This window comes from Sciurus carolinensis, chromosome 1 (assembly GCF_902686445.1).
Source record: "Sciurus carolinensis chromosome 1, mSciCar1.2, whole genome shotgun sequence".
NCBI lineage: Eukaryota > Metazoa > Chordata > Mammalia > Rodentia > Sciuridae > Sciurus > Sciurus carolinensis.
In genome coordinates, this window is record NC_062213.1 from 68,486,428 (window position 1) to 69,063,143 (window position 576,716).

General features: G+C 37.1%; 6 protein-coding genes, 5 non-coding genes and 2 pseudogenes across 30 annotated transcripts; 5 read left to right on the forward strand and 8 right to left on the reverse strand.

Annotated features, from left to right (window-relative positions):
• Positions 1-2,156: 2,156 nt before the first annotated feature.
• On the forward strand, positions 2,157-4,178 carry Crh (corticotropin releasing hormone). Of its 2 annotated transcripts, none has more exons than XM_047521852.1 (2): positions 2,157-2,296; positions 3,076-4,178. In XM_047521852.1, exon 2 carries the CDS (start codon positions 3,090-3,092, stop codon positions 3,678-3,680), a length of 591 nt encoding a protein of 196 aa, XP_047377808.1. In that variant the 5' UTR covers positions 2,157-2,296; positions 3,076-3,089; the 3' UTR covers positions 3,681-4,178. The 2 variants fall into 2 exon arrangements, with proteins under 2 accessions (XP_047377808.1, XP_047377816.1); XM_047521860.1 differs by lacking the exon at positions 2,157-2,296 and adding an exon at positions 2,525-2,626.
• A 936-nt stretch (positions 4,179-5,114) lies between these two features.
• Positions 5,115-57,809, reverse strand: Trim55 (tripartite motif containing 55). 4 transcript variants are annotated; one of them, XM_047528233.1, is made up of 11 exons: positions 57,475-57,809; positions 56,794-56,966; positions 49,860-50,025; positions 47,884-47,979; positions 30,450-30,683; positions 30,127-30,149; positions 29,901-30,025; positions 25,317-25,558; positions 23,599-23,886; positions 22,215-22,302; positions 5,115-6,024 (listed from the first exon to the last, which is right to left on the reverse strand). In XM_047528233.1, the coding sequence occupies exons 1-11, from the start codon at positions 57,640-57,642 to the stop codon at positions 6,014-6,016; spliced, it is 1,614 nt and encodes a 537-aa protein (XP_047384189.1). In that variant the 5' UTR covers positions 57,643-57,809; the 3' UTR covers positions 5,115-6,013. The 4 variants fall into 4 exon arrangements, with proteins under 4 accessions (XP_047384189.1, XP_047384179.1, XP_047384207.1 ...); XM_047528243.1 differs by lacking the exons at positions 5,115-6,024; positions 22,215-22,302 and adding exons at positions 16,651-16,670; positions 17,582-17,624 and having other exon boundaries at positions 57,475-57,808; XM_047528223.1 differs by lacking the exon at positions 22,215-22,302 and having other exon boundaries at positions 5,118-6,024; positions 57,475-57,807.
• Positions 27,375-29,641, reverse strand: LOC124988331 (putative PDZ domain-containing protein PDZK1P1; annotated as a pseudogene).
• Positions 57,810-69,005: 11,196 nt separating the features above from the next.
• Positions 69,006-69,078, reverse strand: Trnaa-agc (transfer RNA alanine (anticodon AGC)). The gene has a single exon. It is a non-coding gene; the product is annotated as a tRNA-Ala (tRNA).
• Positions 69,079-69,211: 133 nt separating this feature from the next.
• Positions 69,212-69,301, reverse strand: Trnay-gua (transfer RNA tyrosine (anticodon GUA)). The gene is given in 2 exon segments: positions 69,212-69,247; positions 69,265-69,301. It is a non-coding gene; the product is annotated as a tRNA-Tyr (tRNA).
• Positions 69,302-69,789: 488 nt separating this feature from the next.
• Trnay-gua (transfer RNA tyrosine (anticodon GUA)) lies at positions 69,790-69,882 on the reverse strand. The gene is made up of 2 exons: positions 69,846-69,882; positions 69,790-69,825 (listed from the first exon to the last, which is right to left on the reverse strand). It is a non-coding gene; the product is annotated as a tRNA-Tyr (tRNA).
• Positions 69,883-70,254: 372 nt separating this feature from the next.
• Trnar-acg (transfer RNA arginine (anticodon ACG)) lies at positions 70,255-70,327 on the forward strand. Its single transcript has one exon. It is a non-coding gene; the product is annotated as a tRNA-Arg (tRNA).
• Positions 70,328-91,619: 21,292 nt separating this feature from the next.
• Dnajc5b (DnaJ heat shock protein family (Hsp40) member C5 beta) lies at positions 91,620-304,305 on the reverse strand. Of its 4 annotated transcripts, XM_047540824.1 has the most exons (9): positions 304,179-304,305; positions 302,555-303,105; positions 298,203-298,402; positions 204,346-204,501; positions 139,409-139,528; positions 129,790-129,917; positions 105,359-105,572; positions 103,191-103,362; positions 91,620-92,722 (listed from the first exon to the last, which is right to left on the reverse strand). In XM_047540824.1, the coding sequence occupies exons 6-9, from the start codon at positions 129,906-129,908 to the stop codon at positions 92,628-92,630; spliced, it is 600 nt and encodes a 199-aa protein (XP_047396780.1). In that variant the 5' UTR covers positions 129,909-129,917; positions 139,409-139,528; positions 204,346-204,501; positions 298,203-298,402; positions 302,555-303,105; positions 304,179-304,305; the 3' UTR covers positions 91,620-92,627. The 4 variants fall into 4 exon arrangements, 2 of the variants coding, with proteins under 2 accessions (XP_047396780.1, XP_047396790.1); XM_047540834.1 differs by lacking the exons at positions 139,409-139,528; positions 204,346-204,501; positions 298,203-298,402; positions 302,555-303,105; positions 304,179-304,305 and adding an exon at positions 139,304-139,397; XR_007107157.1 differs by lacking the exons at positions 91,620-92,722; positions 103,191-103,362; positions 105,359-105,572; ... (2 more) ...; positions 204,346-204,501; positions 304,179-304,305 and adding an exon at positions 255,122-255,641 and having other exon boundaries at positions 302,555-304,107.
• Positions 303,115-411,388, forward strand: Pde7a (phosphodiesterase 7A). 9 transcript variants are annotated; one of them, XR_007107146.1, is made up of 17 exons: positions 303,115-303,752; positions 353,805-353,865; positions 356,006-356,089; positions 379,656-379,807; positions 381,955-382,018; positions 386,757-386,852; positions 387,340-387,440; positions 389,798-389,929; positions 390,129-390,220; positions 392,204-392,348; positions 395,054-395,150; positions 395,912-395,992; positions 399,418-399,687; positions 402,250-402,294; positions 403,679-403,733; positions 405,475-405,560; positions 405,924-411,388. XR_007107146.1 is itself a non-coding variant. In XM_047540775.1 (13 exons), exons 1-13 carry the CDS (start codon positions 303,615-303,617, stop codon positions 399,621-399,623), a joined length of 1,449 nt encoding a protein of 482 aa, XP_047396731.1. In that variant the 5' UTR covers positions 303,116-303,614; the 3' UTR covers positions 399,624-400,324. The 9 variants fall into 9 exon arrangements, 1 of the variants encoding a protein (XP_047396731.1); XR_007107145.1 differs by having other exon boundaries at positions 403,679-405,560; XR_007107138.1 differs by having other exon boundaries at positions 402,250-405,560; positions 405,924-406,121; positions 406,213-411,126.
• On the reverse strand, positions 319,269-319,798 carry LOC124977353 (60S ribosomal protein L17-like; annotated as a pseudogene).
• On the forward strand, positions 380,960-381,066 carry LOC124968317 (U6 spliceosomal RNA). Its single transcript, XR_007105670.1, has one exon. It is a non-coding gene; the product is annotated as a U6 spliceosomal RNA (small nuclear RNA).
• Mtfr1 (mitochondrial fission regulator 1) lies at positions 407,994-450,487 on the reverse strand. Of its 3 annotated transcripts, none has more exons than XM_047540801.1 (8): positions 450,388-450,487; positions 435,010-435,153; positions 428,892-428,990; positions 419,143-419,258; positions 413,432-413,667; positions 411,246-411,507; positions 410,507-410,675; positions 407,994-409,571 (listed from the first exon to the last, which is right to left on the reverse strand). In XM_047540801.1, exons 2-8 carry the CDS (start codon positions 435,073-435,075, stop codon positions 409,503-409,505), a joined length of 1,017 nt encoding a protein of 338 aa, XP_047396757.1. In that variant the 5' UTR covers positions 435,076-435,153; positions 450,388-450,487; the 3' UTR covers positions 407,994-409,502. The 3 variants fall into 3 exon arrangements, with proteins under 3 accessions (XP_047396757.1, XP_047396750.1, XP_047396764.1); XM_047540794.1 differs by having other exon boundaries at positions 411,246-411,510; XM_047540808.1 differs by lacking the exon at positions 450,388-450,487 and adding an exon at positions 429,685-429,764 and having other exon boundaries at positions 411,246-411,510; positions 435,010-435,148.
• A 5,547-nt stretch (positions 450,488-456,034) lies between these two features.
• Armc1 (armadillo repeat containing 1) lies at positions 456,035-486,528 on the forward strand. 3 transcript variants are annotated; one of them, XM_047524286.1, is made up of 7 exons: positions 456,035-456,096; positions 463,194-463,414; positions 469,752-469,843; positions 479,061-479,250; positions 483,238-483,354; positions 483,440-483,514; positions 484,341-486,528. In XM_047524286.1, exons 2-7 carry the CDS (start codon positions 463,232-463,234, stop codon positions 484,530-484,532), a joined length of 849 nt encoding a protein of 282 aa, XP_047380242.1. In that variant the 5' UTR covers positions 456,035-456,096; positions 463,194-463,231; the 3' UTR covers positions 484,533-486,528. The 3 variants fall into 3 exon arrangements, with proteins under 3 accessions (XP_047380242.1, XP_047380233.1, XP_047380251.1); XM_047524277.1 differs by lacking the exon at positions 456,035-456,096 and adding an exon at positions 460,255-460,450; XM_047524295.1 differs by lacking the exons at positions 456,035-456,096; positions 479,061-479,250 and having other exon boundaries at positions 463,348-463,414.
• The last annotated feature ends 90,188 nt before the right edge of the window (positions 486,529-576,716 follow it).

Below are 576,716 nucleotides of genomic sequence, written 5' to 3' on the forward strand. Positions count from 1 at the left end.
CACTAACTGGTTGGGTGACTCTAGGTAAGTCACTTAACCTCTTTAAGTTCTCATCCAAGCCAGGGGATCTCTTCAAGTCATTTGAAGAGATTTAACTTTTGAATGAATTGTGTTGCTTCACAGCAAGGTCTCAACAGTGACAAGGGAGCTACACTAAAATGGCATTTCTCAATTGGAGAGAGATCTAAAGGGGTATAAGGTTAGTCAGAGCCCAGAACTTGTTGTGTCTTCTTTGGAGGAAAGTGCCAGACCTCCCCAACTAAACTCATGATCATATCCCTTTTCTAGTTCCTCTTATCTATTTACCTTCAACTTCCCCCTTCCAAGTCTACTTTCCACCTCCAGATTGACATCCAAGCTGCAATCTGCCAATGGGGACAGAGAAGGGATCACAAAGGAACATAGCAAAAATATTGAGGTCCATTTCTACTTTAAAAAAACTCACAATTATAAAAACTAAGGTTCTCTTTGCCTCCCTGCCAATATGAAAGTGTTTCCTCCAGAAGCTCAACTGTTTTCCTAATCATGATCCCCTATTAACAGCCCACATCTTTCCCAGTAGACACATTTCTTTCTCAGTTCTTTTATGTCAGAAGTACATTCCTTAGTACAATGATCCAGCTATGAGCTAGTTCTCAGGAAACTGTAGGTATTTCTCTCCCCATTTTCCTTTTGTTTCTCAGAGCATTTGTGGATTAGTTTAGGCCCAAAATAGGAGCTGAAAAATGTGTTGCATCATTTGTCACATTAGCTGCAAAGGAAGCAGCAGAGGCAACCAGAAATGAGGAACAGGAGATTTTTGATAAACAACTCTGGTGGTTATCTTAAAGCTGAATTGAATCACAGACACTAGTGTTTGTAATTGCATTTTGAATTGCAGAATTAGAGGTAACTGCCTCCCACTTAAATTTGAGTGTGGTTTATAGGCATAACATTTCATTCTGTAGTAGTATCAGAGAGCATTTATCTATGAGGCTCACAGGAGCACATTTGAATTTGAAGAAAGGGATGATAAAAAATAACAACCTGGGTGCCACTAATATATATACTATCATGAATGTTGGTAGTATTTGGAGGTGAAATGAATAAAATTGCCTCTTTATAGAGTCAGTATTCATCAATGAAAACATGCAAATGATTCTTAGCTCTGTTGTTAAGTAATTTAAGCTTTTTCCAACACAGGGTAGGAAGTTAGAATTGATGCTTCTCTCATTAGGTTTGCATTAGTAGACTAAAAGAAGATTGTTCAACTCATGCACCTCTTACTGGTCCTCTTTTGCTTTAATTTGGGTAGAGAAAAGTCCACAGTTAACTTGAGACCGTGAAAGAGGAAACAAAGTAGGGGTATTGAGATTCTTTGAGAACCCAAAATCTTTGCTGCAACCCATCAGCCCCTCCATCATTGGAGTAACTCTTGTTACCATTAAAAAATATATATATCTTAAGCTGTGTTTCAAGAGACTTACTGGTCTTGTCTCTGCAGACTCATAGTTCCTTTATCTGCTCTTAGGAGGAAAAAGCAGATAGAAACTTAAAATCTGGATGTATCTGCAGTCTTCTCCTTGTTCTTCATTCTTCTCCAGGTAGAAAGAAGGTGGGACTCTGACTCTAGCAAAGAGATATTGCCTGAGACAATTGGTCAGAGAAGTTAGGAGGGAGAGGGACTGGAAGGATACAGAGCCACCTCCTGTAACTGGTAGTTACTTTCCTAGCAGTACCGCATTTGTAGACCTCCCTTCCTTCCCACTTTCTCGTCTTTCCCCTATCCCATTCTCTGTCGCTTTTCTGACCCATAATTTGGCCTTCCATAGTAAGAGGTCAGTATGTTTTCCACACTTGGGAGATTTCATTCAAGAATTTTTGTCAATGGACAAGTCATAAGAATCCCTTCCATTTTAGGGCTCATTGACGTCACCAAGGAGGCGATAAATATCTGTTGATATAATTGGATGTGAGATTCAGTGTTGAAATAGCAAAACTGTCCCTCGCTCCTTGGCAGGGCCCTATGATTTATGCAGGAGCAGAGGCAGCACGCAATCGAGCTGTCAAGAGAGCGTCAGCTTATTAGGCAAATGCTGCGTGCTTTCTGAAGAGGGTCGATGCTATAAAATCCCACTCCAAGCTCTTGTGTGAAGAAAACTCGGAGCCCAAGTACACTGAAGAGAAAGAGAAGAGACAAAGAAAAAAGAGAGTAGCAATAGAAAGCAGAAGGGAAGAAAACCGCTAGAAAAAGCCCTGAGACATCCCTCTGCCTAGAGGAGGCAGCGCCGGTCTCACCTGCGAAGCGCCAGAAAAGGTAGGGAGCGCCTAGACGGAAACGCGCCACCAACTTTGCGCTGCCTGAGCCGCCGCGGTGTGCGCTGCAGAGCCAGCTGCCCCTGTACGGGCGAGTGTGTGTGTGTGTGTGTGTGTGTGTGTGCGCGCGCGCGTGTGTGTGTGCGCGTGTGTTTGTTGTTGTTGCTGACTGTGCCTTAAGATTCCGATAGTAGCTGTGATACAGCAAAAACAAACTTAGACGGCTGCTCACCTTTACCCAAACTGCCAGTTACTACTCATCGCTATCTGTATAAAGGACCCCCCTGAGCCCGCATCGATGCCGACTCCCAAGAAAAGGAAGCAAGGGCAGGTATGAAGAGACAGGAGAAGGGGAGGGTAGTTCTTAATTTGGAAGAAAATGCTGAAATATCCGGAAGCGGGTAATCAGAGCGGGAAAATTTTAAATTACGACTCTTCACTAGGCTCAGGGGAATCAGGTTTTGGGATCGTTAGGAAGAGGAATCAGGGATTGTTCCTTCAGGGTCTTAAGAGCAGGGGCACTCCTTTCCTTGAGAGGGAGTTTTGGTGCGAAGCCTCTCAAACGTCCCGTTTCCTGCTCCCGCTATCACCCCTGCGGCGGAAGTCCTAGATCATTATCTTAAGCACCGCGGACAGCGCCCGACGAACCCCTGAGGGCACACTGTCACTTCTCCGCTGGTCGGGTAGCAAGACCCCCAAGTGCACCCCTCAGTTGGGCTAAATTCTGACCAACTCTTTATCTCTCTCTCTTTCTCTCCTTCCGCCCACCTCTGTACGCAGCGAGTGTCCCTAACATGCGGCTGCCGCTGCTCGTATCTGCGGGCGTCCTGCTGGTGGCTCTCCTGCCCTGCCCACCATGCAGGGCCCTCCTCAGTCGTGGGCAGGTCCCGGGGGCCCCGCAAGCCGCGCAATCCCCCCAGTCCCTGGATTTCTTCCAGGCCCCGCCGCAGCCCGAGCAGCCCCAGCAGCCGCAGCCCCGGCCCGTTCTGTTCCGCATGGGAGAGGAATATTTCCTTCGCCTGGGGAACCTCAACAAGAGCCCGGCTGCTCGGTTCTTGCCCGACTCCTTGTCCCCTGCCGGTGGCAGCGGCAGCCGCCCCTCGCGGGACCAGGCAGCCACCAACTTTTTCCGCGTGTTGCTGCAGCAGCTGCAGCTGCCTCGGCGCTCGGTTGACAGCCGCGCAGGTTCAGCGGAGCGCAGCTGGGAGAACGCCCTCACCCACCACCAGGAGGCACTGGAGAGGGACCGGCGGTCCGAGGAGCCTCCCATCTCCCTGGATCTCACCTTTCACCTTCTCCGGGAAGTCTTGGAAATGGCCAGGGCAGAGCAGTTAGCGCAGCAAGCTCACAGCAACAGGAAACTGATGGAGATTATCGGGAAATGAATGGTGCGTCTGACCAAAAAGATTCTGCATTTAGCACAAAAAGTTAAAAAAAATTAAGAATACGGTATTCTGTACCATAGTGCTGCTCTGATATCATTTGTTTATTTTTATATAGCTTGCAACATAGATGTACAGGGACAGAGCCTATATCCCTTAATTAGCATGCACAAAGTGTATTCACGTGCAGTAACAACACAATGTTATTTGTATTGTCCACTTTTAGTTTCCGTGTCCAGGTGTCTTTATAGTGGTGTTTCAAAGAAAATGTAGACCTGGGAGGAAGCATTTTGAAAAAGCAGATGGAAGTCACCCAGTTGCTTTTGTAGTGGTTAGAGCCAAAGAGAATGTTATTCTCTTGAGTGGGTGGGTAAAATGAAATGTGTAAGCTCTTTGAATCAATTTTTTCTTGTAAACATTTCAATAATAAAACATCCTTCCAATCCTTGGTCAATTGTGTAAGAGAATGTTGAATACTTATATTTTTAATAAAAGCTGCAAAGGTTATTGTGATTTTATTCTTCCTCTTCTAGCTTTCTCTCAAAGGTCTTCTGCACAATAAACTAAACAAACAATCAAAAATCCCCCCAAATTCCTGCATTTGTTTTCTACTAAAAATACAGACATTTGTCAGTGGCTCCACAGGTCCTAGATCACCTCATCTCTGTACCTCGGACTAGTTATCAGAGATTAAGTTAGATAATTTGAAAACTCTTTTAGCTCCAAAACTTGTTATTTTACAAATGGAAGATCAATCACAATGGAAATAGCATTCCTCGATGAATAAAGAGATATGAAGTAATTGGGGAGAGTAGGAAAGGATAAAGAGAAGAGCTGAGTCAAACCATACAGTCAAAATACTGCATTGTTTTTCCATGACAAAAGCTTACTTTATCAATTGGTACCATAAAATATTTTTCTAAGCTATTTTCCAATGACTACTTCAAATAGAAGAAATATTAAAACACTATATTCAGTTGCTATAAAATGACACTTGGGAAATTTTTCTTATAAAGAACATTTGGCTTTAATTATGCACAAATACCCTCCAAGTTAATCACTTTGATTCTTAGGAATATGAACTATCTTTACTCACTTCTAAAACTCAACAGCATGGCTAATTAGTTTTAAAATGTATTTGCCTTCAGTAGTTTAGTTATAGCTTAACATTTTTTCAATCAAAATATTAAATACTTCAAAATTAATTTATGAGTATGAAAATGTTTTTTCCCCTGAGGCCCTTGAACTACACATGACTAATGGATTAATAAGATGATACAAGATGCTGAATAAATCATTATAAGACTGGGTTTTTAAAAACAGTATTTATTTAACAGTTCATACAGAGTAAAGTTACACTTACATTCTAAAAGAAGCATTATGGTGGGACAAATAAAGTTTGATATATATGTGTATATATATATATATATATATATATATATATATATATATATACATACACACACATATATTTAATACATGCAGTTGTTCTATAATTTACCAGACTGGTGCCACAGTTGATGTATGAGAAAATAGTTTCTGTTAGAAAGTCTTTTTAAATTAAAGTACCTGGTATATGAGTATCTAAAACTAAGATTAGAAAACTGTCACAAGAGATGTCCTCGGCCTTCAGCCTTCTGGACTATAAAAAGGTCTTCAAATTCAAAGAACATTTCTGGATATACATCCAGTGACATTTATTATGGAAAAGAGGAAAACTTTGCACAACATTTTCATAGCTTTGGTCAATGATTTACCATTTGTCTGTATATTGATATATCAGGCACTTCTGAATTGACCCTGAATTTCACTGACCACCTGCATTGTTAAAGAGGAAAGGAAATAAGAGCTACTATGATATAATAACAAAAACCTCGTGCCTATTAGACACGGAAGTGTAGTGCCCACTTTTTTTCAACACTTGCTGCTTGTAACTGACGCACCCACATGTACCACACCTGCACACCCCTCATATTTCCCACACAATAAAAGACTTGCATAAGATCACGTTTCTTTATTTCCAGTGCTTTCTGCAACAATTTTCTGAAAGTATTTTTTCTTCAATGTGTTAGGTAAGTCATCTATAATTAAAGTTTTTTTTCTTTCCTTTAAAAATCCTGTCCTGAGGTCCCATTCATCATCTGCATCATGTTAATTTCACCTAGCCCTGCTGCCTGTGTGCATCTCAGTCAGGCAGACAGAGGGGCAGCAGTTGGAATGAACATCATTCACTCAGGGAGTTCAACCAGGAGAAGGAGAAGACATGGCGAGCTGGCTCAGAATCAGCTCCACTCCCACTCCCTGAAGCTGCAGCCTGTCCCTGGAGGGGAGAGGCCTCAAATCCAATCTGCAACAGAAGAACATGTGAATCAGAGGAAGAAGAGGCTAGTCTTTGAGGGGGGGTTGGTCCAGTCATTTTTCTACTGAGGAGAAACAATAATAATAATTATATTCCATATAATTATTATTAAGAACAGAAAGCAAGCTCAGGTTATCTTGGATATGATCAAGAGCCATGAAAGAATTCATACTCATGATCCAAAAAGGGACAACAGTAATGCATGCAGTGAAAGGAAGAGTCCAGGTTGTTCTTAAATAAAAAAAAGTACACTTGTACATAATTTACTGATATGAAAGTCTCATTGAAACTTATAGGTATCTGGGTTTAGAAAAATCTGTAGCAAGAATTTTTTAAAAATTCCTGCTAGGGGTGTAGCTCAGTGGTAGAGTGCTTGCCTAGCATGTGAGGCCCTGGGTTGGACTGAGAAACCTTGACTGGCCCAGTAACACCAGCATACATTCTTACTTAAATGACATTGCTATACCAAATGTCATGGCAAGACACACTATAATCTCTCCATTGCTAAAGTAGGAAGTTTCTATGAGATGATATTAATGTGCTTCTTAATGAAAACGGTATGTTTGGAGAAATGCATGATTAGACATTTTCATCATTGTGTGAACATCATAGCATGTACTCACTCCAGCTAAGATGGCTATACCATCACTAGGCAATAAAATCTCATGGAACCACTATCATATATGCGGTCCATTGTTGACCAAAATGATGTATAGATTTTACAAAACTGCAGACTTAGTTTTGAGCAAATAATGAAAGGACTTGTTTTTCTCTAGGCAATAAAATCTAATCACAACATTTCTATAAAATCAAATCTAATATCGATACGTCTAAAGAGATAATTACCTTTTATAAATGCCTAATTGATAGGTTATAATTTTGAATGAACTGATCAACTTAATTAAGTTGACTTTATTTATGTCATTTGAAGTTTTAGAAGTAATAATGGAATGAGGGACAATCACCAAAAAAATCTTGCTGAAAAGAAATTTGATTTTATTAACTCGAACATTTTCCATTTAAAGTTACCATGACAAACATGATTATTCCTAGGAGAATGATGGAAAATGAGCAAATATATTCTGATGCTTCAATGGTAAAACTACCCCACAGACTGGAATGCCACTAATTTCAAAGCCATGAAGTAGCACATGCACTTAGCTCAGAAGCTCTGGGTAACTTTGTGAGGCTGCTATATGAATGGAAAATAACTGGCACAGGCAAAGCAGAACTTTTCTGGGTAAGCACATTGCTTTATTGCCATTCGAGGTAGTTTTGAGGGAAAAAGTGAATGCTTGGCCTGCACCTTACCAAATTTTACCCTGAACATGTTTTGAGAGTGATGTTTCAAAAATCAATGAACTTGTCCTAAGTCCCATGGCTTCAGGATTATCCTTTTGTGCTGTTAGATTGCTTCCTGATAGGAAGTTAAGAATGTCTATGAAATTACATCAACCACTGTAGAATAAAACTGAACCAGAGAGTTTTCTATAAGGAAACAGTTGAGACTTCAAGTGAGATTTAGTCTTTAATAAAAGAATGGCAGCAGATTCTGTTGGGAATGGGCTAAGAAATCTCAATGCCCTTGAAATAGGTGTAACAAACCTATCCTGAATTTGTACATGTCCAACTCTCCTTTTCCCCACCATGCTCACTTTATCATTGCTAATCCTGAAACAAACAACAAAAATAATCAAAACAGTCCAACTGATCTGGGGCTATTATTGGTGTGTAAAAGTCTGTTTGTAACTGTTCAGTATGAGTCAATAGTGAATTCTGCCTGGACAAACAGACCATCAGACTTCATTTTTGTAGCCTCTTTTCTTTGAAGGCAGTTTCTACTCTAAACTTCCTGACAGCTGTGTTGAAACATCTAAAAGTGAAATTAGTAGGACAAGACATTTTTTTTTTTTTTTTGCAGAGAGATATAATCTTTGGGAAATGATCTTTGGCTATTAAGCCATTTGGAACTGCTTTTGAGATTTGTATCTGTTTGCACTTTCTTTTCTGTACTAGAGATTAAATATTCTGCTTAAACTGTGTTAGCTGTTGTTACCCTATAGTGCTCAAAATTTGGGATTAAATCATTTGGTTTTGCTGCTCTGACACACCCATGTTTCCAGAACATTATTAAAAATGTCTTCCAAGCAATAGGGACCTCTCAGAGAGGTCAGTGCCAGAGCGAAGGCCAAGAGTGAAAATTATCTGGTGTACCTATAGGTGATTATACCATCAGCTCCTTAGTCTTGTTTATGTAAACTGAGGACCCCCCAACCACCTCAGCAAGAAATTTCTGTGTAAAAATGTAGGCTTGTTTTGAATTCCAGATCAAACTACTACTTAGTATGACTTGGACACACATTTCTTAACCTCTCTGAACTTTGGCTTTTTAATTCTGTAAAAATAGAAATGAGAGTGAATTTCACAGAGTTGTTGTAAGGACTAAATAATACACATGCAGCACTTTGCATATCCCTCACTTATATTAGATCCTTCCTTCCTTCTTCCCTCCCTTCCTACCTCTCTTCTTTCTTACTATAGTGAAGAAGCTCCTCTCCCATGAAAAACCACTTGAAGACTGTTTATGATGAAATATATACAACAGCAATAACCTCCAATAAGGAAAGACAACTGCATCTGCATCCTCATCTTTCCATAAATGACAGAATTTATATGATGTAATCCCTTTGACCTGTTGTGATCATGGTCATCCATGATACTATTTAGCATATCTCCAGGGGGCCCAACTTTCTATATGACTATCTCATAAAGGAAGAATGAGTTAAAATTTAGAAACCTCCTTTCTGGAACCACCACCCATTGAATCAATGCAGAAATTCTTCTTACAGTTTTCCCCAAATAGAGTTTTATAGCACTCCTTCAAATAGTTTCCCCAAAGCTGGTTCTCTTCCCTTACAGGAAATGCTATTTTCTGGGAAGGCTGATGTGCCATGAACAAAGCCCTGATCTCCTCTACCTGCCTTGGAGCTTGCCTGCATTCCAGTTTAGACTGAATGTATAAAAAGGTGAATGAAGGATTGCTACAGTCATTATTTCTAAATTTTATGCATTTTCCTCAGGTGACAAATAAACAAACATACAACCATCACTTAACCCTGTGCTCTATCACTGCAGGACTATAGATAATCTGACAAATATGACTTTTAGTCATAAAATGAAATGGAATAAGGAGGCAGCATTTTCCCTCTGTCCCAATTCTCAGACCCAATTCAGATCCAGAAGACCAGATAAAAGGACTGACATATTTTCCTTAGAGGAAAAGTTACATTTTTAGGTGAGGTTGACCAAGAGTCCTGGGTATTCATACACTAGACCATAAAATATTTTATTTTCCTTTGATTTTTTTTTATGGTTACTGTCAAACATACTTTGAAAGGAAAAAATGAGTATCAGATTATGGTACTTGGGTATTGATTTACTCCACAGAAAAGCAAGGTGTAGTGAGGAGTTTCCATCAGAGCCCTGTGACATGCAGGTGTCATCTTGATGAGTTATGTCATCTAGAATCATTTCTTGTTAGGGATTAAGGAGCATATGTCCTACCAGAGGCTGGTGGACATTAGACTTTGTGTGTAGGGCAGTTCCAGGTTATGGACAGTGTTTGCTTGACCTGGACAATATTTTGAAAAACATACCAATTAGTTGCAAATATTAAAAAACCAGAAGGGAATGTGTGAAGACATAAGAATCCTATACACTGTCGGTGGGGATGTAAAATAGTGTAGACATCATGGAATATAGCATGGATGGTCCTCAAAATATTAAATAGCAATGCCATGTGATCCAACAATTTTATTTCTGTATATACACTCAAAAGAATCAAAAGGAGGAGTTTGTAGATATCTTGCACACCCATTTTTATAGTAACATTATTTACAATAGTGAAGAGGTAGAAGCAATCCAAGTGTCCATCCATGGATAAGTGGGTAAATAAGATGTGCTATGTACATACAACAGAATATTTCTCAGTCTTTAAAAGGAAGGAAATTCCAACGTGTGCTAAAACATGGATGGGCCTTGAGGACCTTCTGGTAAGTGAAACAAGCCAGACACAAAAGGACAAATATTGTATAATTCCACTTAAGTGAGTTATCCAGAGTGGTTGCTAGGGGGCGAGGGGAGTGGGAAATGGTTAAGTCTTGTTTCTTGGACACAGAGTTTCAGTTTTGCAAGATGAAAAAGTTCCAGGGATCGGTTACACAATGTGAATATAGTTAACACTACTGAACTTTGCACTAAGAAATGGTTAAGATAATAAATTTAATGTAGTATTTTTTCTTTACTACAATTAAATCTTTTAAAAAATCAGGCAACTTCATATTAAAAGTTGATTTTACAGCTAAAAATTTTTTGATATTCATTTTTTCCTCTCAGAGCACATTTGATAGTAACAATTAAAAATTCAAAGGAAAATAAAATATTTTGTGTTTCTGAGTGAGTCTACTTAATGAATACTCAGGACTCTTGGTCAACTTCATCTAAAAAAATAATTTTCCCCTAAGAAAAATGTATCACTCCTTTTGTCTAGTCTTTTATGGATCTGAATTGGGTCTGAGAGTTGGAAGAGATGGAAAATGATGCTTTATTCACATTAAAAGCTGGATTTATGGCTTTTTAAAGCTGAATTTGGACAAAGCAGAAGTTGGCCTCTATGAATACACAAATTTGTGCCTCTTTTTGCTTGTTCATTCTTCCTTCCTTCCTTCCTTCCTTCCTTCCTTCCTTCCTTCCTGTTTCTTTTCCCTTTCTTTTCTTTTCGTGTTGGGGAGTTCCAGGGCCTTGTATATGCTAGGTACACACTCTACCACTGAGCAACTCCCTAGATTCAACCTGTAGCTTTTATCAGAAGGCTATTTCTTAGTAGGAATGTGTCAAAGAAGAGAAAGAAAAATGCTCAGTGATTTTTTTGATTTAGTTTTTAGGTTCAATGTGATTAAAAACAACAAAACAAACAAACAAAACAAAGTAAACTTCATGGCAAGATTCTTGACAATAAAAGCATGGAATTGCCTTCACAGTTACTTGGGCACTTGGCATAGGGGACCTAACTAGATGCAGATTAGTGAGTGTATCTTTGCGTCATCTTGAGAGTCAATGCCAGTGGCCCCTTTACCCTAAATGCGTCTTGTCTGACATGATCCACTGACAGAACATTCACTCTATAGTTACACTTGGAAGCAGTCTTTTCTTTTAAAACTCGACTCGAAGTAGAAGATTGAGCCCATTTTCATCAGTAACCCGTGCCCTCCAGCTGCCTCTAGGTTTCTCAGGGCCTCCACTGCCTGCCAGCATCACCCCTTCCCCATGTGGCCATTCTCTACACCACCATGACACTGACATATTAGAATCTGCCTTTGCTGTGTTCTATTCACTTAGGCTTATCTAGCTGATAGCAATCAATTTGATAAAATGAATTAAAACTAAGACAGTAATGGATGATGATAGCTTAATGTATACCCCTGCCAGATGTGTCCATGCCTTATCCTGACATATGAATGATGGCGGGACATTGAGGGGATACCCAAGTCATGAGGAAGTTCATGTCTAGCCTCCCTCAATCTCTTGAGTGCTGTAGTGGATACCAATGAGAAATTCAACCTGACAGAGTCTGGTTACCACTGAGTGTTAAATGCCACTCTCTCTAGGCCAACTCAAAAGAACCCTTGCCCAGCTAAAACAAAATCAATTTTCCCTAAAGGAATGTGAGGATAGGAAGGATAAGGCCAGACTTGAGGCTGCTGAGTGGGCCATCATCCAAAGTCCAACCTGCACCTGCTAGGTTGGGTCAGAGAATCAGCCAGAGTAGTGTGAGTAGGAATCCTGAGATCATGTTTAGAATATTTATTCAGAAAGAACCAACCCAAGTTTTGGCTGGTTCCCCTCACTTTACATTCTTGGACCTCTGGCCCTTGGATAACTTAAACATTATGGATTCCTGGCTAGAAAGGAGCATACCATCGAGATCCTGGGCCAGTCACCAGCAGTGGGAAGCAACTAAGGCATGGTCTGTGGCTGCCAACCAAAGACCTAAGCCTTACAAACTCTGTTAGACAGTTCTGGGATCATGGACATTTCTTTCACAGGAAGGCAGACATTTCTGCCTGGTGTAGAGCCAGCAATATATGTTAGGAAAGAAGCACAGAACTGAGAAAATGTAGCACAGTCTCCATAACACTAAAGAAGAAGAAAATGGGGGTTCCCCAAAGCATCTATGGAAGTAAAACACTCCCTAAAAAAGCGTTTTTCCTTGGAAGGATTTATGGCCATGCCCTCCTACATAAGGGGATGGATGAAGGGAGTTGATCTGGGGGCTTTATTGCCATTAGTTACTTCCTTCCTGCTAAGGAAAGACCAGAAGCCAGAATAATTTCCTCGGGTCCATCAAACAAGAAGAAATTAAACTCCCTCACTTACGCTTTCTTAACCTAGAGGAGGATGGTGGGATGTATTCTGTTTAGTTTGTTTCAAACATGGTATCTAGGAAATATGGGGCCAATGTGGGGAGCAGGTTATAGAATATTTCTCAGTCTTTAAAAGGAAGGAAATTTCAACATGTACTAGAATATGAATGAAACTTCGAGGAAATGTTACATTTTTAGGTGAGGTTGACCAAGAGTCCTAGGTACTTATACACTAGACTCACTCAGGAACACAAAATACTCAACTTAATGGTCAGCCTCCTTAGATATGGATCTGACAACTATGTGTCCTGCACAGATTCCATGTGTGTTGTCACTCTTTCTGAAAGGAGAACTGAATCACAAAGAATTAGATCCCTAATCCTTCACAGACAGGGACTTCTTTACTTTGTTTTAGGCAAAGAGGCCAAACAGGTTCTTAGGAACCATAATATCAAGTTATCATCATGTCCAATTTATAGAAGAGGTAACTCAAACCCAGGAAGTTTGAGGAACTTCCTCAAAGCATCTCTAAGGATGAAGTGCTGAGAGGTATTAATGATGACCACATAGCCAAAGGGAAAGGAGGCAGCTGCTGTTGTTGAACCTATGAGACTCAGGGGATGGGACTGACCCACCACTGGAAGTCAGACAGACTTAGTTTGGGATGCAGCTAAAGGATTGGATCAGCCTCATTTGTAATAGACAACCACATCCTGGAAAGCAGTAGAGGTTTAGAAATGCCCTACCTGTCCTCTGTGAGGCACTGCCAATCTGTCATTCATGGTAAGTCAAAGCAGAGGAGTCCTAGATCACACTGGTTTTTGTTTCAGTCGCATCAACCACAGTGAAGTGGGGATCCACTTACTTTTCTTAGATGCTGGTTAGGCCTCCCTGACACTGCACACCATATTCTGTGGTGGAGAAAAAGGCTCTGAAGGCAGCACGCTCTCTACAACTCTGTAATCCTCAGCAAGTCATGCTTCCTCTAGGATCCTCATTTTCCTCCACTATAAAATGGGAAGCTTAACAGTTCCTACAGTACAGAGTTGACATGAGGTTTAAATGAGAGACTATCTGAGGCTTCGTGTATGATAAAGCAAAGTACACACTTCAGCCACAGCGACCGTTGTGCCAGCAGCATTTTATATGCACTGACACCGTGGCCGATTAACTCCTCACTTCACAGGCTGCAGTGGGGGAAAAGGCATTTCATGGAAATCACTGAATATACGAGTGAAGACCGAAAAACCCCACAGGATGCACAACACTAACAAGGGTCTGAGGTTAAATGAAAATAATAAACAACTTAAAACACAGGAAGCAAAATTCAACTAGCTGTGTCATAACAACTCCCCCAGAGAGCTCTCCCCAGTGCCTGTTTTCACAGAATTGTACAGCTGTAGGCACAGGTTGCCAGGGGAAATGAATTCATTATACTGCTACACAAAATTTACATGATATTTCCCTCTTTAAAATGGATATAGCAATTTTAGCTTCCTATTAAAATGACATTTACTCAGAAAGCTATTTGATCCTGAGAAATGTAGTCCAAAAGTTTATTTTTTTTTTCTGTAAAACCACCAAAATGACAATTATTAGGATGTCACTTTCTCAGCAGGGGGGAAAAAAGTCCAGAAGAGTAAAATTGCAGTTGTAACACTCAAAAGCAAAAGCATTAATACTGTTTATGTAATGATCTCATTAAAACTTACTTGTTAAGAAAAACTTACTCCATCCTACAAGTAATTTTTCTGCGTAAAAATGCCTGCATCACTATTATAACTTCTTATAATTTCCAGGATTAAGTCCTGACAATGTTATGCATTAGATATAGGCTAGTCCTGAGCACAAGTCTGTTTTCTCTGTGTTTCTATCAAGTTGACATTCCAGCACAGCCAGGGTGCCTGGCATAGCACAGTGATTTGTGAGCTTGAATTTCCTAATTTGCAAAACACCAAGAAACCCCTCTTGCTTGATTTCTGTTAGGAAATTTCTGTTAGGAGATTTCTGTTAGGAAATAATTTGACACCCTGAATCCCTCAATTAGATTCAGAGAACATAAGTTAAACTTTCATTCATTTCAGTTTGCTTTGGAAAATTAAGTACATCATTTCAAAGAACTGAGGACCTACAGTCACACCCCTGGGAAATCATGTTCTTGGTCTCCTGTTTTATTTTTTTTAAAAATGCTCTGTGATACCCTGTGAAATTAATCTCACACGGAAAAGAAGCTTCCCAGCCCTCTAGCCTCCAGCATCTCTCACCTCTCAATCTCTGGCGGCAGCTGGAGGGGATATTTGTGCTTGAAATCAGAATGTATATGGTTTGGTCTCACAGGTCATTTGCATGAAAATGTTTTTGTCTTTTTCATGTTACCCCTGGTGGAGATGCACAGCTCTGCACAGAATGCTTCTCCTTGGACCTTTGGCCCATTGTACATTCCAGTTTAGGAAAGTAGGAATATTTTCAAGAGGATTGAATCTTGGGTGATAAAAAATCTGGTGAAGGTTCAGGTCTGGGTACACATAGGAATTAAACCTGGGCTTTGAGAAGGAAAAAGAATCTTTGCTACCTACCCCCTTTCCGCCCATTGTTTGACCATTTAAACCAGAGGTCTGACTGTTTTTCCTTCCCATTTCCTTTCTTTTCCTCTCCTCCACTCTTTTTTTCCATCTGTTTTAAAAAACAAAATGCTTTTAAATTTTCCTTTAGGTACATCTTTCTAACCTCACAGGACATTTATAGAGTCCAGGTGAGAACTAAGATAACCATGGACTGGTTTTCCTTGGTGGCACTTTCCCTACCTCTTCTGTCTATAATAAGCCACTGGCCTTGACCTCCACAATTCCTCCACAATGAAAGGGTTCAGGACCCTAAGGTATGGGGGACCCACATTGTTCCTCAGGCTCTGTCCCCGAGGTAATGATATGCCAGATAGAAGGGAACTGGGGATACTGGAGACAGGCGAAAGGCTATCTGCATCTTTTTGTGGGCATTTGGGTCAGATTTTCTTAGCCAAGAGGACAAGCCATCAGACCTTCTCAGGCAACAGGAAAAGCCTGGTGCTGGAAGTCACTGGACCAGGGTTGCGTGTCCTGTGTAGTTCTATGGAAACACTGAATAGGACAAGGAATGAATCGGGGCACAGGTATGTCGCGAGAATGTACAGAAATATTAACTCATGGAGCAGTTGACATCAAAACTAAAAACAGGGTCCCATAGAACTGTGATGAGTGATCACCAGATTGAAAAATTCAGATTGATCACTTAAAAGTATCTCAACCACCTTGGCCATGGCTGTGCATGGCCCTGTGTATGGCTGAGGAAAAAAGGTAAGACAAGCCTGTTGGATTTGGGCCATGAAACCTTCCCTGTGGCCTGCCATTTGGAATAATGCCTTCAAGATGGTCAGCACCATTTTCCTCCAGGACCTCCCCCACAGCTACCTTAGAAGCCAACACCCACACATGTGAATGAGGACCCTCCTCTTCCCCTTCAAGCGTGAAGACACAAGGAAAGAATACGTTTAGATAATATGAATAGATACGAATAGATAATACGTTTTGTTTTTAAAAAGCACTTATCTTGGGATCAATTCTTCAAAAAATAGGGCAATGCTAAATATAAATGTACCTAAACAGAGTTTTCAAAATACATGAAGCAAAGCCTGATATATCTGCAAGGAAAATTAAAATAAAAAAATCACAATTATGATTAGAGATCTCAAAATTCATCTCTCAGCAATTGATAAAAGAGAAAATAGTATGTATATGATAGAATAGGACCATTAACCAACTGACTTGATAGACATTTGTAGAACTCTCTATCCAACAACAGGAAGTACTTATGTTTTCAAGTGCATGTGAAACGTCTACCAAGGTAGATCATATTTTGGACCATAAAAACATCTTAATAAACGTAAGAAGACTAGAAACATAAAACATATTCTCAGGCCACAACAGAATTAAACCAGAAAAATATCTGGAAAATCTCCAAATATCTAGAATTTAAATACTACTAATGTAAAAACAACAAAATCAGTCAAAGTAGAAACTACAAGGTCAAGAAGAAAATATTTTGTATTAAATGAAAATAAAACTACAACATATCAAAACTTATGGGATGCAGCTCAAGCAATGGTGACAAGAAAATTTATAGTATTAAACACTTATTTTAGGAAAAAGTCTCAAATCAATAATCCAAAAGTTCATCCTAAAAAACCAGAAAGAGAAGAGAAAATTAGATGCAAACTAAACATGAGGAGGAAAATAATAAAACAAAAATGAGTAAATAGAAAAACTGATCAGAAAATGAGGGGAAAAACCTCAATAAATCCAAAAACTGGTTCTTTTAAAAGTTCAATAAAACTAATAAAGAGTCAAAACAACTTTGAAGACTGATCAAAGTTGGAGGACTGTTATTACCTTATTCTTCTTATTTGGTGACTTCCTTAAAGCTATAATAATCAAGACATATATATTGGTAGAGAGCCAGAGGTCAATGGCACAAAATAGGCTCATACATATAGGGTCAATTAAATTTCCAAAGGGAAAGGACAAAGAAAAGAAAAACTTGTTAGTGGTACACATGGATATCTATAAAAAAAAATAATAATAATGAACCTTGATTCTTACATCACACATATGCAAAAATTAACAAAATAATCTTAGATCAAATTTAAGAGCTAAAACTAAAAGTCCTAGAAGAAGACACATAAGTAAACTTTATGATTTTGAGTTAAGGAAAGATTTCTTAAATAGAACAACAAAAAAGCACAAACTATAAGGGAAAAACTAATAAATTGGACTGTTCAGCTAAAAAATATTTGCTCTTCAATCTACATTGTTAGGAAATGAAAAAAGGAAGTCACAGACTAGGAGAAAATATTCATAAAACATCTATGTGATAAGGGAGTTTTACAAAAAGAACTTCTAAGACAACCCAGTAAAAGGTGGTTAAAAGATATGAACAGATATTTCACCAATGAAAATATAAAAATGACTAATAAACATATGATAAGATGATAAACATCATTAATAGGCAGGAAAATGCAAATGAAATCCATAAGGACATATCATATATATTCATTAGAATGGCAAAAATGTAAAAGATTGACACAATACCTTGCTGGCTAGGGTGTAGAGGAGTTAGGACTCTCTTACATTGCTGGAGAAACACAAAATTGAATAGACACTGTGAAAAACATGTGTCTGATGAAGTTATACATTTACCATGCAATCCAGCAATTCCGTTCCTTAGTATTTACTTAAGAGAAATGAAAATGTATATTCCATATATGACTGTTCATAGCAGCTGTATTTATAATAGCCAAAACTGCTAAGAATACAAACATCCATCAAACAATGACTAGATAAATAAATTGTGGTATATGCATGTAGTGGAATACTACTCATGAATACAAAACATCTGAATAATGATATATGCAATAAAATGAATGAACCTTGAAAACATTATTCCAGGTGGAAAAAAAGCAGTCACAACAGTCCATGTACTGTATGATTTTGCAAACTAAACATAAGAAAGAAATAACGAGAAATAAAGAGAAGAAATGAGTAAAATAGAAAAACTGACAAAAATGGGGAAAAATTTAAAAAGTTGACTTTTAAATCATGCATCTTTCATTTCTTCATCCATCCAATAATTGTGATTGCGTCTAACATGTCCATCTCATCTTTACTTTACAAGGACCTTTAGGTGATGGCTTGAGGATGGTGTCATCATGGGTTTTATAAAGTTTATGGAATCTAAAGGTTATGAGAGCAGCAGTGTACCCATCAAGCTAAATGGAAATCAGCATGGTAAGAAAGGGTTTATGTAAGACCATCTTGAAAGGAAATTTATTTTGAGAGATATAATGCATTCTCTATTTCATGAAGAATCTATTATTGTTATTCAGAATGATGGTGTGAGGCCTGAGTCCATAACCCTCCCCTGAAGCAAATTATAAAGTTCTTAGTACTAGATTCTTCATTGTTCAAGGTTTTATCAACAGATGAATCTACTCACTGAGTAGTCCTTTCATTTTTGTGGTGAGAAAACTGAGACTCAAAGAAATTAAGTGCCCAGAGTCAAAATAGATGAGAACTGAGGCTCATTCTCCTAATTGCATTGATCTTTCCACTGCTCCAAACCTTGGAAGAATGTCTACCAGACTCCTGTGTCTATGTTCAGGCTTGAAGAATAGTATGTGAATAGTGAATATTCCATTCTTGAAACAGCAAATAGCTGTGACAAGATGGTTTTCAGAGTCTTACCACCATGACTTCATGCTCAGATGAAATACACAAAGCATGATTCTTTAAAGAGGTAGAGATTGGAGAGATGTCAATGCCAAGGTCTCCATCTCCAAAGCACTTGGCTTTCAATGGTGTGTGTGTGTGTGTGTGTGTGTGTGTGTGTGTGCGCGCGCGCGCACGTGCACCCCATCAAGTGGGGGCTTCCGCTGACCTTGAGGCATCTGCTGTGCCTAGCTCATGTATCAGTCTCAGCAGCTGCTGAATTGATCCACCAAAGATGGAGATATTTCTCTGGAAACCCCATTGCCTGCACAACTCTCATTAAATTTGGACAGATTCTCCCACAGGAGGCCACTAAGCCACACTGGGAAGAGAGAAAAGAGAACCAGGGTGGGGGGTGCTCACTGCTACTGCTCCCATCCCTGTAAAAATATAACTGCCACACATATTCCCAATAAAATGCTCAACTGTCTGCGGGGAGCGGGTAGGGATGGAGGGCAGGCTCTGCCTTCACATGTAGGTATAACAGGTAGTTAAATGTTGTCCAAAGAGGAAAGGCAACAGTTGGAAGCAGACTGGATCAGAGAATGGTCATACAACAAGGCATCTCCAAGAAGTCAGGCCTCACAGAGATTGCTTCCAAGGGTAGTTGTTATAATTTGACTGTGTTCCTCATGTGTTTAAAATTTAATCCCCCAATTTATATGTTAATAGTATTTGGAGGTAGAACTTTTGGGAGATAATTGGGATTAGCCGAGGTAGTGGGAGCCTCCACAATGGCATGAGAAAAGAAAGGGAAACACAAGTTTGCATACTTGCTTTGGCCAGGCAATGCCCTACACCATATTAGGATGCGTGTGAGGCCTTCACCAGGTGAAGGCCATGCTCTTGGATTCCCCAGCTTCCAGAACTGTAAGTAAACTTCCATTCTTTTAAAATCATCTAGTCTCTGCCACTTAGTGATACCAAAACAAAACAAAACAAAACAAAACAGTCTAAGACGGCAGTCAACCTGTCACAATTTCCTTCTCCCACCTTGTTATTCCCTTCTTTTCTGAGGTTGACTAGGGCATGGTGTAACTTTTCAAAACAAATTTAAAAATTGACCTTTGAAAAAAATCAGTTATTTCTACCAATTGAAGTTATGACCCAGGATGAAAACATGGGAGCAATTCTGCATCTAAAGGCTAGTTTGTACATGGGGCCTTTACATAGTTTTCTGGCAGGATTGGGGCTCAAAGTTCATCCTGTAAAAGGCTGGATGAAAATCAGCACCTGTTATGAGATTCAAATTTATCACAAGGCTAAGTCCAAACACTGTTAAGATCTTTTTTTTTTCTTCCTTAGAGAATAGGGAAGGCAACAATATTCATCTGATTTAACACAAAGGAGAAGCCCTGTCCACCATTGGTGGAGGAACCTGACATCTGGTTTTTGCTTGACCAGTTTCTACATAATCTGCCTGTGTGCTTGGGTGAAGGGCAGGTGTCGCTGTGTCAGTATATATGAAGAAAACACCTGGAAATAGAACATTTGCTATTAGCTGGTGAGGACTGAAGTGAGCTTGTAGATCAGCGAGGGGGTCCAAGATGCCTAAGGCAGCATCACTCCCAGACATGGGATCACCTAGTTAAGATGAGTAAGACCAGCAGTGGATCAAGGAGACTCTCCAACCACATCCTAAATTTTCATGATAACACTAATGATGCAGTGTGAAATTCCAACAACAAACTAACCTTGTGTTAGACAAATATTCATCTGGTAAGTTGGATTCTGAAGTGGTGAAGGTGAATCAGGCTTGCAAAAAATTCAAAGGCCAGGAATTTGTTGCTATTGACTTGTCCATATGCCATTTCAGGGATCAAAGAGTGGTATTCCCTTCTGAACAGGTTTGCTTCTCTTTGTGAAAGTCCCTTTCTCAAACACTGAGAACTATATAAGTAAGGTGCTTGGCAATACTAAAGGTCAATCCACTGTGCCCAGCCCCACCCTATTTATCTCACACTCTCCTCACCACACAGGCATATGAATGAATATCAGCATACATGACATGGGCTCAGTGGATGGCAGCCATAAAGCATGACACTCCCCCTGCAGCCTCAGAGAATATTACAAGAATATATATATATATATATATGCATATGGTGACAAAGCTCCAAACCCATATTCTCAGAATATAAAGAGAACTCTTCAGACAATTATTCAGATTCACAATTAGATCCTGCTTCTAATAAACTTGTTGTTTTCTCTCTCACCATTTGCACCCCTAGAGTCCATGACCAACACTTCCTCTGCTCTTTACCACAAATAATTTGAGGAGGAGGAGTTGGGAATTGAGCAGACTGTAGGGACACTCAGACCATTTGAGGGTGCTACCTATCAGATAGTGGAGTGGGTCCTGCTCACACTCAGTTACAGACACAGCAGGGACCCATGGAGGTCCATGGCTACTGCTAAGCAGAGGTCTCATAAGGCAGAAAGGAAGCCTGTGGTGGGAGCTTCCAGGAGAGCCAGTGCCAACCCAGGGAAAAGTCAGTGAGCCAGGAATAGCTGATGCCTTTCAGCACCAGGGACCCCGAACTGCTTCTGAGTTAAGGGCACAGGGAGTGAGGTTTTGAACTAGCAGAGTCATTTACTCAAAAGCTCATGGGGTTTGGATCGTTGAATACTATTAATTAAACTGGTAGCCTTCAAAAGACTATTCAAGGAGTAAAATGTCAGTGCCAAAGCAAACCTCATAACAGGAATCAAGAAAAGTCTTGATTATGAGAAACATGACTCCAAATAATAGGCTGGGACTATTGAATGGCATTATAGCTTGTTTCTGGTTCTGATTCCTCATGGCTGGGAAGTGCACATTGATCTCCAGTTCTTTATTCCTTCAGATCTCATCTGGCTGCACTCCCCTGCTGCCCCCATTGTTAGAAATCTCCTCTCCCACAAACTCTGTAGAGGTTGAAGGTTCAAAGAGAACCTGTAAGTCACCCAGTCCATCTGCTCACCCATGTGGGAACTGCCTAGGACAGCGTCCCTGACAGTGTCCCTGTCTACCTCCTGGGTATCTCTAAGTGGGCAAGAATACTGCTCCTTAATCTATGTCAGTCCTGCACATTCCTGAACGGGTCTTTTGTTGCTCCTCCCTCTGTCGTGAGAGCAGTGAGTCCTCACAGCACCATGGACACCTTGTGCAGCTGGCCACCCCATCCTAGAGGGGTCTCTCCTGCTGGATTACTGAATAATTGCCCACAGAGTCACTGTTCTGAGTTAAGGTTTCCCACCATGCAGGAATAGATAACGCAGCAATTCTCCTCAGGAAAGTGTCTCGAGGTGATTGCGTTGTAGGGAGCTTGAGGCCTTGATTGTTATCTATGAACAGGGTTCAATTTAGATGACTGAGCCTCAAGGTTGGGAATCAATTCATCTCTGGGCCTACAGAAGAGGAGTATTATGGAAGAAACTACATGAGATGTTAGTCAAGGGAAAAGAAAATATTTCCTACCCATTAAAGCAAAAATCAAGCACTGAATCTGACTCCAGATGTAGTGAAGGATAAGAAAAGCCAAAAGTGCTAGGCAGATTGCTAACTCCTGTGAGAAAACAAGAAGAAAGCTTCACTGATTTATCACATTTTTTTTCCCCCTCCATCATTGTTTAGATAGACTTTTCATTTTGGATCATATACCTATCACATGGGGTAATTGTACTACTATGTTGAGTAAACAGCTCTTCTTCTTCAAATTACACAAAATATAAGAATTCCCACAAACTTTCTAGATATAATGAGTACACTCCATTTTTTTAAACCTAAAACTACCTCAAAAGGTTTCCTCACACCAAACATTTACCTTTGTCATTTGCATCTGTGAAAATAAATATGTCACCAAAGCATATTGCTTTTAATTTTCCAATAATCATTTCTTTTTCATTATCTGATGAAATTGAGATCCACTAGAGCATATACAACCAAGAAAATAAGTCATTTGCTGATGTTTTAAGACATATTGTTCATAATCCCATGATGAGGGAGGAGTATAGAGCTAGAGAATACTACCCAACAGCCTCATGTTGGGGTAACACTCACATCCCACAACCATTTAAGAATGTTCATGAGAATGAGTTACTATGAACATTCTTCCTCATGAAGAAACTGGGAAACATTTCTTCTATGGACTCTTCAGGACATGCAAACATCTAACTAGGCGTTAGGGAGAAGACATGGATTTCAAGCTTTCATTAAAAAAAAAGAAGAAGAAGAAGAAGAAGAAGAAAGTAATCAAGAGTCCCTTTTAAAAATGTAGGAAAACCTGTGTGTCCTGCCCCCCTGGAGAACAAACTTAGGAAGCACAGGTTTAATCAAGCCAAGACTATCTTTGTCCAGCCATTGCCAGCACACTCCCAGAACCTCTGAATCTGAGGTTATTTTCCGGAGCAGATTTAAAACCAATTCAAACGTGCTCCTTGGAGGTTGCTGGGAACGACACAGAGGCAGGTGATTAGTCTTTGGAAGTCCAGAGGGGACGCAGGAAAAGGTTGAGCAAAAGCAAGTGGATGCTGCAGAGAAGAACAGGGACACCAGCCAGTCACTGCAGACAAAGCAGATCTCAACAGCATGCCTAAGGGTCAGGCTTGCTTGCACCCTGTCCCCTGTGAGGCCAGGTGAGAGGTCATCACGCACAGGCAGGGTGAAGTCAAATTGATTTTGTTCTTTGATAGAACGCTTAAAAAAACAAGCCAACATCAGAGGGTGAGTTGTTCCTATATTTTTTCTGAGGGCCATGCTTTCTCTCTGCCCTTTGAAAGCCCTTCTTTCTTGCTCTGGCCTATTCCAGCAGGAACACAGGGGACACAGGAAAGCATTCAGACACAAGAGCTTGGACACTAACCTGAGAAGTAGCTGCAGGTGAACTAGTTTCCTTACCACTCACTGTTGCCCTCTCATTGGCTACGGCTTCTGCCACTTCTGCCTTCCGTACATTTGAATCCTCAGAACCTGGAGGCCCTATGTGCCCCAGACTTTCGCTCCCTGGGGTGCAAGGTGGGTTGGTGGTGGCTTTCCGGGTTTGGCCTTTATACCAACTAGGGTAAAACAAGGGATCCGCAGTTTCCGCTGCTGCAGGGACTGGAGTTTCAGACTCTGTGGTCTGCTGAGAGCCAGTGGGCACAACCTCCCCCTTAATCAGGATAGATAAATTAAAAAAAAAAAAAATAGAAAAAGAAAGAAAAAGAAAAAGTGGTTGATTTTGGTTCCCTTTCCTTCAGGTTTGAACACTGTGAGTTCTCTGCACAATGCCTGACTTAGTGGCTGCTGTAGTTCATCCCACCATCTGGAAGAACTAGGGGCAGAATGTTGTCCTCAGTGCTCCTCTGACAGGCCTCTGGATCTTTTCTGTGCTTGTCTCTCACTGGGTGGTAGCCCAGGAAAATAGGAAACAGAAGCTTCAAGTCAAAGTTGCTTATAAAGTATCAGATATGGGAAAAGGGTCAAACTATTTATCAGAATCAACTTTTTGGCTATATATGTGGGCCCCCAAATTGCTTTTCAAAAGCCAACAACTGACTTTTGATCAGATCTAACCCTCATTTAGTTACTACTCTTCTTTCAATTCAGTGCAACAAGTATACCCAGAATTTCAAGATTCTAGGATGTATAAATACTATAAATATTTTAAGCCTTGTTTGCTATGGAGACAGAGCATACAATTTAATTCCACCGCTGAGTTTCCCCTCTGGGGTTTTATTTCTACAGATGATTTCAATCCATTCTGAAAGCAGGTGCAAAAGTAGGGCTCCTCTTTGGTGAGTCTGCATTGCCCACAAACTCAACAGGTTGAATCCTGTCTGCTGAAGTGTCATGAAGTCAGCACAAAAGCTTGAAAACTGGACAGTGACCTCCTAGAAACATAAGGTTAGCTGATCAGGTGCAGCATCTGGGATGAGCTAACATCCTAAAATGTTTTAAACAGTCCTGTCAACACAGTCTCATCAAACGACAAACATATAGAAAACCAGGCTTCATTCGCTTATCCACTGAGAGGAAGGAATAGTTGCATATCCAGGTAAGCAACATGAATGTACACTAGTGTAGTTTCTCTGTTATGTATAGAAAATTCAAATTTCTGAACTTTCACTTCTCGCCTCATAATACTTCTCACACTGTACCCTATGTCTGTATTCACTAAGCAACAAAAAGTGACCACATCCTCATCAAGTAAACCTCTGTGGGGTTGACATGTTTCTCTCAATCTCTCTCTCTCTCTCTCTCTCTCTCTCTCTCTCTCTCTCTCTCTCTCTCTCTCTCTCTCTCTCACACACACACACACACACACACACACACACACACACACACATTCAAAGATCACCTCAGATCTGGGAGTGTTGTTGGTGGAAAGTGGTATTAGGTCTTGCCACCTGGCTATAACAACAGGGAACCTGTTGAATCACTTAGAGGACTTTTCTGCCTGACACTGTGACTGTCCTGAAAAATTGTCTGCTACATACAAACATCCAGCATATGGTTATCTTTTTTCTTAAGATAGAATACATTGGGGTGTTTAGGAAAGAAAGGAGGAACACCTGTAGGAAGGAACTCATGAAGGGTTACCTGTGTCACTGGGGCATCCACTGCAGGTGGCAGGGTTGGAGGTGGCTCTGAAGAGGAAACTGGAAGTGCCTCAGGGACAGCCTGGAGCTCTGAGGCCAGCTGAGAGGTCTCTGAGGCTTTTCCGGGACTTTCCTCTTCTCCTGATGACTCTATTTGAATATTTTCCACTTCTTCTACTTCTGCTGCTTCCTCTCCATCTTCTCCTTCTCCTTCTCCTCCTCCTTCTTCCTCATCTTCATCTTCTAGTAAGGCATTTTTTAAGCTTGTTATAACTACCACTGCAGCCATGGAAACAGCTAATGGTCAGTACTTACAGCTCAAGCTAAGGTCAGGACTAGGGAATTCCTCTCCAAAAGACACTTGACAACGGCCCAAGTGTGCCATGCTGGGACCCGTGCTTCCAGTCAAATGTGGACAGGACAAATGTGAAGGAGCCATCACCATCCTCCTTGGGTCCTCCCCAGTACAGACTCCCACACCCATTGTGCACCCCCCACTCCACCCCCACCCCACCAGCCTGCTCATGTTTTTATCATATTCTGCCACATCTGCAAGCTCCTGGAGGGCTGGGATTGTCAGTTATTTATGTAACCCACCAATCTTCATGTTCCCTCAGGCAACATTAAGGACAGACAATATTAAGTACATTTTTTAAAAAGACCTGTTATAAAGATTTGCCTCTACAATTGCATCCCTGGTGCTGGTGCATTTTAAGAGGTCTAACCATGGAGTATTTGTGGAGAGCAGTAACAGAGTATGGAAGAGCAGTGACTGAGATTGGGGATTTCTGGTGACTTCATGGCTGTGGCACATCTGCTGCCTAGGAAGGTTTCTGTGCAAGGGTCCAGGATGCCCAGTTGCTATGGTGACATCCTGCTCTGTGCAAGAGTCTTATCAACTTTGACCTTGATCTCAGGCACGTAGCTCTCAGGGATAGAGAAATTTTTCATGCAAGACAACCACAGTGTTTCACTAGCACTGCTACTCCTGAGCCTGCCCACTTAACAGTGACTTTGGACAATAGGCTTCTTGAGTGCTGCCCAAGGCTCCTAACATTGCATATTGTAACTGTGGAAAAGCTGCATAGATGTTTCTAGTCCTGTAACTTTCTTGAGCACAAAGTATAATGCTTTTACAGTCTTTAACTTGATTATGAGACATATATAAATAAAACTTGCTGGAACAGCTCTTTAGACACTGCTTCTCCATCAGAGAACAGAGCTCCGCCTGATCCCAGCTACCTAACTATCTGTGTGTGTGAGTTTTTCTTAATCCCCCATGGTCCCTCGGTGATACCGTGAGTTTGGCCCTGCTGGTCACGGCAGTGTTGTCATTTAGATGGGCTAGGATGAGTCAAAGTGATCACATTTTGGGTCAGCTTCACAGTTGTTTCCTCTTTTTAATTATTTCATCAGGGTAAATTTCCAGGAGTTGGATTTCTGAGCCAAAGGTAAGGGAGATGTTCATACCTTATGAAATTCATATGATCACATAGACCTGGCCTTGTTTCCAGGTTGTGACTTATTCTATGACTTGTTACTATTTTCATCCTCTAACGAATGATCAAGATGATATACTAACACATCTAGCCCAGTGTCTTCTATGTTTTATTTTTATCTCATCATTAACCTTGCTCTTTTTTTCATTTTAATGGTATTTATTCCAGCAACCACAACATTGCTATAAAAGCATAATTTTAATCAGATCTGCTCAGATATTTTAATTAGCAACTCTCATATATAGACTTATGAGTTATTTTTGGTGTTTAAGTAGTCTATAGAAGTAAGAAGAATCATCATTAGAGAAATGGAGTTAAGTTGAAGCTTAGAGGAGGTCCCATAAAAATGAACTGATTCCTGCCTTAGATCTTCCTAAGTTGAGCATAAATAAGCCATCTGCAATAGCAGCCCCTAAGACAAATAACAACGGAAGACAATCACACATGTTGAATGGTTTCCAGAGGAGTTCTTCACCAACAGAGATAGTAAATGATTTGCAGTTCATTCTTTGAGAAAGCAGTTTCTATATGCTCAGTAGTAATCCTATCAGCTAAAGTGATTATTTCTTGCATCCCATCTCTGTATCTTCAGAATTGGAAGAAGAATGTGAGGCTATAATGTGGGCACATTCCTTTGCCATGTGTGAGTCATATTTTGACTCTGTCAGTATTTCTTCTTTGGAATCAGGGCAGGCAGCCAGTGGATCAGCCATGGAGGAAACAATAGGAATTTTCTTAGCTTGGAAGTAATCATAGGCCTTCTTTCCACAGACCAAGAGTGTGACATTCTTCCCACTGTTCTGTATTCTGTCCACCACCTTCTCATGGGGTTCATCCAACACATTTACCCCATTCACTCAATGATGATGTCTTCACCTTCCAGTTCAGCCACATCAGCAGGGCTGCCCTTCTGCACCTCTTTGATGAATGAGCCTGGCAGACCCTGAATTGCATTTAAGTGAAAACCATAGTCATTTTTAATCTTTAATCAGCCTGCAGACTTTAGGCTTAAGATCTGCTACTTCCTTTGTAGTATCTGAACTTGAGACTTCCAGAGGAGCAGGGATAGAAGTTGGATCCTCTTTGAAAGAACCAATAGGTATTTCTTGACTTTGATAGTAGAAAAATGGAGAAAAAATTAACCAGTCTATATATGTTATCTGTCTCTTCGTCTGCCACCAAGAGTTAAGTCTGATCTCTACCCTTTTTAGTCATTTCCACCACACTGTCATGATTGAGGGTTTCCAGAGACTACCATTGACAGCAACTACCAGGTCATTGTTCTTCAAGCCAGCTACCTTTGCTGGACTTCCAGAATCTATGTCCTTGATGATGTGACTTTTCTGTTCTGAGCCTGCCTTCAGACAGAATCCATAGCCATTGCTTCCTTTCTTGATCTCCACAACCCAGGGCTGATGAGGAAGGAGTTTCAAACTAGTTGCTTCCCTTTTGAATTGTATCCTCTGTTCACTATGATGCTTGTCAGTTTCTTTGTCCACAAGCAAGAACATGACAAGCTTCCTGACTTCTTCACCTTTTCCACCACTTCCTCATGATTGGCATTCTCCACATTCTCTCCAATTACTTCAATCAGGTGATCATCAACCAGGACACTAGCTTTCATAGCCACACCCTGAGGTGTGATATTAGTTATGTACACTCCCTTTTTACCTTCAATAGTTTTCAGAGAGATGTCATAGCTGTTCCCCTCCTTCACCAGATAGCAGAGCCATGGCTGGGTCCAGTTCTCCACTGGAACCAGTTTCTTATCATTCAAACCCAGATCTTTATGGCTTTGACTAAATTCTTTCAAGTCTACCCATTTGTGGTTCATTTTTATTTTTTTAATGACTTTCTCACAGGAATCTCCATCTAGAACTAGAAAAGTTGCTGAATTCCAACTCTTTCCGACCAGATCCACCACCTGCATATGCTCTTCCTTGTTGACAAAGAAACCATTGATCCTAAGAACTCTGTCTCCATCCAGAAGACCAGATTTCTCTGCTGGGCTATGCTTCTAAATCATCCAGACTAGGTGTTCACCAGTAGTATCCTTCTCAATTCTCAGGAAAAAGTCATAGCTTTGTCCTTTTTGTTTGGACAGTTGACATTTCCAGGGGGTTGAAGATAGAGGCCATTTCTCTACCTGGAAGGAAGAGGAACTTTTCTGTCCCTCAAGAATTCTCTCTGCTGTGAGTACTAGTCTTGGAACTCACTGGACTTTGAACAAAGATCAATTTAAAAGCTGATGTATTTAAAAGGACATGAGGTCTGAGTTCAAGTGACTTCTGCACTCCTTCTGCTAGCTGGCTGGGCCCAGAGCTGGAAAACCCAAGAAACCCTCAGTAAACCCAGCACTCTGGTTTACCTGCCTAGAGGTACAAGGAGGGGCATCTTGTCTTTACTTCTAGACAACAAGGAAGGGAGAGAAGAGTAGGGGAAGAACAATCAGGAAGTAGGTGGTTCTGCATTCCTTCTTCTCTTGGATGCCCAAACAACCCCCAATTCTCTTACTACTGTCTCTATTATTCCCCATCCCAGGGTCAGGGCCAGGGATTATTATTAGAACACCCTCCCATGCTAAAGCCATCCTGGGGCTAGTAACCTGTACAGCCCCCACCTAGAAGAAGGCAGGGTGCTTCAGTAAACCTCCAAGTGTGGCAAATCCTCTCAGTTTACCAATCCTTCCTCCCCCTGCCCTGGGAGTTCTTACTTTTATGCTCCTAGAGTCCTGCAGCACAGCCCCTTTAATCTTGCTCTTGATGATACTTTACATCATCGTAACTGATACTTTTTGTATGGTTGAGATATCACCATAATCATCCATTGTTAAGTATTTGACTACCCAAGTCAAATGCCCAATAATGGGATTAAAATAGGCATTATGATGTGCAAAGCTGAACAAACACTGTCAACATACTACATGATCCTATTAAAAAACAGAGCTTAATGTTGGATTGTGATCCTTCTGAAGTTGTCAACATCCATTCTGGAGGTGATTCTGAATCCTCCCTTCCTCCCACCCAACTTTTCTGCAATTTTCCCACACCTAAAATTTTGGTCAAATGGTCAAAAGAATAACAAACCTCTGTAGAAATCAATCTCACGTATTATTTTTTCTTCTCTATTGAGGTTGACTGTGAAGTGGCTCATGTTCTCATAACCATGTTCTATTTTCTCCATCTGAAATGCCTTTGATGCTTCTGAGATTCTGCAACAAAGACAGGTTGTCATTTCTGTCACTGTGTAAAGTTTGATAGACTTGGGTAAAAAGGAAAATATGTATTTTTACATAAAATAAAAATAACTTACTTTTGTAACAGGGTTTTGGCATTCTGTGAAAGGAAATAAGAGATACTTAGATTCTTTTCATCAAACATGGTGGTGAGACTTAATTCTTTCCTTTGATGACCCTGAGAATCTTATAGCTTAGTTTCTAAATACTATAAATAACTGCTGTTTTGTCAGGGGCCCTTTTCTATTTAAGTAGCACTAAATAGATAATGATTTTAGTTTCACCTATTTTAGTAAAATAGGTAAAAACATGAAATATACACAAAAAATAAAAATTTAATAACTAATTTTCAGCATCCACCTTTTTGGTTTATTTCCTTGGTGCCAAGAAGAGAACTTACCTGCAGAAACACTGCCATTTCTGGTTCATCCATGAACTGGATTCCTGACTCAACCAACTTTGATACGTTCTCCAAATGATCAGAGTACTTTTTGATCAGAGCACGGACATGTTCCAGTTTCTCCTCTTGGGTGCGGGTGATGGCTTGGGTCATTTCATTCTTCCTCTCCTCCAGGATGCCATATAGGTAATCAAATTTCTCACAAAGGTCCTGTTTCTGTTTTCTACAGCATTCCTGTTAGTTGGGTTAGTTAATATTAGAAAGTGTTTGTGAGAACACCTATTTTGAAAAATCACCTGGACATTTTGGGAGGCAAAAGCATTTACTTATATAGGATATTTTGTTCATTTTCCCCTTGAGCTGTCCCTTGAGATAGATATCCACTGTGCTTTGAATTCCAGTTTTTATAAATTCAGTATTTAGACAATCTAAAAATCAATCACACTGGCTAAGTGGATCAATGATTTTACAATCTCCTGTTTTTCATAAATGGAGAATTTCACAGAAATTATAACAGGTTTTATTTTATGTTCTATTTGGGTTACATGGGCTACAGGTTATATCTTGCTTTTGTGTGTGTGTGTGTGTGTGTGTGTGTGTGTGTGTGTGAGAGAGAGAGAGAGAGAGAGAGAGAGAGAGAGAGAGAGAGAGAGGGAGAGAAAGCAGAAAAAGATGCTACTTCCTGGTTGGTACCCTTCAGTCTCTCTCTGCTTTACCTATTACACTACTGTCCTAGTTTCAGTCCTCCCACATAGATTCTGTAGCTTCCCAGAGTTTCTGTATCTGGCAATCCCTCCTCTAAGAACTCATGCCGCAGCCAAATCAATTTACTATTAGTATAATTCTAATAGTGATTTTTTTTCAGTTTAGGATCCCCTTGTATAAAGAGTAACATTTAGGCTTCATAACTGACTTTCAAGATTATCTGTGACCTGGCTTTAACTTTTCTTCATAATTTTCTTCTATTCTCTATCTTAAATCTTGTATTCCAGCAAAACCAAACCACTTACTCTTTTGCTCTTGCTTTCCACTTTGTCTACAATGTTCTCCCCCAAGTCATAGCTGCAAACTCTAAGCAATCTTAAAGACATTTTTGGAATACCATTTGTTTCATAAAGTTTTCTTTGATCTCTATGACTGAATACTAACTCTTAACCTTCTAATGCCCTATCATAGTTCCATTTTTGGATTATACCTGTGTCTACCAGATCCTCTATTTATTCAGTACTGCATAAGAGAGGGAAATACTGAAGGGAAAAGTTGTCTTAGAAGTTTGACTTGCACATGTACATTGTATGATTAAAGCATCTCCAGTGCCGTCCAGTTCCCCTGAATATGAGTCCATGTTTAAATCATGACTAATTTTCCAGTTGACTTAATCATTGGCCTTTGATTATTTTCAAGCTCCACTAAGCTTGGTGTGTGTACCAATCTCTTCAGACTGGACCATCTCTAGGTCCAGGCCCTTTGTGAGCCATAATGATCCAACCTACTCTGGAATCCAGTTAATTTATCTCTGACATCCCTGACCTGTGCATGACCTTTATCATATGTCCTTTCATATTTGCAAACACTGGTCTTTTTGATGTCACATATTGCTTTCTTTCTTTACCCGAGTCTTTTAAATATGTAAACTATGGTCTTCCTTGAAGATAGAATCTAGGTCTGCCTCACACATGTCCATCAATTATAAAGATACTCCAAAAATGCAGAAGAAATACACCCCTCAGTCCCCTGCCTTCCCTGCAACAAAGTCAATTCTCATCACTGTTTCTAGCCAAACTATAAGGCATAAGGGAAATCCAGTGGTTCAAGCCATTTTAATAGAATTTCTGTCATCTACCTACTCATTCAACAAACAAGCCTTAATTAAGCATGTCCTTTGTCAAGCACTATTAAACGTAGTTCCTGTTCTCAAGGACTTCACAGTTCACTGAATGAGAAAGACTACGGACCTGTAATGTAATACAAACTAGGAGGCTGAATAATAGTAATATGTTAGAGATTTATGCCAGGTTTAATAGAAGCATAGGGGTGAGACCCTAATTTAACTCTTTGCATAGGTGGGGCATGTTTGAGAGGGGACTCAGGAGCATTAGCTCAGGAAAACTTTCTTAGGACAAGTGATGCCTAAGTTTGGCTTTAAAGGATGAATAGGAGCAAAGGAGGTGGTAGGAGGGAACAAAAATTGGGGAGTTTTGGTAGTTGTTGAAGTAACAGACAAGGGACCATGCAAGACATGAAAATTGCTGGGCTTGTCAAATTTCCATCCATTTCCAGTCCTTTGACCTGTTACAACAAGACCTAGGAACTGAAATCGGTTAGTAGCTTTCCAGTCAGTTTCTTTTACTGTATTATTTTTGTGCTAAGCTTAGAGCACACATGTGATCTCTGCATAACTGGAATATGTCTATCTAATGTTTAGACGTCCCAATGCTTACTGGAAGCATGATGGTTTCTAGCGTGTTCTTTCAATATGTATTGTGCACTTGAAACATTTATAATGATATTATATTAAGATATAGTACTAGAAGAATGTCCTCTTTTTATAAAAGTTTTCTTCATATAATTTAGTATGTGTGAGAACATCCAAGTTTATGAAGTTTATTTGTGATGAGATTGATGTGAAATCCTGTGTATTCTAGTGCATTGCTCAAATAAGATATCGCTTATTTTGATTTTATAAATGATAGTTGTTTAAATGGAATAACTGTACTTTCATTCTTATGTTATTTTCAGTTCCAAATATTATTTTATTTCTATTTTGTTTTTTTAATGATTTGTATGGTACTGAAATTTGATAAAATTACTGTCATTTTGCTTATTTGCTTATGCTTTATAGTATAGGAAGTACTACCTCATACCTGGTTTATGCTTTAATTATAGTTAATTATAATCACAGCATACTTTGAAAAGTGCTTATAATATTACCAGGTACATAGAATGTATGATATCAGCATTTATTAAATTTAGGTCCAAATGCCTTCATTTGAATTTTTTAGGTGTGAAATCTTGAAGTTGTATGGCATATTAGAAGTATCCTGCTCCAGATCAATCAATTCACTCACGTAGAAACTGAAACCGAACAGAACTGTCACCTTCTCAAGGCCTTTCTACTATTTATTGTTGGTGCCCGACCTAGAGTTAAAGGCTCGGAGCTCCTGAGTCATTCTATTTCCACCACACCCAGCTGTATCTGTCCTTTTAAGTAACTTGGAAAAATTTACATGAAGTACTTATGAACTGAATATATGCCATCTAATAGACCTACTATAATGAAACTAGGCTTTTTAAAGGAAAGAAATCTCAAATTGTTTCAGGATTATATTCATCAGTTCATTCCTTCAACAAAATTCACTGACAGTTTATTATGTCCAAGGAATTATATGATCCAAAATCTGTCACAGTTTTCTCCTGTCCAGAAGAATACAAAATTAATACAAAATAAAAATACAAAATAACATACAAAATAAAACATTATTGTATTTTCTGATTTCCAACAGAAAAACAGCTCCACATTTTCTCTTGCTTAATTTGCCTTTAATGTAAATTTTTGCAAAATGTGATTAAGAGACAAATCTGTTTCTGAAATAAATCCTGTGTCTCTGGAATTATGTAATTGGGACTTACAAACTTCTAGAAATTAAGATGTCTAGATTAACCTCGTGTCAGATTCAAGTGTAAAATACAATTTCATTTTTATGAAATTGAAAGTCGTATACTTATTCTGAGACAGGATCAACATACGAGAGACTAACTTAGGTAGCCTTCAATCTCTCTCAGCTATAAGACCATAAAAATGCTGAGGAATTCAATGAGCAACAAGCACCCCAGGTTATCAATTCACCCCTTAAGTTAACTGGGGAGCAGGTATGTGCTATTCAGAAGAAAATGTTCTCAGAGGCTGTGCTGCTGCTAATTGTGTGATTGAGTACTTTCTGTGCTTTTGTGAATGTGAACTGGTAACACTTTCAATCTGACTTTCTAGTAACCTGGAAAATGCAATAGGAAAAAAATACAGACTGTGCATTATCTAAGTGCTTGCAGATGGTACACCTTAAAGGATGACTGTTACTTGCACAAGCATGAGAGTAACCATGTTCATCTCTTCGCCACCTCTCTTCAGAGACTTCTTGCTTTTAGCATATTTCATTAATTTGAATAAAAATATGTATCTTTAAGTTCAATTTCACATTGTAGTCCTACCCTCCCTCACCCTACTTCTCTGGATAGTAGTTGAATTAAGATGCACACTTTTTGGACTTTCAAATTTATTTTTTCAAATAATCTCCATTTTCTTCCTTTCGATGTCTGTGGTTCCTATGCTTTCTGTGTATGCATGAGGGCGTGTGCTTGTGTGAGTGTGCGCAGCAAGTGGAATAACTCCATCATAAAGGCACGTGGTCCTGGCCACCAAGCAACCTTGGATGCCAAGTCTCCAGCCACAGCCCTGCCTTCCTCCTGGGTATGCCAGACTGTTATATTTATTGAGTTCTTAGAAGAACCAAATTAAAGTTGTCTGTAATACTTCAATAAAAATAAAATGCATCTCATCTCTAAGGAGAACCTGTTGTGGATGTAATATACTAAAAAGGGATGATTTTATAAAGGGAAAATTATCCTGTCCATATTGAAATGGTCAGATGAGGACAAGTGGAATAATTTTCAAGACTTCTGAATGAAAAGAAAAAAATCAAGTAGTTTTTGGGTTGTTTCCTTAAAAGTGCATAGGTAACCTTTAATATTGATCAAAAATCTATTGTTTGGCTGTAGCCTTCATAGAAATGTCAAAATTGACCAACTCTAAATTTTAGTCACTTGTATTTTAGTAACAATAGGATAAGATGTGCAATTGCAAAGGAAAGTTTTTCATGAAAAAATAAAGAATAAAAAAAGAACAGATAAAAGGAGAGTTTGCCAAGAAGAACCATCATGCCACCATTTTTTTTTTTTTTAATTTATTTATTTTTTTTACGTTTACATAGGGTAATGATGTTTATTATATTTTTCCCCTCCCCCCCACCCCTCCCACCCCTCCCACCCCTCCCACCCCTCTTTTCCCTCTACACAGTCCTTCTTTCCTTCATTCTTACTGCTCTCCTTAGCCTAACTCTAAACCTAACCCTAAACCTAATGCTAGCCCCTCCCACCCCCCATTATATGTCCTCATCCGCTTATCAGCGAGATCATTTGTCCTTTAGTTTTTTGAGATTGGCTTATCTCACTTAGCATGATATTCTCCAATTTCGACCATTTGCCTACAAATGCCATAATTTTATCATTCTTCATTGCGGAGTAATATTCCATTGTATAAATATGCCACAGTTTCTTTATCCATTCATCAACTGAAGGGCATCTAGGTTGGTTCCACAATCTGGCTATGGTGAATTGAGCAGCAATGAACATTGATGTGGCTGTATCTCTGTAGTATGCTGATTTTAAGTCCTTTGGGTATAGGCCAAGGAGTGGGATAGCTGGGTCAAATGGTGTTTCCATTCCAAGCTTTCTGAGGAATCTCCACACTGCTTTCCAGAGTGGTTGCACTAATTTGCAACCCCACCAGCAATGTATGAGTGTTCCTTTTTCACCACATCCTCGCCAACACCTATTGTTGCTTGTATTCTTGATAATCGCCATTCTAATTGGGGTGAGATGAAATCTTAGGGTGGTTTTGATTTGCATTTCCCTTATTACTAGGGATGTTGAACATTTTTTCATATATCTGGTGATTACTTGTACATCTTCTTCTGTGAAGTGTCTGTTCATTTCCTTAGCCCATTTGTTGATTGGATTATTTGTATTCTTCGTGTAGAGTTTTTTGAGTTCTTTATAGACTCTGGAAATTAGCGCTCTATCTGAGGTATGGTTGGCAAAGATATTCTCCCACTCTGTAGGCTCTCTCTTCACATTTCTGATAGTTTCCTTTGCTGAGAGAAAGCTTTTTAGTTTGAATCTATCCCAGTTGTTTATTCTTGCTTTTATTTCTTGTGCTATGGGAGTCCTGTTAAGGAAATCTGATCCTGAGCCAACAAGTTGAAGATTTGGACCTACTTTTTCTTCTATAAGATGCAGGGTCTCTGGTCTGATTCCGAGGTCCTTGATCCATTTTGAGTTGAGTTTTGTGTAGGGTGAGAGATAGGGGTTTAGTTTCATTCTATTGCATATAGTTTTCCAGTTTTCCCAGCACCATTTGTTGAAGAGGCTATCTTTTCTCCATTGCATATTGTTGGAACCTTTGTCTAGTATGAGAAAATTGTATTTATTTGGGTTTGTGTCCATGTCCTCTATTCTGTACCATTGATCTACCTGTCTATTTTGGTACCAATACCATGCCGTTTTTGTTACTATTGCTTTGTAGTAGAGTTGAAGATCTGGTATTGCAATACCCCCTGCTTCGCTCTTGCTACTGAGGATTGCTTTAGCTATTCTGGGTTTTTTATTCTTCCAGATGAATTTCATAATTGCTTGCTCTATTTCTGCGAGGTACATCATTGGGATTTTAATTGGAATTGCATTGAATCTGTATAGAACTTTAGGTAGTATAGCCATTTTGACGATATTAATTCTGCCTATCCAGGAACATGGGAGATCTTTCCATCTTCTAAGGTTTTCTTGAATTTCTTTCTTTAGTGTTCTGTAGTTCTCATTGTAGAGGTCTTTCACCTCTTTTGTGAGATTGATTCCCAAGTATTTTATTTTTTTTGATGCTATTGTGAATGGGGTAGTTTTCCTAAATTCTCTTTCTGAAGATTCATCACTTATGTATAAAAATGCATTGGATTTATGAGCATTGATCTTGTAACCTGCTACTTTACTGAATTCACTTATGAGTTCTAAAAGTTTTCTGGTGGAATTTCCAGGTTCCTCTAAATATATAATCATGTCATCAGCGAACAGGGATAGTTTGAGTTCTTCTTTTCCTATTCGTATCCCTTTAATTTCTTTGGTTTGTCTGATTGCTCTGGCTAGAGTCTCAAGGACGATGTTGAATAGAAGCGGTGAAAGAGGGCATCCCTGCCTTGTTCCAGTTTTTAGGGGAAACGCTTTCAGTTTTTCACCATTTAGAATGATATTAGCCATGGGCTTAGCGTAGATGGCCTTTATAATGTTTAGGAATGTTCCCATTACCCCAATTTTTTCTAGTGTTTTGAGCATGAAGGGATGCTGTATTTTATCAAATGCTTTTTCTGCATCTATTGAAATAATCATGTGATTCTTAACTTTAAGTCTGTTGATATGGTGAATGACATTTATTGATTTCCGAATGTTGAACCAACCTTGCATCCCTGGGATAAAACCCACTTGATCGTGGTGCACTATCTTTTTAATATATATTTGTATGCGATTTGCTAAAATTTTGTTGAGAATTTTTGCATCGATGTTCATTAAGGATATTGGTCTGAAATTTTCTTTCCTTGATGTGTCTCTGTCTGGTTTAGGTATCAGGGTGATATTGGCTTCATAGAACGAGTTTGGTAGGGTTCCCTCCTCTTCTATTTCATGGAATAGTTTGAGGAGTATTGGAATGAGCTCTTCTTTAAAGGTTTTATAGAACTCGGCTGAGAACCCATCTGGTCCTGGACTTTTCTTTGTTGGTAGGCTTTTGATGACCTCTTCTATTTCATTGCTTGAAATTGGTTTATTTAAGTTGTGTATGTCCTCCTCGTTCAGTTTAGGTAGTTCATATGTCTCTAGAAATTTGTTGATGTCTTCAAGGTTTTCTGTTTTGTTGGAGTATAGATTTTCGAAATAGCTTCTAATTATGTTTTGTATTTCACTCGTGTCTGTTGTGATGTTTCCTTGTTCATTCCGAATTTTAGTAATTTGAGTTTTCTCCCTCTTTCTCTTTGTTAGTGTGGCTAAGGGTTTATCAATTTTATTTATTTTTTCAAAGAACCAACTATTTATTTTATTAATTTTTCCGATTGTTTCTTTTGTTTCGATTTCGTTGATTTCGGCTCTGATTTTAACTATTTCCTGTCTTCTACTACTTTTGGTATTGGTCTGCTCTTCTTTTTCTAGTGCTTTGAGCTGTAGTGTTAACTCGTTTATTTGTTGATTTCTACTTCTTTTTTTGAATGCACCCCATGAAATAAATCTTCCTCTAAGTACTGCTTTCATAGTGTCCCAGAGATTTTGATATGATGTGTCTTTGTTCTCGTTTACTTCTAAGAATTTTTTTATTTCCCTCCTGATGTCTTCTGTTATCCATTCATCATATAATAGTGTATTATTTAGTCTCCAGGTATTGGAGAAGTTTCTGTTTTTTATTCTGTCATTTATTTCTAATTTCAATCCATTATGATCTGATAGAGTACAAGGTAGTATCTCTATCTTCTTGTATTTACTAACAGTAGCTTTGTGGCATAAAATATGGTCTATTTTAGAGAAGGATCCATGTGCTGCTGAGAAGAAAGTGTATTCATTCTTTGTTGGATGGTATATTCTATATATGTCTGTTAAGTCTAAATTGCTGATTGTGTTGTTGAGATCTATAGTTTCTTTATTCAATTTTTGTTTGGACGATCTATCCAGTGGTGAGAGAGGTGTGTTAAAATCGCCTAGTATTATTGTGTTGTGGTCTATTTGATTTCTGGAATTGAGAAGGATTTGTTTGACGTACGTGGATGAGCCAATGTTCGGGGCATAGATATTTATGATTGTTATGTCTTGCTGATTTATGCTTCCCTTAAGCAGCATGTAATGTCCTTCTTTATCCCTTCTGACTAGTTTTGGTTTGAAGTCCACATTATCTGAGATGAGGATGGATACTCCAGCTTTTTTGCTGTGTCCGTGTGCATGGTATGTTTTTCCCCATCCTTTCACCTTTAGTCTATGGGTGTCTCTTTCTATGAGATGTGTCTCTTGCAGGCAGCATATTGTTGGATTTTTCTTTTTAATCCAATCTGCCAGTCTGTGTCTTTTGATTGATGAATTCAGGCCATTAACATTCAGGGTTATTATTGTGATATGATTTGTATTCCCAGTCAATTGACTCATATTTGTTTTTGACATGATTTGGTTTCTCCTTTATTTGGCTATTCCTTTAGGCTAGCGCCTCCTGTTGCTGATTTGCATTGTTGTTTTTCATCTCTTCCTCATGGAATATTTTGCTGAGAATGTTCTGTAATGCTGGCTTTCTTTTTGTAAATTCCTTTAGCTTTTGTTTATCATGGAAGGATCTTATTTCATCGTCAAATTTGAAGGTAAGTTTTGCTGGGTATAAGATTCTTGGTTGGCATCCATTTTCTTTCAGGGCTTGGTATATGTTGTTCCAGGCCCTTCTAGCTTTTAGGGTCTGGATTGAAAAATCTGCTGATATTCTTATTGGTTTCCCTCTGAATGTAATTTGATTCTTTTCTCTCGCGGCCTTTAAAATTCTGTCTTTATTTTGTATGTTAGGTATTTTCATAATAATGTGCCTTGGTGTGGGTCTGTTGTAATTTTGTATGTTTGGAGTTCTATAAGCCTCTTGTACTTGGTTTTCCATTTCGTTCTTCAGATTTGGGAAATTTTCTGTTATTATTTCATTGAATAGATTGTTCATTCCTTTGGTTTGTTTCTCTAAGCCTTCCTCAATCCCAATAATTCTCAAATTTGGCCTTTTCATGATATCCCATAGTTCTTGGAGATTCTGTTCATGATTTCTTACCATCTTCTCTGTTTGTTCCACTTTGTTTTCAAGGTTAAATATTTTGTCTTCAATGTCTGAGGTTCTGTCTTCCAGGTGTTCTATCCTATTGGTTATGCTTTCTATGGAGTTTTTAACTTGGTTTATTGTTTCCTTCATTTCAAGGATTTCAGTTTGGTTTTTTTTCAGTATCTCTAACTCTTTATTGAAATGATCTCTTGCTTCCCGTATTTGGTCTTTTAACTGTTGATTGGTGCGATCATTTAATGCCTGCATTTGCTCTTTCATCTCCTCCTTCAATGCCTGCATTTGCTCTTTCATCTCCTCATTAGCTTCCCTGATCGTTTTAATTACGTACATTCTGAACTCCCTTTCTGACATTTCTTCTGCTGTGCTGTCATTGGGTTTTATTGATGTAGTATCTAGGTTTGTTTGGGACATTTTCTTCCCTTGTTTTCTCATAATGGTCAGTTGTCAGTGGGACCCTGAGATATTGCAGTTTTCCACTATTGGCTTATAGTGTCCCAGTAGATTTCCAGTGTATCACCTCCCAGCCTTCAGTAGCCTGATGTCTTGGAGGAATCTGATAAAGCAGCTCATTCGAAGAATACTGCCCCTAGCCCCCTACTGGTTCCACGTTTTGGAACTGGCTCTGTGCGGAAATGCTCTCACTGTGGGCCTGCACCGTGCAGCTGGCCGTGTGGGAAGAGCCCACTGCCGGAGTGTGGAAGACTACCTTGGGAAGACTCAAGCTGCCCTGCCCGGCTCTGCTAAGCCACCTCTATCTGGGCCTGCCACCCGGGCTGAGCTTTACCCAGTGGGCAGACTCACCCGTGGCTCCACTTCAGTCCGAGTCTCTCAATGCCTCCCCTTCTTAACTCCTGGGTTCTGGAGCGACCGGGGGTGCAGTCTCCCTCTAGGCCGCCATCTTGGATCGCCCCGTGAAGAGAGCCCGCAGCCGGAGTGGGCAGAGCCGCCTGAAGAGGTCTCCGGCTGCCCTGTCCTTATCCCTGAGGCTGACTGCAGATCGAGGCTCTCCGCTGGTTCTTTGCAGGAGTACACTGCACTGCAGGGGCTCCGGGACTCGGAGCGTGCTCTGTTCAGACAGGCTCTCACTAGCGGGCCAGATCCGTTCCGAGAACCTGGAGAAGCTGGCTGTGTGGGCGGGGCCCACCGCCGGAGTGCGCAGGACTGCCTGTGGATGACTCTAGCTGCCCTGCCCGGCTCCGATAAGCCACCTCTATCTGGGCCTGCCACCCGGGCCGAGCTTTACCCAGTGGGCAGACTCACCCGTGGCTCCACTTCAGTCCGAGTCTCTCAATGCCTCCCCTTCTTAACTCCTGGGTTCTGGAGCGACCGGGGGTGCAGTCTCCCTCTAGGCCGCCATCTTGGATCGCCCCGTGAAGAGAGCCCCTCATGCCACCATTTTTAATAACTAAATTTTTATTGACTTGCTTTTTTTCCAGGTACTTATTACTTTCTGAAATTATCTTGTTACTTATTTGTTTTCTTGCCTAATGCCTCTTCTAGAATAAAAGACGCCTGACACCAGGTACCTTTCTTTTTAGCTCATTTCTATTTCCCAGCATTATGTGTACAGAATATGGCACAGAACGCATACTTGAGAAATATGGGTTTGAATGATTGAACAAAGAATGAATAAAATATGACTTTCATCTAGAATATTCAGCCCTCTCTCAACAGCTTCTATTTTAAAGAAATGGATTTTTAAACAAATACCTTAACCCTCTGCTTCAATCGATGCTCAAAAGAAAACAGAAAAATATATATTGAAACTTAGAAAAGTCATTTAATCTCAAGGCACCTTGGAGTTTATTTTTAATCTACACAATGCAAGATTAGAATATATAATGGCTATGGTCCCTTCTGAATCTACAGTTCCAAGACTAGGACTTCAGGTAAAAGTGGAGATATTTTTGAAGGTCTTCAGGCTAGAACATGCCTCTCTCCATTCCCAGACAGTTTCAGAGTGTCATATACTGTACTAAGACAGTAATGTCAGTCCCAGCTTGGGTGTGTACGGCCACAACAGGAAATGCTTACAGCAATTATGACCATTGCCCTTACCATGTAAGGAGTATAGTTCTGTGACCAAAATAGAACTGGAGATAAACTCTTAGCCCCACCACTTGTCGCTGAGCAACTGTGGCTCCACCAGGCCCATTCATATCTCCACCACATTCCTCCAGCATTGATGGATACACACTTGTTCAGAGCAACAGCTTCATTTGAAATACAGTACTTCACAAGTCCCTTTATGAAGCTGGACAAGATTTCTTCCTCCACCACACTCTCCCCGCAAAAGAAGGAAAAGCAGACAGTAGACTAATAACACTGAAGGAAGAACTCCATTAAAGTAGGACCTTCTTACCAAGGATTTTAAGCCTGCCCCTTCATCTGTAAAGCTCCTGTGACAAGCATTTGGAGAACTCCCAGAGGCACACATTAGGATGTTACTAGAAAAGGGCCTCTAGGCACAGGCTGGGGTTCAGCCTTGTTCCTGCCAACCCATGCCTTTGCCAGCCCATGCCCTTGTGTAGAACTCAGCTGATGAAATCCATCTGGGGGTTGTGGGTCTTCAGTCTCCCAAAATCATGCTCTTTCTTACTGTATCAAGCAGCCCTCTACTGGGCTAATTATGTAGGATAATTATGTAATAATTTGTGGCATTTCTTAGGCTTTCTCTTGAGGTCCTTGGCCTCAGGGCTCCTCTGGGCTAGTTTGGGTTATTTTGAAACTCCCTGAATAAACCCTTGAAGGATGAGGCCAGGTGGGCCTGTTCTGATGTGAGCCTACTGTGCAGCAGAGGTCACATGGCAAGTCGAGCAGATGTTGAACTCACCTCGTTCTGCGAATAGGCAGTCTGCTTCCCAGGAGCTGCTCAGTCTCCCTGGGTTGCCAATATTTCAAATTGTCACAAAGCTTTTTCTATAAAGAATAGAGCTAATATCTAGTTCCATTCATTTTTAATTTTCCCTTCTGAAGGGAGCTGCTCAGCCCTGCTATTACAATTATCCAGGACCTTGATAGTCTTCTGGCACCATTTAAAACAAGTCCCAGTGGTTCAAGGGATGGTTCATTTGCATTGTCAGTATAAGTGTGTGCTTTCCAAGGTGACTGTGAGAGTGACTGTGGTGTTGCTGTGCACAAGCCCTCCAGCACATGTCTCTTACCCCAATTTGATCATCAAACACTGCAAAGAGTATTATCATGCCTACTGTAAAGCTGAAAGTGGAGGGTCTACAAGCAGAAGTAACTTGCCTCACCTCCCATAATTAAGTGATGGAGCAAAAATGAAAACTTACATCTGTTCTTTTGAAAAAGCATTTATATTGTCTTTAAAATGTGGCATCAAAATTGAGGCATGCTTATTAAAATGATTCTTATATATTCCTATTTTTGTATTTGTAACTGCATGGACAATGTCTCAGAGACAAGGAAAAGCAGTTGGGGGTAAAATCACTATTTTGGAAATATAATGTTCTTACAAAATTATTGGAGGATTTACAAAAGTTATCATTCTCAGATATAGGGAACAATAGCGATTATTTTTTATTTTTATTTTTATTTTTACAGACTGCATTTTGATTCATTGTACACAAATGGGGTACATCTTTTTGTTTGTATGGTTGCACACAATATAGATTCATAATTCAACTTGTGACAGTTTCCCTAGACAGGCATTCATAAAAAACAATAATATTTCTAAGGTTTGCCTGTTTGCCATTGGGAGTGCCACTATTAATAGTCTGCTCCTTGAGATATCCAGTGACATAGGATAAGTGCCATTGTTAAAGATGATAAGAGAGAGGTTATGTTTTCTAGGGATGAGGAATGAAAGTGAAGCATGCTTTTCTGGAAGCAAAGAGTTCCTCCCAAGGAGAACTTCACCCCTATGAGCAATCCCCTCCCCAGTTCTAGCCCATCTCAGAACATCTCCAAGTTCGGAAAAGCACATGAAGCTCCAGAGCATTCTGGGCTCCTCCAGAAGAGTTCAGAAGACCTTGATCAACCTGCAATCCAGAGCTCAGGGAACATCTTAGGCTGGGCCCCCTCATCTGGAATGGCTAAGAAGTGTCAAGGGTCCTTCATTCCACCACAGCCCACAGCAGAAGGAAATGCCTCTCCCTCTTCAAGACAGCCCATGCTGCCCTTTGAAAACTATAGCCACCCTCAAACTTGTTCTCATCATCAATGTAAATACAAGTCAACAGCATGCATTATTTTTAAAGGGTAACAAGGAATCCAGATGTGATTTACCCTAAGCTCAGCAATGATCCAGGACAGATTCCTGGCCAGGTGCCTCCCCAGGCAAGACATTACATGATTAGGGACAAAATTAGACATGTGCAAGAAACAGGCACCACTACCAGAGGGCAGGTGTCAGTGTCCCGGTGGAGAGACGAGGTAATTATGGAAGGACAGTGCCCACCCCAGGGGCTACTCCATTTCCTATCCCTAAGGAGTCCTCCACCAATCAGAAAAGAGAATTCTTTAACAACAACTCCCCACCCCCAGGAACCACCAATGACTTCTCACAAAATGTTTCCGGGCATGTGGTGAGCAAAGCCACAAAGGGAAATAACAACCCCAGGCAGACAAGGGAGCTCAGTTCCCAGATCCCTGCTGCAGAAGTCACCTACTGCACAAGGTGGAAAAATTTCACTCAGAGCCGGAAGACCTGGTTTGCTCCACATTGTCCTGCTTTGCAGGCTGGTGAGAAGCAGAGCCTCTGAGGTTTTGTTCAAGGATATGGGTTTGACTCTACTGGAGACCACAGGTGCATGAGGTGGCTACCTGTGATGGCGTCCCTGTCCTCAGGAGCCCTTCAAACAGAACTGGAACCATGAAGTCAGAGACCCCACTGTGCTCTGAGGCAATTCCTACATCTTCAGATGAGCTACCGACACTGATCTGAAAGAACCATGCTTATCCACACCATATCCATTAATTTGTTCTTTATTTTACTGGTTATAAAATATGTCAAACTTACTTCATAAAAATGTGAGAGAGGAATATGTAAAGAAGGCATTGAAAATTACCCCCAGTTCTATTATTTAAAAGTCCTAACCTTTTTGGTGTTTTACCTTCTTGGTGTTTTTCCTCCCATGGGTGTACAGAAGGTTAGATATAAATATACACATTCTGTGTTGTTATATAGGAATGTATACAACCTTAAGCTATTTATATATATATAATATACATGTGTATATATTATGTATATATAATCCTATGACTGATATATATATATATTATATGTATATGTATATTATACTTTCTATTCTTTTTCATTATTTCCTTAAGACAAAGTCCCAGAAATAAACAGGTAAAAAGGGATGACCAAAAAATTCTTGCAGGGAGTAATTGCACACCCTCCTCTAGAAACCTGTGAAAATAAAAGGGTGTCAGGTTCCATGAATGTCATTATCAATAAGAATGGGATAATGATCCTGACCTTTGCTTCTGGGAAGTTCTCCCTGATATCTGCCCTAAATTCCTCTGCGGAATTAACTTCAAACATGTTCCTTCTTGTCTTGTTCTCAGAATAATTAGAAACAGCTGCCTCCTACTGCACTTTTGACTAGTCACCATGAAGAAATACTGTTGTTAAATCTCTTGCCACCCTTTGACGCTGGCTTAAAGGAGATGGAGTCCAGTTGTTTGCATTTACTCAAGGCTCCAATGTGACCCATAGGGTTTTTCTCCTGTATGTATTCTGCAATCTCTCTGTCTCAGACAGAAAACCAGTTCCACCTCACAGACATCTCTGAAAATGGTCCAGGGATGTGTAGAGAGTATCTCACTCACCCACAAGCAACAGGCTCCTACTTAAACACTCCAGACTCAATGTGGCCTGTTCTGGCCACATAGCTAGTGATTAAACTGTAATTGACTTTTACTGTAACTAAGTACAAAGAAAAAAGTGGAAATTGTCCATTTCTGAATCTCTTTGAGTTCTTCACCAAGAACAAAACATTTTTTTACAAATCCTAGATTTATCACGGGTCTTTTTAGGAATGTGAGTGTGGAGAAGAAAGGAGATTTAATGATGTGTAGACCTAAAATGAGACAATTATAGTTAATGCCTTGAAGTCATCATCTAGGAAATGGCCCTTGGCTTTTAATAGAACTGGCTTTTCTAATGATAAAATAATAATAACTAGTTTTCACTCTCTCATTGCATACCAGGTACTGTGCTAAGCATTCTGCTTAATTTAATTCCTCTCAGCAACTTTATAAAGTGAGTACTGTTATAATACCCTTCTTACAAAGGAGAAATCCAAGGGACTGGATGTGCTTGTAGTAATATGAATGGATCTTACGAACATAATTCTTTGCGACACACCATTCATAAAATTAACAGACATACATGTAAAACAGTACCATTTTATGAGAATACAGCCAAACAGAACATCAAATCCTATCTCTGGGGAGGAAAATAGGAGTGGGAAATGAGGATAAAAGGAAATGAATAGATAACAAGAGAGGACCTGCCAGCAGCAGTGAGAACAATGACCAGGACTGAGCAGTTTAATACCATGGTCCTCTGCACTGAGTTCAAACAGAGTCAGCAGGGGATCTCTATGCTCAGAGCAGGGAGATAGTAATAGACTGCTCCAGATGACACAATCAGAAACCAGGAGTCTGACCCAGGTGTCTGAGTACCACCCCAAGTACAGCATGGTTCTAACTCGTCCATGAATTAATTCCTGAAATATAACTGCCACATTGCTAAACCTCTTTTGGTCTTGCTTCCTTTGCTATGGTTTAGATAAGTGTCTCCCAAAGGTTCCCACGGTGGCACTAATGAGAGGAACTGTGGACCTTTAGGAAGTGGGGTATGGGACGTCCTTAGGTCATTAGGACAGTGGGACCTTGGTCTTTTCCTCTCTTCTTTCTCTGCTTCCTGGATACTTGCTCTTACACTTGATCACACCATGATGAGATGTTCCCAGACTCCCAATCCTATAGGACTGCCCAGTCTTGGACTTGGACCTCCAGAACCATGAGCCAAAATAAACCTCTTTATTTTGCAATTAACTTCTGTAGGATAATTCATTATAATGTTGCAAAGCTGACTAATACATTAGGCTTTCGTATTTTGATTTCAGTAAATACAGAGTTTATATTTGATCTTCAGGAAAAAGTAGATTTGCTAGATATATTTACATGCCAAACCCAAGTGTGATTAGGCCCATCATTCACCAAGTTTTTCATGTTTATTACATGCGAGGCATTGGACCAGACAGAGGGCAAATGGATGTGAATGAGTAAGGAACTTTGCCTCCTTGAGCTCCTAGCTACTGAACCATTCTCTAAACACAGCAGGGCAGTTCTTTCTTTTCCTGCTGGCCCCTGTGAAGCCTGCAATTTGAGCACAGTTGTGCTGCTCAACCTTGTTCATCATTTTCAAAGTATTTACTAGCATGTCTTAAGATTGTCAGGATTTACTCCAAGAAAGTTTGCAGTAATAGCTGTAACACTCATTTCACTAAATGGAAATTCATTTTTCTCCTTGCTAAACTTTCAAAGGAGTTGACCAAGGAAGAACAACACATACAACAACCACCTGAATAATTGTGGTTAAATCTGCCTCTTCCATTCATGTGGCAAATTCTATTTATATGACAGAAAGTGAACATTTCAGAGACATATCTGAAAGGAAGTCATTCTGTTAGGAAATAATTAAAGGCAGGATGGGAATTTCTGGGGCGTTGAGGAAGCCACAACCCCGCTCTCCCAGGAGTTGCAAGCCAACTCCCTGAGAGTCACCTGGCTTACCTCAATGGTTTTACAGGTGTCCTCCAGCTGACTGATCACTCCCTGGACTCGATCATTGCTCCCCACAAGAACAGCAATGCCATCACTGAGCTCTGACTGATGAAGAGAAAAGAGGGACTCAAGATCTTGGTGACCGGATCACTAAAGATTGTGGATTAGTCGTCGTATTGTTCTTATGGAGCTCCTAATTGAGTGTCCATCCAATTCCAAAGGAATAACTGTAAGAATTGGGAAACCTGTGACCCTCCTGATCTTGCAAGCACACCTTCAGATAGGGATGTATTTGTGTGGGAAGGGAATTCATAGTTTTCCTCACATTCTCACTAGAGACTGTAACTCTGCTGAAAACATGAAGAACATTGAAATTATAGCTATAAAGAGTAACATTCAAGTTGAGGAACTCTAATCATTGTTTATAAGTGGAATGGAGTCTAATATGTGACTTCAGGGACCTAAAATGAATTACTTACCTAGTATAACTCAAGATCAGTTTTATTTGGGAAATGTACATAACAAACATTCATTTTTTGACATATAATTATTTGAGGCCTAGTATGCTAAGCACAAACATTCTCTAGATTGTCATTATAAACTGTAACATGATTCTTGGAGAGAAATTTCCAAGCTGAAATTCTTTTGACCCAAGAAGAGATTCTTTTGTTCACAATGATTTGATTTACCCTCTTCTCATAGCTGGCTATGGAGTTGCAGGGAGCACTGAATGGCAACATAGGAAATCTACAACTCTGTCCTTAATTTCTCTATAATGTTGGGCAAAACATGTCCTCGATTTGAACCCTAATTTTCTCTTACTTAAGTAGGGAGATCTGGATCAAAACAGTGGTTGTAAAACATTTGAAAGCTGCAGAATCCTACCAGGTCAAAGTGAGGCAGTTTTAACTAAACAGGAGCCAGGATGGAGTCCCACCTTCTGTTCCTCTGACCTTCCCATGAGTCACCAGGGCTTGAAGGAAATAATGTTAGGATGTGAGGGACAGGGGAAAAGGAGAAGGGGGAATAAGTCAAAAGTAAATTTGAAAAATAAAAATGCAAAATTTGCAAAATCCTCCTTCTTCAGCAGCTAGCAGTTATTGATTGTAACTGGTATTGTCTGAGTATGACTTCCAAATTTTATTTCGGCCCTGATCTTTACAATAAAACACTGACCAATGAGGAATTGATGATTCTAATTGATACCAAGAGGTGGAACTGCTCAAGTTCTCAATCCAAGAGTGTCTGCAAGTCATAGTGCCCCAACCCCACTTTTATCTGTACTACAGGGATAAGTACTGACAAGTTCCTGCATGAAACTAGGTCAGCAGGTTGGTGACGAGCTGATATGGAGACTCTATTTGGTCTGAATGAGGGGTCTGAGGCCGAGGCCTGCGTGGGTGTGGCGGGGAGATGCGCCACACTCAGGATGTCTTTTAGCAGCTGGCCTAGACAACCTGAAGCCTGGCAGGAGGTGAAATTTTAAAGCTGTTCAGTAACTGCATGTCACTATGACAATTCTCTCCCACAGGGAGTGGGCCCTGCAGAGGGCAAAAGGAAACTTTCCTTGGTGAATGAAGAAAAGTATTCTGTGACTGGAGAGGGAAAAAAGCCATCCTTTTCTTATTTGTAATCTAAACTTCAAATAAGCAGTAAGCAGTTTGAGCTTGGGTCTGGCTCCTTAACACTTCTTGTCTTCAGCAACCTCCAAAAGGCACAAAAACTGGGATTCTGTCCTTCTGCGTCTGTTTCTGAACCTCAGCATCCTTGTCCTCTCTGGCCTTCTCCACCACCCTGCAGGGAATCTGACATGAGGCTACGTGTGCACCTACTGCTCCCACAACCTTCCCTGCAGGGCCCTCTGCACATGCCCTCCAGGGTCCTGTGGCCCTGTATGACTTGGGCTTACTCCTTCCCCAGCAGGGAGCTGACCACACCAACATTTGAAAAAGACTGAGGAGAAAGGGCTGGAGCAACTCCTTTACCTTCTGCCTCTGGAACACATGAGTGAGGGGAGCCACCTGGCAATCCTTGTGTGCACCAAACACCTTGCACAGGGAGCAGGTGGGCACTTCACAGTTCAGACAGTAGATGTTGATGCGCTCCTCTTCATGTTCTTCACACATGGGCTGGTCAGACTTCTTTTCTGGCCTGGGAGGAAGTAGGCAGATAAATGTTCATCAACTTTTATAGGATCCCAGCAGAGACAGGTGACCCAGTGGGTCCCTGAACCCCCAGAAACCCTATTCCAGGAGACTCCTGAGGTCTCTTTCATGTACCCCAAATACTCGGAGTTCAGTTTCCCTGTAGGTTTAGTGATGAGTGCTGACAAATCTCTTAACAACCTGCTTGGCGTGAGACTTGGGACCTGGAGACACTGATTTGTAGCGTTTACCAATTTTCATACTGCGTTTCCAACATGGTTGATTTCAATTCAAGCTTTAAAACTGTCTAGAGAAATTCCTGAAAGTCGAACACTGGGCCCTTGCCAGCCATCAGGAATGTGCTCCAGTTTTGTGTCCATGAGCTCACAAATTTCTTATGAGACACATTCTATTATGGGTGAGAAGGGGAAGTTGCTGATAAACCAAATATCAATCAAGTTTATGTCAGCGGAAGAGCTCAATACCAGCCCCTAGCCTCTGGACCCAGCAGACACCTTTCCCACCTATAAAACTGAGGATGGCTAGGGAGAGCCAAAGTTTTCTTTTATTATTAATCTGGGTGCTGTTAGAAGTAGAAATACATATGAGGGAGATGTGGAGGTGCCTCCTTATATAAAATCCAGGAGTTTTGATGAATTCTATCTAAATAATAGGACTGTTAATAGTTTTCATATGTATTTGAAAAAAATCAACTCTAAATCCGAGAGCATTCTTAATAGTACAAATCACATAGATATTGAGAAGCACTTCAGCTTTGGGACTACATTCTTCTCAGTTGCTATTGAGATGCATTTCTTAAAAACTACCAGTTTTAAGGGGCATGAAATCAATTTAGGAGGTTGTGACTAGCATTGCTAAAGTTAAAATAAAATAACATAGCAAATACTGTGCATTATATGTAGCAAAGATAAGTACCAATATGTAAAATTTTTGTTTCAGGTATATATATATATATATATATATATATATATAAAAATGTGTGTGTGTACATATATACACACATATTATGTGAAGCTATATATACATACATATCCATGTATGTAATTGGTCAATATTATGACGAAAAGCATACTTCCTATTGAGTCATGAATGAAAATGTTTGAACACAATTGATGCTGATGTGTGGTGTATTTAATTACAGTGCTAGAACTCAGAGGAAGATGAAAAACATGCTAAAATACTTTTATAAGTTACTAGGCAAAAGTTCAGTATTTGGATTGGGGCAACTAAACATTAGGAAATCTCCAGGTCTGGTAAGGAAATTGCATGGACTTCTAGCTTCAAGCTTTTGGAATCTGATGTTTGCAAGAGGAATTTCAATCTGGTCTTGTGGAAGTATAATCTTTGACCTCCTGGCTTGTCCATATGCTAGGAACTGAAACAAGAAATGTAACCCCATAACTAGAAAGATTACTTTTCCTCCTGGGTATATTTCCTCCACTAGAACATGAACTCTTTGAGGAGAGGGGCTATGGTATGTCTTCTTTTTTGCTGAATTCCCCAGTGCCCATAAAAGTACCTTGCATACAGGGGAGGGCTGCTTAAATATTTATTGAATGAATAAAAAAATAAAAGGTAATTTGCCTGAATGGTAGACAGTATACCCTGGCTTTACATACCACCACCCAGCTCTAGAAGGCATGGGGAATATGGGCACTGACTTAGCACATATGAGTGACAAAGGAAGAGACAAGACAACATCCTGAGTACTCTGTTAATAAATGACCAAGCCCTCTGGGGGTTATCTACAGATGAGGACTGACAAACTGGTCTCTGTCTGATCAAAGGCACCTCTACCACTAAAACCTCTCTCATGTATCTCCATCTTGTAGTAAATGCGGGCTAAACAAGAATCTGGAGCGTATCTACTAGAAAATGGCACAAGCAAAGCTACTGTGCTCATCTCCCCTAGACATTTTCTGAGGGCAGCTGGTGTTCCAGGTGCTGTTCTATTGTCACCAGAAACAGTGTTACAGGCACAGATATAGGTAGGATAGGAGATACTGAACATGTGGAAACAGTTATCAGGCTATATGTTTATTTTTGTTTGTGGTTCACTTCTTCTTTGTCATGATGTGACATACACTGAGAACTGCTTCCCATATTTCTTATTAGGTTTTTCTTGTTCAGGTGGCAACACAGGACCAGGGGTATCACCTAATTGAAAATGAGTGTACAATGAAAACCTCTGGACAACTTACAACAAATAACAGATTTAGGACAAATATGACATGTAGAATAAAGATGAAAACACATTTTTATGAGGTGAGTGGTCAAGCTCACAGTCGCGGTTCAGAAGTCAGTGCCAAAGGTTGGCAGAGACTCCCAGCCATGCAGGGCAGGCTAGGTGCAATGAATTTGTAAACTGCTCTTGCCCATCTCCAAGGCTATGGGAACCACACCAGCATTTACTGAGAGGTAGGTATCTGGTCTTGGTGAGGCAATTCCACAGGAACCTATGTTCTGACCTTAAAGCTTAATCCTACTTCAGCTTCACCATGTGGTCTTAGGTGAGTTACTCAACCTATTTTGGTCTCAATTTTTATTGACATCTAGAAATTGAACCAAGAGTCTTCTAATTAAATATGGAAGGATGAACACAGGCATGTACTTATGTTTCCCATGGAAATCCCACTAAATGAGATAAGGAAATAAAAAGGTATAAATCAATAAAGGACAAAAAGTAAGCAAGATGATGGCAAATGGGAGATGTCTAGCAGGTGTTGGAAATTGGCAACAGTGACCTACTTGAGTTACATCTTAGCTCTGCTAAGTGCCTGCAGGGAAGAAGGCTACAAGAAGCCAGCTGACTTGAGCTGTGGAGTTCTGAAAAGGTTCTGGAACTGCAGCCAGAAGCTTGAGTTGAACCTCTACGAGACATCCTGAAGACAGGCACTTAAATGAGGCTGAAAAGAGAGGACTATGCATATTGTATGAGATAGATTGAGGATGTGTGCCACAAAAACAAAAGAATAAATCAACAGAGGAAGACATGGATTCAAGAAGCAAGAAGCTTAACCCAAGGAAGAGCAAAGTAGAGGGTAAAGCCCAGGCATATGAGGGCTTAGTCCTAATCATCTACAGTGGAAAAGTTAATGTTATGGCTTAGATGTTGTGTATCCCAAAAGCTCATGTGTGAGACAAAGTTAGAAGTTTCGGAGGAGAAACGATTGGGTCATAGCCTTAACCTAATCAATTAATTAATCCCTGATGAGATTAATTGAGTGGTAACTGGAGGTAGGTGGATGTGGCTGGAGAAGGCTGGGCTTGGGGTGTGGCTATGGGGTACATATTTTGTATCTGGAGAATGGAGACTCTCTGTCTGCTTCCTAATCACCATGTAAGCTGCTTCCCTCTGCCACACTCTTTGGCCACGATGTTCTGCCTTACCTGGAGTCCCAAGGAATTCAGCCAGCCTTCTATGGACTAAGACCTCTGAAACCATGAGCCCTCAAATAAACTTTTCCACCTCTAAAATTGTTCTGGTTGGTCATTTAGTCACAGCAGTGAAAAACAGATAATATCTAAAATTGAACAATCAAGCAACAGAAACATAATAGCATATACATGTCATTAGCAACAAAAAGCAGAAAACAACTAAAAGAATTAAAAGTGACTTTGGGGATCAAGATGTGAAGGTGAAGAGAGTAGGGTGGGAAATGTGCCTTTTGTTAGAGGCCTTGTAGTGTTGTTGAACTTTATGTGATTTAGTTTCACCAAAACACTAAAGAACCACCATTTGATTCAGTTATCCCACTCCTCAGTTTATACCCAAAGGACTTAAAAGCAGAATACTACAGTGACACAGCCACATCAATGTTTATAGCAGTTCAATTCACAATAGCTAAACTACGGAACCAACCTAGGTGCCCTTCAACAGATGAATGGATAAAGAAATTGTGGTATATATACACATGGAACATTACTCAACCTTAAAAAAGAATGAAATCATGGCATTTGCCAATAAATGGAAGGAGCTAGAGAATATCATGCTAAGTGAAACAAGTCAATCCTAAAGAACCAAAGACCAAATGTCTTCTCTGATAAGCAGATGCTAATTCACGGAGGTGGGTAGGGAAAAATAGAGGTACTTTGGATTAGACAGAGGGGAGTGAAGGGAGGGGAGGGGGTATGGGGTGGGAAACACACTGGAATAAATCAGACATTATTACCCTATGTGCATACATGATTACACCGGTGTAATTCTGTGTCATGTACAACCAGAGAATGAGAAGTTATACTCCATTTATGTATGATGTATCAAAATGCATTCTACTGTCATGTATAACTAATTAGAACAAATAAAAAATCAGTTAGCAAGCTTTAAATAAAACAATAAAGACCTTTAACAGGGTGAATAATAATAATAATAATAATAGTAATAATCAACCCTCACAGGATTGTGTAAGAACTAAAGAATTGCACAAGATTCACACATAAAGCACCCTGAACAGTGTTTAACACATAATACATAGTAACTTTGCTTATTATACTTTAAAGCTTATTACTATTTATTATTAATATTAACCAAATTAGTCCCTTCTCTTGCCGAACCCCCAAACTGTAGCTAGCTCAGTACCATTCCCTGTTCTAGATGAGACCAGGACTTGTGGAGAATTACAGTCTCTAGTTTTTCTGCCAAAGAGCAGAGTTGCCCAGTACCCATGGTCCATTGTTCATACCTCCTCCCCTGTCCTTTGATGTTCCCAATAACCAGAACTGGGCCCATCTCACTCTTCTTATCAAAGGTTATTCCAGGGTGGTCTAATGTACCCTGAGGCTCAGAGTTCTGGTCTGTTAAGACTTCCAACCTCCAGAGAACAACTGACTCCATGCCCAGATCTGTGGCTAAGCCCTCTGGGCCACTTGTGGTTTGGCTACCATGTTAAAAATGCCCTAAAGGCAAGTCTCGAACTTAAGAAACAACATAGGAAGAATTTGATAATTACAAAAGTAAACTTGTTCTTGGTTGTGAGCTTATTTTTTGGAAATTTGGTTCATTCCATTCATGCAATTTGCTTCCCAGCTCCTGGACACTATTTTTGGTAGCTCCCCAACCCAGCTTGATGGTTAAAGTAAGCATTTTTTTTGTGGTTTTTACTAATGCCTTAAGTTTTAACATCTCCTTTCCTTTGGATTTCATAACAAGTATTGTTAATTTTTTTTTCATGTTTCAAGTTCCCACTGTGGCAAGTAGTGAGAAAATTTATTTAATTAATGTAAAAATATTAATGTAATTATTAGTGTAAACTTAGAGAGCTGGCACTGTGGAGCCAGGTGTAAGGTGTGGTGTAAGGTAGTGTACTAGGTACTGAAACAGCTGTCATAAAATTCCTTTTAATAATTAGTTGGTTATTAATTGGTTAATTTTTTTTAAAGACAATTTGTGTACTTGTACTTTAAAGTAACGAAATGCAGTGAGATCAGATATCTGAAGTGATAACAGTAGTACTTTCTTTCTTGTCAGGAGATTTTGGAAGCAAGGGAAACAGGTGGCTGTAATCTGTAATAAGTCATCAGCCATTCTTCTTTCCCAATCTCATCTATGTCCCAGTACTAATTAAGTTTTGACTCTCAAGCAGAAACTAATAGCCATAATAATTACAATAATTATTTGTTAGATTTATAGAACAGTTTTCCTTCTAAGAGCACAAGGCTTTTCTTTTTTTCTTTTTTTTTATTGTAAACAAATGGGATATATTTTGATTCTCTGTACATGGAGTAAAAGCATACCATTCGTGTAATCATAAATTTACACAGGGCAATGTTGTTTGATTCATTCCGCCATTTTTTCCCCCTTTCCCCCCACCCCACCCACCCCTCTTTTCCCTCTATACAGTCCTTCCTTCCTCCATTGAGCACAAGGCTTTTAAAACCTAACAGATGTTCCATAAATTCATGACCCCAAATAAGAATCTCAATGAAGCCATTTCTAGATGGTCTCCATATTGCAACCAAGCTTTGTGGACTGGACTGACCTGTGCACAATAGTAAAAGGCTCCTCACTCCATGCCTTCTAGGAATATACTCTTGCGGTGTTGTCTCTAGGAAATGAACTGTATAGCCAATGTGGTTCCATAAATAAGAAGCCTTTAAAAATTTTTAAATGAATGAATGTATAATAATCCATCAACAGTAAATGCTAAAAGTATACAGCAAATATAATATGCAGCCTGGACTTCATTTTTTTTTCCTCCCGTATCTCTAAACTGTAAGTCTGTAAAGGTCAGGATTGATACCTGGCTTTGAACTTCTTACAGATTCAATATGGTGACAATGTCAGAGGATTTTGTTTTTCTTATTATTAGCTAGACAATTTTAAGGCAAGATTGTCTGAACTAGAAACTGGGCTATTTTGGAAGATGCCATTTCGGTTAACTTTATATTTGCACTGGAATTTTTCGCTATGTAGGATCTGGAAATACAAAGGATCTGTAATGTGCAAAAAATGTCTAAAATGTATGTACTACAAGGCTTTTAGGGAGGGCAGCATTATGCCTCTTTCAGCATCACCATCTGGGATGGATTAGTGTTAATGAGTCACTTCATTCTTACATGATACAAAAGCATGAACACCAGTTCCCTTCTCTATTCCCACCAGCGACTCTCAGTCCCATTAGGAAGGACTGACTTGGAAAAACCCTTTACTATAAAACAATCAGTCTGTGATTGGTAGACAATCATTCAGTGTGGCAACCCATTAAAACAAATACAAACAAGCATCGAAAGGATTTGGCACATGGAAAAGTGTTACCTGGTGGACTCCTGCTTGTAGATATCGATGATGTTTTCCACCAGCAGGTTCCTCTGAAGTCCATATACCCCGTGTCTGTCCAGAACCACTTCGTGTCTACAGGAGGGGCAGCGGAATCGGCCCCCTGATGCCACTGTGGTACCTCCTCTTGTGGGCAAGTACGGGTTAGAGGCCTGTTCTTGCCAAGCAAGAAAAGAGGAATTGAGTCATGTCACAGGGAGCTTTCCTGAGACTTATTTTAACTCTCTGTGACTACAAACAACATGGACTTCGACTTGAAGCTTGCCATAAAATAATCTCTCAGGGCCTTGCTGCAAGTGGTCCTGAAACACAGAGCCAGTCCTCATCCACAGGCATCTGCAACGTATCAGTCAGCATGAGGATTTTTCCACCCAAGGTTTCATCATCAAAATTTCAGCCAGAAATACCAATTTCCGTGTCTTTTGACTTTGAAACACATTCAATGATTTTGTTAAAAACAAATGTGATTCTTAGAATTAAAACACAACTAGATTTGGGAGTAAGGAAGAAGTTGACAGCCAAGCACAAAAGAAATTATTCAAATAAATTGGAAATAAATGCTGTCCCATTAAAGTTTTCTAAAGGAATCAACATCAATATGAAGCACTTGATTTGGAGAGGAGGGAATCTTTCGCACCCCCAAATCCCAAACAAGCCTACCTGGAAAATGTCGCTGGCACACTTTCGGCACAGGTTGTGCTGACAGGGGAGAATGACCACAGGCTTTGTGAACATCTCCAGGCAGATGGGACAGATAAGTTGCTTCTCCAAGTTATCCATGGTCTGTTGCTCTTTGGAAAAAGACTTGTAATTCAGAGATGCACTCATCTCCTGGCCGTCCCAGAGCGCTCTGCCAGGGAAAGGCTGTTCCGAATGGCTTCAGCAAGTGTTTCCTGGAAATAATTCCAAGGACTGTATGATCAAGTGTCCTTTATGTTTCTCTTGGTGGAGGACATTGTTTCAGGCTCTGGTTCAAAGTGGATCCAGAGCTGTTTTTAGCAGTCCAGTGTCACGTGACCATGGGCTGACTTGTCCATATAAGCCAGTGACAGGAGGATGGATTCTGACAGGTGACAGAGAGCAGGAGTCAACATTCTTGTCCCTGGGAGTGAAGAGAGTGGGTGGGTAGAAGGATTACAAACCCCATTTAGACAGGGGTGGCCAGGGGAAGGAGGTAGAAGCTGACAGTTGTCAACAACAAATGCAAATGTGCATGCCTGGCCCCTGAGACATGCCTCCCTGAGCACTCAGGAATAACTTGGTGACAGGCTTCTCCAGGAAGGGCAGAATGTGACCCAAGAGTCTAACTGTACAATGAACACCATTTCTGTCTTGAGAGATCCAGAACTGAGTCAAGGAAAGTAGCCTGACAGTACCTGCTTAGGAATAAACAAAACACATCTTGAACATTATTATCCTGGCTTCATGAAGGTATACATCTAAAAAGACTTGATTAATATTAAATCTTTCACCTTTGCCAGGGTCATGATTGGGCGAAAAATTCCAATTTAAAAGCTGAATTTGGGCCAGGTACAGTGGTGTATGCCTGTAATCCCAGCAGCTTGGGAGGCTGAGGTATAAGGATCCTGAATTCAAAGCCAGTCTCAGCAATTTAGTGAAGCCCTAAGCAACTCAGTGAGACTCTGTCTCTAATAAAATATTTTAAAAGGACTGGGGTTAAGCACCAGTGGTTAAGTACCCCTGGGTTCAATCCCAAGTACCAAAAAGAAAAAAAAAAAAAAAAAAAAAAAAAGAAAGAAAAAAAGCTTAATTCAAATCCTTTCACCATAAAGATGTCTACAAAATTGAAAAAAAAAAAAATCAACACCAGTTCATGATCCAACTTAAAAAACAAACAAAACTCCAATATCTCTTTTCCATGTTGCTTTCCCTTCTCCCTAACCCTCTTTTATCCTATACCCTCACCCCTATACACATCCAAAAACACACAAAAAAATTTACATTCTTTAAAAATTTAAATTTAATTTATGACAATAATCTGTAGTGGTGTAGTAGCTGGCCTGTGTCTAGCAGAACAATGATTTCCTTTGGTCATGTGTCAGGGGCCAGATATTAGTGCCATCTACAACTGAAATGAACATACAGTCCTTCTGGACCTCTCTTGGATCTGCTTTTTACGTGTGCATCTGTCCCTTCCTCTCAGGTGATATTTAAAATGAGACCTTTCCTGTACATTTCTGATATTCTTGATCTACTCTTGAGTTAAAAATATAGATTCTAACATTTGCCAGAATTTTGTGAAACAACTGGTTAACTGTATTGTATTTGACATTTTTAAATGAGATTAAAGACTAAAAGAAAAATTCATGTCTGTTTTTACATGATGAATTTTATCCCATTTCTCTTTGATTTTAAAAACCCGGAATAAGGAACACATTTTGTTAACAATCCCTAGTATACTTAATTATCAGTAAAGGGTAGGTCAGTGTAACTGGTTATGTGTGGACTTAGTGCTGTTTGCACTGAGAGCTTATTGATGATCTAATAAGCTCTATTACCTAATAATACATCATATGTATTCATAAACACTTCAGGGATCTTGGGATGATTCTTTTAATACTTTCAATATTTATTTAGCAACTTATTTAGTGAAGAAGGGGAACTGATGACATTTTTTACTGATTTACATCTGGTCACCTAGACTAGGCAGCTAATTCTGTTTGTCATTACTTTAACTATGGAGGTCTGAGCACAATATATGAGATATTTTTTAGGGAAGAAGAAGTTGCTATTGTAAAAGTATAAGACCTTGTAATCTAAGGAAAACACTTGTATTAACCAGGGTTCTCCAGAGGACTAGAACAAATAAAATGCATATATAATTATAAGAGGGGATCTATTAGATTAAATTATAGGGTCAAAGGCTGAATGATTTCACAATGGCCACCTGCAGGATGAAGAGCTTGGTCCAAGAAGTTGGAAGTCTCAGAACAAGAGAGACAAATGATGCTGTCTGAGGCTGAAGGCCTGGAAACTCCTGGAGATTAGCTGGGACAAATCCGTGTTCAAAGACTGAAGAGTCTGATGTCCTGGGATGATGGCAACAGCAAAACTCACACCTGCTCAAGAAGAGTCAAACTTGCATGCACACATGTAGTTTTTGTTCCATCTAGGCCCCCTAGTCTCTTGGACTGTGCTTCCCACATTCAGGGTAGGTCTTCCCTACTCAGTTCACTTATCCACATCAATTGTCTCTGACAACACCTTCACAGACACACCCAGCAGTGTGCTTTACCAGTTTTCTGGAACTCTTTCAATCTAGTTGACAATCAAAATTAACCATCTCAAAATTAACTCATCTCTTAAACTAATAGTATAGTTATGAGTTAATTAACAACAGGGATGTGTTCTGAGAAATGTATTGTTAGGCAGTTCTGTCATTGTGTAAACATCACAGAATACTTACAGAAAACTAGATGGTATAACCTCCTGTACACTAAGGCTATCACTTATTATTGACAATCTAAACATAAGCTCTATTACCTAATAAGTCACCACAAACCTGAACAGGAAGCTATTGTACTGAACACTGTAAGCAATTGTAACACAATGGTAGTTATACATATATATATAAGCATATCTAAATATTAAAAAGGTACAGTGAAAATGGTATAAAAGAAACTTACTATAACTTTATTTCATATACTTTTTAAGTTTTTTAACTTTTTGACTCTTTTGTAATAACTCTTATTAAACCCAAACACATTGTACAGATACACAAAAATATTTTTGTAAACTTATTCTGTAAGATTTTTCTATTTGTAATTTTAGTTTTTAAATGCTTTTGTTAAAAATTAACACATTAGCCTAGATTTCTTTACACAGCATCACCATTAACATGTGTGTAATGTTTTGTGCAGAACATTATGACAGCTAAGACATGACTAGGCAAAATAGTCTCATGGGACCACTGCTATGTATGCAGTTGGTCCATCATTGACTGAAAAGTTGTAATGCAGCACGTAACTGTACATTGTAGCAGAGCCTATTATTATAGAAAGAAGTCATTCCTTCAAAAAACATTCATCAAATATTTACCAGGTGTCTCCATTGTGCAAGGCTATGGGGATCAAAAGATAAAACAAGTCACAACCCATGTTCTCAAGAAGCTGAACCTAATAGAGATAAGATATGCATCTATAGAACCATAATTCAAAACAAAATGTGATAAGGAGCTACAGACTTTTAGAGTGGGAGGAATGAGGGTAGCGTCATGGGTGAGAGTAGCTTGTGAATAGATTCACTGAGGAACTTGAACAGATGGACATGTAGCTAGGTGAAACCCAGGTGAGGCTTTCCAGACAGAACAAGCAGAAGCATGGAGGTGCAGGTGTGCAGGGGGTCTCGGAGGATATGGCAGTTTAGGCTGGAGTGCAGAGCACATTACTGATACGTTGGCAGGCTGTGAATTCTGGACTAAAGAGTTTCTAACACTTAATAAATTAGACATCAGGAAGTCATTAAGAGCTTCTCACAGGGACACTTCTATAAGTGTGTTGGCTAGGTTAATCTTGCAGTGGTTAAAAGGACAGATGAAGAGTGAGGGTAACCTGGCTAAAGACCAGATTGGAAGGTGATAGTCCAGGTGAAAGGTCATAAAGCTCTAGCATGGGGTGATGGTACTGGGGAAGGAAAGGAGGAAATGGACTCTGAGGTTGTTATGAAAGTTGAATCCACAGAGATGACTCAGAAGTCTTGAGTGTGAGCAACCAGTGACGAAGTGGGGAGGGCTAAAGAGTGAGTCAGGAGACAGGCTTCTCTCTGGCCTCTGTCCACCTTACTTTGTGGTCCAGGGAAAGTGGCCTTGTCTTGCTGGATTTCAGTTCTCTCATCTATAAGCGATTGGGGTTCATAACTAGGTTAGCAGCATCTTTAAGAGAAAAATCTGAAACAGTATTTCTTTTGATGCTGAAAATCCCCAATTCCATTATTTGATGTTTCTTCTTTCCCTCTGCCTTCCGCTTTTTCCTAGAATTGTCATTGGAGGCTGTACATAAAGCAAGCAGAACTCCCGTAGAAATGTGAGTCAAGTCAGGGAATAATACCCACTTTCCCTTCCTCATTCTCTTTTTTACATCTCTTGTTCCTTCCTCCTCTCAGAGACCAGTGATCTATGGGGTAGCTATGTGGGTTGGGAGTGGGACACAGAGAGTGTTGGTTCTAGGGCAGAGCCAGAACATTTTAGCCTACTCCCAAATCCTTCAGAGTCCAGGAGATAGAGACCAATGTAACTGAATTGGATTTAAGACATCTTCAGGGTTCTGGGATTTAGAGTGGACTTGAGTCTCCTTAGTCATGAAAACCAGCATGGTTTCCTGGAGGTATCCTGGACTATGAAGAAGGGGTGCACTATTCCCTCCCCTTCTCTCACCCTCACTCTCACCACACACATAAGGACAGGACTTGAAACCATAGGGAGCAATTCCGGAGTCCACCAATCTGGGGCAGGGGCATGTTTAGACACACTGAGAAACTGAAGCAAAACCATCATTGCCCTTCTCCAACAGCTTCCCATTTCTCCAGAGAAGTCTGGGGGAAATAACATGGGTTCCCAAGAAACTGAGTAGGCACCCAAGAGTGGATTTGGTATTAAGAGATGACAACAGGGATTTTGACATTTTTCAACCTCTAACCTCCAGACCAAATGGAAGCAGGTTTCAGGGGTCAGAGGCAGGAATGACAAGGAGGTCTGTGATCCTTCTGACACTACTTACCTGGATCTAGGCCAAACTTCACAAAGTAAGGACACCACATAACTGCCTTCGCTTTAAACTCCACCTGCAAACTCAGGGGGCCCCAGGTCCCTGGCAGTTCTGACCCAAGAGTGACAGAGAACTAAGAAAAGCATTAAAGTTATGATAACAATTTTATTAAGAGAGAGATAGAGAAATACAAATTAGGACCAGGTCAAAGAAGAAAAGTATAGGATAAGGTCTGGCTGGGGGTTCCCAAATATGAACTCCTGTGTCCTCCCCCACTGGAGTTGGCATGCATCACCCTTTTGGCACAGGATATGTAACAATAAAACAGGTACTGCTAACCAGGGAAGCTTACCCAAGCTTCTGTGTCCAGAGCTTTTATCTGGGTTTTATGAAGCAGAAACGATTGATTAAATCATTGGTCATGTGACTGAATTCAGTCTTCAGTCCTTCTTCCCTTCCTGGAGGCTGGGTTGAGACTACATAGCTAAAAACCCCAACAGGCTTATCACACGGTTGCTCTTTCTGTCCTGATTGGCCCCCTCCTGAGTCATCTTATTAGCCTAAATTATTGGGGCCCACAGTGAATAACACAGAGACATGCTTATCACTTAGGAAATTCTAAGAATTTAGAGGCTCCCTCCCAGGAACTTAGGATGAAGGTCAGCCAAATTCTTTATTATATAATAAAACATTAGTGTGTTTTTATCTCAGACAGGGAGAAAGGGGGATTCTAAAATTACTTTTACTTTTATATCAGCACAACAGATAAAATAAACATGTATTGAGTACCAATTGCTTTGTATAATAGCTCTGCGTAATAGGTATTATTACTGCCATGGAGCCAGCTGTGGCTGAACAAAGTAGTTGTCCAGAGTCATATGATTGCTAAGTTGTGACGCACACTCAAAGACCCATATGATTACAGAGTCCATGTTTTCACCCCTCAAGCTGTTCTACTCCCACGAACTAGAATAGCATTGTCCATTAAAATTGTCTGCAATGAGCTGGGCATGGTGGTGCACACCTGTAATCCCAGTGACTCTGGAGGCTGAAAAAGGAGGATCCTAGGTTCTTCAAGGTCAGTCCTGGCAACTTAGCAAGACCCTGTCTTAAAATAAAAAAAAAAAAAAAAAAAAGAATTGGGGACATGGCTCAGTGGTAAAGATATAGCTCAGTTCTCAGTACATAAAAAAAAAAAAGTCTGCCATAAAAGAAATGTTCTATATCTGTGGTGTTCAACCTCTAGTCACAAATGGCTACTGAGTACTTAGAATGTATACTGTGCAACTCTGGAACTGAATTTGAAACTTTATTTAATTTAAACTTATATTTAAATGATCTCATGTGGTTAGTGGGTACCATATTGAACAATCAGGTCTGGAACATGAAATATAAAAAAATTGGGGAGGAAATTAAAATGCATGTGAAAGATTCTCCAACAGGAACTGGATTTCCTTTTTTGGTGGATTCTGTACTATAGCTAGGGTGATATGAACCCCCACTGGCCCCAGAATGTCTAAAAGACCAAAGTAAACTTTTTATCCCAACTTTCAAAATAGTTTTGAGTATTCTGGAGATATAAGACATTAGAAAAGGAATCAGGGTCAGGGGTGCTAGTTTCTTGAAGATTCTAGAACATCCTTAGCATTTCATTTACTCATGTTCTCTTTTGTCTCTTTAGCACAAATAATTGCAAATCCAGATGCTAGAAAAGAATAGAGCTTTGCTCAACAAATATGTTGATCAAATAAAATAGGATTTGTGGCCGGATGGAGGATAGAGCTAAAGAAAATTAAAAAGATACTGCTTATAGAAAGTGGTAAAGCAGATAGAGGACAAACCTACTGGGAGAGAAAATAATAGGAATTAGAAGGTTAACCTTGCTTCTGGCTCAACCTCTAAGGTAGAGAGGAAGGAGAATTCTTGATTTCTTGTAGCCAACATAAGAAAGTTGGTGACTGACTAAATCAGTAAAACATGGAGATGTGCATGTGCAGGCATAGAGTTGAGGACTGCAAAAGAAGGAGGGTTAGAAAGGTTGAAACACTAAGGCATTAGCAGTCTAAGACTTCAGATCAATTCCAGCATAAATTAAATTTCTTGGAAATTATTTTAATCCCATGCCAAAACAAAGAGCCAACCCTTAATCTTGTGCAAGCTAGGTCCTCTTAAAGATGCAAGATTATTAATTCTTTTTTGCAATACCCATCCATCCATACAACTACCCAACCATCTAGCCATTCACTTGCCCATCCATCCATCCATCCATCCATCCATCCATCCATCCATCTATCCACCCATCCATCCTTTGATAAGTGAGAGCACCATATAAGGTCAGTGGTGAAGTTTAGATGAGCTGGTTGGTGTTCTAGGCAGCAGGCTCTGTTTATTGGTTCTGCCAGATACAATGCATTTGGCAAAAGACATGTAGGTGTATAATGCTATTTATTTTGGTATCCTAGAGCTCAAGGTATGCTTCAGAAAAGCACTTTCTAATCACTAGTTGTCTTGAGAATTTGCTTCCATGTAACTTTTAAAGTTCTTGGGGGCGGGGGGAACATCTCCAGTAAAAGGATCCATGTCATCTCCTTATGCCTTTTCATGTATACAATATTTAACATTTTCCTCTTACTTCATTGTCAATCTTTACAATTTAATTGTCTCTCTGGAAATAGGCAACTTGCATATATGATTTAAAATTTTTTCATGAAAACACACAGAGAAATGAACTAACTTGAAAAGAACATAATAGAAGCTAACACTATGTGACATTTATTCCATTAGATAGTTTGCAAACTTCTGGTTCTTTTAGCTTTTTTTGTTTCATCTTGATAATTGCTTCTGCTTCAAATCTGTTGTTTATAAATTTTATTTCATCATAAAGATCTCTGAGGAACTGTTAGAAAACTAACATACTGTACTTTCCTCTGAACATTTATTGACATAATTCAAGTGCCAGAAATAAACAGAAGAGTTCCAAGAAGTAGCAAATACTTTATAGCCTAAGGTCCTTCCAATGGTGCCTATGTGAAGTCCTCACCTGGGCTTCAGGGCCTCCTGAGTTCCACCCTAACCACAACCCATCTCCCACTTCCCCTACACCCCAGTGTTCTAATTGACTTCTCTGAATTCGCTCTTGCCTTTTGCAACTCATTTCCTGCACATCACTCCTATTTAAATCCCAGGAATGTTCGCATCACTCCTATGAAAAAGACATTAATCATGATGAGTCCTAAGGCCTGACATGATCTGCCCCTGCCTATCTCTCCAATCTGCACTGTCCATAGAAATAAGATGTGACAAAAATGAGTCATATTTATGAAAAGTTACAGTAAAAAAGCGAAAAAGAAGCGAAAAAGAACCTAGGGGGGCTTTTTCACTGACCCACATGCCCAGTCCATTTTATTTCTTATTTCTAGACAGGGTCTTAAGCTAAATTGCTGAGGATCTTGCTAAATTGCTAAGGTTGGCCTTGAACTTGCAATCCTCATACCCAAGTATCCTGAGTTGCTGGGATTACAGGTGTGCACCACCACGCCCTTCTTAGTCTTTTACTATTAAATATAATGTTAGCTGTATGTTTTTTGTGGATACCTTTATTAGACTGATGAAATTCCCCTCCCTTCCAAGTTTGCTGACAGTTTTAAAAATCAGGAATAGATGTCTAATTTGGTCAAATGTTTCTTTTGTCTGTTTAATACGGTGAATTACATTGATTTTTGAAAAGTTGAACCTGTCTTGTATTCCTGAAATAAATTCCACTTGGTAATAATGTATTTTCCTTTTTATGTATTGTTGAATTTAATTAGCTAAATTTTTGTTAAAAACATTTGCATCTCTGTTCATGAAGGGTATTGTTATACTATTTTCTTTTCCTGTGATGTTTTTGCCTGGTTTTGATATCATGGTAAAGTCGCTTCATAGAAATGAGTTGGGAAATACTTAAATTTTCTAGAACAATTTATATATAATTGGTATTATTTCTTCCTTAAATGCTCAGTAGAATTCACTGCTGAAGCCATCTGGGTCTGGTGTTTTCTTTATAAGAAAAATAAATGCATTAATACATGTAAAGTTCCTAGAACTGTGTTTGGCTTATAGGAAGTGCTGAATAAATATTAGCTGTTAATTACCTAATTATTATCATCTGCATTTTACAAATGAGGAAACTGAAGCAACCAGGATTTCAAATATTAGTTATTAATATTTTCATCTATATGTCCAGTTAAAGAAAAGGAAATGTGCAGGGTCTGGTGGTGCACTCCACTGCAGCTCAGGAATCTGAGGCAGGAGGATGATGAGTTCAAAGCCAATCTCAGCAACTTAGTGAGGCACTAAGCAACTCAGTGAGACCCTGCCTCTAGATAAGAGGGTGGGGACATGGCTCAGTGGTTAAGTGCTCCTGAGTTCATCCCTGGTACCAAAAAAAAAAAAGTGTGTGTGTGTGTATATTTTGGAAAAATTAGAATATTTTGAAATTTTAGGGAAGAAAAAAGATCACCACTATTAACATTTTTATGCATTTTCCAATCTTTTCTAATTTATGCTTGTTTATATTGTTATTATTATTTCTATTATTCTGTAATACTTTGTTTAGCATTCAATTATTAACATTTTCCATGTCCATACAAATTCTTAATAAATATAATTTAAATGATCACACATTTCTATTATATGGTCATACTATAATGTATTTAACCATCATTTTGTATTTTTATGATTTTTTCCCTACTTTCTTTGCACAGCAGAGCCAAGCACCTCTTTCCTGCACTTCCATATGTACTTACATAAACATCAATACAAACTCTCAAAATAATTCCTCCAGGCCTTCATTGTAAGTATGGTTTGCTTGCCAGGCTTCTAGATGTTGGAATATGTCCAATCTCTACAGTTTACCATGAATGTGTTTATGCTTCTCCCTCCTTCCCTTCTTCCCTTCTCCCTGTCTTTCCTTTTTCCCCCTCCCCTTCCCTTCTTTTCTTTCTTCCACACTGATAACATCTAATGCTTACTATGTGCCAGGCACTGTATTAAGAGCTTTATAAATGATATCTTAATAAAAATAAGTATCCTTATCATCATCCCTATTTAACACATGAGGAAACTGAAGCAGCCAAGAGGTCAAGCAGCTTGTCCAAGGTCATGCAGTAAGGAGCTGCAAAGCCAAGACAGGTCATCAGGTTCCACAGCCCACATGACTAACCACTATGCTTATTGTCTCCTGATTTGTACCTTTGAACTTTTTAACCTGATTCCCATCCCCCACCTGGGCTGCTGACTCTGAGAGGTTTCAGTTCTGTCCCATATCACCTGCATATATGTGTGTCCTATGCATATATGTGTGCATAGAGAGGTCCTGGTAGTATTTCTTCCTATTCCTTTGACTTATCCATTTCTTGTTTTGTTTTGTTTTTTTTTTCATCAATTACAAGTAAAAGGATTCTTTTTTCTTACTTTGTAAATGTGTTTTTGTGAATATGATATGTTTTAAGTGGTTCATACATTCAATTAAAACCTTTCTGAAAAATAAGGAGATAAAATTGGAAAGATAGAAAAATAAAGATGAAGCAAAAAACCATGGCAGTTTATATACATCGGTAGCAAAAAAGTATACAAGTTGCCCAGGATCCTAAAATATACAAGAGTAAAGAATCACCATTTCTTTTTACCATTACCTTTAAAAAGGATAATTCTACCATAGTCAACAAGATTTATGTTTTGTGTTGTGACTTCAATAGCTTTTTAGTGACTCTATTCTAGGAAATAAGGATAAGGAGAATTATTACCAGAAAGATCTTCCCATGTGTTCTGTTCAATTGCTGAATCTTTCTGGGGGTTGTATGTCTGTCTGCTTTAGTTGTTTTTCAACAAAACCGTACTCAAGAGAAGCCGTAATAGAACTTTTATTCCGGGTTACTTCTTTTTCAGGGCTGATCTCTAACTCTCCACCATTACTTTCCAGGAGGACACTGGCATTAGACCTTCCAAAAGCAAACCGTCATTTCCAGACTTCTTCACATGCAAGCCTTGCTTTAGCCTGCTCACTCGCCTCTGCCTAACAGACTAGTCAAATAGTCAGTGTTCCCTTCCAAGTTGTTTCCTGATTGTTTTTCCGTATGTGGGTTTCCCCTAACTACCCGCAGTGCAGACATCAAACACAAATCACAAAGCAGCTGAAGTAGCAATAATACCCATTGCTATTGCTACTTCAATCTGTCACCATTTGTGAACGAAAAATAACCGATTTCATTAGTTTCCCAAGGAAAATGGATCTATTTTTTTTTTTTTTTTCTTTTTAATTTGATGGCTAAACTATCAACAGCCATCGACCCTTGTGTGGGATGTTTTACAGGGCAGTAACCTCAAGATTACCTTACCTTTCACTTGGCCTGAGGTCTGACTTTCTGCTCGAGTTCAGACTGATAGCGAATTGAATGAAAAACTACCGGATGGGACCAGGAAGAAAACTGGAGGATGCGGGCATCGATCCCGCTACCTCTCGCATGCTAAGCGAGCGCTCTACCATTTGAGCTAATCCCCCACCGCTGGGCACGGCTGCTTATCTGTTCCTCTAGAGAAGGGACAGAGCAATGAGACGTGAAGATAATTCTCTTAAAAACCACTTTTAATCTTGTCTAGTAAGTGAAACCAAAGTAACAAAAGTAAACTGCCCCTCCTTCGAGCCGGAGTCGAACCAGCGACCTAAGGATGGCCACGGAAATGCAACCTACAGTCCTCCGCTCTACCAGCTGAGCTATCGAAGGGAGCGGGCAGCTTGCTGGTCGGCTCGTTCCCATAACATTGCCTCACTTTCTAGACTCCGAGCGTTGTGCGCCCTGTCTTCCTGATTCCCAGGGTCCGGGAGTACAAGACCTCTCTTCCCATGCACTTCCCACCTCCTCGCGGAAGCCTGAGTGGGCCCCGGCGTGGCTGACGCTACCCCGGGCTTAGGAAAAGTCCCTTCTGCCTGGGACTTGGGCGCAGTGGCTCCTTTTTGGGACTCGGTGGCTCGGGAAACGCAGAGACGGTTAAAGAACAAGCACAAGGCCACCACCACAGCCGCACTTTGAAACTAACTGGCCCGAGCACGTCCTCGCTCTGGGATCGCAAAAGGTCACACACGTGGCGTGCCACAGACCCAAGGTGGAGCCAAAGTGCTCCTGTTTGTTGGAATGCCATTACTGAACGAGGGGGGGAATGTTGAAAAGGGGCTGTCATAGGAAGCCGGGGGAAAAAACAAAACACACCAGTCTCCTTCGAGCCGGAATCGAACCAGCGACCTAAGGATGTCTCTTGCGAGGAAATCGGCTACAGTCCTCCGCTCTACCAGCTGAGCTATCGAAGGGACGAGAACACCCGACGCGCCCCCTGAGATTCAACACTTAGGAGTCTGAACGCCCTCGTGGTTGGCTGAGGGTATGAGCATGCGCACTTCGAGGAGCAAGGGGACGGAGTACGCGCCCGGGTGAGGTTATACGCGTGCGCAAGAAGACAGCCCCGTCCCCGTTCTGCCCCGCCCCTCTCTGCCTCGGTTGCGATTGACCGGGGAAAGGGCCCTAACCGGGTGTCCCGGGTCGGCTGTGCCTAGATTCTGCGACTCCACTGCCTGATTGTCACAGTCTTCCTTTGCTAGCCTACGTTGCCCATCTGGGTAACTGTGAGGTGTCGCCTTACTACAGTGTCATTTCGGAGGCCCTTTCAGGAAGCCTTATGTGGAGGGCCAGTGGCGCAATGGATAACGCGTCTGACTACGGATCAGAAGATTGTAGGTTCGACTCCTGCCTGGCTCGCTCTTTTTGTCACTTCAGTTTTTAAAACCAAAGTTATTACTTCCCCCTGACCACCCCAAACCACAGATGGCACAGTAGTTAGATCTTTGCAATGTAAGCCTCACTTGGATCCCAGAGAGCCTTGGCTCGCGTTGCCCTGGCTGCCCTGGTGATTTCCAAGGCCCCGGGCGAGGCTGGCTGCACGCGCGCGGCTTCTGGAAACCGACTGCCCCACGCAGAGCTTGATGAAATCCCAGCGCTGCTTAAGATTCAGCTCAGATCCTCGGCTTTTGTAAATTATTTTAAGACATCACAATCAAAAAGTCACTAAAGAAGACCTCTCTCCTCTCACACTGCAGGGAGGCAGGCAGGGGAGAGTTAAGAGTACTTAAAATGTCTTTTTGATCCTGTTCTTACATTTAATTTTCACAAAAGATATTCCCTCCCAGATAGGCCTGAAATCCTGTTACGTTGGCCTGGTTTTGTAAAGTCATAGTCAAAGAGGGTCAGTAAATTGTTAGTGGCTGGTGGCCATTCTTCTGTGATATTCTGCCGACTAGCTCCTAGCCCTACATAAAAACCTAATGATTGTTCTTTTAAGCAAGGTAGCATGATACTGGTTTGATTAAACTAAGTTTCTATATCGAAGTTATTATTTTAATCTTATTTGTAGAGGAGGATTTGCAACTGTTTGTTACATCTCCTGATAAGGTAGCAATTCCCAAAAATAAAAGTTTTAAGGAAATGTGAGTACAGGAAGAATAATGTGAAGTTAGGGGGAAAAAAAAAGAGTGATTAATTTCATAAAGTGGGAATGCAGTTTCCTTAAGTTGCTTAAACTTGGTCAAAAGAAACTAAAATATAAGGGGAAGGGCAAGTACAGACGATTTAGACAAAATAATGGTGGTTTTCGTTTTTTGTTTCCTAGTGAACCTATTTGCCAATTTTGCATGTAACAAACTGAGGTATCTTTAAAGTTACATAGTGTTTCTCAAGAGTTAAAAAAAAAAATTACCTCCGTGGGATTTTGGAGAGATAGGTTACACTCCTCCAAGTTCATGGACAGAACCAAATAAATTAGGTTAAGAGGAAAGAGCCTTTGTCTTAGTCCTACATTTTCCCATTTTACAATGGTGGTAAGCAAGGCATTTATTATCTGCAGAGGTCACAGTCATGACCATCATCGCAGGTAGAAACCATGACCCCTTGCTATGTCCCCTTCTTCTACAGCCAGTCTAAGTAACAGATTTCAAGACATGCATGATTTCTGGCTCTTTTACTTGTGGCAAAAATCCATACAGAGCTAGTATAAGCAAGAAAGACATTTATTCTGATGATACAAGGGTATTTACCCAGGAAAGCTAGAATGAAATGTACCTTGGTCTCCTTAAAGTCTTTTCTCAGTGCCCCTCAGCTCCTGTATACATGGCTCTAGTATCATGTTGAAAAAAGTTCCTGAGTTTTCCTTAGTCTGTAATCGTGAGACTCCCTCCTATTTCTCAGGCCTTACTGCAAACATTTCCATAGTTCTGGTCTCATTTAGATCTTCATTCTCTGTATTCAGGGGGCAGGATAACACGTCTTATTGGGCATATTTGATTGCATTCCTTCCTTCCTTTCCAGGAAGAAGGCATTGAAAACAGTATAATAAAGATATACAAAAAAGGGGAAAAGATTGGTTACAACATGGCAGACTATAGTAGGTACAATCAGTAAATCAGAGCTTTTAAATAATTTCTGGGAGGTGGAAAGCAAATGACACTGTATGGATATAGCTTAGAATAGAGAAAACTATAGTTTAAAATATACATTCTGCAAGTTAACAGAAACAAAAGCAGTAGAGTTCCCAAGAGACTTCAGGCACAGAGGCAGCAGTGAAGAGGTCAGTTGTCCACAGCATGGTGCAGCTGTTACTGAATTTGTCCTCAGAGCTGCCGAAAGAGCTGCTTAAGCAGAGTAGATTTGCTTGGAGAGATCATGGATGGGTATAGGATGGGGAAAGAGGTAGAGCAAATTCTAATAATATACATGGAAACAAAAGAAGGCCACCCCATCTCACTCTTAGAATGAGTCTCTTCTTGAGTTGGTAGTTTGGAGGATCTTGGTCCAGATGGCCACTCTCCCACTATGCACCTATAAATGAAAAAGACTGCATGTCCCCAAGACCCAGCCATTCTATGATATGAATCATTGTAGTCCTTCATTCATAAATATGAAAACATGTTTACCAGACAATTGAGAGGAAACAACAACTTAAAAAAAGAAAGTTCAAGATGAACAAATTAAGTAAATGACCCAGGAGGAAACAGATAATGTGAGGAATAGAACAGAACTATGTTTTTGAATGCTAATGGATATCCTCAGAGACATCCAAAGGGTATTGCAACAATGAAAACCAGAACACAGTGATATTAAAAGGAGCCACTAGAGAATAATAGAGTTCTTGAGAACTTAAAGTGCAATGGCTAAGGTGAAAAATAACATATCAGAAATGACTAAAGACCAAATTTGAAGAAAGGGACGATAAAATGGAAAATAGCTCATAAGACACCAGACCATGGAAAGCAAAAAATATAAATAGGAACATAAAAGATCCAGAAGACACAATAGCTATCTAATAAGTTCTAGAAAGAGAAAGAGACAATTTGGAGGAAGGAATGAAAGAAAGACATTACTCTTCTGTTCAAAAGGGCCACCCAAACAGTATTAGATTAAAAACAAATGTGCTTGACACAGACTCCTGAAATTTAAAAACTTGAAAAATAAAGGTTTTCATGGATGGAGGAACAATAAAATAAGTGAAAAATCAGACTAGCTACAAAGGAATAAGAACTGGATTATGATCAAACTTCTTGGATTTAGAGGAAGTAGAGCAAGGCCTTCAAAGTTCTATGGGGAAATAATTTAGATCCTTGAATTGCCTACCCAGCCTAGATAGGAATCACATGTTAGAACAACTACTTAATACTTGCAAGGTCTCTAGGATTTAAATTTTATGATTCCTTTTGAAATGAATAATAATTTTAAAAACATTATTTGAGGATGTTGAGGATGTTATACCAAAGGGTTTTTCCCCAAGATGGGGAAGCTGAGGCAGAATTAAAAAGCAAATTTTTCCCGGGGAGTAATGTGTGAGTAGAAAAGGAAAGGACACAAGATTGAGTAGGAGTAGCCATCAAGCAATGATGTTGACTTCAGAGATTCTGCCTGCCCCCTTGGTAGCTCCAGAGCAAAGATTTCCCTTTAGAGGAGTCCTGAATTAGGCAGAAATGATTTGGCTCTTATACCACTGCCTTGCTCAGTCATTGGCCAGAGACTGATTATCATCAGAGGATCCTGTAGACTGTCAGTTAACTGTGCTTCTTGCAGCTGGGCAATGAGTCCTTTCCTGAAAGGCAGTCTAGCAGTATACCTCTGTATCTGCCACAGATGTACTTTGGCAAAACAAAGTGAAAATCCAAGAAAGAGTAATACACATGATTTAAGACAAAAGGAAACCAACTCAGGAACTCAAAATAAACCTCAGGTTGACAGTGCTACAGTTTGAATGTTTTTGTCCCCTTAAATATTCATGTGTTTAATGCTTGGTCACCAGGGTGGTAGGTGGTATTGGGAGGTAGTAGTGAGACCTTTAAGTGATAGGGCCGTGAGGGAGGTCCTTAGGTCCTGAGGCATGCCCTTGGAAGGAATTATGGGACACCTTTCTCTCTCTGACATCATGTCCAGGGATGTGATCCTCCTTCCACAGTCACAATTGTTCTGTCATTTGCCATGGTTGACATTGCCAGAGACTATACCATGCTGTTTGGACTGTCAGTCTCCAATACTGAGAGCTTAATCAACATCTTTTCTTTATCAACTTTCCTGTCTCAGGAATTTCATCATAGTAGCAAGTTCTGATGAATATAACAATGATGCCATATGTTAAGGAAACAAGACTGTGTGTGTGTGTGTGTGTGTGTGTGTGTACACATGTGGGTACACACAAATCAGAGGGCTCTGGGAAGATTATCTTTTAAGAAGAAAATGAATTCTTTTACAATAGCAAATATGATTAAGGACCTGGAAAACCTCACAGATACTAAAAAATAAAAAAGTCATATGTTACTTTTCTCAGACAGATACTTGGGAACTTCTAAAAAATACAAAAAGAAAATTAAAATATTGCCCAAATGTAAAGCAAATTGTGGTGTGACTCAATTTTTTTTTTATTGTAAACAAGTGTGGTACAACTTGTTTCTTTGTTTGTACATGAAGTAGAGGCATACCATTTGTGTAATCATACATTTACATAAGGTAATGGTGTTTGATTCATTGTTATTTTTTCCTCCCCCCCCACCTACCCCTATTTTCCCTCTATACAGTTCCTCCTTCCTCTATTCTTGCCTCCCTCCCACCCCCCATTATGTAACATCATCTGCGTATCAGCGGGATCATTCGTCCTTTGGTCTTTTGAGATTGTCTTATCTCACTTAGCATGATATTCTCCAATTTCATCCATTTGTCTGCAAATACCATAATTTTATTATTCCTTATGGCTTAGAAATAGTCCATTGTATATATATATACCACAGTTTCTTTATCCATTCATCAATTGAAGGGCATCTAGGTTGGTTCCACAATCTGGTTATTGTGAATTGAGCAGCTATGAACATTGATGCGGCTGTATCTCTGTAGTATGCTGATTTTAAGTCCTTTGGGTATAGGCCAAGGAGTGGGATAGCTGGGTCAAATGGTGGGTCCATTCCAAGTTTTCTAAGGAATCTCCACACTGCTTTCCAGAGTGGCTGCACTAATTTGCAACCCCACCAGCAATGTATGAGTGTAACTTTTTCCCCACATCCTCGGCGATGTGGCTCAATTTTGAGAAATCAAGGGCACATGTTATGAATTGAACTATATCAGTCCCCTCTACACATACACATAAATTCATTTACCAAAGATCTAACCTCTGGTACCTCAGAATGTGACTATATTTGGCAATAGAGTATTTAAAGAGGTACTTAAGTTAAAATGGGGTCATTAGGGTGGTCCTTAATCCAGTATGGCTGATATCCTTTTAAAAAGAGGAGATCAGGAGGTAGATATGCACAGTGAGGTGGCCATGTGAAGACCTGGAGAGACAACACCCATCTGCAAACCAAGAACAGAAGTCTCAGAAGAAATCAAATCTGCTGATATCTTGTTCTTAGACTTCAAGTTTCTGAAACTGTGAGAAAATAATTTCCGGTTGTTAAAACCACTCAATCTGCAGCATTTTGTTACAGTAGCCCTAGCAAACTAATATAGGGATTGTGAGGAAAGAGAAATTTGCACTTTTTTCATTCTTTGATTTTTGGGTAACCATATGCAAGTTGTTCCATATAACACATGTGGAGTGATAATTATTACCTAATCTAGACATCTAATAAAAATTACTTAAAAGTGAAAGAACTGGTGCCCAAAGATGTGAAATAACTCACATCAGGTAACAGAGTTGAGGAGTGACAGAGGCAATTTCAAATCTCCTCAGTCACAGCCAGGACCAAACACTCATACATTGCTGGTGGGGTTGCAAATTAGTGCAGCCACTCTGGAAAGCAGTGTTTGGTCTCCCTGTCCCCATTTGGACACTTAGGTTAGGGAAACTGGACTAATGACCTTGGGAGGAAGATTGTTGAAAGGCAGCTTCTGATGCCAGGTCAGACAATAACCAAGACATTCTGGGATTAGCAAAGTGTTCCTTTTATTAACACATATGCTATTTGTCACCTCTAAAACCCAAAAGTCAAATCCCCACAATGGTTCTCTGGGGAACCATTTGTTATCACAAATTGTGATAACACAATTTGTTATCAATGGTTCTCTGAGGAAATACACCAAGACTCTATGATATCTCAAGACACAAACCATTGTTCAACTTGAAAAACTATCTTACACATATGCATACTAAAGAGCTTTCCAGTTTTTCCTACAAGCTGAGGAAACCTTTTTACAGATCAGGAAACTATCCAGAAAGATTAAATAATTTGTTCAGAAAGATCACCCAGGTTGGGGAATTAGGGCTGAGCTCAGGTTTGGATATTCCATGTTCATGGCTTTGTCTATTTTCGTACTGTCTCCAAAAAGGATGTTTGTGAGAAACCACAGAGAATATTTCCAAGATCAGAAAGGGAACCAGACACACCGAGGTCGGATGCCATTGCTGAGCCCACCCACCCTCACAACGAGGACGGAGGACGGTAGCTGAGCCTGCCCTCCTGCCCCCCTACTGCTGAGGGACACTGCACCTGCCTCCGTGCTGACTCAGTGCACCCTCACTGGGAATCCCCAGCTTCTGTGGAGGCTAGTGCAGGCATTTTGAATTATTCCTGAGGGTGTGGCCACCATTATTGGAAGTGCGACTCCCTTCCTGAGACACCTACAGGAGACTGGAGGCCCTTTGACAGGTACCTCTATTTACTCACTTACAGCCTACACCCTTCCCCATCCTCTTGTTCACAACTAGAAATACTGTAAATAGTAATCAAACTGATCCTGTTTATTTTAAAAATGTTAAAATCTTTATAGGTGCTCTCTGGTTCAGGGCTGCATTTTCTCTGTATTGGGTGCTACTGGTATTGATCTCCCCTTCAAAGGAGAGGTAGTGGAAAACTGCAGGTTCATAATAAGCCTGCAAGGGGGGAACTTCAGTATCCCTAATCTTCACTGCTAGAGGGGAATATATAGAAACAGTGGAAGAAAGTGTCCCTTACAAACCAAGATGCTATTGTGAGAGAATCCAATGACAGCATGGCAATAGAAATGACAGAAAAAGAGTTTAGAATCTGCATACTTAAAATTATCCATGAAGCAAAAGACGAGATAAGAGAGCAAATGCAGGCAATGCCTGACCATTCCAGTAAACAGTTAAAAGAGCAGATGCAGGAAGCAAAAGAACACTTCAATAAAGAGATAGAGATTCTGAAAAAAACCAAACAAATACTTGAAATGAAAGAAATGATAAACCAAATTAAAAACTCAATAGAAAGCATCACCAACAGAATAGATCTCATGGAAGTCAGAATATCAGACAATGAAGACAAAATATTTAATTGAAAATAAAGTTGAACAAACTGAGAGGATGTTAAGAAATCTTGAATGGAACCTCCAAGAATTATGGGCTATCATAAAAAGACCGAATTTAAGAATTATCAGGATTGAGGAAGGCACAGAGATACAAACCAAAGGTATGAACAACCTGTTCAATGAAATAATATCAGAAAATTTCCCAAATCTGAAAAATGAAATGGAAAATCAAATACAAGAGGCTTACAGAACATCAGGTGCACAAAATTACAACAGATCCACACCAAGACACATTATAATGAAAATACCTCACATACAAAATGTAGGATTTTAAAGGCTGCGAGAGAAAAGCATCAGAGTACATATAAGGGGAAACCAATATGGATATCAGCAGATTTCTCAGCCCAGACTCTAAAAGCAAGAAGGGCCTGGAACAAAATATTTCAAGCTCTGAAAGAACACAGATGCTAACCAAGAATCCTACCCAGCAAAACTAACCTTTAGATTTGACAATGAAATAAAATCTTTCTGTGATAAACAAAAGTTAAAAGAATTTACAAATAGAAAGCTTGCCCTGCAGAACATTCTCAGCAAAATATTTATGAGGAGGAAGTGAAAAGCAACAATACAAGTCAGCATAGGGAGGAACTACCCTAAAGGAAAAGCCAATCAAAGGAGAAAACAAGTCAAGTAAAAAACCAAAAATAAGCCAAAATAACCAGGAATACAAATCATATCTCAATAATAACCCTGAATGTCAATGGACTAAACTCAATAATCAAAAGACATAGACTGGTAGATTGGATTAAAAAGAAAGACCCAACAATATGCTGCCTTCAAGAGACTCATCTCATAGAAAAAGATATCCACAGACTAAAGGTGAAAGGATGGGGAAAAACATACCATGCACATGGACCCAGTAAAAAAGCAGAGTTTCTCCATCCTCATATCAGATAAAGTGAACTTCGAACCTAAGTTAGTCAGAAGGGATAAAAAAGGACATTTCATACTGCTTAAGGGAAACATAAAACAGCAAGATACAACAATTTTAAATATTTATGCCCCGAACAATGGAGCATCTATGTATATCAAACAAACCCTTCTCAATTTTAAGAATCAAATAGACCATAACACATTAATAGTGGGGGACTTTAACACACCACTCTCACCACTGGATAGAGCCTCCAAACAAAAACTGAACAAAGAAACTATAGAACTAAATAATACAATAAATGATATAGACTTAATGGACATTTACAGAGTATTTCATCCATCATCAAGCAAATATACTTTCTTCTCAGCAGCTCATGGATCCTTCTCCAAAATAGACCATATGCTATGCCACAAAGAAGCCATTAGTAAATACACATTCACAAAAAAGAGAGAGATCCTACCTTGTATCCTATCAGACCATAATGGAATGCAGTTAGAAATGAACAATAAAATAACAAACAAAAACTACTTATACACCTGGAGACTAAATAATATGCTATTGAATGATGCAATGATAACAGAAGACATCAAGGAAGAAATTTTTAAAAATTCTTAAAGGTAAATGAGAACAATGATACAACATATCAAAATCTCTGGGACACTGAAAGCAGTACTAAGAGGAAAATTTATTGCATTGAGTTCATACATTAAAAAAATAAAAAGTCAACAACTAAATGACCTAACATTACATCTTAAAGCCCTAGAAAAAGAAGAACAGATCAACACGAAAAATAGTAGAAGACAGGAAATATTAAAATCAGAACTGAAATCAATGAAATTGAAACAAGAGAAACAATTCAAAAAATTGACAAAACAAAAAGTTGGTTCTTTGAAAAAGTAAACAAAATTGATAAACCCCTAGCCACACTAACGAAGAGGAGAGAGAAAACTCGAATTACTAGAATTCTTGATGAAAAAGGAAAGATCACGACAGACACCATTGAAACATGTAACATAATTAGAAGCTACTTTGAAAATATATACTCCAACAAAATAGAAAATACTGAAGATATTGACAAATTTTTAGAGATATATGATCCTCCCAGACTGAATCAGGAAGACGTACACAATCTAAACAGATCAATTTCAAGCACCAAAATAGAAGAAGCCATCAAAAGTCTACCAACCAAGAAAAGCCCAGGACCAGATGGATTCTCAGCTGAATTCTACAAGACCTTTAAAGAAGAACTGATACCAATACTCCTCAAAGTATTCCAAGAAATAGAAAAGGAGGGAACTCTTCCAAATTCATTCTATGAGGCTAGTATCACTCTGATACCAAAACCAGACAAAGACACACCAGGAAAGAAAACTTTAGACCAAAATCCCTGATGAACATAGATGCAAAAATCCTTAATAAAATACTGGCAAAGCACATACAAAAATATATTTAAAAGGATAGTGCACCATAATCATGTAGGGTTTATCCCAAGGATGCAAGGTTGGTTCAACATCTGGAAATCAATAAATGTAATTTATCACATCAATAGACTTAAAGTTAAGAATCACATGATTATTTCAATAGATGCTGAGAAAGCATTTGATAAAATACAGCACCACTTCATGCTTAAAACACTAGAAAAAATAGGAATAGTAGGAAATATCCCAACATTATAAAGGCTATCTATGCTAAGACCACAACCAACATCATTCTTAATGGAGAAAAACTGAAAGCATTCCCTCTAAAAACTGGAACAAGATAGGGATGCCCTCTTTCGCCACTTCTATTCAACATTGTCCTTGAAACTCTAGCCAGAGCAATTAGACAGACCAAAGAAATTAAAGGGATACAAATAGGAAAAGAAGAACTAAAGCTGTCACTATTTGCTGATGACATGATCCTATATTTAGAAGATCTAAAAACAACTCCACTAAAAAACTTCTAGAACTAATAAATGAATTCAGCAAAGTAGCAGGATATAAAATCAATACATGTAAATCTAATGCATTTCTATTCATAAGTGATGAATCCTCTGAAAGAGAAATTAGGAAAAACACTCCATTCACAATAGCCTCAAAAAAATACTTGGGAATTAATCTAACAAAAGAAGTGAAAGACCTCTACAATGAAAACTACAGAACTTTAAAGAAAGAAATTGAAGAAACCTTCAAAGATGGAAAGGTCTCCCATGTTCTTGGATAAGAAGAATTAACATTGTCAAAATGGCCATTCTACCAAAGGCACTATACAGATTCAATGCAATTCCAATTAAAATCCCAATGACATTCCTCATAGAAACAGAGAAAGCAATCATGAACTTCATCTGGAAGAACAAGGGACCTTGAATAGCCAAAACAATCATGAGTAGAAAAAAGTGAAACAGGAGGTACCACAATACCAGACATTAAACTATACTACAGAGGTAGTAACAAAAACAGCATGGTACTGGCACCAAAATAGACAGGCAGACCAATGGTACAGAATAGAAGACACAGACACAAAACCACATAAATACAGTCACCTCATACTAGACAAAGGAGCCAAAAACATACAATAGAGAAAAGATAGCCTGTTCAACAAATGGTGCTGAGAAAACTGGAAATCCATATGCAGTAAAATGAAATTAAACCTCTAACTCTTACCCTGCACAAAACTCAACTCAAAGTAGATCAAAGACATAGGAATTAGACCAGAGACCCTGCACCTAATAGAAAACAAAGTAGACCTGAATCTTCATTGTGTTGGCTTAGGATCAGACTTCCTCAACAAGACTCCCAAAGCACAAGAAACCAAAGCAGAATCAATAAATGGGATAGACTCAAACTAAAAAACTTTTTCTCAGCAAAGGATACATACAATCACGAATGTGAAGAGAGAGCCTACAGAGTGGGAGAAAATCATTTCCACACGTACTTCAGATAGAGCACTTATCTTTGAAATTTATAAAGAACTTACAAAACTTTATACCAAAAATACAAAGAACCAAATTAATAAATGAGTCAAGGAACTGGACAGACACTACAAAAGAAGACATACAGGCAATTAATAAATACATGAAAAAGTGTTCAACATCTCTAGTAATTAGAGAAATGCAAATTAAAACAGCTCTAAGATTTCATCTTTCTCCAATTAGAATGACTATTATCAAGAACACAAACAATAATAGATGTTGTCGTGGATATGGGGAAAAAGGCACACCTTTACCTTGCTGGTGGAGTTGCAAATTGGTGCAGCCACTCTGGAAAGCAGTGTGGAGAATCCTCAGAAAACTTGGAATGGACCCACCTTTTGACCCAGTTATCCCACTCCTCGGTTTATAGCCAAAGGACTTAAAATCAGCCTACTGATTTTAAGCCACATCAATGTTTATAGCAGCTCAATTCACAATAGTTAGATTGTGGAACCAACCTAGATGCCCTTCAACAGATGACTGGATAAAGAAATTGTGGTATATATACAAAATGGAATATTATTCAGCCATAAAGAAGAATAATATTATGGCATTTGCAAATAAATGGATGGAATTGGAGAATATCATGCTAAGTGAAATAAGCCAAGCCCAAAAAACCAAAAGCCGAATGTTTTCCCTGATAAGTGGAGAATGATATATAATGAGGGTGGGGGGGTGGGGAGTGAGAGAAGAATGGGGGAACTTTAGATTATGTAGAAGAAAATGAGGGGGGGTATGAAAAATGGTGGAATGAGACAGACACCCTATGTACATGTATGATTTCACGAAAGGTATGAATCTACATCATATACAACCGTAGAAACGAAATGATGTACCCCATTTGTGTACAATGAATCAAAATGCAGTCTGTAAAAAATTAAAAGATAAAGAAAAAAAAAAAAGAAAGGGAACCATTCTGTGGAATTCTAGGGTAAATCAGTTGCTTCCCATTACTCACAGAGTTAGCTTCTATACGATCCCTGCAAACAGTGATTTAATGAGTGCTAACCCATTGCTTCCAGGAGAAATACAGGGTTAGTTTTCTGTAAGCCTATGGTTACATTTTCATCAACCAATCAATTCATAACCTTGTTTTCTGTGTGTTTCTGTTTAAGGACACCTGATTTAATATATATTGCTGATTTGTTAATCTTGAGTTCCTTGCCAACAGCACTGCCTGAAGGAAGCTTATCTGATGAACACGTTTTCTTCGTAAGGTTTCTTGCATCACAACCTCTGGTGCTTAGGAGCACTAGGCAGTGCTTTAGCATGATGCTTGGGGCCATTTTAAAAAACAAAATCAACAAAACACGCAAAAATGCAAAACACAAGGCACTGAATAGACCATGTAAAAGAATTTACAATAAGAGATCTGAAGCAAGAAGGCAAAGGATTGCCTTGTTCAAATTCAGCTGGGGACTTGTACACTGGGTGGTTCACAGATTTTGCATGTTTTCAAATTAACAAGAAAGTGCCATATTGGTTTCAGGTCTACATATAAATTTTAGAGGGTAGGTGAAGGGGTTCAGAAGTTGCAACCCCAAATTATGTGACTTTGACATATTGTCTACTTTGAGTCGAGGCACCTGAGAAACAACAGAGGTAGGAAAGGCTCTCTAACATTCCATTCATTCTAACGTTCCACCGAAAACCAGGTCACAAAATTTCACATAAGAAAGGTGTCCTTACTTTACCAGGAAGAAAGGAGCATTCTCATCCCTGGAGACTGGGAGCTGTACCGAGGTGGACCTGAACAAACCAACCTAATAAACTAAGACTTATTTTCCTTTAGTTTCCCCCATATATTTCCTAGTCACCTTCCACAATTTACTGACCCTGGCCTTAGCCGCTTTGTCTTGTCACATCTCCACAACTTATCATTCTTTATTTAAAAAGGCATGCAAGCTCTTGGGCCTAATGTCTTCTTCAAGTCTTCATTTTTCTTATGAATATGCCCATGTACATGAAAATATTAAATAAAACTTGTATGTTACTGTCTTATGTTAATTTAATTCTCAGGCCCAGCCATAGAACCTGAGAATAGAAGGAAGTTCTTCTTCCCATAGAGAAAGTTTGTTTTCTCTTACATAGGCACAGCCACAAATATGGAATCTGAATAATGAATATTGACTGTATTATTAAACCGAACTAAATCCTGAATTATATACCAAGTTACTATATCAAAAGATCTTCATTCAAGAGACCAATCCCCAGCCCCTTCCCCCTTTAAGGAGATTGACAGGAGCCATTTGTATTGTACGGAGATGGCGAGACCCACCCATCCAATTCCTAGGGCTCCATAAGACTCTGCAAGCTCACTTGCAGTCTTTCACTCAGGTAAAGTGAGAATAACACTGTTTGTTACACATCTTTCCCAAAGATCTGATTGGGGATGGGAGGAGGATGTTGCAGAGAGATTTTCTTCAGAAACATTTAATCCTTTACCAAATATTAATTTAACACTTGCTATGTACTAGGCACAAGTGTATTCTAGAGCTGGGGATAAAACAAGATAGATATAAATCCCTAACCTGATGAAGCACATATTCTGGAGAGGCAGATAGACAATGAATAACAATAAATAATGTATATATTAGGCTCCACAGAGGTGAAGGCCAAAGAAAAAAGAAAACACAGTAGATCCAGTGTGTGGAGAAGACTATGCTTCTCACAATGGCAAACTGACATGACCAGAAGCAAAATAAATCACTATGGAATATACACATGTGTATACACACACACACACACACACACACACACACACACACACACAAACAAGCAAACACATGCACACACATATATTCATACGTACATGCGCACATTCTTTAAAGGGCAGTAAATAGTAATTAGTTCCTTAAGAAAATGTTGAAATTTGCCAGGCTGTATTTCCTTTGTACTATGAAGAAATAATAAAAGATTGCTAATTTAGTAGTCTGACAGAAGGAAGCTATATTTTTTCTAAAGGAGCTTCACAATTGTACCTTCTTTTGTACAATGGAGAAATTGGATATAATTTTACTTTTATTATGAATAGATAACATTTAAATCATGAAAAGATTTTACATCTCATTGTTGACAGGTATTGAAATACCTTATTTTTATATATAATAGCAATGTTCTCATCCCAATTTTGTGGACTCTGAATAATAGACTGTATTAACTTGGATTTATAGGCCTACAGTATTCACTTCAAGTGGGGGAGGAACTAGTTAGAATATATTGAATGTAAATACTATTTTTCACATTAAATAAGCAGTTGTATCTGACTTCAAAGAATTTAATGTGTCTTAGGGCACGAGGGTGATATAGTACTTAAGCAGATAGACTTTAGAACCAAATTACAGAAGTCCAAATGCTGGCTCTCCTATTATTAACTATGGGTTAAACAATGGCTCTCTGCTCCTGAAATTTTCCCATTTGTGAAATGGGAAATCATAATAGTACTGATCTCAGAGGGTCGCTGTGAAGATCACATGAGTCAACTTACATGAGACTTCTGGAGTAGTACCTGGCTCATAGTAAGTACCCTATGTTGGCTATTTAAAAATATGTTTAAAGACTTTCTTGGCGCTATCTAAAGATCCTTGAAAATTTTGGTAGAACTCCATGTAACAAAATTTTAAAATCATGGTTGTATATCTAATTTTATGTTAATTATCTATCTACTTTTGGTTCTGGGTGTGGAACCCAGGGCCTTGGACATGCTAACCATGTGCTCTAGACCTGAACCACACCCCCACCCCATAACTGTTTATGAATATCAACCACTCTAAAATTCCTTGCAAAACTAAACAATCCAATGTTTCACTCACTGGATTGATGTTGCAGCTATTGGTTGGTCAGACAAGAGAAAATCGCAAAGACCTTTCTACAAAGACAGCAAAGATTCGCCAAGTAAGGAGGTACTTCAGAGAGTGGGGGCAGGAAGAGGAAGAGGAAGACATCTCCTGATTTACTCTTCAGGAAGTCACTGGAAATAAAGTAAGGAAGATTCCCTAGTCCTCCAGTCTCCTCAAACTACAAAGGGCAGTTGATGGAATGGGCCATGTTACTTAATATTCCTATTTTAGTTTCTTAGTCTGAAAAATAAGGACTGATGATGGTGATAGTACTTGTCTTTTAAAGGTTTTTAGGAGTATTAAGTTAATCAATATAAAGCTGTTAAACTCAGATGTTAAACACTCACTATTAACTATTAATCATTCAGAAGATTTGTCTTAAATTTATGAATGAATGAATCATCTTTTAAATACAAATAAATACATCTATGATCCTAAAGTCAACATTCTCAAATCCTTTATTTTGAGGGATAGAATGTGGTAGAAAGAGGTAAGAGAGCAAGCTAAGAAATGCAAGAGATAAACAGGAAAAAGAATAATTTTATTTACCATTAAAACTTTATCCTCCAAGTCAAAATAGCATGTATTTTTTTTATTTTGAAAGCTAAAAATTTTATTCCTAGCAAGTTACATATTAATTAAAAAAATAATTTCCATGTTGTGTCAGTTTTTTTATTGCTGTGACATAGATACCTGAGAAAACAACTTAAAAGAGGAAGAATTTATTTTGGTTCATAGTTTTAGAGGTTTCAGTTCCTGGTTGACGGGTTCCATTGCTTTGTGCCTCAGGCAAAGCAGAACATTAGGGCAGAAGGGCATGATGGGTGAAAACTGCTCATCTGTTGGGGCTGGGGACAACATATACCTTTCCAGGGTGTGCCTACAGTGACCTACTTCTTCCAAGTAGGCCCAGTCTCCTACAGTTTCCACCACCTCCCAGTAGTCCTTTAAATTATGAACCCATCGATGAATCCATTAATGTGATCAGAGTCCTCATGATCACTTCCCCAAAACTCCACCTTGAACATTCTTTTATTACTTTTAAACCTAGGTTGTCTCTAAAGTTTTGCTTCTAAAATTATAACAAATGCTCCTGAAAATGCCAGTTTGAAAACTAGTTAATACTATGCATGCCCAGACCATTTTCCTTAATTTGAGAAAATGTTGGAGTTTCATCCCCAAAGGGAAAATCTGCACTACAAATACCCCCAATAGTTCAACATCTCTAGCAATTAGAGAAATGCACATCAAAACTACTCTTAAGATTTAATCTTAACTCCAATCAGAATGACAATTATCAGGAATACAAGCAATAACAAATGTTGGCAAGGATGTGGGGAAAAGGTACACTCATATATTGCTGGTGGAAATGCAAACTGGTGCAACCATTATGGAAAGCAGTATGGATATTCCTCAGAAAACTTGGAATGGAACCATCATTTGACCCAGTTATCCCACTCTTCCAGTTTATACTCAAAGGACTTAAAATCAGCATACTACAGTGCAGCCACATCAATGTTTATGGCAGCTCAGCTCACAATAGCTAAACTATGGAACCAGCTTAGGTGCCCTTCAACACATGAATGGCTAAAGAAAATATGATGTACACACACACACACACACACAATGGAATATTACTCAAATTTAAAGAAGAATGGAATTATGGTATTTGCTGGTAAATGGGGGAGTTGGAAAATATCATGCTAAGTGAAATAAGCCAAACCAAAAAACCAAAGGCAGAATGTTTTCCCTGCATATGCTAATTCACGATAAGTGGGGGGCAATAGGGAAGAAGAGTTACTTTAGGTAGAGGGGAATGAAGGGAGGGGAAGGAGTATGGGGGTAGGAAGGATAGTAGTATGAAACACATTACCTCATGTACATATATGATTGTATGATCAATGTGGTCCTACAAGATGTATAATCAGAAAAATGAGAATTTATACTCCATTTATGTATGATTTATCAAAATGCACAAATGTATTCTACTGTCATGTATAACTAATTAAAACAAAATTTTAAAAGGAAAGAGTTATTATAGATATAAACTTTGAGAAGATAAAGATCTTCTTAAGAAGTCAGGAGTGGGAATATTTGGGTATCAGAACATATCAAAAGTAAAAGAAATATCCCTGATGAGTAGGCCTTCTTTTCCTGACCCTGGAAATGAGGGTGTGCCTGGTTGCACATCACTGGAGAAGCCCATGATCTGATTTTCAGCAATCAGAAAACTCAGTTGGCAGCCCAGCAGTGAGCAGGATGTGTTAACAGATGTCCTATAACTGCTGATTTCATTCTAGGAATTTAATTTGGCTTCTTGGGGACAGCCCTGGAACGGCATGATAATTCCAGAAAGTGGTGTCACACTTACCCATTCATTTGGCACTAAGCAGGTTTAGATCTCCTTTTGGAGAAAGGCATTTCTCAGAAATGGCATATGGTGAGAATTAATCAATTAACCAACAGGTAGCTATTTATTAGTTTCCTAGTTTGTGGGAAAGGCAGAGATAAACTCTGACTTTAAAATGCAGCTCTGGAAAATACTAATTTGTCATCTATAATGTGGCAATAACTTTTCAGAGTGCAGTTACATAGGACTCGATCTCAATTTCTGAGCATTTTCAGTTAACCACTCAGGAAGCGAATACAGGTGAATGTTACTCAGGTGCTCAGGAGATCTTCAGACTGGAAAAAAAAATGGTTTTGGAGAAGAGGACTTAGGTTTCTCCAGCAAAAGTTTTTCTCTGTTTGGAGAAGCGTGGTATTTCTGGAAATGGACATTTGCCTTTATATAGATGAGGGGTGAGGATGCTGAAATAGCTGAAAAAGGTAACTATAATCAAGTGAATGAAGTGGAGTGACAATGGAACTCTCTTTTCCATCTTCCCAGTCTTCATTTCTAGAGTATTTCATGTAAAATATTAATATGCAAAAATTAATTAATTAAAAATTAATTAATATGCTAAACCTCTGTAAAAATAACAGGCTCTAGCAGCTTTTACACTTCTAGTAGGTAGGAATTTCTCTTTTCTACAACATAGGTTAAACACTTATTCATTTAACAAATATTCCCTGACCACCTACCATGTGATAGGCACAAAAGATAGGCAAAAATCCTCGGCTTCTGGCGTGAGAATCAGACAATGATCAAAATAGAAAAGGATTTTAGTGAAATGTGCTAAGGAGAAAAAGTAGAGAACAGGAAACGAGGGCGGTCACAGTTCTACACATGGGAAGATCTTAAGAGAAATTTGAGAAAAGAGATAATGCACTTTGAAATCTAAAAACATTGAACTTATAGAAGTAGAATAAAATGGTCTCTTTATGCTCCGCATATTATATGTTCTAAATTAATCTCTGACTCAGAGCTGCAGTTTAACAGAGTAGCAAGAAATTTCATCTCAGTCAGGTTCTGAGCCCCTTCTCTTCCTAGGGTTGTGAGAACCTACAGGAGTTCATGTCTTAGTCCTCCAGTGAGTTTCCAGGGCTCATTTTGCTCTAGGCTGGTAGCTCCTGAGGACTGTCTAATCTTATGTGGTTCTTTGAGGGGCCAGCTCTTTTGTTAGGGCTATGAAACCATAGCTTAATTTTGTCACTTGGGCATCCAAGTGCCACCCCATGGTAGTAGTTCTCCCCTGGGGGGACACAAACCTAGGCTACTCTAGGAACGCCCCTGAATTCTCAAACCCATCTCAATTTGGAGGACCCTCACAATGGGGCCACTTCTCCTTCTCAAATTTCATCAGGCACTTTCTAACAGTCTTCTAAAGGCCTGGCCTCCCAGACAGAAGCCCGGATGGAAGAGGACATTGTTCTGAATGAAATAAACTAGGCACAGAAGGTCAAATGTCACATGATCTCATTTGTATGTGGAATCTTGAAATACCGAGCTCATAGAAGCAGAGAGTTGAATGGTGATTATCAGAGCTGGGGGGTTGGGGAGATGTTGGTTAAAGGATTTAAAAAAAATAAAAGTCTGGTGTTTATTTTCAGGTCTCTGGTTATCTTTGTTTTGAACCCAAAAATGGTGCCTGCAACAAAGAACAACCTTTAATATGATACTCAAAATAAGGAGCTTCATTCCTTTTAGTTTCCTAAAGAGAACAAAACAAAATGAATGTCTCAATACATTAAAATAACCTTGTCAATACATTCAAATATCAAATGTGGTCTCTATAAATTGTTTGCCAATATACTCAGAGAATTGTCAGAATAACATATTTGTACCCCCTTTGCTTATTAACATTGTGACTCTCTGTGCTGGAAATCGGGGTGGGGAGATATTCCTCTAATGGTGTTCTGTCATGTTTCCCATCTCTCCCTCCACCACCAGCTGACGTAGATTCATAACAGACCAGTTCATCAAAGAGACCAGTAAGCAAGGCATAGAGGTGACAATGGGGAACAAGAGATCAGGAGACAGAAACAGAAATGTCAGATGGAGGAAAGGTGGAAGTGAGAAAGGGGAGGACAGGGAAGGAAATGTATTGAGAAATAAGGGAGAGAAGGGACAAAGGAGAAGATGAAGTTAAATAGACTGAGAATGAGGGTTGGAAAATGAAATACTGAAGAGAGACAATGAAGAAACAAGTGAGGTGCACCAACTATGTTAAAATTATGCAGTTCTGGAGGTCAGAAGTGGGACACAGGCCCAAATCCAGGAATTGGCAGAACTTTCTTACTGGAGGCTCCATGGGGAACCCTCTTCCTTGAACATGCCAGCTTCTAGAGCTGTCTACATTTCTTGGTTCATGCTCCCTTCCTCCATCTTCAAAGCACCCCTGAGGTTCAAATTTCATCACACTATTCTTCTGCACCACTTCCCTGCCACCACCTCCTCCCTCCATACATCAGGAAAGGTTCTCTACTTTTAAGGATTCATGGGATTACATTGGTCTGCCTGGATAATACAGGAAAATCTCCCCTTTTCAAGGTCCATAAAATCATATCTGCCTAGCCTCTTTTGCTATAAAAGATGACACATTCACAGGTGCTGGGAATCAGGACACGTACATCATTCAGGGCCACTGCTGTGCCTCTCACAGAGGTCATGCAGGCTTCGTTGAAATCCTCTCTGTTAGTCAAAGAATCAGGTAGTGCACTATTAGGGGAGCCCAATTCCAGTCTTGGCCATGTCTACATACCATTTGAAATGTGGAAATAGAATGTATTTCCCAAAAAGTCAAGGTAAACATTTTGGTAAGCATAAATGCATACATGTCCTTTTATTATGTTCTAATATAAGACGGCAGGAAAATAAATGGATGACTTATGAAACCTTATATGAAATCTCCCCACTCTGGTAGCATGGTGCCCAGGATTAGGGAGGAGCCACTAAAGTGGCCTCTTTGTCCGACTCTGTGTGACCATTGATGAGGCTCATGATTACCATAACCCTTCTGTCCTTGACTCTTCTCTGCTGAATGACTACAGGTGATTCCAGATGGCAACTTCTGCTGGCTTCCAAAAGATGCTTAAGCAGCCCCACCTCAGATGAAGAACCCATCTTAGTTTCTTTGTGGTTGAGGGGAATTCTGTGGAATTCAATTCCTCCTTCATAGGTATTCAGGTGCTTGTGTTTGCTACACATCATTGTAACCAGAAACTGACCTCCTGTGGAGAATATTGGCCAGACCCTTCTGGATTCAATCCCATAATATGTTTCTGATTCTGATTCATGCCCTGTTCTCTTCTTAACAATTCTTAGATCAGCTCCCTGGGCAAGCTGAAAGTGAAAGTTTAAAAATCCCCATGTGAGAATGAAAAAGGAGATCTGGGAGGGAAAGAGAAGGTGAGCTTTGTAATTTATAAGTTGCTATTCAAAAATAAGGCTGATCTTTGCTTCCAGAGAAGACAGGAAGAAATGTAGTGGCTCAAATTATCCACAGATTGGGCTATTGTGCCCGTTTCTTCCTCCAAATGCAAAGTAACATTTGTTGAGTACAGAGTTCCAAGCAAGCACTTGCTAGCTATTGGGGCTATTAATACTAAGTATTTTCATGGGTCTTATTGGATGAGAGAGTTTATATGCATAAGAAGTTGCATTATGTTTATATCAACATATCCAAATTCATGCAAAATTTTACTTCTGTTACATTGTTACTTGATTTTTTAGAAGTTCTTTTACCTCAGCTACTTCATCTGGTCTCAACAGCAACACTGAGAGTGGTCAATGCAGATATGAAATCAGAGTCATAGAGAAATTATTTATCTTAGTCTCACCTCACTTGGTCCCAGGCCTAATTGAGTGCTGAGGATAGAATCAAGTTTCTTAACTTTAAAACCAATACTCTTTCTACTTGATTATGTAGAAAAAAATCCAGTAATTCAAGAGTTTGAGCAGAGTTTTAATGACTTCAGAACTGTCAGAGCTATAACACTAATTTTCACTTAAAATATATATTTAACAGCATTTGACCATAATTTGGTGGTAAGGAAAATATGAAACAAAGAAAAAAGATAGCATTTCATGCAATATTATATAAAAATATAACAAGATCTTGAAAATGCAATATTATATAAAGAATTAAGAAAGACTCAGAAAAAAAATTTTTTTTGCTGCTGTACTATTTTAAAACAGTACATGGTTTCTACCACATGATGAATGTAAGAATCAAACAAGCAAATGCAGAGACAACTTCTGAGAGTTCAAATTGCCCAACATGCACAGAGCTACACATTTTCTGGTCAGTATAATTAATTCCACCAAAAATAGGATGATATGCCTTTAAATGAATTAAACTGTAGAATTTATAATTCTACCCCATTACCTCATGTGTTTCTTTTCCTTAGTGTGACCAATCTGAGCCAGTTATACAAAAATTATTTTACTGAAAAATACCCAACACTGGTGCTGGTTCAGATTCAGAATGATTTTCTGGATCATTTATAAGATTCGAACAGATTGAAGTTTCTGTTTGTTTTTAAAGTCAACCTAAAGGCACATAAAAAAACCTGTTTCTTCCTTGTTTTACTTGCTGATTTTCAATAAGAGTCAATTTTTAACCTTCCAAAAATATACTTTCAAACAATGTGATTTGTCTTCTAAAATCTAATCATCTCTTCCTGACTCTTGAAATATTTCTGTAACCATGTTGAATATTAACAAAGAGCTCCACATACAAAAAAAATTTCCCCTCAATTCTTCTATGTCTTTTGCTGATATCTGTGGTGGATATCAACATTGCATTTGGTTAAGTAGATGGAAAGTGGCTTCTGTTTTGGAATCCTACTTTAGTCTGTAGGTATGAATTCTGGCTCAGTTAAGGGACAGGCTGGTATAGACTGTCCAATGCCACTGTCTTACTACATTTAAGGAGCATAAAATGAGTCTTCCAGGTCTTTATTCATCAAAATTGAATGTCTCATTAGGAATTCTACTCAAAGAGAAAGTCTGCCTACTGAGAAAACTATGTAGCAACCATTTTCCCTTAGCCTAAAAACAAAATACACGTGTCTAAAAGTTCACAGCATTTCATGTCTCAACCTCCCCCCACCATGCAGAGACATGGCTGAACCAAGAGGAGGTGCTTTGGACCCTCAGGCTCAACATCAGGAGTCTGTGCAATAACTTCGAGGTCCTTCTCTGATTAGCTGTGTTTTCTCGTTTGCATTTGTAGGCTGGAGAACAACAGGAAAGTCCACATCTAAAAATAAACAGAGAAAAGCAATAAACACTATCATCAAATTACAGTTCCTTTAATGGGGCAAGTGGTAGGTAGTTTTGTTGAAATGATGATGAGCAAATCAATTCAATTCACAAAATATTATTAATATTAAAATGCCTGGGTAGGCACTACAAAAGGGAGGTGACACTGTATCCCTTGCTCATGTTCTGTTACAGAATTGTAAAACTGAAACTGTAAGCCCAACCCTTCCCTTGAGGGAGTTTGCTGAACCTATTGAACTTGAACTTTAGTTTTCATTCTCTTGTGAATAGACCCAGGGCCACCAATCTGGTTGTGCATGTTAGACACTAGAAAACACTGGGAGCACCTTCATAAAGACTGTAATATGTATCTATATGAAAGGTCTAGTTTATATGGCAGATGACCCCTAGAGTTTGTAGTGCGTAATTGCATGCAGGTTTCCCACTGAGACAGGAGTCAAAACCCAGGGCTTGCTTAGGTGGAGGGTCTAATAGGAAATTCTCCACATAAATATTGTGTCCCAAATGGTTATGTCCTCTCTAAATCACTATTCCCTTAAATCTGCAGGGAGATTTGTTAGTATTGAATTTTGATATTGAGTTGAAGGAACTTCCCTTAACATGTTTAATGGCAGGCCAAGGAGTACATAGGTTGGCAGATCAAGTTTTCATTACCCGTTTTCTCTGAGCCAAGATGGTAATTTAGTCTAAAGTGGTACAGTGCAAGACTACTCCCAGGCACCTAGTAGAAGTGAATGCCTTCACATTCAACATAGTTCTAAAGAATCCCTATAACATTACAAGAAATGTGAGTTCATAGTAAAAACAGAGATAGAACAATAAGAGGGAAGGAAAGATTACACACAGAAACAATGCACATTGAATGAGAGTATTATTTTTTCCTTATATTGGTGTATTAAAATTATACATGATAGTGTCATTCATTGTTACATATTCATATATGCATAAAATATAACAGTATGATTTGGTCAATTTCATTCCCCAGTACCTCCTTTTCCTCCCTCCCCCTGGTCCACGTCCTCCACTCTATTGGTCTTCTGAAGAGAGTAGTAATGAAGTAGAATACAGATCTAAGGAGATTATCTGTGATGTAACAGAAACAGAAAATATGAAAGATGGCATAAGAGATGAATAGGGTGATAATCTAATGCAACTTTCAAAAAGAAAGGAAAAAAAGAGGAAAGTCAGTATTTGAGGATTTCACGACTAAGAAATTTCTAGAATTGATGAAACGCCAATCCACAGATTCAAGAGAAATTAAACAGAAACCCATATTTAAAATATCTTAGTGACATTGAAGAGCATCAAAGATAGTGGATAGTCTTCTCAAAAGGAAGTATGAGACTATGCAACTATATCTTCAGTATGTCAAAAGAAGAACTCTGTCAACTTCACATTTTTGATAAACTAAGTTCTTTTATAAAGGCATGATAAAAATGTATTTCCAGATAATAAAAACAGAAAATTTGAAACCAGATGACCAAATTTAAGCATGTAACTTAGGCAGAAAGGAAGCGTTATCTGATGGAAGACTTCTGCAGTAAAAAGGAATGATTAACAAAAAAAAAAAAAAAAAAAAAAAAAAAAAAAACACAAAAAATAAAACCATAGGGTCAATACTCCAGTATATGGGCACAGCACTGATTTCCTTAGTAAGACTCCTCAAGCTCAAGAAATAAAACCAAATACCAATAAATGGGATGACTTCAAATTTAAAAGCTTTTGCACAGCCAAGGAAACCATGAAGAGTGTGAAGAACCTATAGAATGAGAGATTGTTGCCAGCTATTCTTCCTACAGGAGATTAATATCCAGAATATATGAAGAAGAAAACAAAAGAAAAACACACAAAAAAATAGCCCAATCAATAAATGGGCAAATGAACTAAATAGACATTTCTTAAAAGAAGAAATACAAATGGCCAATAAATATATGAAAAAATGTTCAATATTCTTAGCAATCAAGGAGATGCAACTCACAACTACACTGAAATTCCATCTTACTCAAGTCAGAATGGCAATCATCAATAAATGCTGATGAGGATGTGGGGGAAAGGTACATTCATGCATTGTTGGTAGAACTGCAAATTAGTACAACCACTTTGGGAAGCAGTGTGGAGATTCCTCAAAAATTCAGAATGGAACCACCATATGACCCAGCTATCCTACTCCTTGGTATTTATCCAAAATATCTAAAATCAGCATACTACAGTGATAACTTGCATACCATTGTTTATAGTAGTACAATTGACAAAAGCCAAGTTATGGAACCAGCCTAGGTGCCTCACAATAGATAAAAAGATAAAGGAAATGTATAGACAATGGAGTTCTATTAAGCTGTAAAGAATGAAATTATGTCATTTGCTGGTAAATGGATGGAACTGGAGAATATCATGCTAAGTGAAATAAACCAGACTCAGAAAGTTAAGGGTCGAATGTCTTCTCTGATATGTGGAAGCTAAAGAAAAAAGGATTTTAAAAAGGGGATCTCATGAAAATAGAAGGGAGATCAGTAGTGTAGAGGCAGGGTACCTGAGGGGAGGGGAGGGAAAGAGGAAGAACTAGGGAATGAAGTTGACCAAATTATTCCATGTGCATATATGAATATATCACAGTGCATTCCAATTTTAGATATAATGATAAATTATATCATTATATAATGATAGAAGACAAACAGGGTAGAAAAAGGGAAGTTGGGGGAGGGAGGAGAAGAGGGAAAGGGATGTACTGGAGATTGAAATGAAGAAACTATGTTACATGTATCTATGAATATGTCAAAATGAACCCCCAAATTATGTAAAACTGTAATGCACTATACATAAATAAAAAAGAGAACACTAAACATATGAGTAGAACCAAAAAAATTGTTGCTAGATTATAAGATTAAAGGGAATAGGAACCAGGTCTTCCTTTTTTCTAGCCCCTAACATACTGTCAAGAAAATGTTCAGTTCTTAATAAACATTTACTGTTGAAAGACTATCTCAGTAAATCAGTCTGGTAAATGACTCAACTTTGACAAGCAAAAATTAAGAAATCTTAGGTCCACTTTGCTTTGTTGGGACCCATTCTGAGCTGAGTTACCTGTTCTAACTTTTAACTGCCCTGGACTGGGACCTTGATGCTTGCTTGACATTTTCATGTAAAGAGGTATACATTTGGGCTAGGGATATAGCTCAGTTGGTAGAGTGCTTGCCTCATAAGCATGAGGCCCTGGGTTCAAATCCCCAGCACCACAAAAAAAAAGAAAAAAAAAAAAGCACAAGTTTCTGAACTGTTTTCAAGCATCATTTTTCATGCATTACTTTTGAAATTGTAATTCTTGATTGGGGGAAGGAAGTTGAGTGGGGGAGGGTGGCAAAAAGAGGAAGGGTGAATTTATTTTCTTCCTTGGTACACTTTTCCTGAGCAGTCAAATGTGCTGACTACTGAACAGCAAGTATAATAAATGAATCAATATCTTGGCCAAGAGCAAGAGCCATCTGGCTTCTTCTTCTCAGTGGTTGTGAATTTATTTGGGTTTTATCCAGGTGAGGGGCATGAACAGTTAAGCAACCAACATATTTTTCTGTGCACCTGAATCACACATTTTTAGATCCAAGGTCAATACCGTAAACCCTACTTCTCCTTTATATATTTTATTCCCTCTCATTTAAAAAAAAGAAAGAAGGAAAGGAAAAGGAAAAAATCATGACTCCACAGGAACTTTTTGGGATTTAGCTGGAGTTGGTTGGATTTCATTTCACTGGCTTCAGTTTAGAAGAAACAAACTCAAATTAGCTCCTATATTTTTTATTTGCATTGCCAGGTGTTCAGAGGTGACTGGTTCTACTTTAGGCTTTTGTTTTGGGATGTTTTTACATGGTCACACATACATTCAAGGCTCTATCTCAAGATGGTCTAGCAAACCCTCTTAGCTAGTGGAGTTCTGATTTCACTGTGGCCTTCAGAAAACTTAGGACTACAGAGGCTAAATTATAGTGTTTTAAATATGTCAATCAAAATTTCACAATGTGAAGCTTCTCATTTCAACATGAAAGTAGGGAAATAACCTAGTATCTACTACCTTTTACCTTTCAGGTTTTAATTTTTCAAAGACAAAAAAAAAAAAAAGTGTTCTTTCACCCTACCAAAGACACTTTCTCTTCCATTTGACCTTGATTAATGCATAGGAAACAACAGAATCGTCCTGTGTTCCTAGGATCTCACTGGGAGTATATTTTTATATTTAGAAAGAGATGGGAATCACTTATAAGTTTTCTAATTGCCCATGATTATTGAAGATGCCACTGTTTGAACTTTGTTTCCTTTATTTCTTAAAGGTAGACACTGGGTTATACCCTTTGACTAGTTGAAAGAAACAAAATAACCCAAATGGATAACCCCCTCTTCTACCAAATTGTACCCTAAACCACTACTCCTGAACAGAGACTTGTACCATGTTACACTATCAAAAAGTATCTTAGCCTTTAGCCAGGGTCAAAGAGCAGATATAATTGAAATATGTGCATAATAAAAAAGAAGCAAGAAAAAAGTCTTAGAAAACAGTTTAATTGTATAGATTGTTAAACTATCTCAAGGCAGGTGAAAAAACGTTTCTAATGTGTTTTATAAGTCAACAAATAAAAAAGGATTTGATATTTCAAGTTTGGATTTTCATAAATTAAAAATATATTTAAAGATCCTATAACATGTTCTTAAGTGAAATTTGAAGTGATTGGTCAATAAATCAAAATCAGAAATGTGTTTTTCTAGTAAATCCCTGCTCTTTCCTCTTTACAGATAGTCAAGTAAGACACAAGAAGAAAGTTGCCAGTAATTACTATTACTTTTGTTCTAGAGAAAGGATTATCTCACATTAGTTGTATTACAATTTATGTCTTGACATTTCTGAATAAAAGACAAAATAATAGAAGAAATCCTACTTCACTAAAATCAGGTTTTATGTATGAAAAATAAATTTCCAGTTATAATCTTCATATCTTGGTCAATCCCTAAGCAAGTATAACTTGAGGTATGGCATTTAGATGGATAATTAATATAAATCCCTGGATCTACCCACTCTTCCCCACCCTACCCTGTCTCACCTCAATTTGCTTCCCCTTCCACTTTCCAGGGAAATGGAAATTCAGCACTGGCTAGATAATTTGTAAAACCCAGTGCAAATAGAATGTGATATACTTTTTTCGAAAATTAAAAATTTCAAGACAATAATAGTGGAGCAGTAAATTGAGTGCTGGGAATCCTTGCCAATTGTAATAAGTCAAGAAAAAGAAACAAAGGGCATGCAGTCCAGAATGGAGTGGACCCCTTGGATTGCTTCCAACTCTAAAATCCTAGGACTTTATGATTATCTAGAATGTAAGAATTAAAAATTAACACCTATAAATCAAATGTGTTCCTATATATCAGTGATGAATCCACTGCAAGAGAAATTAGGAACACTACCCCATCGACAATAACCTCAAAAAAATAAAGTATTTGGGAATCAATCCAACAAAAGAGGTAAAAAAAAAAAAAAAAAAAAAAAAAAAAAAAAACTCTACAATGAAAACTAGAGAACACGAAAGAAATAAAAGAAGACCTTTGAAGGTGGAAAGATCTCCCATGCTCTTGGATCGGCAGAACTAACATTGTCAAAATGGCCATACTACCAAAAGCATTATACAGATTTAATGCAATTCCTGTTAAAATTCCAGTGACATTCTTCATAGAATAGAAAATGCAATCATGAAATTCGTTTGGAAAAATAAGAGACCCAGAAGATTCAAAGCAATCCTTAGCAAGAAAAGTGAAGCAGGGGGCATCACAATATCGACCTTAAATTATACTACAGAGCCATAGTAACAAAAATGGCATGATATTGGCAACAAAAGAGATATGTAGACCTATGGTACAGAATAGAAGACACAGAGAAAAACCCACTTAAATACAGTTATCTCATACTAGACAAAGGTGCTAAAAACACATATTGGAGAAAAGATAGCCTCTTCAACAAATGGTGCTGGGAAAACTGGAAATACATATGTAACAAAATGAAATTAAACCCCTATCTCGCACCCTGCACAAAACTCAACTCAAAATGGATCAAGGACTTAGACACCAGAACAGAGACCCTGCACCAAATGGAAGAAAAAAGTAGGCCCAAATCTCCAGCATGTTGGCTTAGGAACTGACTTCCTTAACAAGACTCCTAAAGCACAAGAAATAAAATTAAGAATCAACAAATGGGATGGAATTAAACTAAAAAAACTTCTTCATGGCAAAGGAAACAACCAATAACATGATGAGAGAGCCTACAAAATGGGAGAAAATCTTTACCACATGCACCTCAGATAGAGCACTAACCTCCAAAAAACTTAATACTAAAAAACCAAATAACCCAAAAAACTTAATACCAAAACCCAAAAAATCCAATCAATAAATAGGCTAAGGAACTGAACAGACACTTCACAGAAGAAATACAATCAATCAACTAGTATATGAAAAAATGTTCAACATCTAGTAAATAGAGAAATGCAAATCAAAATTACATGGAGATTCTATCTTACTCCAATCAGAATGGCAATTATCAAGAATACAAGCAACAATAAATGTTTGCAAGGATGTGGGGAAAAAGGTACACTCATACATTATTGGTGGAACTGCCAATTGGTGCAACCACTCTGGAAAGCAGTGTGGTGATTCCTCAGAAAACTTGGAATGGAACCACTATTGGACCCAGCTATCCCACTCCTCAGTTTATACCTAAAGGACTTAAAAGCAGCATACTACAGTGATGCAGCCACATCAATGTTTATAGCAGATCAACTCACATTAGCTAACTATGGAACCATCCCAGGTGCTCTTCAACAGATGAATGATTAAAGAAAATGTGGGTATATATGAACAAAGGAATATTACCCAGCCTTGAAGAAGAATGAAATTATGGCATTTGCTGGTAAATGGATGGAGCTGGAGAATATCATACTAAGTGACATAAGCCAATCCCAAAGAACAAAGGTTGAATGTTTTCTCTGATATATGGATGCTAATTCACAATAAGGGTATTGGCTAGGGAAGAATAGAGGTACTTTGGATTAGACAGAGAGGAGTGAAAGGAGGGGAGTGGGTAAGAGGGTAGGAAGGATAGTGGAATGAATTGAACATTATGTGTCTACATGGTTACACAACCAGTGTAACTCTACACCATATACAACCAGAAGAATGAGAAGTTATACTCCATTAATATATGATGCGTCAAAATGCATTCTACTGTCATGTATAATTAATTAGAACAAAGAAAAATAAGAAAAAAGTCAATCAGAAGCCTTGCAAAAAAAAAAAAAACCTGAGTGAGAAAATGTTTGTCACTTTTTATTTAATTTCACTAAAGTAAAATTATGATAGCCCCAATGTCACACCATTGCCTTCCAATCTCCCCCAGTTTCTTCTGGCATCTTTACATTTAAATTTTGCATCAAGTCTTGATGTACATTGCTTCTCATTAATTATGAGAACAGAACTTTGATAATTGAGAAACTAGTAACACTCTTTGGTTAATAACTTGAAGTGGGACCCCTTCTTTCACAGAACAGATTAGACCTTAGTTTATTTATCAGACCACAGTTCAGAAAGCACAGTCTGCTATTGAAGTCTGCTTTTTCATCCTCATCAGCCTTAATTTGTATTAATTTCACCTGTGAACTATACCAAGCCTCTGCATTAGTGGAGTACATTTCTAAAATTAATGCAACTAACTACAGATGAAACATAGATCTTCATAATGAAATGATGATTTCATTGATTTCATGATTTCATATAAGAAGTGATGGATTTGTTGCAGAGTTGGTGACACTTAAGCTTCAAGGGTCTCACCTGTACAGACCCTTCCAAGAGTCCATGTGTATAGATCAGAAAAAGAAAGATATTTACAGACTATAATCAGCAAAAAAAATTCCCCTTTTTTATGCTGACTTTCCCTTCTCTTTGACAAATGAAAACAGAGAGCTTTTGGGGGATTTGGTTAAGGGAGAATAGAATTGGGGATATTTTTGAGTTTAGTGGGATATGTTTTTGTGGTATGGAGTAACTGTGTATAATTAATTATTGCTAGCCATGTGGGTGTAGAAATGCCTTTAGGAATACTCCTACAGTTCATTATGTCAATTGGAACAAGAGATCTAAGACAAAGGTCGTGTCATATAATATGAATGTGTCCAGTGGGCTCTGGCCTGGGGAGTATTCAGTGTTGTAACAAGGTTTGAAATGTATAGAGATGTTCTGTGGAAATTTCTTTCAAATCTTATATCTTTTTCTTTCTTTCTTTTTTTTTTTTTTTCAGTGCTGGGGATTGAACCCAGGGCTTTGTGCTTGAGAGGCAAGCACTCTACCAACTGAGCTATCTCCCCAGCCCCTCAAATTTTATATCTTTTATAAAAAATAAACTAAATTATTTTCCCAAATTTGACAATCCCTAAATTTTAGGGATCAATAATGAGGGGAGCGTCAAAAGAACCCTTTCTAGTTTACCAATTATAAAAAAGAAAACAAATTTGGATCAAGTACACTAGAGGAGAGGCAGAATTAGTTTTATGTTCTTTTCCTATAGAAAAAGGTATTACAAAATTATTGTTATATGAATGGACAATCAAAGAATAGGCAGCCATATAGCATGAGAGGGAAAATATCAGAGTTGTGCTAGGCAGTTAACTACACGACTGCTGCTTTTATAATTTTGTGATATATGTGGTATTTGTCAGAGTTTAAGCCTCACAGCTTGTTATAATTTCTTTTTCCCATTTCAAATAAATATTCACTTTCAGACCTTATTTTTTATTCTTTTTCTTAAAGAGGGTTGAACAAATCTCATACATTTCAGATCCCACAAAACCTGGATCATCCCTACATAAGAGGTTTTGATTATTTAGAAATAAGAGAAAGTTTTCCTTTTAGTTAAGGATTCTTTAATAATACAGTCAAATGAGATTCTAGAATCTGACATCTGGAACAGAATTGGTAGCTCTGGGGTGTCAGAAGAACTGAGAACAGTGAGAGACACACAGATTCATCACCAGGCACCCAGCAGGGAGGAACCCTGAGTGGAATCTGGCACCTAGACAGGTCTGTTCCAGAAAAGAAATCTTCCACAAAGATTACTGAAAATGACTTGGTGGAGCTTTTATCTAATTTAAAAGAGGAAAGACTGTGAGGCTTTTCAGAGAAGTGTGAAATACTGAAAAAAAAAAAAAAATCAGAAAACTTCCTCTGGTTGTTGAACTAACAACCCCATAGCCAGAGGTCACAGGTTGCAGAAAAACTCTTTCTGTCCTCTCCAAGCTCCTAATTATCAAAGAGTCTGGGTCTCGGGACATTTAATATGACTGAAGACTTTTCTTTCGAACTAGAGTAATGGATAATCCTGGATATTACTTAGTACCACATTTTATAGAAATAAAAGACATGTGGAAGTCTTTAAATAGTTTCTGGTGCTTGATGTCCTGGAATTTGTTTCAGTGTGACCAGAGTATGGTCCAGTTCAGAGAAATGCACCATCCTGAAATTCCAGCAGTTCTGAAAACAATGAGCCATTGTGTGAATTATCAAGTAATTTTTTTAGTTGACCCTCTAGGGTTGTTTTAGGATTCAGTGATAAAGTCTATAATCCAGAATAATGATTTATTCCACAGGAGAAAATGACAGGGAACTGTAGCTGCAAGACGGGAGCAGGGCCATGGCAATTTGATGTTGGTTTGTTTAAACACAAACTTCTCCCAAAGAATATCAAATATCCTTGGTGCGATTCTCTGGGATCTTATCTTTCCCTACAATTTTTTTTCTTTTTCATTTCTGGGCAGAATGAATTTGAAAAATCTGTATTCATCATGGTCATGCATACACACACAAAGACATATGGAGATTGTTTAGTAAAGCAAATAGCCCTATTTTTGAGGCTGCTTTGAAGTTAAACCTCAATGTATATAATTGAGAAAGATGTTCTATTTCAGAGGAAGAAGACAGGGCTACTCCAGTTCTAGCCCAACATCTTTATCTATCCAAAGGAAGAAAAATCAAAGATTGATGACTTTTCTTGATGTTCATTCCTTTCTATTTCATCTAGGGATGTTAAAGGAACAAGATGAAAGGTTTCTTCTGAGAAAAATTTCTCCCTTGGGTCTTGTGTCCTGAACACTCTCACCCAAACCTTCCTGAACCCAGAATTCACTCTCTTGTAATAAGATCATGAATTGTACTTGCTTTGCATTGTTATCAGCATACTTCAAGTTATTATCAGTTTTTCTTTATGCTTGGTAAAGCAAATGTCCCTTCCTCTTCCCCAAAAGACCAGCCAAAGCTAATAGTCTATGGGATTTCCCTTGCGTGACTTGGATCTCTTGCTTTAGCAGGACCTGGTGCTTGGTATGGTCTATGAAGGGACACCCACTACCTCTGCTCTCATTGTACTCCACCTTTTTCCATGTCAATCTTGATCTGTTCCTCAAGGTCTTCTGGTGACACATAAAAGTCCTCTTCTGTCATCGATGATTTGGGCCGGCAGTGTCCACAACAACAGTTGCAGCAGCAGCACAGGCAGCAACAGAAATAGCAGCCAGTCAAGAGGCCAATGATGATGAATAGGGTCTAGGGGACACAGAAACAAAGAAAAATAGGGGTGAGGCTAGGTGGAGAGGGGGGAGTCCCTGGAACCCAAGCCTGCACCCTCAAGAGCCCTGAAGATATCGCAGTTGATCCTACAACGGCATGTTCACCCTCATCCTCACCCGCTGGAGGAACTATCTTTTCCATTTCCTTGAAAATCATTTTCCTGATAAAGTTTTGCCTAATAAGTTAGACCCAGAGGAAATGCCGAGTGCATTTTTAGAGCCAGGGTGCTTTCACTAAACTCATCCCTATCACAGGGCAGTGATACCTGGGTCACAGTGTCCCCACAGGTTGAAGTGCACCTAAAGTCAATTAGCACTCCTCAGTCCCAGCCCACCCCGGTCAGCCAATAAAACTAGCTCCTTCCTTTTGTTCCAGAGAGTCAGCCTGATGCTTTCTTGTGGGAGCTGCATTTCCCTTCCCAAATGGAGACCCCAGGAAAGATGTTGCCTCTATATTTGTATACGTAAGACCCGACCTTGTATCTGTCATTATTATGTCAAAGCTCCCAATGTACAGCATCAAATCCATATAGAGGGATCTTTGTTTTCTGCCCAAATCTTTCATGAGAAAAGGGAATTCCTAGGTATCCCCTCAAAAGGACTCCAAAAGGATAGATTGCAGAAGGCAAGAGAGGTCTTAGGTTTCAGACTTTCTCTTCATAATAAAAACACATTCTCTCTCTTCCTGCATGTGTAAGACTCTAAAATTTAACAAGATTCAGTGGAAGAAAATAGCAATCAGAATACTACTGAGATCTTTTCTCTTGCTTTTCTCTCCTACACACTTGCTTACTTTCTCCTCCTCGCTTTTCACACTCTTTCTTGTGTGTGCCCTTTCTCTTTCCCTTTCTTTTCCTCTCATTTTCTCTCTACCCTGTAGGGAGACACTCTGTTTGCTTAATAAACTCCCTTATGTGAAAAAAAAAAAAAAAAAAAGAATACTACTGAGCATGAAACCAGCTTTTTTGGACATTTTGTTTCCAAAAATCATTATTTTCACAACTTATAAGAATGTGAGCTGCCCACAGAATATACCAATGGAATGTATGGGTGGTCTATATATGTAAGTAGAATTTCATCTTTTTGGTGCTGTGGATTGAACCTAGGATCCCTTTGCCACTAAGCTACATTGCCAGACCTTTTTATTTTTCACGTAGAGACAGGGTCTTTCTGAGTTGCTGAGGCTGGCTTGAAACTTGCAATCCTGCTTCAGCCTCCTGAGTCACTGGGATTACAGGCATGGGCCACTTGGCTATATATCAATGTACTTTTATCAGAAGATAAGGATATTAAAATTCACAAGCAAATATGAATTAATCACCAAGCATACATATTTTAGGGATTCCTAGGAAATCAAACAAAAGCTACTACATAAAAATCAATTCTGACTTCACTGAGTCCTTAAAAAGTTGCCTTTTGCTTGATCAGATGTCCATTTCTCTCCCACTCCCTGTTCTACTTTCTTCTCACTGGTTCCCCTCCTTTCCTTCTTCACTACCTCCCAGCAGGCTCCATGTGAGCCTATGACAGAATCACCACTCATCTTCTCCACTACCTTGTTTGCTGATGTAGTCTACGCTATAGATGGTAAAGTGCATGGTTAAATTTGTCCTATCATAATTTATTAAACAGTTGTCACACTAATAAATTATTTTTGGTTTTGAGCAATGAGTCAGTGCTTAATTAGTCACTACAGGGGGAAGGGAGGCCAGTCAGAATTAACCTGAAGCTCCAAATTCAAATATAATTAATGTCTAGCAGTATTTTTAAGTCAGGATGGATTTAATAATTAACTGATGAACTAAAGCAAAAATGCTCCCCAAATAATAGCTCTTGGTAGAAGAGATGTCTCATTTTATTTACAAGAGTTTAATCGTAGTACGCCTAGTCTTTCTTTGAGATGAAGTTTAAAAGAGTGAAGGATACTGTGATCTTCCATAAAGTTGTTTTTGAAGGAAAAGAAAATGATTTACCTTTGCCCACCAGCTTGAGAGCATGAAATAGGTATTAACATTTTCATCTCCAAATTGCTCCGCCACGTAGAGTCCCAGTGATCCATACTTGTCATAGATGTTTCTCTTGGACATGTCTGTAAGTATGGTGTGGGCATTGTTGATTTCTTTAAACTTTTCAGCAGCAGCTGGATCATCTGGATTCTTGTCTGGATGGTGTTTCAGGGCCAATTTTCTTTTAAAATAAAAAAAAGTGAGGAGTGTTATTTGAAAAAGATTACAATAACATCTTGGAAAGGCAGGGTTCATCTGTACATCCTTTATTCGTGCAAGTACTATGAAATGATCAGTTTCACACCAGTGGTGATTTAACTAAGAAATACATTTTCATTACATGGTGTCTCTTGTTCCTGATGTGCAGAAACCATCATATTATTTCTTCCCTGACACTCTCAAGGCCATTCTCTATAGCAGCACAACTGTTGAGTCTGAGACATTTTGCTATGGATAAGTGTGTGGAGTTGATCTTTACCTGGAAGCTGCTCCATAGCCCACCCCAACACGTAGAGGCCCTTAAGAGTTCTAGCAGCAGGTTCTAGCTTACGCTCAGATTCCATTTAGAACCAGAAGAGTTTTCCAGAATGACAGAACTTCATGTCACATATTCTATAAATTAAATTAAAGTATAAAAGAAGATCCTGAATTAAGAGTGCCTTGAACACATATATGACCCCTTTCACAAATCACTGATAAGTCTTAACTCACATTCGTTTTCTAAACGAACACTGTTTTCCAACATACCCCTTTCCAAATATGTCTTCCCATTTCAATCACTCTGTAGACATTTTCTGTGGGTATAAGACCCTCTTTCCTCTTGGGTCATAAAGTGGACCCCGGGAGGTATGGGATATCCTCCATGTTCAGGGCAGATTGGGAGTGTTCTTTACTCTTCTCTTTATACTTAGGTGTAAAAGTGGATGTGAGAAGTCAGCTATGCCAGACTCCTGGCTGGGGTGGAGGGGGGTGCATTTCTCTTACTTCCACCTGGAGACAATTTAAATAATGATAAAAGTTATGTTCAAAGTTGAGTCTGAACTATTTTTTCCACAAAAAAAGTCAATTTTAGGACTCCTGGTTGGAAATTCCACACAACTTTTCTTCCTACTGTGCCCAGCATAGGTATTTAGATACAATAAACTTCTTTTTATGATATCATGTTAGGTAGAATGTTTCATTTTAATGCAGAAATAAAAGACCAGAAGTACAGCATAAAAATAAGTATAGCTTGAAAGTCAATATAAACTGAACAAGTCACCTGTTTTAGCAATTCAAGTATTACTGGTTAAGAAGTAGGCAAATACACTCATACATTGTTGGTGGGACTGCAAATTGGTGCAACCACTCTGGAAAGCAGTGTGGTGTTTCTTCAGAAAACTTGGAATGGAACCATAATTTGACCCAGTTATGCCACTCCTCAGTTTATACCCAAAGGACTTAAAAGCAGCATACTACAGTGATGAAGCCAATCAGTATTTATAGAAGCTCAATTCACAATAGTTAAGCTATGGAACCAACCTAGGTGCACTTTAACAGATGAGTGATTAAATAAAATGTGGTATATATACACATGGAATATTACTCAACCATAAAGAAGAATGAAATTATGGCATTTGCTGGTAAATGGATGGAACTGGAGACTATAATGCTAAGTGAAAAACCCAATTCCAAAAACCAAATACTAAAGGTTTCCTCTCTGATAGGTGGATGCTAACACACAATAAGGTGGGGAATAGGTGTTCATTGGATTAGTCAAAGGGGAATGAAGGGAAGGGAGGGGGATGAGAATAGGAAAAAACAGTAGAATGAACGGGACATAACTTTCCTATTTTCATATCTGAATACATAACCAGTATAACTCCACATCATGTTCAATCACAAAAATGGGATCCTAATTAGAATAAGTTATACTCCATGGATGTTAAATATGTCAAAATACATGCTACTGTCATGTATATCTAAAAAGAACAAATGAAAAAAAGAAGTAGGTAAATATTTAGGCAGTGCAGCATTAGGATGCTTAAAATGCACAAAAAAATGCTTAAAAGCATAAATCATGGTGTCTAATACATTCTAACTGAACTCAGACTAAATAAAAAATCAAACAATGATAGTTCATTCCAAATTTGTTTAGTACAAACAATTTTTTATCTTTCATTTTGAGAGATGTTTAGAGTACCTTTAAATTATTATAAGTGTAACCATTGGTGTCAGTGTTTTCTTGTTAATTTTTTTATTTAGCTTTTAATTTTTTACAGACTGCATTTTGATTCATTGTACACAAATGGGGTACATCATTTCGTTTCTATGGTTGTGCATGACGTAGATTCACACCATTCATGTAATCATACATGTACATAGGGTAATGATGTCTGTCTCATTCCACCATTTTTCATATCCCTGTCCCTCTCATTTCCTTCCACATATTCTAAAATTCCCCCATTCTTCTCTCATTCCCCACCCCCTGACTCCCATCATATATCATTCTCCACTTATCAGGGAAAACATTCGGCCTTTGGTTTTTAGGGCTTGGCTTATTTCACTTAGCATGATAGTCTCCAATTCCATCCATTTATTTGCAAATGCACTCAAAATTTATAATGCAACCTTTGGAAATTGCATAAAATGCCTATTTTTAACCTTTTACAATGTTTACTACATGCCATCATTTTAAAGCACATTGGAATATCAATTCATTAATTCTCACAACTCTATGAGATAGGTATTATAATTATCCCGTTTTGCAGATTATCCTGTTTTGTTAGGCACTGGGAGGTTGAGTCTTGCTCACTGTCTACACAGCTAATAAATAGAGCTAGGCTTTGAACACAAACTATCCAACTCTGACCACAACTCTTCACTACTGCTGTGCTTTTCCTAAATTGACATTTTTGAATTTAAAAAGTAAGGAATGCAGAATACTTAGTAGGTCATTTTAAGTATTTTGACTTTAGTCTGGTGACAAGGAAGAGGACTTTGTAGTATTTTTAAGAAGAGCAACAGTTTTAGAAGGATCACTTGTATCAGAGAAGACAAAGGCAAATGTGAGGATACTCTGGTAAACTCCTTAGAGTGATCCAGGTAAAAGTTCATGGTGGTTAGGAGCAGTGTGGTAATGGCAGATGTGATGAGAAGTGTTGGATTCTGGATATATTTTGAGAAATAACTGATAAATTAGGTGTGGGATGGGAGAGAAAAACATGAATGTAGATGGCAGCAAAGTTATGACCAGAGCAATTAAAAGTTGGGAATTACTATTTAATGAGAGCTTTTTTTGTTTTGATTTTTTTTTTTTGGTAGTGGATAGTAATTTTCTGGCATCCATGAGTTCCATTTTGAATACCCTGAGATACCTATTAGACTTCTAAGTGGAGATGAAGGTAGAGAGTTCTTAGATATACATTTGAGGGTCTTTGGCAGGCAGCTGACATTTAGAACCATGAAACCAAGAAAGTGGTTCCAAGAAGTCCAAGGACTAAGTTTTGGAAAAGGATAACCATAAAAAGAGACTAAGAAAGAAGGACCAATGAATGACACACAAGGAGAAATCTGAAGAGTATGAGGTTTTGGGATCCAAGTGAAGAGAGTAATCATCTGTGTCAAATGCTGTGGGCAGGGCATATAAGATGAGGGCTAAGAATTGACTGGGAGATTTAGTTAGTTGGAAACATCCTGGATGACCTTCACACACACACACACACACACACACACACACACACACACACACAATTGTATATATGTCTTTATATGGGGAAAATTAAAGAAGAAAAATAAGCAGAAGTCAGAAAACGGAATAACCAAAAATCTAGAGTGTTCATAGCTGCACATCAAGATTATAGGTGATTGTTTTACTATTGCTTATTATAAAATCTACATATATTACTTAATGTGGTTTTTTTTCCTAAAACACTTTAAAGCTCCAGTGAAAATTCAGTTTGTTCCCATAAATGACCCCTTACTGAATTAAGGGTAGGGGAACGAAAGAAAAAAAAGTCCTCAAACTGTCACAGTGATCATTATCAAAGCCTTAAGTGGATTCTTCAAGCATGTTTGTTTTAATGGCATAATATTTCTGGAATCCTCACTCTATACCCTGGAATACTAATAGCAGAATCTCCCCCTAATAGTTTCAAAGATATCATGTCTAGGCCAATCAAAAAGGCTGTTACTTGTGCCTTGATGGGGAAAAGAAATCCTGGAAAATGCGTCCCTTTCCTTGTTCCCAGGACTCAGTTGTAGACTGATACACACTGCCCATGACAGCCAAAGAAGCCTGGCTTCCTGTCATTTTTAAAGTTATTTGGATCTTTGTCAGCTCACAAGGGCAGAGGCATCAATCCATTTATCACACTCCTCTAACAATGGAGTTGGCAGACATGGAGGGTTGGAACACCTCCACTTGTAACAAATCCAATTCTTGGTTGTCAGCCGCATTTTGACTCCTCTTGGCAGGTGCTCCTGGCTCTGAGGGATCCTTGGGAACGATGGCGAACAGAGGCAGCTGCCAAAATTACACCACTGCTCAAGGAAGTATTTGCTCTGTCCCCCCTCTTAGGAATTGTCTGTTCAGCAAGAAAACATGTAGGGAATTTAGGATTTCAGGAAAGGCTAGGGGTACATTTGAATAGAATAGTCACCTGTTCATTTTCTAATTTTATACTTAAAAGTGACCTGATATTCAGTCAGAATGCGAACCTTTCATTCTAAATCTCTCTATGCTTTTAGTTACCTGTTAATCTGGAATGGCTATAACTAATATAGTATTAGAAATAGCATTCAATGTCCACCATATTTACCTCAAAATCCAATGACAGCTGTCAACCAAAATGCATAGTGAATTCAACAAGTGGCAGATATGATAGATATACGTGGGGTCTATAATTGTAATTATCTAAGGCCCCAAGATCTACACATTTTTTTGAGGCACTGGAATAATTCTAAGAATTGTGATGCTTTTCCCTGTTGTCTTCCTTGCCCCGCTAACCTTCTCATATGAAACCTGCCTACTGCTCTTTACCAATTTCTGTGTTACCTGGGGCCAGATTCTGATCATGTCACCCAGGTTCTTGGACAAACGTGTCTCCTTGAGGTTGGAATGTCAGAGAGCTTCTTGTATTCTAGAGGAATACTAGCCTCGGAGTCTCAGGGAACCAAACCTTGGCACGGCTGTCTTTGTAACTGCCTTTCCCCACTCAACTCAGCAGTTTTATTCAATTGTTTTTTGTTGCTAACTATTTCGAAGATTTCTCCACTGCTGACTTTCTACTAAACTCTCAACCACAAAGCTGATTGCTCCTCTACTCTCCCAGAAGAAAGTCACCTGAAACCAGGAGGAAAAAGTAGAAGAGGGAGGATGAGGAATTGATTTCTTCCTATATCTTAGAAATTTTAAAACCACACTCATGGCAGAGCCAATGCCCACTGCAAAGGACACAGGCCCAGACTGAACTGGAGAGACCAAAAATCTGAGTTCATATTGGATCTAGACTATTCTTTATAGAAAAAAATGGCAGGGATGAGAAGGAGACTGATGGTTGACAGAAAAATGAGCTTCCATAAAGCAGAGTTTGTAGGTGAAAACACCATAGATTAGGAATTCCTCAGTGCATGGTAAGTGTTGTGATTACGGAACCAAAACATTCAATTGTGTGTCATGACGGTGGAGGCTCAATGGAAGCAAGCACTCTACCAACTGAGCTATATCTCCAGTCCCCCTGTTCCTTCTTAGACTCAGGCAACACCCAAGTGAAAATAGAAGAAACCAATCTATGGGTTCCTGGGCATGACTCCCTAACATTTGATGTTGACAGACATACATATATATATATATGTATTTAATACATATACACACATACACATACATACACAACATATATATGTGTGTGATGTTTTATATATATATATATATATACATTCATTGTGATTTATAATGAGTTGATACATATGTCATTTGGACATCCTATAATTAGGTGCATTTTCATTTTTTACAAAATTTTAGTTTGGCTTTAAAATTAACTTATTCCACTTAAAAATACATATTCTATATGTGCTATATATGAATTATTTGCCAGTTATATACATTGCAGATACCTTCCAATCTGGGTCTTTGTTATCAATGTAACCTTTTGATGTTATTTTTGATGAACATCAGTTCATAATTTAATTTTTTGAATTAGTCAATCTTTTCCTGAGCCAGAAAAATATCATTCTACAAACTCTAAATCTAAAATATTTATGGTTTTGCCTTTCATATGGAAGTGAAAGTCTCATTTATAGCTGATTTTTTTTAATGTGGTAAAAGCAAGGCATCCAATCTCACTTACTTATATAGATATCCAAGTATTGTTGCACCATTTGTTATAAAAATAAAATACTGTCCCTGGATTTCTAGGATCCTCTGTTCTGCTCTATTGGTCTCTAATTATTTCTGGGCCAATAGTGGTCTTTTTTTTTTTTTTTTTTTGAGGCAGAAGTTTGCAGGGAGTACCAGGGGTTGAACCCAGGAGTGCTTAACCACTGATCCACATCCGCAGCCCTTTCTATGTTTTATTTTGAGACAGGGTCTCCTAAATTGCTTTAGGGCCTTGCAAAATTGCTGAGGATAGCTTTGAACTTATGATCCTCCTGCCTCAGCCTCCTCAACCACTGGGATTTACAGGTGTATGCCATCTCAATAGCTATCTTACATATGATGCTTTAAAATATGTCTTAGTATCTTAAAGAGGAAGTTCTACATTGTTTTTCAAGAGTTCTGGATTACAGCATCAGAGGGAGGGGTGTATGAAAAATGGTGGAATGAGACAGACATCATTATCCTATGTACATGTATGATTACAGGAATGGTATGAATCTACATCACGTATAACCATAGAAATGAAATGATGTACCCCATTTGTGTACAATGAATCAAAATGCAGTTTTTAAAAAATAAATAAATAATTTAAAAAAAGAGTTCTGGATTACTCTGGATCCTCTACATTTCCACTTGAATCTTAGAATCAGCTTGCTAGTTTACACACATGCACACACACATATTCATGAAACTTATTCAGATTTTCATTGCAATTGCATGGACTCTGTAGATTAATTTGAAAATTAAATTTGTATAATATGTTCACCTGTTTAGATCTTTTTAACTGACTCTCAAAGTTTTGTAATTTTTATCATTTAGATCCTACATGCTTCATTGGATGTATTCATAGGAGTTTAATTATTTTTACGGTTTTGAAATTGTAAATTTTCCTAATTTTCATTGCAGATATAATTTTAGACATTTTTTTAATCCTGCAAACTTTCTAAACTCATTTCTTAGCTTTATTAAACTATAGTTTCTTTTGGATTTTCTGCATGCTCAACTGTAAAATCTACAAATAACAATCTTTTTTTTTGTTTCTTTCCAATTATTCTATCACTCAACTTTTTCTTAGGCTGGGATGTAGCTCAGTGGCAAAGCGTCTGCCTTGCATTTACAAAACCCTGGGTTCAACCCCCAATTCCAAAAAAAAAAAAAAAAAGACAAAAAAATTATTTTTTCCTTATCTTACTGACCTGGCTAGGACTTCAGTATAATGTTAAATGGGAGCAGCTTTAACAACTATCCTTTCCTTGTTCTTTTTCTAAATTCCTGAAGGTGAATGAATGCTGAATCTTATCAAATTTTTTTTCTGTACAGTTGAGAAGATATGTTGTTCTCTTTTAATCTGTTATTGTAAGATTGGTTGAGTTTTAATGTTCAATGAAGTTCATTCTCCTGGGATAAACTACACTTGGTCATTATGTGTTTTTTAATTTATTACTGGATTCAGTTTTCTAGCATGTGCATTGAGCTCAATAATTTCCCTGTAAGTACTACTTTAAGTGCATTTCACATCTTAATAGATAGCATTGTTTGAGATGTTTTCTAATTTCAATTGCAATTTATTTCACCCCTGAGTTATTTTAAATTATGCTTCCTAATTTTCAAAACACAGGAATTTTCTAGTTACTTTAAAATTTTCTAGCTACTTTAAATTTTTTGCTCTCTAGCTTAATTGCACTGTCATTAGAGAACACATTTTGTATGACTGGAATTCTTTAAAATTTGAGAATTACTTTAATGACACATTATTTTTATGAATGTTCCATGCATACTTTAAAAGAATACATATTCTGTACCTGCTGGGTGCTTTGTTTTTGTATTACTGACTTTCAATTTTATTTGTTTGTTGCTTGTTCTCATCTTCTATGTCCTCAGTCATTTTATTTAATTCTCTCACCATGGCTATAAATTTGCATACTTCTCCCTAAAGTTATATATTTAAGGCTGTGTGTTTTTAGAAGCATACAAAATTGTAACTATTATATGTCCTTGGACAAAATGTATTTTGCATTGTGAGAAGGTTGTGAGCTTTGGGGGGACAGAGGAAGAATGTTATGGTTTGGATGTAAGGTGTCCCCCCAAAACTCATGTATGAGACAATGCAAGAAAGTGCAGAGAAGAAATGATTGGGTTATGACAGCCTTAACCCAATCAGTGAACTAATCACCTGATGGGATTAATTGAGTGGTAACTGAAGGCGGGTGGAGTGTGACTGGAGGAAGTGGTTCACTTGGGGTGTGGCTATGGGTATATATTTGTATCTGGCAAGTGGAGACCTCTTTGTTTCCTGGTCATTATGTGAGCTGCTTCCCTCTGCCACTCTCTTCCACTCTGATGTCATGCCTCACTTTGAGCCCCCCAAAATGGAGCCTTCTATGGGCTAAGACCTCTGAGACTTTGAGCTCCTAAATAAACCTTTCCTCCTCTACAGTTGTTCTGGTCAGGTCCTTTAGTCACAGCAGAAAAAAAAAAAAAAAAAAAAAAAAAAAACCAACCTGACAAACAATTAGTATTCTTTTGTGGGTCCTTCCTGCGTTTACAAAGTCCTCGACTTATTAAAGTTAATGTTAGTGACTTTTTTCTTCCTCTAAGATAACATAAAAATCTTAGAACACTAACATTGTTAGCTCCCTCTCAAGTTATGTGCTATTGGTAACATGTACCTTAATTTTTTAAAAATCTTTAAACCCTGAAGAATAATTATTTTTATACAATTCACATTTAACAATGTAATAATATAATTAGTTTTTGTGTACATTTAGTCAAATATTTGCCATTTTTATTATTATTAGTTCTTTCCTGCATGTCTGACCATCCATCTGGGACCATATTCCTTCTGTCCTTGGACACCCTTCAGTATCTACTTTAGTGCAAATCTGCTGATAATTCTCACGTTTTTAAGCTTAGATATCTTTTTTAAATTTATTTAACCTTCAGTTTTGAAGGGTATTTTTCCTGGATATAGAATTGTAGGTTATCAGTTATTTCCTTTCATCATATTGAAGATTTCAGTTCATTGTCTTCTGGCTCCCATTATCTCTGTTGAAAAGTCATCTAAAGACTAATTGTTGTTCTTTGATAGTAGTCTGTATTTTTTCTTTAGGTATCATAAAGGCTGTACCTCTCTTGTTTTCAGTAATTTTTTCTGTGATGTGCCCGGGTATAAAGTTCTTTTTATTCTAATTGGTTTTCATTGGGAACATGCAGAATGAAATCTTTCATGATCTCTTTTTAGACTCCAATTATATATATAAAAACACCCTTTTAAGGAATCCTCTATGTCCTTTCTCTTTGTTTTCTATCCTTTTGTAATTATATCTGGTAATTTTATTCTGACCTATTTTTCAGACAGGGCTCTAACCTAGTAAACCCAAGCTTTGAGTTCTTGAATTTGGTTGTTGCATTTTCTAGTTGCAGAAAATGTATCTTTTTCAAGTTAGAAATATCCCTTTTTCAGAGTTTTCAGTCTTGTGTGAAAATTCTGTCTTGTGTTTGACCATCTTGATGATAGAAAATTATTTAAAATTTTGCACCTAATTATTCTAATACCTGAAATTCCCATGTTTCTAGCACTTCATTTCTTCTGATTCTTGACTACCTTGTCTTGACTCATGTGCCTGATTGTGTGACAGATATTGTATTTTTAAAACTTTTAAAGAAAAACTCGAGGACTAAGATGTAATCCTAGGAAGCATTTTTATTTCCTTCTTATAGAAGTCTGGGAGCCTTTGAAAAACTGGGGTCATCCTAATCCAATATTAGGAATCAAGATTTTCTCAGTTACCCAGATGACTCAAAGTTCTTTACAGTTCATATATGACTGCTGTTTCTATCATCTATTTCTCTGTAACAAGTTATGGTAGTTTAAAGTTTGGTAACTTGAAACAATAAGCATTTTATTTATTTACTCACAATACTGTAATTGGCTAGATCTTGGTGGAGACAATTTTTATCTCCTTGGTGTTGACTGGGGCAGTCTGTTGTGGCTGAAGGATCTACCTCCAGGATAGCTTCACTTACATGCTGGGAAGTTGGCCCTGGCTGTAACTAGGGAATTAGCTAGGACTGTTGGCTGGAGCCCTATTTCTCTCCACATAGCTTCTCCACATGGCTAGGTGAGGATTCTCACAACAGGATGGTCTCATGGTAGTTATATTTCTTAAGTGATTGCTAGCTTAAACTAGACTGCAAAAGGCTAGCGAGGCTTCTTTGAGATTTAGGTACAGTTCACTTTCAACACATTGATTAAAGCACGTCAGAGAACTGCTTGGGTTTGTTGGGTTTGTTGAGGACTGCCAATGTAATTGCCAACCACAGATGGTTTGCTTCCAGTTTGTCCTGAGTTGAAGCACTTTAGAGTCTCAATAAAATTGTGGGATCCCTATCCTTGTTAGGCCACTATCTAAGATTTTCCCCCTTTTTCTCAGTAAGCTATTTGAAGTCGTACTCAAACTCTCAGCTTCTCTTCTCCCAGAACATGGGAGAGCAATCCTTCCTTGCTCTTAAATGTTTTTAAGGTACATATTTTCTTTCACTTTTTCTAGTTCTCATCAGGAAGGAGAGTTGGTATAAATGACTTAGTCAGTGATGATCAGGAAACTCCTTCTTCAGAAACTCCTGATTATCATTTATGTCTATGTTCTCTTCTTTCAATTGTTTATTAATCTGTCCAAAGTCTTTCTACCACTGTTATATAAAGGAGCCAAAGATGGCCTCTTGTGTATTGGCACCACGTTATTTCTTCACTGCAGCTGAGCCCCATTAGCTCAAAAGCCTGCCAGAGCCAAAGTCAAATTTTTATACATCCAATTATTTTAAAAATAGCCCAAACAAGCAGATTTTTTAGCCACTTAGCGCCTCCCTGTTTTACATACCCCACGAGCTCTCAGACCACATCTGCTGACCATTGTTGAGACAGAGCTTTATGGTTTTAAGACTCAAAGCTGCCATAGCCCGTTGGAGTTCTTAAACCTAGAGAATGCTCTGTACTGAGAGGTATCACCTGGACACATAAGCCCTTTCTGACCTCCTCTCTCCTTGGAGTTGCCTTGCCCTCCTTCCCCTCTGAATGGTGACCCCCTAGCTATAAGCCCTGGGATGACTTTAGGCAATGAGGACTGCCCTTCTTATGTAACCCTGTCCAAGCATCACCCAGAAAAGCCTGTGTGTTACTGCCCCTCATGGTGATATCTTTTCCCTTGATCAGTTCCCAAATCCCTCAAGTCCCACACAACCATTTCATGCATCTGTACCCAGGATAGTTTCTCACCCCACAAGAAGCTTCAAAACCGTGTGTGGTTGAGGGAAAGCTAAAAACTGAGTGCTGGGGGTGCTTAGGAAAGCAGAATCCACTGAGCCAGATTAGTGTAGAGTCCACCAGAGGGACAGAATAGAAAGGTCAAGGCATCATTTGGCTTCAAATTGCAAATAGTGATGCCAAAGACACCCCTGCTGTGTGATTATTTCTGAAACACCTGCTACCATAATGTATGATTCAAGGGTTTTGACCACAAAAACCCCATGAGAGCATGCTGAAGGCCTCATTGCACAGTACTATGATGTCCTCACATTTGCAGATGGAATATCTGAGCAGATCGCCCCACTATTGTTAGAGTGTTGCTAGTTTTCTGGGATCCAGAGTCACATTTGTGATTCAAGCCAGATGGCATGAGATAATTACAGGAACCATAGATGATGATACGTTTCAGAGAACTGGTCTTTTCCCTCATGCCAAACAGCATCGAGAGTCAAGTGCTGACCTCTAGTGGTAGTTGGGATGGTGATAGCACTATACTTAATGATCTGGCAAGTGTGTCCCTAGTTTTTACTGTGTGTGCCTGAACTTGACTTTATCATACTTGAATGTTTTAAATATAAGAGTTAAAAAATACAATAATACTTACACTTTCAAAGTTCAGATACCAATTGTCAGAGCTTTGTTTTAGTTTTCTGATCACTATGATTTTTTGCTATGGCTGATTAAGGGCCAGGTATTTACTCTCCCCAACAAGGTGGAATGCACTGGGATATTTATGCAAATATAAGTGGATAAGATATGTCCAAAATTACAAATATTTTTCTATATTTGGCTAAAGCTCCCAACAGGAGTTTCTGGGTCTCTGTTTTTTTATGTTTCTTGAGGGGAAATTTGCATTCTTGCTTTTTTGTTTCTTTGATTTTTGTTTTCTTTCCCTACCAGCAATCTCTGCTGAACTTTGAATGTCAAGGGAGAATAAGACTGGGGTGTAGGAGAAATGGCTATACAGGTTTCTTGAGCTTGATACCTTGTCTCCTACTTCCAACAGCAGCCCCCACCACTGGTTCTAGTCAAAGCTCTGAGCGGGCAGACATAAGCTCTGTCTCCTGCTGATTCTTGGCTCAAGTTCCAGTGAGCGTGAATTGCAGCAACGCTCCAAGTAGGTCCTGGTAATTTCCAGAGTTTTCCTGACTGGCAGTTCTCATAGGGTTCTCAGCATCTCTGGTCTTCTAAGCTTCTTAGTACAAAAACATATAGCATTATCCTCTGACACATCTTCTGGTCATGCTCTCACTTAAACCTGTGTTTCCCCTATCCCCAGACTTTTTGAACCTAACAGCACATTCTAGACTGGCAGTCTTTATGACTGAATTCCCTTAACTTTATAGTCTGAATGCTACTCAAACCATCTTAACTCCTTAAATATTCTGATTCCCTGCCACACTCCCAAGGAGATAATTCTTACCATCTCTTAATTCCACTCCCACTTAGGGTCTGACCAGCATTGCCATACGTATTGTATAACTGTGCAAATGGAGTCAAGAAATATACACAATTTCCCACCTCACTCAGTCTTTCATGTAACTTGGCAATCTTTTTGCTTAATCTCAGTAAATTCCCTTTCATGCTTCCTAAGATGGTTGTTCAAGTCTCTACCATTTCTTGATTCTTCTTCCTCATTTCCCTGCCCTCTCAACAATCAACCTTTCTTCCTACTTCAAAAAGGTAAAAAGTTTGTGAGAAAGAAACTTCTTCACACTCTTCTACCTCTCCACTTCTGAATAATTGCACCAATTCTTTTATCTTTCTGCACTGTGAAGACAAGAATTTCCCCTCCTTAAGATTGATCTTGCCAATACCATCTATTTGTTCACCTTCCTGGATCCTGACCCACCATGGACCCCTGCCCCCAGCTCAGGTGTCTTCAATGATGTCTCCAGTAGCTCATTCTCCTCAGTAAGCAAATATACTCAAGTCATGTTTTTAAAAGGCACTTTTTTGTTCTCACCTCTCCTTCAAACTATTGGTCTGTTACCTTTCTCCACTTTCCCTCACCATAACACTTCTTCAAATCATAGTTGCTCTCCTCACTGTCTGTTCCCTCTTCAGTCCACTGTAACCTGATCTGTTTTCAGTTCTCTCCTGAACTTACTCTCCCCTTTCCATGACATTCTAACTGAAAAATTCAATGTCCTATTTTTAGTCCTCTTGTGCTTGACTTTTCTGGAAGCTTCTATGACTACCCCTTCTCCTCTCTTGTCTTCTGGGACATCTACTCATTCTTCCCTTGTCTTGGTTGAGAGGCTAGAACAGGAAGTGTGCACAAGATGTATGTGGGGTTCTTGGGTTAAGGTTGGTTGAAGCAGTATGTCTTGTCCCAAATGGTCAGCGCACCACCAGTGACTATTTAGATATCACGTGAGTAATAGGAAAGACCATCAAAGAACCAGGAATCCAGGAGCAGGAACTTGAGAACAGAGTGGAAACATCAGGGACAGATCAATTCATTTCCAGTCAACTGGAGGAGGGCCTCCTCTCATAAAAGGACCAAAACCAGACTAGGTCATCTTTGTATTCCTACAGTCTGCTATGCTTATCATTTCTTCTCAGCCCACTAGTTCAATCAGTAGTTTTCAACATCAAACATTAAGAATCATCTGTGAAGGTTTTGTTTAGTTTGATTTGTTTTTTTTTGTTTTTTGTTTTTTCCACATCATGGCACTGTTCTTGGAGATTTTGATTCTTCAGGTAGCTGCATGTTTGCAAACGCTACACAGTTGATTCAGCTATGCATGGAAAGATGAGAACAATTGGCTTTGTGGTTTTGCAATTATTTCATTTGAAATTTGGTTTGTTTTATTTTTATGCAGAATTTATCTCTTATCTTTCTCATTATAAAATGTCCTTCTTTGTCTCTAGTAACTTTCGCCTTAAAACTTTTGTCTGAGACTAGTATAGCTACTCCAGTTCTTTTGGTTACTGTTTGGTTACTGTTTACATTCAACTACATGAATTGCTAAAAGGATCAAGAAGATTTGATGCAGCCCACTTGGAAGAGGATGCTGATATGGCCTCACATACTCTTCTTTTTAGTGGAAGGTTTTAGAACTCAGGAAGCAAATTAGTGGTTGATAGAGATTAATTTCAATTAATCTTGTGAGCTTGAATCACCACTCTGCCTTGTAAATATTTACAACTCTTCTATTAGCTATGCATTCCCCTGACATTTACATTTTATTCACAGGCAGCCTTTGTCTTTACCTGTAATTGCTAATAAAGATGGGTAAAAGCGCCACAGATTGGGGTTGCCACAGAAATGACACTCTTTCCTGCTCATTGTGAAAACAGTTATTTGCCTCCCTTTGCTCTACTCTGAGGCAACTCTTCAAATTTGAAAGATAATTTCCAGAAAGTTCCATGTAACATTAAATGAAATAGAAGAACCAACTGAATCGCCTGCTGCCTCCTGAACCAAGATATTTGATAATTTGTCAATAAGGAGAGATTAAACTCATCCATGAGACACAGAGACTTTGCAAGCAGATGTACAACACTGGTATCCATCAAATTTGTGGTTCTCTGAGAAGTTAAAGAAAACCTAGTTCTTTTGTGTGATTTCTTACCTGTAGGCCAGCATTTTGTTAGGATCTTGCAACCAAGCATGCCAGGAAAACCAATCAGCCTCACTTTGGGACATCTTAATCTTGTTTCCAATTTTTAAAAATGTACATATTGGCATAAATAAAAACTATCATTTATGTTACATACTTAAGACTCGCATTCTTTACATTGATCCTGTTTTCTACAGTGCTTTCCTTTCCTTATCCCCTATTTCTTCTCACTTAAAGGTTTCAGAATCATTCAAGAATGCATTGTGTCTCCAATTGGAACTATTGTTTTTCATTGCCCATCTGCCCCTCCTGTTTAGTGGTCCAGTGAATGACTACCCAGTCAGCAGTGACTAAACAAATCATTTGAGACAAGGTCCTGAAGAGCTGAGAATATAGTTAAGGAGAAAGCAGACATAATCAATATCTATTTGCTGATCAAGTCGTTCTTGTATTAAGCAACATTGGCATGGTGCTAGGAGTGGAAATGCAATGGGAGACAAGGCACACAGCATTTGCCCTCAGGGAATTGAAGAGTGGGAGAAACAGAAATGGAAAAAGGGAATTACAATCTGTGAGGGCTTGATGGGACAGGACAGTGGACTAGGGAGCAGATAGAAGGTGCTCTGCCTTCTAAGAAAGGTAGTCTGCCATGGTCCCTGCAGATTACCCAGACCCAAATTCACCAAATGCCTTATTGTAATGCCTTCTTGTAATCACTTTGGGTATGATGTTTGGGTGTCTCTGTCTCTCTGTCTCTCTCTGTGTGTGTCTCTCTCTCCCTCTCCCTCTCCCTCTCCCTTTGGTTCTAACTTTTTGCTCAGGTGCCCCTTACAATAATTTTGATGAACCATACCCCTCAACATTTTTAATTTAGTATTTACAAATGTTTATAAGATTAAACAAATGCAAAGGATGTAATCTTCACCATACTAAAAATATTGGCATGTTATAATAAAACAACTGTAACAATTTTATTTATTGCAGTGCTGGGGTTCAAATGCAGGGCTCAAACTCAGGGCCTTGCCAATGCAAAGCAAGCACTATACTGCTGAGTTACATCCCCAATTCATGTAACACTTTAATCATCACAGAATCTAATTATCCCCCCAACACACACACACATTCCTTGGAGAGTCACCCTGTACTCATGCCCTAGCTGAGTTTGAAGAGTTGTGGTATAGAGCTATTTATCTGACTTTATTTTTTCCAACTGGGGTTCTTTCCCCAGTACCTAGGTGTCGGACCTTGGCTAAGCATGTATCATGTATCATCTCATTTAATCCTCAGCATTCATTACAGATAAATGTACTGTTATCTACATTTTTACTTATGAAGAAAATGAGGCTGAGAGCAGGGTCTTGACTACAGATCTGTCTGACTTTGTACTCTGCACTTTCTCGTTTGGAACCAGGGATTGAACTGAGGGGCACTAACCACTGAACTACATCCCCAGCCCCTTTTTATTTTTTATTTTGAGACAGGGTCCCACTAAGTTGTTAGGGACTTCCTAAATTGTCCAGGCTGGCCTCAAACTTGTGATTCTCCTGCCCCAGCCTCCAGAGCTGCTGGGATTACAGGTATGTGCCACCATACCAGTGTACTCTGCACTTTTAATTGCTAATTTATATTTAGAATATGCTGCAATTGAAGGATTTAATGTTAAAATCTATGCAGCACATTCCCAACACTTCTTCCCCTCCTCCTGCTTTGCTTATCTCCACAGCACTTAACAACATTTAAAATACCGTAAGTTTTACTTATCTATCATTAAACGTTCCCAGTCTCTTGACCCAGAACATAGGCCTATATTTTAGGAAGTGGGTCTGTTTTTTAATTTTTTCTTGCTGCCATTTTCTCAGTACCTAGAACAGTGCCCAATATAAACTGGCACTCAATAACTATTAGTTGGATAATGAGCAAAACTTACTCTACAAAGCTATTGATAGTGTTGGAGACTCTAGGCATACTAGGAGTTGCTTTGTGTTTCAGCCAACCTTCCTGAATTCCACTATGATCAATAGCAGTATGGGGTACGATCAATAACCTGCTGACTTTGGAATAGAGGATGTTTGTGTGCTAGTCAGTGTCAAAAATATAAGGGAACCTAATCACACACCCAAAGTGCTTGTTGAGCAGCAATAAAATGATAAATTTTGTTTATCTCATTCCAGTTACCGAGGATAAAACATGGAATGGTTTAGTCTTGTTGGAGGACTATGGCAGGGCTACATCTTTGGGTCATAACTTATCACTCACCATTGGGAGTTAGGGCAAGTCGGGGCATGTGCTAACAGCAGCTTTCCAGAAAGGAGTCCAATCTATTGCTAGGGCAGTCACAGATAAGTAAGTCTAAACCCAGCCTGAGCCTATCTGGGCATGGAGTGGGAATGACAGAATCCTCTGGAAAAGAATACATCTTAGGGAAGAAGGTATCAGGTGTGATGGGCTCCACCTAGGAGAGAAACTTAACCTGTCAGAGAGAATTGAGATTCTGAGTACAGCATCATTTCCACTAGTCTCTGACTCACCCCCAAGCATGTTCTGGTCTTAGAGAAAAAGAAAACTAAGAGGAAAAAAAATGGAAGGAGCTTTTCTATTAATGTTTAACCTTCACTGGGGGCTCTAATAGAAGGTATCACAAAGGTCATTCCGTAAGCCTGGCTCTGCACCTCCCAGTGGTACAACCCAAGAGACATTGGTGACTCCCTTCAAGTCTCAAGACAAATAGCAGCTGAAGCTTCTGAGCCTGAAGAAATAGTCAGAGGGCTTGGAGACTGAATGGTTAGCAGGGGGCACCTGCTATGCCTACCACACCTGGGATAGATGGGGAAGAGTAGCAAGTAGCTGTGCCCAGTAGAGTGGCAGTGTGCATAGCTGAGTGTAGCAGCAATTTAGAGCCCAAGGTTGGATGTAGCAGTGACCATGGACATACCCACTGAACAAATGGCAAATAAGTCTCATCAAAGGGTGGAAACTTGGTTTGGCAAACAATGCTGCTATGTGGAAATGAACAAGTTCCTAGGTCCAGAAGAATTTTTTAGAGCAGACCCCTAGAAGGACTTGGGTACTGAAAACTTTGCAGGTAACCCAGGTTCTTGAGTCCCTCATAAGGGTGCAGAGCCTGAGTATTGGGGTTATTTATAGAGCAATCTTGGCATCTCTCATTTCAACAGGCTACTACTATCTCCCAGTTGTTCAACTGTGCCACTATTCACTATTGTTCCTCTCTCCTACTTCAACAGCTTCCTCCACCAGATTCCTAACTCAAAATTTTTGTTGACTCAGAGAGACTATCTAAATTAGATGGGAAGATAAAGCATGCCAGTATTTAAGGCAAATGAGTGAAAGATAAACATTCTAGGTGTATCCAAATTTTAAGATTTACCTCAAAGGATCTCCTCCAGACAGCATGGTAGGGGGACATAAAGACTTTAGCACTGGAAGATTGGAGGAAAATATTTGCTCATCTTGCATAGCACTGGTAGGAATTGACTTGGCCTGGCCAATTTAATTAAATGAGCCTTACTTAGAGTTGAAACTCTTTGGGATGATTATGTTCTGCCATGCTACAGGCAGGTTTATTCATTAATGAAGATCCTGGAAGAGACTCATTCCATGAGTTTCACTCTGTGATATGTCACTTTTGATGTGGACTGCAAATTTACCTTATGCTAGATAAATGGTTTTTTAACAGTAGCACAAAATGACAGGATAATTTTAGACTATAAGAATGATGGGGATATTCATTCAATTGCAATAGTGAGTGGTATTTTCATTGTGTTGTTCCACAGGGGCTCTACATATCTTAAAAAAAAATCTCATTTCTTTTTACAGAATCTCAATGAGATAAGAACTTCAATACCTGATAGATTGACATAGTAAAAGCCTTCCTTCTGTCACCTTTCCCTGCTGTTCTTTGAGGTAGCAGGGAACTCCAGTATATCAGTTGCTTTATGAAGAAGCATGGTTGAGTTTCAGAAAATGCAGGAAAAAGATACTTTATAGACTCCATGATAAAGATTCATAAATAGACACAGAAGAGACTGAGGCAAGTCTTTGAAGCTGCTATTTATGGTCATTATCTAAAGAAATAAAGAACTAGACATGCCGATAATCTCTTTTCCAACTTTATACTCTTAGAGAACACTGACCCTTTTTCTTTTCACAGATTTGGACCCCATACCCTTGCTCAGTGGCAGTGGGAGTTGTGATTCAGACTTCTGATTAGAGATAGAGATAGTCAGACATGGGTGATCATATGACCCAGCAGGGTCTTGGGATCCTTGTGCCAGTATTGGGATTGAGACTTGTAAAAACTAGAAAGTGAACAGGAGCCAAGATTTTTCCCTCTCTCTTCCTCTATCTACCTTTCTGGGGCAAAGGAATTTTCCTCTCTGAGAAGCTTAAAACTGGTTTAAAAAGACAGCCTTGAAGGGAAATAGACTAAATATCTATCAACATGAAACTGATTAAATCACAGGATAGCCATGCCATGGCAAAATGAAATAGAAAACTTTCTACAAAGTGAACATTCTAAGATGCATTGCTAAGAATAATGTATAAGATAGAAGGGATAAAACAATTTGTATAAGAAAAGAAATACATGTTTAAACCACTTACATTGAATATACTTATATGAAGTCTTAAGGTTACCATGATTTTTGTTTTCTGTTTCTCATTTCTCTCTTTCACCTTCCACTTCCTGTGGGTTATTTTGGATTCAATTTTGACTTATTTGTACCATTTTGAAATATTAGTTTTGTATAACTCTGTGATTTGAGTATTCGTGTGTGTGTGTGTGTGTGTGTGTGTGTGTGAGAGAGAGAGAGAGAGAGAGAGAGAGAGAGAGAGAGAGAGAAAGAGAGAGAGAGAAAAGCTTATGGTCTATGGATATCAATGTTTTCCTATTTATACTCCCATTTAGATCCCTTTATCTTTCCACTTTTAAATATCATTGTTTTGAGTATCAGGTGGTGTTACAATTTTTTCACCAATCATGATGTACAACTAAGAGAACTCATGAAGAGAATAGTCTTTTGTATTTACCCATATTTCTGCATTGTTCTTTCTTCCTAATAATGTAAGCTTATCATTTCGTTTCTTTTGAAGACCTTCATTAAACCATTCTGTAAGAGTAGATCTGCATGTGACAAATTCAGATTTCCTTTATCTGAGAATTTCTTTATTTATCCTTGATTCCTGCGATATGGTTTCACCAGATTCTGAAGTTGTAGTTGACAGTTCTTTTCTTTTAGCACTTGAAAAATGCCTTTGACTTCTGTTGCTTCAGATGAGAAATATGCTGTGATTCAAACTGGTGTTACCCAATAGGTAATGTGTCATTTCTCTCTGGATGCTTCTCAGGTTTTTTTCTTTGTTTCTAGTTTTCAGAAGTTTAAATTATATTGGGTTTGTTATAAGTTTCTTTGGACATATCCTATTAGAATTCACTCACCTTCTTGAATCCTAAGTTTATATCATTTGATCTAAGTTTATATATTTTGCCAAATTGGGGAAAACTTTGGCCACCAATTCTTTGAGTAGTCAGTCTTTCAGTTTCATTCTTTTTCTCCTCTCCATCTAGGATGTCAATTTTATAAACATTGAAACCTTATTATTGTCCCACAGCTTCCTGATACTGTCTCCCATTTGTTTTCTCTCTGTTGTTCAGTTTGGGTAAATTCTATTGGTCTGTCCTCAATCTCACTGATTCTGTCCTCTATCATCTCCATTCTACCATTAAGCTCATCCAGTTAGTATTATTACCTCTGTTATTTCTTAATTTTATAAATCCAACTGGATCTTTTTAAAAATCTTCTATTTATATAACAAAATTTTCTATATTTTTACTTATTTCAAGAAAATTTGCAATTGCTTGTTGAATCTTTTTTTATGATGATTGACTTGAAATATTCATTAGACAATTCCATTATATCTTATGTCAGTATGATAGTCATATGATTGCCTTTCTCATTTGAGTTGTGATTTTCTTTGTTTTTTTTTTTTAAATGATGAGTAATTTTGATTGCATCTGGATATTTCAGATATTATGTTAGGAGACTTTGGGTTCTATTTAAATTTTTATTTATTTATTTGCCCTGCTTGAGTTTTGCACACAGGTGCTAGCCCACTTTTGTGGGTGGTTCCAAGGACAACCTAATTTTTGGAGACTTTATGTGCCATTGTGGTCTCCATCATCTGTATCCTACCTCTGAGGCTGCCACACCCCTTGTTGAGGAGGTGAAAGGAATTTCACTAAGTTGGGTGTTTTAAAGTGAAGGGAGTCCCAGCCTACAGGGACAAAAAGCACTTCCTGGGCTGGATGCCTATTGCAGTGGGCTTCCCCTTCCAAATGTTCTCTGTCAAGTGGGGTCTCTGCGTGGGACTCAGGCTGGTGAGAAAGGAAAGCACTTCCCCTGGTCTATTATCGTTAGGGGGTAACTTCAGGTGGCATCTCTTGCTATGTCTGCAGGGATCATCTAGCAGTAATGGCAGGACTGAATGCTTTCTGTTGCTAGACTGGATGTTGGGAAAAAGCGGACCTGGGTTACCTCCTGATGGGTGGGGTATGGTGGAGTCATAAGATTCTTCACGGCTGTGTGTTCCTTTGCTCCTGAGGTCCCTAATCAATTTGCCTTTCTCTTTCTGCCTTTCAGACTTTCCTTTTGATTATCTATTGTGTTATTTCCAAGGATTTTAGTCATGCTTAGCAGGGAGAGACATGTCTATGCATTCTTGCCCAGACTGGAAGTTCTCTATATATGCTCTTATGGGAATAAGATCTCTAAGGGTCCACAAGGAAGTGATAATACTGTTCCCCCTCAGGAAGTGACCTAGAGGATTAAGAGGTAGATGGGAGACTTTTTTTTTTTTTTGTATATCTGTGTATACACTTAATCAAGTGAATATATTACCTATTCAAAAATAAAAATAAAGTGTAAAAAAAGAAGCCTCTTAACTCAATTGTTTTTAAGAGAACAACTAAAGATTATATCAGAGGGCAAGCAGCATATGGATTCAACAGTTGGTAACTCTATTAAATTTCATTGACTTTTAATTTCACTATGCTGTCACTACTTTGATCCAGATCTCTGAATGTAAGAATAATATCCTCAGTGGATTTGCTGCTTGCTCATACATTTTGAATAACTTTCAGAATACAAATGTGTAATTTAGATAGAAGTAGATGCTTTCGGCAGCATACTAGTACCCTAATCAGCTGAAAAAATAATATTTGTATGACATTAAAACAAAATTAATAGGAAGACACTGGTTACATGAAAATACTTCTTTATGTTGTAATTATTAAACTTGCAAACAACTCGGCATAATTAATGCCTTAATTAGGATATGACCTGAAATTTTAGCTTCCAAAATTAATAAAGGCAATTAAAAGTCTCATTCGTAAAGTAAAATGAGTTTTAAGAATTACAAGGTAGTTGGACAAGACTTTTTTATCCTCATTTGGGGGACATTTTTGTAGGTATTGAACCTACATTGCAATTTCCCTGATACCCATGCCCAAGCCCTGGCACAATAGCTCAGCCTGAAGCCTTAAGAGTTAAGTTTAGTGACCTTCAGACAAGAATGTCCACCAATAGGGGCTGGACCATTCCCAGAATGCTCCTTCTAGATACCACTAGGACAAAATGAAACAACAAAGACTATTCTCTTGATTAATTAGAAGACTGATATTGACTTTCAGATTCTACCAGTTTCACAGAACTATTTGGGTTCAAATGATAATTTTCACTGCTATCATTTATTCTTCAATACAAGCTTCTTGAAGGTATTTTAGTTTACCATGTGGTGAAGCATAATACAAGGCCAAAGAACTTTCCATTAGTAGATAACAATGGAAAATTTAATAAATATTGGTGGGCCTGTGATTTGGAAAAAAATAAACCTGGACTCCTACCCTCATTCCAAAATAAACTCCAGATGGATCAAAAATGTAGTGTAAAAGCAAAAATTATAAATGTACTAGAAGAAAATAGGAAGAAATATTGTAATTGGGAGAGACTTTTTAACCATGACAGATAAAACAAAAAACCATAAAGGAAATGACTAACAAATTTGGCTATTCAAAATGTTTAAACTTCTATAACATTAAAAAATCCTTAAGTTTTAAAAATTCAACTCAAAACCAAATGAAGAATAAATGTCCCTATAAATGTCTAACTTTATTCCCAAATAAATAATTGGAAATATGCATCATGATTGGTGCACAAGGATATAAAATATAGGGTAAAATTAAAAGAACTTACAATTTAAATAATAGCTCATAAAATGATTAAGTGAATTAGAGAATAACATAGACTGCAGGAGAACAGGGTGAAGGAGGAGGGGAGGGAAAGGAACTACCGGTGCTGAAATAGGGCAAATTATGTTCTGTGCATGTATGATCATGTCAAAATGAACCCCATTATTATGTATAACAATACTGCACTAATACAACTTTAACAATCATAATATCTAATAACAGCTTCATAATATTTTCACTGAAAGGCCTATAAAAAGATAGTTGGAGAATATAGATGAATTCAATTTAATTTTTAAGTGTCCTATCTAGACAGAAAAAAGGCAAAGGAAATAAAATCAATAATTATTATTTCTATGATAGAATTATGTATAAATGCTATTGCTTTCATTTTTGGTAATTTGCAAATTTTCTACAATAAGCATATTAATTTTGTACTCATTTTTATTGCCTAGAGCATTAAATAAAAGAATATTTCTATTTTCTTAAAAGTAGCTAACTTAGAACTAGATAAGATATGAAAAATCAAAACTGAGGCCTTGAATAGTATAGCCTACAATAGAGCAACTTTAACAAATTCCCTTTTATTTAAAAAAAAAAAAAATCCCTCTACCAAATCTAGTCATGCTATATCACATAGGTTAAATTGCAGTTATTTGTTGTAGTTGGTTCTCCTCTCTCTCTAATTCTTGCTGTCCTTTCCTAAGACCTGGTATCACCAGATAGTTCTTTTTTGAAATCATTATCATGCCTGTTTATTCTATGTTGCAGAGCAGGCACCATGGGGTCCAAAATTCAGATTACCTGGTCTTGGCAAGAAGTTTATGTCTTTAATTAGAGCCACATACTAGTCACAAAATTACTATCACTAGCGGCACAAGAAATGTCACCATTGAACTTCCTCTGTACCTGTAGGTTTTCTTAATTTCTTCATTTGATGCTCCCTTATGCAAACCAAGAATTTCATATAGAGCTTCTCCAGTTGTCGACAAAGTCCGTTGTCTTTGGTTAGGTATGTTACATGCCATATTCTCAAGCTGCAAAACCAAAGAGGGAAAAATAGTTATGAAGGTCATGCTCACTGGATCTCTCTCTCTCTAAAAGGGAAGACAGTTTATTCTTAACCTTTTGTGAACTGACAATCTGAAGTATGCCTGTGTGCTAGCTGCAAAAGGAGGGGAGAAAAGTGTTAAGAAAGTCAAAGAGGAGGTCAGGGTGTCATAAAATATAGTCTTGTCTACATGGTTATATAGAAGCAAAATATTACCTAAATACCTAGCTAATTCAGAAGTGTCAAGAATCAATTCTCACAGATTAGGCAAATGCAGGTGTTTTGTTTTGCAATGTTTGGGTAGAATTTGCATAACTACTTCTTTTTTGTGTGTGTATTTTCCAAACTTATCCAGCGATGGGAAAACATCTTTCTTTTTATTCCAACTTGATTGGCCTAGCCATTAATCAAGAGCTTGAAGAAAAAAAGCAAAACTTTTTAAGTACCAGGAAGAAATTCCTGCCTCCTCTGGGACCTATGTTAAAACTTCTCTGGAGCTGGAGCTATGGAATCCCAGAGCTTTAGCACCCCCACCCCACAATGCTCCTTGGTTCTGTACCTGAGTTTGCTCCTTTCCCTATGGTCTATCCAGAAAGGGTTGGGCTATCAGGTCCCAAGGAGTCATTTGTCTGCCGCACCATGACTCTGGGGGATTCAGGAAGTAAGCACACCTAGGCAGGGGGATTTGGCATTTCTGTATTCTCCACATGATGTTCAGGGTATGGCTCAGTGGCAGACTGCTTGCCCAGTATGTGGCAAGGCCCTGGCTTCAATTCCCATCATAGAAATAAAAACACAGGATGTATTCACCATTTAACTTCTCTGAGCATTAATGTCTTCACCTGTAATGTAAAGATATTAAAGTTCCCCAAATAACAATATCTTAAGGGTTTAGAAATAACACATACAGTGTATCCAGGACACAGTAACCTCAAGGAAAAAGGCAACTACTTTTATTAAAGGCAAACACAGTGTGCCATCCACAGTGCTCTGTAGTCAACCCTCTAGGGTAGAATATTGGTCTTGCCATTTCCTGCTCCACATGCTTTCTCATCTGTAAATTGGAGATCTGTAAATTGGAAAATGTTCCTTAAACTCATGGAGCTATTGCAACAATTAAATGAGTTAATATATATTTTAAAGTAGAACAGTGTACATATCAGCATAAAGCACAAAGCTAAAACCCTTTAGCAAACAACCCAGTCCCCATCAACAAATGAACAGGTGAACAAAATGTGGTGTATACAAGAATGGATTATAATTGAGCCATGAAAAGAAATGGAACTCTAACACATACTACAACATGGACAAACCTTGAAAATATTATTCTAAATGAAATAAGTCAGTCACAAAATGATAAATATTGTTTGATTCTATTCATCTGAGGTACCCAGAACAGGCAAATTCTTAGAGACAAACAGTAGAATAAAGACACCAGGGGCTGGGGGAGTGGGAAATGGGAAGTTGTTGCTTACTAGGTGCAGGGTTTCTGTTTGGAAAGATGAAAATTTCTGGAAATAATTGGTGGTGATGTTTAGATAATTAGGTCAATGTACTTAATACCATTGAATTACAAGCTTAAAATGGTTAAAAGGGTAAATTTTGTTATGTATATTTGTTATGGGTTGGATGTGAAGTATCCACCAAAAGCTCATGTGAGATAATGCAAGAAGGTTTAGAGGAGAAAGGATTGGTTTATGAAAGCCTTAACCCAATCAGTGAATTAAATCACCTGATGAGATTAATTGAATGGTAACTGAAGACAGGTGGAATGTGGTTGGAGGAATGGGACATGGGGTCGTGGCTTTGGGGTTTATATTTGTATTTGGCAAGTGGAGTTCTTGCTCTCTCTCTGCTTCCTGACCATCATGTGAGCCACTTTCCTCTGCCACACTCTTCTGCCATGATGATCTGCCTCACCTTGAACCCCAAGGAATGGACTCTGCTCTCTATGGACTGAGACCTCTGAAACTGTGAGCCTCTAAATAAACTTTTCCCCCTCTACAATTGTTCTGGTAGGATCTTTTAGTCATAGTGGCAAAAAAAGCTGACTAAAATAATTATTTTACCACAAAAGCAAAATAGAAAAACAACAAATAAAAACTACTGAAGACTGCAAGGTCATCTGACCAAAGTTCTTTGAAAATCATTGTCCGTGTCTTGGCTTTGGGCCTTGTGCAGCAACTGCTATAAGAGAGAAGGGATGTAAATGAATCAATATACTAGAACTAAGGAGATGGCGTCAGGCTTTTGAGTCACTCGTGAGCAGCACAGGAATCCCTGGTTGACAGTGGTGCTTCAGAAGAGCTGGGCATGCACATCCCGGTGGTGGGTAGGCCCAATTAGAGCAAACCTCCCAGCCCTGCTCCCACTAGGTTCATGATCACATCAACACGGGCAAGGTAGAGGCCACAGGATATCACCTGGTGGGTCAGGTGGTCTTAGAGTCCTCCAAGATCCCACAATGGTATAACAAGTGCTGGTGGTCTTAAGGAAGTCAATTAAGGAGAACAATATCAAGAACTTCAGAAGTATTTGTGAGCCTTCAGCTTCTTTCAGGTTGAAAAGGAAGGTAACTGAAAAGGGAGTTGAACCCCAGGCAAAACCCTACAGCCCCAAAGACTTTGAGGACAGAACTAGCCTGCCCACGGGTGCAACTGTGCAAGGTGAAGGGTTCGCCATGTGGTATGGCACATTGCCCCCTCCCATAAAAGTCACGAAACCCTGGTTCACACAAGGGCAGAGAAGGAACCCTGATTCTACCCACCACACTACAAAACCAAACAGACAAGCTCACTGACTGGCAACCACTCAGTAATTGGCTGTACTTATTTCACCTCTGCTCAGCCTTACTTTTCTCACCCATTCTCATCTAAATTTTCCTAGGGAGTAAGTAATTCAAAGCTTGGGTCTATGTCATCCTAACCCCATAGCTCAGTCCTCTCTTGGAACTACAGCCTTGTTCACTATTCACAACTGAAGGAAAAATTGCCTGAGTAAACTGATGCCTTCCTACTTCCTTCCCAGTCACCTCTCCTCTGCCATCACCACACACACACACACACACACACACACACACTTACTTTCAGGATACTGATAATTTTTCTGCTCCACATATCCACCTGATATTTCCCAATAATGTAGGTAGCCTACAGTTTTCTCTACAAGTCACACTACATGTTATGAATTAATAGGATTTGGAGTATAAGGGCTTCTGTGTGGCTTGGTGGGCAAGCAAAGGCCCCGATTCATCCTGCTAGCTCCTTTGACTGGGATTCCAAGATCTTGCTGGGAGGCAAGATCCCCAAAGTCATTGGTTTCTAATACTAAGAGCATATCAACAAATCCCAGTTCTGGGTATAACTACAAAGGAAATAAAATCAGTTTGTCAAAGAAATATCTGCACTCTCATGTTCATTGCAGCACTATCCACAAGAAGAAGATATGGAATCAACCTAAGTATCTCTCAGTGGATGATTGGAATAAGAAGATGTGGTATATAAATACATAATAGAATACTATCCAGTTTTTTTTTTTTTTTTTTTTTTTTTTTTTTTTTTTTTTTTTTTTTTTTGGTACTGGGGAGATTGAACCCAGGGGTGCTTAACCACTGAGTCACACCCCCAGTCCCCCCTTTTTTTTTAGTTTTCAATGAACCTTTATTTATATTTATTTATTTATTTACATGCAGTGCTGAGAATTGAACGCAGTGCCTCACACATGCTAGTGAGCGCTCTATCACTGAGCCACATCCTCAGACCTTTGTATATTTTATTAGAGACAGAATCTTGGTGAGTTGCTTAGGGCCTTGCTAAGTTGCTGAGGCTGACTGAATTTGCGATTCTCCTGCCTCAGCTTCCCAAGCTGCTGGGATTACAGGTGTATGCACCACAACCAGCTCAATTCATTTTTACAAAGAAATAATCTTGTCATTTGCAAAAGCATGGATAAGCCTGGAAGACATTATACCAAATGAAATAAACCAGACACAGAATAACCACCACATGATTTCATTTACACTAGAGTGGGGGCGTGGATCAGAGAGATGATGGGCAGAGGGTATAAAATTTTAGTTAGGAAGGATAAGTTTAAGAAATCTATTATACGACATGGTGACTAGAGTTGATAATCATGTATTATATTTTAAAAAATTGCCGAGAGTAGATTTTAAGTGAGAGACAACTTCACAGAAAAGGCGAAATCTGAGCTTCCAATAATACTACCATTTGTCTCTGTAGAACTTGGTATGTCTTTTTCTATTTTGGTCTTTACAGCCAGGCCTAACTTTGGACCCATATGGATGTGGAACCTAGTGACTCTCTTGTTCATCTATTTGCATAAACAAGGATGAAAGAGGACTTCTCAGTTTGGAGTCTGAAAGATAAGGGAGGATCTAGCTTAGAGAGAGGATGAGGGGAGTCTAGACCAGACAATGGCCACTGGCCCCTTCCCCGGCCAAGAACATGCTTTTGAGCTTCTCTGGGGAGAGAGGCTAAAGACTGAAGAGTTGTTTTCATGTTAAAGGATGAAGGGAACAAAAGTTTGGAACTCCAAAACCTCATCACAGAGTCAGCACCCAGGCAGGATCAGGTCAGCATTTTCCAACCAAGGAAGCAGAGAGGATGTGGCAGAGTAGTCAGGGGACACGCTGATCCTCCCTCTAGTCTGCTGAGAAGGGATAGTGTCAGATGGCTCAGAGTCACTTCTGAAAACATTTGCATCGTTCCTGGGGATGCTTAGAAATATTTGGGATCATTGGAAGCTTCAGAATTCCAATGTGAGAAAGACTTAGTACCCACAAGGGGCAGAAAGAATGAGGGTGGGAGGCAGGGAGGGGCTTACAGTTGGATAGGATTAAGGAAATAATGATCCGTATGTATAATATGTCAAAATACACTCCACTGTCATGCATATCTAAAAAGAACATACAAGAAAAATTTTTAAATGATCCAAATAAAAAATGGGGACTAATGCTAATAACAATAATGGGGGTAAAGGGTGAACGAGGGTGGGGGTGGAATGAAAACCGGTGAGACCATATTTATCCCCATAGTTCATGGGCATGGGAACAGTGGAGTTTTCATGCCCAACAAAGTTATTGCCAATCATGTGTCTCTCTTTAAAACCATCTCTGAGCTCCTTAGGGGCTGTAACTCTATTTTTGTATTAATCTGCAAAACCCCCAGTGGCAAACGGTCTTAACGTTAGTATACTGCATGAAAAGGAAGGTGAACAGGGAACAAGCACTTACTGAGCACCATCTATGTGTCATATCACTTAATCCTGATATCAACACTTGAGGGCATCAAGGAAGGGACCCCCAGCCCAGGAGTTCAGAGAAACAAGATTGCTTTCTGAGAGTTGAACAGAGAAGTCACTGCCTAATGGATCAGGGAAGAGCTGTCTTACATTTTAGAGAGATGAATGTCTGGAAAAATGGTTGGAAGCTGATAAATGTAACATGCAGTTATCAGGTTTCTCTTGTGTTGTTATTCAAAAGAGTGATTAGATGTGAACAGGAAGAGAAAAGCAAATGTAGAGGCAAATGCTGGCAAGGCCATCTAAGCACAACTGAGGGGAGGAGCCCAAGGATTCAGGTCCCACTGGCCACCCAGCACCTTCCTCCTCATGTTCTTAAATATTTACTCATCAAGCCACCTTTGATTTTGATCTTGTAAGAACCCAGAAACCACTCTGGACACGGGAACTCACATAAGAGGGTTTATTAAGCAGACAGAGTGTCTCCCTGCAGGGTAAGAGAGAAAATGAGAGGAAAAAAGAGAGAGAGCACGCACAAGAAAAGCGAGGAGGAGAGAGAAAGAAAGTGAGAAGAGAGAGAAAATGGTGGGGAGCTATCCTTAAGCAGTCAAATTCCATGGGCTAATGGGACCAATAACAGAGAAGGATACTTGCAAGTTGACTGATGAACCAATAGCTAGCTAGGATGTTCACAGACTGACATGAAGTTGGGAGGCGGGGAAATGACTGCAGCATAAAGGGCGAGGGAGCAGCTTTACATTATTTTACAGGTCTGGTATCCCATGTAGGTCTTTCTCAGGTCATATCATTGAGTTCTTAGTGCTGGCCCACGTGACAATTGCATCTTACCATTCCAATGTTGATTTGCCTTTCCCTGAAGTCTGCCCTTGCCCTTTCCCTTCATAAAAATGATAAATTAACACCTAGAGTTTATGCATTATCCTGGAACACACAGAGGGAGTCTGGCCTTCAGCAGGCCTGCTCTCTGGGACTGCCCAAGTCACCTGGCCTAAAGAGTCTTACTGTTTCAGTCACAGTAAGTTCAGGATATGACCATTACTACCACCTTATGCAGGCTTTTTTTTTTTTTTTTTTTTTTTCAGTACTGGGAATCAAACCCAGGGCCTTATGCATGCCAGGCAAGCATTCTACTACCGAGACACATTCCCAGCCCTATGCAGGTTCTTAGAAAAAAACTACCTAATAGCCCCCAAAAGGTAATAAGCATTTGATTTGCCCCTATGTATTGCTCTCGAATTTTAAAACTGAGGAAATTGAGTCTAACTGAAGTAAAATAATTTGCTCGGATTTACACAGGGAACTCTTGACTTCAGATCTGCTTGATTCTAAAGCCCAAGTTCTTGCTAGTGTGCCATATTGAGTAATACTCAATGTCTTTACAATTCACAAATCATTTTCCACAACCAATATTTCATTTAATCCTCACAAGAACTCTGAATAGTGATGACACTAAACCAGAGCAGCCCTGTACTGTTTCAGTCTCCAGGTCATAAGGGCCCCCCCCCCCCGCCCCCCCGCTGCTGTGTCTGAGGTGAGAGGGCACATGAGGGTACAGTGGGATCTAAGGACTACAGTGCAAGTTTCCTCCCTGAGCACAGTCACTGGACTTTAATGCAGACAAAAAGAGAGTTCCCAGAGGAGAGTTAGGAAAGAGAATAGTTAAGAGTAGAAGAATGCCTGGGTTACACAAAAATTTTGAAACTTCTGCTAGGAGTGCAGTTTGTAAGTCACTTCCTGGCCACTGGGTCAAAACTGCCTGAAGTATCTCCAAAGAGCTTTGTGACAACTCTCGAGACTATGGTGACATATTGACCGTAGCTCGGAGGCCTTCTAGTCTATGCTAAACCTGTTCCTGTCACTTATGAAAATAACACACTCCTGTCAACTTATGAAAAGAGCATACTCTTCCCTCTCCATTCCAAAATTTTGGATTTTTATTTATCTTCCCTTTTGACTAGGGGGTGATGGGAAGATGTATATTAGATTTGGCATTATTACACCTGTGAGCAAAATTGTCAAGCCATTAGCATTCACCCTTTCAAGAAGACACTGAGGTTCCTAGAGATTAGAATGCCTGGACCTGATCCAGGATCTTTTCCAAATGTGATTAAGGCAGACCAGGGAGCCTGTCAAAGTCTTCTGGAACTAGGAGGAGCACCAGCATATAGCTGCTCACCATTTGGAAGCCTGCCTCCTTCAAAATCATCCCAGGTATGGAACAAGGGAGATGGTCTCAGTTGGGGGCTACACCTTAGCACTTCCAGAGAACAGTTCTGGAAGCATCTGGAAGCATCCTGGGGCTCATGCTTCCCTGCCCCAGGCCCATGCTTATGCACACTCTTCCCAATGAAAAAAAAAAAAAAAGGAAGATTTCACTTCTTAGTTTCATACACAGAAACTAACAAAATGGTAGGGTAACAAGTCATTTCTTTGATGATATTTTTCAAATCATCACTTCACTTAAAAATCTAATTACATGCCAGGCATGGTGGCACACACCTGAAATCCCAGTGGTTTGGGAGGCTGAGGCAGGGAATCACAAGTTGAAGGCCAGCCTTAGCAATTTAGTGAGGCCCTAAGCAACTTATTAAGACCTGTCTCAAAATAAAAAATACAAAGGGCTGAGAATGTGGCTCAGCGGTTGAGTGCCCCTGGGTTCAATCCCTGGTACCTTGCCTCAAATCTAATCACATTATAATTCATTCCTGCTAAGTGAAGTCCAGTGGCTATCTGTTGCTTTAGGACATGAATTTATCAATACTTACAATGAGTGGTATGGAGCACTTATTGTATTTATGGTTTATTTTGCCCTATTCCCCAAAGATTTCCTTTTAGACAGATAATATCTCTTAATTAAGGTTCTTTTAAAAAGTCCATTTGCATTGTATTGGAACTTAAGAAAAAGATAGTTGATCAATAGTTGGCTGATTGTATGGACTACAACAAAAAGGAAAAGACTGCAAAGATGCTTTATGCATCAAGCAGTGATAATATGCTTTTTGTGCTTCTTTGTTGAGCTAGAAGTCAGACTCCTTATATATAATTGATTTACATGACATTTGGCTTCAGATTCAGTAGAATAGTGTGTTCAAATGCTTAAAGTATGAAAATAAAGATCTTATGCCCTGAGAACATACTAACTACAGAGTAGTAGTCAAAACATCTTATAAAAATGCTTCCTAAATAATCTTAAATAAATCATGGAGCCATAATTATATTTAATTCCTTATATAAAATACCCTTGATTAATTCTTTTTCTGTAGTCTTTTGAATTCTAATATTCTTATGCAAAATTCAAGTCTTTATTACTTATTTATAGTCTTTCATCTACAAGCCATCCAATGGAGGGGGGGGGAATGTTGTCATGCAAAGTCATTAAGTAATTTAATTTTAATCATCCAGCACATGTACTTTATCTTCTGAGCCTAAATTACCCTTTAGCTGAATTATAATACCATTAATATCACAATTTCTTAAAGCATTAGCCACTATATAATCACTACTGAGCTCTATGCTGCTCCCCTATTTCTAGATAATAGTTATATATAATTGAAAGAAGGTATAGCACCTTGTTGGTGACAGGCTTTGACCCAAAATAAAATGTATTTTAAAAATTCTAATTCTGGGGAACCTAAGAGGGCTATTACACATTTTTATGTTGAAATAAAATTTTCCCTTCAAAGCAAAAGAAGCTTCACCTATATCTATTATGTGAATTTTGAAAAATGAGAAAACTATGCATTTCTTGCCAGGGTCCCTTTATGATGGAGAACATGAATGTGGGCAGGAGCTATAAACTCATTAAACACAGCAAACATACTTGTCACTGAGGACACCAGCATGCATTACCATTTCATTGTTACTTCTCTAATTCTTTTATAGGAATCTATTTAGTGGAGCAAAATCCCCATAATCCAAATAATTTGTCTTAAAGCTAAATGCATCCAAAATGTTAATCTGGTGTTAACTCTCCCTAGCATGATTACATATATGCAATTTGAAAAAAAAAATTTTCTTGCAATTGCTCTAGTATGTATATAAACAGCACTGAAGATGAGGCAATTTGGAATTGTTACAAATAACCCACCATACCTGTTCCTATGACTCCAATTCTGTTCTCCAACAGGAACGACTTGTTTTCAAAGTAGGTGTGTGGAGAAATAAAAGAAGGCAACCACGAAAAGAGCTGTTCCATACCTGTTCCACTGTTTAGAGCAAACGGCTGCTCCTTTCCATCATTCCCAAGCAGGAGTCGAGCAGGTCAGTGGAGTCAGGTTACTTTTCGGTAGCTACTCTATCAGCCAATAGGTTATCCCTCTGGAAACCATAACAAAGAGAGAATAAAACATGCATGACCACACAGTTTGGTATTACAAGACATCTAGTGATACCAAAATATACACTACATACTTTTCATTCTTTGTCAGTCAGCACCTGACTCAACCAACTGTATGTGGAACTGCCCCAGAGTGTTCAACAGGACTTTCCATTAAGAAAACATGCTAATCTCTTGACCTGTAGAGTTAGTTCTTTGAAATTTTATTTACTTATTTATTTATTTATTTAGTTAGTTAGTTTTGGTCTAAGGCTACTAGTCAGTTGACTTATAATTGCTGGAAAGACCATGCAACATTCAGAAGGGGAAAATACAAAATTGCTCACTATATTAATCCAAGCATTTTCGTATTAGTATATTGTACCCTAATCATCTTCAGAGGGCTTGGAGTCATAGTAGTTGAATCACTTGTTAAAAACAATGTCCAAACTGCCATGTAAAAAAGTCACAAGAGAAAACAGTTCCTATGATTTTTTTAAGATCTTACTGACTGAAAGTCTTAAATAAGATGGGTGCTACTTCTGAATGTGGCTCCTGGGTCTGTAGGTGGAGCTTGTGTAAGGCCTAGCAGATAGGTGGCAAGGCCTAAGGCTCTAGTATGTGAACACTACAGAACACTTTCGCCTCTAGAGGGCACTGGTTTTTCAGATACCAAGGAATATAGGAACTTTTCTTATAGATCTTGATCACCAACCAGTCTAGGAAGCAGTCCACCATCAGGAATGGGGAGGGGTAGACTAATGAGACTTAAATGCTCAAGTTCCAGCATCAATTTAGCTTAAGGACTGTATCTTTTAATGAAATGAAAATAGTTGCTATATTGATAAAGTGATATTACAGATAGCTTTTATTAAAATTACATTTTATGAGCTAGGCATGGTGGTGCATGCCTGTAATCCCAGCTTCTCAGGAGGCCAAAGTAGGAGTATCCCAAGTGTGAGACCAGCCTCAGCAACTTAGACCCTATCTCAAAGTAAAATTAAAAAAAAAAAAAAAATGGGGATGTAGCTCAGTGCTTGCCTAGCATGTACAAGACCCTGGATTCAATCCCCAGTACCAGAAAAAAATATTATTATTTGTGTTTTTCAAATTCAGTTTAATATCAAATATTTTAATAAAATCTATTATTTTTGCACAATTCATTCACTCTCTTTAAACCACTAATTTTTAAAAGTATTACATAAGCCATTAGCTTTTTAAAAAATTAAGTATTGCAAAACTCTTGAGTAAAGTGAAACTTATAGCTGTGTTTCAAGGAGAAATCATAGTTTCTAATTCACCTGTTCATTCAACAATTAATCATCTACTGGAGCCAGATAGTGGACTGAGTTCTAGCTATATACTGATAAACAAAAACAAACACAGGGACTGTGTTTGTGGGTCATAGAGACAACAGTCCTCCAAAAGATACAGAGAGTAATCAGTCGCTCAAGGAAGTATAAAAGTGAGATCTTGGAGAGATGCTATAAAAAATATATATTTATGTAGTAAACATATATATTTATTAAATATACAATTATATATTTATTATAATATTTATGTAATAAATACATAATTTATTATATACACATGTATATATATCAGTGAACAGAAGAAGATCTGACAAAACTTCTCAGAACAAAAACAGCCAAGATCTGAACATAACTAAATGAAGAGGTTGATGATAGAAAGAAATATATTCCAGGCAGGTACAAAAGAGTGTTGAAAGCCCTTGGTGCTTAAACTAGAGAAATAAAAAGGACACTGACATGTGCTGCCATATATGGGATGTTAGTATGGGCCTATACTTAGATGGTTTCTGATACATCGTCCAACAATACAGTGGAGATCATTTTCCATTTAGCCAGGTGAGATGTTTTAGAAGGTGAGTTTCAAATAATATTTGTAAAAGCAAGTGATTCAAGAAAAGCACGTGAACAACTTCTTGATATCATGTGCACTACATGTAAAAGTGTTGTGAGATGAACCATTCACACTTTGAAGAGGAGAACTCAGAAGATCTTCCCTCATTGAACTAAAGGGGCCCCTCTGTGAGGTGGAAAATTGAACTGAGAACCAAAGCAGTGGTGGGAAGGAGTTAAATGCTAATCTTCCTTGTTTCATTAATGGACTCTTGACCATTCCCTTAGGGACTCTTTTTTTTTTTTTTTAATTTTTACATTTTGTCTTTATTGAGTTAAAATCTGACCTTCGTTTATTGGGATTTACATGGAAATTCTGAAGGCCACAGTTTGGCCTTTTTAATGTACAAGTGAAATATATCATTAACAGCCATTGCTTTGGATTGGAATTATGCCAGCTCAAAATCTCATGTTACTGCAGTCCTGACTGAAAGGTCTACGTTGGACATTACACCTAAGAGACCTCATAGGCCATCATCCTCATTAGTTTTCAGACTTGTCACAATTAATTTCTTTATTTTCGTAATCATTGTGTTAGAAGACATTGTCTATCAAACTAGAGTTTATTAATGAATCATTTTCTCATTTTTATTGAAGTGTCACAAAAAGTGTTATCAGTGCAAACCTCTGATCAATACATGCAATTCTGAAAAATAACCAATATTAACAATCCAAGATTGATACCAGTTTATATGCCTCTGTCAATTGTCAGATATGATTAGGGTATTATAAGAAATGACTAGTACATTAGCATAGAATCTGCAATGGTACCAGATGAATTATTTGAACTTTTAACCAAAACAACCAAATACATGAGCATTAGGGTACAGAGTCTTTACATTTTATACCTCAACAGGCTCAAACACCACTCATTTTGAACATGGGTTGTGCCATAATACATAACATCAATAAATAAATCCTAATCCAAAGACTGTCTAACCAAATGATTAAAGGCATTATTGCTACCACTGTTACAATTTTTATTACCTTTTACATCTACATAACATTATTATTATTAAATGGAACTCATGCCATTACTTTATAAATTTCAAAGAAATACATAAACTGGTCAAGATGCATTGCGTTGAGTGAATTTAGAAACTGTAGAATAATTCTGGTGATTCTTCTGTAAAATTTACTGCTTAAATGTTTCAGGAGAACAAATCAGTTAATTCCTATTATGTTTTATAATTTTCAAGGTTAAAATGTATTTTTTAAGGAGAAGTTAAAAAGTGGGTGAAATTTTTTAAATTTGTTTTTATTGGTGCATTATGATTATACATAACAGTGGGATTCATTATGCCACATTCATACATGCATGTGACATAATCGATCAGTCTCATTCCCCAGTAACTTCTTTCCCTTCCCTTCTCCCTCCCTCCATTTTCTTGCTCTACTAATCTTCTTGTCATTATTATTTTCTACTAATGCATTATAATTATAAATGGTATTCATTGTAGTATATTTGTATGGACATAACATAATTTGATAGATTTCATGTCCAAGTACTTCCCATACCTTCCCCTCTCCCTCCATCTTTTTCTTTTCTTTTTTTTCTGGTATGGGGGATTGAACTTGGGTACTCGATCACTGAGCCACATCCCCACCCTATTTTGTATTTCATTTAGAGACAGGGTCTCACTGAGTTGCTTAGTGCCTTGCTTTTGCTGAGGCCGGCTTTGAACTAGCGATCTTCTGCCTTAGCCTCCCAAGCTGCTGGGATTACAGGCATGTGCCACCGTGCCCAGCCTTCCTCCATCTTGATCCCCTTCCTCTACTTTATTGGTCTCCCTACTATTTCCATGAGAAGGGGATGAAATTTTAATGCGCCCACATCTATAAATACATAGAAAGCATAGAACCATAGAGGAATAAGGGAGAAAAACTAGATTGGAAGTCTCTCTAGAATCATTTAGAAAGATTTTAAGAATTTTGATGCATGGGGCCCACTCAGATTATCCTAAAACATAATCTAGTTATGTTTTATCCTAAAACATAATCTAGGTTCAGGCATTTTTAAAAGACTCCTTGGGAGGGTTTAAAGGGTTCTTGGGTTGAAAGCTGTTATTGACCCCACAGCAGAGAGATTTGATGCAGAGGGTTGTTCCGTTAAGTAATGTGGAAACACCTGCTGACCAGGCAGCTCTCTGGAGGAATTTTCCATTTCTGGGTTTCTGAAGAAAACACTTACTAAAGATAATGGCATCTGTATGATTAGACACAAAATAAAATTTGTTTTTACCTAGTTTAACTCAGGAAGGAGCATCCAAAAATAACACTCCTGTCTCGGGTTTTTGACAAATCCTCTGCATAACTTTAATAAAATACATTTTTTAATCTTAAAATACACTTTTTATCTTCCAGACCTTTTATCAAATGTCTACTATCATGTGCCAAGCATTATACTAGGAATGTTTATCTGCAGATTGTTTTCTAGGGTTAATTTGGGCACTTGTTAAGAAGTTCCTCTTTCCTTGCCTCTCCAAATCAGAACCAAGTACTCTGCTTTAAGGATTTGCATGTGATCTGGGTGGATTTCATCGTAACTCCATTATTCATCAACAGGTTGAATGAATTATACGACAAATGGAAAGTGTTCCCCTGTTATCATGTACTACAAGGCACTGTACTGGGTGAGGACCCAGAGGTGGTGGCAATGGTGACGATGATGGTGATGGTGGTGGTAATGGCCATGATGATGACAGTAACTATCACTTTAACTGGATTATTTCATTTAAGCCCTACAAAAGCATAAAGTGACAACATGATACAATTTCTTTTTCTTTAAACCCCAAGTTGTTTCAAAATGGTATTACAATTTTACTGACTTCACAATACTATTGACAAAGACTCTCCTTGACTGAAGATTGGAAAGATTTTTTCTTTAGACCTCCATCCCCTGGTTTCTGTCTGTGTCTGGCCTGTGCTACCCAGTTGTAGGAAGAGCTGTGCTGTCAGTTTAGAGAGACTCTCCCTCCTAACTCAATCTCTGACAACCCTCAATATCTCATCAAATTCCTCATCTCCCACCCTTGGTATTCAATCACCCTGACCTGCCTTCAACAAGAATTTTATGAGGTCTTTTAAACCAGACTCCTCCCTATCCCTGGTGTTTATGTTTAGCAGTTTTCCATCTACTGACCCCAATTCCGTTTGGGGGCTATAAATCTTGACTGGTTCATACTGGATTCAGAATGGAGCCCAGTTCTATGCTGGAGTTCTCTTTTCTCCTATTGCAACAGTTCCTGAATAAAAACTACTTATTCTACTAAAGTTGGTGCTTTTGTATCCTCATTTATAAAGGAGGAATATAAGATGGGAGAGGTTAAGAGAATTGCCCAGGGTTGCCAGTCATTGAACAATGAACTCAGACTTGGAAACCAGAATGGCTGATTCTATACTAAAACTCATTTAAGAGTTTTGCTTCAAGAGCTTAAAATTCCAAGGGACTTCTGCCTGCTGTTATTTCTTTGCTTACCAATCTGTGACTGAGACAGGTGGTATATATGTTAAAACTCAAAAGTAAAAATGGAGTAATGTCTTTAAAGAAGGAATGACCAATAAGTGTGTTCACTAATGAGGTCCAACTTGAAGCTCTGGTGTCAAGGACAATATCTATTTGGTTAAGTAAAGCTCTAAGTCTGAGAAATGTGTTACTGAAAACATTAAAAATATTGACTGAGTTTTGTCCCCTTCTAGAAAACATACTATGTATTTTACATGTATGAAATTTAAACACCTTGTCACTCACTTAAGGTCAACAATTGCCGTTATAAACAAAGAAGGCTTCAGATCCAACAGATGTGTTTGACAAACTTTCTGTAAACAGAACCTTGATCTGTGAGATTTTGTCAATAGCTTCTTCCCTGTTCACATTAACTCAAAGATGTCTCTTATGTTACTCAACTAAAAAAGAAGGCAAAAATAAGGAAGGTTATTTCTTAGGACAAAAATATCTTTTAATAGGGTTTCAGTTACAAATATAGTTCTGAGTGTGGTCAAGCAGTCTACAAAGTCAAGAGCACACAGAAACAAAACATGGTGGGTTCCAATTCTATTGTGTGGTAGTTTAATAGGACAGTCATGAAGATACATCTTCACATCTTAAATGTAATTGAGCCCCCTTCAAATGTATGCTCACCCAGCCCAGGTAACAGACCTATGTTTAAAAGAGGAGGAAATACTAAGTTTCCCTCTTGAGATTTACACTGCACTTATATCATACCTAAGTCTTTTACAATTTATATATATTATCTGACACTCATTCTCATTCAATAAAGAAATAACCCATCAGGTTATCTTGTGACTTCTCCCAAGAATGAACATCAAGATTGAGGCACTAAAAGCTGGAACTAAAATCTGCTACCAAATTATCCTTCCATGTTAAATTTTTTTAAAAAGCCTGAATAAAGCAAGAGTATCTAAATGACAAAGGGAGTCCCCCTCCTTATTGGTGCATGTGACTACAAGTTGTCCCCAGACCTCACAATAATCACTGGTCTGGGAAGCAAGGCATCTCTCTGCCTGTCTTCTGCACCAAGTAGATCATGACCTTCCACCAATCTCTGGTGTCCATAGTGGATCTTTGCAAAGGCACATTTCAACTTGCTCATCAAGATAACGGCAATGATCTTGTACTCTCTTCTATACCTTCTCCCTAATTTTGTAAAAGTTTTCTCTTTCAAATGAACAGTCAGTGCTCACTAAATTGCAAAAAATCCATTAGTATAGCTTTTGGGTTGAAGGCTGTCTATAATGCAGAGTAAGTGGTCTTTGTCACTAACAACCTGCCTTTGCTAAGAACATTCTCTCTGAGTGTTGGTGGAAGGAGCCCAGAACTGCATGGGTGAGGCTGAGCTGCATTCTCCAGGGGATGAGAATGGAAAGGTCCCTTTTCAGAACAAGTGGGGTAACCTAGTGCAGACTGTATGATACACACACACACACACACACACACATACACGCTTGGGTTCCAGATACACAAGATCAGATGGACTCTGATACTGGTGGCATCTCGCATGCTGCCTGCCTTAGGCAGGGTTCCTCCCCTACATAGGCTCTTCTCACAGGCCTCAGGGCTCCCCATGAGGTAAGCACAGCCACCCCTTCAACAGGGCCTTCAACACCCTATCAAGTCTCCCAGGCCCTTTCAACAGCTCTGCTCCTGCTCCTTCCAAAGTCTTCTGGAGGCCTTATGAAGTTTCCTGGATTGCTCCAGAGACCATGCAAGTGCTGCAGTCAGCGGGAAGTTATTCCAAGACCACAGACACAGACTGGTCAACTGGCTCCGTCACTGAAGCCCCACTGCTGTTGGGGCAATGATAGTAGGACCTCTGCCATCCCTCAAACTTCTTCCCAGGCGTCTCTTCTCTTAGTCTCCTCCATTCTCTTAGGTACAGGTCTCCTTTCCAGACACTAAGTGGAAAAAGCTTATGCATTCAGTTTAAAGGATTGGTCCTACAAATAAGAAACTGGATTCCTGAACAAGGTAGCTCTTACAAACCCTTCTCAAAAATGACTAGAACGGGACCATCGCAGGAGTGGGTGGGATGGTGACAAGTACTTCCCCACAGGTCTCCCTGCCTCAGGACCCTCGGCATGGGAATCCAGCAAGTAGCCCTCAAAGCCTTCTCTGTAACTTTCTTAGACATCTGAGTGAAATAGTCAAATGAACAAATATTCAATTCAGCACTTGTTCAAATATGTATCGTCAGTCCCCTGGATTTCAGTCCCTTAAAAGGCAAGGCAGATTCACTATTTAATATGACTGTGTTGCCCTCTGGTGTTCAAAAAGGGAGGAACTGTAAGCAGTAGCTTTCAAAATACTAATCTCAAATCACCCTTGAATTTTTGTATCCCCAATGCCTCCCCCCAGCTACCTGAGATACGGGAATTGCTGAGAAAAACATTCAAGAAAGCAGCAGGTGGGACACACTAAATTTATAGAGGATGCGGCCTTTTTTTACAGTCTTTTAAATCTGGAATTTTGCAATGCATTGAAGTCAGTTGGAGGATTTAAATTAAAACTTTACAAAAATCTGGTTTTGATCATTATACTATCCACTTAGTGAAACAATACACTGTACCCCTAAAATTATGTACACATATTTGTCAATTAAAAATGAAATAATTTTAAAAGTTTTTAAAGAAAAATAATTATTATAAATATTTATAAAATAAATATAAATATTAAAATCTGATTTTTGAAGTTTCTGTCTGAATGGAGGAACTTTGGGCAACTGTTGAAGTTCTGAGATCTCAGATCTAACTCCTTACCAGCTGGGTTAAGACAGAAGAACCCTGAGAGAGCCAGGTAGCAAATGGCAGCAAAAAAACAAGAATCCACCAGAGACAATCAGCTTATTTGTAAACCATGAATAAATGCCTGCTGATGCTACTGTGGGTGCCAAGGCTAAAAGAGATGTTTCCTCCCTCTCTGGGAACACATTGAAGAGTTCCCCAAATGACAGGTCTCAACTAAAATTTCCTTGGCCAGCCTGGTGATCAGCTATGTGTAAAATGACCAGTTTGTATATGATTCACACCAAATTTTAAATTTGAGTTGTGCATCCAGGAAAATCTGTATCCCTTACTCTGAAGCAGCATTGATCTTCTCCTCCAGCCCTTCTACACACTGTGTATCCACATTTGATGTCCCTGTGACCCACAGGCTCTGGTCTTCTCCATAGCCAGCCCGAGTCTGACAACGTACCCATCTTATCCAAGGTAATTCTGTCATGCTGTTCTAACTATCCCCATCCCAATCATCAACCTGGGAACCCTCAGTGCCTAGGTAGCCCTTGTCTTGTGTACCACCCCTTACCCTACTCAGATCTCTGGATGTCTTCCACCTGTTAAATCTTAAACTCCAGCCTCACCCTGCCCATGGGTTCTGGTTTAGATATGTGGTATCCCCCAAAACTTCTGTGTTAATGCAGAAATATTCAGAGCTGAAATGATCAGATTACAAGAGCTGTAATCCAATTGGTTCATTCTAGTTTGAACAGATTGACTGGGTGGTTAACTATAGGCAGGTAGGCTGTGGTGAGAGGAGGTGGATCACTGGGAGTGTGCCCTGGAAGGGTTCATCTTCCCTGTGGTCCTTTCCCCCTCCCTTTCTGCTTTCTGGTGGCCAGGAGAAGAGCAGCTTCCCTCTGCCACACTCTTCCATCATGATGTTCGACCTCACTTTGGGTCCAGAGTAATGGACTAACCCTCTGAAACCAGGAGCCAAAGTAAACATTTCCTCTTCTAAGTTGTTCTTCTTGTGTATTTTGATCACAGCGACAAAAAGCTGACTAACACACCACCATGGCCTATCTCATGAGCTAACTCCCTTCTGCTTAAGGTACTTACATCTACCTCACTAACACTTCTGAGTCCCCCATGTTTGACAGCTATGTCCCTCTCTTCAATGCTTTCCCTGGTTCAGCTAAGATTCCCAGATCACCATTGTAACTATTCCCTTGTCAATACCCCTAATTCTTCCCACCCACCAAGCCAAAACTCAACTGTATGTCTCCAAGAAGGATGAATGTTGACCACACTGACCCACAGTCTCCAGTCCCATGAGGAATTCCAACCTGTCCAGCACCCTTTTGGATGTACCAGTGGAACATTTTACTATTCTCTATCACTGTCCTCAATTCTCCTTCCTCACTTCCAGCAAAAGACATTGCCTCCTATATCACAGGAAAAAAATAGATTGTACTATAGTGTTACAGAGTATTTTCACATAGGTTTCTTTTAATTCACATGACAACTGGGACAGTTAGGCAGGGCATGTGTTAGTATTCCCATCTTATGAACCAAGAAACTGGGGCTCAGCGGGGTTTTCATGAGAACATCAGACAGTTGCTAGCAGAGCCTACATAGGAACATGGGTGTCCCAATTCTGAGAATCCCAGCCAAGCATGAAGTATGTGATCTGTTCATAGGCTCCAGTGTGACGTTTGTGCCAAGGAAAGTATCCAAGTTTCTGGACACCTTCCAAATTCTTTATACACCTCTGAAGTGTGCTGCCTTCTCAATAAAACCTCCACTCAGTAGTGCACCTGAAGTTCATTTACTTCAATAGTGCACCTGAAGTTCATTTACTTCTTATATTTTAAGAGAAAAAGTAGAGTGGTTTTGAAAACACACGTTTCATCTTCCTTTCTTTTGAAAACTGTTATCACCAGAGATTGAGTTTCCTTGTGTACCCGTTTGTTTGGTAGAGTAGTCTCAGAGTCCTTGACTGAAAATCAGAAAACCCACCTTCCATTTCTGTAATCTGGTTCAGAGCTCAGGAAGTAATAGAAGCCATGAGCTGGAAAGCCAGACCAAGGTCTGAGTTGGAAGCATCAGCCCACAGAACCCAAAAGCATGTGTGCAGGCCTGCAAAGGTGTCATGCAGCAGAATCCACTGGGTGGATCCAATGCTGCAAATGAACAGATGAGTGATTTTCTATAAACACATGGTATGAGCCAAAGCCACTTCCGCTGGGAATGGAGGCCCCAAGTGAGTCACTGCAATTCCAAACAGATAGGAATCTCAGCTCTTTCCTGGTCCTTTCACTGAAGTATGCAGACCAGAGGGAATCTGCTTCTGTCCATAAAAGAACTTCTATATCCCCATTTCTCTTCCAATACCTTTCTTTGTGCCACACCTTCATTGTTGGTCATATAAATAGACATTAGAAATATATGCTCACCTCCCATTAGGGTGGTGCAACCTGGGTGCCTTCCTACAAACACTGCCTTGGAGATGGCCTGTTCTTTGACCTGCCTAACCCCATCAGAACTGGTATTTGTGGGCTGTGCCTGAAGCTCTGCCCAGGAGATGGGTGATATAGCTTTTAACTGTGTGAACTTGAATAAGGGACTTGTCTTCCTGAGTCTCAGATTCCTCTTCTGTAAAATGAGAAGTTTTACTATTGCCAAAGCTAATTGAGCAACACTGGAAGGACTGCTTATGATGTTATGACAAAGGGGACTCCAAGAGCAACCAGAATGTGCCACAGGGACCAAAGGACAGAGGAGTCCCCTTTATACAAGATAGACTTAGGAGTTCATAGTGAAGTTTACCACCAGACAGTGATTCCTTAAATCACTAATGGAAATGGAAAATGAGGAGCAGCAGCACGTCAGACAATGAGCAAGGAGAAAACAAATAAAGGGAAAACCCTAACCCAGTCCACTGGTGAGTCAGAAGACAGCACATACCTGCGTAACTATTGATTCATGCACATTTTAAGCTGGTTTTATGGGTCTATTTTGAGGAGGGATGGAACAGGACTGGACTGGCCCATAGGGACATTTAAGAAAGTCTAGGGCGCTCTTGGTGGTGCTGAGGACAGCAGTTTAAAAAGGGATGGCTCGCAGTTCTTTGTTGACCCTGTCATACTCCCCTCCCAAGGCAGAGTTGTGTAGTGGGAAAAACAGAGTTGTTGTGAACGCTATTAAAATCACACGAAGCACAAGTATGCAGATTTCAATAACTATAGCAACTATTAATGTTCTCTGGATCCCCTGAAAGGCAAAGAAAAGTGGAACCCTTGTAGTCCAAGCTACATTCAAGTCCAACCTGTTCAGAGACATATGAAGATAAGAATGAGTCTCTCATCCCAAAGCTGTCCCTGAGATTTGAGCAATGGTTAATGCCTTCAGTTCTCTTTCAACCCAGGTGAAAGCCCCAGGAACTTGGGAGAGAACATAGCACCAATAATTGAAGGTGGTGACCACACTAACTAAGAGTACCCAGTTGAGGCTTTTAGGCCTGGGTTGGAATCCCAGTTCTGCCATTTGCTGACAATATTGTCTTAGACAAGTTACTTTAACTTTCTGAACATCAGTTTCCTCATCTATACATTCTGAAAAAAAAAAGCCACTTATTAAATAAACAGCTGTTGAGCAAATGAAATTAAGACTATTTTTCACATGGGGTCTTTGTGGCAATTAAGTCAGATACTTACTCCGTAGGTATGATGGTTAATTATGTGTCCACCTGATTGAGCTGCAGGGTGCTCAGATAATTGATTAACCATTATTCTGAGTGTGTCTGTGAATGTGTTTTGAATGAGGCTAACATTTGAATCAGTAGACTGAGTAAAGCAGATGAACTTCTTTAATGTAAGTGGCTCTTGTCCAATTAGCTGAAGATCTGAAATAGTACTGAAAGACTAACCAACCCTTGAGTAAGAGAAAGGATTGTCCTTTCTTCCTGACTGCCTTTCTTTGGGACACTGTTCCCCCACACCGGCTCTACTGTCAATCTCTAACTGAAACATCCACTCTCCTTGGGTTTCAAGTTTCTCATTATGGATCCTAAGACTGTTCAGCTTCCATAACCATGTGAGTCAATTTCTTATTTGTAAAATATATCCTTTTGGTTTTGTTTCTCTGAAGGACCCTGACTAATGCAGTAGGTGTTTAAAGAAAAAAAAAATTATGATTGCTATTTTTCTTATCTCAAAATTAAGCAAGAAACAGTGCCTATATGTAAAGTTGTTTGAAAATTACAATGTTTAAGAAGCAGGGGGAAATGCCTATAATGTGCTGTTCTTCTAAACCAGATCTTACTTGATCTTCTAAAACCAGAACTCATAAATGTGTGTGTGTGTGTGTGTGTGTGTGTGTGTGTGTGTGAAAGAGAGAGATTGATTCTGAGAAAGACATTTTAGATTTACATTGGTAACTATTTTCTATTTGTATGGCTCTCTCAAGTTTAAGAACTGTATTGTTTGTATTATGGTTTTACCATTCCTTAACTATAATGAAATCACTGAAATGCAAACCTATGACCTGCCTAACCCCATCAGAACTGGTGTCTGTGGGTTATGCCTGAAGCTCTGCCCAGGAGATGGGTGACATAACTTTTAACTGTGTGAACTTGAATAAGGGACTTATCTTCCTGAGTCTCAGATTCCTCCTCTGTTAAAGAAAGTGAAGAAAGACCTCTATGGTTGCCTCTGTCTGCAGCTCATAGGACTCTTACAAGCATAGACCAGGAGGAAGTCAACGGCAAGATTCCAGACACAGAAAGAAGAGCTATGAACAACCTCAAGAGATTAGTAAAGAAAGAACATGCCACAGAAGGCCAGGAAGACTGCTGAAGAAGGAAGAGGAGGAGGAGTCATTCTACACTGTGGGGAGAAGGACATCCACTTACCAGCCAGGGGAGGAGGGGCAGTGGTGGCAGGAGAGGGACAGAGTAGCTCACCCTGACTGGTCATTCTGGAGATGTGCTGCTTCCTGACTAGATGAGGGCGACTTAAAATGATTTGTAAGAAAAGAAGAGATAAAGTCAGAAGAATCTGTATGTTTGGTTCCTTTAAATTTATAAGGAGAAATAAAGCAGAGAGGGCTCCAGGTAATATTATCTCTTCTTGTATAGGCCATGACTTTGAAAGTGAAAGGAAAATGTAGGAAAGAATACAATTGGTTTTCTGGGGGTGACTTTGGTTTCCAGATAATAGACACTAGCAAGGAACACCAGTTTCCAAAGGCTGTCAAATGGCCTGGCTGGCAGGAGACATCCCCTTCATGAAGATTGCAACTGGAATCTGAGTTGGGGAGGATGAAAGGATCTATTACAGTGTGTACTTTATAGGGTCAGAATGTTATGGTTTAGATCTGGAACACACCCCAAGTTCTCATGTGTTAAAGGCTTGGTCCCCAATGCAACAATGTTCAGAGGTGGGGTTTGGGGAAGTGATTGGATCATGGAGGGTTCTACCCTCATCAATAGATAAGTCTATTTTTGGCTTTGTAATGAATGGACTAGTGGGAGGTAGTGGAAACTGTAGGAAGTGGGAGCTGGTTGAAGGAAGGTCACTGGGGGTGTGCCCTGGGAGGATATTTCTTGTCCCTGGTCCTCCTTCTCCCCTTCTCAGATGCCATGAGGTAAACAGCTTTGCTCTACTACACCCTCCCTAAAGTGATGTTCTGCCTCACCATAGGCCCAGAATCAATGGAACCAAGTGACATGGAACTTAAACCTCTGAAACCATGAGCCAAAATAAATCTTTCCTCCTTTAAGTTGTTTCTCCCCCACTGCCAGGTGTTTTGTCACAAAACAGAAAGCCGACTAACATAGGGAGGAAGAAAAGGTCCATTACAATTTATACTAGGAAAGGCCAGTAGAAATAAAATGCTCAACATTTCTTAGAAAAAAAAAATAGCAGGAAGACTATCTGGAATGATGTTCATAGGCACAGTTGTTTATTCACCAAAGTTTATTGAATATGTAGGTGCCCTAGAGATTATAGCAAATGGTTAAGCTCTAAGTCTGTATCAACTGAAACTTCTAAAAAGCCCTATTGTCTAAGGAGATTTTGATCAGCTTCATTGAAAATTTCATTGCTGAGAAGAAAGAAAAATCCCTGTTGCTCTGAGCTTGATTGTGAGTCACAAAGAACTAGTCACTGATTGGCAGTGGGGCTGTGACACTTTTAGGTTTGTAAGTAAACCCTTTGCATAGTTGGAATATAAGTATCAGAATTTGGAAAGTGTAGTTCACAAATTTAGAGAAAAGATCAGTTTCTTGCTCAAGGCATATAGATCTGATAAGATAAATTGATTTTAGGAACACAGATGATTCCAAGGAGGAAGAGGAGGTTGCACTAAACTCAGGTGGCTGCAGAGGGAGTTCTCTTACTTCTGATTTGCAAAGAGATATGCAAAGAAAAAGATGGAAGGAGAATATGACCCACGGTGAGACTGGTGAATGATTTGAAAGAGCAAGACCTTCAGGTGTTGAGGACTGTAGACAAGGATAAAGACACATGAGAGCACTTTTAACCCATATTTTACTTAAATGTTCAGCTGTAGGGGACATTTGAAATGAATGTAGGATATATTCATTGCAGACATCAAGAACAAAGCAGACCTATGTGAAGTAATATAAAAATAGCCTAGCAGAAAACATTTTCAAGGGTAACAAAAAAAAAAAAAAAAAAAAAAAAATGAGCTCGGTATTACTGGGCCTGAACATAGGAACACATCTAAAACAGAAGACATCAGGTTCTGGAGACCTTCTTAAAAACAAGCACCAGAACCATTCTCAGGGGAAAAGAACTATGTTTAACTCTGTTGGAAGATTTGAATGTCTTGTTCAGCAAGAACCCAGACCTCAGTCTTTGAAAGAAATAATTTCAAAAATGAACATGACATCTATTAGTACTACAGGTTTGATTCAAGACCAATAGAGCAAAATTCAATGCACAGACAAACATATTCGGCAAAGCAAGAAGCCCAACGTCGATTACCTGTGGGAGGCATTAAGACAAGTCCTTCCCAGAGAAGTGTGGACATACCACCCAGAGCCCAGATGGTGCCTATCCTGTGGCCCTCGTATATACAGATCATTCGGCACCCACATTCTAACCCAACATATGCCCCAATTTTAAGACCCTCATAAGCCATCCTGTTGGCTACAAAATAATCCATTTTGACTGTTGCCTGATCCTAATATACACTGCCTCTATCCCATTCTCCAAGTTTCAATTCAAATTCTTTTGCCTTTTCATTTCTACAAAGTAGAAGGTGAAACTGGACACAAAAGTTCACATATTGCTGTGATTTATAATGATTCCCACAAAAGGGAATACTTTTCAGCAATGAAAAACACACTATAGGTATACAAAACAACACAGATGAATTCTATGCTGAGTGACAGAAAAAAAAGAAACAAGATGTCGTACTGTGTGATTCCATTTATATATTTATATCAATTCCATGTATATGAATGGAATTACATTTATATGAATTCCTAGATTAGGAAAAGCTAATCTGTGCTGGCAAAACAGTTGATGATTACCCACATGGTACAAATAATTGAATAGAAAGAAACATGATGACAAATGTATTGGGGTGGTGGAAATGTTTCATACCTTAATTAGGGTGGCAGTTATTGGGATGTAAAAATTTGGATGTACATGGAACTGTATATCCAAAATATGTGTATTTTATTTTACATAAGTTATACCTCAATAATCATAACTACATAATGGAATTCAATCTTAAAAGCAAGGCAAAGAAAAGTACAGTAATCTCACATAAAAAGAAAATTAATTTCTATGTATATGTACACATATAATCATGTGCAACAGGAGAGAGCACACAGCACACACCGAGATGCACTTGTGTATACATAGAAAATTTCTGGAGCATATAAAACTTGTAAAGTTCCATGGAGAAAAGGACTAGGATCTGGGATGGGAGAAAGAATTGTTTTTAATAGCTTAACATTTTATACTGCTTTAAAAAATTTTTTTTACTATGTACACATAAAACTTTTCAATTAAAACACTATCATCTTTTCACAAAACTATATTTGGGGCAGGATCCGAAGGACTGGAATGTGTCCAGTGCTTTAAGTGACCATGCATTGCATCAAAGAGCATCCCACCTCGACAGCTGATGCCTCCCACTCCCCCTCTTCCATGTGATCAGTCTGCCCCTTTCCAGCGTACTCTCCATATCAGTTCCAATGTTCTCTTTCAAAACGTAGGTTTGCCTAAATAAATAAACCCTGTTACCTCCTGTTTCCTACAAGATAAAATCCAGTCTCCTTAGCAGGACATTAGCAGGAAGAGATACTAAGCCATATATAGGATCATTCTGAGCCATTTCTTGGCCTCACCAGAATTCTGGAAGTTTTTGCTCACTCACCTCCATTTGATTCATACCAAATTGATTCACCAGGCCTAATCAATTCTCCTTTTGAAAGCCCTCTGAAGTCTATTGCCTTTCTGTCTTCTCACTGTCACTACTCTAGTCCAAGTTGATCTTCTCTTCAGTTTACCCTGCAAGCCTCCTAACTGGCAGCTGTTTCTCCAGTCTCTTTCCACTCTCATCTCTTCCCCATCTCTTTCATTCCTTTAAAATGAAAATATTACCCCATAATTGCCTTGCTTGTGATCCATCAATCAAACCTGCCCATTGTACTTGAGCCAAACCTCTTAGCAGGGCCAGCCCCTCAGACTTGGCCCTTGCCTTTTTCTTCAAGGTCAGGTCTTACCAAATCCTTCCTCTTTATTTGGACTCAATTTCCACTAACTCCCATCCACTGTTCAGTTCTTGGACGCACCATTCTCTTTCCTCTCAGTCTTTCACATGATACTCTCTGCCTTCAAACATTTTTTTACTTCCTTTACCCTGGTCTTCCAACCTACCTGACTCACTCCTTCAGCATGAAGAGTCAAAAATAATAATATCATGAGAAGGTCATAAATAATGGAGATAGAAAGCAAAGAGAAGAAAGCAAGGGCCCCTCTGAGGCCAGGAATCCCAGAGGAGGCTGCTTTAGAAGCTCAACCACCAGAAAAGATAAAATTGCTTGAGGTCAAATTAGAAGAAAAATCAGTGAAGAAGAGAAAGGAGATTGAGGGGAAGGGAAGAGAGACAAGATAGGGAAGAACAGTGGAATACATCTAGCCTAACTTTCCCATGTACACATGTGAATATACCACAGGAATCTCACCATTATGCACATCCACAAGGCACTAACTGCCATGAGGAAGAGCATGGAGATAGGAAAGGGTTGGGCAGCCTGGAAAATGGAAATTAGCTGGATTCATAAGGGGTGGGAAGGAATGGGGGAATGGTGGCCAAGCAAAGCCAGAGAGGGCAAAGTGCCAAGGAAAGGAGTTAAGTTCTTGTTTTGTAAGCAACAGGTAAAATGTGAACAGTTTTTAAACTGGAGAGTAACAGTCTCTGCATTTTAGGCATGACCAGTGGAACCAGTTGGAAGTGCTAGATTCAAGTCAATGGGCTTGATGTCCCAATGCTAGGAGAAGGAGACAGACAGACACAGGAATCAGAGAGGACTCCAGATTCTCAAAAGAGTAACTGGAAAGATGGTGAGGTCATTGGTTGATATGGAAACCACACAAAGGGAGCAAGTTGAGGGGAAGATATTGAATTAGATCTGGGACATGTTGATGCTAGGGTATAAGCTCAAGAAGTTCGTGTGCATAATTCAGTTCAGACACAACCCATGCAGCACCTTGCACAGAAACCACTGGCTAAGACCAGGCGTGATGGTGCATGCCTGTAATCCTAGTAGTTCGGGAGGCTGAGGCAGGAGGATTGCAAGTTTGAGGCCAGCCTCAGCAACTTAGTGAGGCTCTAAGACTTAGTGAGACCCTGACTTAAAATAAAATAAAATAAAATAAAATAAAAAGGACTAGGATGAAACTCAGTGGTAAAAAGCCTCTGGGTTCAATAGCCAGTACTCTCACCACCACACACACACACACACACAAAAGAATCCACTGGCTAGGGTCCATTTCATCCTTCCCAGTGCCCATATGTTTCCGTGACTTCTGTTTTCCACGTCCCAGTGAAGCAATGCAAATGTTTGCTGTGCATGCAAAGAGCTATAAAAGCAAAGGGAGAGTGGACATAAGATTAGTGAGTGGAAGATTAATCCTACAGGGCCAAAATTTTCACTAGAAAATGTTTCTCTCTCCAAGTTTGAGTCAGTCATGTTCTGTATCTCTTCCTTCAAGATTCCTCCCACATCCTGGTGCTTCCCAGATGAGCAACCGGAACACTCTGGACAACTCCTCTTCTTTGCTCTGAGCCCCTGGGGTGCTTTGAAGTACACAGTGTGCACATTTTTCACATAATTTTGGAGTTCCTTCTTTGCTTTTGAACTCTTTGCAGGTGTACACCTGTTTTCCCTAACTGAATTTTTAACTTTTAAAGAGGACAATTTATGCCAAGCATTTCATTGTCACAGTACAGTGGTACAATTTCAGGTACATAATAAAGTTTTCAAAAAGTTCAAATGGGATTGAAACTGATACTGAATTATTTGAGGGTAGAAAGGAGAATGGACAATAACCACCTTGAAACGACATGGTATGATAAGAGATAGAATATTGGTTGAGGGAGTGAGATAGTGTCAGTTCCTAACCTAGAAAAGAACATATCTTAACATAAAAGGTGTTGTCCTTCTTTTGATAATAACAACTTTGCATTTTAAATGTACTTGGAGAGAGGATAATACTGGCATTTAAACTGCCCTCTGAGGGAGGTGAGGGGGCATAGTTCAGTGGTAGAGAGTTTGCCTATCATGTTGGAGGCCCTGGATCCCCTGTACTACAAAAAATAATTAATTGATCAAATTGTCAACTGGTTATAAAGTTCATTTCTTGAGAATACCTTTACTTTATAAGTAATGATAAAATAAAATGCTGAACTCGTCATTTACAGTTAATTATACTCAGTAGTTCAAAACAACACTCAAATGGCCAGACCGAGGGAGAATCTTTTACTTCCTTTCTGTTAAGAGTTCTATTGGTGTGGCCAAAGCGATGGTCACTTAAAGGAAGAGTATTCCTGACTCAGTTCATGACACTACTTTTCAGACAGAAGAGGTAGGGCAACCCAAGCACTGTGGGGGCCAGACTGATGGAGGAAGATGTCTGTGGGACAGGAAGTTGTGTTCGTGTTTAGAGTCGATGAGTGCCACTGGGCCTTGGATCACAAGATTTCCCTGGCTGTCCTGGCATTGTTCTATCAATGTCATTACATAATGCAGACTCCCTGCTTGATCCTCCTTCGTCCTTCCCAGGGTGCTGTAAGGAGAAGACTGACAACTTGTAGCTGACAGTAGCCGGTAACTGGGAATAGGACAAATAGGAGCTCAAAAGTCGGTGGGGTCTACTCTCGGGAGCAGTGAGAAGCACGCCTCAGGAGGGGTGAGAGGTAAGACAGGGCTTGCATCACAGATATGCTAAGGAGTTGTTTTAGAGCATTTTAGAGCATACCTTTCCTTTTTAAGATTCCCACAAGGTGCAGGGTAAACAGCAAGAGAGCTCCTTCGTGTCCTGGTGGCACCAACGCCCGTTGGCTCTGGGTCACATTCCTTTCCAGACTTCACAAGGCCCCAGGTTACAAAGGCCTGGTTGCACAATTCTTAGAGTGGGCATGGGGGCTGGGCTAGGATGAAGGGGAGGCCCCGTGTGTGTCAGAGATGGAGGTCTGGCCAGATGCCAAGGCAGCCAGGTGGTGGCAGTAAGAGACTCTAACGTCTCAGGATCTCTGCAGACATAACTTTCTTTTCCTTTTCTTTTCCCTCCCAAAGCCCTCAAATAAGACTTGTCAAGCTGCATCTTCTTGGGTAATCTGAGGGAAAACATTTCAAAACTTTTCCTTGGCATACCTGTGTTTCAGTTTACTGGAGAGAGTAGACACTTGGAAACCACAATGGAGAAGCTGAAACTGAAGCTCCTTTTAGACCTCCGTTTTTCACAGCTAGCTTTTTCTTGCCATTTTATGCTGTAGTATGTGCGAAATGACTCAATGCATTACACAACTTTTGAAATTAATATGGAAGCAGTTCCTGTTCAAACCCTATGCCATGATAGACTACTTTGGTAATCTTTTTTTTTTTCCTGGTTGGTAATAATTTCATAATTCTCTTTTACTAAAGACAGTCTGCATGAAAACTAAGACATATATGGAAGATCCTTTTAGGAAGCAAACTTTTTAGTTGTCTATAAAGACAACTAAAATATGCAAATATTCATGAGATCTTTCTAAAGCTAATGATCTCAGAGCTGACAACTATGAAAATTAAAACTAAATTTATCTTAAGCAATTCAGAATTTCTTTTCATTTTCTTTCAGTATTTGGGTCTTTGGACAAATATTAATCTATTTGCAATGAACTCAATTGGAAAAATTCTGAATATCTGTGACAAAGGGTGCTGAAAATGAAAATTGCAAATTAATTATAGATGCAAGACATACACAGCTCTACATAAAACAAACCCTGGACAAAGCTAAGGAAGCTCCTAAAGTATCAAGAAAATTCCAAATAAAATATGAATTCATGGGATAAGTTTGAGAAGGGTCATCTAGGAGACGTGTTAGGTAATAAGTGTAGATTGGTTATCACTAGTGTGTGTAATAGCCCCGCATCTCCCAGATAAATATTTATTCATATGTCCATTCACAGGGCACACATACATACTCATAAACAAAGTAGAATCCACTGAAACTGGGAAAGCAAGGTCACACGAAGACTATATCTATTACAGAGCAAAAGCTTATGAGTTGTATAAATGCTTTTTTGTTTTTAATGAACTACTTTTAATCAAGCGTCAAGCACAGTAACTTGCCAACTTCCCTGGTTTATTTCCATCATTATCTCAGCTTTTTGAATGGGTTTTGGGTGTGTTTTCTTGGCCTTGACTAAAGCTTATTTTGTCTGGAGCTACAGAAGGTAAAGGGCTGTGGTAAATAGTGTCACCTATGTAGAGAATCATACTCTCCAACCCACATCAAGGTGATAAAATGAGACATCCTCATTTTAGACTAGTCTAACTTGGAAAATGATTTAGTTTAAATATGCACCAATAAATTTACTCAACTTGGGTAGAGGGTAAGTGAGAGGGCTCATGCTTTAGTGCCCAGCACTAACTGCTGGACGTGCTTGGCTAAGACACTTTACCTTTCTGTGCTTATTTCTTCTGGAAACAGAACTGTTGGAATGGATGATCTCTTAAACCCCTGCAACTCTAAAATTCTGTGTTATGTGACTACACAACAGCCAGAGAACAGTACAGTCAATAAATATAAATGTAGATGAGTTAGAACATTGTGTTTTGTGGAAGTTATTTTAGGGTAAGCCTAAACTTGGTTTTCATTGACTATAAAATGAATGAAGTCTAAAAACTGAACCAATGAAAATTTAACTTCCAAGGTTGGACCATAATCTGATGGTGAAAATTGTAGTAACTTCTCTAGATGAATGTGTGCTATAAAGTTAATGTGCAAGCACGTTTTGTTTTTATCCAGGTTGCTCCGTGTTTTACGTGCTTTGGGTTACTGCTATTTTTAGAGTGTGTGAGTACTGTTCTTACTGCTGTGGTATATTTGTTTGTGATGTGTTAGAGGCTAAAAAGCATTAAAATTGTGTCCCATGATTACTCTGTCTCCTCCTTCCCTCTCTATTGCCACTGGAGTCCCCTGAGGGTGACTGATCTACCTGTTAGAACACTGGACTGCTACTGCCATCAAGGGAGTGTCACAATAAACTCTGATCTTGCAGGCAACTCCCAGGGAGCCTGCCTGAGCAGTCCTGTGCTCTGACTCTGGGGTCGCCATGTGCTAAGACCCAAGGGAGTCCAGAAGGAGATGAGTCAGGGCCTGGCACCAAACCTGAGCTCCTCCCTGCTGGTAAACAGAACAGCTAGCTATTTGCCGTCACTTGGAGCCTCTCAGGGCCCCAAGACTCCAGGAAGAAACAAATACTTTAGAAGCCAAAACCCCAAGGCAAGGTAAAGAAAACAGAACTGTCCACATCCCCAGCACTGATTTCATGGCCTGTGTTCCTTAGAGGGGGAGGAGCTGTAGAAGGTTCCTGCTGAACTGTTTGACTTAACCTCTCAACCATAAGGGCTTTCTCTTTCACTGTTCCTAAGAGGTGGCCTTTTGCCTTTGAAGTTTTGGAATTTCACAACCAGAGTTTGGGAGTTAACCTCAGTCACTAGTCTATAATACATTTTTTCTCTCCCTTTTCTTACTTTTGTTTATATTTTTGTATGATTTTCTATTAAAGTGCTTCTTTTATTTAACGTTTTTTCTTAGTTTACTCTTCCCTGTCATTCTGGGGAGAAGCTATTAAAAGAAAACCACCTGGATAGAAGAATATCACCAGATAACAAATGTGACTTTAGAAAGTAATTTTGTACCAAGCACTTGAAATACCTGCATCTTTTGTGTTTTCTCAGTGCTGGGGAGAGGTTGGTAAGTACAGGCTAAGAGTTTTGGAAATGTCTTTGTAATCTGGCTTCATGGCAAGTCTGGCCATTTGTCAGGAGGACATCTGTTCCAGTTCTGCTGCTGCTGGGATAGCCTCTGGCCTTCCCTCTGCCCCTTTAGAATGTTACATTACCCTGAATTATTTGGGGTGTCAACTCTGTGCTTATACTGTTCTTCCTAAGCCTGTAGACTCCTAAGCTGTGGGTCTCCCATTCTTTCCCTTTAGACACCAGCAAGTTCTGTTCTGAGCTGAGCAAATGTCACCTACCTGAACTGGAGGCATGGCTGCTTTCTAGGTCCTTCAGGTAGCGTCCCACCGCTGCTCTATCAGTAACTGAACCTCTGTTACTTTTGCATCTCAGAAGTAGAGGCCAAGCCTGGGCTGGATATTGTGATGTCACAGAGCACAGTCCTTGCCCCTCCCCATCCTTCAGCAGAGACCCTCCTGAGGGCACTTTCTCTCCTGGCCAGGGGGAGGAGTTGGGAAGGACAATCCCTCAATTTCCATTCACTCCCTACTCAAATTTCATTTGGGATCTCAAGAAAGAATGCTTTGGCAAGTCATAAATTGACCCTCAAAATTATGAGGTCTTACTGTAGGAAGAGACCTTGAAGACCAGAGTCTAATATTAGATTCTCAATTAATTCCCTTTTATTACAAATGAGGATATTGAGACCCTGCAGGGTGAAGTGGCAGAGTTAACCAGAGCCCTGAGGCCTTCAGTATCAGCCTGTAGCCCTCTGACACTGCTTTCATACCTGCTGTCCTCTCTGAATTTGATCAATATCAGCATTTTTTTGATAGGCAACTCTCAGACCATTTTTACTTGAATCCACTTGCAACAAATGTCCATTTGGAAAATGTGTGTTATGGAAAGAGAAGAGAATCTCAATGAAGATCATAAGTTTCTCTGACTACAATAGGTCCCAGGAATAGCTGGCTTCTGGTCTTAGCCCAGACACAGAAATCTTGAACCACCGGACCAATTCTTGATTAACGAGTAATGTGACTTCTGAGTAACTGATGTTTTCACTGAGATTTGATGATAAGCAATAAAGTTCAAATAAAAGCAAAGAAGTTGTGTTTACTACAATGCCATATCAGCTTACAGTGTTTGCTGAGGAGGGGACAGGAAGGAACACTCAGTTACAGAAATAGATTCTCATTGCAATTTAGTTCTTTCCTCTTTCATATCCTTTACCTTTTCTATACTATCCTCATATGGTATTAAAACAATTATCTTCATTACATGAAATGGCTTGTATCTGTGAAGTCAGGAGACCGTATTTTCAGAATCTCTCAAGAGGGGAACATATATTTCATTATTTAGAATATCAACTGTTAGTATTTTATATCATGCTTCAGTATTTATAAGCCATTTTCACATATTTCATTTAATCTTCACCTCTCCATGAGGTAAACAATGTATTATTTTTAGTACAATTTTATGGATGAGAAAATTATAGCATAGAGAAGTTGTGACTTGCACAAGATCACAAAGCCAATTACATAGGAAGGTTAATATTAACTACACACCAGATCTTCCAGTCAAGCATTTTCCCCACCACACGGCTTCCCCAGGATGGGAAAAATTATCATTTGGTCTCAGAACACACTTGAAGGCACAGCATTAAGCAATCCTTTGAGTAATGAAGAAGAAATTATTCCCATGGGTCATAAATACTATTTTACTAACCTCCTAAGTGTCTTCATAAAAACTTTAAAAATGGTTAACAAACACCTAATTTCAATCTTTAATATAATTATTGCCATTCCACGTAATGCCACATATTATCTGTGAGTTCTCCTAAGGGAGCCATTATGAATATGCATATTATTTTGCTACAAGAGATTATTTGAAGTATTATTTATAACAAAACATAAATTAGAAGCTCAACATTAGGAAAGTGATATAATGAATTGTGTTGAATTCATGAAAACAGTTGTAGATCATTTTCCCAAACTTTGATCCTTCATACACCATCTTTGGAATATTGCCATCTACACTAAAATTTACTTAACGTTTTCCTTTAAATTAACACACATTCATGTACAGACAGAGAAACAACATGTATCCCATTCGTTTACAATTTTATAATAAAAAAAATAAATAAATAAATTAACACACATTTTATTAAAAATCAAAGTATTTACAGATATTTTTATCATAACCTAGGTAGAAATACAACATCAATCATCTGAAGTGTTGGATAATGGTAAAAACAAATATAATGAAAACAAGGTAATGTTATTAATGTGTTAATTTGGTCCTGATACCTAGCAGAAAAAATATGAATATTTTAATCCAACCATAATTAATACCTTTTATTTTATCAAAACTTTACCTTTCTGCACTAAAAAAAAAATCTCTTTTTCATCACTGACCTGTAACATGTTCAATGAAGAAAAGAAGTGCATGTCTGATTCCAAATCTCAGTTAGATATATTTATATTCACCTTGCATACTAAATCAGTAACCCCTAGACTTGCCTTAAAGATCACCTTCTTAGAACAAGGTGTTCCCATGGCCCCTTTTCCCAAGTTGTCTTCTTCTAGCTGTTATCGCAGTGTGGGGACTAGATCCTCACTGTTTTTTGTCTTGGAAGAGCTGTACTTGGCCTATTACAGTCTGTGGAGGTATGAATTACAATGCTTCCCCTTGGCATACATCTCTGTAATGAAACCTAAGTACTCTGCCTGTATTGGAGATGGGCACAGCCCCATCCTTGTCTGATGAGGAAGCCTGCTTACCTCCATCAGCAGGCCTGCTTCAGGCCAAACAAAAAAGAGATATTTGTAAAATTGTTCCAAGATTTTGCTCAGTTATGGAAAAAGATTTTTGGGAGGGGAATAGTAATTTTGTCAACACTTAAATTCCATTGTAAGCCAGAATTTCTCACATTGTGGTCTACAGATCACCTATACCAGTATCTCCTACTTCATTAATGTGTATGTAAGTGTGTGTATGTGTGTGCCTGCATTCATATACACATTTGGGTATGGAGTTCATATCTGCAAATTCAACCAACTACAGATAGAAAATATTTGAAAAATGTTTCTTTAGTGAACATGTACACACTTTTTTCTAGTCATTATTCCTTGACCAATACAGTTTGACAACTATTTACATTATCTTAGGCACTATAAATACTCTTGATATGGTTTAAAGTACAGGGGAGGAAGAGCATGGCTATTTGCCAATAAAGGACTAGAGTATCTGTGGATTTGGGTATCCGACGGGTATTCTGGAACCAATGCCACACAGGTATGAAGGGATAGCTGTATGTACACACACACACACACACACACACACACACACACACAAATAGATTCCCACAGAGTTCCCTGGATTTACTGCCTCCAAATTTCCAGATGGGATAAGGCAACACTTTCAGGGAAATCTGATGCACACAATCCCTATAGACCAGAGGTTCCCAAACCTTAGACCGGAAGCATCACAGAGCCTGGAGGGACTGTTAAAACACAGACAGCTGACTCCATTCATCAAGATTATGGTTTGGACGAGGGAGACCCAAGACATGACAATTTTTTAAAAATATTTTTTTAGATGTTGGTAAACCTTTATTCATTTATTTATATGTGGTGCTAAGAATTGAACCCAGTGCCTCATGCATGCTAGGCAAGCACTCAACCTCTGAGACACAACCCCAGCCCCCAAGACATGACATTTTTAACAAGTTTCTGAGGCTAATGATTGAGACCACACTTTGAAAACTAATGCACTTGTCCCAAGAAACTAGGTAGATTCTAAAGACATTTCCTAGATGTAGGAAATACAGTACGGGATCCTAATTTTTACCTATTAATAACTCAGAAAAGAATTTGTTTATTAAAGCATTTCATTCTTCTTTTGTTTCTGTTTTTCAGTTTAACTTGTGATTTTTTTCCTATAAATTATTTTTATTTTCCCACTAAAATATTTGTAGTCTGTGTCCTTCTATTCAGGATTCTCCAAGATTTAAAAGAATCATTTTTCTTTATTTTGTAGTCTTAGAATGTGAGGATTCCAATGAATTAACACAACTGATGCTTGACTTTTTAGATGCTTGCACTGATCTGCTTTCAATGGCCCATTGAACACCAGTGTCAGCATAGCAACAGTTACCAGGGCTCTGCCTACAAAATCTGTAAAGGATCTGAACAAACTATGTTGCAGAGATTTTAATTAAGCTTTGGTGACTCTGAAGCTGAACTCTCTTTTAAAAGATGTTATTAGAATTCAACATAATTCTGAAAAATGTTTCTAAATCCAGGTCTTCTCCCAAACCAAACTACTTATACCAAATAGAAATATAAGCATGCCTGTAGAATCATAAAGATCTTTCCATAGAACCAGAAAGATATTGTTAATATTTGGTCCTGTGAGATCCACCTCATGTATGCAAAAAATAAAGCATAATATTTTCTAATAACAAAGGTAGTACTATATACCCCAATATAATTCAGTCTTAAATAGTGCTAATGACATTATTAAAAGAAAATGTTAGCCAAGCTGCAATAAAACATTTTCAGGCCAGTAAAAGTATTTTGAGTTAAACACTTTAAAATTATTGCTCTTGAAAGGTTAAAATAATAAATGGCCACAGATCCAAGAAATACAATGCTTAAGTTATTAGCAGAGAAATTTTATGCTATATCATCAGTAAAGTATAAGGGATGCCATGGCTTAGATTCTGTAAGGTGATCCCTGCAGGACCAGTGCCTGCCTTTGCTGTAAGATTCTTCTCTGAAGAACAGAAAGCTATATACAGGATAAAGAACTCAAACATTTTAGGAACTGAAAAAAAATATTTATATTTGGCTTTGTAGTACATTTATGTGATTCTGTTTGGACAGGACTGCCTGATCTTTTGGAAATGCTTTAAACCAAACATAAGACACACTGTGAAGACCTACATTCTTTAGAACTGGAGCTGATGTTGGTCTAACTTTCCCTTATTTCATCTTCTCAAAAAATGTTTCTGCTTCTTACATTCATCACAGAAATCTACCTCACCTCTGCTTTCTTTACCTGAAGTAGTTACTGCAGCTAAAGGAACACTGTCAGACCACTCTCACTACAAATGGTCTGTTAGAGTCTGAATGTTCCCCCAAATTCATGTGTTGAAACCTAATCTTCATTGTGGTGGCAATAAAAGGTGAGACCTTTTGGGAAGTGATTAAGTCATTCATGAATTGATCAGTGCCCTATAAAAGGTCTGAAAGGAGCTAGCACAGGCACTTTTTCTCTCTGCTTTTCCTCCATGTGAGGATACAGTGTTTGATCCCTTTGGAGGATGCAGAAGCAAGGCGCCATCTTGGAAGCAGAGAGCAACCCTCCCTGAGCACCAAACCTGCTGGAACCTTGCTTGGACTTTGAAGCCTCTAGAACTATGAGTGATAAGTGTTTATTATTTATAAATTGTCCAATCTTGGGAATTTTGTTATAGCAGCACAGACAGGCCAAGACAATATCCAACCTCAATTTTGCCCTCAGCACAAAACATTTCTTGCACTGTTCACTGCACAGTCATTGTAAACTCTCCAATCTCCTGAAGCCTCTCTCTTACCTTTTACTCTCTCATTCATAGCAGTAAGATTTATCTTTTCTGCAAAGAACTCAGAGTCATTACATATTCTTCTCCTCACTCCAACCCACACTACTCTGAATGTCCACATCTGTGCCCACTCTTCACTTCTTCCTTCAACTCAGTGGAAAAGACATCCTCCAGACAAGCCCTTGTGCCCTGAGCCTCCTGTAGTGCTTCCACTTTGGGGACTTACCCCTTGGATTATTCTCTTTAGATTTTTACCACAGCCTCTGCTGACTTTCTTTTCTCCGCAGAAAAACATTCTCAAAGTGCTTCCTTTCATTTATGAAAACACAAAACCTTCCTTATTCCTGACACCTCCCTGCTGCAAGACAGTCATTTTCAGTTCTCTCCCCTTGTCTAAATCATCCTAATGGAAAGAATAATCTGCTACACTTCCCTTCAAGTCATAGTGTCAATGCCCAAAGCAAGATGAGAAGGATATAGGAGGTTATAGATTTGAGAATAATTTTATACCTCAATCTCCCTTCATGACACCACTATCCAACTCTCCCAGGACTTCCTTCAAACTTTAGCTAGAAGACAGACTACCCACAGCCTTACCTCAAAGACAATTTCCAGTATTTTAATGTTATTTTTCTCATTATAATGCTGTTTCCAGTATATCTGGGAATGGAGTGTGTGCAGTTTACTGTCAGAAGGACCCAGAATTCCTTCTGGTTATTCATCAACTGTTTCTGTCACATCTCAGTGACAGAGGATCACAAAGATGTAAGCATTCAGCAATTTCCATACATCCCATGAGATCTTGGCATCATCTACATAGTCCTTTGACTATTTTGACCTGGCTATTTTTATTTCTACTAAGCTACCTCTGATCACTTGCCCTTTAACTTTCAATGGATCCCCCTCTGAATTCCTCCTCAGTTTAATACTCTGGTAGCATTAAGGAATCTGAAGGAAACTACCTAATCTTTTCTCTGAGTATTTTGGACTGAATTCCACTCAACTTTGTTTCTGTAGTCACTCCTTGATTCCTAGGATCGAACTGACTAGGAGACACTTGAGGGTTAATAATAGCCTTTTTAGGAAAAGAAAAGTTGAAAAGACTATAATGTAAACCCAGACATTAATTTGACTTAAGTTTCAATTTAAAAGGTCCTTAAATGTGGAAAGGGAGGGCTACTTTTGGACTATAGGAAACAGTACTTATTGACTACTTTCTGTGATGGGTTACAAAGGGATAGAGACATGACTACTTACTTAATGGTACCTGTCAGAAGGAACTTCCCAGGTAAGTAGGGAGAAAAAAATATCACACACCACTCAAAGGCAAATCAAATGTTAAAATTATGTTATTAAGACTGCTACTTTGGAGCTAAATTTTGAGTTCAATTCTTTGGAGCTAAATTTCTTCATCTATAAAGTGAAATAATGATACCTGTTCTTCAGGGGTACTGGAAAGAAGAAATGAGATCCTAAAAGTAGACTTTAACCTGATTGAAGCACCATGAAAAATTCTCATTGATAAATCACTATGATTTTTTAGTACTAATTAGCTTTATTATATTATTGACAGACAAACCAGATATGCTACAGATTGAAAAGAGGAAGGGATCATATTTGCTCCTAGAGTCAAGAAAGATTTCATACAATAGTAGCCTTGGTGAGGAGGCTTAAAGGATGAGTGACTCTTGTGAAGGGCACAATGAAGGACCACTTCTCTCTATAGTCTTGACACAGGGATGAGCCCGCCAGTGGACTACATCTAAAGTTAGGGACAGACAGAAAACTTTGTACGTGTTAAAATTTATAATACTTATTTGTGATTATACCTGGTGAATTCATTTATTCAATAAATTCCTATTTATATCTTTGCTATGAAATAAGCAATACTTACTGAGGTGTTATAATGTTCACAAAATAGTCAAAAAAGCAAATAAAGGATATTTTGAATAAGTATTATTGTGAAATAATTTCAAAAGCATGTACTTGTTATTAATGACAGGCAGTGTATTATGTACTTCTTGGCTTGTCATCCTGTCTCTGAAGTACATGTTGTAAAGGAAGAAAAGTGGGTAATTATATTTCACATGAACATCAAATTGAGTGTTCCTTCCTTGTAGTTTTGTAACATAGAATTGTGGCATGATTGTCCCCAGTGAATGCCAGCAAAAAATGAAAAATAAATGTCTTTTAAAAAAAGTGTCTCTTAGATAAACAAGTAAAAACCTCTTAAAGTGGTTTGTAGTCACTGAAAGTAGATCAAGTCCCATTGAAACAAACTCCATGGATGAGTCTGAATTATTTTGTTATGTTTGTATTTTATTTTATCAAATATTGCTTAGCATGAGATTAAATATATAGTTTGTATCTCAGTGAAATAAATATGAATATTTTTGTTAAGTCATTATTGGCAAACTCAAATAATTTTGTATAAGAACAGTTTTAGCTACTCTTATATTGGTCTTATCAGGTGCAAACGTGGTTCACAAAATGAACAAATAATTTTTCAATCTTGTTCTTTAATCATAGAGGTTAATTTTTGTCTCATATCTATTTTAGTCATTGCCTTCAAGGTGTTTATTGGAAAAACACAATTGAGGGTGTATCATTAGAGTTTGTATATTTTTCATTAAAAAGGATCCAACTTTTGTTATTCTAGAACATAAATATCTTCTAATATTCAATAGAGTTTATAGCAATAATATTCATATCTCAATCTCATTCCCAAGGTTTTTTTTATAGACTCTTGTCTGGGACTATAATTACTGCCTGGTTTTTGTAGTATCACTAAATATTAAAAGTTTGAGATAAAACTCTACATAGGGAATACTTTATTGGACTTCAGTCATTTGGGAACATTTCTAGTATCTCTCATGAGTGTGATGTTTGGAATACTCTAACTTAAGTCTTAGATAAAACTGAACATTATCTATAGAGGCCCCTCAGCTTTCTCCCCAACCTACTCCTTCACCTTCACATTCTATGCACAACTCTTCCTCAGTTCCATAACCTTCTTCAGGTATTTTAATCAGTTTTTGCTGTCATAATTCCAAATAACCAATTCTTGTTGACTTGCAATAACAAATATTTATATCATACCAGCAGCCTGGCAGATCAGCAGTAGAAGTTCTGCTCTGTGCTACAGGGTGGGTTTGAGTCTGTTCTGTGAACTTCTCATCATGGAACCCAGGATGAAGTAACCTAGGCTATCAGGCACAAGCTCTCATTCATGGTAAAGGGTAGGAGGGAGCATCAAAGGCTGAGAGGTCAAGTCCAATGGTGCAAACACACTCAAAGCCTCTACTCATGTTCATTAACCAAAACAACTCACATGACCGTCCCCAACATCAATGAAGAAGCTAAGACACTCAACAAGATGAGGAAAGAGAGAGAGAAGTGAGTATTTGCTGACTAGTGCCCCCACTCAATATACAATAGAGGAACAGAGAGGATAACAAAAATAAGCAGAATGTTCCAGAGGGGAAGCAGTCGCAGTTGTGTGGCAATTCTGAAATCCCACTGGGTAAACATTCTGTAGGACAGACCTACTAGGCAGCAGAGGGAGCCAAAAAACCTAAATACTACTACAGACTTGCTTTCACCTCAGCCCACCTCCACATATCACCCTAACTCCCCAAGGGGGAAAATGGCCATTGATGGAAACCAATGAACGATCAGCTCCACAGACTTTGAAACTAAGTCCTGCACCCACTTTACCCTTTACCTCTGTACTACCAGGAAATAAATCAAGAGCTACTGCAAAGTTAGCAGAATAGTAAAAGAAGGAAGAAAGGAAGGAAGGGAAGGAAGGAAGGAAAGGAGGGAGAGAGGGAGGGAGGGAGGGAGGGAGGAAGGAAGGAAGGAAGGAATTAATTAATTCAGGAAATTTGGAATTTTTATTTTTTTAGGGTTCAAGAAATTACAAGAAAGCAATTCCTGACATAGGAGTAGATGACCTCATGAGATACTTTAAGATCCTCTGGCTACATTAGCAGGAGGTGGAAAGCCTTTTTCTTTATTTCTTCCATTTCATGTATCACACACAAATAGTTGAGCAGAGTCAAAATTGACTGCACTCTCAGGAATAATCCATGAAAATCATGTTTACTCATAACAGATTCCATTTCCCTAACAAAATTGCTATTCTCTTTTGAAACTATTTTAATCAAGGCTTTTTGTTGTTGTTGTTGTCGTTGTTTTCAAGTAATATAAACCTACATCGAATGTACTCAAGCAAACCAGATGGGTACAGGAAGGAGTTTGGAGTATCTTATAAAACTCAAGGTCAAGAAAGTGGAACTTGTGAATAATTGGAAGGAGGACTTGGCTGCCATTGTAAAAATGGTAGCCAAATCTGCACAGTAAGTGTTGGTATTGAGCTTTCATGTAACTGTTAATACCACTCACGCTGCAGAGTAAACCATTGGTGGAAGCAGACGTAGTCATGACCCAAAGGCAGCCTATTCCTGTGAAGTGAGTCAGGGAAAAGCTCTCATCCCAATGCTATCAATGGTAGTTAGCCATGTCAATGAGGTTAGATTCTTTAAGAAATATGCAAGAATGGGCCAGGAACTTCGAAAGGTAAGTGGATCCAAGTTATAAAAAGACCCATAAAGGCATAGTTAAGATATTAAGTTAGGGGCTGGGGTATAGCTCAGTTGGTAGCATGCTTGCCTAGCATGCACAAGGTCCTGGGTTCAATCCCTAGCACCACCAAAAGAAAAAGATACCATGCTGACTCTGACAACTGTAGACAGTAGTTGACCTCTAGAAGGGACTTTTCCAGTTGAGGTTCACATGTTCCTGTAGCATCTGTCAGGGCTGCTATGTCAAAGGACCATAGACCAGGTGGCTCAAACAAAAGAAACTTATTTTCTCACCATTCTGGAGGTCTGAGATCAAAGTATTGGTATGGTTGATTTCTTCTAAGGCCTATCTCTTTGGTTCAGAGATGGCCTTTTTCCTGTGCTTCACATGGTCTTCCTTCTGTGCAAGTCTATATATTAATCTCCTTTTGTTTTTATAAGGGCACCAGTCACTTTGGATCGGGATCCATCCTAACGACTTCATTTTAACTTCACTTCCTTTTTGAAGAACTTCTTTCCAAATACAGTCATATTCTGAACTACTGGAAGTTAGGACTTCACAGTATGAATTTGGTAACATAACAGAGAACCCTCCCTTTTAGAAAGTGCCCTGTGTGAGTCTATGCAATCAAAAGAACCTAATGAACTCTATCAGGATTCTCTGTTGTAAAAAACAGGAAAAAAAAATTCAAACAGTTGTAAGTAAAAAGGAATTCACTGGGTCAAGGAACTAAAAATTCTAAATAGTATCATTATCTTTAAGCATGCCTGGATCCAAAACGAAAATACTGGCATCCTGTCTGTCAGGGTTTGGGCTGGAAATAGATGGCTCCATCCAATTGAGTTTTAAAAGATGACTACTTACAAAGATGAAGACATGGATTAGGGAAATTACAGGGCATATTGAAGTACCAGATCAAGTAATAGTGGGACATTTTTACTATCTCAAGGACTGAAGAAGCTAAGCAGGAGTGGTTACTGGAACCTGAAGGCTGTGAGTTATGTGGAGAAGGTCCCCTGACTGGAGCTGTGGCCGTCAGTAGAGAAACACAGCCAGCCTGAGGAGACCCCACGGAGAAGGAAATAAATAACCCCATTTTTCTCTCATCTCCTGACAGTACTCCCACCTGGAGGCCAGTGGAATTTTGTAATTTCTTGTAATTTCTTGAACCCTAAGAGTCATTTAGTCAGCCAGTAGAGGAGAGGAAAGGGTGGACTTGGAGCAAGTAGAAAATATTCAGTACTATCATGAAGACTCATTCTTGCACTCTCCACCCTCTTCCCACTCAAGGTCTCAGTTCTTCACCCTCACAGCTTGCAATCTGTGAGAAGAGAATTTCTCTTGCCCAGAATTTTCCAACAAAAACCCAGAATTTTATCTCATTGACCTGACTTTTATCACCCAACCCATCTCTATTTCAATCTATATTTATGCCCATCTCTAAAATAATCACTGTGGCCAAAGTATGACTGAGCGGGTCAGGATCCTCTGAATACCCCTGGAGCTAGGAGGGTGGGGTAAGTCGCACCGAAAACAGAGTCAGAAGAGGAGAGTGTGGCTACCCAAAGCAAAATTAGTCATCATCACCAAAAGAAGGGGCAATACATAGAGGCCGGATAGGTGAAAGCAGTATATGTACATTACCCAGGTGACTCACAGAATCATCCTTGGTACATATGTACTGACCAACTGCATTGATTGGATACGGTGTGTTTTGAGAACCAGTCATTGCACATAGTTGCTCCTCAATAAATGTTTGTAGACATTTGCTGGAATATAAATGTTAATAATCATCACACTGGAACTTCATGGACAAATGTATTTTTCAATTGGCTAACAAGCTTTTCTGAATTCAGAGGATATTTTTTCCACTTCTAGTCTTTATCATGATTATTATGAATGTTGATTTATGATTATTAACTTCTTGTTTATAGAAACCTATATTTACATCAAACACTGCTTCTTTCATAGTTCTGAATTAGTTTGTAAGCCCTGTTTATTTGCTTTCATTAGACCACAGTCTTGAGAATTTCTGGTTTGTTTACACACATCACCAAGTATTTTTTTTAGACTCATTTAGCAAAAGATCATCGTGAAAAAGGCAATAAACTAAAGTAAGATTAGTGAACAATTTAAATTTAACTGTTAATAAAGCTTCTTTGTTTCTGCCCATTAAAGATGACTATCAATGTTGCTAAGAGCTGTTTATTAAACTGATTTAAAAAATGAAGATTGTCTTTAAAAAGTCAAACTGCCTTTATCTGATCTCAAAGGTGAGCTTGTAAAATTAATCCTTCTGGTGTTTGCTTGTCGTTCAAGCATAACTTTTCTTCTGCCCACACCCACTGGTTTTTTGTTCAGCTCCAGCAAGTTTTTGGCAGTGGTTCTATCAATGGCACTCTGAATGAAAAGCTCTGCCAGTAGGACTTGAGCAACATTTTTCAGAGTGGGAGCAGGGGTTCAGATTGAGCAGACCTTAAACATCAATGAATATCTAAAATATATGAAGTACCATTGTTAGGGTTTTAAATGCTACTAAAACTGCAGCGGTCAGAATGGAAAAATGTGGAGATCTGGAAAACCAGACTGAAAATGTCCAGCATAACCTTATGTACATACAGACAGACAGACAATTGTGCCAGCTGAGGATGTAATTCAGTGGTAGAGTACTTGTCTAGCATTCATAAGGCCTTGTGTCTGATCCCCAGCACACACACACACACACACACACACACACACACACACATACACACAATCTGTGTACTTGAATATCTAATAGAATTCTGTAAATATGATCATATATGTAACTATGTCAGTGAAATTATTTTTGTTATTAAAAGAATAACTTAAGTCATCAAGTATTGCCTAAACAAAATAAAAAGGTTATTATTTCCCTCTTTTAAAAAAAAAGTTTCAGATAGGGAACATTCCCCTATATGTTGCCCATATTCTATAGAATGCTATTTATTTGTTCCATAAATATTTATTGAAGGCCTGCTTTGTGGGACTTAGCAAGAAAAACACAGGGGACTCTGGCTTAATGTGTAGCACGTAGGTCCCCCAGTGGGGGGCATGTCATGGCATCTGCGGGAATGCGTCCACAAGTACATGTGGATCATAAACTCCCTGCACACACTCACCCTTGCACAGAACAGCATCAGTTCCTGAGGATGTCAGGGCGACCAGGAGAGAAAGGCTGAAATCATAAGACATCCCCTTCTCTGTCATCTCTGTGCCAACAAAGGTAACCAGCAGTTTAAAGAGCTCCCCAAATCTCACTCATTTGATTTTAGAACACATTCTGCACCTTAGGAGCGGCAGATTTAACTCCTTTCTGGTCTCTTAAATAAACATCCCCTTTATCTAAATCCCTGGCCCTTCTATTAAGCCTTTCCGGTCATTTCAGCTCATAATGGTCTTATTCTCAACTCTTGAAATGCGTGGACTTCATTACATACTCCCTCATGGTAATATCTGGTCTTTGAATGTCCCCTTAATGCTCCCTGAGGGCAGGGACCAGTTTCAATGTTTCTTTACGTGCCCCCTCCATCCAGGGCAGACAGGAACCCTATAACCACTTACTAAATTGACACGGTTGCTTTGCCTAGGTTAATATTAAACTTAGTTTGCATTTGTGGGCCATAAACCACCCAGTAATTAGAGGGCCTTTTAGTAGGAGCAGCCCTGAATATACCAGTAATGGAATAGATCTTGTCTGGTGGCTGGAGGAAGTAGGCAAGACCTAATAAATATCCAATAAATTAGATCAAAACTGGCCCAGCAGACATCAGAGCTGTAAGATTTTATACAAAATTTATTTAGTGCACAATCCCCTCATTTAACAGAAAGGAAACTAGGACATAAAGGTTGCAGCTTGCTTGAGGTCACATTGGGTTAGTGGTAGATAGGGCCCAGACCCATAGTTATTAACCAAGTCTCTGTTGGGTAGAGTTAAGTTTGGGAGCCCACTAGAGAGAATCAATCTGATGTTTGCCAAGTCCCCATAATAACAAACACCATTTTTCAAATGCTTTTTGATGTTTATGGCACCATGTCAATTGATTCCCATATGTTACTTAATTTAATCTTCATAACACCTCTGAGAGAGATACTGTATCAGTCAACTTTCCATGTGAGAAACAGAACCAGTTATATATATGTAGTAGGTTTATGTGATTGTAGTGTTTGACTGGAAAAGTCTGAAATTCGTAGGTCAGATCATCAGGAATGGCAGGATATGATTTGGGGTACTAGGTGAAGCTGCTATCCACAGGTCCACAGTAGAATTTTTGCTTCAGCCAAGCCTCAAACCTGCTTTTAAGTCCTTTCAACTGATTGAACTAGGCCCACCCAGATTATCTAGGATAATCTCTCATACTTAAAATCAACTGATTCTGGATGTCAACCATCTACAAAGCAAGTTCATGACACTTAGAATGATGTCCTGTTGACTAAATGGAGACATGCCAAGCTGACATAGAAAACTGACCATCAAAAGTACTATTATTCTGAACTATTATTCTCCAAGTCCCAGGTTGGTGAGTAGCAGGGCTGGACTTAGGCCTACTCTTGTCTCCACAGTCCATTTCAGTTCACAGCATTCAGTTTCTGTGTGCAAACTTACGTTGCTCTGAGTCCTGGAGTCTTTCCCCCATGAAATGGAGAAAATCATATTTGAGGCACTGTGTTAATATGTGAATTGAATAATAAAAAGTTAATTGTTAGCACATAGTAGGAATTCAACAAAATTAGCTTCCTTTCCTTCCCCTTTGTGCTGTATTACATGCTTATACTTACACACACAGTAGCTATGCTCCCAGTCCAAATAAAAATTAATCCTATGTGACAAGACTTGGCTCATATGTGGATTTCTTTCTGAAAATTTACACAAACATTACAACTTCCAGGAGTGGCACATTCATGTCCTTCTGCACATATCTTCATACAGTCTTTCAGCTTCACCCAAATCCCCATTCTGCTTTAACTCCTGTCTGCCAAAAGATGGATCTGCTTTCTTATCCAGGCAAAAGAGGATTAAATGGTTAATTCATTAACTCTGGCTCTTGCTCTCTGACCCTTGCTTCTGACTCATTTGAATTCAGATATCTTTTCTAAGAAAAAAAGTCTTTCTACCTTCATGTCATGGTTGTAGGAAATGATCTCCTATGCTGGACATTTCATGAGCATCTTCCCAAAACTCACTATTCTAGCACTTTTTAGAATGCTGAACTTTGTCTGCAAGGATAAGACAATTGGATCTGTGTGAAAATTTCTTCTGTCTCCTGGACATGGATAGGGCAAGAAGTTGATTACTCCTATTGCGTTTTCAAGATCAGGGCAATCACAATCCCAGGTCCAATAACTTTCCCAAAGGGTAACCATCTGGTATTTTGTAGTTTATCCTCCCAACTTGAAATCGACAATTTTAAATCTTCATGGCCTTGACATTAACTTAAATGACAATGTTTCTTCCCACTGGAAAATTACAACTGCATATTTTCTATACCACCAATCTGTACTTCCTAGTGGGGGAGCTGATATTTACTGAACATGTCACCTGCATCTGCCTGCCATATCCTAGCACATCTCATGGTAGCCCCTCTACACCTGATTCAGAGACTGATAGAGAAAAATATGCTGAATCTCAAGTAGATTTGCAGTCCCAAGCACGTGGTCCCTCTGTGACATTTATCTTTACTCTCATTTTCTACTACCACTATTCCCCAAAGCTCTCTGTGTGTCTCCCAAACCAATCCATGCCTCCTTACCATACTCTCAGCAGATGAACTTACCAGCTCCCTTGCAGAGAATCTCCTTCCTGGTTGATCACCTCCTTCATTCCTGAAACCCCCTGTATCTGCTACTCCCCTTGCTCCAGTCCCTTCACTCTTGAAACAACAGATATTCTTGTTCAAGGTCAACTCCTACTTCATCTATGCAAGTTCTGTTCTGAACTTCTAACCCTTTACCTTACCTCCCACGCAACAACCTTTAAACAGGTTCACATCTTGCCCATCAGGAAGGAAGGAAGGAGAGATGGGAGGAGAGAGGGAGGGAGGGAACAAACTCCTCTAGCTTTTGTCCTGTGCCACTCCTCTCCCCAGACAGCCTTCTCAGGAGAACTGTCCCTGTGTCTACAGTTTCTGTGTTTAGAACTTCTTATCCTTCACTCCCTGTGAACACACTGCAGTCAACCTTGTGATACCACCACTCTACCAAAGATGCCTTTTTTTCTTTTCTTTCCCATCTTTATTATTATTATTATTATTATTATTATTATTATTATTATTATTTTATCTTTATTTTATTTTTATGTGGTGCTGAGGATAGAACCCAATGCCTTGCATGTGTGAGGCAAGCGCTCTACCACTGAGCTACAGCCCCAGCCCCTATTATTATTATTATACTGGGAATTGAATCAGGGCACTTTACCACTGAGCTATACCCAGTTCTTTATATATATATTTTTTTAATTTTGAGATAGGGTCTTGCTAAGTTTTTAAGGCTGCCCTCAAATTTGCGATCCTCCTGCCTCAGTCTCCTGAGTCACTGGGATTACAAGTGTGTGCCACCATGCCTGGCTTAAAGATATTTTCTCTAAGGCCACCAATGATCTCCCAACTGCCAAGATCAATGGACAATTTCCTTTCCTTATCAGACTTGATCATAATGAAACATTTAACACTATCTCCTTAAAAGATGGTTCTGAATTTCCAGGACACCAAAGAGTTTCACATCAGAATTTTTCCTTGATTCAGTCCTTGAACTTGCTTTCTAAGTTTCTCTTTTGACTCTTGTTTTCTTCTCATTCTGTATCTTCTTTTGATGGACTTGACCAGCACTTGTCATGTCTGCTTCCTCCTCCACCCCACCTTCCTGCTGGGAACCCACTAGAAGATGCACTAACTTTCTTTGCAGCTCAGGGAAGTTCTCCAGGCAGAACCTTTGACCCACTTTTCAGAACCTTCTTCTCTCATTTGGTATCCATCCCACTTCCTGGTACATGAAGCCTTGCTCTCTGCTAAGCCTCTTTGCATGCATGACTTATTTAGAGGATCAGCCTGGCTTTTGGTTCCACTATAACAGGAACGAAATCATTAATGCATGAGTTCTTTCAACCTTTTCCCTCCTCTTGGCCTCTAAAAGGATTCTGACTTTGTTGACTTCTTTTTATTCTTCTCCTTTACCCTCCAGAGAGTACCAGACTCATTCCTTGGATACTTCATAGTATAGGATATGAAGAAATCAGGAGGGAGATAGGATCAGTGGGAACTATGATACGAAAAAGACTTGTTAGTACAAGTAGATATGTTGGAGAAGCAGTATGGGATGAGAGGGAAGCAAATGGGAAAGAGACAGGGGTTTTAAGAAGTGTTACTATGGTCTGTGTATTCATTGAAAATGTTAAAGAAGCTGGGGCTCAGTGGTAGAGCACTTGCCTAGCATGTGGGAGGCACTGGGTTCAATCCTCAGCACCACATAAAAATAAGTAAATAAATAAAGGTATTGTGTCCATCTATAACTCAAAGTATGTTTTAAAAAATGTTAAAGAAGTGAAAACAAGTGAAATAACTTGAATTATGTTGACTGTGATTTGGGGGGTTTTGAAAGGTTTTCTTTGATGACAATTTTGCTGTGAGGATAGTCCAAAGGATTTTCTGAGCACACCACTCCTCTTTCCAAAGCTGAACCACAGATTCCCCTTTGGACACACTCCTCCAACCCAGGCTTTCTAAGATGGCCCTGAGGTGATCCTGGGTGGGACAGAAGGCCCAGGTGCTCAGCTGGCTTCACAAATAAGGCTGTGGGTTCTGAACCTGAAATCTTCAGATCAGTCTGTCTCCTGAGCTCCAGAGCAGTGCACTCAACTGCTTACAAGACATTTCATTCAGACATTTCAAAGAACCCTCATGTTCTACTTGTTCAATGTTATCTCTTTATCTTTGTTATTTCCTCCTCTTGGTGTCCTTTTTATGTCTCTCAGTAAAAGCACCCTAGCTAAGTCACTCAAGGCAGAAAACTGGGAGTCACCTTTCCTTGTGACAAACCTTCTCATGTAAGCGGTCACCAAGTTTCTCATACTTCTTAAATAAGAGATGTTAAACAACTTGATGTTTTCCAACCCCTTGAAGTTTTAAAGTTGTTTACAATCACATGCCATTGAACTTTCTGTTGCTTGTACAATCAATGCCTTTTCCATTCCTCAATTCCACTCACCTTTTAAACATTAGATGATGCTTAAGTTTTTTTCCTTCAAAGTCTTCCTGCATTGTCCCAAGAGGACTTGATCACTTTCTCCTTTGTACCTTCTTGAACTTATCTGTATCAAGATAGTCTCACAGTGTCCTGCAATTACTTTATGTATTCAACAGTCTGTGCTCCTAGACAATGGAATCCTTAAAAAAAAATTGTTATATTTATAAATTTTTAACACCTAGCAGAATATCTGGTTTCTAATAATTGCTCAATAAATACACATTTGTTAATTATTGAATTAATAAATGTTAAGAGCCCAAATTTAAAGATAGGGAAGATAAATTTTATGAAGTTAAGTAATTTCCCCAAAGTGGGACAATTACTAAGCAAAGAAGCAGGATTTGAACTCTTTCTGCTACTGCTAAGCCTGTGTCTTTTTTATCACAGTAATTGCACTGCCTCCTGGCTGGTGGATGCTCTTGTGCTTTAGAAGTTTATGTAGAAATGTTCCTTGCTGACAGCGAAAATGTCTCTTTATGGTGACATTTTTAGGATGTTTCCTTGGAGGCATTTCAAGGATGCAGGAAGCATTTCAACAATTCTGTGCTCAGTGCTTATCTGTATGCTCATCGCTGAAGTTTTCCCAGGGTTTTCTAACTTCTTAGGCCTTTTCTTCAGCATTTATTTGACAAACTCTAGATGAGAACATTGTGGGAATGAAAGTAGGTCAAAGTGGGAGTGCCCCCAGCTCTACCCTCCATGGTTCCTGGAGGGCCTATTTTCAATGCAAAGGGCACCCTGGAGCTAGAAGAGGGGAACGAGTGTTTAAAAGTTTATTTTTGAAGGAAATGAAGGGACACAGTAGATAGAGTTATTGGGGAAACAGCAAGAACTCAGGTAGATGGTAGACCAGACACTGATGCCCAGTGAATTTGGGGGGTGGATGGGTAGGGAAATGAGGATTAATTTCTGAACCTGTATCCTACTCATCTCTAATTGCTACCCAGGATGCTATGGCATGTAATGTCTGGACATATTATGTCAGGAAATAAAAGAGAACTATTTGGCAACCCACATTTATTCTTAAAATATCAGTTGGTCCTTCCCTGTTCAAGGATGGAGAGTGAGTCAAATCCATATTATTTATTTTGCTCAGTCAGAATACCTTTTGTAATTCTTATAAAATGTGGAGTAATATACATTAGTTATTATTATTATTTTTTTACTTGTACTGCTTTCTTAGTGAAGGGTATCTATATGCTCCATAACCAGAGTGCCAGGAGGGATGGCAGTTACAACAGAATTAGAATACCTTAGAGTATTCTAAAATATGTATTTGACTCTTTTCCTTAAAGCCCTTTATAAAGCCTTCATTGACAAATAAGCATTCATTTTCTAACACCCAAGGAGAAAAATAAAATGTATACTTTTCAACCCATTTTTTTTTTTTTTTTAACTATTTGGGAAGAGCAGTTAGCAACTCACTTACTGATGGAGGAAAGTGATGGACATTCATATTAATTTGTTCCACAAACATTTGCTAAGCACTTTCTATGCATCCGGGACTGTGCATTGTGTTCAGGATAGAATGATTACATGAATAGGGTCTCTATTCTTGAGAACGTATAGGGGAGGAGGAGGGAGGTTGTAGCAATTATGTGCACAACCACAAGGGCCCCGAGGGCCACAGCACTGAGACCATGGGAACTCATAAGGAGCACCTTGTGGTAGAGATAAGGATGAAGGAAGACTGCCCAGAAGTGGCATCTGGGTTGGGGTGGAAAACAGAAGATAGGCCAAAAATATTAAAGGTAGAGGAAGTATATCTGTCCTTAATAAACAAAGGCAAGAAGACAAACTCCCTTAGGAAACTGGAAGGATTTCAGTATGAGTAGAAGCTTGGAGGCAAAAAGTAGTCCTGAGAAGGACACTGTGAGGCACAGAGAACAGACTAGATAGGACAAAGTCCTGGGGATGAGCACAGGAGAGAAGAACTTCCATGAAATAACCCCCAGCTCCCTGGCTGTCAAGGGTATATTAACCTCCCTCTGGAGGAACACAACCATTTTCTAGGTATGTCCCCCTCTCAGATAGCTCTGAGAGAATCCTTGCCTCAGAGTTCCCAGAGCTTGTTCCCCTGTAGATTAGGGACTCTCAGAGTCAGGGAAACTAACATCCTCCCACCTTCTCCTCCAGAAAGAACTTAACAAGGAGCCTCTGGATTCCAAATGGGAACAGGCCTTCCTAAGAATGCAACAATGCAGGCCTTAGATCTCTCCATCAGAGGCAGCCAGTAGCTGCAATCCAGTGTTGCCCCCAGCTATGTCATAACGACCCTCATTGCCTCACCCTGGGGGACCAAGCACAAAACCCCTGACCTGTACCTCCTGGCCCGAGGCTTCTGGTAATAGGTCAGTAAATTCTCTGAACTGTTGATTTGTTGATAATGGATTGATGCTCAATAAACATTTACAAATAATCATTACAGTGGGGCTCTATGACCAGAGAAAAACAAAGGAAAAATAAAGGAAGCAGAGACAACCAGTGTGGATCAGAAAGAAGTAATCATTTATATTAATTTTCTGCATGCTTACTAAATCACAAGTTCCAAGCCTAGCATGTGCATGATCTCATTTAATATTTATGACAAACTATACTATACATTCTTTTTCTTCCTTCTCCTCCTCTTATTATTATTTTTGTTATTGCTATTATTATCTCTATTTAACGGGTAAAGAAACTGAGTCTCAAAGAAGTTGAGAACTTTCTAAGGTCAAAGGAGTGATTTTCTGACTGTAAATCAAAGTTCTTATTAGTCACACTAAGCTTTGGGTAAGAGAAGCAAAAGCCCTAGGTTCCTCTGTGGGAGTGTAACAGTTCTTCTTGAGAATAAACAGCATGAGATTCTGCTTTAAGTTTTAATAACTAGAGATAGAAGTTTAAATTTTTCTTGGGAGAATTTAACAAATCTATAGACTGAACCACAGTTCAACAATCCATACTATTTCCCCTGGACATTCTAGATCACCATGCTCCTCCCTCCTCCCATTCCCCTACCCACCCTCCCCCCATTGATTATCCTGAGGGATATATCCTATCCATTTTATATCTGTTTTGATTATCAACCTCCCAGAAATGGTAAGTGCCTGTCTACTGTGATCTGGCTTAGCAAAGAAATCAAAGATTAGGATCTGGTGTTTAACACATAATATCATGACAGGACCACATTAGATGTATACTTTCCTAAGCATAGACTTGGGACTTTCCATTATATATAAGAAAACAAATTTCTCATAAAATCCATAAATGACTAGTGTGTGGCTTTAAAAGCATTATTTTTAAAAAGCTCTTTGGCTATTAGATTTTCAAAAGTCCCACAAGAAGATTTATTTAAGGATTAAATATGAATGTATTTGGAGGACACTGTTTTTGCTCTAGGACCTAACCTGAGCATAAACTTTTATGATTCAAGAGAGTAGATATTCTGTCTGATTTAGCCTTCAGATAACATATTTTTAAATAAATAGCATATTTTAGAAGAGTTTAATTAGAATGAAAAGTAAATAAATGAAAATGAGAAAAATATGCTTCCATATCACCATATTTATAAACATAAGGTGAGTTTACAGTTAAATGAAATAGAATTAAATACACCAGGTTGTTCCTTTATTTTTTTTTAATATAGTCAAATGATAATAGTCACTCAGTTGAACTGGCCTACTGATTGAGGATGTTGTGTTAAGCATCAGATTTAAAAACTCATATTTGTTTTTACCTTTGATTATTCATTCATTGAAGTAGTTAATGAGCACCTACCTCCTACCAGGCACCATTCCAGAGAATGAGGGTACACTGGTGAAGAAAACAAATTGTTCTCTCATGAAGCTTACAAATCCTAGAGGGAGGAGACAGACTTGGACTGATAAATATCTGATGTGTCAAGCAGGGAGAAAATGAAGCAAGGCAAAAGCTCTGGAGAGTGGTTATTTTAGATAGGAAAACAGGGAAGCCCTCTCTGCTTTGATAGGCATTTGAGTAGAGACCTAAAGGGAGTGAACTCAAGAACTGAGAAAAGGAACATTCTAGAACTCCTGAAGGAACTGAGGAAAGGACATTCCAGGCAGAGGGAACAGCAAATACAAAAACTTGCTATGGTTTCAATGTCCTTTCCAAAACTCATATGAAAATCTAATAACCATTGACTGTTTTAAGAGGTGGGACCTTTAAGAGGTGACTAGGTCATGAGGGGTCCATGAAGGCCCCTGCAGTTGCCATATTTTTGGACTTCCCAGTCTCCAGAACTTGAGTAATAAATTCCTTTTCTTTATAAATTACCCAGTCTATGGTATTCTGTGATAGAATCAGAAAACAGACTAAGACAGACCCCAAAGTGTGAGGCTACTTGGCATGTTTGAGGGACATTGCTAGTGAAATCTTAACCACAAATAAATAAATCTTAAATCTTAACTATAAATACATAAATTTTCTATCGTTTTAATTCCTCATCAAACAGAAACAACTTTTTGCTCCAACTCATGTTTCAAAAATCCACCTGATTTTTACTTTCTGTAATTCCATAATCAACTTATTTTAATTTTTCATTTCTTTCTTTCATATCTGCTTGGTGCCAGACATCACAACCATGTTCCTATCTCAAAGTAGTATACAGCATTGAAGAATTTACAGCACCTGGCAATATCCATTTTCATGATTCAGGATGGTTAGATTTAGGACCCAGGATTGAGCATTCAACCAGAAAGAAGGATGGGGTTTGCTGACAGAAGGCCAGATGTTAGGGAGAAGCAGGAAGTCCTTGCGGGCCAAACAAGTTCCAGACTCTAAGGGGAAACAGGAAGAGGGAGGGAGGAAAACCAAAGGCTGAGGAGTCAGTGACCCTCCAGGCAAACTTGGGTCCCAGGAGGCAGGATCCTCTCAGAGCTTCTCAGTCAACCACACCAGGTCTTACGGAACAGGCAGCAGACACCCCTAGCAAGCAAGAAGTAGAAACAACTATGACTCTGCCAGTAGGACTCAATGTTAAGTGTGGACAGTTTTGAATTTTTTTTTTCCCCTGGGAGCTGTAAGACAAGATCTCACTTTTTCTAATGTGCCCAGTGTTGGCTCAGATTGCTGCCAGTATTCTGCCCTCCCCCACACCATTTTACAACCCAGATTGTCAGTCTGCGAACATCCTAGCCAGCTATTGGTCCACTCATCAGCCTGTGAACATTCTCAGCAGTCATTGATTTAGATTGTCAGCCTGTGAACATTCTCGTCAGTCATTGGTTTGTTATTATTAGCCTGCAAAATCGGACTACTTAAGAATATTTCCACCACCATTCTCTCTCTCCCTCCTCTTGCTCTTGCACATTCTCTCTCTCTCTCTCTCTCTCTCTCTCTCTCACACACACACACACACACACACACACACACACACACACCCTGAGGACACTCTGCCTATCTGCTTAATAAAATCTCCTGCATGAGTTCCTGCATCCAGAGTGGTTTCTGGGTGTTTTCACCCAGACATGAGTTGAAACGGAAGGCAGAGATTTTTGTCATTATGCCACCAAAGAGTTTGAGTCTACCCTTGAGTTGAGCGTTGCCTGGTTCCTGACAAAGTACCTCAGTTGGGTCCTATCTGCTTTCTAGCACTGGGTCCTCCTGACCTCCAGGGGACCCCAGTCAGCTCTCATCCTCACTGCCAGTTACTGCTCACTCTGCACCTTCCTTCTAGCCATCTCCTTTCCCAGGCCCCCCGACTTGCACGTACTCCTGTGGTAGAAAGTGCCAGAGCACAAACAATAGCATATTCTACAAATATCTGATATCAGTCTGTCTTTCTTGTAAGGGAATGCTGAGAAAAGTTCAGAAAATTCAACCTTTTAATTTTAATGAAAATCTGGATAATCAACAATCTTTCTTTCTTTTTTTTTTTTTTTTTTGATGCTGGGAATTGAACCCAGAACCTTAATGCTTGCAAGGCAAGCACTCTACCAATTAAGCTATATCCCCAGCCCAAGACTGTTGTTATTGTTCACTCTTTGAGATCTATTTTCCTTTGATAGTTTTTCCTCCAACAGAAGCACTTAAACCTTCTTTCCCATATATAGATAAATATATCCTACATCTTTTATATTAATAATGAATCATGTAATGAATGCCTCCCATGGTTGTACGTAATGTATATTCATAACCCTCCTTATCCATAAAATGAAAACAGTATTTATTTATTTATTTTGCTTTCATTAGTGCATTGTTTGTGCATAACAGTTGAGTTCATTTTGACATAATCATACACACATAGAATTTAATTTACCCCATTTAATTCCCCAGAGCCCGTGGTTTCCTTCCCTTCCTCCCTCCTTTGTCCCCCTTCTTGTACTCTACTGGTGTACCTTCCATTCATTTATTATTTATTTTTAATTTGTGCTTTATTGATAGACATAAAGGTGGAATTCACTGTACTGTATTTAAACATGTATTTAAACATCATTCTGTCAAATTTACTCCTCCCCTTTTCTATCCCTCCTCCACCCCCCTCATTTTCCTTTTTCTGTTCCAGTCATCTTCCCTCTATCTTTATGGTATTGTCCTTTGCTTTATTCTAGCTTTTGCATATGAGAGAAAACATTCAACCCTTGATTTTCTGAGTCAGGCTATTTCACTTAGCATGATGTTCTACAGTTCCATCTACTTACCAACAAATGTCATTATTTCATTTTTCTTCATGAGTAAAACTCCATTGTGTGTGTTTGTACCATATTTTCTTCATTCATTCATCTACTAATGGGCACCTGGGCTTGTTCTAAATTTTGGTCATTGTGAGTTGTGCTGCTATAAATATTAATGTGGCTGTATCACTATAGTATGCTTATTTTAGTTCTTTGGCTATGTACCAAGGAGCAGGATAACTGGGTGATTGGTGGCTCTATTTCTAGTCCTTAGGAGTCTCCATATCACTTTCCGGAACCATTGTACTAATCTACAGTCCCACCAACAATTTGATTGTACCTTTTCCCCCACATCCTCACCATCATTTATTTATATTTGTATTCTTGATAATTATCATTCTGACTGGAGTGAGATGAAATCTCAGTGTGGTTTTGATTTGAATTTCCCTGATTGCTAGGAATGTCAAACATATTTTCATGTATTTGTTTGCCTTTTGTATTTCTTCTTTTAAGAAATGTCTGTTTAGTTGTTTTGCCAATTTATTGATTGGGTTATTTGATTTTTTGGTGTTAAGTTTTTTGAGTCCTTTATATATTCTGGATATTAATCCCTTTTTTGGAGGAATAACTGGCAAAGAATCTCTCCCATTCTCTAGGCTCTCTCTTTACACTCTTCATTGTGAAAACAGTATTGAAAATGTAAACCAAAGTAGAATGTGAAATCTGGGTTCTGGGCTTTATATAACACAAGGTAAAAGAAATCTGGTGGTTGGCATTCATAAAATCAGCACAGGTGTTTGAGTCCTATTGCATGTTTCTTGGCTGCTTTGGCAACCCAATAAACAGGTAAATTCTGTGAGAAGATGAAAACGTTGGCAAAATGGCCAGAGGTCTCCACTGACTTTACAAAGCTATACTATTATAAGGAGGATTGCATCTGCCTTATCTATCTGCCTCAAACAATGTTTTAATTTAAGGATATTTCCTGGGTTCAGCAGTTTTTCTTGTTCATAATTTTTTTTCTAACTAAAGAATAATTATACTCCATGCAGAAAATTCAGTAAACATAGATATTTAAAATATCTCTTAAAATCATGTCCTCTCAACCTCAATCTGAACTGCTACATGCAGGGGGTTCACCTTAGCTCAACATAGCTCCAAGCACTATCACCTCTACTGTGACAAGCATGACCATTCTAAAATAGGTTTTGGGGAAAAAAGCTTTCTGAAGTGTCGATGTTGGTTTTGTCAGTGCCGTCCCAGCTTCTTGACTAAATTAGTTAGTTCCTGTCTAACCAGATTAGGTATTTTCCTATAGAAATTTATGTAGAGGTTCATTAATTTAGGGGTTTGGCAAAGGATGTGCTGGAAATGTCAGTACCCTTTAGAAAGAAAACTACACCTTGTTTAATAATCAAGTGACTAGGCTATAAACATGCAGGAGATTCAGGATACTCTGGTTCTTTCTCATTCAGAAATTGGTGACAACACTTAGTCGTGTGGTTGTGGGAATCACCTTCACTATTACCCAGCCTGAATTCTCGTTTTTCATGTTTGGGAATATACTTCTGGGTACTCCTTGCCACAGAATGTTCACATCTTGCTTTGGGGTCACTATGACCAATTGTAAGAAGTTCAGGTCCCCCTTGTGTCTAGTACAGACTATATATATGTGTCTCTCTGAAACACTCTGTATCCCCTCCTCTAGGAAGTACTGTTGCACTTCCTGTGCCCCATATACTCTGGAGGCAGCACTAGAGGGGGCTTTACTTTTCATGTCCTGTGTCTTATGGGTTACATATATTATCTGCCCATTTTGTGCTTCCATTTAACATCCTGCTGCCTGTACCTCCAGCTCAACATCTTGACTTGATTCAATTAACTTCTTCATAAAGCTAGCTCCTATCTTGATATCAGGCTTCTGTTATATATTTCCCTGTCATCTAGGCTCAACACTGGAAAGCCATTTTTGATGTTCCCTCTTCTTGATCCTCTATCAGTTGATAAGTCCTGATTATTTATTCTTATTAGTCTCTTTTATAGCCATCCTTTCTGTTTCATATCACTGTCACCATTCCAATTTGTGTCTGATTACTTTATGGTGGGACCTCAGCAATGGTCTCTCTGCCCCACCTTCCTTCAACATATTTTATGTACTTTGGTCACATTTATCTCAAACACTCCTTTAATCATGGCATTCTACTTACAAATTTTGAACTGTTCCCCATTGCTAGAAGAAAAAAATCCAAGCTCCTTCATTTGACAGGTAAGGTCATGGTGTCAAGCTACCCTGCTAATTTTATTTCTTAATTCTTACCTAGAGATGAGACCTACTTGCCCTTGCTCCCATATACCATGTACATTCCACCCCTCACCTATGCCCAAGTCATTTCTTTCACCTGGTGGGCTAACCCAGTTGCCACATCTAACCTTTTTTCTCTTAGTATCTTTTAATATAAACGTTGAAAACACTGAACACCGCATGTTCTCTTTTTCAATGTCCCTTGCAACTTGAGTCAGGTATGTATTGCATTTTAACACTTTGAATGTCATCCTGTCTGCTGTACTGCTGTTCCCTCTTACAGAAAAATCATAGTAGTTAGTGGAGAAATGTGAATTCACAAAAATGTCATTACAGAGGATTAGAACCAAAAAAGGAGTAGTGTTGCAGTTTCTGGCTTACTCAGCTAAATTAAAGATTGTTGTCTAAGAAACATAGTACTTATTCCTGAAAAGTTGGTCAATTTTCCCTTGTTTGTTGAAAATGTTTGGGTCTCCCTCCCTCCCTGAATCTCTTTTCTCTCCTTCCCTTTCTTCCTTTCTCTCCTAATTTGATAGGAAAAAAAAAAAAAAAAAAAAAAAAAAGAGGGAGGTGGAATTTGATGTCCTAGAAGTAACAGAAAGATTTAAATTCTCTCCTTTATCTCTTTTCATAGAGATGGTGACTTCATTTAATAACTAGAAGCCACATTTTAGTTGATCACTATGACCTGGCACAGATGAACTATTAACTAGTAATCATAAAACTCTGAACTTCTTGTTTACCTGGATTTTAGCTGATCTCTTTAGAGATGTTAAGTCTTTTTTTCTTTAGAATGTGCTTAGGGGGTTACCAAGTCAAATTGTACAACCCACACACTATTGACTTTAGTCCACAAAATAGTAGCTATAGAAACTGGAAAGGTCATTTAAAAAGGCCATGTTCATTTAAAGACATCTGTGGTTAACACCAAAAAAGAAAGAAGGAAAGCCCTTTGACCCTCAATCCACTCCATGACAGTTTTACTTCTGTTTCTGAACAGTGAAGTGTGAACCAATTTCAAAGTCCTGTCTCTGAACAAAAGAAGTTGCAACTGTTGTGAAGGTCAGATCAAGCTCTGTCCTTGAATAGGCAAAAGATGTTGAATACCTTTGCATATTTGGCCAATTTGCTTCAATGATCAATAATTTTAACAATTCATTCCCTATAAGATTTTAATCCTGGTATTTATGAGGAACATCATTAAATGTTTTAAAAGGAAATACAGTTCAGTTTGCCTCACACCTGTCACGTGTTTAACCAAGCTAGAGTTGTCCACCGAGTGTCCTAGGCACCTGCTTTGAAAAGCCAAAGTTCGATTGCAATGCAAATAAGAAGTGTGACCATATTTCTAACCAATCATGAAATAATCAAGAACAGAAAGAAGAAATGGGAAGAACAAACAGGAGAAGCAAGTGAGTGTATGTGAGACTTGAAGAGGGTCTTGAATGATCAGTAGAATGGAGACAGGTGGGAGATGTCAAGAGAAGGAGTGAGTGACATATGGCAGCATGGGTTATTCCCTGGGATCAGCAGATTTCCCTCCTAGAACCCAATTTGTGATTGAATGGGAGAACTAGGAGTGGGCCTTGTACTTTAAAAGAAAATGTTGTCAGACTTTTTAACCCACAACTGATAGACACAATGGTTTGTGAAAGAAAAGGTGCTAACCAGAGATTTGTTTTCAAAGTCAATATCCCCAGTCTCCAGCAGCTGGTTTTTGAGAGATTTTTGGTTCCTCAATTTCTAAGTTCTCATTTTCATTTTATTTATTTACTGATTTTTGTGGTAGTAGGGCTTGAACACAGGGGAGCTCTAACCACTGAAATATATCCCCAGACCTTTTTAACTTTTATTTTGAGACATAGTCTGTTGCCCAGACTGATCTTCACCTCAGCCTCTGAAGTTACTGGAATTATAGGTGTGTGCCATGATATGCAGTCTATTTTCTCAATTTAAGAAACAATGATAAACACTATGCTTGCTTATGTTAGAATATTTGAGATGATAAACAAAATTGAAAAATTTTTAAATTTAGGCCAGGCATGGTGGCACATGCCTGTATTCCCAGTGGCTCAGGAGGCTAAGGCAGGAGGATTTTGAGTTCAAAGCCAACCTCAGCAAAAGCAAGGTACTAAGCAACTCAGTGAGACTGTGTCTCCAAATAAAATACAAAATAGGGCTGGGGATGTGACTCAGTGCTCTCGTGCCCTGAATTCAATCCCCGGTACACCCCACCCCACTGCAAAAATCTAAAAATCTAGAAATAAAAGCACTTGGTAAGCTACAGCCTAATACAAAGGTTAATGTTTTTCATCTTTAACATTAATTGTTTTTTATCCATAGTAAATTCATTAATATATTAATAAGCTAATATACATAAATACTGGCACATAATTCTAGTAGATATTTGTGACCTAAATAATGTGTTCCAGGTCAGAAACAGAATCATTACAATAAATATTTTCTTAATAAAAAAGACTAGAATTATTTTTCTGAACTCCAAGAATAAATGCCTAAATAGAAAAATGATACATTAAATTAAAACATAATTATATTTCAAGTGACTTTAAATCTAAGAAATTATTCCTGATTGTAAAAGTTAAAGTTAATTAAAGAGAAAAACTCAATCTCTTTGGGGAAAAAGAAGATTTAAAAATATGTACAGTATCCACAAAATCATAGCAAAGTCATAATGAATAGTTGAATTCTGATTTTATTATTCAATAAAATACTATACAATCACAGTATGCTGATTTTTATAGTCTTGTCAATACTCTGAATTCAATAAATACCACTTGAAATGTCTGCTTTCTCTTTCAGAGTTGATTTGTACCTCAGAAAAGAGATATCAAGGAAATACTACAGTTGGACCATGCAGGTTTTGTTAGTCAGATTTTCATCACTGTGACCAAAATACCTGGCAAGAACCACTTAGAGGAGAAACAATTTATTTTGGCTCACAGTTTCAGAGGTTTCAGTTCATGGTCAGCTGACTTCATTGCTCTGGGCCTGAGGTGAGGCAGAACATCCTGGAGGACAGGTGTGGTGGAGGACAACTGCTCAGTTCACAGCAGCAAGGACTCAGGAAGAGAGGGAAGGAAAAGCCAGGGAGAAGATAAACCCTTCCAGAGCATGCCCTCAATGACCTACTTCTTGTAATGAGGTCCTACCTCCTAGTAGTCTATGTAGCCAGTGATGGATTAATCCACTGATGAGGTTAGAGCCCACATGTCCAATCACTTTCCAAAAGCCCACCTTTGAGCACATGAGATTTGGGGGAACATTCCAGATTCAAACCATAAACACAGGCCCTTACAATTTAGTAATTTGAAAACCGTAATAACTGATCTAGATATTTAAACTGTTTAAATAAAAAGGTAGCATATGAAGGCTTTTAAGATTATTTTTTCCTTTTGTACACAAAAATACAGATTTTTCAATATATAAATTTTAAATAAAAAATTTTAATAAAGGAAAGTCAACATAGTACTCAAGAAAATAGCATGAAGGATTTAGAGTTTTCAAACAGAAATCCAAAGTTTATAAAAAGAATGAGTCCTCTGAACATATTCTAATGCCCAACCCTATGGGGCAATGGGCTGAGCAACCATTCAAGTACTAAAAGAGATGTTGTCCAAAAAGCCTTAATAGAAGTTTTTAGATTTATTATTCTTTTGGATTAAATCTCCAAGTCTCAAGTGGTCCCTGGTAACATACAACATATACTAAGAGAGTAAGACATGAGCACATCAGTCTATCTGACACCTGTTATGGTTTAGATGGGTTTACCCCAAAGGCCTGTGTATTACAGACTTGGTTGCCAGCCTGTGGCGCAGTTGGGAGGTAGTGAAACCTTTAAGAGGTGGAGTCTACCAGGAGGAAGTTAGTTCATTAGGGACATGCCCTTGAAAAGGATATTGGGAACCCAGTCCTTTCCTCTCTCTTTGCTTCCCTGCCATCATGAAGTGAACAGTCCTCCTCACCACATGCTCTTGCTATGATGTACTGTGCCACCAAAGCAATGGGGTTAAGAAATCATGGGCTGAAACCTTGAGCCAAAATAAATCTTTCCTACTTTTTAAGTTGATTTTCTCATGTATACTGTTACAGTGACAGAAGTCTGACTAACACACCACCACAATGTAATATTATCTCATTCTTGGCACTTTCATCCAATCTCCATGTCTTAGGGATTCTGATTTCTAGATAAATTCAGAATTTGTCCATTTTTTCCCACCCCTAACATCTAGAGCCTAGCCTGAGCCCTAAACAGCTCTCACTGAACCACTGTATTATCCTAACAGATCATGCCTCCAATCTTGTCCCTGGCCATTAATTCTTCATCACGCAGCCAGAATATCTAAAATATCTCTCATACTTTGAGTCACATTTTTTCCAGTGGTTTTCACCCTTATGATTCAATCTAAACTCAGAAGCAAGGCCTCTCATGATTTGTTTCCAGCTCCCTGTCCAACTCTACCTCTTGGCATTTTTCCCTCCTCCTTTCCTACATATTCACCTTAGTCATACAAGAAATAACAAACCATCCACCAGTAATAATGACTTCAAGAGAGGCAATAAAATTCCAGTCTTAACAATTACTAGCCTAGGAATCTGAGTCAGGTCTGTCTTACTCCATTCATGTCCTAACAATGATACTGTACACTTTCCTTAGTAGTTTTCATTATTATTGATAAAATATATTATGAATAATGATATTAATATATTAATATTTTTTTTTATTTTTAATATATTTCTTGGTACTAATTAAACCTTGTAAATGATTTATAATTCATTCTCAAATACTCTGCCCTAAACTTTCATTAAAAAGAGGAAATTCCTCACTTATGTCTCTAATAAATAGAGAAAGAAAAGTTATTCTATTTTTCACCCCTTTCACTGTCTTTGGAATGCTTCAATAACATTTTATGGATAATTATAGCCAAGACAAAAAGACAATCATAGCTCACACTTTGTAGAGGACAAAATGATGACCATTCTTCATTAATCATTGCTTATTGAGACATTAAAACATCACAGAAAATAAAACATCATGAGAGTTTAAAATCTTTTGGAGACGAAATAGCTTCCACAAGGTCCAGATTTGTTGTCATGGTTTATTCTTCAAGGATCAATCTGGTTACAAAGAACCATTCCACCAGAATGGGTGGCAACCCAATGAGCATACATCACATGAAATCTGGCAGGAGGCTTACATTACAGTCAGTGCCCTCATAATTTTGCTTAAAAAGAAAGAAAGGGAGAAGAAGGAAAGAAAAAAAACACCCTCTTTTAGACTTTAGAGCAAAGATTTCTTGATGTGATTTAATCCATTTCTGGAAGGTGTGAATTAAATCAGAAGTGTATCCAGTAGCTTCCAATTTGTGCCAACCTCACTGTCCCCTAAGTCCTCAATGGTTAATTTCCTACCAGCAGAACACTGTATTGCTCTGGGCTTCCCTTTGATATGATCTCTAGTGGCTATGGGGATAACCAATGCTGGCTTGTTTGCACTTGTCTTAGGGGTTAGGTGGAGGAAATTGAACACAATAATTAATTCGGATTCAATACCCCGAGGTGCGTCAAGAAACCTGAACTTGAATCTCAGGTTGCAAAAACACAATTCAAAGAGAACATGATATTCCTTCTCCCCTGGCATTTTGCTGATAGAATTAAAAGCTAAATGGAAGATTACCCCCTACCGTATTACATTCCCTTTAAACATCCTCCCTCAGAAGCAGCAAAACTACAGGTAAAATGATATCACCAATATATTTCCTTGATTTAAAATACTACCAGGACAAATTCAATGTGAACTTTCAAAATGACCTTTGCGGGGGCGGGAATGAATCCTACTTCTACTGATTACTCCTACATTAAAAACACACTACATTGGTGGGACTATACTTTTTCTTTTTCTTTTTCCTTCCAAGAGCAATGTTATAATGGAAAACCACCATGAACTCAACCTTATGAAAAGTTGAAAAACAGAGACACACTTTATGTTGAACATAAACAAAAATACCTAACTACCAGGCTTATTTCCTGGCCAGTATGCATTAGATGTGTTTATGAAGTCTTGTAAAGTATTACAGCAGCTATGACTACATGGAAAGTCTCTTTGGGCAGGTTGGTGCATGATTTCAGTCTTATGGAGAGTTGTCATCAGCTCCTAGTAGGATACTAGCTTTTTGTAGTTGTCTTCAATCTCCAGTTGTGCTTTCCAGAGCGTAGTCATCAGCATCAGGATGATTGTTGCATGGACTTTTGGTGGTGCTTATTAAATATCGAACGGAAAAAATTTCCCAGTTGACTACAAGCACCATAACATCATCTGTTTTAGTCAGCTTTTTCATTACTATGACTAAAAGATCTGACCAGAACAATTTTAAAGGAGGAAAAATTTATTTGAGGGCTCACAGTTTCAGAGGTCTTAGTTCATAAAAGGCTGGCTTCATTCCTTGGGGCTTGAGGTGAGGCTGAACATCATGGCCGAGTGTATGGCAGAGGGAAGCAGCTCACATGATTTCAGGAAGCAGAGACTCCACTCTCCAGATACAAAATACATACCCCAAACTACACCCCAATTCCAATCTCCTTCAGCCACATCCTACCACCTCGGTTACCACTCAGTTAATCCCTATCAGGGGATTAAATCACTGATTGGGTTAAGCCTCTTACAACCCAATCATTTCTCCTCTGAACCTTCTTGCATTGTCTCGCATGTGAGTTTTTGGGGGACACCTTATACCCAAACCATAACATCATCACCATAACATCATCTCTCCTCTCTTCTTTAGCTTTTTTTTTTAATTATAAAGGCAGTATATGTAGTTTTTTATTTGGAAAAATAGAGAAAAGGTTTTTTTTTTTTTTTTTTTTTTTTTTTTTTTTTTTTTTTTTTTTTAAAGAATCTTTCATCACTTCGGTACTTACATTTGCTGTTAATATCCTGCTGTGTAATCTCATAGTATATCACATTGGTTCTTAAGCGATGATGATGTGTGATTACACAAGGTATACCATTTTGTATTCTACTTTTTCCCAACACTGTATCATCACTTTTGTTCATTTTAAAACTCATTTTAATGTCTGCATACTATTCATAAAGTGTCGGTGCCGTAGCTTACTTAATCATCAGCTATAGTATTTAGTTTTTCCTCCACCACAGCTCCCACAGACTCTTGCTATTATAAACAATTTTGTAATGATCATCATTGTATAAAAGATTAGCAAATTCTAAAAATATAATGAGTCAAAGCATATTAATATTTATGGTTCCTGAGTCAGCATGCCAAATTACTGTCCAAAAGGAAAGTTAATTCATACAGACAATAGTCTGTATGTACACACACTAGTCTGTGCAGAAAACTGATAGAAAAAGGATTTGGTATCAAGGATAATGATTAAGTCTCAAGTCAAATAAAACTGGTAGAATATCATAATCATACCATATCATAATGTGTAGGTCATTTGAAAAAACACATTAAATGACAGCCAAGGGGGAATATGTCTGGGCTGTTGTATGCAAAGCAACAGTTTATCAATTACCATGGTAATTGCTTGGTAATCAGAGAGTCATGTTTGAAACATTTTACACACTAGCATCATGTTTCTAATACAGCCATTTTACTGTGTTCAGTTCCAGGCTTGGGAGTTGTTGGAGTATGTTGGTTTGATGTGATGAACATAGAAATTTTCTTGTTTAAAATGATGAAGAAAAAAATAATGGAAAATAGCTCCCAGGCAGCACATTTGGGGCAGTAAATCTGATAATCAAGAACAAATTGATTTAAGTGATAGGAACCTGTTTATTATCTTGTGGGAACAGAACTGCCCTACAATTAGTATTCTTTTCTATAATATTCTTTCTAAACTTTTCTTTACTGCGACATTGAAAATAGGTTATCTACATGATACCAAAAAGCTGCCAAATATTTTAATGCATAATTCATATAAACAAGGACATTAACTACACAGCCACAAAACAATCACCAAAACTGGCAAATCACCAAAACTGGTAAATAGTGCACTACCCAAGTGTTATTCCATGTCCTAATAATGTTCTCGAGAGGGAAAGGATCCAGTCCAGAACCATGTGTGGCATTATGCTATCACATCCCTTTTAAGCTCCATCAAACTGGAACGATTTCCCTTGTCTTTTATGACCTTGACACTTTTTAAAAAATGGTCTTCAATTTAGATTTGTTCGCTATTTTATTAAAATTGTGTTCAGGATTTCAATTTTGGGCAGGAATGTCACAGAAGTGTTTATTATTGAATTCTGTCACAGAGAAATACTAAAAGCTAAATTACTGATTTCACCCTTAAATTTATAAAGGAAAACAATAAGTTATCTAAAACTGGACAAAACAACCAATATCTCTCTACTTTTTTTTTTCTTTTTGGTAGACAGTAAATCAAATAGAAGGCTGCTGTACCTGCTAACCATTGCCGTTTAATAAACCACTTCAAAACTTACAATTGAAAACAATAGCCACTATTTTCTAGTTCATGATTCTGCAGGTTGGATATTGGACTAGGTTCAATTGGCTGGGTTCTTCTGGGCTGAACTGAGCCAGGCTGGTCTCAGCTGGGCTTGCTCACAAGTCTGTGGTCAGCTGTGGGGTCAGCAGGAATGACTCATGCTTTCAGGCTCCAAGACTTCTAAGCAGAAGTACTGCAGCCTCTTGAGGTCAAGGCTTAACATTGAGACATCTTCACTTCTGCCGCATTCTATTGGCCAGAGGTCAATAAGTCAGACAGAATCTGATTTTGTATAACTAACAATGTTCATGAAGGGAAAAGCAAGTGCTTTTGACTAAATAGTTAATTCAAAGTAAACATTCTGATTATCCATGGTTGTGTAACAAACTACTCCAAACTTAGTGGCTCAAAACAACCAGTTGATGTACTCTTGATATTTTTACATGATGAATTTTAATATAATAATTACATATATACTATACAATATTATAAACATTCAGCAAATGAGTGAAAACCACAATTAGGAAAACAGTTTAGACCTACATGTAGCATGAAGTAATTCCAAATAGCTTCCAGAATTAAACATTTAAAAAAGAAAATCCAGAAGAAAGTGAAATAGAATTTATTCATTTTATTCATAGGGAAAAGTTCCCAACTTTTCATAAGCTCAAGGTCATAGTGATTTTTTTCTCCAAAAAGTCTTCCAAGTCTTACATCTTATAACTTCTTTCTTTTACCAAGTTCAACAATCTTGGATTTTATTTGTCAACTTTGGACCAGCTAGCAATCTCTGTACCAATCGAATTAGATTTGCAGTTGTAGAATTTTGTGATGGATCCAGCTTGGTTTATGTTTCTAGTCATAAACCAATCCACTGTGGCCAGGGGATTACATAAAGACAAAGTAGTATTACAAATAGTCACAAAGAAGAAACAATGAAAGTTACAAGAGGAGAAGAAAGTGTGGGATAGTTTCCTGGGCAGACAAGCTCACAAATTTCCAAGAACATTGGCATTTGATAATGTTATTTAACAAATATTTGTTAATCCACATCACAGAAACAAAATACACTCTACATATTATAGCTGGGTTTAGGGTCATTGAAGTCTTAGTCATTGTTGCACAATCAGACAAGACATTATCACAATCACCAGCTCCCTCTACCACAGGAACTGTGGTAAAAGTGTCTTCTCAGATATGCTGGCAAGGGAAGTTGACTAGCTAATACCATCAGAATTTCAGTGGCCTATTGATGATAAAAGTAAGAGGTTCTGGAAATTATGACCCATTATTGGTATAGAAATACTCCTGCCATTCTGGCAAGGACTATAAACTAGAGCCAGAGTCTGTTGTTTTAGTAACAACTACTCAGTTGCCACTTGTTCAGGAAAGATTTATTAAGGTTCTACAAATCTTACTCTCTAGGAAAAGTTCCCTCATTCATTTTTCTCTGTGGTCTCTGGCCCTTTCAGCAACATTTATACAAAAAATATTTATTAAGCATTTATGAAGCTCCCAATAAAATAACAGATTGTGTATAACTTTGATATAAAGTGATAATCTTCATGGTAGGTGTGTAAAGTCTTGGGTGGGTCACAAAAGAACATCTAATCATCTATAGAAATCTGCACAAACTTGTTTGAGATGACATGTAAAGTTTTAAACAGTTAGATAAAAAGGAAGAAAGAGAACACTCCAGGAAAGTATTAATAAAGAGAAGCAACATACTATGAGCAAGAAACTCAATGTTCTTTGGTATTTCAGAATGATAAAACACAAGAAAACAAGGAGCAAGAAATGAGGCTGCAAAAGAAAACAGGAGTCATCACGAAGAACCTTGTGCATCATGTGATAGGGGTTTACATTTCATCTTAGAAGGAGTGGGAAGCCATTGGAACATTTCAGTGTAGAGCAATACAGTCTGATTTACACTGATGAAGATCAGTCTGGTTGATACACAGTTGGGTAGATAGGGAAGGTACTAATGATAACTATGCCAGGTATGATTTATTTTATTGTAACTCACAGTGTGCCATAGCCCTGCTGAGAGCAGTTATGATCTGTGAAAGAGTTCAGTAGTCAGTGTAGCTAAATATTCACATTTACTCCAACTTTTATTCCTTAAATAATTCCAATGATAATCTAATTACTTTTCCACAACTTCTCATTCCCTTTGTTCTCAATTTCTCCACCATCTCTCAGCTGCCCCATTTGTTTTTCTTCATCATAACTTAATATCATCTCCCTACTAAAATTTGAGAAAGTATGGCAGACAAACAGATGTTGCAAAAACCCCCTACTCAGGGAAGAGAATGTATTTTGATAACCTATTGCATTATCCTCCTTGACTACATCTGAAGCATTGAGAATATATTTTCCAAGGAGACTAGCCTCCTGGCCATCAAAGGAGTGGATATAAAGGTCTTTTTAAGTTACAGAAGTCATAGACATTTTTCTTTTTTTCTATCTTTCTTTCTCTCTTTCTTTCTTTTTCTTTTTCTTCCTTCCTTCCTTCCTTTTCTTTTTTTTCTTTTTCTTTCCTTTTTAAATTTTTTTTTGCTAAAGAAGAGAAGTTTATTTTTATATTCTCACAGTTCTGGAAGCCATAAGTCAAAGATCAAGGTCATATCTGATTCGGTTTCTCCCAAGAGATCCTTCCTTGACCTGCACATGGTGACCTTCTTGCTGTGTCCTTTTATGATTTTTTCCTCTGTGCATATACATCCCTGATGTCTCTATGCTGTCTGAATTTCCTCTTCTTATAAGGATACCAGTCAGATTGAGTTAGGTCTTTTTCGTATGACTTTTTAAAATATTTTCTTTTCTAGTGTTGGGAATTGAGCCCTGGGCCTTTCACACACTAGGTAAGTGCTTTACCACTGAGCTACATACCCAGCCCAACCTTATTTAATCAAAATTACCTATGTCCAAATAGAGTCACAGACTGACGTACTGAAGATTATGGTTTCAGCATATAAATTGGGGGGGGGGGGTTTACAATTCATCCCATAATACCATATAATAAATTAGATTAGAAAGGGGAAAAGTTCTTAAATGAAGTAAACATTTACACCAAAACTCATAGGCTAGAGATTATTTTATTAAAGAACTGTTTGCGTTCTAGAGGAACTGCTCTATTCTCTGGAGTTCAGAGTTTGGGATGTTGGAAATGAGATTGTGGAGTATTTACAGTTCTCGATAGTGGAATAGCCTAAGATTTCTTTGGGAATGAGTAACTGAGACAAAGACCAGATCAGTGGTGAAAAGAAGCTCAAGGGACTAAAAGGCCAGAGTCATTGGAAAGACTATGTAGGTGTATTTTGAAATGAAAAAGAATAAAAAAGTGGGAATTGTGTAGAATGTAGTCTTGGTGAGCAGGAGATTAAAATTGAAAAATCAGGACTAATGCCCTAGGGATATACATGTGACAGTAACAAGGAAGCATGCTCAAGGCTCCACCTTGAAGACATAAGATTCAAAACTGAGACTTTAAGAATAAAAGATGAGAACTGTAGGAAAGCAGCAATGAGAATTCTAGAGGACATCTACCAAACCTTCAAGACCTGTGGAGGTTTGAAAACTGTGGGAGAAATATGCAGTAATTACTGAAGAGATATTAGAGTTCTTGGGGAAGAAAAGGGAGATTTTCTTTTAGAGCAAGAATATATATGGAATATTTAAGGAAAAGTATGATGATAATGATGATGTACCATTAATATGCAGAGTTTTAGAAATTGGGAAGCATGAAATAATGAAACTCATAGGGCTTTACTTAGAGTATTTCAGAAATAGAGGAGGAGTTGAAGAGTTTCAGGAGCTTGGGTGGGTGACTCAATAAAAATGTAAAGTACTTTAGTGTGTAGAGATAAGAAGGTTGTGTTTCTCAGTCCATTAGGGCTGCTTAAAAAATACCACAAAGTAGGTGGCTTATAAACAACAGAAATTCATTTATCACAGTTTTGAAGACTGGAAAGTCCAAGCACAAGGCTCCAGCAGATTCAGTGTCTGGGGGATGTCCCCCTTTCTCACATATAGCTTTCAGCTTACTCAAACCTCACATAGTAGAAGGAACAATGGGTATTTCTTGGGCCTCTTTTATAATAGAACTAATCTCATTTATTCAGTCTTTGCTCCCATTACCTAATCACCTCCCAAAGACCCCACTTCCTAATAGCGTCACCAAGGGTATTAGAATTTCAACACATGAATTTGAAGGGAACACAGTTAGATAATTGCACTTGGGATTCTGCACCTTCCTGGGATGAGTAACTTAACAGGTTAAAATAAATTAGCCTCCATAGATTCAAGTTTGATTACAGTGGCAAGGCTGGTGGTACTGTAGGTAGAAAGAATGATTTCTATCACCCTCTCTATGCATTTTCTAATTTCATCTTTTATTATTTGAGACTAATAAAAATTTAATAAGCTTCTGTCATACAAGTCCCATTTTTTTTGACAATTCCTATTTTCTTTTTATTTTTACTTTCAAAAGCAATTTTCTCTTTTTTGTTGTTGGTTTTTTAGCATTTTTATTTTATATATTATTATTATTTTTTTCTTCGTTCTAATTGATTATACATGACAATAGAATATATTTTGACACATTGTGTACAAATGGAGCATAACTTATTCCTCTGGCTGTACATGATGCTGAGTCACCCCAGTAGTGTAAACATACATGTATATAGGGTAATAATGTCTGTCTCATTCTACTGTCCTTCCCTTCCCCTCTGCCTCACCCCTCCCCTCAGTCCCCTCTGCATAATCCAAAGTTCCTTCATTCTTCCCTATCCTGCTCCACAATATGGCTCAGCATCTGCTTATCAGAGAAAACATTCAGCCTTTGGTTTTGGGGGAATTGGCTTATTTCATTTAGCATGATATTCTCTAGTTCCATCCATTTCCCTGCAAATACCATAATTTCATTCTTCTTTAAGGCTGAGCGATTCCATTGTATATATGTACCACATTTTATTTACCCATTCATCTGTTGAAGGACATCTAGGTTGGTTCCATAGTTTAGCTATTGTGAATTGAGCTGCTATAAACATTGATGTGGCTGAGTCACTGATTTTAATCCTTTAAAATAAACTGAGGAGTAGGATAACTGGGTTAAATGATGGTTCCATTCCCAGTTTTTTTGAGGAATCATCATACTGCTTTCCAGATTGGTTGCACCAATTTGCATTCCCACCAGCAAGGTACAAATGAACCTTTTTCCCCACATCCTTGCCAACACTTATTACTGCTTGTATTCTTGATGATTGCGATTCTGACTGGTGTGAGATAAAAATCTTAGAGTAATTTTCATTTGCATTTCTCTAATTACTAGAGATAATGAACATTTTTCATGTTTGTTGACCAATTGTACTTCTTCTGTGAAGTGTCTTTTCAGTTCCTTAGCCCATTTATTGATTGTGTGATTTGGTTTTTCGGTGTTAAGTTTTTGAGTTCTTTATGTATCCTGGAGATTAGTGCTCTATCTGAGGTGCATACGGTAAAGATTTTCTCCCATTCTGTAGGCAATCTCTTCACATTATTGATTGTTTCCTTTGCTAAAAAGAAGTTTTTTTAGTTTGAATCCATCCCATTTATTGATCCTTAATTTTACTTCTTGTGAAAAGCAATTTTTAAAAAAATTTTTTTTAGTTGTAGGTAGACACAAAAACTTTATTTCATTTATTTATTTTTATGTGGTGCTGAGGATCAAACCCAGGGCCTCACACATGCTAGGCAGGTGCTCTACCACTGAGCCACAACTCCAGCCCCCAGCAATTTTCTTTTAAGATGACTTTTCTCTTGTAATACCTTGATAAACACATACTACATACTACTAACACATACTACTAACATTTTTGGTCATCCAACCTTTTCCCTTAAAACTGCAAGTGCATTCGGACAACCTTGTAAGTTCTCAAAAATGAGGGATTTACCAGATGTTTTCTCACTACATCCTTTCTAGTTGGTAAGAATTTCTTGCTACCTGTTGCTTGATCCCTGAGATAATATAGATTGAGAATCACGTATCTAACGTGCTTGGGATCAGAAATGTTTCAGATTTGAAAGTTTTTTAAGATTTTGGAATATTTGCAAATATTTTAGAGGTTGAGCATTCCTAATCTAAAATTCTGAAATCTGAAATGCTCCAAATTGAACTTTGGATTTCAGATTTCCAGATTATGGATTGTCAACTTGCACCACATATTTTATCTTATTGTTATATTGGTATTTCACCTCATATAAATTTCTCTGTTAACTAAGTTATGCTGCAGCAACAGATAACCCCAAGTTCTCTGTGACTGAAAAGAGCCAAGGTCTTCTTCCCACTCTCACCTATGCAGCCACTGCTGATCCATGTGGTCTTGGCTCAGGGTTGCCTTCCCTTGAGAGCCAGGTGGAGGTAGGCTTCCATGATGCTGAGGCTTGTGCTGTCCAATGTGGTAGTTGGCCCTCCATATCCATTGGTTCTGTATTCACAGATACAGCCAACTGAGAGTTGAAAATATTTGGGAAAAAACAATAAAATGAATACAAATTTAAAAATTTAATAGTATCATATGATTGTGCTATAACAATCATTTACATAGCATTTATATTTTATTAGGCATTATAAGTAATGTAGAGATGCTTTAAAGTATATGGGGGATATGCAGAGGTTATATACAAATACTATTTTATGTAAGACACTTGAGCATCTGAAGATTTTGGTATCCTTGGGGGGGTTGAATCTAGAAGCAATTGCCCATGGATACCAAGAGATAGCTATAGTCACTAGCTACATATACTATAGAATATCTAACTATTGATCCTTGAAATGTGGTTAGCCTGATTTAATATATACTTGTAAAATGCACACTTTCAAAGACTTAATATGAAAAAAATGTACAATATTTCATGAGTAACTTATTAATTACCTATTGAAATAATTTTTAAAATATATTGAGTTAGATGAATGATGTTATTAAAATTAATTTAAACTTTTTACTTTTTAGCATTATTACTAAAAAAATCAAAATTATCTGTGTGGCTTGTATTATATTTCTATTGGATGGTACTAACTTTGGCAGAAAAAAGAAAGTGTTCCTGTATACAGTGATTCTTAAAGTTTCCACTCAGAAGTAACATATATCACTTCTGCTCATATTTCTTTGTCCAAACAAGTCACATGGTCATGCCTAACTCTTTTAGAGAGAGGAAGTATAATTGAACCATGTGCATCTAGGAGACCTAGCATACAATAGCCTACAGCAGAAATGATAACCACACATCCTTTCCGTAAACAATTTCATTAATGCTTCTCTGGAGACTGACAATATTAAACATCAGTAGAGGCTGAACCCCCCTCAATTCATCACTCCCCACCCTTGCCTTACTCTGTGCACATGCCCAAATGGATGTAGGGCTTCAGGCAACTCTGAGTGATGAGCTAACATAAAGTAGGCATTCCTAGGACAGGAAAAAATCCACTTTAAAGAATCAAAGGCAACCCTGGTTAGGAGCAGTGACACACGTAAATGCTGACTACCAGGGAAAAGCTGCAGGAGGCAGACCCTCTTAATAGGGAGAAATCAGATAGGGAGTAGTTTTTGGTCAGCCAAAATGTCACAAAATGCATCAATAAGGAGGCACAATCACAGTATCCAGGTATTTAAAGCGGTACTGTAACAAAAAGCACTCTTGTGGTATGTTCATTATATATCAGCAGAGGAACTGTGTGGGTGGTGGCTCAGCATAAAGACATGCAGGAGGGGCTGGGGCTGTAGCTCAGTGGTAGAGCACTTGCCTCGCACGTGCAAGGCAGTGGGTTCAATCCTCAGCACCACATAAAAATAAATAAAAAAATATATTGTGTCAACCTACAACTTAAAAAAAAAGAAGAAGAAGAAGACATGCAGGGAAACCGGGGCTGGGAGAGCAAAGAGCATGCAGAAGTTATGGTTCTGGATTGCACAGCAGGTCGGCAACTTGACAGGGACCCAGGAGCTCAGATGCATGAACAAATCAAGCATCAGGACATGTGGATCAGACCACATGTGTGAGCAATTTGGAAAGTCTAGGCAGGGAAAAGAGTGGGAAGATGAGAAACAATGAAGTTAAGCATTGCAGAAAAAGCCCCCCCCCCCCAAAAAAAAAAAGAGGTCTGACACTGTACCGGAAGGAAAGGGGGAGGGCAAAACGAACAGAAGCAGAGGTGCAAAACACCAAAAGGAAACCTCAGTGTTGTGGGTAACCTACAGCCAAAATGAAGGCACTTCCTGTTTGCTTCTTTCTGGTACAGGAATTGGCTTCTGGCTGAGTCTTGGAGCTACTGGTGGGAGTAGGTAGTAAGATGAATCTTCTAGGAGTAGATTTTTTGCAGAAAGATAAGAGAAAGTTCTGACTGTTTAACATAAAAAAGGCAGATCATTACACAATGGGGTCTTTGAAGTACATGCATCTCACTACAAGATTTCTGGTGTCTTCACAGGTACACGTCGACTTCATGACTCATCTTCAATGGAGCATATGCTCATCAGGAGTGGTCGTGGTTGGTCCAAAGCCAGTCAAGTTCTCTTGTTTCAGCCTTCCATGTGGTCTAAGCCACACACTGACAAACTGACTGTCACACTGAAGCACAGGAGACTGGAAGCATGCTTCACCCCAAAGGTTAACAATGGGACAACATATTCTCCCCCAAGACTTGGCTAGAAGGTTAATCTTTCTGAGAACTCGAGCTGTAGTTTTATTTGTTGATTTAGTTGCTTGACTGATGGTGATGGTAGTGTTATTTGGGGTTTCTGCCTCCCTTCCACTCTTCCTTTCTCCCTATCTACCTTTTATCTTAACATAAAGATCATTTGTTGACTTTGAGGGTAGATGAAGGAAACTAAGTGTAAAGGAAAAAAGCCGGGGCAGGGGCGGCGCATGGGCCTGGGCTTTCTGAGAGGATGACCAGAGCTGGCCCATTAGGCTCCAGTGTGAAAGGGAAGAAAGGAAGTGTATTGTTTGCACAAGAAGCCTAAAGGAGGAGCAACGAGGATATCTGGAGAAGACTTGAGTGGGAGAGAGAGAGGCTGCGGCAATGGATCTTTTGCCCTCCCATTTTCCTACCACACTCTCTTGGGGGCCCCATCCGTTCCCACAGCTTTAAATGACAGACTTATGTTGATAACTGCCAAATCCCTGCCTCCAGGAGACACACACACACACACACACACACACACACACACCAGGTTCCAGGTACGTATTCTAGCTTTCCACTGGATCTCCCCATTTGTCTGTCTTGCAAACATCTGAAACCTAATTCTGAAACTTAATGTGTTAGGTAGGAGTGTAGGGACACCAAAATGACCAAGACAGGGTATTAGAAAGAAGCCACTGGAAGACAAGATGAGGAAAAGAGTCCTGTCCCTGTTTACAATGAATCCCATTACCATGACAGCTCCTGCCACTGGGGACTTATCACCATGACAACTCCTGCCACAGTTACAAATTTTAAAATGACCAATGGAAGTAAAGTGGGTTTTCTCAAGTAACCAATGTGGGGGAGGAGGAAATTGGAAAATATTCTAATCAGGTATCATAAGATAACCAATGGGAGAAAATGGGGTAAGGTCTTCAATCACGTCTATATAGGGAAGAGAATGTCCCACAGTTCAGGATATAAGACACTAATTTCCAGACACTGGGGCCTTAAACCTCTCCCTTGCTCAGCCCACTCCATTACCCAATGGGGTGCTATCTTCACCTTCAATAAATCTATACTCTGTTACTTCCCTGTGTTTCTCTCAATTCTTTGTGACAACAAGAACCTGGACTTCAACTGGACATCCCAATGATGACAAATGGATTCCCTCTCACTCTTACAAATATATTCTCTTATCAGTCCTCCCTGTCTTAGTTAATGATGCCACTATGGACCTGTCTCTCCAGTCAGTCATAAGAGTCATGTTTGCTTTCTTTTTCTCATCTGCCACATTGAATCCAATAGGAAGTCATATTGATTCAACCTCCATTTGGGTGGAAAAACCTACCATTCCTTCCCACTGTCACTGTCCTAGGCTCCTTACTAGTTTCCCTGCTTCCTCTTCTGCCTTCTACAACCCATACTCCATATACTTTGGAGAATGTCCTAGGAATTTCAGTGATTTCATGTTATTGTATGTAAGATTTATATTTTCTTTTCTACCAAAGTTAAACCTTAATGTAATACCAACATGTTACTGTAACTTAAGTTTCAGATGTATAGTGAAGCCATTTTAAGTTAGAGAACCAATTGGTCAGAAGGAAGCCATTTTGAAATTAGGGACTCACGTGACCAGAGTGGCACCATTTTTACAAATACCCAATCACAATTGTAGCCCTTCCTTTTTGCCTACCCCAATTTTAAACTAGCTAATCATGTAGATAATACCCTCAAGCTCTTCCTATCAGGAGCAAGGGGTAGTACCTTGGTGGGCTGTTGGTCCAGGTGCTCACTGAATTCCCATTAGGAGTGCACCTTTCTGCAGGACTACACTTGCCTTGCTGGCCTGCTTCTGAGCATGAGTTTGATTTCTGGTGGCACCTCATTATTCTAACATTCTCTCACTTCAATGGCTTCGTTTTTCACATAGATTTACACTCAAACTCTCTAGGACACTACATCCTGTAGGGTCACAAGTCTTATCTAGTATCATTGTCTCCTTCACTTTCTACCTTTCATTGGAACTGATTTTCTTTTCATTTCTTTAACATACCTACCTCAGGGAGTTTGCACATGCTGTTCTTTCTGGCTGTAACACTCTTCCTTCTTTCAACTGCTTGCATGATCATCGCCTTCTCATTCTTCTTGTTCTACTTCATGTTACTCCTTGGAAAGGCCTGCCCTCGGTGGTCACTCTCCCTTATGATAATCTCTGCCTTTGGTTCATTTTGCTCAAAACATACTTCGCAATTTGTAATGACATTTTAACTTTATGTATTCTGGTTTGAGCCCTAGTCTCTAGCTAGAACCTTGACTACAGAGATACTTGATATGTTTTACTGTTATATTTTGGTGCACTGAATTCCACCATCATAGTTGCTCATAAGTCTTGTTTCCCAGAGTGTTTCTGTCCTATTTCTGCCCAGATATAACTGCTGTCAGGAGCACCAAGCAAATGTTGAAAGATTGTTTAGGGCTAAAGGGGCTAAATTTTCGGGAAAAAAAAGTCTTATTTTATGAGTGGGAATATTTTTCAGTCTCTGCTTCAAGATCTCACCTACCAACCATTTCTTCATCCTGTAAGCAGGAGAGCCCTGCATGTTGTTACACTTTGTCCAATACATATCTGATCATTGCATGAGGGCACTCCTCTGAGAACACAGCAGGGTAGGCATCAACTCTAGAGGTCTGCTGAACACCTGGCAAAAGAGGAGAGGAGCTTACAAGTTCGCAAAAGAGGAGAGGAGCTTACAAGTTCTCCTTGGTGCTGGCTGGGTACACCCAAGCTTGCATCAGAGCAAATGGCTCTATTTCACTGTATAATCATGTGCTGAAAATAACACTTCAGTCAATAATGGGCTGCATGCATGACAATGATCCCAAAAGATTATAGTGGAGCCAAAAAAAATTATCACCTGGTGACATTGTAGCAGTCACCATGTCAGAGTGCAATGCATTATTACTCTTGTGTTTGTGGTGATGGTGGGGTAAACAAACCTACTGGGCTGCCAATCATATAAAACTAAAGCACATATACTTACATATAGTACCCAATACTCAATAATAATAACTATGTTGCTGGCTTATGCATTAACTATATTATACTTTTATCATTATTTATAATGCACTCCTTCAACTTATTTTTAAAAAAGGACTGTAAAATAATATGCACACTATGTGAGCAGCTGCCCCATGTGTTTCATGTTTCCATGTCTCTCAGTTGAATCAAGACTCTACATTGAGAGTTTGACCTACACCATCTAGGTCTGTGTAAGTCTACTCTATGATGTTCACACAAAGACAAAGTCACCTAACTACTATTAAGTGACACAGTAATGTAATTAGACTTTATCAGTGTCCAGGTCCCCACATATCAGGTTGGAACAGAACTGTTAAGATCTGCTTCTTTAAATGAGGCAACTTAGAGGCAGAAAGGTCTAAAGGATCAAGGGAGATGGAAGAAATATTACTTAGGGAAGTATGAGAGTATTTGGAACAAATTCATAGAAATAAAACTGTACTAGGAGAAGTTTAAAGAGAGACAGGAACATGAATCAGGTAGAAATAACAAGCAGGAGACCACCTTTGAGAAGTATAGGGTGGTCAGACTGGAAAGTCCCTCTGAAAGCCACCCCCACATCCCATAGCATGGGACCTGCTTCTGTCATTGCAGTCTGGTAAAGTGCCAGAAATTCCACCTGCTCTGTTCCACCTGAGAACAATGTGCCTGAATGGTCATAAAATTTCCCTCCAGTATAAATTTGAGAAGTTGCATCAGATTGTTGGCAAGGCACTCAGACGGAAACACAGGTCAGGAGAGAAAGGGAAGAGGCAAGACATGACAAGCAGGCAGGACTATGCAATGGCTACCTGAGTACCAGGTGTGGAGTGTCTGCCCTTGGGGCTAGTAACCCTAGCTTCATCTCTACCAAATGACTCATGGAAGCTCATGAAGAAACACTGCAGTCAAATGGTAGAGTGATCATAAGGCTCTGACGTACCCCATGAGGTATCCCAGGTTTTTATATTAATGCCCAGGATTTAGAGGGAAAAAAAAAAGCACATTAGTAGCCACATCTTCCATTACATTGACAGAATGCCCAAAACATAATATATTCATTCAGAAAACAAAAGGTTAAGGGTAGAAAACTTCAGGCAAGAATGAATCCAGAGACTCAAACCTCACCAAGCAAAGACTTTATGTCTAGGTTCATTTCCTTTTTGTCTTTTTAAGAAGAGAACGAACTTTTATTTTGCAATCATTCCAACAAAGTTCTCAGGCCTGGTCCTCTTTGGTCTGATGCAGTCATATACCTGCTCTAAACCAATTACATGGCTCGTGTTATGGAAGGCACCTGCTGGCCAAGACCTGGATGTTGTAGGAAGGAAACCAAACCCCACTGGAACCACAAGGATTAAGGGTAAGAGAAGAGGAATTCCCCAAATAAAAAGATAAATATCGTTAACTGTAAGAGGAAGGAATAGAGACTGGAAAAGCAAACACAGAACAACCAGGAGATCTGGACAAACCAAGGTGGGTCTGAGTACATGGAGTCAAAACAAAAGCATAATTGGGAGAGTTGTAGGACTGAGCTGAGGGAAATCAGGTGTCGTGAAGGAAAGTAACTGGGAGCAGACCCATGGTACAAAAAGAAGAAAAGTTGGTAATGGGATTATTAAGGGCAAAGATCTATGAGCAAGGCTTAGCCCAGGCTCCCTAGACAACAGAGCTTAAGGCACACTTAATGACTAATACTTTCTTGGGAGGTACAACCCCAGGGCAGCAAAAGTGAGGGGGAAAGGCAATAAAGCTGGAAGAATGGAAATCAAATACAAGATGGTATTGCTTTTTCAGGAAGAGACTTAGAGGGCTGCTTCTACAAAGCAGTAATCTCCAGATCTCAGAACAGTCCATTATAGGGATGAATGGGGCAGATATTTATCTGCCTTCTCAATTCATTAGTTTCTCCCCACAGAGTTAACTCCCCTAAACTTCTGTGGTGTCTCCAGGTCCTTTCAGTGTGTGAAGCCAAATTTATCTAACCTGTGATATAGTGTTTCATCCATGGGCATGTGAGGAAGTAATGGGAAATGCCAAAGATTGCCTCAGGGAGTACAATGTGAGACTAGCAAGGAGCATGTTGCTGGGGAGAAACAAGAGACAGAGGACCCAGGAAATGGGTAGAGTTAAGAGAATCAAGGGTAGCACACAAGATGTGTTCAACACAGGGTCATGTTTTCAATTCAGATTTTTTTTTTTTTAAAAAGGTTCTTAGTACATTGTAGGCCTTTGAAAAACAAGGAGAGACAAATAAATGAGTGTGTTCAAGGCATTACACCTGAACACAACTGTGAGAAAAGCATAGACTTCAGGCAGATGGATTCACCACAAAAGGTCAGGGGTTAGTTCATTTTGAGAGGAACTCAACTATGCAGATGGTGGGCTGGACTTTTGAAAGATGTACGCCTAACTTGGATTCCATGTGTTATCACGTAAACATTTCCAAATAATGGAATTTGGGTGGTTGCAGAGGAGTAACACATTATGTGCAAGGCATTATGTAACAGACATATTATATATAAATCTGTATAATCTGGCATCATAGATGGTATATCACTCATAATTTTTATTTAATTTTTATTTGTTAATTGACATGAAATGGTACATATTTATGGAGTTCCCTATGTTTTGATACATGTATACATTGTGTAATGTTCAAATCAGGATAAATATATTTATCTCCTCAAACATTATTTCATTGTTGAAAGCATTCAAAATCATTTATTCAAGTCTTTCTGAACTATACAATGCATTATCATTATCTGTAGTTACTATATCGTCATTCATAATTTTTTGAAGATATGATTGTTAAACTACAGCCACTCACTCCTGCAATTTTAACCAACAATTACATAGCAGTTACATGTCCCAAAACCTATGTTAGCTCTTTTAAGTCTTAACAACAATTTTATGAGATAGTACATCATCCAGATTCACAAAGTGACTGTAGGACCCCAACCCCTTCAGGATATAGGACCAGGATATAGGACTGCATCAGACATTTATCTTCAATGGCAGGTCTTGAGACAGCCCAATGGGTTCAAGGAAATGATACCCAGAGTGCAGGATTTGTTCTGGCTTAGACAGACATCTCATTCTCCAGCAGAAACAATATCTCCTGTGAGGTTTATTTTTTCTCTTTTATTTAATAGACAATATTTTAGAGCAGTTTCAGGTTTCAGAAAAATTGGGAAGTACAGAGAGTTCCATATATCCCTTATCCCTCTATGGACACAGTCTCCCCTTAATAGATAATAATTAATTTTATTAATATTTTGCATTAGTTTGGGACACTTGTAACGCTTGATGACATGATAGTAAAATATTATTGTTACCAATACCATGCCGTTTTTGTTACTATTGCTTTGTAGTAGAGTTGAAGATCTGGTATTGCGATACCCCCTGCTTCACTCTTTCTGCCAAGGATTGCTTTAGCTATTCTGGGTTTTTTATTCTTCCAGATGAATTTCATAATTGCTTGCTCTATTTCTGTAAGGTACATCATTGGGATTTTAATTGGAATTGCATTGAATCTGTATAGCACTTTTGGTAGTATGGCCATTTTGACAATATTAATTCTTCCTATCCAAGAACATGGGAGATCTTTCCATCTTCTAAGGTTTTCTTTAATTTCTTTCTTTAGTGTTCTGTAGTTCTCATTGTAGAGGTCTTTCACCTCTTTTGTGAGGTTAATTCCCAAATACTTTATTTTTTTTGAAGCTATTGTGAATGGGGTAGTTTTCCTAATTTCTCTTTCTGAAGATTCATCGCTTATATATAAAAATGCCTTAGATTTATGTGCATTGATCTTATATCCCGCTACTTTACTGAATTCACTTATGAGATCTAAAAGTTTTCTGGTGGAATTTCCTGGTTCCTCTAAGTATACCATCATATCATCAGCAAATAGGGATAGTTTGAGTTCTTCTTTTCCTATTCGTATCCCTTTAATTTCTTTGGTCTGTCTAATTGCTCTGGCTAGAGTTTCAAGGACGATATTGAATAGAAATGGTGAAAGAGGGCATCCCTGCCTTGTTCCAGTTTTTAGAGGGAATGCTTTCAGTTTTTCACCATTTAGAATGATATTAGCCATGGGTTTAGCGTAGATGGCCTTTACAATGTTAAGGAATGTTCCCACTATCCCTATTTTTTCTAGTGTTTTGAGCATGAAGGGGTGCTGTATTTTATCAAATGCTTTCTCTGCATCTATCGAAATAATCATGTGATTCTTGACTTTAAGTCTATTGATATGGTGAATGACATTTATTGATTTCCTGATGTTGAACCAACCTTGCATCCCTGGGATGAAACCCACTTGATCATGGTGCACTATCTTTTTAATATGTTTTTGTATGCGATTTGCTAAAATTTTGTTTAGAATTTTTGCGTCGATGTTCATTAAGGATATTGGTCTGAAATTTTCTTTCCTCGATGTGTCTCTGTCTGGTTTAGGAATCAGGGTAATATTGGCTTCATAGAATGAGTTTGGGAGAGTTCCCTCCTCTTCTATTTTCTGGAATACTTTGAGAAGTATTGGAATGAGTTCTTCTTTAAAAGTTTTGTAGAACTCGGCTGAGAACCCATCTGGTCCTGGACTTTTCTTTGTTGGAAGGCTTTTGATGACTTCTTCTATTTCATTACTTGAAATTGGTCTATTTAAATTGTGTATGTCCTCCTCGTTCAGTCTAGGCAATTCATATGTCTCTAGAAACCTGTTGGCATGGTATTGGTACCAAAATAGAAAGGTGGATCGATGGTACAGAATAGAGGACACGGACACAAACCCAAATAAATACAATTTTCTCATACTAGACAAAGGGGCCAAAAATATGCAATGGAGAAAAGATAGCCTCTTCAACAAATGGTGCTGGGAGAATTGGAAATCCATATGCAACAGAATGAAACTAAACCCATATCTCTCACCATGCACGAAACTAAATTCAAAATGGATTAAGGATCTCGGAATCAGACCAGAGACCTTGCATCTTATAGAAGAAAAAGTAGGTCCAGAGCTTCAACATGTCGGCTTAGGACCAGACTTCCTCAACAGGACTCCCATAGCACAAGAAATAAAAGCAAGAATTAATAACTGGGATAGATTCAAACTAAAAAGCTTTCTCTCAGCAAAGGAAACTATCAGCAATGCAAAGAAAGAGCCTACAGAGTGGGAGAAAATCTTTGCCAATCATACTTCAGATAGAGCGCTAATCTCCAGAATCTATAAAGAACTCAAAAAACTCTACACCAAGAATGTAAATAATCCAACTGACAAATGGGCTAAGGAAATGAATAGACACTTCACAGAAGAAGATATACAAGCAATCAACAAACATATGGAAAAATGTTCAACATCTCTAGTAATAAGAGAAATGCAAATCAAAACCACCCTAAGATTTCATCTCACCCCAATTAGAATGGCAATTATCAAGAATACAAGCAACAACAGGTGTTGGCGAGGATGTGGGGAGAAAGGTACACTCTTACATTGCTGGTGGGGCTGCAAATTAGTGCAGCCACTCTGGAAAGCAGTGTGGAGATTCCTTAGAAAACTTGGAATGGAAACACCATTTGACCCAGCTATCCCACTCCTTGGCCTATACCCAAAGGACTTAAAATCAGCATATTACAGAGATACAGCCACATCAATGTTCATAGCTGCTCAGTTCACAATAGCCAGATTGTGGAACCAACCTAGATGTCCTTCAATTGATGAATGGATAAAGAAATTGTGGTATATATATACAATGGAATATTACTCAGCCATAAAGAATGATAAAATTATGGCATTTGCAGGCAAATGGAGGAAACTGGAGAATATCATGCTAAGTGAGATAAACCAATCTCAAAAAACCAAAGGAAGAATGATATCGCTAATAAGTGAATGATGACACATAATGGGGGGTGGGAAGGGTTAGTGTTGGGGTTGGAGTTGGGTTTAGGGAGGGGGGCAGGAATGGAGGAAGGAAGGACTGTATAGATGGAGGGGAAGGGTGGGAGGGGAGGGGGGAAAGGGAAAAAATGGCAGAATGAATCAAACAACATTACCCTATGTAAATTTATGATTACACAAATGGTATGCCTTTATGCCATGTACAGACAGAGAAAAAACATGTATCCCATTTGTTTACAATAAAAAAAAATATTATTGTTAACTAAAGTCTATGCTTCATACTCTTTGTGTTGTACGTTCTATAAATTTTGACACATGGTGGATAGTGATTTGTATCTACCATTGTAGTATCATATGGAATTGTTTCACTGGTCTAAAAGTTTCCCGTGTCCCCACTGATTCATCCTTCTACTCACCCTACTCCACCCATCACCTAGCATCTTCTGATCTTTTTGCTGTCTCCATAGTTTTTTCTTTTCCAGAATGCTATATAGTTGAAATTATATAGTATAGTCTTTTCCAGATTAGCTTCTTTCACTTAGTGACCTGCATTTGACATAGCTGCTTTTCAGTGCTGAATAATATTCCATTGTCTGTATATACCACAGTTTATCCATTCACCTATTAAAGGACATCTTGGTTGCTTCCAAGTTTGGACCATTATGAATAAAACTGCCATAAACATTCACCTGCAGGTTTTTGTGTGTGCGTACATAACATTTTCAAATCATTTGGATAAATACCAAGGCATGTGCTAGCCAGATCCTATGTTAATATCACCTGTAGGATTCTTTTATTTTCCTATGCATTTTGAATTTTAAAATTCTACTATGAAACAAAGCATACATACATAACTATTTATAGGCATAGTTACAAGGATTCTTCGAGGCAAATAAATGCCCAGTGACAAGGGTCACAATACTTACTGAAGCCCAAACATGGCATCCCCATCATGTATTTATTGTTCACTTCTCCCCCCACCCCAGTCCAGATGTAATTTACCAATCAAGACTCATTTTTTACCATAAATATAGGCTGGTAACATCATTAACATTTCTACTTTTTCCAGGTTACTAAGAAACAGAGCTGGATAGTCAAACATGTTCAAGTCTCTCAGAGGATTAACCAGTTTTTTAAAAACCCTTTACTTACATCTAGGCCTTTTATTATCTCCATTTATAAAATAAGAAACCAATGCATAGAGAATCAAGTAACTTACCAAGATCACACAGTTCTGAAAGAGTGGAGCCAAGAACAGGACTCAGGCATCTGGCTCCAGAGTGTATGACCCCGAGTTCTACATTCTACTGCCTTCAACCTTCTTTTCTTTCCCTTCCTTTCTTTCTTTCCTTGCCTCCCTCCTTCCCTCCCTCCCTTCCTTCCTTCTTTCTATCATAATGGAGATAATGTAAGTAAGTAATGGGTTAATATCCCTAGAATATTTGATGATAAACTTGTGACTATTAAACTTGCTGTAATGGTGGTTTCATCAAACTCCCTCTCTATTTCTGTACTTTGGGGGAAATTTTTTCAAAGCCCCTAATTTCCATGGGTGGGGAAGTCCCCAAAACTTCTAGGCACTCTCATCCACTTAAAGCCTCCACAACCCCTCTGACTCAGGCCCCTGTACTAAAGTTTACTTTCTCTATTTTATTTCCCACAAAAACCCTGGTGCATTTTTGGCCATTTTCACAAGAAGTCCAATCACTTCAAGATTTCTGTAAAATTTTCTTTATGTGGGTGGCGTCATGGTGGAGTCACCTTGCACAGTTCACAGTATTCCACTGAACGTGGCATTTTCTTATGTCTCTTGTTCTCCTTTTCCTCTCTTCCTTCTCTCTCAGCTCTGCCCTAGTTGCAAATAATTTTCTCTTTGTCTCTCTTCCTTGCTTGGAAGGCTTCAAATCACCTGTCACAATATGTACCTTATTGGGACTTACTTTTTACAGGCTTATTAAGGTTTTAGTCATAAGAAAGGTAAGTCCCCTTCAAGAGGAAGCCATGTACCATTTGTAATACCATATTTTTCTTTCTCATTATATTGCAACAGAATTAATTTATCAGTAGCCCTCTTTAATAGGTCCTCAGGGACAGTTTTCTGATAACCACGATATGATAATGAAAACATCACCAGAAATGTATGGCTAAAGGTCCTTTGTTTAGTTTATTACATTCTTATTTCTATTTTTAAAAATAGCTAACCAAATAATAGAAAGTGCAGTAGCATTTTCTTATTTCTCAGTTAACCAAGATTGTACTTTTCTCTTAAATATCAAATTTTGCAACCCAGGAATCATATATCCATTTGTTCTACTCTGTGCCATCAAATGTTCATTAAGTTTGGACAGAAAGGGTACTTTATTTACAATATACATCTTTGTTAATATTTGGCCAAAGCAGTAATCGGTTAGCACATTTCTTCTCTCATTTTTGAAATAATATTCTGATTTACAATGTGATATAATTTAGATTAAAGCTAAATTTTCCTGTATTAAAGTACTTTACTACAAGTAATAGTCTATAAGTATTTCGAATATGTGCTATTTGCAAGGTACCATGTCAGATAATAAAAATATCAAGAGGAGTATAGTTTCATCACTGACCTTAAGAAATCCTAAAAGGGCAGACTACCCAAATAACTGTAACATAAGTGGAACATGAATCCATAAGAAAGAGTACTAATGTTGTGTTGTGTAAGTAATGTTGTGTTGTGTAATGTTAGTCAGCTTTCCATCACTGTGACAAAATGCCTAAGATAAACAACTTAAAGATGAAAGGTTTATTTTGGTTTGTAGTTTCATAGGTTTTGTCCACATTGGTCACATTGCTTTTGGGCTTGTGGTAAGGCCACATCATGGGGGAGGCACGTGGCAGAGGAAACCCATTCACTTCAAGGTGGCCAGGAAGCAAAAAAAGAAAGAGTAAGCGGTAGGAGTTCTGATAGCCTCTTCCAGGGCGTGCCATAATGACCTATTTTCTTCCACTAGGCCCCACATCCTAAAGGTTCTTCCACTTTTCAGTAGTGCCACAGGCTAGCAACCAAGCTTTCAACACATGTCTCTTGGGGGACTTTTTAGAGCCAAACCATAACATTCTACCTCTGGCCCCACAAAGCTCATGTCCATCTCATAACACAAAATGCATTTAGTTCATCTCCAGGAATCTTCAGTCTTAACTGTTCCAACATTTCTCAAAAGTCCAAGTCTAAAGTCTTAGACTCTCAGTTGCAAGTCTTAGACTCTTACTTGTAAGTCTTAGACTAGTAGTTGTAAGTCCCTATAAAAATCAAAAAAGACAAGTTACTTCCAAAATACAATGGAACAGGATAAACATTTCTATTCCAAAACGGGAAGTAGAGAAATAATGAAGAGGCAGCAGAGCAAAACAAGAGCAAAAAACAAAAGGCAAACATTAAATCCTGTGGTTCCACATCTGCCATCTGAAGCACAATGTACTAAGATGTGGGTCTCTAAGGGTTTGGGCAGCCCCCCATCCCTATGACCTTGCCAGTTGTAGTTCATGTGGTCACTCTCTTGAGCCTACTCTTCTTGTTACCTGCAACTTCCAATAGCCAACATTCCACATTCCTAATAGCTCTACTTCCTGGGATATCCATTGGCTTTATTGCTCCACTGGGATTTTTGCAGGGACTCCATATCTGCCACATAATCCTGGCTTCTCAGGCTTTCTTTTGAATTTTTAGTGAAGGCATCCATGACCCCATAAATCTTGCATTTTGCATGCCTCCAAAACAAGCATCCCATGAACGAGGCCAAGTTCTGTCACTCATGCAAGCAGTAGCTGGCCCATTTGAATTATGGCTGCAGCAACCTCTGAGTGCCTTGATGGCTGAATGTGGAGAAATGTATGTGAGGGAAACAATTTCATAGGCAAACCTGTACAAGTAGGATGCTCTGGGTCTCTCTTCTCAAAGAAAAGTCTTTGAATAAAGTTTATATTTTTATACCTTTTAGCCTAGGTTGGAGTCTTGCTTATTCCTGAGATGCCCTCAAAGCATCTTTCCTCTTGTCACAGTGCAAAGTTCTTGGCTTCTTTTTAATGCCACTAATTTCTGTAGTAAGCACACCCTCCTTGGCTGCAACTTTAAACATGCTTCTTCCTAGGCAAATTGCATGTTTTTCAAGTCTTTCTGCTCTCCCTTTTCCTTCTGTTTGTCACTGTAAATCAAGTTAAAAGAAGTCAATGATACCCATGAATGCCTGAATGCCGTGCTGACTTGCAATTTCTTCCACCAAGCAAACTAGTGCATCACTTTTAAACTCAGACCCACACAAAGTCTCAGGGCATGGACAAAATGTAAACAAGTTCTTTGTCAGAATGTAACACAAGTGACCTCTAATCCAATTTCCAATAGAGTCCTTACTTCTATATGAAACTTCATTAGCACAGCATTTACTTTGCATTTCTGTAAGCTTTCTGGTCTTCTGAGCTCCCATCATAATCACCCATTAAATTCTACCAACAATATTCTAGGCTTTCTCTAGCTTGCTCTTCTAAACTTTTCTAAAATCCTCTTACAAACCAATTGCCAAGGCTTCTAAATGACATCATCAGGTATAGTCACAGTAATGACCCTTCTTCTCAGTACCAATTTTTCTGTTAGTCAGTTTTCTGTCACTATGACAAGATACCTAAGATAAAAAACTTAAAGAAGGAAAGATTTATTTTGGCTCATGATTTCAGAGGTTTAAGCCAATGGTTCCTTGGTTTTATTGCTTTTAGATTTGTGGTGAGGCAGTACCTCATGACAGAAGCACATGGTGAAGGAAATATGTTCATTTCCAGGATGACTGGGAAGCAGATTAATTGATTGATTGATTAATTGATAGAAGAAGGGACTGGGGTTCCAATGTTTCCTTTAAGACTACGCTCAAATGACCTAACTTCCCTCTACTAACCACAGCTCCTTAAGTTTCTATCAATTCCCAACAGCACTATCAGTTGGAGACCAACTCTTTAACATATGATCTTTGGGAAACATTTATGATCCAAACCATAACCTGGAATTTCAAGGGGAAAGAGTAATCACATCCAGCTGGGAAGATGGAGATGACATTAGATTTTTGTCTTAGAAAACTAAGTATAATTTTGATGGATTGGGATGATTGAGGAGGAAAGTGTGTTCAGGATGGGAGGTTTGAAAAAGACATGTACCTGGAAGTGAGAATGTAAGGGGTATAATCGGAGATCAGCAAAGTGCTATTGTTTGGGAGGAGCATAACAGTGGAGTTTGGGGTTTAATTTTTGGATAGGTAGTATTTGAAGGATACTGCCTCTAACTAGATACAGTGTGAAAATCTTCCTTAAAATAGTAAAAATACTTGAGGCTGAAAAACCTCCTAGTCTTAAACTTATAAGCAGTTTTACCCTCTGGGGCCAAACTGCTAAATCAGTCTTTGTAAATACCATTTCAATGAGCCTTTTAATTGTGCAGGTGTGAGGTCAAGAATTCAATATTTTTCTTGAAGAAAGCCAAAATGCAATGAAGTAACCCAAATACAAATGCTTTGGACAGTCTATTTAGTAATGTAAATTGGGTGCATCTTAAGCTCAATTATGCTCCTACAGAGTTATAATTTTCCCCCTCAATCTAGATTTAGAAATTATGTCTGAAAATTGCTGGTTGTTCTTGAGAGATGTGTTTATAGGTTCTTGTCCAAGTACTTGTTGACAGGAGATCAGGAATGAAAACCAGGGTGTAGTAGGATTCCTATGAAGGGCTGTTCTACTCCTTACCACATGCTGGAAAAAAGACTGTAAAAGGATTGTGTTTCTCTGGGTAGTGCTTCTGCTGGGATTCTTATTGTCCCACCTGCAGTGTTACCTAAGATTGGACACCTCACTTTAGTTAAGTGCAGTCTAGGAGGATTGGACTTGCTGAGTCATAGAAACCTGACTAGTTATTTAGTGGTGTGTTACCAGGTAAAGGGATCGTGTTTCTAGTATCTGTAATCCTGGGAAGATGAGCTTCTAAATAGAGGAAAAAGCTGAATCAGTGGCAGTCAACTGGAGAGCAGAGACTGCAGACAGACAGAAGAACCAGAGAGACCTGCTCCACATCACACAGGGGCCCTGGGGTCGGGAGACTCAGAAATGTAACCTGGGGAAACAAGCAGACAAACTCAGCTGAAGGACATCTACAGACAACTGGACTAGTCTCTTCAAGAATGTTAATTTCATCACAGGCATAGAGAGGAGCTATGTAGAGACTAGGAGACAAAAGGTGTAACAACCAAACAAAGGGTGTGATCTGGGACTGGCTTTTGGATTCAAAAAAATGCCATACAAGATGTTTAGTTACTGGGATAATCAATAAAGTTAGAAAGTGTGGTAGAACTTGGATCATAGGAATGCATATTGCTATTAAATTTCCTGAGTTTCATTTTTTCATTTAACTATGGCTATGTAAGAGAATGTTCCCATCTTAAAAGGTTGTTTAGGAGGTATGATCATATATTTAGGAGTAAAAGTTCAGGTTGTGTACAACTTATTCTTAAACCCAGAACCCAGAAGAAGCTTCTGGCATTTGCTAAGGCCATTTGTTTGATCAAGCTACTATCCAGTTCTCTTCACAGGAAGTAACAAGATAAGGACCACATAGAATCAAATGTTGAGCCCATTCCAAATTATTAACCCAAACATAGAATGCTTTACCCGAAAGGGATAACTCCCAAATCAATCTTGCTGGGAATTCAGTGGGTGTATGTAGGAGAGTATAAAAAGAGTAGAATGGATATATTTTAACCAAGGCCAAAATAAAATATCTATCCTCTTTGAACCCTAAAATATTTTTCTTTTTCCCCATTTTGAGGTTGACATGAATATACACATAATTCAAAATTTTTTACGTGTTAGGGAAAACATATTGTCTTATTCTCCTCCCAGTACTCTGACATAATCAAAATTATACCTTAAATGTGACTTCATAATGAATAAACAAATGAAACTGTCAGCTAAGCACTCCATTCTAAGTGTATTATCCCAATATGTTATTGATTTAAATATGACCATTTCATAAAGGAGGAGATCATGGGCAATAAAAGTGGTAATAATTTGTAAGATGAATAGAGAAGGCACAGGTTCATATCTGGCAATTGCTAAAAAGTCATGGGTAAAAGAAAACAGTGATACTCCTTATTCTTTGTGCCTTGTGTTCTCTGCCCAGGTATCATCAGATTGCGAAAGTCAAAGCCATGGCTTTCCTTGAGCCTTTGATGAGAGAGAATATTATGAGAACCTGAGGCTGCCAGAAACACTGGCATAATCAAGCCACTATCTGTAATTGTTGGATGAGAGTGGGCAAAACAGTCTCCCAATTTTCATACATAGGGAGGTCTTAAATAATAGTCATTTTAGTGTATTTATTCAAGAAAAATTAATTGAGAAACCTTCTACATAATAAATGCTGTGTAAAGTACTGGGGATAAAAAGAGAAATGAGATGTGGTTTCTAGAGAGGTGAGACACTAAACAGATAATACAATGAAACTTAGGGAAGTACGATGACATTGATTTGTGTAGGGTATCATCAGGTGACTGGAGCTGTAGCTATGAGTCTGGATTTATAAATCAGATAGACTTAAGATGGATACTGGCTCTGCTATTCACAAGCCATGTGAATCCCAAAAAATGGTTAACTGCCCTCCCGCAACTGGGAGTAAAATGAGCCTCCTAGGCTTGTTACAGACGCTCTGAGATCATGTGAGGAAAGCACTTAACACAATGCCTGGCACATATGGAGTATGTACCTCACAAAATGGTCATGATTGCAGTAATTATTGTATCTGTAAAGCATGTATTGGTGGTATTAATTCTGAGTGATTGTCAAATTTTATTTTTCCAGTGCCTAAAAAGAAAAGAGTTGACCACATCTTCCACGTGACAGCAATTGTGAGTTCATTAACAAATCAGCTTCAGTTCTTTTTTGACATGGTTACCTCCTCACCTAGTTACTAGCAAGTCATATAAAAAGAGGTAAGTATTTAGTAAAGCACACAACAAAGTCTCTCCAACCACTCCATTAGGTGTGCAGGAAACCAGTCAGCTGGGTGATGGACAGCTAGGTTGCTCTTCTAAAGGGCGATGTAAACCTGGAAGGGAGTTGATAAGGTCATTCTTCTGCCTTTCCAGTTTAGCAATTTTATAAACAAATTAGAAAAGAGCTCAATGACAGTCTGACAAAATAAGACTTCTCATTAGAAAAGATAAGTCATATATTTAATGATGGACTCATGACCTGAAAAGAACTCTGTCTGAAGAGCAGAAAAATAGATCTAGGCTCCTTGAATGTTCTTCTATGTGTAAATTCAATACAGCCAAAATTATTATGGATTACATGGTATGAATTCATAGTGTAAATATTAAAATGTTTGTGTTCCACTCCAGACTAAAGCCCAGGAAACCTTTAAGCTACCCATCAAATTATATATGTAGAGATGTGTTCTGTCTATGGACAGTGAGACTTGGTACTGCAAATCATACCATAGATAACTATGTTATACTATATATGCATATGATGTGATACAAATGAAAATCAAGATCCTTGATGTGACCATTTTTCAATTTTGGTAAATATCTGACACTTTTAATGACAAAATACAAGCTTTCTCTTTGAAGTATTTGATAAATTTCCAAATTATTAACAGATTTTCCCTCAAAATTGAAAGTGTTTCCTCTCCCTAAAATCACTGATTATTCAAACTTCTTTAGCATTTCATAAAGTTGACACAAATATTTGCATAGCACTGTCTTAAACATTTGGTTTCTGTTTCCATAGAGCCTTATAGGTTATGTTGAATCAAAAATTTACATTATCTTAATGGAAAGCATAGCATGTACTTCAGAGGGCAGATACTTACTACATTCTTTCTATCCCTTGGAACTGCAATAACAACCTTTCCCAATCTGAAAAAAGAAAATAAGTGAATCTATACAATAATCTATGCATAAACAACCCAATGGAGCACAATTTTCAGAATATGTTTATCTGTCCTTGCATGGGGTTGACTTAGTAAAGGAAAATTACTGATAAGCCAGGGACTTGGTGTCCCAGAGTTCAGAGTCATCACTAATCAACTTTTATATGCTTACAAGAAACCTGTACTAATTGGAATAGTGAGTGTCCCTTCCAAAAAAAATTATATATATATATAGATAGATAGATAGATATAGATAGATAGATATAGATATAGATATCTTTCCCCAAATCTCAGAATATGACTTTAGTTGGGAAGAGGGTATTTACAGGTATGATTAGTTAAGGTTACGTCATAGTGGAATAAGGTATCTTAAATTCAATCTACCTTGGTGTCCTCATAATAAGAGGTGAAGAGAGAGACACGCACAGAGAAGATGATGTGAAAACTCAGAGACACACAAGAAGAACACCACGTGATGGCAGAGGCAGAGACTGGAGTGATGAATCTACAATACGGAATAGTTGGATTGCCAGCAATACCAGAAGCTAAGAGAAAGACAGGGGACAGGGTCTCCTAGAGCCCTAGAGAGAGCATGGTCCAGTCCAGACCTTGAACTGTACTGCATTAAACAAAAATCTCTCTTCTCATCACAATGTAATCTGTTCTCTCCTCAGAAACCAGTGTGATCTTTCTAAAACTTAACTCTCACTTGTCATTCCTTTGCATTAACCACAACCACTGCCCTCAGGACAAATCCCCAACTTTCCAATGTGGTATCTTCTTGATCTGTTCCCAGCTTACCTCACCACCAACACTCCATTCTATAACTTCTGGTCTAGCTGTCCTACTTTTCCAGGGACTCATTTTCCAATCATCTGGTCTCTGTGCCTTTACCCTCTGCCTCCTCCCCTTTCTCTGTACATCCCTACGCCCCTTTTCCTGGCTAATGCTCTTCATTCCTGCTCAGAAAACCTTTCCCAGGAGGCCTTCCCTGCCCCTCCTAAGCACTCCCTGTGAACTTGATGCTTCCTCCAACATTGCTTATCACTCTGTGTTGCAGTTGCTTATTTATTTGTGTAACAAGCATGAATGTTACCCTTCACTACTCAGGTGCAAAAAGTGTCACATTCCATTATTTCTAAAATTAAAACTAAATGTGCTCCTCATTCTCACCCTCTTGACTCATAAGAATTTAATCTGTGGGATCCCTCCCTGCCCCACACTCCCATGAGATCACCCAAGAATTCTGAATTCATGCAATTCCAGAAAACCATTCCTCTATAGAAAACTGGTACTGCAGTTGCATACTGACCTGTTGAGTACTGGCTCTGTAGAGAACTCAGGGATCAACCCCTTCCCCTTCTCAGCAATCCAATCCACCAGAGATTCACCCCTCCAGCATATACAACTGCCCCACAAACTCCTTCTTTGGCATCTAGGGAGGCCTCCCCATGCACACACACACAAATAGGCATACCTGTCTTCCCCACTTCTGCTCTACCCCATGCCCTGAGTCAAACCTGAATGTCCCTCCTTAAGCTGCCTGAAGGCTGAAAAGCTGTTTACTACTACCTGAGCTGGGGGAATGTGAGATGAGTGGGCTTTGTGAGGCACTGTGTCTTTCTATCCAGGTGGAAATGGAAAAAGGTCTTAATTTTCATTCTCATCTATCTCCCATCCATGCCCCCCCCCACATAAATTATAGCAGGAAAACAAATACAATACAAAAGCAAGACACTAGTTGAGTTTTAAAAACTTTTCAAATGATTAAATTGATTTTCTTTCCCAAGTAAACGTAGAATCACTGAAGAAGAGACAGAACTCCAAGTGCCTCATGGCATTTTCCTTGCTACAGAGCAGTTCTTGTAACTATCCCACTGGATAGTGACAGTAGGTAGTGAGTTGCCTTAGAAATGGACAAACTTTGCTAATGATGAAATAGCATAGAATAAGGTAAGGTAAAAAGCAAGGAATTAGACAGACCTGTGTGTCCTGCAGCTTATTGGCTTGTGATTGATGTAGCTAAAATATTCGACAACCAGAGCAAATCATGTTTTTAACATCTTTCATTCAACACAATTATTTTCAGTATGCTCAAGTAATAAAGGGCAAATGGTCATTATTTTTCTGATGAATTCTTTACTTTTAAAACAACTATTTTTAAAAGTATATTTCAACTTCAAAAATAACTTTAGTTCAGTCATGTATTTCATAAATGAACTAAAATTTGTATTTACTAAACAGAGGTGACAGTTGTTTTGCTGCTTAAAATTTTAAAAGAGAACAAAAGTTCCAAGTTTTTCACCTCGGTTGATAGAGTGACTCAAATTCTGTTCATCTTTATGATCATGTGCTATCATTGTTATTTTGTTTGCTTTAAACACAGGAACATTTAATACTTCAGGGGTTCACAACACAAATTGCACCCAAAGTGAGCTCAAACCGTTTAAAACATCACTAACTTATTCATGTATTCATTTTCTAACTGAATAAGAACCAACTGTATAAGTGAAGAGTTCTCAAATTAACTTTTTTGCAGAATTGAATTGTTTATTTAAGGAAAAATAATTTTAAAATGTGCCAATTTTGACACACTTAGACACATTAGACTCCATTATTTATTTGGTACCAGGGATTGAACCCAGATGTAACAACTGAGCCACATCCCCACCCCTTTTTTGCATTCTCTTTAGAGACAGGGTATCACTGAATTGCTTAGGGCCTCGCTAATTTGCTGAGGCTGCCTTTGAACTCTTGATCCTCCGTCTCAGCCTCCCAAGCTGTTGGGATTACAAGTGCCACTGCATCCGGCTCCATTATTAAAATCCTATAGTACCCACAATTGCTTAAAAATTAGCAACTTGGGCCAAAAAAAGATTTTTTAGGGGAGGAGTATTCATCATTGATATTATTTAGAATTGTTGGCACATTGTATTTTAAACACACACATATGAATACACACACACACACACACACACACACACACACTCACACACACCTGTGTTCATAGTAGCATTATTCACAATACATTTTAGTCAGCTTTCTCACTGCTGTGACTTAAAGTACCCAACCAGAACAACTGTAAAGGAGGAAATGTTTATTCAGGGGCTCACAGTTTCTGAGGTCTCAATCCATGGACAGCAGGCTTTATTCCTCGGGGCCTGAGGTGAGGCAGGACATCATGGTGGAAGAGTGTAGCAGAGGGAAGCAGCTCACATGATGATCCGGAAGCAGAGAGAGAGGTCTCCACTTGCCAGATACAAACATATACCCCAAAGTCACATCCCCAATTACCACTCCTCCAGCCACACCCTACCACTTTTAATTACCACTCAGCTAATCCCTATCAGGGGATTAATTCACTGATTGGGTTAAGACTCATAACCCAATCATTTCTCCCCTGAACCTTATTGCATTATATCACACACGAGCTTTTTGGGGGACACCTCACATCTAAACCTTAACAATATCCAAATGGTAAAAGCAGTCCACATGTTCACTGGTGGACAAATGCATAAGTAATTATGCGGTATGTTTATAGAGTGGAATGTTATTCAGTCTTGAAAAGGAAGGTAATTTTGGCACATGACTATAATATGGATGAACCTGGAGGATATTATGTCAAGTGAAACAAGCCAGACACTATTATATAATGTTACTTACAGAATGTCTCTGGTGGGTTTTAGGAGTTGGGGAGGGGTATAGGGACTTATTGTCTAATGGGTACGGGGTTTTAGTTTTTTGATAATTGCACCACAGCGTAAATGTACTTGACATCCCTGACCTGAACACTGAAACACTGGCTAAGGTGGTAACTTTCTACCAAATTTTTACCAAAAAATTTGTAAATACTTAGAAAAGGATAGTCCAACTTTTAGTCAGTTTTATTACTATATTTAAATTTTCTATAGCCAATGTTCCTTCTTACTGCCTGAATTTGGGGCTGACCATGCCCACACCCACATCTCCCCCTTGATGTTCACCTAGACTTTGGGTGAGTTACTTAACTCTTTTGAGTCTTAGTTTTCTTACTCGAAACATGAAGATGATAATTTCTTCATGGAATTATTCAAAGAACTAAAGAACTGCCCTTGGCATATAGCGAATTCTTGGCACTGTTGTTGTTGTACTCATATTTAAATGATTTTAGGTGCTCTGACATCAGATGAGCTAGGGAAGTGATTTCTTAGTGTTGACAGAGCTAGGAACTGGTGGCATGATGAGCAAATCAGTTTTTAGGAGAGAATTCTGGCAGTCTGGGGCAAAGTGCAATTACTGGTTCCACCTATGATTTCACTTGGGTATGTGTCAGTTTTATGAGGGTCCAGGCCCATCCCACTACCTCTGCTACTCTTCCAACCCAAAACAAGCATCTTGCCTGTCCTTGAGTCAGCCCCGTAGATTTAATGTGCTCCCTTTGACTAAACAGCACCCGAGGGCCAAAGCTGCTGAAGGGTAAAGTGAGTCACCCAACTCAGCAACATTTTCAGGATCTTCTTGATCTGCTTGCAGATTGCTTGGTAAAGGTTGGAAGATTGGACATGAGAGTGATATCAATGGTATTTAATCATTAGGGTTTGCTCTCTTGTTATTATAATGATTTCTCACCTTTTTATTCTGCATTGAATCTATTCATTCTCAGAGGCAGCTTCTGCTTCTGCAGCACAAAGGAAATTGCATGTGTTCCTGCAGATACAGGATATCATCAACCACATCTGACATGACGACAGAGTGAGGAAGCTAAGTGCCTCTGTAAGGGTACAGGCCAGCTGTTGCTACAAAAGTTAGAGGAAAAAAATTGCAGAAAATAGAAATGCTGGTATAAACACACAAAGCACACACCACACAAAATAATTGCCCCGTTGTTCTCAATTCAAAAATTAAAAACTAGAAAGAACATCCTTTTCATTTTGTTATTTTTATTAGTTATAGAAAACAACTTTCCCCTATCTGGCATAACAGGTAAGCTATTCAGAACATAAATTCTATTATAAATGATGACTGTGATTCTGGGATCTAATAGCACAACATCACCAGAATTTAACAGAAATATTACTTTTTTTCTAAAGAGCAATTTTAAAAAATATACTGAACCCTATTAATCAAAAGGAAATATAAAAGATGTAAAGAAAATTATCTCTAAGACCTTACTTGACACATTATAATCAAATGATCTGAGCTGGGTATGTAGCAATGGAAAAGCACTTGCCCAGCATATGTGAGGGCCTAAATTCAACCCATAGAGACTCTAGGCAGAAGGTTTTGAACTGAAGTCTATTTTAAAGCAATTGAATGATAAATGGGTTTTTCACCTTACCACTACAAATACTTGACTTTTTCTGTAAATCCTGGTGTAGGTATGGGGGAGATTTTTATTACGTTTTTAGTAGTGCGTTCTGCATAATTGTGGGGTTCATTGTGGCATATTCATTCATGCACATAATGTAATTTGCTCCATTTCATTATCCAGCATTTCCCTTTCCCCTCCCTTCCCTTTTTAAAGGAAGGAAACTTATGAAGTGTAATTCAAGTTGGAGAAGAGATAGAAAGCACATAACCTTAATGTAAAATACTGGAATCTTACTAACAAGTAAGGCAAGGGTGGAAGGGAAGGAAAGAAAGAAGAAAGAAAGGAGCAGCCTATGTGGGGAGAGAGACACACAAAGAATTTTAAAATATCTTCAATCCTCACTATTCCAGTTTTGGTCCAAGAACTATAGTACAGCATCACCAGAAGCTTGATAGAAATGCAGGTCTTTGGCCACCCCACACAACATCTGTGCATTTAGTACCTGCACTTTTATAAGATGTCTAAGTGACCTGAAGTCCATTAATGTGTCTGTTTTCCAGAATCGTGCCAAGGCCAGATGGCAGCGGGGCTTCAGCCATCCTCTCCTCCACCTTTATCTCTGGTGCCCCAGCTAGAGGAAGTGGTGACAGAGCGGTCAGATGCTAGATTCAGGAGGCAAGGAGGTTGACAGAAATAGATAGGGTCCAGGAATGGGGTCCAGGGGAAGCTTCATAGAAGACAGTGGAGCACAGCCCTGGGATAAAGACCTGTGTCCACAGTGTGGCTCTGAGTCTCAGTCAGCTCTGAGGACTCTAATTAGAAATGTCCTCTGGAAACCAGAGGGCGAAGTGTTAACTGTGTGTCTGTCTGACCATCAGGGGAGTCATTTTGTTGTGAATTCTGTCACTCCCTATCACAAGGAGGCTTTCAGCCTGACATTACTTTTGAAAACATCAGATACATATTTTTAAATTAAAACAAAACCAGTTGACCAAGGAAGCTGTGCCTGAAGAAATGGAGATTTTAAGAAAGAACACAGGAGAAGACTTTTGACTGCTTGAGAAGCAGTCTGTCACCAAGGAATAGGAACCACGTGGTCAAAGAGCCACTGCTGGCTACTCTAAGATGACATTATCTACTGACAGATCTTGAATGCACAAAACCCATTAGTGAACAGTAAACTTCTCTAGTAGCCTCATATAGGGACCTGCCAACAACAATGAACACTCCTCCCAAGCCCTCCCCCAAAACGGCGGTTTATTCTGCAGATAATCCTTCATACACATAAAAGGAAGGGAGATAACTTATTGTGGATGAGGAATAGAACAATATCACAGCAGGTGAACTCTCAACCCAGCAGTTTCAACACAGCCATGACAAAAACGGCTAGACAAGGAAGAGATGTCAATACAACCTGAAATCATTTGTCCTGCAGAGAATATAAAACTCTCTTTTTCTAGAAGGGGGTCTTGAAGCCTCTCAGCAGAACACAGGCCCCAGGCTGCCCAGCCATTAGGAATCCTGTGAGCGGGACGAGTTTGGCTCCATTGTCAGAGTAACCAAACCTGCTGATTGGAACATCCTTTGTTCGCACTAATCCAAGGCCAGATTTCACTTTTTAGTTAGAAAAAAACACAGTTTTAAGTTGAGTGTTATGCAAGGGCTAGCATGGTGGGACCTTACAGAAAGAAAGCTTCCAGCAACCACAGCACACCACGAGTTCTTGGAACCTGCTGCTCCCTTCATATTTGGCACTAACCAGCTTATTGTCCTTGTCTAGACAAGTGCTATGGGCTGAGTAAACAGTGAATGGCTGCACAAAGCCTCTATTCATCCAGAATGAAAATGTGTCAATGTGCAGCCTTTAAAGTCCAAGGGACCTTTGTGCAGAGGAAGAGCTATTTACAGTCACTTTGGTTTTAAATTAATATTTACTTATTAACCTGGCAAAATTTAAAACCTAGCATCCTTACGTTTTAAGTACAGTTAACAAGTTATGCTGTTCTATTTCAAATTCTAATCAAATATGAATCACTTTTACTTATTATTTTATTAATATATGGTTAACTCAAGCCAAAGTCTAAATTCCTCTTAATAATCATTCCCTTTTACAAACTTAGTTAATTCTCCAAGTTATTTAGTCACTTCCTCAAATTTTTAAACCACATTTGAAATTTCACATATTTAATATTCTTTTTCAGGGTTTTCAAATACTTTCAGGGTAAACTAAATGGTCCTTAGAAGCAAAATAATTTGATTACCTAGTAAATTGTGTGGATAAATGCATAGGCATAGATATGAATGATATAAGTATAGTGAATCTTAAGCTATCCTAAAGAACTATTTATAATACTAGCTAAATTCTTATGCTTACATGTCTGAAAGCAATAATGCAGGTAAAACCAATGTCATGAGAAAAACGTGTCAGATCCTTTCAAGCTTTACACTTTAAAGAACAAACATAACAGATCATCCCCATGATTACTTATGCCTGAATATTACACAGAAGGATTATTTGTGGGTTGGTTGATTTTATTACACCTAAATTTAATTCTAAAACTCCATAAGTTTGGGGAAACACTTTCCTGTACAGAAATGGAATTGTAACATCCCGGGCAAGTTGAGTTGACTATGCTGACCATGACTGACAACCATGAGATGGTTCTTTATTAATCAGATATTCAAGGCGGGACTCAGGCCCTGAGGGTTTATACCTACAAAGGGGAAAGCTACAACAGAGAGAATTCTATGTCTTCAAATTTCAGATGGTTGTTTTTGCTTGTTTGTTGTTTTGTTTTGTTGTTTTTGCATGTTACTAAAAATCAGGAAAGTTGGTGCTCCTTATACCGCACAGCCCAAGGTCCTACAGCTGGTTAATGGAGCAGGTTTTAGCTTTTACCTGTGCTAGTAATCTGCTTGCAGGTATTCAGAGGTTCTATTTAGAGTGTACTAATGATTTAGCATAACATTTTGTGATTGGTATGACTTTCAGATTTGTGGTCATAGAACCCCATGAAGGATTGAGAAGAATTTATGATCCAAGGGATGATATTAAGAGGATTTGAGAGCTGTGGTCTGAGAAAGATCTAAAAAGAATGCAAACTTAATCATGCAATAAGGGAATTAGTGCAATTCAGCCAGAGTTAAGAAGGGAGGGGTGAGAAGGTAGTCTGTTGAATTCTTTCCACCAAAAGCCAACTACCCTGGGCGGGGGTTGGGGATCATGGGCTTAAAAATGAAACAAACCCAGGGAACACTGCTCCTATCTTCTTCTAGCATTCCCTGACCTTGGTAAGTGACATCTCCCACCACTGGCAGGCGGGAGCTGTTTAGTGTGGTCATGACGAGAACTCTCATGGGTCTCCAACCTGCCTGGGTCTCCACCTCTGCCCACCCCCCCCATTTACTATTCAATAAACCTTAGGCAAGTTGCTAAGTCTTTCCATGCCACAGTTTCCTCATATATGTCATGATGAATATGATAGTAATCACTCTATCTTCCTCACAAAATTAGATGAGTTTACATGCTAAATACCAGTAACAGCCATTGTTACTTACCCTACCAGTTCTTTCACATCTCCACACATTTTTTACTTGTAGTCCTCAGCCTAGAATTCTCTCCGCTTTGCTCCATCTCTCATTTTACCTTCTTTAACAACCAAATGCTTACTGATCCTTTAAGTGTCAACCAAAGTCTCACTCCTCTCAAACCCTCCTCTATCCTCCCATCTCTCTGGACTCTTTTATCCTCTATCTCTTCTGGACTTTGAAAGTACTTACTCATTCCTTCTGTCCTTTTTTTGCATTGAAAAATAAAAGTTATACTGCAGCTGTGATGGAGGCACAAGGGCTCAGAGAGGCTGAAAGAGCTTCTATCAGCATATTGTAAAGGAGCACAAACTACGGTTAAGTTGTGAACTTGAAGCAACTACACATGGACAGAGCATGGGTTTTCTGCAGTGCAGCATAAAAATCCTGGCTACTTCCTTTTTAGGGTCATATCCAACACCTTCTTCTCACAAGGGGAACAAGAAACAGAAACTCAATTGCATCTTTGATAAATCTAGGAAACATCTGTAACCCCAAGCCACACTATATTAGTAGGGAAATCAGTTGGAGGAGTTGTAAATGACTTGGCAGAACTGAGCAGGGTCAGATCTAAATGCCTGCAGATGTGACACCAGCCAGAAATAAGCTCAACCCAAAGGACCCCAGAATGGCTCAGAAAGAGGAGACACCAGCACCCTGAAAAGTGAGGATGGATAGATGTTAATAATCAAGTTGTTTGAAAAATCGTAAAAGGAAAAATTGGGTCACCATATCCTCATTTCCACCTCTCTCAGCTTGGTGACAACTCATTTGAACCAGAGAGAATATTAATGTAGAACATGGTGGGGGTGATGTGCTAGAGTGAAAACAGGATTTTAAGCAAAAGCCTGCATACTCACGAACCTGCCAGACCCTGTCCTTTGTCCAACTCAAAACCTGAGAAACCAGGTTCTTACTCTCCAACAGGGGATTAGAAGAGTCTTCCTGGAGAAATTTACTAAGCATACCAGAGAAAAGTCCTTTCACTACTGACATATGGGGTCTACAATGAGCAAGCAGCTGGCCACCCCATCGAAGGTTTTCTCACCTAGCAACTATTGATATTATGGATCAGATAATTCTTTTTTTTTAAGGGAGCTGTCCCCTTAAAACAGCATCCTTGGCCTCTGCCCATTAGATACCAATAGTATCCTTAGCCCCATGACAATGTGTCCAGGAAGAATCACCTCAAGTTGAGAACCATGGACCTACAGAGAAGCTCATTAGTTGGAAGTCCCTCCCCAGCATCTCCAATTGGATTTATTGTGTACCACCAGTACTTTGAGCATAATTTCAACACAGAAGATAAGTGACAAAGACAAAAATAAATTGTAATTAATATCCCCCAAGAAATAAGAAAAGATGTTGCATATTAAAGCAAAACCAGTATGTTATATAATAGGAACAGAGACCAAGGAAGAACATTTGGAAAAAAAAACGCCCTTTAAATAATTTTTAAAATTGGACAGAAGGGTTAGAAGAAAAAGGGATGCATATCTCAACAAAAGTAAAAAAAGAAGATGAAAAACATAGGAATATTGGAGTATCAGTCCTAGAAGACTGATATGTAGTTGAAATGTTTTCCAGAAGAAATACTAAGAAATTTCCAGAAGTAATACTTATTAGTTAAAGAAAATTATATAAAATTGAAAGATAAGACTTTCCAGATATTAGTGATTATACCTAATAAAAATATTTTTAACAAATATCTATATTAACTTCATTTCATTGAACTTTAAGGAAAAAAGAAGATCCTAAAAGCTTTGATGAAATAAAAACAAATGTATACAAAAGATTGGGAATCAGAATGACACCAAACATTTCCATAGCATTTCCATGGAAACAAGAAGACAATATCAGTGCATTCAGTAATCTTTAGGTACATGATTTGTACCCATGAATTCTATACCCAAATTATAAATCAAAATGTTTAGGTTAAGTATTAAGTGATAATTTTAGCAGGAGATTCAAAGAAAACTAAGACAATGAAAAACAGCCCTATCAACTGAGGAAAATAGGAAATAAAATTAATTTTAGCACATCTTGTTTAATATTGAATAATATATTCATAGTTGTGTCATCCTTGGAGAAAAGGAAGACAAAAACACTATGTCCCTGAAGTGTCCCTCTCCATATCAAAGAACCTAGCCAAGTTAAGGGAATAAGAGTGAGTCTGGGCCATATTATCTGGAAGGACACTGGCTTTCTCTTGGATATGCTGGGGAGTAGGGCAATGTAGTGTTATGTATAGAAAGCTGCTTTCTTGCATTCACGACACATTCCTTGGGGTGCTGGTCATACCATAGGCCAAAGCAAGCTGAGCTAAAGATGTCACTGCTTCTGTAACCTAACCTATAAAACTCTCCTCCCTGTGGAAGCTGGTGCAGAGCAGAGCACTGTGAAGAGGATGGGTGCTCACTCACCCAGCTGGCCACCACTGGACAAAACATCATGAGGGATGGAGGCAGCCCTTCTGGAAGAGCACCAGAGGCACCATGAGAAATTGCCCCTAGATCTTTCCCATAAGCATTTTTCAGGAAACCTTATGTCTTGCATTCCATTTCTAGGTGTCTTCTTTGGTCTCTTGGCAACCTATCCTACTGATCTGACACAGCTGAGCTGTGGACAGTACAACTGTCAAAACAGGGAACACTGATACAAAATAGGCAAAAATAAACAAACAAAAAACCTGTGTTATGCAATATCAGGAAAGGGTGTAAGAGAGATAAATATCCTCATCTGTCATTAAAGAGAAGAGAATTTCCATTTCTGGCAAGATGGTGGTGGTATACTAAAAACACTTGAAAGTCCTGGACAAAAGGTAAAACATCTTAAAAGCATCAAGTAGGATATAGTTTAATGGTAGAGCATTTGTCTAACTTGGATGAGGCCCTGGGTTCAATTCCCAGCACTGAAAAAAAAAATTATAAGGGAGCTGGGGATATAGCTCAGTTGGTAGAGTGCTTGCCTTGCATGCTCAAGGTCCTGGGTTCAATCCCCTACACCACAAGAAAAAAAAAATTGTAAGGTAGAAGAAGAGAGTTCTCAGTTGAAATTCTCAGTGGAGGTTTAACTTTAAGGGGTGAGTAGAACAACTGGCTTATCCTCACTCTAACCTCAAAATCTTATGATTCCTTTTCGGAAAGTTTGTATCTGAGACCTGCTTCTAACATGCAGCTCTTTTGCAGAGACGAGATCATTGACATCTTGAAACTAAACATTAGTCAGCTCTGGAATTCAGATTTGTTCTCTTACCCCAGAATTTCTTTGATCTCTTGCCACCAAGCAGAGACATCTTTAAAAATATTCATTAGTTAGGTAAGTAAGGTGATGGATATGTTGATTAGCTTGATTTAATCAATTCATGTAGTATGCATACATCAAAGCATCCCATTGTACCCCACTATAAGTACAGTTTGTGAAATAAAAATATTTAATTGTTCATTAGTTATAATCATAACTTTATAAAATATAAATATAAACCTCTATGAAGATATTTTGAACAAAGGAACACAAAGGATGTTCCTTTCCTCCCAACTTTAACTATATATTACCTGTCACCTCATTTCCCTTACCTGACCTCTCTTTATGGTCTCCACAGCTGACTGGCTTACACCATGAATATCACTAAAGTTAGATTCCTATGCTGTATACAAATGAATTCCAGAGCAATTGAATGAACTTGTAGTATAACTTCATAATCCTGAAATGGAAGAAGCATTCCCAAATAAGGAAAAAAAAAAAAAAACAACAACAGAATCCATATACTGTCTAAATTTTACCAACCAGGTATTATTGGCAAAGTATTTGGTGTTGTGACATTTTTAAAGAAATATGACGTAGTAGACATGGAAAGCAAAATAATATTGCTTCCAAATTTTTTAAACTTGTAATGTTTACAAAAAATAATAGTCAACTGGTCATCTATGTCATCAGGATAAAATAATAATTTATGCTAAAACTGGAAAAATAGAAGTCATTTTAATTTTAAGACAATTGTATATTTGATGTGGAACATAGGAGCAGATTAATGAGTTCAACTGGATGCAGGGAGGAGAAGGGTTTTGGTTTGACTCTGGGCAGCTCAGGTTACTTCCAAATGCCATGGATGTCTACTGCTCAGGTCAGCTCCACTTGGCCCTCATCCATGGTCTCCTCTGAAGACATTATACCTCAGTGACACAGATATGAGAAATACAAAGCAGCTCTTTAAAATGTGAAGGCGTTTTCTGACTTTAGCCTTAAATTTTTCTTCCTAGAGTTGCACTCTCCTGTCCCCCTCAAAGTAAACCTTCTAGAAATTGATCTACACCATGCAATTTTGTGCATCAGACAAGCTTAGTGAAAGACAGTAAATTCCACATAAAATCAGCTTAATTTTCAATATTCTAATGCTATTTTCCCCTAATAGTTTCCTAAGGAAGTAGTATCTGATTTTATAACATTCCTCTGCCAATTATCTTACTGATTCAACATACCCGCCATTTATTAGGATCTATAAATGACAGTACCAATTATTCATAATTGTAACTTTTTATAACACCATTTACATTTTACATCACCTCCCTATCCATTTTTATGTAAGAAAAGAAAGAGGGCAAATTAAAAATAATTAGGTTCTCCTTTGATTTTTCCCTAAAAGTACAAGGACAGTAGAGTAAAGACATTTTAAAATTCTGAAAGAACTGCTTGTATATCTTTTTCAGTTAGTTAGTTTCCATATATGTTAATGATTATTGGAGTATTAGGGGTTTATAATATCAAAATGAAGATCATTCTGCCCTTGCTTTTATTACAGCATTTTTCATATTGCAATTAACTCTTTCCACAATTCTCTCTCATTTTGATTTCCTTAAGTCCTTATTTACCTCTATATCTCTAGAAATAGCATATTCTTAGCTCCTAGTAGGTACTTAACATGTGTTTATGGAATAATTAATTTGTATAATTCCATTAAATTTACAAGGAAGTAATTTAAATTTCTTATAATGTATCTTCAAATAGTATATTTCCAGGCTGGGGATATAGATCAGTGGTAGATCACTCACCTAGCATGCACAAGACCCTGGGTTCAATCCCCAGTATTACCAAAAAAAAAAAAAAAAAACTATTCAAATCATTTATTAGAAAATTACAAAGTTTTTCATCTCCAGTAATGCTATTCTCTATGAACTATATCATGTTTTTCTATTTAATTTATATTATTTCCATTACCCTACTGACATACTCTGATTTCCTTTTTTAAATTCTTTTAATATATATTTTTAGTTGTTGATGAACCTTTATTTTATTCATTTATTTATATGCAGTGCTGAGAATTGAACCCAGTGCCTCATACATGCTAAGCAAGCGCTCCACCACTGAGCCACAACCCCTGTCCGCATCTGATTTCTTATCTTAAAAAAATTATCTTGACCCATTTCCTCCTTCCAACCATTGCTTCAAGTTCCTGATCCCCTTTACAGAAAATCTCTATAAATGTTTTCTATATTGTTGTCTCTAACTCCATCAGGGGAGTGAGAAGTGGTGAATGGCCTGGATGGTTAATCAGGGCATAAAAGCAGCAAAAATGGAAAATTAGAGAGACATGGAGGTCTGGGGAAGGTGCATGTGGATGGACTTTGGAGAGTAGGCCCAAAGATATGGAACTTTCTGTTTTGCTTTAATACCCACCAGAAAATAGTCACTGCAGATAAGATATACAACAACTAGCTGGACTGAATAACTTTTCTTAACAGGCAAAGTTCTTGCACAATGTGCACCCCCATTGGAGCCATAGTGGCAGAGTTGGAGGTTATTCATAAGCTCAGTATCACAGGTTCTCTTTCACCATGGCTGATCCAGCTATTCCTACTTCTGAATACCAAACTGGGAAGCAGAGGGCCCCAAATCTGTGATTTCAATATAGTACTCCTTGAAAAGATCAAGTAACATCTTAGATAAGTTTATTATTTCAGATCCTCTGGCATTTATTATGGATACGGGTGTGACTTTCTAGCTTGAAATATCTTTGACAGCACTAGTTGCTAAGAGCTTACAGAATGGACTTTACCACCATGGCATCTTTTGTGACACTGCCAGACCACAGAAGCCATTTTATAGCAAGACAATATGTGACAGTGGGAGTGTATCTGTAGAAGTCACTAATCCTACCACATACCATGTTCTCTAGAGCATCAGCTCAAGAGAACTTTGGAAAGGTCCTATTAAGGTGCCCACTTGCAGACAAAATCCCACAGGACCAATGCATAATCCTTTAGGACTGTTACACAGGCACTTAACAAATGCATGATATAAGATGCCTTTTCCTGCAAAATCACTGCAAAGGCTCAGGAATAGAGGGGTAGAAATAAGATTGGCTCCTTTCAGCATAACTCCTGTGAGCCCACTTACAGAATTGTGTTTCCTATCCCTGGATTAGAGATCCTGATTTTCAGGAAGAAGGGAATACTTTGAACAGGACATAATAATGGTTCACTGAACCAATCCAGAACTACAACAAATGCTTGGTCATATTAGACTTCTAGTGTTAATTAATCAATGAAGAAAAGAGTTACTCTATTAACAGGGGGTACCTGACTTTATAATGAAGAGACAAGATTGCTGCTACTTTTTGGATCAGGGAAGAACATGAAGTTTTGAAGTAAACAGGTGAATATATTAACTATGGCCTGACAATGGTAAGGCAATCAAGGTCTCAGTTCTCCCAAAGGTGAAAGTCTGGGCCATTTCACCAAAAAAGGAATCCCAATAAAGTACTGTCCAAGGGTGAAGAAAATAAAAGATAGGTTATGGAGGAAGAGAATGAAAACAGTTGTGGTCTTGGGAATAGCTGTAGAAATAGGGACACGACTTGTTGTACTGACTCTTCCATTGTCTTCTTTTTCCCCCAGAGATTATGTCTGGCCCCCATCTTTATCCATTTATCCATTATTGGATCTGTGAGTACTTCTACTTTTATTTTTTATGAGCAATGCTGCCATGAACATCCATATACAAGGTTTTGTATGGACGTATGTTTTCAATTCTCTTGAGTAAATACCTAGAATGAATTTGTTATTTGGTAACTCAATGTTCAATCATTTGATCAATTGCTAGATATTTTATTTTCCAAAGTGGCTAAACTATTTTACTTTCCCACAAGCAGTGTAGAGATTTCCATTTTTTTTCATATACTTGTCACCACTTGTTATTATCTAACTTTGTTATAGCCATCCTAGTGGGGTATTAAGTGGTATTACATGTGGTTTTTATTTGCACTTATTCAGTGACTAATGATGTTGAGCATCTTTAACTGTACTTATTGGCAATTTGTATGTCTTCTTTGGGGAAATGTTAATTTTTTAATATAGTGTGAGGTAAGGATCCAATTTCATTTTTTTATTAATTTTTTATTTGTTCTAATTAGTTGTACATGACAGTAGAATACATTTATACATATTGATAAATCATACATAAATCAAGTGTAATTTCTCATTTTTCTGATTGTACATATTGTAGGATCACAGAGTGCTCAACACCATTTTTGTTGAAAAAAGTAATTTTCCCCATTGAATTGTCTTGGCACCCTGTTGAAAATCAATTACCATAATTTTCAGGGTTTATTTGTGGGTTCACAATTTTGTTCCATTAATCTAATTGTTATTATTATGCCTCATACATTGTTTTTTGTGATGTTGGGAATCAAATGCATGATCATGCATTTCTTAAATCATATCTGATGGTTGACACAAAAATTATAATCATCTCATGTGGTACTGAATGTATTGTGATATTTAGGGCAACTATATCTAAAAAATGGTGAGGTTATATGAACCTAAATGGAAATAAGTTTTCTATAATTCATTAAAAGTAATTGAATACTGGTATCACTAGACTCTGATAAGTTACATATGTACATTATAATGATCAGAGCAGCAATTAAGAAAACTTTAAAAAACCATATACTAAAAAAGATCATATGTAAATCAAGATTGAATCCTAAAAATTAAAACTAAACAACTCACAAAAGTGTAAGAATAGATAAGGAGAGGAATGAGAAACAGGAAACAAAAAACAGAACAAAGAAAAAAAATGGAAGAATTAAGCTCTAACACATAAATAAGTACCTTAAAGGTAAGTTGTTTAATTATACCAGTTAAGGACAGAGACTGCCAGAGTGGATTAAAAAACATGATTCAACAGTATTTTTTCTATAGGAAACTTAATTCAACCAGGTGTAGTGGCACAAACTTGTAATCCCAGTGACTCAGAAGGCTGAGACAAGGAAATCATAAGTTCAAAGTCAGCCTCAGCAACTTAGCAAGGCCCTAAGGAACTTTAAAAAACCCTGTCTTGGGATACCCTCTTTCACCACTTTTATTCAACATTCTTGAAAGACTAGCCATAGCAATTAGACAGACCAAAGAAATTAAAGGGATATGAATAGGAAAAGAAGAACTCAAACTATCACTATTTGCCAATGACATGATTCTGTATTTAGAAGATCCAAAAAACTCCACTAGAAAACTTCTAGAACTAATAAATGAATTCAGCAAAGTAGCAGGATATAAAATCAACACACATAAATCTAATGCATTTCTACTCATAAGTGATGAATCCTCTGAAAGAGAAATTAGGAAAACTACTTCATTCACTAATAGTCTCAAGTAAAAATAAAATAAAATACTTGGGAAACAATCTAACAAAAGAGGTGAGAGACCTCTACAATGAAAACTACAGAACACTAAAGAAAGAAATTAAAGAAAACCTTAGAAGATGGAAAGATCTCTCATGTTCTTGGATAGGAAGAATTAATATTGTCAAAATGGCCATATTACCAAAAGCGCTATACAGATTCAATGCAATTCCAATTAAATTCCAATGACGTATCTCATAAAAATACAGAAAGCAAACATGAAATCCATTTGGAAGAATAAAAGATCCAGAACAGCCAAAGCAATCCTTGGCAGGAAGAGTAAAGCAGGAGTTATCACAATACCAGAACTTCAACTACACTACAGAGCAACAGTAACAAAAATGGCATGGTATAGGCACCAAAATAGACAGGTAGACCAATGGACAGAACAGAAGACACAGAGACAAACACACATAAATACAGTTACCTCATACTAGACAAAGGAGCCAAAAACACAATAGAGAAAAAATAGCCTGTTCAACAAATGGTGCTGGGAAAACTGGAAATACATATGCAGTAAGATGAAATTAAACCCTTATCTCTCACTCCATACAAAACTCGATTCAAAATGGATCAAGGACCTAGGAATTAGACTACAGACCCTGCACAAAATGGAAGAAAAAGTACACCTGAATCTTCATCGTGTTGGCTTAGGACCAGATTTCCTTATCAAGACTGCTACAGCACAAGAAATGAAAGTAAGAATCAATAAATGCGATGAATTCGAATTAAAAAGCTTTTCCTCAGCAAAGGATACAATCAATAATGTGAAAAGAGAGCTTAGAGAGTGGGAGAAAATCTTTTCCACAAGCACTTCAGATAGAGCACTAATCTCCAAAATTTATAAAGAACTTAAAAAACTTTACAACAAAAATACAAAGAACCCAATTAATAAATGGGCCAAGGAACTGGGCAGACACTTCACAGAAGAAGAGATACAGGTGATTAACAAACATATGAAAAAGTGTTCAACATCTCTAGTAATTAGAGAAATGCAAATCAAAACCACCCTAAGATTTCATCTCACTCCAATTAGAATGGCTATTATCAAGAACACAGTTCTCATCGTAGAGGTCTTTCACCTCTTTTGTGAGAGAGGTGAAAGACCTCTACAATGAGAACTACAGAACACTAAAGAAAGAAATTCAAGAAAACCTTAGAAGATGGAAAGATCTCCCATGTTCTTGGATAGGAAGAATTAATATTGTCAAAATGGCCATACTACCAAAAGTTCTATACAGATTCAATGCAATTCCAATTAAAATCCCAATGATGTACCTTACAGAAATAGAGCAAGTAATTATGAAATTCATCTGGAAGAATAAAAAACCCAGAATAGCTAAAGCAATCCTTGGCAGAAAGAGTGAAGCAGGGGGTATCGCAATACCAGATCTTCAACTCTACTACAAAGCAATAGTAACAAAAACGGCATGGTATTGGTACCAAAATAGAAAGGTGGATCAATGGTACAGAATAGAGGACATGGATACAAACCCAAATAAATACAATTTTCTCATACTAGACAAAAGGGCCAAAAATATGCGATGGAGAAAAGATAGCCTCTTCAACAAATGGTGCTAGGAAAACTGGAAATCCATATGCAACAGAATGAAACTAAACCCATATCTCTCACCATGCACGAAACTAAATTCAAAATGGATTAAGGATCTCGGAATCAGACCAGAGACCTTGCATCTTATAGAAGAAAAAGTGGGTCCAGAGCTTCAACATGTCGGCTTAGGACCAGACTTCCTCAACAGGACTCCCATAGCACAAGAAATAAAAGCAAGAATTAATAACTGGGATAGATTCAAACTAAAAAGCTTTCGCTCAGCAAAGGAAACTATCAGCAATGCGAAGAAAGAGCCTACAGAGTGGGAGAAAATCTTTGCCAATCATACTTCAGATAGAGCACTAATCTCCAGAATCTATAAAGAACTCAAAAAACTCTACACCAAGAATGCAAATAATCCAACTGACAAATGGGCTAAGGAAATGAATAGACACTTCACAGAAGAAGATCTACAAGCAATCAACAAACATATGGAAAAATGTTCAACATCTCTAGTAATAAGAGAAATGCAAATCAAAACCACCCTAAGATTACATCTCACCCCAATTAGAATGGCGATTATCAAGAATACGAGCAACAATAGGTGTTGGCGAGGATGTGGGGAGAAAGGTACACTCATACATTGCTGGTGGGGCTGCAAATTAGTGCAGCCACTCTGGAAAGCAGTGTGGAGACTCCTTAGAAAACTTGGAATGGAACCACCATTTGACCCAGCTATGCCACTCCTTGGCCTATACCCAAAGGACTTAAAATCAGCATATTACAGAGATACAGCCACATCAATGTTCATAGCTGCTCAGTTCACAATAGCCAGATTGTGGAACCAACCTAGATGTCCTTCAATTGATGAATGGATAAGGAAACTGTGGTATATATATACAATGGAATATTACTCAGCCATAAAGAATGATAAAATTATGGCATTTGCAGGCAAATGGATGAAATTGGAGAATATCATGCTAAGTGAGATAAGCCAATCTCAAAAAACCAAAGGACAAATGATATCGCTAATAAGTGGATGATGACACATAATGGGGGGTGGGAGGGGTTAGTGTTAGGGTTAGAGTTAGGGTTAGGGAGGGGGGCAAGAATGGAGGAAGGAAGGACTGTATAGAGGGAAAAGAGGGCTGGGAGCGGTGGGGGGGGAGGGAAAAAAAGAATGAATCAAACAACATTACCCTATGTAAATTTATGATTACACAAATGGTATGCCTTTACGCCATGTACAAACAGAGAAACAACATGTATCCCATTTGTTTACAATAAAAAAAAAAAAGAACACAGGCAATAATAGGTGTTGGTGAGGATGTAGGGGGAAAGGCACACTCATACATTGTTGGTGGAGTTGCAAATTGATGCAGCCACTTTGGGAAGCAGTATGGAGATTCCTTAGAAAACTTGGAATGGACCCACCATTTGACCCAGCTGTCCCACTCCTTGGTTTATACCCAAAGGACTTAAAATCAGCATACTACAGTGATGCAGCCACATCAATGTTTATAGCGCCTCAACTCACAATAGCAAGATTGTGGAACCAACCTTGATGCCCTTCAATAGATGAATGGATAAAAAAACTGTAGTATATATAGATACAATGGAATATTATTCAGTCATAAAGAAGAATAAAATTATGGCATTTGCAGGTAAATGGATGGAGTTGGAGAATATCTTGCTAAGTGAAATAAGCCAAACCCAAAAAACCAAAGGTTGAATGTTTTCTCTGATAAGTGGATGATGAAACATAATGGGGTAGGGGTAGGGGGTAAAGGAAGAATGGAGGAACACTGGATTGTGTAGAGGGAATTGAGGGGTAGCGAGGGGGCAGGGGGAAGGAAAGATAATGGAATGAGACAAACATCCCCATGAAACCCTATGTACATGTATGATTACACAAATGGTGTGACTTTACATTGACTATAACCAGAGAAATGGAAAAGTTGTACCCCATTTGTGTACAATGAATCAAAAAAATAAAATAAAATGAAAACCCTGACTGAAAATTTAAAAAAAAATTTTTTTTAAAGGCTGGTGATGTTGTTCCCTTATGAATGGTGAAGCTCCCTTAGTTTTAATCTCTGGTACAAAAAGAAAAAAAGAAAAAGAAAAGAAAAGAAAAACCCACACACAATTCAAATGCAATGATATTGGTAGGTTGATGATAAAGGTAGGAAAAAAATACATAATGCATGCATTAATTTAAAAGAAGAATAAATGACTACATTAGTATCAGATAAAGTAGTCTTCAGAAAAAACTACTAGAGACAAAAAGAAACATTTAATAATAATAAGATTGATCTACCAGATAGACATAATGATCCTAAATGTAATGAATCAAACAATAGAGCACTAAAATACATGGGACAAATATCCCTCACTTGTCCCAGTCCCATCCCAGGAAAGGGAATGGTTGGTGGACTAGAACAACTTGTGTGAATATAATGGGTTTTGGACAAAAGTTTACATATCTTGTAGCTGCTCTTCTTATCAGAAGACAAGAAAAATATAACACTGGAGAGAGAGCTTCAAGGGCCTGAGCCAAACATTCTTACCTAGATCAGTGGCCTCAAGAAGAAAGGCCTAAGAAAATAGTGTCAAGTTCTCAGAGGTATGAAGACAGAGCACAGTCATGAAAATCACAAGCAGAAGCATGAACACCAAAGCAAGAAACACCAAGAAACTTTTTGTTACAATTGAACAAATGGCATGTCCAGATACAATGTTGCATAAAATCCACAAATTTATTTAAAGAGACGTAAACACCATTAAATTCATAGAACGTCTTATAATTCAAAATTTTTTCCTTAAAAAATAATTTAAAAATCATTACCATTTAGTGAGCAATTACTATTTCCAGTCCATTGTCTCATAATTTTCATAGTCCTATTGAAAACTATTGCTGCTGCAATAACACAAATTAGTTATCTTATCGTTGTTTAGTTCAGAAATCTTGAGCTAAAATCAAAGTGTCTACAAGGTGTTCTTTCCTGTTCATTCATGGTAGGATTTGTTTCTTTATCTTTTCCAGCTTTAGAGTCTGCTCACATTCCTCAACTTGTGGAATGGCCTTGACTCATGGCCTCTTCCACCACAAACTCCCACCATGATGTGCTGCCTAGCCACAAGGCCCAAAAGCACTGGGCTGACTGACCCGGGACAGAAATTTCCAAAATTATGAGCCAAAATAGAAGCTGATTTATCTCAGGTATTTGTTACAGTGATGGAAAGCTGACTAACACAGGGACCATTATTCTGCCTACCATAACTGTGAAGTGGGTTCTATTATCCATAATTTAGCACCTAACTCATTTCTCAAATAGGGGTGATTCATCCTTGCAAAATGTGCAATGTCTAGAGACATTTTTGGTTATTACAACTGGGAGAAAGCGCTACCAGTATCTGGTTCATAGGAATGCTAAACATCCCATAATGCACACGACAGACCCCCAGAGCAAAGAATGATCTGATCCAAAATGTCAACAGTGCTGTCAATGAGGAACTGTCTTTTAAAAACCTGAGACTTGAAGAAGATAAGTATCTTGACCACAGTCACAATAATAAGTTCCAGGGGCTGGGGAGATAGCTCAGTCGGTAGAGTGCTTGCCTTGCAAGCACAAGGCCCTGGGTTTGATCCCCAGCACCAAAAAAATAAAATAAAATAATAAGTTCCAGAGTCATGATGTGAACCAATGCCCACCTGACTTTGGATTGTGACACTTTCAACTTGGCCACACTGTAGCATTATGCCATGAAATTGTCCTGTGACAAGCAAAACTGTACACAATTAAATGAGGACTTCTTCATTCTGAAAGTGCAAATGCTCAGGCTCTATGCCTTGGTGACTTGGACAAAGCAGTTTTGTTCAGGAGCTTAAACAGCTGAAGTTCTTTCATGGAAGCTCCATTGAATATAGTGGGCTCAGGCTTTAGAGTAATCCGAAAAACCAAGTGTGTGGAATAGCGCTTTCTTGGTACTGTAAGAATAAAGAAACCAGGCAAAAGTTGAGATTATCATGTCAATCTTCTGCTTCTATTTATCTACTTCCCTAGTTCCTGTTGTTCCACTTGCCAGAATGTCGATTGCTGAGAATATTTAAAAATATGTATTATCTAGAAGGATGAATAAAGACCAGGATGAGAGCATTCTAAGGGTTGCTAAGCATAAGTCTTTGAAAAATCATATCCCAGATATTTATATAGGCAATGAACCATGTGTCTAACCACGATGCGCAGGAAAACATGATACTTATCATCAAACTTGTGAAAAAATATTGCTTTAGTGGGATGCAACAAAAATTGAATTGCCCATTCATGGATTTTTCATAGCATTGTTTACTATTTTCAATAATCACTCATTAACAACCCATTGCATTTGAACATTAACATTGCATAAACCATTGTATCATTAAACACTGAAAATAATTACAACAGTATTATTTTCTATAGCCATATGTTCCCTGAAGCACTGAGAATTCATTTGAGCATAATTATGGCATCTTAATCGTTCAAATATCAGCATGAATTTAAAAGACTTTAATTAGGGAACACCTTTAGCTTTCACTGGGTAAACAGCTACATTTTAATATTAATAACAGCAATTCACCTAATTACATATTTGTGGCCAGTATTTGCTTGGTCTGAATTATTTAACAGTTCAAATAAATTTTATAGCCTTATAGAGTTTCAAATTTTAGGCTACCACGGTGCCACCAAAAATAAAACAATATAAGACAAATGGGATATAGCATGTATGTGAAAGAAGTTACACATCTTTTATAAGAGGTTACTATTGATTTTAAGACTCCTTCAAAACCAGCCACCTTGCTGCATCCCTGAGATCTACTGATTAGAAAATCAGTTTTCCAAGAAATTCTAAGAAGCTGGTGACTCTCTCAGGGTCACCCAGCTCCTAACATCAGAACCAAGACCAAATCTCAGGTTTCCCAATTCTGAGCTTCTTAAGAAGAGAAATCACACTTTCCTTATTTCTATTCTACCCTGAGGGGCTTACATGCATCTGGCACACAACAGGTATCTGCTGAATTGAATTCTCAGCCTATGTATTTACCAAGCTCTTGCAAACATATTGTTTATTTTTAGAACTGATATTCAGCCAATTGGCTGATTTCTTAGTCTATCTGACTCTTCCCCACAACTTCTGAATGTGCCCATAATCCAGGAACTAACCTATATTTATTGGCCTCCTGGACCATGCAGTAGGGCTATCATTGTGTCTATTCTTGCTGTTGGGTGTTCTTGTTATACTTGTTGTCAAAGACTTTGACCATCATTTAAATTTATAACTAACAAACTTGACTTTGACTAAATTATCTAACCTTTCTTCTCATCTTAAAATGAAGGCAAAATAATTAATAGATCCTATTCAAGGGTTATGAGGCTTATAGGAGACAATTTGCATAAGGTTCTTAGCGCAATGCCTAGAATACAATAAGCTCTCAATAAATTAAGAAGGAGAAGGAATAACTATTGTTTTTGTTATTATTATTTTGCTAGAATGTAAGATCCTGAGGGCAGAAACTGAATCTGTTTGGTACACCACTAGAACTCATCCCAAAGCTTCAATCTCTTGGACGTAATATATGTTCAATGAATACTTGTTGAATAAGAGAATATAAACCAGCCTCCTTCCTATCCAGGCTAATGAAAGACCTCAGATTTTCCCAGTTAACTCAGGACCTGTACATATCATTTACTTAAACTTAAAACACGGACTTAAGATGTGCACAATTACTTAAGCTACTCAAAAGTCACAGATTCAAGATTCAATACACTATTTATGTAATTAGAGTAAGGATAATTATAGCCTTAGCAAAAGTAAAGAACATTTACTGGGTACTTTAACGTGTTTACCAAATGCCTTCCCCCACACTACTGAATTTGTACAATGAACTAAAAATTAGTGGATAATCTTAGAGATTCTGTGGTGAATGTAATCTTTTAGTCAAAAAGGGAATTATTTATATTTTTACTCAAAGAAAACTAAGTGCACAATATATTGCTCCAACCCAAATGTTACCGTGCCTGAACTCTGTTAATGTAGTAAAAACAATGGCTTTTTTTTTTTTTGCCAGTCCCTCACTTACCAAACAATTTTCTTGAATTAATGATACTTCAGGTCAAAGGCATGCAATATTAAAAATATATATAGGGGCTGTAGCTATAGCTCAGTGGTAGAGCGCTTGCCTAGCATGTGTGAGACACTGGGTTTGATCCTCAGAACCACATACAAATAAATAAATAAAGATACTGTGCTCATCTACAACTAAATAAATATTTAAATATTATATATAATACATACTAATATATATATATGTATATATATTTGTCATGCTTACTGCCCAAAAGGATTTGAGATGGCTTAAAATCACATAATATCACATAAGACAGGAGATTAGAAATAAAAACAGAACATAAATAATTGTAGAAAAGCAGACAAGTAGGTTTCAAAGAGTTAAAGTTGGACACGTAATTTATTGCAGTATCTTGGCAATTGTGGCAGAAATTGGAAGCATCTTGCATAAAATGGTCTGTGTTTTCTAACAAAAAATATTTTTTAAAGCAAACACATTTGTCGGCAAACACATACTTTCTCCTGGGAACGAGTAGAACCAGAAAGATTGCCAAAACTCCTCTATTTTGAATTTGCAACTCTTAGAACTGACTCATACTTCTTATGGGCAAGAAGTCAGGTAAGGAATTTAGTTTTTTCACTTAGTTAGGATCCCTGTCACAGTCCAGTGAAATTCTTCTGACCTACACCCAGGGAATTCGGGTCCTTCCTATGCAGGTCATATAAAATTATGAGGTGGACCAAAGTTAGACTCAGATATTAAGATAAAATAAAATGTCCTACAATTAGTTGAACACATACAAAACACTATTTATTATCATCTTTAAATCCAAAATAAATTTCCAGTAAATAGAGAACAAATAAATAATAGCAATACCATTTATATAAAACTTCACAGTTTATGAAACTAATTTCATTGACATTGAAATTCATTGACTTTTCCACAAATACTTATTGAACTCTGATGATGTGCTAAGTACGTGTGCTAGAACAGAGCAGTACAAAATAGAATGTGGTTCTTCCCTTCTCAAAACTTAGAATTTTGTGGGGAATGTTGTACCATGAACAGTTAATCAGTAAATTACAACTGTGATAAGTGCCATGATGGAGAATGTTATAGTTTGTATATTAGTCAGTTTTTCATCTCTGTGACCAAAATACTGTAAAAGAAAAACTGAGAGGAAGAAAAGTTTATTTGGGATTCATGGTTTCAGAGGTTTAGTCCATGGTCAGCTAGGTTTGAAGTGAGGCAGAACATCATGGTCAAAGGGTATGGTGAAGAAAAGATACTCAGCTCATATCAGCAGGAAGCAGAGAGAGGCAGAGAAGAAAGTCATGTCCCAGTGACTTACTTCTTTCAGCCATGGCCCCACTTGCCTATAGTTAATCACCCAGTAGTTCATTCAAATTATTAATATATCAAATGCATGAATCCACTGATGAGGTTATAGCTCTCATAATCCAATCTTTTCACATCTGAATTTTGCTACATTGTATAACATGAGTTCTTTAAGGGGACATTTTTAGATCTAAATCATTACAGTTTGGATCTTGAATGCTCCCTAAAGGATTGCTCCTTAAGGATGTTCCTTAAAGGATTGGTTCCCTGCCCATGTTGCTATCAGGGGTTGGCAGAACCTTTAAGAGGTGAGGACTACAGGGAGGAAGTTAGGTCATTGAAAATGTGATGGGGATGTCAGGATCTTGGCCTATCCTTTTCCTTTCTCTCTTTACTTTCAGCTGCCTTCAGGTTAGCAGTTTCCCCCACAATGTGCCTCCACCATGATGTTCTCCCTTAGCTCAGGTCCAAAAGAAATAAGGTCAACTGACCATGGACTGAAGTCTTAAAAACTGTGAGGCATAATAAACCTTTCCTCTTTTTAAGTTGATTATCTCAGGTATTTTGTTAGAGTTATACAAAGCTGACTAATACAGAGAAATACAGGGGATTGTGAATGTCCAGCAGGGAAGCCTTACTTCGAATAGATCAGGAAAAGCTTCCCTGAAGAAGTGAGATTAAGCTTGAGACCTGAAGAATAAATGAGAAAATGTTAGACAAGAGCAGAGTGAGTATTTGAGACCAAGGAATATCCTGTGTAAAGGACCTGAGGTGGGAAGGGGCACAACTGATTTTAAGAACATGATGCTTTAAATCTCCTGGAATTTCTGAACCATAAGGTAAACATATGTTCAGTTCTTTTGAGGAATCATCATATTGTTTTCTGCATCAGCTACACCATTTTACATTTGCACTCCTCTTTAAAAAAAAAAAACAAACTTTGTTTTGCAGTGAGGAGTCATTGTTTAAAAAGATGTGATGGGACTGCAGCTCCTTCCTAAAACAGACTATCTTTTAGGTAACTGGGCATCTAAAATCAACAGACAAGTCACATAAGGTGAGAAGCACAGGCAGGGGGATCATGGCTCACAACATTTGAAGTCTTCTAGACCATACTCTTCTACAAATTCCATCCACAGGATCACATACATTAGAATTTATCAATAGTCACAGACATAGCCAGCCCAGCCATAATACAGTGGGTAGGAACCAGATGGTTTCACTTAGTCACATTATAGAAAGGTGAATGTCCCAAAGATCAACCCAGCAGTTCCAACATCTGTAAAAAGAGTTACCTTGGCTCTTTGAGTATCTAAATCACTTCAGAGAGCAGACTTTTAGAATGTTGGCAGTTAACAGTTAAGCTTTCTTACCTTAACTCCAATTCTGACTCACTGTTTTATGACTGTGAGCAAACCTTTAGCTACTCTGAACTTCAGCTTTTTTATTTACAGAATGGAGATAATTTTTGTCTCACCTGGTTATTGTGAGGATTAATGTAGAAAAGCACGTTGCAATGATAAAATAAATGCTCAGTGTTGATAGTTTTATGATTCTGAGTCATGTTGTGTTTTTCTTAGGGAAATTCCTAAGTAATTTTTCATTCCAAAAGGCTTAAGAATGTCTTTGTTTACATGCATAAAAGGTAGGTTAGTATGATAGAACAAACTTTGGAGTTGGAAACACTTGAAGTCAAATGCCTGTCCTGGCACTTGACTGAATGACAATGGGATAACTGAACCTCAGTTTCTTTATCTGTTAAATGGGAGCAATAATTTATACTTCTATTTTTACTTTAAATATTAAATGAAATAACATTGGTGAAACTCATACTGTAGTATTCATTACATAGCAGTTCAGGAGCCAATGTTTGTTTCCTACTTTTACCTCTCTTTCTTCAAAGAGAAAACGTTGCATGTAAGAAAGAACATGTAGGTCAGTGCCTCACAGACTCCAGTGTGCATAGGAAACACCTGGAGATTTGTTAAAATGCAGACTCTGATTCAGTAAGGCTGGGATTTTGCCCTAGATTAAGTATTTCTCACAAGTTCCCAGAGGAGGCCATCATAGTTGGCCATAGACCTCACTTTAAGTAACGAGGGTCCAGATGATCCAGCTAGTTTATTAATGTTGTCAATCTGTGTCCACATCAGAATGAGAGTCAGCTCTGTTGTGACAGATCTTAGTGAGCCTCCCTGCTTCCTGGAAGAGGGATGTGAAGTTCAGGACTTATTGTTTGGTTTCATTTACATTTCTTAACCCAGAAATAAGGAGCGTACTTCTATTGTAGAAAAATCTAGTAAAAATGATTCTTGATCTGGAGGTTTGATAATCACCCTTTCAAGAATCTCTTAGAAATGCCAAGAAACACTCAAGATGAATGAGAACAAAACATGTCAGTTGCAAGGAAAAGCAGATTCTCTTGCTTTTCAACTAGAACAGTGATTACAGAAGTTAGAAATCACTCTGAATGCATCAAAGAAGGCAACAAGAACAAAATTCCCCATATTTTTCTTCTTTTTTCAAAGTTGTGGTTGAATATACACAATGCATAACTTACCATTTCAACCATTTTATATGTGCAATTCAGTGGCATTAAGTTCAGTCACATTGTTGTCCAGTCAGCACCACTATCCATCTCCAGAACCTTTTCATAACTCCAGCTGAAACTATGTACTTGTTGAATAATATGTTTTCATCGCCCCCTCCTCCAGTCCCTGCCGATGGTTTTTCTACTTTCTTACTCTATGAATTGCTTCTTCAAGCTTCCACATGTAAGTGGTATCAAACAATATCTGTCTCTTTGTGTCTGGCTTATTTCATTTAGTATGTTTTCCAGGTTCATTCACACTATAGCAAATATCAGAATTTCATTTCTTTTTAAAGCTGAATAATATTCCATTGTGTGCATATTCTATGTTGTTTATCCATTCACCTGTTGATGTATACTTGGGTATTTTTCAGGGTTTAGCTATTGTAAGATTGTTATGAACATAGGTGTACAAATATCTGCTTGAGACCCTGCTTTCAGGAACCCAGAGTGAAAATGGTAGTTATAGGTTTAATTTTTTTAAGGAACCGCCAAACTGTTGCTCACGTTGGCCACACCATTTACATTTTTACCCACAATACCCTCCTCACCTTCAAAGAAGGAAAAATAGTATTTTTTAATGAAGAGTCAATTTTTTAAAGTTTCTGTGGGACCCCTGCTCCCTTAAGAGATGGACTACTTTTGGGGACCTCTGACCAGAGGAACAATTTGGTTTGAGTTGTTTTTGAGTACTACATATTTTCCCAAAACCTTTCTTTTTGTTGTTCACAATTTCTTCCTCACCTTTATTTTATTTTATTTTTTACTTATTGACATCAATTTTGGTTTAATTCAGTTGTCTCTGGAGAATTTCAAAATGAACTTTACATATAAATGATTCTCAGTATATTATTTAAAAATGCTGAACATTGTAATGCTGAGATGGATCATGCAGCTTCAAAACAGAAGCAACAAAATAGTTTCCCCAGACTAAGTCTGCACTTAGGAAATTTAAGTATCTGGTCAATGAGTTACACAAATTTTGCAAATGGGATACATTGGAGTTTTAGAAAATTATGTAAAAACAAAGTGAACTATTTCTGGCTTATATGTATCCATTTATGCTTCTCTTATTTGCCTTATTTTTCTTACTAAGCTAAATTCAGAGATGACATCTATTATACATTATGTGTATATATAATATACATTTTGACTCAATCTTAAAATAATTTACCTTAGGGTTTTGAATATATTCAGAATTTAATCTTGATGGGTTCATTAAATATATATATATATATAATTATTCAAAAGATAAATGAGTAGGTTGATAGAGGTCTGCTATTCTTTTTAGTTCTCATTCATATTATTAATTGAATTCAATGTATACAAATATATCAATACTGCTACCCAACCTCCACCACCACCAACCAAGCAGATAGCAATTAAATTTTCTTTTTATAATTTTGAAATAATTTTATAACAACAGTATTCATTGGTAAATTCATTGCTTTCAATGATAATATGATGAATTTTGTTGAGAGTAAAACTCCTGACAAGAAGTAGTCAGATTCTGCTGGAGGAAAAAAATCTTCCTGGTAGGTTAACATTTGTAAGAGGCTCTGTCATTCTTTGTGGGCAGGAAATAGATTTTTTTCCTTGTTGTGTCAACTGAAAATTTACTCCATCCTTATACACTGTCTATAGAGAATTTTTCTTGCCCTTTACATGCAGAGAGATTGTTGCCCTTTATGGCATGACTGATGAGCTTATTCATGAATTAGAGGGTCTTCTTTTCTTCTCAAGGAGTGTTAACTTGAACATCACATGGTATTGGAATTCCTTCTGTACAAATCCTGGATGCCAGCTTGATGCAGGTGGGACACTGGAGCTTGGCCTTGCTACTATAGCTATCAGTCTTGCACACCTGTGTCTACAGGGCCGCCATGCTGCCTGCCTCCTTCCTCTCCTTTGGAAAGGAAAATTTTAGTGTGCTGTAACAGAACAAACAAACATTTTGAGTAGGATATCACTTTCATTGATGAATGCCTAAAGAAGGGACCCTACCCTCTGTTTCTTTTTCCTTTCCTCCACTCTGTTTTCAGTCTCTTATTATCAGATTTCTGGTCCCAAGTTTCCATTGCAACTAGGTATTAGAAGTCACCTCCTCACCTTCCTTAGTAGTTTTTGTTTGTTTGTTTTTGTTTTGTTTGTTTGTTTCCCTGAAACATTATCTCCCTAGCTTTCAGAGAAATCTTGAAGCTGGGTATGAAGGTTAATGCCTGTAATCAGAGCTACTCAAGAGGTTGAGGAAGGAGGACCAAAAGTTAGAGGCTAGTCTCAGCATCTTTGCAAGACCCTACCTCAAAACAAAAATTAATTAATTAAGAGGGTTGGGAACATAACTTATTGATAGAGTGCTCAGTGGTAGAGAAACCCTGGGTTCGATCCCCATTACTACAAAAAAGGAAAAGAAAAGAAAGGAAAAGAAAAGGAAGGAAGGAAGGAAGGAAGGAAGGAAGGAAGGAAGGAAGGAAGGAAGGAAGGAAGGGAGGGAAGAAGGAAAGAAAGATGAAAGGAAGAAAGGAAAGAAGGAAGGAAAGAAGGAAGGAAGGAAGGAAGGAAAGAAGAAAGAGAAAGAAAGAAAGAAATTTGAGATTCTGGTTCACCTCCTCCTGTGGCATTTGCTTCCCTGACTACTCCTGTTCTGAACAGAAGTAGTTCCCCAGCATAAATTTTCAATTATTTTCTTCTCTCCCTCGTTAACTCTCTGTTACACTTTAGATCTAAAATGTGTGTTTAAAGTCTTTTGTGTTGAAGGCTTGGTCCCTAGTACAACAATGTCCAGATGTGCAGCTTTGGGGAAGCGATTAGATCATGAGGATCTGACCTTGTCAGTGTTTTACTCCATTGATAGATTCATAATTTGATGATATTAGTTGAAGATAACAGAAACTATAAGAGGTGAGTCCTAACTGGAGGAAGTATGTCACTGGCAGGGTGTATCTTGTCTCCAGCCCCTTCTTTCTCTGCTTCCATGAGGTGATCAGCCTTGCTCCACTGCACCCTTCCTGCCATGATGTTCTGCCTTATGACCAGTCCACAATCAGAAGAGCCTAGTGAGCATGGATTAAAACTTCTGAAACTATGAGCCAATATAAATCTTTCCTCTTTGTTTTTCTCAGATATTTGTCACAGCAATGAACAGCTAACTTGCATGCACTCCCTCAGAAGTCACGCCATTTCCTAGAATCAGATGTCATGCTATGAAGACCTAAAGTATAACTAGGACCTGTCTTTGGTTTCAATAATCTATCTTCAATTATTCACTGGACATTTTCACATTAACTGACTAGCAATTATTGAGGCCAATGATTGAAACAATTAATTTAGTCCCTAAACTCCTTCCCCCTCCAGATTTTCTATTTATGTCATGGAAATGGCAATCTGTTGGTCCCAAGATTTGGCATCACTTTTATGTTTGTCTAATCCTTTGTTCTCATCTCACTCCTCCCATATCTGCCCAACCATCACCAACTGCTATTCTTCCACCTCAATTCCTCTTAAAGCCCTTCTTCATTTTCTACTCCTTCCTCTAATAGACTACTAGAGGTTCTGCCTTTACTCATCTCCAGTTTCTATCCATCTTCAATTTTTCCTGTGTATCATTACATTATTTTTGTCATTCTTCTACTTAAACAACACTGAATTTCTTCCTTTATCTCAAAAATACAATCTGAACTCCTTAATTCAGCATGCTGAGTCTTCTACAATCTGACTGTGATATGATGAAGTATATATTTGGTCTTCCTCTACATTCTTGGCATATAAGTCCTACTTGGAATAGCCTAAATGATTAAGTGTCTTTTTATATGCTAAAGGGTTGACTGATGGTTGGCAGCTCCTAAGTCATCAGGATAAAGGCTGGTCACCAGAAATACCAAGAGTGGATTAGAGGGTTGGGACTTTAAGTTCCCTGTCTCAAGCTCCAAGGAGGAGAAAGGGGCTAAAGATTAAATTGATCACCAATGGCCAATGATTTAATCAACCATCGCTAATGAAGCCTCCATAAAAATCCAAAAGGACAGGGTTCAAAGACCTTCCAGATAGCTCAACACATGGAGGTTGCTAGAGGGTGGGAATGCTCAGAGAGGACATGGAAGCTCTATCCCACTTCCTGCATATCTCACTGTATGCATCTTTTCATCTATTCTTTATAATATTCTTTATAATAAGCCAATAAACATGTTTCCCTTAGTTCTCTTCTCTGAGTTACATTAGCAAACTGATTGAACCTGAGAGGAGGATGTGTGAACTTGGATTTATGGTTGCTTGTCAGAACATGGGGAAAATAATCAGAGCTTGCAAATGGCTTTGGAAAGGTGATGAATCTTGTAAACTAAGCCCTCAACCTGCAGGACAAATACAATCTCCAGGTACACAGTGTCAGAAGTGAATTGGATTGGAGAATGATGAAGTGGTATGCATTGCCACAACATTGCTTGCTTGTTGGTTGGGGGAAAAACCCCACTCACCTGGTATTAGAAGTGTGTTGCTGAGAGAAAGTATAGAAGAAATTGAGATTAATTTTATTTATATCCTTACTGACTCAATCTCTTGCCCCAGTTTTAAAGACTTGAGAATTCTAAAAAGTAAGAGTCTTATAAACTCATTTTGAATGAAAGGTTTACCTCTCATCCAGTTGGTCACAATCTGGGAGTCAGGATTATGCTCAAGTTTGCTTTTTCTTTGTCTAGTATGAGAAAATTGTATTTATTTGGGTTTGTGTCCGCGTCCTCTATTCTGTACCGTTGATCTACTGTCTATTTTGGTGCCAATACCATGCCATTTTTGTTACTATTGCTTTGTAGTATAGTTGAAGTTCTGGTATTGCAATACCCCCTGCTTCCCTTTTCCTGCTAAGGATTGCTTTAGCTATTCTGGGTTTCTTATTCTTCCAGATGAATTTCATGGTTGCTTGCTCTATTTCTGTGATGTATGTCATTGGGATTTTAATTGGAATTGCATTGAATCTGTATAGCACTTTTGGTAGTATGGCCATTTTGACAATATTAGTTCTGCCTATCCAAGAACATGGGAGATCTTTCCATTTTCTAAGGTTTTCTTTAATTTCTCTCTTTAGTGTTCTGTAGTTCTCATTGTAGAGGTCTTTCACCTCTTGTTAGATTGATTCCCAAGTATTTTATTTTTTTCAAGGCTATTGTGAATGGGGTAGTTTTCTTAACTTTCTTTTTCTGAAGAGTCATCACTTATGTATAAAAATACATTAGATTTATGAGCATTGATCTTATATCCTGCTACTTTACTGAATTCACTTATGAGTTCTAAAAGTTTTCTGGTGGAATTTCCTGGTTCCTCTAAATATATAATCATGTCATCAGCAAATAAGGATAGTTTGAGTTCTTCTTTTCCTATTCATATCTCTTTAATTTCTTTGGTCTGTCTAATTGCTCTGGCTAGAGTTTCAAGGACAATGTTGAATAGAAGTGGTGAAAGAGGGCATTCCTGCCTTGTTCCAGTTTTTAGGGAGAATGCTTTCAGTTTTTCACCATTTAGAATGATATTGGCCATGGGCTTAGCATATATGGCCTTTACAATGTTAAGGAATGTTCCCGCAATCCCTATTTTTTCTAGTGTTTTGAGCATGAAGGGGTGCTGTATTTTATCAAATGCTTTTTCTGCATCTATCAAAATAATCATGTGATTCTTGACTTTAAGTTAATTGTCAAAATGGCCATACTACCAAAAGTGGTATACAGATTCAATGCACTTCTAATTAAAATCCCAATGATGTACCTTACAGAAATAGAGCAAGCAATCATGAAATTCATCTGGAAGAATAAGAAACCCAGAATAGCTAAAACAATCCTTAGCAGGAAGAGTGAAGCAGGGGTATCGCAATACCAGAACTTCAACTATACTACAAAGCAATAGTAACAAAAATGGCATGGTATTGGCACCAAAATAGACAGTAGATCAACAGTACAGAATAGAGGATGCGGACACAACCCAAATAAAAACAAATATGCAATGGAGAAAAGATAGCCTCTTCAACAAATGGTGCTAGGAAAACTGGAAATCCATATGCAACAGAATGAAACTAAACCCCTATCTCTTACCCTGCACAAAACTAACCTCAAAATGAATGAAGGACCTTGGAACCAGACCAGAGACCCTGCACCTTATAGAAGAAAAAATAGGTCCAAATCTTCAACATGTTGGCTTAGGATCTGACTTCCGTAACGGGACTCCTATAGCACAAGAAATTAAAGCAAGAATCAATAACTGGGATAGATTCAAACTAAAAACCTTTCTTTCAGCAAAGGAAACTATCAGCAATGTGAAGAGAGAGCCTACAGAGTGGGAGAAAATCTTTGCCACTCATACTTCAGATAGAGCACTAATTTCCAGAATATATAAAGAACTCAAAAAACTCTACACCAAGAATACAAATAACCCAATCAACAAATGGGCTAAGGAAATGAACAGACAGTTCACAGAAGAAGATCTATAAGCAATCAACAGATATATGAAAAAATGTTCAATATCTCTAGTAATAAGAGAAATGCAGGGCTGGGGAGATAGCTCAGTTGGTAGAGTGCTTGCCTTGTAAGCACAAGGCCCTGGGTTCAATCCCTAGCACCACAAAAAAAAAAAAAAAAAAAAAAAGAGAGAGAGAAATGCAAATCAAAACTACCCTAAGATTCCATCTCGCCCCAATTAGAATGACGATCATCAAGAATACAAGCAACAATAGGTGTTGGCGAGGATGTGGGGAAAAAGGAACACTCATACATTGCTGGTGGGGTTGCAAATTAGTGCAGCCACTCTGGAAAGCAGTATGGAGATTCCTTAGAAAACTTGGAATGAAACCACCATTTGAACAGCTATACCACTCCTTGGCCTATACCCAAAGGACTTAAAATCAGCATGCTACAGTGATGCAGTCACATCAATGTTCATAGCTGCTCAATTCACAATAGTCAGATTGTTGAACCAACCTAGATGCCCTTCAATGAATGAATGGATAAAGAAACTGTGGTATATAAATACAATGGAATATTACTCAATCATAAGGAATAATAAAATTATGGCATTTGCAGGCAAATGGACGAAACTGGAGAATATCATGCTAAGTGAGATAAGCCAATCTCAAAAAACCAAAGGACAAATAATCTCACTGATAAGTGGATGATGACTCATAATGGGGGGTGGGAGGGAGGCAAGATTGGAGGAAGGAGGGACTGTATATAGGGAAAAGAAAGGTGGGAGGGGTGGGAGGAAGGAAAAAATAACAGAATGAATCAAACACCATTACCCTATGATGTAAATGTATAATTATATAAATGGTATGCCTCTACTCCATGTACAAACAGAGAAACAAGATGTATCCCATTTGTTTACAATAAAAATAAATTTAAAAAAAGAATTGGTACCAAGAATCATTTAGAATATTATGAGGTTTTATTTCCTTTTTTGAATTATGTGTTGTTTTTTCACATTCAATTTCTTTACTGTCTCCTGCCCAAAATAATAATTAATTTTAAAGGGAAGTGTTTGGGGAAATCTGATATGCACAAGCAACTTGCAAAAAATTTATTTAAACCTAATTGAACTTCTGAGCTATCACAATATCCCTTTAGAGAACATTCAAGGGGAAGAAGTTCAATACCATGGGTTTTCTATATAAAAATCTCAATAAAGGGAATAAAAAAAATATCTGGAGAAAAGACAAATGCAAGGAGAATAGGCCAATCAAAATGAGTTTTTCTTCTCTAAATCAACATAGTAATGTTTCTTTCTTTGCTCTAACCCACAGGATCTAAAATTCAGATCAATGTCCATTTTATTGGAAGTCTATCTATTTGAGGCTGTAGGCTGTCTTGGGAGATTTTCTGGTTGATCCTCTTGCCTTCAGGTGAGACTATCTCTAAACTAGCTTAGACAGATGAGTATTATAATTATGATGATTTTTAGCAAAAGCAATCCCAAGACCTTCTTCCTTACTTCATTTCTTTGATAAGGAACTCTGGTTATTTAGTTATTTATTCACAGTAAAACATTTATCTGAATCCTTCAGCCTGGATGTAGCAGAATACTTAGAATGATGCACAATATACTGCAACTAAGAAGGAGTGAAGAGGGTTAAATGCCTTCTCTCTTTTTCCTGGTTTCTTAGTCTTTACAATCCTCTGTTTTCAAATTATATAATAGTAGGAATTCAGATGTGAATGACTCTTTAAAATGTCTCCAAAATTCTCAACTTGGACTTCTCAAATAGAACTCCAAAGGAGTTTGGCCATGATGGCACACGGCTGTAATTCCAGTAGCTTGCGAGTCTGAAGAAGGAGGATCACACGTTCAGAGCCAGCCTCAACAAAAGTGAGGCCCTAAGCAACTAAGCAAGACCCTGTCTCAAAACAAAACATAAAAAACAGCTGGGAATGTGATCAGTGGTTAAGTGCCCCTGGGTTCAATCCCCAGTACCAAAAGGAAAAAACAAAACAAAACAAAAAACAAACAACAACAACAACAAAAAAACACCCAAACTCCAATAATGTGCTAAATGGCTATATAGCAGTAGCAGCAAATCATAGTGTTTTGTGAGAAGTGTGATAAGATAAAGAAAATGTGCACAAAGCCAATGTTCTCAGATGAATGTATGCACTCTGGCAGCTACCAAGGTAGAACTAGCGACATCCAAAAAAGAGCCAGCAAAAATGATAATCACCAGTGAAAGGAATTCACTTTCCTTGGCCAGATGAATTCATTGAGGCCTGCATGGCATGAGAAACATAGTTTAAGAAGTCATTAAGCAGCCAATGATAATGCTTGGTCTGTTTATTCTCAGATAGTAATAGAGCAAATTATGGCCTGACCATTTTGAAAGATTTCAAAGCTTAAGAAATAAAAACTTAAATGAAGAATGATTGAGAAATATTATCTTTTTTGCTCTTGCTCACCTCTAAAAATAGGTTCTATGTTAGTTGAAAAAGGGTAAGAAACCCACACTTATAAACATACATCAGTATTTGTTTTGTAAAGTCAACAAATCATTCCTTCTAGTGAACTGAGTTTTCTCAACTACAAAGGATGGACATGAATTAGATGGCATGCAACATGAAAGACTGTCAAAAAATTTTCATTATCCAAGAAGTTCAAACAAGTGACTTATTAGATATATTTTACCATTTTTTCTTAGTTTAATTTAAAATAGTTTAGAAGAAAGAGTAGTTTTACAAACTTCATATATTGCCCAGAATATTATAGAAAATGTAATATGGATGAACTAAACCATATTCCATGATCTAAGCATTTGAGAATATTTGTTCTAAAAAGTACCAAAAAGGTCACAGATTTTTGCATGTTTGAAGACTAAGGGCACAAAACATAAAATTAAAAGCTGTAATTTAATTTTTTCTGACTTTTTTCACCTTCACAATTAGGAGTTAATGAATGGAGAAGAATAAAGGAGTTTGTGATGAATAAAAATTATTTAAAAACTACTTGTAAATGATGACTTATTTTTGAATCTATTGTGTGCTATACTCTCTCATCTTCAAATTAATTGCTCTAAATATGCACCTGTCAGTACTTCCAGTGCTGAAATCCAGAATTCTTTTTTTTTCTGGTTAACAGAAAAAACTTAATAAAGAGTATACAGAGGAGTTCCTATATGCCACTGAACTCTCCATTTCACCATGACCTCACTCCTGACAATATCTTTCATTATTAATGTCTTGCACTAATGTGTTATATTTGTTATAATTTACCCAATATTGAAACGTTATTAAATTCTATAAATCACACAAACAAAAAAAAGTTTGCTTTTTCTGAACATGAATAGAGCAATTTTCTAGGTATGAAGTATGGGCAAGGAGGAAATTATTTCTGGTATTAAGAAAATTTTAGTCAGTGCCTGCACTGAGAATGTGGTAAAGAAGCTTTAGCTTCCCCACAGACACTAATTAACCTGGATCCAACTTTCTCTAAAGTACCTGAACATAAATGGATACTGGATGTTTTTTTCTAGCTTATGCGAATGTAGTCTCTTCCACCTCCTAGACGGAATGAAGTATGTAAACCCCCTACCTTCTAGGTTGTACTGGAGCAGTGACAACCAATTAACATTTCTTATTTGCATATTTGTTTTTGAGACTATAAAGTATGGCAATCACACTAAAAAATTATAAACTAAAATGATGTTCCATACATATAGGATTGTCCAACATTTTGCTTGTTGAATCTTTTATTAATTATTAGGATGAATAAAAGACCCTACTGTGTAATATGAAGCCAAAAAGACAATAGTGTGACAACTGTTAACTCATTGTTTTCTCTTTCCTGAGACATTCTGTATATTGTGTGGATTAAAAGTTGACATTCATGTCATAGAATAAATATTAAAATTCAACATAAATATAAATGAGTTAGTAAGCTTTTCATTGCTGGTACAAATACCTGAGAAAAACAACTTAGAAGAGGAAAGGTTTATTTTAACCCAAGGTTTCAGAGATTTCAGTCTACGGTTGGCAAGTTCCATTACTCTGGGCCTGAGGTGAGGCAGAACACCATGGAAGAAGGGCATGGTGGAGGAAAACTGCTCAAGTAATGGCAGGTGGAAAAAAGAGAGAGGGGAAGGAGTTAACGACAAGATATGCCCATCCATGGCATGCTCCCTCTTAAATACTACCTCCAACTAGGCTCCTCTTCCTACAGTTTCTATCACCTTCCAGTAATGCTTCCATCATTTTCTGAATCTATCAATGAATCGATCCACTGATGAGGTCAGAGTCTTCACGATGTAGTCACTTCCTAAAAGCCCCACCTCTGGACATTGCTGCATTGGAGACCGAGCCTATAACATATGAGTCTTTGGGGGACATTTCAGATCCAAACCATAACAACAAAGAACCATTTTTAAGGGAATGGAGAAAATGCAGTGGAATTAATGAAAAAGTTAAGAATTTGATATTGAATTGAATTTGCCAACAAAAGAAAAGAACAAAGAATTGTCTGCACATAGTGTTTAAGAGAGGAAAATTCTATAAAGAGATTTTGGAGGACATCTGAATTAAACATCCTCATTTTTCTTTTGAATAGCTTTATTGAGGTATATTTCATACATCCATAAAATTCATTCTTTTAAAATGTTCAGTTTAGTGGTTTTAAGTATATTCACAGAATTAAGCAGCCATCATGAGAATTAACTACAGATAATTTTACTTACCCAAAAGAGATAACCATTAGCTCCTGCAATCATTAGCAACCATTAGCTCCTGACCACCACTAGTATATGTTATGCATCTACAGATTTTTCTGTTTGGACATTTCATATACAGAATCATACGACATCTTTTGTGGCTGGGTTCTTTCATTTTGCATGTTCTCAAGGCTCATCCACGTTGTAGCATGTGTCATTACTTTTTATGGATACATAATACCTCATTGTGTGGATACGACACATTTTGTTTATTAATCAGCTGGTGGGCATTTGGGTAGTTCCTACTTCTTGGCAATGGATAACGCTGCTATGAACATTTGTTTCATCATGGACATATGTTTTCATTTCTCTTGGATATATATCTAGGAATAGAACTGTTGGTTCATATGGTAACTTGATGTTTAAAAATTTGAGGGACTGCCAAACTCTTTCCAAAGTGGCTGCATCATTTTGCATTCCTACCAGCAATACATGAGGGTTCCAATCATAGCCTCACTAACATTTGTTATTGTCTTTTTTATTTTAGCTGCCCTAGTAGTTGTAAAGTAAAATTTTTATGATAGGTTTGATCTTCCTTATTTAGGTAACTAAAGCCCTGAGTCTCATATGTTATGTCCTAGTTAGTCATGAGTAAAAAATGAACTACAGAATTGTGTTGTTTTAGAGAAAGATATGCAAGGATAACAACTGTTATTGCTGGTCCCTCAGAAGGTATGGAATTAGGGAAGGAAATGGGGAAGACATTAACTTTTTTCTTTTATATTCACCTACTGATAAAACGGGCATTGTCTACATATGTATTACTTTAATAAAACAAATATCAAATAAAAATATCAAAAAGCAAAATGAGATCATCTAAGTCTTTTGATTCCCAGTTCTTTTGTTAACCCTTTGGGGGTTTAGGTTAAAGTCTTTCTGTGCATAAGGATTATATATACATATATAAAGATACATAAATGTATTATATAATAACTGGATTAAATAATACATTAAAAATATTATACATGTATAAAATATATAAAGTACTAGCAAAGTGAAACTTGGCCAAATAAAATCTGAATATTCTGTGTAACACTGGCTAATGATTTGCTAGAAAGTTTGAGTAAAGGTGTTTTTAGATTATGGATCAGTTGCATGGAAGAAATTATTTTTGTATGTGATTAAAATGCAATCAAGATACAGAGGGTCATACCTTCCTTACAATTTTTGAACATGGTATAATAAATAGACTTAGGACTTGATAAACACTGAGTTGTGCCATTTGGTAGATCCGCTGGCATGTTGGTATTTTAGGGGCTAATTTTTCTGATCTTGTGCAACAATCTATAGAATATCATTCATACTTGTTTAGCAATTCACAAACGTCTATTTAGTCATTCTTCCAACACAAGGAACACAATAGGTTTATGTAAGGTCAAACACTTAATGGCAATACCCATATGTGGATTAATTACAGGCCTTCAAGTGAATAAAATTTGTGAATTTTTTAAAAAGTGAAGCCCAATGCTTCTCCCATATATTCTCTCAAAACCTTTTTGATATAATGTTTTATATACCCAGATGGCACTATAATATACAGAAAGTGTGGCAGACACAATTCACTTTTCATAATTTCATGTTCTAGGGACTATGTTGTATTCCTTTACAGTTTGAACAAAACCATTCAGTAGTTTTAGCAGAGCTAAAGTAAGGAGGTGAAGAGCAAGCAACATGTAGAACTGGGTCTTTAAAGTCTCTCAATACAGTTATTACAACTAATCACCTATAAACTGTAAGAATTATATAGAAAATTGAAAGCTTGATAATAAATACTGCAGAAAAGATCAAACTCAAGAAAGACAAAAATCCAAGACATGAGTGATAGTAAGAGTTTCTCCATGCTTATTCTGTAACACCACTATTCTTCATTGTGAAAGAATTCAGTCCATAGGAAATCAACAAAAGTGAGTAGCACTTTATGAGGAGTTTGGCTACATGTTGGGACAGATAGGATCAGATCTCAAAAGGATAACAATAAATGCAAATTCCAGAGACAAGAATCTACAATCAGCAATGTGCCTTTGCATGCCCCAGAACTTCAGACCTTTGGAATGAAGGATAAGAATTAACCAATCATCATAACAAGAATGTATAAAGGCAGCAAACTTCCCCCTTAAAAAAACTGGTTCGAAGACACTGAATGATCTATAGCTTGGCGTGTCCTCAGTACTAGTTATGCTTTCTAAGGAACTGAATTTGTAAATATACTTGAGATGAAAAGTATGTTCCTCTGGACAGCATCCCAGAAAAGCAAGCAGGGAAGACAATTTAATTCAGTAATCAATTGAATCTTACTATATATGTTTTAGAGTCTCATAATTTAGAGACCACTATTCTAATGTAATGGAAGAATCTATTTTTTAAATCAAGGTGGAAAAAAACCCCACTATACCCAGAATTTATAAAACATGCTTAGCTTTATTATTCCTCCATTACTAAGCAACTAATAGTATATTTTCAGAATGGCAGAGATGAGGTAGAGTCAAATAAACACAGAAAAAATTAAAATATACTACAAAGTCACTTACTTTTTTACTTTCTCCTAAGTAACCCCACCCATATCAATCATATCCATCATCAGAAAGTGTTTTTATTTTTAAAAATACACATTTTTTTTTCTCATTGCCTAGCTTATAGTACTTTGACTACTTATACTTTTTCTTAGTAACTTAATTTCTTATTAACTAACTTTATGTCAGATGCCAGGGACCAGCTTGACTTAACTCATCTCATTCAGAAGCAGATTCAGGTTTTTCAGAGACAGAAGCTTACAATACTTGGGAGACTTCTTTAAAGAAGAAAAACACAAATTACACAGGTGCAAAATTATGTAAAAAAATAGAAAGATAATACAAATCCAAATATGTTAGAAAAAAGTAAATATTGGTAAATTCCATGCTATTGCAAACTTCTGAGACTATTACATAATATTTTAATTAACTAAATGCCTAGCATATCCTTACAATACTTTTCGTCTACAGTTTTTGATAGCATGCTCTTTATACAACAGCTATTTTGTAATATTATCTATAATGAGTGTAGAAAAACACTTCAGTCTTTCTTAAAGTAGAGTTGATCAAAATTTGTTTAGCATATTGATGTTTTGGATGTATAAGTCATTTCAACCACACACAAGCAAAATTGCTGTTTTTAGTACTCTTACAGGTTTGTGCCCATACAAAAGTTTCTGATCAATTCTATTTCATACAATTTGCATCACAACTTTTAAAAAAATTATAGGGGGTGTTGATGATTGTGGATGCTGCATCATCCTATACATTATAACTGGAGAGCTATATTTACAGCTTCGGTGCAAATGGAAACTTCTGTTCACAATTATCTACATACGATGATTGGGAGAACTTTCCATAGTCTAACTTAAGACCTTTCAAACATACTTCTCCACCACACCTACACAGTCTTGGTAAGAGGTGCAACAGGACCCACTTATGATGTATACATATTAGTTTTGCACCTAATGTCATGGCACTGGGTGGCTCAGCATAGTGGGTGGTATTCCTGGTATTATGAAGCTATTATTTCACCAGGAAATCTAGCTATAACTTAACTAATCATAAAAATGATTGCAAACCACATAAACAAGTCAGTCCTCCACATCTGCAAATTCTACATCTACTGATTTAACCAAGAATGGAAAATTTTTTTTTTTTTTTTTTTTTTTTTTTTTGGTGCTGGGGATTGAACACAGGGCCTTGTGCATGCGAGGCAAGCACTCTACCAACTGAGCTATATCCCCAGCCCAATATTTTTTAATTGTATCTATTTTAAACATGTACAGGCTCTTTTTCTTGTCATTAATGCCTAAACAATGTAGTAGAACCATGATTTACATAGAATTTACAGTGTCTTAAGTGTAAGTTATCTACAGGTGATTTAAAGTATACAGGAGTATGAAAGTAGGTGATGCCAATACTACATCATTTTATATATGAGACTTCAGCATCTGCAGATTTGGGTATCCTCAAGGGTATTGGACTAGATATGAGTCTCAGATACCAAGGGAAAACTATTTATTCCATGAAACCTAAATTAAATGTATTACCAACTGAATTTCCCCTTATCTAGAACCTTAAATACTTACATCTTCTCCACCATCATCAAACATAAAGGCAAGTACTAGAGAGGGGAAGTCAAAGGGATAAGAGACCACTATTAGTTGACATTGGCCTTAGCATCTTCCCTTAACACACTTTACAAAAACATATGACATTGGAACATACTGTGAAGGTCTCTCCCCAAGACTTGGTAAGATCTGGGCAGAAAGAGGGGCTTGAATTTTCCACATCACCAGCTTCAATTTTTCTGCTCCTGATCTCATCTGATCTCACTTGTGTGAGGGTATCTACATTGAGAGGCACTCATGTCTCCACACAAACATAAGTCATGTGATCTAAAAGGAATTCAGGCTGCCATACACATATGCACACACTTTCACCTTTTGTTATAGCAAATAAACTTAAAAATTGGAGTTATATTCCTGAGTCTGCAGGAATCCTCAATAAAACAGTGTAGAGACAGTTAAGGGAAATTACCTACTTGAGAGAAAAAGGAACAAATGCCATGGAAGTGAAAGTCAGGCTCAATCTGACGGCAAGAATGATCTGCAGGTTCACTGGCCAGCTGGTCCAGCGTATTCGCCCAGAGCTGCTGTCACCAGTGTGTGGCAGGTGGAACCTGGAGGAAGAGGCCTCAAATGGGGAAATGGAAAACACCAAAGATCAACTGTCCTATCTTGACAGTTAATACCCAGCACAGTTCTTGCTAGGTGCTCTAAAATAATCTAAAGAATCTGAGGGCCCCCCAGCAAGTTGGATTTGTACAACTAGAAATAAAACAGACAATGTTAGAAAAGTGTTTGAGCTCTTGAGACAAAATTTGACCAGATTAGATCAAGACATATTTGTACCTAAAGGCAGAGGAGTGATGAGGTGACTTCTTAAGGTATTAATCACCAGATTAATGATATGAGAGAAGGATGAAAATATATTCTAGGCATAGACAAATGTAGACTTAAGGACAATTCTTTTAACACTCTTTAGAAATCATATAGACCATTTAAAGTCCTGCAATGTGTAAAACATTATAGTTTTCCCACTTTTGGAAACAGAAAAGAAGCTGTACAAATTTTAAATGTGTCCAGGGTGGGGGAACAGAAGAATCACCATAATATTATTCTCCAATATTTCCTATTTCCTAATAAGTTTTTCTTGAGTAATTTCCATGTGAATAGGTATAAAACAGAATTTTGCAAGTAAGCTTAAGTAATTTTAAAAATCTGAAATCATAGCAGGCAATTAAGCTAAAGAAAAAACCAAAACTTTTTATCCATCTCTAGATAAATATTACAACTTTATGATCCTTGGAACACTGAGAGAAACATCATAGAACTTCAACTATACATAGTACTTTCTTTTCCGAGGCTGTTTAAATCTTCTGGCAGACAATGTCTCCCCTTCCTTTTAGTTTGCCTTTGTGAATGTGACTCTCCAGACAAGGTTCTCACATTCATTGTTCCAGTGATGTCACATCTTCCATGGCAACACTTAGCCACTCTTTTGTAAATAGGCTCAAGTAATTCTTGGTTGCCTTTCATTTTTTAAGAAAACTACTTTATGAGTCCTTAAAATTTCAGATATTGTATCTGTTGATTTTCACACAAAATTAAGTGCACTATTGAGTGAAATATTAAAAATTTTTTTTTTTTCTTTTGCAAAGGTGGGGATCAAATCCAGAGCCTCACACATGCTAAGCAAGCACTCTACCACTGAGCTGCATCACTAGACCAGGGAGTGATATTTTAAAGTATGAACACAAAATGAAATTGAGATGAGACTTATAAGGTCAGATAGCAGGCTAGAGATTTTGGAAATCAGTGCCAAGATTATGTAATGTGCTCTTTCTTCCAGTCCTTCACATTGCATGAACATGGTCCACCTGCAGAGGTAAACAGCACCAGTGGCTTTGGAAAGAAACAGCTTTCAAATAATGACATTATTTTAAGAAAGAGGATCTGAAACTACAACCATGTAAAAATATATTTACCTATTGACAGAACTAGGAAGTAATGTGCAAAATGAAAAGAACCAGAGTGCTTCTGGAGTGAGAGAGTGATTCAGTGTTTCAGAAAAGTTTTTAATCTTCTCCTTCTCCCTGCATCTCAGTAATAAGGATTTGAAAATGGGTATATCATCTGGTTGGAAAAGGAGAGGCAAGTAGTCTGATTGCTGGTAGAGATGCTTCCTGACTGTGACTTCTCAGTAGGTCACTCTTCTTGGGAAGCCCACAAGATAGTGGCTAAATCCTCAAAGGAAGTTATACCTGGGAATTCCTATAGCTCACTCAGAGGGAAGTAGTAATAGAAATAATTTTATACTTAATAGCTCTCAAGACAAAGGGTTAGAAACTAAACAGCTGAGTTGTTTTTCCCAAATGGCTCTAGCGATTTCTTTTACTTGGTAGCTGTAAAAGAGACTGAGTCTGTTACTAGGTACAGTCACCTCCAACAGAGGACACGTGGGCCTTAATGCCTAGTTCTACAGAACCATCTATAAACTCACAGACTTTGCAAACCTTTGGTAAAATAATAAGTGATGAATTACATTATTTTTAAAGGCTAGAAAAGGGAGCAGCATGAAGAAACAAATATGGTATTGTACCACCTTACTAAATTGTGTCTAGTTCTAAACTTAAGAAAACAACAGTGCTGTTTCATCTAAATAATTGTATTAATCAAGAGTAAAAACTTGGGGCAAGAGAATGATAATCTGAGTTAAAACATACTTCATGAATTATAGAAATTTGACAGCCCTAAATAGTCAAAACTGCATTTATGGTTTGCCTCCCAAGACTCGTCTGCTTCTGGAAAACTCATGATGATTTTATCTCCTGTTAAGGTGATCTACTTAAGGCAGCAATACCTTTGAATGTCCTTACTTTCTTTCTCATATACTTTCTGTCTTGTCTTTCTCTTTCTGTCCTCTGGTTTTCTTTCCCTCCTTCTTGTCCTTCCTATTTATTTGTTATTTATCTGCCTCTTTATCTGCCTATGATCATTTCCCCAAATTAATCACTTCTTTGAAGAACCAGAAAGAAAAATGGGTCCTTGCTATGGCTATGTCAGTGTGCCAGGTCTATGACAGGGAGAAACTATAATTACTGAGGTTTCTCAGATCCGCTGTCACCCTGTATTGACTCTGGTGGAGACTAGATCTCCCAAGGGAGGATGCTAGGGAAGGATTCCTTCACAAAACCACATAGAAAGTCCAATGCATAAAATAACTTGAGTTCCTTGTGAGAAAAGTATCACATAAATAAAAGACAGGAATTTCTTTTAGCATCTTTGATATTCAGTATTCCAGTTTTAACCATCTACTTCCTTTCCCTTTTATTTCAGTTGTTATAAAATGAAATGGCTAAAGAAATCAAAAATGATTTATGCAACCTTCAAACACTGTGTCTCATTTTTCTATACTCTAATTTTTGTGTTAAAGAGATAAACTAGTTCAACAAAGGGTAAGAGATTTTTGAGATTGGTAAACTGAAAGTTTGGAAGAAATCTTAGGGAAGGAATTATAGGAAAAGTCCTCAGAAAAGAAAAAAAATAAGAAAAAAATTAGGTGAGAAAATAAATGATTCATGGGGCAAGAAAAAGGAAAGTAGCTGAAAAAAAGAAATAAGGAGATGATGACAAAGAAATTGAGGGCAGATTTCCATTGGGAAAGTCCTAGGAAAAAGTTATTTGTGACATGATCCTCAAAAAGCAATATCTTAGTCAACAGAGTCTCTTACTTTAGAGTTATTGTGTTGTAACATGAAATATTCTTTCAAAGAGTGAAAATTTGCTTTTCCTTGGGATAACAACTTAAGGCTGGTTAATAAAAAGAATAATGTTAATAGCTTTTTATTTTCCACTAAAAATATTAATTTTATGACCAAACTCTGTTTCAAAAACAAAAAGCTCAAATTATTCAAATACCACTGCTAATGGTTAACTTTTTTAAAAAAGGGGAGACTTTTGCCAGATATATCTTAAATGGATAGAATGTAAAAGAAGTCAGGAAAGTAAAACTTACAAAATAAAAACAAGGTGTGTTTTAGAAGTAGAGAACAGAAAACAGTAACACTTTCCAAAACCAAACCAAAACAAAACCTTCTTTGAAAAGAACTGAAATCCAGTAAAGCACAGATTTGGAAAATGAGCAAATGAAATGAATTCTCAAGAACAGAGAGGAGATACTCTTAGAATTTTGTTGTGTCGTTTCTAGAAAGTTCCATTTTGAATGGCAGTATCTAAAGTATATTATTCTTTATTGATTTACTAGAATTAAAGGTTAAAGGTGGTCTGATGAAAACACATTAGCACATCTTAATGACTATCATCAGCAATACTGCAATTCTTTTCTGAAGCAGAAAGGGAACCAGTGAGATTTGTAAAGTAGGCCTATGGGGTTTCTTATGGTCATAATTGAATTCTGAAATGTCAAAATATGATATCCAAACATGTGCTGCTTAGAAAGCATAGCTTGGAGAGACAGTCAGTATTCTGAGTTTTTTTTTTTTTTTTTATGTCCAATTTAAATAATGTTGGAGAAAATAATCCTGTGTGGTTTTAGCAAATTCCTCAACCTTTGAGGCTTGTTTTCTCAACTATAAAACATGAATTAAAATACCTATCTCATCGGGTAGTTGTTTAAAACAAATGAAATAATGTTTGTGAAGCACTTAAGAAAGTGCCTAGCACATAGAAATGGCTTCACTGAATAGCAACAACAGTGTGTGAATAACCAGATCTAACCTACCCCTGCCTCATGGAACTGTTCCCTGAGAATAGCTTTTGGACAGATGCCTACTCTACATCAGGGAGAGAATCCTGGAGAGTAGAGCCAGGGTGTTGCTGTGACCATGGAAGATCTGATTAGAGTAGAACAGTAGAAGCAGCAGTACTTATGTAGGAGCAAGAATAGGATGGAAAAGAAAAATCATAATGAATATTTTCAGAATTCATAACTGTATTTTTACTAAAGGTTTCAGGCAATTTTTAAAACTGGAAGGAAAATGGAAAGAGATAATTTATGTAATCTCATTTCATACATGAAAAAACTGAGGACTGATGAAATACTTTTAAAAATCATGCAGTTAGTGACAGCCATGGGTCTCAATGGCTGACTTCTACTCCAGTGCTTGTTTATTTCCATGACTTGACACCCTGTGTAACCTAAGTTACACGAGTCTTCGTGAGAGAGGTTTAGAAATGTACAAAGGAATGTTTGCTATATGAAAGGCACAGGAGGGGAAGCAGAAGACTGGGAGGTAGGAAGAGTTCATGTAAACCCTAGTTCATTTCTTTCTTTCTGCTGTGTGTGTGTGTGTGTGTGTGTGTGTGTGTGTGTGTGTTATGTTGCTAGAGATGGAACCTAGGGTCTTACACATACTTGACAAATACTATCACTGAACATCACCCCCAGTTTGAGTTCATTTTTTTAGTGCTCTCTTATGTTAATGGAAAGTCAAGAGCATAGTAAAAATATTTCAAAGGAGGGATCATAGTAATAGCAGACTTACAAGAGATGTGCACTTGACATATATAATGGACTTAAGGAATAACATTATAATGATCTTAGTGCAAATGATGGGCATAAAATTCAGAAAGAATTTAATACCCCCAAACACTTGAAGATAACCACCGAAAACACCTCCAAAATATTAAGCAATAGGAATTTTTTACAATTTTAGAACCACAAATGTAAGCAGTTTTATAGAAGAACTAATAAAACTTCATTTCTTTTTGTTTGCTTGAAATTAACTTCTAATATTTGTCATTATACAAAAGGAACATGTGATTATAATGTGTTTACACACTATTTAATATTATTTTTCCTTTAAGCTTTTTTCATATGTTGATTTTCATGAGTCAGCCCAATAATGTACACTTGTTAATTTTAATGATTAGTCCATCATATTGTTAGAGTACAATTAATGTATTTACCTTGTCCCTTTTTTCCTGCTTTCTACCATCGTTTAGAATTTTGTGTAAATGTCCTCCATGCCAAGGCCACCTTTGGAGTTATTTCCTTGAACTCTATTCTGCAATGCAGAATTACTAGGTCAAAACAATGTGAGTAACAATAGGTATTATTGTGTTCTTTCTATGTACATTTGGCTCTCCAGATGTTATCACTGTTATCCTACAGACAGTCCTGTGAGGTATTTATTATTTTTATCCTATGTTACCTATAAGCAGATTGACACTAAGAGAAGATGAACAATTTACCTGTAGTGATGGAGAAAGGAAGTGCGAAAGCTAGATTTAGAACCTAGTTCCACATAACTCCAAAGACCATGATCATTACAAAATATTGGTAGTTCTTAAACATTGCAAACTCAGGACTCTTTTACACATTTAAAAATTACTGAAGGGGGAAGAAACTAGAGAATGAAAATGAAAATTCAAACTAAGAGATCATATTTAATACTGGAAATGAACAATTGGAATTTGAAATTGAAACACAATACCATTTATATTACACAAAAGCAATGAACTTGTTTGGTAGAAATTTGACAAAATCGGTACAAGGTTTATATTGAGGAAAACTGCAAAACTCTGATGAGATGCAGGAAGACCCAGATAAATGGAGAGATACTCCATATACATGAATAGGAAGACTCAATATTGTCAAGTCATCAGTTCCTCCCAACTTGATCTATAGCCTTAATGTAATCCCACTCAAAACAAATTTATTTTGTAGAAATCAACAACTGATTCCAAGTTGGTATCAAAAGGCAAAAGACACAAAATAGCCAATATGGTGCCGAAGCACAAAACTGAAGAACTGACACTACTTGACTTCAAGATCTACTATAAAGCTAAAGTGATTAGGACAGTGTGGTACTGTTAAAAGAATTTGACAGATCAATGGAACAGAATAAAGAACCCAGAAATAGATTCATACAAATATTGTCAACTGATTCTTTGACAAAAGAGCAAAGGTAATACAATGGGAAAAAAAAACAAAACAGTCTTTTCAACAAATGTCCTAGAACTAGACATTTACATGCAAAACAAGTGAATCTAGATGCAGACCTTAAACCCTTCACAAAAATTAACTCAAAACAGATCATAGACCTAATGTAAATGTAAAATTATAAAACTCCTAGAAGATAACAAAAGGGAAAATCTAAGTGACCTTGTGTTTGGCAATGACTTTTTAGATACAATGCCAAAAGCATGATTCATGAAGGAAAAAATACGTAAGCTGGACTTCATTAAAATTGAAACTGCTCTGTCAAAGATAATTGTTAAGAGAATGAAAAGGGAAAATCACAGACTAGAAGAAAATCTTTACAAAACACATATCTGATAATAGATTGGCATCCAAAAAATATAAAGAACTCCTAAAACTCAACACAATATGAAAAGAAATTCCACATCATATGTTAGGGAATCATAAATTCAAACAATGATATATCACTATACTCCTATTAGAACATATATTCCAAAACACTGACACCACCAAATACTGGTAAAGATGTAAAGCAACAGGAACTCTCATTTATTGCAGGAAGAAGTGCAAAACACTACATTCACTATGGCAGACAATTTGGCAGTGTCCTACAAAACTAAATATACTTTACCTTGCAATCCAGTGATGATGCTTTTTGGTATTTACCCAAATGCATTGAAAACTTATGTCGACACAAATACCTGCCCATGAATTTTACAGCAGCTTCGTTCATAACTGCCCAAACTTGCAAGCAACCAAGATATTTTTCAATTAGTGAATAAGAAGTTCAGTGGGAGGGAGGAAAGAATGAATAGGTGGAGCCCAGGAGAATTTTAGGGTGGTATAACTACTCTGTATAATTCTTTCATGGTAACCACATGTCATTATATATTTATCAAAACACATAAAATGGACATGACAAAGAGTGAAATAAGTTTGCTTAATAATATTGTATAAATATTGGTTCATCAATTATAACAAGCGTACCTTGATAATACAACATGTTAACACACAAGTATTATATATATATATGAAACACTGTGTACATGTGTGTACATGCATGTGCACATAGGGAATGGTAAAGAGACTTATAGTTATTTTGTACCTTTTCCTCAATTTTTCTGTACATATAAAATTACTCAAAAAATAAGATCTTTTAGTTTTTAAAAAAGAAAATGTTATAGTCAATAACAAATAATTACTGTGAAACTTAAAGAATATTTGTTATATCTAGCAATACTTACCATATTAGAAATATTTTTTGAAAATAAGTATTAAAAGTTTATTAAACAGTAACACAAATAGCATTTTTGTGAAATAGAACTATATTTTCCAAAATTTAAAAATAGTAAAGAATTGCACTGTTTCCAAATCTCATTATCATCTGGCTTCACAGAAGACAGTTAGATTCTCACATCTGTTTCTGTGTTCAGACTGTTGCATTATGTTGTTTCATTGAAGTTATGTGAAGAAAATCTAACTTCATATACGTAAGCATTTGGGAAAAGGGTAGTATTTTAACAGCCTTTGCATATCGTTGTGGATATTTTTCTTTGCTATGACACCCAAATTCAATATGTGGAAGTTTCTTAAAGACTAGTGCAATGTGATATCTAAACTCTTTTTTCATACTCTGTTCCACTAAAATCCACTGGCTTTGAACTCTGAATGGATATTTTCACTATGGCATGTTTTTACAAATCAGGCATTAGTTGTTTGGGAAATATTTATTAATTTTACTATGCAGATTTTCCAAATGCTGGCCCATTTTATTATACAATAAAAAATTACATCCATCAGTATCACTACTGACTCAAAAAAAACAAGTATTAAGCACATGTTGGTGGATCATATTTTTCAAAATTCTAATATTGGAAGTTTGGATTTGTCATGAATAACAAATATTATAAGGCATTTACCTTGAAGTGACAGGCTTGATTATTTCATTTTATAGAAAATGTCTGTCAAATATCCAAGTCCTAACAATCATAGTTTGTCTGCCAGTCATTCTTTCAAGTAAAATGGAGTTTCACAAAAATGCAGCTGCTTCAGTTCCCAGCATAAACAATGGTGCAAGTGTTTTCCTTGAGACAAACACAAGGACTTTATACACATTTCCCATTTCATCACACAGTGTATTAAGAAGTGAACTCAAGAGTTGACATGGAGTAACATTAATAATTTTTACTTTCAAAGACACAGAAAAGCTAAAACTGGCATTTTTGAAATGTATGCACATAGTAGTGAAGAACACAATGACTAGAACAGTGGGCTCTTGCTGAGGTTCCAGTAGTTTTACCAAACATTTCCTTCATGCCATCATTGCCAATGTAAAAACAGTGAGAAAAACAAATGTCTCTGTAGTCTTATGAAAATGATTTTGATCATGTAGATCCCCTCCCCTGAAAGGGAGATCATGAACCACACTTTGAGAACATCTCAATCACATATTAATAATGATAGCATAGATCTAATATCTGCCATTTATATGCTTGATTCAGACGTACCTGTAATTCCATAAAGTATTACTGCTCATTATTAATGTGTTCAATAAATGTTTTGTGTGTACTGAGTATTGGATGAGCACAGAAAATGGATGCTTCTCATGAGGAGCATAGAAGTCCCTGAGAAGATAGAATTTTTAAAGAGGACATTAGAAACTTGATTAAATCTGAAAATTTTAAGATGTGTGGTGTATTCTTAAACTACAAAAACACTTTAAAACAAGGTGGATACAATGAAGTAATTATAAAGGAAAGCTATCAACAAGGAGAAGTGGGAAATTAAATGAAGCATGATATATTTATGATGTTTATGAATTATAAACACTTTTAAATGAAGAAATAGACTGATGTTTTTATTGTTGGCTATTCTGTGCACTAAATGGAAATCTGACAGAGAAAAATTACAATGAAGAGTTGCTTAGACTCTGGAACTGAGCAGATAATAGAGATTTATGGTTAATTGGGGATTAAAGACATCTCTTTCAAGAACAGAATTTGAATATTTTGTTAGTTTTAAATGATTTTATTATTAAAACAATAACATAAAACAGATAATCTGATAAAAACTAAGTGAGATAATATGCATTGCTATAATTTGAATCTTGAATGTCATCCAAAGGGTCAAAGGTTAAAGGTGTGGTCTATGAGATGGCACTCTTGAGAGGTAGTAGAACCTTTAAGAGGCAGATTTTTAGGTCACTGGGGGAGGTACTAAAGGGGATTGTGGGATCCTGGTGTCTTTCTCTTCCCTCTTTTACTTCCTGGCTATGAGGTAAGCAGTTTTGTTTTGCCATTTACTCTTGTCTTTCCATAAGCCCAAAACAATGGGGCCAATCGAATAGGAACTGGAAACTTTAAAACTGTGAGCCCAAATGAACCTTGTTTCTTTATAAGTTGATGATCTTGGGTATTTTAGTATAGTAACAGAATGCAAACTAACACAAAATTTTATTCTAAAACATTGGGCTGTTAATTATAGCTTTACCTAAGATAATGTGGAGGAGCCTTTGGAATTGGTTTATTAGTGATGTTAGAGGAGCAGCCTGGAGAAAGTCTAGAATTCTGTCAATAGATCTTAAAAGGGTAATACTGGTGAGGGCTCAGCAGATCAGAATACTGACAGGAGGATTCTACTGAGAATTGCTTTAGAGGTCTCTTATGTTATAGTCTGGCAAAGAATTTTAGTCTACCTTTTGTCCATTCCCTGAGGCTTCGTATGAGACCAAGTTTAAAGGTGATGGACAAGTTCACTTGGAGGAGGAAATTTGAAAGTAGTAAAACATTCAAGCAGTGACAGGGTATCTGGCATGGGTATAATTGAATACTTTTGCTGAATAATCAGGAGCAAAGAAGAGCAGAGCAGAAAAATTTGAAAAATTTGCAGCTTGTCCAGAAATAGAATGTGTATAAAGGTGTGGACAAGGAAGGTGCAGTTGCTAGTGCCAATTTAAAAAGCCAAATGCTTTGCTTGGATACAATAGGAAAGATGCCCTGATGACTTCACAGAAATCAGCAAGGTTATAGCTGTCATAGATTCAGAGATAAAGAAATACAAATTTGTTTAAAAAATGGAAGACTTTCCAGGGCAAAAACCTTTCAGAAGAAAACCTCTGGGTGCCCTGCCCATGTAGAACTACCTAGGAAATCATTTCCCCAGGATTTGTTTCCTCCTGTTCAGCTGGCAAAGTACTCAGGAATTGTTGCAGCCATGGTTTAAGTGGGTCCAGGTACTGCTTACTCTGGAGGGAGATCTTTGCATCTCCATGAGTCTGGTTTTTTAGGCATGCACAATGTAAGACTTATGGAGTTATGATACTTCCACCAATATTGCAAAGAAAAGCTTGGCGGTCAGGCAGTGTAGGCAGGGCTAAAATTCTTACGAAGAGCTTTCAGTGAGGCGATGCACAGGGAAGCTACAGGAGTGAAGTTAAAGTTGCAATGGGGACCCCAAGAAGGTAGAAGTCCCAGCAACATCCAACACCTGCTGAGGGAAGCTGCAGGCAGCATGAAAATCCTTCCCAAGAGAAAGGCTAGGTGGGCTGCAACCAGCAAATCCATAGGGGTGGGTTTTTCTAGACCTTGGCAGCCCATTTCCCACCACAGTGCATCTGGATGCTACACATGAGGATTTAGAATTGAATGTACACATTTTGGGTTTTGGTCTTTCTTTTGATCCTTCCTTACTATTTAACTTTTGGAATAAGAATATTTACCTTGTACTTGCCCACCATTGTATTTCAGAAGTATGTAACTCATTTGATTTGATAGTTACAGGATCTCTCAGTTGAATTTGCCTTGAGTCTTAGATGAAAATTCAGACTTAGACTTTTGAGAAATGCAAGAAGAGTTAAGAATTTGGGGACTTTTAGTGATGGAGTGGATGTATTTTGCGTCATGCAGAGATGAATAAGACCTTTGGGGGTCAGTAGTGGAATGCAGTAGGTTGGGTTTAAGTTCCCTCAGCGCTGTTGGGAGGTGGTGAAAACTTTGATAAGTGGAGTTTCATCATTAGGAACATGCCCTTGAAGACTGGATGATCCTACTCTCTCTTCTTACCTTTTTTTGTTTCTTGATCATGAGGTGAACAGTTTTGCTCTGTCATGAGTTCCTGCCATCATGTACTGCCTGACCACAGACTCAGTGCAATGGGGCCAAACAGTCACGAACTGGAACCCTCAAAACTGTGAGCCTGTGAACAACCTTTTTCTCTTTATAAGTTAATTATCTCAGGTATTTTGTCATAGTAACAGAAAATGGCCTAACATGTAAAACACTATGGCTTCTTTGTTTCAAAAAGGCATCATTCTCTTATTAGATAGTTATCAAACATTTATAGATGACATCAGAAATTTTAATATCTGAGCAATTTAAAGTGTCATGGAGTTGTTTACACTAGAAACTTTAAAATAAGACAGATAGCAAAATACTTTTCTAGGGACTTTGTGGGTACAATTTATGAGTCAGACGTAAATTCTGACTTTATGGGATTTAGAGTTTTTCAGAATCGTCAAGACATGGATTCTGAAGGGTAGTAAATTTTTGTTCTTTATTTTAGCCACTCAATATATGAATTCTCTGGTAAATACAGGTATTCTCCCATTATATGAGTCTTTGGGGGAGGCAGAGTCTAGGCACCTACTATGAAAGTTGAGGAGTCAGAACCCTGCCATTCTTGACTATAGGCACATAGTCTAGGATTAGTCAAAGTCTTGTGCCCACCAAGACTTTTTGAACCTTGAGCAAGTAATGAAGTATGAAGAATTGTGAGAAGAGATTGCATTGACTTCCAGAGTCAATGGAAGTACTGGGATACGACCTTAATGAAAGTGGTGTCATTTTTGCCCAATGCTTCTGTCCTGTTGACAGATTGCCCTGCCTAATTTTCAGCCTTCCATAACCTGTGAGTCTCCACCATGTATATGTGTATATGAAGAAATATAGTACCATGTACAAATGCCTTCAGAGGGATACAGTTGGCCTTATAGAACTTCATAAGACTGAGTGTCCATGTAAGGAGATCAGGGAAGGCTTCACTGAGATACAGCAATTATATTGGGTCACATGACATGGGGTTTGCACTTGGGGAGACTTGGGGCTGGGTGTAAAGGAAAGAATGTTCAATTTAGAGGAAATGGCATGAGTAATGACAAGGAGACAAAAGGGCAAGGCACTTGTGAGACTAGAAAGTCTAAGATGTTAGAGTGGGGGCTTTGAGTATATAAGTAACTTCAAAGACAAGTCAGGTAACTTGTTTCAAACCTAGAGCCTTCTGCCTTCCACACTGGTGTTTTTTTATTGGTAAGTTTTTTTCATGCATGTGTGAACATTTTGTTCTTATTTCTTTGGGAGATTTCATCACTGCTACATTTATTACAGGTCTGAACAGTGTTTGGGATTCCACTTAAACATGATGAAGTGAGGGAGGGTCATTTGAGGATTCTTTGGCAGATGCAAACCTCCACAGATTGTGAAAAATATTTCTTCCAGTTATCTCTTTTATGTGACTAAAATTTGCCTAAAGAAAATGCAAATTGTTTCTTGTAGCTTGTTCCAGAGGGATTTTTTTTAAGATATTGACTGTTTTGTGTTTTTAAAAAACAAATCACTGCTAATACAGAATTCTTTTCACTTAAAACTCAAATATTTTATTAATATTTTTGTGTTTTATGGCTCTTCTGTTCCTTTGTCACCTGCATCCTCTTGCATACCACAGTTCTGCTTGTGCTGATGACTTGCAATCTGTATGGTTCATCTTAATTGCCAGCAGATACAAGGCAATTATAACATTTTAGCTGCTGGGATCACTCGTTATTGCTTGAACCAAGGAAACACCTACAAGAGCTGGGTTGTCAAGGCATAATTGTTGCCAACAAAATGCGTAGGCAGTGTTGATAACATTCAAGTCACCTGCCAGAGACCAAATCCAAACTAAAGAATCAACATAAAGAAAATCATAAGTGTACAAACTTCAAATTAGTAAACAACTTCATCTTTCTTGATGAACTTAGAATATTTGAAATGCAAAAGAAAGTAAGTGTCATAGATTTTCTGAAAAACTTTTCTCAAGGAGTTCAGGGAAAACAGTAGAGGAAAAATGGGTAACTTTGATGAGATAAATCACAACCTCTGGTACCTGTAGGGAAGGGAAGCTATTGTCATGTTCTGAAAATAAAATCATTGTGAGCATTAAGGGGCTGTACCTTCCACAAGTGTGGTGACTGGCCTCCATAAGAGTTTTGAAAGAGTGAACTCTCAGAGCATATACCTACCTTGTCTCTATCCTTGATACATCTCCTGGGTGGAGATGGGAAGATTTTGTTGTGGTTAAAAAAAAAAAAGCCTAACATAAAATTTAGCATTTTGACCATTTATAAGTATGTAATTCAGTGTCATTAAGTACAATCAATCATATTGGGGTGCAACCATCACCACTATTTCCAGAATTTTTTCATCATTCCAAACTGAAACTTTATTCCCATTAAATGATGACATCCCATTTCTCCCCACTATGTTTTGAGATGTATTCTGTCCCTGCCAAAACTTATGTCAAAATTTTAATGGTTAAGTAATGGTATTGAGAGGTGGTAGGGCCTATAAGAGGTTATTAGGTCTTTTAGGAGGGATTAATGCTTTTTTCTTACAAGTGAGTTCTTGCTCTCATAGGACTGGACTAGCTAACTCGAGAGCAGGTTTTCATAAAGCAAGGTCCCCTCTCATCTCATTTTCTCTCTCACACATGTACACCTCCTCTTTATACATGCTTGCTTCTCCTTTCCCATCTCTGCCATGTTTTGACACAGCATGAGATCCCCACCAGGAGCTGAGCAGATGCTGGTGCCTTGCTCTTGGACCAGAACTCTGAGCTAAATAAACCTCTTTTCTTTGTAAACTTTCAGCTTTAGGTATTTTGTTATCGAAACAGAAAATGAACTAAACACACTTTCCCAGCACCTGGTAAATTCTATTCTCCTTTCTGATTCTAAGGATTTGACAATTCTATATATCTTATGTCAGTAGAATCATACCATATTTGTCCTTTGGTTTCTGGCTTATTGCACCTAGCATAATGTCCCAACTGGTTCTCAGATAGTGTAAACTTTCTTTCCTTTTTGAGACTGAATAATATTCTACTGTATATATATATATACTACATTTCATTATCCCTTCATTTCTTGATGGACCTCTGGGCAGTTTCTACCTTTTGATTATTGTGCATAATGCTGTTATGAATATTGGTATACAAACATCTTTTTGAATTTCTGCTTTCAGATCTTTTGGGAATATATCCAGAGTGGAATTACTGGATCATATGTTTGAGAAAATGCCAAACTGTCTTTCATACCAACTGAACCATTTCACATATTCACTAGCAGTGTTCAAGGTTTCTAATGTCTCCATACACTCATGAACATGTTATTTTCTGTTGTGTGTGTGTGTAGATAGATAAAGATATATGTAATAACCATCCTAATGGGCATAAAGTGAGACCTCATTGTGGTTTTGGTTTGAATTGCCCTAATGGCAAATGCTGTTCGACATCCTTTCATATGTCCATTGATCACATGAATATCTTCTTTGGATAAATGTCTATTCAGGTCTTTTGCCTATTTTTGAACTATCTGTCCTGGGAAAATGTTTTAAAGTTTTGACTGTGGACATTTAATCATTCCATTTTCTAAAGTCAATGGTCACTACTATTAGTCATATTAACTTATGCCCAAGTGAAAAAAAATTCACTTTAAACTTAACTGAACTTTGAATACTGATACCTTCAACTCAAAAAATTGTGAACTTTACTAATTCTTGGACAATGCTGAGATTCCTGAAAACTGTAAGTAGTTGTTTTCATTGTATTTAAAAGATCAATTGGATTCTGCTAATAATATCACTTACTTTGCTTTATCTTGTACAATTTTTATATTGTTATTTATAAAATAAATTATGAGCTTTTTTCAAGAGTAATTTCACATTTATCTCTCAACTTAAGAGTTATTTTTCTTGGTTCTTGTTAGTTACACATGACAGTAAAATCAATTTTGATATAATTATACAAGCACAAAATATGTCTTCTTCTAATTAAGACCCCATTCTTGTGGAATTCACTGTGATGTATTCATATACGTACATAGGAAAATTATGTCAGATTCATTCCACTGTCTTTCCTTTTTCTATCCCCGCTCCCTTCTCTAAATTCCCCATTGTCTAATCTACTGAACGTCTATTCCTAGCCCTCCATCCCTTATCATGGGTTAGTTTCCACACATCAGCAAAAACATTTGACCTTGTTTTTCGGGATTGGCTTATTTCACTTAGCATCATAGTCTCAACTTTAGAGTTATTTTAAGTTTTTGTTTTTGAGCTGAGAATAAGTTCAGATGGGTAGTAGCTGGTTTATTCAGAAACTTCTATGGTTTTGTAATCTAAAGAAGTTCAGGGGATGTAGACAAACCCCTTGATTGTTATGATTTTAACTTAAAAAGTGGATGACATTTGTAAGCATATATCATTGTCTGTAAATTTTTGTTTTATAAATTTGCATAGTACCGTCCCCAGAGATCCTTGAAGGCATCAACCACAGTCTGTCTTTTCAGTCTGTCTTTCTTATAAGCTATTAAACTGATTTTCTTATTTCTACTTTTAATTTGAAAGCCATTTTCTATACAGCAACCAGAGAGATCTTTAAAACATATAAATCAGATATGCTGATTAAACAAAAGAAAATAAAACAAAAATTTCCAATGGCTTTTCATCACACTTAAGAATAAAGTTCAAATCCTTAACCAGGCTGACCAGGGCCTTCATTGGTTTGACTTGTCTCCTTTTGCAGCTTTTGAATCACTAGGCTCTCCCTTCATTGGACTTATTCATGCACCTGGCATCTGTCCTGGTTTCCTTTATCAGGAAAGTTCTCTTCAGGCATGGTGATACACACATGTAATCCCAGCTATTGTGGGAGGGTAAGGCAGGATTCCAAGTTCAAGGCCAGCCTGGGCAACTTAGCAAGACCTTGTCTCAAAATAAAATAAAAAGGACTGGGGGTGTATTTAGCATGTGGGAGGACCTGAATTCCATTTCCAGTACTGAAAAAAAAAGTTCTCTCCCATTTCTCAGGCCTTGCCTACCTCACTTCCTCATTTCATTCAGGTCTCTGCTCAGATGTCATCTTGTCAAAGAAGGCTTCCCTGACATCTGTATTCTAATCTACTTCCCTGTTTTATTTTTCTTTTTAGCACCTGCTATGGTTTGGATAAATGTTCGTCAAAGGCCCTGTTTTGAAGGTTTGGTCCCCAGTCATAGTGTTCAGGGAAGGTGGTGGAACATTTAGGAGGTGGAGCCTAGTTGAAGGAAATGTGCTCTGAAAGGAGAATTTTGAAATCCTACACCACCCTTTTCCTCTCTTTCACTTCTAGACCAAAAAAGCTTCCTTGGCCACATGCTCCCACCATGATGTGCCTGCTGCTTTCCCACCAGCTTTTGGCCAACCAGCCATGGTTGAAACCTCCAAAACGATACTAGCTTCTGTTATGTTGCTATGAAATGTATTTATTTAGTTCCACTTCTCTCCATTAGAATTTTAACTTCATTAGGGCACTAGGGACCTTTCTTAGTCTTATTTTATCCCTGGTGCCTGGTAAAATGTCAAACAGAACAGTTACTCAGCAAATATTTGGTGAAGAAACAAAAGAATGGAAAATACTGAAATTGAAAAAAAAAATTTTTTAAAGACTTCCTTCCTCCCCTCCCTTGGTATTATAATTTTGAGTAAAACCTTGTATATTAGGTTTCCAGGACTTATGAAACTAAAGACCACAAAATGGGTGGCCTAAAACAATAGAAATTTATTCTCTTGCAGTTCTAGAGTCAGAAGTCCAAAATAGAGGTTTCAATAGGGTTGGTTCTTTGCTCTGACAGAGAATCTGTTCCAACTCTCTCTCTTAGCTTCTGGCTATGGCTGACAACACTTGATGTTACTTGGCTTGTAGATGCATAAATACAATTTCTGCTTCCATCTCTACATGGTATTCTCCCTCTCAATGCCACCACATCTCTATCTTCTTCTAAGGACATCAGTCATAATGTATTGGTATTGAGGTCCATACTAATTCCATACCACCTTATCTCAGTTTAACTAAATTTATGAACAACAACCCTATTTCCAAATAAGGTCTCCTTCTGAGGTACTAAGGATTAGAATTCAACATATATGTTTTTGGGAAGAGAAGGGGGACAGACACAATTCAATCCATAACACTCTATAACCAACTGCCTTGCGATCTTAATATTTCATTATTTGAAATATGTTAAGCAGATCTGAAATCAAAGTTGTAAGAAATGAAAATAACACAAATGCTTTCTTTAAATATGTTACTATTTTTCATGAAAAAGATAGTTACCGTGTTCAGATATATTTGTTAGTGAGAAAAAATTTTAGTAATAGATTTTCAGGTGCATTGTAAAAGGTTTTATAGTTCTAAATAAGGTTCATTCCATTTAACATTTTATATTGTTATTCACAGGAAATGAAGAAAAGGGTCCTTTGGTCTTCATTGTTATTGTTCAGAGATAGCAGGAGAGAATAGTGTTTTTAAAAACAGAAAGTAAACATCAGACAAGCAATCATTTCAATATTTAAGCCAGAAACTAAAATTTGTGATTCCACATTTGCCAGTCCTCCCACATCCCTTAATTGGACAGATGGGTTTTATACTATGCCCTAAAACACACCAAACTTGACTTGTTGTTATTGTTTTTGATGTTATACTTTTTAACCTCAAGTGTAGAAATGAATTTAGAAGAATTGACCATCCTTGAAATATTTGCTTTGACTCAGAGAATAGTAACATGATTGCATTAGTTTCCTAGGCTGCTAGGACAATTGACTATAAACTGGGTATCTTAAAACAATGGTAATTTTTCCTCTTACAGTTCTGGAGGCTAGAAGTCCAAAACTGAAGTGTCAGCACGGTCATGCTCTCTTTGAATGCTTTAAAAGAGAATCTATTTCATGCCCTTTTCCAGATTTGTGGTGGTTTCTGGCAGTCATTGGTATTTCTTGGCTTGTACATGTAACATACCAGTCTGTCTCTGTCTTCATATGGTCTTCTTCCCTTCATAATGTGTGCCTTTATATCTTCCTCTTCTTGTAAGGATGCCAGTTCTTGAATGTAGAGCCCACAGTGATTCCATGTAACCTTATATTGACTATATCTGCAAAAATCTTGTTTCTACATTAGGTCATAGGTACTAGGAGCAGGACTTCAACATATCTTTGGAGAGAATCAATGCAACACACAATGATTGTTTTCATTCTTTGGATGAAAGTAATAATACATTCATGCAGCTTTTAAAATTCAACAGTTCTGTGTTGTAATCAACTCAGCAGCTTCCTGTCCCATTCTGCTACTCTACCTTTTTTTGCTCTGCTAAGGCAAGAATGTCCACTGCTTTTAGTTGTTTCTTAAAAGTAATTAGCTCGGCTTTATTAAATCAGATCTCAATTTTTTTATATTATCTGTTAATAGTCTACTGTAGAAGATAAAAATGTAGCTAATAACACCCAAATAAACCCACACTTTTCATCCTCTTATTTCTCTTTAAAATGAAGTTACGCTGTAACACTATTTTTGTTAAATCAATATTAAGTGATTATTTTATTGTGAAAAAGTAACTTTTATAGAATGACCATATAATATATGATGACTGCATTTCTTTTATAACTTTTTTCTAAGTGTTAGTAATCAAATTTTGGGATTTACTTTTCTATATAGGAATAATAAATTTTATTCCCAAATTCTCTGCCAGACCTTCTCTGCCAGAGCTTCTTTCGCTGTTTGGCCACCTCAGGTCATCTCTTGGTTTCATTTCTACTCAGAGTCACCATCCTCCTGCTCATATGTGGCCTGCTGTTCTCTAGGTCCTCTCTGTAGCTGTGAACCAGGAATTGTAATTCTGGGGACTCCCTTTTCCTTTGCCCCACCTGGGAGTTTCTGTTTGCTTGATTTTAATATTTCCCTTTCTATCTTCCCTCATCTTTCTACAGTATAACCTATAATAACTTTCTGAGAAAAGGTACAATGGGAGCTAATACTTGAGTTCTTCAATATCTGAAAAGTCTCTCTCTTCTGTTTTCTCACTTGATAGTGTGGCCAGGTTTACAGATTCTTAAATGGGCAGCCATAGTCCTTCAGACGTTCAAAAGCTTCATCTCACTGTCCTCTAGCTCCTAGTTTGCTGTTGAGATGGCCTTTGCCATTCTGATCTTCGATCTTCTGTTTGTGGTCCGTTTTTATTTCTAAAATCTTCCTGAGAGATTTTTTGTCCTCTTATTCTGAAGCTGCACAATTATCACCATGGTGTAGATCTTTTCCCTGTCCATTATTTTAGGTCCAAACTTGGCTGTCTCCATCTATAAAATGTGTGCTCTTCAGTCTTGTTAAATTTTCTTGAATTGTTTCCTTCCCAGGATTTTCTTGATCTCTCTTTCTGAAATCATTCTTACTTGAATGCTGAACCTGTTGGATTGGGGTTCTAATTTTAATGTCTGTTTATCACATTATTTGTATCTTTAATTTTCATTTCACTTTTGGGACGATGATTCCATTTTCTAACCCATTTATTAAATGTTTGTTATTATAAATTTAAAAGAACTATTTTGCTTTTAAAGAAAGTATCATCCCATTTTTATATCTTAAAATTTTTCACCTAAGATACTGTTTTTGTTTGTTTGAAGTTTTCTATATTGTTTATTCATTTCTCCCCCCCCCATTTTAAAATTGGGTTCATATTTGTGATACATTAGGATTCATTTTGACATAATTATAAATGCATTATAATTTGCTCTAATTCATTCCATGATACTTCCTGTTTCTGTCCCCTCCTCCCCCTTCCTTTTCCTCTACTCTATTGATCTTTCTGCTATTTATGTACAGGTTTTATTTTTTAATTAGTGTCTTGTGGATATACATAATGATGAGATTCACTGTAGTATATTCATTTATGCACATAGGAAAGTTAGATCAGATTACTTCAACTTGTTTTTCTTTATCCTGTCCCTTCTTTCTCTGCCTCAATACCTTTCCTCTACTCCACTAATCTTTCATCTATTTTTATGGAATTCCTCACCCATTTTTCTATTTTTTTCCTTTTAGACTAGCTTCCACGTAACAGAGAAAACATTTGACCTTTGACTTTCTGGGTCTCGCTTATTTCACTTAGCATGATAGTCTACAGTTCCATCCATTTACTAAAAAATGACATAATTTCATTCTTCTTTATGGCTGAGTAATACTCTATTGTGTATATATATATACACCATATTTTCTTAATCCATTCATCTGTTGGAGGGCAGCTAGGTTGTTTCCATAGCTTGGCTACTGTGAATTGTGCTGCTATAAACACTCATGTGGCTGTATACCTACAGTATGCTGATTTTAGATCTTTTGGATATATACTGAGGAGGAGGATAGCTGGGTCATATGTTGGTTCCATTCCTAGTTTTTTGAGGAATCTCCAAAACTGCTTTCCAGAGTGGTTGTACAAGCGTATAATCTTGACAACACTTATTATTATTTGTATTCTTGCTAATTGTCATTCTGATTGGAGTCAGATGAAATCTCAAAATGCCTTTGATTTTCATTTTCCTAATTGCTAGAGATATTGAATATTTTTCATATATTTTTTGGTCATTTGTATTTCTTCTTTTGAGAAGTGTCTATCTAGTTCCTTTGCCCACTTCTTTGGGGATTTTTTGGTGTTAAGTTTTTTGAGTTCTTTATATATTCTGGACATTAATGCCTTACTCTGAGGAGCAGGTGGCAATGATTTTTTGATTCTGTAGGCTCTCACTTCATAAGAGTTTTAATTTGATGCCATCCCACTTATTGATTTTTGGTTTACTTTCTTGAACTTTACGGTCCTATTAAGGAAGTTGGTTCCTGTGCCAACATGTCGAAGTGTTGGGTACGTTTTCTTCTAGCAGTTGCAGAGTTTCTGGTCTAATTCTTAGATCTTTGATCCACTTTAAGTTGACTTTTGGGCAGGGTGAGATAGGGGCCCAGTTTTATTCTGTATATATCAATATCCAGTTTTTTCAGTACCATTTGTCAAAAAGGCTATCTTTTCTCCAATGTCTATTTTTGGCACCTTTGTCTAGCATCAGTGTTTTAGTCAGCTTTTCCACTGCTGTGACTGAAAGACCTGATGAACAATTTAACTTATATGTGGTGCTGAGAATCGAACCCAGTGCCTCACACATGCTAGGCAAGTGCTCTACCACTGAGCCACAACTCCAGCCCCTGATGAACAATTTTAGAAGAGAAAAAGTTTATTTGGGGACTCATGGTTTCAGAGATCTCAGTTCATAGACAGCTGGTTCCATACCTTGGGGCTCAAAGTGAGGCAGGACATCATGGCAGAAGAGTGTGATAGAGGAAAGAAACTGGGGACATGCTGCCAGGAAGCAGAGCGAGTGAGTTCTGCTCAACAAGCACAAAATATAAACCCCAAAAGCACATCCCCAATGACCTACTTCTTCTAGCCATACCCCACCTGCCAACAATAACCACTTAGTCAATCCCTATCAGGAGGATTAAATCAATGATTGGGTTAAGGCTTTTGTGACCCAACCATTTCACCTCTAAACCTTCTTGCATTGTCTCACACATGAGCTTTTGGGGGACACCTACCATCTAAACCACAACAATCAGATAACTATATTTATGTGGATTTGTCTCTGTGTTTTCTGTTCTATTCCATGGGTCTTCATGTCTGTTTTGGTGCCAGTACCATGTTGGTTTTGTTACTCTAGTTATGTAGTATAATTTAATGTCTGCTATTTTGATGCTTCTAGTCTAGGACTTTTTGCTCTCTCTGTTCATTTCTATCATTTCTTATGTTATGGATTTTTTTTTCAAATTCTTTCAAATGTAATATATGTTATTTACAAGCTCCATGTGCCTGGATAGAGTTTACTTTAGAATTATGTGTGGTCCCACTCATTTGGATGGAAGACTACCAACTGAAAAATTTCTGTCTTGCAAAGGTACACTTTTCTGAAAGAACCTTCCAGCTCTTGCCTGAAGGATATAAACTTGGCTGTCAGAAAGAATGCTGATTCTTACCACCTCTTTTCATATGATGCTCTAACTTCACCCTCAGCTATGCTTGGAGAACCCAAGTCCTGTGAGTCTGGTGAATTCAGTCAATCTTCAGCTCATATGAAGAAGAGCAAGTTACCTGTCTATTTGGGGTTAGGGAGGAGATCTGCGTGTGCTAATAGCTTCAACTGATATCTCTATTTTTTAAGCCCACTTGTATCCCTGCCTTCCAAGACTGGTGGGGCCTCTATTTCTGATATTTTTCTGGGTCTCTGTAGCAAGTCTTGGTTAAATGTAGCCTTCTCCATTTTTAAGCTTAGATTTTAGCTTTCTGTTTCATTAACACACATATTATTTGTCTATTCACCTTCATTTCCAAAAAAATGAATTTCTTTTTTTTTTTTGCGGTACTGGGGATCAAACTCAGGGCCTTGTGCTTGTGAGGCAAGCACTCTACCAGCTGAGCTATCCAAAAAATGAATTTCTTATTAGGAATTTCCCAAATAACAAAGGAAGGAATTTTCTTTCCCTTCTCTTTGTTCTTCAGGGTTTGTTTTATTTTCATACTTCAGTGTCAGAAAGATAGAGTTTGGACAGGAAATAGAGATCAGTACATGAATACAACCTGCTGTTTGGGGCTAGAAGTCCTTGGATTGATTATTCACTAACGTACCTCCATGGAAGTGCTTGTTGATTAGCGTTGGGCTACTAAACTCTCTGGAGACCAACTCTCAGAATAAATTCCCCTTCAGTTGCCTTTTTAATTTCGACAAATGTTCATCATAACATTATAAGCATTCTTCTACTCACAGCTTATATTTAGAAAATAACTCTTTGTTAAAAATGATATTTTTGTCTTATAAATTTTTGCAAGTAGAATTAAGACAACGTTTTTTAAAAATGGAAAAAATACAATGTCACCACTTCAACATTTTGTGGATATACTTTGGAGACTACTCTTCTGAGACGTATAGAGCTTTGTTCATTTAAGATTTATCTGGTAAAGAAAGTGAATTAGTAAATTAGTCATTTAATATCTTCCCACAATAAAAGTCCAGGTCCAGAGAGTTTCACTGGTAAATCCTGTCATATGTTTATGGAAGAAATAATGCCACCTGTACACAAACTCTTTAGGAAAATAGAAGGGTAAGAAAAACATCCCAACTCATTTTATGAAGCAAATATTGCCCTCATAATAAAGCCAAAGACAGTACAAAAATAAAATAAAACAACTGCAGACAGAGCAAAGCAGACTTTATTTTCAATGTTCCAACCTGCTAGGGGATGCCTGAAGTTCTTTTCTCCCAACTTGGATCTCAAGCAGGGAGAAGTAATAGGTGCTGCTTGGGAAAGTTGCAGGGAGACTGGTTCTCAGACTAGTAAGAGATTATGGGTAAGGACATACAATAGACCATTAAAGGCTCCAAGGAGAAACTTATTTGGAAATAATGACACTTAAAAAGCAGTCATATCCCCAGGAATTAAAAAAAAGAGTTACAAACATGCCGTGGCAAGACACATGTCCAGAAAAGACCTTAGAAGACCTCTCTCCTTGGCCTGATCCAAAAACTTAGAGCAAAGACGGAGCTAATTAGTGAAAACTATCCCTGGCTAGTCTGCAATGACTGGGAAAGGTAATTGTTTTCTCAAATGTCCAATTTTCAGCAAAAAACCCCCACAAGGCATTGGGGGAAAAAAAAAACCCATATTAAAAAAAAAAAAAAAAAAAGAAAAACGATGCCTTTTCAAAGGAAGAAAACAAAGTGGCAGAAAATGTCTCTGAAGAATTATAGACATCAGACTTGCTAGACAAAGACTTCAAAACAACTGTCTTAAATATGCTTAAAGAACTAAAGGGAACCATGGACAAAGAACTAATGTATAAACAAAATCAAAATTCTAGAACTGAAAAATACAACAACTAAATTAAAAAATTCACAGGCTTCCAACACACTTGAATAGGCAGAAGAAAGAATCAAGGAACTTGAATATAGGACATTTGAAATTATCAAGTCTGAGGAACAAGAAGAAAAAAGAATAAAGAAAAGTGAAAAGAATCTAAGGAACTTACATGACACTATCAAGCAGATCAATACAAGCATTATAGGATTTATGGTAGAAGTGAAAGAAAGAGAGAGAGATTAGTTGAACAAATAATAGCAGGAAACTCCCTAAGTTTGCAGAAATCACAACTCTACAAATTCAAGATCAACCAATCCCAAGTATGATAAATCCAAAGAGATCTGCACCATGGTATTATGATCAAATTGTTGAAAGAAAAAGTCAAAGGATTTTGAAAGCAACAAGAGAAAAGCAAGTCATAATATATAGGGGGTTGTCAATGACATCATCAGTCAATTTCTGAGAAGAAAACTTGAAACCAAAAGGCAGTTGGATTTTATACATAATGTGCTGACAGAAAAACAAAAACCAAAGCTATCAACCAAGAATTCTATATCTGTCAAAACTGTTCTTCAAAAATGAAGAGGATATTAAAACATTCCCAGACAAATGAAAGCTTAAGCAGTTCATTATCACTACACTTGTCTTATAAGAAAAGGAAAAGGGAGTTCTTCAAGTTGAAATGAAAAGATTCTAGACAGTAACTTGAAGCCATATGAATATATGAAGGTTTCTGGTAAAGGTAAATACATGGGAAAATATAAAAAACAGTATAATTTTGTTTGCAACTCTGTTTTTCATGTTGTATAGGATTTAAGAGACAGGTTAATATGTCAATGGGCACACAATACCTAATTTGTGACATTGGTGACATAAAGTAGGAAGAGCTGTAAAAAAGAAGTTTTTATATATGAGTGTCGTTAAGTTGGCATTAATTTAAAACAGATGGTTAAAAGTTTAGGGTGATGTATGCAATTCCCATGGTAAACATAATGAAAATATCTACAGAATATGTGGAAAAGGAAATGGGAAGGGAAATGCTCTGGAAATGGATAGTGATGATGGCTCTCCAATGTAAATGTACTTAATGCCACTGACTACTACAATTAAAAAAGGTTAAAATGTAAATTTTATGTTTTATATATTTTTGTCACAATAAAAAATTAAAGGCTGAGTTGGGCTCAGAATCTGAGAAGGCTATGTAAAGAATTCATGCTGCCATGTAAACTTCTCAGTCACTTGGACCATACGACTCAGTAGATACAGTGCTGAAATGTCTACAATAGTTTAGGGATATTAGATTAAAACTTTGATAAGCCCCTAAAAGTGAATTTGTTAAGGCTTTAAGGATTTGGGAGCAAAGCTATGCTATTGTCTATATACAACTTCTGTCCTTTGAGAAATTGTTCCATCTTACTCTGGGCTCTAATAGAAACTAAATGCTTGAACACAAATTACCCTACAACCTGAGATGCCCATAGTATACTAGATACATTATGATCCAGCGAATCTTAAGTTTGTCCATACCAAGAAGCACTCCATCATAAAAGGATGTGATATATTTGAGATTAAGCTCTAACATGTCTTTGAAGGCAAAAGTAAACTGTGTGAACAAGTGGCCTAAACACCCACGATCTCCAGGACTACATTGCTTCCTACTGCTCAACTCAGATCTAAGCCAACAGTCCCTGACATGTTGAGAAAAATATCTGGGACTAAACTGCAGATAGTTCTGCATTTTATGGTGCAGAAAGTAGATAGCTGTAGCAGTATGGTCCTTCTCTATAGTGGTCCTGAAAGTAATAAAGGGAAATACTATCAGTGGGCTGAACTTGGAGCAGTTTTTCTTATTTTCTTTCTGTCTGAACAGAAAGGTATATGTATGAATCTATACTGACTAATGAGTGGTACCTGTTTGGATGAATGATCTGGAACTTGGAAAGAACATAATCAGAAAATTGGTGACAAAATCTGGGCATAAACTGAATGGACACCTACTGTGAAGATATGTATCTCATGTGAATACTCACTAAACAAGAACCTCATTAGAGGGTAATCATTCAAATCAAGCGGGTAAAATGATCTCCTCTATGAATGTCAGTCAGCCTCTCCCAATCTATTCTTATCCATGCCTAATAGATTCATGAAGAAAGTGGCAGTGGCAGAAAGAAGATTTGAATGAGCTTAGTAGATGAATTTTCACTCAGAAAAGGTCAATCTGGCTACAGCTATCACTGAGTGCCTAACTTGCCAACAGCAGAGACCAAAAATTAAATCACTGTTCCCTGGAGGCATCCATCAGTCATCAGGCACATTACATTTGGCCACTCATACCCAGCCCTAGTTTTCTCACTAGATACTCCTGGAAATCAATTTCCTTTCCTGTCTAAAATGCTTCTCTGAAAACCATATGGACTTATAAAACACTTCAATCAGCATCATGCTATTCTACACAGCATTTATGTAAACCCAGAAAAGAAATATATATTTTTTTACTATAAATAAGTAATGGGTTCAAGTTCATAATAAGAATCCACTAATGTTATGCTGCCCATTACCCTGAAGTAGCTTATCTGATGTAATAACAGAATAACCTTTTAATTATGGTAAAATACAAATCACGTAGTTTACCATTTTGACCATGAAGTATACAAGTCAATGTCATTAAGTATATTAACGATGTTGTGAAACCATCACCACTATCTGGTTCCAGAACTTTCTCATCATCCCCAAATAAAACCCCATGGCTATTAAATCCCAGTCGCTCCCATTCTCTCCACCCAGCCTCTATCAAGTAGTAACTGGTTTTCTATTTCTGTGGTTTGCCTGGGCTGGATATTTCATTACAAATCAAATTTTATAAGGTGCCCTTTTTTTTTTTTTTAACCTAGTTTGTGTTCAAGGTTCATCCATGTTACAGCATTGAAAAGGGCTTCGAAGACTCAATAATCATGCCATCTGGGTCGTTGGCAACACCTTGTAAGGCTAGATAATTTTTTCCAGGGTTTGGTATATATTCTAAATCAGTGACACTATTGTTTAGATAAGAGGAATCTCCCAAAAATTCAAGTGTGAGACAATGCAAGAATTTTCACTGATGAAATGATCAGATTTTGAGAGGTGTAACTTAGCCAGTGGATTCATTCACTGGTATGCATTAATCAGGTGGTAACTGTAGACAGGTAGGGTGTGACTAGAGGAAGTAGGTCAATGAAGGTACGCCTTTGGGGCTTATATTTTGTCCCTGGGAGCTGAACTTACTCTCTGCTTCCTGTCTGTTATGTTCTGAACTGCTTTCTTCTGCTCTGCCCTTCTGCCATAATGTTCTGCCTCACCTTGGGTCCAGAGCTATGGAGTCTGTCAGTCATGAACTGAACCTCTAAAACTTTGAGTCAGTATAAATTTTTCTTCCTCAAGGTTGTTCTTCTCTTTTGGTCACAGTGACCCAAAAGCTAACCCCAGGAGTGGGGTCATTGCTGTGAATAACCTGTATTCATTGCTGTTCAAAACCTTTGGATCTGGTTTGTGGAAGGAGTTGTAAGATGTTTAGAACTGGAAAAACTTTAGAATGTTGTAAGCAGTACTTAATGGATGATACCGGTAGGAGTTCAGAAGACCAGAATGCCCACAGGACTGTGGTTAGTAGACTGGGCTCGAGGTTTCAGAGGAGAAGGAGGACTCTATTAAAAATTGGACTAGAAGCTCTCATGTTACATTTGGGCAAAGAAGTTGTCTGTATTGTGCCTATGTCCTGAGACTTTCTGTGAGAAAGTCAATTTAAAGGTGATGAACTAATTAATCTGGCAGGGGAAATTTGAAGACAGCACAGCATTCAGGAGTGGCATGGATATTGCTAGTAGCCGTTAGCCAAGTTTGCAGTGATAAACAGGAACAAAAAGCAGAGTATAAAGATTTGAAAAACTTGCAAGTTAGCTAGAAAAGTGTAAATAAAGCTGGGGCCAAGAAAAGTGTGATTGTTAAGAGATTACAGTCACTAAACATGCTAACTACCTGCTAAAGAGACACTAGGAAAGACAGCTTGATGGCATCTCAGGAATTGGCAAGACCATACCCATCACAGGCTCAAGAATGTAAAAGTAAAAATTCCTCTGAGCACTGATCACTGGAGCACAGAGCTTGTTCAAGGGTCCTTGGAAGTTGTTTTGTTATGCTCAGCCACCCAGGCATTCAGAGGCTGCTGCAGTCATGGTCCTAGGAGACTTGGCTACTGCCTGAGATGGTAGCATACCTTGAGATCAACCACAGTGTGCTGGTTCTGCAGGAATGCAGGATGCTGGAGTCAGGGAGTCATGGAGGTGTCCACTGAAATTTCAAAGGAAGGCCTGGGAAGCCAGGCAAAGTGTAGCAGGGCCGAAGTCTCTGCAGGCTGCTCCCGACAGGATGACACATGAAGATGTGAGAAGTAAGTTGGAGGTGCAGTGGAGGCCCCTGAAATTAAGAGATACCAATAATATGAAAAGTATGCCTAGGGAAGCTGTGTGAATCAAGCAGAGATAGCCAAGAGAGAAGCCACATGAGCTGCAACCAGCGAGGCCACAGGGGAAGAGATACATAAGCCCTTTGGAGAGAACATCACAATACAATGTACCTGGACATGGAGCTACAGAATTTGTTTCCCAAGCTGAATTTTTATTGTTTTGGTCCCATCCCATCTTTCTATGTCCCTATCTCTCCCCTTTGGAATAGAGATGCTTCCTCTGTGCCATTATGTATTGGATATATATAACTTGCTTTTGATTTTCACACTCAGTCAATAGTTTGCCTTGAGTCTTGGATGAGATTTTGGACTTGGGCTTTTTTGGGGCAGTGCTGGAACTGTTAAGACTATGGGGACTCTTCAAAATGGTCTAAATGTATTTTGCATTGTGAGAGAAGTATGAGCTTTTGGGAGCTAGGGATGGAATGTTGTGGTTGAGATATGAAGTATCTCCCCCAAACTCTTGTGAGACAATGTGAGAATGTTCAGATGATCAGGTTATGAGAAGAATTAATCCACTGATATGGATTAACCAGGTGGTAACTGTAGGCAGGTAGGTTGTGAATGGAGGAAGTAGGTCAATGGAGGTATGCCTTTGGGATTTATATTTTGTCCCCGGGGAGCTGAGCTTGTTCTGCTTCCTTTCATGTTCTGAACTGCTTTCCTCTGCTATGCCCTTTTGCCATGATGTTCTGACTCACCTTAGATTCAGAGCTATGGAGTCTGCCAACCATGAAATGAACTTCTGAAACTGTGAGCCAAAATAAACTTTTCTCCTCTAATTTTTTCTTGTAAAGTCTTTTGGTCACAGTGACACACAAGCTCACTAAAATAGTGACAAATACACTGTCATGGTGGAGGATTCAAGGGGTGGGCTTGGGAGTAGATCTTTACTTTTAACTCTAGTGAAGCACATGCAAAATTTTTGCTTTCCATCTCTGTAATTTTCTGTTTTTTCCCAAAGAACAATTCTCCCACCAGGGCATACCAGCAACAGTTCAATTAAATTGAGGATGAGACAGTCACTTGACTATTTTGAGCTCTTTCTATTTAGTCAACACACCAAGAAGTGATTGATCCCTTCCAAGCAGAATGATTGCTCGCACTAAGCTGCTACACAATGGGAGAAGAGAGGAATATGAAAGGAACGAAGGAGATTCTTTGGAGATGTTACTTGGTACTTACAATTACCAGACTCTCTGATGTGACTTAATGGAAAACTACCATAATCCAACAGAAGTTGAAACTCTAATAGCTCAGATCCTTCAGGAATGCAGGTTTGGGTCTATTCAAAAGGCAAGGAAACACTACTAGCTGAGATGTTTACTAAAGGTGAAGGGAATATGAAACAGGTAACTAAAGAGAAGGAAGCTAGTTATAAATAGTAGCCATGACAATGTTACCAGTTGTAGATATAAGTACTTATAAGCATTTTCTGATGCATTTGTATATATATTAACCATTTTGGTTTTTTTTTTTGGACTTGAGAGGTAGCTTAGACATAGCTCAGTGGTAGGATGCTTGCTTAATATGTACAAGACCTTGGGTTTAATCCCTGGCCTGTTAATAGTAGATACCCTTACAACTTACTACTTATGTTTTGGAATGTCAAAGGGATAATGTGATCCACTAAGAAGAGGAATGGGCATTGCTCAAAGAAAATTCTTTATCCCCCTCTTGGGATAGAAGTGAGCTGAATTTGGTTGTGTGAGAGAAAGTTATCTTAAGGGCTAAAGCATGATTCTGTTGAAGGCTTTATTTGAAAGTTAATTATCAATAATATGATGTCAAGGAGATAAGAGCAGTTCTGGGGTGGTTTTATACTGTCAATTTCTGCTGCATTGGAACTACATTTCCCAGAACTCTTTCCTTTACAGTTCTGGTTTCAGTTGGCCAACTCTAAGAGGTACTCACTTTTGTTTTTTTCTTGTTCCCTGTAATTTTCCTGGATAATCGTGTGTCATCTTTTTTTCATATGATCTTATAATCAGTTAATCTGGATGAAAAAAATTTTTGACTATGTACTGAGGTCATGTTAAATGTCTACACATAAATTTAGGGTGAACTGATTTTTTTAGTAGGTTAAGTCTTCCTATTCAAAGAATAACATACTTCCTAAACATTCAAGTCTACCTTTATATTTCTCCCATATAAACTTTTTTTACATGAATCTTGCATATTTTGTTAAGTTTATTCTTAAGACTTTATCCTTTTGTTGTTTTAGTTAATGGGATATCTTCCATTATTTAAGTTTGAAGTTTGCTGTCTGTGATGGTTAATTTTATGTATTAATTTGACTAGGATATAATGTCCAGTTTGGTCAAACACTTGTCAACACGTTATTGTGAAGGTATTTTGTGGATGTGATTAACATGTACCATCTGTTGACTTTAAGCAGATTACCCTCAAAGAGGATGTGCCTCACCACTCAGTTGAAGCCTTAAGAGAGCAGAGACTCAGGTTTCCAGAAAAGGAGAAATTCTTCAAGACTCCAACATAGAAACTCTGCCTGAGTTTTCAGTTTGTTGGTCTGCCTTGCAGGTTTCAGATTCATACCAAAATCATCTATAACATTAACTGTTACTTGAATTTCCACCCTATAGATTTCAGACTTGCAAAGCCCCACAATCATGAGTCAATTCCTTAATATCTCTCTCTCCACACACACAATGTGTTTTGTTTCTTTGAAGAACTGTAACTAATATACTTCTCAATATAATAAAGAACACTGAAACAATTTAAGTTCTATCTTGAGATACTGCATGGTATGGTAGAAAATGCCTGGCTCTCAAATCTGTTGTTCAGTAGGGCAATTAATTAACTTACAGTCTTAGAACCTAATTCCTCATCTGTAGAACTGGGATAAAATTACCCAACTTATGTGGCTATTGTGTTAACATTGTATGTAGAATACTTTTATGGTTCTTTGTTCACATTAGGTACAGTCATCTACTATGATGAAGGGAAATATACCGTTAGGGTACCCACTTAGTGCTCCGAGTCTTATTAAATAACTTAATCATCTTGAGTCTCAGATGCTAGTAAATGTGACATAGTTATTTTATTTGGTACATACTAATATCACACCAATATCATCTTCTGGGCAATTAGATATACAAAGAATTCAAACATTACTTGAGGTTACTTCTTGCTACTTACCTAGCAGGTGTAGGGCAAGTTTGTTCCCATAGACCTACTTTCAATTTAGATACTAATAACTACCTATGAGGTTGTTGTTAGAAGTAAATGTAGTAACATAGATGAAAGTGCTCAGCATAATCCCAACTACATAGATGTTCAACATATCTTCCAGATGTTATGGGAATAATTAGTTTCAAAAATGTGCTGGATGAGTTGCTAAAGGGGAGCTTATTGTTTCACCACCCAGTGAAGACACAATCCACAAGACCACAGTGGGGAGTTATATTTCTTTTAACAATGAATAGCAGACAAGAATACAAAGGAGGTATAAAGTTTAAATGATAGAAAGAGATGCCATGGAAGATGATAAAAGATCTCATAGACTTTCGCCCATTTATCCAATCACATGCACCGGGTACCCCATTCTCATCATCAGCTGGAGACTATCCGGTAGTTTCCAAGGCTTGCCACCTCACTCATGGTCAGTCATTGCAAATAACTGAAAGACTGGATACCCTAAGAACTTAGCCAAATCAACAATTTTGCCAGCAGGGGAGAGTTTGTTCATTCTGAAGTAGCAGAGGATAGAAAGCATTAGAAACAGTTTCTGCTGAAAAGTTTTGACAGCTTGGGGAGAAATGTGACAATAGCAACATGCAAATTACATATCCAGCTTACCAAACAGGTAGAGATCGCTTTACCTTCTCCCGCTTTCTAAAAATATCGGAGGAGCTAACAAAGAAACACTTTTGTTTAGAAGGTCATGCATCTCCTTTTTTCCTTTGTCTTCTCGATATCATCCTTTTTTTGTTTTTTGTTTTTTTTTCATTGCATACTCTCACTTCTCTTTTAGTCTCGGATTTTTTCCAACCATTCAGGGACCCCATCCCCTAACCCCCTCTCACTGTTGAGTCTTGGTTCCCCTGTCTGCCCCGCAACCCCAGACGGTCCCAGGGCCTCACCTGTCAGGGGAACGCTGGAGCCCGGCCCCTCCAAGGGACTGGCAGTGACGTAGCGGGGAGGATGGGGCACCGCGAGGTCCGTTGACGTCACTGCCGCAGCGGTCCCGAACGCAGCCCAAGAACTGGAATTTTCAAGGAGGGAAAGCCGGCGGTGTCCTCGCGATCAGGGTTGAGCGCTACGAGTGCGCCACGTGCTTTGGGTTTCTGGTGTCGCTACACCGAAATGGCACCTCTGGAGCTGGCTGAGCCCACCCCATACCCTCAGTGCGCTCCAACTCAAGAGTTTAGAGCTGATGGGGATGCCCCCAAACCTCGGGGACTCATGCGCACGCGCCTTGGGTTGCGGGGAGACGGGATGAGAAGGGTGGGGGAGGAAGGAGAAGTGTGGTCCGGGACCCAGCGCTGGGTGCGGAACTGGACGAAGGCTGCTCGCACCCTTGGCCGCTAGCTGGTCTCCCTGGGCGCTGCGGCGGCAGCACGGGGCGCTGGGCCTGCGGCGCGGCGTCGTGACGTCACGGTGGCGGCGGCCGTGGTTGGCGCAGGGTCCGCGGCTGCAAAGTGTGAATGTGAAGTCAGGCTCCGGGGGAGGGGAGGGGCAGGGCTCCGGCGGCGGCTGCGGCCCGAGCTGGTCGCTGGTCCCTGGTCCCGAGCCCGCGCGCCCTGGGTCTGGCCGCTGGCTACAGCCGTCTTCCTTGCACCGCTCAGCTCCATCCTTGCTCGGCTGTCGGGAACCCGCACCTCTTGGCGGAGGAGCTCTGGGGCGGCGTTCCCTTTCGACTTTGCCTGTGCTGCTCCGGCTTGCACCCAGTCCCCCTAGCCTGCAGCCCCGCGCGCGGGTCCTGGTAACCGGCGCCGCGGTCGCCGCAGCTCCTTCCCGCCGGCGATCGGGGCGGAGGGCTGGGCTGAGGGAGGTGTGAGCGCGGCTTCCCGGTCCAGGGTCGGCGCGCGCCCGCCCTGCCCCCGCCTCGGCCCGGCGCCCTGAGCCGCGGCCCCCTCCCAGCGCAGGGGCCGGCGGCCGCGACAGGGCGGGCGCCGCGCGGAGGCAGGGCGGGCGTATTCAATGGAAGTATGTTACCAGCTGCCGGTGCTGCCCCTGGACAGGCCGGTCCCCCAGCACGTCCTCAGCCGCCGAGGAGCCATCAGCTTCAGCTCCAGCTCCGCGCTCTTCGGCTGTCCCAATCCCCGGCAGCTCTCACAGGTAATCGCCGCCGCCGCCGTGCTGCGGGCCCACACTTGGGGGCTTCTGGCTTTTGTTTCCCTCCGCCCACCGGCTTCACCTTCTTGACACCTCTAGCCGCTCACTCAGCCCGAGCTTTGTCCATTGTTTGGGGATTTCTAGGCTGGCCCCTCGATTCGAGAGCCTTATCTTTCTTTCCTTGTGATTGTCCACCCTCTGTTCTCTGGCCTCCTCAAACCCCTGGTGGGAATCTTCCGACCCTCCGCAGGCTAGTCACTCTCAGTGCCCAGAGGTTTAAGACTCTGGAATGACTTTGTTCTCCGTCCTCGACGTCTTGGACTGGAAATTGGGCCCTTATCCCTTAGCTGCGGCCCCTACCCCAAGAACACCTGTTCACCTCTGACACACCTGTCCCCCCGTAGCAATCCCCCCGCCCCGCACACACACCTGTGCCGGGTTCTGCCCCAGTTAAGGCGCTCCCCGTGGTGCTCGGATGGTCCTGCAGTTCTCTGAACAATAGGCCTAGGTGCCCCGTTGCCGCCTTCTCCCCTACTCCTTCGTTTCTGCAAATGGGCCTTAAAAGTGTTGACAGAGGAAGCAAGTCTGCAAAGTTGATAGCCACGAATCAGTTTTGTTTTAAATTTGATATAAAGGTTTTAGGAGAGAAACTCATTGATGAGCACTCAGAGGAAGACTTTGTTTGAGTGGTCCAATACCAGTTGCTCCTGAGAATTTGTGTTTTTTCTTTGGTGATGCCCTTGGCCCAACTCCTTAGTTCTGCCTAATTTTGGTTGCCAAATTTAGATTAGGGAGGCAAAAAGAATTTTGCTTTGTTTGCATGTGAACATGCTGTGTTTGCCTGCTGCAGTTAGTTCTGTGTTCATGGTCACTTTTTAAATTAAATATATTTATTTTCCCAATATTTATTTATTGCTTAATGTTTTCTTCTATGGGAGTCTATTTTCTAACTCCAGTTATATTCAAAGTATCTTGAGCAAGGTCTGCATTTTTCTTTTTCTTTCTTTCTTTCTTTTTTTTTTTTTTTTTTTTTTTTTTTTTACAGCTAGTGCGGACAGCACCTTTTGTAGATTTTGCTTATAAGTGTCTACTAAATATTTATCATTTATATTTTTGCCTAAATTGTTTGTAAAAGAGCAAGAGCCTATATTTGAGTTTATGAATTCTTTTTCATTTAAAACACTTCTTTCATAGTACAAGGTAGTATGCTAATGAGATCCATGTAGACTTGTAAAAATGACTAAAATATGAAGTGGCATTTCAAATAATATTACATTATTACTAATTTTGAAGGTTAGATCTGTGACCTGCGTTTTTAATATTACTTACAGCATTTTCAGCTTCCAGAATTAATGTTGAAGAAATATTAATTCATTGCTGAAAAAGGGTTTTAATAGTAGTAATTAAAGGTCTGTAATGGTGGCAACTTCTTTCAAATTTAACTATAATTTTACTTCCTCAGATTAGCAGGCAATTCTAAATATTATTTTACTTCCTCAGATTAGTAGGCATTTGACCCATTTCCATTATGACTAAATAAAGGCAATCACTGATCATTTATAAAATTATAAAATACATGTAACATTTTTGTGTTCCCTGAGGAGATGAATGAGAGGGAAGATTCCAAGGGATTTAAAATGAGGCTGATGCCAGAGGTGTTACCTGATGCCTTAATTAATCCACAGAGACCAAGTTCAAGCTCAACTCTATGTTGATTTAGTTCCTGGATTTGGATTTAAATGGGTAATAGAATGAAAAAAATATGACTGTGGCAGATAAAGCAAATATTATAGGCTTACACATCATATTTTGCTAATGGAAATTTAAAAAATTTCTAAATCCTAAAGTAAGTATAAAGGAACTTCTCAAACCCTGGACAGAAAATTTCCCAAATTAACACTGATACCAAACTTACCAGCATGCTGAGATGTATGTTTATCATTATCAAGTCTTGGCATATTATTTAATAATAAAATTTTTTATGTTGATATTGACTTCTCTGAGGATGGAAAGGAATTTGTAAGAGAAAAAAGGGATTAAGAAACCTTGGAATCTTATTTAGGACTCTATAAAATAAGTATTTGGTTGACTCAAAAGCTTTCTTTACCCTTGAATATTTAGTTCCTAAACCATAGGTACAGAAATTATAAGGTGTTTAGGCAGTTTTATAATTTTATTTAAGAGACTTAAAATCATTTTTAATACATTAAGTAGAATATTTTAATTTTAATTTTTTATATTAAAATTGGTTCAAAACTAGCAATCCTTTTCAGTTCTTTATTTTTGCCACAATTTTGGAGCTCAGTTCATAGCAAGTGCTTATATTTGTTGAATGAGTGAATAATTTCCTTACCTCTGACCGATCATCAATTTTAAATATGAAAAAAAAATTAGGACATCAAAGTAGAACAGTTATTTATTTATCCAAAATTTGGTTTAGAACTTGTTACTGCAGACTATAGATCCAGGAAAAAAAGCAGAAAAGACTCCAGGCCACCAAAATAGAATTGGAGATACTCTCAAAGTTTCTTAGATTTAGACAAATATTTCAAAGTGGGAAATTTGAAGTGGAATGAGAGGCAGCTACAGGCCATTTGCACTGAGACCAGAGGAAGTGACAGCAGACATACCAAAAGCTAGGGATGATAAGTAATACTTTTTGAAGCCTGTGAAGTTTTAAAAAGATACCTTGGGAACATTCAGTTTAGGGATTGAGTGTCAGCCACTAAGCATTGATATAATAATTATTTGACTAATAGTTATTAGTCAATATTGCCTACTAGAGTCTGTTTTTAAAAGTTGAAAGATTTGTATTTTAAATAAAAAAAGATTTTCATACCAAACAGTTTAAGTGTTGGTGCTTAAATGGACATAGCTGAATTATCTGGAAAATTCATTTATGTGGAACACTAACTTTTCTAAGGATGCCAGGTAAATGAGGCATTAACTTTTTGTTTCCAGTCAGGTTGTATACTACCTTTGCAAATGGTTAATGTGAGTTTTTAAAATTATTTGACTAGTAAAGATAATAAATGAACCCTGAAATATTTACTGTTGATAGCTGAATTCATTTCATACACATTTGTCTTTGAGAACCAAGTGTGTTCTTGGATAAAAAAGAAAACTATCGTGAAGACAGAAATGGGTCTTGTTCATCACTGGTGCTTCACATAGATAGATGCTCAGGAAATGTGGTTGTTGAGCTAATGTATTGATAGGTATGCCAGAGTACTGCACTTAGAGAATTATTTCAGTCTGATTTTCTGTGCACTGGAAACAAAATCTTATTTAGGTTAGACATTTGAGGTTTAATTTTTAAACTATATCATTAAAAAAGTACTGAACAAAATATTTGAACTTAACATGTAATATTGTGCTTTTAATACCATAATAAACCAAATTTGATTTTGAATTCAGCATTTTTTTAAAGAAACTATATCAAAAATATATATTTGCAAAATACCTATGAGACTCCTTTTATTAAGTGTGAAAAAATGTAAAGAATATGTAGTTTAAGAAAAAAATTCTAGTGCTTGCCTCTCAAGCACAAGGCCCTGAGTTCGATCCCCAGCACCGCAAAAAAAAAAAAAAAAAAAAGAAAAAAATTCTTTGTGACCCTGCCATTCCTAATCAGGTTTTCATTTGTATGCCTTCCTTATACATAAGAATTTCCTTATGCATAAAAACTCCTGTTTTTAGCAGTGTTTGTAGTATAGGATAAATTATGAATGTTCCCCTTGAACCCAAAGTCCCTTGAATAAAATTGGTTTCCTCTTCAAGAAGCTTGCAGGATTATGATGGGGAAGAAGGTAGGATTATATGTGGTGTAATTATTGTATTGGTGTTACCAAGGTATGATGAGACTACAAGGTAGGTACAACAAAATTTCAGGGATAAATCAGAGTTTACCTTGTGTGAGACTTATGCTAAGAACCTCAGGTTAAGCAGATGTATCTAGACAAAATTGGTCAAATGCAGGAGGGAATAGGAGAGAGGATGGCTCATGTAGGTATGTATTACATAGATTAGCACTATGCAGTAGAACCCACTGTGATGATGGGCATGTTCGCTATAGTATCCAGTATGAAAGTCACTGCCATATGTAGGTAGTGGCCACTTGAAATTTGGCTAGTATGCTAAGGAAGTAAATTTTTAGTTCAGTTTTATTTAAGTAGCTACATATAGCTAGTAGCTACTGTATTGCAGAGCAGATGTATAGATCATTACTTAATGATCATTGGAGGGATGTCAGGTTGATCTGTCAGCAACACATTTACCAAATGTTGAATAGAAATTTGTTTTTAGGTTTTGTTGTATGAAAAAATTAATAACTTCATATTTGTTTGATAAGGTCTTTAGAATCACTAGGTTGGGCCAGGTGTGGTAGTGCACGCCTGTAATCCCAGAAGCTCTGGAGGCTGAGGAAGGAGGATCACAAGTTCAAAACCAGCCACAGCAACTTAGTGAGGCCGTCTCAAAATTTAAACACACACATACACACACACGTATACATACATACATGAAAGGGCTGGGGATGGGACTCAGTGGTTAGATGCCCCTGGGTTCAATCCTCAGTACCCAAAATAATAATAATAATAACAATAACAACAACAACAGTAAATATAAATAATAGAATCACAAGATTGGGTCAAAAGGTAAGAACATTTTTTTTGGCTTTCTCAAAAGGCTCTATCCTTTTAAATACCACACTGAATGATCATATCCCCTTTATGTCCAGTCATATATTATCTTACATTTTGTTACTTTAGTAGATGTACTATGGTACTCTGAGTTTCTTGTAAATTACAGTAAGTGAGAGTGTGTGCTTTCAGAAATATTGTTTGTACTATTTTCATTTCTTCTTCCCTTTTTTTTGCGTTTCTTCTTCCTTTTTTTTTTTGCATTTCTTCTTTTGTGAAATCTCATTTGCATATTCTGTACTTTATTAATGAGGGCACTTTTATATCCACCATCAGTTTGTAAATGTGCATTATTCCAAATTACTGTTACCATTATAGTGGCCTTTTCATAAACCTGCGTATGGAAGCTGATAACAGGGGATAGTGTGTGCATTTGATGGTTTCCTTTGCAAGGGACCTGTGCCATTGATTTTTGTAACTGACATTAAAAGTGTTCCTGCTTATAATTTTCTTTAGCAGGACTTTTGGATTGTTGCTCCATACCTCCACCTGCTGGTAGAGATGGTTCTTCATTTTCAGAATATGATGGCTAGAGGAAGAAGACCAAGACAAGGCAGGGCAGAGCAGAGCAGAATATGAGGACGAAAGATACATTGTTAATTGAAGAACTGCGTTTCAGCAAAACCTACACTATTTGGAGGTTTGGATAAACCAAACTCCAGCTCAGGATCATATAACGTACATGGCAAGAGGTACTTTATAAAGATGCAGTATCTTGCTTCAGTAATAATTATTATTTGTTCTGTTTTGGGAGTGATTTCTACATGTCAGATACTTTAATTGGTGTTTCAGATCTTTATAAAACCTCTCTCTTCTATTTTTACCACATCTGAAAAGAGTGTTACTTCAGAGCGTAGAAAAAGAACCAAGAGCTAGAAATAATAGGGAAATGTAAAGGGAGAGCTTGTGTTTGACCACACTAGTAGTCAGAGAAGTGCATACTAAAGGAATACTTCAAGAAAGTATTACAGTGTGTTAGATAGTTTAATTGATGATTTTCATCTTTATAAAAAATTCTCTGGTTGGCGGTATTACTCCCATTTTTACCAAGGAGTAAACTGAGCTTTAAGACATACCTTGTTCAAGGCATCATATGAACTTTGAGATGGGCTTCTCACATTTGAACTCCCTCACTTTTAATCTGGCCTTCTTTACTTTCAGACTGATAAATTTTTAAAAAGAGAGTGTAAAACTGTGTGTGGTGGCTCACACTTGTAATTCCAGCAACTTGGGAGGCTGAGGCAGGAGGATCACAAGTTCAAGGCCAGCTTCAGCAATTTAGCGGGGCCCTAAACAACTTAGTGAGACAGTGTCCCAAAATAAAAAAAAGGACTGGGGATGTGGCTCAGTGGTTAAGCATCCCTGGTTTCAATCCCTGGTACCAAAAAAAAAAAAAGTATATAACTTGAAGGTTACACTTTGTAATACTGGTAAAATTATACATTGTTGTTTTTATAAGTTTTCTGAAGAGCAATTTGGCAACTGAAAATTTTAAAAAATGAATACTTAGAAAATTAATGTTCTGCTTGGTAATTTACTTTTGGGAATCTATCCTGAGCAAATTACTAGAAATGTTGACAAAGATTAATCTTCAAGGATATTCATTCTGTTATTCCTTATTGTTATGGAAAATTGGAAACAACAAATAATTTGTAAATGTTGTGTAGTCTTTCTTGTGGAATATGATATTTGTATTATTTCTGTATTATGTAACCACTTAAATACTTTGAAGAATTTAATGGATGTAAAGTAACAGTTTGCAAATAGCTAAATTAATTTTAATTGTTTTTATTCTTCTCCTATTCTATAACCACTAAAGTGCTTTGAAGAATTTGAAGATTGTTTAATCACATGGTGAAATGCTTACAGCATAATTAAGAAAATACCCGCCAGGTATTTACAGATTATCACAATTTTGTCACATGATATGCATACATATTCATATCATACATGTTTGCAAAAAGAAAACAAAAGCTAGATGTATTCCAAAATGCTAACTGAAACTTTCTCTGGATGGTGAAATTTTAAGTAATTTTTAACTTTTTCTTAAGAATTTTACATAATTTTATCGATTTTCTTCTATTAATAAGAATCTCTAACCAAAATAATTTAGGAATATAAAGTCAAGCCAGTTGTATTTGGACCAAGATCTCCAAAGAAGTGGGAGCTGTCATGATTATAAATTCCCAGTTAGGGACGATGGAGATAACAGTTTGAAAGATACTTGGATGAGAATATTGTCAAGGGATTTGACTCTTCTGGTTCTTTCCAACTGATTCCTTCCAACTTCACTATTCTCCAAGTTTTGGGGCAATTCATTTAATATGCATGACAGACATAAGGTATAGCTCCAATAATTATCAAGATGTTTCATCCACCATGGGAGATGTTGGGAAGTAAAATGGTACGGTTAGTGTTTTAAAGAAGAGTTGCACAAAGACAGCTGGTGAAGAGGTCTTGTCTAGTTGGACCAGGTGGAAGGAAGGGAAATAAGAAGTGAGGTGTTAGGTCCTAGGAGCTAATCTCCCTTGGAAGGTAAAAAAGATTCCTGCTTTTTGGTTTGGGAGACCAGGTAGATTATGAAGCAAGCATCAAAAATACAGAGACAGGGTCTGGCTAAGTTTTTTAGGACCTCGCTAAGTTGCTGAGGGTGGCTTTAAACTCGTAATCCTCCTACCTCAGCCTCTCAAAACAGCTGGGTTTACAGGCCTGTGCCACCATGCCCAACTCATCTAAATTTCAATATTTGTGATATATTTTCTGGTGTGTTGTTCAAATCACCAGTCCCCACCTCTTGAAGTTTCTACCACCTTTTAATAGTAGTGCCATGTTGGGGTCCAAGCTTTTTACCATGCAGACCTCTGGGGGGGGGGGGGCATGTAAGACTCAAACTATAGCAGGAATACTGAGAAACTTCATTTATGAATTTAGTAGATGGTAATGTTTTATTTTAGTAGCATAATCCATTTTTTTTCTGAATTACTTGCATAAATCAACAAAGTGATCCATAATCCAAATTATTTTAATGCTTTGTTAGATAGCATCTGGATTTGATTTTCCTTCCATTTTCATGGAATTGCTGACACCTCCTCTTGAAAAAATATTTGATACTCAGTGTTTAGAGTAAATAACTCTTTGAACATATATAAATATGTGTACATATAGTTTCCATACTGGGGATCAAACCCAGGGCTTTGTGCTTGCTTCGCAAATGCTCTACCACTGAGCTAAATCTTTAGCCCTTCAATAATTTTTTTTTTTTTTTTTTTTTTTAAATTTTGAGACAAGAACTCTCCTAGTTGCCCAGGCTGTCCTCAAACTTGTGATCCTCTTGTCTTAGTCTCTGAGTAGCCAGGATTACAGGTGTGTGTCACTGTGCCTGGCTCAACATGAATATTTTGAACTGTGCTTTTGGCTCCTTAGATGATGTTAGACCTCAAGACAGTTCTTCACCATAAGTTTAAGAAAGTGTGAGAATTAAGGTTTCCTTTTTAAGAAGTGACAGAAAAGAGGAAGAGGTGGAGGGGGATAGGAGGCAGAGGTAAGGGAAAATCAGCATGCTGTGTCAGCAATGGTTCTAGAAAACTGTACTTTTGGAAATTAAGGACCTAATAATCTATTTCCCTGAAACATTCCATGCTCATGTCTTCTAGGAGTTGCATAACAGTCTGTATACTACTGGTTTTCTGTATTCTGCTTTATTGCTGTATTTTACCATTCTCTGAAGTTACACAGAAATAACTTATCTGTCAAAATTTTCTCTGGTTTTTGATTACTCCTAGTCCTGGATCTCCATACTTCAGCTCTCTTGTTCTTTGGGAATGGAATCAGGATATCAGTGCTTGCAAGGGACCATATAAATAATTCCATTCCCAGCATTTTAAAGATTTAGTGGCTGATGATCAGCAGATTATGTAATTTACCTAAGGTCACACAATTAGAAAGTGGAGAAGATTAGGACTGTAAATTTAGCTCTGCCAACTTTTAATCTGTTGCTTTTCTCACTATATCCCCTGCTTCCTTGTAAAAGGATTGATCTATAGGATTTAAGTGGCAATCTTTCTTTAATGAACATTATTCCTTGAGTGGTGTGTCTCTTTTAGTACATTGAAAGCATCTGTTTATAGATTAGTAATTATTTGGAAAATATTAGAGTACAAACACACTCAATTCTGAAATCAGCTGAGTTACTTCTAATTAAAATATAATCAGAAATAAAGTAAAACTGTTCTTGAAATTATAATGGACCAGTTGGAAAGATAACATTTGATTTGTTGAAATGTTATTTATGTATAATGTTATAAGGAATGACTTTATGAAAGATGTATCTCACCTGCATTTTAAAATTAACTGATGAATGAAGCCTTTTTCAATTTGGGGAATAAGATAATATTCCTGATACACAAAGAGCTCACTCTGGCATTTTATGTGTTTTCTGTGTTTGAAGTAATAAATAGTGAAACTTTTTGGTAATTTAAAAACTTTCTTCATTTTGTTTTTTGCATGAATTCTTCATAGTAAACATTGTTTTAAGAAAAACAATGAAGTTATTCTAAAAGTAAAAAGATTATTACTTTTAACAAAGGCAGTACAATCAAATCCTTAAGAAAAGAGACTGTGCACTAGATAATTGGCAGAAGATGCAAGCATTTCTAAGAAGAAACAAATGTGGAAAACATACACAGCATCTCTAATAACGAAGTGCACATAAAAGATTTGAGTGTGGATGGTAGAGGAATGCTTCATATTGGCAAACACTAACAAAACCCACTGTTAGTAAGGATGTAAGAAAATGGATTTTTCTTACATATGGAGTTGTAGCATCATTTGATTCAACCATTTGAGACAACAGTAAGTTTATTTTGTGTAAATGAACATTTTAAGTTGGAATATTAACCTTTCTGCAGCTCTGGAATTTGTCCAAAGGAGGAATTGTAAAAATTTGATAATATGTGCATAAATTTTTGGTAACATTTGTAACATTGGTAATGATATGTAAATTTATTTCAGTGTTCATCAGTGGGGGATTGGTTAAATTAATGGTATTTTATTTCAGCAGAAAACTATATCCAGTAAAATAATGCCATATAGCCAAATTTGTCATGGGAAAATGTACATAACAATTTGAGTGGGGGAGAAACTAGTTACAGAATGTCACATTGCATTAGCTTCTTAATGCAACTTTATATATGATGTGTATTTGTATATAAAATCATGGAAAAAAATTACATATACCAATGTATGAATACATCCAAATCTTTAAGTTTGTTCCATGTACTGTTAACATGGGCTATCTCTGGGTAGTGAGATTTTGGGTAATTTTTACTAGTTTGTTCTTTCATAATTTTTGTTAAACAATGAAAATATATCATTCTTTTGTAATCGGAAATCAACAGCAGTTTTTTGAAACCTTCCCATTTTAAAAATAGTTCATATCAGTTAGAATATCATTTAAGTAGAATTTTAAAATTAGTAAGAGACTGCGGTCTAGTTAGTTAATAATTTAATCAGTGCAATATGTGAAAATGGGTTATTCACTTCTGTGTCCCTATGTGCCTGGCACATAGTATGTATTCAAAGGTGTAGCTTATTAAAATGAAAGTTTTAATATGTGAAGAAATACACTGTATTTTTAATGAAAAATGAAGAAAAAGTGAGTATGTGGTGGCTAGTTTACAAATTTTGCCTACTTCAAAGTTCTCAAGCATTGTTTATGGGTTAGAATCTTAGTATCTTAGAATACTAACTTTAGGAGAGACCGTGGAGATTGATCCCCTCAACATACAGGTGAATAGAAGTTAAAAATAGAAATCCCTTCTATTGAACAGGTCAGGTTTTGACTTTTCATTGTTACTTGATCATTTTTGAAATGGGATGACCACTTTATAAGGTAATCCATTGTGGTGTTGAATAGTGTGGTGAGTTGAATAGTGTTTACCAAAATTTTATGTCCAGCAAGAACCTCAGAATGTGATGCTTATTTGGGATAAGCATTTTTGCAGTTGTAATAAAGTTAGATGAAGTTGTATTGGATTAGGACAGTATCTGAATTCAACGACTGGTGTCTGGACTCTCAGAAACTCAGACACACACAAGGAAGAAGCCCATGTGAATGCAGAGGGAGAGATTGGAGTGATACAGCTATAAGCCAAAAACAGCAAGGATTGCTGGAAGACAGCAGACACCAGGAAGTAGCAAGGAATATTTTCCTCTGAAGAAGCAAGGCCTTGTGAACACCTTGATTTTTAACTTCCAGCCTCCAGAACTGTGAGAGAATAAATTTCAATTGTTTTAAGCCACCCAGCTTGCAGTATATAATATAATATATATTGTAATATATAATATATATTGCAGTATATAATAGTTGTCCTAGAAAACAAATATAAATGGCTTTGATTTAAATTTTTATGTTCATACTTCGAATCGGCAGACACTTACTGAACAGTGTTTATGTACTAGGTGCTCTGCTGCGTGTTATAAAGATAAGTAAGACATGTTCCTGTTTTTATTCTTGGTGTTTTGTCCAGTAGGAAAAATAGCAGTGCAAATACATAATTATAATACATTTTGATACATTTTCTCCTTAGGATAGTGTATGAAGTTAAGTAATGGTACTCAGAATTGGGAAACTATGAGCTGGTAAGTTTTTGTTGGATGAGTCCTAACTTTTGTATATTTAAAATTTCATTTTATAATCCCACCTTCCCCTCTATCCCCTTTCTGACATGGCCTCTGTGACACTGAAGCTCTCATAATTTATAAGTTTATGTAAGTCTCATTTAAGAATGCACTGAGGTTTAGGACAGTACATTGCCCACAGCAACACAGCTGTAAGTGGTGTTTCTAGGATTTGAACTTAGATCTTTTTCTAACTTGAGCTGCTCTGTGCTGAGCTGGTGTGGAGGCCGATGCTTTTGGTGAGTGGGAGGTATAAATCCAGAATTAGAATAGGAGTCTTGTCCTTTTGGAATAGAAATAGCAAACACTTATTATTTGTTTCTATAAGAAGAACTGGGTGATGTTTGTTAAAAGGAACTTTAAAAAGTAACTTGACTTTTTTTTTTGGACTAGAATTAATATATGCTTGTTATAAAAATACATGGAATATACAAAAAAAAGGGAGAAACATCATCCATAGTCCTGCTAATCACTATTAACATTTTAGAATATTTTAATCCAATATTTTTTCTTTGCAGTAAAGAAATATCATGATGGTCATCTTTATACATAAATCTTGAATTTTGAAATAATTTCCTAATGTAATTGCTAGATCAAAACATATGGTCAGATTTTCCACAGAGTGATGTCAATTTATATTTCCACAAGTAGTGCTTGAATGCCTTTTTTGCCCTGCCAATATTTTTAGTTTCCATTTCTTGAACTTTTGTTGTTACCTGTGTCTTATGTGACTTATTAATATCTATTGACTGTTTTTATTGGCAACTTTGCTTATCAGTCAACTTTTGAATTATATTAAAAATGAGCATTTTGTCATATTTATGCCAAACATCCAGTTTTGTCCCCTTAATTAAAGGGTATCATATTTATACTGATAAACCTTTAATAACTTTTAGTTCTCTTTAATGATATAATGGGAGAAGTTTATTATTAATAAAAGTTTTCAATATTTTAAAATCTTTCACATGTAAATTTATCTTCAGCATGGATTCAGTAATGATCTTTTTCATTTTAATAGTTGCAACAAACTATTGCCTGTCTCTATGTATTTTCAATAAAAAAGGAAGATGACAATATGAATATGTCTCCTATAACTGAGAACATGAAATTGGAGGAAAAAAATTTATGCTTGGGAAAATATACTGAAAATGAGGGGCCTGAGAATTTACAAATGTACTGCTGAAGCACTGTCACTTTAAGGCAACTGGCACCCACGGTTCTTGGCAAAAAATCTTTTTAATTTTGTGATACCTCCAATTTTAGAGTAAGAAAAATGAAAAAATAGAACCCATTTTAAACAGCTTTTCTAAAATCTTCAATTTTTTGAAGAGAATTTATATCTTACATTAAAAAGCTTTTTTAGTGGCTTATATTATTAACATAGAACAAGATAATCAAAGATAAAGGCAGACAGAGCATAAGTTACCTGAAATATGTAGAAACAACTTTTTTTAGTTTCATTATTGTATCACACTGAAAATATTTTATATTCATTTTCATAGAAAATTTTTCTGGAAGTGACTTTGAGGATTTTGTGGTTGGACTCAGGTCATTCCATTTGAGGTTTAGTTTTAATAACGTTGCAGAGGTTTTCCACCCTCTTTTCCTTATCAGCAGTGTTTTAAAATGTCTTATTTTCATGTTGGGATGTGTTAGACCAGGAATCAAGCGAGCTGTGCAAGAACATAAAAATAAACTTTTAGAATTGTATTTGTATTTATTTAAAAAAATTTAGATCCTAATTTTGTTGCATAGAGCACACAAAAGTATGTGTGTATAATTTATAAATAAATGCGTTCAAAACTTGGAGAATGGTGCCTCAGAACTTCTTGATTGCTATGAATTTTTCATCTCTCTCTCCAAAGCAGGCAGAGGTTAGGGTGGAGTGGGCTTGCGCGAAGCCCAAGGAAAAATATATATATAACATTTCAAAGGGTTCTTGGAGTCTACTCATTATACCCCTGGAATACCTGGATTCCCATTTATCCATAACCTTTCTTGTCTTCTGAGTCCAGTTACCCTCAGCTTTTGTCTGCCTATTTATTTGACTTTCTTAAATAATTCTGGTTTTATTTTTTAAGGTTGCAGCCTAGGATTAACTCTTAGCACAAATGTCCTTTTCCACTGATGTGTTCTGACTTCAGTGTGTTTGGTTAGACTGTGAGCTCCTGAAGAGTGGACAGTGTTTAGCTCTGTACAGCCTAGTGCTGATGCCAAGTAGATTTTCAGCAAATAGTGCACCAAGTTTATCAATCCTGTGGGTGAGGCAGTCCTACTGAGAGTACAGCTGTCTGCTCTACCCATGTGTCCTCTTTTTTCCATCTTCCCAGAACACCTCCCCATCCCCTACAGTGGCATCCAGTGTTTTCTGTTTTGAAGTATCATGTGCTATTCAAGACAGCCACTACTAATTGTTAGAGAATTTCTGGAGAGCATCTTGAAAGGGCATTAGCTTTCACATTTCCTTATATAAAGCTGGTAAATTATATTGTCAGAATGATGGGTAGGTTTCTTACCGCAAGACATTCTAAAAGATCTCTGGGTTCTTCCTGGTGCCTTTGTTTGGTAACCTTTATCTTAAACAATCTGTGGGACATAACCCTGGTCAGCACAGCCTCTTGATTTTCACCATAAGCGTGGAACTGGAGAATAATAACCCAAAAGATAGTGGTTACAGAATTTTGCTGGTTGAAAAGTGGATTGGCTTATTTAGATATAAAACCATTGGTTTCCCATAGAAACAGTGGGAGATGTAAGTAATTTTAAATTTTGTTATGTGGGGTTATATACATTAATACCTTTTCAACCATTAAATTTAATAATTAGACTGAGTTATCAAGATTCTGAATAAATCAACTGCATTTTTATAGAGATTATATAGCTTCAAATATGAGAAGACAGTGAAGTTTTAGCTTTATTTTGCATTCTTTGAGTTGAACTGTTTTAGTTTCTTGGGAGGAAGAAACTTTAAATTGCTGTTTTATGAGAAGATATGCTTGTCACAGAGTTGTGTATCCTTCAAACAGATTTTTAAACTGAGGGAGGCTTCTGGGTGAGAAAAGTCATAAAACTTGTTTTCTTTTGTTGGAGGGAGTCAGGTTTTGATATACTTCCTTGCATTGAAACTTGTTTTCTATAAAAAGTACAAATACCAAATATAAAAAAGTAGAAATGATTCACTTAGTAATGTGAATGTAGTTTTACTTGGTTAAGACTGAGAGCTAGTGCCCTGAGGAACATGAGTAGATGAGTTCTTCATTTCTTAAATGTAAATGGCTAGATTACTGACCAAGCATCTTGCATTGTAACATCAGCCAGAGGATCCATGTTCTTGAAAGCAGTTAGGATAAAAATTCCGTAAATCTGTTTAAAACTTTGTCACTGTTCTAAGAATTGGAGCCTCACATGTTTAAATCAATAACTTCAATTTTTAAAATTGTCAAAGTAGTTTAAGTAATATTACTAAAAATTTGGAAAAGAATAACTTCATAATCCTACCATCATAACATTTAGCGTGGTTAAATACATATCTTAAGGTAATTGTGATCGTTGGGTAATTTAATTTTGTAGCTTTTTGGAATGTAATACTTTTTAAAATATGGGTTTGTAATGTTAGTCTTTATAATAAGATAGCATTCTATGTTGCTTGGAAGGAAGTATAAGCTTGTGAAGTGATACAAGATCTACTTGTCATGGTTGTCTGAGCTGCTGCAAAGTCACACTTGAGCCTGTGGGAAGGGGAAGGAGATGAAATACAGGGCAGTTAACCATCAAGGGGTAAGCAGGGAGTTGTCCCCATCTCTTTTGCTCACATTCTAGTAGTGAGAACTCAATCACATGGCCACACCTGTAAGGAAGCTAGGGAATGGAATCTAAATGCCTGGTTATATGCTCAGGAAGAATCTGAGAATAGATTTTGGAGGACAACTAATAGCGTACCAGAAATTGTATGAATAGTCTTAGCAACTTCTAATCAAGAAGAATTATAGGGCTGGGGATGTAGCTCAGTGGGGAGAGTGCTTGTATCACATGCACAAGGCCTTGGGTTCAATCCCCAGCACCAAAAAAAAAAAAAGGATTTACAATGGAACACTTTTTGTGATTTTAACTTTTCCCCCTTTATTTGTATTTTATCTCGAATTTATTCCTGTGCCATGAGTTTTTGTTTATTCAGTTTCTTCTGGGATATCTTTTATTTATTTATTTATTTTTCTGTGCAACCTCTTCTGGTTTAGGTACAATTTGTTCCTTTTCAGTGAGGATCATCTCAATGTGGCAGGGGATCTCATGTATGTGTTAATCCAATCATAAGCTCTGTAAGTATGATGGTGCACCTTGGGTGCTTAATTCATCTGGATATATTTAGTACATCTAAACCCTTAAGTTCAGCATTATTCTCTACATTTTTAAACATGTGCAGCCAAAATTCAGCCCTCTTTCTGGGCCATTGACCCTGTGTCCAGCCCCACTGTTTGGCCAAGGCACACCATCTATTTCCACTGTTGTAATGCTAAAATGGCACACATTGCTTCTTTAACGTGACATCTTTCAGGTACTTGGTGGCTTTTCGAAACTGTGTACATTTGATGATCTGAGCAGTTTCACAAAGTGAACATGAACAAAAACATATGATTTTGTGGGGTTTTCTGGGTCAAGAGAGCAGCAAACCATTTTCACAGGTCATCTCAGGCCATTTACAGGAAGAGGGAGAGTGGTGGGTTCTGGGAGAATTCTTGTGATTTTTAACTTTTATGTAATTCATCAGATGTGTGTACATTAGTCTAATACCCAGCTTTGTTGAACTTACATTGTTTTAAATATTTTACTGTACTGTTTATAAGAACATGCTAAGCACACAGTTTCCTCCATATTTTGGGTTATTTCCCTAAGGATTTTTATTTTTGTAGAAATGGTATTAGACCAAACAATATGAACGTTTTAATAAATTTTTATTTCTGTATTACTTTTCTAAAGCAACCATTGCAGTGCTGTGGAGAGTGACTGAAGACCAATTGTATAAAACTTTAAAAAATGTTATACTCTTAAGCTCAGAGTACAACAATAGGAATAGGTAACACTGTAATTTAAGGCTACTCACATACCACTCCACTGTCCTAGCTTGGTTGACACCTAAGTTCCATCCGTGATAAACAGGCCACAAAGACATCACCTTGAAGGGACCTAGCTTTAGGCTGGTGTGTGATGCCAGTTGTTTGCATTGTTTTTGGATATGAATTTTCAGAGGTGCCAGAGGGGCCAGTGGCTCAACTCAGCCTGAACTTTCCGTAGTGTTTAGAGCAAACATTTTCCAGGATGAGGCTATAAACAAGCACAGGAAAACCTTTAAAAGTCTCACTGTAGTCACATACATTGGGCTAAAACTCTGAAGTTGTATGTAAGCATTTAGGAGACTTGAAAGGACTTTATAAAAAATTAAACCCAGGATATACTTGAACTTTGAATATGCTTCTCATATCCATTGGCAGAGATGAAGGTCTTACTGGCTCAAGGTGTTTTAGCAGTCTCTTCCAATCTGAGAGTGACTAAATTATATAAAAGGGCTGGCCTTAGGAAGGCAAACTTAAAGTAAAAACCCAGAGTATGTTAAGAAAACAACAGAGCAGAGGCCTCTATGATGACATAGCTTGGAGGAGACAGATTTCACACATTTATCTTGGGCATGATACTAAACAAAGGTGAAAAAAACAAAACAGCAGTACCTTAATGGGGACAGAATTCTAATCCAAAGTTGTTGTGTTATCTAAAATCCCAAGGTTTAACAACAGAATTAAAAGATAAAAAAGCAGTTAATAGAAATTGTCCGGGCTGGGGAGATGGCTCAGTTGGTAGAGTACTTGCCTTGCAAGTACGAGGCCCTGGGTTCTATCCCCAGTACCGCAAAAAAAAAAAAAAAAAAAAAAGAGAGAAAAAGAAAAAAAGAAATTGTCCCTAAATATTGGATTTAGTAAAGATTTTACTGTTAAAAATACATTAAAATAACTAAATGAAGCCACATTTAAAAAAGTACAACAAAATTAAAGCATGAAAATTCAACAAATGGAGATTCTTAATAACTAAATTGAAATTATTTTAAAAATAACTACAACAAACCATTCCTCAATATGATATGAAAACATTTCACTTTCCCCAAAACCTGTAACATAAAGCCAAACTCAGAATAGTTTCAAGGGTACCTGTAGGTATTCTTAAAAACTGTTAAGATCATGAAAAACAAGGAAAATAAAGAAATTATTGTAGATAAGAAGATACTGAAGAGACATGATGACTAAATGTGACATCTTGTGTTGGATCCTGAAACAGAAGAAGGACATTAGTGGAAAACTGATAAAAACTTGTAGTTTATGGTGTTGCACTAAAGGTAATTTCTTGATAAATACATCATAGTTATGCAAGATATTTACAATATTCATGTTAATACATGTTTACATGTATCTACTTACACATGTATATGTATAGACATGTATGTTATGTAAGTATAGCATGTTTACATAAAATATAAAATATTAACTTTAGGGGAAAATACTAACATTAGGGAAGCATCTATAGGAGCTCTGTGTTCTTTGCAGTTTTTCTGTAAATATTCTAAATATATTCCAAAGTAAAAAGTCACAAAATGTCAAATGGAAATTCTAGAGTTGAAGAATGCAATACCTGAAATGAAAAATCGACTAAGTGGGCTGAATAGCAGACTTGAGACGAAAATGAAAGTAATCAGTATACTTGAAGGCAGAACAATAGAAATTATTCAACCTGAAAACCTGAGAAAAGTGACTGAAGAAAAATAAGCAGAGCCTCAGAAAACATCTAGTGTAAAACATGCATGTAGTGGGAGTAACAAAAGGAGAAATGAGCAAATGGCCTCTCAGGGAACATTCCAAATTTAATGAAAATCATCAAACTGCATATCTAGAAGCATGTTGGCCCTTGCTGGGATTAATGCAAAGAGACCTACCCCAGACATAGCATAGTCAAACTTTAGAAAGAGTATCTTGAAAGCAGCAAGAGAAAACATCTCATTACATACAGGGTGCACAATATGATTAATGATTAATTTTTTTTTTTTTTGTCAGAATCAATGGAGGCCAGAAGGCTGTAGGATGACATCCAAAGTGCTTAAAGAAAAACTATGGAAAATTCTCTATTTAGCAAAAATAACCTTTAAAAATGATAGTGAAATAAATGTATCTGTACACAAAGACTGGCAGAAGCCAGTAGACCTGCCTTACAAGAAATACTGAAAGAATTCTTCAGTATTGGAAATGACACCAGATGGTAATCCACAAGAAGAAATCAAGAGCACTGGAAATATCAATATGAAGATTAATATAAAAGATTAGGAATACTTTTTTTCTTCTTTAAAAAACATTGACTTCTACCTATAAACAAATTTAATATCTGTAACATTCCCCCTCCTTCCCCTTGTTTGTTTGTCCTAGTCATTAATTGCTTTCACCTGTTTACCTCTTGGTCAATAGCGTGAGACTGTGATCATGGTTCTGCAAACTTTGGGCTCCAGGACTCCTTTCTACTCTTTATTGAAGACTGAAGAGCTTGAGCTTTTGCTTATTGTGGGTTTTACATATTGATATTTATTAGCAATTAAAACTGAGCGAAAATTTTAATATTCATTTAAAAAAACACTGATTTCATGTTGACATAAGTACCATGGGTTTTTGTTGTTTGATTAAAGAAACTCTTTTCCAAAACAAAATAGGAAAAGGACATTATTTTACATTTTCATCTCTTATTCCTGTCTTCCTTCATGGAAGACAGCTGCATCGATCTGTAGGCTCCTGCATTGAACTTGTTGTAATATGTTGCTTTGACTGGAGTATGTGAAGAAAATCTGGCCCCAGTCTGGTGTAGCTGGAATAGGGAGGTCTATTTTAGAAACCTTTCCATGTAACTGAAACTCAGGTGGTGGTTTTGTAAAGGTTAGTTGCGGTGTGAAATCTGAAACCATGTCAATGAATTTTTATACTTTATTACATTAAAATCATTCTCTTTTATACTGGGAATGAATCTTTTAGCAATGCATAATTTTATCTCTTGGATCCAGTGAAAGGGTGTTGGGTGCCTGCAGCACAGTCTGAGAATTGTGGGACTCTTTTTTCAATTTTCAACTTTTATTGGAACTCTAATTTGAAATGAACATATCCATTTTTTAAATAAAAAGGTTTTAGAACACAAAGTTTTTTCAGTGAGTACAGGTATTGTTTGTGTTATAATTGAGAGTTACTTTTGCTTATTTTTCCCTATTTCTTAAATCTCAAGTTTTACTTTGCACTTCAGAAATCAAAGCTCAGATCCTGTTTACTTCTAAGGGATAATGAGATATGCGACAATTTTCTTTCTGAAGTAGATTTAAAAAAAACTTATGACAATTGAGTATTGAATAAGAATGTCTTTTGAAATGACATTAATTTGTATTTAAGATTTCTAAATTTAATGCATTATATGTTCTGATTTAGTTGAAATTAGAAGGTGGAATTATAGTTATCTATGGTTACTCTATACTTAATTTAAAAACTATGACATCACCATCATCATTATAGTAAACACTATTGTAAACAGTATTATAAATATAGTATTGCATCCTTGTGATAAATTAGATAATTCAGAAGGAATAAAAGGTGGTTAAAGGAAGTTTCTTACCAATTCCCCAGAGTTAAGTAATCGTTATAGTTTCTTGAATGCTTTTCCTGAAAAGCATTTGTTCAGGAAATATATATTTGTGTGTATGTATATATGAAAGAATTTTAAGCAGATGAAATTATATATATTCTGTAAATATGTAAATCTTGAACATCTTTATATCAGGGTAATAGACTTGTGATTCTTAATTAATGACAGCTTAGTGTCTGTGTTACTAGGTTGATTGTGAAGTTAAAGGTCATCAAAAGAAAACTTTTTAGTAATGGAAGCACTGCTTTTAACATTGGTTCCCACTCAGATATTGCTGTTGATGCTTTAGCATTTTTAATGAAAGACAACAAAACAGTAAAATCAGTTGCAAACTGAAATTTCATACCTTGCAGAGTATGTAGATTTTTATGAGAAGTTCCTGGACACTCGAAGCTATTTACAGATTGACAACTGAAGAAAAAATTATTAAGGATGATAGCATATTAGGTGCTTTAAGGGAGCCTGATTCAAATACCAAACGTTTAAAGAGAGACCCCTAAGAAAAATGAATGAAACCTTCTATATTTATTCAAAACTATGTTTTTTTGTGATTATCTCAGAAGAGAAAAGCATGAAGAATAGTGCTATTATAAAATTTTGTTGAAAAAATTTAAAAAGTTCTATCATATAATTTTGTTGAAAAAAATACACCCAAAATAAAGTTTGATTCATTCTTTTATTCTAAGAATTCATACATAGTTGAAATTATAACAAATTTTATTGAATATAAAATAAACTTGTTTTGAACTTTTGAGTATTTCAAGTCAAAAATCTTGAAAATCAGCTATCTTATTAAGTATTTATGTATTTTGGTCCCTGATCTAACAGAATTCACAGAAGTGGTCTTTTCCCAGTGTCATCTTTGTAAAACCACGTAAAACCACCAGTTCACCAGTCATCTTTGGAAAAGTAGGAACTCATGACTTCCATTGTATATGACTGTAATGTAATATAATTAGGTTCCTACTGATCAAGATACTTAGTCTAATGGTTTTGCGTGTGTGGTATCGCTTAAAATAATGCTGCAAATCTTGTACATGTGAGAATATCAGTGATACACATTTCTAGATGTCGAAGAACTTGAATCAAATGCTGAGTGCATTTACCATTTTGATATCTCCAAAAGGGCTACATCAAATTACATTCCCACTACAAAATTCTATGCATACTTTCACAAAGTCTCCCTTGTCCAAATCTTATTATTTTGAATCAACACAGTGCATTCAGTTAGTGGGGACATGCGAATATCCAAATCTGTTTAGTTCCTGGGATTTGGATAGCAAGAGTAGGGACAGATCAGATAACAAGGGTTCATTTGAAAATTTATCCTAATCTGTTTGGCACCTGAGTTGACCAGTAGGAGTTCGAATAACTCATATCTATTTCTTATATTATTTCCACACCCTTACTCGTGTGGAGGTATTATCAATCTTTTTAGTTCTTGCCAACATTATAGGTTAAAATAAAAAGACATCTTATTATATTTGTTTTGTTTCCACTTAATTGTAAGTGATGCTTTACATTTTTTATGATATTGGTAGTTGTATCTTTAAAAATCTGTACCTGACAATTAACTTCTTATTGTATTGCAAGAATAATATTACAATATTAAGAAAATAAGGTTTTATTACAACATTACTAATATTTTATCTAATCTCTTGTCTTTTGATTTTTTCTGGTATTTTCTTCATGCATAGCATTTTTGTCTAGTCAAATGTGTCTTTCCACCCTCCTTTTAAGTCTTCTGGTTCTATTCATGCTCAGAGAATTACCTTCTTTGCTTCAAGATAGTAAATATATTCCTTCTGGTGTTCTACAGTTCTTTTACATTAATCTTTTTTACAAAATACTTTTATTAGTTGTCGATGAACCTTTATTTATTTATATGTGGTACTGAGAATTGAACCCAGTACCTCAAACATGCTAGGCAAGCGTTCTACCCCTGAGCCACAATCCCAGCCCCTCTTTTACATTACTCTTTATGATTCTACTTCCACATTTGTTCCTTGTGTTTCTCTCTTTGTTCCATCTGGAGTTTTTTTGTGATTTAAGGAGTAAGGCAGGGACCTAGTCATTTCCCCCCTCTACTTACTAGCCAGTTTTCCCTAAATAATTTGTTAAACAATGTATCTTTTCCTCATTTACTTGAAATAACACATCTCACGTAAAATTCTAGCATGTGTTTTTTAAAATTTTTTTTTTAGTTGTTGAGGGACCTTTATTTTATTCATTTATTTATATGTGGTGCTGAAAATCAAACCCAGTGTCTCACATGTGCTAGGCAAGTGGTCAATCACTGAACCACAATACCAGCCCTCTTGCAAGTGTTTCTGGTCAGTTCTGGACTTTGTATTGTTACATTGATTTGTTTATGTGCCAGAATCAAATTGTTTTAGGAACTGTAGCTTAATAATTTATTTTATTCTTTGGTAGGATCTCTCTTTTTTCCCCTATTTGATCTTACATGCATGTTTCTTATTTTAGAATTTTGGCAAAAACTTACTCATGAATGTCCCATTCCTTTTCTCTACCCACAAGATATCTGGTTGGTATTTTTTACTGGGATTGCTTGATTTTGTAGTTTAGGGTAAACAGGGATTATGACTGTTTGAAAATTAAAAAGATAAATTCAAGTAAAGTGCTTAGAGAAGTGCTGGCATACAGTAAACAATCAAAAGAGACTAGCTGTGCTGGATATCCTTGTTCCTTCCTGTACATCCTTCACCTTCTACATCCTGCTCTCTGCCTGATGAGGCTGACCCTCAGGGAATACATCACTGGTCTCTTGCCCTCTAGCTTCTGGAATGATGGGTGACCAATGGGAGGAGATGGTCTGTGGAGAGGAAAAAGAAGTTAGGGTATGCTTTCCAGCCTCTCTCCATATAGGACTGTCGGCCTGCATAGAGCTGTGCCTCATGTTAGGTGGGTCCACTCGCATAGTGAGAATCCTCACTGGGGTTCAGTAGTCAGCTTCCAACTATTACTAACCTCTAGGTGCTTCACTCTGCTCAGACCTCATTAAACAGTATCTTCATGAATTTCTCTTCATTTACCCCATTGAGTAGAGTTTCCTGCCGGAGCCTGACTGTCAGAGCTACTCATCTTCCTTCCCTCCTCCTGATCACTACTGCTAAAATCTAATCTTCCTGTTCTGATCTTCTTTGAGATTCTTCCATGAGATTAAAAGTTTCTTCATAGAACCCTTTACAATTTTGATTGTTTTTACCCAGGTCTATTTTTATTTAGTTGCAATTTTAAATGGAATCTCTTTATTTTGTTACGTTCTGTAATTGAATGTGGGTAACATTATTGATCTTGTATGTAAAATTTACAAATCAGTTATGTACTGATTTATTGTTTCTAATAGTTTTTCAGTACCTTTTGTTTAATTTATAATTACCTGAAAATATCGCATCACCTCCAACTAATGATAACTTTTCCTTTTTTCCTTTTATTAGGAAGTATATATTTGGGAACAGTTGTTTATTTTATTCAGATGTGTTTGGGAATCTACTGAGATGCTTAACATTTTTCACCTTTGATTTACTAATAAAATAAAGTAAGTTGTCTTAATGGATATCGTAATAATTTGCTCTCATATTACTAGGGTGATTCTTACTTGGTTCGGATATGTTATTCTTTTAATGATTCTACTTGCTAATATTTTATTCAGGACTTTCACGGCATTGAAATTGATCTGTAGCTTTCTCTTTTCACTCAATGTCATATTTTGTAATATTACTCTGTTGACATATTTTTTTTTAAAGTAAATTATCAATAATAAATCAGTAAAGAAAAGAGATTTTAACTTCTCTCTCCCTCTTTCTCTTCCTTTTTGGATAGAAATATCTTCAAAGCACAAAGCAAGTTAACTTGTTACCAGGGAAACTGGCATCATACATTGCTGATTATAAAGCTGCCTTTTGTATCAAAGTGGAACAAAGCACAATTTTTACAAGACTTAAAATATGTATGTAATGAAATAATGACATATAATACCGTCTTTTACTTGATGATTCTTTTTCATGTACTTTTATCTCATCCTTTGAAGAAGAATGGGTAGATATTATTAGTACTGTGTAACAAATGAGGAGATTTAGGGTCAGAGGAATGCTGCTTGCCAGAGGTTCATGGCAATAAGGACTAGCCCTAGAACGACAGAAATCTGTGGCCCTGTGCACCTTTACTTTATCACAATATCTTCAGGAATAGAGTGAATGCAGTTTCATGAATCAGATCACATGCATGTATCAAAATAGAAGAGAACTTGGCTCAGATTATATTTTCATAGCAATTGTGTGAAAAGAATTCAGCACTTTTCTTATGCATATCATAATTCAATTGATGTTTGCATGTGGTGATGCACACCTGTAATCACAACTGGTCTGGAGGCTGAAGCACAAGGATTGTTAAGTTTGAAGTCAACCTCCACAACTTGGTGGAACCCTGTATCCAAAAACCAAAACAAAACAACCAAGAATGGAGGGGGATATGGTTCAGTGCATGAGGCTCTGGGTTGAGTTTCCAGTATTGCAAAAATAAATAAATAAATTCAATTTATGCCTACATTGTCCCAAAGTAGTCAGAACAGGTATATAACTTGTCCTACAAATTGCAACAGTCATCCAGTTTAAAAACTGGGAGTTATCTTCCTACTTGAAAGGATCGAACACGCTCTTCTTTGGTACAAATGGAAGGAAAAAAATACTGTCATCTTGTACTCAAGGACAAAAAAATACTGATTTTCCTTAACAAAATGTGAATGGTATTTTTACTTATTACTGTGTTAACACGTGTTTGTACTGAAAAATTAAGGGAAAGAGCAGGTTGAAAAATACAGGAATCATTTGTTTACCACCCAGAGATAACATTGTGAACTTGGTATTTTGCGCAACAATCCTAGTATTAGTTCATCTAAATATATATTTTTTCTCTTCCTACATGTAATGTTTTAGAATCATTTTTTAAGAAAAAATTTTCCACATTATGAAATATTTTCTTAAGTCTTAAAACCCAAATATATACAGTATTTTGCTAAAGTTTTAATTTTTAAAAATACCTTTATTAGAATAAAAAGATAGATTTGATGAAAAAAATGAAATAGGTTTGTATCCTCAAGATTATTAATTAGTAATTGTTTAGAAATTTTATCTCTGAAAGAAAAGTATTGCTGATTTGTGGTATTTTCGTTTCTGTAGTATACATACTCTTATTGTGGCTGATTTGAAGCTACGAATATATGTCACCAAATGGGGAGTTGGGGAAGACAGGTGTAGAATTGGTTCTCCTGAGCTAAGTTGTGACACACAGACTGCAGCACATGACCGGTTGCATTAGCTGTTTTTTGTTAGTTGCAAGTAGCATAAAACTTACTCTCAATTCTTTAAACAATAAGGTTTACCAAGTAGACTCAAGGTTGAATGTCTCTTGGGTTTGGTTAATTCAGCAGCTCAGCATTATCACTACTGACCCATGTTGGTTTGTTCCTTTTTTTTTTTTTTTTTTTTTTGCAATATTGGTGATTGAACCCATTTGCTTAGGCAAGTGCTCTCTCAGTATAGCTGCATCCCCATATAGTTACTATTGATTTTTTTTTTTTTTCTCAGTACTGGGAATTGAACTCTGGGGCACTTAACCATTGAGCCACATCCCCAGACCTTTTTGTTTTTTATTTTGAGACAGGGTTTCACTAAGTTGCATAAGGTCCTTACTAAGTTGCTGAGGCTGGCCTTGAACTTGTGAGCCTTCTGTCTCAACCTCCCAAGTCAGTGGGATTACAGGTGTGCATGACTGCACCCAGCTCCTAAATAGTTAGTTCTTCCTTTCTGTTTTGCTATTTTCAGTGTGTTGGAGTTGTCTTCACTCTGGCTCTACCATGGTTGCAAAGTGACTTTAATAATTCCATGTATCCAAACATAATTTCCAGAGGAAGAGAAAAACTGGCTCTTTGTTTTGTATGATTTTAAGTGCAAACAGACCTGTTCAAGAGGCTCCCCCAACAAGCTTCCCACCACAGTTGATCATTACACTTGGTCATTCCTAAACCAGTCTTTGGCAGGAGAGATGAAACCATAAAGGCTTGGATCAGTCAGGACCCACTCTTCAGGACTGAGGCTGCAGCTACACTTCCTGAAATGTATGGCTGCTCCAGACACCTGAACAAAAACTTGTGTTTTTTAAAAAAGGGTCATATACCAACTGTATCTGCTATACAGGAATTGCAGAGACACTTCCACTCGTATTACCAACTTTAATAATTTATTTTAATTCCATGTTAAAAATTTTCATTCATCCAGAAAAAATGCAAATGCTAACAGTATTTTTTACAGTTCATTCTGTGAGACCATAATTACCCTGATACCAAAACCCAACAGAGACCTCACAAGAAAAGGATACTATAGACCGATAGCTCATATAAATATGAGACTATAGACTGAACAGAAATTTGAAGAAAAATAGCAGCAAACTGTATCCAGCAATGTAGAATTTTACACCATGGCCAAGTAGATTTATCCCAGAAATGCAAGATTTACCTAACATCACAGTCAATTAATGTAAAACACCAAGTTGATAGAATGTAAAAGGCCACACAATCATCTCAATAGACGCGGAAAAAGCATTTGACAAAACCCAGCATCCTTTCATAATAAAAATACCCAGAAAACTAGACATAGAAGGGAACTTTCTCAGCCTGATAAAGGACATCTACAAAAAACTGGCAGCTAAAATTGTACTTAATTATGAAAGACTGGATGTTTTCCCCATTAGATCAGGAACAAGATAAGGATGTCTGCTTGTGCTACTTCTATTCAGCTTGGTACTGGAGGTTCTAGTTAGATCAATCAGGCAAGGAAAGAAAGCAAAAACAGACATCCAGATTGGAAAGAAAAAAATAAAACAAGTCATAAATAACATGATCATCTATATAAAAAATGCTTAAGGAATCTACTAAAGAATTATAGAACCAATGAATGAATTAACAGTTGCAGGATGCAAAGAAAATCAACATTTCTGTATACTTGAAATGAGCTACTTGACATGAAATTAAAATAATTTCATTTATAATAGCATCAAAAAATAAATTTAACAAAAAGAGTAGAAAACATATTCTCTGAAAACTACAAAACATTTCTGAAATTGAAGATTAAATAAATGGAAAAACATTCAATGTTCATTGATCAGAAGACAATATTGTTAAGATAGTAGTCCTCCCAAGATTGTCCTGCAGATTTCATACAGTCCCCAGATGGAGAATCCCTGCTGACTTCTCTATAGAAGTTGACTTCTCTTTAGAAATGTCAAATAATTGAAAATGTATACAGCATTACAAGGGACCCAAAATAGCAAAAACAATCTTGAATAAAGGAGGACAAAACAGAAGGAGTCACTTGATTTCAAAACTTTCTGCAGTCTAGCAGTGATCTCGACAGTGTGGTACTGGCATAAGCATAGACGCAGATCAGTGGAATGTAGTGGGGAGTCCAGATGTGTCTATGGTCAATTGATTTTAACAAGGATGCCAAGACCATTCACTGGGGAAAAGAATAGCCTATTGAACAAATTGTGCTAGAACGACTGGATAGCCACATGTAAAAGGAATGCATTTCTGAATATGCTGCAACTGGAATGAAGGCCAATTCAGAGCCCAAACTTTGCTAATCAACAACACATGTAAAAAAGACTTTAGATACATGCACAAAGATGCCAAGAACAGCCTAATTTAAGATTTGTATTAACACATTCTTTTGGCAACATAAGTGGACTCTCTGGTAGGAGTCCTCAAAGAGTTAAAATTCAAAATGTTTGATTATGTGCATTTTATTTATGCAAAGAATTTGCATTTAAAATACACAATTTAAAGTTTTTAGTGTATTCATAAAGTTGTGCAATTTTCATTATTAATTCAGAACATTTTCATTACTTCAAAATGAAACTGTACCCATTAGTAGTCATTTCCCACTCACCCTACCCCCGTCTCCTGGCAATTAGTAATCTACTTTTTGTGTATTTACATATCAAATATGTGCATTTTTTAACTACAAATTTAAAAGAGTTAAAAATATCCAAGAATTAAGTTGTAATCAGTTGGGAAACAGTTTGAACATTTATGCTTCATAGTACTCAACTTTAAATAAGAGATTTCAGATAGTCCATATTTCTATGTTTATTTAAAAAATCTATTAATCATTCCTTGTTGGATATATAAGATGTTTAAAATTTTTCACTATTAATGCTATAATAAAAATCTTTTTTGCTATAATGCTATAATGAAAATCTTCAGACTACTCTGTGCTTACTTCCTTAATATTAATTCCTTGTATGCCTAATTAAATATTAGGTGCAGTTTTGCCAGGGGTGGTGGTGCATGCCTGTAATCCCAGTGACTCAGGGGGCTGAGGCAGAAGAACCTCAAGTTTGAGGCCAGCCTCAGCAACTTAGTGACACCCTTTCTCAAAATTAAAGTGGTTGGGGATGTAGCTCAGTGGTAAAGAACCCTTGGGTTCAATCCCCAGTATTAAGGGGGGAAAAAAAAGATATAGTATTAATTCTTTGAGTAAACATTGCCAGATTATCTTTCAGAACATTTACCCTGATTTTCACTCAAATAGTAATGTAAGAAAGACTTGAGTACATTTTAAATTATAATGCGGTAAATAACTAGATTTAATTTTTTTCTTATTAGGTAGTATCTGCTTCCCAATTGAATGTTTACTTAACTAATTTTGAAAAGTGCTTTCTGCTCAGCACTTTAGAAACTTGGCTGTGAATATATAAGTGCTAATTTTAAAATCAATGTATTTGAAACAGTACCTGAAATAAGTTACTGGGTTACCAGCTTGTATCCCAGGTCCTAAACAAAGGACCTTTTTAAAAATATATTGTTCATCCGTTGTAAACTGCTTGTATTATACGTAACTGGTGCTTAAAAAAAATATATATATATATATATATATATATATTTTTTTTCTTTTTTAGTCAATGGAGCTTTTATTTTTATTTATTTATATGTGGTGCTGAGAATCGAACCCAGGGCCTCACACATGCCAGGCAAACACTCTACCACTGAGCCACAACTCCAACCCTGTAACTGGTTCTTATTTTTTCGTAGACTGAATCAAACCTTTCAGCTTCATCAAGTTGCCTTATTAGTTTTTAAAAACTTTTCCAGTAATGAACTAAGCACTAATGTCCAGAAATGACCAAATTTCACTTTTCCCTTTATATCCACATGTTGGAGCCATTAAAACTTTTTGAGGAAGAAGAAAATTTACTCTAAATTGAGAAAACGAATTGGGTAAAAATGTGGCAGTGGTAATGCCCAGTATGTGTGCTGGAAATTAAAATTATTTGACTGGAGTTAGGGTAAGTGTAGGGTGAAAGTGAGATAGTAGGACTAAATTTGTGCCACAAGAGACAATTTAAAAGTGACAGTCTTTATTTTTTTTGTAGTAGAAAATAAGGTGTGTATTGCCAGGTAAGGCATATGCAATTTGAGAAAAGGGTTAACATTTTGTGCTCTTTGGCATGTCCTTTTTTTAACCTTGATCATATAGGTTTTTCTTATCATATCAGTTTGAATTATATCAGTTTTTTAGAGATATGTTGGTGTACTGAATGATCTGTAGGGGTGTCTGGGGAGAGGTAAGCACACAATACACCTTTTGCCTCTACTGGTTTGTTCTTCCAGTGTCAAGAGCCTTATCATACCCTGACCAGTGGTTCCCAGCTGATGGTGGCAAATTCCTAGAGACTGTGGGAATTGTCAAGGAACTCGTGAATTCACATTTATTTCAAACAGTAAACTTAAAAAATAAATCTGCTATATATGTGTATTAGTGTTTTTCAGATATAATTACCATTGATATTGTTGTGATAAGTAAAAATCATTTAAACCTATCTAATTCACAGCAATTTATGCTGGTTTGTGCTTTCTCAGTAAGTGGATACCAGAATAAGGTCTTTTATGTGGGGGTTTTGGAATTATTTCAAGGTTCAAGAGTTTTGTCATACATAAGAAAAAGAAGCATCACCTATACCAGCCATGTCTTGTCTCCTAAATGTGATTTAGACTCTGAAACAGTTGGGCAAATTTCTGACTGGTTTAACATTGTTAAATGCATATCTAATTATTCGTGCAAATGACAGAAAATTAACCATTTCTGTTAGATACTGGAATACTGGCTAAAAATTTGAAAAGGGGAACATTATGGTCAAACTTTAACTCAATGATGACATATTTTTAAAATTTCAAGTCTGTCTCCTGCTGTAATTTAGAGAAGCTGACAATTTAAATAGAAACCAGGTTGATTAATGTCTGCTCAGTAAAGAGGGAAAAACTATTTTAAAGAATTCAAATAAAATCTTTGATATTCTTGAATACATTACTACATTACTAAAGCACTGGTTTAAGGGGGTTAGATAGTTTTTCTTCTTTTTTCTTTTCATTTTTTGTTAATGGGGATCGAACCCAAAGACACTTTACCAATGAGGCACATTCCTAGCCCTTTTTATTTTTAATTTTGAGACAGGGACTCGCTAAGTTGCTGAGGCTGGCTTTGAACTTGCAATCCTCCTGCCTTATAGCGTCTTGTAGATAGATAATTTTTAAAAGTTTGCAAATTTAGTTAATGACTTCATTTGGACTGTCAGAGAATTGAATAAGAGCATCTTGATTAAGTTTCTGGATTATCTTTATAGTTGTCTTCTTCCTTACACCAACTCTGTATTTCCTGGCTTTCCTATTTTTCTGATGGAGAGAACTGAGGCTTAGAATGTAACTTGTATCAAGACTACGTGACTAGGATTCGTGAAACTTGGATTTCATTCAGTAATCAGATGACCCAATGCTAGTGCTCCCCGCTCCAATTTTAAGAGGACATTTGTGTGCATTTCAGACTTACGAGAATACCAAACTTTGAAGAGTGGTGGGAAAATATTTTTTCCTATGCAGTTTTACTAGTGTGTAATTTATCATTTTAACCCTTTTTTAAAAGTAAAATTTGGTGGCACTATACCAATAGTGGTATATGACCACCACCACTATTCATTTCCTGAACTTTTTCATCATGCCATCAGAACTGTACCCCTTAGACAATAAACCCCTTAAACAATTACCTTGATATTTTCCTGTCTCCACAACTTTTGGTGACCCCTGTTTTTCTTTCTGTCCCAAGGAAGAAAATATTTTTTAATGAGAAAGTTTGTTGATGTTAGATGATCTAGATTAACTTTTACTTTCTTTGTTGAGTACTAATTATAAATGTATTTCTTATGAACAAGAAGTACCAAGTACTTCAATGCAAATTAAAAGTTATTTTTGCCTTCCTCTTTGTCTATTCTATTTTAAACAAAGCATTATAATTATATATGCTAAATACAGATTTTCTTTCTCTTGATTTTATTAAATGTAAACAAATGGTGTTAAGAGAAGTTTTTTATTTTTCTTTTTTTGAGCCTTACTAAACAGATTTTTATATGGTATTCTAGTTAGAGCTCCTAAGTTGCATTGTAGTCAGTCAAAATTGCCTTTGCAATTAAATTCCTCAAAATGGTAGCATATCCAAGGGATGATTATGTTTTTGCCAGTCTGCATAAATTTGTATCCTGTTTTCCTGGCTGATAGTTGTCAAATTGCACATGATTTGAGTTAAGCATTTTAAATGAGTATAGACTGTAATTATTATTTTTCATCATATTCTATTAGTACTAGTTACTGGGGGTTCTGTGCTTTGGTCACATCCTGAGATTTGCCTTTTTTGTTGTTCCATTTACCCTTGAGGTTGTGAAAAACCTAACACTCAGGTTCACCTATTTTATTTTGACCTTGAGATGAAAGCCTGTTTCAGTGCTCCTTTACTTTGTTGCATTCCTGCCTTAGTTTTTCCTGAGTATTCCTTATTTTCCTACTAGCTCATGGAGGCATTTCAAAAGATATCTTCAATATTTTCTATCATTTTCCCATTGTTTTCAGCGATGGGGTCAGTTCTCTCACAGTTGTAAGTATTCTTAGACATTTTCTCAACAAATTCACTTACCCTGCCTTGTAAATAATAATAATAGTGATAGGCACACAAATTTTCTCTTGGTTAGCCACCATGTACTCTTGTTTCCTTCTTCTAAATCTGTGGCCATTTCAGAACTGGACAGAAGAATTTTGAATACTAGCTGCTGTAGCTTGCCTCCATCTTCTTCTGATGCTACTAAAGGAGCCAAGGTTGGGGCTGGGCTGGATTTGAACCAAAACATTCACATCCTACTCTCAAAGGGGATTCAGTTGGATAAAGGCAAGGAATATTATCTGTATGTGTGTGTGTGTGTGTGTGTGTGTGTGTGTGTGTGTGTGTGTGAGAGAGAGAGAGAGAGAGAGAGAGAGAGAGAGAGAGAGAGAGAGAGAGAGAGAAAACAGATGGAGGGGGGCATTGCTGTTTAGTTTGAATAATTACCATTTGTGAGTTTTGACATTCTACCCTCCAAGTCCTCTTCTGTTTGTGAGCCCAAAGGTTTTGGGTTTAGCCATCTTTTCTTCTCTCGGGGTGATCTTACCATACCATCTTGAGTGGAGATTTATTCCCAAATTGCTCCCTCTAACTCAGCTCTCTCCAGGCCTTGAGACCCACATCCTAACTGCTGAATGGACATTTCCACTTACTTGTCTCAGACACTTAACCCTCTCATGAGACATGAAAACAAAGCAACCTCTGAACTCTTGTCACTGTTCTTTGTCCTCATGGCCTTTGTCCTGATCTGCTCTATAATCTCTTCTGGGTTAAGGCAACAACCTTTTTACAAATCTCCCTGAAGGCTGAAGTATCCCATTGTGCTACACCTTTCCATACATCAGTACCCAAAGTACTTTTCACAGAATGCAATGTATTGTATTTTACACTAGATAAAAGTCTTTCTGGATCCCCTTTGTCTTTGCATACAATTCAGATTCCTTAATATGATTGACAAAATCTTTATTACTTCTCTAGTCTCACCTCTCATTTAGTTTTACACTTTAACTGTTTTAAACTTTCTTTGAAATTCACTTTTACTGAGGCATAATTCACACACAGTTTGATGAATATAAACAAGTATGTACACCCATGCAATTAATATCCCAGTAAAGATATTGTACTCTTCTGTCACCCCAAAAGGTTCCTTGGGTCCCTTTATAGTCATCTCTCCATTTCCTGCCTCAGGTAGCCACTGAGCTGATTTCTATCACTGTGCAAGTGTTGTGCCTATTCTATAACTTCATATAAGTGGATCATACAGAACGTACTCTTTTTCTGGCTTGACTTAGCTCAATGCATTTGAGATTTATCTACAACATACTTTAATAGTTTATTTTGCCAAGTAGTATTCTGTTGTATAGATGTGCCATAATTTATCCATTCTTCATTCTTTATCCATTCTTTGATGCTTGTGTTACCAGCTTCAGTTATTATGCATAAAGCTGTCATGAACCTTCATGTTCAAGTCATTTTTTGAATGTATATTTTCATTTCCATGAGAGTTGTAATTGTTCTACATCCTTGCCAACACTAGATATTGTCAGTCCTCTTAATTTTAGTCATTCTTATGGGTACGTAGTAGTACCTCGTGGTTATAATTAGCAGTTGTCTGATAATTAAACATGTTGAGCACCTTTTCATATAGCATATTGACTTTTTGCACATCTTCTATTCTGACTTGTCCAAATCTTAGCACATATTTTTAAATTGGGTTATTTGCCTTAAACTATCAAGAGTTTTTATATGCATGCACACACACACACATACATACTTTTGATACAAGTTCATTGCCAGATTTATATATTACAGATACATTGTTTGAACCTGTGGTTTACTTTTTTATAGCTTAACCATATCTTTTAAAAAAGTTTTTAATTATAGCAAAATCCGATACATTTTTTCCCTTTATGATAGGTATTTTTGTGCCTAGAAATCTTAACCCAAGATCAAAAATATATTCTCATATTTTATTTTAGTCTTTATGTCTAGATATGTGAACCATTTTCATTTTTTTTAATATCATAAGATTGAGTATTGTGGGTTTTAAAATATAGTTTCCATTTTATGTTTTAGTTGTTTATTTATTTTCCCTTGATTGCTTTGGCACCATTATTGAACATCAATTGAGCACATAAATGATCTATTTCTTAACTCTCTATTCAGTTCTGTTGTTTGAAATGTCTCTGTGCAAATGCCACACTATTTTGGATTGTTGTAGCTTTATATAAGTTTTAAAAGCAGGTAGTAGAAACACTGCAATCTTGTGTCCTTTTTTGTTTTTTCCTACCCCCCCAAAAGAGTTTGACTATGCTAGTAATTTTTAATTTAATTTGCAAAATTTAGAATTAGTTGTGAACTTCTATTTAAAAAGCCTGCTGCAATTTTAATTGGGATTGCATTGAATTTATGGATTATTTTGAGGAAATTGACATTTGACAACATTGAGTTTTTCAGTCCATTATGTGTGTTAGTTTCCTAGGGCTGCTAAAACAAAGTGTCAAAAACTGAATAACTTAAAACAACAGAAATTTGTTTCTCAAAATTTTTTTGGCCAGGAGTCCTGAAATCAAGGCATCTATCTGTAGCGCAGTGCTCTCCAAAGTTGTAGTGAGGAAACCTTTTTTGCCCTTTTAGTTCAGAGTGGCTGCCAACAATCCTTGGCTTTCCTTGGTTTGAAGAGGCACCCCTCCAGTCTCTGCTTTTGTTTTCACAAGACCTTACTATGTCTATGTACAAATTTCCTGCTTCCTGTAAAGACACCAGTTATGCTGGCTTTAGAGTCCACCTGAATCCAGGATGTCCTCATTTTAATTTGGTTACATATGCAAAGACCCTTTTTCCAAATAAAGTCATTTTCAAAGGTACCTCAGGGTCAGGTTGTTGTTGTTTATTTGTTTGTTTTTGTTTTTGCAGTATGGGAAACTAAACCCAGTGCCTCACACAAACTAGCAAGTGCTTCACCATTGAGCTACATCCCCTGTCTCAGGGTTAGGATTTTGACATTATCTTTTGGGGAAACACAGTTCAGCCCCACAGCAACTTGGTATGTTTCTCCATTTATTTAGGTCTTTAATTAATCTCTAAAATGTTTTAGTTTTCAATGTGTAGATCTTGGATATATTCTCTTAAGTTTATATGTAAGTATTTTATGTTTGTGGATGCTTTTGCAAATTTTATTTTTAAAATTTCATTTTTCAATCTTTTTTATGGTATGTAAAAATACAATTGACATTTTTATATTGACCTTGTGTCCCTTGAACGCATCAAATTTTATTAGTTCTCGTAGCTCTTTTATAGAGTCTAGGATTTTCCACACAATTGTGTTGTCTGCAAATGAAGATACTTTTCTTCTTCCTTTCCAATTTGTACGTCTTGTGTTTCTTTTTCCTGCCTTAATGCGTTTGCTTTGACTTTCAATATTTTGTTGACTGGTAGAGCAGACATTCTTACCTTGTTCACAATTTTAGGGCAAAAACATTTAGTCTTTTATTGTTAAGTATAATGACAGCTGTAATTTTTCACAGATGCCCTTTCTCAGGCAAGGAACTTCTCTTCCTGGTTCAGTAAGAGTGTTTATTATAAATTAGTATTGAATTTTGTCAAATGCTTTTTTAAAAAAATCAGTTGAACCCAGTGTATAATTTTTCATTTTTATTCTTTTAATGCTGAATCACATTTATTGTTCTTTTGAATGTTAAAAGGTTGAATGTTAAAAGGTTGGATTCCCAGAATAATCTCTACTTGTGATAATGTATTTCCTTTTTATATATTATTGGATTTTATTTAGTAATAGTTTTTAAGATTTTGTGTCTGTGTTTATAAGGGATATAATTAGTCTGTGGTTTCCTTTTTTGTGTCATTATCTGGTTTTGGTATCAGTTGATTTTCAATTGATCTTGGTGTAGTTTTCTTTTTTTCCTATATGGAGTTCATTGAGCTGCTTTGAATTGTAGATTGATAGTTGTCACCAAATATGAAATTTGGGGGCCATTATTGCTTCCAGGATGCTTGCTACGTTTTCCTCTTGGGAGCCTTAATAATTCTGTATGAAACCACCTGATATTACCCCACAGGTTTAGATTCTTTTTTTTTTTTTTTCCTTCTTTCTTTGCAGCAGTTTAGATAATTTCTAATGATCTTTTCTGTAATGTCTGTTGTTGTTAAGCTCAACTTTGAATTTTTTATTTTTAGATATTGTATTTTTCATCTATAGATGATCCATTTTTTTTCAAGTTTCAGTTTTTTTTTTTTTTTTTTTTTTGACATGCATGCATACTTTCCCTTAAATCTTTGGATATATTTACAGTAACCTTTTCAAGTCCTTGTTTACTAATTCCATTTTCTTTGTTTTTTTTTTTTTTTTTTTTTTTGGTACTGGGGAGTGAATCCAGAGGCACTTAACCACTGAACCACGTCTCCAGTCCTTTTTTAATTTTTCATTTTGAGTTAGGGTCTTGTTAAGTTGTGTTGGGCCTCGTTAAATTGCTGAGGCTGGCTTTGAAAAACCTGTCATTCTCTTGCCTCAGCCTCCAAAGCCTCTTGGATTATAGGCGTGTGCTACCATGCCTGGTGATCAGTTTGTTTTCATCGACTGATTTTTTTCCCCTTCAGTTTCAGGTCATGTTTTCTTTTTTATTCTCCTAAATTGTAAATTTTGATTTGTTATCTTTTAAAAAAGCATCTTGAATTTTGATCTTCTAAGCAGAATAGTTGCTTGCAGATCTACTTGATCCTTCTTGACTTTTTATAAACTTCAGGTCATGTTTTCTTTTTTATTCTCCTAAATTGTAAATTTTGATTTGTTATCTTTTAAAAAAGCATCTTGAATTTTGATCTTCTAAGCAGAATAGTTGCTTGCAGATCTACTTGATCCTTCTTGACTTTTTATAAACTTTGTTAGTGTGGTTCCACAACAGTGCTGTCTGATAGAACTGCACTGATGGGCTAGTTTTGCCTTCCTCTCATTAAGGTATAGCATTTCTGTGATCTCCATGGAATGTCCCAGGTATTCTGTGAGATCTCCTACTGTGGTTGGTTGGGAATCACATGTTTCCCATCCCCCTTGTAGTGATTCTTTCCCTTTTCCTGTTCTCATGGAGTCTTATTCTACACATGCCCAGTTTGTATTCACCCATAGACCAAGGGGACTCACCTTCCAATTTCTAGAGCTCATTGTCTTCATAGCTCTCTTCTCTCTGGTATTCAGCCCTGCAAATTTCAGACAAGATTCGGTGCATTCAAGGTAGTGTGGTTGTAGACACCAGCCCTGTAAATTTCAGGTGCCTCAGCCTCACTGAGCTCCATTCTTTTCTTGTCTCCTTAGCTTTGTGAGATTGCTATGCTTTGTAGGATTCTCTGCCTCACGTCTAGGTTTAGTGACTGCTTACAGGGGAAACCTGGGCAATCATGAGGCTCACCTTGGTTTTTCTTCCCTTCTGTCTGCGATCCAAGTCCTGTTGTGGTTTAACATATAAAAACAGTGTTTCATATTAAAAGCCAAGCATTCTAGTTGTTTCTGATGGGAGAGCTAGGCCAATACCAATTACCCTATAATTTATTGAACCTTGTTTATAGTTTAGTGTCCAAGATTTAGCTTACCTTTGATAATTTGAACATACTGCTTTTTCTGCCTGGAGCTCTTTTTCCTATAAGTTTTACCTGATAAACACTTATTCATCATGTCAGGGTCAGATTCTGTGTCCGTTTTTCCTAGTAGTCTTCCTTGATCTACCAAATCTGGGTTGGATGCCATAATTGCCATACTCATAACCCTGAATGTTTGCTTGTAATTGTAATTATTTGTTGTGTATTGTATCCCCAGGGCCTAACACAATGAGGATCTCAAAATCAATCTCTCTCTCTTCCATCTTACATATGGAGATGAAATGTACTGATGTGCTTTAAGTAAACATTAAACTTTTTTGTGCTTTTTTTCATTACTTTAGAGAGGGTAGCAACTATTGGCTGATACCATCCTTATTTAGAAGTTTTCTTTTTAAATTTGCACATTTCTTTAGAGATTACTATTTTTGTTTTCAATGTCTGTCATAAACATTTTTGTGTATACTTACCCACAAATAGTGGTCTGTTCATATTAGTTTTAGAAGAGAAGTTTTTTTTCCCCCCTAATCTACAAATAGGTTTCATTAAAATGTATTTTTCGGGCTAGGGATATAGCTCAGTTGGTAGAGTGCTTGCCTTGTAAGTACAAGGCCTTGGGTTCAGTTCTCAGCACCAAAAAAAGAAAAAAGAAAAAAATGTTCTTTCTCAAGATGAATACTTCTAACCACCTAGTTGTTACAGTAGCTTTGAATAAATCAATATGGCGAGGTCTTATGTGGTATGTGGAGGTATATGCGCTGTCCCATTAAAGAGCCTTTAACATCAGTAACTTTCTTAGAAAGGCTTCTTTGATTATTGAATTGAAGAAGATATATTTATGGTGCGATAATCTTTTATTTATCAGAAAAGAATATTTCCGTTTTAGTTTCCATTTCACAGATGTATGAGCGATTGCATTTTGTTTTAATAATACTAATAGATTTGTTGTGAATTTGGTTCAATTTTGCTTTAAGTTTAAAATTAAAATTATTGGCATAAAATGAAATTATGAGCTGTCATTATAGTATTGTAGAATCTTAAAACTGGCAGAGATCTTGGAAGTCATTTGTTCTAACCTGCTCCACAAGTTCCTTGACTGGTTTGAGGCAGCTCCTTTCAGTTTACATTGTTCTAATTGTAGAAAGTTGCTAGAAATTATAGTTAAGTTCCTAGAGTGGTAACATTGGGTCAAATTCTGTTTCCCATAAATAACTACCCATTGGTCCTACATCTGTCTTCTATGATTTCAAAGAATTAAGCTGCTTCTGCTTAGGGTATTTTGTCTTAAAGCAGTTTAACACCTATTTTGTCTCTTCTTATTTCTTTGCCTGAAGCATCTCAGTTGTAAACTTCACATATAGTATTACTAACTGCATTTTAAAATGTGCAGTGTGTATGCATCTCGATAGTACTGTTCAGAACTGAATTTAGTGTGTAAATGTGGCCTGTATTAAGGACAGTAGTGCATTCTTGGTTTGAATACTAAACTGACACTCATGCCTTCTAAGATTGCCTTCACTTATTGTCTCTTACTGACCTAGAATGTAAACATGCTGGCTTTTTTTTTTTTTTAAAGAAATTAAAAACCATAATAGTTTAGCCAGTTGTGGTAATGCGTGCCTATAGTCCCAGCTACTGGGAAGGCCGAAGCAGGAAGATCCCTTGAGCCCAGGACTTCAACCCCAGCCAGGGCAACATAGCAAGACTCTACCACTTAAGAGTCTTAGGACCTTCCAGCAGATCTAGCTGGGCATCACAAACTCTGTCTCTTAAAAAATAAGCAAACAAACAACAATAAAAACTTAAAACTTTAAAACCCATTTCTATTTTTCTATACATACGCTATTTATGTCAAAATGTAGGCAAAATATTTTTAGTTCATTTTGTAATTCAGCATGCTGATTTATCCTTTGTGTTTTGTATGCAGATTTGATATGCTTTTGTCTGATATCCTTGTTGGTAAATAAACTATGAAACAGGACAGGTCAAAAGCAAAGTTGTGTTAATTAACTCCAGATTATTCTAATAGTTGGACATTAGGTCCTTATCTCTTGGTGTTTGGTTGGATAGGAGTTTTCCTAAATGGTATGGGACTCACATTGCTCTTTTTTTTTTGTTCTTAAGAAACCATTTGCAACCTTACTGCCATTAATGTGTCCCAAGTCTGTGACATTCTCCTGGTCTTACATGCTAGTAGCCTGAGACTTACAGTACACCATTGTGTATGCCTTTTCTATGTCCAAACTCTGCAGTTATGGGACCTACCCTAATATATTTTTCCTTTTGGTAATTGTGTCAACATTCGCATGTTTTGTGACAATTTTCCATAGTTTTAAAAATATGAGCAGAGATTCAATAAGCAAATCTCTTCAATTCTCTTGGTATTATAGAATGATGTTTTTCTGGATCAGAAGACTTAAATTGTTGTAAAATTTCAAGGTGTTTTTATTGCTTCCCAGGAGGAATCACATACTGTTTCCCTCAAGTATAGGGATATTATATTATGTACCAGAAAACTTAATTCAGAGCTCTAAATCAATATGACAGAAAGGTTTTAACTGACTTGTGAAGCTCTCATTACCATACCTTTTAATTTTTGTTGTTGTTGTTAGTTAAAGAAAGTTTACTTTTTCTTCAGTTTTATAGTTCTTGAAATTCATGTCATTTGAAAAATAATAAACTGGTTTTTAGTAAAAGAAACAAACATAAACTTCTACTCTGATTTGTTTATTATTCAAATGGTCTAGAATCAAAATGATAAAAGTACAGATGGGAGTTTTTACTATAGTGTTCACATTTTTTATCATAAATTTGGTTATGGTTTTCTACAGACACTACTTTTGTATAAAGAACTCTGTGATAGGCTATTTCTGTCCATTGGATTCCAAAATTATAGACACTGATGTCAATGCAGATGAGGTTTGCCTAATTTGGTCAAGAGAGGGACATGGTGAGTCTCTATATGGGTAGTTAAAGGCCATTGCCAAGATTGACAGGTGTCCTGTGGGTGGCAGAGTCCCAGGGATAAATTTGCTCTTGGATTACTTCTCTAAGAAACAATGATCAAAGTCATACCTTTTTTCTATTGATCACATATAAAAAGGTCTGTTTTAACTTAGTTTTTCAGATATTAGCCTTATAAACTCCAGAAAGATAATAAAGTTTTATACTTTGTTCTTATAGTACAAGTTTGTTTTTGAAAGTTTAACTGTACTCTGTGCAGTAATTTTGCTGGGATAATCAACTACTTATTATCCTGCCATGTTTCACTAAGGATTTGAGATAATAGTTAATGTAAAAAAAGTTTGTTATTAGTGTAAAAGAAGCAACCACTTTGGCAACAGCCTTTTTTTTTTTTTTTAATCTTAACTGAAAAATTTTTATTAAGGAGTCTTATAATTTAAGAAGATAAGTTAGTACTAAATATGTCTCAAAATAAATGGTTTTAAAGCCATTAGGTTCTTGACATTCAGAAAGTTAAGCATACTGCTTTAAGAAAAATTGTGTCAGTGAGATTTTTATAAGATTTGAGTAATGTAAATGTGTCATTAGCAACAAAAACTGTGATTTTAGGGTGAATTCTTTCAATTTAAATAGGAAAATTTCTGATCTGAGTGCATTGTGTCTTGATTATTTCTGTATTACAGTGTCAGGAATATAGTAGAAATTTGAGAAGTAGATGCTGGGGAACCATCTTAGGGAGCCAGCCTGTTAGCTGATGTGGGAAATGAAAGCCAAGAACCTAGTCCTGTTAGGGGTCAGGGAAGGTTTCCCAGGCATCTGACATGCACCATGCAAACTCCCCTCAGGAACTGTTGTGATTGCAGTTAGGCTTAGACTCGATGTGAAGCTAGAGTGGTTAGGGCATTATCATTTTTAGATCTTAGATATTTTAAAAGTTTGCTGAAATTTATGGAGAGCCCACTCTGAGCTAGCTTTTGCTTTACAGATATTATTTAACTTCTGTGAAGGAGAGGAAAATAAGACAGAGTGATGGTGAGCTGCTCAGGGTCACATGCTCATCTTCAAGCCCAGTAGAGTTCTGAGATGGCAAAAATAATCTCAACAGAGATGGGGTGTAGCTCAGTGGTAGAGCACTTGCCTAGCAAGGCCCAAGCCCTGGGTTCAATCCCCAGGACCTCAAACAAATCTCAATAGAACACTGGGGACTGCCTTTCTTACTGTTTCTTTTCTTCTCTGTATCTCAATTTTAATTTTTCCCTTCTCCCCCTTTTAATCCTTCTCTTTTAGACTAAAAGATAATGCAGATTCTTGTGGTTACTATTAGCCAAAAAGACATTTATAAAAATATTTAAGTACTGTACAAAAAACAGCAATTTTATTTGCTGCAACTGTATATGACAGTACTTGAGCAACTAATTGGAAGGGAAGTGTGAAGAGAAAGGAAGCATTCCTGGGCTAAGCATGGTGGTAGTGGGCTAATTTGGGGTGCAACCCAGGCCAGAGTGGCAGAGAATGACCCTGAAGCCCTTGCTAGCCACTGTCTCTGACTGCAACCTCCTACAAATGAATATTGGGCTAAGATGCACTCTGCTGCTTTGTCCCATTCCCAGGCATCCTTGGAGTTTGCTGAAACCTTAGTGGGCTACAGAGAGTAATCAAAGACTCTTAACACTCACAGGTCAAACCTGGTCTCGTGACAAAGTAAAAACATTGATTCGTGCAAGGATCAGCATATTAAAGTTTGTTAGTCCCATAAGCACGAAGTGAAAAGTTTATGACCGTGTGTTTTGAATGATTTTAATTTAGGAAAATTTTAATTTACATATGTAAATTTTTTATGCTTCATATTGACAGGTATAGAATTCACTTCTTTTAAATAAACTCTTTGTACTGAGCATTGGATAATGAAAATAGCATGAGTATTTGAACTATTCAGGCTCTATTCAAATACTTTAGAATCATCTTTTGTTTACTGTGGATATGCAGATGGCTTTTGTCTTCTGATGGACTGCCGTCCTTGACAGTCTCTCAGTCCCATGTGTTTATTTCTTCCGTCAGTTCTAGCTGTCCTCACCTCTCTCCTGGACCTCTGCAGTGGCAGCTGAATTGCCCTGAACTCCTATGTATATAAACTGAAGTGGTCTTTCTAAAATCAAAATCTGCTAAACTACTTTATCAGGATGAAGGCAGTACACCTTCATGAGGAGGCCTCTGAAGGTTCCCAGAGGTCTGGCCTTGGGTTTCCCACTGCTCCAGCCTCATCTGGCCCAGGTCACCTTCCTGCACTCAAGTTACCCTGGTCTTCTGTCTTTTCTACTTGCCTTGCTTGGTTTTTGTCTCGCTCCTGGACCCAGGTGCTGCTTTGGTCTGCAGGACCATTCTTGCCTTCTTTTTCATGTTCTTACTACCTCACATGTCAGCTCAGGGAGGTTTCTAACACTCTGAAAACAAGTTCCTCACCTCTTAAGAAGGTCAGACCCAGGTTTTGTTGGCAATTCCTGTGAACTTTATAGCACTTGTTGAAATTGCAATTTTCTGTTTAATTTGATTAATGCAAATTCTAACTAAACAAGGGCAGGAGCCACATCTGCTTTTACTCAATAATTTTATCCTTGCCTTTTAGTACAGGACCTGGCACAAAGTAGCAGCTTAGAAAATATATGCTAAACACTTGAATGAAAATTCATGAAAGACTTTTTCTCAGCAATACTACCCAAGACTGTACAATGAACTGTAGCTCCTGAGGGGACAAAGCCATCTGCATGTCCACAATAGCCTCTATTGTTATGGATGGTCATGAAGATGAACAAGTGGAGGCACAGTGTGTCAGTAGATGGTTCACTCACAGTCACAAGAGCAAGACTTGTACCAAAAACTTTAAAATATTAATGAGATTGCCAAGTGGTTTTGAAAGTAATATAATTTTAATTATTTGAAAATGCACTGTTAACAGCCTGGTCTTTGTCAGTAAATCCAGAATGAGTGAATTATAATGTTAAGTAGCTCTGACAAATTTATGACAGCCTCTAACATTAATGAAGCGATCCAAAGGAAATAAAAAGTTGAAGAAATTCAATGTTAGAAGTTGAAAAGAGTAAAATAAAGTAATATTTTCAAATGCAAGGACATTATGTCCGTGAAACTGGCCTGTGTGAAAAGAATGAGAAAATTTTTAGTCCTGCCAAGTATTTTTTGAAAATCGTTTCAAGACATTCTGTTAGTATTAAGATTGTAGAAATGTCTGGGGCTAGCCTGAGATCACTTCTGTCTTCTATATCTTGGGAGATGTTAGGTCAGCTAGGGTTTTTTCCCCCTTCTTCCAGCATTTCTTAAGCTGTTCTACTCCAGCACTGGGGTTGTGGCATTAAGCATGCCCTGGGTAGGAAGCCTGGCCAGGCAGTGCATTCTCAAAAGTCAGGTGCTCACTGTTGGAAGGCAGCTGCTTGAGGTTCAAGGCATTCAGTGTCCCTTTCTTTTGCCTGGGGACAGCTGGTTGTTTATCAGACTCCTAAGAAGTCTTCCTTGCTCATTGCTCACTGGTAGAAGAGAGAGATTATGCAGCGGGTTTTTGATTGATCCAATGGGAATTACATTGATCTGGTGTCTGGCCTTGGTTCTTATCAAGTGGATCACCTCTAAGGTAGGCCATCTTTACTCTTAGGACTGTGATATCAATCATTAATGTACATATATGATAGGAATGAAATAGGTAATTTTCTTCTCCTTTTGCCTCAGTTTCTGTTTCTCTGATTAAGAGGGCCAGAGTCTGTTAGCAAAAAGCTTAAAAATTACTGTTTGCAATTTTTATTCTTAACTCACTTTATTCCTCTTGAAGGGTTTTTTATGGTATCATTCCTGAGTAGCTTTCCTTGGTTTCATTCCCTTAAAAAAAGTTTTTATGATTAAAGAAGTTCAACTTTAAGTTTATAAAATTAAATAATTTAGACTTTTGGTTATACATATTTTAAACAATATCTTTTGGAGACTGTTACTGGTGCTTGACTATTCAACATATAATTATTGAGGATTTCTAAACAATAATCAGCATTTTAAAAACTGAACTCCACCCTCTGTCATATTCTCTTAAAGGTCTTGGCTGCTGCTAAAATGTATGCCTTAGTTATAATAATTGACAAAACAGTAACTGTTGTTTTTGAAGTTGAATTGTAAGCATCAGACTTGAGAAATGCTTGATGAAATGCTAGCTAGCTGATTGCTATTTAGACAAGAACCAAAAACTAAAGGAATATTGAAGATTATACTATTTGAAATTATTTTTTCCATACTTGTATAAAAAGATTATATCTTTCATCCACCATGCCACTTTTTCTTTATGTATTAAGAAACTGAAGAGTATTAATATAAAATTTAAAGAGCTATCACTATTTGCTGAGCAACATTTTGCTGAGCAACATAGAGCTTTTATGAAGTTAATTTTCTTTTTCAAGAAAGACTTTAATCCCTGCTGTGTAATATTCACATCTAAGCAAAAACATTTTAAGTGTGTTTCTTAGTTGGAGTGGTCCTCTTTTTTAAGTGAATATGATTGAAGAAGTATCTTTAAGGAGCATAGTATACTCAAATTAAAAAAAAAAACAACCTTTTTTTTTAAAGTTAAGAATGAATTTTATTGCGTCGACAGCTATTTTAGAGGATTAGCTTGCCAAGTTATAGAAGGAAGGTCAAGTTCGTGTTAATAATGCATTAATTGAATTATGGATGTTTTCAGACTCTACTTTTTAAAGGATCATCAAAAATCTAGGAGAATGCTAATATTTTATTTTTTTAAAAAAAGAATAGGAAATGGATCAAATTCAAAGAATTTGAATTCAATGGGTACTCAAACCACAACGTGTTTTTCTAGTATATGTAAGATTAGTATATTCTGAAAATGCTCATTTTGCTCTATCAGAGAAAACAGGTTTTAGAACTTTGGTGGTGCTTCATCGTTTGCTTGTGTGATACTGTCTTTCGATATTGTTACCAGACATTTTATTTAGTACTACTGTGTTTAAGTCCTACAGCCATTACTTTATTAATCTGCAAAACGGGACTAATAAAGCCCACCTTATAGAGTTCCTGTGAGAATTAAGTGAGATATTGTATGAAAGCACGAGGAACATTTTCTGTTGTTACTTTTACCAATGTAAGGAAAATATATTTGCTTTTGTGAGCTAGATCATATAGTGGAATGCTGAACAAAGTGAAAACAATGTCACTTTAAATGTCTTTGCTGGGTTCTAAAGCATCTGTCTTTAAAAGTTATGTATTAACTAATACTTGGAACAACTTTTACTCCTTTTGTCATTTACCTTCAAGTCAAATCTTTATGGAAGAATGGTTCACCCAGTTTCAAGGTGAGCGAGTGTCTTACCAGGGCCCACAGAATGCCTGTGAGCATGGCAGTGAAGCCTTTGGAATCTTACAGTTTAACTTGTTTATGCTGCTGCTGTCAGTTTCTGATTAGCTCAGCCTCGCCCATGCTTTGACCTATACTAGTTTGCTTTACAAGCTGTTCCCAGGATGGCTAAATTAGAAGAGTCACGAGTAGAAGCCTCAGTTATTTCCATTCACTGGTGAGGTGAGGTGGGAATGTGGATGGTAGCCCAGAGTGCTTTGTGACTGGTGTGTGACACAGGATTTTGATGAAATTTGTTTTACTATTTTTATTAAGAATAAAGTTCTGCTAGTGTACATTTTTAACAGTGACTATCTTTAAAGAAATGTATGTCAAGTCTGTGTAACAATTTTGGGGTATAGAACACACACAGTGTTTTAAAAGCAATGTGATTCTAACATGGAAGTAAAATTTTATTGTTCCACTTCATAATTTATAGAGTATTTTTCTGAAATGACTTACTTTAGATCACTTAGCAAGATAACTTAAAAGTATTCATCTTAACTTCTCAGTCATATTCAATAAGAAAAGAGGATACTTGGATGTAAGAAACAAGCATGCTCAAAGTGTTATGCTTAGATGTGAATATTGCACACCAGAAATTAAAATTTTGCTTGAAAAAGAAAATTAACTTTATAAAAGCTTTTGTGTTGTGATGCATGATTTATCACTCAGGTTGTATATATTGATAGGTTCGTGTGTGTGTGTGTGTGTGTGTGTGTGTGTGTGTGTGTGTTTATACCCACGCACACATGGTGCTGGGGATTGAACGTAAGGGCCTTGTGCATGCTAAGAGTATGTTCTGCCACTGAGCTACATGCCCATCCTTTAAATACTACTTTTTAAAAAATCGTTTAGTTGCCAATGGATCTTTTATTTTATTTATTTATTTATATGTAGTGCTGAGGATTGAACCTAGAGCACATGCCAGGCAAGTGCTCTACCACTGAACCACAACTCTAGCCCTCAGATACTATTTTTAAAGCCTGTTCTTTTAAAAACTTTTTTCAGTCTCATTTGAATACATTTAGTAAAAGCTGTCATGTGCCTCAATATAGCATTTAAGCTAAATATTTGTTGACCTATCTTACTTGTTAGTATGTTATCATTAACAGAACAACTTGAATATTTTGCACATCCCCAAGAAATTTGTTAATATATACTAAAAATTAAATTCTACCTTTTTTGACAAGTTTTTGCTAAGACTAATATAGGTCTTACCACTATAATATCTAAATTAGTGATTGTATGAGTCTAAAATAGTTACCTTAAATTTAGTATGCTATAGATAAATGATAATCTAGATTATTTATGTTATTACTTGATTTTTGTTATAATGCTGTTCTCTTTTACAGAGACCTGGTGTCAGTCTTTCATAGTTCTTAATATGTGAAGTAATAAATGAGAGTTTGCCTTCCTAATCAGTGGTTATTTTAGTAAACACCCTTCCTATATTTAAAAAAAAAAATACTGTCCATTCTTCTAAAGAGCTAGCTATTACGGATAACAACCTAAAATTTGTTTTAACAGGCTATTGAACTACATTGTCATTGGACTCTACCAGATTGATAGGTACTGGCGATGACAAACTATTATATCATGATATCTGTAGTTTCCATAATGTTTGAATTGATAGAAATATTTATTTCCACATATGCCCTGTTCAGGTTATTAGTTACCCGTATTACAGCAGTTATTTAGGAGAGGCCCATAATCTTTTTTTTTTTTTGCCGTGCTGTGGAGGAGAGGCCCATAATCTAATGAACTTAATATCTTAGGAAGGGGATGGGATCAGCAGCCATGAGTGACTCCTTTTAGCATTAAGTGATGATAGTGGCTGTATGCTCTAGAATAAATAGTTTCCCATGAAACACTGCAGCAGCTTAGATTTTCCCTTGTTGGAAGATGTGTTAAGCATGATGCCAGTGGTGTATTCTGTATGATTTAGTCCCTTGAGATTTTAGATCATGATTTTTTTGGTAGGTGATTTTTACTTTACTTTTTAAATATCTGTTTTGTGAATATATAAGAACCATGTGTGCTACAAAATTTAAAAAGTACAAAGTTATATACATTAGAAAGCCCCTCTCCTACCTTTCTGTCCCTCAGCATCCTTGTAGACAATCGGTGTTGATAGTTGGAATTTTATTTTTGTTTGGAATGTTTGTTTCTCTTACATTTCATGCACTGTTTTTTCTTTTCCATGAAATCATATAAGGTTTTAATTGAAGTGTTCTCTTTCAAGAATGTAACTTAAGGTTTTGGGGAGTTGTTTTGCATATTAAATCCAAGTGAGAACTTCAAATAAAGTAAATTTTCTTTATGATTTACAAACTTGATTTTTTTTCCCCTTTGACATTTGTAGACATACGGTTAGGGACTGTCAGTCACATGCTGGAGGTTTTTTTTGTTTTTTGTTTTGTACCAGGAATTGAACCTAGGGGGTTCAACCACTGAGCCACATACCCAGCCATTTTTATTTTTTCATTTTGAGACACGGTCTTGCTGAATTGCTGAGACTGGCTTTGAACATGTAATCTCCTGCCTCAGCCTCCCCAGCTGCTGGGTTCACAGGTGTGTGTCACTGCCCCTGACCGTGCTGGAGTTTTCTCAGGGAAGAATATCATTCACCTGATGAGTCAAAATATATTCTCATAGCTTTAATGTGTATTTCTTTTGTTAATAATTTCAAGCATCTTTTCTTTTTGTTTAATGGCTTGTTATTTATTAAATATTCAGTATTTTCTCCACATATTTAAAATCTTATATTTATGGTATACAAAATCACAATAAAGTTTGTTTCTAGATTGTCTATTGACTATTTTCCCCATTTCTTTGCAGTGTCACACCACTTTATATATTAATTTGCATAGTGCTGATTTCATTTATTACTGCTTTTTAAGAATTTTTAGGCCTGTTAATCAACTAATATTGTGGATTACTTTTGATGTGTTAGACACTGTTCTGACCATTGGGATTTGTTCTGTATCTGTGAATACAGAAATGAACAAAATTCTTGCCTTCACAGAGCTTAGATTTTAATAGGAAATTTGGTCCAATTTATCTTCCAGATTTTAAAAATGTATTCATTTATATCTATTCTGTTGTTAATATATTTATAAATTATTCATTTATTTGCAATAAATGCATTAGTAATTTATGTGTCATATATTTATTTAGAGTTTACTAAATAATAGGTTCTGCTTTAGAGGCGAAAGTAACTGGTGGAATAAGACAGAAGGCTCTTGCTCTTGTGGAGCTTCTCTTTTAGTAACAAGCAAACAGAATAACATAAGCTAAGTGCCACTCAGGGGACTGAGGAAAGGAACTGTGGAACAGGGTGGCTGTCAGGTAGCTTTGGATTTGGTAGTCAGGGTATGCCTAGCTGAAGAGATGACATTCATTTGAGATCTGAAAGATATAGGGATGGTGATTGCAGTGCTCCAGGATATAGGAACAGGGTCAAGTGCAAAGGTCAGACATTTAACATGGTTGAGAAAAGCCATGAAGGCTGCATCACAGTGGTGAGGGAGGGGGCTGACAAGAGGACAGAGATGTGTGCAGAACACCAAAGACTCTGGAAGTCAGAACCTGGAGTTTAGAACTTACTCCCAGTATGGTGGAGGGAGGCTTTGGAAGATTCTGAGCAGAAGCTGAATGCTCACTCTTGATTTTATGTGACGAGAGGACTGGGGGCCAAGAGATAAATCTGGAAAAGCAGTAGATTGCCCTTTTCCTTTCTTTTCCATTTCATTGCTCCTGTATATTAGTCCCAAATCTTTTTCACTTTGTATTCATTTTTATGGTAGTTCTTAACTATATTGTATTATAAGTATTTGTCTTTACCCTGACTAGAGAATTCCAGAGCAGATACCATATCTAATTTCCTTTTGTATTTTCAACTTCTCTTGCAGTGTTTCACAAATAATAAATGCATGTTTGCTTAATTGAATTTTAGATCACATTTCATTGTCATGTATTTAAGTATATGCTTTTTTTTTTTTTCTAGAGGCGTGGAGCTATTTCTTATGACAGTTCTGATCAAACTGCGTTGTATATTCGTATGCTAGGTAAGAACTTTATTTTCTATCAACATCAGTTAAATTAATTATCATTATTTGAGGAAGAGGTGTCTTTCATTAGGTAGCTTTCATCTCTGGTTGTAGCTGATATGATTTATTTCACTGAAGTTTAAAATCTGGAAGCCAATATTGAATGTGATATGAATAAAGAAAAGTATTGTAGAATTATAGGTAATTGGGAAGTTTCTGGCTTAATAACTGGTATACTTTTTTCTAAAAATTGGGACACAATTTTAAATTGCCTTTTGAACATTCTTTTTGGAAAGTAGCACTATAGGGTTCCTAAATACTGAAGTGATGAATTCTGACATAGATGAAGACAAGACTATGAAATATCTGATCAGATACTTCTGTCACTGGGATTGTTTTGTTCTCAGTTGTCTGGCAAGGAAAACCATTTTTCTTCTTTTAGTCCTAGTGCTTAATTTTTTGGTGTTCTACTCACAGGTGAATTACTTTAGATGTGTATATGTATATTTTCTTTCTCTCTTTTCATTCACACATTCCATGATCCCTTCACTTTAATTCATACAATTGAACGTGCATATTCAGGTTCCAGTAGGCAAATTTACTCGTTTTTGTTAGAAGAATCTTCCTGTGGCTCTTCTCATACTCTGAATTCCTCCCTAACTTTAAGATATTGAGCCATCCTTATTCTTCAGCTACCTCTCTTTGCCCCCATTTCTCTTGCTTTAATGTTCCCCATGTAACGTCTTATCATCTTCCATAGAATGAAATTGTGGATTTATTTGTCTTATCCCATAAGATAAAGTTTATGAGAACAGGGACTTTCTGTATTTTGCTTACTGATATATGTGGAGGGCCAGACATAAAGGATGCTTTTTTGTCACAGTGTGAAGGAATCACCACATGAAAGAGGTTATCAGTCCTTATGGGTTGGAGTTATGTTAGATGGAATGAGTCTGGAAGGAAGTGATGTTCTTACTTAAAGAAACAAAGAGTAACAACATTGCAAGAGCACAGAAGATGGGACTGAAGACTTGGGGTTAGGAGATTGAAGATTGTAAAAGTGAAATGAGAAAACTACTGTCTTTGGAACCCACAGGGCTAGCTTTAAATCTTCGCTCACTGCATTAACTTCGTGGCATGCAGCATGCTGTTTAACTTCTCAAAGTCAGATTTCTACATCTGTAAAATGAGAATGAAGATTCCTTTTGCTGCTTGACTAGAGAACTAAAGCAATGCCCATAAGTCAAAAAGAGTGCCTTGTATGTAGTTGCTGTGTCAGTGTCGCTGTGCAGAGAGATGAGTCTGTCTGAAAGTCACATGGGTACATGTAGAACAACACTGAGCTTGTAAAACTAAAGTTTAAGAACCAGCTAAAGACCTTGGGTTGAAACTGGTGATAAGTGAGAAGATTGATCAAATCAATACTTAGAGCAAAATATATAACATTTTAATTTACTGCACATTTGTGAAATTGGAAATTGCTTGAGAATAGGTAATGTATTTTCTATTTTTCATATCCCTTGTAGCCCATGATATAGTGTGAGACACAGAGTAGACATTTAATACTTGTTTGCATCTTACTGTGGCTTTTAAAAGTTTTATTCTGAAGATTTTCTATCTCCTGTAAAATAGATTTTGTTTTCCAGTGGCCTTTGTTTTTTTAAACTTTACTTGAGTAATAAGATGTTAGATTGGATTATAATACACCTGAGTCATCTTTCAGAAAACTAACTTTAAAATGTAGGTTATAAGAATTATTATTATAATTCTTATGATATTTGTAGGAGTACTTTAAAAAAATTCTCCTTATCCAGCCTTATAACTCAGTGCTGAAAACTTGTGAATTCCTTCAAATAAATTAACTCTTAACTACTTGCTCCATATGTATCATTAACAGGCCACTTCTTTTTTTTTTTAATTTTTAATATATATTTTTAGTTGTTGATGAACCTTTTTTTATTGATTGATTTATATGCGGTACTGAGAATGGAACCCAGTGCCTCATACATGCGAGGCAAGTGCTCTACCACTGAGCCACAGCCTTAGCCCCAATGGGCCGCTTCTTAGGATGTGATGCCATATGGGCCTCTTTTGCGTGTGGGAGCTTCTTCACAAATGCCAACCTTCTAAACTTACTTCTGCTCTTAATTCTATCCAGGAGATGTACGCGTAAGGAGCCGAGCAGGATTTGAATCAGAAAGAAGAGGTTCCCATCCTTATATTGATTTTCGTATTTTCCACTGTAAGTGTTAGCAGTCACAAATGTTTCTCACAAACTTTCTAAACTAGTTTATATCTTCATAATATTATATAACTTTCCAAGTGGAAAGAATACAAGAAACAAAAAACTATATTGTGTTTGGAATTTTTAAAAGCATTTAGGACATAAGTGACACTACATTTCTGGATGTTAACAAATGCTTAACTTTTGCTAATCGGAAAAGGGAGTATTAAAATATTAACACCATTTTAGTTTTTCTTCTCTTATAATTTAACTGAAATTACTTTAGTACATTCATTTCTTTTAAAAATTTTTTAAGAAGTCATTTTCATTATAACTGGTTTGTCTTTACTGCTTTAAACAAACTATTTTTGTGTGAATGAATGATATTTTATAAAGGTATTTTAGTAGTTTGACAAGGAGTTGTCATTTTATTTGAAAATGCACATCATCTTCAAACATCTTGGTAGAATACATATTTTAGAAGCAAAAATTCTAAGTGGGTCTGTCCCACAATGAAGGGAAAGGGAAAAAAACAGAACTTCTAAACCCCTTAAATATTAAATGCATTAATCTGTTTCTGGAGGAGTTCCACTTTTGGTCATGTTGGGTAAAGTAATTTGGATTAACACCCTAACTAAAAAATTGAGAAAAACTGGATAAAATATAAAAGACATGTATTCAGTATATCTAAATACTAATAAGGCAGAGAAATGAGTCTGGCTTTTCAGATCACTCTTTCACTGAGTATCATGTGCTGATTCTGAGAAAAGTTGATAAGAAGCACAACAGAGCTTTTGATGAACACTTAAGGGTAGAGAAGCAAAAACAAGTATTTAAAGACCATCAAGGTTATGGGGTGGTTAGGTGCTGGTAAACCCTCCATGTTTAGGTTGGAACCCCAATGTGCTACCCACACATTAGAAATAAATGCAAGCTTTGAATTGTCTCAGTCGATCATTAAATATAAGATGATCCATGGCTAATACTTTCTGTTGCATGAGGGAAAGAGATGTTACTTGTCCCTTAAGGTTGCTAGCCTTAAACACAACCCTGAGAAATGTCCCAGGCTAAATATTCATCAGGACTTTTCATTTTTGGCACATCTCTTAAGGTCATGCATGGACACTTGGGACCTCTTTGGAGGTCCACTAGTAATAAATGCCTCCAAAACTTATTGGCATAAAACAATCACCTTTTTTATGCATATGACTCTGAGAATCAGGAATTCACTCAGGATCTATCAGATTTGACTTGCCTGTGTTGTATGATGTCTTGCTCTTTAATTGGGAATGACTGGGATGGCTACACTGGGTCCATATGTCTGGGGCCATGGTTCTCTTCATGTCATATACTGGGGCTGAAACCTTTAGCATGGCTTCAGCACTTTTAGGTCTGGTGCCAGCACTGGGAAGGCTGGAATTTCTGGGACTTATCAGCATTTCTCTTTCCATAAGTGGCAATCTCAGTGTAATTGGACTTCTGTTTTCATAGTACTGGGGGTTGAACACAGGACCTCACACATGATAGACAAGTGCTCTACCAGTGAGCTGCAACCCAAGTCCTTGTTTAAATTTTATTTTGGTCTTACCAAGTTGTCCAGGCTAGCCTTGAACCTAGTGAGCTTCCTATCTCATCCTTCCAATTAACTGGGATTAGAGGCTTGTACCACCACCCTTGACTATAATTAGACTTCTTACTTGGGAGCTGCCTTTTCCCAGAGAAAATATTTCAAGAGAAAGGAAGTGTAGGAACTTTGTTTCTGAAGGTCTGGGCCTGAACCCTGCACAGCATTATGTTTCTATGTTCTTGATCAGCCATGTCACAGCTTGTTTAGACTAATGGAGAGAGGATGCAGGCCACAGTTATCAAAGGGAATACAGTTGAAAGTTTTTCAATCCTCTTTCTTTAATCTGGCACAAAATTTGTTGAGAAAGTAAATTGGGTCCTAGAAGGAGAGGAGAGATAATCTCACAGAAGTATTCTTTGAAGAGATGATGACTTAGAAGTCTTTACAATGTGATAAAAGATATTAGGGCATAAACTGAGTGTGGTTCGGCATGCCTGTAATCCCAGGGGTTCAGGAGGCTGAGATAGGAGGATCATAAGTTCAAAGCCAGCCTCAGCAACTTAGTAAGGCCTTAAGCAACTTAGCAAGACCCTGTCTCAAAATAAAATACAAAAGGGCTGGGGTTGTGGCTTAGTGGTTAAGTGCCCTTGGGTTTAATCCCTGGTACCAAAAAAAAAAAAAAAAAAAAAAAGACATTAAGGCATAGATTTAAGAAGCATTATAACACACCTAGCTGTATTATATTGCATATTGTATACTATTATATAGTATAATTGTAAAAACTGAAGTCAAGGAGAAAATATTAAAGTAGTGAGAGAGAAAGAAGTCACCTTCAAAAGAGTAGTTAAGAGATTGGCAGAAGCAGATTCTATTTCATATTCTTTATTTCTTGGGTCCTCTAACTTGGGTAACAGTTTATAGGGTACATTGGCTTCAGAAGTAACTTCATCCTCCGCATCCTGGATGATAGTGGGGGCTACAAAGATGTGTTGGTGGGGTAGTGCTTTTGTACTTCATTTATAGAAGAAACCAAAATGCTAAAAAACAAAGAAAAGATAGCTGTGCTAGAAAAACAAATTAACTGTCAAACTAAAATTTCATCCACGAACTCTTCTACAGAGTAGAAGGAAAACGACATACTTCATAATTATTATATAAGGCTAGCAAGATTTTGATATTAACAGTCTGATGTAGGTACAGCAAGAACAGAAAATTGCAACCAAATCACTCATGGTTATAGTTGAAACATCCTACATAACATAATTGAATTAAATCTATACTATATTGGAAGACCAACGTATTTTGACCCAGTTTGTGTTTTTCTAGGATTATAAGGTTGGTTCAACATTGAAAAATCAATCAGTGTAATTTGGTACAACTTTATAGAAAACTATAAGACATTCTAGAGAAAAATCAAGGTAGTCCTAAATAGAGACATATATCATTGTTCAAGAACTGGAAAACTAAAAGATGTCGGTTATGATGGGTGGCCAGCACCCCAGCAGGGAGCAGGTTCAGGCTCAGGAGGTGTGAGCTGCCTGAGAAAATAAAAGGTCTGAAATAATCAGTAAGAAATAAGACAAAGAGGTTTAGTGAAACAATAACAAAACTATTTGTTTTTTAATGGAATCAACAAGCTGATTCTAAAACTTATATATAAGAATGGAAAAATTGGGCTGGGGAGATAGCTCAGTTGGTAGAGTGCTTGCCTTGCAAGCACAAGGCCCTGGGTTCGATCCCCAGCACCGCAAAAAAAAAAAGAAGAATGGAAAAATTAAGAATAACTCAGACAATAAAGAAAAAGAGCTATGTTATAGGATTTACTCCTCCTGGATATCAAAATTTATTATAGCACATAATAACTAAGTCAGGGCGATATTAGTTCAAGGATTGACAAATGGGAATAATGGCACTTTATATAGAGTCCAGAAACACAACCATACATCTGTGGTATTTGTGACAAATGTGGTAATATATTGGGTAAAAGTTAAATAGTGCTGTCACATGGATATCCTTATGGAGAATAAAGAATCTGAATTCTTACCAGATATGAAAAAATCAAATTTTGATTCATGAACTTTGCCAAATTATGCCAATAATTCAGATAAGATGAGGAATGAGAATTGATTTAGCTCTGTGGAGGTGGTAGTAGGGAAGCCTAAGATAAGTGTGGATACAATTATGAGAGAATAGAAAGATAGGAATTAAAGATAGCAAGTGCAGACAACTGTTTTAGAGACTTTTACTGATAGAAGGGGAAAGAAATAGAGTTGACAGGGGAAATAGAATCACTGAAGCTCAAAATTAATAGCAAAGCTAGAACACAGTTGAAAACTGTTCATGAAAACCTATCTGATTTAGCTTAAAGGACAATTTGTAACCTTTAAATATTTATGTTTATAAATGAGAAAGAATGAAATAAGTCAACTAAGTAGTTCAGTCAAGAAGTAGGAAAAAGAATAACAAAGGATACCTAAGAAAAGATAGAGAAAGTGAAAATAATAAACAGAATTTAATGAATTAGAAAATTATAATAAAAATAGAACTACTAAATACTGAGTTGATTGTTTATAATAAATTGCTAATTAACTTAACAGATAAAATGAGGTAAGATGCATACTCCAAAATTATAGGGGACGAACCTGACAGAGGTAAAGAAAATTAAGGAATCAAAATAGTCTATTTAGCATGATTCTAAAACTATATTTAAATAGCAATGTGATCCAGAAAATTTTCTTGAACGTTGCAGTTTATTTTTTCAAAACTTGAATGCAGATAATTCAGCTAAATGAAAACAGAAATGCTCATGTGGTCTGGAGTCATCAAGATTTGTGGGACATCTGTGAGGTTAAAACTATTTTCGTAATAATGCTAAAATGTTAATTTGCCTTTCTTACTCTTATTTCTCTCTCACAGGTCTAGTGGAGTTTTTTGAGGCTACAAAATGTGTGATATCTCATATTCGGTATAGTTATAAGCAGATATGAAAAATAGCCAGATATTGAAGAGATTTACAGAAGTGTAAAACAGTGTCTTTCTTCTCTCCCTCACCTTTTGTTTTTGATGAGATCTTTCTCTGTTGCCCAGACTGACTTAGAAACAACTTTGTGGATACTCCTGCCTTAGTCTCTAGAGTAGCTGGAACTGTAACAGTAACAGGCATGTACCATTGTGCCTAGCTTTCATTAACTTTTTTTTTTGGAAGACAGGTTTTTTTTTTTTAATTAAAAATATTTTGTCTACATTAACATGTTATGAGCTTATTGTTATTTATAAATGAAGTAATATATTTTAATTTTTAATTAATAATCCTATATTAATCCTATATTAATAATCCTATATCTGAAAAAACTAACAAATTAAAAGGTAAATAAGATTGACCTCAAATTTATAGCAAATAAACAGAAGTAGTATCTTTATAAGTATCATTCTGTTCTAATTTGCATTTGATTAGTAATTATTAAGATTCAGCACTAGCTCACGTGTTTACTTTATAGAGCTATGTTATTTTACCATGAATTTGTAAAAGCCTTACTAATTGTTTTCTAATATTAATAAATAAAGGAGATACTTCTAATGTATAAAATTAGAAAAGCAGCTAATACCAGTTTTATCAAAGAAATTATAATGAAAAAGCTACAATGAAAAACTTTAATCTCTTAAATTAGCAGATTTTTTTTTTTTTTTTTTTTTTAAAGATAACTCCTAAAACTGGGTTGGGTAAAATAGAAAATTTCTGTCATACATAATTGGTAGTAGTGGAAAGTGAAGTTTCAATTGGTAGAGCAATTTATAATTATAAGCAATACTTATAAATTGCCATTAAAATATTCATAGTAATAACTCCATGTCAAAAAGAAAAAAAATTTGTGCTGGAGATATGGTGTTCAGTGGTAGAGCACTCACCTAGTGTGTAGGGGAGCCCTGGTTTGGGTCCTTGGTGCCACAAAAATAAAAATAAATAAGTAATAAATATTTACACATTCACAAATTTATTTTTAAACAAGTAACAAATATTTATACATTTACATATTTATTTTTAAAAAGTATTTATATATTTTAAATTTTATGTATTTTAAATTTTAAAAATTAGATACTTAAGTAGTAAAATTAAAAATTTTAATTTTTATCATGGTAAATATCTCTCATCATTCTCATATAAACTAAATTATTTGGAGTAGACAAAAATTTTCAAGAGTATAAAGGAGTCCTCAAAACCAACATGTTAGAGAAAGTTGCAGTAAGTATTCTTTCTCAAAGTCTGAGGGCCAGTGATGCAGCAGATTCTTCAAGATCTTTTTCAAAGATTTTAAAACTCTTTTCAGATTACAAGAAAGGAACCACTCAATGTTATTGTATAAAGCAAATATAGCTTTTTTTAGAAGCAAGTATAATATTTTCACTGTAAATGTCAGTAGAAAACATTTTAAAACTATTATCAAAAGGAATTCCAACAACTTAAAAGAATAATACTTTCTTCTTAGTGGAGGGAGCAAGAATGATTCAATATATTGTTTGTTTGTTTGTTTCTATAATATAGTAGAAGCTGGTGACATTGGTTGATTCTGAGAGGGAAACTGGATGGCTTTAAAATGTGGAAGGGAAGAGAAACTTTTTGTTGTGAACCTTTTGAATTTTGATACAGGTGAATGTGTTATGCCTTAGAAAGTTTAAGTTAAAATATTTTAAAATACTGCGATAAACAAGGATAGACCATAAGGAAACCAGTAAGAGTTAAATCAAATATTGGTATTAGTATGAGGAAAAGTGTAGTTGTATTTGAGGTCTCTAGTATGTCCCCTGATCTTCACTAAATTTAGTAAAATTAGAAGATTTTAGAAATATAATTGTTATAAAGTGTTGGGAGTTTGAAATAGGAAATATATGTTTTGGTGGGAGAGGGAAGTAGAAATTATCAAATTATTGAAAAGAATCTAATGACACAAAAATAGTCTGTATACCTTCTAAATCTTTAGGAAATCAGGAGCAAATAATATGAGTCTAAAGGACAAAAAAAGAGACATAAAACTAAATATATTGGTGGTGGTAATAAAGGTAAATAGATTAGATATTCCTTTTAGGAGATAAAGATGCCCAGATAATAAGTAAAACTTAATGACAAACAGTGATTCAAAATAATACGATGCAGTATGAGGCTTGAGGATCAAGGGTTTGGGAATCCTGATCTACTGACATGGAAACTTTGTAGTATGGTATCTTAGAACAGTGGAGACAGCTCACTTTTAAGAGCAGTTCATTGCTTTCATGATCTAATTTTGTGCTGTTTATCAAAGGTGAGAAATATCTAAGACTTGGGTTGTAGTTAGAAATTATCCTTGTAGAATTAGTTCCTTAGTTACAACAAAACAGGAATATCTCTCTTTATCCAAAATATAATATAATTGGGAGGGTTTTTTATAGAGAAAAAGTGAATTATTTTCTGTTGGTATAGTAGGATCTGCTTATCACACAGCTCAGAATTCCTTAAACATTTTTTTAATCCAGTGTTTTTTTGTGAAATGTGATCTAATCAGGGATTGAGCACATGCTCCTGCTATGATTAAAACCTGTTACCTTTCTCTTCTTCTGCTGACTTCTTTGTTCAGTTTTGTCTGAACTTGTTCTCTGCAGGAATTAACTTATAAAGCTTGTCCTTAATTTAACCCTAGGCTTGAATTTATGCAAGTCTGAGCTGCCTCAGACTTCATGACCAACAGTCACTTTTTTCTTTCCAGCTGTGAACCTCAGGATTTCTTCCCTGAGGAATATTTTATTTCCCCTCACTCTAGTTGAAGATCGTTTTTGTGGTGGCAAGGTTGTTCTGTTTCTCTACTGTCCTGTGAAGTGTCCTGGAATGAGGATACCTGTGATTGAGGTCACATACCCATTCATCTTTTGTAATTTCAGTCTTGGTAGAGTTCCCTTCACTTGAGCAACTCTGAAGGATGGGCTAAACCTTCAGAGGTACGGAGGCCTCAAAATCTGCAGAGGAACTGAAGAATCAAAAGTTCATAATAAGCCCTTTTCCTTATTTATATATAATTTAAAATAATGCTAATTTTTCACAATGACACAAGAACTTACATACATGCCCAAATAAAAATAGTTTATAAATGAAGGCCAGGTACAGTGGCACAAGCATTTTGGGAGGCCAAAGCCAGAGGATCAAGTCAAGGCCATCTGTGGCAATTTAATGAGACCCTGTCTCAAAATTTTGGAAAAAGGATTGGGGATATAGCTCATCAGTAAAATGCCTGCAGGATAGAATCCCCATACCTGACCCCCTTCCCAAATAGTTTCTAAATGTTCTGAAGGCAAAATTCTGTATCTAAATGATCTAAATTTATTGTGACTAGAATTTTTTCTGCCTACTAAGCCTCAACTCACCTTTTCTGTACACCTTTTCATTTTTTTTTTTAAACCCAGAGGTGCTTAACCACTGAGACACATGCCCTACCCTTTTTTATATTTTTATTTAGAGACAGGGTCTCGCTAAATTGCTAAGGCTGGTTTTGAACTCTCAATCCTTTGCCTCAGCCTCTCAAGCTGCTGGGATTATAGGCATGCACCATCTGGCCTGGCGACCTTGTCACTTTTACCCTAAACTTAATATTAATTACACTTACTATTAATTTCCCTGTTGTAAAAATCTTGTCTCTGTTCTTTTATTGCTTAAATCCAGTCTGTCATTAAAAACCATGTATTTTTGTGTTCTAAAATAGCGGCTGTTTAATCCCCTCTCTGTCCTCCTTATCTCTTATCCTCCTTGATGTAGACCTTTGTCACCACTGTCTGGGATTATTCTGGTAAATCTCCTAACCACTGTCATTACTTTCAGGATTTCTGTTCCTTGCTTCAGCCTCTACTTCTCACCCAAGGTCAGGTCTTTCTCAAGGGAGGGAAAGTTTAAGATACAGGGGGAAATGTGTATTAACAGGTTAAAGACACTGTATGCTGTTAATGTGTTCATTAAAACTATTATTCATCTGTAATTTTGTATATCTTCTCTGTATCTATGAGGTACTGGTGATTTGGTTTTTTGGGTGCTGGAATAGTTTTAACATATTTCTGGATTATGGTTTTCTCCATGTTGAGCATGATAATCCTCTTTACTACCTTTAACTGGAGATTAGACATTCTCACTGCAATATTGAGCTTTTCTTTTAAGAGTTATATGTGTGTGTGTGTGTGTATTATAAACAACATTTGGGTGACATCATAGAGATGCATTCTCTAATGAACCAACTAGATCCAAGACAGCTTGTTGTCAGGGAAAAATTACAGGTCCCACAGTTTACAGCAAGCAATTTTATCATGTGGATTACATAGTTTGTTCTGCCATGAGCTTTTATGGTTTGGGTTGTCTTTTGTCATATTCCTTATTCTCTGAAGTACTGTACATTTATCTTTTCAATAGGATTTACCATAGGCCTTAATATTCAGCAAGTTTTGGCTGAAGTATCTTTTTAAATGGGGCAAAAAAGTGGAAAATCAGGTGAACACAGAAGCACACTGAACACAAGAAAAATCAGCCTTACTACTAAACAAACAAATTTGTATTACAGTAAATTAAAGAATCAACTGAGGTTCAGGTAGTAGGAGTTCACTTAGAGACTCTGGAGAGGACAGTTTGGCAGTATGCACCAAGCAATTTAAACATTGTTTTTCTTTGGTTTTACCATTAGAAATACATGCAAAGGAAATAATCCTATATAAATGTTGAAGTCTATGCAACACCATTCACATTGACCTTGTTTATAATAGAAAAATGTGTTAAATTAATTTAAATGGTGTTATTCACTGAAGTTTGTAGGAATAAAGGACCAGAATGTTTATATAAATAATAAAGGACCTTAATGTTCAGAAAAAAGAATTAGGTCTACACACACAGGTAATGATAAAGCAGACATTAGCAATGGAAAATTTCAGTAAAGAGTTCTTTTTGTACTATTTCTATTTGTGCAACTTTTTGTATTTTGAAATATTCTGTAAAAACGTTTAAAAGTGTGATATGAAATTAGTCACATAAAAATCATGGGTTTATATTGAGATTACATGTTTGTTAATTGATATTAAACCAGTCCCTTGGTTTATAAAAAAACATAAGAGTTCAAACTTTGGAAAGATACTTTCAAACTTGTTTGTATTCATGGTTGTAGAGGGTGGAGGGATTTTAATGAACATGAATCTTCTTTGCCAAGATGTATTTCTCAAGGATCTGGTATAAATCGGCAGTCAGCATTAGTTTGGTAGCTTTGTCACAATGAGTCTGCTTTAATTAATATATTCTATAATTTTTAAGTTGTCTTTTCTGAGATTGAATCTGTCATAGGAAAGCCCTTATTTTTAACTAACTTGTGTGTTTGTGTGTTTGTGTGTATGTGAGAGAGAGAGAGAGAGAGAGAGGTTTTAAGTATTTTCTTCATGCTAAAATAAAATTTTAAATAAAAATTTCCCCAGATGACTCTCACTCCAGAGGTTTTCTGAAGTATTCTTTAACCTGTTTGTATTTTTATGTATTATGACTTTTCTATTATAGCATGAAAGATAATATTTATTATACATATTTACATAGCTAGGAGTTTGAGAAAGGGATTTTTCACACAAGGAAGTCATTGTTGACATTATTTTAGGATGGCCAGAAACATTCCTTGGAGTATTGTCTCAAAGTAATGTTTTTTTCTTGGAGTGTTCTGTTTTATGATTTAAACAGAACACACATATCCATGGGAATTATATGAGTAGTTTTTGTTAAAGCATTTGGACGCTCTTGGCTTGTTAAAGATACTGTTAAAATTTTTAGATGCTCACATTAGTCAAAAAATTTTATTGGACTGTGATTACTTATAGGACAGAAAAGACAGACTCTGATGCAGTGGGAAAAGTGTCACAAGTAATCCATAAGTATTTATACTGTGCTAGTCTGTGATGACTTGCTTAGGAAACAAAAAGCTGAGATTGATGCTTCACTTAACCTCTTTTCCTGTAGTCTGTCCCCCAAAGCTCTGCATAGAATCCTTCAACAGACTTCCCAAATTCAATGAGTACTACAGGATTAACAGCAAATAAAGTATCTCTGACTCTTCCAAGTGTATGATGATTTTATATGCCTTTTTAAAAATAAGTGTTGGATGGACTTAGTGGTGTAGTTTTTGTGTGAGAAACTTGATTAGTTTCTGATAAATATTTAAACTGAAAATGTTGGCATTAATACTTCTCAAGACCCAAAGAGAAACTTTTAAACTCTTATCTCATGTTTCGAAGATCCCTACCCCTTATACCAGCCCTGTCTCAGGGTATTCTCACCACTAAGGTGCAGATTTCTTGTCCTCCTGAATTTAATAAATGTATTCTTCCCCATCCCCTTTTTAAAATTGGTATTATGTATTTACACAGAATAGTAGAATTCATATTTGTATATGCACACACACTAACAGTATAATTTGATCAGTTTAGTTCCCCGGAATAAACTTATTCTTGATGGCCCTTAATTTAGTCTCAGCCATAATTTGGGAAAATTCTTTTTAGGTTTGAGGCACCTACTAATGGTGAGCAATATGTAAACTAATAAATTGGGAGGAAAAGGTGATGAGGGGAGAGAAGAAGGAGGGAGAAAGAAGGAAGTCGATTGGAGAGAAAGCAAGAGAGACAGAGTGCTGGGCTGACAGCACAGGGGTTTACCCCAAAAGTTGTCTAGAGCTTGTAGCTCCCCACAGAGGGCTCCTGTGCGCCTTGGTGTGGTTGCATACTGTGGCAGCCTCCCTCACTGAGCTTTCTCAAGTTTCTACTTTCACACAACTCTAAAGAGAACCAAGGGATTCGCTCGTTTCTCCTTTCTTCTTTAGACTAAGTGGCTTACATTTACTAGGCTAAAGTAAAGCAAGAAATTCACTCATTTCTGTTTTCTTCTTTTGAATAAATTACTTACATTGAGTGGGCTCAAGTAAAAGTCCCAAATATTCCTACAAAGATTTTTCTCTGTTTGGTTGACTATTTAACTGTTCTTTTAAAATAAAGTATTTTGAGTCTTAAATTAAGTTAACATAACAAAATGAATTTCATGTTAATTTTTTTGTCAAAAATTTATTTCTTGTTTGCTCTAAATTTAGAATTCTTTTAGTTACACTTTATCTTGAGCTTATATAATAACAAATTCTAATATCTTTAAATATAAAAGAATTATTATAATCCCATTCCACATGCCCACTTAGAAAGAGATTCTGGCATGCTTATTAAATAGTAATGGAAGTTGTCAGCTTGACAGTTCTCTGCATGGAATTTGCCAAAGCTCATTGACGTCATCCAGACCAGAGGGCACAGTCTCTGCCAATGTCTGACAAGATGTAATACAAGGAATATGTTTCTTTACAGTTTTTTCACATCCACACAAATGTAGATTTTTCCATTTTCTTTTTTTCTTGGCACACAGTAATGTTCCAGTCCATGTAAATGTGTTTTGCCCATTATCTTGAGCTCTTTATTCATTTTAGCACTGTACTCCACCCCATGCTAGGGCAGCAGGGGAACCATTCAGGATATTTACATCGTAGCCTAAAAGCTTTTAACTTTTGGCTTTTAGTTTTATTTATCATTTTATTCCAGGTCTCTGGTGACTTCTGGCTCATAGTGGAGACTGAATGTGTTTTTATTGCCTTGAATTGACTAAAGTTGTATATCATCTACCAGTTAGATTTTATAGGGTTCTGTTTATAGTTCTTTAAACATAATCTGTATTAACTGTTAAACAAGTTCAGTCTGGTTGCTGCCTTTCCCCTGAGTCAAGTGTTTCATGTTGCCTCTCTTATAATGACCTACTATGAAAACACAAAATTTGCCCTAAATTTTCCCATACTTCCTCATGAGCATTTGGTTTTGGGTTATTTCCTTTCTTCCTAACAGGGCTGTGTTGAACTTGATTGTTTCATAGTTAGTTATATGCTGTGAAAGGACATCTGTTTCTGTGTATCTTGAACTTTAAAGCAAGTTTTATTGACTTAGATTATCTAAGTCTTTACTGGGTGTAGTAACTCCCATGTGAGGGCAGCTTCCTTTATATTTGGAAGCTTTTAGTGCTTCTCTTCTTCACTTCAGGCATAAAAGTTATTTGCTTGGCATTTCCCTCAGTCATGCATTTTTCTTTATTAAGTGTTTTATTTTTCTTTTAGTTTTTGTACTGTGCCGCTTGGTCATTACTTTCTATTCACAAACATGCTTTTTTCCAACAATTATTTGTTTGGTCTGCTGATGTGGCTGTCTGTCATTCATAATTTTAGTTTCTCATTCAAACTTGAGCATGCCAGCTTACAGTTTGAGCTGTGGTATTGTAGTCTAAGGTCATATTTTGTTTGGAGTTTCTATTAAATTAATTTGTTCCCAATCATTTATTTGAATCATATCTGGTTGCTTCAAAAACACCATTTCCATAAATAAGTTCATGGAGTTATTACTGGAAATAATCACCTCATGTCTTTTTCCTGTCTTTTCTATGAGCCATGTTCCTACCTCCTGTCTGTGACAATCTCCTTGCCAAATGGTGCTTGTAAAGTTTAAACACTGCTCTATTGACTTGAATCATGAAATATTCTGCACTATAGATGTGTATTTTTTAGGACTCACCTAGGTGGTTCTGAAATGTCTACAATGGAGAACCACGGATTTTTGTTTCATCGTTGTCTTAAATTTGGAAGAATAACATGTTCTGTCTTCTAAATATCTTCTTTAACTTCATAGCAGAATTCAGGAAACTGATCTGGGTTGGACTTTAATCTTAATACAATTTAATACTGGTTTAATTCTACTTGTACTTTGGAGAATTGGTGAAATTGGAAATTCAACTTCAGGCTTTATTTTGTATGTTAGGTTTTGAAGGAAGTGCTGTATGAAGACCTGTTTCCTTTCTTCCTCAGTTCCACAATAAGGGAATTAAGCATTTAATGAGTAAAAAACTAAAGTTAAAGGCCAGAGTATGAGCATAAGAGGGGTACAGATACTGTATATACCAGCTCTGAAGAGTAAAAATGTCTTATGTCTAACAACATGTAATCTTTTTAGAGAGTTTTCTGTTATGAAGTCTTATCAAAGTGGACATTGAATTCTGCAATTTAAGGTTGCAAGAATTGCTTAAGGGAAAAATATTGGATATATGTTTTAGTCTCATTAATGTTGATATAATTTTAGATCATGCATAATTCATTTTTTATTTATAATGAAGTTTATACTATATGTTCATTTTAAGGTATTGAGACTATATGCATAGTTTGAAATCTTAAATTGTGCAGTTATTTCTGCAGTACTTATGCATGCAGTGGTTTTCAGATGAAGTTGTACAGTTGTGAAAAATCTGGTTTGTTAAACAGTATGATGTCATGTGTTTTAAAATATTTGATGTTTACAATAATAACTACATTCATTAATTTTAAATGCTTGTTTCCTTGCTAAAAAATGTGCAGATATTGCCTGCATTATCTCATTTAATCTCTACAACAGTCCTTCAAGGCCTGTTTTACAGATGAAGAAACTGAGGATCATAGACTTTAAATAGCTTCCTTAATGTTACAAAACTCTAGTGACAGCTGGGGTTCAAACTCAAATGTGTCTACTTCCTAAGCCCACTTTGCCCACTCTGCTGTCATGCCTTTCCACATCAGCATAAGCTTCTTTTCTCTACTTAAGACCATTACTCCAGGTACCTACCTCACTTTTGCCCCATCTGTCCATGTATACTAAGTGTGAAAATTCATCTAAGAAAACTTTCTGAAAAATGTAGGATACATGTAATTACTTAATATTAATAATAGACTCAGATATAGCCCCTGTTCTTTTTAAGGGAAACTAAGAGAAAGGGAAAGTTGGAATATAGATTAACTTCAGCTCTTTTGTTCTGTTATTTTGTTCATATCTTCTATTTATTCAACATGACCTTGCCCTAGCCTAGGGTAAAACCTTATAGTTTTGGATTTTTAAAAAATGAAAAATTTTAAGCATTATCCTTTAACTGTAACTGATGACTTTATATATCTTTTTTTTTTTAACCCCCAAAGGCATAGATAGAGGTTTATTTATGAAAGTAGATATATATTCAAGGGAGAAGGGGGGCAATCTCAGGAGAAATGCCTTTGGGGTAAAGCAAGGAATATACATTCGAGGGGAAATATGGGGATTTTACGTTTCTTAACTGATTTTTATAGTTTTTTGGTGGCAGATACAGCGACTGCAGGGCTCCCTCTTGTGGACCATTAAAGGAAGTAGTGGTCAGATCTCAAGATCCACAGGCTTTCTGTAAAAACCTCCTGTATAAAAACTGAGTATCTGTGATAATTTTTGACTTGCAATTTGAATGATAGGAAAGACTCTGTGGAGTGTTTAGGGGATGTGTTGATTCTGTATCCCTTTTTGTTTCCTTAACATAGGGCTTGTATTTCCTCTCTATTTTCTAATATGAGCAGGGAAACCCAAGAGAAGAAAAATTAACTTCACCTTCTGTCCTGTATTTCATTGTTTGGCTTAGTGAAGTCAAGGATGGATGCCTGGACAAAATATCCATGATCATTAAGTAATAGTGTTCACTTGGTTTTGGTGGAGGCTGATTAGTTTGCTCATGGTCACATAGTGAGGTAATGTGATATTTTAGAAGAGAACCAGCAAAGCCAATGACTTGTTAATAGTAACTTGATTAATTCACTGAGCTCTCTTGGCTCTGTAAGCTGAATTGGAATGTAGGTAACCATGTAAACTAGAACAAGCCTTGGCACTTAAATAGTCTGAACTTGATGGAAGCTGAGCTTTAATAAAGAGTCAAGTTTAATCTATTGTGCATTATGCTGTGAAATAAATAATGACTTGTCTCATGTCACAGAATGAGCTCATGAGAATATTGGTAATAGGGTCATATTTTTGTGTAACTCTGCCAGAGGGTGAGTGTTTTAGTAATTACCTGAGTGAAAGGGCACTACATTTTCATAGTCACTCTTTGCTGTTTCTGCCTCCTCATGAGTTCTCTTTTATATATTCCTAAAAGATACTATTCATCTTGACGTCCTTTCGTTCTGTGGTGGTCCCTTCTAACCAAGTTGACAGAAAAGCTGGGTGCAGCCTTCCCAACCTTACCCTTCTTTATTGCTCCAGAAGATATGTTTGTAAGCTTTTTTTTTTTTTTTTATAACAATTTTACTTCTAACCACTATAGGGAAACAGTATATGTGTGTGGTAAGTGAAATGGGGTTGGGGACAGACAGAGGAGCAAACATGAAAAACTAAAAATTTCCAACAATCCTAAAATGATCTCATCATGTTTTATCTGATTTATAGTTCATGTCCCTTTCTTAGATCATATGTTGGAAACTGTTCTAGGACAATTATGGAAACTTCTGTAATTTTGTTTTAGAAAACTTATATTCCAGTTTGGCTTGCATTTCAGACACCATTGGAATGTGCTCCCTTGTTTTACTTCTGAGAATTTATTCTTAGAGGATCAATTATTTAGTTACAAGGATGTTTATTACAGAATTGTTTGTAAGAAAAATAAGAGACAGTTTAACAGCAAAAAGATTAATTACAGTAACTTCATACTTTAGAACAATATATGGTTAGTAAATATTATGTCACATCTGACTATAGCCATCTACATGAAAAGATGTCCATTAAGTTTTTTAAAAATACTGTGAATTTTCTTGGATGAAAAAAAAGTCACACACACATATACATAATATATATAGAGAGAAAATAATTAGTAGAAAAATATCTAGAGTGCCAGAGTATTAGCAATAGTTGTTTTCTGGCCTCCAAGGCAACTTTCCACATTCTCAAACCTGGCTAAACAGAAGAGAGGACTTGGGGTGGCTAATTCCAGGAAAGACCAGGAAAAACATACTGTTTAAAGGAAGTGGGTAGATGTCACTCAAAATGTTAGGGTAAGAAGCTCAAGGGGGAAGTCTTTCCACTGAAACAAACACGAAACTGAAAAAGAAAACTGACCAGAATAAACTATTTCAGTACACTATACCCCAATTGGAACTTAATTATCAGCAAAGTGCTTGGTAAAGGGTGAGGCAGCTGATCTTTCGCAACAGGACACATGGTGAAAACTAGTGACTACCCCCTCCCTATTCCTGCCCTGTGCCCACATAACCTGGAGTGTCTAGATGGCTGAAACCAGGTATAGCAGTGGGGACCTTGTTTCCATCAATTTGGAGATGCACGTTTTAGTCAGCCTGTTGAATCCCTAGGGGGCAGGTACAGATGTTTTCTTTGTTTTAAGCTCTTTTGGTGCAGCAGCTTCCCCAGTAACATCTATCTCCCTACCTCCCTACCTACCCACCTTCTTTTTGGAGTCTGCCATTTAAGAAAATCTGCGGAGAAATAATTGAATGGAAACTTTAGTTTAAGCAGTAGACAAAAGCAAATAGACAATCAAAGCAATTTGAAGTCATAAAATGGATGGCTTTAGTCTACAACAGGCAAAAAATAAATAATCCTGGAGAAATGAAATAAGTGTTTTCAGAGCTTCCCCAGAATAAAGACTTAGAATGAACAGATCTCAGTCGAACAATTTCAATGAAACTACAAAACATACAAATGGTGGGTGGGAGAAGAACTTGATAGAAACCTTCCTAGAGAAGGCCCATGCATTAGAATTATTAGTTAAAGAATCAAATGTACCTTTAATGAAGCTAAATGAATCAATGGACAAAGAAGTAAAAGAAGTTAGGAAAACAATGTGCGAACAAAATGAGCATCTCAATAAATTATAAAAAGGAACCAAACAAATTCTGGAGGTGAAAAGTATAATAACTAAAAATGAAGAATTCACTAGAGGGGATCAACAGCAAATTTGAGCAGACAGAAGAAAGGATGAATGAATTTAAATGAGACAATTGAAATTATTCATTCTGAGAAGTAGAAAGAAAAAAGTAGGATAAAGAACAAAACCCGAGAGTCTGATGGGGCACTATCGAAGTGAACCTTATATTTAAAGTGAATCTTTTCTACATAGCAGATGGACTGTGTGTTAGTTCATTTCATGCTGCTATAAAACAATACCTGAGACTGGGTAATTTATAAAGATCAGAAGTTGATCTCCTGTAGTTTTAGAGGCTGGGAAATTCAAGATTAAGGGGCCATATCTGGTAAGGACCTTCTTGCTACATTGTCTACAGCAGAAGGCAGAGAGAGCTTGCTCAAGCAAGGGAAGAGGGCAGAACTCATCATCTTATCAGGAAGAGCTCACTAATAAGCAATCCCAGGAGGAGAGGGGCTGAAAAAATATTTGAAGACATAAACTTTCTAAATATGATTAAGACATGAATATATATATCTAAGAAACTCACTGAATTCTGATGAGGATAAATGCAAAGAGATCCAACTGAGAGATACTGTCATTGTTAAAATCCAAAGAGTAAGAGAATTATGAAAGCAGCAAGAGAGAAGCAACTTGCCTCATTAAAGGAATCTTGAATACGACCAACAGCTAGTTTCTAATCTGAAACCTTGGAAGCCCAAAGGCAGTGGGATGACAGAAAATCTTTAGAAAATCCAAACTGTTAACCAATAATTCTATGTTGAGTAAAACTATCGTTCATGAATAAAGGAGAGAGCTGGGGTTGTAGCTCAGTGGCACAGCTTGCCTAGCACATGTGGGGAACTGGGTTCAATCCTCAGCACCACATACAAATAAATAAAATAAAGGTATGTGCATCTATAATTAAAAATATTTAAGAAAAAGAATAAAGGAGAGATTAACACATTTCCAGAAAAATAGAAGACAGGGGATTCCATTACTAATAGACCTGTCCTATAGGAAATCCTACAGGGAGGAGTCCTTTAGGCTGAAATGGAAGGATACTAGGCTGTGACCCAAAGCCATAAGAACAAATCAAGAGCATTGGTAAAGACAAGTATGTAGCTAAATATAAAGGCCAGTATAATTGTACTTTGGGTTTGTAACTCCTTTTTTCCAAATATGATTTAAAAAGCAAATACATATAACAATTATCTTGTCTAAGTTAATAGGCACACAATGTTTAAATATGTAATCTGTGGCAATAACTATACAGAGGGAGAGGACAGAGATGTAAAGGAGCAGAGTGTCTGTTTTACCATTGACACTAAGTTGGTAAGCAAACTAGCTTATTATAAGGTTCAAATGTTAATTGTAATCCCCATGTTGACCACTAGGAAAATGGTTAAAAATCATACAGAAAATAAAAATAAAATACTTGGGAATCAATCTAACCAAAGAGGTAAAAGATCTCTACAATGAAAACTACAAAACATTGAAGAAAGAAATTGAGGAAGACCTTAGAAGATGGAAAGATCTCCCATGTTATTGGATAGGCAGAATTAATATTGTCAAAATGGCCATACTACCAAAAGTGCTACACAGATTCAATGCAATTCCAATTAAAATCCCAATGACATACCTCACAGAAATAGAGCAAGCAATCATGAAATTCATCTGGAAGAATAAGAAACCCAGAATAGCTAATGCAATCCTTAGCAGGAAGAATGAAAGAGGAGGTATCGCAATACCAGAACTTCAACTATACTACAAAGCAATAGTAACAAAAACGGCATGGTATTGGCACCAAAATAGACAGGTAGATCAATGGGTACAGAATAGAGGACACGGACACAAACCCAAATAAATACAATTTTCTCATACTAGACGAAGGGGCCAAAAATATGCAATGGAGAAAAGATAGCCTCTTCAACAAGTGGTGCTGGGAAAACTGGAAATCCATATGCAACAGAATGAAACTAAACCCCTATCTCTCGCCCTGCACAAAAATCAACTCACAATGGATCAATGACCTTGAAATCAGACCGGAGACCCTGCATCTTATAGAAGAAAAAGTAGGTCCAAATCTTCAACTTGCACAAGAAATAAAAGCAAGAATCAATAACTGTGATAGATTCAAACTAAATAACTTTCTCTCAGCAAAGGAAACTATCAGCAATGCGAAGAGAGAGCCTACAGAGGGGGAGAATATCTTTGCCACTCATACTTCAGATAGAGCACTAATTTCCAGAATATATAAAGAACTCAAAAAACTCTACACGATGAATACAAATAACCCAATCAACAAATGGGCTAAGGATATGAACAGATGCTTCACAGAAGAAGATCTACAATCAATCAACAAACATATGAAAAATGTTCACCATCTTTAGTAATAAGAGAAATGCAAATCAAAACTACACTAAGATTCCATCTCACCCCAATAAGAATGGCGATTATCAAGAATACAAGCAACAATAGGTGTTGGAGAGGATGTGGGGGAAAAGAAACACTCATACATTGCTGGTGGGGTTGCAAATTAGTGCAGTTACTCTGGAAAGCAGGGTAGAGATTCCTTAGAAAACTTGGAATGGAAACACCATTTGACCCAGCTATCCCACTCCTCGGCCTATACCCAAAAGACTTAAAATCAGCATACTACAGAGATACAGCCACATCAATGTTCATAGCTACTCAATTCACCATAGCCAGATTGTGGAACCAACCTAGATGTCCTTCAATTGATGAATAGATAAAGAAACTGTGGTATATATATACAATGGAATATTACTCAGCCATAAAGAATAATAAAATTATGGCATTTGCAGGCAAATGGATGAAATTGGAGAATATCATGCTAAGTGAGATAAGCCAATCTCAAAAATCCAAAAGACAATGATCTCACTGATAAGCGGATGATGACACATAATGGGGGTGGGAGGGGTCAAGAATGGAGGAAGGAGGGACTATATATAGAGAAAAGAGGGGTGAGAGGGGTGGGGGGGAAGGAAAAAAATAACAGAATGAATCAAACATCATTACCCTATGTAAATGTATGATTATGCAAATGGTATGCTGTTACTCCATGTACAAACAGAAACAACATGTATCCCATTTGTTTACAATAAAAATAAATTTAAAAAAAAGAGTAAAACGAAATATGTAAATCTGACTTTAATAACATTTAATCCAGTGTATCCAAAATATTGTCATTTCAACATATAAACACAAATGTTGTAAATGTGACATTTTGCCTTCCACATTTTTCACACTAAGTCTTAGTATATTTTACACTTACAATCCATTTCAATTCAGACCAGTGGTATTTCAAGTGCTCAATAGCCACATGTGGCCTGTGGCAAGTATGTTGAATATTGCAAAGATAGAAGAAATACAATTGGTACCATATCTCATATCATCTAAGCAGAAATAAATTCCAGACGAATTAAAACCTAAATCTAAAACATAAAACCATAAAAAAAAAAAATCATACAGAACAGGAAAGAAGACAGACTCAAACTGGTAAACTAGAAAAACATCAACAAAAAATTTTAAAGGTGGTAATGGAGAAATTAAGGAATGAAAAACTTAGAAGAAACAGAAAACAAATGGCAAAAGTAAAACCTTTCTTAGTAATAGTATTAAATGTAAATTGACTAATTTTTTTTCTCTTTAAAGGTAGAGATTGACAGGTTAGATTTAAAGAAACACAGCTTGATATGGGTTGAATGTCCCCCAAAAGTTCTTGCGTTGAAAACTTAAATCTTCAATGCACCAGTGTTGATAGATAGGACCTTTGAGAGATGACGGGGCCCTGAGGCTCTGCCTTTATGAGTGAATTAATGTTACCAAGAGATTGGAGTGGGATCCTGATAAGAGGTTGAGGTCTGCCCTCTTACCTTACTTCCGCTGTGGAACAATGCAGCAAGAAGGTCCTTACCACACCAGATTAATTCCTGCAGTCTTGGACTTCCCAGCCTCTAGAACTACAGGAGATAAACTTCTGTTCTTTTTATATTACCCAGTCTTGGGTATTCTATTGTAGTAATACAAAAGGAACAAGCAAAGTCAAAGTCAATCTGTTGTGTAGAAGAGGCTCACTTTAGGTAAAAGGGCACAAACAGGTTGAAATAAAAAGAATGTGAAAGGATATACCATACAAATCATAATCAGGAGATTGGGAGTGGTTCTGTTTTACTTAAAGACAAAATGGTCTTTAAGTAAAAAAGGCTGTGGGAGACAAAGAAAGACATTTTCAATCCAGCAAGAAAATGTGACAGTTATAAACGCATACACACATAACCATATATCTCCAAAACACATGAAACAAGAATTTTAAAAAGGGAAAATTCTACAATAATGAAGAATATACTCCCACATTTTCAATAACAGGCAGAATAAGAAGACCAAAGATTAATAAAGAAATGGAGGATTTTAGCAACACTACAATCCATTTGGAGCAAGAACACACATTCTTAGGTACACATGAGCCATTCTCAAGAATGAACCATATGTTAAACTACAAAGAAGTCTTAATAACATTTTTATAAAGTAGATGTGGGGTGAGGCACAGAACTCACCCTGAAATACAAGGTAAATATTTTACTTACCGATTCTGATCTAGAATGTGGAACGAGTAGGGATAAGTGTAGTTCCCTTGGGCCAGATTTGTTTTAGAGAAACAGCGCTGGCCTACTCGTAAGAAGCATTCTGTCTATTTGGCAGAGAAGGAGAGCACCATTTGGTAGTGAAGTTCACAGGACTCCTCTGTCTTCTCCCAGCACCTGCCCTTCACACCCTTAGAGAACTTGGGCAAAGAGTAGGTTCAGGAAAACTCAGCCCTTTCAGTAATGACTCTTTAAAAAAACCAAATCGGCATATCAGACAATTTAATGAAGTAAAACAGTGGAAGAGAACAGCAGAACTCAGTGATCGAAGAACATTTGGTAGGAAATATTGCCAGAGAACAGATGAAAATTGGGACTACACTCTCTACTACTCACTTAAAAACTAAGTGAAACAAAAAATTTACCACAAAGCATTAATTCACGAACTCAAGGAAGGAGTTGAAACGTATTCAGAATCACGAAATGGCAAAAAAATAATTTTTCAGATATATCTCAGAAATGAAGACATTGGGAAGGAGCACAAAATAGTCTACACTAGAAATAGTGGGTATGGAGGATAGAAATGAGAACAGCATGCAAAACAAATAGGGAAAGGAATTGGAAATAATTAAAAAGAATTGAGATATAGGAGATAGGTAAATGTGTTCAGCAGAGAATTTCTAGTAGGATCAGTGTTCTTGTGTACAGAGGGGATAGGGATAATACCTTTTTTTTGAGGTTATTGAGTAAGATACTTTTTGCAAAGCACTCGAAACATTGCATTAACAGAATTTAATCTCTCATTTTCTCAGACTAATTTTAATTTAAGTATAATCACTTGATATGTTACCATTTTGATTCTGTTGTGTTTTATGTACATTACATTGATAAAGATCAGAAAGTTAACTCCACAGTTGTTTCATATACTTTGTGTTTTAGACTCACTGGAATGAAAAATGGGAGTAGATCATGTAATAGTGTGCATTATTTTACTTCTGGTTTATTTGGGTGTGTGAGAACCTCATCAGATATTTCAAAACAATATATATTTATACAAACTGTTTTACAATAACCTACTGACATTCTTGTTGACTTGGGAAAACAGAGACGAAAAAAGGTATGTTTTGTCTGTATTGAAACTCATCATTTGTTGACAAGACAGATAAATAAGCAATTATAATGTATTGTCAGAAGTACTATAATGCATGAATCCACTGGGAGCTCTTGGACCCAGAGGAGGTGTTTCCTGCTTCTGTGAGATAAAGGGGAGTGCATTCAGGTGTGCTTCCCAGAGAAGGTGACACCTGAGTCTGGAGAGAGCCAGAACCTGGAACATGGAGCCTTCTTTTCTAGGCTAAGGAGGTGGAGTTCATAATAAGATGACGGAGGAGCCAGTGAATTAGAAAAAGACTGCTTTGTCATCTAGACACTCTTTACTAGGTTTCTAAATCCTGCCAGAATTGACCATTTACTTTTTCATTCTTAGTTTTGCAATTTAAAACAGAAATAAAATACCTCTTCTCTCCTAGAAATGTGGCATAATGATTAATGAATTTTTAAAAATACTTGAAAGTAGGCGTACTGTAAATGACAATTTCAAGTTGCTCTTCTCATCTTTAACTCCTTTTATTTCAGCTCAATCTGAAATTGAAGTGTCTGTCTCTGCAAGGAATATTAGACGGTTACTAAGTTTCCAGCGGTATCTCAGATCCTCACGCTTTTTCCGTGGTACTACTGTTTCCAGTTCTCTAAACATTTTAGATGATGATTATAATGGACAAGCCAAGGTGTGTACAGCTTTCTCAAGAAAACATGTTGTTTAACAAATCTGCTGAGGCCTTTTTCCCCCATATAGTACTGAATTATAAATCCCTTTTTCTCTCTGCGAAAAGCAGTTGAGCCAATTTTTCTGATTTTTTTCTTCAGAGCAGCTATTTGTTTTATCATTAGGGATGGCAAAGTACAGGGAATTTCTGAAATAACTAAAATAGTGCAAATATTTGCATATATTACAACATTAAGTAATAAGTAGGTCAATATAACATTAAACTATAAGATCATACTGAATCTTAATGCTGGGAAGAATATAAGAGATTACCTGAATATTCAAGATTATGATAAGGAAACGGAAGCATAGCTGGGTAGGGGTAACCTAGCACAGGAAGTCAGGTTTCATGATTTTCAGTCAAATGCATTTTGCATAGTATCTTACAGCCAACAGATTTTTGGCTGGGTGTTGTGGCACACACCTGTAATCTCAGTGGCACAGGACACTAAGGCAGCCTCAGCAATTTAGAGAGACCCTTGTCTCTGAATAAAAAAATAGAAGGGACCAGAGAGGTAACTCGATAGTTAAGCACCTTGAGGTTCAATTCCCAGTACCAAAAAGAGAGAGATTTTGAGGATTTAGTCATATCTTAACTAAGCCTAGTGAATGTGAGCTTTATTTGCTTCATCGTTATATACTTTAGAAGAGATGTCATAATTCAGATTGAAGTTAAATGAACTTACTCTTGACCAAATGAGAATTTTAAATAATCTTGAATTTTAATTATTTCAAATTATATTTTATAGGCCAAGTTTTATAAACTTTTTTATTTTCAGATTTTGTAAATTTTCGTAAATTAGGCTGGGGTACCATCTTAATCACATAAATGTGAAGAACTTTTGCTTCTTTGATGAAAGAAATCAGTGGAAAATGCTCATGCTTTCTTTAAATTTTTGAAAATTTTACAAGCTCTGTTTTATAAAAGGAGAATATTGATCTATATATTATTGCTTATATTGGTATGATTATAATTAACAAACTGTACTACCACTCTCTTGTGTTACTTTTGTAGTTTATGCACAATGTATATAACACTGAATTTCTGGAAACAGGATAAAAGCTTTTTCTTGGAAAAGCTCACAAAATGTTCAGGTTAAGAGTATGTGGTGTAGTGCTCCCTTCAGCAGCACATATACTAAAATTGGAATGATGCAGAGAAGATTAGCACCGTCCCTGTGCAAGGGTAACACACAAGTTCATGAAGTGTTTTGTATTTTTTACTATTGCCACCTTACTGGCAGAGACCAAAAACGTTGTCAAATAGAATTTTTTAAATTGAATACTTCTTTTTCATCAACACACATTTGTACATGTTCATGAGGACAGTATGATAATTCAATACCTGTATATATTGTGTAATGATCAAATCAAGGGTAAAAATATTTGGTTTTTAGGATCTTTATGGGATTTACTTGGTTAGCTAAAGTACACATCGTCATAAAAGTTCATGTAGTAAATTCTGTTAATAGCTCTGTAAGGCGTCATAAAGATAACAAATATCCCTTAAGTTGGGAATGTTTATAAAAACATGAGCAACAGGTAATTTAAGTATGGCATAGTATTAATGTCAGGTGCCTGAGTTCCAGAACTAGACTTCCGATCTAAGATCCCATCTCTTTCACTTTGTAGTTGAGCATGTTAATGCTAAGTTTTACCTGTTTCCCCATCTATAGACTGAGGATGGAAAACAATGCTTGCTTAGTCAGTGTCAGTGTAAAGTAATTATACTCAGTAGCCATTTTAATTCATTTTTACTAGATTTTTAAAAATCTAGTTTCTAGACTATGCAACATATGAATCACACCTCTGAGACGTTTGAATTATCTTAGAATTCTTGAAAATTTGTGGGACTATTGGAGTAAATGGAAAGACTAATCTGACCTGTATTAATGAATATTAATTGAAAAACAAAATAATGTTTTCATTTTTCAAATGGAGTTCATTTCTTTGGGCATTTTTTGGAACCAAAAGAAGAATAATACTTGGTTGTTCTTAAAGTAAATCAGTCACTTTCCATTTTCATTAACTTCTCTATGGACTATCTACAAAAGATACAGAATGTTATTAAAATTAAATTACAGTAGGAATGTTTGGTTTTCATTTCAGTGTATGCTGGAAAAAGTTGGAAATTGGAATTTTGATATCTTTCTATTTGATAGACTAACAAATGGTAAGTGAAGAATTTGACTTACTCAAGTTAATGTAGCTTCTAGTTTACTGCATTAATGGTACAACCCCTAGTGGGCTGTTGCTTTCATTGACTCAGGTTATGAGCCCTCTGCTGGCAGAGGGAGCATCGTTTTGTGTCTTTTTTTAGTGACTTTTCTAAATGTTGACATTCTCACAATTCTGTGTTTTTATTATTACCCTAAGTGGTAATCAAAAGTCATCATGATGATGATGCAGCCAGTTAGCAGTTATTGCAGCTATTTTTAATAACCCATAGTAAGCATTATTATCTCATTATGGTCTTGATTTTTCCCTGTTTGGTTTCTTTTAGATTGTGACTATTTACAGTGACCTCTTCTGGTGCTGTATCCTTGTGTATTCCAGGTGAATGGTGGATTGGTTACCACTTGAGACACATCCTTTCTTGAAGCACTGTGGTTCCCAGGCTTGCTTTCTCTGTTTTCTTGAGACGGACATGGCATGTTAGAGTCAGCAGCAATGGTTCCCTCTGGCACTGTCTCTGATGGTGGGATAGGAAGAGTTTGTAGCTTTAGGAGAATGTATTAGAATCTATACAGAGAAAAAGTGACTTGAAAAAGATGCTCGCAGGTGATTCTGATCTGCCCCACAGCCTCCAGAGTTTGGTTTAGTTTTGTAGGGATTGGAGATGCCTTGGTTCCTTATTCTCTTTGGGAACTAGAACTGGGTTCCCTTTGGGAATCTCTTTCTTTAGGATAAAATTTTTGGCATAGTTCTGGTGGTATATACAGTTCAGTTAGCCCTTTCCCCTTTTGTCTAAATAGCTTTTTAATAAAATGAAGCAAAGTAGAAAGTACATGAAAAGGAAGTCATTTCTTAATGTTTGGAATGATGAAGTAAATATATGGCCTGCTGCTATCCTTTGAAATCACTTGCTTTTTCTTATTTCTCTTTGGGGTGAAACTCCTTTAACAAAGAAGCCAATGTATAAAGTAGACAAGCAAATACAGCTTAATCTTGAGCACTGGTGTGGGTCTTATAGCATCACCCCATTATTTCCTCTAGGCTGTATGCTGGTGGGTAGAGAAAGTACTTCTCTGCACCTTCTGCTTATTTACACATTGTGGGCAGGAAATAGACTGCACTGATGTTTGGCAAAATGGTGAAAACAGGTTTGCCTTTATCAGCAAAGCTACCTTCCACTTCCCTGGTTGTTTTTCTTCCCCTGATGCTCTTCCACCTCTCCTTTGCCCTTTGGTGATTAAGTTTCCTGTTGCTTTCCCTGCCCCCACCTTGGCGGTCAGTGCTTAAAAGGCTCAAATGTCACTCGCAGTTGGTCTTCCCCTGGGCTTTCTCCTTGAAAACACATAGTGAAATATCAGGTGACCCACCTCCTTCTAGATCTGGAAAATTGTCCTTTCATAACTCAACAAATATTATTTGAATTATTATATCAAGTTATTATTTCAAATAAATATAGATGAAACACCTTCAAGGCTTAGCCTTATATAACTGGTCAGCTCAAAGTCTATTATTAGGCTGCTGGGATGCCTGCCATTCATTGAAATTGTTGATTGTTCTCCTCTTAATTTTATTTTAAAAAGTCCTCATCAGGAACTCAGAGATGCAAGTGGTGTGAGCTTGGTGTTTTGTAGGGTGGTCAGAAGTGGTAGCTCCAGTCTACGTCACTTAACTGAGCACTTTATCTTTGTTTTGATCACCTTACTTCTTAATGTGGAATTGTAGAGGGTGGTTGAATGGCTGCTTCTTAGGGCTGATTCTAGATAGTGAAGGGTTAGTATAAACTGCTCATGGTTAGCCACCTTTGCTTTTATAGAAGGTGATGCATGTGGTCAGTGACAGCTACCTAAAAGTTATACAAATTCTCTACTTAAAGAGTTGTTATTGAACAAATGGTCAGAAGGAATTTCATCAATTTGCATTATGCATTCAGAATGGATGTCCTTTTAACACTGCTTAGCCTGAAATTAATTCTGGATGATATGTGTTCATGGTATCCAAGTGTATAGTTTTCCCTTCTTGCTTATTGATCCAGTGCTTTCTTGTATTTCTTACTCTGATAATTTCCCAGACGATACTGGGGAGAGGGCAGGGAGGAGTAGGAGGCAAAACTCAGTGATTCATACTAAAACAAATGGTCCCCAGCTTATCTGCTCCAATGAGGAAAAGAGTTACTGTTTGGTACACTTGATGTTCCTTTTACAGGGATTACAGTGATGTGATGTTGGGGGAAGCAAGATACAGCTTGCTGCCCCAGAAAGTTACATGGTTCCTGAGGACACTAGTTGCCAGCCTGTGTTGTGGAACTGTCTCTGGAGGATCATTTTCTAAAAACTATTGAGGGCCTCTACACCTTAGGCAGTTCTATCTTTTTTTTTTTTTTTTTAATTTTTTTAAGTTGTAGGTGGACACAATACCTTTATTTTATTTTTATGTGGTGCTGAGGATCAAACCCAGGGCCTCCTGTGTGCCAGGCGAGTGCTCTACCACTGAGCCACAAGCCCAGCCCCAGGCAGTTCTACCTTTTGGTATATTTTTATGAGTTAGTTTTTCTGTAATTACAGTTTTCTTTTTCAAGAAATTGTTTGTTTCCCTTTTCATTTGAAAAAGTTCTTCTGTGCTTGCTTCTTAACACAACTAAGCATGTCTTGTTTTGAAATGTTTCATTGATTTGTATTCTTATTCACTGTATTAAAATACTCGGTGTTTTGTGAACTGAAAAGGGGAAGAAGTATTGTGTGTAGTTTTTCAGTTTGATATGGGAAGTATGCTTGAATTGATAGTTCTTGACAGATTCTTGGAAAGTTCTTAGTGAAGGACATTACGTGTGTCTCTTCCAACTCTTTGCCTGAATTCCAGAAGAGGATATTTCTCCCTTAGGCCATAGCTTCTGTAAAACTTATTCTAGACCCTAGAAATTGGTGATGTGTTTTGTTAGGTTTGGAAAATGATTTGGGAGACTATATGATAACCTGAATACACAGAATGAATATACCATTCTAGAATATCTAGGTACATACCTGAAGAAAAATTGGTTATTCCAGCAGTAACTGTGAGGATAAAACTCACTTCTTCACAAATGGTTCCAAATCATGTGGATTTGTGTTTGTTCCAGTAGAATGTTATTAGGACTTGAATGCATCCTAACATTTAATTTCTTAAAAATACTTCTTTTTTTTTTTTTTTTTTCTCTTTCCCTGTGAAGGTAATGTGCTAGTCAGTCTTGAAAAAGAATCTCTCTTGGCCTGCCACATCCTTTCTAATGTTGCTCATGGCAAATATTGTTCCAGTTAATTTAATTTTTTCTCAGTCATGGCTTCTGTTGACAGTTGCGTTTAGTCTACTTTGGATTACAAGTTCAATTAACTAGTCCGTTATTATCCTTCTTAAATATTATTACTATAAATTTTCAATGCGGGACCAGTTATGTCTTTTTACGTTTTAGCAAGAATCATAGACGTCTTCAGAGAATATTAGTTATCTGAATGTTGGCACTGATTTCTGACATCATACCCCTTTAAATAGACTATATGCCTATTTAATTATTAAAATAATATTGGTATGTGTCCTTCAGAAGAAGTCTACAAAACTTGGATAAATATAGTATAAGGTATAAAAAAAATGGAGAGCTGTACTATGGAAGGGAAAACTAATCATTATAAAGATAGTAGGTGTTCCAAGTATGATTTCTGTACTTGTTATGACTCCTGTCGTTCAGTGGTGAAGAAGTGGAAATTAAGGATGAAGACTTGCTGTGGAGGGACTGGAGGGACTGAGAGTAGCTCAGATTCTTTGTTGTTTGAAAGATAAAGGGAACATATCTGGTCTGAATACTGACGCCTATTGGGACAATATAGGAGAGAGAGACACTGACTGATTTGCATGAGGGTAGGTGTCTCTGATGGAACAAGGAAGGTCCTTGAGGAGGTGTGGATGGATTTGCTTTTGGCCGAAAGGGAAACTTGAGGGCTTGTGGTTTTTCTGTGAAGTATGAGGCTGTAAAAAATGAGGAGTAGATGGGAAGTGAGTATGCTGAAAATTTGAGAAGAGTAGAAAAGTTTTGAAAATAGGCATTTTCCACTTTGCTAGAAAAAGAGTAAGATCACTGACCATTGTTGACCATGAATCTATAGGGATAGTTTTCCTCAGTTTTGTGGTCCTTCCCCACCCAAAGAATTCTCAGATTTTCTGCTGCAAATATGGAAAAGGCAAGTGATTGAGTGCGGAATTTTGATCCTGGAGCTCTTAAAGAGGTAATTGACCTGCCTTGCCCTGAGTACCTAAGAAAAAACAGCCTTCATCCAACAAGGTTATAGCCGAGACCTTTGCTCAGGGAAAGCCTGTTTTAGTTAAAGTGATAGAGGGCATGTTAGAAGAAGAAGTTAAATGCAGCCATGTTTTAGGTGCTTTGGAAAGTTGAATTAACTTATTCAGAGTGAGGCAAAGTTTTCTAATTATATTTTGATGACCTTAAAAATTAATTTATTTGAAAATGTTTATTTTCCAGTTCTTTGGTTGTAAAAAACTGAAACAATAAAAGTTTTTTTCCTTAGAGTAGAACAAAATTGTTGCATTTGAAGTTCATAACTGGTAAAATTAAAAAGAATCTGTTAGTCCAAAAACAGGAATGAGAGTACTCTCTTTCTGTGTTTTTTATTCAAAATCCATATTGGAAAGCACAGTATTAATTATGTTACCCTGTATCTCCTACTAATGTAATATCTCTTCTTTCTTTTTAGGAAATAGTCTAGTAAGCTTAACCTTTCATTTATTTAGTCTTCATGGATTAATTGAGTACTTTCATTTAGATATGATGAAACTTCGTAGATTTTTAGGTAAGTGAGTCTGACCCATTTAACAGTAACAAGATTTGTATGAGAACTTGTTTAATCTTTTATCAGTTTCATCAATTATCTATTGCTCTGTAACAAACCACTCAAAATTATTGACTTAAAACACATTTGCCATTGTGCACCACATGACAGCTTTTTGTCAGTGACAGACTGTATATATGACAGTGGTTCCAGAAGATTATATACCTGAGTGAATTGTAGCCATCTGAGTTTGTGCAAGTACATTCGATGATGTTCCCACAACAATGAAATTGCCCAATGTCACATTTCTCAGAATGTATCCAGTCAGATATATTCAGATGAAAGACATTACATGTGAATTGTGAGTTGATTATCATCTCTCCAAATATGGACAATTTTAGCTGATATCTGGAACATATGAGTGGATAACTGACAATCGTCATAATTTTTGTACTTGTACACGTCACCCATTTACAATACAATTGGGGTCTGTTTTTCTTTGATGCAGTTATGATTCAAGAAGATTACCATAGTCAAAATCCTTACCACAATGCAGTCCATGCTGCAGATGTTACTCAGGCCATGCACTGTTACTTAAAGGAACCTAAGGTAAGAGGATGACTTTTACTTGAGGTGAAAATCATAAGAAAATTCCTTTGAATTTACTTTCAAATACTTTTTCCTAAGTTAGTGACTTGGCTGCAATGGCAGCCAAGAACCAGTCTTCCACGGACGTTGCTTAATTAATTTAGTAATTGATTTAAACTCATAAGTAAGCATGAGACTAAACATAGAGTAGAAAACAGGCAGAAATCAGCTTCCTCAGTGACAACCATGATGGTTAATATTGTCAGTAATTCAAGGATAGTAGGTTCAATTGGAACAGAATGCTTTATGGTCCATGTAAGTTCAGCCTTGAAGACAAAATATAAATACTAAAGGTAGAAATGATGTATGTACGTTTCTAAGTGTGAATCATGATAAGGGAGAAGGCAATCGCTGCATTGAGGGCTCAGTGATTCAGTCTCTGCCCTTAATCAAAGCTTTGGATTTTAAAGAGTTCACTGAGTTTCTTAATAATGAAAAGCGTTTAAAATAAGTATTAGCAGTGCTATATAGGCAAAAAGTGTTTAAAATCGTGTTTGTATTCATTCATCCACAAGCCTCCCCAGCCTGCTCACCTGCCATCATCCAGATTTCATAGCTCCTGGCTGTGGTTGGGTGTGGACAGTGGAAGATGGGGAGTGGGAGGCGCCCTCACTGTCTAGGTCAACCCTCCTCTGTGCTCCAGAGCACATATCCCCATTATTTCATTCTCCAGACTTGCATGGTGGTTCTTTATCAATTTCTCTCACAAGGTTCTCAAAGAGAGGTTTAAGCCTGGCCCAGAATTTTTTAAAATTTTAATTAAAAAATTGGGATTGTTGGGAGTATACATGTGTCAAAACTGTATAAAATATAATAATATATTTTATTATATAAAATATAATTATATAAATAAAATATTTATTGTATAAATAAAATATATTTATTATATATTTTATTATATAAAATATAATAATATATTTTATTATTAATGTAAGTTATACCACAACAAAGATGATTTAAAAAAAAAAGTCATGATACTACAAAAAATTGGGGCACATATCCTGTGATCTCTTGAAAGATCAGATGACTGGCTGTGTTCTCAAGTCAACTGGTACAGACTGGGTTAGTTGTTTTCTTCCTCATATCTAGCCAAACTGAAGATCCAGGGAGAGAACTGTTGTGAAGTAGTACTAGGTGCACTACTGGGCAAGTTTTGGGAAAGCCATGGGCACACATGGCTTTCAATAACATCTACAGATGATGATTCCCAAATCTCTCTCAATTCTAATTTCTTTTCTATACTTATGACTCTTATCTCTAGTACACATCATCTTTTGGGTGTTATGCAAATATGTGCACCTCCATAAACACGTACCATGTGTACATTATTCATGCACGAAGTATATACTACATAGCATTCCAGTTGCTGATGACAAAGAATGTGTATAAGATATAAATTTTGACCTCTGAAATTTTACTTGTGGAACATATTGAAAGCTAACATGAAACCAACAAGGATGTTAGCCATGTGAAGTACTGTAGAAACACAAATCAGTCCTTTGCTGGGGGAAGTGACTGGAATGTGGGTCAGTGGAGTTGACAAGACTTATAGGATAAATAGAAGTTTGCCAGAAAAAAAAAGGCAGTTCATGAGAGCCAGACTCAAGGTGACTGTCTTTTATTGTTGGAAATTTCTGTCAGCTAATATTAGACTTTTTTATTTGTTGTGATTGTTTATTGTATCAAACAAGTGTGGTAATGATCATTGAGGGTAAAATTATAAGTGCTAGTTTACAGAATTCCCTCTTGTGTGACTTGACTTTGTTGTACCTTGTTCTGAATATATCCATCCATTGGGAGAGAATTTTATTACACACTTGACCTAGACTTCTGCCTGCATATTCCTCAGTAGTTTCCCTAAATATTAGGACCACAGGGATCTTGCATTTAAATTACATTGAATTTCAGTGACCAATTTATTGATAGATAAACACCTTGAAAATTATAGGTCTTCTACTTTGTAATAGCTATAATAATAAAAATACGCAAACCTGTGTTGTCATTTTTCAAAAGCCATTTAAAAATAAATGGTTTATACTTTAGTTGTCATTTTAGATGTGTATTAAAAATGAAGCAGTATAAAGATAAACTCTGTAAACTCCATAGGAACAGGGACACTGTTATATCACACTTGCCCCCATGTTCTGATAAGGTAGTACCTGGCTGGTGTTGGTGGCATTAATGAACAGTCCACCTGAAAAAATGACATGAAGGGGGGAAGACTGTCAACAGTACCACTGACTGCTAATTCAAAACTTCTCTAGTGATGGAGAGTTTACTTCAAATATGTGATTAATTATTCTTTTGTCACACTGTAGCTTGCCAATTCTGTAACTCCTTGGGATATCTTGCTGAGCTTAATTGCAGCTGCCACTCATGATCTGGATCATCCAGGTGTTAATCAACCTTTCCTTATTAAAACTAACCATTACTTGGCAACTTTATACAAGGTTAGTGCAGTTTTATCATCAAAGTCTAATATTTTTGCATTCTGGAATAAATGTTCCATGTTTTTAAGAAATAAAAGTAGCAAAAATAAATTCTCAATGAATGCTAGAATTTTGACCAGATTAATATTACTGACAAATACTTCTTTATGTTTAGAAAGAGACTTACCATTAAAGTAACTAAGAAACATACTTTTTGTAGAATACCTCAGTACTGGAAAATCACCACTGGAGATCTGCAGTGGGCTTATTGAGAGAATCCGGTTTATTCTCACATTTGCCATTAGAAAGCAGGTAGGTTGGATTAAGACAAATTTAATTTGTTGTTAACTGTGGAAATTAAGTTGGCAAAGAAATCTACAAAGTTTTAAAATTAATGTTTTGTCCAGGTGTCTGTAGTTTTCAGTTTTTGTTAAACTGAATAGATAAGTTATCTTATTTAAAAATTTTGTATCAAAATTTCAAATGTTTAACCCTGTACTGTATATTCAGTCAGTAATATTTTAGTGACTATTTCTCTTTATGAAATACCATTCCATAAATTTGAGTACTAGAACATTTACTCCGGATACACAAGGCTCAGTCATAGGTTACTACTTAAATAGATATTACACATTTCTACTCTGTACTCAGTTGAGTAAAACCTTAAGGTCTAGGTATAAAGGCAAATTGTGTACAAAGTAATTATTCTGTATAATGAGTAGATTCATTACAATCTGTCTCAGGAAGTTTTCAAAACTGCTGAGAAAGGAAGAATGAAACTATGTCCTCAAGAGCATAGTTCTAAAGTCACTTTTAGAGCTATTAAACTAAATAATGAATGAAAAGAACAACAGAAAATAATACTTTAGAAAAATAATTTAACATTAAGCAGGACGTTTAAGGGACTATAAAAGAGCATTAGTGTCAATAAGCTTAACATGGTGGTGGTGAACTGCCTTGTATGGTCCACAAAGAAAGAAATGAAAGTAGTGAAAATAAGGTTTTACTGATGCTACACATAGAGAAGATGCACTTCAGAAAACCATGTAAATGGACGTGAACCATCCATCAAGAATAGTGGTGAGGTGTCAAAGTGCATTCACACTCACCTACCTTTTTCCTTTTTTAGTTTAAAACTGCTTTCTTAAAAAACAGTTTTATGTAATGACTATAAGGAAAAAGCTGGACTTTATTTTTTATTTTTTTAAATCTTTGTTCATGGTTACCATTGGAATATGACAATACTTTTGGTAAGTAAAATTGTTTCTTGCTGTAGTACAAATATAAAAATTGTTTAAACCATACAGTATTTATATATCTAACTTAGGGATGTTTTTATCAAGCCAGATTTAAATGTTTGCTTCATTGTTTCCTTTTTATCCTCTTTTGCATTCAGTGATTAACCTTGTTGATTTTTTAGGTTTAATAAAAAAATAAAAACTGAAAATTTAGGAAAACTATTTAATAGTGCCCTTTTACATTTTATTCTTTTAGGGTTTATTTTTACTTATTATTCAATATTGTGAGTGTTTTAATACATTTTTCAGCTGTTTGCTGATCATAAAACAAAGGTATGCTTGATACAGCCCATTAAAACAAAGGGCAGGAATTTTTCAAAGTGTAGTTCTCTTGTTATTTGGACATGAGTTGATTTAAAATTTTTATATTTGCTATTTCTATTAACATGTCACCTTTTATCTTCCAGAAAATTTGGATATTCATATACAGATATTTGATTAATTCTTGAGTTTGACCCTGAAAATATTGTCAAATTTAAACTTTATTAAATTGTTTTATGGAATTTCATCAGAATTTTTTTAGACATATTAGTCAAAATGTCTGAGGTGGTCATTTGTTGAATGGGCTAGTATTCTCTCCATTTGAATCTTCCTTCTGCCTTTCAGATCTCAGGCACCAAAAGAGAAAGTTGTTTACCCTCAGCACAAGAATGTTCGAGCAAAGAATCCTAGCAAAGGATTTTCTCAAATAAGATACCAATGTTATATTGATTTTTTTTTTTTTTTTTGAGCAAATAATTCTACTTTGATGGCAAAAACAAAGGCACTTTTTTGGACTGTTTGCACATTGTTATTTTCTTACAAACTCTTGGTTTTAGTTTTGACTATTTTAATAGTGTCTAAATGCAATCTTTAAAATACATTTTTTTAAGATAAATTTTTTAAGTTAATGGCAGTTTGAATATCTTAGGGCTCTGTGAAGCTTTGTTTAAGGGGGAAAATCAAGAATAATTACTTAAAAGTCTTATATTTTATCCTTATATTTCTCTAATTACAGGCAACAAATGGAGACTCAGATAGGTGCTTTGATACTAGCCACAGACATCAGTCGTCAGAACGAGTACCTGTCATTGTTTAGGTCCCATTTGGATAGAGGTGACTTATGCCTAGAAGACTCCAGACATAGGCATTTGGTTTTACAGGTAAAATGCGGGTTAGAAAGGTTCTGTTTCAATTCAGTGCAATTCCAATTAAAAACCCAGTGATGTACCTCATAGAAATAGAGCAAGCAATCATGAAATTCATTTAGAAGAATAAGAGACCCAGAAAAGCTAAAGCAATCCTTAGCAGGAAGAGTGATGCAGGGGGTATCGCAATACCAGAACTTCAACTATACTACAAAGCAATAGTGACAAAAACAGCATGGTATTGGCATCAAAGTAGACAGGTAGATCAATGGTATGGAATAGAGGAACAGAGGCAAACCCAAATAAATACAGTTTTCTCATACTAGACAAAGGTGCCAAAAACATGCAATAGAGAAAAGACAGCCTGTTCAACAAATGGTGCTGGGAAAACTGGAAATCCATATGCAACAGAATGAAACTAAACCCCTATCTCTCACCCTGCACAAAAATCAACTCAAAATGGATCAAGGACCTTGGAATCAGACCAGAGACCCTGCATCTTATAGAAGAAAAAGTAGGTTCAGATCTTCAACATGTCGGTTTAGGACCAGACTTCCTTAACAGGACTCCCACTGCACAAGAAACAAAAGCAAGAATCAATAACTGGGATAGATTCAAACTAAATAGCTTTCTCTCAGCAAAGGAAACTATCAGCAATGTGAAGAGAGAGCCTACAGAGTGGGTGAAAATCTTTGCCACACGTACTTCAGATAGAGCACTAATCTCCAGAATCTATAAAGAACCCAAAAAACTTTATACCAAGAATACAAATAATCCAGTCAACAAATGATCTAAGGAAATGAGCAGACACTTCACAGAAGAAGATCTATAAGCAGTCAACAGATATATGAAAAAATGTTCAACATCTCTAGTAATAAGAGAAATGCAAATCAAAACTACACTAAGATTCCATCTCACCCCAATTAGAATGGCGATTATCAAGAATACAAGCAATGATAGGTGTTGGTGAGGCTGTGGGGAAAAAGGAACACTCATACATTGCTGGTGGGGTTGCAGATTAATGCAGCCACTCTGGAAAGCAGTATAGAGATTCCTTAGAAAACTTGGAATGGAACCACCATTTGACCCAGCTATCCCACTCCTTGGCCTATACCCAAAGGACTTAAAATCAGCACACTACAGAGATACAACCACATCAATGTTCATGGCTGCTCAATTCACAATGCTAGATTGTGGAACCAACCTAGATGCCCTTCAATTGATGAATGGATAAAGAAACTGTGGTATATATACACAATGGAATAGTATTCAGCCATAAAGAAGAATAAAATTATAGCATTTGCAGGCAAATGAGTGAAGGTGGAGAATATCATGCTAAGTGCGATAAGCCAATCCCAAATAACGAAAGGGCTCTGATAAGCTGATGATGATACATAAAGGGGGGGTGGGAGGGAGGCAAGAATGGAGGAAGGATAGATTTTATAGAGAAAAAAGAGGGATGGAAGGGGGGTGGAAGGAAAAATAACAGAATGAGACAAACATCATTACCCTCTTTTTCTTTTTTTTCTTTTTTCATGATTACACAAATGGCACAACTCTATGTACAACCAGAGAAACAAGTTGTACCTCATTCATTTATAATGAATCAAAATAAATTATAAAAAAAGATTCTGTTTCTAGGTTAAATCATATTACTATTAGAATAAAAATGAAATATTCTAGCATGGTTTTTCAGGGTAGTTAATCTGGAGGGACAGCTAAGCTGTTTCCCATAGTCAGCACACACACTTTCCAGAAGAACAATGGCAGATCTGCTGCCTGGAGAGGCATCGCGAGCCTGGTGTTTTTATACTCAAGAATTCTGATGAGAAGAAAACATCTGCAAGATCAGGATACCATGATCAGACTATGTTGTGGACATGTGCAAATACGGCATAATTAATTCTACTATTATGTATAATTATAATGTGCCAATGAAAAATAACAAGAAGTTATGTTAGAAACCTAATAAAAAGATTAGGTTAGCAATCAAAAAAGAAAATTTTATCCTAATGAATGCTTTCATTTGCAAAATGAAAAGGAGAAGCAGGCTATTTTTTTCTGGTTCCTTTATGTGTATTTTATGGTTAATTCACTCATGCGGTTGGCCCTTTGGGATTATCAAACATGAGTAATTATAGTTTAGCATCTTATATCTTCACAACATTTCTCCAAAAATAATTGGTAGATTCAATATTATCATAAAATTAATATAGAAAGTATTGAATTTTCTGTTACAATATTTTTCTTTTCTTTTTTTGTTCTGGGGATTGAATCCAGGATCTTACACATTTTAAACTTTAACTTGTTCTATAACTGAGATATACTCCAGCTCTTTTTCTTTTTTCTTTGCTGTTCCTTTTCTTTTTTCTTTGCTGTTCCTTTTCTTTTTCCTATTCTTTTCTGTTTTTCTTTCTTTCTTTTTTTTTTTTTTTTTTCCTACTGGGGATTGGACCTGGGGCAATTTTACACTGAGCTATCTCACCAGCCCTTTTTATATTTTGAGAGAGCGTCTTGCTAAGTTGCTAAGGCTGGCCTCGAACTTGTAATCCTCCTGCCTCAGCCTTCCCAGTTGGGATTCCAGGCACACATCTCCAAACCTGGCCTCTTTTTCTTTTATTACAAGTGTTCTTTTTCCCATTATTAGGGTATGTTTAAGCTTCATACAATTGAGATCTTATGTTTTTTCCTCAACACAAATTTAATATTTTGTTTGCTAGATGGCTTTGAAATGCGCTGATATTTGTAACCCTTGTCGGACCTGGGAATTAAGCAAACAGTGGAGTGAAAAAGTAACAGAGGAATTTTTCCACCAAGGCAAGTTACAGTATTGACTGATAAATTATTCAGTGTATGTTTTAACATTGCATGAATAAAATAAGAACCCAGTGTTTATAAGAGCCTCACAGTAGATGCTTGATATTTTTAGCAGTAATTCACAGATGTGCATGTAGCCAGTAATGTGCAAATTGAGCATCTGTTTTGGAAGTTAGTAGTCTTCTATTGGAATTATCATATATACATATATTTATGCATTATGAATATACATAGTGTAGGCTGGAAATTTTATTTTATGAAAGACTTCCCTGAATTTCCTGCATCTCTTATCATATGTGGAAGGCATGGCCATATAAACATTGAAGACTTTTTCTTTGTGAGTAGGATTCGAAGTCAGGGTTCAGGGAATATCCATTTCTTACAGTACCCTTTAAAAAATGTAAGTTTTAAACTAAAATGCTGACAGAATTATATTCTTGGGGGTGTAGTTAGTAAAATTTTCTACTTCTTCCATATAAATAAAAATATCAATTTAGCAATCTTTTCTATGTCTGAATAACTTGAAGTTAAAAAAATAATGAATTGAGCTGTCTCTCCCCCTGGAGATGGCCTGCATTCTTCCTTGAATGTGCCTTTGCTTTCCTAAGTCTAAAAGAAAAAAAAGAAATTAATTGAGAAGCTGTCTTCTCATGAGGGTTAAATATGTTCTTCTAAAGAAATTATAGGTATGATGGAGACATTAATTATATACTTAGACAATAGATGTGTTCCATCTTAACAATTCCTTTTTTAATTTTTAGGAGATATAGAAAAAAAGTATCATTTGAGTGTGAGTCCACTTTGTGATCGTCAGACAGAATCTATTGCCAACATCCAGATTGGTAACTATATACATTTAGATATAGTTTTTTTTTTTTTTTTTTTTTTTTTTCAGTGCTGGGGATTGAACCCAGGCAAGCACTCTACCAATTAAGCTGTCTCTCCAGTCCCACATTTAGAAATAGTTGGTTCAAAAAAAAAATGTCATTTCAATTTTGTCAAGAAGAGAAATTGTTCAAAGTATAAAATAATGAAATTGTGCTCATTTCTAGTTTTTAAAATAATCTAAGTAATCTTGTTCTTGTTTTCTCTTGTTATGACTCTTTCACCCTCTGTGTCCTTCCATTCTTGTAGTCATAGACTCCTTTTTCTTGAAGACTCAGCTCAAGGGCACCTCCTCTAGAACCTGCTTTCCACTTTCTAGGCAGTGTTAGGCAGTCCTCTTCCAGGCACCAAGTGCTTACACTATTGCTCACACCTTGCCTTGCCCTTGGTTAAGTATTCCTGCAGCCTGGCACTATACCTACACACAGGAGGCTTTGGAGAGCTCTTTGTTGAGTGAACTACTAACTGTAGTAGAACACAGTGAAATATTCTGTGATTGAAGCATTGCAGCTTGTAGAAGAGCATAGGAAGGATAGACTAGGGTTGAGTGTTTTGGGGTTTGGTTGTAAAGTAGGGACTGATAGAGGCAAGTAGCTCAAGAAGGTATTGAGCTAAGAATAATTGTGGTAACTGGTATTGATTGAGTAGGGCCTTTTGAGCATTAGTTTGAACTTCAAATGCATTTCTAGAAATTCAGAAGATAGAACAACCCTGTCTGAAAGGAGGATCATCCTGTTGGATCAGAAATTTGAAAATATAATTATGTTGTAGTCATGAAGGATTCACATGTGGAAGAAAGTGGATAGTGAATGATTCTACTGCAGAGGGACAGGTAGTGAAGATGCAACAGAGAGTGGCACAAACCTGTCGGAGTATGCAGGGATGCTGAACCTCAGGGAAGCCCAGACTGGCCTTGAATGCTGACCTTAGCAGATGGATAGTACAGTTAAGAAATAGATCTGCTGTCTGGATTCTCAAGTAGAATGATCTTCAAATGCAAAACAGTGGATGAAATATGGGCAAAAGGGAATTGAAGATGGGTAAATGGGTAGTAAACCCACTCTAGCTCCTTTAAATAAATGTCTTTTGCCTGAGTAAATTACTCCCTAGTTTAACTCATCTTTTCCCATTGTCCTAAGTATAGACATGTATAAAAACTTAAATATAGTACATAATATAGTTATATGTTTATATAGTTGTTATTATTAATATGATAATATATAAGCTGTAGATTACCAGCTCCAGGCTATCTTAATGTACCTGTGTCAATTTCATTGAAATACTCACAGAATTGAAAACTTGGGTCTTAATGGGTTAATAGAACTTCCAAGTGAGGTTAAAAAATCTGCGATTTTTTGTAAGAGTGCAGAAGCTAGACCCCTTAAACCGTTCATCTCAAAATGTAGGTCTGGTCAGTGTTGGGCAATTCTAGAATGGGTTGTCAAAGAACCAGTGATAAGATGAATGATGTGATGAGGAGAGTGGACATTTACTGACTCCTTACAGCCACCTTAGGAGTCAAATACTACAGGTACCCTATTTTCAGATAGTTTGCCCATTAACAAGTTGTTGGTGTTAGGCTTCAAATGGGTCTTTGTGACGTCAATCTTATTAGTGATTACTCGGAGCCTGCTTAGGATTAGTAAGTACAAGTCATGTGTAATGAATATAATTTCCTTTGATGTTAGTTTTGTTGAACAATCACTGGGTGAGTGTAAGGCATTTGGCAAAGCACCCTGTGAAATTTGTGCAGATAGAGGTTGAGCAGCTGTGCTTGAAGTCCTAATTGACAAGAGTGCTACCTCCAAGAGGCTGCTGCGTGCCTGTGCCCACAGCCCTGAACTGTTAGAATCAAATAAGAATCAAATAAGGTGAATCATGTAACCTACAATAATAAGGTTCTACATTTGCATACGAGCCTCCAACTGTTCGTGATCTAACTGGAAAGGCAGGGCTTCTGGAGGCTGGCCCAGCAGGACTTAGTGGTGTGAGGATGACTGCCCAAAGCTGCCGTGTTCTTGACTGCATTGATGAAGTTCTTCTCTGTTTGTTACCTATTTCTCCTCACAGAACATACGCTCCTTGAGGGCAGAGATGTTGTGTTTTGTTCACTGCTGTATCCCCAGCTACCCTGGAACAGTGCCTGGCAGACAGTGGACTCTGAGTTAATATTATGTGGAGGGAATGAATCAGAAGGAAAGCTGGGCTGGGGATGTAGCTCAGTTGGTAGAGTGCTTGCCTTGCAAGCACAAGGCCCTGGGTTCAATCCCCAGCACCACAAACACACAAAAAATAAAATAAAAAATGAAGGAAAGCTTATTGTAGATATCATTATTATTCAGTTACCATAATTATGTACACTTAAAAAAAATCTCAACCAGACGACCGTATATGACTTTCCTAATTAAAAATAGTTTGGGCTAATTGCTTTAATTTCAGTGAGATCTTTATTTTATGTTGGCTAAAGGGAACCTATGTTATCTGTGGTCCACATGATCTTTTACTACAAGAAAACCTTTAAATGTGAAAACTCAAAAATACTATTATCCAGCTCTAGTGTATTCTGTTTATTTCCCTCTTAATAGGTCAGAATTTTAGGAAGATAATGTGTATATTTTGATTGATAATCTATTTCCCAGGAAGCTTCTTTGAACTCCTGATCTAAGTGAGACAGTACTTAGTAGGAAATCAGATATGATGTGCAGCACAGGATTGTATAACCTACAGCTGTAAACAATCTTGAAATGACTCATTCTCCTTTTCTGACTATGAATTAAGGGAGATCAATTATATGAGTTGTTTATAAAATAGGACCCTGGTACTCTTTTGGTGTTCTTTGTAATAATTTTTAAAAGTTAATCTCCCCTGTTATCTTTAGACTGATAAATTCTTCTCATGAGTTTTAGTTCTAGTTAATTAAACATATTTATTATCATGAGAGATTTCTGTCCCTGAGGGGCAAAGCAGTGAGCTCACCTGTCCATCTCAGTTCTGGCTTCATCACCCACCTCCTGGAGGAGACACCCTCTTTTGGCCTCGTTGTCTCATTGGAACTAAACCTTGAATTGTTTTTCTAGTATCCTCACAGAGTTGATATGGCCACTCCATGTTTGCATAAGTATTAGGATGTGGTTGTTCAACTGAGACATAATCAGGAAGACCTGATGCGTTTACCAGTTTACCTTTAAATTAGTAAAAGTTCCACTCAGTTTCTTAAGAATTGGGTTCTTCAGGGGTGTGTAAATTATACATATACACATACTTAGCACTTTTGAAAAGTAAGATTTAGGTAATATTGGAATAGGACTTAAGAAGGTTAACCTTGTCTAGATATTCTAAATTCCAAGCATATGTTAATAGCTGTTTTCTCTTATTTTTCAAGGTTTCATGACTTACCTAGTGGAGCCATTATTTACAGAATGGGCCAGATTTTCAGACACAAGACTGTCCCAGACAATGCTTGGACATGTGGGACTGAATAAAGCCAGTTGGAAGGGACTGCAGAGAGAGCAGTCCAGCAGCGAGGATACGGATGCTGCATATGAGTTGAACTCACAGTTATTACCTCAGGAAAACCGGTTATCATAACCCCTGAACCAGTGGGACAGACTGCCTCCTGGAGGTTTTTAGTAATGTGAAACGGGGTCTTGAGGTGAGAGAACTTACTCTTGACTGCCAAGGTTTCCAAGTGAATGATGCCAGCATTATTTATTTACAAGATTTCCTAAGTTGGATCATTTGAACCCACTTTTTAATTATAAGACCTGAACATACAGCAATATGCATTTGGCTTTTGTGTGAAACCTTGAATATGCAAAGCCCAGCAGGAGAACCTGAAAAGAGTAACAAAGGAAGTTTCTCAGTGTGCCACGCATTTTTTCAAAGCATTTACTCTTCGAACATGAAACTTGAACTGAATTTTTCAGCAGCAATCTCTTGGAATTCAACCAGTCTGATGCAACATTGTGTATCTGTACCTTCCACTAAGTTCTCTCTGAGAAAACGGAAATGTGAAGTGCCCAGCCTCTGCTGCCTCTGGCAAGACTCAGTGTTTACAAATCAACTCTGAAAACATTGGTTCTAAATTGCCTTGGAGCATGATTGTGAAGGAACCACTAAAAAAAATCTAAAGATCAAACTTTAGACTGCAGCTCTTCCCCCTGGTTTGCCTTTTTTCTTCTTTGGATGCCACCAAAGCCTCCTGTTTGCTGTATTTTATTTCGTGCACTGGAAGCTGAGCATTTATCATAGAGTACCGCCAAGCTTTTACTCCAGTGCTGTTTGGCAATGCAGTTTTTTTTTTTTTTTTTTTTTTTTTTTTTTTAACTGTTAGTTTTAATTTGGGGTGGGAGGGGAGGAACGCCAGTGTCCTAGCTGTTATGATTCTGCAGTGAAGACATTGCATGTTGTTTTCACTACTTTACACTTGACCTGCACATGCAAGAAAAAGGTGGAATGTTTAAAACACCATAATCAGCTCAGGGTATTTGCCAATCTGAAATAAAGTGGGATGGGGAAGTGTGTCCTTCAGATCCAGGGTACTAAAGTCCCTTTCGCTGCAGTGAGTGAGAGGTATGTTGTGTGTGAATGTGTGGATGTGTGTTTGCGTGCATGTTTGTGCATGTATGACTGTGCATGTGTTATGTTCATCCATGTGGGAAAGGATTAGAAATGTAAGCTTTTATTTATTATTTTAGAATGTGACATATGAGCAGCCACACTTGGGGGAGGGGAAGGTAGGTAAGCTGTAACAGATTGCTCCAGTTGCCTTAAACTATGCACAAAGCTAAGTGACCAAACTTCTCGTTTTGATTTGAAAAAAGTGCATTGTTTTCTTGTCCCTCCCTTTGATGGGCCTTTTGATGTGAACAGATGTTTTCTAGGACAAAATTTAAGGACTAATTTTAAACTTAAAACATTCCACTTTTGTAATTTGTTTTAAAATTGTTTTATGTATAGTAAGCACAACTGTAATCTAGTTTTAAGAGAAACGGTGCTTTCTTTTAGTTCATTTGTATTCCCTTGTTACTGTAAAAGACTGTTTATTAATTATGTTTACAGTTTGTTGCAACAGCCATTTTCTTGGGAGAAAGCTTGAGTGTAAAGCCATTTGTAAAAGGCTTTGCCATACTCATTTTAATATGTGCCTGTTGCTGTTAACTTTTGATGAATAAAAACCTATCTTTTCACATTTTTATCTTTGATATTTACCTTATAACTGAATCCTTTGGAAATCACAGTGCTAAATTACTAGGGAGCCAGAGTTAGCTGCTTGGCTCTTGCGTTCACTCATCAGATGTTAATTCAGTCAGAGCTATGTGCCAGCACCATCCTGTGGGTTATCTACTATTATCTGCTCATTTCTAGTGTGCATGCTGAGGCCTGGTTACATAGTTTGCTCAGAGTCTTGACTAGTAACATGGTAGGGATCAGCTTTGAGCCAGGCTCTTGACTCCATAGCCTTTTGTACCCACAGTTGAGAAATTGCATAAGACATTACCTCTTGGCCTTTTTAAAATAAGGTAATAAGAAATGGCCACTCATATTAATGTAAGAATAATACCACTGGACCTTTCCCACATCTTCCCAGGTCTGTGTCCCTTGGTTCACAACTTTAAAATCAAACATTTGTCATTTGTATTAAAGGGCAATGTTTATTGGAAATATAATGGAAGCTACTTCAGTAATTTTCAATTTTCTAGCAGCCACATTTAAAATAAAGAATAGAAAATTGAGTAACATTTTACTCTAATATATTCAAAACATTTTATTTCAACATATAGTCAATTTTAAAAATAACTTTTTTACACTTTTTCTTCTTTGGTACTAAGTCTTTGCAAGCCAGTGTTGTATTTTATACTTACAAGCATTCCTAAATTCAAATTAGCCACATTTTGAGTGCCCAGTCTCCACATGTGGTTAGTGGCTACTATGTTGGACAGCATGGGCACAGAGCTCTGAGGGTATCAGAATTTTTACCAGGGGGAGGCCAAATGGCCACTCATGATATGAAGTGGCATCACCTTAGCAAATCTGGTGTCCATGGTCTGATAGGTCCAGAGTAGAAGCTCACAGACATTGTCAGCACATGGGAGTAGAACTATTTCATGGCAAACTCACATTAACCAAGCTCACAGTAACTGATATTTTAAAAAACTATCAATATTTTAATTCAAAATGAGAAATGTAACTATCAATCATTCTCTCCCTTTAGGCAAATCTTCTTGAGAAGCCAAATTATGAACAGCCGGTTCACTTGGTGAGCATGGATTCTGAGCAAGGGAAGCAAGTTGCCTCATGCATCCATCTCCCTATGGAGATATTCCTGCTGATATTCATGGTTGTGGACCAGGGTACCCTCTTCCCCTGGATGATGCTAGAGATTCTCTGCTAGTAGTTACTTCTTCACATTAGCTTCTGATTGGCAATTCCATTAGATGTCATTGCCTTCAGCCTTGTTTCATGGTTGAGCTTACTTACCTAGGCTCCATTCTACCTGTGTGTGCTTACTTCTGCTCTGATCAATTATGTTTGTCTTATAGTTTAATACTCAAAAGATCAGCTTACAGTTTCCACATTCTCAGGGGGACACCTTGGTGTTGCTTCTATTTTCCTATCAGTGTAATAAATCCATTGAAAAGTCATGTTTTGTTATGTATATGTGGGAATCACCTTTTATAGCCCTGCTTTTTAAATGGAACCTATGTTCCTTGAACTTTGAATTTTGTAGAAGTTTGACGGTACAAATAAGATCACATTTTTAAAAAATAAGCAAATATGGAACAATGGAAAATCCACATGAATTTTTAAGATAAAATAGATTTTAAAGAATTATTGAGCATGTAGCAGCCCTTTTGGGCTCTTGGCCCAACACTTCAGTGGTGAGGGAGTCTATTCTCTATGGGTTAAGTTCCTTGGAGAGAAAATCTTGACAAACCCTAGCTTAAGAACAAAAATTGGTTCCCGATCAATATTTGTACTCACTGTAAATGTGATGGTTTGTAATGATCCTCTTTGTATAAACAGCAAAAATTACATTTTATGTCCTTTGCAAACATGGGAAATATCCTTGTACCTGAGGTACAGGTTAGAGGTGCTAGTAACTTCTTCACAATTCCAAAAAGGGTATCTTTTTCCACAATGCTTTCTTGGCTTTTATTAAGCTTTCTATTTTCTTAAAACTTTAAAATTTTCACATCAAAAGTTTCCAGTGTCTTCAAACATATATAAATATTTTAATGTACAAACTTTGTTTAAATTCCCTATCAGTACCTGCTGATTGAGAAAACACACAATGACCAATATTAACTAATATAAATTCACATTGTTTTTAAGGAAATACGCATACTAGTCCCTACAGCATCAACATACATTTAAAACATATAGAATAGACATGTGCAAGACAGTTGCAGCCATTTCCTGCTAAGGTCCTAAAGATGAACTGTCATTTTGAAAACCCCAAAGGGTCCATGGTCTATAGGTAGGAAGACCACTACTGGGGGTCGAATTGGCAAAGGGTACATAATGGGTCTCTATCTTCCTGGTTCCTGTGCTTAGCATAGGGCTGGTGTAATTTGGACTATCAGTAAATATTTGTTGAACAAATTAATGTTGAATTAATGTGTTCCCTTTTTACCTATCAGATTATCACTAAGAGAAATTATACTGAAACTAGTCTGTTTGTGCTGAAGTCATGTGGTAAGCAATATCTGAGTTCCTGTTGTGTACAGAGCATGGCACTGAATGTAATAAAAGGGGTATTAAAATTAAAAACCATGGTCTCTGTTCTCAAAGTGTTTGGGTGACAATATAACGAGTGTGAAGTGTTTATCATGTAATATGGCAGGTGTCATTCAAAATGAGCAAAGTGTTGGCCAATGGTGAAAATGACACCATTTCTAGGAAATCTTATTTTTAACTGTTAATATCTGAATCATTTAGCTCTCACATTTGATTCTAAAATAATTTTAAATATCCATTATACTTTTAGTAAAATTCTTATATCAATTATATCTTAAAATTTCATACCAACACTTTTAAGTTGTCCTATAACTGATCTTAGTCTGGTGGGTTGGCAGAAGAAGAGAAACACCCAGTTTTTAGTATTCAATTTCTTGCTATTACTTAAGACTGAAACAAAGTAATCAGTCTATTCTAGCTATCCACTGATCCCAAAAAGTCTGTTAGAGAATCCCATCTCCCATTTATCTTTAAAGCTATGCACCTGAGATTATTTTGAACATAAAATATGTATTTCTTCATTTATTGGGCTACATCCTCTAAAAATAATTAGGAAACAAATGATATCACAAGTCCCCTTGTCTTAGCTGAATTTTATGAAAATTACATATATGTATATACACACACAACATAAATTTTGAAGGAAATACCATAAGGAAGTATGCTTGTTTTACCTTGCTCAGGTTGCTATAACAAAAGAACCATAGACTGGGTGACTTAGAAACAACAGGTGTTTGTTTTTCATGGCTTTGGAGGCTAGAAGTCTGAAATCAGGATGCTAGAATGGTTGGTTTTTGGTAAAGGCCTTCTTCCTTGCTTGTATCCTCAGGTGGCCAAGAGAGAGCGAGCTAGCTTTCTCCCTCTTCTGTAAGACCACCAATTCCATCATGAGGTCTTTGCCCTGGGACCTGATTACTTTGAAAAGGTCCCATTCCTAATACCATCCTATTAAAGGTTAGGGTTTCAACACAGGAATGAGGGAGGGTGTCACATAAGCACTCATTTAAAAAAAAATTTTTTTTTTTAGTAATTGTGCTTTAAAGTTCCTAGATATAGAGCTAGGGGTTTGGCTCAGTGGTAGGGCACTTGATTTACAAGGCCCTGTGATCAATCCCCAGCAGCACATACTATAAAAATTACTAGGTGAACTATTTTAGAAAACAACTTGAATTTCCCCCTAAGAATCATCAAAAGATAAGGGTTAGGTTTTTCCATTATTATAGGGCACAGAGACTCAGATTAAACTGGAGGCTCTAATAATGTGGGTTTATGTACATGATAATAGAGATCACTCCTGAGGCCACACCTTTGGAAGCAGAACTTGAGATGTGATCATTCTGAGATGGAGCTTCTTGGATTTGCTGTTTTCTCCCATACTCTTGACTACTATTCCTCTTCTGGCTTTCTTTATTGCAATTTCTGTTTAAGGCAGCAGTGTAACATGGTTTTTAAAAAGCAAAGGACTTGGGTTTGAGTCCTTTGGCAAATTACCCTATCTACTGAATGGTTTCCTACCCTGTAAAATGTCTGTTTAAAAGTAAAATCATATGTTGACACTTACTGAATCAATAGCTACTATGAATATTCTTCCTAAGTCATTTCCTCAAAATCCTTGCATAAATCCCTCACATGTATAGCTGTACCTTATAGCATCCTTATTTGAGCTCCTGGTACTACCTACCTTACCTCACTCTCTTAGGTTTCCCATTCAGATTCCTGGGGGAGAATCTAATGAGAACACCTCAAGGAGGCTGTCCCTGGGCACAGACCAGTCTGCATTATCAGGTATTGCCCCTGCAAAAGGGAAGGACAAGGACCATCCAGATAATTCTTTTTTTTTTTTTTTTGGTACTGGGGATTGAAGTTGGGGGCACTCAACGACTGAGCCACATCCCCAGCCCTTTTTTTGTATTTTATTTAGAGAAAGGGTCTCACTGAGTTGCTTAGTACCTCACTAAGTTGCTAAGGCCGGCTTGGAACTCTCAATCCTCCTGTATCAGCCTCCTGAGCCACTGTGCCCAGCTCATCCAGATAATTTGAACCCCCTCCCCATTAGCTCCTATATGCTACTCTACCCCATTTGCTAACACCAATATTTCAAAATGACTTTCTGACTGAATGCTAGTTCTCATCCTTTTCACCCTTAAGATGATACCCAAAACAGCTTCTGGTATCATCTGCTTTCATCCTATGATAAGAAGCAGCATGTCTGATCAATGAGGAAGGATGGCCGTTAGGTAACACCGACAGTGGCTCCTTGTGCCTTTGGTAAAGACCTTTATTTCTCTGGAAATTAAGGCTTTTCCAGCTGTGAAGAAAGAAGAATGTCAATGTGATATGCGTTTGGTATGGAATGGGAAACACTATTTGGGTTATTTTAACAATTGCTCTCTTGAGAATGTCTAAATGACACTCATGTTCTACGCTAATCTTACAGGAATCATCTCACCTTTTCAAGAGGCTGGAGAAGCTACCCAAAGAGAAAAATGTGAAAAGTTCCAGCTGTAGGAACTTTAAGTCTTCTAGCCCTTATGAACTGAACTAAAGACAACAATCCCAGAGGGAACTCTGCAAGATTTCTGGGTCCGTGGGTTGGTTATGCTATTTTTATTATCCTGTCTTCAAGAGACAGCATTAAGGCCAATGAAGAGCTAGCCTGCTTACAAGATTTCCAAGAGAAGTCTAAGAAGAATCCTAAGAAATAAATTCAAGAGAGTTGCTCAGAAGGATGAACCTGTAAGATGAAGAAAGAGACCATAAGAAAGAGGTCCTTGCAATGAGGGTTCGTGAGCAGTATTGCAACAGTCTGTTATGAAATCGACTGTCAGTCTGGCAATCCCAGACCTGCTTCTGTTGGGTGAACTCCTTAAAGAGTTTTATGTGCTACATTCTATTTCTGGAGAACTGTTTTTGGAGAAGTTATCAGAACAATGTTTTTTCCAAAGTGTTTGTTTCTGGTAACATTACTTCATGTCTTCCTCTTCACCTCTGAGACAGAGACTCAGGAATTTTTAACATGGCAAGAAGACTAAAGACTGTAGCCCTGCCCCTTCCACCTCAATCTGTGCAAGTAGGTGCATACAGTGACACCTATTACAGGTGCTAGCCCTTAGTCCTAGGAGAAATCATTCTACTGGAAACTATAAAGATTTCATATAAAATAACATAATGGTAATAATAACTCATTTAGCCCTTTAATATTAATAGAATGTGCCCCAAATCATTACTTCATTTAATTCTCAAATTCTTTTGAGCTACTGAGTACCATTCCCATTTTTTTAAAAGGGTGTGGCTTGGCCAGGATCACATAAGGCTCCAAGTCCAGTGCTTTCTGATTCATACTTTCTGTCTATAAAACGAGGGTCACTAGACTAAATTTATAGTAGATAAAACATACCAGGTTACTTCCCTGTCTGAGCTGTACCTATAAAATGTAAAGTTAGTTTAACTATTTTTAAGTTCTCTAACTTCAGGTATTATGTTAGGTGGGAGCACTGCAACTTGAATAAAGTGGGTTTGGGAAAAAAATGAGAAAACAGATCTCACCAATCCCATAGTGGGTTATGAGTTTGAGAGCCCTGAAATCTGGGTGCCTCCAGTGACTGTCCTCCACTGTCAATGCTGAGATTCTATTTTAGAAAGCATTTTGAGCTGCTGTGACCAAAAGATTTGGAGCTCACAGTTTCAGAGGTCTCAGTCCACAGATGGCCAACTCCATTGCTCTGGGCCTGAGATAAGACAGATTATTGTGGTAGATAGTTGTGGAGGAGAAGGAAAGAAGCTCAGGACATGGCAAACAGGAAGCAGAGTGGGAGGGGGCGGTGGGGAGAAATCAAAAAACAAAACAAAACAAAACAAAACTGCTCATCAGGCACAAAATATAAATCCTAAAGGCATGCCCCCAGTGCACCTTCTCCTCCAGCCACACCTTATCTGCCCACATTTACCACCCATTTAATCCATATCAGTGGATTAATTAGGTTAAGGCTCTCATAACCCAATCATTTCATCTCTAAACTTTGTTGCTTTTTCTTACATATGAGTTTTTGGGAGATACCTCGTATCTAAACCATAACAAAATTGGGAAGTAATACAGCTCATTTTGGGGAATATATTTCCACTTGACAAATGTAGAAAGGCAATTATTGTAGAGAAGCACCATGTGCAATATAAAATAACCTTATTGAAAACAAAAAGAAAAAAATATAAGTGCTATTGTCCAAGGGAAATAAAAGTTTGTTTTATTTTAAAATAGTAAATTCCTTACATTGGAGTACTAGCCGAAATTCAATACTGATGCAAATATAAATTTCTTAGGAGGCCAAAATATGTGTCAGGTGAATTTCTGAATATCTTAAAAGGCAGAATTCTTAAACATACCAAAGAATTAGAAACAATATCTAACAACATGCCACAGTTTAAACTTAAGCCAAATAACCAAACCATGTAAATTACCTCAGATAATTTTGTTAATATTTAGGAGAACACACATTTTCAATAACTTAAAATGTCTATCTACTTATCTCCTAATTCTCCCAGGAAGTATAACTTTTCTTCACTAGATATAAAATTTTTAAAAGTTCAAATATTTACTTATGGTAAGAAATTCTGGCATTAACTATAGCTGAATTTATCAGAAATAGAAAATCATAAAAGTTTATTGAACACTTACAAATGACCACTTATAGCAAGTCCTTATAAGCCCTGGATGAGAAAGGCATTTCTCCACTTTCTAATAATATCTAAGGATTACATTGCATAATATTAATTCATCAGAACAGCATTCTGACCAATGATAAATAATATATAGGAAAGTCATAGTCCTATTTAATGTTTCATTATAAAATTAATATTTTGACCAATATTAAAAAAATTTAAACTCCCATTATGCTGACATTTCCAGAAGTATTATTTATTAACTTAGCAATGAGTCATTTTTATGATGCCATTTATTAAACTGAAATAAAGAAAGATGGCATATCTAGTTTGTATTTAAGTGATTTAATTCAATAATTTAATCTGTCACCACTTGGAAAGTACATTTGTTTCCCCAGTACGTGGATGGCAATGAGGTACAAGCAGCTGCCCTGGTTCTCAACTTCCCTCTAATGGAAAGTATATGGAATTGCACCAGTGAACATCAACTGGTTCCTATGCAAAGCTCAGCTCCAAAAATGTGAGAGAGAATCTAAGATATAAGTTCTGTTTGAGGCAAGAAGTTTCCAATCTCAAATATTTTATTCCAACATCTTAAATTACACCAGCTAATCCATCACTAAGAGTAAATGCTCATTGAAAACATATGAAGATAACAATACCCTCATTGTCACTGATAAATTTTTAAACTGTTTTATATCCAAACATATGTATATAAAACATTTGTACAGATAAATTAGTGTTAAGAATTTTAAATGCACAGTAAAATCCACAAATGTCCTTTCTGTGTTCTGAAATCTTAGGAATGTTTTCAAGATTGGAAGCCTCCATCTCCTGGCTATACTTGAAAAACATGTCAGAATTCAGTATGTTATGGGAAGCTCCAGAACTGACCATCTCATAAAGCAAAACAAAGTTATGGTGCTTCCATTATTGCTTAATCCTCTAGGTTAAAAAGGAGACCACTGAATACTAAAGTCAGGTATTTACTAAATAGTGTCAATTTCTACTAGCCAAATTCAGCCCTCACAAACCAGCTGAAGCAGGAAATTTTTCTCAGCTCATTGTCCATTAGGAATTTGAAACATTTTCAATTAAAGCCTTCATTTTTCCTGTAGACTTCAACATATGTGGCCCAAACTGGAAAAGAAACAAAAAGAATAAAAGTAGACATCAACTCTTATAACAGTAATAATATGCCTCACCCCCATCATGGATCATAGGGCTGGGTATGTTCTGCATGAAAAACCAAGCAGATACTAATAAAGTTAAAGCCTTTATGAATTAACAGGTTGTTATAAACACAGGATACAGTAACAGGATGAAAGACAAAGAGTTAGCCAGATTTATTTCTAGGAAGGAAAAAAATCAGCAACACCCTAGTTCAGTGAAATTTTACTTCTGAATAAAATAGGAAGCACAAATTTTCCCTTGCAATGTCTAAGGAGTTTTAAGGATACCTTAATTTGACATCTGCCTCTTTGGAATGAGTACATGAAAATTACAAATAAAGGGAATGTAGAAATTAACATTGGAATGAAACCTGCTCAATCTCCTCAATCTCCACCTATGATACAACACACAACTTCAAGGTCCACCTCAGATCTCACCCTATTCAGAAGACTGACAGGATCCACTAAGAGAAATGATCTGGCTTTGAAGTTTCTGTCTCACATGTACAATGCCCTGACATAAAAATTTTATTATAATGAATTTCACTTCATTATGCTTAAACATATAACCCAACATGGGAAGTTTAACATTAGAGATGGGTAAGCAGTGAGATGCAGGATTAACTTTTGCTTTATTCTTTATGCTCTTCTACAGGTTTTATATTTACAAATAAACAACTATAATTTTTATAGTTAAAAAAAATTAAAAATATAAATGCTAAACAAAGATGTCATCCTTTTCCCAACTAGTTACAATCTATTTGTAGATAAGGACAGACTCCTGTGTTAAATTCTACTGAATCTTGCAGAGGTCTCAGCTGAATGATTTGCAAAGGCAGCGGCGTGGGCTCAGTCATGGTGTGAATTACCATGTAATAAGAAAGAATATAGGCTAATACTCACCAATGCTGTCTCTGAGGTGGTCTCTGATTCAGACTTTGGAGATCCTTTTTCAACTTCACCTTGGCTATTGCTTCGATACCGATAAGCAAATTTCTTTTTCAAAGCTTCTGCTATGAGGGCAGCAGGGTCAGTAGCATCTACTGGCTTGGGCTTTACATCTTGCTCTGACCTTAGAGAAGTGAAGAGAAACCAAGGGGACAGGCTGATACACTGGCTGATACACTCAGGGAAGTACTGTGTCAGCCCTTGCCTGACTGATAGTGCTTTTCCAGCATCATAGTTTCTCCATAATGACACTGACAAACTGTGTTAGCAGTGCAATGGAAACCTAGATTAAGGCTCAACAAAAGTATGTAAGAGTCCCATAAAGAGCCACTCAGTACATCTTCACAACACCATGTTCTTCAGAGAAACAGCTTCCATCTTCCATGTGTATTCAGTGACCAACTGAGTAGGTACACAACACACCTTTTCTGAATGAATGACTACCTAGTCACAATAGAGACATTATACAAAAGGGTGATACTTAAATGAAATGGGAAAATTAAAAAATCACCTAGAAATATTAGTTTATTTGTTACTGGTATAGGAGTTGCTTCTGGGACTCTTTTTTTTTTTTTAAACTGAAAACTGTTCATAGTAGTCATATTATAAATAAAATTCCTCAAGAAACCTGGTTCTTTGGTTTTACATAATATTAACAAATGGGAAAGCAATAAAAAAGTAAATGTATTCTCACCTCTTAACTGACCGAAGTTTTACACTATTCATATCTTTAAGGATTTCTAGCATATTTGGCATGTCAGATTTCTTTGGATTGTTCTTAGCCAAAGTCTTTCCAGCACTGGCTTTTTGCCCTCTTCGCTCTTTAATCAAATCAATAGCAGATTTACTTTGGTGGAGCCCTGGTGGAGCGGGTAGAGGAGGTGGTGGTGGTGGTGGTGGTGGTGGTGGTGGAGGAGGTGGGGCCGTGGTAACAGACGTAGCAGAAACCAAGTCACCTACTGAAGAAATAAGAGAAAAACACACACACATAACTTAATTGGGCTGGGAATAAAGAAAATATTGGTTTTTAAAAGCAAACTTATATTAGAAACTTTTGTATTTCTACAAACAATATCTTAAAAAGAATCTCAGTTATGTAAGGAGAAAACCAGTTTCAGTTACTTCCTGAGAAATGCCTGAATCTAATCTACTATCTTATTCAATTCAAACTCTCCAGATGGAAAAGTTCCATTTAACTTAACGGGTGTTTCCGTGATATCAAAATGTTCAAGTTTGTAGCGCAATGTATGATCACTTTTAGTAGAAACATAAAGCAGTCTGTACCACATACCTCTATTTTCAATATGTACAGTTTGACAATTTAGTACTATTATAACTATTAGAAAAAAACTGATAAATTTGTGGTTCATTTAAAGTACACTTCCATATAAGACATTTAGAGCTAAAAGCTTACATTATGACTGGGAACAGTGGTGCTCACCTGTAATCCCAGTGACTGGAGAGGCTGAGGCAGGAGGATTGCAAGTTCAAAGCCAGCCTCGACAATTTAGCAAGGCCCTAACCAACTTAAAGAGACCCTGTCTCAAAATATAAAAGTAATAAAAAGGGCTGGGTAGGTGGCTCAGTGGTTAAGCACCCCTGGGTTCAATCCCTAGTAACACAAAAACAAAACAAAACTTGCACTAAAATATGTACAGAAGAAATGTTTTAGATTTACTGTTGAACAAATTTGCAGAAGAAAATTTTTATTTAAATTTCAAAATAAGAACTAAGAACTAGAGTTATAAAATAAGGACCTAAAATTCATCTGCATAATTGGAATGTACAGTTGTTTATTGGTAGAATTATCTTGATTAGGGGGAGAAAGGAAATAGCACTTATGGAAAGAGTTACTCAAAAGATTCAGATTATAAATAAAACATCTAAACTCTAAAATTATCTCACAATTTACAGTAGTTTTCCTAGTTTGCCAGGAGAGGGAGGTAAAGCAAAAGAAAACAATTTAAAATAAACAGAATAAAAAGGCAGGGCTTCAGGTTTTTAAAAAAGTTACATGCTTACACAAATTACATGCTTATATGAAGTTCACTGAAGGAACACTGATTATCCCTCCTACACCTGGTGACCAGAGCTCCTTCTTGCCATCATGCCCAAGTTGGATAAGATTTCCAAGATGGCACAAGCACAGTGGCTCAGAGGCAAGATATCTGACTGTCCTATCCTTTCAACAGAGCTAATTAATACTGAGTCATGACTTGGGAACAACCATGGGAACAACCACCACTATCTGCCAGCAGGTTAGCAGGCTAGGATTTCAAAGCTACAGTTTCTTCCTCAAAGAAACAGCAATATCACACTAAGTAAATCAACAATGTTAGATAAGGAGTTAGAAGACCCAAATTCAGTTTCTACTCTGCAGCTGCTGTGTGCTAAAGACTTTTTATATCTTTTCTATATTTGCTTGAACAATAACTCAATAACATAGGTATTATTATGCCAATATTAAAGCAGGAAAGGGAGGTGAAAGTAGTCCTTGACCCAGGTCCTGTCGAGAAACCCATGCTTCTTTCACTGGACAGAAACCCACGGAATGACCTCATGTCAGAAGGAGGTGGTGTTACTATTACAGATAGCTAAATTTCCCATAAGGGAAGGATTCAAACAGTAGCAATTCAACTGCATGAATTTCAATGTTTTCCAAACAGGTTTCCTAGTCATTCTTTCTGATAGCATCAAGATTGTTTGAAACAAACACAAAAACCACCTAAACTTAACCCGGTTCTGCAATAAGCAAGGTAGGGAACTGACACTTGATTTTCAAACAACATCAAGGGTTATTACTAATAAATCATAAATTTAATGGCATTCTTCTAATTTCCACTTTGCCAGGTAAAACAAACAGATGTAGCACTTACAGACCTGCAGTGAGATTTTGTTGCTCTTGCAGGGTTACGATTTTGGCAATCTGAGCTCTGAGAGTAGCAAGTTCATTTTCAAGTGCACAGATCTTTTGCAGAGCTTCCTCATTGGCCAGTGTTGCAGTCTTCGGTGGAGGCTCTTCTTGAGACAAGTTTGGTAAGGAAATATGCCTGCTTGGGGGCTTCTCAAAGAAAGGAAGGTCTTCGTGAAGGGGTGGCTTTGACCTGACTTCTGTCCTGCAAGCAAGGTATAAGGGTGGTTGTCTCAGGCTTTTTAAGAGGAGGGAAAATCACTGTCACCCATTAGGAAAGAATATCAGAGCATAATGAACCATTTTTCAAACTGATCTTACATAAATCCCCTCCAAAAGTGTTAAAAACAACAAAGCACTTGTCAACCTTTTGTAGCCATGCTAAATTTCTTATTCATTCTCCTTAATCTCTAGAATATGTACAAACCAATACTATTCAAGAGGCATCTCAGATCCCACCAAAGTTTTGCTAATCCATTTTGTTTTCACTTAAACTGAGAGATATTTCACTCTCTTCAAAATGGAAAATGATTATATTTGACTGCAAAATCAAATCAGTAATCCATTAGCCCTTTCCCAAGGATTTGGCTTCTTCATATCAATAGCAGTGTTTCCTATGTATGATGAACACATCAAATTGAAAGACATAAAATGAATATGTGGATGAAATATGGCAACAGAAACTGAAAAGGAGAGAAAGGAATCATGATTGAACCCATGAAGTACCTACATGGATAGCCTCATTTTCATTTTGGTATAAAATATTTTTTTAAATGTGCTTAATCCAATAGCTCCAGATGGAAGTCCTCTGGGGTTCAGTATAAAATTGAGATTTCTTTTCAAATATCAAAGTATACAATTATCCATTTCTTTCTATTTTCTACAATTAGGTATACCTGACCTGCATTTCTCCTCTAAGCCTTTTTCTGTCTTAAATTCCTTCTCTTTAAAAAACAGTCCTACTCTAACTTCTTCCGATTTCCCTTCTTTCCTTTTCTCTTTCCCCATACGCGCCACCATTTGTTGCCGCCCGAGGCAACAATTGCGCAGGTATTTATTGGAGGGGCCTGGAAATAAACTATTTTTCCTATATTCACTAATTCATAGAGGAAGAGAGACTTTGAGAGAAAGATAGGCTTTGCTTAGAGGAAGAGAAACTTTGCTTATCAGGAAGAGAGACTTTGCTTAGAGGAAGAGAAACTTTGCTTATCAGGAAGAGAAACTTTGCTTAGAGAGAAAGTTTTAGAGAAAGAGAGGCTTCTACGCTTATCAGAGATCTATTTCTTCTTAGTTCTGCTGCTTCTTCTTAAAGGTGCGTCCTACATCCTGTGAACTAAGGGTGCGTCTATCTGAGGTGCTTCTTTTCATAGGTGCTTTCTATCTGCTTGCTGCTTCTTCTTCTTCCTTTCTGCTAATGGCTTCTACTCCGCTTCTTTCTGCTAGCTGCTGCTCTGCTTGCTGCTGCTCCTTACTGTTGCCCCCGCCCACTGCCTGCTTACATTCCCTCCAGGAGGTGGAGGGCGGGGCCACGCCAGTTGCAATCAGGCGAGGAGCCAGCTGCCCCCTCACGGCAAGGGTCAAAATGAGCAGGCCCAAGCAGGCGTGCTCAGGAACACCTGTGCACGCATTGTGTGAACTTAACTGAATATGGCCAGTGATAAATCGCCTGAGTGTGCTTATGTCAATGAACCTCCTCACTGCCGATGTGATCAGGCGCCGTTCTGGCTGGCACAGCCCCCAACAACTTCTCACTTATATCCACCCAACAAAACCTGTCAACTCAGAAAACTGCATCCTATCTTTTGACATTTTGGTCACTGTAAATTCTACAATACCAAATATGAACAAAGTAATTATAGTTCACAGGTCTAGAGAAGAGCACCTCAGAAATGGTAAGCCAATGTCCTAGTGCAGTACCATCTGGGAAAAGCTTCCTGTGTTTGAAAGTTACTGGGAGACACAGGACACGAACACTGAATGGAATCTTTGCTATCAGACATAGGGCTGGATCATCCCTCTCCATCACCACATTTAATCTAAAGTCCATGAAGCGGATGTTATTATTTTAAAGCTATGGACACAGAGTCAATATCACACTGCTAGTATGTCAAGAATCAATATTGCAGTTGAGGTTTATGAAGAATCTCAGGCTATCAAACACTGCTATCCTTCTGTGAAAGACACAGAAGTGTCAATTTAGCCCTAGTTAAAAAACTAGCTTTTTGCACCAAGAATACATAATGTTTTGTTTTTAATAAGACAATAATGATTTTTTAAATTACTCTTTTAAAGAACTAGGGACAGTGCTGGTAGGAAGGATAGTAGGAGTAAAAGAATTCTAGCCTTATGAACAGATCTTGACAAAATACAGATCTCAAATAAATGTAGAATTAAAGTAGCCCACTTGTTCAAAACTGTACTAGAGAAAGAAGGGAGAACAGCAGAAAATGAGAGTGATTTTAGAGAAAGCATTTAGAAGCAGTGGCCTCAGAATGGGGACAACAGAGGGAAATGGAACTAAGAAGAGGGAAACAGAACATTTACTGTCTTGCCATGTACACAAAAGTGGAATTTTGCTTTGTTTACCAAAATCTATCTGAAAGAATGAATATATTCATACCTATGTCTGAATGGAAATGAGGATGATGGTTTGTCTTTGTATTATGATCGAGTGCAGAGGTTTCATACAGCCTATATACAGGAAATAAATTTCGGAACCTTTAATACTAGTACACGAAATATGATTTTATATTACTGTTACTCAAAAACTAGTGGTCACTAGTTTATGGAGATATATCTCCACCTAATATTCTCCTAGAAATTATGAGATCCAAAAGTATTAAATCCTCACAAGTTTTAAAATATTACCATTCAAGTAAGCCAATCTTCAAATTCTGTTAAGATTTATTCCTCAATATCCAGAATTAGATACTGGATTACATACTAGATTAAGATATCAACTGCAAGGTATATATGAACTAACTTTATTTAAATTATCTTCTGGCCAAAATAAATTATGAAAGACAAATTATAAGTATTGAGCAGAAACTATAGTATTTAAAAAAGGATTAAATTTCTACATCTCCTCATGATCTCTACAAGTAAATTTAAATTTTGCTTTTCCCACTATTGAAATTTTAAGAAACAAAACAACAAAAAAGGACATCAAACACGGGAGTCTCCAAAGCAGAAAACAATCAGCCAGGGTGATGTTTCTTTAAGCCATTTTCACCATACCAACTTCTGCTGTTGAGACCTTGTTTGTTTGTTTGATTTTGGCTCCAAAATGCCTATTTAGAGTAACACTATACTAGAATTCTCTCTCTTAGTTTTTCAATGTTAGTATCTAAAGAAGCCACTTTCAGAGCACAATTTATATAAACACAAAGGGCTTTTTAACTCCACTGACCATTGCAAAGAAAAGTCTAGATTAAATATAACACACCTCTGGGGTCTTTTCCCTATTTCACAGTTGATGGAAACTCAAAATCTGAGATAGTTTTAAATTTGCTCAGTGTCCAAACACAGGTGGCATTCCCAAAATGATTTTTAATGACCCTCTTCACCTTTTTAGTTTAGAAAGCAATCAAGAAAGTTATAAAAATATACTCTATTGTGTTAGAATCCAGGGAGGAAATGCCATAATATTATTATTCTTCATGGTTGAATAATATTCCATTATGTATATATACCACAGTTTCTTTATCCATTCATCTGTTGAAGGGCATCTAGGTTGGTTCCACAATCAAGCTATTGTGAATTGAGCTGCTACAAACATTGATGTGGTGTGTTACTGTAGTATGCTAATTTTAAGTCCTCTGGGTATGTGGTATATATACACAATGGAATATTATTCAGCCATAAAGAATAATAATATGGCATTTGCAAATAAATGGATGGAATTGGAGAATATCATGCCAAGTGAGATAAGTCAATCCCAAAAAACCAAAGGTCGAATGTTTTCCCTGATAAGTAGATGATGGGGGTTGGGAGGGGGGAGTGAGAGAAGAATGGAGGAACTTTAGATTATGTAGAAGGAAATGAGGCGGGATATGAAAAATTGTGGAATGAGACAGACATCATTGCCCTATGTACATGTATGATTACACGAATGGTATGAATCTACATTGTATACAACCACAGAAACAAAATGATGTATGCCATTTGTGTACAACAAATCAAAATGCAGTCTGTAAAAAATAAAAAAATAATAATAATAAAAAGAATTCAGGGAGGAAAAAAAGCTGGTTAATAATTTAGTTCCTTCTCCTTGGGTAGAAAATGACTCATCTTTTCAAGTGGGCAAGTGGTTGGATTAAGACAACTGGCCAAGCTGACAGCAGGAGGTAATCCACAAGAGGATGGACAGTGCAGGTCATGGACAGCATGTTGAGAGGCTATAGACCAGAAGACAAGTGGGAATCTCCATATTTAGCTGCTCTACGTTCTGTTCAATATAAGCCTTATGTGGTTTTTGTATTTTAAATCTTCCTAAAAGTGTATTTATTGGGAATAACATTTCTCTGTTAAGTGCAGGTTTCCCCTGCCATTGATACCTATAAATTATTGGTTAATGTCTCAGGTCAAATAATTAATTTTAGAAATGGAACAAGTAACACCTATTGTTGCCGTGCTATGAGTAGGAAACTGTCTTGCTCTGATCCAGTGAGTATCCTGGTGTACTCTCTATCTCAGAGTTACAACGAGACAGCCAGCCTGCTTCCCTAGAAGCAGAGTCTTTTAATTCCTTATTATCTTCTATGAAGCTGGAATCAGACTAGGGTCTTCTCTGATACTCCTCTTAAAAATAGCACATTTCATTTTAAAGCTAATATTCAAATTTGAAAAATTGAGCTGGAGACCTTTAGTAGTCTGCAGTCTCACTTTATTCACTATCTTTATATTACATTTTTATATAGTCAGCCCTCTGTATCCACAGGTCCCACATGCACAGATTCAACTAACACAGATGGAAAATATATATATTTTTAATTATGTCTGTACTAAACATATAGACTGTTTTCTTGTCATAATTCCCTAAACCATATAGCATAATAACTATTTAACTATTTAGATGGCATTTACATTGTATTAGGTGTTATAAGTAATGTAGATTTAAAGTATACAGGAGGATGTACATAGGTTTATATGCAAATACTACACCACATTATACAAAGGACTACACATCCACAGATTTTTGAAATGCAGGGGTAAAGCCCCAGGATACTGAAGGACAAGCGACAACTATATGCTTATCTTCCTCATTAGATTATAAGCATCCTGGTATAAGAAAAGAGTTACTTGCAATATTTCTAGGCATCAAGAATCTAAAAAATTTCATTCTGGTTGGGGGTATAGCTCAATGGTAGAATATATGCCTAGCTTAATGCAAGGCCCTGGGTTCATGCCAGCACTGCAAGAAAAAAAAACTTATTTAACACTGAGTTTGAAGAATTAGACATAATTAGAAATTAATATATTAATATAGAATGAGCAAATTGAAGTTAACAAAATATTTCAGTATTTCTTAATGTTCTTCTATTCCAAAAGCAATCAAATATTTGATGACAATATGTCTATTAAAGGACTCAGAGATTATAATCTTTAATTTCAACATGTCAGTACAAATGTTATATTGTGTATATAACCAAAGTTTGGAAAGACACCTTTCCAAACTAACCTTAGTATTGTTGAACACTCTCCTCCTTCTGTGGCTACCCATCCAACATCAGCAAAAGATACCACTGCATCCTCTCCCAGGTGGTTGGGACTCCATTCTGTTGCATGGCTGGTAAGCTGTAAATTACAAATAGGGAAAATCCTTCACTAGGAACCAAAATGTTATTAAATTTTTTTACTCACTGAAAAATAAAATCATCACCTTGGTGTTAAAAACACATGGGAGATTTCTAGCATTTCCACTAAAGGTCTTCATGAAAAGGATCACAGTTATATCATTGTATGACAAACTCTAAACTATTTAACTTTATCCAATTTTTATTTTACAGGTTAACTTTTAAAATTTGATTCATTTAAAAACATTTTTAGATTCTAGGCATTAGAAACCACTTATTTTCTGAAAAAATTTAGTAAACGGGGGGAAACAAAGTTAAGAAAAAACAAGTGACCAATCTGTGCTAAATGCAGTAATTTTTTACATGACTATAATACAGTAGTGTTGTTATAATGTTATATTATCTCTATGTTGTTAATGTGATAGTGTTTAAAATATATATTTAAAACTCAGTTTCTGAAAGATCAGTTTTTATTTCCAATGTCAATCCAATAATGGGAACAAGGTTTAGAGTAAAGAAAAAGGAAAAATTTTATTGCTTTGCTAGCAAAGAACAAGGAGGGAACTCCTGTCCCAGAGACAGTGAGGGGTAGTGATTCTGTTAGGGGAAACAGGGCTTTTAAAGAGCTGATTCAAACACTACTCAAGTTGTATCCTGTCAGAGGAATAATTCACTTGTAGCCTTAGGAGATACTCCTTTCTCAGGTCTTCTGGCACCAGTTCCAAAGTCTGAATTACTTCATTCCTGTGGTATATATGTTTAAGGACAGATAATTTTGCCTTGGATGGGAAGGATAATCTTGCTTCCCCCAAGATTAGGGAAGAGGAGAGGGAGAAGAGAAACAGAAAAAAAACACCACCACCACAAAAATAAAAAGTCATGTCAGTTTTAAAATAAGCCATAGTGGAAGAGGAAGGAGGGTCATGTACAAAGAATGAAGTGGACCCCTGTTACAACTCCTTAAATCTCTTGATTTTTAATTTGGGATTAAAGAGCAAAAATATATGGATGATGAAAAGAATATTTTAAAATAAATACATTAAAAAAAACACATATCCTGAAATTTATCTTGAAAAATAAAAAGATAAATTTTTTTAATTTAATAAAGATGATTTAAGCTAGGTGTGTGGCACACTCCTATAATCCCAGCTCAGGAGGCTGAGGTGGGAGTATCAAAAGTTCAAAGCTGGCTTCAGCAACTTAGCAAGACCCTGTCTCTAAATAAAATATAAAAAAGGGCTGCGGATTTGACTCGGTGGTTAAGTGCCCCTAGGTTCAATCCATGGTACCAAAAAAAAAAAAAGGATAATTTATTAATAAATGTAGGTTGTTATCCATATAAAGCCTCAGTCAGAAGGTCAATGAATAACAATTTTAAACCAAAGTTATCAAATAGATGTCAGACTTTATGAAAATTAGAGTAAGATTTAAACAAAAAAGAAAATTGCAGCTTTTTGGGTTTTTTTTGTTTTTTTGATGGTGCTGGGAATTGAAACCAGGGTCTCCAGCATGGTAAGCCATTAAGCTATATCCTCAGCCCTTTATTTTATTTATGTGTTTATTTAGTTAGTTTTGATACAGGGTCTCACTAAGTTGCACAAGCTGGTCTCCAACGGACTTGAGGACCTCTTGCCTCAGCCTTCTGAGTAGCTGAGACTTACAAGAATGTGTCATCATGTAGGATAAACCCTGTACTTTTTTTTTTTTTTTTTTTTTTAGTGTTTACTTTTTTTTTATTGTAAACAAATGGGATACATGTTGTTTCTCTGTCTGTACATGGCGTAAAGGCATACCATTTGTGTAATCATAAATTTACATAGGGTAATGTTGTTAACACTGTACTTTTAATTCAAGAAAAAAATGTAAAAGGGCAAAGAAGTTTACTAGATTTACTAATTAACATATTTATCAGAAACGTTATACTGGGATCCATGCTCTACTGGAACTTTTTTAAAACCCAGGATATATGCTAAATAAGTACAGGATCTACCACTGAGCTATACTCTTAGCCCTATTCAAAACCTTCTTTATGTTATCACTGCCAGATCAGAAATCTGAAAGTTACACTTTGGTAATGCCTCTTCCTTAAATGTAAAATATACAAAGCAAACAGTTAATATTAATGTAATTTAAAGTTTATAATATTTTTAGCTGGCACAGTGGCACAATCTGTAATCCCAGTGACTCGAGAGACTGAAGCAGGAAGATCCCAAGTTCAAAGCCAGCCTCAGCAATTTAGAGAGGCCATAGGTAATTTAGGGGGACCCTGTCTCAAAATAAAAAATAAAAAGGGTTGGGGATGTGGTTCAGTAGTTAAGCACCCCTGGGTTCAATCCCCAGTACCAAACACGCACACACATAACCAAAAACAAATCTTCAAAGAAAATTTTAAATAAACTTTTGTTTGGGGAGGGGGCACTAGGGATTGAACATCCCAGGGGCACTTTACCACTGAGCTATATCCCCAGCCTTCTCCCCCTGCCATTTTGGACAGGGTCCCACTAAGTTGTAGAGGCTGTCCTTGAACCTGTGATCCTACATCTCAGCCTCCCAGTGGCTGGGATTATAGGCATATGCCACCAAGCCCAACTGTGAATAAAATTTTAATTGAACACATTAGCTGTTAATATGTGAATTTATTCTGATATCATTATTACCTAACATACTTATGATCAAAAGAGGAGAAAGTATCAGTATCAATAAGTATATTCTTAAGGTTTATGAGCATACAAAGACCAACAGAAAGATTTTTATACTTTCCCCCATGTATTCCAGAAACTTATCCAAACAAGTCAATAACTAAACAGATATTCAGCATAAGAGTTTCTTACACAACTTAAGTAACATAACTGCATCACCGTACACATCAGGTTGTTCCTCCCTCATTACTGAAAACAGAAGGATGTCTTATAAATCCTGTAACACTATAACAGAAAGATTCTAAATGGGTAATATGCAGATCCTTTAGTAGGAAGGTTCCTATAACCTGCAGAAGCTCCTAGAAGAGTCTGCATTTAACAAACTGTTTTATTACAAATGAAGGAAGTCTTAAGATTAAAACTTGGAGCTCATGGATGTGGCTCAGTGGCAGAGCACTTGGGAAAGGACCTAGGTATAAACTCCTGAACTGGAAAAAAAAAAAAAAAAAAAAAAAAAAAATTAAACCTAAGTGGTGCCTTCCTGAGGTGATAGACTGATCATAATCCTTTGTTTTGTTTAGAAAATAAAACTTGTTCCATACAGTTGCCAGATAGAAAGACAGGTATACATAAGGCATTTTGACTGGGAGACTTCTTACTTTCCCATTAAAGTGTTACATTGTTTTCTTCCGACATGCATAAATGGACACAAAGTACTGCTTTAGGAATATATATTCAAAGATAAATAAATTAACCCACTTTAAAGATCTCTTAAATGATAATTAAAGATCAAATTTATTTCTCAACTTTATATCTGTACTCCCTACATTATCCAAGAACTATTACTTTTTGCATAAACTTGAAAAAAAATTATAAACTATTCTAAGGACTTAGTTTTCAATCTTATTTAAACATTAATCATGCTTAGAAACAATACCAAGTATACATAACTGTGCTCAATGAAATGAAAATGGTTAATGATACTGTCAAGATCTATCTGTACCATTTCTACTTGACATATTTCCTTCACTAAAGTAGTTTTGTCATTTAAGTAAGAATCAACCAAAAGACAAAACTGACCCCCTCTAAGATTATTTTAAAGGCCATTCTGGTGACAGAAGCATGAAATGGGAAGGACAACTTCCAGGATAATCTATTTGTAAAGTACAAGACAAGACACAGTCAGCACTGGCAAGGAGGAAATGAGGGTGAAAATTTCTTGGAAGTTAGACACCATCACTGACATGCATGGATGACTGCTGAGAAGTCTGAAAAAGAAAACGACTTACTGATGGTTCCCAGGAAGGTCCTGTCCTATTATAGCTATGGTTAGTAGAAAAGAAAGAAAAAGTGAAGAAAAAATTTAGAGCAGCATTATATTTTTACTGGTTTTAAGAAGTACACTTTAACATTTGAAAAAAATGCATTACTCAAAATTCAATTCTATTTTAGGAATCTTACTATGGTAACTAATTTAAAATATTCTGATAATATAAAACTATAATAAGAAAATAGATTCATTTAATAAAATGTTTAGAACTAAAATACAAATCATTCATGGGGGATTGGATTCCTTGACCCCTCCACCCATACTAAAACCTATAATTCTTGAGTCTCTTGTATAAAATGGCATACAGTTTTTGCATAAAACCTAAAACATCCTCCCATATACTATAAATCATCTCTGGATTACTAATAGTACTTAATATAAATAGTTTATACTGCATAACATATAAAATTATAAGAAAAAAGTGCCTGTACATGTTCTGTACAGATGAAATTTTTAAAAATATCTTTGATCATTCTATGGTTGATGTTGAACCCAGTTGGCAACAGCTCACTATACAAATGTACAAAAGTTGAAATTCTTAGAAAATATTAGAAGAGATAATTTTGTCATCATCTGACTTTTTCTAAAATAAACACACTGGTACTCAAAACTAGGATTTTCTGCCAAGATGGTCTAATAGGAAATAATCTCAGTCTACTAGTAAATGAACAGGTTATACGCAGATCCTTCAGTAGGAAGATCGCCACATCCTATAGAAGCTCCTAGCAGAGATGGTATTTAATGAGTTGTTCTGTTACAAGTAAGAGAAGTCATAAGATTAAAACCTGGGGCGTAGGGGTATGGCTTAGTGGTAGAGCACTTGCTGTGCATGTGAGAGAACCTGGGTGTGAACCCACGCACCACCAAAAATAAAATAAAATAAAATAAAAGTGTCTTCCCAAAGTGCTGGTTCATGAAGATCAGACTGGTCATAACCCTATTTATTTACAAAATAAAATTTGTTCCAGTTCAGTTACCATAATTTTAACTTCCAGATTTAGTCATGGTATAGAGGTTTTACTGGGAATTTGGAATCTCATTCATGCCTTGTTTTGTTAGAGAACATTCTCCTCCACCACCAATTCCAAAAACTACTTCTCAAAATACAACAGGCTGGGGCAGGGTTACCAGAGAGAAAAAAGTAATCCAGGTTAAATTACCCAGAGGTCTCTCAGAGTTGAGCTTCAAACTACCATATCACATTGACAAGTCTCCACCTAGGTTATTCTAAAGTACTTATCTGTTGGTACCCATGATCACTTTTTGTGTGTGCTTTAAGTTTTTTCTTAAGTATAGTATTTAAAACCCTAATAAACTACATTTATGTTCCACATTTTTCTTTAACTCCTACAACTTAAAATTCATAAAACATGCCCAAAAGGCTTTAGACTTTAGTGACTGATTTTCACAACTATCAAAAGGGAATGTGTTATCGTTTTTTAAAAAAAACTTCCTTCCTTTAGGGACTGGGAGTGTAGCTCAGTGGTAGAACACATGACCAACATAGATAAAGCCCTGGGTTCAATCCCCAGCACTGTAAAAACAAACAAAACAACTTTTTTTTAGCAAGATACTAATGCATAACATGCCTCAGCTCCTCAATCTTATCTGTTTAAGAAGCTTCTGAAGAAGTTTTAAAATACATGTATAAAAGAGTTAGTTAAGTCTTGTATGTGTTAAAAGCTTCCTAAGAATTTCTGCAAGGAGATAGGGAGGACATATACTACCACATTAAAAAATGAGGCCTATGCATAGATACTTATTTTTAAAAACTTTTGATAATTTAAATATGCATCCAGTTCACTGAAAATCAAAACCTATGCATCCTATTTGTCCCCTCCTCCAGAGTTTACCGCTTTTACAAGTCCCTCCACATCTGAAGTTTCTTCTGATCTCTCTTTATCTATACAAAATGCTTAAAGCAGAAATATATAGTTGCAACCCAAAGTTGAAATGCATGTTATGTGAAAAGTACACAAAGGATAAGGGAAATTATTTTTTTCTAAACTAAAGTAAATGTAAAGAGTCTAGAGATTCTGTTTAGAGTGTAATATAACCAACTAATTCCTAGTACTCAGTAAATGAAGTACAGAATGAGATTATATGCAGATCTTCCAATAACATAGTATAGAACATTTACTGAATGCCAGTTATATGCTTTTTACATTTATTACCTCATTTTATTTCCAGCACAACAGTCACTTTACCTATTAACTGGATGAATATATAACTAAATTGGTCTGTGTTCTGATTTGTCACCCTATAAACATGCAGAATCCAACCTGTAAAATCAGGGAGTTAAATTAGCGAATCGAATACAATAATTTGCTCTGTAACTGTAAGGTGGCAATAACAATAATGCCAACAAAATCACTACCAGCAGCCCTTTTTATTAAGCATTCTCTATATACCAGTTATTAAATTCATGGCTTTCATGTGTTATCTCCTCTAATAAACACAAAGTTAACATGCCTGTCTTGCCTAATATTTATATATAAGTCTTACTTGGGTCAGCTGGTACAGTGAATGTTGTGGTCTAAAAGGACTATACTGAAGTTTAAGATTTCAGAGGTTCAACTATAGTTTGAGAATAAAAGAGTTGAGCTGTTGCTGATTATGTGGGTACTAGGAAAGGAATGGAAGTAAAAGTCAACAGGAGTAAGAAAAATAAGAAGTTTCACATGGATCCTCCAAAAGACAATGAAATCACCCAGGACTGTGAGCAGATTCATTTTGAAAACCTAATTCCTGTCTCTGAACTGATCCCATGAATGCCCCATTCTCAGTTTAATTCAATTCAACTTTTGTTCCCTGATTATGGTCTTATTATAATGCTGTCCATTCTTATGGGCCCCAGTAGTTCCTCAGTTCCAGACTTTCTATATTACTATTTACCTGTGTTGGACTCCTAGACAGGTCAGATATATTCCTTATCATTTAGCCCCTAAATGAGTCTGAAAAATAGCAAAAGTGCATTGCCAATTTTATTACTCAAAATTGAATCCTCTATATTTTTAAAGATTCTACATTTTTATTTTTGATAGTCATAAAGAAAACACAGATACAAAGGAACAATAGCAGACTTAAAACATCTAAGTAGCAGGTAAAAAACTTACTTCAACATTAATATTAAACAAATGATTTGCGTTTTCAAGTACATTAAAATAGGTCACTAATGATGCTTACTCAGTCTTCTCATGTTAATCAATCTCTTTTCAAATGTAATTCCTGAACTAAATCTAACGTTCTTTTTCTGACCATACCCTTCTTAAGTGACTGATAAGAACAGTGAGAAAAAGAATCCTCCCAATACATGTACCTGGTTATAGCTCTTTGGTTCACTGTCAAGGCAGATTTGGATTGCAACAGAAAATATTTGATATCTCATGTCCTTTTATATGTCTCCAGTTAGATGAACACAAATGCTAAAGCAAGTTCTGCAACTAGGAGGTTATGTAACAGCGGTCTGCTTTATGCTCTGAATGTAACCCTTGCAGCTCTGCCACTGGCAACTTATTTTAAAATGGACATGTTTCTTTCTCTTCCTCTCTCCCTGCTCCTCCCTAATCTCTCTCCCTCCCTAATATCAGGGGAAACAGGATTACCTTTCTTCCCATGTTAGGCAGGTGTATCTGTCCTAGAATACAAATTTACCATAGGAACGAAGTAATCCAGACTTTGGGGATGGTACCAGAAGATCTCAGAAATGACTATCTCCCAAATGAACAAGTGAATTGTAACTCCAACAGAGAACATGTGGAATGTAGCCTTTGAATCACCTCTTTAAAAAGTTCCCTGTTCCTGCTGATGGGCAGAATCATAGCCTTTGGGAGAGGAGTCCCCAGTGTTCCTCCTTTGCTAGCAAAGCAATAAACCCTCTTTCCTTTTTCTCAAAACTATGTCCTCATTATTTGATTGGCATTGGGGACAAGAACTGAGCTTTCAGCAACAATTACACAGATAAAATTTTTAATTCTTTTTTTTTTATTTTTGGTGGTGTTGGGGTTGGAACACAGTATTTCACAGTGTATTAGACAAGCAGTTTACCACTAAGTTATATCAATGGCCCCAGAAAGAAAATTTTAATAGAACTGAGCAATCAGAAAAAAGTTAACAAGTTTCAGTTATTACACTAGTTATTTGAAGAAGTTGGCAAACAAGGCAACAGCAATTTGTGTCTAAATGTACTGAACTCTGAGAAATTACTTGATACTTAATTCCACAGATTTCATTTTGATTATTTAAAAAAAAAAGTCTAGAGTTTGATAAAAAGTAAGTTCCAATCTGTCAGTTTTGGGACTGATATACAAAAGTTTAGCCAGTCAGTTTGTAAGAAGTATTATGAATATGGCAATGAACAACACTGTTAGCCAATCTGAACAAAAACTAAATGCTACACTTAGAAACAAATTCACACCTCCTTCTGACCTATGAATATGATATGAAGGGGGCATTTTTAAGTTTCTGGATGATGAGTTAAATACATCTTCCAAATCTCCACATGCTTTTCTGGTATAGAGATGTTAAACTTTATGTTATTAAATGTTGAATCAAAATGCTTTATCATATTATTTTCAGACAGAATTACTGAAAAATAAAAACAAAGCTATGCTATGTAAGTCTAATACTATAAAAACAATAAAGAACAAATGCACAGCAGAAAAAACAGTAATATCTCCAAGCAAAGAGTAGAATTGTTCCTGCTTTGGCACTGCAAGAAAATACTAATACTTGAGCATTCAACAGTACTCCTAAAGACTGGGGATATAGTTCAGAGGTACAGCACTGGCCTAGCAGGTTCAATCTTGGTCACTGCAAATACAAAAGAAAGACCACTCCTAATTTAGGGTTTATCCTACTACCCTGTTCAGAAAGCTACAGTTATCTTTTTGTTTTGATACTGCCATTGCCAAGGCAACAGATTCTATATTTAATGCTGAGTTTGAAATCAATGATGAAAAAAGCAACTTATAAGGTATCCACAGACATATCTAAAAACAAACTAGGGGAACAGGATGGTTGTCCAAAGAAGAAAGGTAATACAAGAAAATAATGGTGGTATCGTAAGCAACTGAATGCCTATGTATGAAGTCACGTGGGAAATGGCAATTGCCTATTAGTCCATGTTATAGACTATATAATAATAATATATAATAATAGCCTATCATAGTCTTCTATACCTTCACATACATTTGGTTGTTGTTAACCAGGGAACCACATACCCCAGACCACCCCCCACTTTGGGGGGGTACTGGGATTGAACTCAGGGGCACTTGACCACTGATCCACATCCCCAGCCCTATTCTGTATTTTACTTGGAGACAGAGTCTCACCGAGTTGTTTAGCACCTTGCTTTCGTTGAGGCTGGCTTTGAACTTGCAATCCTCCTAACTCGGCCTCCAGAGCCACTGGAATTACAGTCATGCGCCATCGTGCCTGGCACACATAAGTATTTTTAAGAAGGATAAATGTCTTAAAGATCTTGAATAATCACTTCACAGAGGAACTTAAATTAGAAAAACTACTTTGGTTGTTAATCCTCTTATTTTAAGGACAGTGACATCAATAGGGAAAAGGTTCAAACACAACAAAGTACTTTTAACCATCTTACTTATTTATATTTCTGATGTACATATTAACATCTGAAATATGTAAAACATAGTACCTGAAATTGAACTCTTGGACACTGAATCAGAGATAAGTTAGTACCAATTTTCCTTACAATACTTCGAGATGAACCATATGGTTTTCCAGACCAAAGTACCTGTGGAAGTAGGAAAGAACAAAAGTTTAATTATAAGACTTTAAGAACTGTTAATAGAAAACACTGGAGTACTAACTGCAAGACATACTAACACATTAATTATGGCATCAGAAAGCTCTAAATGTTATGGGAAATAAGCTCATATTTCTTAATTCAAAATAAAGATTATGTATATATAGCTTGCTATTATTAAAGGCAAAGTTTAATGCAGGGCATTATATAAAAATAAAAGACTAGTAACTTTTAAATAATACTATATTTTAACTAAAAACCTGATTTTCTGCAAGAAGACACTATTTTACCTCTTCTATATTTTTACTTTTAGAATTTTAATAAAATAAATTTTAAAATATATGAGTTACTTTAGCTGTGATGAACTTTTCAAAACAAGTCCAAATTAGTACAAAGCTTAGAATGTCAATGGGTGCCATGCATGTTACTTGCTGCACAAGAGCACCTGACCAAAGGAGAGCAGTCACACTGCTCCCTCAACACCACATGTTCTTGTCTTTAATTTGCATAAAGGTGCTAAATGAGCTAGTGGTAGCCATAATGAGAAGTTCTCTGATGAAAAAAAAAAAAAAAATGTACATAGGACATTATGCTATGCTTAAAGCAGAAACAAAAACAAAACCCCTAAGGCAAAAAGCAAACAAAACACACAGATAGGGTATTAAATCATTACAAATTGTACCTTGAAACTTCTCCCCCAGTATATCATCTTTCCTTAAAGAGAAAAACTATCCATCTGTTTTGAGTGCTACACCTGAAAGCCTGGATAGAAGAGGTAAAGAAAGGTAGTATGCTATTAAAAGCAATCATAAAAGAAAAGAATGAGAATAACATAACTATTATACTTATTTCTCCAAATCTTAACTTTCAATTGTACCATAAAGACTGAATAACTAATACCAAATCAACTAAGTATAAAGAGGATAATGGACATCATCCCCCTTTTAAGGTCCTTCCATGGCTATTGTAGTTTAAAGAATGAAATTACTCCAATATAAACAGTATTACCAGGCAACTGGTCATTGAAAACTTTGATGGCTCCAACACCTGACCCAGACTGCCTCAGACCATTCTAAAAGCATCATGTACAACTTAAAAAATGAGCACAGAAGCAATCTGATTTCTTAAATTTTAGCAGTCAAATCCAATTTAACATAAGTCAAAGTGAGGGTCTTGAGGATACACATATAACTCCTGACATCTGCCTCAGTTATTATTTTTATCTTATATATTTAAGGTTTCATGGACTTACCTAGGAGAGTTCCAGAAAATACTATGATCTACACTGTTGGTTTTGATAACCAACAAAAACTATTTTCTTTGGAAATATAAATATAAATAAAAGATATATATTAGAATTTCATAAGTAGAATGATAGGAAGATACCAGTATTAAAATACGACCATTATACAAAGAGTTTAAGAGACAAAGTTACTCTGAAGTCTAGAGCAAAATATCATTCGCAATAATCATGCAGAGTATTGTTAAGAGTATTGCTATATAAAGTTTTAATAATGTGAGGACTGCCAGGCATTGTGGCACATGCCTATATTCTCTAATACTTAGTGGCTCAAGAGGCTGAGGCAGGAGGATCACAAGTTTAAAGTCAGCCTCGGCAACTCAGTGGGGCCCTAAGCAACTTATCAAGATCCTGGCTCAAAATAAAGAATAATTTTAAAGAATGCTCAGTGATGAAGCATTCCTGGGTTATATCCCCAGTACAAAAATAATAGTGACAATGACAATGATGACAATAGGACTAAGATATGGAAAAACACCTGACTAGAGGGAAATGGGAAATCTCACAGTTCTACAAAATCAACATAAAAGCCACTATCTCAAAAACAGAACATGGGCAAGTGATTCTAAAATGCACAGTATTTAAGCAAACATTTTACCTTATACATTTTAATAGCTCTTGGTCTTTTAAAAATAAATCCATAGAGCAATGGTAGCACCACCATTTGGTGATTTCTTTTTGAATCTTGTATTTAGTCACAAATCAAAACTCTTGTATGATGTAAGAGAATTGGAATGCTATCTGTGCATCACAATGTGACAATTACATAGTCTAAAGTCAATCTTCCTCCTCTCCAGGAAATAAAGATCTTGCCTGGAGATGAAGAGGTCAAAAAGCTCACAAAGAAAAATTTAGAAAGGATTTGCCAAGGTCAGGAACTATTGTTTCTGCCAGCTTTTAGCATTCTTCATGATACATGCTGCAGGGCTAAGTTTCAATTATTATCTTTCCATCTGTTTAACAGCAAAAGAAAAGAATACCAGGTGCTTTCTAGAAGAGAAGTGGCCAATGATTCAGTTTTTAATTATAATGAATATGTAGACTATTTAGGTTTCATCTACAAAGACAAAGGAAGGAAAAAGAACAGATTGCTTTATGTGATTATTTTTTCAAGCATACATAGTAGTCTAACATAATTTTCTTTTGTTAATTGTGAAATGCATAGTACTTACCACCAAGAAATATGAAGCAAGAGTCTGTGTAAGCTAATGACTAGACAAGTAGAAAGAAGAGCCTAAAGGAAGGGGATGGTAGAAAAAAATAAGGGAAAAGAGAGCAGATCACTTCTAGGAACTCTAAAACTAGGTCTTGGTACTTTTTTTCTTTTTTTTTTTTTTTTTATTCAGTCCTCATGGAAGGAGAGAAATTATAAATGGCTGTGAAGAAACAGTGAACAGATGGTACTGAAAAGTCACCATCTGTGCACTGGGAGGCTGCATGACCCAAGTGCATCTCCTACCCTACCTTGTGGCTGAACTGTGTCTTGTCAGTATACTGGTTTGGAGAAGGGTATGCTCCTTCTAAAGATAAACTGTCATTAATATTTCTTCATGTTTAAGAGAGAGTCAGGGAGAAAACTGTCATTACTAGATAATTTGATCTCATTGAGAAATATGAATTCAATTCCCTTAAGAACTAAACAGAAAAACTGTGCTTTATTTATAAAAACTTTATAAATAATCTAATGAGTCTGTGTATGTGTATATATGTGTGCATGTCTGTGTCTAGTAATGACAGTCCATAACATTTAGCAACAGTGTTGGAAAGTGATGACAGCAAGGAGGAGGATGACAACAGGAAAGCAATTTATTCTTTTTTAACATTGTGAAATGCTACTGTAGAAGTGTTGATGTGTGAGCCTAGAATCTAAAGCTATCATCTGTCTCATCTGTGATAACTGTACTCAAGTTTTATGTGGCAATTCATTTGTTATAAACGAGTCTAATTTATATTGTTACTTAAGAGAGAATATTTAGCAAAAGAAACTATAAATTCTAAGTGAATATATATTTTTAGATAAACTGATATAATTTGATTCATGTATTCATGTACACATGTACAAATGTATATATGTATATAACATTTTTCTGAGAAAATGGTTCATGCCATTGATCATATTTTTAAGAAGTCTGTGATCCAACAAAACATAAACTCATATTCCAAGGAACCCAGTGTGTTGGGAGGGGGAAGAATGGAGTGAAAAACTCTTTTTAATAATTTCAAAATCCCTACTGAAGATTAAGGCTTCTCTCAGTTCTCTTCTTCCCTATTCTAAACTACTAATCACATTCATATTGGTCCACCAAAGAACAAAAGCAAAACAAAGGTATAATTCTTATGTATTATTATTTTGCTAATACAAAGTAGATATTTGCTATAACATATTTTCTATCATAACATACTAAGGTTAATAAGAATCACATTAGCTTCACACTATTATTCTCTAGTTTAAAAATGTTTTTGCTTAGGGATTATAAATATAATAAAACGTTGAGAAAAAAATCTGGACACAAACAAAGTGGAGGCAAAATGGAGGACGGTAAAGAGAAATTCTGAGCCACAGTAGCACAAAGACCTGACTTTAAAGGCAGGTTCTACTGATTTTATCACATGTATAAGCTGATTGAAGTATTGACTTTCCATCTTCTCATCTATAAAATGGGGACAATATCTGCTTCATGAGTCCATGAGCATTAAGTGGGGTTCAGGTATTTATAATGTCTTTAATAAACATTTAGTCTTTTTTCCCCTTCTATTATAAGAGGTAGCAAAGTAGACTAAAAAGAGGAAGGAATTTGGAACAAAATTGGGTTCATATTTTATATAAAAAATCTCTAAAAAACAAAATGCTTTATCTCAGGAAAAAAAGTTGTTTAGGGCTGGGGAGATAGCTCAGCTGGTTTGATCCCCAGTACCGCAAAAAAAAAAAAAAAAAAAAGTTTTTTTTATAGATTTTGAGCAAACTGATTAAAGTTGATAATGTTATAATAATCTCAACACATTAAAATATATATATAGAGAGAGACAGACAGACACACACACACACACACACACACACACACAGGTGGAGCTGAGCAAGTTTCTCTTTAGATGACCAACAGTGTAATCTTAGTACACTACACTTTTGTATTCTGAATCTTTAACAGGAGGCCATTACCTACCCCCAAAATCTTAGCAATTACTGATAATTATATATTAGTCTCAACACAATAAAAAAAAACAGAAAAAGATCCTGCTCATCTATTAATAGGAAGAGTCCTTAGTTGTAATTACAATATTTTGAGTTAGTCCATTCTCTGATGAAAGACATCCATTTTACAACTTAAAATGAACAAAGTTCAACAAAATGTGTCACTTGTGCTTAACAGAATTCTGTAAGTGGCCCGAATAAGCTTGAGTCACATCAACCTGATGAGATGGGAGAAGTGGGGAACAAAGGCAAACCAGGAAGCTTTTTATTATTGAATGTAACTACACTATAAACACATTGTACTCGGTGCTTTACATACACTGTCATTTAATCCACAGGCCTACTCTCCAGTAGCAATTCTTCTTATTCCTATTTTGTAGATGAAGAGAATAACCAGCAGAGAGAAATTTCAGATCCAGGTCTGTTTAAATCCAGGACCAACAATCTTGCCACTAAACCGTATTTCTCATTAAAATAACAAGCAAATAGAAATCAAAATGCTTTACTTTTTTGGGAATTAGAAATAACAAAAGCTTTCCTTCTTTCTGGAAGCAAGAGGAAAAGAAACTCTTTTAGTGTAAGTACTAAAATGTTAATCTATTATATGTAGCCAAATGGTGGTATAAAAGTGATAAAAATATGTATAAAACATATGAACATGTATCTGAAAAAGATGAAAACATCAGTAACTTACTTTCCTATTGCTTATCCTCAAGCTAATAATTTCAAAACCATGCAGCTACAAAAAAAAGGTAATTTAAATTGGTTCTCTGCCTCTTCTCTCCAAACAGATGTAGCCTTGGGGAGTTAGAGAGGTTCAAAATTCAGACACAAAGTAAAAACAAAAAAATGAAAAGTATTCCTATATTCAAATGAGGTAACCTAACTATGTCTTTAATAAAACTCAGTACCATGTCACAGACACTAAAACATTGAATTTGAAAATAGGAAACAAGTATTCTACAAAATGTGCTTGGTACAATTGCTCTTATAACTTCATAGTGAATCTGAATAAAATTTATGTATCAGTAGAAAATACTTATAAAATATGTCAAGAACAGAACTAATATCTGTAGAACAGAATGATCATAATATACAAAAATTTTTTCTTCCTCGTTAAAGTTGCTATATTTTAGGAGATATGACTTACCTTTTACTTTGATGAATGACATTATAACAGAATTCAATATTAATAATCCTACAATAGTTATCAACTATGATTCTACATTTTATTCAATGATTTCTCTGTATATTTAAGCCTTTCCCTCACTAGTAACGCTCATTGCTATTAATGATCACATGAATACAAGTAAGTTTTCCACATAACCTAGAAAGTTATTCCTTTACTCAGGATGCTGGGAAAAGATTTTCTATTATTTAAAAAGTAGGCAAATTAAACATTACAAAAATATTGAATTCAAATATTGATCATGTATATATAACTTATCTAATTTTCTCAGAAAAATTCTTAAAATATATAAATGTCTGCATCTTAAAAATGAATTTTGAGCACTCACCGATTGCATGCTTACTCCAACTTGTTGAAAAACCATCCTCATCAGGCGCTTAATCCAGCCAAGCATTTAGATGGTAAAGTTGTCCCAAATTTGCATCTCAAGTACTTCAGGCATACATAGCAGTACATTGTCCATTAAAGCACACTGAAATTTTTAAATGCAGATACTGAAATGAATTATTATTCAGAATTTCTACTGTCTACAACTTGCTTTACAGAGTAAGCCTAAGACATTTTAAAACTTACAGCAGGAAAATTCGTTCTAGAAAGACATACTACACCTGCTATCACCACCACTGACAGAACAGAGTCCACATCCTTCTTCCTTTTCTGTGTCACAGATACTGTGGAAACTGCTTAGCCAAGTCTAAAGCTCATGTATCCTAGCAAAAAAGACGCTGGAAAAGCAAGTGCCTGCCATAATAAACAGGTTTTGCTTGCTACCAAAAATTAGGAAGACAAGAATTCCAGGAACAGGATTCAGATGCATTATGGTCAAAACTGGCAAAAATCCTTTTACACTCACTGAAACTTTCAACTCATCCTGCCCCCCCATCCCAAGCCCCATCATATACTACAGAGATTTCAAATATTAACTTGCATCATGTGAATTTAGTCAAAGTATTAGTCTGCAAATGAGATAGAGTTTGAACAGAATATAAATTAACGCAGTTCTTCCTCATTAAGGAAATATCATATTAAAACAAAAAAACAAAACCCAGAAAAACAAAACACAAATGAATAGAGCAGTGTGCTTTTGTGATAGTTAATTTACATTTTAATGTAATCTCCTTATCTCATAATGGGCCAACAGCAGTTTGTGGTCCACACTTTGAGAAGAACTTTGTAATTACAGAGAATAGGAAGAGAAAAGTGCCACAAATACGCCAGTACTGGATGAAAATTAACTGAAAAGAGGAGCTGTAACCTAATAACAGAAGAGTGGAAAAGACATTGAGCACTGTGGGCAAAAATGAACAGCAGTGGGGAAGCCAGGAATATAGGAATAAATACGGGATGCAAATTTATATGAGAACCTGAGCTAAGAGCTTATATTGGAGAAAAAAGAAAAACAAATAGCAATCAGATTAAATAAACCTTGAAACCACGAAGTAGAGTTTGACTCAATATGTAGGACAGTTTAGAAAGTTTGTTAAATGTGACAAAATTTAAACTAAATTGATCCTTTGAAAAACTAAGAAGAAATAGTATACACATTTTAACTTATGAAGGAATATATCAAATTATCTTCAAAGGGGCAAAGTGTTTTCTGTTTTGATTTTGTCATACATGATCCTACTCAACTTTCAATGATGTTAATATTCTCAAAGTAATAACATAAAATAGTAAAGTATTGCAGGGTGCAGAGGCACCTGCCTGTAATCCCTTATTTGGGAAGCTGAGGCCAGAAGATCACAGGTTCAAGGGCAGCCTCAACAACTTAGTGAGCTCCTGTCTCAGAGTAACAAATAAAAAGGACTATGAGCGTAGCTCAATAGTAGAGCACCCCTGGATTCAATTTCCAGTACCAAAAAAAAAAAAAAAGAAAGAAAGAAAGAAAAAAAAAGTGTGAAGTGTTATGGCTCTGGGCTAGAACCTATATACCCTTATACCACCTACCAACTGGTGACTATGAACAAAGAATTACCTTCAGACTGACAGAATTAGTTGAAGAGACATTTTAATGTCATCAAGATCATTACTGATTATATAAATGAATCACATCTGAGAGTCAATGGAAATGAAAAGAGCAAAGAACCAAAAATAACAAAAAATGGAAATGGTTGACAAAAAACTAGGCAAGGTGAAAGGATTTTATGTGAGATGTAAAGCCCTCCTATTTTATTGTCTGCATAGTTTTGCTTTTTCCAGATGTCATATAGTTGGAATCTAGTATGTAGCCTTTTTAGATTGGCTTCTTTTACAGAGTAAGGTGTATTTAAGGTTCCTCCATGTTTTTTTTTTTTTTTTTTTGTGTGTGTGTGTGTGGTTTAATAGCTCATTTCCTTTTATTGTTGAGTAATATTTCATTATCTGGATATACTACAGTTTATCCATTCATCTTCCAATGGATATCTTGTTTGCTTCTGAATCTTGACAATTATAAATTAAAATGCTATATAAATATCTATGTACAAATTTTGCTTGTTTTATTAAATGAGTATTGCATTAGGGATCTTTAGAGAATCAGAAACAACAGAACATATATTGACAACATACAAAGAGATTTGAGAGACTGACTCAATTATTGGAAGTTGGGAAATTCCATAATCTGCCATGTACAAACTTGAGGGACAAGTGAGCTCATGATATTCTACTCTGAATCTAAGGCCTTTGCGAGGGCCTTTCCCCCCCAATATCATCCTAACTCTATTTTTTCCCACATTTTATTGGTACATTACAGCTGTACATTTTGATGGGACTTGCTGTTACGTATTCATACAAGCACACAATATAATAATGTAATTCGGCCAATATCACTTTTTAGAACTTCCCTCCTCCCTCCCTGCCTCTCACCCTTTGGTCTTTATCCTCTACTTATCTGCAAGGGCCTTCTTTAAGGCAAGAGATGGATGTCCCCATCCAAGTAGTGAGCAAATTTGCTGCTCCTTTGCCTTTTTGTTCCACATTAGTATGGACGGACCTTCTTAGTGCACAGATTCAAATACAAATCTTTTCTAGAACACCCTCACAAACACACCCAGAAATAATGGTTTACCAGCAATCTGTGTATCCCTTAGCCCAACATAGCATTCACATAAAATTAACTATCACAGATATTTCTTTTTAAAAAAAAAATTGTAATCCCTTATTTGGGAAGCTGAGGCCAGAAGATCACAGGTTCAAGGGCAGCCTCAGCAACTTAGTGAGCTCCTGTCTCAGAGTAACAAATAAAAAGGACTACGAGCGTAGCTCAATAGTAGAGCACCCCTATTTGCCAGAAAGAAATGTAATTCCTAAAGTCTAGGCTAGAGATTGTTAGTGAACCCTAGTTTAGAAAAATAAGATGAAAGGAATTAATTCATGAGACCAAAGAGAAGTCAGCAGAAAGCTGAGGAAAAAATGTAGAACAAACAAAAAATAAACAGCACTGAGAAAAAGAGGCAGTAGAAAAATTAGTTGTACTGTCACTAAAAAAAAAAAGAAAATTTCAAGAAAGTTAATGATCCTTGTGAAATACATAAGGGAAGTCATATTTGGTGGTCTCTTACTGCTACCCTTACCTACCAGATTCTCCACTGTGCTCTGGAACCCTGTTTGGAGGTGAACATCCCAACATACTCAATCACCACTGAGAACTCCTGGCCCATTTCCTTTAACTGAAACTTGACTTACCTTTGTAATACTGCTTCTCCCAAGCTATAGCCTTCTCAAAGGGGTTTCTGCTTGTTTTTCCCTTAAATTTTATGTCAATACTGTTTCTCATCAATTATTTGCCTCCTATCTTTTAATAATTCCTTCCTCAAAGGCAGGGATTAAACTAAAGGGAGAGAAAACAGGTTCACAGTCACTCAGGGCTGCCAGTGGAGGGATGGCTTGACAAAGGAAGCAAAGGGCATTTTCAGGAATATGAAACCAATCTTATCTTGAGTGTGGTAGTAACTACATGGCTGTGTTCATCATAAAATGTTCACTAACAAGAGTGAATTTTGGTGTATGCAAATTATACCTCTATGGGGGGGGGCAAAACTTTCCTTTGAGACGCTGCTTAATACCAACTGCCCTCTCATTGTGGTTGTTACTAAAGGGCACTTAAGTCTCTCATCATCATTCAGCTATGATTTTTGTTGAGCCTTCACTCCAAGTCCTTTCCTAAAAGGAATTCTGCACATTGACTTGATTAGCACTAGTAAATCAATAAATATATCTTACATTCTTGCTAGTGCTGGGTGATTTTAGTATTCATACAGATGATGCATCAAGGAGAGTAGTATACAAACCCACTTTTAGAAAGATGTAAAACAGCAAAACTTTAAGCTAATCATAGATTAGGATTGCTGTCTTTTATGTTTTATTATATTTGGAAATGGGTTATGACTGATAAAAAAGACATGAAAAGAACTTCTGGAGTACTGGTAATGTTCTATTTCTTGATAAGAGAGGCTCAAATGTGTTGACTTTGTGAAAACTTATCAAGACATACTTCGAGTAAAAGTTTTAAAAATACATATAGCCTTTGACCAAGTTATATAACTTTCAGCAATTTCTCTCAGAAATAAAAACATTAATATCTAAAGACATATGTATTATTTCTGTAGTGCTTTTTATATGCACAAAACCGGAATTTAAATGCACATTAATAAAACAATGTTAACTAAATTATGGCATAAAATATTATTCAGCTATTTAAAGTAAATTACAGTCTATGTGCTGATATGAAAGTATATCCCTGATATATAAGAGTAACACAGAAAGTATGATTTCATTTTTACAAAACAAAAATCCTCAACCTTTTGTGTATGGGTGGTGCTGGAGATGGAACCCAGGGCATCTACCATGGGCCCTAATTGCTGCCTAGCATTCTAGGAAAGTTTTATTTTCTTATTCTTCCCCTTTCTGCATTCTCTACAGGAGTTATTTCAAACTATATCCAGGTGATCTGATGTGGCTTAATGTTCTTGTGTTGGAAACCTAATCCCAATGCAATAGTGTTGAGAGATGCGGCCTTTAAGAGGTGATTAGGTCATGAAGGCTCTGCCCACATGAATGGACTAATGTCAATATTGTGGGAGTGAGTTATTGCCGACGTGGGTTTCTGACAAAAAAGACAAGTTAAGCCCCCTCTTGAGTTCTCTCTTTCATGTGCTATCTTACCCTTTCACCTTTTACCATGGGAAAACGCAGCATGAAGACTCCTGCCGGATGCTGGTGCCATAGCCTTGAACTTTCCAGTCTCACAAACATAAGAAACATAAATTTCTGTTCTTTATAAATTATCCAATCTCAGGTATTTTGCTATACAGCAGCAGAAAATGGACTAAGAGCCTGGCACTGTGTAACACCTGTAATCCCAGTGACTTTGGAGGATGCTAAGTTTGAGGCCAGTTTTAGCAATTTAACAAGATCCTGTCTCAAAATAAGAAATTTAAAAAGGGTTGGGGATGCAGCTCATTTGTATAACATCTTAGCTTAATCCCCAGTATCCCCCTGTAAAAAAATGAAGAAAATGAACTAAGACATTAACCAAATCTATCCAACTCTTCATTATTTCTCAGCAGATAATCAAGCATACCACTTGATAACAGAGAAGTCAGCTGAAGAAAAATCCCTCAATGTCTTGCCATTCCACATGCCACACATTTATCTGCATCGTAGTTATTCCACCAGTCTCTCCAGTCCTTCCTTCCAATCAAATGCTCAGGATCCCACCCCCTCGCTTCACAGATCTTACATCAGAAATGTCCTACATTGCATAAATTCTCTATTAACTTCAAACACACTTGCTCTCTCCTAGTTTCTCCCATCTCAATGTAATCCAAAATTGAACTCCTTTACTTCCAAATATGTTGTTCAAGTGTTCTCTGAGGAAAACAGCATTCATATTGCCAGTTATTCCTTCTCTTTCATATTCTATAATCAATCAAGTTCTATTTTTTCTCCTAAATATATCAGACTCTATCTTCATTATCCTTACCTATTCTATGCCTTCATTATTGTAAAAATCCACTAATTTGACTGTGATGCAATTTTTCCCTCCCCTTTCCATTTTTCTCAAAACCAAAATGGATCCTTTATGATTTGGCCTCTATTCTTTGCTATCCTTTGTATTTGTGCTAGTCAGCTTTTCATTGCTACGACAAACACCTGAGAAAAACAACTTATAGGAGCAAGTATTTATTTTGTCTCAGTTTTAATATATTTCAGTCCATGGCTGGCTGGCTCCACTGTCCAAGGACAGGCAGAAAATTATGATGGAGCAAAGAGGTTCAGCTCATGGCAGCCAGGAACCAAAAAGAAAGAATGAGAGAAGGGGCCAGGGAGAAGATAAACCCTTCTAGGCATACTCCCAATGACCTATTTCCACCAACTAGTTCCCACTTCCCAGTATTCCATTCAACTATCAAAGGATTAATCCATTCATGAGGTTAAAGCCCTCATGATCCATTCATTTCTTAAAAGCCCCATCTCCGAACACAGAAGACTTTGGGGGACATTCCAAATCCAAATCCTAACAATGTCCTTAGTATTCTACCCTTTGTTCCAGTCATACAGATAATTCCAGAAATTTCAACATGGTCTGATCTCTGGACTTCTACTCGGCATTCTACCTCCCTACTGTATTCCTACACTAAGCTGGCTCCTACTAATCTTTGATTCAGCTTAACAATGCCTTTTCTAAAAGGTCTCACAACCACAATTAGGATCCTCCCGTATGTATTCCCCTGTATAGTAGTACAAAAATGTACCTAAACCACTTACCTCCTCCACTGAACTTTAATCAACTTAAGGGTGGAAACTATCTTATTTATCACAGTGCCTCAGCATTTAGCACAGGCATAGGATATAATAATTGTGCAATTCATATATGACTACAGCCAGTGCCTTTCCCATGCCTTCTCAACTGTAAACAGATATTTACTAAAAGTTTGATTCCATTATAGGTGAGCTAGGTAATTTCACAAAAACCTTCCTCTCACTGAGGACAAATAAACTAGTTAGGCAAAATATAATAATCAGCTATTGAAAGCATCAGAGAACAAGGAACAGAAACATAAGCAAGACAAGAAGAGACGGTTCTTTGAAAAAATAAAAAGTTACAGACCTACAAGATTTTAAAATGAGAGAGAAGGAAAATACTACCAAGATCAGAAATGAAAATGAAACATAGGACATCACTACAGAACCCACAAGCATTCAGAAAATTACAAAACCAAAACACTGCACAGTATAAGTAGTCACAGTAGTGATTAACTTTGGGTGAGACTGGGTAATGGCTGGAAAGGAGTCATCAAAGGAGTTTTCTAAGTGCAAACAACTTTATATTTCTTAACTTGGGGGCTATTACATGGATCTTTGCTTTGTGACAATTTATTCAGCTGTACATTTATGTTTGTGCACTTTTCTGTGTTCTAATTCCTAATTTTAAAAAAGTTTAAAAAACGTAAAAAGACCTAATTGAAAACACTTAAAAATTTTTGCTAGTCACAAAGGTGGGTTTTATCAATAGGAATTATAGTCACAATGATGGCTTTTATTAGTACCATTTAATATCTTAATTCTTTTTTATAACCTGGCTCAATGTATTCTCCATTTTGCCTTACTTAAATGAGTCCTGTTGAGTATTACCTGTTTCTATATGCCAAGTTCAATTTAAGCACCTTTAAAACAGAAACCCAGAAGTACATTTCTCTACACAAAGTATTTACAAAGTTCCAAAATGTTACTCAGCATTTGCTATACAATTCAGTTTTTAACTTTGTAAACTATATTCAAGAGACTTCCACATCTGCATTATTGCATGAGTCTAAAATTTTTTTATTCTATTTTTTTTAGTCCTCATTTCCCCCTAAAATTTGTTCTACTTAGTTATACCTAACAGAATGCACTTTGACACATCATACATAAATGGAGTATAATTTCTCATTCTTCTGGTTGTGCATGATGTAGAATCACACCGATTGTCATATATGTACATAGGGTAACAATGTCTGATTCATTCTACTATTCTTCCTACGCCCATACTCCTCCCCCCCTCCTTTCACTCCCCTCTACCTAATCCAAAGTAACTCTGTTCTTCCCTAGTCCTGCCCCTCTTATTGTGAATTAGCATCCACATATCATAGAAAACATGCAGCCTTTGGTGTTTTGGGATTGGCTTATTTCACTTAGCATGATATTCTCCAGCTCCATCCATTTACCAGCAAATGCCATAATTTCATTCTTCTTTAAGGCTGAGTAATTTCCATTGTGTATATATACCACATTTTCTTTATCCATTCATCTGTTGAATGACACCTAGGTTAGTTCCTTGCTTCAGCTAATGTGAGTTGAGCTGCTATAAACATTGATGTGACTGTGTCACTGTAGTATGCTGCTTTTAAGTGCTTTGGGTATAAACCAAGGAGTGGGATAACTGGGTCAAAATGGTGGTTCCATTCCAAGTTTTCTGAGGACTCTTCATACAGATTTCCATAATAGCTGTACACAATTGGCAGTCCCACCAGTAAAATATGAGTGTATCTTTTCCCCCACATCTGTGCCAACATTTATTGTTGCTTGTATTATTGATAATTGCAATTCTAACTGGAGTGAGATGAAATCTTAGTTCAAGCAGACTGTTGATAAAAATTTTTTGGTATTCTTGTTCACTTGGTTACTTTTGTATGAAGTTCTGATTGCCAGTTGCTCAGATAACAAATGACAAGGCACAATTCTTTAAAATATTAAGTTCCTAAAATCTAAGACAAAATCTTGAATACATCATTGAATTCTTTAATATTTTGGTGAACTGACAGCTGCACATTTGGCATGCATTTTTATTCACTGGAGATTTGTAAACCTGAATCAACTTTATGAATAAAGAACCATTTTTTTTTAAAAAAGGTTTTAAAAAACAGCCTAAGAATCAGGCTGCAGATTACTTTCTAGGTTTAATAAACACACACAATTAACCTCTTTATCTTCATAAAATTTCTAATAATCTAATCTAAAATAGTCTCGTGTAGCACTGACTACAAGAAATAATAAACTACTTTTGTGGGGAGGAGTGCTTGGAGGGGTAATAAAAAAAAATAAATCAGAAACACAATTTGAAAAAAAGACTTTCTTTTTCCTTCCAAATTTGGTGAAAGCATATGATGGTGTACAGCTATACTAAGTAAAATTTATAGCACTCCAATCAAAGATAACACTACCTTCAACTAATGCAATGTTTGTTTTTGAGATTATTACAATAAAAGTTACTAATAGTAGTTTCATAGCTTGTTAGCAGTAAAGACAAGGTTGTCATTAAATTTTAAGTGCCTAAAAATTTTAAGTTATAATTTAAATATAGTAGGGTTTATTTTTATAAGGTCTTTGATAATCACTTAAGGAAATAGCCAATTATGTTCCTATCATGAGAGAACTATGACCCATTTTATAGAAAATGCCTAAAAAGATAAATAAAACATTCTTAATTATTTAGTTGACTAGATTAGAATAATGTTATTAAGTATTCTCAGAACATGAAGTGATTAGATAATTAATAACAGTGCATCTCAAATAACAGTTCATACAAGACACTTTTGTAGGTAGGAAAGTTTGGCACAGGAAAATGATTCAAAAGAAAAACAAGAACTGTGAAGTATAGAACAGTCAAAAAAAATTCAATTTAAAGTTTCTCTTCTTTGAGAATATTTCCTTCCTACATTTTGCCCCTATATTCTTTCAGGGTACAAGAACAGAAGATAAATATTGTTTGATTTTATTTTCAGTAGTCAGGATTGAACTCAAGGGTGTTCTATCACTGAGTGACACCCCCAACCCTTTATAAAAATTCTGAGACAGGGTGTCCCTAAGTTACCTTGAACGTGAAATCCTTCTACCTTAGCCTCCTGAGTTGTGGAGATTACAGGAACATGCCACCATGCCAGGCCTTACTTACAACAACTAGAACTTGTCAGCCCTATGGCAAAACCTTACCCTATTTTTTAAATTAGAATTGCTTTTTATTTACAATATAATCATCAAAGCCCATAACTTTAGAACGCATGCACAATGCTGTTACACATAAATTTGACAAACTTGTTAACAAATTGATATCCCTGAAGAATTTTATTTTTTATGGGTGTACTATAATTATACATAATAGTGGGATTCACTGTGACATATTCTCTATGCTCAAAACAATATGGTCAATTTCATTTCCCAGTATTTTACCCTATTTTTTGAAATTAAAATTTTGAAATTCAAGACCAGTGACTATTACTATATCTCACATCAAGCCAGTCTAGACTTTAAGTCAGAATACTTTACCATAACTATAAAACAATAGTAAAGTATCCAACCTGTGGGTATAATTTACTAGCAGTGATTTAAAAATAATATTCCACATGCTCATTCAAAATTAAGTACATTTATGTGTGTATGTGTCTGTATTCCCAATAACTAGCACAGAATCTGACAGTGTCATTTTGCTCAATCTATAATGAATAAATCTTAAACCCTGTATTATATTTCTCACAAAAAATTAAAATTGTCTAAATATCTATGAACAATGGTGATTAAAACTTGACAAAATTTTTTTCAAGTTCATGGTCTTTAAAGATGAAATTAAACTTCTGAAGGACATTTTTAGAAGTTATTTTTCTCTCTGTAGGATAAATGTCAACAAGAGCCAGTCACTGAAGCCTTTAACCCCAGTGACTCAGGAGGATAAGGCATGAAGCTTGCAAGTTCAAGGCCAGCTTGGGCAACCTAAGACCCTGTCTCAAAATTAAAACCAAAAACAACGACAACACAGAAAGGCTGGGGGTGTGGTTCAGTGGTAGAGTACTCCTGGATGCAATCCCCAGTACCAAAAAAATAAATAAGCATATAAAAATAAAAAGTCAGCAAGAGAGATTCTGTTTCCACTTAAAAATCTGTCCTATGCATGTGAGGATCTGGAATATAACCACACATTAAGTGATGGGTATTTTCTTTTTGAAGTATTTTTGTAATTTTAAGCAGTCCCATGCAAATAAATTAAGTAACCTGTAATTAATTTTAAAACAGTTCTTTGAAAAGACAGTTCAAATACTTTCAATGATCAGTAGGTGCAAACAAAATACGTGGAAGTCAACAATACTTTTTCACTGAAAATGCTGCCCTTGGGCCCAAGGACATGATGAAAATTCACTACAGAGGTGATTCTGATAAGCTGGAAAGGAAAACTCAAAAGAAATGACAATTGTTTAAGGACAACAATTTAAATATTTTATTTTTTAAGAAGCTATGCATGAAAAGATTTTCAAAATAAAATGTTAAACAAAAAAACTTCCAAACAAGTGTATATGATTCCATTTAAAAAAAAAATAGGTAGTGCAGGCATTTAGCATGTGCAAAGCTCTGGATTTGAGTTAGACCCCTAATACCACAAAACAAACAAACAAAAACCTAAAACACAGTAGAAGAAATGGTGTGATAGATATCTTGTGTAAACACAAAGAAAAAAAGATTTGAAAAGCTAACAAAATTTAACACTGATATACTTGAGGCTTGTCAATAGGAGCTGCCATTTATTTTTTCCTTTTTGCATTTCTGCTCTTCTGTTATTCTGGTTTTTTTCAACAGAATACACTATTTTTGTATTTTTTTTTAAAGACCATTAGCATCTTTAAGATTAAGTAAGTGAATCTAAGAAGTAGAGACACAAAAATTATTCAAAGTTTGAACCATAAAAGTAAATAATAAACTTTAGCAATATACAGACTTCGGGGAAACCACACAGGCTATATTCCTATTTTCCCATCTCAGACATTCATCCTTTATGATTTCTGTCATATTTAGATGCTCTTAATAATTTAGTCTAAATCAACTCACTTTTAAAAAAATGATACGAATTCAGCCTCATCCTAAGCAATAATATCTATGCAGTCAAAGTTTGTAGTTCAAAGTTATTTTTCCAAACACAATTTAAAATATAGTCATGTGAGCTTAATGATGGGAATACATTCTGAGATCATCATGTTAACATCAGAGAATGTACTCACAAGAATCTAGATGGTAAAGGTCAATCACTCAGTGTGGCCTCTTGATGCAATCAAAAGACAAGGTAAACACAAGATGTATGAAGCTGTCAGAGCAACATAGCATACTGTTTTACGGTAACTTTTTTCTTAATTAGTAGAAGTACCCTCTAAAATAATAAGTATAAAATAGTAAGTATATAAACCAGTAATACATTTATTATCATTATTAAATATCATCTACTATACATAATTGTATGTGCTGTACTCTTATACAACTGGCAACACAGGTTTGTTTATGCTGGTAAAACCACAAACACATAATGCATTGCCATATGACATAATGCATACAATGTCACCAGATGATAGGAATTTTCCGGCTGCATTTATAATTGTATGGGACCACTGTTCTGTATGATTGTATTTAACTATAGTTTACACTCACTACCTAAATCCAAACGATGAGATTTAAACAGGATATCTTGACTAAAATGAATTACAAAACTGATTTCTATTATATCTAAAATCATCTCTTAGGAAACCAGTCTACTCTATAGCCAGTACACATTACATATCAAATCAGTATTTACTAGTATACAAAAAAATCATTTCGAAAAGTAAGAAAGTTGGGCTGGGGATGTAGCTCAGTTGGTAGTGTTTGCCCGTCATGCACAAGGCCCTGGGTTCAATCCCTATGACCACCACAAAAAAAAAAGTAAGAAAATTTCTTAAAGGTTAAAAGTTATACTACTTTATATTAATACTTACATATTAAAAATATTAATGTATGCATTATTCAGAGTTTTCCTAGTTGTCTGACATTTTACATTTTTAACCACATACCAACTCATGCTAGTCAAATCCAGTTGCCTAAATTAATCTGTTAAAAAAATAGTATCAAATGTTTATACAATTTATTTTGTAATAATGGCTTGTAGTCTAACTGGCTGACACCTTCAATAGAATAAATGAAAGAACTGACCCAAGGTGGCATGTTCTGGTCCCTAAAACAGCAGCCCTCAGTGCTCTTCCAGCTGAAATATACAGTAATTTCACTATCCATTCTGCTGCTTTCAAGAGGCAGAGCCATCTATGTGCAACTTAATATAAAAAATGATGAATATCACTAATGAATATGTGCTTGCAAATCAGTAAGTGAAATATTAGAAGTCCAATGGAAAAATAGGCATAGGACATCAAGGCACAGTATACAACTGGAAATTTGTGGAAACACAAATGGAAAATAAAATGTGAAAAAATGTTCAAGGATATCACTAGAAATCAAATAAACATTAACTCAAATTATTTTAACTTTTTCCTTGTGAGTTGGCAAAGATGAGGCTGGGGATATTGGTAGACCACTTGCTTGGCATGAGTGAGACCCTAGGTTTCTTACTTTTTGTGTGTGTGTGCCACTTTTTGTTGCTTTCCTTAATTGTGTAATTTCTATTAATAGAACCAAATAAAAATAGAATATCTTAGTAGCTGAATAGAAATCAACATGTTGAAGAGCAGTTGATACAGCAAGACTGCCCAAGAAAACAAACTATGGAAACTGAAGTTTATCAGCACTTCTGAACCTACTGTACTACACTTTTTTCCTCTTTTTCAGTCTATTTTCTTTCTCCATTCCTTTCCTTATGTCCATTAACCCACATCTATTTTCTTTTATGTTCATCAATCATATCAACTCAATAATCCTTTCACATCTCAGGTAAAGTTACCTTTGATGGTGCCAGCTTAGTAGCTTCCAATAAGATAACCCTGAACACGTCTTCACTTCTTTGCGCATTAAGTTCAAACCTCTTAGACATGGACTCAAGTTCCTTCACAAGCAATCTGACCTTACTTCAATTTTTTTTTTTTTTTACTGGGGATTGAACCCCAGGAGTGCTTTACCACTGAGCAAACTACATCCCCAGTCCTATTTTTTATTTTGAGACAGGGTCTCACTAAGTTGCTGAGGTGGGCCTCAAACTTGTCACTCCTCTTGTCTCAGTTTCCCAAATTGGTGGGATTACAGGCCAGCACCACTGCACCCACCCTAAACTTCAATTTAACAAGACTATTCTATTGTGCGGTGAATAAGCCACCTGTCTTTTTTCCTTATATCTCTTATACTATTTAGATGAACATGCTGTTATGGAAGTAATGTAATATTGGGAAGATGAGGGATAAAGATGAAATAACCACTATGAATAGCCAGTATCTGCCATGTGCTAAAGGAACAGTAGAGACTATGCATTGATGTATATTTTTCCCTATTTCTTTCCCCTTTAATGGCTGTATATTAAATAAAAATATCTTAATACTTGTATTTGTCGAACTACATTTACGCAAGTTCAGACGTATTAATCATTGAAAGTTTAAAGAAACAAAAATACTTCTCTCAATATTGTTTTGTACTCACATATACTTCCAGGTTATTGCACCCCCACTATAGTTTTGCAGCTCATTAGAAATAATTTTACACATCAGTCCTATTCAACTCTTAGGATATTAGGTTAAGGTTAAAAGTACAAAATTTTTGCAACCACAAAGGCCAAGAGTAGCATCCTGAATTCCAGTCCTCTCCTTTCAGTAGCATAACTTTTCAGGCAAATTGTGTGAACTCTCTAAGTTTCTTTTTCCCCTCAGCTGTGAAATGAGGAGAACTACATCATAAGAATGTTGTAAAAATTAAATTGGTGGAAAAAAAAAAACTGCACAGGGCTTCAAACATAGTAAGAATTCCATAAACAGAAATTAGCAATGCAATTATTACTGCTCTAAGCATAAGGCTAATGCCTAGATTATCTGGTACCTTTGTTTTTGGTGATTTTGAAAATCTGGGCACAGGGTAGTGAAACCTGTAGGACATTCTTGTAATACAACTAAATTAGCGGTGTTCACACTTTTTAATCTGTGCCTTATTTTACTCAACTTCTCTAAAAGGCAAATAGAGGAAAAGTGTAATTATTGACCATGAAAAAAGCCAAGTAATACATAAAAGAGATGAAATGATATATGGAATTTACATCAAAATAACCCGAAGAGGGAGCAAGACTGGCCGTGAATTAATAATCACTGAAGATGGGTGAAGCATACATTGAGTTCTTCATATTTTTTACTTAACTTTACAGTTGGAAAATTTTCATATTTTTTAAAAATGCTCAAAGGCCTACTTCTCGAGGGCTTCATGCAATCTCTGGGCATGGTCAGGAAAATACATTGGAAAGTTCTGGGAGGCAAAAAGTGACACTGCAACACAAGCCAGGTGTAGCGGGTTGAACCTCCCAGACAGAACCGCGAGTATGCTCCTCCTCCGGAGTCCGCGAGGCAGGCTCCGCGAGGCCGGGGAAAGAACGCACCAGCCAAGGGAATCGCCGCCTGGCGGCCGGAGGGGAAACTAGGGTTCCCAAGTCCGTCAAGAGGCGGGGGAGGGGCAGGAGACGTGGGAGAGGTGGGTGGGTGAGCGAGTCCCAGCCCTCTAAGCAAGGCGACTTCTCTCAGCTCCGCCGCAGCGCCGGGCCCACCAAGGCTCTCAGCCTCCCTAGCTGTCCAGGACATCACTACCTTCCTTCGGCCCCGGCGCAGACACCCAGCCGGCCTACGGAGCCCGCCCGTCTCCCAGACCCAAGCTCCTACAGTTCCTGCCCTGTTACCGCGGCGTCTCACCGCCGTCAATCCCAAGGCCGCCTCATTTTCCCCCTTGCCAACCGTTTTTCGGAGTCTCCAGACCCACTTACCTCCGCCGCGCGGCAGCCAGCACCTTCTCCGGCTACTCAGGCTTTCAGATTGGCTGTCCCGGGACGTTGCTGTCAATCAGCCAATCCCCGCCCCGAGCCGGGACCAGGATGACCAATTAACTGTTTGCTCCGGCTCGGAGGCGGGCCCAGCGAACGGCGGGCGGAAGGCGTGGCGACCCCCTCAAGCGCCGGAGGCCTCCTTTCCCAGTCAGTGTGCGCACGCGCGGGCCTCCGCGAGGGGCGTGTACTTTCGCGTGGCCTTGGCTTTGTGTCTTCACCGCTCCGCTCTGGGAAGTACTTTTGTTTGTAAACGTCATGCTCTAGGTGTGTAGGAAGACCCACATTCGAAAGGTAGCCGCCAAGTGTGTGTTATGCTGTCTTTATTCTAACCTGTGTTGAGCACTTTTCATCCCATGCTGTGAGGACTTGGTTTCACCTGGCAGCTCTTTACCTTTGAGGACCTCACGTCCGGGGTGTCTTTCTGTTTGGGAGGAGTAGAAGTGCAGGTTTGCTCACAGTGGATGAAGATTTTTACAGTACTGCCTTTAGTTCCAGCGTCTATTTAGTCTGATTCATTGGGGCACGTACTTTTTAAATACCTAATCTTGTCATGAAAATATGATCCTTGCATGTATAATCAGTCATATTCAGCTAGGTAATGTGTGTAGGAGTAATAAAACATTAACATGTAGAAGTCTATCAGTATTTCTTTTTGGCTTTTCAAGAGGCTGCTGCCGATTGGCTGTCTCTCTTACCCTCCCATTGCAGTTGATCCTGGAGGTTGCTGGGCAGATGCTTAATCTCTGAAGTTCTTGCCCTAAGTAGCCCAAGTCCTCCTAACTAGGGAATTCCTTCCTTCAACAAGAACTTTAAATCATTTACTCAACAAGGGCTTATTGGCAGCTTATTATTACAGTACAGATATATTTAAAAAACAAAAATCCTTGAACTATGCGCTGAGTGAGCCTACAGGATAATGGGGAGATAAAAATACAAATTTAATAAATGTGATCAAATGTTATAATGGAAGTACAAAGGGTCCTAGGAGATACGTCTGAGCTTACTGGTGGCTTAAGGAACATTTCAGGAAGTAGTGGGTGCTTGAGTTGAGGCTTACTGAAAAAGCAAGAACTTCTGAGCTGAATGGGGGTTTGGGGAAAATAGTGGTGTTTCTGGCAAAGGTCATTTGTTTCTTCTGAGATACTTCTAGGGTGGGTTTACTGCTAAGTTAATGCACGTGCTTCAGGGCCCTCCCTGACTTATGTCAGCTCTTTCCATGTTCTGAAGGGGGACCTTGGTACTGAGTTCACATGGTCATATGTTGCCTTCTACCTTTTTTTTTTACTGGGGACTGAACCCCAGGACACTTAACCACTGAGTCAGCCCCCCATTTTTTTTTTTCATTTTTATTTTGATACAGAGTCTCATTAAGTTGCTTAGGGCCTCAATAAATTTCCAAGGCTGGCCTCAACTTTTCAATTCTTCTGTTTCAGTTTCCTGAATCTCTGGGATTACAAGCATGTACCACCATGCTCCACTTGTCTTCTACTTTTTAAAAGGAGTGTGTCTGAAAACATCACAAATGAAGTCTGGTTAACACCTGTTTTTTCTTTATAGCTTCCCTTCACTTCCCTTTATCCTGGGTGCTCTGGAATATCCCTGAACATTTTTGGAATCTGGGCCACTTCACCTTAAGTTATTGCTGTCTCTCCTGGTAATGGAATGACTTCTAGGAATTCTAGTCAAGCTGTATGCCATCTCACTCAATGCTGTGATACAAAGGGACTGTCATAGTTGTCTGGCAATAGAAGTATGTAACTGGTGAAGAAAAAAAGAGGATTTGAAATGTGTTAAGCTAGAAGCTAATGTAGGGGAAAATCTTCCAGTCATCACACTTTTAAAATTACAAGCAGGATGCTTTGCCTTTTGTTTTTAATAAACTTGTTTTAGATTTGCAGAAAAATTGGAAAAAGAGTGGAGGGAATTCCTTTGTATCCCTCACCCATTTTCCCCTATTGTTAGCATCTTATTTTACTGGAATACATTTATAAAAGGAAACAACCAGCATTGGTACATTATCATGTACTAAACTGTACACTTTATTTAGATTTTACTAATGTCCTTTTTCTCTTCTAGGATCCTATCCAAGATGCCACATTGCATTTAGTCCTTAGTCTCTAGTTTGTGACAGTTTCTTACTTTTTTCCTGCTTTTTATGACCTTTCATGAACATGACAGATTTGGGTATCTGGTCAGGTAGTTCATAAAATGTCTTATGGTTTGAGTTCACCTGATAATTTGCACATAATTGGACTGTGGTTTTAGGGTTTGAGGACAATACTCTACAGCAAGATGCCTGTCTCATCATGTCATGTCAGAGAGTACATAATATCAGCATAATTTATTAATAATGATGTTAGCCTTGATCATATGGTCATCATAATGTTTGCTAGTTTCCCCACTGTAAAGTGCATTTTTCCCCCTTTACATATTCTTTTTTTTTTTTTTTTTGCAGTGCTGGGGATTGAACCCAGGGCCTTGTGCTTGCAAGGCAAGCACTCTACCAACTGAGCTATGTCCCCAGCCCCTCCTTTCCATATTCTTGCCCTTAACAGCAAGTCACTAAATCCTGACTACTGTGAAGGGAAGTATAGGATTAAGCTTCAAACTCCTGAAGGTTAATATCTATACATTATGTGGGATTCTTCCATAAGGAAGATTTGTCTCTTCTCCCCATTTATTTATTCTCAGTTATATAAATTCTTATACATTTATTTATATGTCATTTTATATTTATACTATGATTTTTATTTCTTTGCTCAGATTGTTCCAGATTTGGCTACTGGAAACTCTTTTAGGTTGTCTCTTGTGTCCTTTTATTCTTTTGATTACCTCCTGTTTTTCTAGATCTACAAGATGCTCCAGGCTCATACTGTATATTTCCTGCCCCAGTGCTAGAATCAGCCATTTTTCCAAGGAACCCTGGAATGGTCTTTAGAACCAAGATCTCAGTACTGAGTATACTCTTTGCTACTAGAGTATCTTTGAATTTAGCCTCTGTTAGAGATGGTAAATATGTTACCACCATGTTTTTCTTTAATTCTTTGTTTACATATCTGTGATAGGCAGCCTATAAGGTGTCCCTAGTGAGCCTTACCTCTTTATAGTCACACTTTTGTGTGATCCCTCTTTTTGAGCATAGACTAGACCTAGTGACTTACTTCTAATGACTTGAATATAGCAAGAGTGAAAGGATATAATTTATTAAGTTACAAAAGGACTGTGGCTTCCATCTTGTTTCCTTGCTTTTGGTTTCTCCTTTCCTTGCTCTGAGGGAAACCAGTGACATCCTGCGAGCTGCTCTAAGGAGAGGCCCACATGGCAAGAAACTGAGGGAGGCCTCTGGTCAACGGAGTAATGGATCTCCATTCATCAGCCTGTAGGAAACTAAATCCTGCTAAAAGCCATGGAACTTGAGCTTGGAAAGAGATCCTGTCTCTCTGGAGTCTTGAACTGACAGGAGTCCCAGCTGACAATTTGATTGCAGCCTTGTGAGAGAGGCATAGACACTCAGCTAAGCTTCATATGGATTTCTGATGCACAGAAACTAAGAGAAAATAATTGAATATTGTGTTGAACTGATAAGTTGTGTAGCAATTTGTTAGGAAGCAATAGATAACTAATACAATTTTGGTCTCTTCCACAAGATCATTGGAGCTATTTAAAATATGTATGCCCAAATTATTAAACATGTGTATTCCAAGTCCCTACTTAGAATCTTAGGTAATTGTTCTGCATAGCTAAGTTTATAAACAAATATAGACAGATACAGGGCAATTCATTTGGGGATATTAGAAAAATGTTTTTAATGTATTTGATGCTGGAGTTTTTGACCCTGATTAATGATTTAGGTTTCTTAGCAGAATTAAAAATAACTGAAACTTTACCTACTATTTGGAGTATTTACTGAATAGAGGGAATAAGAACCAGAGCTCTCTAACATACTGTGTGGCCTTGAAAAAGTTTCTTGACTTTTTTATACCTTCAGATTCCCAGGAAAATAAAAGACTGTAATGCCACATTTAGGGAAAGGGATTTATTCATTTTTAGGTATATTGGGCAATAGAAAGTGATCAAACTTTCCTTCCATGTAGATAGAGATTTAATGGAAGATCAGATTCCCTCTAATCCATATTGGTAGATAGTGATGCTATATTTTTTTGTAGAAAGAAAGAATGTGGACTTTGGAGTCAGATAGACCCATGTTCAAAATATGCCCATGCTGCTGGCCATCTGTTTGCTCTTGGTCCAGACAGCCTCCCTGGGTCTCATTTTCTTGACCTGCACAGTGAACTATCTCAAAGTATTCTTGAGAACCTATTGTGTAACATTTGACAAATGCCAAGGACAATTCCAGGCTTGTCAGTATTATCACCATGAAGGATATATAAGCAACTTGTCTGGTTTTGATCCACTGGTTAGTAAAGTAGGGAACAGACAAATGTCCACAACAACCTGTTTCTCATAGTTAGTTTAATAGCAACCTCATTTGATGGAGAGAGGTTGGATAATATTCAAGTCTTATGTGTTATCTTAAATTAAAGCCCTTTCCCTCAAGTTCTGTCTCCGCCCCCCCAAGTTGGAATGCCTCTCTATAAAAAATATAACACACTGAAATGGGGCTAGAGTTCCGACATTAGAATCCAGGAAAAACTTGATAGTAAATTACCATTGTGTGGAGCGATGGAGTGCTCACAGAGGTTTTAAGACAAATTGAGGATGAATGTGTCTGGGAGAGGAAGTACTGTTCTGTCCAGTTTGGGCTAATTGGGCAAACCAACATCATCTCACTGGAGATGAAAGTCACAGATGTAGACAGTGCCCATTGACTGTAAAACTTCTTTAATCACAATTATAGGTAGAAATTATTGAAATGATAATGTTTTAATATACTTTAGTCATGTAAAGCTCAATGAAAAGAATATTTTTACTGTGCCCAGTGACAAATTGTTGAGCAATTTCAATTTTGTCATAATTTTGGTTGCTCTAATCCTTTGGTTTTTCTAAAAAGAATATTTATTCTCAGATTGGTATATGAAATGACAGAATCTAAGTTCTGTATTCAAATGAATAAAACAGACCACACAACCTTTCAGCAATTATAGCATTTTTATTATAAATCCAGCCCTTAATCTGTGCACAGTGGCCCATGCCCGTAATCCCAGAGACTGGGGAGGCTGAGGAAGGAGAGTCACGAGTTTGAGGCCAGCCTCAGCAACTAAGCAACTTAGTGAGACCCTGTCTCAAAATAAAAAGTAAAAAAGGGCTGGGGATGTGGCTCAGTGGTTAAGTGCCTCTGGATTCAATCCCCAGTATCCAAAAGTAAATAAATAAATACATGAATAAATAAATCCAGCCTTTGGAATTTATTTGACCTACAGAGCTCTTTTTATTTTTGTTTTTAAAAGGAATCCTCTTTATCCATCAGCCAGCTTATAGCTATATTTCCTAACTCAAGCTTTCCCTTCCTCTCATTTTTCCTTTCCTTCCTCTTTTCTGTTCTGGGGATGGAACCCAGGAGCAAAATACCACCAAGCTACATACCCAAACCTTTTTATTTTTTGAAACAGGGTTCTCGTTAAATTGCTGAGGCTGGCCTCAAACTTTGCCATCTTCCTGCCTCAGCATCCTGAGTCACTGGGATTACAGGTGAGTGCCACCACGCCTGGCTCCTCCTGTTATTCTTTTGAAACACATCTCAGGTAGGTCATTCCATCCATAAGTATTTCACTGTATATCACTAAAAAATAAGTAATCTTTTAAGAATGTAACTATAATACCATTATTAAATCTAAAACATTAATTAGTTCTTAATATCAAATAAGTGCTCAAATTTACCTGGATTGTCTTTTTGTTTTTTTTACTGTCTAGTTGGTTTATTTGAATCTGCTTCCAAAAAGAGTCAAATGTGGGTATGTCTCTTAAATCTATTTCAATTTGTTTGTTTTATTTAAGAAACAGCTGCCAAGTGCAAGCCTGTAATTCCAGTGACCAGGGAGGCTGAGGCAGGAGGATCACAAGTTCAAGGCCAACCTTAGCAACTAGCGATACTCTAAACAACTTAGCAAGATTCTGTCTCAAAATAAAGGAAAGTGCTGAGGATGTAGTTCATTGGTAAAGTACCCCTGGGTTCAGTCCCTAGTACTAAAAAAAAAAAAAAAAAAAAAAAAAAAAGGAAGGAAGAGAAAAGAAAAAAGAAGAAAAGGAGAAGGAGAGGGAAGAGGAGACTTGCAATGGAACCACTAACCCACTTTTCTGCCTTATAACCTAACTCATAGTTTATTGATTTATTTTTTTTTTTGTACCAGAGGTTGAACCCCAGAGGTGCTTAACCACTGAACCACATACCCAGCCTTTTTTATATTTTCTTTTGAGACAGGGTCTCACTGAATTGCTTAGGGCCTTGCTATGTTGCTGAGGCTGGCCTTGAATTTGTGATCATCGTGCATCAGCCTCTCCATTTCCTGGGATAACAAGCAAGTACCACTGTACCTGGCTCCTTTTTATTTTTTGTTTTGAGACAGAGTCTCACTAAGTTGCCCAGGCTGGCCTTGAACTTGTAATCCCTCTACCTCAGCCTCCCAAATTCCTGGGGATTACAGGGTGTGCCACTACAGGTGCTTTAGATTTTTTAGGTCACAATTATTGGGTCAAAAGAATATTTTTAAGAATAGGTTTTGTGTGGTTGCTGTCTAAAGTGCAACATTTTGCAGAAATATATGAAGAGTCCTTTATCAGAAACATTGTGTCATTTTGATTTTCACCAGTCTGATCAGAATTAAGTGATTATTCACGATTATGTTAATTGGTATTCCCTTATTACAAGTGAGTTTATATGTCTTTTCAGTTTATAGACCACATGAATTTCCTCTTTATTAAATGCCTATTTATGTTCTTTGCCCAATTTCTATAGAATTGCTTACACTCTGCTCTTCATTAATCTCTGTATGTTCACTAGGTTGCACATTTACCCCCAAACTTTTTGTGTATCAATATCACTTGTATATTTTTTATCATAGTAAAAATTGCTTTTTCTTTGGTAGTATTGGGGCTTGAACCCCAGGGCCTTGAGCTTGCTAGGCAAGCACTTTTGTCACTGAGCTGTACCCCTGGATTCCAAAATTGCTCTTTATGCCTGCCTTGCATGCTCGAGGCCCGGGTTCGAGTCCCCAGCGCTGTGGGATTGCGGAAATAACAAACAAAATTGCTCTTTAAAACAAGTCAAATATGTTATTTTTTTAACTTCTCAGTTCCTGGTCTTGTTTAAGTTTCTCCCTATATTTAGGTCATATATGTAGTCTCCAAGATTTGAGTTTTGAATACATCTGGAATTAATCTTTTAGTAAATAATGTAATATATGGGTCTGATTTTATTTTTATTCAAACGGATAGCAAGAGCGTCCATTCATAATTATTTGTCATCCTTTAAAAATTTATCTTCTGTCATGTTTTAGAATCTACATTTTATAGTACATGTCTAAAATTTATGAATAAATTTTAAGCTGAGAAGGATCGCTCCATCAAAAAGTTTCAGAAAACACTCCTTAGACTGTGTTCCTTAGACTGTTAACTTTTTAGAGGGCAAGGATTATGTTCTTCCATATCTTTGAATCCAAGCTAAGACTATTTCTTAGGTGTTCAAAAAATGACTGCCAAATAATCAAATTAATAAAACAGCCACTATCTGAATCATGTGTTTTAAGCAACACAGCTATTGGGAAACTTGACATTCCAGCTGTGTCCTGTGGTAAGATACCCAAGGCTAAGAACAAGCAATGACTCATAGTGGTAAGTAATATAACTTCCTTGGTGTCAAGTTCAGACACTTTTTTAGTATGGGAATGTGAATTCTTAAAACCTTGAAAGATTTCCCTGAGGCTTGTAATCCATAGGTGCTTAGGAAACTGGTGATTATTTTTTGTGGATGTATCTTGTGCTTTTTAATGCTAGTCATTTTTTCTTTATAATGGCAGTTTGCAAGAATTAGTCTCAACACTTTAATGGCAGAAGAATGATTATATTTAATTTTAGACTGTAGGAACTTCCAAAAGACAAAGACTGTGGAACTTATATTCTGGACAGTGTCAAAATCTCTACCATTAATTACTAGTTGGGAAAATGCCATATGGCTTTTCCCTTCCTAATATAAAAATAAACAGCAAGTTTAATTTCCTGGGCTATTGAGTTGTTTTTGATAACAATACTGAACAAAACTTCATTTACTTAACCAGATGGGTTATGTTTAACCTGGCTGTGCTCTTTGGACTTATTATTATTTGCTTTTTTTTTTTTTTTTTCAATTTTCTGTATTCACAACTCCCCCAATTTCTTTTTTAAATTTCAGCAATTGATTGTTACAAATTAGGATGGTGTTCCTACCCTTAGACATTATGCATCATCTTTTTTTTTTTTTTAATAATTTAGACTCAGTGCTCACCCCACCCCACTCCAATTCCCTCTTATGACTTTGGGGAAAAGAAACCAAACCAGACTTTTTTTTTTGTCGGGGGGAGGTATCAGGGATTGAACCCAGAGGTGCTTAACTACTGATCCACATCCCCAGCCCTTTTAAAGTTTTATTTTGAGATAGGGTCTCCCTAAGTTGCTGAGGCTGACTTTGCACTTTCAATCCTCCCTGCCTCAGCCTCCAGACTGGGGTTACAGGAGTGCGCCACCACAGCCGGCCAGGGTTGTTTTTGCTATAGGTCAAATGATGTGAAAAAGACCAGTACAGCTTTATTTTGCTCCTATTTAATTCTTGAATTTATTGCAAGAGGATAATCAAGAACACGGAACACATGGTAGAAGTAACCATTTGGTTTTTCAATTTCCTTACAAAGTTCAGGAGATATTAGCCCATGAGAGCCCTCTCAAATATTAGGTACATAGTAGAATAAAATTGTAAGAGGGAATCCAAAATCCGGCTACTGGTTTTCTGAGTGCAATACACGCATTATCGTCAATGACTGGCCTGTGGAATTTAAAATTACTTACAGAAATACTTTTTTTTTTTTTTTTTTTTTTTTTCAGTGCTGGGGACTTGAACCCAGGGCCTTGGGCTTGCGAGGCAAGCACTCTACCAACTGAGCTATATCCCCAGCCCGAGAAATACCTTATAAAAAAATCCATACCTAAACAAAACAAAACTTTCGGTGACTGCTATCAATAAAACGGGTACATAAACCTTTACTTTGATAAATGTAAGGCAGTAATAATTTTTAGAAAACACAACTTTATGACAAATGAGAAAATTCGGATAAGTCCCTTAGAAGAAAAAAAGACTCATTTAAAAAAAATTATTATTTCAAGCAAACAACTGTACTTTGCAGTCTTAGTTCTGCTAGGAGGACTGAACATCTAGATGATGTCCAAGGAACGCTTAACGTTCACAGTTAAAATAAAAATTTAATGATTATGAATAAAGATTCACAGAAGCAAATAAAATACGAAATTGCTGTTTTCGAACTGAAATAAATGCTTAAGAAGGAACGCTCAACTTGAATTTCTGAACACTTAAGCAGAGAAGCCTTTCTACCGCCGGAACGCTGGGAGTTGTAGTCAGGAAAGTAGGAAGTCTTCTCATCGGAATCGAATTTCTTTGATTAGTGCTCGAAGGACGGGAGATCGTTAGGTTCAATCCAGTGTTGTGGGTGCTCATTGGACCTGTCCATTGAATACTTAGTGCATTTCCCTAGTCCGCCAGTGAACGATTTGCTGTAAGACGGCCTTCGTTGATTGGATATTTCTTCACGTTGAACTCATTACCAGCCAATGGGAGGGCAGAGCCGGCGGAGGTGACAGGGTCACTCGGGGAGAGTCTGCAGAGCCTTCCCCGCCAGCGCCTTCGCTCTTTGACTCCTTGAGTTAGTCCGGTTGGTTGCGAGTGCAGAAGCCGCGACTGCGAACCGAGGGGTTCGCTCTGCTCTACCTGGGTATTTCTACCTCATCTGTAGCTGTGACCCTGATGGTGCGGCAGACTCTGGACTCCTAAAGCTCTAGAGCGGTACGTAGGGTCCAGGGGCGGCAACAAAGCAGTGGAGTGGGAAGGCCGCGAAAGCGGCCCCTGCACCGAGGCAGGGAATCGACCTGGGCGGGGGCGTCAGCCTGCTTTCCGGTCAGGATCCTGCCGTTCGTCCTAGTGAGGAGCTTTGAAAGGCCCTGCTCGCGTGTACCCTATGAAAGTGTTAGCTGCTTCTCCGTCTTCCCCACATCCAACTTTTATTAATCCTAGCGTTATTAGTAATGGGTGTCGTCTCGTGTCTTCATCTCTTCAGTTTGTTCTTAGGTGACTTTCTTTTAGTTTCGTTCACCTGCTTGTCTCCGAAGAGCGCAAGGACATGCTTGTGTTTGACCTAATTCAAGAGACACCGGTGTTCACATCTGTGTATTTTAAAAAACTTCTTGGAGATTGTGCTCTTAGCAACTCCTTTCCTGATTCTGTCCCAACACTCCATAGAGGTCTCCACCGGACCAAGTGTTGTGTCTGTTTGGTAATTGCCAGCATTCAGTTTTACTATCTTGGGTTCTTGTTTTCTTTGATCCTGGTACTCGTTCAAGATTGTTATGTGAGGATGCTGAGGTGCAAAGAAGGTAACTCCTTAAAGACTTAGTTGCTAGAAAGGAGAAAACCAAATCTGATCTTAAGACTTGTTATTTTTCTTAAACTCGCTAGTTCAATAAGAAATTCTTTTGTGTATCCTCTACAGCATATGAGAGCTAAGTATTTCTGTGAGTTGAGTAGTGACTCCTGGCTGAAAGAAAAGAAAATCTTTCAGGCCATTGCCCATTTACAGGTGTTTCACGTTGTATCTAGCTCCTTGTTTTTAGAGTGTGGCTTCCTGACAAGTAGCCTAAGCCTCATCTGGAAGCATGCTGGAAATGCAGAATCTCAGGCCCTGCTCCACCTACTAAATCAGAGTTTGCTTTTAAACAAGATCCTTTAGGTGATCAGTGCTTATTTTAAATTTAGGGAGCATTCATTGTGTCCTAATGATTTGTCCAAATCTAACTAAGAACAAAAGAAAAAATAAGGGTATACAGTATATCCTCTTGTGATAAAACTGGAATGTAGAAAGAAAAGGGAAAAGTTTTTTTCACAATTTTATCATTTCCTAGTGAGGCTATGATTTTTTAAAGTATGTCTGTATTGTCAGTTTTAGCTTAGCAGCCAAAAATCTTAAAATAGGCATGAATATTTAAACTGTGATTCAGAACTATCCTGTAAGACATCAGGTGCTGATTTAAAAAGGATAAAGCAAACTGAGACATAAGAAATGTTAAATACTACCACTGACTATTAAAATTTCAAGAACCTTCTGTTTACCTACATACAATCTGTGCACAGACTAGCTCCTCACCATAATTCACCCCCAATTGTGTTCAATTTATTAAGAACTTTCAAATAGTTTCTTCAGAAAAAAGGGGTAAAATTACCTCTGTTGGTGGTTTTTCCAGTTTATTAATTTGATTTTCTGATGATAAAACTGAAACCCAGTCTCAAATTCACATAATTTTAATTGATCAATAATTTAAGAAAGGTTCTTGGATTTTGGTATTCAGGGGTTTATTCAGATGTTCATAACTGTAATAATAAAAATTCATTTATATACCAACATAAAATTTTAGTCTTATGCCAGAAATTACCTGGTTTGTTTATTAAAATAAGTCTTGGATTGGGGAGTGAAGTGGATCAAATTATGTTTTTATGTATGCCACAATGAAACCCACAATTGATGAATGTTAAATTCATCAATAAAAACATAAAAAGAACACCAAAGGGGGGAAAATAGTCTTGAGCCCCACCTACAAAGATTCCTACTTAGATCTGTGTTAGGGCCTAGGAATTTGCATTTTACATCAATAATGTCAGTTTATTTTGATGTAGGCCATCCAGGTCCACACTTCTTGGCATCAGTGTTTTTGATAAAAACAAAACTTTATAGAAAACAAATTTACTTGCTCCTGAGCCTAATGCCCATTGTGGAAGAAGGTAGGGAAGTTTTTTCTGTTTTGTTTTTTAACTTACATTATGGTTGTCTGGCTACTGTGATATTGCTCATATCAGCATGTCAGTTTATTTAAAAATTATTTTGAAGTCTGCCAAGTTGGGATTAGAAAGGGTAGGATAAAATTAATCCTGAAATATTATTTAAAACCGTATATTTTTTTCCTAGCCTTGAAGACAATCACTTCTGTTGGGCTGAGGCACAAGCAAGATGGTTTTTGGGCTTCTTGATTTACAGCCTTCTTTGAGTCTTTCATTTTCCCCAGAGGTTTATCTTTTGTAGACTCAGTATGCAGGGTTTTTGTTTTAGATAAAGGAAACAAAAATAAAAGCTATCAACTGGCCACTTTTCTCTGAGGCACTTGTTTCAGGCCCAGAAATGTTGTAAGAGGAAGAAAAGCACTGGCGATGTTACAGTTTAAGAAAGTATAGTAAAGGTTACAAGTTTGAACTGTAAAGTTCTTATTCATTGTAACTTCATTGTTAAAGTATGTATTACTAAAAAGGGATTTATTAGAATATCAGTGGTGACATATGTTCTTTAAACATTGTGCACACGTAAATAACTTGCTTCCATTATTCAACTTATGTTATTTTTCTCAAACTGAAATTGCTAATTCTTAATGTTTCTGCAGTTTAGATTCATTTGTTTCTTTCTAAAGATGTTGTTATCCTGGTTATTTAATAAGTACTGTACTATACCTCAGCATCCTAGAACTAATTTTGCAAACGTTTTCTACAGAATTTAAGGAGATTTTATTCATGTGCATGGCATAGAAGATGAATTCTTCCTCCTCCACCATGAATGAAGAACCTGATGCTCTATCAGTAGTTAACCAGCTACGAGATTTGGCAGCAGATCCATTAAATAGAAGAGCCATTGTTCAAGATCAGGGATGTTTGCCTGGCCTTATTTTATTTATGGACCACCCAAACCCCCCTGTTGTCCACTCAGCTTTACTTGTAAGTATTTTCAGTCTCACTGTATTCATTTTGGAACTAAGGAGAATTTGAAAAGGTATTAAATGAAATGGTAAAAAATTAAAAGACTAAGGCAAATAATAGTTCATATTTCTGTACATATAAACATATAGAAACTGTGTATAGTCCTTTTCCACAAATGGTACATCGTTTTTTACTTTTTAACACAAGTTAAATGTATGCATACTACATACATGAAATGTTCTACAACTTCCTGTTTTTCAGTTAACAAGATATCTGTGTGTGTGTGTGGTGCTTTACCACTGAGCTGTGTCCCCAGTCTCTTTTATTTTTTTATTTTGAGACAAGGTCTCACTAAGTTGCTGAGACCAGCTTTGAACCTGTGATCCTCCTACCTCAGCCTCCCAAGCCACTGGGATTACAAGCATATGCTACTGTGTCCAGCCCCAGCCCTCTTTTTTTTTTAAAGACAGAATCTTACTATGTTGTTGAGGCTGGCCTCAAACTTAAGATCATTCTGCCTCAGCCTCCTGAGCTGCAGGGATTATAGGCATGCACCACCATACCTGGCTTGTTTTTAAGATAGGTCTCTCTGTGTTACCGAGGCTGGGCTGGAATTTCTGAGTTCAAGTGATCCCCCTCCTTCTATCTCCAGAGTATTTGAGACTTTAGTCATGTGCCACCATGTTGAGCTCATAACCAATTTACTTTTTTTATTTGTAATGTTGGGTCTTGAATCTAGGACCTCACGCATACTGAGCATGTACTCTACCACTAACCTATATTCCCAGCCTATTAGTTAATAAGAAATCTTGAGCATTGTATCATATCAGTGTAGATAGATTCTCAAATTAAAAGGTCACTTTTTGGGAAGGGGAGCAATGCTGGAGATTGAATTCAGGGACTTATGCCTGCTAAACACATACCCTACCACTGAGATGCACCCTCAAGCCCAAAAAAGAATTTACTCTTTTGATTTTTATTTCATGTATTTATAGAATATAAATCATATTCCATTATACAGTTTGCATATTTAAAGTCTACAATTCAGTGACTTTTAGCACATTCACCTAGTTGTGCAACCATTACCACAGTCAGTTTTAGAGCATTTTTTTTCACCTCAGAGAGAAACTATACTTTTTACATTTTACTCCCCAGGCCTCTCCCTTTATCCCTTGGAAACCTCTAATCTACTTTCTCTTTGTTTATGTTTGCCTATTCTGGCAATAGATTTTTCATATAAATAGAATCATATACTATGTGGCTGTTTGTGAATGGCTTCTTTCACTTAACATAATGTTTTTGAGGTTTATCCATACGGCAGCATGTATCAGTATTTCATTTATTTTTATGGCTGAATAGTATCCCATTGTATGGATTTGTCATATTTTGTTTATCCATTCATAAGTTGATAGACATGGCACTTGTTATTTTGATATGAGAAGGAAAGGTAAGGAAAAGAGAAAATTATGCAGGATCATAGATAATAGTGCAAAAAGAATATCCGTGTTATAAGAAATATGGGGGTTCGAAAAACATGTGAAAGAAACACACAAGGGAGTGGACAAATCCAGAATGTGATAATTTCTTGAAGACAGATCATCTAGTTCCTTGAACAGTAACTGGCATTAAAAAGAAAGGTCGCTAGAGGGATGTTAGTAACTATTGTCGATTAAACAACATGAAGGTGACTTACTAACCAAGTGTAATATGTGGATACGATTGAATCCTAATTTTAACAAGTCAACCATAAACAAGTTTTAAATAGCTGGAAATGAATATGGATCAGATAGTACATGCTATTGAAATTTATTAACTCTGTGGGGGATTAAAATTGTATTATCATAAAGTATTTTCTTAGGGATCTGTTGAAATCTTTACAAATGAGGTGATGTGTTCTGCCTTTGCTATAAAACACCATTGTGGTTATGAGCAGGGAAGACTAATGAAACAACATTGCCAAATGGTTGATAATTATTGAAGCTGGACACACATTTTCTCTACTTTTGTGTTCTCTAAAATATTTATAACAAAATGTTTCAAAGCAAATTAATAGAAATTTTACCATTTTTTACTTAAGAGCCCATGATAAAGTCCACATTTAATATAATTTTACAAGTTTGTACTAGGAAATATGCTTTTCTTTTTAGAAAATCAAACTGTATGTTATGAGTTTCCTATTTGCCTTCACAAAATTACGTTTCATGGGCAAAACTGACATTAATATATAAGAGTTAACAGTAGTAACAAACAGGAAAAATTGCATGACTACTATTTGAGGACCTATATCAATAAGAAATACAGTAAGAATGAGAGGAGAGAGTGTGTTGGTTCCTCTAGGTAGGGACTTTGACTGAAGGAAGGAAGTTTGTTGTTATTTTGTTTGTTTTAATTTTTTATTTTGAGACAGTCTCAAGTTGCCTAAGCTGGCCTTGAACTGTCCTTCAGTCAGTCTTCCAAGTTGCTGGGATTACAGGTGTGCATTACTATTCCCAGCTGGTTTGTTTTGTTTTAATAGACTAGACTTGAACATATCTAAATTCAGAAGGTAGGGGTTGCTAGAGCAGGAAAATTTTGAGAAGAAGGATTTCCTAATTAAAGAAAATGGGAAAGGTTGCCCAGGAGTGTTGAGGTACGAATTAGTTTTGGTAGCATTGGATTGATATGAAGTTTAAGAGTTGATTATAAAACTCCTTTCTCTATGGCTTCAGGTCTGATAAAGGTCCTAAGAATCAAATAGTCAGTTCATTATTGATACTTGGATGGGTAAGTTGGACAAAATGACTATACAAGGAAATTTAGGATCTTGGTACCAGAGTGGTTAAAATGATAGACTGAATAGTAAGGTAAGTAAAGTCATACAAGGATGGAACTAAGGAGAAGGAACAGGGATTGGTAGGCAAGAGTTCCCAATATGATTGACAAATAGGTATGGTGTTTTTCTAATTCTCTTATTGTAGTAGTTGGCTTATTTTACTATATACCCTTTTCTTTTTATTTTAGTTTGTTTAATGGTTACTGTAGGTTTTACAGTATGCACTTTTACTTACTTTGTATTTGTGGTATTAGGTATTGAACCCCGAGGCCCTCTACCAATGAATTATGTCCCCAGTCCTTTTTATTTTGAGTCAGGGTCTGGCTAAGTTGCGCAGGCTGACCTCAAACTTGCAATTCTTCTGCCTCAGCATTCCTAGTCTCTGGGATTATGTGTGTGTACTGACTCACCTGACTCAGTCTACCTTTAAATAAAGCATATGTTTTATGTATAGTATAAGAATCACAAGACAACGTATTTCCTTTTCTTTCCTCCATCCTTGATGCTGTTTTTGTCATACATTTGACTTCTATGTTTATTTAAACGCCTACAGTATATATGGATGTGTGTGTGTATGTTTGAATGTGTATTTATTTATTTTTTCTTTCTTTTTTTTTTTTTTTTTTTTTGCAGTGCTGGGGATCGAACTCAGGGCCTTGTGCTTGCAAGGCAAGCACTCTACCGACTGAGCTATCTCCCCAACCCTCTTTTTCTTTTTTTTTAAACTTTAAACAGTCAATTATCTTCTAAAGAGATTTTAAAATTCTTTCATATTTATCCACATCTTTATCATTTCTGGTATTCTTCATTTTTTAATATAGATTCAGATTTATACTGGTGTCTTCTCTCCTGTCTGAAGAACCTCCTTTAACACTTCTTTGCTAGTGATTTGTTTTCCTATACTTGATAAAGGATGTTGTGTTGCTGCACTGTCTTCTGGCTTATTATGTTTTCTAATAAGAAAACTACTGTAATTCTTCTCTGTTTCTATCTATATAATTCCTTTTTCTGGCTTCATCTGAGTTTGTATTACTGATTTTTAGCAAATGATCATGATGTGCTTGTGTGTGTGTGTGTGTGTGTGTGTGTGTGTGTGTGTCCCAACCCTTTTTTTTTTTTTTTTTTTTTTTAATTTAGAGACAGGGTCTCACTGAGTTGCTTAGGGCCTCACTAAGTTGCTGAAACTGGCCTTAAACTTGCAGTCCTCCTGTTTCAGACTCCTGCGCTGCTGGTATTACAGGCATGTGCCACCACACCCAGCCCTGATGTACTTGATACAGATTTTGTGTGTGTGTGTGTGTGTGTGTGTGTTTATATGTTTGTTGTTTTGATTGGACTTTGTTGGGCTTCTTGGATCTGTGAGTTATAGTTATGAGATTTGGGAAGTTGTCATGCATTATTTTTTTCAAAAGTGTTTTTCTGTGTCCTTCCTTGAATTTATCTCCCAGGATCCCAGTTAATATGTATGTTGATTACTGTGTTGTCCCACAGGACACTGTTGTACCACTTCTTTTTATTTATTTCATGTAGATCTTTTTAAATTTTTTTCCTTCCTCTCTGCACTTCATTTTGGGTAGTTTTATTAATACATTTTAAAGTTCACTGATTTTTTTTTTCCCCATAAATTTCAAACTGCTAATAATCTGTCTGGTATGCTTTTCTTTTCAGATTTAATGTTTTTGTCCTCTAGAAGTTAGCTGTGAATCCTCTTAATATCTTCCATCTCTCTTCTCACCATGTTTGTGTTTTCCTGCTCATCCTTGAACATAGGGAGCATATTGATAATAACTATTCTGATGTCTTTATCTCCTAATTCCATCATTTCTGATATATTTTGTTTTGTTTCTGTTGATTCCTTTTTTTCTCTCCTCTCTTGTTTATGGGTCATATTTTCCTGCATCTTTTCATGCCTAATGATTTCTAATCAAATGCTAGACATTAAAAATTTTATGGTTTTGGGTATTTGGATTCTTTTGATAGCCCTGTAAATATTCTTGAACTTTGTTCTGGGTTGCTGTTAATTTACCTGGGACTGGTTTGATTCTTTGAAGATTTGCCTTGAGCTTTGTTAGAGTAGCTCCATAAAAGAGTTTTATTTTGTAGTATTCTGCACTGCTTAGATGAGGCTCTTCTGAGTCTGATGTCTCAGGCTATGGTGAACTCTCTATACTTATGGAGGTAAATAATATTCCAAACTCTTCCCAGCCAATTGGGAGGTCCAGAAATTGTTTTCCCTACTTCTGGTGACTGTGTTTCCTTTTACCCCAGGCATGTGCATATCAGTATCCAACTGAAGATTCTTGGGCACCTCCTGTAGATCTCTGTAACTCTTCTTGCAGTACAAATCCTTCCTACATGTTATTCTGCTCTGCAAATTCTAGCAACCTCTTCAAGTCTGATCTCTGTCTTCCAAACTCAGAAAGACCACTAGGCTTCTCTTGGCTTACCCTTCTTTGTGCTGTAGTCTAGAAACTATCTCCAAAGCAGGAAAATGGAGCAATTGTAGGGCCTGCTTCATTATTTCTCTTTTCTTAGGGATTACATTCCTGTTCTACCTCTTGACCAGTGTCTGAACAAAGTGGTCCTGTTTTTTAATTTTTAATATAGAGAGAGCAGTTCCCATTGCATTTAAACCTTTTGGGGATAAGTTTGAAGTCATGGAAGGAGTATTTGCAGAAGGGAAAAGAAGTTGTTAAGTTTGTGATCTCATAGATTGCATGTTTTTTGTTAAGACCAGGCACTTTGGAAATGGAAAGCAAAGGACAACTGTAAATGTGAAAGGTCAGTGGGTGGAGATAGCAGAATTTTGGATAGCATAGTCCATAAAGATACTCCCATGAGAATCAGGTACCACCCATGAGAATTAGGTACCAGAGTCTTTGGTGAATGATGAGTGACTAGGAGGTCTATAGATGACAGAGAATGGCTAAATGAGATGCTTTATATGTAAAGGAGAAATGCTAAATGAGAAGTAGTGTGTGAAGGGAAATATTTGTAAAAATGTACTTTAAATTTTATCCTTAATAAGGATAAAAACACCCTTGAAAAATCAGTTGAACTCACAAAATAGAAAATTTGTGAGCTTTAGTTCATCTTTTGTTTTTCACTTTAAATATGAATTGTAGTAAAACTATAATCAGTTCATATCATAAAGATGATTATATGTTTTGTCCCCCTTGGCAATTATTTTTAATTCGTAAAAAGCATCTAGAAAAATAATGGCTATTGGGACTACTACTTGAGACTAATAAGTAGAATATAGTTTCTTATGTCCTTGTCAAGATGAAGTGGAAAAATTAAAACCAGAACAACTTGATTTTGACCTTGCAGATAAGCTAGGAAGTTTTATTTCAAAGAACATTTAGCTACCATAGAGGATCATTTCAAGGACTATATCACTCTTAAAGTTTCTAAACACTCCAAAACCAATTGATTCTAAAAATTAAAACCTTATTTTCTCTTTTTTCTTGGCAGTAAATTAGTAGGGATTTTAATTTTAAACAACCTGGACCTGTGAATAACCTATTGCTGTTGCTGCTGTAGGCTCTTCGATACTTGGCGGAATGTCGTGCCAACAGAGAAAAGATGAAAGGAGAACTGGGTATGATGTTAAGCTTGCAAAATGTTATACAGAAGTAAGTACAATATATGGTGTCCCCTTATGTATTAGAAAAATGGATCTTCTTAAATAGTTAATATATAATTCATTGACATTATTTTCTGTTTTTATTCATTTAGTTATTTTATTTGAAATTTTATAAAGGTATACTTTTTTAGGTACTATGTCCAAACTCATGTTGATGGTTAATTTTATGGTATTGATAAACATTGATAGTAACAATAATCCATATGAAAATGTTTGATTTTATTTAAAATGTAGGACAACACTACTTACAAATAATTTTTAAGAAGAAAAAAATCCTGTATTATATGACATTGTATAAGGTATATATAAGTTGATTTGCTGGCAAAGCAACATTTGATGATATGTAGTGTGGTACATTTTTTGTTACTTCATCCTGGTTATGATCATGGTAATAAAAGTACTTTGGGTGAAATTTTCATGAACCTCATTGAGAGGTTTCTTGAAGACTTAGAGCCATTTAATTTGATTTTGAACAAGTGAGTAGTTTGTGTATATCTTTAATAGGTATAGTTACTGATGTTGGAAATATGTGGTACAAATAAATAGATGTGGGAAATTAGATTAAAAATAATGTTGAAATATTAATACATAACTTTATATTTGAGCTTCACAAATTTAGAATAAATTTAGAGATACCATTGATTAACCTATAAAACTATTCCTACCTTGGTTGACTCAAGGATGTGGTTGTATGTATGTATAAATGAGAGGTATAATAGTTAAATAGTAGGGAAACTGCTTTTACCTATGTAAGAGAAATGGTGTCGGTTCAGGTCCTTATCTTGGCAATCAGCATACTAAAGTGAATGTAGGAATAGGTAAGTTGTATTGTGGGATAAGGTCTGTGAAGTTAAAGAGAGATGAAGCAGAATCAGGCAGAGAAATCTCTAGACTACAATGCAGATTTGACATTTTTGAAAGAGGAGAGGAAGCTGAATGGAACAAGGACAGTTTCATAGTATAACACAGGTCTGACCTCCAACTCAGTGGGCAGTTCCAAGCAAAGATTGCCCTTTAGAGGAATCCCACACTAAGCAGAAATGACCAGATTTGTGTACCCTCATTAGTCAGTCATTGGCTGGGGAATGTCTGGGAAGAACACCTCTTTAGATTTGTAATGGATCTGAAAGCCACTGTGGTTGTAACTCTGTGACTGTACCAGAAGGGCAAATACTTTCTTTTCTTTGTTCTTTTTTAATTTTTTTATTTGTAGATGGACACAATGTCTTTATTTTTTTAATGTATGTTGTGCTGAGGATGGAACCCAGTGCCCCATGCGTGCAAGGCAAGTGCTGTACCACTGAGCCACAATCCCAACCCAAAAAATACTTTCTTGAAAGGAGATCCAAACATTGTATCTTCATGGCTTCTGCAAGTGGCTTATTTTTAAAATTCATATGTGAAATATATATTTTTAGAACAAAATGGTGAGCATTACTTACTTCTCTAATAGTAAGAGATACACATACTTTCCATACTTCATTATAATTTAGTCCTATAGCTCTTTTAAAAGTGGAGATATAATAATTTTAATATACATTTTGCAGTTCATTAGGCTGTTGGAGACCTCAGATTTGAAGGTTGACTGAAGATTTTTAAGTCTGTTTATCAGTATTACCATCTTAGAAGTTTATTAATGTATTTGAAAGCTCTGTTAGTGTGGTTATCAGAAGGTTAATAAAACTGTGTTTTAGCTTGTAAATATCAAAACTATGAAGTGTTAGAATCAGGTTTTGGTTCAACATGTTTAATATTGTGTTGTGAATGTCCTCATGACTTGGACATGGTATTTTTTTTTTAAAAAGAAAATAAATTTCTCTGTTATTCTTATTACAATTCCTCATTTACTTGTTTCTTTTCCTTCTTTCTTTTATGTGATACTGGCGATTGAGGCACTCTACCACTGAGCTACATCCCCTGCCCTTTTTATATTTTATTTTGAGACAGGGTCTCACAAAGTTTGCTGAGGCTGGTCTCAATTCTGCGATCCTCTTACCTCATCTTCCCAGACATCTGGGATTACAGGCGTGCGCTACCCTGCCCAACTCCTTGTTTGTTTTGGACACTTCTGTTTATAACTGTATAACATTAGTGACATTGTAAATGTCTATTCTTTAAATATTTTGCAGGTTTTTTGTCTTTTTTATTTTTGTGATTCTGAGTATTCAACCCAGCGGCTCTCCACCACTGAATATACTCAGCCATTTTTTGTTTTTTATTTTGAGACAAGGTCTTGCTAACTTGTCCAGGCTGGGGCAAACCTGAAATCCTCCTGCCTTGACTTCCTGTGTAGCTGGGATTATAAACATGCAACACCTTGCCTGACTTATTTTACATTTTGACTTCTGTGTTACAGGTGACTGATTTATTATTATTTTAACTTAACTGGTATATGAACTAATTGGCATCCCATTTTTATGTAATCACTGTGGTGAAAACTATGTAGAATACAATGAATCTATATTGTATACAGAAGTTGCTTTCTTTGATGTGACTGTTCTATGAAAACAAGCTAATCAGGATAGGATTAGAAGCACACTTTCAGATCAGTATCTCTCTGGGAGTACTGAGTTAGGGGGATAGTTGGTTATGCTGTTATGAACTACACACCTAAGAAAGTACCAGAGGAATAATATTCCTCTAGTTCAGAAAGACCCAGAAAATCTGTTGTGAAGGGGTGCTGCCTTACTAACTAAAGAGCTAAAGAGAGCCTTATAGCTGGCAGTGATCAATGGGAAACCAAAAAAAAAAAAGGAAGTAAGGAAGGAGAATGATGGAGATTATTCTTTACTTAGGTAGCAGAGAAGAATATTTTATAAAATAGGGAAAATTCTGCATACTGATTTTTTTTTTTTTTATCCTTTAATCTCTGTATTCTTTTCTAGAGAATTTTGCTAAGATTTTTCACATGTATTCAGCAAATTTTAGGTTGAGGTCACATTGGAATTTATAAAATTTACAATTGGATTGATTTCCAAGTCACTGTTACTTTTGGTTCTTTAATTGAAAGAATTTTAGGTTCTCTGTCACTCAGAATGAATCTAGCATTATATTCTAATTTTAATCTGAAAAGTTTTAATTTTAAAACTTTTGTTGAGATTAGAATCTTTTTTATATTGTAATTTTAGACCTGAATTCCTTTGCAAAGAGAATATTCAAAATGTCAATTTGAAAGAACATCTAAATTCAGTTTAAAGCATTCGTTAACTAGTATCTTAAGAGTAATACTTCTGATATAAGATATATTTTCTGAAGTACTATCTAACATGATATGCACTATGGATAAAAGCCACTTTAATAAATGTGGCATCATAACTTTAAAATGTCTCATTTCATCTGGGGAACATACCAGAATTCTAGATTTTGAAACAGTGCCATAATAAATGGTGGCCTGTTGTATGTGATAGTGAGATTGAACCCAGGGGCACTCTGCCACTGAGCTTTATCTCCATCCCTTTTTATTTTGAGACAGTGTTAATAACTGGGATTACAGGCATGCATGGCCACTTGTTAGTTGTTAATGATATCTTTTGATTCCCACCTATTAGGTGTACAATAGTCTTAACTTTTTCTACTTTCCTTTCCCTCATTCTTCTCTGTTTTTAGTTTAAATTATGTCTCGCTAATCAGATCATTTATATATTCTTCCATTTTCTTTCCTGCCTTTATTTTAGTTTTACACACAGTTAAATACATAAACTGCTCATTTTTAGTTCTTTTGCTGAAGTTTTCCCAATAAGCTCTTGATTGTTGAAGCTCAATCTCTAGTAGATTGCTCAAGAAAAACTCACGTATTTGACTTCTTTTATGTTTAAAACTATTTTTGTAATCTTGATACCTGAAAGACAAGTAGGCTGGATTCTTGGTTCACCTTTTGTTTTCTTGATATTCTTGAAATTGCTGCTCCATTTTGCTTTGATTCATATGTTGTTTTCAAGAACTCTGGTGCTATCTTATCTTACAACAGATAAAGATATTATAGCAGTAGTAGTTTAACAACATATAAGGAGCATTCTGTAGAACCGTTCTCCTGTCACATCATTCTTAATGGCTACAGTTATAATCTACATCCTTTGCTTTTTTTTTCCCCAATGTTTCAATGTGTCTTTTTTAATAATTGCTTAACATAGCAATTGTTGGGTTTTTTATTTTTTTATTTTTATTTTTTTTCCCTGTAGAAACTCAAATTGTAAATATTTTAGGTTTGTGGAATCTGGTCTCTGTTTTAACTACTCAGCCATGCCCTTATGGGTAAAAAGAGTCACAGGCAGTAGGGTAAGCAAACAAGTTTTGGCCCAAGGGGCAGAGTTTCCTTACTTCTGACTTCATTCTTAACTAAAACAAGAGCAGTTGCCTTCCTTCTTAGAACCATTTTAAAGTCAAGGTTATTTTTGTATTACAAGATTAAGTATTGAAGCTGAGGTGTAGCTCAGTGATAGAGCACTTGCCTGTGTTCAATCCCCCAGCACCACACACACACAACACACACACACACACACACACACCCCAATAAAAATTGTTATTATTATTATCTGAGATGGGATCTTACTCTGTGGCCCAGGCTGGTCTTGAACTCCTGGGCTTAAGTAATCCTCTAGCCTTAGCCTCCCTAGTAACTGATGAGCCACTGCCCCTGGCTGAAAATAATTTTTGATATATAATCAAGGTCAGAGATCACTTTTTGGGTGTGTTTTAAAAACAATATTTTGAAACATCAATTTAGACAACTAATTAGTGGTATTTCCTAAGTGTGGTATAATATGAAAATGTATTTGATCTTTGTTCCTGATTTCTGTCATAGATCTTCTAAAACTCTGGGAATTTTCTGAATAATGACAGTATCTCTTTTGAAATTCATGTTGAACCCTTTTGGATCACACTTGAGTTTATGCTAATGACTTAGTGTAGGACCCCTAAATTGCTTCAGGATGGACATAGTCACCAGAAAAATGAAGTGGCTAGAGGGTTGGAACTTTTAGCCCTCTAGGAAAATGGTATGGTCTAAAGAGTAAGCTTTTTAAAAATGCATGAGATATGGAAAGTTTCTGGGTTGGTGAACATTCAAGGTGCTAGAAGTGTGGCATGCTAGGTATAGCATGGAAGCCCCTTGTATCTCCTACCTATCCTCTGTTTTATCTTATATTTTTTCTTTTATCTGTCAGTTCCTGAGTGCCTCATATAATAGGCGCGTAAACATAAGTATATTGCATTCCTGAGTTTAGAAAGTTATGAACCTGAAAAGAAGATTTGTGGTAACCCTCACCTTTTTAGTCAAGTTGGACAGAAATGTGGGTTACCTCGGATCCTAGTACTGGTGACTGGCCTCTGAAATGAGGGAAAGTTTGTAGAATTGAGACCTTAAACCTTATTATAAAGTCTTATACCAGCGCCAAGTAGTCAGTGGTAAAGTCGAATTGTAGAATACCCAGCTGGTGTCTGGAGGATCAGGGAAGTGGTTGCTGGTATTGGGAAACACCTTCAAAAGGTAGCAATAAAATGAGTCCTGTGAGGTACATCAGAAAAACATAGTTAAAATAGCAGTGAGACCATCATTGATTTGATATGCTTTTAAAATCTTTCCATTCTAAGGAGAAATTGGGGCTGGGGCTGTAGCTTGGTGGTAGAGGGATTACCGAGCATAGATGAGGCCCTGGGTTCAACCTCCAGCACTGCAAAAAAAAAAAAAAAAGGTATAGAGAAATGACATTAAAAGTCTTTCATGGTTCATGTTTTCACCAAAAAGGAGAAAAAGTTTTTCAGAAAGTAATGTTTTACTATCTGAAATTGGTAAGAGTGTGGAACTATGAAATAGGAATTTTTAAATGATGCTGGTGGTAGTATTTAACATTTCATATAACTTCTTGGTAATCTAAGTATATATAAGCCCATGTGACTATGAGGTTTTGTTGTTAATTCTAACTTTCTAATTAAAGTTTTGTGAGCAACCTCCTGACGCTGTGTACACTATCTTAACTGTACATGTACCGCTTTTGCAAATTTTTTTTATAAATAAATGACTGTTTCCTCCCTTGCTCTGTTGGCTGTCCCTGTGAAAGCTAGTAGAATATATTTATGAAAGAATTAAGCCCTAAAGCCTTACGAAACTCTTCAGATGGAATGACTTATCTTCTCTCTGATACATATGGAATGATTCTAACACATTGAGAAAATAGTTAATCAGATAATTGTTGGGTTTTGTTTTTTTTGTGTTTGTTTGTTTTGTAGAGCTAAATTGTTGTAGAACCACAGTTCAGTAAGGGTGCTAGAGAAATGGTTAGCCGGAGGCATGAGAACAATAATTAACCAAGAAAAGAAAGGCTGGTTTAAGGAAACTGATAGCAAAAGAGAACTTTCTATTTTTTTTTTTTATTATTAGTGTTTTTTCGAAAGCTGGTCCAGTATGGTAACCATTAGCCACATGTGGCAATTTAAATTAATTAAAGTTAAATTTAAAAATAAATTTCTAGGAGATGGGGAGTGTAGTTCAGAGGTAGAATACTTGTTTAGCATGCAGGAGGCCCTGTGTCAATCTCCAGCTATGCAAAAATGAAATGACAAGATGTGACATGACACGACATGACATCCTCAGTGACACTAGCCACAGCCCAATGTTCAGTGGTCATATGGCTAGAAACAGTATTTTTATTATCAGAAAATTCTGATAGGAGAAGTTCTCAAACTTCTTTGTCTAACTGCATATAGGGCTATTTTTTATATTTTATATTAGTTTTATTTCATGGGATGTTTCTTAATTTTTACTGAAAGAATTACTCAGAGATGTATATATTTTTGTGTCTTTACCACTATTAAAATTTTTAAATGGTACTATTAATATATAATAGCAATTTCAAGTTTGTTGGACTTTTTCAAGCTTGGATAGTATCCCTACTTTGCCATTCTAATTTGAAATCAGTGTCAAAAACAATGTAAGTCATCTGTGTTGAAGTTGGTAGAATTTAGAAGACAGATGGGTTTAGGTGGGGACATAATGTCATTAAAATTGATTTGGAAAACCAGGTGTGGTGGCTCAAGCCTGTAATCTCAGCAGCTCAGGAGGTTGAGATAGGAAGATTGCAAATTCAAAGTCAGACTCAGCAACTTAGTGAGACCCTGTCTCAAAAAAAAAAAATTTTTTTTTTAGAAAAAAAAGTTTTATTTGCACTTACCCTGTTAAATGGTTCTAAATTTACATCAGGTTCTCAAATAACTATTGGTTCATTATAAAGCATATAAAAAGTTTTGAAATAATGTATATTTTAACAATAATTATATATGAAGGTCATTAGTTTTGTTTTTGTTTTGTTTTACTAGAGATTGAATTTAGGGCTTTTGCACATTCTAGACAAACTCACTTTCACTCAGCTAGACCCCCAACCCTTTTTATCTTGAGACAGGATCTTACTAAATTGCCCAATCTGGCCTTGAAGTTGATCCTCCTGCCTCAGTCTCCTGATAACTGGGATTACAAGCCTGTACCACCTTGCCCAGCAAGATGATTCTTTTTTTTTATTCGATCCAAACACCTGAAGGTTACTTCTTTTTTTCCTCTTAAATTCATGGGTACCTCCAACTATTATATCCTCGTACTCTATAGCTTTTATTTGGTTAATAATTAGAATAGCTGAGAACTGCAGTCACCTTTTTAATAATCTATAAAACAGCTATGGTGAAACATGCTGAGACATCTTCTTTAAAAAAACAAAAAGGCTTTAAAGATTTTGGTTTGTTTTTGCTGTATTTGGGATCAAACCCAGGTTCTCACACATCCTAGTTAGGTGTTGTATCACACTGAGCTACATCCCCATCCCTTAAAATAGTCTTTTTGGTAATTTCCTGCAACCCAGAGCTAAAGTAACTTACCTTTGTAGTTAACTGGACCAGAAAATAACCTTGTGTAATTGAGTACCTGTCACTGTACATTTGTAGCTACGTGGAGCTTTAATTCCAGGGATGATAGTTAATCTGATATGTACAGTCTGAATATGAATATCATAAATTGAAGTATTTCTTTTAATTCAGTAAACAAAAATTTTTTAGGTTCTCTGGAAGGTATAAAGAGAATACACATCCCTACTAAGGTGTTTATATACTTGTAAAAGAAATAAAAAATTAAAGTCAGTACAAACATAGTATTTTGCAGAGTGAGAAATGGGCTCTAATGGGGTGTTCATATTAAAGGCAGTGGTGAAACTGAGACTCCAAACGTAGAAATTAGGTTGGAAAGACTTTGATCTGGCCGAAGAACTCTGGCTGAAGAAAGTATGGAAAGCATTATAGAACAAAGAACAGCAAAGAGGAATATGTAAAAATGCAAGGTCTGTCTAAAAGATATACAAGTATCATAATGAACTAACCTGAAGAATTATAAAAGGACAAAAGGAGCTGATTTAGACAACTGAATGGGAACAGATTTTAAGGTCTCCAATGTGTGTTGAAAGGTTTAGACTTAATTGATATAATGAGGATTTTCTTATAGTTGTGTGTACCTACTATTTATTTGTTTCAACTAATTAATGATAACCATTAGATCTGTGCTGTCCAATATGGTAATCATCCATTAAGTGTGACAATTTAAATTAAAATTAATTAAAAGTAAATCCATTTTTTTTAGTTGCTTTAGACACATTTCATGAATTTCATAGCCATGAGTGGACAGTAGAAAATAGAATATTTCTGTCATTGTAGAAAGATGTATTGGATAGAGCAGCACTCAATATTGATATAAGGGGCTACAGTAGGATTTAAAAGTTTTAAGAATGAAAACTTTGAGTTGTGGTTTATGATATAGACATGGTTTGTAATGTAAAATCATAAATTAAAAAATAGAATGAATTTGAGTGTTCTAAGATCTCTTAAAGTAGCTGATAATATGATATTGTTTTGTTTTGTTTTACATTCTATTTTTTTGAAGTTTAGTTTATTTTCAAATTAAGAATTAAATGTTAGTGATGATCCAGGGACATGTTATGTAACCTGATCTTATTAGTTCGTTTTCTGTTTAATTATTTCATTTAAATGTGTTTTGTACCACTATAGTGATAGGATTTTTCTACATTATTGTTTTTAATTTAAATTGCTTTGCACATTATGACTTTTAAATTGGGCAAGGCATCAGGATGAAGGAAACAAGGCTCCTCAAAGTTGAGAAATAAAATTTCAGAATCAGTAGAAGTAACTGCTTATTAATTTAAATGTGTCTTTTCAAGGACTACAACTCCAGGAGAAACAAAACTTCTGGCCTCTGAAATCTATGACATTCTTCAGTCCTCCAATATGGCAGATGGTGATAGTTTTAATGAAATGAATTCACGTCGAAGGAAAGCTCAGTTTTTCCTGGGTACTACAAACAAACGTGCCAAAACAGTGGTTTTGCACATAGATGGTCTTGATGATACGGTAAGTGTTTTTTAAACATGTGGTTCATAAAATAGGAAAATGAAGTCTTGTAAACTAAATAAGTTTCTTTGGTGTCATTTCTTAGTAAGTCTTAAGAATAAGTCCTAATATCAGCATTTTATGCCAATGAAAAGTGACATTTTGTGCTAGAAGACATAACAGCTTTAAATATTTATGTACCTAAATAGATCATCAAACTATATGAAGAAAAACTGATAGAAATGCAAGGAGAAACAGACAGATTCATAGTAAGAGCTGGAGATTTCAATAACACTTTCTCTATTAGTAGAATAAGTCTACAGAAAAACCAACGATGCTATGGAAACCTCAAATAATATTATAATCACCTTAACCTAACTGATATTTACTGTTGTTTTACTATACCCAACTGTAAGATAATATTCATCCTTTTATGTGCACAGGAAACATTTACTAAGAGACTGTATTATGGTCCATAGGACAAATCTTACTAAGTTAAAAGATTTCAGACCTTATAGTCCATGTCCTTTTAGCACAATGAAAGCAAGTTAGAAATGAGTAACATAAAGATATCTAGGAAGTCCCTCCAAAATTTGAGAAACTAAAATAATCTGTGGGTCATTGAATAAATCAGGAAAACATTTTAAATTGAATACAAATGAAAATATAACATCAAAATTTGTTGAATGCAGCTAAAATGTCTAGAGTGGAAATTCATTAGCACATGCCTTAATGTTTATAAACAAAAGAGAAAAGATGTCAGGTAAATGACTTAGGCTTCTACCTTAAGAAAATAGAAAGTGGAAAACAAATTAAAGCCAAAGTAAATGTAAGAGAGGAAACAAGAAAGAGTAAAAATCAGTAAAATGAAAAAAACAATAGAGAAAAATCAATGAAATCAAATTTTGTTTACTTGATCAATAAAATTCATAAACTCCTAGCCAAACTGATTTAAGAAAAAAGATCAATGTCTGAAATAAAAGAGGACACCACCATACATCCTATAGACATTGAAAGCATAATAAGTAAATATTTTAAATAACTGTCAGTAAACTTGAAAATGAAAATTTCTTGACACTGATTTAACTAATCTCAATCAAGAGAACAAAGATAACTTGATTAGCTTTATATCTATTAAATTGAATTTGTAATTAACCTTCCCATAAAGAAAACTTTAGACCCAGATAGCCTCACTGGTAAATTTTCTACCAAACATTTAGGAAAGAAATAATACTGATTACACAAATTCTTCTGGGGTATTACAGAAATACAGTAGTAGTTTTGCATAACATGTGGTTTCTTCTGAACTCATTCTGCTTTGTTTACTTTTAATATTAGTCTTTCTGGCTTGCTTTCAACTAGTTAGGCATATTTTAAGTGAATTTCTTTCAGGTGTCATGTATTTAGGTTTTGCTTCTTTATCCAGTCTAAACCTTTCTGCCTTTTAATTAAAGTTTTTGAACCATTTACATTTAATATGTTTTTATATGGTTGAATTTTTTAAAAAATGCTTATCACTTTCTATTTGTCCTGTTGGTTCTTTTTTCCTCCTCTTTTTTCCTGCCTTCTTTTGTACTAAGTGGATCACTTTTGAGATTGTTTTATATCTTTATTTACTGATTAGCTACAGTTCTTTCACTCATTCATTCCTTGGTTTAGGGTTTATTTTCTAATCTTCCACTTATCATAGTCTAACTTCAACTAGTATTGTATAATTTCATGTATAGCGTAAGACACTTACAAGGGTATACTTTCACCTTTTTTTCTTCTCCTCTGTGCTGTTGTTAATCATATATTTTACTTCTGAGTGTCATATGAACCCCACAGTATATTGTTAATACTTCTTTAAATTAGATATGTTCATCCTGTACTAACTTTTGTACTAGATGGGAACACCTAGCGTTAGGCATAATTTTGGATATCAGAGATATAGCATTAACCAAAACTGGTATAATTTCATTAGGGGAGACGGACAGTAAACCTGCTGAAAGTGTGTTTATTGTGTAAACTAAAAATGAGATGATCTTATGAATCTTGTTTCTTTCTGTCTCATGTGGTTGGAATTCAGTTTTAGCCTCTGTGTAAACTAGGAAAGGTACTTTTCTGTTTTTCAGTTTCCTTATATTTAAAATAAAGAATTATATTTATAATATCCTAACTCTCATGTTATATGTCCTGTGCATACTTTTAAGTTTACCTGGTGTTAAATCCATGAAAGAGAGAAACACTCACCACACCCCTAAAAGGCCTTCACAGAACTCAGGTCTTGGCAGAGTAGAATCAAGAGACAGTGTACCAGATGAACCCACTGTGGACTGCATCCTGCCACAGACTTGTATCCCAGGTAGCTCCCTGAGCAGTGTTAAAATGCTGAAGCAAGAAATGGTTTGAATAGGGAGATAAGCAATGACATGAGAGTTGTTTTAAAGGAGGTAGAAAAGAGATTGAAAATTGTGTATGGTCTAGATCTTGGCATAGTGGTTAATTGCAGACTCTCATGCCCTCTGAAATACTGAGTCAGAATTTGGGCTTACTATAGAAACAGGAGAACTTCAAGATAGTGATTTTGTTAACTGGAGGTAGAGGAAGCAACAAAGAGAAAATGCAGCTACTTTTTAATCCATTCCTACTTTGGATCTTGGTTTGAGGTGATGATATCCAAGTAGATATGTCTGATAGAAAAATAAAAATAAAAAAGTTCTATTGGAGTTAGTAATGGTGAAGTGGTGAGAATAAATCTCCTGAGGTTCAAAAGAGAAAGAAAGTCACTTAGTTATAGGCACTAGACCTTGAAAGTAAGATGAGATAGAGTTGGAATAATGGGTGGCATAAGTACAAGACCTGGGTAGTGTGGTACCCTGCTTGAAAGCATTGAAAGTTGTATGGTACATTGTGTTATGAAAACCATCAGAGGGAAAGGAGAACTAAAAAGAGACTTTTGATGGTCATTGAGACAAAATGGTAACCATGGAGAATGCCATAATGTAAGATACAGTAACATTTATAAATACCAAGGAACAGTGTTTTAGTAGCAGTGACTCAGATGCTCAGTGCCTGCTAATTCTAACTTCAGTCTTAGAATTTATCCTAGAGATTTTTAAGCTAGAGCAGAAACTAGTAAGTTTAAAAAAAAAAAAAAATAGGACCAGAGAATAAATATTTGGGACTTTATAGGCCATAATGGTCTCTGTTAAAACTCCTGTCTTAGCATGAAAAGTAGCATCAGATAATACTGCAAACAAATGTGTGTGGCTTTGTTTCAGGAAAACTTTACAGAAACAGTGGATAAACTATAGTTTGTCCCTTGGGCTAGAGGAGCCTCTGATTTTCTGCTTTTGGGCATATTTTCACGTATTATTCGTGTGTTTTTTTTTTTTTTTAATTTAAGATGTAAATTAACATTGGCTATCCTTTTTTATAAAGATTATTAAAACTATATATGGAATTATTATTCTGTTGGTCTTATAAAATTTAATAAACTAGACTAAGCACCCCTCTCCATGCCCTGAAGTGTGAAACAGTAGAACTGAAATAGATATAGATCTACCCCTTCCTTTCAAAACATAGTCAACCCCTGCATGATGATGTTCAGTGGACAGTGAACAATATATAGAACTGTGGTCCCATGAGATTAAAATGGAGCTGAAAAATTCCTATCACCTAGTATTCTTACTTTACCTTTTCTATGTTAGACACATTTAAATACAGAAATACTTAACATTTGTACAGTTGCCTACAGCGTTCAGTCCCATAACACGTTATATAGGTTTGTAGCCTAAAAACAATAGGCTTATACATAGCCTGGGTCTATAGTAAGTAAGGTCTATCATCTATTTGTGTAAGTACACTGATGTTTGTAAAACAATCTCTTAACAATGTTTTTCTTAGAACATATCCCTTTTGTTAAGTGACATGTCACTGTAATTACTAGTTTAGTGTGGTTTAAGTTAATGTATTCCCTTTTAATATTTTACCTGTTTTAACAACAGTTTGCTTTTACCTTTTCAGTCTCGGAGAAATCTATGTGAAGAGGCTTTGTTAAAAATTAAGGGTGTTATTAGCTTCACTTTTCAAATGGCTGTTCAAAGATGTGTGGTACGAATCCGTTCAGATTTGAAAGCAGAGGTTAGTATTTTCAGTGACTAAATATGCTTGAGGTTACAGATAAACAAATCAGTGTTCAAAATTGTTCCTTTTTATCTTGACCCAGGCTTTGGCATCAGCAATAGCATCAACCAAGGTTATGAAAGCTCAGCAAGTTGTGAAAAGTGAAAGTGGGGAAGAGGTAACAGTTTTATTTTATTTTTATACCTGACTCAGACTGGATTATTTTTATGGCTACTAGATGACTAGTATTCCTAGATAAATAGTTAACATATATAAGAATTTGGTATTTCTTGGTTATCAATTAAGTTTTTTTAGAAATATAGAGAGCTTTTATATATTTTATAGTCTGTACTTACAAAGAAAGCTTTTTTTAAAAAATCTGTTTAGATACCTTGTTGGTTTTATATGGAAGATAACATGGTTTCCATGCATCAATTATTAAAAATACTTTTCCTTCTAACCTTCTTGTCCATCAGTATTCTTTCCAATAACTTTGTGATAAGGAAAATGAATCTGTAATGCCTTGAGCTCATTTGATTTTGTTGAGTCTTCAGGAATCCAGAGTTGCCAGATACTTGCTTTAGTTGTCTTTGCATAGACAGAAGTTGCTCATTTATTCCTAGGGCCTTGCAGATCAATATCCGTGGGGGGGGGGGGGGTTGTTTGTTTGTTTTATCTTGTTTTTAATCTTTACTTTAGTCTTTTGGTGTGGTGCTGAGAATTCAACCCAGTGCCTTCCGCATGCTAGGCAAGTGCACTACCACTGAGCCACAACCCCAGCCCTCAACATCCGAGTTCTTATTTATAGTTGTTCCTTTCTTTGTTGATGGCAGTGCTCAGCAATTGAGCCTGCTATCATGTAAGAGGAAATTTTAGAAGAAATAGAGCCTCTGAGAATAAATGTACTGAGAATGAGGAGTAAAGTTGACCTTTAACTTAGGACATATATATATATGTATATTAATTTGATTTTGTAACTAGCTCTTAACACATTCTCTTGTCAGATGCTGGTCCCATTCCAGGATACTCCCGTGGAAGTAGAAGAGAACACAGAGTTGCCTGACTACTTGCCTGAGGATGAGAGTCCCACTAAAGAGCAGGACAAAGCAGTGTCCCGGGTGGGCTCACACCCAGAGGGTGGAGCTAGCTGGTTGAGCACAGCTGCAAACTTTTTATCGAGATCATTTTACTGGTGACTTCGACTTCAATTTGGGGCTCAAGGACTGTGTGAACCAACAAGGGGCCAGTTTTCCATTGTTGTGGTGAACTGTCAAGTGCAATTTGCAATAAGTTATCATGAAAAGTTTTTAGATTACATGATTGTGTATGCTGCATTTTACATTTTATTGGACATTTTACCCCACTGAGTGGTAAAAAGGACAGAGGCTACAGTCAAAATTTGTTTATGAAAGTATTTTGGCTTTGTTTTCCTTTGTTTAATTGCCTCACTTTTTTTTAAAAAAAGGGTCCACTGTTAAAACCAAATGTGTATGTGTGTGCAGCTTTACATTTTATTTTACATGAAGCATGTGATTAGGAAAACTTGTTTTCTCCTCAAGCCTCAGGATCTATCAGAAGAGAAGTTTTTTCATAGCTCAAGTTGTGCATGAATTACTGAACATTTTCTATGCTTTTCTTCATGAAAGATACATGCTTTGGTACTCTTCACTGAAAGTTGAAAACATTTCTTATCCCCTTTTGTGCCTTTTAATTTTGCCAACCATGTTTATAGGAAGGACATTACTAATGACATTTTGCAAATTGAAATATTTTCATTTGAACATAGTAGTGCCCTAAAAATACAATTCTACAAAAACGTTGCAATTTTATTTGTTATAATTTTAATAAAATTAACACAGAATTCATTGAGAAGAAAAAGTATATAGTAGCAAAGTGCTTTTGGAACTATTTGAATGTGACCAAATGTGGTTCTAGTTGACTAGTGTTCACTTTGGTTTATATCAGCTCTTGAGGGTTAAGTTCACCATGATACTGCAAGAAACTGTAAATGGTCTCTTGGCCTTACTTTCTGATTATATACTATCTCCTGTTAGAAAAAAACTAATTATAGTGAAGAATTGACAAACTTGAAAAAAGAAGATAAAATTTGAATGCCTGTAATGCTATAGTGCCACTTTGGTGGAATCTTAACTTTAAAACATGAATTGCCTGGCAGAAACCTATTGAATAGGTATTTCTTTGTATTGCCTTTTGTGAATTTATTATGAAAATGCTGCAGTCACATTGAATGAAAAAGACCCAAATTATTGTTTATAAAGAAACAAAGCCAGCATTGGCACTTAATCTTGTTTCTCATGTCCAACCAGAAAAAAACTTCAGTGAAGGTAAGAGAAGTAAATATATATACATATATATGGTGGTTTTTTTAATTTGTTTTGTTTTGGTAGATAATAGCTAATTACATGTACGTAATGCTTTATTAAAGCTCTAAAATATTTGGCAACTAAGATTTTCTTTTTGGAAATCCACCTATATTCAGATATGTTTTAACGTTAACATGATTAAAAACTAATACAAAGAAATTGAAATTTCATTTTCATCACCATGTAGAGCTGCTATTTTACTACTTGGAGAATGTGAAGTGAAAATTGGACCCTGGAGGGTTTCTTTGTGTTTTCATCACTTCTCTTTTAGAGAAAATTAAAAGCACCCACTATTACTGGAGAAAAATAATTGTAAAATATCATCACCAGTGAGTTTTGAGTTCACTAGTATTGTGACCTTATGGAAGGAGAGAGTTTGAGGGTATTGAGAACAATATTTTTTCCATGTGTCTGGTCTCAGATTGAAGTGATACGCACAAACAGAAAATAAAAGCTTTCAGGGCACATTGCTTTAAATGCATGGTACTACTTGCTGCCAGAACCAGATGTGTTGATAAAAAAGGAAACAAAAAACCACCTCCTTTCTGTAGCCATTAAAGCAAAGTTTACTTTCTGTTTTAACAAGTTTTTATTTTATTTTTCATTGCCACACATCTGCTTATTTAAAAAACTCTTTGGTATTAATGGTTCAGTACAAGTAGGTATTTCAGCTTAATGTTTGTGTGTTTTAATTCTAAGTGTTCTTTTATTCCAGGTCTTATAGAGCAGTTAAGGCAACTGTAATGGCATTTTTGAAGTATATTGTAAAGTAATAAAAGGTAACATAATTAAAATTGAATGAATATTGCATTCTTGTGATATATGCATTATTGATTACTCTTTTTTTGTGTGGTGCTGGTGATGAACTCCAGGAACTCATACATGCTGGGCAGGTGCTCTACTACTTAGCTACTCTTAGAGCCCATTGAATTTCTGATTTGTAATTTACTACTATTGAGCAGATGCCTTCATTTATTTTTTATTTGGTTTTTATTTTTTAAAACAATAAGTGGGAAGGGGGCTTAATACTTGCAGCCCTGAATGAAGTTAGCTTTAATATCCTGATTCTTACAGAATTGTTACAGGAGAAAAGAAAAAAAAATGTGTGTGTGTGTGTGTGATAGTAATTTCTGAACTTTTATTCATTAGTAAAATGCAGATAATAATTCTACATAGAGTCATTATTAGAATCCAGTAATATCATGAGTGCTTTGAAAACTAAAAATTTTACCAGTGTACAATAGAATTATTGCTTGTGGCTATTTGACAGTTTCTTCTTGTCCTTGTTCCTCAAGTGATACAATGTACTTTCTAATCACTCTTTGACTCAACTTTCTACATCCATTCACAGGTTTTGTTTTGTTTTTTGAGGCTTAGTCCTCTACTCTTTGATTTTTATCTAAAATTTCTCCCTTGAAGAATTCATATGTTGTCATGGTTTAATTACCTCTGTGTGGATAACTTCTGTATCTCTACCGTCACCTTTGACAACTCTCTTTATTTTTGCAGTTCCTATAAAGTGTAAAGTCTGAATTTTTATATCTATTAAAACCAAGCTCATGATAGGCATGCGGTACATTTAGCAAAAGCTAATTTTATGCCAGACACTACAGTAAATGGTTTCCACATATTTACTCAGTCAGCCCTTAACTCTGAGAGTCAGTAATCTTATTATTAAATCATTATTTTACAGATGGGAAAAATTGAGACAGACATTAAGTGATTCATTAGTGCCAGGTAACAGCTAGTTGAGTGGGGAAGCCAGGACTCGCACACAAGCAATTTGATCCTGAGTCTCTACATTCTGAGAAGGCAGCCAGCACCTCAGGTCCTGCTATGCATCTTCTGTCCCTCATTCAATGGGAGACTCTTCTGACTGCATTGTATTAGGTGATCTAACTCAGGCATCTGTTAACTATCAAAAACTCAGTTGTCTGGAAACCAGAAAAATTAGGTACATAAAAAAAGTAAGGCAACAATAAAGGAAAAACATGAAGAGCACCTGACCTGCCTAGAGAGAAGTCACATTTCCTCATGTGAATGTTTGGCTTTTAAGAATACAGAACTTCAGGATTTTATGTCTTTTCCAGATCCTAAAAACACCACCTAAGCCACATAACATGTCTGTGAGCCAGAAATTGGCTATTGTTATTTCTAGACTATCCCCATTTTAATCTATTAGATTAATAGTATTTTTATCATTTTCTGCTCCATTGTCTACAAAGGTGGTGGCTTACCAGTTTGGACTGCTTTGTATCACAAGAAAAATTCCCTGAGATTTCAGCTGCCAATTCAGTCTTTCCCACATTCAGTAAGTTCTAGTATAGAATTTGTGTGCGTAAGGCATAGTTGTGTATCTCATTGTTAAAAAAACAAGTCTGCCTTATTCAGGCTTGTCCATTATACCCTTAATATCCTATATCTATTCCTACCCTCTACATCTTTCCTCATATTCTTTCATACCTCGAATTTCCTTCTTTACATTCTTGTCTCCTTTTAGTATGAAAATAACAATTTCATTATACTATCAAATACATAAAACACAAGCCACCTCCATCCCACATCATAGACAATATAGGTAACTGAACGTTTTGATTCATTTTGTCCTCATTTAACTTTACATTTTTTAAATTTTATTTTCTATTTTTATTTTTTTCCACTTTGTTTTAAACTGGTGCATCAGAGTTGTGCGTAATGATGGAATTTGTCATTACATAATCTTACATGCACACAATATAACATTATAATTTGGCCAATATCACTTCCCAGCATTTCCCCTCTTCCTCTCCATTTCCCACCCCTTGGTCCCCTTTCCTTTTCTGATCATCCTTTGGTTTTCATGAGATGCACCCCTACCTTTCTTTTCCTTTTCCCTATCTAGCTTCTGCACATGAGAGAAAACATGTTTTAACGTTTGTGTGTGTGTGTTGGTAAAAAGTATACATTTGGAATTTTTAACATGTTCAAAATGGGTAAGACAGGCACTCTTCTTTTAAAACTTTATCACTTGTTCCTCTCACCAGGGACTCCCTTGTTCCTAGTTTTGTTTGCCCATCAGAGATATGCTATAAATCTTCCAACTTTTTCATATTTTTCCCATGTAAAGTGGCTCCTTACTTTTTTACTTAAATTATGTCTTAGAGTTATTCTATATACATGTGTAAAGTAACTTCCTTCTTTACAGTTTCACATTAACCAGTGGTTTTTGTTGTTTGTTTTGGTAAAATCTTTTGTTCTTAAAAATAGTGCTATGAAAATATATCTATAGGATGGATTCCTAGATGTGGAATTACTGGGTCAGAAACTGCGTTTTTAGTTTTGATAGTTCCCACCTCCTTAGAGATTATTCCCGTTTTTGTTCTCACCAGCAAGTTGTGTGACCATTTCCCCCTCTACCTCTCCAACTCTGTATTACCAAGTTAGCCTTTGCTGTTTATAAAACAAACAAACAAAAAACACCACGTCTTTTGTAGATGGAAGTGAGTGTTTTGAATATTCAAGAGCTGTATTCTTTCCTGTAAACACTTTTTATGTCGGGTGGGGCATTGGTCTTCCTACTGATTTATGGGAACTCTTTAACATGCTAAAGATATTTTCCTATTTCTTTAATACAAACATTTGCAACTTAAAGATCATGTAACAGTTTTCTATTGCTTCAAACCCATCAAACCTCTGGTCATTTTTTGTCATGATTCCTACGTAAATTCTTTTTTCCTCTTACTTGCTCTGGTCCTTATGTTATGGGCTAGGCTATATGGGCAATCTACCAAACAGACTTCATTTTACCCTGAGACTCCATGTCATGTAAGAAATGCTTGCTTATCCCATAAGAAAACTCCACGTCTGTACCCATCAACAGTTGCTTGGCACAGCATGTTTGGCAGCACAAGATGGCAATTCATATACAATGTACAATTGTTCATTTTGGTTCCCATTTTTCTTGGGCAGTGTACCCTACTTATACCCAAACAGCATAGAATGTTATGTCTAGATGTTAGTAACCATCTTTAACTTGTATTCAATTAGGGTCATTTTGACCCACTTCCCCTTCTGCTTATGATTTTAGATCTCATGATTTTTGTTTATGGTTTTGAACATAGCAATAACCACTTATGATTAATGTACTAACATGCTTTACTTATGGTATAAATAGTGTCCCCTAACCCTTGGAGGAGGGGGTCAAGGAGTGTAGACTTGCAGTCTGCCCTCATCCCACCAGCTGGGGTCCCGCTGGCTGGTGAATAAAGTTGGTTCTGTCTCTTGCTTTAAGATCAACTTGGTAATTTATTGTGTCTTGCTTGGGACCTGTCATCGTGGTCCTTTACTTTCTGTAAATATATTTCGTATTGAGATCAAGAAGTTTGTAAGAGGGAGAGTGTTTCTTAGATTTTCTTAGTGTTTGCCACAATACATAGCCTGGTTTTGTGTATGCTGAGCATCTGGGAAGTGTTCATTGAATGAGTTGTGGTGATAAAACAACTACAGTAGCATTTCTGTGCCAGGGATGAGTATTTGGTATTCTGCTCCTGTCAGGACTTAATTATTGCCCATCTGGATTGTACAACTAACTTCCTAACAACATTTAGGATTACTTGAGCACCTAGGTTCCAGGCTGTGTACTAGGGTCTTGTCTTTAATCATCAAAATGACTGGGTTTTTAAAAAAAAAAAAAAAAAAAAAAAAAAAAAAAAAAAAAAAAAAAAGAACTATTTTACAGAGGAAACTAAAACTTAGAAATAAAGTAAGTGCACTTAAATGCAATTATTATGGCAGACAGGGATGATATAGAATGAATTCAAAACTATATTTTTTGGAAAAAAGATGAAATGCATGGCAAATCAGTTTTACCAATGAATGAAAGAATGGGGTTAAAGCAAATATAGGTGAAAATCCAAAGATGGACTATGAAAGAGGTAAGCCAGAAACCAGGACTTAGTTTTAGGAGATAAACTTTAAAACGTGTACAACCGTAGAAGCAAAAAATTGTACCCCATTTGTGTATGATGAATGAAAATGCAGTCTGTAATAATTAAAATAAATAAACTTTAAAATGAAAATCATTACCTCCCAACATGGAAGTTCAGAGAAAAAGTAGACTTCTTCAAGAACATTTATAAAAATCCTTTACATGTTTACATGACTATTCACACTTTAAGTTTTGATTTTATTATATGTAATATATCAAGTCTATAGGCAATATAAGTTCTTTTTTAGAAATCCATGTGATATATTGGAATTAAAGTGGGACATACCTAGTAAGTACAAAACCAAGTGTTTATTCATTGAGATGGGCAGATTAGTTTGATTAAATTCAGTAGAAAACTAACTTAAGGACAAGATACAATGTGTAAAGATTCTGGATGAAGATATTTATAATGCTTGATAAAAGGTCTAGGAGTCTTAACTACTGATGGAAGTAGTAATAAAACTCTTGGAGATAACAATCTTGGAAATCTTTCTCAACCTATGATTTTTTTTTTTTAAATCCTTTTTGGTACTAGGAGTGCGTAACCACTGAACCATATCTCCAGCCTCTTCTTTTTTATTTTGAGACAGTGTCTCACTAAGTTGCTTAGGGCCTCTCTAAATTGCTGAGACTGGCTTTGAACTTGGGATCCTCATGCCTTATCCTCCTGTGTCACTGTTACCCTGTGATTTGATCATAAATAGCAAACAATATGTTGGTAAAAGTAATGAGTCAATGAAAATATAGTTAAGATCCTTATGTTTGAGCTACTAATTATAATTTACTACAGGAAAGCAAAGCCAACAATTACCAATTCATGCTGAAGCAGTTGCAGGCCTCTGAGTATAGCATGTGAAGGTATTTTTCAGTCATGTTAAAGTATTTACCAGATACTTGAAAAATCTGTATTGTCCCAGTCATGGTGCAACTGGTAGAATTACCGACATGACTTTTCTTGGGGTTCACAGTCCAGTGGGAAAAGTCATAGAATGGATAATCACAAATGTACCAGGAAGTTACAGAGTAGGTTTGGGAGACCTTATGTTGGTGGAGTTAAAGTGGGGAGTTTGGGAATGCTTCCTGGAGATGTTAAAGCCAGAATTTGAAGAATGAGCAGAAGTTAGTTGACCAAGTGGGGCAGGGAGAGCATTCCAGGCAAAGGAACCAGTCTTGTGAAGGCTTATGAGTGAGACTGGTGGGTTAGGGTCAAGATGAAACAGGAATACTGGTGGAGGGCCAGATTAGACAAACTTTGTAGGCCCTTTGGAGTCCCTGATTATTATAGTATTTCCTCTCCTAACATTAGTAGTATATTGATATTAGTGAATAAACTACGTTAACTCATACATTATGAATTGCAATTACTAAGTATTTGGTCTTCACAACAATCCTATAGATCTGTTTAAAAAAGGGGGGGGGGGCTTCACATACAAAAAAATTAAACCTGCTTAAGATGAGATGACTGAGGGAAGAAAGGTGGATCTAAGGCTACCAAATTATAAATACATGCTGTATAGGGGCAGTGCTGGACTGGACTCAGTTAAATAATAGTAGACATTGAGGGAGGTGATATATTTGGGAGATTGTTTTTCAAAGGCAGTAGCAGTAGAATTTGGTGATATGAGAAAAGTTCCCAGGATTTTGAGTTGGTAGCTGCACTAATGATCTTTTTGCACCATCTTTTTGAGCTAGGAGACAAAGAGTAGAATTGTAGGCAAGTTGACAATATAGGTGACCCAGGTACATGTGTCTTAAGATGGGGGAGATAATGATGTCTTGGGTCTAGAAAGAAGAAAAGATAATACAGAATGAGGTTCAAAAGCAAGAAGAATCCAGAGTAGGAGTGGAAGGATCAGCTGGCTTTTGGTAAATGAGCTCCTCTGGGTTTCTCCCTAAATCTGAAGGACTTGCTGGATTGACCCTCAATGAAATTTCTTGTTTTTATTTTCATTATCAAGTTTCTTCTGTCACTATTTTTAAGTTCCTAGTGGATTAAGACAGAAAACTGAGTTTTTATCCTAGGTCTATTTAAAACTGACCCAAATGAGAATGTGATCAGTCTTAATGATTTAGTCCCTGATATTTTTCATATGGGCATAGATGGGGTAATTTCCATGAAAGCTCTTCAGGCTCTAAGATTTGCCCTGTGCTTTCTTGGATCTTTCCATTTGATCCTAGCAACTAGTTCAGTGGGTCTTAGCCCTGTCTGCACTTAAGAATAATCTGTATGCTTATAATAAATAGCATTGTCTAGCTGGGAGCAATGTACACACCTATCATCCTAGCAATTTGGGAGGCAAGTTTGGGGCTGGTCTTAGCAACTTAGTGAGACTGTCTCAATATAAAAAATAAAAAGGGATGAGGTAACTTAGTGGTAGAGTGCCCCTGGCTTCAATCCCCAATAATACAATCAATCAATCTTCCTTTAGAAAAATTAACAAATAGTATTGTCTGTGTCCCCACTCCAGGCTGTCGAACCAGAGTCTCTGAGGATGGCCTGGGACATGGATATTGTATTCACATTGAGTAGTTGCTAATACACACCCAAGATTGAGAACCATGACTCACTTAGACCCAGTACTTCTAAGATTTAAAGATCTTATGAAATCTGATACCTTAAGTTTTTGCTCACTTCATTAGAGTCCAGAACCAGATGGTTTCAGAAACTATGCAAATAATAATTTAGAACAAAAGCTTTGTGTACAAGACCTTCCATTTTTAGTTGGATGTTTTTGCCATTTTATTGTTTATTCAGCTTTGTAAGGTTTCTGGTGCTCATTTTGCTTGTGTGCTTAGGCATGATATACTTCATTATATAACTGTCAGGGCTCCCAGAGTCTAGCAGTGCCATCTATCTCATGACACATAGTCTTCATAGATTTGGAATTTCTTAACCTTAAAATTCTCCTTTATTTTAGCCCTGAATAGTATTACTTATTCTAAAATACATAGTTTGACAACATATATACCCTAAAAATATACCATAAAAGATTGGCTTCTTCAGATGTCCAGAATCCAGAAGGGGCGATCCAAGATGGCGGACTAGAGGGGGACTGCATCCCCAGTCGCTCCAGAACCCAGGAGTTAAGAAGGGGAGGCATTGAGAGACTCGGACCAAAATAGAGCCACGGGTGAGTCTGCCCACTGGGTAAAGCTCGGCCCGGGTGGCAGGCCCAGATAGAGGTGGCTTATCGGAGCAGGGCAGGGCAGCTAGAGTCTTCCACAGGCAGCCCTGCGCACTCCGGCGTAGGGCCCCTCCCACACAGCCAGCTTCTCCAGGTTCTCGGAGCAGGCCTCCTACTGAGAGCCTTTCTGATCAGAACAAGCTCCAAGTCCCGGAGCTAGCGTGGCATACTCTGGCCCGCAAGCGGCTTCAGGGACCAGGACAGGGCAGCCAGCGACCTCCCCAAGCAGCCTGGACCCCTGCGGTGGGAGGTGCCTTTCAAGGCTAGCTTCTTGGAACAGAACGCCCAGTGAGAGCCTTTCTACATAGAGACAGCCACAAGTCCCCGAGCCAAAAGAGAGCTTCGATCCACAAGCAGCCTCTGGGATCAGGGCAGGGCAGCCAGAGACTTCTTCAGGCGGCTCTGCCCACTCCGGCCACAGGTTCTTTCCACGGGGCGATCCAAGATGGCGACCTAGAGGGTGACTGCATCTCCAGTCGCTCCAGAACCCAGGACTCAAGAAGGGGAGGCATTGAGAGACTTGGACAAAAATAGAGTCACGGGGTGAGTCTCCCCCACTGGGCGAAACTTGACCTGGGCGCCAGGCACAGATAGGGGTGACTTATCATAGCAGGGTAGGGCAGCTAGAGTCTTCCCAAGGTAGCCTTCCACACTCCGGCGGTGGGCTCCCCCCACACGGCCAGCTGCATGGTGCAGGCCCCCAGTGAGAGCCTTTCCACACAGAGCCAGCTCCAAGCCCTGGAACCAGTAGGGGCTAGGGGCAGCTTTCTTTGGAAGCACTGCATTATCAAGTTCCTCCAAGACTTCAGGCTACTGAAGGCTGGGAGGTGATACACTGGAAATCTACCGGGACACTATAAGCCAATAGAGGAAATCTGCAATATCTCAGATTCCCACTGACGTCTGACCAATATGAGAAAACAAGGGAAGAAAATGTCCCAAACAAACCTAGATACTACATCAATAAAACCCAATGACCGCACAGCAGAAGAAATGTCAGAAAGGGAGTTCAGAATGTACATAATTAAAACAATCAGAGAAGCAAATGAGGAGATGAAAGAGCAAATGCAGGCATTGAAGAAGGAGATGAAAGAGCAAATGCAGGCATTACATGATCGCACCAATCAACAGTTAAAAGACCAAATACGGGAAGCAAGAGATCATTTCAATAAAGAGTTAGAGATACTGAAAAAAAAAAAAAAAAACAAGCTGAAATACTTGAAATGAAGGAAACAATAAACCAAGTTAAAAACTCCATAGAAAGCATAACCAATAGGGTAGAACACCTGGAAGACAGAACCTCAGACATTGAAGACAAAATATTTAATCTTGAAAACAAAGTTGGCCAAACAGAGAAGATGGTAAGAAATCATGAACAAAATCTACAAGAATTATGGGATATCATGAAAAGGCCAAATTTGAGAATTATTGGGATTGAGGAAGGCTTAGAGAAACAAACCAAAGGAATGAACAATCTATTCAATGAAATAATATCAGAAAATTCCCCAAATCTGAAGAATGAAATGGAAAACCAAGTACAAGAGGCTTATAGAACTCCAAATATACAAAATTACAACAGACCCACACCAAGGCACATTATTATGAAGATACCTAACATACAAAATAAAGACAGAATTTTAAAGGTCGCGAGAGAAAAGAATCAAATTACATTCAGAGGGAAACCAATAAGAATATCAGCAGATTTTTCAATCCAGACCCTAAAAGCTAGAACGGCCTGGAACAACATTTACCAAGCCCTGAAAGAAAATGGATGCCAACCAAGAATCTTATACCCAGCAAAACTTACCTTCAAATTTGACGATGATATAAGATCCTTCCATGATAAACAAAAGCTAAAGGAATTTACAAAAAGAAAGCCAGCATTACAGAACATTCTCAGCAAAATATTCCATGAGGAAGAGATGAAAAACAACGATGCAAATCAGCAACAGGAGGCGCTAGCCTAAAGGAATAGCCAAATAAAGGAGAAACCAAATCATGTCAAAAAACAAATATGAGTCAAATGACTGGGAATACAAATCATATCACAATAATAACCCTGAATGTTAATGGCCTGAACTCATCAATCAAAAGACATAGACTGGCAGATTGGATTAAAAAGAAAAATCCAACAATATGCTGCCTGCAAGAGACTCATCTTATAGAAAGAGATACCCATAGACTAAAGGTGAAAGGATGGGGAAAAACATACCATGCACACGGACACAGCAAAAAAGCTGGAGTATCCATCCTCATTTCAGATAATGTGGACTTCAAGCCAAAACTAGTCAGAAGGGATAAAGAAGGACATTACATGCTGCTTAAGGGAAGCATAAATCAGCAAGACATAACAATCATAAATGTCTATGCCCCGAACATTGGCTCATCCACGTACATCAAACAAATCCTTCTCAATTCCAGAAATCAAATAGACCACAACACAATAATACTAGGTGATTTTAACACACCTCTGTCACCACTGGATAGATCGTCCAAACAAAAATTGAATAAAGAAACCATAGATCTCAATAACACAATCAACAATTTAGACTTAATGGACATATATAGAATATACCATCCAACAAAGAACGAATACACTTTCTTCTCAGCAGCACATGGATCCTTCTCTAAAATAGACCATATTTTATGCCACAAAGCTACTGTTAGCAAATACAAGAAGATAGAGAAATTAGAAATAAATGACAGAATAAAAAACAGAAACTTTTCCAATACCTGGAGATTAAATAATACACTATTATATGATGAATGGATAACAGAAGACATCAGGAGGGAAATAAAAAAATTCTTAGAAGTAAACGAGAACAAAGACACATCATATCAAAATCTCTGGGACACTATGAAAGCAGTACTTAGAGGAAGATTTATTTCATGGGGTGCATTCAAAAAAAGAAGTAGAAATCAACAAATAAACGTCTTAACACTACAGCTCAAAGCGCTAGAAAAAGAAGAGCAGACCAATACCAAAAGTAGTAGAAGACAGGAAATAGTTAAAATCAGAGCCGAAATCAACGAAATTGAAACAAATGAAACAATTGGAAAAATTAACAAAATAAACAGTTGGTTCTTTGAAAAAATAAACAAAATTGATAAACCCTTAGCCACACTAACAAAGAGAAAGAGGGAGAAAACTCAAATTACTAAAATTCGGAATGAACAAGGAAACATCACAACAGACACGACTGAAATACAAAACATAATTAGAAGCTATTTTGAAAATCTATACTCCCAACAAAACAGAAAACTTCGAAGACATCAACAAATTTCTAGAGACATATGAATTACCTAAACTGAACGGGGAGGACATACACAACTTAAATAAACCAATTTCAAGCAATGAAATAGAAGAGGTCATCAAAAGCCTACCAACAAAGAAAAGTCCGGGACCAGATGGGTTCTCAGTCGAGTTCTACAAAACCTTTAAAGAAGAGCTCATTCCAATACTCCTCAAAGTATTTCATGAAATAGAAGAGGAGGGAACCCTACCAAACTCGTTCTATGAAGCCAATATCACCCTGATACCTAAACCAGACAGAGACACATCGAGGAAAGAAAATTTCAGACCAATGTCCTTAATGAACATTGATGCAAAAATTCTCAACAAAATTTTAGCAAATCGCATACAAATATATATTAAAAAGATAGTACACCACGATCAAGTGGGTTCTATCTCAGGGATGCAAGGTTGGTTCAACATTCGGAAATCAATAAATGTCATTCACCATATCAACAGACTTAAAGTTAAGAATCACATGATTATTTCAATAGATGCAGAAAAAGCATTCAATAAAATACAGCACCCCTTCATGCTCAAAACACCAGAAAAAATTGGGGTAGTGGGAACATTCCTTAACATTATAAAGGCATTCTACGCTAAGCCCATGGCCAATATCATTCTAAATGGTGAAAAACTGAAAGCGTTCCCCCTAAAAACTGAAACAAGGCAGGGATGCCCTCTTTCACCACTTCTATTCAACATCATCCTTGAGACTCTAGCCAGAGCAATTAGACAAACCAAAGAAATTAAAGGGATACGAATAGGAAAAGAAGAACTCAAACTATCCCTGTTCGCTGACAACATGATTATATATTTAGAGGAACCTGGAAATTCCATCAGAAAACTTTTAGAACTCATAAGTGAATTCAGTAAAGTAGCAGGTTACAAGATCAATGCTCATAAATCCAATGCATTTTTGTACATAAGTGATGAATCCTCAGAAAGAGAAATTAGGGAAACTACCCCATTCACAATAACATCGAAAAAAATAAAATACTTGGGAATCAATCTCACAAAAGAGGTGAAAGACCTCTACAATGAAAACTACAGAACACTAAAGAAAGAAATTAAAGAAAACCTTAGAAGATGGAAAGATCTCCATGTTCCTGGATAGGCAGAATTAATATTGTCAAAATGGCCATACTACCTAAAGTGCTATACAGATTCAATGCAATTCCAATTAAAATCCCAATGATGTACCTTGCAGAAATAGAGCAAGCAATTATGAAATTCATCTGGAAAAATAAAAAACCAAGAATAGCTAAAGCAATCCTAAGTAGCAAGAACGAAGCAGGGGGTATTGCAATACCAGATCTTCAACTCTACTACAAAGCAATAGTAACAAAAACTGCATGGTATTGGTACCAAAATAGACAGGTAGATCAATGGTACAGAATAGAGGACATGGACACAAACCCAAATAAATACAATTTTCTCATACTAGACAAAGGGGCCAAAAATATGCAATGGAGAAAAGATAGCCTCTTCAACAAATGGTGCTGGGAAAACTGGAAAACCATATGCAACAGAATGAAATTAAACCCCTATCTCTCACCCTACACAAAACTCAACTCAAAATGAATCAAGGACCTCGGAATCAGACCAGAGACCCTGCATCTTATAGAAGAAAAAGTAGGTCCAAATCTTCAACTTGTTGGCTTAGGATCAGACTTCCTTAACAGGACTCCCATAGCACAAGAAATAAAAGCAAGAATCAACAGCTGGGATAGATTCAAACTAAAAAGCTTTCTCTCAGCAAAGGAAACTATCAGCAATGTGAAGAGAGAGCCTACAGAGTGGGAGAATATCTTTGCCAACCGTACTTCAGATAGAGCACCAATTTCCCGAATCTATAAAGAACTCAAAAAACTCTACACCAAGAATACAAATAATCCAATCAACATTGGGCTAAGGAAATGAACAGACACTTCACAGAAGAAGATGTACAAGCAATCAACAGATATATGAAAAAATGTTCAACATCCCTAGTAATAAGGGAAATGCAAATCAAAACTACTCTAAGATTTCATCTCACCCCAATTAGAATGGCGATTATCATGAACACAAGCAACAATAGGTGTTGGCGAGGATGTGGTGAAAAAGGAACACTCATACATTGCTGGTGGGGTTGCAAATTAGTGCAGCCACTCTGGAAAGCAGTATGGAGATTCCTCAGAAAGCTTGGAATGGAAACACCATTTGACCCAGCTATCCCACTCCTTGGCCTATACCCAAAGGACTTAAAATCAGCATACTACAGAGATACAGCCACATCAATGTTCATTGCTGCTCAATTCACCATAGCCAGGTTGTGGAACCAACCTAGATGCCCATCAGTTGATGAATGGATAAAGAAACTGTGGCATATATATACAATGGAATATTACTCCGCAATGAAGAATGATAAAATTATGGCATTTGCAGGCAAATGGATGAAATTGGAGAATATCATGCTAAGTGAGATAAGCCAATCTCAAAAAACTAAAGGACGAATGATCTCGCTGATAAGCGGATGAGGACATATATTGGGGGGTGGGAAGGGTTAGCATTAGGTTTAGGGTTAGGTTTAGGGTTAGGGATAAGGAGTGTGGTAAGAATGAAGGAAAGAAGGACTGTATAGAGGGAAAAGAGGGGGAGAGGGGTGGAGGGGAAGGGAAAAAAAATGAATCAAACATCATTGCCCTATGTAAACATATGATTACACAAATGGTATGCCTTGACTCCACGTACAAATAGAGAAACAACATGTATCCCATTTGTATACAATAATAATAATAATAATAAAAAGATATCCAGAATCCAGATTAAAGTAAAAAGAGATTAAAAAGTCAAGAACATAGTTCAAATTTTTTTCAAGGTTGTGCTAGGTAGGATGCTTGAATTTAATATCAAATGCTTAACAAATGGATATGAAAATATAGAATTAGCAACTAATCAAAAAGCATAATTGTTTTAGGATGAAGTACCACCTATAGTTGTAATAAGCTTGCATTATTATTTGTGATCTTACAAATTATAGCTGCTATTACGTGAACATAGAATTGTGTTGGTTGGTAGATGTCACGTTTCTTGTATATTTATAAATTCTCAAAATGAATCCCATTAATCTGAAATACTAGAAGCAAAAATGTTTCAGTAGTTGTCATTACAACTGTTTAGCAAGTTATGGCTGTTATTTCTTTTCACCTGTTTCTAAAGAATGCACAGGATACGTTTATAAAGTGTTTTTGTTTATAACAATTATTAGCACTTACAGTAGTGGAATGCTGTTGACCACCTAATTTCAGATGCCTACAGTTTCAAAACAATGAAGACATATCACTGACCATAAAATGGAAATAGCAACCATTCAAAATAGTTGAGCATTTATTGTGTCATTTACTCTACAGAGGCAATCTCACTATGAAAGCAAATATAGCCAGTTTATGTGCATATGTAGATGCAGGTATCTATAATGTTATTACAATTTGTAACTACAAAATACACAAGTATAATGGATATTTTGGTTTATTTTCAATACAAGCTTATATGAAACAAAGATTCTGTGCCTGTGTACTAAGGAATGGTTTCAATTTCAACTAAAAATTTTAAAATTACTAATGAAATCTTATCTTTTTCTTTTTGAACAGGTCACTATTGAAAAAAAAAGTAAGAAAACAAATTGGTTCTACATCTACTTTTTAGATTTCAGATTCACATACATTTTAATAGTTGCCTCTATACAACCTTATTCAGCTAAGGCTTTCTGATTCACAGTTCTTAAATATAATTGTGTAATGACTCTGCAGTTGTATTATCATTGTGATATATATAGGCCTAACAGTTATCCAAAAGTAAATTTAAAACTAATAAATAATGTTTATGATCTACAAAATTAATAATGTTAATAAACCTGAAATACTTTACAGAGAATCTTGTATGATATGTAACATTTAGAAATGAATACCCTTGGGCTGGGGATATAGCTCAGTTGGTAGAGTACCTGCTTCACATGTATAAGGTCCTGGGTTCAATCCCCAACTACCACAAGGAAAATAAAGAAAGAAAGATAAAAGAAATGAATACCTTTAGCTGGGTGAGGTGGTGCATGCCTGTAATCCCAGCAATTCAGGAGACTGAGGCAAGAGGATCACAAGTTAATAAGCCAGCCTCAGTAACTTAGTGAGGCCCTAGGCAACTTTGTGAAACCACTGGCTCAGTGGTTAAGTGCCCCTAGGTTCAATCCCAGTACAAAAAAAAAAAAAAAGAGAGAGAAAAATAGAGACACCCTGGTTTTTTAATTATATTTTATTCTTCAAAGTTAAAAGGTAACCCATCTTCTAAGTGATGATAGGGGTTAGTGGTGAGGGACATGTTAGGGAGTCAGAGAAGGATAATTCCTGAGTTTAGAATTCTGACTCAGACCTTTCAAGTAACACAACTACCTACTTGATAATTCTTCATGATTATGATAATTAATTAACACAGTTATCTACTTGGTTATTAGTCAGTGAAAAATGTTCATTATTCCTAGTCGATATTATTTGGATATATTACTCAAATCTAGCTTAATAATGAAATCAGTAAATCAAATTATGGGTTAGTATAGAAAAAATTGGCAGCTAAAAATGTTACACTGAATATATCTAGTTTCCTAAAGACCCAATCCAAAAAACTATCCAGGCCTACCCTAATGTCCATGGTAGGGTACTTGAAAGGGATCAGAGGTATGGGAGGGTTTTGTAAACATCTGGGGGTACATTAATGGCTTGCACCCACATGTTACTATGATATAGTAGCTGGAAGGAACTGTTAGCACTTAGTGTGCTGGAGCAAGGGATGGATGCTAAAGGTCTTTCAGCAGGATAGTCCCAAATATTAAAGATAGATCAGCCTGTCCAAACTGGAAGTAGAGAAACACAGTACACAGAAGTATTAATACCATAATTTTACTGGCTAATAAAATGTAAATTTAGATCTGATAATTTATATTTTATCTTGCTATAAATTAGTATTGGACTCAGGTTTTAGGATGAATCAGAACAGAAGATTTGCTGTATTATATGTTGAATGGAAAATTGCCATTAGGAAGCCATCAAGTCTAAAGTCTCTAACTGTGAAATACTTCTTTAGTTATTGACAGATGATTGCATACAAAGTGGGCTGGTCAATCTAAAACATCTCCACAGATAAGAATTTAATATAAGAAAAAAATTATATTTTATTAAATTTTAAGTTACATGATTTATGAGTAAATACACTGAATTGCTTACATTAATTTTGAAATTTTTAAACATCTATTTTTCTGTTAAATCTTAGTAGCTTCCTTACAACTATTATTTATGATTTTTATGTACAAGCAGAAAAAGTAAAATTCAGATTGTTTACTTGATCTTTTTACTTTAGATATGTAATGTTCTAAGAGAAAGGCAGTCCTACTAGTAAAAGAATTTTTAAACATTTGTTTTCCTATTTCTGCAAGATAGATATGGGTGGCATTCTGAGTTTTCACTAGCCCTACAACACACTTCACTAAAATAATGAAATTTGTTTTTCCCAAAACTGCTAGTTTGGTTATAGACTGTTTTACCTTCTCCTATATTGAATTTAATAAATTCAGCAATTAAAAATTATATAGTAACTATTTTATATTTTTCATGTTCCTATAATGTTTACACCAAAGTCAACTCTTTATTTAGTTACTAAGAAAGTGAGCAAAATCTCCCATTAATTTGCCTTCTTGGAATCAGAAGACGAGGTTTAGGGCCCAGCTCTAGACTCAGTGCTACCTGACTTAATTATGCTCTTCAATATCTCAGATAAAGAATAAGATTAATAATTATCTGTTGTGTAAGGATCAGTTTAGACAATATTTTAACTTTATTTCAAACAAAGGTAAACTGACTTAAAATTTTTAAAACCAAAAAAATGTTTATTTGTATTATCTTTTTAGAAACATGATTTTATGTGAACTTTACTCCGAAGAATAAATATGGCTTAAAACAATATTTGTGATCATTTGGAAGGACTTGGTATTTGGTTTTTGTAAGGAACAAAGAGGGAGTCTTAAAGTAACAGCTTGTTATATTGCCTTTGTCAAAGGAAAGTAGCCCAAGGCAGCTTTTTCTGTGTTTTGCCAGGGCATGGATTATAGCCAGGGTTACAACTCCCCGGAGATTAGAGATGGTGGATGGTGACTGTGACCCAGTCGGCTCTTTCAGCTTGGATTATTCAGAGATTAAAAAAAAAAAAACTGATATAAATAGAACAATGCCAAACTACTACTGTCAGTGGTGATGCTAGTATAACTTTAAATAATATCTTTTGTTTATAAATTTACTTGTGTTGTCTCTTATTTGTAATCTGAGCATAGCAATAACAGAAATTGGTACCAGGAGTGGTATATGAAACCACTATTTTAAGATCTTTATTTTGTTATCAGTATTTTCATGATCATAGTGGAGTCCCATCAGAGGCATGTTCAAGTTTTTGGAATTTAGCTACATGTGCTGGGCCAGAGAGAGAGAGAGAGAGGTTGAGAATTTAAGTCATATAGTCACTTCTGCCTGCCCAATTTTTCTGAAGAGTGTTCCCCAGAGTAAGTGTTGAAAGACAGACATTAATCTGCCATTTCCTCAATTGGTCATAGTTTCTTTGTGCCTTGCAGTGTGAGTTTCTCACTGTGCGGTGTGATTCTAGTGTTTAAAGATAAGTATTTTTTATACAAGATGGCTTCAAATGCAAGCCAACTACTTCATCTGGTGTTCACCCAAAGAATGAGCCATCTGTTTGAACAGTGAAAGAAAAACTGGCTGTGTTGGACATATTGAGAATCTGCCTCCAACATAGTCTGTAAATGTTGTATACTGTATTTTAAAGGTGACTTAGATTTCCAAGCATAATTTGGACTCCGTGAGATATTTTTTTGTGTGTACAACTCTATGAAATGGAAACTCCACTATAATAAATGCTGCAGCCTTCCAATTTTCCTTTGTTACTAGATAACATATATAATGGCAACAGTTCTTTATCCTCCATGGTTTATGGAGACATTTCAGAAAGTCTTTTCATTAAGGGAATTAAGATAAAGCATAGTTTTGTGCAAACATTTTAAAAGTATATAGGATTATAAATAACTCATAAAATCAAGGTTGTTACAAGCCCTAGTTATGTCAGCAGTCTTATGGTGCTACTATCTGTAATCATCCATTTCAGGAGGCCATGTTGGTTTGACTATGGGCTGGAAGATGATGCCTTACAGCAGAGATCAGCAGACTTTTTTTAATAAAGGACCTGGTTTAGTCAGCTGTGCATTTCTGTGACCAAAATACCTGACAGGAATGATTTAGAGGAGGGAAAGTTTATTTTGGTTCACAGTTTCAGAGGTTCTATATGGGATCAGTCAACTCCATAGCTCCGGATCCCAAAGTGAAGCATAACATCATGATGGAAGGGCATGGTAGAGGAGAGCAGCTCAGTACATGACAGCCAAGAAGGAGAAAGAGAGAGAAAGAGCAAGCTCTGCTCACTAGGGATAAAATATGTATCCCAAAGGCACGACCTCAGTAACCTTCCTCCAGCCATACCCCTACCTGCCTACAGCTAATCACACAGTTAATCCATTAAAAGGATTAATTCACCAATTAGGTTACAGTTTTCATCATCTAGTCATTTCACCTCTAAACATTCTTGTGTTGTCTCACACATGAGCTTTTGGAGGACACCTCATATCCAAACCAAAATAGGACCCGAAAAGGTTTTGCAGGCTGTGAAGTCTGTCTCAACTACTCAACTCTGCAGTTATACTGAGAAAGCAACCATAAGTAACATGTGAACAAATGAGGGTGGCTGTGTATATAAGATAGGAAAAAACCAAAGGTCTTTCCTGCTTTCACACACACTACTCACCACTTCACAGCTTGTCCAAAATGTGTGGGAGTTTCTTCCCACCAAAAGCCTGGCACACACCAACTGAGTGTCCTATAATTCAATTGAATTCTGACAGTATCTACCTGTCAGATTTCAAAGGTCCAGGGCTCAGTTCCAAGAGATTGCCTCTATTGCAGATCTCAGTTGTGAGTCCCAGGTTGTGACCTGTACTTCTTATCAACTAACTGTAAATTGAGGTCATAATGACCCTCTCTCCTTAGGTTTGGTTAATTACCTAGGACAGCTCATGGAATTTTGGGAAACATGTTCACCAATTAATTATATTAATAAAGAATATAATAATACTAACCAGATGAAGAGATCAAGGGTGAGGTCTGGAACGGTCCCAAGTACATGAGTTTCTGTCCCCTTGGACTTGGGGTGTGTCACCCTCCTGGCATGTGGGTATGTTCTTCAACCCAGAACTCTGAAACATCCTTTTGAGGTTTATGAAGGCTTTCTGTTATGGTTTGGATATGAGATATCCCCCCAAAACTCCTGTAAATGCAGGAATATTCAGAGGTGAAATGATTAGATTATGAGAGCTATGACCTTATCAATCCACCCTAGTTTGAATGGACTGACTGGGATGTAACTGTAGGCAGATTGGGCATAGCTGGAGGAGGTAGGTCACTAGGCTTACCCTGGAAAAGTTACCCTCCCTGTGGCCCCATCCACGCCCCCCCCATCTCTCTACTTCTTAACCCTGTTATGAACTGAGCAGCTTTCCTCCCCTGGGTCCTTCCACCATGATATTCTGCCTTATCTTAGACCCAGAGCAGTGGAGTTGGTCATCTGTGGACTGAGACCTCTGAAACTGTGACCCCAAACAAACTTTCTCCTCTAAGTGTTTCTTGTAGGATATTTGATCATAATGATGAGAAAGCTGACTGAAACAGTTCTTTACATAGGAATGATTGATTAAATTATATAATCAAATGATAGGTTGGATTTGGCCCACTGGCTACTCATAGCTAGAAAATGATGCTCTAGGCAGTGAATCTGGAAAAATGTGATTCCCAGACCAGAAGTTTTGGCATCACCAGAAACTTATTACCAGTGTAAACTCTCAGACCACCTCCACCTTGCTACTGAGTCAAATACTCTGGGGATGGGACCTAGCAATTCACATTTTAGCAAGCCCTCCAGGAGATTCTGATACATGTATGTGGAATTTGAGAAATTCTACCATAAAATGTAGATTCCTCTAAGGCCAACCATAAAAGTACACAAATAGATATTTTTTATCCCATTAGTGCACAAGCCTGTAATTTGAACAATAAAATAACTTTAAATAATCTGTTGAGTCAGGAAATAGTATTATGCTTCTAGTAAGGAAATACTTTTTCAATTTCTCAAGTTGTCTTTTCTGTTAATATGCTAGGTTGCATTCTAAATTTCTCTTGAAAAACAAAAGTCTCCTTAAATTTGAGACTAGCTTTTACTGTGCTTTCTTCAGTATATACTAAAACCTATGCAAATAATATGAAATTTCCTACTGTTAAAGTAGAATCTAATGATTCATTGTTTATGATCATTTCAAGGGTGGTTTTAAACACTCATATCTTATAAATATCTGTCAAGATACTCAATGGAGTCTTTCTTATTATGCTGGAATTACTGGCAAGGCTCAAAGCTGAGAGCAATTGGTTCTAGATTCTCCTGTACTCATATTGTCCAGTGCTGCCAAATTCTGAATTTACTCTATCAACCACCTCCTTTTCCTGGAAGGAAATATAAGACAAGTTTTAGGAGGAGTGAAACCTTTACCTTGAGAGGTAGCAGGTGGCTTCCTCCTCTGGTCATGGTAGAAAGAAAAGAATATAGGGTAGGTAGGTTTAAGAGAATCAATCTGAGACCAAGAGTGCTTACAGGTCTTTTTTTGTATTGTCAACTTAGGGGAGCATGGATGGAGTCTAGAGAGCTTGAAGTATATCCTATAGGTTTGGGGTAGTATGTGTACATAGAAATACATTTTAGCACTGTCAAGGTCAAAGAGGGCTATGCTGCTCCTCTGTGATAGGTTCCTATGCAACCAAAGGAGCTAGGACAAAGCTGACGGTAACCCAAGAACACACATATAGTTATTTGAAGACCACCAGCATCAGACAGAACCAAGTGCAGTCAGTAAGAAAGGAGGAATCCTTCCTAGTACCACCACCAGCACCAGGCTGGTTGGCAGTTACATAATGTTTTGATCTCCCTCATCTTCCCTGTCCCCATCTGCATCCTTTAAAGGAGGAAATAAAGTTATTGCAAAGATCCCTGTAGTAAGTTTCTGGAGTTGCTGTCTAGTCTATGACTGAGATGGACTTAGGGGTAGAAATGGGTAAGGATTTTGCAATAGATATGAGGGTCAAGGAGTGTGAAGCATCTAATTTTACCTTACGTGAAGTCTTACAATTTAGTCTGGTATCATTTCATGTCTGCTGGCAGAAGCCATCAGACTCTTGGGTCAGAGACAAGTGGCTTTTATTACTCATGGCACAATAAAAGCATGAGCCTCAGCATATTTGTGTTGGTTTCCCTTGCCCCCAAGTCTCATGGGGGTGATTTCATGGGCTGAGATAACACGAACACATGCAGTGGGTTCTGTTCCAGGAGAAGCAGCCAGGGCCAAGAGCCCAGTGCTTTCTGAGCAAGCAGCAAACATTGTAGCAAACAGCAAGCAAGCCAGGTCCTCTTCCCTTGAGACTCAGCAGTTAGATGGTGGTTTTCCAGGATGACACAAGGAAAGGTGCCATGGTGCAAAATTTAGGGAGGCACTCATTTTTAGGCACTCATTTCTGCAAACAAAGAACTGGCACCTGGGAATGAGTGCCTCCTTAAATCTTATGTCCAGGGCACCTTGTTTATCTTACCTTCACTCTGACTCAGGTGACCATGCCTAACTACCTGGTGGTCACTTTGACTTACTAGTTGCTGATGTAGCTAACTACAAAATTGGTTCAATGTCACAGGACATGTCAACCTGGCAGCCTTGAGTCCTGCAGGAGTATGCAATGACAAGGACCCAAGTTCCTCTCCAATATATATATATATATATATATATATATATATATATATATATATATATTTTTTTTTTTTTTTTTGGTGTGTATCTGTGTGTCTGGAGATTGAACCCAGGGCCTTGTGCATGTGAGGCAAGCACTCTACCAACTGAGCTATATCCCCAGGCCTGTCTGAGCATATTTTTAAAAGATGGGAGAAAAACTCAAAGTAATACAGCTTGGGGCAATAATTGAAAAAAAGATGATTCTACATTTTTCCACCAAAGAGGTATGTGCCTTTAATAACACTGTTACATATATCATAGACATTAGGCCTCCCTCTTTCACCCAACTTTAAAGCTGAAAAGAATGCATGGGTCAGCACAGACAAACTACAGAAAGGGCAGACATGGAATACTCCCCAATGCAGACTGGATCTAGAGATTTGATTTGGAACTTGTGCATATGTTGGCTTCATGTCTACTTCTGCAGATTACTATGTAAGGGTTTTCCCAAAAGGTGGGACCAAAGGCTCAGGCTCCTCCAGAAGCCTTCCCACCCAAGGCTGCAATCTGGGAGGCCACTGGGAGTCAGTTGCCTAAATACAGGTTTGGCCATTGTCCAATCATGGACCAGCATTGTGGCTGGGTGGAGTGGTAACCTGTCATTAACTCAACCATGTGACTATCTCTGGGACCAAGGAGAGAGCAGATCTATTACCAGAGAACAATGAAAGCAATGGCACTGAGACCCTAGGTGATTATTGGCAGCTGATCCAGTTTGTATTTGTCACAAGCATGGTTTAGTTGGGAATAACATGTGGGATTTTTAGGCCCTGTCAATCAATGTCTACAGTTGAGGGTCTTTGTCTATATAATTTTCTTGTGTGTAGAGCTAGCTGCTCTATTTCTGGTGAATGTACCAGATCGGTCTCTCTTCCCTAGTTTTTACAGTCATGTCATATTGTTTGGAGTTATGCTTTGCTGTGACTGTACCTTACAGGGCTTCCTCTTCGGGCCAGGCTCAGGAAAGTTGCAGCTTTGATTAATCATCCACTATGGTCATTCACCCTATGTCCATGGCTTAGATATATAGCAAACATTCAATTCTTAACTCTAGACTCTATATGTCCTATAATTGCTATGGTTATTCTGTTTTGATAATTAATTATTAGTGTGGCCTGTATTTGATGCTCATGAAACAAGTGAAATGTGACAGACTTATAATCCATAAGCCTGATAAAAAGAAGCCATTCTCTAGTTAGTTAATTGTAGTTGAGATTTAATGTCATACAGATCATGGAGCCCTGAAAGACTGGCTAGGTTAACTCATTTTTTTTTTCCTGTTTTGTATAACAATATGTGGCAGTCATCCATGATGGGTTAAATACTGTATCAAAATAATTTCCCAAATGTCTACTTTCCCTGCATAAATTTTGGAAGCAACATATACTCAATGTGAAACATCATTTTTTGTTTGCTTGTTTTGGTACAGGGGCATTGAACCTAGGGGAGTTTCAACACTGAGCTACATCCCCAGTCTCTCCTCCAACTTTTTTTGGAATAGGTTCTCACTAAGTTGCTTAGGGCCTTATGTTGCTGATGCTGGTCTCAGACTTGTGATCTTCCTGCCTCAACTTCCCAAGTGGCTGGGATTATAGGTGTGCACCACTGGGTCCAGCTCAATGTGAAACATCTTATTTATTAAAAAAAAAACAAAAAACCCAGAGTCGAAAGAAATGATAGTAATTTAATTCCACTTGCCAACCAATTGTTTTAACACTTCCCAAAGTAGCCCTTTCTAGGCTGTCCTTTTGATTTTCAGACAGCTCCGATCATGAGAAAGTTTTTCTTGTTGAGTGAGCTGGCGTCTGCTTCCAACGTCAGTGCCTGCTGTATTCTCTCTGGTGCAAGACAGGGCAGGCTGCTATTACACTGCCCACTCGACTCCCACCCAAGTCACCTACTTGCTTGGTTAATTTTAGTTAGACTGTTAAAGATATATTTCACAAGGAAATATTGATTGGATGCTATTTTTTCATCAGTTTTCTGCAACAAACTAGTTTGCATTTCTTGAAGTTTCCCAAAAAATCCTAAAATGGTTAATATCTTTAAGCAACACAAATTTAAGAATATAACCTTTCATTAAAAGGTTTTAGTTCCATTTGTGCTTTATGAGTTTTGTGAGACATGGTAAAGAACAACTTTTATAGTATGAATTTCTGGAAGGTAAGCAAATTCTCAACTTCTGAAACAAATTCTTGTAAAAGTGACAATACACTAGAGCATAAAACAGTTTAGACAAGTTTACTGTTTGAACAATAGTTAAAACCTTTAAAGCCATGTTCAACATATGTGTGTGGTGCTGGATGATGATTTAGCTATGGGGCAGTGAAACTATATTAGTATTTTGAACTTTGGTATATTATTCTTGGGTTAGTATCAGGATATGCAATACCCAAAAAATTCTAATAAAATTATACTTTTAAGATAACTTTACTAAAGTAGTACATAAGCATAATTAAAACCCAAATGATATCAAATGCTTTTAAGTACAAAATTAAAATCTTCCACTCCATCCTTAGTACCACTCTCTCGAGGTCATTATTTCCTAACTATTCTATTTTTAGTTCTTTCCACATTTTTTGTTGGTGCATTATAGTTGCACATATTGATGGGATTTATTGTGCCATATTTGAAAACACATACAATATCTATTTTTAATTCTTAAAGTGACCACTACCATATTAAATAATATTCTTTCTGTTTCTTCATTTTTCTTAATTTTTTTAGTTGTGATGGACCTTTACTTAATTTGTTTATTTATATGTGGTTATGAGAATTGAATCCAGTGCTTCACACATTCTAGGAAAGTGCTTTACCACTGAGTCACAACCCCAGCCCTTTCTCTGTTTCTTGATGAATCAATTTTAGACTATTCTAGTCAATTTCCCACATGAAAGATGACTTCTACCTTTCTTTTCTCCCTCTTTCCTTGAGTTTGTACCTATTCAATTATGCTATGCTGAGTCCTTTTGGAGGTGGTTACCTTTATAACTTGAAACAATATACTTAAACATCTATTTTTTATTCCATCAACCTTAGTCAAAAAGTATCTATTAATAACCTATTGGACCAACCTCCTCTTAACCTGATGATCCTCATCTCCTCATATTTATGGACCTTATCACATCGAATATATTTGACTTCTGTAACCAGTAGGATTATGGTGACTGACTTCTAAAGATAAGTCCTAAAAAATGTGTGTCTCTGCTTTGCACTCTTATCTTGTCATGAGGACACTAGAGTAGCCCTAAGGGAGGTCCATGTGACAAAGAACTGAAGCTTCCCGTGGATAGCCTGCAACAGCTTTCTAGTCATGTGAGGGAGCCATCTTGGAAGCACATTCCTCAGCCTGAGGCAAGCCTGCAGATGACTAGCTTGAAACACACTTCTTGGCAGCAATCTCAGAAATCCAGAGTCAGACCACTCAACTAATTTGCTCCTGAATTCTTGATTGACAGAAATTCTATAAGATAAGAAATGTTTATTGGTCTCTTAAACTAGTAAATATCTTGGGAAGGAGGATATTTCTTATGCAGCCAGAAGATAAGATGATGCCATTTTCCTCCTCACCGTCACCTCCATTTCCTTTCCTAACTCCTTATGTCTCTTCTAATTTCTTCCAGCTACATTACTTTTGCCATTATTTCATTACATTGTTCATAATGTTTATATTCTGTTTTTAAACTCTATTTACAAAATGTGAACCATACCTGCTTTATTCAATTGTTGATTCTAAGGTTAGAATCAAAAACATTTAAATAATTATAATTAGGAAATGTATATAAATATATGTAATATCTAATAAGCATGTAATATTTAACACAGCATCTGTAGGATGCTCCTGAAGTTTTTTTACTTACCAAATCTGTGTCACTTAAAGGGCAATGCTTTCTATTTGGCCCATGACGTTTTGGTAAATATAACTCCACAGAGTTCCAGAGTTGCCTTTTAATAATCTCTTGAGAAAAAAATAAACATCCTCCTTTGCCATATTACTAAGTTTTTTAAGACATTTAATCAAGATTTGCAGAATGAAATCCATTCCAACACTTTTTTTGAAGACATTCTCCTTACAACTTCTAACTGCTTATTCTAGCCACATGGCTGCCATCTTGGGATTTACTTTCATTGTTCTCTCTAGTTAGTCTTGTTTTGCCAGATGCTATGTAATTTTTTCAGAAGTGTGTGTCCAAGGAATCTTTGCATATCTAAAAAACTTTAAAATTTTTCCTTATATCTGATTTTATTGCTGCTCTGAAGGGTACCTTACTTTCAATTATATTTTCTAATTGTTAAGTGTAGAACAATATTATCAAAAAGTCAATCTTTTATTTGGAAACTTTACTCAACTCTCTTGTGTGTTCTAAGATTTGAATGATTTGGAGATTAAGACATTTGCAAAAATCAGTTTTACTTTTTGCTTTCAGTCCTTAACTCCTTCTTATCTTACTGCCATCTTCCAGAATGTCCAGTATTCCATAGTATATAATTGTAGAGCCATACCATTTTATCTTCCGAATTTTAAGGACATTGTCTTCTAGCATTCAGGGACCTCTTTGAGAGAGGTGTTACTTTGAATTCCATTCTTTTGTAGGGAACCTATTTTTCTATCTAGAAGCTGTAGGATCTTCTTTTTCCTTGGAGCTCTGCAGTTTTACAAGGATATACTTTGGTATAAATCTTTTTTTATTCCATCCTGAAGACTTACATAATTTTAACTTTAAGAATTTTCTTCCATTTTCTCTCTTTAGTTGTGTTTTTATCCCATAGAACTCTTATTCAATGAATATTGGATGTTCTCAGTTGATCCTCTATTCTCCAACTTTGTTCTTATTTCTTTCTTTTATGGGGGGTATCAGAGATTGAAATCAGGGGTGCTTAACCACTGAGCTACATCCTCAGCCCTTTTTATTTTTTATTTTCAGACAGGGTCTTGCTAAGTTGCTTAGGATCTTGCTGAGTTGCTGAATCTGGCTTTGAACTTGTGATCCTCCTGTCTCAGCCTCCTGAGCCACTGGAATTATAGGCATGCTTGGCTCCATGGCTTCATCTTTCTTGTTTGCATTTTGGGACATAGTTTCAATTTTTTGTTCTAAACCTGCTCCTGAAGTTTTTTTATTTAGAAGACTCTGCTTTTGATTCTTAAGAATCTTTCTGACACTCTGCCACCATTTCAGAGCAACCTACCTCATCCATTGCCTCAGATATTCCTAAGTATACTAAGTATATTCTTTTTATTGCAAGTGATAGAAAATTGAATTTAAACTGCATAAAAATGAAGGAATTTACTGCTCACAAAATGGAGAATTTCAGTAGTAGGGCTTACTTTAGACATAGGTTAGGTTGATATGGGAACCTAAATGATATCACCAGGTGATCTGATGCAAGATGAGCTGATCAGTCTCCACTCAAAAGCATTAAAATATAAGAAATAATTACCTCTTATTCAATTATAAGTCAAACAAATGATTTACGAGTAAATATACTGAAATCCTTTCACAAAGTGAATTTTCTCAATGAATTTGGTACTAAGTACAGAGATTAGCCTTTGAAGCAATTATATGAGAAAAAAGGGTAGAAGGAATAGATCTCACTTGCTGACAAGCTGGAAGCATCAAATCGCAAGTTAATAATTTTCATTTTGTTTGTCTGACTAAACTGGATGTGCACACAGTGTTACCATGTATGCACCAGTCTTTCTTGCAACTCTTCAAAAAACTTCTCTCTGCTTTCTTAGTGGAGGTCCCTGGAAACATGAATATATTCATCATTTAGAAACTGAAATGTGGACCAGTTCATCTTAATGGCTAGACTTCATCTAAGGAGGCATTAGTCAGAAAAAACTCAAGATAGAGTCTAGATGAGGAGTTTTACAATGGCTGTAGAGGTGGCCATGGAAATTGGGGTCTTTTGGGAGGTCCGTTAGGTTATTAGGGGCAAGCCCCTGCATGGGATTGTGGGGCCCTAGTCTTTTCTTCCTCTCTCTTTGCTTCCTGGCTAGTGATGTAAATGTTTTGTTCTACCATATGCTCCCACCATGAGGTACTGCCCTTGTCAGAGGTCCAAATCAATGGGCCACTTGATCTTAGACCAGAGCTTCCAGAACCTTGATTTCTAATAAACATTTTGTCTTTTGTTTTTTTTTCTTGGCAGTTCTGGGGATTGAACCCAGGGCCTTGTGCATATTAGGCAAGCACTCTACCACTGAGCTATATCTCCAGTTCAACCTTTTGTCTTTAAAAGTTAATTGCCTCAGTTATTTTGCTATAGAGACAGAAATCTGACTAAAACATTTTTTAAAATAAATATCTTTACCTGCTAGCAACAACTTATTAGCAATGAGACCACGTGCTTGAAGGCTTTATGAAGGGTGGAGAACAGAGAAGAGACATGAAATTCCTTCTGCCTCTGTATTCCTGTTTGTACCACATGTCTATAATCTCTTTTGTCTCTTCTAGAATATGAGCACTTGGAAACTGGACCTTCATTGTGTTCTTCTTGCTCCCTCTGTGTCTAGTATAGTACTTGTCTGTAGCAATACTCACCAGGTACCTGAACTACCAAACTGAATGTTTCTACCTGAACTTCAACTCTACCTTAAATTATAGTCTTATAATAATTTGCCTTACTTTTTATTTTTCAAAATATTTGGAAAACTTGATACTCCAGAGTATTCTTATGGCTTATCTTAATGATTAAAATTTAACAGTTTTAGGTTAAAATGATATTACCAATCAGTATTCCTTTAGTTGAAATGTTAGGTTTTTAAAAATTGGCATCAACAGTACTTTGGGGGAAGGGGAAGGTTAAGAATGCCAGATATAAATATGAGACGTTCATTTAAAGTTTAAATTTCAGGCAAATAATGAGTTTACTTTTCATGTAAGTATATCTAGTTGTTGTTTATCTGAAATTTTAATTGCACTGTGAGTCCTCTTTCTTTTTTTTTCAATATATGGCAACCCAGGCCCTCCTCCTGGCATATCTAATGTTCTGTATCAAAGTCTCCAAACTTATGTTCTCCAGAACCTGATATAGAAGTAGAATCTTAGAATCTAGATCTAACTTAGAAGGCCTGATATGTCAGGCCAGCAATCTTCACATTAAACCATCTAAATTATGACTAGAGGTAAATAAATAGCCAAACAAGAACATGTGGTAGCATTCTGCTTTGCCTCCTGTCTTGGAAATGAATTTACTGTATGTTATGGTTTGAATATGAAGTGTCTCTCAAAGTTCCTGTGTCAATTCAGAAATATTCAGAGGTGAAAAGAGTCTGAGAGCTGTCAACTAATCAGTCCATCCTAGTTTGAATGAACGGACTGGGGAGGTAAATGTAGGTAGGTGGGACTTGGCTAGAGAAGGAGAGTCACTTCAGGTATGCTCTAGAAGGTTCTATTTTCCTGAAGCGCCTTCCTTCCTAGATCTCTGTTTCCCAGAGGCAATGTCTTGAGCAGTTTCTCTTTGCCATACCCTCCCGCCAGGATGTGCTCAGGCGCAGAGCAATGGAATCAACTCACCATGGACTAAATCTCTAAAACCATAAGCCAAAATAAACTTTCCCACCTCTAAGCTGTTCTTCTCAGTTGTTCTTGGTCACAGCGATGCAAAGCTAACTAGTAGATTGTATGTACATATTTTGCCCAAGTACTTAAATGTAGTGGTTTGACAATGAACATAGAAATCTACATCTTAGATCTTGTTCATGGAATTCTGAATCACAAACTTGAAGCTAAAGATTCTTCTAGTACATCCTTTTAAACTTTTCCCAAGTAAGAAAATTCTATATCTTCTGATTCACTGGGAAAGGAAGTGAGGGGCTAGGCAGTAGAATTTTTTCATTTCTTCCTTAATCCTTAATATATGCATTGTGACTGATGGGGATTTCTATTTTCCCCTGTCTATTCTTCCAGGGTTTATTGTCGACCCTAAAACTTGGATACTCTAAGGAAAGTGTGACGGTCCAGGCTGGCTGAGAAAGTGCAATGGGAATCAGTAATGACATTTGACAATGGTTGTAGCAGCCACATAGCAAATATATCCACAAACACACCGGCAGCATTTGCCCACTGGGATCATGTCCAGAATCTGACCAGGGATGAAGATGATGTTATGTCCCCACCTTTCTCCTCCCAGCCTTTGTTGAAGGGGACAGTTCTGAATTGGAGACAATGTCAACAGTATACATTTTAAAACTAGGTGTTAAAATGATTATTTCATAGAAATATTTATGTCTTTAATAATAATTATTGTCTGTGCAGGAGCAAAAGTATTTTTCTATTAAGGTTAACATTGAAAAGCTAAAGAATCTTAAGCCTTTTTTTCTAGGAAGAGGCTTAATATGTTATAAATAGTATTCCATTAACATTGTTATGTTTTGTTTTGTCAAATAAATGACTTTAAGTAATCAAAAATACTTCATATTTGGCATAATTTTATCAGAAAAGACTTTCTTAGTTGGAGTTTTGACTGCATTACCTATATGATCCACAAGATGGCAGCAGAGAAATGTTCATTTAAATTTATCATCTCTAGAGAGATTGTTATAAGTGCACTTTAACAAAAAATAGACTAACCTTTGTAATTTGGTCCTTTCTAAACATAAAGTAGCTAGTTAAAACTTTCATGATTTCTCAGGTCTTCTGTGAGAAACAAAATTGGATTTTATCGTCTTTATTAAAGTTGTTTTTCTGGTGAGTCAGGTATAAATGTGCTGGTCTATATTTCCATCTCGGCATACTCATAAGTAATCTTAGGAAATCTGGGAAGAATACACTATGGAACCTAAGTGTGTGTGTGTTGACTTACAATCTGCAGCAACCATCATTAACGAACAAACAAGAAATGGACAAGAAGTGGTTTTCAGGTATTAAGGTCTGAATTTAGGTAGGGGAGTGGGTAGAGGGCAAAAAGAGAGGGAATGCTTGGGGAAAGAGGGCATTTCTACACTATGGGCAGTTTTCAACTGCATTTGTGTTATTTTTTACACTATTGGCTATTCATTAGAGTGGGTAATTGCAGTTAGCAATAAATAATTGCAGGTGCTTTTCATGCAGTAGAAAAAATGTTTTCCTGTAAATGACCTCAATTTTCTAATTTGAGAGTCATGTATTTTTTATGAAGTGATAAAAGGCACAATATAAGTCTATTCTATAGATATAATTAATTAATTATCACTGGTCTATATCATTTATTACTCTGGATTTCTTTATGCCTAAAACTTGGAGAATTTAATACACCCTCACACATGGATACACTGGGTGTGTTTATATATATATATATATATATATGGCAAACATTTATATCGTGCAGGAATATATAAAATAGGAAATGATGTCTACCATAATCCTTCTGGGTAGTTTGTAAACTTCCTTCTAGATATTTCTCCATAACAAACATACTTACATTTTTAGAAAACAAAATTAAATTATAAATCATATGACTTCTTTGTAACTCACGTCTTAAATGTCCTCTACCATGGACACTTTTCTATGTTGATTTTCTAATCTACAGATTATTCCATTGCATGATTGTGACATAATGTTCTAAACTAACTCCATTGATGGATGTTGTTTTTTTGTTTTTTTAATTTTTTTTTTTTTGTTGTTGCTATACTAATGTTGCACGAAACAATGTATGTTTATCTTTGAGTACTTAAGATCTAAACTTTTAGCCAGATAACATTTTCCAAACCGGAACACCACCATTGAAATTAGTAATAACATCCTATGATTACATTGTAGTCTGAGTGCGCACAGCTTGAACGTCAAACATAAGAAAGTGTTAATAAAAATCCCCTTTTCTTTTTTTTTCCTCTTCTTTTTTAAAGTATTAGGATAAAGTTTGCGCTTGAACCATGGTGGTGAAGGGTAGCGAAAGTGCCTGCCTAGCGTCAAGTTTGAGTGTTTTCTGTGGCGGTAGTGCCTGCCAACGCTGCCTCCTTTGCTAGGAAGGTCTTTGCACCTGCGCTGCCCTGGCGAGCACCTGCCGGCTGCCTCGCCCGCGTGAGCAGGTTCAGGCGTGGGCTTTCATCTCCAGAGCCAGGCAGACGTGAAATGCACCTTCCCCGGGGACCCCGCATCCCCCATTCCCCCGCGGAGCGCGAGATCAAGGAGCTGCACGTTTGAAGTCTGGGAACCCAGGGGCAGGGCTTTGTCAAGGAGGCAAACAGGACTCCGGAATGCACCGCCGCCTGCGGTCCAGCAGAGCCGGGCTGTTTGCCTCGGGGCGCGCGGAAGCCCCATCTGTTTACTCGAGCGTGTTTCTGAGCGGTCGCCGTATGGCGGCTCCCTCACCCGCAGGCCCCACGGCGCAGCCATCCTCTTGTCATCTTTGCCACTTCACGTGGAGGGGCTAACGCTGGCGAAGCACTGCTTTATAATAGGGTTTCTCAGCCAAGGGATTCAGACTCTTACTTGATTCCATAGGATGGATGAAAAGACATTTTATGCAAATGATGGAATTCAAATCTAAGGCAAGGTGTGACAGGTCAAATTCAGAACTTCCAGAACTCCTGCAAGTTCCGTCGTCATTACTTATCAAATCTTATATCCAAGTCGTTCTATAAGCCGAGTATCTGGCTTTTAATTTTTATTATTTAAAAAAATCTCTCTGAAATTGTACCAACTGGATAAAAGGCTCTTGACCTGAAGTCCCAAAATTTGCAAGTAAAACCATTAGAAACAACTTTTTCTTAGTATAGAAGGCGGCCATTTTCTCATTCTTACACAAGAACATCTCTTTTTCTTCCAGGTTTGACCTGTGTTGAAAAGTTTCACAGACTGGTTTCCTGATTGTGTGTCTGGTGTCGCAGAGGCTCCCTTTTAGGTTTGGAATGCATTGTTTGTGTGTACAAATAAAAGAGCCTGACTCTGCTGCTTATGACATAGTTGAGTGATGGAATGCACACTTCTGTACGGTTGTGACTGTTTTATATGTTCCGCGCCTCCATGAAGTTTTAATAATAACAGGATAAAATAGAAAACTTGCAGTGGATCAATGCTTTGAGTTCATTCATTCAAGTTTGCACTGAGAAACTGTTGTGTGCCAGGCACTGTTCTTGTCAATGTTTTATGAGCAAAAATGATAAAAATTCTTGCCTTCAGGGCACTTGATTCTTAATGGGTAGGGAAATAATAAGCAAATAGAGTAACCTGAATGTAGCAGATGGTGATCAGTGCCAAGGAGAAGAAAGGGGACGAGTGTGTTTTTAGTCGAGAGTCAATGTAGGGCTCACTCATGGAATGAACCAGATGACATCTGAACAAGGAGGCTGGGCTGCATGGTTGGAGTGGAAGGAGGGAAAGGGTATGCTGCTTGGGCAGAGAGAGAGAGGAGGGCTGGACCCTATGGACTCTGGCAGGCCAGAGAGGACTTTGCTCTTAGTATGAGTGACATGCAGGAGCCACTTAGGGTTTTAAGCACAGTAGTAAAATGATTTGATTTGATTTTTAAAAGAATCATGGAGATGTGTTGAGAACACATTGGTGGGTCAGGCAGGGAGACCTGTAGAAGCCAAGGTTGCAATCCTAGAAAGGGGTGGTGGTGACCACCCCAGGGAGTAGAGATGAAGATTCTGCATATATGTTGAAGATCATACTGATAGTATATCCCCCATAGTTACAGGATCTGTCTAATAAGCCTCCTGGGAATGAGTAAATTTCTTTCTTTCTTTCTTTCTTTTTTTTTTTTTTTCTTTTTGAGGGATGGGATCTCACTGCATTCTGCATTGTCAGGCTGACCTCAAACTCCTGGGTTGAAGCCATCCTCCTGCCTTAGCCTCCTGAGTAGTTGAAACTATTTGTGTACCTGGAGATGAGAGAATTTCTAAATTGATTTAAGTGAATAGAGAAGCAGAAGAAGAAACTTAAAAGAACAGAATGGGGTAGGATCACTGAGGCGATAAATCTGACAAGAGAAGGAGACAGCTAAAACATGACACCAAGAAGCCAGGGGTGCCCTGTGGTATCACAGATTGTGTAGAAGTTTTACATGGGATCTCTTAGATCATGGGTAGTAAAAACCTACTTGGCATAAAAATAGGTAGAAAGAAGGCATAAGGGAAGAATATGAAAAACCCAGTTGGCAAGGATGCTAGGATGTTATCTTCTAAAGATACTGGTAGGATTTAAGATTTGTTTTCAACACAACTACAAAAAAGTTTTGGGCAGAACAGAAAAGGTAAAGATGCAAATATGAAGTAATATGGGAGGGATGTCCATGAAGTTCATAGTTATTTTCTTTATCATAAGTGACCAGGTGATGGATAAAACCTACTAAGCATTTGCTATAACAGGTCACTTAATCAGCATCCCTGCTATGTGGGAAAAGGCTTTGCCTGCATAGAGAAAAGATTTCATTGCTTTCAGAAACTGCTTAGCTAGAAATTCATTCCTCATTTAACAGAACATACTTGGGTCCTGCTCTATCAGCTGCTGAACCACATTTCAATGATACAAAATTGAGAAAGATGGGAACTCAAGTCATGGCATATCACAGTTTAATTAGGGAGTGAGATATTCAAACAAGTAATGCAATTCAGGGTGGTAAGTTCAATAATCAAAGTAAAAAGACCAAAAAACCTCAGCTTGGAATTTATAGGCACAGAGACATTTAGCCCTTGAGTCTTTTCTGTTCTTTTGTGTATCTTTCGGAAACTTACCTCTGACTCTCAATCACCTTATTTGAAAATTATATATATTTGAAAATATATATAATAACTTCTGCCTTGCATTTCAGGACAAGGGAACAACATGTGCCAAATCAAGTGACCCTGAAATCCTATGAACAATAAGAAGTTTGAGAAAATCAGATGAGTTTTCTGAAAGTACTACAGAGGAGTGAGGTAAGATTGACCCTTTAAATTGATGTAATATCCATATTGAAAACATTGCTGTCTGCTCAGTACATACCACCTATGATCCCAGGCCCTGGCTTTATGACACAAGCAGGAATCTGACATTTCAAACAACTTGACCCTTTCTGGTATGGTAGCCAAAATACTACTGTTCTTCTGTACACCCTACTCTTACTGGTTTCTGAGCTTTCATTCAGGGGTTCCCACCATACTAACTTTTTGAAAATATCCCATCCATGCTTGAAGACTATTTTAAATGCTATCTGATCTGACCTGGGAGAACTTTCATCTTCCCCAAAGGTCTGAGCCCTGTCACCTCTTGGCCTCCATTAATATCTTCCTGCTTAGTGAACATTCCCTACCACCATTTGCAGGTTTGTATCCTTTTTGCCCAAGATGAAAAGTTCCTGGGGACAGGAATGATGTCTTATCTATCTTTGCTTCCCCTAAGAACTTAGCTCCATGTCTCACACATAGTAGGTGACATCTATGTATTAATGAAATTGAATTAGATTAATCAAACCATGTTTTGTCTTATAGCCATGGAATGAGAGCTAATCCATAGTTGTAATGGACTTAAAATGGAATCGTTGAATGAAAGCTGCTCTTTCAGCAGATCATAATTGTACAAAGCTGTTAAGTGTATACTTTTGATGAACAGGTTTTGCTGTGTTGCTGAGTTCATGTTGCCATGACAACCTTAACTTTTGGCACTTTCTGAATTTAGTGTCCTACTTAATTTCCTGTGTTTGGCTCTGAGAACCATATTGTTCTGTCCCTTTTGCTTGTCTGTGTGAATCTTTGAACTGAAATTTTATTTATGGATTTATCTTATTTACCTATTAGCTAATATATTTCTTAAGATTGGGGACTTGGTCTTACCATCCTTGTGATCTCTGATAGCATCCACCTGTGCCTTGTACATTCTAGACATTCAATGTCAGTACATGTTTTAGATAAATTAAGAAATAATTGGTAGAGTAGGCTAAACAGGAGTTCCCCAAAGATGTGCATGTCCCAATTCTTGAAACACCTGCATATGTCATCTTATAGAGCAAAGGGTACTTTGCAGACATGATTAAGAATTTTGAGGTAGGGAGATGATCTTGGATTATGCAGGGAGGCCAGTGTGATTAGAAGGGTCTTAATAAGAGGGAGGCAGGAGGATAGAGTCAATAGTAGGAGATATGTTAATGGAAGCAAAAGTTTGGAGTGATATAGGAAGAGAACACAAGCCAAAGAATGCATGTGCATTTTTAATTTTTTTTGTTTTGTTTTATTTTATTTTATTTTATTTTTGTGGTGCTGAGGATTGAACCCAGGACCTTGAACATGTGAGGCAAACACTCTACCAACTGAGTTATATCCCCAGCCCTCTATGAATATTCTTAAGGACTCATGTCCCCGAGGGGAAGCACACCCAAATTATCCTCATGGACTTGGACGAATACATTGCTTTATGGGGATTCATGATGGACATTTCAATATTAAAAGCTGTTAGATATCCAAAATCAGAAGAATCTGCTTAACTCTGCTTACCCCATAGTAAGTCTCCAAACTTATTTGACCATTGTACTGTCTCATCATGTAACACTGATTAAGTATGGTTGCAATGAACCTTTTGCAGGGCACACTTGAGAAAATACTGAACTAAAAAAATGGAGATAGCAGTGACATCTACCTTCATTTATAAGCTACCAGTCTATATGTCAGGAACTCTGTACTTACACATTCATTTATGATGCATCAATTTGTGGGAGAAACAAAGACCACAGTATTTTCTAACCTCAGAGTCCATTATAACCTGTTACTATCACAAAGTCATACAACTTCTGTCCAGATGGTCAACTGGATATTGATCCTGGGTGAGCGGGTTGATGTTCATGGAGTGTTCACTGCTTGTACATACTCTGCACACTTTGTCTCACTTCCTTTTATAACTGCTTCTCGTATTAGCACCACCATTTCAAAGATGAAAAGCTGAGACATGGAATTTAATAACTTGACTGAAATCAAATGTGTGTCAATTCCACATCTGTTGTCTCATGCAGTATTGTGTGTTTTGAATGCAGTGTCTCATCTGATCCTCCCACCAAACCCACAGGGTAAGGATTAATGTGCCTAAACTTGCCTAAAGTCCCTTAGCTCATATGAGACAAATCTAAGATTTTCCCTACAGACACATCCTCCCTATCACAACATGTTATCTAACTCCCAGGGTACCCCACTTTTGTCTTCTCAGAGTGTAAAGATGTAGATTTTGAAAATGGTAAAATAGGTGAGTTGGTACAAGAGACATAGTATATAACTGAGGAAAGAAAGCTGAAGTCCTAGGAGTGAATGCTATTCAAAGCAAAGTAGGAACTTTCAGAGAGAGAGAGTTGAAAGCTAAGTCTTAGTCAGGAATGGAGAGAAAAGTCATATGACACTTATAAAATATAGTCATGAGGACTGGGAATATAACTCAGTTGGTAGAATGCTTGCCTAGCCTACACAAGGCCCTGAGTTCAATCCCCAGCATCACCAAAAAAAAAAAAAAAAAAAAAAATACAGTCATGTGCTGCATAACTATGTTTCTGTCTATGAGGGACTAATATATGACCATGCTCCTCAAAGATTATAGTGGAAAAAATTTTAAAAATTTTACAGTGGAGGTGAAAAATTCCTATTGCCCAATGACACTGTTGCCATCATATATTTATTTAGATACCTAAATACCTACCATCATGTTTCAGTTGAATAGTATTCTGTATAGTAACATGCTGTACAGTTTGTAGCCCAAGAGTAATAGGCTGTACCATACCACCTCGGTGTATACAGGCTATACCATGTCAGTTTGTGTAAGTACATTCTCACCTAATGATGCTTGCATCTGAATGTATCCTGTTAAGTACATTGTCCAGAGATTCCACTTAATTGCATTTTAACAGAAATCCTTCTATGTGTTAAAATATTGGTAGATAATCCAGTGCTTTTTTTTGAAATTTCATCTTTCTAAGTCATAATTTCTCAAATGTGGTTGTTAGGGTCAACATATAAACAACTTGCAAAATAATATAAATTTGAACCAAACATTTGGTTTTGGGACCATGTGGGAAACTGTCTGGAAACACAGTACAGACAACATCTGTATGGGAACTTCTGTTGCAAAGCTATGTCCTTCAGAGCAATTAGAGCATCCAGCAAGCGACACAAGTCAACAGGAAGGCTGAACTACAAAGTTCAAAGTTCAGAGTGGGTCTGTACTGTCTCACAGGTCTTAGAATATTCTTGAGGAACCAAGGAGTTTATCATACAATGCTTTTTTTTCTTTCTTTTATCACTATGCATAACAAAGTAATCACAAAAATAAGTAGCATTGTCCTTGATTAGGAAGGGTAGTATAAGTTGTGCATCCCTCATCTGAACTTTGAAAATCCAAAATGCTCCAAAATCTGAAACTTTTTTAGTATCAATGTGATATCATAAATGGAAAATTTCATACCTAACCTCATGTGGCAGGTTGCAGTCAAAAGGCAGCATGCTAAAAATGTTGTATAAAATTACCTTCAGAGAGAATATCATGCTAAGTGAAATAAGCCAAACCCCCAAAACCTAAGGCTGAATTTTTTCTCTAATATGTGGAAGCTAATTCACAATAAGTGGGGTGGGGGGGGAGGGGGAAGAATAGAGTTACTTTATATTAGGTGGAGGGGAGTGAAGGGAGGGGAAGCGGCATGGGGGAAGGAATGACAGTAGAGTGAGACAGACATTATTACCTCATGTGCATGTATGACTGCATGACCAATGTGATCCTGCAATATGTACAATCAGAAAAATGAGAGATTATACTTTATTTATGTATGATCTATCAAAATGTATAAATGCATTCTACTGTCATGTACAACTAATTAGAACAAAAAAAAATTTTAAAAAGAAAATAACAAAAAAATTACCTTCAGTCTATGTGTATAAGGTACATATGAAACATCCACAAATTCTGTGTTTAACTTGAGTCCCATTCAATGCTGTCTCACTATGTGTACACAGATATTCAAAAATTTGAAAAATCTGAAATCTAAAACACAAGAAGTCTCAGACTTTTCAGATAAGGGATGCTCCAGCTAGAGTTAAGTTTGTACCATTGAAGTTGTGTATAAACATCTTTGTTTCTGCAATTTACTGTCATTGGTTTTGGTCTTGAGACCTGTCAACTTTCCAACATTCCACACATTCCAGAATTATTTATTTTTAACTTTTCTGAAGAATTATTTGAAAAAAAAAAAGAGAGAGAGAGAGAGAGAACTGTAGATCAAGGTATGCACTTCATGTTACCCTACCCCTCCAATTCAGGCTCACCATTTGGAATGTTTGTTATTTGTTAGCATTACTGCCAAAGGAAGAAATGATCAAGGGTTCATATATATATTTTTTTGTATTCCAAGGACATAAACCATGAAATGTCTCCATTCCTGATAAGGAGTGGTTTTCATATTCTTTGTGATTGGGTAATACAGGGTTTCTCCTCTCATTTGTCATATGAGAGAAAGATTATTTTTGAAAAATTGATTCCACAGGCATTTTCTTAATGGAGGCTCAAGAGAATCCAGTGTGCAACTTCTTTATTGCTCTATGAATAACAGTAAAATGGGTGACCCTTGCTGGGTACGGTGGCACACACCTGTAATCCCAGTGTCTCTGGAGGCTGAGGCAGGAGGATTGTGAGTTCAAAGCCAGCCTCAGCAAAAGCAGGTGCTAAGCAACTCAATGAGACCCTATCTCTAAATAAAATATGAAATAGGGTTGAGGATGTGGCTTAGTGGTCAAGTGCCCCTGAGTTCAATCCCTTCCACCCCCCAAAAAAGGGGTGACCCTTGAATATCAGGTACTCAGGTGAGGGCACCAGGGAGAGTAGATACGAATTCTTGATCTGCTGTGATTGAGCAAGGCAGCTTTCCTTCTCTCTCTGTCAGCTTTCTTGCTTGTAAAATAAGGCCACAGCATTAATTCAGCTCACAGAGCTGTTGTGAGAGGAATGTATAAAAGCAATACTGTCTTTGTATGAAAGGCCTTTAACATAGGTCCTGGAGAGATTTATTGTTAGTGTTAGAAACAAATGTATATTAACATACTGGCAGGCAGCTTCCTGTAAAAGTTGATAGGGAAATGAAAAACTTTTCGCGTTTCAACAAATGGTGCCAGAATCACTGGACATCCACATATGAAAAAAAAAAATGAATCTAGACACAGACTTTATATCATTCATGAAAATGAACTCAAAGTAGATCATAGACCTAAATGTAAAACCCAAAGCTATCAAACTCCCAGAAGAGAGGAGAAAAAGCTTGGATCCAGTGATGACTTTTTAGGTATAATATCAAAGCCATAATCCATGAAAGAATTGATAAGCTAGACTTAATTAAAATGAAAAATTTCTACTCTGCAAAAGACATTGTCAAGAGAATGAGAAGACTGTCCATGCATTAGGAGAAAATATTTGCAGCAGATGTGTGTGATAAAGAATTGTTATTCAAAGTATATAAAGATCTCTTAAAACTCAACAACCTGATTAAACAACCCAAATAATAAATGGGCAAAGGATCTGAGTAGACACCTGGCCAAGACATACAGATGGAAAATAAATATGTAAGTCAGTACTCCACATCATATGTTATTAGGGAAATGCAAATTAAAGTAACAATGAGACATCTCTACACACCTATTAGAATGGCCCAAATCCAGGACACTGACAACACCAAATGCTGGGAATGAGGCGAAAAACAGGAGCTCTCATTCTTTGCTGGTGGAAATGAAAAATGGATAATCACTTTAGAGGACGTTTGGGCAGATTTAAAAAAAAAATTCAGTTTACTTACCATACAGTTCAACAATTGTGTCCCTTGGTATCTACCCAAAGGAGTTGAAAATTTATGTCCACACAGAAAGCTACATGCAGATGTTCATAGTGACTTTGTCCAGAGATGCCACGTCTTGGAAACAACCAAGAGGTCCTTCCTCAGGTGAAGGAATACACCTTAGTACAACTACATAGTGGAATGTTTTTGAGCTCTGAAAAGAAACAGACCACCAAGGCTTGAAAAGACACAGAGAACCTTAAATGCCTAGAAAGAGGCAGAAGCCAATATGAAGAGGTGGTAAACTGTATAATTCCAAATAGGTGATATTTTGGAAAAGAAAAAACTATGAGGTACAAAAAATTTAGTGGTTGTCAGGAGTTAGGGGGAGGGATAGATGAATAGGTAGAACACAGGGGAGATCTAAGGCAGCAAATCTCTTCTACATGATACTATGGTGGTGGCTACATATCATTATATATTTGTTCAAGCTCACAGAATGCACAATATGAAAAGTGAACCTTAGTCTGAATGATAAACTTTGGGTGATCATGATGTGTCCATATAAGTTCATCAATTGCAATCAATGTCCCACTCTATGGTGGACATTGGTAATGGGGTATGCTGTGCATGTCCGGCAGGGGATGAGTGACATCTCTGCACTTTTCACTCAGTTTTCTTATGAACCTAAAACTGCTTTAAAAATAATGTCTATTTAAAAACTTTTTTTTTTGTAATAGTTTCATATCATTCCATAAAATAGGATTTCAAGATTTAATGGTACAAAAGGTACAACATCAGAAACAATATTCAGTAAACAATAAGATTGCCTCTATTTGTATATTATTTCATCTGTCAATCTCTAGTTGGCAGAAATAGTTCAAATTCACTCAGTGAAAATAAAACCAAAAAGTTATTGGTATAGGGCTTAATGTGAAAACTAAGAAACAAAAATCAAAGCTAATTTCCTCGATTTCTCTCTTTCTCTTTGTAATACTAGGGATTGAATCTAAAGGTATTCTACCACTAATTACACTCACAACCCTTTTTATTTTTTATTTTGAGACAGGATCCCACTAAGTTGCTGAGCCTGACCTCAAATGTGGAATCCTCCTGCATCAGCCTCCCAAGTCTCTGGGATTTCAGGCACGCACCACCACAACCGGCTCTCATCATCTCAGATTTCTTAACCCACATATGTTGGACCATTTTCTAAGCTAATACTCTGCTAGACTCTGGCAGTAAATCACAGGGTTCTTCTTACATATTTGTCCCATTATTAGTAAATTTCTATCAAAATCATTTTTATATTCATTGACAGTAAATTCATACTTAATAAGCTGGGTTATAAATTACTGTTATTCATTGCCAAACATTGCTCTCAGTGCTCCTGAAGGGCTGAGCTTTAGAAGCTATAGACTGCATTCATTCCCATGTGATTTTCTTATATTTTCTATCTTAGCACAACTCAGTAAGATAATTGATAATAAGATATACAGATCTGAACTTTTCCCTGTAAAAGTTGATTGGGAAATGACGAACTTTTTACTGTTTGCCACTTGCCCAGATTAAATGCAGAAGCTTTTCTTTAGTAGATTTCCTACATTCAGCCCTACTACTGACATTCATTCTTCACTGTTCCTGCCAAAATACTTTTCTCTGTTTACTATTTTGATTGGACAAATACATTAATTATCTATTACTGTGTAACAAATGAATGCAGATATAGAGACTTAAAATGGTACCCTGTGCTTAATTCACAGTTCTGTGGACCAGAAGTCCAGCATGGCACAGTGGGGTCACCTATTCAGGAAGAACTCAAGGCCAAAATCAGGTGTCAGGGCTGACTTCTTGTCTGGGGGCTCTAGGGAAAAATCACCTAAGTAAATGCTTGATGTTGGTAGGATTTAATAGTCTGTCATTGCAGGACTAAGATTTCCATTTCCTTGCTGGTTGTCAACTGGGGCCTACTTTCAGCTCCTAGATCTCGCCCACACTCCTTGGCATGTGACTCTCTCCATTCTTCAGTCTGCAGAGGAGAATCGAATCTTCATCCTCTGAATTCTGAATGTCCTCTTCTGCCACCAGCCAAGGAAAACTACCAGGTTTTAAAGCTTTCAGTTATGTACATGTTGGTAATCTTCATTTCTTATAGTTGTTTGTGCCGTCAACATAACTGAATTATTGGAGAAAAATCCACCCAGTTCATAATACTGAAGATTATGCAGGGTGTACATAGAGGTGGTGGGGAGGGGAGAAGGTGGCAAATCCTGGAGATCATCTTTTTCAGTCAGTTTTTACGCTGTTGTGACTGAAAGACCTGACAAAAACAATTTAAGAGAAGAAAAAGTTTATTTTGGCACTCACAGTTTCAGAGGTTTCAGTCCATCGACAGCTGGCTCCATTGCTCTGGGCCTGAGGTGAGGCAAACATCATGGTGGAAGAGTGTGATGGAGGAAAGCAGCTCAGAACATAGTACCAGGAAGAAGACAGAGACTAAGGTCAGCTCATAAAATATATACCTCAAAGGCATGCCCCAATGGCCCACCTCTTCCAGCCACATACCCTACCTGTCTTTAGTTGCTACTCAGTTAATCTCTATGAGGGGATTAATGCACTGATTAGGTTTAACCTCTCATAACAAAATCATTTCACCTCTAGAATTTCTTGCACTGTCTCACTCATGAGCTGTCGTGGAGCACCTCAGATCCAAACCACGACAGTCTTAGAACCTTGCCTGCCACCACACCCCTCCCCGCCCTCAAACCCTCTAAGGAATCAAATCCGTGAGCTTTAAAAGCTTCCCCCAGAGTACCATGGACAACCTAAATTCCCCTTTGTCCCAATCTCCCTCTGTCATAAGTTCTCCTCCTGTTGTCAACCCTCCCTCCAGGCAGCACCTCATGGCACAGTTCCCCCAGTGTTCCTCAGTGTTGGCTGAGTTCTCTCACACCAGTCCTAGGAGCTGTAGGTCCTCCAAGAAACCCTTGGTTCTTAAATAAATTCATGTCATCAGATACAGGGGACTACATGATGATCTTCTCCAAGGACAGCCTATGAATGTTCAGATAAGTTACAATTATTAAAAACAAAGCAAAACAACAACAACAAAACCAAAGACAGAACAAATCTCAAGCCTACAGTGCCTATAATCCCTAAACTGAATGACTAAAAATCCTAGAAGCTGATAGTCCTTAAATTTCTACCAAGAGACCAGAAATTAAGTTCTTGCCATCCGGGTCCTGAATGAAAGAAAGTTGCATCTAATCCTCAATTCTGATTTTGTTCAGAGATGGAAGATCAAAACAATAAGTAATAATTTAAAAAGATGGGCTGGGGATGTATCTCAATGGTACAGCAGTTGCCTAGCATGCTTGAGGTTGTGGGTTTAATCCTTAGCTCCTCAAGAAATAAATTAAAAATTGTCTTGCAGGCAGAACCCCAAGGAATGATAAGTTGTTTTGTACTAAATGTGATAACATTTGTTCATTTGTCACAGAGCCTGAGTGGCTTGGTGTTGAGCACTATATAAGATTATAGACCTCTGAAATGCTTTATTTGATCTTTGACATCGTACTTATTGATTAATATTTTTAATAGTATAGTACATCTTTTCTAGATCTGTGTACAGTTGGTGCTTTTTATTATTGCAAATAGCAAAAAACTTATCTCAAACGATGTTTTTAAAAGAGATTGATTGGTTTATGCTGCTGAAAAGCAAAGTTAAATCAGACTTCAGAGCTTGGCTTAGAAGCTTAGTAATATTATCAAGGGCCCATTCTTTCCCTTCTCACTCTCCACTTTGCCTTCTAAGTGATTCCCCCTACTGGTTATAAGATGATGTCCAAGGACTCAGTGCTTTGTGCTTTTGTCATTTATATCTAGTGAGGAAAAGAACACTCTAAACCAATGTTCTGAATTTCATATTTACTGGATCTTGCAAAGGCCCTTGCCCACCCCTGAACAATGACAGAAGATAAGATCCATCTCTGCTTTTAGGATTCTCTTAACTAGAAGTTGTAAATGCCATAATTGCTTTGATTGGATAATTCCATAGAAAAGTTAAGACCAACACCTGAGATAGAGATGGAGCAATACATTTATAAAGACGGTAACAGCAGCAGCTCTTTGATTAGCACACATCCAGCAACCTTTAAACTGCTATTTGGTCACCCCTCACAGTGAGTAGGACCTTTTCTTCCTTTAAAAGATACAGGTGCATCAAATGTTAAAAAAATCTGATTTGTCTCAATTATTCTCTGAACAAAGTTGCAAAAGTCAGGGAATTTTCTTACCAAATACCTGGGCTTTGGTGTGTTTATGGTTTTCTCCTGCATGAATTAACTCCTTCATTCCTCTGTAGTAGCTCTAGTCCTAGTTATACTACATGGTTCCTGTGTAGTTTGGCTGCTTCTGTCAACAAATACTAACTAAGCAAAATCTGTGACCTCAGGCTCAGGACTGACATCCCATAGCGTTAAGAGAACACATTACATGTGAGAAGGATTCTCAACATCTTGCCCTCAACTCCCAGGACTACTTCTTCAATACCTGGAGGTCTTATAAAATTGTATCTCATCTATATCTCTATCTCCTCCAGTGGGATATTTTATCTGGGTTACTAACACAACTATTTTGCTATGTGCAATGAAATTAGCCGAGATTCCATTTGCTGAAATCATAGGTAGACAGCAGTGCTCTCTGCCTTATTACCAAATGAGTACAGTGTGCCCTTCAATAATTCTTTAAACTCTCAAATGTCTTGGAAATAATATGCTGGAATATTACTGAGCTGTGACTGAAGCACCATTTGTGCTAAATATGACAGCGCACAAATGATATTCCTCTATAAAAGTTCAAACTACATTAATCTTTGAGGGAGGCTCATTGACTGGGAAGATGGCTTAGATATAAAATAGAGACACTGCGGGCTCATCGATGAGAGCTTTTCTGGTCAGGATTTCTAGGAACAAATGTAAGTAAGGTGCATAAGTTAACCCTTCACGATTAGGATATGAGTGAGTGAATGCAATTCCAAGAGAAGAACCCAGGACACCCTCTTGCAGAGGAGGAAAAATGTGTTTCCAGGTCAGAGAAATTGACATTAAATGGCAAATATTAAACAACTGAGACAGACAAGATTATTATTATTGAGATTCTTCACAAAAATGTGAGAGTTGATTTTTATGGTTCCAACCCTTATCCACACTGCTGCTTAGAAGAGCAGGGGATTTCCTCGGTGGTCTCTCCAACGCCATTTTTCCCCATTCATTTCCTCTTATCTTAGGACTGCACAAACAAGAAGCAATTGCGTGGATGTCACCAATCAACCAGTAGGGTAGTAGTGCCTATCAAAAGGTAGGGATGGGTAGGCTGTTCCATCAGTGAGTACAAAGGTAGTAAATATGATTCTATTTAGATTTTTAGTACTAGTTCTAAAAATGTTTGAAACCTAGAAACAACATTGCTGTTCTTAAAAAAATGATAGTAGTAATATCTATTCAATGCATAAAACATGTAACAATATATAAAAACAAAGGAAATGTCACCTGTTATCAGTGTCCACAGAAAGCCATCGACTAACACATTGGTGTGTATCTTGTGCTTTCTCTTCTCTAAAGACATTGTATTATCTTACAGATTGTGTTGTCACTCAACAATGTATTTCCTCATGTCAATAAATAGGCTAAGTCCTCCATGTAAAAGTTTATTGTTAACATTTTTATTATAAAATTTATAATATTTGTTATAAATGTAAGACGATTTTTTAAAAGTAAACATTATGAAAAAGTCTAAAAGAAAGTAAAAATCACCTGAAATGTTATCACTCAGAGACAATCCCGTTCAAGGTAGAGGGGAACATTTTTTGATGTATCTTTGACCTCAGGGCAATAAGTGGGTTCTGCTCAGTTCTGTAAGGTGACCACATCCTGGGTCCTTGCTGAGACATTCCTGGAATTTGCAGGAACACAGTTTGAAAGTCAGTGGGATAGAGAAGAGACAAGAACGGTTTTAGCAGTCTCTGTAAGGAATGCTGAAAGTCTAAAATAAGTTAGAAAGAAATGTCCCTCCAATGTCCTTGGAGGGACATTGAGGAGGTGAAGTCAACATGGCATATGATAGAATGGATGGTGATATGAGGGATTCTAAGATGGCCTATGTTTCTGACTTGAGTCCTGTTCTGGGAAAAAGAAAAGAAACTGACTTTATTTTTATGACTCTATCCTTCATTCATCCATGTTGTCCAACAAGCTCTTCCTTCACGTTCCTGGAACACACAGGGGCTAAGATTTGGATGTAGTTTGTTTTGTTTCCTCTGAAACTCATGCTGGAGTTTGGTCCCCAGTGTAACAGCGTTGAGAAGTGGTGGGACCTTTAAGAGTAATTAGGTCATTAAGAGGGATCAGTGACGTTCTCACGGGTAGACTAGGGGATTGTTCTCCAACAAGGCCTCCCACGTGTTTTGTCTTTTCCACACATGCCCACTTGTCCTTCCACTTTTCTGCCATGTTGTGACACAGCCTGAAGCAACTGCCAGAAGCTGAGCAGATGTCACTTCTGTGTGACTGGACTTCCTAGCTTCTAAAACTCTAAGCCAAAATAAACCTTTTTTTTTTTTTTAATTGTAAACAAATGGGATACATTTTGATTCTCTGTACATGGAGTAAAGGCATACCATTTGTGTAATCATAAATTTACACAGGGCAATGTTGTTTGATTCATTCTGCCATTTTTCCCCCTTCCCCCCCACCCCACCCACCCCTCTTTTCCCTCTATACAGTCCTTCCTTCCTCCATTCTTGCCCCACTCCCTAACCCTAACCCTAAACCTAACCCTTTATTTTTTTATAAATCACTCAGTCTCAAATATTTTGTTAAGCAACAACAACAATAGCAACAGCAACAACAACAAAAACCCAAAAAACAGACTAAGACATCAACCAGACTCCTGCTTTGGACTTTATCCCCTGCCTGGAATGTTTCTCCCATAATATCTACTTGGCCAGCTCCTTCCCCTCCTCCAAGCTTGCTCAGATTTCACTTTCTCCACGAGGAGTCCCTGGCCAGATTATTTAATGCTATATCTAATGTACTCACATACACTACTGTATTGATGTTTCTTACCTTACTTGGTTTTTCTGTTTTTTTGTTTGTTTTTTTTTTCATAACATTTACTACCTAATGTACTATCTAATTTATTTTCTTGTTCTGTTTCTTCTTTGCACATCTTCCCACAGTAGAATGGAAACTGCTTGAGGACACAAGTTTTGTTTTTTTTCTTCCCAAGTACCTAGATCAGTGTCTGCTACCCAAATAACTGTTTAATTAATCTATGCTAAATTGATTAAATCATATTGGAGAGTTTGGAGACTGCTACAGTGAAGGGTGAGATAATGAGAGTGGTAATGAGTAAGAAGAGAGGAAAGATGTGAGAGCTGTCACAGGGGAGACTGAGAATTAGAGAAGAAATGAACCAGACATGTGAGAAAATGATTCTCTGCCTTTGCACTATTGAATTATCCTGTCGATTATTTTTTAGTGCCCCCTACCCCAGTAGTGCATAGCCTTGATTTGCTAACTTACAGAGATCTATAACTAGGTCAAAAGAGTCTATTATTTTTAGGTCTAATATATATTGACTACTTGGAACCAGAACCAATTGACCTATTGATTTGAGGGACAAGACAGAAAATCTATTTGCCAAGTTCTGATTTTCCACATCAGAAGAATCCCTACAATATTAATTAACTGCTTCCGGTTACTATCAATATATTTCAGCACTGGATGTTTCTAAATAAGGGTTAGGGTGGAGATGATTACTTTTAGGTACCAATTAATGCAATGATAACAGAGAGCAATATTGTAAATAAAGATTTTCTATTATATGAGCTTATGGGAGAGGATGTTGATTTTGCCATTTAGTTCCACACATCACAATGAAGTCATTTAATATTTCCCCTTAAATCATTTCTGTTTGCCTTTGAGTCTTGCCTGTGGCACTAAGACTGTAAAGAACATCCCTGCCTAGACTCTTCACTGTCAGCGATATGTGCAGTGTGATAGTGATAATAAGTTATTTGATTATGAGTAAATATTTTGTAACATTTTTTCTGACTTGCATTTGGAAGAATCTACTTAGCTTGGATCTGAAAGCTTCCTCTGCCTCTACCCACTGAAAACCATAGTCTTGGATTTGGACGTTCAGAAAACTGACAGGTCAGGCCCTAAATGTCTGTGTCCCTCCTGGAGAGAGGGGTCCCCTACAACTGGACACCCCTTGGCACAGCTCTCATACTTGGCACTCAACACATCTTTCCTTTTCCTTTTTCTATTATTAAAAACTTTGAATAAAGATTTTTATTATTTAGAACTTTCATTTATATTCATAATAAGAAAAATATAAACTCAATAAATTGGTTAAAATATTTCTAAATTACTCCACATTAGAGCTGATCCTCCTGATCCATAGGCTAGTTTGCACATATTGGTCTCTGGACCATCAAGATCTCCAGTAGTGAAGCTCAATGTATTCTTCTTTTTTTCTTTTTCCAAACAGAATGTGAAGTGTATTACTCAGTTTTGCTAACTGTAAGTACAATGTTGAACAGCAGATCTCCAGAACTTTTTCATTTTGCTTGACTGAAACTCTATATCCATGAATGAGCATCTCCTCGTTTCCCATCTCCCAACTCTGGCAACTGCCATTCTGCTTTCTGCTTCCATCGATTTGATTGCTTTAGATACTTCATATAAATGGAATCATGAGGTATTTTTCCTTCTGTGACTGGCTTAGTTCACTTAATATGATATCCTGTATGTTATCAAGGTATTACAGATGGGAAGTTTTCTTTCTTTTTTTTTATGGCTGAATAATATTCCATTATATGTATATACTAAAATTAAAAATAGAATGTGATCCAGAGATATCACTTCTGGGTACTTACCCAAAATAATTAAAATCAAATCTTGAGGAGATATCTGTACCCCATATTCACTGCAGTGTTATTCCCAATAGTCAAGGTACGGAAACAACCTAAATGGCTATTGATGGATGAATTGACATATCTCTTTTTGCTCATGTTTCTAGTCAGTAATACCTTCCTCAACAGTAAGATTTTCCATAGCAGTTTTACTTTCCCCTTAAACTTCCTTCTTTCTTCAACCTGCAGTGGGGTTTGCCGTATCATAGTAAAAGGCATCACATACTCTGATTAGATAAGCCAGAAATATAAAAGTTACAAGAATCTACCATTATTCTCCCTGACCATACCTAATCCAATCAGAAAACCTCCTGTAAATATCACTTAAATTTTAACTCTACATCTCCAATGTGATTATTTACATTGCCCCTACTACCTTCAAAGGAATCTTACATTTTTAGCCTTTTATTCCTTTAATCTTTTCTCTATAGGGGCAAAAAGCAACTTTCTTAAAACATGAATTGGAGTGGATCCATCTCTACTGAATCCCTTCAGTGATGTTTTTGTTGTTGCTATTGTTGTGTTCATACTCTTTGAGAATATAAGCCCCATAAGACAAGGACCTGTCTTGTTTACCATTGTATTTTCAGGACTTTGGACAGTGCCTGGCATAGAGTTTGTATCCAATAAATACCTTTATAGAATTAAGAAAATTTGTATATTTATGTTTTTAAAAATGTGAGGTCTTTAAATTTTTTGGAATCCTAATAGTAAGTGTTAGAATGAATTTTGGAGATTATCTGGTTCAATGTCCTTTTGTATTTAATTCTATAGTGTGCTCCTAGTTCAAAATTTTGGAGCCATTTCGATGATAGTCCTTGTTTCTGGGTCTTCTCTAATTAGTTTCCAGTTCCTACTGATTCCCTGCCGACAGTCCCCTGAACTAGGTTCTTCCTCATTGTTTCTATGACAGACGTCATCCCATCCATTATCACTGTGGATTCAAATTAGTGGGACAATATTGTAGCTAAGTTTTCTTTTGGAAAATTTTCTTGCAGTTCTTGTTAATAGGATACATTTTCTCAGATATTTATTCATTTGCTATTCTTCAGAAGTTACCTGCCTGACCAATCTGAACCCCTGTGCTCAAGGGGACATGATCCCTGTCATCTGTCTCTTCATGTCATTTCTCAGTCATTGCCTCTCTTTTCCAGGCAAGCTTTCCAATAAACAGGAGCCAGTTCCTACCTTTGTTTGAGGTAGTGTCAGACATTGCTCTTGATTAAGGTCAAGACATCTTGTCTAAAAGACCTAATTCCTAACTCATGCACTTCACATCCTTACTTGCATTTCTTTAACTGTTTCTTAGGCAGCAAGGGTCACAGATGGGGCCTAATTGGTAAGTCTACCTTACAAACTCTGGGCTAAGAGAAAGCTTATTTCTATAAGGGGTCTAGGTGTCCTGGGGTCTCCTGAGTCTTCTGTGCACAGAGCTCATTGACTTACTGAGATGCTGGACTAAACATTTCTCTATAAAGAGGAGAAGTAAAGGTTACTTGTATTAACAAAATTAACAAAGGAGCTGTCCTGGCAGAAAAGGGGGTTATTTAGGGTCAGGTGTACGGTCTGAACTTAGTTCTTGATTGAATGTATTTGTCATATTTTTCCAAATAAGGAACAAAATTTGAGAAAGTATGGAGTATGTAATCAACTCTTAAAACATCTTCTGGTGTGGAGACAAGGAAATGGGACTTGGTGGTGGAGACATGACCTCCTCAGCTCATGACTGGCACAGTCGTCTTCAGGCTGGATTCTATGCTTTCTCCCTCTGGCCTTCACCTTCTGTTACTGGAGCAAATACCACGATCTCATGGAAATGCATGCCCCTGCCTAGATGGCAGTGATTTTAGATCCCAATCATCCTCAACCTTTTCCAAGAGACCCCAGTAAGTCCCTCTCTACCCCATCGCTAAAAAGAACACTTTTCTATACATTCTTGTGTGTATTAAGGTATAATGTAGGCATGGGCAAATTTAGCATTTCTATGTGGACTATGTGGAAGCAACTCCCCAATTTCTAGATTTACCAAACTGTGGAGTTAAGGACATTATGAAACTATTTTGGACATGAGTATCTAGACTGTGAAAGAAAGACCTTAATAAAACTTTGCATATGAAAGAATTGGCCTTGTTTCTCAAGGAGTAAATCTCTTGGAGTGATAGTGGTATATGACTTTGTGAGGACTATTCTTCAAAACAAGATTCATTGCAGTTTTACTGATCTAGATTTTGTTGTTGTTGTTGTTTGTTTGTTTGTTTGAACTGGGGATTGAACCTATGGGCACTTAACCACTAAGCTACATTCCCACCCCTTTTTATTTATTTATTTATTATTTTGAGGTAGGATCTTGCTAAGTTGCTTAGGGCTTTGCTAATTTGCTGAAGCTGGTTTCGAACTTGCAATCCTCCTCCCTCAGCCTCCCGAGTTGCTGGATTTACAGGCATGTGTCACTGTAACTCTCTTAGAATGTTCTTAATATCTAGAGGGGCACAAGATGCATCCCTTTGGGGTAACATAGCTCTACTGAAATGGATTTGATCACTAAATATCATCATGCCAATTTGCTTGTTGAGACATTGTGGTTTAAAGTGATATTTACCCTTGAACTTTGGATATTCCTTGTACTCATGGATTTGGGACTTACTACACAGTCATTTTGAGGCTCACTCTGGATGAAATTGATGGTAGTCCTTCAAATATAGGGACAGATGTTCTCTCTTTCTCTTTTAAAGACAAGTAAGAATCTGAATCATTCTTCATAATCAAATGATTTCCTTTTGGTTAACCTCTGATTGGGTTCTGAGTCATATAAACAGCAATGCACCTTTCCTGGTTGGTGTATTGAAATTCTGACTTGTCTCTTGAAACACTTCATAACAGTCTGTTGTAAAACTGGGATAAAATTTTCTAAACAGCATGCACTTATCTTTAGTATTTCATGGAAATGTAACTTAAAATGCTAACATCTCAGCACATTAAGGTAGATCTGTCCTTTGGCAGGGCAAAATAATCACTTTCTTTAATCTTTAAAACCAGCTGTTCACAGACATTAATTGCCATGTCACTTACACCCCTTGAAACAGTATCACTGGAGAAAGACACACATTTTAATTTGTTTGCTGCGTCTGGTCCTATTACACTTGATATCTAGCCATTGTCTTCAGTGAAAGTCGCAGTGACTGTGGGTGACTGGCATTGTTGTATAAAATGTAATGACTCAGGTAGGACATCTTGAGAGTAGTTGCACTTATATGCTTTTAGTTTGGAATATAAGTCTTTTTTAGTTGAAATCATCAGATTTTCAATGAAAGCACGAATGAACTCAGAGTTGACTTGCTTTTTTGCAGATGGATGCATTCATTTTTGAATATCAGGTGGTGATATGGAGGACTTTGTATCTTTAGCTGAATAATCTTCATAATCCACTGACAAATTTCAAGAAAATAACTGGTAGTATACTCAGGGCCTAAGTCAGTGTGTTTTTCCATTTTTCTTTCACTAAGATTTTGAGAATCATGCAAAAAAGTAAAGAGGTTATTTCTCATGGAACTGTTCATCTTTATTTTCCTTTTTTTTTTTATGGTACTGGGGAATGAACCCAGAATCTCAAAAATGGTAGGCAAGGACTCTACCACTGAACTATATCTCCAGTCAGAAACTGTTTATATTTAGATATTTTCCTTTTGTTTTTCCTGGTACTGGGTATTGAATCCAGGGCCTTGCAAATGCTAGGCAAATGCTCTACTTTTTAAAAAAAATTTTAAATTTTCTTTCTTCTAATTAGTTGAACATGTCAGTAGAATGCATTTATACATTTTGATGGATCATATATAAATAGAGTGTAATCTCTCATTTTTCTGATTATACATATTGCAGTGTCATGTTGGTCATGCAGTCATACATGCACATGAGGTAATAATGTCACTCTACTATCATTTCTTCCCCCATACCTCCTCCCCTCCCTTCACTTCCCTCTACCTAATATAAAGTATTCTTCCCTCTCCACCCTGCTTATTTTGAATTAGCTTCCACATATAAGAGAAAACAATTGACCTTTGGCTTTTTGGGTTTGGCTTATTTCACTTAGCATGATATTCTCTAACTCCATCCGTTTACCAGCAAATGCCAGAATTTCATTCTTCTTTAAATCTGTGTGTATACATACATATATATATATATATATATGTGTGTGTGTGTGTGTGTGTGTGTGTGGTGTGTGTATACATATATATATATGTGGTGTGGTATATATGTGGTATATATAAAATGTGGTGTGTGTGTATACATATGTATACACACACACCACATTTTCTTTATCCATTCATCTGTTGAAGGATATCTAGGTTGGTTCCATAGTTTCACTATTGTGAATTGAGCTGCTATAAACATTGATGTGACTGTGTCACTGTAGTATGTTGATTTTAAATCCTTTGGGTATAAACCGAGGAGTGGAATAATGGGTCTACTTTTGAACTACATCCTCAGCCTTATCTTTAGATACTTGTACATAAAAATAAATAATGTATGTAAACGTATATCTGCTTGAACTATAAGACAATTTTATAGAAACTAATAACTGATTAGTGGATTGATGCTTTTTTTTGCAGTAATAGAGATTGAACTCAGGAGTGCTTTACCACTGAGTCACATCTCCAGTTATTTTTAGTATTATTTTTAGAGAGGATCTTGTTAAGTAGTAACAAAGGTCTCACTAAGTTTTCCAGATTGGCCTTGAATTTGTGATCCTCTTGCCTCAGCCTCCTGAATCTCTTTGATTACAGGCATGCACCAAAGCAGCTGACTGGATTGTTGTGTTTTTTTTTTTTTTTTCATGCAGTGTACTAGACTCCAGGAATGTAGATCTAAATGAAACATCTCTGTACTGTATAACCTCAAAAGCTAGAAAGAGAGAAAAATTTATAAAAATGTAATTATAGTATAACAGTGGTGAGATAAGAATGTGTGACTAAAGTATTATGTGAACCCAAGCTATCTGATTATTAATCCTAGCTGGGAAGTTCAAGGATTGACTTAGTAACAACCTCATTCAATCAGACTTCAAACTTTAATTTTTCTTTCCTACCTTGACTCTATAGAGGGAAAACAATTTACCACTGAAAGTTCAGCAACCTGCTTCGAGAGAGAGATTTCATCTCCCACTTAATTTGCCATAGCCAAGGGAACTGAGTTGCTGCAGAATACAAAACATCAGTTTCCCCTCTTCTCTGATGCAGTTCTGTCCTCTGATTGACATCCTTTGACATTCTCACCGTCTGCCCACTTTACTGGCATATTTCCATTCATTTGGGCTTAAATATTTTCTTTGGAGATACTGTCCCTAGTCCCTCAAAATGTTAATTAGATCCTTTAACTTGTCTCTATTGCCTCTATCATAGTTTATAATCATAGGTTTAGTTTTATGTCTGTTTGTCCACATGGTGAGAACTGTGTCTGTTACTGTGTCATTTTTAGAACCCAGCAGATTCTGTGGCGTGTGCTAGGTATTCAATAAATACTTGTGGAATGAATCGTCCTGATTTATATGGCAACATAATTTGAGATATAAAGTACCTTAAGAAAGCAGAACTTATCCCTCTGAAGATGCACTGCTTCTTAAATATTTTATTTTTTCTTACTTTTTGCCAGGTGTTTATTTGCTCTTTGTAGCGGCTCTCTGAGTCAAGTCAATTCTGCAGTCAGTCAATCATGAGTGTCCAAACTCTAGGAATGGGCACTGGGTAGCCTTCCCCATTCCATACCTAACAGCCTCTATTTTTGACTTGTATGAGTAATAACACCAATACTGTGCATTATCAGTCACTAATCCTCTTTTGTGGTGGTATTTTTCTGATACTCTTTGCTAGACCTATTTTATATTTTTTGTTATTTCTCTTTAAATATATTTTATTTTTATGACACATAGCAATTGTACATATTTATGGGGCACAATATGACATTTTAACACATGAATGCAATATATAATAATCAGATGGAGTAATTGGAATATCTAACACCTCAGACTTATATCATGTCTTTATGTTGGGAACATTCAAAATTATTTTTACTAGCTATTTGGAAATAGTCAGTTAATTGTTGCTAGCCATAATTATTCTACTGCGCTACAGAATTCGAAGGTATTCCTCCCATCCAGCTGCACCCCTGCATCCATTAACCATCCTCTCTCCACTGCTTCTTCCCCCACAGCCTTGCAGGCCTGGTAATCACAATTTTATTCTCTACTTCTTTCAGATACACTTTTTAGCCTCCACATATAAGTTAGATCTTGCAGCATTTGTCTTATTTGTCTTTCTTTGCCTGATTCATTTCACTTAACATAATGTTCTCCATTTTCAACCATGTGAAGGTGAGATTAGGCCATGGCTCATCTGTTTAACTCTAGTATCATGGAATGACCTCCTTCCATCATCCTTGCTCCCTGTCCCCACTCTACTACCTCGTGGGAGCTTAGCTTTCAATCCTATCCCTATTAGCTCAGAGCTTTCCCTAAATACCTGGTTTACTTCAAATCCACCTAGAAGCCATATGACTACTTCATTCTAACCTATCCCCTGACTCTATCACTTAACTGTCTAAGCGTGGGAAAGTACTTTATGACTCTAAACTCCATTATTCTTATCTCAGAAGTGGGGATGTTGGTATCCACTTCGTAGATTTGCTGTGGGGGTTATGTGAATTATTGAATAGGAAGGACTTAGCCACAATACCTGAGACATTAAAAGCTTCCCATTGATGTTGTTGGTATTGTACCCATAGCTGAGACTTATTAAGGATCTAATATGAGAAGTGATAGGCTTTGTGCTTAGATAGGGTGGACATGGCATTTTCTAAGCCTCAACCTGAATCAGCTGTGGCAGAGACTGTTAAATGTCCCCTAAGTTACCTCCATCTCACTTCATGTAAAGATTTACACTTCCCGGCTCCAATTTCAGTTAGTACGTGGAAATGTAGGGACCACAGTTCCCAACTGTTGGCCAGTATGATATGAACAGAAGTGAAATGTGCTTCCTCTCTTTCTCCTTTCTCCTTTTGCAACTCATGGTGGTGGTTAGCTAACTTTGTAAATGGGGACAGCAACAGCAACCTTTGGAGACAATGGGGCAAGAAGGTCAAAAGAATGTGGGTTTCTGGATGACCTCAGCAAGCAGAGCTGCCAAGCCCCAGGACTGTCCGCCATTTCAGGCTGTAGTAGAGAAGAGAGAGGAGAAAAATCCTCTATATTGTTGTTTGAGAGTTTCTATGCTGAAACTTAACCTACAACAGATAACTAACACACCAGCCCAGTGAGAAAACCTAAGAGTGTGAGTGGAGCAGATGACAGAAGAGAGAAGAAACATGAAGGACAAGAAAGCAATGGATATACTAGACACCTGTGTTTTATTCTCTTCTTTTGTAGTTATGTTAATAAGAACAAATAGATGCACAAAATAACGATTTTCAGTGAGACTCTTCCAAATGCTGTAGGGCTTAATCAAAGAGCCTGTGTAGGCGATCCTTGAGTGTCCAGTGAGATGGAAAAGAAGCTAAGTTAATTGTGTTTCACTGTGTGGTAAAATTCAATGTTAACTCAGACACAAGACTGTATTCTAGAAACCTGCAAAACAGTAGTAGATAGATATTGTTGGTAATAGTGAGTACAGTCTTTGCATTTGCTATCATGACTACAAAACAAGTGAATAAAGCATAGGTGTTTAGTATATTCATTGCTTTTCTTGTTCTCCCCTCTGCTTCTTTTTCTCCCTCTGGTAGTCTGACCCACTCATACTCTCACATTTTCTCACTGGGCTGGTGTGTTAGTTATCTATGTAGGCTAAGCTGCTTAGCATAGACTTAACACAGAATCTCCCAAACACTGAAGTGATGTTTAAAATCTACCCAGATTTCATTATCATAGGGAAGATACTGATTTTAATTGAATGCACCAGTACTTGCCTGCAAACTCCTTGTGGACTTTTCTGAGATCTTACTGGGAAAAAAGTCAGTTTTTGTTGTTGTTGTTGTTGTTGTCGTCATCTAACCACAGATAAATTAAAAACTAAACCGAGATTAGATTTTTTTCCTTATATCTGTCTTATAAACTTCTAGGCTTCCTTGTTCAGTTTAAAGGGGCATTGGTGATGAAGACAGTTTTAGCAGGACTTGGGTACTTTTTTAGGTATGAGTGTTTTTGTGGCATAAAGTGTTTGCAGTTTTCCTTTACAATTTCTATACTAACTGTTTCTTATTCTAGGAATACATTTACTACTAAATTTCTGGTAGGCTTTAAAATAATAGCTTAACATGTAATGCAGAACTGAGGAGATTAAGAACTTCCTTAACTGAAGTGTGCCCTGTCAGGCCCCTCCTGGTCCTATCCTGTCTCATCAGCACCCTGAGCTCTAGCTACAGTCACTTCCACTCCCACAAATAAACATGTACCTGTATGGGGACAGACAGGAGAAAGAAGCATGGCACTGTGTCTTCTTGATTAGTTTTCTATTCCCCACCTTTTTCTCTTTTTCTACCAATTTCAACTATCCTCATGGCTTCAGCAACCACCTCTTATGAGGACCATTCTCAAATCAATTTCTGCAGTCCTTGTCTTTAAGTTTCAGTTATAAATTTTCCTTTCACAACTACCTCAGATATCTCAAAGACAACATATTTTAACTCAATTTTATTCCTTTTCCTACTTCTCCACCTTCCAACCTTCCAACCCTCTCAAGTCTTGTTCTCCCTCCTGAAATTCCTTTTTCATATAAAGGCTACCCACCTATGAATTCTCACACTTATGTAAAACCTTCTCTCTCTTCCCCATTCCCAATTGGCTACCAAGACTAGTCAGTTTTACACAGTATCCTTCATGGACTGGTTCTTTATTTTTTGTGGTGATAGAGACCAGGACTTCCTACATGGTAAGTGCTTTACCACTGAGCTACACCCCCAGCCCTGGGCTGGTTAACTGAGTTTGAATATTATTAGCAAACATTAACATCTCATTCCATTTCTATGTAAATCAGGGTCTTGGAGTATCTTATGTGTGGAGAATAACCATAACGCTGCACCTTCAGTGCTGTACTAGTTTTTACAATGTACACCAGAAACACAGGAACAAAAAAGCAAAATGTATAGGATTCTTCAAGGGAGGTAGCTTGGATTTTTTCCCACCTGGATAGCTCAGGTAATTACCTGCTGAGGTTTTCTCTGCAAAGCTGTATTATCTGCAAAGGTGGTGGTTCTTAATGCCTGGGAGAGAAATATGTCAGGATAAATAGAGAGGGAGAAATTGACCTGAATGTGCCAGTTATAATTTAGCAGAAGCACACCTCTAAAGTAATTCACCTCTGAAGTTAATGGAGTGTTAACTGAGGGAAACATTTTTGTGTGTGTTGTGTGTTCTACTGCAAACTGAGTCACTGACGAAGGCAGTTGAGAGGAAGCAGGAGAGAGAGCCCTTGACATGGACCCTGCAGAAATACTCAGTGAGGACAAGTCTGGCCTAAAGGTTGATCTTAACAGAAAAAGAATGTCTCTAGTCTGGTTAAGTTAATATAATCTTATGTAGGTTGGTAAGAAATAAGTGTTAGTGACAGAATTGATGTTCTGGAAGCTGTCGGAGTCCTGTCCAGAGATGTCAAGGAGCTTTACTGACAGAGCCGGCAAGTGACTATAACTGATGGAAAGGACAGTGTTTGGATACAAAAGACAGCTTTAAAGAAACCAGCTCCCTAGAGTTCAGGAGAACAGACTCAGCATAGAGTGCTTGCAATTTCCCTCTACTCTTGCTATGTTGACTAATTATTATTCCAGTAATAAATTTAATATTGAAGTTCTTGTCTATTTAAAAATAATGGTGGAACTTTTAATGATGGGCAGAATTCTGTTTCTTATTGAGACTACTGGGGTATATTAACTTTATACAACCTCAGGGGTGCTGGGTTGCTCAGTTACAGCTACCAAAGTACCTGGCACCTGGAACCATCTAGTAGAATTTATGTACTGGGCTAAAGTAACCAAAATCTCAGTTAAGCAGGATCCTGTTGATATTGATATATATACATATACATATTTAAATATATATTATGTTTTCAGTTGCTATTTCTATATATATTTAAATATGTGTGTATATCTATATCTATATATGTATTTTAAAAAATCTAAGCTGGAGGAACTCAATTTAATATAACAAAATGGGTTATTCAGGCATCCTGCTTTTACTACTAACACAAAATCATTGTTCTAAAGTCTTATTTTTATTTAGAACTTTTGTACACATGATCTCATTCAATTATCATGGGAACTGCTGTAGTTTATGACTGGGAAGTTCTCCCAAGGAGTGTGTATTAAAGGCTTGTTCTCTAGTGTAATGCTGCTGGGAGGTGGTGGAACCTTTAAGAGATGGTGCCAAGTGGGAGGTCTTCTGATCATTGGGGACCAAACCCTGAATTGGGAACAAGGGGACTGTGGGACTCTGGTCTCTTCCTCTTCTTCTTCCTCTTCTTTTTTTTTTTTTTTTTTTGATACCAGGGATTGAACTCAGGGACACTTAACCACTGACCCACATTCCAAACCCTTTTTTGTATTTTTAATTTAGAGACAGGGTCTCACTAAGTTGCCAAGTGCCTCACTAAGTTGCTGAGGCTGGTTTTGAACTCGCGATCCTCCTGCCTCAGCCTCTGTAGCCACTGGGATTACCAGCACGTGCCACTGTGCCTGGCCCTGGTCTCTTCTTTCTCTCACTTTTGTATTCTGGTCATGGGGTAAATAACCATGCTCCTCCACATGCTCTCTACCAAGATGTGCTGCCCTGCTACAGGTCCCAAAGAAACAGGGCCAACCAATCATGGACTAGAACCTCTAAAACTGTGATCCAAAATACCTCTTTTCTCTTTATAAGATATTTATCTCAGGTATTTGTTACATTAAGGGAAAGTTGACTAACTCAGGAACCTGGCAGTGAGTGTTATTGTCAAAATCTCTTCTACTTCTCAGAGGATGAACTCTTTGGGCATGAGTGAGGACAGTGGGAGGGATGATGGCTGAACAGAAGTCCATATACAAGGCAGTGGGGGAAGGTGAAATGGAGGAGCTGCTGAAACTGGGCGAAATGAGTCAAACCCAAACTCTTAAAATATGCCAGTGTCCAAAAAAGCCAGCAGGAGATTTTTGAGAATCCTAAAAATCCAAGGAGGCTAGAAGAACAGACAGAATGAGGATTAGAGGGATCCCATCTATGGATGAACTGTGGAGTGGGGTGTGAGGATTGTCTATGTCCAGTTTGACAAGTAAGGGGACCCCTTGTCCTCAGTGACAGATAAGACACATGAAATTTTGGGAACTTCAGTGAGTTTTCCATCTCACACCATAAGGAGCAAAACTGGAATTTGTATTGACTTTGGTAAATTTCTAGGTCAATATTGCTTTCAATATGCTATGTGATCGTAAGATATTTCTTAGTTCCTGATGTGTGCTTTTGTGCCTATTTAAATGTAAGCATCTTGATAAAATGATCACTATGTTTACATCTATTAGGTAAAATATCCTTGTGAATTTTTACTTTCCAGGTCAAGATTCTCAGATAAGATTTTGTAATTGGATCTGGGAAAAGCTAAAATTTTAGGTTAATAACATGTATGTGAATTTATGGTTGTAATAAGAGTCTCTTCAAGTTCTCTAGCTTTTACATATACATATATATTTGAGCATCTGTTTTAAGTGAAACAGATCTTGTATGAAACATGAAATTGAATTTAGGGAACAGGCATGGTAATCCGAAGTAACCCTAGAGAAGGAAGAGTTTGTGCACACACCTGAAAGTAAGTGGGAAGGTGTGATCATAGTAGTTCACACATCTTTAACTCAACACATTTTAAAATTTATTTTCTGTTCATTCAAAAAATTCCTTATGATCCTCCTTGAAGACAAAGACTATGACTACATCTTTGTGCATGGTCACACACCCAATTGACAGTAATCACTCAATAAATATTTCTTAATCAATGAAAATAAAAAATGTAGTCTTTATGGCATTGAATACCCATAAAGAAAAAACGGGATTTAAGCATGATAATAAATAAATAAATTGAAATCTGATATTTTTAGTCCTTCTTCATGAAGCTTAGGAAGTAGGTATTAGGAAAATATAAAGAAAATTTTATTTGCAAAAGAAAAGTTTTCATGATATCTCCTGAGAAAATTTTGCATCAAAATCTGTGTATAGATTTTGTAACAAAATCTTCTCAGGCAATATCATGAAAACTTATAAGATAATGCTTTTAAAAAATGATTGAGGTATAATTCAAAAGCCATAAAGTATGTGACTATATAAGCATACTATTCAATGGGTTTTAGAATATTTCACAAAGTTGTGCGTCTATCACTGTTGTCTAATACCAGAACATTCTTATCATCTCAGAAAAAGACCTCACAGTCATAGCAATCATTTCTCTTGCTCTAGCCCCTGGCAACCACTAATCTACCCTCTGACTGTATGTATTTCTAAGTTCTGAAAATTTTACAAAATTGGAATCATAGGTGACCTTTTGGGTCAGGCTTCTTTTACTAGCATTATAATGTTTTCAAAGTTCACTCATGATGCATCATGTATCAAAATCTCATTTTTTTTCATATAATTTGAGATTATTTTTTAAAAATATAAGTATTTACAACTAAAAATTCCCCGTAAACATTGTTTTCACAACATCTATAAGTTTTTTTGGTTGTTAATAATTTTTTTATTATTGTAAACAAATGGGATACATGTTGTTTCTCTGTTTGTACATGGAGTAAAGGCATACTATCTGTGTAATCATAAATTTACATAGGGTAATGTTGTTTGATTCATTCTGTTATTTTTCCCCCTTCCCACTACCCCTCCCACCCCTCTTTTCCCTCTATACAGTCCTTCCTTCCTCCATTTTTGCCACCCTCCCTAATCCTAACCCTAACCCTAACCCTAACACTAACACTAACACCTCCCACCCCATTACGTGTCATCATCCGCTTATCAGCGAGATCATTTGTCCTTTGGTTTTTTGAGATAGGCTTATCTCACTTAGCATGCTATTCTCCAATTTCATCCATTTTATGGCTGAGTAATATTCCATTGTGTGTGTGTGTGTGTGTGTGTGTGTGTGTGTATATATATATATATATATATATATATATATATATATATATCACAGTTTCTTTATCCATTCATCAATTGAAGGACATCTAGGTTGGTTCCACAATCTGGCTATTGTGAATTGAGCAGCTATGAACATTGACGTGGCTGTATCTCTATAGTATGCTGATTTTAAGTCCTTTGGGTATAGGCCAAGGAGTGGGATAGCTGGGTCAAATGGTGGTTCCATTCCAAGCTTTCTGAGGAATGTCCATACTGCTTTCCAGAGTGGCTGCACTAATTTGTAACCCCACCAGCAGTGTATGACTGTACCTTTTCCCCCACATCCGCGCCAATAACTTTTGTTGCTTGTGTTCTTGATAATCGCCATTCTAATTGGGGTGAGATGGAATCTTAGGGTGGTTTTGATTTGCATTTCTCTTATTACTAGAGATGTTGAACATTTTTTCATATGTTTGTTGATTGCTTGTAGATCTTCTTCTGTGAAGTGTTTGTTAATTTCCTTAGCCCATTTGTTGAATGGATTATTTGTATTCTTGGTGTAGAGTTTTTTTTTTTTTTTATGGCTTCATACTATCTTTAATGAGGACCTTAATGCAAATTATTCATGAGGAAGTATATTATTAGTGGGTTTTTAATTATTTTACATATATTTATCTTATGAATCTACATTGTTTTGATCGCCCACTGCCCGCGGGGACAATCACAACGCGTATGCTCTTCTTGATCACAGGAACCAAAAAAGGGCTTTATTCCACAAGTCTCAGACTTATATTGAGAACATCAGCCTATCAGAGAGTAGACTACCAGGAAAGTCAGCCTATCAAGGAACAGTCTCCAGGCAGATACCAGGATTGCCTCATGTACAACAGCCAACCAGAGTTACTTCCTAAAACTTGTATATGAGTGCAGCTATGTCTGGCAAGCTGCCAGGCGCCATCTTAGAGATCAGGCCACGGTGTGGCTCTGGGGTCTTCAGAGCCCGCCCCTGACATCTCCCCCTTATTCTTTAAATAAAGAAAAGATGACTTGGGACCATGCCTGTCTTAGGTTGTCCATGGCAAATTACATACTTACCCGTCATTGGAATTCTGACCTCCAGGTGTCAGAACCCTGTCTTAGGTTGGTATGCATTTCCACGGATCTTACCCGTCTTTGACTACTGGTCCAGCATGCTTAGCCATACTTGGGGGAATGTGCCTGTCTCAATGGCTGTCAAAGTCTGTACTATAGCCCGTTGATGACATCGGGCATCTTGCTGAGCTCTGATTTGGCTGCGTATAACATAGGCTATCCCTAAGCAGATAATAATCAGAACAGCTACTGTTCCAGCCCACTGTTTTGTCAATCCCAGGGCTTTAAGTAACAAAGAGAACATCTCGGATAACAATGCAACTTGAACCCTGGTGGCATTGACTCTGAGTATTTCAGTTCATAGCTGACGGGTTAAATTATCAAACGTAGATGACCAATTACCAGCAAGGTAGACAGAGAGATTGTTAGATAACATAGCTGCAGAGCTAAGGTTATTATAAGATAGGGGTGACACACACTGCTCTTAAAGGATAAACACATCCCAATCCCAAAAGTTCTTGCAAGATATCCACTTGTTCTTGTAGTAAGTCCACTCTTTGATTTACAAGGAGTATGCCTGCTGTTAGATGTTGGTTTAGGGTCTCTTTAGTCTGTAAGGCTGCAGCTGTATTTTCGGCCAAGTGATTGTTGTTGCTGTCTGTGTGGTTGTGTCAATGCTGCTGCTGCGGTTGAGGCTGCCGCTGCAGAGACTGCTACCGTGGTGACCACAGCCTCTGTGATGCCAAAATCTCTCCTATTTCTTGATAGTAACACTGGCAATTCTGCATCTGTAACAGAGACTGGGACTGGTAGGAAGGTAGGAACACACATTAAGACTGCCAGCGGGAACCTAGAAGCATTCCAACATTGAGAGAGATAGCATAAATCTGAAGTACAATTGAGAGAAGCAGTTGTTTAGTTAAAAAGGGGGAAACACACAAACTGGGGTAGGTGGAAAGGTACATAATTGAACTGTTCTTCCTAAGAGACTAAAAAGAGGTTGTAAGTTAGTTCAAGGGGGGAAAGGCTACGAGCATCATGGTCATCAGGAGTATGTTCAGCATCTTCATTTTGTTGGTCTGAGTTACTTGTTGGTAGCGTTGGCACTGGTCGAGTTAGTCACTCAGGAACCCAGATAGGCGATGTTTTATCCTGTGGAAACACACAAACTGAGTCGCGGCTCCAGTAAAGCACCGGGTCCGGGCCATTCCATTGTCCTGTAAGAACATCCTTCCATTTTACCGTCGCTCTATCATGTTGTTTATGATTGCCATGTCTCTCAGCGGCAGAGTGACCCTCATTATCCAGAGTTAAAAATTTTAAAATAAAGAGGCAAAGAGAAAGTTTATCTTTAGGGGACCTGAAGGTCTCCCCATTCCCCCTTTTTGTTTATAAAGAGTATTTTTGAGGGTGAGATGTGCACGTTAAAGTCCGTAAAGGATGAAAAATAGTAGAGTTTGAGGCAATAAGCCCTGCACATTCTAAGTTATTGAGAGCTTGAACTACATATAAACTATCTGAGTAGACATTGAATGGAATATTAGGGAACATTTTAAAAACTTCAAGAACTGTTAAGAGTTCTGTTTGTTGAGCAGAAGAGTTAGGGAAAAGGAATGTTTGGACTTTATCTTGATAACAAATAGCTCCAGTCCTTGTTTTGGATCCATCAGTGAAAATCACAGGAGCCTTAGGAATAGGTTGTTGTCTGGTAACTCTTAGGGATATTACAGAATTATTACTACAAAATTGTATATAAGGATGTTTAGGATAGTGAATATCAAAGTTAGCTTGAGTGGAGCATCTAACCCCTGAAATTACATAACCAAGAAAGTTGATGCTTATCATAGGGAATAATGATAGTAGCTGGATGAATTCCAAACACTGTGATAGATGATTTAAGTGCCTTTAAGATTACTTGAGCTACTGCTTCAGGGTAGGGTAAGAGAGATTGGGTACCATTACAGATAAGTTTAGTTTGGAGAATAGCAGCTTGATAAATTCCCTGTTTTAAAAACTTGTATACCTGGAAAATATGAACACATTTAATATACAAAGAGTGACCATTTCACAATTACCTTGACACTTATCTTACCAAATTTAGTTTTTAAAGAAAAATTTAGACTCTATAACATAGTACAATACTCTAACAGTTGCTTAACCATAGTTGTATAAACCCCTATTTTTAAGACTAATTGTTCTAAAGAATAAAACTTAATAGACACAAAGTTAAGAGTAAATTAGTGTTTCTAAGAAATCCTTGTTATTTTACCATGTCATTTTACCATATAGATTAAACTTTGGTTTAGTACTCTAATTGAAACACAGTTGAAACTTTTAGAACCCTTTGTATATAGAATTATACCTATTAGGACATAACTTTTAGTAACCTTGTTTTTAGTTTAGTGATGACACAAAACAATTGTTTCTACAAACACATTTGAGTAATCCCATGCATGTCAACTCTAATTCACTTATTTTGTAAAAACCAAGATATCAGACAAGTGTCCTGAACAGTATTTGCCATCTTTTTCTTGTTGAAGGAAAGTCCTAGAAAAATTGATGTTAAACATTTTATTAACATCAACATTTTATTAATTTGACCACCTAAAGACTTGCGAGTTATTTTCAAGACATTTTACTTCTATTAGTTTACCCAAATTAAATTAAACTTTTTTAAATCACGTGAATTAAAAGTATTTGGATCCATTTTTAAATTTTAATTTTAGGAGTGCTCAGTTTTGATACAGACAAAACATGACATCAGACAGCACGACATACACATAACACAAAATCAAAGACCTTGAAACTTATTGGTGAATCTCCATTGCAATGTAACAGATATTCAAAAACTCTAGTTGAATAAAAAAAAAATAGAACTGATCAAAAAAGTCACGAGCTCAAAAAATATGTAGAATTACTTTTGCTGGAGTTCAGGTAAGACTTTTGCTCTCTTTTTCTTTCTTTTTTTTTTTTTTTCTTTTTCTTGGGTTTGAGACCGGTCTCCTACTGAGCCTTCAGTCTTTCTCTATTTACATTTCAATGTAAGCCTTGACTGACATTTGGATCTGAAAGGGGCTAAAATGTTCCAGCAGAAACTTGATGCCTAGGGCATTTTAACCCTTAATCCTGGTTAGTAATCAATTCAGGTTTGGATGCAGAAAATTATGAAACAATTATCTCCCAATACTTGTGGGGCCTGGGGCTACTATATCATACTCCTTACTAGGACATGCCACTGATGGTTGGGCTGGTTACTCCCTCCCCACCGGCATACGTGGGGCCTCATGGCAGGAGGACTAGGTGGGCTGGACCGGGGAATGGAAGCAGAAACAGCTGAGTCAAAGTTGGAGGAGGAGGAGGGATTACGAGGGGGAGAAGAAGGAGGCATTCGAGTTTGCAGGAAGAGCATAGAAGCGCAAGAAAGAAGAGACTTGAAGATAAGGAATCCCTTTCCATCTGCCCGCTCGCTTGCGGAAGCTGTGTGCCGATATCTTTGGTAGCCACAATCCACCTTCCCATGGAGCAATCTTTCATCCCTGCACAGGCCAATTTGTGATTGGTAGTCATTCCTTCCCAAACTAACATTTTAACATTTACCGGGAAGGCCATAAAGGGAGGGGGGAGGTTAGAGTCTGTGAGTTCTTGCACAGTATCATAAAATGGCCACCAGGAAGATTTCCCGCCATCCGGAAGGAGGAGGGCAAGGGCTTTCATTGGAGTCTGATGTGGCCCCAGAATACAAGATGGCAGCAATGAGCCTCCCCGGGGCGGTAGCGGGCCTTCCCTATGTGTAGAGGCTGGATGCCCTCGTGGTTCCTCAACCTTGGGAGTAGCGGATTGAGATGGATTGGGCTCCTCATTAAAGGTCTCCCAATGTTGTTTACTATGTGGCAAGTTTCTGGAAGGAGATGCAACAGGAGGAGCCGGCGGTTCTTTAGGCAGCGGCTCTTTGGCGAGAAACTTGGAGCTCCCTTTGGGAGGTCCTGGAGAGAAGCAGGCCTTAAGGGCGGATAACGTAGGGCAGACTCCTAATGGGGGACCCTCCCCTAAACTGATTTCCCTCTTAAAGGTGTCCCAGGCTTTTTCCGCCTGTGTATCAGACCACTCAAGGCTGCTACTCTTCAGCATGAGTCTAAGAGCTGAGAGCGCAGGGTCACCATGTGTGGTGTGTGTTTGCCCCATCTTTTCTTTAGTAGATCCTGTAATAGCAAGATTTTTTGTTTTACATAGTAAATCCTCCTCTTCATCTGAACTATCCTCACACCCAGTTTCATTTTATTGACGCCCTTTCTGATGCTTTAGACCTTTCCTCTTTTATTTCCTCCAAAACCTCTTCCCCTTGTTTTATGGCCTCTCTGCATTTGGTATTAGGAGTATCTAAACACCCTCTAACTAACATCCATATGGCCATGGTTCCCAGGGGTAATGGTTTTACTCTCTCTGTTGCTCTCAAATCCTCCCCTAGAAGTTCCCATTGAGGGATATTCAGTAATCCCTCGTCCAAGAACCATGGTGCAATATCTTCCACTGTGCGTAAAAAGTTTCGGGCTGTTTTAGTTTCAAGAGGAATTCCATTGGCCTGGAGCAAATGCTTTAAGGGACCTTCCATGCGCACTCGTGACATTTCAGTGCCCATATTTCTCTATTAAACTAACAGAATGCAAAGCACTTTAACTAGCAAAACAAAAGCGAAAACACTTACACTCAATCTCCGTCACTTATCCCGAGAACTTTAACTCATCGCTTATCCCGCGAACTTTAACTCGTCGCTTATCCCGCGAACTTTAACCTGGCCAGACTGTACTTTACTTTCCCTGTATTTACCTGATCAGTTCCTTCTTTGTAACTCGAGTTCCCGGGTTTCAGCACCACATTATGATCGCCCACCGCCCGCGGGGACAATCACAACGCGTACGCTCTTCTTGATCACAGGAACCAAAAAAGCGGTGTAGAGTTTTTTGAGTTCTTTTTTATTTTTTTTTAAAGAATTTAAATGTGTTTAATCAGAACTATTACAAGGTTTAAAACATCGATTAAATGACTTTGGTGTGAGAAGACTGAGAAAGTCTTGAACCTGCTGAACCATATTACATTCTCACCCAGCAAGGATCCAAGAACAGAAAGCTTCCTATTTTTTTTTTTTCAATTATTACTTTGTTTCAAATAGGTCAATATGATTCCAGCCATGTAGATCTATCGCTTTTCTTTTTTTTTTTTTTATTGTAAACAAATGGGATACATGTTGTTTCTCTGTTTGTACATGGAGTAAAGGCATACTATCTGTGTAATCATAAATTTACATAGGGTAATGTTGTTTGATTCATTCTGTTATTTTTCCCTTCCCCCCCACCCCTCCCATCCCTCTTTTCCCTCTATACAGTCCTTCCTTCCTCCATTCTTGCCCCCCTCCCTAACCCTAACTCTGACCCTAACATTAACCCCTCCCACCCCCCATTATGTGTCATCATCCACTTATTAGCGATATCATTCGTCCTTTGGTTTTTTGAGATTGACTTATCTCACTTAGCATGATATTCTCCAGTTTCATCCATTTGCCTGCAAATGCCATAATTTTATCATTCTTTATGGCTGAGTAATATTCCATTGTATATATATATACCACGGTTTCTTTATCCATTCATCAATTGAAGGACATCTAGGTTGGTTCCACAATCTGGCTATTGTGAACTGAGCAGCTATGAACATTGATGTGGCTGTATCTCTGTAATAGGCTGATTTTAAGTCCTTTGGGTATAGGCCAAGGAGTGGGATAGCTGGGTCAAATGGTGGGTCCATTCCAAGTTTTCTAAGGAGTCTCCACACTGCTTTCCAGAGTGGCTGCACTAATTTGCAGCCCCACCAGCCATGTATGAGTGTACCTTTCTCCCCACATCCTGGCCAACACCTGCTGTTGCTTGTATTCTTGATAATCGCCATTCTAAGTGGGGTGAGATGGAATCTTAGGGTGGTTTTGATTTGCATTTCTCTTATTACTAGAGATGTTGAACATTTTTCCATATGTTTGTTGATTGCTTGTAGATCTTCTTCTGTGAAGTGTCTATTCATTTCCTTAGCCCATTTGTCGATTGGATTATTTGCATTCTTGGTGTAGAGTTTTTTGAGTTCTTTATAGATTCTGGAGATTAGTGCTCTATCTGAAGTATGATTGGCAAAGATTTTCTCCCACTCTGTAGGCTCTCTTTTCACATTACTTATAGTTTCCTTTGCTGAGCGAAAGCTTTTTAGTTTGAATCTATCCCAGTTATTGATTCTTGCTTTTATTTCTTGTGCTATGGGAGTCCTGTTAAGGAAATCTGATCCTAAGCCAACATGTTGAAAATTTGGACCTACTTTTTATTCTATAAGATGAAAGGTCTCTGGTCTGATTCCAAGGTCCTTGATCCATTTTTAGTTGAGTTTTGTGCAGGGTGAGAGATAGGAGTTTAATTTCATTCTGTTGCATATGGATTTCCAGTTTTCCCAGCACCATTTGTTGAAGAGGCTATCTTTTCTCCATTGCATATTTTTGGCACTTTGACTAGTATGAGAAAATTGTATTTATTTGGGTTTGTATCCATGTCCTCTATTCTGTACCATTGATCTACCTGTCTATATTGGTACCAATACCATGCCATTTTTGTTACTATTGCTTTGTAGTATAGTTGAAGATCTGGTATTGTGATACCCCTGCTTCATCTTCCTGCTAAGGATTGCTTTAGCTATTCTGGGTTTCTTATTCTTCCAGATGAATTTCATGATTGCTTGCTCTATTTCTGTAAGGTACGTCATTGGAATTTTAATTGGAATTGCATTGAATCTGTATAGCACTTTTGGTAGTATGACCATTTTTACAATATTAATTCTTCCTATCCAAGAACATGGGAGATCTTTCCATCTTCTAAGATTTTCTTTAATTTCTTTCTTTAGTGTTCTGTAGTTCTCATTGTAGAGGTCTTTCACCTCTTTTGTGAGATTGATTCCCAAGTATTTTATTTTTTTCGATGCTATTGTGAATGGGGTAGTTTTCCTAATTTCTTTTTCTGAAGATTCATCACTTATGTATAAAAATGCATTGGATTTATGAGCATTGATCTTGTAACTTACAACTTTACTGAATTCACTTATGAGATCTAAAAGTTTTCTGGTAGAATTTCCGGGATTCTCTAAATATATAATCATGTCATCAACAAATAGGGATAGTTTGAGTTCTTCTTTTCCTATTCGTATCCCTTTAATTTCTTTGGTTTGTCTAATTGCTCTGGCTAGAGTTTCCAGGCCGAAGTTGAATAGAAGTGGTGAAAGAGGGCATCCCTGCCTTGTTCCAGTTTTTAGGGAGAATACTTTCAGTTTTTCACCATTTAGAATGATATTAGCCTTGGGCTTAGCGTAGATGGCCTTTACAATGTTAAGGAATGTTCCCAGTATCCCTATTTTTTCTAATGTTTTGAGCATGAAGGGGTGCTGTATTTTATCGAATGCTTTTTCTGCATCTATTGAAATAATCATGTGATTCTTAACTTTAAGTCTGTTGATATGGTGAATGACATTTATTGATTTCCGGATGTTGAACCAAGCTTGCATCCCTGGGATAAAACCCACTAGATTGTGGTGCACTATCTTTTTAATATATTTTTGTATGCAATTTGCTAAAATTTTGTTGAGAATTTGTATTGAATTTTTTTGAACAATGTTCATGAAGGATATTGGTCTGAAATTTTCTTTCCTCAATGTGTCTGTCTGGTTTAGGTATCAGGGTGATATTGGCTTCATAGATTGAATTTGGGAGTGTTCCCTCCTCTTCTATTTCATGGAATACTTTGAGGAGTATTGGAATGAGCTCTTCTTTAAAGGTTTTGTAGAACTTGGCTGAGAACCCATCTGGTCCCGAACTTTTCTTTCTTGGTAGGCTTTGATGATTTCTTCTATTTCATTGCTTGAAATTGATTTATTTAAGTTGTGTATGTCCTCCTGGTTCAGTTTAGGCAATTCATATGTCTCTAGAAACTTGTTGATGTCTTCGAGGTTTTCTATTTTGTTGGAGTATAGGTTTTCAAAATAACTTCTAATTATGTTTTGTATTTCAGTCGTGTCTGTTGTGATATTTCCTTGTTCATTCCGAATTTTAGTTATTTGAGTTTTCTCTCTCTTTCTCTTTGTTAGTGTGGCTAAGGGTTTATCAATTTTGTTTATTTTTTCAAAGAACCAAGTCTTTATTTTGTTAATTTTTCCAATTGTTTCTTTTGTTTCAATTTCGTTGATTTCAGCTCTGATTTTAACTATTTCCTGTCTTCCACTACTTTTGGTGTTGGTCTGTTCTTCTTTTTCTAGGGCTTTGAGCTGTAGTGTTAAGTCGTTTATTTGTTGATTTTTTTCTTCTTTTGTTGAATGCGCTCCATGAAATAAATTTTCCTCTAAGTACTGCTTTCATAGTGTCCCAGAGATTTTGATATGATGTGTCTTTGTTCTCGTTTACTTCTAAGAATTTTTTTTCCCTCCTGATGTCTTCTGTTTTGCATTCATCATATAATAGCATATTATTTAATTTCCAGGTTTTGGAGAAGTTTCTGTTTTTTATTCTGTCATTTATTTCTAATTTCAATCCATTATGATCTGATAGAATACAAGGTAGTATCTCTATCTTCTTGTATTTGCTAACAGTAGCTTTGTGGCATAAAATATGGTCTATTTTAGAGAAGGATCCATGTGCTGCTGAGAAGAAAGTGTATTCATTCTTTGTTGGATGGTATATTCTATATATGTCCATTAAGTCTAAATTGTTGATTGTGTTATTGAGATCTATGGTTTCTTTATTCAATTTTTGTTTGGAAGATCTATCCAGTGGTGACAGAGGTGTGTTAAAATCGCCTAGTATTATAGTGTTGTGGTCTATTTGATTTCTGGAATTGTTTGATGTACATGGATGAGCCAATGTTTGGAGCATATATATTTATGATTGTTATATCTTGCTGATTTATGCTTCTCTTAAGTAGCATGTAATGTCCTTCTTTATCCCTTCTGACTAGTTTTGGCTTGAAGTCCACATTATCTGAAATGAGGATGGATACTCCAGCTTTTTTGCTGTGTTCGTGTGCATGGTATGTTTTTTCCCATCCTTTCACCTTTAGTCTATGGGTATCTCTTTCTATGAGGTGAGTCTCTTGCAGGCAGCATATTGTTGGATTTTTCTTTTTAATCCAATCTGCCAGTCTATGTCTTTTGATTGATGAGTTCAGGCCATTAACATTCAGGGTTATTATTGTGATATGATTTGTATTCCCAGTCATTTGACTCATTTTTGTTTTTTGACATGATTTGGTTTTTCCTTTATTTGGCTGTTCCTTTAGGCTTGTTCCTCCCATTGCTGATTAGCATTGTTGTTTTTCGTCTCTTCCTCATGAATATTTTGCTAAGAATGTTCTGTAATGCTGGCTTTCTTTTTGTAAATTCTTTTAGCTTTTGTTTATCATGGAAGAATTTTATTTCTTTGTCCAATCTGAAAGTAAGTTTTGCTGGGTATAAGGTTCTTGGTTGGCATCCATTTTCTTTCAGGGCTTGGTAAATGTTGTTCCAGGCCCTTCTGGCTTTTAGGGTTTCGATTGAAAAATCTGCTGATATTCTTATTGGTTTCCCCCTGAATGTAATTTGGTCCTTTCCTTCGCAGCCTTTAAAATTCTGTCTTAAAAAAAAAAAAATTCTGTCTTTATTTTGTATGTTAGGTATTTTCATAATAATGTGCCTTGTTATGGATCTTTTGTAATTTTGTATATTTGGAGTCCTATAAGCCTCTTGTACCTGGTTTTCCATTTCATTCTTCAGATCTGGGAAATTTTCTGATATTATTTCATTGAATATATTGTTCATTCTGTTGGTTTGTTTCTCTAAGCCTTCCTCAATCCCAATAATTCTTAAATTTGGCCTTTTCATGATATCCCATAATTCTTGGAGATTCTGTTCATGATTTCTTACCATCTTTTCTGTTTGGCCAACTTTGTTTTCAAGATTAAATATTTTGTCTTCAATGTCTGAGGTTCTGTCTTCCAGGTGTTCTATCCTATTGGCTATGCTTTCTATGGAATTTTTAACTTGGTTTATTGTTTCCTTCATATCAAGGATTTCTGTTTGTTTTTTTTTTTTCAGTATCTCTAACTCTTTATTGAAATGATCTTTTGCCTCCTGTATTTTCTCTTTTAACTGTTGATTCGTGCGATCATTTAATGCCTGCATTTGCTCTTTCATCTCTTCGTTCAATGCCTGCGTTTGCTCTTGCATCTCCTCATTTGCTTCCCTGATTGTTTTAATTATGTACATTCTGAACTCCCTTTCTGACATTTCTTCTGCTGTGCTGTCATTGGGTTTTATTGATATAGTATCTAGGTTTGTTTGGGACATTTTCTTCCCTTGTTTTCTCATATTGGTCAGATGTCAGTGGGACTCTGAGATATTGCAGATTTCCTCTATTGACTTATAGTGTCCCTGTAGATTTCCAGTGTATCACCTCCCAGCCTTCAGTAGCCTGAAGTCTTGGAGGAACTTGATAATGCAGTGCTTCTGAAGAAAGCTGCCTCTAGCCCGCTACTGGGTCCAGGGCTGTGGCTGGTTCTGCGTGGAAATTCTCTCATTGGGTGGGCCTGCTCCAAGAAGCTGGCTGTAGACAGGGCCTGCCGCCACCAGAGGGAGCCGGGCTGCTTAGGGAAAGCCTCTCGCTGTCCTGCCTTCATCCCAGAAGCCGTCTTCAGGCCAGGGTCCGCCACTGGGTTCAGGGCTTGGGGTTGGCTCTGTGCAGAAAAGATCTCAGTGGGCGGGCCTGCTCCAAGAGCTGGCTGTGGATCGTGCCTGCCACCGGAGGGAGCAGGGCTAATTGGGGAAGACTCTCACTGTCCTGCCCTGCTCCGAGAAGCTGCCCACTGTCCGGGCCTGCTGCCTGGGCCAAGCCTCACCCGGTGGGAGAGACTCTCCCCACAGCTCTTGTTGGTCTGAGTCTCAATTTCTCCCCTTCTTGAATCCTGAGTTCTGGAGTGACGGGAGATGCAGTCACCCTCTAGTCCGCCATCTTGGATAAGTTTTGATATTTTGTGCTTTTGTTTTTATTTTGAGTTATTTTCTAATTTCCTTTGTGAATTTTTTTTTTTTTTTTTGGTACCAGGGATTGAACCCAGTGCATTTAACCACCAAGCCACATCCCCAGTCCTTTTATTTTTTATTTATTATTTTAAGACAGGGTCTCCCTAAGTTGCTTAGGGCCTCGCTAAGTTGCTGAGTCTGTCTTTGAACCTAGGATCCTCCTGCCTCAGCCTCCTGAGCTACTGGGATTACAGACATGCACCATCATGCCCGGCTGTGAGTTATTCTTTGGTTGTTTAGGAATGTGTTATTTAATTTTCATATATTTGAAAATATCTTAAAGTTCCTTGTGTTATTGGTTTCTATATTTATTCTATTGTGAACACAGAAAATACTTTGTATGACTTTAATTATTTAAATTTATTGAGACTTATGGCCTAACATATGGACTATCTTTTAGTATGTTTTATATGCCCTTCAGAAGACTACATATTCTGGAATTGTTAGGTGGAATGTTCTACAGATGCATGTTAGTTTAGGTGGTTCATAGTATTGCTCAAGTCTTCTATTTCCTATTGAGCTTCTACCTCATTGTTCTACATATAGTTAAAAGCAATATATTTGATTTTTCTATTCTTTAATTTTCTATGTCTCTCTTTAGTTCTGTTAATTTTTGCTTCATATACATATATTTGTAATTATTTTTTGATCTTTTATCAATATAAAACACCTTTCCTTTTCTTTTATAACAATTTTTTTTTGTCTTAAAGTTTATTTTGCCTGATATTAGTATAGCTACTACAGTTCTCCTTTGGTTGCTGTTTATGTATCTCTTTCCATACTTTTACTTTCTACTTATTTATGTCTTTGGATCTAATGTGAGCTTTGTGTAGACAATGTAAAATTGGATATTATTATTATTATTATTATTATTATTTTGTCTATCTTACCAACCCCTGTCTTTTAACTATAGTGTTTAGTCCCCTTACTTTTAATGTAATTACTGACAAGGTAGTATTCATAACTGTCATTTCACTATCGATTACAGTATGTCTTGACTTTTTTGTTCCTCTGTGAATCCACTAATGCTTTATTTCATGGAGTAGATATATCTTGGTGACACTGCTTCCTGGCCACCAAGCTGTGTAGCTGGTCTGTTGAGAGGTGGTAGCAGATCAGCGGAGCAAAGTGGTGGAGCTGGGGAATGGTTGCTGGGTGGGTTGGAGCATAGGCAGTGACGGTGGGCTTGAGGCTCAGTGGGCCAATGCTGCTGGCTACCCAAGCCCCACCAACCTGTCATCCCAACACAACCTGCCTGGCCTGGCCAGTACAGACACCAGTCTCCACACAGCACTCCAGCTCCAGAATGCCCCCCACTGAGCCTGTGCCATTCACTGACTTCAACCTCCTGCTTCCCAAGAAGCAGGAAGAAAATGGAAGCAAGGCAAACCTGAATGGGAGTCAGGGCTAGCCAATAGTGTTAGTATTTTTCTAAACCTTAATTAGCATAATTTTGGACCAATAGCATTCATGCTTTTTTCAAACTCTGATTACCACAAGTTTGGACCAACAGCATTGACCCAAGTGCTATATAAATCTCTGGACCAGTGTAATCAAGCACAATATTCCCCTCATGCCCTGTGGGAGTTCTGTTTCTGTGCACATTTGAATAAATCCAACTGTTACACTCACTCATCCTGGTCTCTGGATTTCATTCTTCAAATTCATGAGACAAGGACTCAGAAAGAAGAAATTGGAGGTTAGTTGCTTGGGTCAGCTGCAACACTGGAGGACATAGCCTGCCATTAAAAGTGGTAACACACTTCTTGGCTGCACAGGACTAAGGAGACCTTACCTGCAAGCAGAAACCAAGAAATGACATTCATTAGAATGTCATTTTAATTCCAGTTTTGTTTTTCCACTATATGCTTTTCAGTTATTTTGTTAGCAATTACCCTGGGGAATATAATTAATACATTAACTTTAAAAAATCTGGTCCATATTAATATGAACTAATTTTAATAGTTATACAAATTATAATTTAATACATTATAATCCATCAACACAGTTTTATAATTATTAATCTATGTAGTTTTCTAAATCCTATAGAAGAGAATTATAAACAAAAACACATTCATGCTGGTTTTTTCTTTTGTATTTTCTTATGTATTTACCTTTAATGGTACTATTTCTTTGTATGGATTTAAGTTACGATTATTGTCCTTTTATCTCAGCAGGAAGTATCCCCTTTAGCACCCACTTTAAATATGTACTGGTGACCAGTTCTATTTTTTTGTTTGTTTGGTATTAAAGAGGAAAAATTACTCTGACACCTGTTAAAATGGTAAGGAAACCTTTATTCAAAACTAATGCAATGGGGAGGGGGCAATACTATTACAATAGGGGAGACAGGGCTCAGTTTTGAATACAAGGGTATGTGGAGCTTTATAGAAAATAAGCAAAGAGCTGAAAAATTGCTGAGATGAGATAACAGGGGTTGCAAAATTTTTGCTAAAGCTTCAGGATTTTTGCTAAATGTAGCTAGGGACTTAGATATCAAGGGTAGAAAGTTTTCACTAAACTGAGTTAGCAAAATTCTTGCTGAAGTCAGATCAAGGCCTAGTTCAGAAAAGGGGTCAGAAGAGCCTGAGTGAAGCTGGGTCAAGGAGAGAGACTGTCACTGAGAACATTCTAGTTTCTCCTCAGTTTTTGAGGGTAGCTTGGCTGACATAGAACTCATTGATGACAGTCTTTCTTTCATCACTTTGAAATATCATTCCATTGTCTTTGAATTCCATGATTTCAGTTGAGAAGTCAAATTTTAATCTTATTAAGAAGGATTTCTTATATATGAAAATTTGTTATTTTTTTGCTGGTTTTCAGAATTTTTCTTTGCCTTTGGCTTTTGAAAGTTCGAGTTTGTGTTTCACTTTGAATTTATTCTATTTGTAGTTCCTCAAACTTCTTGGACCTGCAGAATAATGTTCTCCATCAAATTTGAGGGTTTTTTTTTTCTGTAATTTTTTCTTCAAACAATTTTTTCTGCCTCTTTACCTCTGTCTCCTGGGACACACATTATAAATATGCTGGTATACCTGAATAGTGTTCCACAGTTCTCTGAAGATTTGTTTGTTTTTCTTCACTCTTTCTTTCTTTCTATCCCTCAGCTTGGCTATCCAAATTATCTTCAAGTTTGCAAAATGTTCAAGTTTGCTGATTCTTTTGCTAGTTAGGCCCTTCTGGAGACTTTGTGATTCACTTATTGTTCTTTTTAGCTCAGGAATTTCTATTTGGCTCTGCCACACCTCCTCCTCCTTCTTCATAATTTCTGTGTCTTATTGATGGACTTTATTTGTTCAGACATCATTGTCAATTTATTTCTTTATATTTAAGTTCTTTTAGTTCTTTGAATATATTTATGACAGTAGTTTAAAGATTTTGCCTATTATGTTCAACATCTAGATTTTTTAGGAACTGTTTCTGTTACTGACATTTTTCCTCTGTATGAGTTATACTTTCTCTTCTTTGCATATCTTATACTTTCCTTGTTGATAAATGAAATTTAAATAATATAATGTGGCAACTGTGGAAATCTTATTCCTTTTCACTCTTCTTCCCTCCCCACTCCCAAAGATTTTTTTTTTTTTAATCAGGCATTGAACCCAGGGGTGCTCAACCTCTAAGCCATAGCCCCAGCCCTTTCTTTATATTTTATTTAGAGACAGGGCCTTTCTAAGTTGCTGAGGCTGGTTTTGCACTTGCTGTCCTCCTGCCCTAGCTTCCCAGTTTTTGTTTTTACAGTTTATTACATGACATTTCTTGACTAATTCTGTAAATTCTGTATAACAAAGTCTGAAGTAAAGTTGTGTGTAACCACTGAAGTCTCTATCTGGTTAGCTTAGGAATCATCTAATGATTGGACAGGGATTTCTTTAAATACCTTGAACTCTCAGCTTTTACCATGGGACTGTGTGCATGTATGTGCACACCCACACATCTTCAATACTACTACAGGTATTTGCAGGTTTTCTCTAGCCTTCAGTTTCTGCTAGAGCAGAACCTCAGGGTAAGCCAGGGATAAGATATTGTGGACTTAGGATTTTTATGGACATATGCACAACTTTGGTTATAGCCCACTCATGCACATGATTTTCTTGATTCCTAAGAATATTTCAGGACTTTTCAAAGCCTATGTAGACATTTCATTTCTCAGTGTTTCCTTTTAAGTATTTTCTCTCACTTCTTGTTAGCCCCATTCATAAATCTGCCCCAGAAAACAGCAATGTCAAATAATTGCCGTGGATATATTGCCCAGGCTGGCCTTAAACTGCAATCCTCCTGCTTCAGCCTCCTGGATTGCTGTGATTATGATGATTTTTGCCAAATATGTTATGGAGTGAACTGATTGCACAGAATGAATTCCTAGTCATATAAAATAAATAAGCCCAGAGAACAGAACTTGTAATGGGCTCCCAGGTCAAATGGTGATCATTCTTTTGGGACAGGGCTTTGGGGGTAGCTTTGAATCTATTCTTTTCCCTGCAGTGGCTGATGAATTGCTGTTTTTCACTGCTCCCATGAAGTTTTATTCTCATGGTTTTCATCTTGCAGTTTTCCTTGAAGTACTTGAGAGGAAATAAAAAGTGAAGTTGTCATTTGTTTTATTAAAGAAGAATAACAACACAAAGGAGGTATTATATCCTTTCAAAAATGTTGACAACCTTTTTTTCACAAAGAATTTTATTTATAAAAGAAAATTTACATGCCATCTGTCACTTCTACCTACCACCAACAACAATGTAATTTCCCCACAGTGCTGGGTAAATGACTGTCCTTGGATTTCAGAAGATCCTTATTCAGGCAGATCCAACCTGCTTCATGTCAAGTCAACATAGGAATAGTCTAGACTCAGAGTGTTTGATAGAGACACTCAGGTGTGCTCTATAGTAGAAGAGTTAAATGCTTCACCTGCAATTAATTCTATTCCTGGATTGGAAATTCAAGTATTACTACAAGAGCAGCCTGAGGAAGGAAGAGGTTCTTGACAACTGGACTTCTGACTTTGCCAAGTAAATTTAGTTTGGCCAACCTCTGGGTTATAGGCTACAGAGCAAAATGTCCAGACAGCATCTTTCTTGCATTTGCTCAGTAGACAACAACAGAAAACACAAAACAAAAGCTAAGCAAATATATAAACCCCATACTACAAAACTAGAAATCTGAATTTATTAAGATAAAGCTAAAATTACCAACAGTGCAATGTGTCTGGGACTTGGGATTTAGTTCAAGAGACTATCATTTCATGTTTTATTTTCTTTTTTCTTTTTGTGTAAGTGTGGCTGGCTGGCCCTCTCAGATGGTCAGCAAGTGCCTGAGCTCTTGGGTTAAATCTGATATCTTAACTTCAATCAGTGATTAAATTTTTTAGTTAAATGAAAAGCTTTTTATAATTTCAGGATTCTTTCAGCCTTTTTAAAAAATGACAAAAATAAACTGGTTGTTTTTGTCTCTTTCCCTCTCCCTGTCTATTACTTTGGTGCTACTTTAAATCTTTATAGGATAAAGTTTGAGTATTAATAAAATTTTTTGCTTGATAAAGGTAAAGATGATCGGTAAAAACACTCAAAGGTTGGCATTTTTGGCAGGAAGAAGGGGTCATGAACTATCTCTAATCAGAACTGGGTCCTGTGCAGCCAACCATACTTCTTTATCCAATGAACCTCAGCAGACCTAAAGGTCAAAGCAGGTTATCTCAGATTTATTGTCACATGGGGATTCTTTCCAGCTTAGAAATTTTTTCTCATTCTTTGTTGCTGTTGAGGTACTGGGGATTGAACCTAAGTTTGCTCTACCACTGAGCTACATCCCCAGTTCTTTTTACTTTTTATTTTTAGAGTCACACTAAGTTGCTGAGGCCAGTCTTGAACTTGCGATCCTCTTGCCTCAGCCTCTCAAGTCACTGGGATTAAAGGCATGCACCATGATAGCCAGGTTCGTTCTCATTCTTGGTGTAGCTTTGATCCCCACTACCCACTACCAGATCAGGTAAATGTTTGCTTAAGTGTTAAAGTGATCAGCATTCTAGAAAGGTATAGGTCCCCTTGGTTTACATGTGAGAATATTTCAACATTAGAGTTGATGGTGAGTGATAGTTTTGGTGCTCTGGAAATCTTACCTACAAGTTCCCTCCTGGAACTCTCCATAGAAACATGTGAATGTGGCTGCTGGTTTATGGAGTGGGGAATATCCATTAGTCTCTAGTGGCTTGAGCCAACATAAATGATTCCTTAGAGCAGTGAGATGGAAAACCAGAAATCTAACTAGCTATATGCCAGACAAGGACTAGACTTCCTTCTATAATTAACGTGCAGAGTGGGAGCATTGCTCCTTGTGAGGTTTGATGGCCTCTCTGCCTCACTAGCTCTCAGGGTGTGAATGATGTCTGCTTGTTTATCCAGGAATCTGAAAGTTTGCCTTTGTCTTATCTTTACACCTCATTGCTTCTCCATTTCTTTTTCAAATCTCATTTAAAAGGTATTTAGATATTTTCTCCCTGTCCATCTTTCTTAATTTGACTCTGGCTCTCTTGATAGCCATGTGATTCCAATGTCTAACATTATTTTTCCCAGGGTGTTTGCCAATCTTCTTTAACTCAAACCTTGCTATTAAATTTCTGCAAATTTTGCATATGAAACTCAGCCTAGTGTGGGGGAATATAATTGTATAGATTAATCCAGGGCAGTAAACTATTTCTAGAATATAAATTGGTCAATTATGAAATTTCTTTAACTTAATCACTAATAGGTTTATAAGCTAAATTATTCATTCAGTGTATCAAAATGCTATTTAGGAAATGTTTATAAATGAATATATAAAAATGTTCCGAAATAATGTTATCCTTTTTAAAGAGTGGTTCTTCTTTTTCTAGTAAGGAGTTATTTTACCAACTATGGGCACTAATGATATTGTTAGAATTCAAGGTGGGGTGAGAGTTACTGAGGAGTGTGGAAAGCGGTTTAGAAAATTCCAGCTAAGTTTTCCAACTATTGAATTAAAAGAAATACATGTACCTGTTAATATTTAAATCTCTGGTACATGCTTTTTCCTTATAAAAAAGAAAAGGGAGAGAGGTTCAGGGAGGGGACCATAATAGTCATCTCTACTCGTTCTAGTCCAAGGGCATTTGAAAGGTCAGTGAGATAAACATCAAGTCAATTTGATCCAATGTGTGAATTCTATTGGAATTACACTGAGTATAGGTAATTGGTTTTAGATGACCTTTGGGAATCTGTGTTAATTAAGGTACTGTGACAGATACCTGAGATAATCAGCTTCCAAGGAGGAAAGGTTTATTTGAGCTGATGGTTTCAGTCAGTGGTCACTTGGCCCCGATGCCTTTGGTGAGGATGAACATCATGGTGAGTGAACGGCAGAGTAAGACACCTCATGTCATATGAGAAGCAAAGAGAGGGAGAAAGAAGAAGGGGCCAGATTCCCAATATCCCTTTCCTTAATGACCTAACTTATTCCTCTAAGCCCCACCTCCTAAAGCCAGTAGTGCCACAACTAGGGACCAAGCCTCTAACATGTGGGCCTTTGAGGATACACCAAAACCAACCTATAGCAGGATCCTTTCCCTTAGTGTCTAACTTCAATCACAAAGATGAATAGAGATTCTGGCAGGATCTAGACCAGCATTGTTGGGATATACTGTTTTAAGTAGAATCAGACTTTGCTCAAGTCTCCAATTGTTGAGCATGAGCTGTTTTTTTGTTTTTTTGTTTGTTTTTTAAAGAACGTGTTATTCACTGAGTCAGTCTTTGCTCACTAGTAGTGGACTAGCTAAACCGCTCAGGTAGGTGGTAGGCAATCCAGACAAAGGAGCGGGGGTGCATATCTTTCTCTGCAGTGAGTGGTATGAGCATCTCAGTTTCTGGGCTACCTTCAAAGTTTGTGAATGCCAACATGTTTGTCTGTATTATTCTTGGCAATATTGGTCCTGGAGAGAGTGTTTCTTGGATGGATGCTGCACTGCAGGAAATGAAGGTTTCTGGCCAATGTGGTACCATTCCAAGGAGCTCTGTCTTCCAAAGAGAGGCTTTCTGTGAAGTGTATCATGCCACTGCTTTGAGAGACATCGATTAGCATCTCAAGGAGATCAATTGTGATCAAGTGACTGGAAGCAAAGCTTGAAGGGCAGGTGAGGGAGCCCAAGAGATATTCTTCCATATCCATATCACTTTCAAAAACATTTTAGAATTCAAGATCTGGGAACTTGAATATCAACTTTCCCTGGGGAAAGAAGGTGCACTTTTAATTTGTACTTGCTCTAAATTTTTATTTCTTTGATGCATAGACTTCTTTAGATAGCCAAGGGGAGAATGAAGATACAGGATTTGATTTTCTTATTTGTGGTGGGATTGAGGGGAAAGTGTTTTGGAGAAGGCAGTAAATTTTTGTTTCCTTGTATAAGAGCCTAAAGGAAAGACTGATACATTGAAATGGAAGAGTTGGATATATGTTGTAGGATGTTGTCATGGTTTTCCAAACTCAATCTACTGAGTTCCAGGATCCTGTGAGGCCTCCCTAAGGGTTCCTTGAAGGAAGTTTGGTCAGGGTTAATATTTATTCTTTTTCTGCCCTATTATCTCCCAGATCTTACCCTCATCACTGGAAGGGATTTTAAGTCATAACTCCTTACCCTTAGAATAACACTCTCAAACTGGATGTATTTCTCCTTTTACTCTTTTGGTCAATATTTTTTGGTGCCTAATGTGTGAAAATGTAAGTTCTGCACATGAATTTTCTTCTGCCCCAGTGATGGAGTGCTTTGTGCTTTTAATAAGTCAGTCACTCATTGATACCTGGCTCTGCTTCAGAAAGTGGAAGGTCACTTTCCTCACAGCAGTGGTATAAGGGCTCATCTTTTAAAAGAACCTGGTTGCTGAGCCATAGGTTCTTTCTCTTGCTGCTCATCTGGGGCATTTTTCTCTTGTTCAGGATAAGCTTTCATGAGTAAAAAACGATTTCCCAATGGTCTGTCTTGTCTTCTCAGAATATCTTTCAGTTCAGTGCCCTCAGATTATGATGAGCAAGCCTGGGTATGAAAGCATTTGGCTGGGACTGAACAAGCTCACTCTAAGACAGATGTTCAATCTGCAGAAATGTAATAGGAAATCCACTCAGTGTCTCATCAGCCTGGGGTTGATGATGTGATTCAACTTCAGGTGCTTTGTCTTCAGTGTAAACTTTTTCATCTACTGTTTTAAAGATGGAATGATGATTTCAAATTGGATTTGGGATACTGATGGAAACTAGTGCTGAGCTCATTGCTCCTGGTGGCCTGCATACTTGTCATTATCATGAGTCAGAGGGAAAAAAAGCTACCTTTTACCTTTATCAAGTCCTTTTTTTTAATTTCCTTTCTGGTCACTACTGATTTCCTTCCCTTCAGGTCCACAGAGCTGAATCCTTTAGTTGCTGTAATAGATTATGCCTACTCTTGAACCCACTCCACCTATTCTTGCCCTTCCTCCTTCCTCATCATGTTCTGAGGGGATTTGATAAGCATTGACATTTTCAATACAAGTCACTTGTCTCCTCTTAAAATGCTTCCATGTGATGGGTATTTGCATATAGGTAGGAGCAAGGCCTGTGCGCAACAGTATGCATAAGTGTATCTGAACTTGTTGCTAAATTATTGAAATATATAGGAAGTGGTCAGCAAATGGCCTCTTTCTTGAAACCATGGGTATCCTCTGCTTTAGCCCCTCCCTCAAAATTCATCCCTTGGAACATCAGACAAAGGGCTTCTTGGACTCTGCCCAGTGCAGTGGCATCCAGAGGTTCATCCTGATGGGTTGGTGTTTATGCCAACTAGTTATTCAGAATTTTGAACATTCTCTCTGGTTATGAGATAAGTTTATTGATAGAGCTTCTCAGTTTTTAATATCTATACTTTTCCTGAGGACTAACATTTTTTTTTTGAGAAACTTATTTAACTTCCAAGGTTAAGTATACCCTTGTAGGAATGAAGGTGAATGTCATATTAGAAAATAAGCCTCAAATTTATGTCAATTCCGTAGTAACTTCAGAACAGTTTCCCAGACCGAGGCTAATGTCTTCATAATTTTCTTAATATTGTACTAACTCTTTTTCCCCAAGATAATATTTGGAGCCTAGTTGGGCTTTGAAGTTTTGAGTAATTGATAACTGCGCATTGAAGAATTTTTATCTCCATGTCATTAAAAGAAAGTCCTAATCTTCTTGAGCAAGTTTTGGGAAAGCTTTTTAGTTTTCACCTCTTTGATTAGTGGTTTGGCAGAAGAAGATAGACTTTGTCAACTTCAAGGAATTAAAATTTGTCTTTTTCAAGTTAAAAAATTTGTCCTCTGTTTGGCATTTTAAAATATGTGATTCAGTTTGTACTGTACACATAAGCTCTGGAGTGAAATTTTCAGAACCCTGCAAACAAATGGAATAAACTCACTTTTGTGTGTCAATATGTGGTTTTATGGGTAGGAATGGATGGGCACATGCCCGTTGCAGGCCCATTCATTCCTCTCATGTTTGAAAGCTTCCCTCTGCAATGCCTTTAATGGAAGATGTCCGTGTAATATAGAGGTGGTTGTTCACTGTACCAGCACTGATGTGTTGCATTTCAACCAAATGACTAACTTTGCAAATAGACTATTTATGTCGAGTAGGAGCAAAGCTTCTCCACCAAAGTGCATTTTTAATGATCTACTTTAAGAGTAAGTGGGTTTAGAAGTAGCTGCCCAGGACCCTGATTGGCTGGCACCAGTGCCACTTCCTATAATTACCCAATAAACCATAAGGGCTTTGTTGGCACATTTATTCAAGCCTGTCATGTCAGACCAGCTGCCACCCAGCATTCTAAGTCCACTTCTAATATCCTCTTTAAAATCTTTATGGAGGTATTTGGTGCCTATACACCTTTGAAAAATCTTTGTAGAGAAATTTGGTATCTAAGCACTAAAAAATTTCATGATAAAATGAGCTTTTTTTTTTTTTTAATTGTTAGTGTCTTTCCTAAATAGCTAAAATTAAAAAAATTATGAACTGGACTAAGTTGTTATGTTGAGTTTTAGAAAATGTTCCACTTCTTAATACATTTAGGACTTGCACTAAAAAAAGCAGATGTAATGTAACCTAACAGTTGCAAATTGCAAATCCCATCTTGAAACCAACACTGGATACTGTGGAAACAATACACACAAAAAAAATTAAAGGAAGAAAATGAATCTGTTCTGGAAGGAGGAATTAACTTGTTCAAATTCTATGGTGAAAAACACCCCCATGATATAAGAAATTAAAAATTAAATACTAAATATAGTCACAGTATATTCCAGTTTCTATATGAGGCATTTTGGTTGTATTTTAGACCAAGGATATTATAAATGATTTTCTGAGAAAGAATAAGAAACTGTTGAACTATAGTGAATACATAGTCATTCCTTGGCTTATGTGCAGATTGGTTCCAGAATCCATATGCATACCTAAATCTGATGATGCTCAAGCTTATATAAAATATAGTATTCGTATAAGCACATCCTCCCATATATTTTAAATCACCTCTAGCTAGAGTACTTATAATGTCTAATACAATGTAAGTACTATGCAGATAGTTGGTCTACTATATTGTTTAGATAATAATGCCTAAAAAAGTTTGTTTATATTCAGTACAGATGCATTTTTTTCTCTAATAATTTTTATCCATTGTTGATTGAAACCATGGATGTGGAACTCAAGGCTATGGGGGGCTGACTGTAATATGTTCAGGGGAAAAGCATTTCCTTTCATAGCAGTATAGAGATTTGGATCTTTCATTTATTCCTTCAGATCTTTCTACTAAGACCTCAGATGTGTGTTTTATTGACTGGAGGGTGAGTAAATTGTGTTGTCTGTGGGCTCTGCCATTAGCTGTTGACATCTAGAGTGTGTCCTCCTGTTTTCTAAGAATATGGCTCCACCCTTCACAGTGTCAGATAATTAAGTATAATATGGGACAGTGAGTGACATAATGAATTTAAAAAATGAGAAATACACTAAATTACTAAAAGAAATTGGCTTTTACAATGGCTGTCTAGGCTTTTTAGAAAATAATAACTCCACTTTAAAAAGCTACCACAGAGTGAATCTCTGTGTCAGTGTAAAATAAAAACCAAGTATTTCTCTAGCAAAATATCAACTCTATGGGGAGGAAAATATTGGCAATGGGCTAACATGAAATAGAAGAAATTAAATGCACTTGACAGTAATTGACTGAAGAAAATTCAGGAGATGAGATAGCAACAGAGCACAACAAACTAACACTATTAAGGACACATTAGCCATATGTCTCCATTATATTGAGAACACAGCAATATGATGACCAGGTGATGACCTTCACCTCAAACTGCAAGGTGGATGACAAGTCCATGTGGGTTTGGAAACTAAAGGTAGAAAATGAGATTAAAAATTATAAGGCACGGGATGGTAGTGATCTGTAACTTGGAGTGATGAGGACTTGATAAATAAATGCTCACTAGGAAGCAGTCCTAGAAAAATTGACTGGGTATAGCCTATGGATGAACAGAAATTAAAAATAGTTTTTAATTAGAACTCAACATGACTCTTTGACATCTTTACTTTATGTCAGCAAATATTTATATATGACACATATTACTACATCACAATAAGACTTTTTATCAAGAGTGAATACTTTTCCACGGCCATTGCATCTCGTGCCTGCTATGGTGATAGCCCTGATCAGATGCTTCTGTCATTGTTGGTTTGCAAATGTCTCTTCTGACCAGCCTCTAATCTTCTAGTTGGTGGACTTTATGTCTTCAGAATCTAGCCTAGTGCCAAGTACATGTTGCTCTGTCAATAAATAATCATTGACTGAATGAATAAAAATGGTGACTTTGCTTCTGAGATCATATGTATCTGAAAAGTCTAGTGGGCTAACTCTTCAGGAGCCTTCCCTACACCTCACATGCATTTAGCTTCTTTTTCACTATGTGGTACTCAGTTTAGACCTATGTGGCTCTTTTTCTTACACCCATTAGATTCACATTCCTTCTGTGGTTGTTGCTGTACTATCCACAAGTCTTAAGTAAATATGTGATAAAGAGGCCAAGGGAGGAGAAAAGAATAAATGAAGCAGTTTTATTTTAAGAAACAAATTTTCAACAAATGTTCTACTAGTTGTGTCAGGATGAAAAATTTAATTCCACATGTTTATAGAGCTACAAGATAAGTCCTGAAGAAAAATTTAAGAACAAACACACACACACACACACACACACACACACACACACACACACACTGCTGTGATTTGAGTATGTCTCCTGGAATTTTTGGGTTGGAAATGAATCCTCAATTTCATATGTTAATGGTACTTGGTGGTGAGTGGTAATTAAGATTAGATGAGGTCATGGGAGTGGGAGCCCCATGATAGAATTAGTGGTTTTGAAAGAAGAGACAGAGACATAGCCAGGACACTTCTCTCTCACCATGTAACATTGTCTGCCATGTTATCATGACTGTGCCATGATTTACGGCTTCTCAGCCTCCATAATTGTGAGCTAAATAAATCCTTATTCTTTATAAATTACTCAGTCTGTAGTTCTTACTTATAGCAACAGAAAATGGACTGAGACTTATACAAATTAGAACATGTATATAAGTAAATGCAGATACCTGATTTAACATCATCTAACATGGGGAATACCTATGGATACTCTGCTTTTGTTAACCAAAATCTTTTCTTTTTTTTTTTTTTTGTTCTTTTTAAAATTTATTAATATTTAGTTAAGAGAAGGGTCTTGTTGAATTGCTAAGTGCCTTGGTAAGTTGCTGAGGCTGGTTTTGAACTCTCGATCCTCCTGCCTGAGTCTCCTAAGCCACTGGGATCACAGGTGTGTGCCACCGTGCCCAGCACCCAAAAACTTCTGTGTCAACTTCAGCATAAGCACTGACTGTATATAAACATTCCAGTGGTGAGCAAAACTCTATGCTTTAGATTACTCAGCTTTATGTGTGTGTATTCTATTTCTTTTTTAAAATTTTTTATTTTTACAGACTGCATTTTGATTCATTGTACACAAATGAAGTACAACTTTTAGTTTTTATGGTTGTGCAAGATGTAGATTCACACCATTTGTGTAATCATACATGCATATAGGGTAATAATGTCTGTCTCAGTCCACTCTCTTTCCTTCCCCCACCCCTCCTGCCCCATTTCCCTCTACACAATCAAAGGGCCTCTATTCTTCTCTTACCCCTCCACTCCCCTTGGTTGTGTATCATCATCTACTTATCAGAGAAAACATTCTGCCTTTGGTTTTTTGGGTTTGGCTTATTCACTTAGCATGATATTCTCCAATTCCTTACATTTACCTGAAAATGCCATAATTTTATTCTTCTTTATGGTTGAATAACATTCCATTGTATATATATACCACAGTTTCTTTATCCATTCATCTATTGAAGGGCCTCTAGGTTGGTTTCATAAATTAGGTATTGTGGATTGAACTGCCATAAACATTGATGTGACTGTGTTACTGTAGTATACTGTTTTTAAGTCCTTTGGGTATAAACTGAGGAATGGGATAACTGGGTCAAAAGGTGGGTCCATTCCATGTTTTTTGAGGAATCTCCATACTGCATTCCAGAGTGGCTGCCCCAATTTGCAACTCCACCAGCAATATACAAGTGTGTCTTTTTCCCCACATCCACACCAACACCTATTATTGCTTGTGTTCTTGATAATAGTCATTCTAATTGGAGTAAGATGAAATCTTAGGATGGTTTTAATTTGCATTTCTCTAATTACTAGAGATGTTGAACACTTTTTCATATATTTGTTAATTGCTTGTATATCTTCTTCTGTAAATTGTCTGTCCAGTTCCTTGGCCCATTTATTGATTGGGTTCTTTGTATTTTTGGTGTAAAATTTTTTAAGTTCTTTATAAATTTTGGAAATTAGGGCTCTATCTGAAGTGCTTTGGAAAGGATTTTTTTCCCATTCTGTAGACTCTCTTTTTACCGTATCGATTATGTCCTTTGCTGAGAAATAGCTTTTTAGTTTGAATCCATCCCATTTATTGATCCTTGGTTTCACTTCTTGTGCTTTATGAGTCTTGTTAAGGAAGTCTGGTACTAAGTCAGCATGATGAATATTCAGGCCTACTTTGTCTTCTATTTGGTGCAGGGTCTCTGGTCTAATTCCTAGATTCTTGATCCATTTTGAACTGAGTTTTGTGCAGAGTGGGAGATAGGTTTAATTTCATTTTACTGCATTTGGATTTCCAGTTTTCCCAGCACCATTTGTTGAACATGCTATCTTTTCTCCATTGTATGTCTTTGGCTCCTTTGTCTAGTGTGAGGTAACTGTATTTATGTGGGTTCATCTCTGTGTCTTCTATTCTGTACCATTGGTCTGCCTGCCTATTTTGGTGCCAACACCATGCTGTTTTTGTTACTATTGCTCTGTAGTATAGTTTAAGGTCTGGTATTGTAATACCTCCTGTTTTGTTCTTCCTGCTCAGGATTGCTTTGGCTATTCAAGATCTCTTATTCTTCCAGATGAGTTTCATGATTGCTTTCTCTATTTCTATAAACAATGTCATTGGGATTTTACTTGGAATTGC

Excerpts from the sequence above, each read along its gene's own strand:
- Trim55 (XM_047528223.1), bottom strand. The coding sequence starts at position 57,642 with ATGAGTGCATCTCTGAATTACAAGTCTTTTTCCAAAGAGCAACAGACC. Across the intron at positions 50,026-56,793 it reads TACAAGCAGGAGTCCACCAG|GCCAGAAAAGAAGTCTGACC; the intron begins GTAACACTTTTC and ends ACTTCCTCCCAG. Across the intron at positions 30,026-30,126 it reads GCCAAAACCCTGTTACAAAA|AATCTCAGAAGCATCAAAGG; the intron begins GTAAGTTATTTT and ends TCTTTGTTGCAG.
- Armc1 (XM_047524286.1), top strand. The coding sequence starts at position 463,232 with ATGAATTCTTCCTCCTCCACCATGAATGAAGAACCTGATGCTCTATCA. Across the intron at positions 479,251-483,237 it reads TAGATGGTCTTGATGATACG|TCTCGGAGAAATCTATGTGA; the intron begins GTAAGTGTTTTT and ends TTACCTTTTCAG. Across the intron at positions 483,515-484,340 it reads AAAGTGAAAGTGGGGAAGAG|ATGCTGGTCCCATTCCAGGA; the intron begins GTAACAGTTTTA and ends TTCTCTTGTCAG.
- Pde7a (XM_047540775.1), top strand. The coding sequence starts at position 303,615 with ATGGAAGTATGTTACCAGCTGCCGGTGCTGCCCCTGGACAGGCCGGTC. Across the intron at positions 356,090-379,655 it reads TGATTTTCGTATTTTCCACT|CTCAATCTGAAATTGAAGTG; the intron begins GTAAGTGTTAGC and ends CTTTTATTTCAG. Across the intron at positions 395,151-395,911 it reads AGAGGAATTTTTCCACCAAG|GAGATATAGAAAAAAAGTAT; the intron begins GCAAGTTACAGT and ends TTTAATTTTTAG.
- Mtfr1 (XM_047540794.1), bottom strand. The coding sequence starts at position 435,075 with ATGCTTGGCTGGATTAAGCGCCTGATGAGGATGGTTTTTCAACAAGTT. Across the intron at positions 410,676-411,245 it reads AAACTTCGGTCAGTTAAGAG|GTCAGAGCAAGATGTAAAGC; the intron begins GTGAGAATACAT and ends CACTTCTCTAAG. Across the intron at positions 409,572-410,506 it reads CCACCTCAGAGACAGCATTG|TTTGGGCCACATATGTTGAA; the intron begins GTGAGTATTAGC and ends TTTCTTTTCCAG.
- Crh (XM_047521852.1), top strand. The coding sequence starts at position 3,090 with ATGCGGCTGCCGCTGCTCGTATCTGCGGGCGTCCTGCTGGTGGCTCTC.
- Dnajc5b (XM_047540824.1), bottom strand. The coding sequence starts at position 129,908 with ATGGCATGTAACATACCTAACCAAAGACAACGGACTTTGTCGACAACT. Across the intron at positions 105,573-129,789 it reads GAAATTAAGAAAACCTACAG|AAAATTGGCCCTGAAACACC; the intron begins GTACAGAGGAAG and ends TTATTTTAAAAG. Across the intron at positions 103,363-105,358 it reads TCTCAAGCTGGTGGGCAAAG|ACCCTATTCATCATCATTGG; the intron begins GTAAATCATTTT and ends TGTGTCCCCTAG.